This window comes from Gopherus evgoodei, chromosome 10 (assembly GCF_007399415.2).
Source record: "Gopherus evgoodei ecotype Sinaloan lineage chromosome 10, rGopEvg1_v1.p, whole genome shotgun sequence".
NCBI lineage: Eukaryota > Metazoa > Chordata > Testudines > Testudinidae > Gopherus > Gopherus evgoodei.
The window spans coordinates 27792301-28342255 of record NC_044331.1 but is presented as its reverse complement, the minus strand read 5'-3'; the positions used below and the strand labels follow the sequence as shown (position 1 = coordinate 28342255).

At 42.1% G+C, this 549955-nt stretch overlaps 7 protein-coding genes, 1 long non-coding RNA gene and 1 pseudogene across 18 annotated transcripts; 2 read left to right on the top strand and 7 right to left on the bottom strand.

The window, feature by feature from the left end:
* Window positions 1–29058: 29058 nt before the first annotated feature.
* LOC115658871 lies at window positions 29059–47997 on the bottom strand. 2 transcript variants are annotated; one of them, XM_030578355.1, is made up of 8 exons: window positions 47879–47997; window positions 41406–41759; window positions 37465–37881; window positions 34554–34658; window positions 34443–34467; window positions 34298–34332; window positions 33411–33597; window positions 29059–31371 (listed from the first exon to the last, which is right to left on the bottom strand). In XM_030578355.1, the coding sequence occupies exons 1-7, from the start codon at window positions 47919–47921 to the stop codon at window positions 33419–33421; spliced, it is 1158 nt and encodes a 385-aa protein (XP_030434215.1). In that variant the 5' UTR covers window positions 47922–47997; the 3' UTR covers window positions 29059–31371; window positions 33411–33418. The 2 variants fall into 2 exon arrangements, with proteins under 2 accessions (XP_030434215.1, XP_030434216.1); XM_030578356.1 differs by lacking the exon at window positions 34554–34658.
* Window positions 47998–71478: 23481 nt separating this feature from the next.
* FAM81A (family with sequence similarity 81 member A) lies at window positions 71479–103881 on the bottom strand. 3 transcript variants are annotated; one of them, XM_030577664.1, is made up of 11 exons: window positions 103810–103881; window positions 103015–103327; window positions 101279–101389; window positions 93157–93224; window positions 91449–91722; window positions 90574–90692; window positions 78373–78502; window positions 76237–76343; window positions 74817–74952; window positions 74181–74376; window positions 71479–73601 (listed from the first exon to the last, which is right to left on the bottom strand). In XM_030577664.1, exons 4-11 carry the CDS (start codon window positions 93201–93203, stop codon window positions 73480–73482), a joined length of 1131 nt encoding a protein of 376 aa, XP_030433524.1. In that variant the 5' UTR covers window positions 93204–93224; window positions 101279–101389; window positions 103015–103327; window positions 103810–103881; the 3' UTR covers window positions 71479–73479. The 3 variants fall into 3 exon arrangements, with proteins under 3 accessions (XP_030433524.1, XP_030433523.1, XP_030433525.1); XM_030577663.1 differs by lacking the exon at window positions 103810–103881 and having other exon boundaries at window positions 103015–103408; XM_030577665.1 differs by lacking the exons at window positions 101279–101389; window positions 103810–103881 and having other exon boundaries at window positions 103015–103408.
* Window positions 103882–120453: 16572 nt separating this feature from the next.
* Window positions 120454–273862, top strand: MYO1E (myosin IE). Its single transcript, XM_030577662.1, is given in 30 exon segments — window positions 120454–120859; window positions 181943–182086; window positions 186709–186798; window positions 187970–188064; window positions 198308–198395; window positions 201251–201340; window positions 202767–202898; window positions 203397–203531; window positions 205237–205369; window positions 205981–206177; window positions 207509–207589; window positions 207954–208040; window positions 209687–209773; window positions 211010–211177; window positions 213704–213789; window positions 214506–214587; window positions 216890–216996; window positions 220720–220818; window positions 225046–225190; window positions 231419–231533; window positions 233309–233478; window positions 234030–234175; window positions 239004–239150; window positions 247049–247095; window positions 247098–247205; window positions 248547–248584; window positions 248586–248640; window positions 258947–259151; window positions 271529–271698; window positions 272443–273862. Coding segments are annotated over 30 exon segments (3327 nt in total). The 5' UTR covers window positions 120454–120856; the 3' UTR covers window positions 272520–273862.
* A 2610-nt stretch (window positions 273863–276472) lies between these two features.
* Window positions 276473–282956, bottom strand: CCNB2 (cyclin B2). The gene is given in 12 exon segments (XM_030578746.1): window positions 276473–276765; window positions 277022–277132; window positions 278291–278362; window positions 278364–278432; window positions 279308–279544; window positions 279891–280049; window positions 280124–280294; window positions 280738–280766; window positions 280769–280792; window positions 280795–280861; window positions 280938–281066; window positions 282744–282956. Coding segments are annotated over 12 exon segments (1197 nt in total). The 5' UTR covers window positions 282768–282956; the 3' UTR covers window positions 276473–276660.
* A 3489-nt stretch (window positions 282957–286445) lies between these two features.
* RNF111 (ring finger protein 111) lies at window positions 286446–384406 on the bottom strand. 5 transcript variants are annotated; one of them, XM_030578740.1, is made up of 14 exons: window positions 384076–384406; window positions 365543–366432; window positions 361419–361545; window positions 336030–336193; window positions 333075–333272; window positions 331981–332300; window positions 330692–330947; window positions 327979–328333; window positions 321989–322114; window positions 320810–320936; window positions 295230–295322; window positions 294162–294257; window positions 290833–290960; window positions 286446–289420 (listed from the first exon to the last, which is right to left on the bottom strand). In XM_030578740.1, the coding sequence occupies exons 2-14, from the start codon at window positions 366411–366413 to the stop codon at window positions 289303–289305; spliced, it is 2979 nt and encodes a 992-aa protein (XP_030434600.1). In that variant the 5' UTR covers window positions 366414–366432; window positions 384076–384406; the 3' UTR covers window positions 286446–289302. The 5 variants fall into 5 exon arrangements, with proteins under 5 accessions (XP_030434600.1, XP_030434602.1, XP_030434601.1 ...); XM_030578742.1 differs by having other exon boundaries at window positions 290833–290936; XM_030578741.1 differs by having other exon boundaries at window positions 330692–330944.
* Window positions 362349–362500, bottom strand: LOC115659283 (annotated as a pseudogene).
* An 8478-nt stretch (window positions 384407–392884) lies between the features above and the next one.
* On the top strand, window positions 392885–419897 carry SLTM (SAFB like transcription modulator). The gene is made up of 21 exons (XM_030578734.1): window positions 392885–393251; window positions 394336–394423; window positions 400739–400803; window positions 401189–401380; window positions 401654–401701; window positions 402719–402746; window positions 404106–404574; window positions 405122–405171; window positions 407799–407917; window positions 409790–409939; window positions 410024–410133; window positions 410244–410404; window positions 410804–410895; window positions 411152–411315; window positions 412428–412608; window positions 413195–413319; window positions 414960–415130; window positions 415727–416041; window positions 417114–417255; window positions 418495–418652; window positions 419151–419897. Exons 1-21 carry the CDS (start codon window positions 393078–393080, stop codon window positions 419257–419259), a joined length of 3111 nt encoding a protein of 1036 aa, XP_030434594.1. The 5' UTR covers window positions 392885–393077; the 3' UTR covers window positions 419260–419897.
* Window positions 419898–423127: 3230 nt separating this feature from the next.
* LOC115659029 lies at window positions 423128–445103 on the bottom strand. The gene is made up of 3 exons (XR_004002425.1): window positions 445093–445103; window positions 438847–438849; window positions 423128–423291 (listed from the first exon to the last, which is right to left on the bottom strand). It is a non-coding gene; the product is annotated as an uncharacterized LOC115659029 (long non-coding RNA).
* Window positions 445104–451695: 6592 nt separating this feature from the next.
* MINDY2 (MINDY lysine 48 deubiquitinase 2) lies at window positions 451696–548048 on the bottom strand. 4 transcript variants are annotated; one of them, XM_030579025.1, is made up of 9 exons: window positions 547289–548042; window positions 532270–532327; window positions 523159–523223; window positions 503884–504042; window positions 501370–501472; window positions 486008–486150; window positions 461965–462138; window positions 455295–455477; window positions 451696–451904 (listed from the first exon to the last, which is right to left on the bottom strand). In XM_030579025.1, exons 1-9 carry the CDS (start codon window positions 547988–547990, stop codon window positions 451773–451775), a joined length of 1719 nt encoding a protein of 572 aa, XP_030434885.1. In that variant the 5' UTR covers window positions 547991–548042; the 3' UTR covers window positions 451696–451772. The 4 variants fall into 4 exon arrangements, with proteins under 4 accessions (XP_030434885.1, XP_030434888.1, XP_030434887.1 ...); XM_030579028.1 differs by having other exon boundaries at window positions 451696–451889; window positions 547289–548041; XM_030579027.1 differs by having other exon boundaries at window positions 451696–451892; window positions 547289–548037.
* Between the last annotated feature and the right edge of the window lie 1907 nt (window positions 548049–549955).

The following is a 549955-nucleotide window of genomic DNA, read 5'->3' as shown; positions in this document are numbered from 1 at the left end:
GCCCTCGCCGCTTTACGAGTTGTGCAGGCCTGGTCTAAATTATCCAAGACAGATGGCTATCCAGCCTTCCTTTGAAAACCTTCAGTGAAGGAGCTTCCACAACCTCCCTAGGCAGTCTGTTCCATTGTCCTATTGTTCTACAGTTAGAAAGTTTTCCTGAGATTTAATCTAAATCTGCTATACTGTAGTTTGAACCTATTGTCCCTTGTTCTGCCCTCTGTGGCAAGAGAGAACAACTTTTCTCCATCTTTTTTATGGCAGTCTTTCAAGATTTGAAGACCAATATCATGTCCCCTCTTAATCTCCTCTTTTCCAAACAAAACATACCCAGTTCCTTCAGTCTTTGTTCATATGGCTTGCATTCCACCACATTGATCATCTTTGTCACTCACTTCTGGATCTTTTCCAGCTTCTCTACATCCTTTCTATACATTAGTGACCAGAATTGGACACACTATTATGTTAATGCAACCTATAATTGCATTTGCTTTTTTTGCTACAGCATCACATTGTTGACTCATGTTGAGGTTGTGATGCACCACAACTCCCACATCCTTTTCAGCAGTGCTGCTGCCAAGCCAGTTATCCCCCATTCTGTATTTGTGCATTTGTTCCCCCCCCCCTTAGTGTAGCACCTAACATTTGTCTTTGTTGAATTTCATTTTGTTGGCTATAGCTCAGTTCTACAATTTATCAAGAGCTAAAATTCAGAAGGCTTTATCTTCCAAAGTATTGGCAATGTCTCCTGCCCCCATCCCCAGCTTTGAGTCATATGCAGATTTGTTCAGTATGCTCTCTATTCCTAAATCCAGGTCGTTAATAAAGAGGTCTCTTCCAACCCTGATATTCCATGATTCTATGTTAAACACCGGACCCAGAACTAATTCCCAGAAAGCAACTCTGCCCCCTAAAATTGACTCTAGCTAGAGAGATTAAGGCAAAGAGTAAATTCTTTTGCTGTTTGCTACAACTTTCTTAAAAAAACATAATCAAACAGCAATGTCGTATTTCTTAAGACTTAATAGTGCTCACATGCTAAGAATAAAAACTTGTAAAACATGGGTAACAATGCCATCTGGTCAATCCCAACTTAACTATATCTTTTAAAGTTCCATCCTTTTGGCATTTATATATATTGTCTCCACCGAACAATTATGCCGGAGATAAACTTTTGTATCTCTTATAATGGTAAGTCCAATTAAATAAAAGTGGGTCTCCCTGCTTCTGACAGCTGGAGCCTAGTCACTGGGTGTCACACAAGTAAGTTACAGAGATTTCCCAACAAATACCCCACAGGTGCTTTCCCGCGTTGAAAGCTGTCCTGAATTTTTCTGTCATATCACATCTGGAACATTTCCATTTTGACTTCTAGAGAAGTAATTACTTGGTGCTGTCATTTCAGCCTGTGTCATGTCCTGGTGAGGCATTTTGTGGTTGCAGGACACTGCCATCACTTCTCACACTGCAATCACAACATCACACTGTCACTTTACCATTTCTCTGTATCAATCTAGAAACTTGACAAAACTCTTTTCTTTACCCAAGTTAATTTTAAGTTACTGAACATAAATTTTGGTGCCTTAAAAGATAATTAAGTTTGACACAAAATCTATGTATTAGGCCTGTAGCTCTAACAGATCCTGATCTATAAGAATCTGAAGATCAACATTTTTTTCCCGCTGCAGCAAAACCCTAGAAGGTCTCCTCTTTTACCATCTGCTACGTTTTAAATAGCTAAATGAATTCCTGCCCAAAATGACAATTTTGTGCACAGAGGCTAATGTTAATAAGGCCTCTGAAAATGAAGCTTAACTCTAATCCTTTCAAAGAAAAACCAAATTTCAAACAATCCTTTCACTGGCAGCCATTCATAAAGGTGGGTTAAAACTGGAACTATTTATCCAAATTCACTCAAACGTTGGCAATCCAAACAAAGTAGGACCCAGATTTGAAATGTCCCAGTTTTGCAAAGCCAAGCATTGAGTGACGAGGTTTAGCAAACACAAAAGCACCCTGGTTTTGATCTTCTCCACATCTTAAGAAGCACCATATTTTTGGTCCATGTGGCATTTTTATGATTAAATTTAATTTCCTCAATTAAATACATCTGCCATAAGGATTATATGAAAACGAAAGGTTTAAATGTTAAAGGTGTCTATTTGGTCTTGAAATGCAGGCGTTTGAAAACTTACAGGGATATTTTCCATCTTGGATGTAAGCAACACATTGTTACACTGCATGGCCTCCCCTCCCAATCTCTCACTCCCATGTTCTCTGTTTCATTTCCAGCTTCCATCAATCATGCAAGGACAGAAAGTCAGGCAAGTCTGGGTGTGATATTTTTAATTAATCCAGAAGTGATGGATATTTCAAGCATTTGGAACTAACTCAAATACTGTGCATCATCTGCTGCTTCTAAAATGATGTATGTATAATTATCTCCCTCCTACCACCATCCTGAATCGCTCTCACTACAAGAAAGAGCAAATGTTGTGGCATTACTATGAAGATAGAATAAGGAATTCATCCCTGTCAGTATTTTAGAATAGATGCCAGTCATGTCTCAATGAAACAACTGTTTTCTTGCTGATTGTCTCCAAGCATGTTGGTGATAACTTCTTCAAGGGATGTCTCAACAACTGTGAGCATTGCTTTAGAGAAATGAAGAACAAACCTGAGTCATTTTTGTCACGGGAATACATCCTCTGCAAAGGCCATGAGTCCTTCAGAAAGGGGAAAACTTTGAAAAAGGAGATTCCCCAATAGCATGTCACATTAAAGGAACACTCAAAGCAGCTATGAGATTGTCTCTTTGATAAACACTTACAGACTTGCAGCTATAAAAGTGGCTAGTGAAACATCTCGGCATGTTCTGTTTATCAAAGCGGCCACTGAAATCTAAGCCATTACAGCCTTTTAAGTATCAAAAGTGGTTACAGTAAGTTTTGACTAGCAGACTATCTCTTGGAGCATTTGAAATACAAAAGTAGTTTTAACTATTTAACATTTTAGCTAGCTGTCAGAATGTTTCAGCTGTCAAAATAGCTATAAGAGGATTCTAGCTCGCAAGCTGTTTTTTCCGTCACCTTAAGTTTTCAGACAGAAAATTCTTTCTTAAAAATAATAAGTTTGTGATAGAAGTGTTTTCCATGGTATGTTCAAACTAGAGTCACTGACAATGAAATAAAACTCTCCTAATTAACTTAATATGCAAAATGTGCACATTTTAAAGCAACTTTTCTCCAAAGTTACAGGTATAGATGATATTCAGTAAAAAGTGCAGATTTAAAACATGATAAGCCTGATCCAGTTTCCATTGACTAATATAGCAACATTTCCCTTGACTTCAGTGGAAACAGGATCAGGCCCCACAGCTCATAGCATTCCAGTATGATAGTATCTGCAATTCAGCGTGGTAGTGATGGGCCATAATGAAACTACTGAATTGAAACAGACATTTAGTTTGATATTAAAACAGGAATTAGTGGTTAATCACATCTGGTTTTGGCCTTGGAAAACCAAACCCAGAGCTACTGCAGCAATAAAATGTCATACATACATATATACAAGAAATATAGGTTTGGCAGTCATTAAAATACAATATAACAAAAAGCAGTAGAAAAAATTAACCTGTGGTCAGTCTGTTGTTGGTAATGAATGCAAGTACTTTATAGTTTTAAATCATAACAACACTGTCAGGTGACCTGTGACTCATGTATCAAAGCGGTCTAGGCCCACTGGTATTTTGTAATGAATTCTGTATTTGGAATTTTTAATTTTCAAAAGTATATTCAAAGGTCCTTTTATGTTAGAGGTAAACTATTGGTGTTTAAGCAGTTTGTTTTAGTCAAAAAACCAAAAACGAGGATATCAACACCTGCAGTCGTGTCTCAGCTGGTGGATGGAATCCTTTCTTGTGCTGTCCAGTTAGTTGGTTCAGCTTGTCTCTCTCATTCTTGCTCCCCACTCATTCATTTCTCTGCACCTTTTTGACCACATGTAGTTAATTAGTTTGATAGTAAAATAAAAAGCAGCTATCGTACATATTGAGGCAAATTTTGCTGTTGGTTGTAGGAGTGATGAGAGCAAGATTTGGCCCACTCTTTTTACTCTTGCAAGGAAGGATAGATTTCTCTACATGGATTAGATTAGTGAGATTTTACTTTGACACTCGAAAAACAATGTCAAATGTAGCCAATAGAAAGCATCACTGTCTCCAAGCACCTTCCAGAAATGTCCAACCGCATTAGGAGGAGGTGATCCTCTCCCAACTCGACTTCTGATATTGCTACATGTGTTGAAGTGACGGGGATTTGACTTTACCCTGGTTCTTCTTAGCAAAAATAGGCAGGCTGTGCCTGACCTTGACTGAGAAAGCCAACATGTGAGGTTGCCTGTGGCAGTTGTCAATTGCATGAATCACAAAGCAGAAAAGTGCACACTAGCTTTGCTAACTATGATAAAGCAAAAAAATATAAGGCAATATGTGTCCACTCCCAATAAAACTATTCATTTTTTAGTTTTTCATTTCCTTTCCTAGGGAGAAGAGCCATATGTGGTTCCCTTTACAGGAAGTGTTGCTGAGGTTCTAACTCACAGGCAGTAAATATTGTTTGTTAACATTCTGGAGGAAAACCAAATCAGGATAGGCTCTGAGGTATTGATTCCTGAGAAATAACTACATGTAGTAGTGTATGCACAGTGATTAAATATAAGTACCAAGAGTTAATACCTTCTGAGCTAACGAGAGACTTGTATAGGGTAGTGTACTTTGTAGTCACTAGTTCTTGGATGAGCTGGTTCAGTAAACTTCAGGTCTATCTGAAACTGAAACTCTTTTGCTCCTCTCATATCCCCTACCTCTATCTTAGGATCCAGGAAAGAAAGAGGAAAGTTCTACTGCACAGTTAAACAATATTTCCCTTTTCCCTTTTCTACTATATTCTCTCTTTCCCATATGCAAAAGGCTAATTTACATATAGGCCTAATCCTATTCCTCTTACTTAAAATGAGTAATACTTCAGGTTCCAATTCAGCAAAGCATCCCTTTTCCTGAAAACATTTATTTATGTACTTGAGTCATTTTGACTTTTATGAGATGCAGGCAGACGCTTAAAATTATGTATGTGCCTAAATGCTTTGCTGAATTGGGATTTCATTGCAGAAGTAGTCCCATTGAAGTCAATGGAACCACTAGTGTAGTAAGGTGGAACTCAGCAGGAGTAAGGATATTACAATCTGACCTTAAATTAATATAGTGAAATTGTAAGTTTTTCCTCAGCAGTTGGGGTGACTTGGGTGTGTTTATTATGACAAAGTTCCTCCTCTGTCTTGGTGGGTCCTGCGCTTTTTGGTGGAATTGCTTACCTCAGAGATTCACAGCAGCCCTCAGTTCGGCTGCTTCTGATAAAGGCTCAAACCTGCCATTCACTCAGCTAACCTCATCTCTGGTCAGCATGGGGGAAACAGAGAACAATCCCCGCAGTCTCTGTGTCCCACCTAGTGGGTCAGGGACAGGCCAGATCCCTTTCCAAATTAGACCTCCTCTTCTGGTGTTTCTCACGGACCTGGTCAACTCTTCCTGTGTCCAATCAGGAGTTGGCAAAAAGTGATCAACTTTGGCTGGTGTTGGTTACAAATCACCTTAGTACTGCAGGGGTAGTGAAATATGGTTACCAATGTTGTAATTGTTGTAGGAATACAGGAAAGCAGGACTATGCTTAATCTGTCCCAAGTATCTCAGCGTAACCTGTCACCCTCAGATGAAAGAGCCTCCTAAGGGACTCAAATGTCAGAGCCCTGTGAAAGTAAGAGGGGTGGGAACAGATATCCCCAGCTAGGAAGCTGTATGCTCTCAAGGGTCCTCCCTAGACTGGTTTAACCTGTTCCTCTCCACTGTTCAAAGAATAGTGCTAAATAGGCGCCTCTTTGTTATGTTAAATGCCCAATCAGAGCTGAAATCAGTTGTGGTAGGACTGTGTTTCTGCCCTGCCTGCTAAGAGCTAAAAATCACTGAGCACTGAAATCACTTGAGATGGGGCAGTGTAAGAGACTGATGTACAGAGGTTACAGCAGAGAGGCAGGTGGCAGAAGAAGGTGACTGACAGCTGGTGAACCAGTGGCTGGTCCAGTGGAGAGGCGCAATGAGTGGCCAACAGGGCAGCTGGTGGAGAAGCACGGTGAGCAGGCAGCCATCAAGGTGGCAACGGAGAGGCGTAATGAACAGGTGGCTAGTGGTGAGGCACCGTGAGCAGGCAGATAGCAGGGCGGCAGTGGAGAGGCGTGATAGGCGGACAGCAGGGTGGTGGAAGAGAGGAGTGATGAACGGGTGGCTGGTGGAGTGACATGGTGAGCAGACAGATAGCAGGGTGGTGGTGGAGAGGCATGATGAGCGGGCAACAGAGTGGCTGGCAAAGAGGCGTGATGAGCGGGCAGCAGGGCAGCTGGTGGAGAGGCACGGCGAGCAGGCAGCAGGGTGGCTGGTGGAGAGGCACGGCGAGTGGGCAGCAGGTGGAGAGGCATGGTGAGTGGACAGCGAGCAGGGCAGCGGCAGAGAGGCGTGATGAGCGGGCGGCTGGTGGAGAGGCACGATGAGTGGGCAGACAGCAGGGTGGCAGCGGAGAGGCGTGATAAGCAGCTAGCAGGGCAGCTAGTGGAAAAGCACAGGGAGCAGGCAGACAGCAGGGCGGCAGCAGAGAGACATGATGAGCGGCTAGCAGGGCGGCTGGTGGAGAGGCATGACGAGAATGTTGAGCAGGTGGCCAGCGGAAGCAGTGAGCAGGCAGCCAGCATGAGTGGCGGTGAGTTAGTGCCCGAGCAGCGGAGTGAGTAAGGTACTTCTTTACCCCACCCAGGGTGGGAGGTGAACTCTGCAGATGCACCTCTGAACTCTGGGTCTGCACTGACCAAGAACAACAACTGTGAGTGGGGTGCAGAGAAGGGTCGGGAACATGAAGGACTTTGGGTTGCTGGTCTTAAGAACCTGAAGGGAAAACAACATTGCTCAACCAACTTGTGAATGGGTCTTTTACTCATGGGTTATGTTTATGAAACCTGTTTGCGGTGTTTTCCCAAATTAACGCTGAGTTACTTCCCTCCTTTAATTAAAAGCTTCTTTTCTACACTCAGATTCTGTGCTTTTAAGTGGGGAAGTATTGCTTCTCAGAGGCACCTGGGGTAGTGTGTAAATTTCCCAGGTTATTGGGTGGGGGCTCGAGACAGTTCTGTGTTGTATTAATGGAAAGGATCCCCTAGATCAAGGATAGGCAACCGAGGGCTGAAGGATGTGCTGTCCGCCACTTCCCACCTATTGGCCTGGAGCAGTGAACGGCGGCCACTGGGAGCCGCGATCGGCTGAACCTGTGGATGCGGCAGGTAAACAATCCGGCCCAGCCAGCCAGGGTGCTTACCCTCGCGAGCCGCGTGCCAAAGGTTGCCAATCCCTGCCCTAGATATTGAACTCGGCTCTGGTTGCTGCTGGCTCTACCTGGCAGAAGGGTTACAGGAGTATTAAATGGTCTGTGGCCCACTGACATCAGAGTTGGAGAACCCATCCGTGTAAATGACCTTGTTCTTTTCCATACCTGTGTAAGAAGTAGGAAGCCATTGAAGCCTTTCTTATTCATCCATGTAGCTAAAACTCATCCAGGCACTCATCAACTTGCATCTCGAATTCTGCAACATCCTTGTCTCTGGTCTTGATGTATGCGATCTGGCCCTACTCATATGCATTCAAAGTGCGGCTGCTGCAAAGATCATTTTCATAGCCCACCATTCTGACTATGTCCCCCCCCCTTTCTGAATCCCTTAACTGGCTTCCCCTTCCCTGTTGTCTCTTGTCTTATACTTAGAGTGTAAGCTCCCTGAGGAAGGGACTGGCAATTTGTTCTGTGTTTATACAACATCTATCATAATGGTGCCTGATCCATGAGTGGGGCTCCTAGAAGCTGCAATAATACAAATAAATAATAAATATAACAATAATGATACTCCCAGCAGAAGGATGTGAGCAAGTACGTCTATGGGCCACCTGGTGAGAGGCAATGAAATTACACAGACATACCTAAAGGAAAGGCTGAAATCTTTAAAGATGGTGGACCAGAGCTAATTCAGCAGCTTTATCTGCTTATCCTTAAAATGTGGACAAAGAAGGAGATACCTAGTGAAATGAGGGCTGCCCTGATTGTCACCCTCTTCAAGAAAGGGGATAAAACAGATTGTGGAAATTATTGTGCTATCACCCTCCTAGCCATTGCAGGCAAAGTTCTGGTGCAGATCCTTGCAACTTGCCTTCTGCCCCATCAGAAGAAATTTTACCAGAGTCACAGAGTGGTTTCCGACCATGTCGTGGAACTGCGGATATGATCTTCACAGCACAGCAGCTGCAAGAAAAGTGTCGGGAGCAAAACCAACCACTGTACATGTCTTTTATTGATTTAACTAAAGTCTTTGATTCAGTGAATCGCCATGTCCTCTGGACTGTACTCTCTGAGATTGGATGTCCTGATAAATACATCAATATCCTAATATTGCTTCATGATAACATGAAAGCGACTGTTCTGAGCAGCACTGGCTCCCAAAGCGAAGCTTTCAAAAGTACAAACAGGAGTAAACAGGGCTGTATCATTGCTCCAACCATGTTTGCAGTTTTTATCACAGTCATTCTTTACCTAGTTGCTGGGAAGTTTACAGCTGGCATGGAAATCATTTACAAAATGGACAGAAAGCTGTTCAGGCTTAGCAGGCTGAAAGTCAAGAGTAAGATCTCCACATCTATTGTGGAACTTCAGTATGCTGATGACAACGTAATCTTTGCCCACTCTGAGAAAGATCTTCAAACTATCTTGAATGTGTTTGCTGATGCTTACACATGTCTTGGTCTCACTCTTAATATCAAGAAGACTAAGGTGCTCTATCAGCCCTCTCCAAATGAGGTATTACGTGCCCCATCTATCAAAATCAATGGAGTGGCACTGGAGAAGGTCGATCATTTCCTCTACGTTGGAAGTCATCTTTCATCCAAGGCAGATATTGATGCAGAAATTCAACATCGCCTGAGCTGTACCAGTGTAACTTGTTCTCATTTACGGCACAGGGTTTGTGAAGATCACGACATTCGAACAGACACCAAGCTTCTTGTTTATCTAGCCGTTATTCTCCCAAAACTGTTGTATGGGTCCGAAACTTAGACAACCTATAGACAATACTTGAAAGTCCTTGAGAGGCACCATCAATGATGCCTCATAAGATTCTGAATATCAAATGGGAAGACAGGCGCACCAATATTAGTGTCCTGGAAGACGCAAAGACCACCAGTATTGAGGAAATGATCATCCATCAGCAATTCTGCTGGACTGGTCACAAAACAGATCCTGTTCTCTCAGGTGAAAGAAGGGTACTGTAACAAGGGTGGACAATAGAAGCGTTATAAGGACTTACTGAAGAACAACCTAAAAAAGTGTAATATTGACATTGACACTTGGGAGACACTTGCCCAGGATCACTTAAAATGGAGTGAAGCCCTACATAATGGTCCCCTGCATTTTGAACTTGCTTGCTGACAAGCTGAAGAGGACAAGAGGCGCAGAAGGAAGGAGAGACTGGCTTCCAGTCATGGTCAACAGCCTCCTGCTGAGCCTGAAAACATCTGCCCTCATTGCAATAGAACTTGTGGTTCAAGGATTGGCCTTGTTAGCCACCTGAGGACCCATGATTTCCATGGAAGATGATCATACTCGGTAGCGAGTGATCACCCATCATCACAAAGGGGCCTGATCCATGAGTGGGGCTCCTAGAAGCTACAATAATACAAATAAATAAAAAATATAACAGTAATGATAATCTCAACATAAGGGTGTGAGCAAGTACGTTTATGGGCCACCTGGTAAGGGGCAATGAAATTACATAGGCATACCCAAAGAAAAGGTTGCTCAACTATACATGGGGCTTTTCTTTTAAAAATGGTGGCTACCCTAGCACAAGTGGTCTTGGTTTTTTTAATTCCTACGGAAAGATTTTCTTACTCATGACTGAATCCCATTGCCCTCAAGGAGTGTTTCTTCAAACAGTTGATTCAAAAAAGCCAAGGTAACTTTGTATAGTTACTATGGACAGATTAATGCAAGAACTTCCCTTTTTCTGTGGGAGACAAGTTAGGTGAAACTGGGAAAGGAAGGGGGAATTAGGGAAAGAGGCAGGGATCCTGGAGGGCATATTTTTACTCAGTTTTAAATGTAACTCAGTGTAGATTTTCAGGCTTTAAGAGGCTTATGGGTTGTTTGTTTTAGAGTTTCTTCTGCAGGAGGAATTTCAGAGCTCTTGCCATTTTAATTACTAGACATGAGATCAAGGGTAGATGATCTGGTTAAATAAAATAGAAACTGATATAAACATTTGCCTCAAACTCAGATAAATGTAACCTGCAACCTTTTGTGAGATTCAGAGATAAGCTTGGTTCACGCAGTTTGTTTGAACTTGTATGTGCTCTGCATATCTTGACAGCAGACAAACAAGCCGGATTTATCCATTTTGTAATTCAATATCAATAGAGTTTCATTAGAAATATTGAAAAAACATGAGAAATATCATGGTATTCCCATACTAGCTGAAAGTAAGAGGTATGGGAGATCTCGGAAACCTTACGAGAACAGGCTTTCTAGTGAGGTTGATTTTTCAACTATAAAAGTTTGATTACACAGGCTTATCTGAATGAAACTGAATTTATAGAGATTTGTTTATCACTTATATGCAACCGGAAAATACACAGAATCTGTCACCTTATTAAAATAATGTTCCTACATTTACTGATTCACGTAAATAATATCTTAATTCATAATTGAAGCTGTTGTTCCTAACGAATTTTTTGGGAATGCCTAAATAAAAAATGCCATTGACTTCTTTAATGGTTTTAATGCTAAGCTATCTTTTTATGATGGTTAGAACTCCTATTCTGAATTCCCATTTAATTAAGATGATAATATGGCAGATCAATGGCAACAGTAACCTCTCTAATACCAGACTATAATCATAGCGTGTGAGTAGCTCAGATGGCTTTGAACGTTTAAGTCAATTAATTTCCTTATTCATTCCCTTTGGTACTGACACAGATAGGATTTTATTTTATTTTTTAACCTGTTGAACAGTAGATTAAATATATTTACTAAAGGTAAATATTTCAGATGTGACTAAGGGCTTGTCTATGGTACAAGGACTATACCCTATTAGCTATGCCAGCATAATCCTACATCACAGACACAACCTACAGTGATGGAAGGGGTTTTTCTGTCACTGCAAGAGCAATACTTCCCCAAGCAAGGTATCTAGGCTGATGGAAGAATGCTGCTTCCATCAAACAAGTTCTACCCACACTGAGGGTTAGGTTGACATAGATGCATTGCTCAGGGGTGTGAAAAACATAGCTGTTGACCTAAAGTTTATGGCTGAGACTAGAACAAAATAACATAGAAGTCAAAAGTGACTTAGGCATTTTGGAATCTAAGTCTCATTGAATGTCAATGGGTTTTAGGTGCCTAAAGGGAAGATTTTTTCAAAGGCACAACTGACTTTCAATGGGAGTTAGGGTAAAATTTTCAAAAGCACCCAAATGACTTAAGAGCCTAACTCTCATTTTCAAAAGTAATTTGACACTTTAGTGCCTTTGAAATCTCCCCCTTCATGTTTAAATTAGTTTTTAAAATGGACTTAGGCTCTTAAATCATTTGGGTGCTTTTGAAAATTTTACCCTAAAGCTTTATTATTTGTATGTATTTATCTTAATTTTTAGTGTTTAAAGTGATTTAGTATTCATGAAATGTACGTGACTTAGAGAGCCCTGGAATCTGGAGACCTCAGACCAAAGAGGCAGGCAGTATCTATCCTGCAATCAAAAGGTATGCCTGCATTAGCTTTAATCTAGCAACCACAGCTAAAAATAGAAATGAAGCCACAGTGCACGAGTTTCAGTGCCGGTTGTATGAGCCCACCCAGTCCCCTGGGTATGTACTCACATTCCTAGACCCTGCTGAAGCCTATGCCACCATGACTTCACTGCTATTTTTAGCCACACTAGCTGGATTAAAGCTAGCACAGATAAGTCTACCCCAGATGCAATCATGCCTTCGATTGCAGTGTAGACATACCCACAGCATGTCATAAAGCAATGATAGCACAAGTTTCCTGATAAGCAGGTCCATTGTATGTATGGCTTCTATTAAGCCACAAGAATGGCCATACTGGGTCAGACCAATGGGCCATCTAGTCCAGTATCCTGTCTTCCAACAATGGCCAATGACAGCTGCTTTAGAGGAATGAACAAAACAGAATAATTATAGAGTGATCCATCCCGTCGTCCACTCCCAGCTTCTGGCAGTTAGAAGCTTATGACAACCCCAGAGCATGGGGTTGCATTCCTGGTCATCTTGGCTAATAGCCATTGATGGACCTATCCTTCATGAATTTATCTAATTTTTTTTTAACCCAGTAATAGTTTTCACCTTCAAAATATTCCCTGGCAACAAATTCCGCAGATTGCCTCTGCGCTGAATGATGTAGAACTTCCTTTTGTTGTTTTAAACCTGATGCCTATTAATTTCATTGGGTGACACCTGGTTCTTGTGTTATTTACTCCTTTCACATACCACTTTCCTATTCACTTTTGCCACACCATTCATGGTTTTAGAGACCTCTTTTATATCCCCCCTTATGCATCTCTTTTTCAAAATTAAAAGTCCCAATCTTTTTAATCCTCTCCTCATATGGGAGCTGTTCCATATCCTTAATCATTTTTGTCACCTTTCTCTTTACTTTTCCCAGTTCTAATATATCTTCTTATGAGACGGGGTGACCAGAAACAAATGCAGTATTCAAGGCAGGGGCATACCATGGATGTATACAGTGGCATTATTTTGTCTATCCCTTTCTTAATGGTTCCTAACAGTGCTACTGGCCACTGAAAACGTCTGCTCAGAGAACTATCCACAAGATATCCACAAGCTATTTGAACCCCATCATTTTGCATGTCTAGTAGGGATTATGTTTTCTAATGTGCATTACTTTGCATTTATCAACACTGAATTTCATCTGCCATTTTGGTGCCCCAGTCACCCAGTTTTGTGAAATCCCTTTGTAAGTCTTCACAATCTCCTTTGGATTTAAAATAGCCAAGAAGGGTGTTAAATTAGTTCCAATTCCATTAGGGTTGGGGGTGGGGGTTAAATGTGGAACTGACACATAATTTGGCAGCTTTAGTTAAGTTCAAATAGGTCACTGGACTGCAGTGGTGCAGTAGCACATTTTGATCACTGGCAAACTCGTTTGGAATTGAACCATTCTGTTGTATCATCTGTATCTCTAGCATCCTCTGAATTGTTGTAGGTTTTTTTCTTACTCCTTTTCTTGTTTGTAGCAGTTTGGTTATGATTCGTGTATCACACTGCCAAGATCTGAATCCCAGCCACACCAGAGTTCAGAGCCCGATCCCAAATGTATACATAGCTATTCCTAGCACACTAGCACAAGCCCAAATCTTATACCCAAGCTCTGAGACATGCTGCTGCAGGTTTCTGCTTGGCATGTAGACACAGCTAGGAGCCTAGACTGAGGATACGAGCAATGACAAAAGTGACAAGAATTTCAATTTCAAAAATTTCAGTCAGCAGCGGCAGGTTCCAGGAGCATATTGCATTTCAGAAACAGCATATGCTGATGTTTCCAAAATATTTTTGGGGGATATGCAAAGAATTCTGGGGGGGAAAAGATGGTTTGTTCCAATTCCAAATGAAAAACTAAAATGTCTAAATTTCTCATGAACCAGAAATCCCAAATATCAGCCAGCTTGCTAATAATCCTTGCAGCAAAAGGATATTGTGAAGGTAAGTACACTACAAAGATTGTGAGGCACTCAAATGCTACAGCAATGGGGGCCAGATAAATACCCAAGATAGATAGATAGAGTCCCAATCAGGCTGGGGGAAAAGAACCAACCAGATTTTTAATTTTTTCTCTTCTTTGAGCATCTTTTTTAGGCCAGACACTCCTGGAGAGTTTGCCCTTGGGCAAAGCCAGCTGAATTCAAATGAAGGAGGCTTAAAAGAAAATATGATAAAATATTCCACAGAACACTGCTTCTGAAGATCCTGTCTCTTAAGCTGCAAAGTAAGCTCCACCCCATCTTTCCAGTGTAATCTTGTACTGTGTAAACTTACAAGAAAGTCCTGGTAAGTGAATGGGCGTAGGAGATAGGAGGTTTGTAGTCATTTATCTTCTTTAAATGCTTAAGATAGCAAGAGGCTGTTTTATACATTCTGAATGTCTCATGGAGCAAAACTATCTCTACGGTCCGTGAGAGTTTGGCTCAGTTAGGCCCTGATCCTGCAAACACTTCTGTATGAGTTTCTCTCTAAGCAGGGTAGATAAAAATCAGTGCTTTAAAAAAAACTGATTTTTTGATAAAATGCTTTTTGAGGAAAAATCCTATCTAAAGATAGTTTTAATTAAGGTACATTATAGTTCAAAGATCTCTCATCATGGAATAGGGATTATAAATTCTAATTCTGTAGTATGAGACAATATATTCATGTAATGTTTAAGACAAGTTTTGTAAATGAGTTCCAATAATTCATGGATTAGGGACCCAATTTTATGCCATTCCAGGGGCTTCTGTATAGATTATTTAGGTTAATCCTTCTATCTACCCAATGAGATTCAGTGCTTAGTCTAGAAGATACCATCAGAGATGCTTAGTTTTGCAGTTCTAAAACTGTGGATTTGTGTCTCCACAGATAACATGCTTGTTAACAGCAAAAATGTTTTTAAATAAATAAAGGTGAGAAATAACAGATCTCAACCCTATTGTCCCTCTGCAAATTTGTGTACAGAGTCAATTCCTTACCCCTATCTAAAAGTGCAACATTTCAAAAAGTTCAATAAATAGAAGATTATTGGGGGTGGGATAGACCTGGACAAGGAGAAGAAGTTTGGAGATAATTGTGAGAAGGGAGGAACAGGCAGTAAAAACAAAAGTGAAACTGTTCGATCAGTATATTCCAGAAATCTTGGTCTTTCTGAGTGCAGCCTTCATTGATTTGAGATCTACCATACCATTCTCTAGTTAGAAGGGGAAAACCTGTAATGGCAGCAGCCTGTAAAAGAGACCCAGTTTGGGAATATTTTAATGAAGTTCCTTTACCTGTGGGTAAGACAGGCATGCATGAAAAATGCAAACAGTGCAACAAAGAAATGCAAGGCCTGGTTGCCCGAATGAAACAACATCATGAAAAGTGTTCCTTCGCAGGAGGAAGCTGCATTGAAGATGATGAAAGAAAGATATCTGAACATGCAGAATCTTCAGGTTCATAAACTTTAGTTCATACTTCTTTCTTAAGGGCTGCCTGTCTTCTGTCTGGACTATTCTTGAATCCTCATGTTTGAGCAAAAAATATACTTGTTACTCTATGGTACTATCATTTTAGATGCAGTTGTGATAAAAAATAAAAAGCTGAAATAGGCAGATCTTCCTCTTACAATTTCACCTTAAAGTAGTAAAGTGTCAGTGAATGCAATGAGTAATACTAAATGAGCAGTACGGTAATAATAATTAAATAACTGCATTGACTTAATTTTGTTTAGGAGAATCGATCCTCAACATACAAGATTCTGAAGATTATCCACTTTCAAGATCACCATCATTTTCTATAGTTTCAGAGTTCAATAATAGTGTTTCTGTCACATCATGTATGTCACATAGCCACAGTATATCACCTTTAGCAAAAAGAAAAAAAAACTCCATCATCCAGAAACAACCATAAATAAGTTTGTGATCAGAACCAGCAGATTACAAAAAGAAGTAATTGATGAAAAAATTGCCCGTTTTGTTTATGCAACAAACTCTCCTTTCCATATGATTGAGAACCCACACTTCCTTAACGTGGTTCAGTCATTAAGACCAGGATACAGTCCACCCAACAGAGCAGATGTCGCAGGCAAATTGCTGGATAAAGTGCATGAAAGAGAAATTGAGCAGTGTGCAAAAGGTCTAGAGCAGTGTTTCCCAAACTTGGGACGTCGCTTGTGTAGGGAAAGCCCCTGGCGGGCTGGGCTGTTTGTTTACCTGCCGCATCCACAGGTCCAGCCGATCACAGCTCCCACTGGCTGCAGTTCCCCGCTCCAGGCCAATGGTTGCTGCTAGACGCGGCGGCCAGTACGTCCCTCAGCCCACGCCACTTCCAGCAGCTCCCATTGGCCTGGAGCAGTGAGCCGCGGCAGGTAAACAAACCAGCCTGGACCACCAGGGGCTTTCCCTACACAAGTGGCATCCCAAGTTTGGGAAACACTGGTCTAGAGGATGAAATTGTTAACCTGAGTCTTGCTGGGTGGAGCAATGTCCACAATGATCATGTTGTATGTGCTTGTGTGACAATAGCAGAAGGAATGTCTTCCTTACAGAAACAATTGATAGACCAGGAAATGCTCACACAGCAGAATACTTACAAGAAGTAGCAGTAAAAGCAATAAACTGTAAAAAAAATTCAAATGTCTAGGATGCAGCTTGGTCACAGACAATGGTGCAAACGTATCCAAGATGAGAAGTTATTTAGAAGAGAGTCCCACGCGAACAACATATTGTTGCAGTGCTCATTTGATGCACCTCCTAGCCAGAAATAAAGGCTAATGTTGTTGAAATTGCAAAATACTTCCATAACAACCACTTTGAAGCAGCTGCTCTGAAAAAAGTGGGAGGAATCAAGCTAACTTTCCCACAAGACGTGCGATGGAACTTCATAGTGGACTATTTTGAGCACTACATCAAGAACTGGCCTAATCTGATGACAGTTTGTGAACAAAATCATGAAAAAATAGATGGCACTGTCACAGCCAAAGTTCTCAGCACTGGGCTTAAGAGAAATATTGAGCACATACTGAGTACCCTGAAGCCTATTTCTGTAGCCTTGAACAAAATGCAGGAAAATAGCTGTTTTACTGCTGACACTGTTGAAGTTTGGGAGGAACTGAGTGAGGTCTTAAAAAGAGAAATATGCAAAAAAACAAATGGGACAAGCACCATCTCCAGCTCATTTTCTTGCAAATATTCTCAATACTCTGTACCAGGGTCAAACCTTAACTGCTGAAGAAGAGGAATTGGCAATAACATGGACATCCATTAATCATCTCTCCGTAATGCCAACTATAATAAACTTCAGAGCGAAGGGTGAACTATTCAAGAAATATATGTTTGCTGGTGATGTTTTAAAGAAAGTCACACCAGTGAACTGGTGGAAGTCACTTAAGCACTTGGTTTCAGAGACAGTTGAAGTGATAATCTTGATAAAGTGATAAACTCAGTTCTTGGTTTTTAAATTGGCTGTGCACAGGGTCATTTCACTGGCATTTAACAGCAGTAGCTTCTTCTGCCCATGTAGAAAGAATTTCTTCCTTTGGACTAATTCATTCCAAATTGAGAAATCATTTGGGGCCTGAAAAGCAGGAAAGCTTGTTTTTCTTTTCCAGATTATGAACAAACAGGAAAATGAAGGTGAAGATGACTGAGTTAGCTGCAGAAGCCAATATTTTAAGTTTCTCATGTTGATCTGGCTGAAATAGTCTATTTAATTTTTGTGTTTTTTTAATATTTCATGTAACTATTTTAGTTCAAAACAATTTTAACAAAAACAAACCTGATTTTAAAAAAACTGAATGTTTAACTAAATTCAAAAATGCATATGCTTGTTTTGTTAAAATATTATATGTTTGCTGTTGAAGAAAAAATATCCAGAATACATAACATTGTTGTTTTAGCTAATAAAAAACAATTTAAATGTCTGTCTGGTGATGTTCTCCTCCTAATACAGCATGGCAAGAAAATCCTCCAAATATTAATGATTAACCTGTTGAATTGGAGATAGTTCACCTCCCAATGACTTCATAAATATCTGCTTCATTTACCTTTGGTAAATGAAATAATCAAACAATCATTCATTTTCTGATACAGCTGTAAAACTAATCTGAAAAGTTTTCAAAATAAATCACTTAAAAAATGTATAGTGTGTATCTTCTAAAAATGAAACCTACATCTATCTCTGAGTTGTGAAAAATATGTATTAAGGTTATAACAACCAACAAGAATGCACTTTTATATAGAAATCCATGATTAAATAGAGTTTTCCTGACTAGTGATTTAAATCAAATCCACCCTGACTAAGCACATAGGTAGTCCCATTGAAAGTCACTGGGACTACTCACATGCTTGAAGTTACACACATGCTTAAGGATTCTGCAGGATTGAGGGCCTTAAAGAACCACAGAATAAAGCCATACAAGTTCATCTGTAGCTGACATTTTGTGGATACAGTTTCAAGCACCTCATCTGTCTATAAGAGAAGCCCTTTTCTTTCTCCATGTATGGTAACTAGAAATGAACTTTTAAAACATCCCTGAACAACGTTGTGGGGGATTCAGAATTCAAACTAGGCCCTGGATCTGAATATCATGCCCTTAGGCCAGCTCTTCATCTGTGAGTATAACCTAGCTGAGGATCTGGCCCAATAACTCTGCAGTAATCACCCCACAAAACTCATATCCACACAGCTTTGAATTTTAGGGAGAATCCATATACACAAACAGATCTAGAACCAAACTGTGAAGCTTGGACCTATCTCTAGTAATCAATGGAGAGCCAAAAACTCAGTTCTTGGTTTTTAAATTGGCTGTGCACAGGGTCATTTCACTGGCATTTATAAAGACTTTTGTAAGGTTTAGGAAACTGGGCCATTTCCCTTCCTGAATGCTCTGTTGCTGTTTATAAAAGAGACCAAAGGTCCACTGATTCCTGTAGGTAGAGAATATTATTGTCTTCATGGACACCGCTTTCCTTTAGGAGCTAGAAGATTTCCTTAACAGTTTTTTGCTAAGAAAATGCATGATTTATATAGAAATCCTTGAAGTGAATAACTGGAAATACTTTACGAAGTATCTGCAATGAGACCTGGCAATATTCTGAGGGAGTGGTTATTTAAATATTAACTACTGAAATACTTTTTCATAAAAAAACACTTTAGTAGGAGAATTCTCTATAAATAGGATATTCTCCTGACATGGTAGAGTTTAACACTCGTTGTCAAGTTGTCCTACAGTGGCTCAAGAGCAACCTCAGGACTGACTGTTAGGAAGCAGGGCACAAACCCCAAATTGGCTGAGTTCAGAACTTAAATTTCATTCACCAACCAATTATCAAGTATAAACTGCTTAGGCACTAACAGCCTTAACATGGAGTCACAGACAGCCCCTTGGGTATTCCAGTCAGTCTTACAACCCAGGTAAGCTGACCTTTCTTACAGCAAAGATCACAGTAACATTTAGGTTACTTCCAGTCCCAGTGAACCAGTCAATTGCACCTTAGATCTCAAACCAAAGACAATGCTTTTGACCAATCCTATAATAAAATATCTAGATATTTGTTATATAAGAAAAGGAAATTAGAGTTATTTACAAGGTTAAAGCAGACAGACATATTACATACACACACACGAGTTCCAATTTTAAGTTTCAAAAAGTAATAAACGCTTCTGTAGTAAGAAAGGTCTGTGTGTCCATTAAGACTAACCCAGACTAAACAATGAGGATGTTTTCTTTATTCCTAGTAATCCTCGCCCCTCCTTATCTAAGCAGCATATTAGATAGTTTTTCCCTGTTAGGGCTTCCTATTTCTCTCCCCCCAACCCCACCCCTTCTGCTTCAAGGTACAAACTTAGCCACTAAGAGGAATTTGCGGAGATGAAAGAGAAGGACACACATCAGGGCCCTAGTTGGGCCCCAGGTGATCGCTACTTCCTACCACCCAACACAGATGTAATGAGGTTGAGTAGTGCCTGTATAAAAAAAATTAAAACTACTGATTATTCCTCAAGAAAGGTTTTTAATGATTTACGGCTATAAATGCAACACAGACAAAATAGGAAAAGAAAAATTAAAGACCAGCATTGAATAAGGATTAATATAAATGGCAAGTTATACTGAAGACAAGCACAAGTATAGGTAATATTATGCATTAGTTACTTACTACTATAAGAACATGTAATATTATGCATAAGTATTGAATATAAATTTATACTGACAGGCACAAGCACATGCAAAGCTATTACTTATTAAGTACTAACTTTACATGTATTGTCCCTGCTCTCAGTAAGCACAAGTGCAAGTAAAGATATTATATATTGATTAACAATTTACTACTATTCCTAAACAATTTAATACTATTATTAAGCTTCTACTACTCATTTTAATACTGCAGTATTGCTACAACCTGAGACCAAATTATCCCAACACTACCATTTTTAATACTGTAGTGTCAAAACAACTTGAGATCAAATCAGCTCTAGCAACCAGACTTCTTTACTCTATAACCCTACCCTGCATTCGTCCGAAAATACGTTACCCTTCAGTTGGCCATTTTCCGCACTTTCCAGGTTCAGACAGTCGAGAAGTGCACATCCCTTCAGTTCAGAGGTTCTGGGTTGGGTTTACCAAAGCACACACACAGAGGTCTGTGCCTTCATACTTTTTATCTCATCTGCTGGCCATGTCTCAGCTGTGAGTAATGTGGTTTTATAAGGTATGCCTGAAGACCTAACTTATTTCACCACATAGGAGTCGGCATAAAGTGTTATCTGGTTGCAGCATCTCTTGACCACAAGTTCCAGCCTAATTCTGCAAAGCTTGCTTTTTGAAGCTTCCAGAAGTTTGAGGCCTAACATTGACAATACTTTTGTTCAAATTATTCACAGAATTCAGTTGCAAATCTTTTCATGGTGGGTAGAGGAGAGCAATCACCAAAGTCTTGTTTTTTTATGTTCCATCATAGTTTGCCTGGCATTGATGGGCCTTGTCAGGCGGGACATAAAACCTGTTGGAGACTAGTATTTCACACCAGTAAATTCTGCTTTCCTGTCTGGTGATTTACAGTTACAAAGGCTTACCGTGCAAATGTTCAAACACTACCTTACTGTATATGCTAAAGAATTATACATAAGATTAATGCCGGCAGCAACTTACAAGCATTCAAAAAAAATTAAATACTAAGCACATTTTTATAACTAATATTTATGTTCCAATACTAAACACACACAGGTGAACCAAATTGATTCCAGCTATGCGTTTGTCAGTATGGGTGAAGCATGGGTAACGTGGCATAAGCTGATGCCTGATTTGCCAGCACCACACTGGTTACTTAAGGAAGCTTAGAGAAAGGAATTAAAGGGCCAGCCAAGGAATAAGGAGATCTACACAATTCTCTTCCTGGCCCTTGAGTCAAACTCTGTTTTCCTCATTTTCCTATATCTTAAATAGATATAATGCCTACCTAGCAAAGGTGTTGTGCAATTTGTTATTATTTTGTTCTATAACCAACAGATATCTAAGTACCCAGTCTGTGCTGTTACTTACAGGTAGCAAGAATAACTGTTTGTGTAACTTTTGAGTGGGCCAGACTTTGCTTCATTGCTCTCCTCTTAGTATCTAAAAATCTCCCACAAAAAGGCACATGAAGACCCAGAATTCAGTCACTGAAGATATTCAACAAGGATTGCACCGAGTCAACCTCCCTACAATCAAGTCCAAAAAACAATGAACTTAATTCTTAACTACTAACTTTATCATTCTAAGATTTTATCAATATAACTTAATTTCTACAACGTGACACGAGTTCTTTGTAATCTATATGCGTTATCTTCAGTTATATATAAACATAAAGAAGAAAACAAATTGAATGTAAACAGGGTCAGTCCCCACAGTAATACAATGAAAAGTATCTCAAAGTTCCCAAACACTCAGGTTAAGCTCTCCTCAGTCTCTGATCACCAAGATCCATACTGCGAAGTCAAAAGCACAGCAACATCTTTCCTCTCCTTATAGAAATCTTCATCTAGAATACATGCAGTCTATTCCCACTCCTCTACTGCAATCAGTTAGCTAACTAATTAACCAACCATTCAGTTTAAATATATAGATTAAAAAAACCTTGTTACAAGAAAAAATACAAAACTGAGACTAGCAAAATATAAATGGATTCTTTCCTCATCATCACATTTAAATAAGAGAAGCTGGTGAATCATACTGGTTGAGGCAATTTAACTAAAAGCAAACATTCAAAGTAAACAATTAAAATAAAAAAAATAGTGTTCCCTCCCAATTTCCCTTTTCTGTAATTAACACTGCCAATGTCACTAACCTGCTGCAAAATGCTTCAGAAGTTGGGGCGGGGGGGGGGAATAGCCTCCCTTTTGTTCCTGTAGCTCAGCTTTGCCCAACCCACTCAGATACCCTTTTGCAAAACAGCCGTCCTGACCTCTTTCCCTTAATGGAGTCTGAGTCCAGCAAAAGGGAACCTACTGAGCATGCCCAAAACTACCATACCCAATTCCAGAAACTTCGTGTGTGGAGTGCTAAATCTGTATCTGCCTAGAAACAATGATCCAGACAACTCATTCCTACCCCCTATCCCCTCTCTATGGATATCTTAAAGATAAATCTCCCTATTACACATCTGGGCTACGTTTGCAGACGATATTCAGGGACTTACAACATGAACTGAGAATGAATCCCTGAACAGGCCTTCGACACTTTTCAGGTACTAAATATTTGTTCGGTGGCTTATATACTCTCATGCAATCAAACCCATCACACATACAAAAAGGAGCATCGCACACAGGTTTAAGCATCAAACCCAAACACAAGAAGAATATAGGGAAGTTTGAAGGCTTACCATTGCCACCACCGGGAATCAGGCCACGAAGACTCCTGCAAACCAAGACTTTTACATTGAATCCTTGGAATGTTTTCAGTAGCTGCTCTGAGGGTCACTACAGCAATGAAAATTGGCATGAGTGTTTGTGGTTCTCCCTGGTGATATTATTCATCAGCCTGTCAATGAACACTATCATGCCTTTTTATATCGTGCTTCTTATAACACAACTAAAACACCTTTTTTGAGGTCAATTCTGCAATTTTATCTTTGGCATCTTAATACTCCATCGTTCTCGGCAGATCTGTATAAAGACATTTTATCTTAATATAACATAGATTAATTTACATATTCTCTGTTTATATTCTGCCTTTAATTCCTCAGTGAATTTTTATCAGCTTGCTGAGAACTTTTTCTATGCCATGTGTCCAGTAGTTAAGTCTTGCAGCATGTGCTGAGAGGCTCTCCAGTATGTGACATTTATCTTGCTTTTTCAGTCTTAGTTATTTCTTTTATTTCTCATTTGCAAAACCACAGCTCAGCATTAGCTCAGTTCTGTGTTCACCAATGGGCAGAGGCAAAAGAATTTTAGACCTGTAGAAAGTATGTATGTTCTGGCTTCTGTGCCACTGTATATATATTTTCATATGTGTCCAGTCACTCCAAATGGATCAGTGTCTGACTTTAGTTCTCACAGCCTAGTCAGATCCCCAATCTTCAGCATTTTTGACAGAACCAAAAATTTGTCCCTTACTTCTGTAATCAAACATGAATCCTAATTCATATCTTTTTCTTTGTTACCTCTGCTTCCTAGATATTCATAAAAGAAATGTAAATAGCTTTGCAACTAATACAAAAGATTCAGGGCCAGCTTCTCACCTAGTGTAAATCAGCATAGTTCTATTGAAGTTAATAGAGCTTCACTGATTCACATCAGCTGAGGATTACACTTGTTCCTACCATCTACATTCCAGTGTTTTATGCCATTCCACTATGATGCTGCACCTGATCAAGGCCCTATATGGCCTGAGAGCCGCCTTTCCTTTTAAAACTAGAGATACAGTTGACAGAGTAGGGGGTAAACATTATGAATTTTGCTGGGACTTTTAAACCACAGCCTGTATTGGGATTTGATGGATGGGAGGGAAAGGTCTGTACATCAGCAGCAGCTCCTAGAGGCATTTAAAGACATTAGCAGCCAGCTGTATGTTATTGCTTTAAACCTTTGCTTTGTTTTAGAACTTGTCATTTAGGAGGCTGCTTTGTTAACTTTACTATTTCTACAGTTTTAACCTTGTTTTGTTATATTTTATAGTGTCCCTGTCTCCACTGGTGATGAGGACAAAAGAAGGTTTGGTGCCAATTCAGTGTATCAGGCATGCATGTAATTCCCATGTACTTCAATGACAGTTCCATGCACAGAGGCAGGGGCGGCGCTTCCATTTAGGCGGCCTAGGCAATCGCCTAGGGCGCCAGGTTTATTGGGGGGCGGCATTTTGCAAGGGAGGGGGGCGGCTTCGGTGGACCTGCCGCAGTCGTGCCTGCGGAGGGTCCCCTGGTCCCGCGGCTCCAGTGGAGCTGCCACAGGCATTCCTGCGGATGGTCCGCTGCTTCCGCGGCTCCGGTGGACCTCCCGCAGGCATGGCTGTGGCAGCTCCACCAGAGCCGCGGACCAGCGGACCCTCTCCGCAGGTACGACTGCGGCAGGTCTACCGGAGCCAAGGGGGCCAGCGCGCGGGGCGGCGAAATGGCCGGGCGCCTAGGGCGCTAAAAACACTAGCGCTGGTCCTGCACAGAGGTCATGCAGGAGTAGGCCAAACCCAGCAGGCCTTATGCAGGGAACAACAAGAGTTTTCCTTAAGTGAGAATCTCCAAGTTTGACCCTTGATGATTTAACAACTGGTGTCTCTGGAACATCATCATTTGACTTTGTAAGATAACTTCCATGATTTGCCTGAGCATGTGTTACCAGCCTAAACAATTTCCAGAGTTGTATCAACTCTGTCTTAGCAAAGATCTCATAGATGTAATTTAACTTTCTTTCCTTTGTCTAGGGCAACATTGACATCTGGTGGTCACTTTCATTCAGCAGAAATAGTACAGTATTTCCATACCTCTTTTCAAACTCTAGTCATTTGAATTTAATACACTTTTCAATCATAGGTCTGTCATAAAGTAGATTCCATTCCTCACTGAACATTCTGCCCTTTCCACCCTGGAGAGAGAAGGAGATGCTTCCCCAACAACAGAGAAGTGAATAATGGAAGATCTGTAATATGGTGCCTGCATATCTGAACTCTGTAAAGGGAATGGCCTTCCTTATGCCAGTTGTCCTGAACATCCCCCCTATTCCCATCCATGGAGGGGGAAAGGGGTCTGCACAGTGAAGATATTAATAGTATATTATTGCATAGCAAAGTCTATCACTGCACATCTGTGGAAGTGATATGGCTGTCATCAGGGTTACATAGAGAGATATCTATCTCATAGAGCTGGAAGGGACCTTGAAAAGTCGTTGAGTCCAGTCCCCTGCCTTCACTAGCAGGACCAAGTCCTGTCCCTGACAGTTTTTTTTTTTGTTTGTTTTTTGCCCCAGACCCCTAAATGGTCCCCTGAAGGATTGAGCTTACAACCCTGGGTTTAGCAGGCCAATGCTCAAACTACTGAGCTATCCCTCCCCCTTGAGTAGACCATGGATTGTGATGGAGCCAGAATGGAGTCATCTGGGGAGGGAATGGAATACTGAGGGGCCCCCACCTACAGAGAAAATGACCGAATTCTGAATTCATTTCCAACCATGGGTCTTAAAAAGTAACTTTTAAGGAAGAGCAAAGGAAGGTTTGGGCCCAATTCAGTAAGCCACTCATACACATAATTCCTGTTGGACCAGCCAGATAGGGTGCAATTCAATGCAAATGACTCTTCAAATTCTGTTGAAAAGAAGCTTCATCCTATTCTCATCTCAGTGGAGTGAGTCAGATCCCAGAAGAGTAATTGAAAAATGAGAACCGTTTCAAAGCCAGCAGGAAGCAGCCAGTTACTAACACTTAAGTATGTTCTAGAACCTCAACCCATCACTGGAGCTCAAAACAATTTAATAGCTTCCTGTTCAAATAGAAAAACCAAGACATAGAGGGAATCAATTTATAAAACCAAACTATGCATTAGCAGCAAAGCCACAAAGAGAACCCAGTTCTGACTCCCAGGCCTCTGCACAACCACATTGCTTTTGATTCTTCCATTTCTCTGAATCCATTCATCTTTGAGGTGACCTGGGATTTCAGAGGGGTCCAGCTGAGCAGCCCATCCGGACATTCCCATCACAAGAGAAGTTGCAATGGGGCTGTCACATCACCAACTCATGGCCAGTTGTTGCTAGCAGAACCCATAATCTATTGGTCCCAGAAAACAGCAAAGCAAGATGATGCTGGGGAAGCCAGTGTTCATTCAAGAACCAGACAGACCATGGAGTATCATGCAGTGAGGACTGTCCAAGGGGGATCAAACAGGGAGAAAGACATGAGCATAGGAATCATGCACCGACAAGAACTTGTGAATAGTCAATTTCACTGTTTCTCTGGTATAGCCTATATCATCCTGTTTGTGTGGGTCTGTCCACCATCCAAAGGAAATAAACGTAAAAGTAAGAGAGTAATTGTGACACCAGGAGATGGACAGAGGAAGTTAATTTCACTTTTTAAGATGAAGAGTGACAGTGCCTCACAATGGTTTGTTACAATGCTTCTTAAGAGCCTATGAACTCGTTTGTTTGCTAGCATCATATGGCAGAAAATTGTCACTGCACCTAATGACATGAGAAGTTTGCTCATATACTTCAAGAGAACTTCACGTCACTCAGTAGTTTGCGGGATTAGAATCAGAATTATGGGCAACACATTTCTTGTTTAATTGTCATTTAATATAGGTATAATTTTTCATTTTCACAGGACTATGCCCATATTTCTTGTAAAATGCCAAGATTTACTTTAGAGAGACAAGGTGAGTAAGCAAGGTAATATCCAACTTCTGGTCCAATGAAAGACATTACCTCACCCATCCTATCTCTCCAATATCCTAGCACCAACACAACTACAACATCACTGCATACAACATTTACTTTATAGGCCAAATTAAACATCATTTGATTTTTCTTTTGTGTTTTTATGTTTTTTCCTTTTATAAATATAGGACATTTTCAATGTCATTAAATCAAATTTGTTTTTCTTTTCTGAACAGATAATATTCTTTACAATTACTATATGATTTTTAAATTCAGTACACCCTGTATAATATATTTTGTATAACATATTTATTGCTTCCCCTGCCATAACCTCTAGCCACCAATACACATGATACATATTTTCTGGTGATGAGGTAAATCTACTTCAGGCTTTCAAAGAAATATGAGTTGTTAAAAATATTTAACAAAAAAATTCTTAATCTCTTCCAGGTGGCACATCAATATTAAGATCTTGGAGTAAAGAGAAAGAAATAAGGCCAGATGCTCTTATATCTGGCCTATTATAGCCATATAGATATTTTTACTGTATACTCTGGAAATCCTCCTATCTTTCTTCAATTCTACTATGTACATAGATGATATCAGTTTTGTTTCTTGAATACGTGGTTTTTGGCAATATTAGCGAGGTTATAAAATGGATCTTATGCCGTTAGTTATTAAAATAACTATGTACCCTGGCCTAAGTACAAAAATTGTTACATTACCATGATGATGTAACCAAAAAGAGCATTTGACTGGAATATGTCAATTTGTCTTTCACTTATTACACCAAAGTATTCTAAGGTCTGAAACACCAGTGGGTGATTTTACAAAAGCTGTAGGTGAAATCCTAGCTCCACTGATGGCAAAACTTCCTTGGCAAAACAAGTAAATTCAGTTGACCCAAGAATTCACTCTCTGGCAGCTGCACAATATGTGAGCACAGAGAAGTTCAAGGATGATGCTTCAGTCTTAACTTTGAATTTTCATTCATATCAAAATCATAATTCTAAAAAATATTTAAGAGAAAAGAATTGGCTCCTTTGGTCTATTGAGAAATTCCATCTCAGAACACTGTAGCAGCAGGAAGAGCTGAAGGAATGAAGCAGGACTGTGCTTTCTAAGACTCCAAACAAACTTTAACACAACTAGAGCCCTCACATTGCACCTACTGCCTGCCTGGAGCTGACAAAAGGCAGCAGCCCACCCCCCAAAAAAAATGAAACACTTTGTTTAAATAACCAATCTCCCTGCCTTTCTCAAACCACACCCACCTACAACCCAACCAATAGGAGAGGGGAAGTCCACTACAATATATGATTGAAATTAGCACATTTTGAAATTTTCTCCCACCCCTCTATAGACATGGACAGCCCAGGATGCAGCGTAACTGGTGGGGCTATGCTGCTTGTGAGGAGCTCCTGTAGGGCCTTACATTTCCTTTTATTTCCATCATAATAATCTTGCACCTACATAAGCCCCGTTCCTGTGACCACTTAAGAATATGCTGAACTTCACACCTTGTATTCCTTCAATGAAGCTAACATGCTTAAACTTAAGCATGTGCTTAGGTGTAAGCAGGATTGCGGCTATAGACTTTACATATCCAAAGCCCAGTAAAAAGATGAACTGATTAACTCTCACAAGCCCTCTGTGAAGTGAATGAATATTAATATTGTCCACAGTAACAAACATGTCCCTGGATTCAGTTAACATTTACCTGTCAGCAACTTGAAACACTTTAACATCAATACTTTTAAGATAGGTTTATTTGCTTTATCTGTATTACTACATACTACCACCATTCCATGGCTTTTATAAGCCCTCTTGCAATTCACTGGTATCACATATACAAAGGCTAAAATAAACAAAACAAAAAAAATGGTACAATATGGAAATTAAAATCAGAGGCATAAAAATGCATATCATGTTCTATTCTACTTAATGTATTGTATTATTCCTAACCTATATAGCAAAAATCCCAATGGCAGCTAGCAAAACGAATGCCTATCTTGTAGCTATGATATCATCAGAAAGCTTTATTGCAAGGCTGTGACATTGAAGCAATATAATCTGTCTTCATTTAGGGTCTGATCCAGTTCCCATTACAGTTAAAGGGAGTCCTTTACCGACTTCAGTGACAGTTGGATATGATCCTTTTAGCACAAGAAAAATAGCAGTCACCTTCTATAGCAGTGAGGGGCAACCTATGGCACATCAGGGTAATCCGCGGGCGGGCCACAAAACAGTGGTTACATTGACCATCTGCAGGCATGACCGCCCATGCCACTTCCCACAGCTCCCATTGGCCAGGAACAGCAAACTGCAGCCACTGGGAGCTGCAGGGCGGCCAGGCCTGCAGATGTTCAATGTAAACACTGTCTTGCGGCCCGCCAGCAGATTATCCTGACAGGCTGTGTGCAGCCCGCAGGCCACAGGTTGCTGACCACTGTTTTATAGTATTAACCATTTGGATTTGGGCTAAATTCACCCTATGATATTTGACCAATTTACCCTGTCACCAAATACAAACTATTAACAGTTGTTTAAAAAGCAACCTGGAAGTTAGAAAAACATGTAAAGATTTCCTCCTGTTTTCTTTCTTTCCGATTATTTTTTTATAAAATTGTAGAAGGGAAGACATATTTTATATATGATTTTTTTAGAAAGCCATGATATTCCTGTTCATATCCTTCAACTAGGTAAAAAACACAAGACAGGAAGTTGGTGAATAAAGCTAAAAATTACACATACACATCACAGCAAGAGCTACTCAACCTTCCCTCATGTGGTTAGCACAATATCATTAAAACCTCTTGGTGTGTATGGCCTTTATAGCTCAGTAGCCTGTGTAGTACCCTTTATATAAAGGAAAACAAAGGTAGGATACAAGGACATACTAGTTTTCAGAAACACGGTGTAGAATAATCCAGCTCACATTGGTAGTGATGAAATCATTACAAATCCAAAGCCTGTTTAATAGGCTAACATGAGAATTGTAGATCACAGCCTATTTTATTCCAGAATGCACCACCAAAGCCATCTGGGTGAGCTTGTAGCTATGCAATGCACCACAGTGTCCAAGTTCAGGCCCGAAATTCCCCATACCTAGGGTAACTAGACAGCTTGATATTAGGGGATTTTTCTTATACAGGCAACTATAGGCCACTCCTCCAAAAAATAAAGTGTCCCAATTTTTCACACTTGTTATCTGGTCACCCTACCCAGATCAACAAGGGATGGGAACACTACAAAGACATATAGGTGCTGGAACTAGAGGTGCCTGGGGTGCAGCCACACCCCCGGCTTGAAGGAGTAGTAGTTTCCATTATATACAGGGTTTACAGTTTGGTTCAATGGCTTTCAGCACCCCCACTATACAAATTGTTCCAGCACCCCTGCAAAGACATCCCATCTGAGCATCCAGAATGGAGCCAACGGACCCTTGAAAGAGGATCACTTCACTCAGTGCCAAGCTTTTGAGGTGGGCAGGGGAAAGTAAATGGAGAATATGGACATTCCAGTGGATTTAAGATTTAAATATGCACAGAGATACACCTATCCTCTCATCCTAGCAGAGGTTCCTCTCACCTTTGTGATGACTAAAAAGCTTATATGAGGACAGTGGCACTGCCGTGGTGTCAGTGGCCAGGACATGGGCAGTCATGCCTAGTGGAAGTGGGGCAGGGCTAGAACAAACCCACACAGGAGCTAGCTCAGCCATGAGTACATGATTTGAAGAGACACTGAACTGCTGCTGGGCTTAAGTGCTGGGCTGCAGACTCTTCAAACCAATCAGGCGGTGTAGTCAATCAGGCAGCCAACTACAGGCCAACTGTTTTTGTTAGGTTCCTAGGAGAGTGGCCCTGCTGCCGGCCCTGATTCCTGGAACATGGTTTGTGCTGCACCTTTTCTGGAGATACATAAAGGACCCCAGTCTCCCTCCACAACATTATATCCAATGTGCCTGTTTTAAAGAAGAAAAACTTACAGTAGGGACTAATAGTGTCCTTAACTGATTCTTCCTACTCTAGTAATCATACCTGAGTGTCTAAGTATCTGATCCTTTTCTCACTTACACCAATGTAAAGCAGGAGTATCACCAATGGATCCAACAGAATTACACCAGTGTAAAACTGGAGGAAAATAAAGATCTTTGTTCCTAAAGCAATCGTTCATTTATAAAGGTTTTCATATACTAAGGATAAAGTTACGTTAGATAGGATAAGATGTATGAGGGCTATAAAACCCTCTTCCTTCAGGGTATAGCCAATCTGTAGCTGATAGGTGTTGAGAAGAAACTTCCCCTGTGAACAAGTTGTGCCATAATTGTCCATTATGGGGACTCTTGCATCTGCTTCTGACATACCTGGTGAAGGCCACTGCTGGAGACAGGATTCTGAACTAAATGAACCAATGGTCTGAGTGTTACAATTCCTATGTTCCTCTGGTGCAAACTGTCATAGCTTCATAATGGACCTATGAGAATTTATTCCAGTAGAGGACCTGCTCCATAATATTTTGTAATATAGCTCATTGAATAGTCAAAAATGGGTAGTCAAGGCTACTACGTTGGTTTTTCCCCCCTAAAATCAGCCAAAAGTTGATAGTCATTTTCAAACCGACATCCATTCTCCAGCTCCTTTGTAAAGAAAAACAATTTCATGGTCAGTAGAGAACTTTTAGAAATAGTTTTATAGAAAGTCATATATTTCAGCATTCATTATATCTTCTGAATAACAATCTCACACAAATTTTCCTCCCAGGTGTCAGTTACACTGATATCAAAGCAATTGCATATGACAGGAAACTATGGCCCATTACTCTCAAAATGATTTTTTTTTTACTGTGAAAAGGAGTAGTAGTTGGGATTTCATGGCTGTTTTACAAAGGCAAATTAGTGCTCAAGACAAATAGAGGCGAGAACAATGGTACCAACACTCAAGGATACAACTTCGAGAATTCTGAGCTTAAATAAACCATAAAAGGCCTTTCTATGTGTATTCAGAGCCATATGTGACAGGAAAGCAATTTACCCATGGCCTCCTGGAACTCCCCTGCATTGCTGGGCAAGAACAGATGCTGTGCTTCCCCATAGGAAAGTGTAGGGTAGAGCGGGTCGGGCCATGGCCATACCATCTCTCTGTATCTTCTATTCCACTTTTTGGGCAGCTTGTGTCCCAAGAAGCAGTTCTTGCACTCAGGAGAGCACAGAGATTGCAGTTATGACAAACCAATGCACTGCTCCTTGTGCCTTCTCCCTCATGCATGTTTTGCACTAGCTGAAAGCTCACAGCTATCCAATGTGTGTGATCAATTTAAGTTTGCTTGGGCTGAACAATTCCAATTAGCCTGTTCATTTTGCCACAGATTTAAAATTCCAGATCCACAGCTTAAAAAGGGGAAGATACAGGGGATAACTAAAATTCCATATTACTGTAGTGAGAAACAGACCCCTAAGCAGATTCATACAACTGGAAGAGTATTTCCCATTATTAGGGCATACAGTAACTCCGCATTTAATGTCATCCCATGTTAACTTTGTTTCATTGTTATGTTGCTGATCAATAAGAGAACATGTTCATTTAAAGTTGTGCAATGCTCCCTTATAACGTTTTTTGGCATCCACCAGCTTTGTCCACTGCTTGCAGAAAGAGCAGCCCATTGGAGCTAGCTGGTGGGGGCTTGGAATCAGGGTGGACCAGCAGCTCCCCTATCAGCTCCCCTAAGTTCCCTGAGCAGCAGCCACCCAGCAGGCTATCAATTGCTGGGCAGTTCTGGTATCCCTCCCCTACACTGCAGTGTGCTGCTACTGCCTTCTGCCTTGGAGCTGCTCCTGGGAGTCTCCTCCTTGCTGTGCAGGGTGTAGAGGGAGATGAAGAGGGGTGCTAATGTCAGGGTGCCCCCCTCCCTCCACTCCTGTACCTCATCTCCACAGAGCAGAGGGGACACATGACAGGGCTCAAGATAGAGGGAGCTTGCAGGCAGCAGCTACTGTCTCAACTTGCTGATCTACTTAAAATAGCAATGTACTTAGAGTGGTGTCAGCGTACTTAAAGGGGCAATGTGTGCGTCTTTCTCTCTCTCTCTCTCTCACACACACACACACACACACACACACACACACACACACACACACACACACACACGGTGTGTGTCTCTGTTTCTCTCTGCCATGCTGTCTCCCCTCCTTCCATCCATGCTCCCTTGTAGAGTGTGAGGCTACATTAACAACGTGTTAACCCTTGAGGGCCCAGCCAAGCACTAGTTCATCATTTAGCAGTAAGACATTCCCTGGGAAATATCCCTCCCTCTTCCACCCTCTGACTGCACCACCTCAACAAAGCTTCACAATGATCATTGCTGTGTACAGTCTTAAACTGATTAAAACTTATACTGTGTGTGTACATATACAGAGAGAGAGGGAGAGTCTTTTGTCTGGTGAAAAAAAAATCCCTGGAACCTATCCCCCTCCTGTTTACATTAATTCTTCTGGGGAAATTGGATTTGCTTAACATCATTTCAGTTAAAATAGCATTTTTCAGGAACATAACTACAATTTAAGCAAAGAGTTACTGTACTCATATAGCCCCTATTAGTTATACTAGTGTGACTAACCTGGGTGGTTCTATTTGCAATGTCATTTGTCAAAAATAACACTTCCTCTTACAAGTCACTTACAGGAACAGCTATTGTGGCACCACTGCATAGACTGTATGAATTTCATCTCCTGTCCCCTTGCCAGATGTTGCAGTGTTACCCACTGTACAATAGGCTGCATTTGGGTCCTCATATGGGCTCGTTGCAAGTGAATACAATACTTCATTTCTTTGAAAGTCTTTGCTGCTGCTCACTGCGTACGGGGAACCTGTAGAACATTGACTCTGCATCAAAGAGTTTATGAATCTCACAGAATTAAAATAAAATATCAACTAAAATAAATCAACTAAATAAAATAGTATTATATCCCTCTGAAAAGGACATAAAGTAAAATCTCCTCTCCTACCTCCAAATAATGGAATTTGACTCCATTCTATTCAGCCCAGAATTAAGACCTGTGTTGGTTACTGTCTATAGTACCCCACCTCTAGTTGCTAGGAAAATGATTCAGAATCACTTATCTGCTAGGTTCTTCTATGGCCCCAGCACTGTTCTGTCAGAACACACAAACACTGAGAACACATGACTCCATCTTAGCACCCCAGAGAGAGCAAGAAGCAATGTTCTATTTGTTTTACTGAGGAGAAACTCAGACAGAGACAGTCTGTAACTTGCCCAAGGTCATAAGAACAGGATCTATGTGAGAGAGACAAGAATTTAACTCAGATCACCCATATCCTGTTCCAGTGCCTTAATTGCAAGACCATCCTCCCTAAAGAACACCTTCTCCTGAACCAAAACTAATTTGATTAACAAAAAGTTACTGGCCAAAAAAGCATTGGCAATATCTGAAGTTTAAAAACTTAATACCGTGCACAGACAGTCTAAGAAATCCATAGTACACAATTCTCAAAATGTGCTAAGTAGACAATCATTTCAAAAAGGTTTATCAAAAATTTAATGCTCACATTCATCTCCAGAAATTTCAAGAGCAGCCTGAGCTCTAAAATAAAAAGATAAGGGAAGAATCTATTTAGTCATTTCTATCAATTGGAAAAAACACTTTAAAAATGATACTAATATTTCATTGGTTATGTCCATTCAAGGCCATACCTGGGAAGTTGTGCAGGTGGCTTGCCTATAAAAGATAAATGAAACACACTGTAAAATTTAAACAGTTAAAATATTCCTGCAGATCTTACTTACTAATTTCACTTTTCCTACCTTTTGATTTGATTTTCTTTTTATAGATCAACCACGCTATCCCACTGATGATAATAATCCCTACGATCAATCCTGTGGCGGCATACAATGTCACAGAAGCAGAGGCTAAAGAGAGGACCAGGGTTAGTTAATCTTGAAAATGGAACCCGATGCTGGGAAAAACACTTTACTATCACATCTGTTATATGGATGGTGCTTTTCAAGTGATCAAATAATGTTTAACAACTACGTGAATAATACACATTCAGCAAGCCATTAACGTGGATTATTCCAGGATACAGTATGCTAGTATTGGTAATAAAAGCAGCAGATAACTTGATTTCTGTAACCTAATTTTTCTTATGAGAAAATATTCCAATATTCTACTGTAAAGATGCAACACAATATATGTTACAGTAGCAGTATTGCAGTGTCTTGTGAGATAACTGGAGAATACTGTAGTATTATAATGGGTTAATGCAGCACAACTGTAAAGCATAAATATTGAGGTTCACATTTTTAAAGGGGCTTTAAACTGTCCTCCATTTTCGTGTCCACAGTCATTTGCAGGTACAAATGTTGGACTCAGCTGTGTTTTGCCAAGAGCCCTGAAAAAGCCAGTCTGCCTCCAGGTCTTCCCCTAGCCCTGCACTAAGTCTACACCTGTTGCAGGGTATTTCTTGCAGTTCACTGTCTAGTATAGCTTGCCAATGTGTTGGGGAGGCAGAGTCAAGAATCTGTGCACTCTCTGCCCATTTTTATTCACCTGCTTATGGAGAGGAGACCAGGGAGCGGGGGAGGAGAGTGTAGAATCTCTACAGAGCCTTCTGTCATCCCCACACTGCAATCCATGGTTTGCCTTACATCCCTTTACTGCTCTGCAAACCTGACCTTGATTTTACCCTATAGCAATTAGGGGTGACATCCTGTCTCCATTGAAGTCAATGGGATATTTGCCATTAACTTAATGGGGCTAGAATTTCATGGTCTCTGGCTATGTGTTATGCTGGCACAAGCCGGTGACAAGACCTTGAAACAGTGTCATTTGTTCCTACAGTTAATCAGATTAATCCCTCGAACCAAGTCATTTAAAAAAAATGAATTCTAGACTGTAAACTCCTTTGGACAAATGGGGAACTGAGGTCAGAGATATTACGGACTAAAAATCCACTAATTTTCCATCCCCCATTTGAGACGCCTAGGACCTGCTATTGCATAGAACTTAGCATTCTATAGCACTTCATATGTTCACTCCCACTGACTGAAGTTGCAGCTGCTAGTGCTCAGCACTTCTGCAAATCAGACCCCAGGATCTCAAGTCAGCAACCTTAGTACTGGCATCTCCCAACTTTGGAGTGCTTGACTCTGCAACCTTAATGCTCTTTTAATGTGTGGGGGCGGGAGAGGGCGGAGCGTGTAATTTACTGTTTTCTTGAGAAAGCAAACTGAAAAAACAGAAATTCTATTATGTGACATCATATTGATACCCACTGGGTCATTGGCAGGGCTGGGACATTTAGATCCACCACAAAGACCTATGCTACGTAAGCTAACATTGGCACTGATAGCAGTAGTAGTAGGTTGTCATGTGGATCAGCACTAGAGGGGGACAGGACACCTTCCCTGTGAGTTTCACCGATATTTGCTGACAGCAGAGGAATGGTGAAACTCAGGAATCGTTACTTCCATGCCAGGCTCTGGAGGGGGTGGCTCTAGCAGGCATAGACTCTTCTGCCCAATCCACTCCCAGAACGACCCCTTTTGCCCCATCCTCTCAAACCCGTCCTTGTCCCAGTCCTGTCGCTTCTCCATCCCAGTCCTACTCTCCTGGCCTACCCTAACTGCAGTCACCAGTCCTCTTCCCAGTGCTTGCCTCCAGTCTCCCCCTCCCACACTCATCTTCTCCAGCCTCACTGCTTCCCAGTCCCATTTTCCTCCCTCGGCTCCTTGTCTAATCGCAGCATTTTCCCCACCCCATCCCAGCTACTTAGCCCACTATTTTTTGTCCAGCCATTCCCACTTCTTTCCTCCCACCCTACACATCCTGGCTCATCAGATCTCCGACCCTCCCTTTCCTCCTTCCCCCCATCCCACTGCTTTTCAGTGCCAGGCAACTTGCCCTGCCAATTCCAATCTCTTTCCAATTCCTCCTCTGATCTCAGTGTCCTCCGCCACCTTCTGGCTTCTAGTGTCCTCCCCTTCCCCCCCACACACACACTTTTGTCTCCAGCTCTCAGTCCCAGTCTCCCCCACCCCAGCTCCCAGTCCCAGTTTCCCTCTTCTGCTGCCCCTATCCACTAACCTCCTGCATTCAGTCTCCCACACCAAACTTCTTGTCACTCTCTGCTCACCACCCTCCCACCACTGGCTGGCTGGCTTCTATCATCTCTTCATTCCTTCTCTGCCACAAAGCCTGGGCCCAGCAGGGATGCCACTGACAGCACAGTAGTTCAGTCTCAGTTCAGTTGCTTGGAACTGGATGCAACATGGCTCACAGCAGCCCAGACCTGCAATTGCAGGGAAAGTCCCACTCAGCACTGGGCTGGAGCACTGGGGAATTTAGTGGATAAAATCTAGGAAGTCTTTACTGAGCATCTGTGCACTGTGATTTTTAAAGGCTTATAACTTGGCCAAATTTGGGCAGACTTTCATGGGAATGGGAAAAGGGTCACCGCTAACATGAAGGCTACTCTCCTGCCAAATGGCAAGTCCCTATTCCAAAGCATGGGGCACTAGATCTGTTCAAAGAAATGTCACCAGAATTTTTAACATGGGCAATACAGCATATTTTTCCATGGATTGTTCGCAAAAATGGCTGAACCATTTTTGCTGAAGTTTTCCCAGCATGGAAAATTTTATCCCAAATAGCAAAAGTCTGGCAAAATTATAAGCAACTCTGGTACCAACCCCAACTACAAAACTTCTAACTTACATGGAATGGCTTGATTCCTCACTTCTATAGAAAGGTTATTTGCAATCTTCCACACATGTTTATTTCTTGCCCAGGAATTTACAACACATAAATAAGTTCCACTGTCAGAGTCAGTAACATTCAAGATGGTCATATTATGGACTACATGTTTCTCTTCTGAATCTAAGCTTGTATAGTTCACTAGTCGTCCTTCGATCATCTCATCAATACAGCAATGTGTATTATACGACAAAGTATACTGCTCTCTCGCAGCAGAAAACAGGCATTTGCTTGTTTCTGTATATTTGATCCAATATATAACAAATGTTTGTTTTGGTTGCTTCATTTGAAATTCACAAGAGAGAGTGATGTTACTTTCTTCTTCTACTAAATGATTATCGTGTGATTTTGACGGAATGGTCTCAAATGTCTCCTTATCTGCAATCCAGAATGAAACAAACACAAAAGATATGACAAACGTGCACTGTAACATGTTATTACATGCTTTGCCTTTGAAAGGATTCTTAGAAGTTTGAAAATTTTCCAACAAAAACATCCTCTCGGACACAGAATTCAGTGCAAAAACATTGTTTCATTTCTATTGGGGGGGGAGGAGGTGTTTTATTTTAATGAACTATTTACAAGGCATTTTTACATTAACAGGTGCAAATATCTACTGTACTATGGCTACAAGTCAGCTATTTTAAATAGCGATTTGGGGCCCAATCCTGTGAAATCTGAGTACCTTCTGCGAAGTTGCCAGCACCTGCACATTCCACTGAACTTGAAGGTGCTCAGCTCTGCACAGAAGGTTCTCAGCACTGCATGTTCAGTCATTTGGTGGTCATCAAAATAATAATTCTGGGCTGAACCAGCTGCCTACTGGAACCATAGAAGTGGGGCATGCTCTTAGAGGCATTAACTATGCTACTCCTCCTACAGATATATGCCCAGTTTCACTGAGTAAACCTCTGGGACTTAGGAACACATGAAGGAATTCTTCCACTCTGCTCTGCACTGATAAGGCCTCAGCTGAAGTACAGTAACTCCTCACTTAAAGTAGTCCCAGTTAACGTTGTTTCGTTGTTATATTGCTGATCAATTAGGGAACATGCTCATTTAAAGTTGTGTAAGCCTCCCTTCTAACATCGTTTGGCAGCCACCTGCTTTGTCTACTGCTTGCAGGAAGAGCAGCCCTTTGCAGCTAGCTGGTGGGGGCTTGGAACCAGGGTGGACCGGCAGCCCCCTATCAGCTCCCCACTCACCTAAGTTCCCTGTGAAGCAGCTGCCTGCAGCTCAGCTGTGTCCCTCCCCCCACTGCCCTGTGCTACCCCTGCCCTCTGCCTTGGAGCTGCTCCCCTTGGAGCACTCCTGCTTGCTGTGGGGGTGGGGGAGGGGAAGAGGGAAGGAAGAGGGAGGCTAATGTCAGGGTGTCCTCTCCCCCCTGTTCCTGCAGCCCCATCTTACCCCATCTTCCATTCAGCAGGGGGAACAGACCAGGACTCAGGATGGAGGGAGCTTGCAGCAGCTGTGTCTCAGCAAGCTGATCTAATTAACAAGGCAGTGTACTTAAGGGAAATGCGCATATCTCCCTCCATTCCTGCTGCCCTGTGTAGAGAGAGAGAGAGTTAGCCCTTGAGGGCTCAGCCAATTGCTAGTTCATCCTTTAGCAGTAAGGGAAATATCCCACCCTCTGACTCCTCCACCTCAACCAAACTTCACAATCATCATCACTGTGTACCAGTATTAAATGGTTTGTTTAAAACTTATAGTGTGTGTGTGTGTAAATAATTTCCCTGGAAACTAATCCCTTCATTTACATGAATTCTTATGGGGAAATTGGAGTCACTTAACATTGTTTCATTTAAAGTCACATTTTTCAGGAACATAACTACAACGTTAAGTGAGGAGTTACTGTATTGCATCCAGTTCTGGGTGCCACATTTCAGGAAAGATGTGGACAAATTGGAGAACGTTCAGAGAAGAGCAACAAAATGATTAAAGGTCTAGAAAACATGAGCTATGAGGGAAGATTGAAAAAATTGGGTTTATTTAGTCTGAAGAAGAGAAGACTAAGAGGGGGCATGAGAATAGTTTTCAAGTACATAAAAGGTTGTTATAAAGAGGAGGCTGAAAAGTTGTTCTCTTTAACCTCTGAGGATAAGACAAGAAGCAGTGGGCTTAAATTACAGCAAGGGTGGTTTAGATTGGACATTAGGAAAAACTTCCTAGCTGTCCAGGTAGTTAAGCACTGGAACAAATTGCCAAGGGAGGCTATGGTATCTACGTCATTGGAAGATTCTAAGAACAGGTTAGACAAACACCTGTCAGGAATGGTCCAGTTATTACTTAGTCCTGCCTTGAGTACAGGGGACTGAACTAGATGATTTATTGAGGGCCCTTCAGTCCTACACATCTATAATTCTATAACATCTGGGAAACCACATTCTCACACTGCACTAAACAGATGTTGTCATTTCTGTTGCCTAGTTCAGGGTCTGCCTTGGCCTAAGTGCTGATAGTATCAGCTATGAGATACATTATTAGACAAATGGCTGAAAAAATGTGAAATTGTGAAACAGCTATTAAAGATTAAATATTTTCTGGATAAAGTAGTTGAAGTGCAGTGTATACTAAACAGGACATTCAGAGGGTAGTCATTTTTAATATGTGCATGAACACATTTAAAAACAACAATGGCCCCTAGAGTGAGATTCTGCAGCATTTCTAGGGTCAAATTTTCAACTAATCTCAAACCAGGCTCCATATTGCAGACACAACATTTAGCATATACCTGTTATGGGTGCTCGACAAATATTTGCACACACAAATTTGGTACTTAGGTGCCTTGTCTGCACAAATAGTTGTTTGTGTGTGCAAAATAGGCACAAAACCAATGTTATGAGTACAATCGATTGAAAGCTTAAAACACTAGAGGTAAGATTCTGTGCTGTGCCTCTAGATGCACAGAACAAAACTCACAACCCAGGTGGAGAGGGGCTAAGGTAGCTTTAAGCAGCCCTCAGTACAATTTAGGCAGCCCTGAGGATCAACTGCCCTAATTTAAGTGGTGCTGCATTCTGCAGCCTGGACCCAAGCCATACCTGCTATGTCAGGAGTTGCAAGAGTGTTGTTGAAAGGACAGTCTACTGCTGTGTTCCTTAGTTCCTATGCCAAAGGGAAATTCTACCCAGACCAGATGCTGATTTTAGAAACCCTTTAGCCCATTTACCCAGCCAGAGCACGATTGAGAATCTCACTCTATGGGAAGAAATTCAAAGAGCAAGGCACAATACTGGGCATTAGTGTTTTACAATGTGTGAGCTAGATCCTCAGCTTGCATGAATCAGTGTAGTTTTAGGGCCCACCATGTAGAAGGGTCCCTTCGCCTACCAACTTTAAAGTAGAAAGGTGGCAGATAAACTGTACCAACATCACTACAAACGAGTGTTTCTAGGGGGAAGTGAAGAGCAACTTATTCAGCTAAAATCAGTGGGGACGTACCCAAAAAAGAGCTGAGCAAAAACTGAATAAAGACATCATGAGTAGGCCTTTGAGTTGGAATGCATCTTAATAACAGTAAACTTAGTATGGTAAAAAGTGCAGATTTTCAATGACCCCCCCTCACCTGATATTTCTTTTAATTTCTTTTCTTTTTTTAAGAACTTCCACTTTTGTTGACCACTTTACTCAGCCTAGTTCAGATGCCTAATTCATTCAAAGCCAAATTCAGTCACCCTCACTCATATAACACCTCCTCCATACGTGTTCCTTTTTTAAGTCAAGGGAACACTGGTGGAGAATAATATTATTCACTGTAAGTAAAAGGGGCAGAATCTGGTCCTTAGTTCTGAATTTTCTAAATAAGCTCCTCTTCAACTCACTAACTCCCTTTCTGGCCTCTCAGCTCTAGACTTTATTAATTAAAATAAACCCTCTTCCCCCACAAGAAAAGCACTCACCTGCGGTCATGTTTATTATCACCACAATAAAAAAGTTATAATGTCTGCAGTGAGTCACATTGGTAAAAAGTGGGCAAGTCTGTGACGTTCCAGTATTTATAAATTGCTCGCATGCAAATACCCCACCACCTTTGGAATCAGAAGTTGATAATTGGTTTGTACACTTTGTTTTATCAGAGCATTTGTTTGGTCCATTGATTACTTTGGGCTGTTGATTACTGCAGTAGTTGATTACTTGGAATTCTTGCAGAGATTCTTCAGCTTCATACCAAATTGTTTCCTTCTCATTAGCCACTGTTCCATTGCACTTAAGTGTGAAATTTCCATTTTCATAATGACGAAAGAAAGTCTCACCTGTTAAAAATACATAAATGGTTACTGATGCAAAATGATTCAGAAATCATCTTACAAATAATACTGTAAAGAAAGTGCTGCAGGTTATAAGCATCATTAAGGGCCCAATCCTGCGAGCTTGTGTGCTTCTGGGATGCTGCTCTCTTCCTCCTGGGTCATGTTGAACATCCTCCCCTTGCCATCAGCAGAAGCTCGGGGCTCTGAGCACTTCCTATGACAGCCACAGCATGTTGTAGGATCTGGCACTAAGAGTACAGATCTGGAATTTTATACTTGGACCTTGTGGAATGAGCAGAATATTGCACAGATAGTGAACACTGATCAGATTACATAGCTTAAGCCTTGACATTGGCCTTGTTTTAAAGGGTGGTTTTATGGCCCTTTCTGACCATGAGAATGACACCAAAGAGAGTTCAAAGAAAAGAAGGTACAAATATGTATTTTTGTACTAACAATTGCCATATTTATTAATTCCCTTGGCCAATAACCAATCACAAGCAGCCATAGCACAAAACTGCAGTTTTAACTTAGAAAATCTGGCCCTTGCTAATTAACTTTTAGCAAACTACATAAAGATTAAGTCCCTGATCCTGAGAACGTCTGTGCATATGAACAGTTCCAAAATTCAATGGGACTATTCACATGCATAAAGTTACTCACATTACATTACTGATTACAGAATTGAGGCCTCCATGTGAATTACAAAGGCTTTATGAGGCATGTGTCTAAGAGACACTGTCATCACAATTATGCCTCCAATCCTCTTTCCTACATTTTTTTAGAGTTCTTATAAAATATAACCATTTTGGTGAAATGCAACAAAAAACTGTATCTGAGCTACTCCAGCTGGTCTGCTGCAAAAAATTAGGCATACTTACAGCTATGTTACTATTAGCATAGATTATGTTAAGTAAATAGACAAAACATTTTAGCTTTTGTATTTTCACAGCTTTTTTAATACAATACTGAATAAATTGGCGTTCAGAACCAGAGCCAGTTGAAAGCAGGCAGCTCTATGTTTTTTGCTGCCCCAAGCACGGCAGTCAGGTGGCCTTAGGCGGCATGCCTGCAGGCAGTCTGCTGGTCATGCGGATTCGGCAGAATATCTGTGGGTGATCTGCCAGTCCCACGCCTTTGGCGTACCCACTGCCAAATTGCTGCCGAAGCCACGGGACTGGGGGACCTCCTGGAGGCATGCCACCAAAGACTGCCTGTCTGCTGCCCCCACAGCGACTGGCATGATGCCCCCCCATGGCTTGCCACCATGGGCACGCACTTCCTGTGCTGGTGCCTGGAGCAGCCCCTGGCTGAAAGATAGGGAAATATATTCCACTTTTTTTCAATTAAAATTTCATGTTTTGATTATAACATTGTGAAAATATTCATAACATTTTATTTCCATTTTTTTATCCATGGAAATTCAAAATTTTGATGTAAAATTTTATCAGACTTTGAATTTTGTCGAATTTTGACCAGCGAAGTTGAGAAGGCACTTGCCTCGGGCACAGTATGCTGAGGGCCACAGAAAAAGCCTTCTCTGTCGGAAGGAAAGCTGCGGTTCTCCCAGCTGCTGCTGCCTCTATGGCAACAAGAGACACTGGCTGGCAGAGGGTTGAGGGCGAGCAGCCAGCTGCAGCACATCAGGAGGGGGAGGGGGAGGGGGAAGAGGGAGGCACACAAGAGCTTCGCAGCCCTCCCCTCCCCTGGCACTCACCTGGAGGCAGGGGTGAAAGTAACTTACAGAACTTACCGGTACTGCCAGAGTCCTGAGGGGGCGTGGCCTCATCTGGAAGATTTAAGATTAAATCTCAAGATTTAAAGGCCCCGGGGAACCAGCTGTGGTTGGGAGACCCAGAGCCTTTAAATCAACCAGGGACTCCCAGCTGCAGAGGTGGCTGGGAGCCCTCAGGAGCAAATTAAAGGGCCCGGGGCTCTGGCCGCCAGGGGGAACCCCGAGCTTTGCAGGGCTGGGGCAGGGATTTAAAGGGCCCAGAGCTCCTGCCACTGAGGGAAGCCCAGAGCCTTTTATATCCTGGCCCCAGCCCGGCCGCCAGAGCCGCGGCCAGGATTGAAAGGACTATGGGCTGCCCACAGCGGCAGGGAGCTCTGAGCCCTATAAATCCCGGCCCCAGCCCACCCGCTGGAGCCGTGGCCGAGATTTAAAGGGCTCTGGGCTGCCTGCAGCTGTGGGGAGCTCTGAGCCCTTTCAATCCCCATTGTGGAAGTCAATGCAGTCCAGCATAGCGTACTGGCTCTTACCAGTACGCCGGACCGGACCAGCTTACTTTCACCTCTGACTGTATGTATGTGTATGAATATGTCACAAACAATGCAGCTGCAGCCTGCCACTGACCAGCAGCGACCCCAGCAACCGGCCTCTGTGGGCTGCTGCCTGCAGAGAGCCAGCAGGTGCCGCTGGGCTGGGTCTGCCAAGGAGTAAGGAACCAAAGCAAAAACCACAGCCAGCCAGCCAGGGAGGGAGCTGGGGGTTGGGAGGGGAAGTCAGGGGTGAATGAAGGACAAGTGGAATAGCCTTCATGAAATATACAAGATATTTAGAAGCAGCAAAGAATCCTGTGGCACCTTATAGACTAACAGACGTTTTGGAGCATAACGTCCAAAAGGTCTGTTAGTCTATAAGGTGCCACAGGATTCTTTGCTGCTTTTACAGATCCAGACTAACAGGGCTACCCTCTGATACTTGACAAGATATTTAGAGAAAGTTTTGTCAATTTCAACCTCTGCACTCTGCAGGCAGGACAAAACAAAAAGAGATCTGAGATTGCACTCGATGTCCTAAGGACATTTCAGGTGTTTAAATCAATTTATAAAGAGGGTGGATTGGAATGAAAACTACTATTACTTTCAAAGGAGGCACAATAATTTCCCTGAATATTCAGTTTTCCCCTCCAATCCCTTTGTGGTTTTATCTATGGAGGCTATTTGCTTTCCCTGTGAATCTTTAGTTTCTTTAGCAAAATTGCTTTGCCCAAAATAAACCCTAATCATCATGACATCTTTCCACCATGTTCTCCATGTTTTTTGTGTTGTTTTTTTAAAACAGTAACATTTCAAAGAGGATCTGCAAGCAGTTTGGACATCACAACCACGATCCTCTGCTGGGGAGGGAATGAGATAGATTTGAACCTGGAAACGGTTCCTGATTTTGATTGTGTTTAGGAGATCTCCTCATCCTGCGGGCAGAAAAGAACTGCCCCTGCCATAGTCATACACACCCAACAACAACTGGGAGTGAAATTAACAAGGATGCCAGAAACGGCTCCTAACTCTGGGCACTGAACTGCACAGGGAACAGCTGAGTTTAAACTGTTCTTTTGCAGGCAGCAGCAGCAGGCATCTCAGCCAGTCTCCCTACTGCAAGCTAGAGCCTAGAGGAGAACCCCTGTGAGGGGACGGGGGAGGGATGCAAACCCTTGTCTGCAACCTGGCTGGAGGAGGGGGAGGGAGGAGATAAGAAACCAATGTGACAGTGAGTTTTCCCCTTCTACCTGCTTTTATTAGCTCTGGATTTAAGCTGTGCAGCCAAATGCTTGTATTTGCTGTATATATTAGTATTGGAGAGAGCCCCTCATCCCCGGGGGCAGAAAAGGACTGCCCCTGCCATAGTTAAATACACCCTCCCCTTGACCCCCTCCCCACAGCTACTGTGAGTGAAATTAACAAGGATGCCAGAAACCTAGCCTTGGGGCTGAACCATCAGGGAACAGATGAGTTTAAACTATTCTTGTGCAGGGAGCAGGCTTCTCTCTCCCTCCCTCAGTCAGTCTCCTTTTCTTACCAGTCCTCCATACCGGCCCGTACCCGCTTACTTTCACCTCTGCCTGGAGGAGATGCCGAGGGGGCTTCCAGTGAGAGACAGGATCATTGGCAGTGGGCCTCACTCACCTGAGCAGCTGCTGGGGCTTCTGGTGAGTGTTTGACCCCTTCCCCCCAGTCACCGTTCCTGCAAACTGGGCAAGGGGCAGCCCCATCCCCTAACCCCAGTAAGTTTATGGCAAGGGGCAGCAGGAGAGGAAGGAAGCCACATGCGATGGCAGTCCCCTCCCCCACAGCATCCACCACCCCCTCTCTGGCCCCCAAACTCTGTCCCAGAACCTGCACCCAGTCCTCCACACTCCCTCCCAGAGCCTGCACCCCTCCACCCATCCTGTACCCCACCCTGTGCCCACGGGGCCAGTGCAAGGGTATTGCACCCTAGGCAAAACTTCCACCTTGCACCCCCCTACCCCATCCCACTCTACCCCTCCCCCTGGAGCATCGCTTATTATAAACTTTCAAAAGTGAGTACTGCATAATGTGGCATTGTTCATTAGAATTAATTCATGTTTGGCTTGAAAATTTATTAAATTCATTTAGTCTACATATTTAATGAAAATAAATAAATAACCTGACAGGGTGTGGGGCTGGCTGGCTTCAGGCAGGGGGTTGTGGCAAGTGCTGGCTGGAGACAGGGGGTGTGGGGCTGGCTGCGGGCAGGGCAGGGGATGCAGCAGGGTCTGGCTGGAGACAGGGGGTGTGGGCTTAGCTGGCTTCAGGCATGGGGGTGCAGCAGGAGCTGGCTGGAAACGGGGTGTGGGGTTAGCTGGTTTTAGGCAGGGGTATGTGGCAAGGGTTGGCTCGAGACAGGGGGTGTGATGCTGGCTGGAGGCAGGGCAGGGGGTGCGGCAGGGGTTGGCTGGAGGTAGGGGGTGTGGGGCTGGCATGGGGGTTTATGGTAGGGGAGGGAGAAAGTGAAAGGAGGCAAGTGGTGGATGGGGGACTGACTAGGAGGGATGCAACAAGCCAGCGGGGAACTAGGGGGTGAAGAGGGGTGTGATGGTGGGGCCGAGCGGGGATGGAGTGGGTCCTATTTTACTGCTGTGATCTAGTCACCCTATGCATGCTGTTTCTTCCCCCCCTCCCTCCCAACTTTCCTTTTCGGCCCACAGCTCTCTAGGGTGGGCCGGCACTGGTGAACGAGGGTTTGTTTCCATGGGGCGGGCGGCGCTGGGGGGGGATTGTTTCCAGGGGGCCAAATGCACTTTTGAAACAAACATTTTTCTAACCCTCCTCCTCTGTGTTTCACACAAATGCACTTTCCTGACATCTCTAATGACCCTCCCGACTCCCTAGTCCATTTATTGGTTGAGAAAACAACCTTTTCCAACATAGTTAAAGTCAGTAAATATAGCTTGCAATCAGGAATACTTCTTGTTGAATTATTAATAATATTAGAAATAATTAATATTAATACAAGAGACCACCAGACACTAATTTAACCATAAATTCCTTTATTAAGTCCAAAGGCCAAATAGTATTTTAACATGCCTCTAAATATGCCTTGTCAGATTTAAAATAAGCAGAAACTATGCCCAACACAGTAACAAAGTATTCATAAGCATGCGATCACTTACAAATAGGCCAGACTTAGGGAAAACCATCTAGCCCTGGTGTACATAAGCATGATCAGGTGGTAGGGTGTGACAAAGAACCCTCGAATTCCTAACTCTTTTTATACACTTCAAAAAACAAATGATGCCAGAGCCAGTTATCACATTAGCTAATGGCTAATTTGAGACAGTTCACCCTAATTTTCAGTTTTAATCCAGATAAGATTTACAACCTGCTTTCTCACAAGATCTTTGCTCCTTATCTCTTCTCCTCCTCCCTACTGTCCAACGGCTGTTTCATTGCACTTGGGTTCACACAGGCTTTACTTTTAAGATCAAACTGGTATGTGGAGTGGAAAGGTCCAGGCTGACTCCTTTGCCTTATTCAAAACCATCTGTAGTCAACTCTGTCAGTTAGAGGCATTCTTTTTAGAAATTTCCTTATCTCATTAATTTTTTGAACCAGCCATCCTCCCTATTCCATGTCTTCTGGCCTATTTATTTTCAAGACTTTCCTTCTATTTGCTAGTCAGGGCCTTTCTTTATAACACAATCTATTCTTAATCAAACTTAAACCAACTCTAATTCTTTAATTTCATATTTATGCTACACTTCAGTATGTGTTAAGATTAAACATCCCAGAAAATGAACTTTACACAAAATACTCTTAAGCATTAAGAAAGTGAGATAGGCATAGAAATGAGCAGTTTTTCTTAATAGGAAACATACCCGTAATTCGTCCTAGAAAAGCCAGGATCACCAAAAAATACATTCTTCCGGGAGAAAGGGTTGCAAAGGTTTCCTCTTCTCGGCGTTGTCTCTAATTCTAAGAAAATTCTTGTGAAGAGAAAGGAAAGCGGAAGTTTAGTGAGCTCAACAAAAAGTAACAGGAAACAGATAATGAGAATTGCAACACTGCCCAGCTGCAAGATATGCTGTTTATTTTAGAGTCGGAGACACTTCCAGCACAAACAAGCCTATTGTCATTCAGTGATGACAGAGGTAATTTATATCTTGGGAAATAAATTCCAAAGACTAGAGGCTCTTAGGCAGTAGAAGAAAGTCTTCCCTAGAAAAGAAAGTCTGAGGTGCCCACAGTAATTTGCTGGCTATCCTCTGCCCATATCAGTTGTGTGATTCCTGAGGTGTACCAGGATAGTGTAGGCCTCACTCAGTGGACAAATGTCAGGTGAAATGGTAGCTATTTTAGCCTTCCACTTACCAGGGATTCCTTTGGGCCTGAGCCATCATCTGAAAAGCAGCCCCATAAGGTATCTCAGTCAAAGGTGCAGCAGTCACTGAGTCACTAGCTGGTCCTTTTTCCACGCCTCAAGGAAGATATCCAGACAGAAAACACCATTTGGGGAACAGAGACCATGTGAGGGCAGAAAGACTCCTTCATAAGCCTCCACTACCTCCACAAGGGTAGTGAGTGTAAAAATCAGAAAAGAAGGTGAGTAGGGCCTGTGAACAGGCAGTGTATGCCAATCCAGCTCATTTTGCACAGACTGCTGCATTGGTCCTTTCACATTTAAGGGGCAAGGTGATACCACCAGTTTGTGGGAAGTAACATGACTTTACTCCCTTCCAATAAATGGAATTAATTCTTCTAATCAAAAATCTGTTTGTCTTGTCTTCAGAAATGCGAGCTCTTCAGGGGGAGCTAGAAAAACCACAATGTCTGACCAAGTTCTGCTGAGCGTAGGAGGACATCGCAGGTAGTTCCCTAATCCATGGTCGGTGAGTATGGCAGCTTGTCTGGGCAGTACGGGTGGCTGGGAAGTCTTGTCAAGATCCCATGGAGTTCTGTTGGGGGTTGTCTTAAACATGGGGTTTTTGGAGCTTGAAACCTCAAGAAGCAGCCATAAAGCAGTAGGCTGACACTGAAAAAGGGAAGCTGCTTGAAAAGAAGATTGGAACTTCCTGGAAAGCAGCTACCTGAAAAAGCGGCAGCAGCAGCAGAATTCCAAGGTCGCCTTGGCAAGAAGGAGCTACCTTGCCAGCAGCAACAGAAGAGCAGTGACCTCCATTGCATTCGCAGCAGAAGAGCAACAGCGCAGCTGTGGCAGCCACACTCTGGGGATCAGACAGGACAGAAGGACCAATAGAGGAATCGGAGGAAAATTTAAATGAGGGTAAGTCTGATTTTCTTTTCTATCTATTATTTAAGAGTGTATGGCTTTGTCTGTGAATAAAGCTGCCTGCTTCTTGAATGAGATCTCCACTATCCCTCCTGTGACTGGCTGATCACAGGATGTTAAATGTCAGGTGTTAAGTATTAATGTTGATGTTAAGTACATGTTTTAATCTGTGCATGCAGTAATGGTTTCTCATATGTGTATATAGGGGCTGCATATAGCTCATTGTATGAGGTTAAATTATTCCATTAAGACTAAAAGCCTTTATGGATACAGGACCTCTATATGCTTGCTACATTGAAACCAGGGCATTAGGGCTGTGCTCCAGCTCCGCTCCAGCTCCAGGCAAAAATCTGCAGCTCCACTGCTCTGGAGCTGCTTTGCGCTCCAGTTCCATGCTCCACTCCAAAGCCCTGATTGAAACCGCTGTATTTCTCGTATGTGTTAAGATATCCTATGTAATCTGTGTCTTTTATTTTATTGCACTGCTCTAATTTTTTAATGTAATTCCATCGCATTTTACTATGCTCTGTGTATCCTTTCTTGCTTCATTTACTACATTGTAACCACTTATTTCCTTTAAATAAATAATTCTTTTGTTTTCAAAGAGTTATTGCTTGCATGTCCATCCTTGAGCAGAAGGCTGTATCCCTGTCCTTCCAGAGTCAGCAAGACTAGCTTGCTCTGAGGAGCCCTCTGCAGGTCAGAGACAAGGCCCCTGGTAACACTCTAGAAATTCCTTTAGGGAGAGCCACAATCTTGTTTACCTCTTTTCTTAAAATTGGACAAACTTGTAGGTAACTTAATTAGTGTCTAAAGTTTTGTGTAACAAAGCCTCCCCATGCTGCCGGAAGTCCTGTAGTGCTATGAAAACCTCCCTGTACTGCCAGAAGACATTGTAGCGGAAGCTTCCCCTGACCTCCACGTGCCATCATAGTGGTAGGAAAACCCAGGGTGGGTGAAAGGATGTTTCACGCCGTAGGCGAAACTTCCACCTTGCACGCCCCCAGCCCTGTGGCAGTCCTCTGCCCTAAGGCACCTCCCCAGGGCAGCTCCCCACCCCCCATCTGCCCTGAGGCATCCCCTCCATGGAAGCTCCCAACCCACCCACCCCCGGAAGCACCCCCCCCACAGTAGCTCCCCCCCTCCGCCCTGAGGCACCCCACCCCGCGGCAGCTCCCCCCACCCTAGCTCACCTCTGCTCCGCCTCTTCCCCAAGCACACCGTCACCACTCCACTTCTCCCGCCACCCAGGCTTGCAGCGCCAATCAGCTGTTTGGCGCCACAAGCCTGGGAGGGAGAGAAGTGGAGCATGGCAGCGTGCTCAGGGGAGGAGGCAGAGCAGAGGTGAGCTGGAGCGGGGAGTGGTTCCCCTGCATGCTGCCCCTCCCTTACTTGCTGCAGGCGGCCCTCACCGTGTCCCCACTGCCCCAGGTCCCTCTGCCTAAATGCTGCCAATGACCCGGGCGGCCGAAGATCCGGCTGCCGCGGTCACCACCGAAGGACCCGAAATGCCGTCCCTCAAATGCTAGCGCCCTAGGCGATTGCCTAGGTCACCTAATGGGTTGCACCCACCCCAGGAAAATCTCCCTGTACTGCCAGAAGCCATCACAGCACTGTAAAAGCCTCCCAGGGCTGTCCTTAAGCATACACATACAATTGGGGGCACTATTCCCCTCACTGGAATCTTCTCTTCTCCAGCCCCTCCCCCACACTGGGCCGGTGGGCTTCTCCCTGCCTCCAACCCGGCCCCCTCCTTCCTCAGCTGGCCAGCTGAGGGCTCCAGCCTCTGGCTCTGCCATCCCAGCCTCAGGGAGCCCAGAGCGGTGTGGCCGGTTACTGCTGGCTCAGCAGCTCAGCCCATTGCCGCCTGGAGCCAAGCCCCTCCCTGGATCCTGCCTGCCTGTGCCATTCGGTGGCTGGCTGGGGCCAGGACAGGAGAAGCGAAACTTCCATGTGAGTTGGGGGTGGGGCGAAGCCAGGCCGAATGGGGGGAGGGGAGGAAGGGACTTAAAGTACCAGTGCACTCTTTGTCTCTCTCTCTCTCTCATACACACACACACACACACACACACACACACAGACTGGCTCTCACACTAGGGCGACCAGATGTCCCGATTTTACCCCCAAAGCCCTGTCCCGATTTTTCACACTTGTTCTCTGGTCACCCTATCTCACACTGTCACACAATCTCACAGTCCCAGTCCCCCAACACAGATTGTCATACAGACACACAGTCTCACACTCCCCAACACAGTCCCCCAACACACAATCACAACACTGGCTCTGTCTCTCTCACATTCACTGGCTCTCTCTCACACACAAATACACACAGAGACACACTCTGTCACACACACACACACTCGTAGTATTGTCATTGTTATTACTGCTTAGTACTTCCTGTCAAAATGCTCGTAGTGAGCCAGGAGTGGCTAGGGGTTGCAGGATGACCATGGGCTCTGGCAAGATTCAGGCCCCATGTGACAGTGCGAAGCCCCCCACCTTGAGCCATTGCCGGTGTGTGTGTCAGTAATGCGGGGGGAGTTCTGGAGGTCCACAGGTGGTGGGGTGTTTGTGTCCGCTTGACACACTGGGGTGACCGACACTGGCTGGGGACCGCCTTCAATGGAGCATAGAGGAACCAGTTTAATAATACTGTGTAAGGCCCCATAAATCCTAAAGATGGCCCTGAAACCTGCCATACTTCCAGAAGCCATCATAGCACTCTGATAGCCTTCCCCTACTTCCACAAGTCATCGTAGCACTATGATAGCCTCCTTGTACTGCCACAAGCCATTGTAATACTATGAAAGCCTCCTGATTCCAGCACAAGCCATCAAAGCACTCTGAAAGCCTCCCCATACTTCCAGAAGTCCTCATAGTTCTATGAAAACCTCCCTGCACCACCAAAAAACATCATAGAACTATGAAAGCCTTCCCCTACTGCCATAAGCCATTACAGAGCTATAAAGGTTTCCATGGACCACCCCAAGCCATCGTAGTGCTATGAAAGTCTCCCCATACCACCAGAAGCCACAGTATCACTATGAGAACTTCCCTGTACAGCGAAAAGCCCTCACAGTGCTGCAAAAGCCTCCCTGTACTGCCATAAGCCAGCATAGCAGCATGAAACACAAACTCAAACATAACGAAATGGGCCACTCCTAAGGGAGAACGTTTGTGGTCACAGCCATCATTGGCATTTCTGTTTCTGTAAATTCAGCAGGAAGGAGGGGTGAACCAGTTTGGAAAAAGTTACAAAAAACTCCCACCTCCCAACTTTTGCCCATCCCTAAGCTTATCCTGGATCAAGGTTTCCAAAGTTAGAAAATATCTGGTTCCTCCAGGCCATGAGATGGTAAGTATACTTCCACCTAATCTCTCCCCGCAGTTCGCCTGCTGTGGATGCTCTTCTAAGGCCTGTGAGCTTCCTTCAACTGACATAACGATGGGCCTAATCATACCTCAAACCCCTACATTGGTATCTGAAGTCAACCACAACAGGATTTAGTTAGTTCTTGCTGAGGCCTGCTGCTCTCTCTCTTTATGAGTAAAATGTATTTTGGCTTTTGCAACTCACATAGTCCTGAGAAATGCCAGTTTCCTCTTTTCCAACCTCTCCCCATTCAGACAAGATTAGTGGCCAGAAAAAAAAATCTTCTTAATAATCCCATGGGCCTTTCAATTCACTAACTGTGTCACTCACCCCAGGGCAGAAGGTCTCATGTATGCCCTCTGTACCCATTAATCCTCACATTAAGACCAAATCCTGAAGTCCTAACTGAGTTTAACTACACTGATTTCTGTAGGACCAGGATCAAGCTGTATGGGGCAAACCCAGTTTCGAGCCAACACTCGGGCTGGTTGCTGGAGAGATCCATGGCAGTGGGAAAGCTGGGGAGGAATGTTCCTTGGAAGGTCATAGAGTTGATCGACTGTGGAAACTACTCTCTGTAAACCCTGCAGTTCAACCCTAACCCATCCCACTGCCTGACAGGCAGAGGTGAAAGTAAGTCTGTCCAGTCCGATCCGCTCCGGCGTACCAGCAAGAGCCAGTACACCGTGCCGGGCCAGACCAGCTTCCCCAGGCTGGTGTTTCAAAGGGCCCGGGGCTCCCTGCATTGGCCAGAGCCCTGGGCCCTTTAAATGGCCTCCCGAGCCCCACTGACAGAGCTCCGGTGTAGCAGCAGTAGGGGTCTGGTGGTGATTTAAAGGGCCAGGGGCTCCAGCCACTGTGGGGAGCCTCAGGCCCTTTAAATCACCATCTGAGCCCTGCTGCCACAGTCCCGGGGTTAGGGTGACCAGACAGCAAGTGTAAAAAATTAGGACAGGGGTGAGGGGTAATAGGAACCCATATAAAAAAAAGCCCCAAATATCGTGACTGTCCCTATAAAATTGGGACATCTAGTCACTCTACCGGGGGTAGCAGCGGAGGGCTCCGGCAGTGATTTAAAGGAGCCCGGGGCCATTTAAATTGCCTCCTGAGCCCTGCTGCCGGAGCCCTGAGGTAGCAGCAGCAGGACTCTGACAGTGATTTAAAGGGTCTGGGGCTCCACTGCGGTAGCGCCCGGCTGGAGCCCCAGGCCCTTTAAATTGCCTCTGAACTCCAGAGTTCCTAGCCACCTCTGCAGCTGGGAGTTCCGGAGGTGATTTAAAGGCCCCAGGGCTCCCAGCTGCAGTTGGAGCCCCTGGGACTTTAAATCTTGATTTAAATGGCCTGGGTATTTAAAGGCCCCAGCTCTTCCAGTCAAGGCCACACACCCTGCTCAGGACTCCAGCATACCAGTAAGTCCTTTAAGTTACTTTCACCCCTGCTGACAAGGTTCTGTGCCAAACAGAAGGAATAGTCCCCTGCCTCCTAAAACCTGCACTCAACAGAGGAACCACACTATTTCAACTGTCAGAACCACTCTGCCACTACAGAAAGGGATAACCCCCCATTGAGCAAAATGAAGGGACCACATGATGGCAGCATAGCACTAAAAACCAGAAGGGGCTGCTCCATTGTATAATGACTGAAGACTTCCTCTTGGTTTTACAGACACTTTGTAAAGTCAATTTAGAAGCAAATTTTAGTTTTGCAAAAGCAAGCTTTTAGAATACCTAGCATCAGTAGAAATATCCCTGTGTCTATGTGTTTATTTCAATGGAGACAGGTTGCCAATGATTTCTTCTCCAGTGCACATGGCTAAATATTTACTAGATAGGTATACAGACATCAAGAAAATGAATTTTAAAAGCAACTTTTAAGAAATACCTGTATTTAACCATCTCCTTCCAGTGAACAGGAATCTGATCTCTAGCTGCCATTTTAATTATATTTCACTGCAGGTGGCCAACTGGGTGTTACAAAGTGGAATAACAGAGTCTGTTTTGCCTTAGAGAGCATTGGAAATCAAAGTTGTAAAAGTTTTAAGATAAGTTCTATAATATGTTAAAAACACTTTGGGCTATATTGGCTGCAAGGGATTAAGGGCTACTTTAGCCCTTAATCCATCGAAGACTTTGCATTTGCTTCATGTTACACACTGTACATTGTCCTACTGAAATCAGTGGGTTTTAAGACTTTGCAGGATTGAGGCCTTAACTGTTGTACTATTTGTTCCACACCTTTGGTCCATAGAAGTCATTGGGAGTTTGCCACTGACAGTTCAATGGCACCATATGGCAATATAGGCCTGGGAAAAAGCCCACTGAAGCCATTGCAGACTCCTATTGACTTCAATGGATTTTGGATCAGGCCTTTTATTCTGAGTGATGGCTTGATCCTGCACCACTTGATGATAATGGGAGCAGGATTAGGCCCTGAATGAATATATAGAATATTTATTTTCCCATCTAGATTACTACACAATGTTGGTGCTAATTTTCACGGTGTAATCTGTTATGGAAATTGAAGTAAACATCAGAGTAATAAAAGTACATTAAGAGATGAAAATATTCTTTGGAAATTTTGTAAATGCAATACTAATTCAAATCTATTCATCCATGCTCAATTATTAAAACCTGCTTAAATAAATTAAATTTGAAGAGTCAGTTGTCTTACATCAATAATCTAGTAGCTCATAAAACATTTTAAGATACATCAAAATGCATCTTACTTTTACAACATGCTCTCCAGAATTATTTGAATTATCACTTTCTCCACTGATAGCAAAACCCTCAAAGTTTACACTGACATAATGAAACAATGCACAAGAACACAACTGATATTAAAACGTATAATAAAATACTGTATAAGCTATCCTTCGCCCCATCTCAGCTCTACCTGGATATTAATTAGAAAAGTTACAATACCTAACATCTTCCAACGACATGTTAAGTTGCTTGTGTTGTTCAAATGGGTTATTCTTAGCATATAACTACAAAATATAATACTATATAGTTAACACACACGCGCATACGTGTGCACCCACACAATATTTTTTCAAATAAAGCAAAGGTGTCATTCCCTAGATATGCAACAAGTGTCAATGCTTACTTATTTTCTATACAAGATTTAAATGTTTAAGCAATTATAAAATATGGTTAATAAAAATTCTCAAATTGGCTTGGTCACTGTAAGCTGCTGCTTCTTCTTCTTCGTTTTATTTTTAAGATAGAATATTTGTAAATTTTTATCATTATTGGGTGGGTTTCAAAAGCTCCCAATAAATTGGGAATTTTATCATTGCATCAACAGGAGAGGACTTATGCCCATATTGAGCACTTCTGAAAATCCCACCAAATGCCAGATCAGCAACATTTGCTTGTATACATCTCTAGAAATATTTTCAGAACATTTTATTCTTTTATTACAGAAACCTACAGTCTTTTCCTTAAGGGCCAAGGAAATCTGATCAATTTTCTGTAAAAGCTCTTTTTCAATCCGTTTATGTTCCTGTTCCAACCAGCTGCGGGCAGACAATATCTGGCTGCTGAGTTCCTCTACCGCACCTTTTAATCTAAGAGAATAAAATAAATGAGCATATTTGCAAATATACAAGAGCATCTCCGGTTCTTTGATCACTGGGCTTTGGAGTTTTTATGACAATCAACATAAAAATCCCCTTTTTCCTCCATAGCATGTTTGACAGCATATTCATGCAATGTTTTGAAATTTCACACTGCTAGAGTTGGTTTATGTGAATTGTTTCAGATAATCAAGGATGAGAGAATGTAATAGAACATCAACTAGTTGCACAATATATGGTTGCAGTATTTCGAGGCATATACGATGCAGAGTCTTCAAGAAATAGTATGCCATAGCCTAGAAACAAGTGTGACATCCCATTCACTTTACAGTCTTTGAAGCCCATGAGAATTTGGACTGGAAAGGACTGAGTAAAGATTTTAGGATTTCGATCTACATGTATACATTTAAATGTGCTGTAATATTTGAAGTTCTGTGCATTTGCCTTTCTCATTTTGGCATGGTGATGAGACAGTTGCTGTAACTGTATGTGTACATACATATTTGCAACCAGTTTGAAACTGTTAGACCTACTGAATTCTGTGTCTGGCTGTCTGAATATGTATATATAGTATACATTCTTTTCCAGGTCTTAATACTCACATCTGGCACACACGTTTTACAAATTTTGTTCAAAGTGGTTTGTGACCAGATTTACAGAAGTATTTAGGTGTCTAAAAATACAAAAGGTGCATAGTGGGGTTTCCAAAAGCATCTACGCAGGTTAGGAGCTGAACTCCCACTGCAAGTCAATAAGAGTGAGATGCTGAACTAACCTGGCTGCTTCTGTAAAATCCACTAGGTGCCTCTCTGCATCTTTACATGCCTAATTATATTTGCAAATCTGGCTCTTACTGAGTACTATTAACAGCAGTGAGCAAATGTACAAATTAATGTACCTTCACTTAGGCCCCAGTCCTTCAACACCTCACTCGTGCAAAGATACTCTCATAAGGATTACTCCGAGTTTGCAAGACTAGCCCCTTGATTTATAAGTAGCATGATTTTCCAATAAGGTGAGTACTCACTTAACATCCAGAAGGTGGAGCTATTGGTTGCTCTCTTTGTAGGCAATCTTCAGTTTTGCTTTTGTTGCATTATTGACTGCTCTACTCTGCTCAGAAGGTAAGAAATCTGAAACAAAATTCTGAGTTTACTATTTTTCTCCTCAAACTCATCACGCATTGTATTTGGAACACAAATACTTAGATTATGAGTGAAGATTTTAATGGGATGCTGCTCTAATTGATGGGCCCAAACTTTAACCCACTTGCAAAATTTTCCTTTTACTTTTTTAAGCCATCCTCATCATGCAAAATCTACTAACCCACACAACTGGAGTGGCAGCATTACTAAGATCACAATTTTTCAGCCATCAACAACCGGAGTCAAGGGCTGGAACTGTGTTTCCTTGCAGGAAGAGCATCTGCCTGGACCTTTTTTTGTGAGTAGGTGAGGAATATCACCTAGCTGCACCCCCACCTTCAAAACCTCCCTGTGTGAGGTAGCTCTCATGAGTACTCTCCATGGTACACATTTCTTGGGCAGGCCCGCATTCTTTCTTCCATTACCTACTGAGCTCTCCAAACCCATTGAAAGAGTATGGACTTTGTAACCAACCTGCAGAACACCCTCAAAGACTCTCTAGCTCTTGCTCAAAAAAACCTACAGGATGCTCAACTAGAGCAAAAGGCATAGTATGATAAACATGCCAGAGAGTGTTCATTCAAAGTAGGTGACCAACCCAGGGTCCTGAAAGCGCTCCAGGCCAATACAATGGAAGCATTGTGGGAGGAGCCATTTATGGTCCAAAAGCACCTGGGAGCTGTTAATGACCTCGTAGAGTTCCCAGACCCTACCCTAAAACCTAAAGTATATCATGTTCATTCTCTAAAGCCCGGGTATTACCAACGATTCGTACCACACTACAGCCAAATTGTCCCCCCCCCCCCCCCCGACTGAGAGACCTAACCAGGAAAAAACACTCAAATGCAGTTCAGTGGACTGAGAAGTGTCAGAAAGCCTTTAACCAGCTTAAGGCAGCCCTTACGTCTGACCCTGTAATTAAGGGCCCCAGACTTCGACCAATTGTTTGTTGTAACCACAGATGCATCTGAATGTGATGTAGGACCAGTTTTAATGCAGGAAGGACCAGATCAACAATTCCATCCTATTGTGTTTCTGAGCAACAAGCTTTCTGAGGCCTGGTCTACACTACACGTTTAAACCAATTTTAGCAGCGTTAAACCGATTTAACGCTGCACCCATCCACATAATGAGGCCCTTTATATCGATATAAAGGGCTCTTTAAACTGGTTTCTGTACTCCTCCCTGACGAGAGGAGTAGCGCTGAAATCGGTACTACCATATCGGATTAGGGTTAGTGTGGCCGCAAATCGACGGTATTGGCCTCCGGGCGGTATTCCACAGTGCACCATTGTAACTGTTCTCGACAGCAATCCGAACTCGGATGCACTGGCCAGGTAAACAGGAAAAGCTCCTCAAACTTATGAATTTCATTTCCTGTTTCCCCAGCGTGGAGCTCTGATCAGCACGGGTGGCAATGCAGTCCCAAATCCAAAAAGAGCTCCAGCATGGGCCGTAAAGGAGATACTGGATCTGATCGTTGTATGAGGAGACAAATCTGTTTTATCACAGCTCCGTTGCAGAAGACGAAATGAGAAAGCATTTGAAAAAATCTCCAGGCTATGATAGACAGAGGCCACAGCACAGTGCTGTGTGACAAGCGTAATGGAAAGCCAAAGAATCAAATGGACGCTCATGGAGGTAGGGAGGGGGTACTGAGGACTCCAGCTATCCCACAGTCCCCGCAGTCTCCGAAAAGCATTTGCATTCTTGGCTGAGCTCCCAATGCCTGTAGGGTCAAACACATTGTCCGGGGTGTTTCAGGGTATATGTCGTCAATTTACGCCTCCTCCCCCACGTGAAAGAAAAGGGAAAAAAATTGTTTCTTGACTTTTTTATATGTCACCCTATGTCTACTGCATGCTGCTGGTAGACGCGGTGCTGTGGCAGTGAATAGCAGCATCCTCTCCCCTCCCTTCCCCGGTGGCAGACGGTACAATATGACTGCTATCCATCGTCATCATCAGCCCGTGAGTGCTCCTGGCTGGCCTCAGGTGAGGTCGGCCGGGGGTGCCTGGGTAAAAATAGGAATGACTCCCGGTCATTCCCAGTAGATGGTACAGAACGGCTGGTAACCGTCCTCATCATAGCAACTGGGGGCTGAGTTCCATCAGCCCCCCCCCTTTCATGTCTAAAGAAAAGATTCTGTACTGCCTGGACTATCATAGCAGTGGGATGCTGGGCTCCTCTCCCCCCTACCGTTTAATGTCCTGCCTGGACTATCATAGCAGCTGGAGGCTGCCTCCCCCTCATTTTATCTCACTAAAAAGTCAGTGTTTCTTATTCCTACATTCTTTATTACTTCATCACACAAATGGGGGGCACTGCCACAGTAGCCCAGAAAGGTTGGGGGAGAAGGGAATCAACGGGTGGGGTTGTTGCAGGGGCAACCCCTAGAATGGCATGCAGCTCATCATTTCTGCAGGATCCGATACGGAGCGGCTGTGCTCTCTGGTTCTCTGATACACTGGTTCTCTAGTACACTTGCCCCATATTCTAGGCAGGACTGACTCTATTTTTAGATAAACCATAAAGGAGGGATTGACTCGGGGAGTCATTCCCATTTTTGTCTTTGCGCCCCCGGCCGACCTCAGCTAAGGCCAGCCAGGAGCACCCATGACAGCAGCAGACGGTACAGAACGACTGATAACCGTCATCTCATCGCCAATTTACAGTGGCATGGCAGTCGGTACAGAACGACTGGTAACCATCTCTGCTACCTTGCAATGGCAAATGAATGCTGCTGTGTAGCACAGCAGTACCGCCTCTGTCAGCGGCATCCAATACATATACGGTGACAGTGACAAAAGACAAAACAGGCTCCATGGCTGCCAGGGAAAAAGGGCGCAAAATTATTGTCTGCCGTTGCTTTCACGGAGGAAGGAATGAGTGACAACATTTACCTAGAATCACCCGCGACACTGTTTTTGCCCCATTAGGCATTGGGATCTCAACCCAGAATTCCAATGGGCGGGGGAGACTGCGGAAACTATGGGATAGCTACCCACAGTACAACGCTCCAGAAATTGACACTAGCCTCGGTACATGGATGCACACCGCCGAATTAATGTGCTAAGTGTGACCGCATGCACTCGACTTTATACAATCTGTTTTACAAAACCGGTTTATGTAAAATCGGAATAATCCCGTAGTGTAGACATACCCTCAAAAAAGAAATGTTTCACCATTGGGTATGCTCTGAAGAAGCTATGCCCATACATTTGGTGTTTCTACCTGCAGACTAACCGTGCTTCACTGAGTGGCTTCACTCAGTCAAAGAAACTAACAAAAAACTTCTTTGGTGGAGTTTAGCTCTTCAAGACTTAGAGTTTTGAAATACAACACATTTCAGTAGCCTCTAACAAAGTGGCTGATGCACTCTCCCGGGACGGTTTCCCAGAATCAGCTGGGTAACAATGTCCCTGCATTCTAAGTCATTGTAGTCCTTGAAATGTAAAAAGTACTGTTTAGTTCTTCGTGTAATTATTAGTGAAATTAGAGGTGCATATATCTTATTAACTTTGTTTCCTAAACCTGCAGGAAAAATTCCAGCGTATGTTCCCACCTGAACCAGGCTGGCCAGCACCATTTGTGATTTGGGGGGCATGTGATAAATGAAGGGAGGGGGTAGCTCCCTTTTATGGACACCCAGCCAGCCAGTTAGCTATGAAGTCCCTCTTGATGGCTGTTCTCTGCTTGCTTTACCTGTAAAGGGTTAACAAAGTCCCCTCAGGTAAAGGAAAGGGAGAGGACACTTGACCAAAAGAGCCAATGGGAAGTCTAGAACTTTTTTAAATGGGGAAAAAATCTTCCCCTTTCTCTCTGTTGTTCTCCAGGAAACAGGGGAATGGGGAACAGTTATGCTATGAGAAGCTTTAAGCCAGGTAGGATCATAAATCATCAGATCATACCTAGAACTACTTGTTTGAAACTACCAAATGTGTAAGTAGATCACAAATGTTTAGAAAGATGCGGTTAGGTTTATTTCTGTTTATTTCTTGGCCAGCGAACTCCTCTGTGCTAACCCCAAATACTTTTTGTTTTGCTTGTAACCATTAAGCTGGACTTCAAGAAGGTTATTCTTGATGTTTAAATTTTGTAAATGGGTTTTTTAAATCTAGCAAAAGCCTAAATTTCAGATTATTTTCTCTCTTTTCATTTTTAATAAAATTTGCCTTTTTTAAGAACAGGAATGGATTTTTGATATCCTAAGAGATTTGTAAATATGTTGTTTAATTATCTGGTGACAACAGCTGATTTCCTTTGTTTTTCTTTCTCAGCTCTTCCCTGGAGTGGGGAGTGAAAGGGTACCCCACAGGAAGAAATTCCCAAGTGCGTCTTCCTGGGTTTCAAAAGGAATTGTGCATTTGGGTGATGGCAGCGTTTACAAACCCAACATCAGAGAAAAGCTGTAACCGTGGGAGTTTAATACCAAGCCTGGAGTGGCAAGTATTAATTTTTTTAAATCCTTGTGGGCCCCTACCTTCTGCACTCAAAGTGCCAGAATGGAGAATCATCCCTGACAGTGCTTCACAATGGTTTGTCATAATGATTCTTAAGAGCCTATGAAGTAGTTTGTCTGCTAGCACCATATGGCAGAGCATTGTGGCTGCACCTAATGACACAAAAGTTTGCTCATATACTTCAAGAGAACTTCAGGGCATTCAGTACTATGCAGGATTAGAATCAGAATTATGGGCAACACATTTCTTCTTGTTTGTATGTCATTTAATACAGGTATAATTTTTTGTTTTCACAGGGCTATGCTCATATTTCTTGTAAAATGCCACGATTTACTTTAGAGAGACAAGGTGAGTAAGGTAATATCTATCACTGGACCAACTTCTGGTCCAGTGAAAGACATTACCTCACCCATCTTTGTCTCTCTAATATCCTAGGACCAACACAACTACAACACCACTGCATACAAGATTTACTTTATAGGCCAAATTAAACATCATTTGATTTTTCTTTTGTGTTTTTATGCTCTTTCCTTTTATAAATATAGGACATTTTCACTGCCATTAAATCAAATTTGTTTTTATTTTCTGAACAGATAATATTCCTAACAATTACAGTATGATTTTTAAATTCAGTACACCATGTATAACATACTTTGTATAACATATTTATTGCTTCTCTTGCCATAACCTCTAGCCACCTGTAAACATAATACATATTTTCTGGTGATGAGATAAATCTACTTCAGGCTTTCAAAGAAATATGAATTGTTAAAAATATTTAACAAAAACATTCTTAATCTCTTCCAGGTGGCACATCATTATTAGGAGCATGGAGTAAAGAGAAAGAAATAGGCCCAGATATCCAGCTCTTATATCCGGCCCATTATAGCCACATCAATTTGCCTACAGCTAATAATTATTTGACTGTTCCAATAGTTAGATATTTTTACTGTGTACTCTGGAAATCCTCCTATCTTTGTTCAATTCTACTTCATACATAGATGTTTGTTTGCTGAACATGTTCATAATGTAGTCCAGGCATTTGAGATTACTTGATGTTGCTTTGGCTTTAGGACTTTGTCAGAAGATCACCACAAATGTCTTGAAAATGCAAAATGAAATTCTGTCACCCAGAAGTGTACGGGGAGATTTTGGAAAACCGATAAAGTGCCTGAAGCTACTATGGCTTATTGTTAAAAGTGGCCATGTAGCAAACTCAACTTGACCAAGGCAGGAGGGGAGGGAGTTTTGGCTGCCACAGAAAGGGCAGCTTGACCCCACGTCCTACCTGGTAAGAATTGTGTTGAAGTTGCTGATACATGCATTTTAAAAGAGCAAGATATGCCCCAGGAATGTCTATTGGGGTCTGAAGGCTGCAAATCCTGCAAAAACCCACACCTGGTTAATCAATAATCCAAAGGAACCTCTTGCTTGACTTTTGAAACTACTTACTTAAGTTTTCTTTAAGGGACATGTCAGTCTATTACTAATGTATAAATAGGGGAAAAAGTTTGACATAGTGGGACTCTTTTTGGACTTGCCCTCTGGACAGGGCCGCCCAGAGTATTCTAGGGGCCTGGGGTCCTCAGCAGCAGGGGTCCCCTGCTTCGGCAGTAATTCAGCGGCGAAGGGTTCTTCTGCTCCGGGACCCGCTGCCGAATTACAGCCAAAGACCTAGCTTTTTGGCAGTGGGTCCTGGGGCAGAAGGACCCCCCCACCGCGGGTCTTCAGGGCACTTCGGTGGCGGGTTCTTGAGCGGAAGGACCCCTGCCGCCGAATTACCATCAAAGACCCGGAGCGGAAGAAGCTCTGGGGCCCGGGCCCCGCGAGAGTTTTCTGGGGCCCCGGAACAAGTGAAGGACCCCACTCCAGGGGCCCCGAAAAACTCTTGTGGGGGCCCCTGGGGGGCCCGGGGCCTGAGGCAAATTGCCCCATTTGCCCCCCTCCTGTGGGCAGCCCTGCTTCTGGATACATCTTGCGGTCCCCACTGACAGACGGAAAATTTGGCCACCGGAAGCCTGCCACTGTGTCACTCAAGAGCCACACTCAGCTTTCAAGATTGGGGGTGTTTTACTAGCTTGTTGCAGATGTGTGTAAGTGCTTGAGACTAAGTAAAGTTTAGATTTAAGTGAAAGCACTCGTGTTGTCCTGTTTGTGCCAGCCATCTATCGGTCGGACGGCCATGTCGCCCCTGATTTATTTCCTGACACCACCTCGCCCAGAATAAAAGTTACCAAGAACTTTGGGTTGAAAGAACCCCAGGTAACAGAAGGGTTATCCAGATTATTGGACTTGAACACTTCAATCGATGTAGAACATTGTCCTCTGCTGTAAGCACAGTGTGGTTTTGGCAACATTAGTGAGGTTATAAAATGGATCTTGTGCCATTAGTTATTAAAATAACTATGTACTCTGGCCTAAGTACAAAAATTGTTACCTTACCTTAATGTTGTAACCAAAAAGAGCAAGGACATTTGACTGGAATACTTATTATTTCAAAATATTCAAAGGTCTGAAGTACCCGTGGGTGATTTTACAAAAGCTGTAGGTGAAATCCTAGCTCCACTGATGGCAAAACTACCTTGGCAAAACAAATAAATTCAGTTGACCCAAGAATTCACTCTCTGGCAGCTGCACAATATGTGAGCACAGAGAAGTTCAAGGATGATGCTTCAGTCTTAACTTTGAATTTTCATTCATATCAAAATCATAATTCTAAAAAATATTTGAGAGAGAAGAATTGGCTCCTTTGATCTATTGAGAAATTCCATCTCAGAACACTGTAGCAGCAGGAAGAGCTGAAGGAATGAAGCAGGACCGTGCTTTCTAAAACTCCAAACAAACTTTAACACAACTAGAGCCCTCACATTGCACCTACTGCCAGCCTGGAGCTGACAAGAGGCAGCCCCTCCCCTCCCCCCCCCTCCCCCAAAATAAACTCTTTGTTTAAATAACCAATCTCCCTGCCTTTCTCAAACCACACCCACCTGCAACCCAGCCAACAGGAGAGGGGACTGAAATTACAATATATGACTGAAATTAGCACATTTTGAAATTCTCTCCCACCCCTCCATGGACATGGACAGCCCAGGATGCAGCATAACTGGTGGGGCTATGCTGCTTGTGAGGAGCTCTTGTAAGGCCCTGCGTTCCCTTTTATTTTACATATAATCTTGCACCTACATAATCCCCGATCCTACAAACATTTAAGAATATGCTGAACTTCACACCTTGTAAATAGTCCCTTTCCCTTCAATGAAGCTAACATGTTTAAAGTTAAGCATGTGCTTAAGTATAAGCAGGACTGGAGCTATAGACTTCACATATCCAAAGCCCAGTAAAAAAATGAATTGATTAACTCTCACAAGTCCTTTGTGAAGTGAATGAATATTAATATTGTCCACAATAACAAACATGTCCCTGGATTCAGTTAACATTTATGTGAGAGCAACCTGAAAAACTTTAACATCAATACTTTTAAACTAGTTTATTTGCAATTTTTTCAAAGTTTTATCTGCATTACTACATACTAACACTGTTCCGTGGCTTTTATAAGCCCTCTTGCGGTTCACTGGTATCACATATATGAAGGCTAAAATAAACATAACAAAAAAAACATGGTACAATATGGAAATTAAAATCAGAGGCATAAAAATGCATATCATGTTCTATTCTACTTAATGTATTAAGTCTATTGTATTATTCTTAATGGCTATGATATCACCAGAAAGCTTTATTGCAAGGCTGTGACGTCGAAGCAATACAGTCTTTCTTCATTTAGGGTCTGATCCAGTTCCCATTACACTCAAAGGGAGTCTTAAGTTCCCCATACCTAGGGTGACCAGACATCCCAATATTAGGGGATTTTTCTTATACATTTTTTTCTCCCCTCACCCCAAAAATAAAGTGTCCCAATTTTTCACACTTGCTATCTGGTCACCCTACCTGGACCAACAAGGAATGGGAACACTACAGAGACACATTAGTACTAGAACTAGGGGTGCAGGAACTGCTTCCACCCCCCCGGTTTGAAGTAGTTTCTGTTATATACAGGGTTTACAGTTTGGTTCAATGGCTCTAAGCACCCTCCCAAAACAAATTGTTCCAGCACCCCTGCAAAGATTCCTTGGAATTATCCCATCTGAGCATCCAGAATGGAGCCAACAGACCCTTGAAAGAGGATCACTTCACTCAGTGTCAAGCTTCTGAGGCGGGCAGGGGAAAGTAAATGGAGAATATGGAAATTCCAGTGGACTAAAGATTTAAATATGCACAGAGATACAACTATCCTCTCATCCTAGCTGAGGTTCCTATCATCTTTATGATGGCTAAAAAGGCTTATGTGAGGACACTGGCACTGCCATGAGGTCAGTGGCCAGGACATGGGCAGTCACACCTAGTGGTTGGCACAGGCACCGGAGCCCAGGGTCAGAGCCACAGTCAGAGGCTAGATGCCAGAACTGAAATTAGGAATCAGATCCAAGAGTCAGAAACAGGTTCCCTGAAGTGGGGCAGGGCTAGAACAAGCACACACAGGAGCTAGCTCAGCCATGAGTACATGATTTGAAGAGACACTGAACTGCTGCTGGGCTTAAGTGCTGGGCTGCTGACTCTTCAATCAGGGGGTGTAGTCAATCAGGCAGCCAACTACAGGCCAGCTGTTTTTGTTAGGTTCCTAGGAGAGTGGCCCTGCTGCCGGCCCTGATTCCTGGAACATGGTTTGTGCTGCACCTTTTCTGGGGATACATAGTGGACCCCAGTCTCCCTTCACATCATTATACCCAATGTGCCTTTTTTAAAGAAGAAAAACTTATGTGTCCTTAATTGATTCTGCCTGCTCTAGTAATCATACCTGAGTGTCTAAGTATCTGATCCTTTTCTCACTTACACCAATGTAAAGCAGGCGTATCTCCAATGCAGCCAACAGAATCACACCAGTGTAAAACTGGAGGAAAATAAAGATCTTTGTTCCTAAAGCAATCGTTCATTCATACAGATTTTCATACGCTAAGGATACAGTTACATTAGATAGGATAAGATGTATGAGGGCTATAAAACCCCCTTGCTTCAGAGTATAGCCAACCTGTAGCTGATAGGTGTTGAGAAGATACTTCCCCTGTGAGCAAGTTGTGCCATAATTGTCCATTATGGGGACTCTTGCATCTACTTCTGACATACCTGGTGAAGGCCACTGCTGGAAACAGGATTCTGAATGAAATAAACCAATGGTCTGAGTGTGACAATTCCTATGTTCCTCTGGTGCAAACTGTCATAGCTTCATAATGGAGCTATGAGAATTTGTATCATTAGAGGATCTGCCCCATAATATTTTGTAAGATAGATCATTGAATACTCAAAATTGGGTAGTCAAGGCTACTCTACTGGGTTTTTTCCTCTAAAATCAGCCTAAAGTTCACAGTCATTTTCAAACTGACTTCCATTCTCCAGCTCCTCTGCAAAGAAAAACAATTTCACGATCAGTAGAGAACTTTTAAATATGGTTTTAGAGAAAGTCATATGTCAGCATTCGTTGTACCTTCTGAATAACAATCTTACACTAATTTTCCTCCCGGGTGTCAGTTACACTGATATCAAAGCAATTGCATATGACAGGAAACTATGGCCCATTACTCTCAGAGTGATTTTTTTTTTTTTTTACTGTAAAGAGGAGTAGTAGTGGGGATTTCGTGGCTGTTTTACAAAGGCATATTAGTGCTCAAGACAAATGCAGACCAGAACAATGCCAGAAGACATTGTAGCGCTATGGAAGCTTCCCCAGACCTCCACACGCCATCATAGTGATAGGAAAACCTCCCTGTAGCACCAGAAGCCATTTCCCTCACTGGAATCCCCTCCCCTGCACTAGGCTGGCGGGCTTCTCCCCGCCCCCAGCCCGGCCCCCTCCCTCCTCAGATGGCCAGCTAAGGGCTCCGGCCAGCTGAGGGCTCCAGCCTCCAGCTCTGCCCTCCCAGCACTGGGGAACCCAGAGCGTGTGATAGGTTACTGGCAACGCAGCTGGCCGGCCCACCACCATCCAGAGCGGAGTCTCTTCCTGGACCCTGCCTGCCTGCACCACTTGGTCTCTGGCGGGGGCCAGGCCAGGGAAGGGGAAGCGAAACTTCCATGTGGGTCAGCAGGGAGAGAGGTGAATCAGGTCAAACGGGGGGAGGAGAGGAAGGGACTTAAAGTGCCAGTGCGCTCACTGTCTCTCAGACTTCCCTCTGTCACACACACACACACACACACACTAGGGTGACCAGATGTCCCAGTTTTACCCCCCAACCCCATCCTGATTTTTCACACTTGCTATCTGGTCACCCTATCTCACACTCACATACAGTCTGCCTCTCACAAGTCACAGTCCCCCAACACAGATTGTCACTCTCTCCAACACACACTGTCACACAGTCCCCCAATGCACAGTCACACACGCTTGCTCTCTCTCTCTGTCTCTCTCACACGCACTGGCTCTCTCTCACACACAAATACACACAGAGACACACTCTGTCACGCACACACACACACACACACACACACACACACACACACACTTGTAGTATTGTCATTGTTATTACTGCTTGGTACTTCCTGTCTAAATGCTCTTGGTGAGCCAGGGGTGGCTAGGGGCTGGAGGATGGCTGTGGCCTTTGGCAAGATTTAGGCCCCATGTAACAGTGCGAAGCCTGCCTTGAGCCACTGCTGGTGCGTGTTAGCAATGGCGGGGGGAAGTCCTGGAGGTCCACGGGTGGGGGTAGTGGCTGTGCCCCCTTGACACACTGGGGTGAGTGACACCACCTGGGAACCGCCTTCAGTGGAGCATGGGGCACCAGTTTAATAATACTGCATATGGCCCCATAAATCCTAAGGACAGTCCTGAAGTCTCCCATACTTCCGGAAGCCATCATAGCACTCTAATAGCCTTCCCCTACTGCCACAAGCCATCGTAACACTATGATAGCCTCCTTGTACTGCCACAAGCCATTGTATTACTATGAAAGCCTCCCAATTCCACCACAAGTCATCGTAGCACTCTGAAAGCCTCCCCATACTTCCAGAAGCCCTCACAGTGCTATGAAAACCTCCCTGTACCACCAAAAAACATCACAGAACTATGAAAGCCTTCCCCTAGTGCCACAAGCCATTACAGAGCTATAATGGTTTCCCTGGACCACCACAAGCCATCGTAGTGCTATGAAAGCCTCTCCGTACCACCAGAAGCTATTGTAGCACTATGAGAACTTCCCTGTATAGCCAAACGCCCTCATAGTGCTATGAAAGCCTCCCTGTAATGCCATAAACTACCACAGCAGCATGAAACACAAACTCAAACATATTGAAATGGGCCACTCCTAAAGGAGAACGTTTGTGGTCACGGCCATCATTGGCATTTCTGTTTCTGTAAATTCAGCAAGAAGGAGGGGTGAACCAGTTTGGAAAAAGTTACAAAAAAATCTCCCACCTCCCAACCTTTGCCCATCCCTGAGCTTATCCTGGACCAAACTATTTCCAAAGTGAGAAAACATCTGGTTCCAACAGGCCATGAGATGGTAAGTATACTTCAGCATAATCTCTCCCCCCAGTTCGCCTGCTGTGGATGCTCTTCTAAGGCCTGTGAGCTTCCTTCAACTGACATAATGATGGGCCTAATCATACCTCAAACCCCTACATTGGTATCTGAAGTCAACCACATCAGGATTTAGTAAGTTCTCACTGAGCCCTGCTGCTCTCTTTATGGGTAAAACATATTTTGGCTTTTGCAACTCTCACATAGTCCTGAGAAATGCCAAATTCCTCTTTTCCAACCTCTCCCCATTCATGCAAGATTAGTGGCCAGAAAAAAATTCTTCTTAATAATCCCCTGAGCCTTTCAATTCACTAACTGTGTCACTCACCCCAGGGCAGAAGGCCTCATGTATGCCCTCTGTACCCTTTAATCCTCACATTAAGATCAAATCCTGAAGTCCTAATTTAGGCTAACTCAGTCAAAACTGTACTGATTTCCATAGGACCAGGATCAAGCTGTATGGGGCAAACTCAGTTTCCAGCCTAAGATACTCAGGCTAGTTGCTGGAGAGATCCATGGTAGAGGGAAAGCTGGGGAGGAATGTTCCTTGGAAAGTTATAGAGTTGAGCCACTGTGGAAATTATTCTCTGAAAACCCTTCAGTTCAACCCTAACCCATCCCACTACCTGTTCCATTCCTAACTCCAACTCCTGACAGGGTTCTGTGCCATACAGAAGGAATAGTCCCTGCCTCCTAAAACCTGCATTCACCAGAGGAACCACACTGTTTCAACTGTCAGAACCATTCTGCTACTACAGAAAGGGGTGCCCCACCCCTACCCCTTCAATGAGCAAAATAAAGGCACCACATGATGGCAGAATGACACTAAAAACCAGAATGGGCTGCTCCATTGTATAATGACTGATCTTCCTCTTGGTTTTACAGAGACTTTATAAAGTCAATTTAGAAGCAAATTTTAGTTTTGCAAAAGCAAGCTTTTAGAATACCTAGCATCAATAGAAATATCCCTGTGTCTATGTGTTTATTTCAAAGGAGACAGATTGCTGAGGTTTCCAGAGAAGTGGATTTCACCAGACATCCTCAGTTGATATGAACAGAAGATGTGTCCCCCAAATACATTGCTTTGAAAATCTCGAACATTTTGAAAGGATTAATATTCCCCTGCGGAGTTTCCAAATAAGCCGTTCAGCACCTGCTTGTGCAGGAAACCAGAAAGGGAAGCTGACTGGAGAAAAAGCAAAAACAGCTCCTCCATTTCTCTTGTTCAAGCAGCATGAAATGCAGAGAACAAACAAGGAGTATATGATGATGACAAATAAATTAGGTGTGTATGTTTTTCTGTGTTAGTAATCCAACACCATAGCTCCAAGCTTTATTTTGTTGAAACTCCTGTTGTGATTCATCAGCAGATCCCCTTCCATGAGTCCTCCCACCACGCCATTGTATGTCCTTACTTCTGTCCACTGTCTCCTTCTCTGCTATCCTTTCAGCCAGTTCTTTTCCCCTACTCCTAGTCTTGTTTCCCCCCTCCTTTGGCTTTCTCTTTTTGCTGCACGTCCCTGCAGGCTCTTCCTCTCCACTCCCACACTAAACACAGACCACATCCTGCTTTGGGCTTGAAAAGGATATCCGTGGGGGTCTTGTGAGACTGAACTGCACATGTTATGGCTGAGTTGAGGGTACCACAGCAGCAGGCAGGAGAACCATGGATCAGTGGACTACTGACTGAACCTGTAACCCTGTACACATCCACTGCTCCCACAACTGGTTGCAGTAAAGGGCCACCACAGAAGAAAGGAGGAAAGGTGAGAGGGAGAACTTTACCTGCATGGTTGCAGAAAGCAGTGTAGATTCAGGTCAGGTAGCTTTCTCTCTCTGCCCACAGGGCTCTTGTTCTCTCACTCATACCTGCCTGGCACCCACCCCTGAAGTTTGGAGACACTGGTCTAATGCTGTTATTTAGTAACATGGATATGGATATTATTTTAGAAAGATATAATTTTTGACCTGACAATGTCCCCTTAATTACCTTTAGGGAAAAAACTGTTTTCAAAAGCAAAAGTTAAGTAATTAGCTGTTTTATATATGGGCTGGATCACACAAGGTTTTACAAGAGAAACATTTTTATTAAAATTGTATATAAACTGTTTCTCTGACTTACTGTATGCTTGTTCTTTTCCTGTAAGATTCACTTTGTTACAGATTTGCTATTACAGGAGAAAAATCTCTTTTGTGGGGAGGCAGGGGGAAAGAGGGTTACAAAACGCCAATTATTTCTTCTTCATCACATATGGCTAAATATTTACTAGATAGGTATACAGACATCAAGAAAAGGAATTTTAAAAACAACTGTTAAGAAATACCTGCAAATGTTTTAACCATCTCCTTCCAGTGAACAGGAATCTTATCTCTAGCTGCCATTTTAATTATATTTCACTGCAGGTGGCCAAGTGGGTGACACAAGGTGGGACTAAAAGTGTCATTTTTGCCATTAGAGAGCATTGGAAATCAAAGCTGCAAAGTTTTAAGGTAAGTTCTATAATATGTTAAAAACACTTTTGGCTATATTGGCAGCAAATACTAATTTAGCCTTTGATCCAGCAAAGACTCATGCATTGGCTTAATGTTACGCACTGTGCATTGTCCTACGGAAATCAATGGGTTTTAAGACCCTGCAGGATTGAGGCCTTAACTGTTGTACTATTTGTTCCACACCTTTGGCCCATAGAAGTCATTGGGAGTTTGCCACTGACAGTTCAATGGCACCAGCATTTGGCAATATGGACCTGGCCAAAAGTCCACTGAAGCCATTGCAGACTCTTATTGACTTCAATGGATTTTGGATCAGGCCTTATATTCTGAGTGATGGCTTGATCCTGCACCACTTGACAATAATGGGAGCAGGATTAGGCCCTGAATGAATATATAAAATATTTGTGTTCCCATCTAGATTACTACACACAGTGCTGGTGCTAATTTTCATTGTGTAATCTATTATGGAAATTGAAATAAGCACCAGTGTAATATAAAGTACATTAAGAAATGAAAATATCTTTGGAAATTTTGTAAAATGCAATACCAATTCAAATCTACTTATCCGTGCTAAATTATTAAAACCTACTTAAATAAATTAAATTTGAAGAGTCAATTGTCTTACATCAGCAATAAAAATTCCTAGCAGATCATAAAACATTTTAAGATACATCAAAATGCATCTTATTTTTACATCATATTCTCCAGAATTATTTGAATAATCACTTTCTCCACTGACAGCAAAACCCCCAAAGTTTACACTGACATAATGAAACAATGCACAAGAATACAACTGATATTAAAACTTACAACAAAATACTGTATACATTATCCTTCACCCCCATCTCAGCTCTACCTAGATTATTAATTAGAAAGATCACAATATCTAAGGACTTCAAATGACATGTTAAATTGCTTGTGTTGCTCAAATGGATTATTCTTAGCCTACAACTACAAAATATAATACTATATAGTTAACACACACGCGCACACGCGTGCACACACACAATATTTTTTCAAATGAAGCAAAGGTGTCATTTATGATGGTATTTGGATTTTAAAAACTGGTTTGTTAGAAGCCAGTTCTGCTCCCAATGAAGTTAATGGGAACATTTCCAGTGACTTCAATGGGAGAAAGATCTGGCAACATGGTGAATTGCAAAGTGATATTGACCTGTTAAGGCTTGACTTTTAAACAGAGCAATTAACTATGGGTACAAGTGCTAATATTTCAAAACCCACAAAAGTGGAGGCAGCACTGAGGTGCCTTTAACAAATTTGGCATCGCATTCACCAATGTGTTACTCCACTTTTAAACAGCTGTAACTCCAGTGAAATCAACTGAAGTAAGACAACGGTGAGCTAGGGCTTTGCTCACTAAAAATTATTTATCAGCTTAGCTATTCAAAGCTTGCATTTACCGCTTACAGTAAACATACACACCTGTGGAACAGAAGCGTGTTATTTGGTGTATGCACTTAATTACAGATTGGAATGAGGCTGTAGCCTATTTAGACACATAAATGCTCTTCTCTCTGAATAAAATCTTGTGGTCAGTCATATCTCGCTTCTCCCTATGTTGGAACTTCCTGTTTCATTTGGTGAATCTGCTTCTGTAGCTCATCCCTGTCAAGTTTCATTTTGGCTTCTAGAATTTCCCGTAGGGACCCAATGCTCTCATAGATAGCCGCAAACCCTAATTACAGACAGAAATTGAATTAGTTTTATTATTAAAACTAAAGAACATTAGAAAGCAAAATTCAAGATTACAACATATAACAGTGCATTTTTCATTATCAGTAGAGCAAATGTCCCTAATAAAGACAGACACTGAGCCAAATTCTCTGCTGGTGTAGATGTGTGAAACTCCATTGAAGTCAATGGAGCTATGCCCATATACACATTATGGTAGCCGGGAGCTGTTGGAAAGCACAAGTCAAAACCCTCTTGCCTGGCTACTCCCTCAACAGACTATTGAATTCTTCTGTTTTCTAAAGACAAAGAAAATGACAACAAGAAATCTAAAGCTAATTGGGTTTCACTCTGTGCTTTGTAGGAATCTCACCCACAGTGCAGATACCTGTGGATGCAACAGGTGCATGCACAGTTTTGTAAGTACATCTTTTAAGTACCTAGTTGAAAAATTGGTCCCAAAGTTGGTAAACAGCTTTGAGATCCTCAGATGAAACATACATTAATGTAAATTAGTATTATCATCATAGCTAAATTATGGTAGCAGAATTCAGAGTACAGAGCTCAACAGTAGTGGTCCTACCAGCATTAACTTCAGCTTTCATTTCTTTTATATCTTCATTAATCTCCATCTGAAGCTTGCTGATTCGAATATTTATCTTCTCTTCAGCTTGTTTTGTTCCATGTTCTTCCACGGTTATATTTTGTATTTCTTCTATTTTATCAAGTTTCTCTGACATCTGGCTGAATCTCATCTCTATGGCCCTTTCACTCATTGCCTGAGATCAGTGAAAATAATTATGTTTGGTTATTCTTTGGGTAATAAATTACCAAATTCTTTGGGTAATAAACTCATTCGCTAGATATGCAACAAGTGTCAATGCTTACTTACTTTCTATAACAATATTTAAACATTTATGCAGTTATAAAATATAGTTAATAAAAATTCTCAAATTGGCTTGGTCACTGTAAGCTGCTGCTTCATTTTATTTTTAAGATAGAATATTTGTAAATATAAAAGTAATGTTCAGATTGATCTATCATTATAGGGTGGGTTTCAAAAGCTCCCAATAAACTGGGAATTTTATCATTGCATCAACAGGAGTGGATTTATGCCCATTTCTGAAAATCCCACCAAATGTCAACTCAGCAACATTTTCTTATATATGTCTCTAGAAGTATTTTCAGAACATTTTATTCTTTTATTACAGAAACTTACTGTCTTTTCCTTAAGGGCCAAGGAAATCTGATCAATTTTCTGTAAAAGCTCTTTTTCAATCCGTTCATGTTCCTGTTCCAACCAGCTGCGGGCAGACAATATCTGGCTGCTGAGTTCCTCTACCGCACCTTTTAATCTAAGAGAATAAAATAAATGAGCATGTTTGCAAATATACAAGAGCATCTCCGGTTCTTTGATCACTGGGCTGTGGAGTTTTTATGACAATCAACATAAAAATCCCCTTTTTCCTCCATAGCATGTTTGACAGCATATTCATGCAATGTTTTGAAATTTCACACTGCTAGGGTTGGTTTATGTGAATTGTTTCAGATAATCAAGGATGAGAGAATGTAACAGAACAGCAACTAGTTGCACAAAATATGGTTGCAGTATTTCGAGGCATATACGATGCAGACCCTCCAAGAATTAGTATGCCATAGCCTGGAAACAACTGTGACATCCCATTCACTTTACAGTCTTTGAAGGCCATGAGAGTTTGGATAGGAAAGGGCTGAGTTAAGAGTTTAGGATTTCGATCTATATGTATACATTTAAATGTGCTGTAGTATTTGAAGTCCTATGTATTTGCCTCTCTCGTTTTGGCATGGTGCTGAGATAGTTGCAGTAACTGTATATGCACATATATATTTGCAGCCAGTTTCAAACTGTTACACTTATTGAATTCTGTGTCTGGCTGTCTACACATTCTTTTCCAGGTCTTACTACTCACATCTGGCACACAATGTTTTACAAATTTAGTTCAAAGTGGTTTGTGACCAGATTAACAGAAGTATTTAGATGTCTAAAAATACAGAAAGGTGCATAGTGGGGTTTCCAAAAGCATCTACACAGGAGCTGAACTCCCACTGCAAGTCAATAAGAGTGAGATGCTGAACTAACTTAGCTGCTTCTGTAAAATCCACTAGGTGCTTCTCTTCATTTCTAGGTGCCTAATTATCTTTGCAAATCTGGCTCTTACTGACAGGGGCGACTATGTTTTTTGCTGCCCCAAGCACGGCAGGCAGGTGGCTTTCGGTGGCGCGCTTGCAGGAAGTCTGCTGGTCACACGGATTCGGCGGTACACCTGCAGGAGGTCCACCATTGCCACGCTATCGGTGTCCCCACTGCTGAATTGCCACTGAAGCTGCAGGACCAGTGGACCTCCCACAGGAGTGCCGCTGAAGCCACCTACCTGCCACCCACACAGCAACCAGCTTGCTGCGCTGGTGCCTGGAGCCGCCCCTGCTTACTGAGTACTATTACAGCAGTGAGCAAATGTACAAATTAATGTACCTTCACTTGGGTCCCAGTCCTTCAACACCTCACTCATGCAAAGATCCTCATAAGGATTACTCTGGGTTTGCAAGACTAGCCCCTTGATTTATAAGTAGCATGATTTTCCAATAAGGTGAGTACTCACTTAACATCCAGAAGGTGGAGCTGTTGGTTGCTCTCTTTGTAGGTAATCTTCAGTTTTGCTTCTTGTTGCATTATTGACTGCTCTACTCTGCTCAGAAGGTAAGAAATCTGAAACAGAATTCTGAGTTTACTATTTTTCTCCTCAAACTTGTCACACATTGTGCTTGGAACATAAATACTTAAAAGATTTTAAAGAGACGCTGCTCTAATTGATAGGCCCAAACTTAAACCTACTTGCAAATATTCCTTTTAGTTTTTTAAACTATCCTCATCATGCAAAATCTACTAACCCACATAACTGGAGTGGCAGCATTACTAAGATCACAATTTCTCAGCCAACAATAAGTGGGAGGAGCTGTGTCCTTGCAGATAGAGCATCTGCCTGGACCTTTTTTTGTGAGCATGTGAGGAATATTACCTAGCCGCACCCCACCTCTAAAACCTCCCTGTGTGAGGTCGCTCTCAGGAGTATTATCCATGTTACATATCTCTTATTCTTCCTTCCATTATCTACTGGGCTTTCCAAATCCATTGAGAGAGCATGTGGGAGAGGGAGAACAGAATTTATCCCAAATGCACACTTTAATTCCTATTATTGTCCATGTGCACACATTAGGTTATGTTACAACCTCTTTCCAATGCTGAATTCTCATTGACAATAATGGTAGTTACACACAGATTGAGGGTAACATGTGGCCCATCCAGAGAACAGGCCCTGTACCCACAGTCAGTGTGCTGGCAATTTCAATGAAATTGTAATTTTAAAAGTTACTTCTTAAGAGCTGTACACCTCACTGCCTGCATTACTCAACACATGGGAAATCTGAGTTTATAAATTAAGGGAATATTTTAATTATATGTGTAGAAAATGCATCTTAAACCAATCCATTTCTATAAATCAGCTTCTATATTTGAGGCATTCATTAAAACGGAACAGATTGTTTTAAAAGCTAGTAGGAAAAAACCTGAATTATCAGACTGGTCTTGTGTGCCAAGCGTTAGATCAGTGTGAAATTTGTATGGCATACAATGGAAATGCTCATATTCAACAACAGTAACATGAAGAGTGAGACTGTAGTTAGTGGGTTACGGAATACAGATTTTTTTCCATGTTTTAAATTTGTAAGTCTAACCTACTTGAATCATGGAAAATGTCTTTGTTGAGCTCTTTCCTTATCAGCGTTTAAATACAGAAATTGGAAGTGTCATGGAATTGATTTTCCTCTGTGACTAATATACTTACAGTACCACTGGCTAACTCAGTGGGATTACTTGATGTGTTTGACAGAATTATTACTGCACAGATATAGGTCTAGATTGTGAGTGGCCCCTGTGGGGCCCCACAAGTGCACAGGAACAAGCAAGAAGCTTGTCTCTCACCTGCATGTCTGCTGTAAAATAGATAGAGATAGGAAAAGCCCTGGCATCACCCCCTCCATGCTCGCCCACAGAGTCAGGCTGGTGTGTCATGCTATTCTGTATAACTATTTTCTTATATGCAGCATTTTGTATAACCCAAATGGCTCATGAAAAATGCATAAGGAGCAGCACCCGTGGAAACTGTGCCTGCAGGGTGCAAAATGTTCCTGGTGCTCTTCCAGGCGCTCTGCATCACTCCTGGTTTGTGGCTGAATGCCACAAACTAACCCAGAGGAACCCCTCCTGAAATGCAGCCATTACTGGGGTTGCTCACAGAAGGCATTAGAACAATACTAGCAACCACTAAACAACATTTTTGGAACAGAAAATTATGAATACTTTATCCAGTTAGAGCAATAGAAGAATGTAAGTAGGTGAAATGGACGTACCAATTCAGATTTGGTCCAGATTCCAGAGCAGACACATTTGCATCTACATTTGCACAGTGTCATGGGATCTTTAATGAGTAAAAATTGTCATGACCTTGATTATGTTTCTTCTGAAAGCCACTACATGCATCTGACGAAGTGGGTATTCACCCATGAAAGCTCATGCTCCAAAACGTCTGTTAGTCTATAAGGTGCCACAGGATTCTTTGCTGCTCTGAAAGCCAGCAACTCCAGTGGCTTTAGCTTTAGCTTAACAATATGGTGTTTTTGTTCAAGAAGTTATAAAACAAGTGATCTTATGAAGTGATCACTTGTTTTATACAACATACCTGTATTTCTGCCTCTTTGACTTTAGATTCCAAGATCATTTTAGAAGCTTGTTGGTCTTTGCTTAGGCTTTGAAGTCTTTCATACGTAATTTTGTGCTCTGCAGACAATCTGGCTAAACCGGCATCGCACCTGTTCAGATAGATAGATAAATACCAAAGCAATGGATGACTGTAGCTGAACACAATGTATAGGCCAAACTTTTAAAAATATATCTATTTTAGAATGGACATTTCTACGAAGGTATCCGTCTTTCCTACAAAATGTTTCTTTTCTATGAGAGTCAAAGAAATATTGATGTCTTACAACATCCACCCAATTTTCCCATAACTGGTATAAGTCTCCATACTGTAGTAAGTGCAATCCTGCGGTAGATCTCAGCTCTGAGATCATATGAACAAAAGGTGTGCTTATGGAAATCGCATTACAAATTCAAGGTTATACAATTTCAATACCTATGCTATTCCTTATGATCCATCAGACATTCTCTTAAGGTGTGTGTGATTGGCCATTAGTCTGATACATAGGCAGCCACTTACACAGTTTACTTATTAGGTGCAATTAGAAAGTAATTATAAAGAGTATATTTAAATTATTGCACCTAAGCTACTTTGGGTTTTTTATGCTTATTTATACGTCTATTCACAAAATAATAGAATGCAACCATATTAACTACTCCAAGGCCAAATTCTGCAGTCATTAGCTTTTTGAGGGTTTTTTTCCTCCAGGTTAAGTTCCCATTAAAGGCAATGAGAGTTCTGCCTTATGAATTGGCAGAACTGGGCCATAAGATTGACCATTTCCCTTCTGCACATTGGAATACTTCTGTAATTCCGCCATATTTTCAGGACAAATGGTGTGTTAAAGTACATGCCTGTGTTTTTTCCTCCCACTTTTCAGAAATATTTTTGACTGATAGATTTCACCTACAATAATACAATAAGTGCATTAACTGAGTTGTAAAAATATAGGTACTATAGGTTCAGGAGAAAGACTTCTCAAAAGTATGAGTAATGTGTATTTTTTAAGGGAAATATGTAACTGTCATAGTTACATAATCTAATATATGGAACTGATTAAGATCAGATAGCAGTTAAGGTTTTGGAAGGAGCAGGCAGTGGAACATGACAAGCAACAGCAAGCTAACCTATTATCCAAATTAATTTCACATTTTAACCATTTTTGGTATCATTTCAGTTGGAAAGCATTCACTTAGGGATGCACTTTCATCATCTGAATTATAGCAAGTACCATTGTTACCTTTCAAGCACAAAAGGAAAGTAACAACTCAAATGGCAAACAGAAGAGAAGGCACTTAGCAATATGGCAGAACTATAATATGAAAATAATAAGAGAAGCAAAGTAACAGAGAAGTGAGAACACATTAGAAAGTCATCATTTAGCAATTCAGTGTATGGAGCAAACGTGATATGGGCAGCAAGAACAACTTAAGTTGGATGTTTTTCAAGAAGATATGCTCTAAGAATTATTTTGGGGAAGCGCTGTGTTATACAGGAGGTCAGACTAGACAATCATAGTGGTCCCTTCTGGCCTTGGAATCTATGAAAAAAGTCAACATAGGACTAAAGATGTACCACCAGACCAGGGTATCTGTGGACTGTTTGGAGAAAGAACAGAGGCTAAAGCCCTCTATGTTGTTACCACTAGTGGAAACTAGAGACATGAAATTATTCTGTGTCTATTCACCAACAGCACACGGACTCCGAGAAGTGGTTAGTCTTGTGTCTGAGTTCTCATAGAAAAGTATAAAAACCAATTGGTTTGAAACTACTGTAGCTAATGTATGCAACAGGCTTCTATAATTTTTATGGCACATTGTTATTTTTGGATCATATGATCATAGTGGATCTTTGTTGTTTGTGTAATTGAGTACATTTGAGAGGGGGCAGCTGGTTGTATGGTACAGAACATAAGGGATTTCCAAAGTATCCCAGATTCTGATCTCAGTTACACGGATATAAATCTGGAATAAACTGAACATATTAGTTTATATTTTTCCAGGTATATTTTGGTTGGTACCATATGGAAAACTGTGGAGGCATCAATTCAGTGTTAAGACATCAGCATGCTCTTAATGTTCATTTTACTAGGATTTTTTTAAATTTTATTTAGTACTCTAGTATGGCCAAAAGAAAGAATACCTCTGTGCTGTACATTCAAGCATGTGGTTGGTATCTGCCCAGAAGAAAATACAGATATGCTGCAGCTATGATGCCAGATTCTGACCTCCATTACACTAGTGTATATCTGTAGTTAAAAGTTTGTAATGATAAAAGAATGTTTAATGAATGTCTCCACTGGTTTTCAAATGGTACCAACCAAAATGCAGAAAAATAAGATAGCATGATTTACAGTTTGAGTAATACCTGTTTCTTAAAATAACTCTGGTTCAGGTTTATGCTAGGCCTCAGGTTTGAAAAGAAACTAACAATCTCAAGAGACTTCAACTCTGTTGGGCCAAAATCTCATTACAGTGACTAGTCTCATGAGATTTTGGCCACATCCAAATTAGAATAAAAATAGAACCTCTTTATGGTTTTGAATTTTACTCTGTAACAAAACCCTGAGGATGGCATACAAATCCAACACTACTCCAGTCATACTCCTCTGAAATCTGAACAAGTTCTGGTTTCAGGTTCTTTTTTGGCCAATCTCTAATGTGATTATAAAGTTTTTAAATAAAAATGTATCAAAGTCCCACTTGAAGTATTAATTAATTCTTTGTGCTGTTATTGGTAACAAAATCATGTTGCCAAGCCCACATACCTAGCCAAAAGCATGCTAATAGAACATAAAAAGGAAAGAGAAAAAGTAACGTTTTTGTACCCTAACAAATATTCAAAGGCCCAATAAAAAATATTTGGCACATATTTACCTGAAGTAAGATCATTTCAAAAATATGAAGATACAAATGAGGGGGATTAAAAGTCTCTGAAGAAATTTTGTTACTTGAAATCGGAGTGCTGAGCTTACAAGGCATAAAGGACCTGATTTTGAAAAGATGGATGCAAAAATACACATCCAGTCACCTATCTAATTTATTTGTGTAGTTACTAGGGTTATACATGCAATTAGAATTTTGTGCAAACAAATATATAAATACATAGTGTACATTTGCATGCTTAATATGCCCATTTTGGCCATACAAATAATCACTTAGTTTCACAGGCATTTTTCCATGTGCAATTGCAAGCACACATTTTTGGAGATTAGACCAAAGATATATTTTGTTGTTTGTTTTGTTTTTTCAGAATGTTTACTGCAAGATCTCTTTACAAATTTCTGTACGTATGTGCACTCAGTAAGTAAAAAAAATAACATGGAAGGAGCTGGCTTTGTAAACCAAGTATTCTGGGTTTCAATATATAGTATAATTGCAGAAACAGTGGTGTTTAATATAAACTGCACAATTATGGAGCAGCTGCCTTCCAAATCTCAGTAAGCAAAAGGAGTATTTAATTTTATGAATCATTGAAAAGTGTTTTTGTTGCTAAGATATCATTGGACAATATGAGGAGAGTTTGCTGTTCTATTACTTCTGAGGTTATGCGTACAGTTGGGAGTGATTCCAGCTCACATAGACATACTCACACTTGCTCTCATTGAACTAGCATGCTAAAAACAGTAGTGAAGCCGAGGTAATAGTGAGCAGCAACATAGAGTAGCTGAGTGGCATATGTACCCACGGGTTTCAGTCAGGTTTGTACTTTGCTAGCTTGTGCACTTGCTGCTGCCTGGGCACCCCAGCTACACTTCTATTTTTAGTGCGCTGCTCAATGAGGGCTAGTGCAAGTAGGTCTGTGCAAGCTGGGAATCACACTAAGAGCTCCAAGTGTAGACATGCCCTGGCTGTAGCTAGTGGCTATATGCATATGGGCACCAAACCAAGTACTATACAGCCCGAGGTACATAGAAGTACAAAAATGGTTTACTTAAGACTAAATCCTATACAACACTCATGTGACTTGTAGTAGCATGACATATATTCAAATGCACAAGATAGCTACTCAGGGTAGCAGTGGTTACACATTATGCATTGTTCTGCCATCCAAGCAAAGGATGTATTAGTGATGGGACAGTTGTGTGTCAGGAGCAGTCAGCATGTATCAGTCCCTGCCCTGCCCCATCTGCCTGCTCAGGGGAAAAGGGAGTAAGCAAGCACACAATGCTTGTTTACTCCTATGTGCCTGGAACCAAAGAATTTAACAGTATATCACTTGGCTGAAGAATCTACAAGGACAGTAACATTTCAATGAGTTTTCTTACTGCAAATGCCATAGGCATCAGCATGCTTTTATTTATTTATTTTGGTGCCTTTATGGGAACTGAGCTCTCTTTTAGAAATCTGGCCCCAATTCTGAGTTCTGAGCCCTTCTAAAAATTCTGGCCATAATGACATAGAAAGTTAAAAGAGACTGGTCAAGCCAGAAGCAAGAGGGAAGCTCAAACTGCATTTCCAAGTACCAGATCAAAAGACCACCAAGATTTTTTTAAACTTTAAAATACTTTTAAAGAATAATCTTCCACCTGCTAGATGCAAGATAAAACCCTCACAATGTAAAGCATGCTGCAGTTCTGGGCTTTTGCATTCCTTTGTGTCTTATGATACAAATCTCAAGATGTTGTTGGAATTATACCTGCAATTCACCAAGGAACAAATGTTGTAGGGACAAAAGAACAATATTCAAGGACAGCTAGCTGTAATAAGCATAAAAAAAGCATTCCAGTCCACCCAGGATGACTTATCAGTTTTTTTGAAGTATTTCTTGATTTTTATGCTTTTGTGAAAAAACATAATGAACATAATTCACCGTGCACATAAGTTTTAACAGCTGTTCCATTCATATAGCAAGGAAATGCACTCCAGTGCACAGGGGCCAATGCAAGGCAAAACTTAAATATTTATGCATTTATGCATAATTTACAACCATTGAAACCCATAACAGTGGGCTTCACTGGTGTGTGGGACCTTGGACGTCTGAACATGTGTGTTACAGTATATCAGTTTACTGCTAAAACACTTTGAAAAGATCATCCAGTGTTGTGATAACAAAGATTTAAAAAAAAAAATTTTTTTGGAAGAAATATAATCTTGTATTCTTCAGGGCATAAATCAACCTCTCATTACTGCGGATAAAGAAGAAACTTTCCCTGTGGGCATGTCATTCCCTATACCTGCCTTCTGCAGGGCTTCTATTAACTTCCTTTGACAGTAGCCAGGACCAGCTACTTCAGAGACAAAATGCTGGATTAGATGGATTCATAGATTCATAGACTCTAGGACTGGAAGGAACCTCGAAAGGTCATCGAATCCAGTCCCCTGCCCTCATGGCAGGACCAAATACTGTCTAGGCCATCCCTGATAGACATTTATCTAACCTACTCTTAAATATCTCCAGAGGTGGAGATTCCACAACCTCCCTAGGCAATTTATTCCAGTGTTAACTACCCTGACAGTTAGGAACTTTTTCCTAATGTCCAACCTAAATCTCCCTTGCTGCAGTTTAAGCCCATTGCTTCTTGTTCTATCATTAGAGGCTAAGGTGAACAAGTTTTCTCCCTCCTCCTGATGACACCCTTTTAGATACCTGAAAACTGCTATCATGTCCCCTCTCAGTCTTCTCTTTTCCAAACTAAATAAACCCAATTCTTTCAGCCTTCCTTCATAGGTCATGTTCTCAAGACCTTTAATCATTCTTGTTGCTCTTCTCTGGACCCTCTCCAATTTCTCCACATCTTTCTTCAAATGCGGTGCCCAGAACTGGACACAATACTCCAGCTGAGGCCTAACCAACACAGAGTAGAGCAGAAGAATGACTTCTTGTGTCTTGTTTACAACACACCTGTTAATGCATCCTAGAATCACGTTTGCTTTTTTTGCAACAGTATCACACTGTTGACTCATATTTAGCTTGTGGTCCACTATGACCCCTAGATCTCTTTCTGCCATACTCCTTCCTAGACAGTCTCTTCCCATTCTGTATGTGTGAAACTGATTGTTCCGTCCTAAGTGGAGCACTTTGCATTTGTCTTTATTGAACTTCATCCGGTTTACCTCAGACCATTTCTCCAATTTGTCCAGATCATTTTGAATTTTGACCCTGTCCTCCAAAGCAGTTGCAATCCCTCCCAGTTTGGTATCGTCTGCGAACTTAATAAGCGTACTTTCTATGCCAATATCTAAGTCGTTGATGAAGATATTGAACAGAGCCAGTCCCAAAACAGACTCCTGCGGAACCCCACTTGTTATACCTTTCCAGCAGGATTGGGAGCCATTAATAACTACTCTCTGAGTACGGTTATCCAGCCAGTTATGCACTCACCTTATAGTAGCCCCATCTAAATTGTATTTGCCTAGTTTATAGATAAGCATATCATGCGAGACCGTATCAAATGCCTTACTAAAGTCTAGGTATACCACATCCACCGCTTCTCCCTTATCCACAAGGCTCGTTATCCTATCAAAGAAAGCTATCAGATTGGTTTGACATGATTTGTTCTTTACAAATCCATGCTGGCTATTCCCTATCACCTTACCACCTTCCAAGTGTTTGCAGATGATTTCTTTAATTACTTGCTCCATTATCTTCCCTGGCACAGAAGTTAAACTAACTGGTCTGTAGTTTCCTGGGTTGTTTTTATTTCCCTTTTTATAGATGGGCACTATATTTGCCCTTTTCCAGTCTTCTGGAATCTCTCCCGTGTCCCATGACTTTCCAAAGATAATAGCTAGAGGCTCAGATACCTCCTCTATTAACTCCTTGAGTATTCTAGGATGCATTTCATCAGGCCCTGGTGACTTGCAAGCATCTAACTTTTCCAAGTGATTTTTAACTTGCTCTTTTTTTATTTTATCTTCTAAACCTACCCCCTTCCCATAAGCATTCACTATGTTAGACATTCCTTCAGACTTCTCAGTGAAGACCGAAACAAAGAAGTCATTAAGCATCTCTGCCATTTCCAAGTTTCCTGTTACTGTTTCTCCCTTCTCACTGAGCAGTGGGCCTACTCTGTCCTTGGTCTTCCCCTTGCTTCTAATGTATTGATAAAAAGTCTTATTGTTTCCCTTTATTTCCATAGCTAGTTTGAGCTCATTTTGTGCCTTTGCCTTTCTAATCTTGCCCCTGCATTCCTGTGTTATTTGCCTATATTCATCCTTTGTAATCTGACCTAGTTTCCATTTTTTATATGACTCCTTTTTATTTTGTAGGTCACGCAAGATCTTGTGGTTAAGCCAAGGTGGTCTTTGCCACATTTTCTATCTTTCCTACTCATCGGAATAGCTTGCTTTTGGGCCCTTAATAGTGTCCCTTTGAAAAACTGCCAACTCTCCTCAGTTGTTTTTCCCCTCAGTCTTGATTCCCATGGGACCTTACCTATCAGCTCTCTGAGCTTACCAAAATCTGCCTTCCTGAAATCCATTGTCTCTGTTTTGCTGTACTCCCTTCTACCCTTCCTTAGAATTGCAAACTCTATGATTTCATGATCACTTTCACCCAAGCTTCCTTCTACTTTCAAATTCTCAATGAGTTCCTCCCTATTTGTTAAAATCAAGTCTAGAACAGCTTCCCCCTTAGTAGCTTTTTCAACCTTCTGAAATAAAAAGTTGTCTGCAATGCAGTCCAGGAACTTATTGGATAGTCTGTGCCCCGCGGTGTTATTTTCCCAACATATATCTGGATAGTTGAAGTCCCCCATCACCACCAAATCTTGGACTTTGGAGAACTAGTCTGATCTAGTATAGCAATTCTGATGTTCCTAAATCTTTCATAAAATTTCATTTAGCTTAATGATGCTGATTATTTATTATTGATACTAATAATTTATGGTGAACTTGTACAGCATCTTTCATGCTGAACAATTTCAAAGCATTTTACAAAATGATCAGCAAATTATACGTAAGTAGATATGGGCATGAGGCACAAGCTGGAATCTGAATTTAAACTTTCTCAGAGTTTGGAGGGTAGTCAGCGGTAGGGATTTAGGCTCATCACTTTATAGAGATGAGAACAGCTGTGAAGTTCAGATTCAGGTCTGAAACGTCTCCAGAAGTTGGGGGTGTTTGGATTTGGGTTATGCTTCAAGAGCATCTGTCTATAAGGATAATACTACACTCACCGAGAAATGCAGCTAGCTGGAAGAACAAACAGAATAGCTGTTCAACACTGTACAGATGAGATGAACTACAGAATGGGTTATGATAGTCAAGAAATAATACCATATCCATTTGAAATTGCAAGGGGAATTTAGATAGGCAGAATGTAATCACCCAAGTTGATACTTGGCCAGAATCCTGGATTAACACTCAAATTCTTACAAAAACTGATCAAAAGTTAACTCAGAGATCTAGCCTGATAACCAGCAGGCTAGACTCACCCTTTTGATTCTCCTGGTGGAACAGTTTGGGTGAAATTATACAGGTGAGTTCATTTCAAATTATTGATGAAATAACTGCAAGCAATTTAGGACAGTCTCCCACTACATATTTGTATAGCACCAAGTACAATGGTGTTGCAGTCTCAGTTGGGATCTTTAGGCACTACTGTAATACAAATAATAATAATAATTATAATCAGGAGTTGTGGGAATTTTTACAGCAAAATGTGATTGTAACTGAAGGCAGTTAATTCATTCTCAGAACAATGTCCTCATTGAATTCAGCAGTTTACAAGTAAAACAAGTTTTCTTCCTTCTCAGGGGAAGAGTTTAACAAAATGCCTGATGGGGAAGCACGAAACTGCAAATAACAAGAGAAAATAAACTGGTTCTGTCTCAGTAATGAAGATGAATTTCCAACCCCCGAGGCACTCTGATGACTGACCTTGAGCATTGCACTTTGTGTAATCTCTGTCATGTAGTTATAATTATCGGGGGAAAGCGAGACCTACCCTGAGTAAACATATCAAGAAGAAATAATGGTCTAAGTGTAAGTGGGGGAATGGTCCCGCTCAGGGCCAGCTCCAGGCCCCAGCGCGCCAAGCGCGTGCTTGGGGCGGCATGCCGCGGGGGGCACTCTGCCGGTTGCCGGGAGGGTGGCAGGTGGCTCCGGTGGACCTCCCGCAGGTGTCCCTGCAGAGGGTCCGCCGGTCCCACGGCTCCGGTGGAGCATCTGCAGGCACGCCTGTGGGAGGTCCACCAGAGCCACGGGACCGGCAGACCCTCCACAGGGACACCTGCAGGAGATCCACCGGAGCCACGGGACCGGCAAGCGGCAGAGCACCCCCTGCGGCATGCCGCCGTGCTTGGGGCAGTGAAATGGCTAGAGCCGGCCCTGGTCCTGCTATTGTGGGGAACTTTCCTGGCTTCTGCACTACCCCGGTGAAGTGGGCTAGCGAAAGCATTTGAGTCCTCGCTCCCACTTCCTTTACCCAGAGGCCTCCCTGCCCTTGAAGACTCCCCTTCCACTCTCCTGTCTGGCAGAGTCCTCGTAACCCCAACAAGGCTGGGCCCAGGATTCCTGGGAGGCTCAACCCCCAACCCTGCTGTGGTCACCCAGGACAGGGGCTAGGGTGTCCACATTCCGGTGTACTCTCTTTGCACTGCGCGCCTCCCTGACCCACTGATCACATCATACAATTTAAAGCAAATACAAGTTATTTAATTAACAATTAATTTAAAAAAAGAATAAGGAAAAATGGAAAAGGTTAAAGGAAAACACATCACCCTGCTCTGTGGCAGAGAACATTACAAACAGTGTCTCTGGACATCAGGGCAGTTCACAGTCTGTTCCTTGTAGGTCCCAGGCCTCCTTCTCACGCCCTGGCTGTGCTGCAGGGACGCTGCGGGTTGGACACTTGCTCTGGCGGTGGCCACACACTCTCAGGCTCTGGGTGGCAGGGACCCTTCTCCCCAGTGTCACCCCTGCTCTGTCAGGGTTATGATCCCCCTCCAAGTCTGGCCTGCAGGGCCTCTTGGCTGAGGCGTCTCCCTGTGCTGGGCCCACTGCCCAGGGTCCCCCTCACTCTCCCAAGCTGCTGATCGCACCCAGCTCCGGACTGCTCCAGCCCCAGCTCCACACTGCCTCAGCACGGCTGCTGCTGCTGCTGCTCTGCCTTCAGCTCCCTGGGTGCTTCTCTGGCCTCTCTGGCTCCAGTTGCTACAGCTCTGCTCCCAAGGCAGGTCTGCTCTGCAGGCTGCTTCTGTGTCTCTCTCTCAGCTCTCACCTGCTTCCTGGGCTGCTTGTCTGGCCCCTCTGGCTCTGGTTGCTGCAGCTCCCCTCCCAGGGCAGGTCTGCTCTCTCTGGGCTGTGCTCTGCCTTTTTGGGCTGCAGCTCTGCTCCTAGCAGCTTGGCTTGGGCCCCTGCTCTCTCCTTAGCTCCGCCCCACTCTGTCTGACCCAGGCAATCTCAGCTCACACAGAGGACGGGACCCACCCTGGCCTTCTGTCTCTTTGATTAGCCTGCCCGCCCTGTCAATCAGGCTGACCTGGAGCATTGGCCTCTCGCCATTGTTCCTGGGGACTGTCAGTCTCAGGGTCCTGATTTGCCATCGATCCCTCCCCTTTTAGTGCTGGGAGCTAGCAACCAAATACCTGCACTGAATGTTAGTAAGGGGATAACAGTCCCCTTATATAAGTGCTGATAGCCAACCACCATCCTCCGTTTTAAGCGCCTTGCCATTTAGGGCCACATTTTGGCAAGTTCTCATTCATGTGAGTACTCTCCTTAAATTCAGTGGCACTACTTGCATGAATGAGCACTCACCAATGTGAATAAAGGCTGCACAAGCTGGCACTAATTGTGTTGCTCTAAACATGGCATCTTGTAGAATCTCAATGTGAATCCTTTATATGAAAGAGCTACACAGGAAGACTCATGCAGATGAATTTGGCAGTGACCCTTCAGTGATAAATAAATATTGTTCAATAGTTTGTCTGACTTGAAGACAACAAAGCAAGAGCTAGTTTTGTTCTTTCCCGTTGTACATAAAAGAACTGGCTGAATGTCTGAAAAATCAGTCCTCTGTAGTCCGTGCTTTAAACCATGTTTAAACCACTCCTTGGAAACTGGGCTAACAAGTCAATGTGGAAACTATTTGCTGCCCAATATAGACACCAGGAAATCTTACAGAAACTTTTAACCTTTCACCTCCTTCTGAGTTTTTCTAACCTGTTGAAGGTATCAGTAAATCATTGCAGATGAACCGCAGGCAACTAACAAAACTGGTCCAGCAAAAAAGAATGGAATGTCTTCAAAATTCCAGATAATGGGACAAATTCATTCTTGGTGTAATTCGGCAGAAGCCATCTATCATAAAGATTCTGTACGCGAAATTATCTCCTCATCTACAGCTGTGCAACCCCACTACCGTCCGATTGTGTCTTCATTGTCATGGGTGCCAGCTGTAAGTAGGTTTGTCCAGGTGTCATTGAGAGTATAATCAAAAAACAAAGTGTAAGGGCTCGTCTACACTTAAAATGCTGCAGCAGGTAAACTGCACCGATGCTGCTGCACCAATGCAGCATTTCAGTAGGAGAATACCTGCACTGACAGCACAGTTAATCCACCTCCTCAAGAGGCGGTAGCTATGTCACTAAGAGAAGCCCTCCCATCAACATAGCCCTGTCTACACCAGGAGTTAGGTCCACACCCCTGAGCGACATAGTTCTACCAACATAAGTTGCTAGTGTAGACCAGGCTTATGTGAGGGCTTAATTTGGCCTGCAGAATCTCTGTCACTCTATGCTTTCCTCCACTCCCTTTACTTTAAACCCTGGGAATAACATGTAGTTTATCTAATGTTTAATAAGATTAACCAGGTTGTTTCTATTTCTTAAAATACATTCAAAAGCAATATATAATTTTATATTGCTCCCTGGGAACGCAAATTGTTCCATGATACCTTTACTACAGGTGAGCTAAAGAGTTAGTTAAAAAAAAAAAAAAAAAAAAAACCAGCCTGAACCTCAGTCCTTTCTAAAACTGAACCAAACTGAAGCATTTTTAGAATTCAAGCCTATTTACTGAAATCTAATTTCAAGAATTAGCAGTCATGTAACTAGTTTTAATATTTGATACTGGAATGCAGATTATTGTGCATTGCCATGAAAACATTGAGCCAAATTCATTCTGGGAATTAGGCCAAGGTTAAATTTGTGCCACTGTCATTAAATGTAAAAGGAATACTTCAAGATTAATAGAAAATCAGCTGACTGCAAAAAATACCCCCAGAACCGACACTTACCTTGCAACTCTCCCCCGAAGATCTCCCAAACCAGACAACTGCCGCATTTCCAGGCTCTTTAAAGTAGAATTAGTTCCATAACTGAGGTTATCCCTGACACGTATCTGTTCCTGCAGCATCTATAAGGCATTAATATGCAAACAGGAGTTCAATAAGTCACTTATTATACCTTCAATAGGCCACTTATATTTTGCTAAATCCAAATAAAATATAAAATCTATTTTTTAATTTAACAACTGTTTTTATAGACATGCAGAAAGTGGTGCATTATACTCATTTATGGCTTCTCCTGATTTTCAGGGCCCAAGCTACACACATAACTCTCACTGAAGTCACACTGGAAGCAGAATTGGGCCCTGAAATACTAACCTATATTTGTCCATCTACCACTACCCTGCTAATTTCTGCAGAGGTTAGGTTTAAGATTGCATATTTGACTATGAGTGGATCACCTGGATGTGTGCATTGAGAGTGGTGCATGTGGAAAGTGAAAGGGAGTTTTTCTTGCAGGGATGAGGAGTCTGTGAGTATGTTTAGGTGGTAGGGCCTTTAAACTTAGGTTGAAATGCATGTTAGCGCTGCATTAACTGATGATTTCCTAGGTTTTCTAGTTTTGTGCTGAAAGGAAATAGATTAGCACCTCAAAACTGTTTGTGTAGAATTTATATTTAAAGTCCTGCCACCCCGTACTGTTTTTTTCATAGCCACAAAAAGAACTACATATTCTGCATGTACTTTGTAAGGATGTACACACAGTTTATAAACTCTTCAGATCTTATACTTACATCACATATTAAATCTTACTACATTTTCTTATTAAACTTGGAGTCAATAGCAGAGATAGTGTCAGCCCCCGGGAAAGAATCAGAACATACCTCAATGTCCCGGTTAAGCTGCCTCACTATTGCCGTTATGTTTCGGATGTGTTCTTCTAAGAGTTGCCTAGCCAACCGATCTCCTCCCCCTTTGTTCTGCATTCTATGCAAAGTGGAAACAATGTCCTCCTTAATGCGAAAAGCGTGTTCCACAAGGGCAGCAGTTGTTTTCTCATGGCTTAGAATTCTGTCTTCTAGCTGATCCACGAGACTTGCAGATGCTAATGGGACCGCAGTCAAAGCTTGGCTGTGTAGTGGTATATTTCGAATCCGTCTAACAAAAGAAATATATTCAAACAAATGTATTATTAATGCATTGCCAGATACTGAGGGCCTTACTCAAAACTCTGTTGTAGCCATGTATGTGAGATTGATACTAGCTTAGTAGAAGCACTGGGGAGTAGAGTGCCTCCAGAAAGAATACTACCACCCAGAAATCCTGAACACTTCCAGGGAGAGGCCCACTGCTGTACATAAGCAGGTGCAGCATTTGCTGCCATGAGTGGTAGGTGTAAAGGGAAGTCAGGGCCTCCTCGCCATCTCACGTAGGGTGACTAACCCAGGCATGTACATTTAACAAAAGGATATTAGTGTGTTTTGGGATGAATTAAGACAGACAAAGTAGTGTGGCTGGGAACATGAACTCAGAATGTTTTTGATTAAATTTTGCAAGTATTACTACACGTGCAAACTTTGCAGCTGCTTTTTTTCCATCCTTGTTCAAAGCAATAACTGCAATAAAGTTAAATAAAAATAGACTAAGAAGGAATATCTTGAGTCTGCATCCATTCTTTTCTCTTCCAATAAGGCTACTCCTGGAGTATGCATCCAAAAACTTCTCCTCTTGGGAGCTGAATAAATACATGTTAAAGCTTTGGAAATCCAGGAGGGACAAAATCCAAGCTACTCACAGTCTCTAAGGCAACTTTTCAAAAAGAGGTCACCTCCCATTTAGGCACCTAAATAATTGTGCAGATTTTTCAAAAGAGCTCCATGCTGAGCAGCTTCTACTGAAAGCAATAGTTGCTGCTGAGGTGCTGAGACTTTTGAAAATCTGGCCATTGATAAACGCAGTCTTTCACAGAGTTAAGTTTTGTAATCCTGTGGAGGAAAGATTTTCAAAGGCACAAAGAGAAAATTGGTATTCAACTCCCATTGAAAGTCAACAAGCATTGAGGGCCTAATTCCCCTTTGTGCCTTTAAACAGCTTTTAGTTATTTTCTTTATACACCTTAGTTATTTCTTTTTTTCTTGTATTCTGTATATGTTATCTGATATTCATAGGGGCCAAATCATGAAGTGAAGGCTAAATTCTGTTCTCACTTACATTGTGCTGTAATTTCACTGAAGTTAATGGAGATGCAACCAGAATGTAAATGAAGGTGGAATTTGGCCCTAAATTTTTACATTCATTCCTTACTCATGAAAAACTTTCACTGGGACAAGTTCTGATGTCCTCGGTTTTCACTGTCACAGTTGAAGCCAGTAGAAGTTTTCCTTGAGACAGGACTGAATAAAAGCTAAGGGCTTCAGGATTTGGCCCATGATTTGGATAAGCAGAGTATATGTCTACAATATTTAATTTAGTTTAGTTGTTGCAGTAAGTACAAAAGCTACAATGTTAAGCATGATTGTAAACAGAGAATTAAAGAAGCACAGATACTCCTGCACTCTGTAGATTCTAGATTTCTAACATGACAGACTGTACCTTTCAGTAGGGGCAAGTGTCGGAAAGATTGGGCTTCGCTGTGCCATTTTCTTTTCAATAATTTATGTCTGTTGAGAAAATACACATTAAATTATTTAACAGTTGTTTATGTCTGGCACAGAAATGACTTTGTGTATCTGTTTAAAGTAAATCTTAAGATTATGCTAGCAACTCTAACATTGGAAGACATTTTATATATTGCCCATGATTTTGCTTTCAGCCTACTTGCATCCAAAATTTGATATAACACAAAAAAACAGGGAGGAGAATTAGATGACTAAAAACAACTAAAAAGCTTTTTCAAGCGAATGCAGCACGCATGAAAGCTGCTAGATTGACAAGCCTGGAGGTTGTTGTCCTCTGTTTATCCACAGAACTAATAATAGTAAAGCCTCTCTCTCATATAGCACTTTTCATCAGTCAACCTCAAAGCGCTTTACAGTCTGCAATGTGTTTAGCCTCATAACCCTGTTCTGAAATAGGGAAGCATTATTACCCCAATTTTTTACAGTTGGGAAACTGAGGCACAGTGAGGCTAAATGCTGTGTCAAGAGTCACACAGTAGGTCAGTTCTTGGTGTAGTGAGGAATTGAATCTGGCTCCCCATGTCGTAAGCCAGTACCCTCACCACTGGACCATCCTTCCTCCCAGAACAAGGTGGGCACAGGCAGTGGCAAAGTGAACTGCTTAACAGCAGTCCGTGAACAGGACCACCACTAGGGATGAGAGGATATTACTGTGTCAGGGCTTAGGTTAGGTGAAATTTGCCCTGTGAAAGGTCTGTAGAGAACTCAGGTGGTTCAGAAGCCTGGTGTTTGTCTTCTGCACAGGGATGAATTTGACATTCAGTTCTTGCCCTCTCTCATGAGAGAGAAGAGTGCCAGCTAGTGCCTCTGGTAGCTTTGTGATGTGGACATAAAAGCTTGCTGGAAATTTTCTAATGGAACATTTTTCTGTCAGAAAATGCTGATTCATTGAAAACTACATATTTCGTGGAAATATGTTGATTTTGATGGATTTCTCTTTCAGAAGAAGAATGGAACAGAGTATTCCGTTAAGGCTGAAGTATTCCAATTTGATCTTTTCAGAATGGAATGTTTTGTTTCCAAACAACTTTTCAGGGTTTTTTAAAAAAATTATGTAATATAATACAATTTTTTAAGAAGTTGAAATCAGAATGAAACATTTGTATTTTATTTAATTTTTTTATTATTTCATGTCATGGGAAATTTCAAATTTTTTGGTTTTGTTTTGTCTCAGAACAGAAAAAAATTCTAAATTATGGAATATCCCATGAAACAGAAAATCTGGTTCCCACGCAGCTCTAGCGGATACCTCTCTACTGTGAACTGGACTGAGACTCACCAAAGTATTTCATACAGGTCACCACAAAGCCACAAGATGATAACTTTCAGCCATTATTGACCTAGTGAGCACAGTGGCAATTATCTATACTACTTCTATTTCCCATTATAAGTATTGGTAAATTTGGTGTTAGCTCAAATATTACTATATGGTACCCATGGGTAAATATAAATTGTGTAACAGTGACTACACAGTGATGTGAAATTGAATGGCTTTGCAACTCATTACCAATCCTCCTGGCACTGAGGCTGCATGTCTGATATTTTTCAAGTATTTACCAGTATGAGAGAAGAATTTGCAACACAAGGATTGTTTGGTAGTTTGCCTCAAAAATGTTCAGATCATAATTAATATTAATTGTGCTATTTTAAAATTGTTTTAAATTAGTTTAGTGGGAAATATTCACAAATACATTTCAATCAGAGTGACTTCAGAACATGTAGTCACAACTGGGGTAGCTTTGATCTAGCTAGATCAAATAACAATATCACTGAAGTCAAGGAAGTAGCATATGGACTAGACACTCAAGTACATAACCCAGGGTTTGTGCTGCTGCCCCAGCTGCTGCAGCTTCACAGCTAGCTCAAGTAGCCATTTGTCTAATTTTAGAAATTAACTAAATTGCTCAGGTGATGTACACACCACATTTTGTCAGGATGGTCAGCAGGATCTGCTTACACCGGATTCCATGCAGACCACTCCCATTTGAGGAAAACTACAGTATACTCAAACTATGCCCTTGCTTTTCATTTCAGATAAAAAGGGGCTACATTAACTGGTTTAGATTTTTTACAAATATATTATTGGGACTATGGGGAGATTTTCAGAAAACACAAAGGGCGGTTAGGCATCCAAATCCCACTGACAATGAATGGCACCTAATTCCCATTTATGCCTTTGAAAATTTTCCCCTTTAGTATTGCTCTCTATTATGAATAGTCCCATTAACTTCAACAGTACATGTTTGCAGGACTGGGCCTGTGGCCTAGCTCGAAGCTATGACAATTTACACCAGCGGAAGATCTGCCCCCATGATTCTAAGGTCTTGTCTATATGAATATTTAGTTCACAGCAAGCCAGGGTGTAAATCTACCTCGATCTAGCCTGCCACGAAATAAGTATCCGTGAGGACCCTGCTGTCATGCATTAAAATTCCATAATGTGCTTTGATCTACTCCAGGGATCGGCAATCTTTGGCACGCAGCTCACCAGGGTAAGCACCCTGGTGGGCCAGGCCAGTTTGTTTACCTGCCACGTCCGCACGTTCGGCCGATCACGGCTCCCACTGGCCGCAGTTTGCCACTCCAGGCCAATGGGGGTGGCGGGAAGCAGCGGCCAGCATAACCCTCGGCCTGCGCTGCTTCCCACAGCCCCCATTGGCCTAGGACGGCAAACTGCAGCTAGAGGGAGCCACAACTGGCCGAAGCTGCAGACACTGCAGGCAAACCGTTCGGGCCCACCATGGTGCTTACCCTGGCGAGTCATGTGCCAAAGGTTGCTGATCCCTGATCTACTCCCATTTTGAAGCAACATAATTTAAGTTCACTTCAGAACTTCCAGTGCACAGCAGCAGGGTTCACACAGACACTTTGGTGCACAGCAGGCTAGTGTGGGGTAGATTTACATTCCAGCTTGTCAGGTGTTAAGTGTTCATATGGACAGTCCCTATAAATTGACATCTGTGGTCATCTAAACAAACCCAGTACTCACAGGCAACTGCAACTTTCTAAAATCGATATACCTTTCTGATCCAACTCTAACTTGATATACAAAAATTACATAGAAATAATTCTAAACTGTGATTAAAAAAGCAGTAAAAGCAAGAAATTCAGTGAAAGCTGACACTCCCCTCTCAATTATGGCAAACTTTTGCATGAATCACTTAATAGCGAGTGTCTGGTTATTAGCATCTACAGTTGTACCCCAGAATTACCAATCCCCAGAAAATTTTAAAATATCCCAAGTTAAGAGACATAGTCCCAGCTGAAATATTCATAAAATCAGTAATTTAAAACCAAAAATCCTTACAAAAAACATTTATAGTTAGCCAATGAACCCCACCCACTTCATAGCTAAGCTGTGATACTCTTGCTCCTATATCAGAGGGGTAGCTGTGTTTGCTGCTTTTACAGATCCAGACTAAGAGTCCTGTGGCACCTTACAGACTAACAGACGTATTGGAGCATGAGTTTTCGTGGGTGAATACCCACTTCGTCGGATGCATGTGGGTATTCATCCACAAAAGCTCATGCTCCAATACGTCTGTTAGTCTGTAAGATGCCACAGGACTCTTTGCTGCTTTTGCTCCTATAGAGTAGTACCTCTTTATAGAGTAGACGTATTCATGGTGTAATGTACTATTCAACATAGGTAAGTGTATCACAGTGTGGCCATTAGTATTACATTTAAGTAACCCAGCCATTTGAAAGCTTGTTTTGAGAGACAAATAGATTCTGCAACACTGTACTCTGTGGAGCAGACCTAACTGTGCTTCCAATATAATAGGCTTTCCAATTTAATAATGGAAATGCAGCAAAGAGTCCTGTGGCACCTAATAGACTAACATGCATCCGATTAAGTGGGTATTCACCCACTAAAGCTCATGCTCCAATACGTCTGTTAGTATATGAGGTGCCACACGACTCTCTGCTGCTTTTACAGATCCAGACTAACACGGCTACCCCTCTGATACTTGAATAATGGAAATGTTAACCCTAGCGTACTGGGTCAGGAGCCAGCCATGTTTTAACCAGGACCCCTAACTCAGTCGTAGTTGGGTAGAGAGCCTTAAGAAAGAGAGGAAACCCCACACAAAAATAAACAAATTCTGTTGGCTAAAGCATCTCCAGCATCAGGAACTGGGAAATCACCAAGGTCAACACTGCTAATCTATGGCACTGAAGGGAAACAATAGAATATTTCTAGTAATAGGAAATGTTTTAGCATCCATGGTTAATACAAAAATAAGACACAGTCAGGATGATACATAATGTTAAGGATGTGTTTGCTGAAGAATGGAACAAAACTGTTTGAGACAGTACATTATATGGAATAATATGTTATGCAGGTTCAAATATTGGCAGTAAGACATCTAACTAACTTATGCCTGTAGAAACAGAGGGTCACTGAAAATCTGGTTAAGATTTAGTCTTTTAACCATTTGTTTAATATTTCAAATAGCTATAATATATATGGTAATAACCACAGATTCTGATATCACTTGCACCCATGTAACTCTATTAACTTCAGTGCAACAACTCTGGATTTATACCAGTGTAAATGAGATCAGAATTTGGCTCAGTAGGATATTTGCCAAAAGGAGTGTTAGCCGTAACCAAATCCATCTACTCTATGCCATCTAAAAACAAATGTTTTTGACATTGTAGTGGGGTATACAAACCTCACACGGGGCTGAAAGAGGTTAAAGGGCAGTACGGGGCCCAGCTAGCCCCACCTCTCCAACCCTGCGGAGCATGCTCCATCTGGAGACAGGGGTGAAAAGGGAGCAACCAAGCTCTGAAGGGGGAGGTTGGGGAGGCGTGCAGACCAATCCTGAAGGTGGGCTGAAGAAGCCTCCCTGGAGAAACAGGACTGTATGCAGAGCCCATCTGGACTGGCAATTGGGTTTCATTTTCATTTTTCTTTTCTCCTTATCTGGGACCAGAAGCTGAGGGAGTGAAGCAGTGGTAGGAAGTGACCCAGGGAAAGTAGCTCAGAGAGCCCCTCCCTGTAGGCAAATTCTGCTGACCCTCCTTGGGCCCTGGGTCAGAGCCCAGTGGAGTGGGTGGGTCCAGGCTACCTTACCACTGCCCCATGAATGAGTGGACACTAACCACTAGCCCCTTCAGTCCGCTGAGGAGCCTATTACAGACGTAGCAATGATTGGTCCTTTTTCACATTGGGCCTGATCCTGAATTCCATGTGAACTCAGAATTGCTACAGAAAACTAAGAGATCTGATCTATAAAAACAGTTCTGCAATTGCTGATTAAACTTGGTGCAATATGGTGAACAGATGGAAGGAGAAAACAGGTTATTTTAATACAAGTGTCAACTTTTGAAGTTCAAAAAACCTGTGAGGGATATCCTGAAAAAGTATCAAAATACACCTCATGTTCATGCATTAGAACATGTTTCAAGGCACTACTTAGAAAACAGAGCATTTTTGTAGCAGTATGTGTGTTCCACTTACAGCATAGCATTCCATTAATAAGATTTTTTTTTTTTTAAAGACAGCCCCATTTTAATGAGAAACATTGTAGTAAGTGGCCAGGACGCTGACTGGGACTGAGGAGACCTGACTTCAATTCCCTGCTCTGCTTCTGCTTTGCTGGGTGCCCCTGGGCAAGTCTCCTCTGTGCCTCAGTTTCACCATCTGTAAAATGGGGGTAATGATTCTGCTCTTCTTTCTAAAGTGCTTGGAGATCTATGATTAAAAGCATTATATTAGAGATAGGTATTATTATTATTTACACATTCTGACACTGTACAGATACCAAGGGCCGAATCCTACAAACTGTTCCTCACAAAAGTCATCTCCATTAAGACTATGTTTATACTACTGCAGTAAATCGATCTATGCTACACAACTCCAGCTACGTGAATAACGGAGTTGACGTACCTTAGGTTGAGTTACTGCGGGGTCTACACCGCGGGGGGGTCGACGGGAGAAAATCTCCCATTTACTTACCTTACTATTCTCAGTGGGGGTAGAGTATAGGGGTCGAGTGGAGAGCTATCTGCTGTCAATTTGGTGGGTCTTTATTAGACCCTCTAAATCGACCGCCGGTGGATCAATCACAGTGTCGATCCCTGCGGTAGTGTAGACCTGCACTAAGTGTCATTAAGACAAGGATTATTCATCTGAGGGCTATCCTCACAACAGTCTGTGAGGTAGGTTTGGTTAGCACTATTATCACAATTTTACAACTGGGGAAATTTAGCCGGTGACATTAAATGACTTGCCCAAAGAGGTCATACAGTGAATCAGTGGCAGAGCCTGGATCTGTGCTCCTTCCTCTAGTCAAACTGTATGTTAATGGCCCTGACACAGCAAACCATTTAAGCACAGCTTACTTGTAAATATGTGAATAGTCTCATTAACGTCAATGGCCCTATCCCTGATTTATATCACTAAGGACCTGGATATTGTTCCAAAAACTCAAGACAAAATACTAAACTATTTTAAAACATATAATTGATAGTATCTCTTAAATGTGGTTTGTTTTTTTACCTCAGCTCACAATGGCTTCATCCTAGCAAAGTTGTGCATCTGTAACTCCTGCTGAAGTCAATGTCTAAGTGCAGAAAGACTGCAGGATTAGTCACAGATGTACATTCAAATACAAATGGCCCTAAAAGCCACCAAAGGCACTGATTCGTCTGAAACAATATTTCCAAATATGAAATATCCAGTTATTTGTCATTTCTAATTTAAACACATCACTCTGTAGACCAGTGGTGGTGCTAGGCCATTGCTGGCCCTAAGCAGAAATACTTGCAACTCCACCCCCCCCATACCCCCCCCCACACACACACTAATAATTAATAGGGGGCCACCTTGAACTGCTCAGGGTCCTAACCAATTGCATATTCTGCTTATACCTAGCGCTGGCTCTGCAGTACATACTCAGATCTCTCTCAAAACAGTGAGCAGAGCAGTCATGGCAGGCATTTTGGGATACTGGTGGAAGCCAGTTATGTTGACAAAACAAACAGCAGTGTCTATCGTGGTTTGAGCATTGGCCTGCTAAACCCAGGGTTGAGTGTTCAATCCTTGAGGGGGCCATTTAGGGATTTGGGGATTGGTCCTGCTTTGAGCAGGGGGTTGGACTAGATGATCTCCTGAGGTCCCTTCCAACCCTAATAATCTATGATTCTATAATGCTGAGACCTCACACACCTCCAATGACATTCTGAGGCAGTTATCTCATCCTGAATGATACGGGGGGCACGTCTACGTTGGCCCAAAGTTCGGACTAAGTGTCTGAATGGCAGTGCGCACCAAAATGCTGCGCTGTAACTCCCCTGTGTCGATGCTGCAGGTGTGAACTTAAAAGGTCCCCAGAGAGAATATACCTATTAGATCTGGTATGTAACTGTTCTTGTTTACAGAGAACTCATGACCTGTACGTTCTTACTTGCAGCACCCACAAGGGGGAGTTACAGCACAGCACTTTGGTGCCCACAGCTATGCATGCCTCCTTAGTCTGAACTGTGGGGCAATGTAGACATGCCCTTAGAGTTCTCACCAGCTTCTTCGCTGCCAGGCTTGCAATGGTTTAAATCTGTTGTCAGCTTTAAGCTCCATGATATGATTTGTTTACTAGCTCTGTACTGTGGGCCAAGTTCTACAAGCCTTCCCCAGGCCAGAGCCCATAACTGGGGAGTATATCTACACTGCAGTTAAACCACAGCCCACAGGGACATGGGGCTCGGGCTACAGGGCTGTGAAATTGCTGTGTGGATATTCACAGGAGTCCACAAGAGGGGGAGGGTCACAGAGCCCAGGTTCCAGCCTGAGCCTGAACGTCTAGACCACAATTTTAGAATCCCGCTATCTGAGCCCGAGCCAGCTGACACAGGCCAGCCATGGGTGTTTAATTCCAGCGTAGACAAACCTTGGGATTTTGGTCTACTATATACTGAAAATGCACTGGGTAAGGACCTCAGGATTGGACTCTGTGTGTCTAACAGGCAAGCCTCAGTAAAGGCATGATCCAAAGCCCATTTAAGTCAATGGAAATATTCCCACTAACTTGATCAAGCCGTAAATTCAGCACTTTTTCAGGGACCAAGTCTCCAGCATCTTGTCCACCAGCATTTAAATTCCACACAGCTCTCTGCGGTTCTGGAAGTGTATGTATGTCCTGTAAATAATAATAGCTACATGTCAGAACTAATAGTTATATTCCCTCTCTATGTATGTATGTAATATCCATTAATGTTAATGGATGTGCATCAAAAGAAAAATATAACTCTCAGGATCAGATCCTGAGCTGGTGTAAATTGACATAGTTCCACTGAACCTAGTAGAGGTCCAGGCCGCAAATATTTATCCTTTTAAGTCAGTAGTTATTTTAAATTAAGTTTACTGCTGTTTGATATGATACAGTAACTTAAAGCACAAGACAGTAAGTCAATATTATCAGATTTACCAGAGTATTATTTCATGAGTTCTTTTCTGAATATTCTACATTTGTCTTATTGCAGCTACATGGATATCTCACAGCTGTAAGTTCCATACCTGATTGCAAAGATACTCACTCACTTGAGGCCTACCACAATTTCTGTCTCATGTGAACCTGGAATACCTCACTATTATTCCTGTAAATCATTGACGTCAGGAATGCAAAACTTGAAACTAAAGATAAAGCTGCATGCAAGAGTAAGGAATCAGACATACATAAATTCAGGTCTGATCCCATTTTGTTGTTGCATACCTCTCCTTCTGCCACACACTGAAAGCAGCCATTGCCATGCACATTTTATTTCTGGGGGGATGAGAAGAAGGATGTTCCAATGATTTAGGCACTAGCTTAGGACTTCGGAGGCTGGGCTCAATTCCCTGCTCTGTAATAGTTTTCTTGTGTGACCTTGAACAAGTCACTTAGTTCTCTGTGCTTCAGATACCCATCTGTCAAATGGGGACAATAGCACTGCTCTACCTCACCGGGGTGTTATGAGGATAAACAGATTACAGATTTTGAGGTGTTCAGATTCTATGACAGTGAGGGCCGTACAAGTACCATGCACAGTTTTCCACTTGCCCCTTCTTTTAAGTCACAATGGTAGCAGTTCTGTTCTGTAACTTTCATAAAATTGAAATCTACCTAAGGTACATACAATGGGATCTGAGCACCTCACAGTCTACAATGGATTTATCTTCACAACACCTCTGTGATGTAGGGAAGTGTCAGGGAACTCAGGCACAGAGAAGCTAAGTGATTTGTCTTAAATCTACACAAGAAGTTGATGGCAAAGCAAGGACTCTAAGGGCTTCCCAAGTCCTAGGCTAATGCCCAGACCACTGGACCATCCTTCCTGTCTCAAAACAGTCCAGGAATACCTTTGGAGATGACACAATGTTGTGACAAGGGGTCCTTTGAGAGTGCATGGCAGGGACAAACTCAGGAATCACAATGCTGCACTGGAGCATTGCAACATACCAGGATGGTGTTTTGGAGTGAATAGAAATGTTATTGTCATGACTTAGTGTGAGGATGGGTCAAAAAACAAGAAGCCCATCACTTTGCTACATCAAACAAGCCCTCACACTACGTAACCACATCATGAAGTTTTACAGGTTCCCTAAAATGACTGCAGCACACCTCCATGAGGGATCGTCTGAGAATATGGGGATGATTGTGGAAATGCTATGATGGGGGGAAAATTGACATAACAACACAACACAAACATCACCATATTGTCATGCGACAGAGAGGGGCAAAGTTCAGACAGACTCAGTCATATTAAAGCTGCTGTATTCACTCACCAGTGTTGGATTAGGGCAGGACATGGCTGCCCATCCTTCCCTTGCATCCTAGCAACCTCTCTGCTGGATGTCTCTGCTCGGCTTTTTAATATGTTTTTACTTCTGGGATAGTTGTATGCAAAGATTCATAGAGCGCAGCTAGACAGCCTGGATGTCCATCCGTCCCTTCCTGCTGCTAGTGGAAGCCAGGTCCTCTCTCTCTCCGTGGGGCCTGCTGCCACTAGGCCTTCTAGATGGGAAGAAGACGGCTGCTGAGAGTTGTTGCCAGGACGCTGTCTCCATAGAAACCTGCAGCTCAGAGGGAGCCAGGGTTCTCCCAATAAACAGAGGGAGAGACTTATTTATAGGAGGCAAATATTCACACGCTGTCCAGCAACCAGAACAAATCCCTTCTTATCACCGTTTCCTCACAATCTATTTCATAGCAGTGTCAACACATTGCAGAACAGGGAGGGGAAAGACCCAGCAAATAAAAACCTTATTCCATATGTTACAGCATGAATGACTAACAGTGACAGATTCTAGACACACTATTGGGCCAAGTATAAATGCAGTGGCTGTGGATAGCCTGCATTCTATTCAATACAGATTGCTGAAGCTCTGCTCTAATCAATCTCTTGCTTGAGAAAGGTGATCAATTTAACTGGAGTTACTCCGAATTCCTAATGGTGTAAACAAGATGAGAATGTGGACAATAGGGGATTTTTCCCCACAGCGTATGGAAAATCCTGGTAGAATATTGGGCTGTCAAACTGTGCCAATTTGAATCAGTGAGAAGTTAAAAAAATTACTTACATTTTCTGTTGGTCTCAAAGCCAGCATATTATTTTGTGCCTGTAAAAGTAAGTGTGTGTGTGTGTGTGTGTGTGTGTGTGTGTGTGTGTGTGTGTGTGTGTGTGTGTGTGTGTGTGTGTGTGTGTGTTAGAGCCCATAAAGTGTACATTGACCTACATTTGCATACACAAATCAGATATATAAGCTATGGGAAAGAGTAGCCAGCAAAAATGGTGAACATTGGGTCTTCTGCTCTCAAGCTGGTGTGATTCTGTTGACATCATTAGAGTTACAGTGGCGCAAACCAAAAGTAAGTAAAATCAGATCTGTTGCAGCAATCCGAAAAATAGAGTCTAAACTGCGTTTGCTTTTGGCTGAAATAGATATCAAATCCCACTACTGCTGCCAACAGAAATCATCACAATGCTAACCATCTGGTACGTCTGAAGGTTAAATAGCATCCTGACATGCACATACTTTTAAATAAAAGTGACTAAGGTCTGAACCTATAGGGCATTGATGACAGATTTGTCCTCGCCATACTCGATGGGCATGCCTAGTAGGTATAACATGAGACACTTTCAAGAAGTCAGCCATTCCTAGGGAGGCCACGTTGACTGAACAACGGCTTCCATCCATTATCTTCTAGCCAATCTCCAATTAAACTTGCCATTACCAGATGAAGACCACATAATGACAGATTTGTCCTCGCCATACCCAGCAGTCCAGGTTGATTGTATCTGTCTGTATGGTGAGAAGGGGTTAGTCCTCAGTGATCCCTGGCACTTTGCACAGATTTAGGTGGAGTATAGCGTTCTTTATCACATCCATGACATGATGAATCATTGCCAGAGACTTGGAGTCATCTGGAAAGACAGGAAGAAGCACATTGATGACTGGAGCGAAGCCTGGCACTAGCTGCTTCATGGCATGGTAAGTTGCTTAGGAAATGTCTTCATCTCCATTGAAGGTATCCAGACTTGCTGCTTGCCTAACTTGTTCAAGCCACCTGCATTCTTCTTGCAGGGCTTCGGTAATCAGTAGGCAGTCAGTTTTGATTCAACATTTGCAGCAGGGATTCATTTTCTTAATATCACTGGAGAGAAAATTGTGTAAGACTCAGAAAGTGATGTTAAAATCTTCTTCACCGATACTACAGTCTCATAGTCAGGGGTCAGAATTCCATGGACATCTCCCACCACTTAAGTACTGGGAGGCTGAAAAAGTGGTATCCTACTTCTGTGGAAGGAGTCTGTTGCTGTGGTGGGGCTGGGATTGTGGTCTGTGATGTCTATGGCCACAGTAAAGAACAATACATCACAAAGCTTTAGAGAACAGACTATATTCTCATCCTCTAAGTGTTGGTATGCAGTTTGCTGGTAGAGATGGCCAACGCTCTGTCATAGGAGATGGCCAATCCAAGCTTAAAAAAGGTATCTGGTAGCTCACTTTTTCATGTCTGTGCATGAAGTGTCAAACCAACATAGATAGGCAAATGCATTTCCCATGCTTTGTTGTGGTACAAACTTTCTGTTCCTTCATGGAGACAGATATTGCTGTTGTACTGCAACAGTTGTGCCAAAGTAAATGTAGCTGGATGAATGGAAACTTGCTCTGAGTGAGTTTTAATGTTTGGACCATCCAATATCATGGACATCAGTGCCAATAGTGACTTGGTAACAGATTTTTTTTGGCATCCTGGGTCAAATGGGCCATGAAATTCTGTTTTCATTTGAAATATGTCCCTTTGAATAATTGTTGCTGTTTGAGATAGGTCAAGGGTTCTCAAACTGGGGGTCAGGACCCCTCAGGGAGTCGTGAGATTATTATGTGGGGAGTCACGAGGTGTCAGCTTCTACCCCAAACGCCACTTTGCCTCCAGCATTTATAATGGTGTTAAATATATAACAAGTGTTTTTAATTCATAAGGGGGGTCACACTCAGAGGCTTGCTATGTGAAAGCGGTCACCAGTACAAAAGTCTGAGAATCACTGGGTGAAGAGCTTCTTCCTCACAGTCTTTCTCACATGGAGTTCATGTACAATATCCTGGTTAAAGGCAAGGAGCACATCATGGGTGCTTGGAGATCTGGAGTATGTGAAATTATATGGGATTTTAGTTCAGTGCTGTGAATGCGCCCTGCCAGTGTCATCCCCAGCTGTTCTAGTCTAGCTGTATAAAGCCTTTTGAGGTCTGCTAGTTTAAAGAATGGAGCCATTGTCTCTTCAATGTATGCTATCAGTTTAGCAAAGGCAATCCCACATGACATCTTCTCTGTTGCTTTGCTCAGTTTTCTTCTCCCTGGTTTTGCTGTAGAGAGACACCAAACATCTTGCATGATACTTTGCCTCTTGGGCCTCTAAATCCCCTCCACTTAGTTTTGCAACCAAGTGCTCATTTTGCAGATGAAGTGCACTCTTGTGGACTCGACTATCAATGCTGAGGGTAGAAACTTCATGGAAGTCTTCCAATGGTGAGCTCATTTCACAAATAAAGCACACTTCTTTTTCTGGAGGCCCTTTGTGTTCATCACTTAAACGTGTGTATTTCCTCTGCAGTTCATCAAGGTGATCCACGGCTTACTCAGTTCTTTTTTTTTAAATCCTCAGTCCTTTTAAGTTTGGTCCTGTTGTAACTTGATGTAGCAAGATTTGTGCTGTCCATTGTTCTTGATCAAACTCTTTTCAATACCATCACCATCATTTAATATGAATATTTTTATGAATATGGGAAGTGCTTTCACTTTATGGAAATGTCTGATATTTTCTGCTAGAGTTTGATAGGCAGATCCAATATGCTTTCTTTTCAATTCTGCTGGATTAACTAACTCTGCACCTGTGTCTTCCTGACAAAGACACATTTCAGTCAGTAGAGGAGTGGGATGTCTGTGTTGATGGACCTGGCTCTTGAACCAGTTTGTGTCTTTTTGAGAGGAGTGAACCACTAGTAGTAGCCATGGTAATCTAATATTTTTTTACTACAGTGCATAGCTATTACTCAGTCACCAAGCAGCTTTCACACAACCAAAGTAGCATCTGAAAGAAAAAGAGAAACGTGATTAAATTCTGCCAAGAACACACTGGCAATTAAAATTAGTACAAAATGTCTCCTTACAGCAATTTTAAGATCACACTGAAGCAAAACCAAGAATACATCCCTTGTGTGCAGAGGCAGCTCTAGGCATTTTGCTGCCCCAAGCACGGCAGGCAGGCTGGCTGCATTCGGCCCTCGCAGCGACCGGCAGAGCGCCCCCAGTGGCTTGCTGCCCCAAGCACGCGCTTGGCATGCTGGTGCCTGGAGCCGCCCCTGCTTGTGTGTCCAACTGTAAAACCGTAATTTGACAATAAGGACAATGATGTTAAAATGGCTGCCACAGCCAACATGGCATGAGCTGGTGATGTCTCCATATCTAAAAATCTTTATTAGGTCATGCCCTAAGACAAATTTCATGTTTTTACATAAAATGCACAATTCCGTCTTTTTTTTTCTCCCTCGCAGATCTGATCGGTTAAATATATAGGTGCAAAATTCAACCTTTGGAGGACCCCGCATGCCCCAGAAGCCCCGTAGTAGCCTTCCTCATGGGTCACAGAAGTAGCCATCCTCCCCAAGATCCACTAGTTTGCTTTATTACTCAGGTGCAGGGAGAAGCATATTTAAAACTAAATGTATATTCAAGGCATTTTTAGTTTAAAAGAAAATTCTTTTTAATTTTTGTACTCTTAGAATCATGGCTTACCATTAAAATTTATTTCCACATTGGTTTTCTTGTACTCTTTCTGACACACAATGCTCCCCTGATTCTTTGTAACAGAATTTAAACTTAACATGGTTATTAAATTCACTTCTTTAGTGCACAACCAACATGACATGACAACATGACAAAGCACTTGGTGTTTGTCAATTAACTGCTGCTGCAGAGGGAGCACCAGAGGAGTAACTGTTTTTGTGGAAGACCAATTAAAATGTTGCATATTTTATTGTGTATTTAGTTATTTACTTATACTACTTCCTACTGATAAGTTTCATGGTCCTGCAGTCCTGACTTAGGTGAACATCTAATTCAGTTCAGTCAAGAGTTTTCCCTAAGTATCAGACCCAAAGAAGTAGTTTGTGGGAGTTAGTTTGTTTATTTAAGAGGGAAAATGAAGAGGATGTTCTCCACCATCTTAGAATAATCTTAACATAGGTAAGAGTCGGAGCATACACAATGATATTCCTTTTCAAAGTGTCTCAATAAATTCAAAGCAATTAACCACATTTAAAGATCATTTTCAAGTACAGGTTGAATCTCTCTAGTCTGGCACCATTGGGACCTGACCGGTGCCGAACCAGAAAATTTGCCAAACCACGGGAGGTCAATATTGTAGCGAGCGGTTCTCTTTTTATTTTTATCTCACTGAGGCGAATAAACAGAACAACATTTGCAACGCCACTTAGCCAAGGCTTACCATCTCTCTTCATAACAAAGTGTTAGTGTTGTTACACAATTTTACTGTATTGGCACAAGGAAATAAGTAGATAAAAGTTTTTAAAAAAATATAAAATAAAATCATGTCCGACTATGGATGTTGCTGGACCAGAGATGCCGGACTAGGAAGGTTCAACATGTAATTGTTTAGGGTTTTTATTTTTATTTTTTTTTGGTGGTCATGTCATATTAGAAATTAGAAAGACAATTGTTTTCCTTTGACATTGTGAAAATATTGATTCATTTTTTTGTCTGAGTGAAAATTAGCTCCACCTTATACAGAATGCTACATTGCCAAACACCATTGTCGTTGTACCTGTAACCATATTTGTTTGATATTGTCAACAGACAGCATAACAATATTTGTGTGCTCCCACAATATATTTATTTTCTGATAATGAAGAGATAGATTGCATTCTTAAAAGATACATTTAGCAACTTTCCCTGTTGAGATCAATAGCAATAACCACCATTAATGAAACGGTACTGACCAAAGATTTCAGTCAGAAGTGAAGACTCAGTGGCAATATAGGTACAATTTTTAGCTTAAAAACTTTGAATTGATATTCATGAATGTTTCTACTGAGGACAAAAGGGCAAATTTTATTATTATTTACTCTGGAGTAATTCAGGTTCACACCATGGAAATCAATGGAGTTGCTTGATTTTTATACCAGTGTAAGTGAAAGCAAAATTTTGTATAAATGGAATTTTGCAACAAATTTCAATGGGAGCAGGAAAGAAGTCTCTGGGCCTAGGGTGACCAGATGTCCTGATTTTATGGGGACAGTCCCAATATTTGAGGCTTTTTTGAATACGGGCTCCTATTACTCACAACCCCGTCCCTATTTTTCACACTTGCTATCTGGTCATCCTATCCGGGCCTAAATTTGAGATATCCCTTAATCAAGTCCAAAGTCTCTCTAAGTGGAGATTATACTCTCAATTAGACAGTGTATAGCCAGAGGAACTCAATTGACTTTGTTATTATCATCATTTATTGTTCCAGTAACACCCAAAGACCCTACTTTGCTAGGCAATTTATAAATGCATAGGTAAGCATGTGTTTAAGCATGTGTGCTTTCCTTTAAGGCCAATAGTAGGAATAGGGGACGAAGGTGTCAGATTCACAGGATGACAGTAATAAGATCACATGGTTACACTGACTTACAATGTGGAAAACCTGATTGTTCCCATTATTTACATGTTTTTTACATGTACTACATTTATGTCTACACTACATTTATTCCTATGTAACTGAAAGTAGAATTTAGCCCTCTGTTTTTCAGCAAAAATGTTTAAGGGTATGAAAGTATATAATGCTTTGAAAAGCAAAATCAAGCCAAAAATACCCTCTAAAGTTTGCTTAACTTATACCATTTGTTTTTTCTATGATATAATATATACATCTAAGACATACCAAAATGTGTGGTTTGCAAACTGAAAATCTTACATGTTTGTTAATGATTATAAGCACTATTTTAGCAGTTTTCAAGCATTTGAATATTAACAAAATTAGTCTAATTAATAAAACAGAAACCTGTGGTTTGCATAGTGGAAAATTTGTTCTAAATATATTTCAGGAACTTCTAACAAAAAAGCAGCAGTGCATTTTTTTTTTATTATTTTTTTTACTGTCAGCTTTAACCAATTAAAAAGCAGACAGAACAGTGCCTATTTCATGAAAACTTCAAATCTTTTCCAGATTTACAGAGTTCCTATAGGAATGTTATCCTTTGAAACTTCAGTACATTTTGAGATTGAAGGTAAAGTGAAAGTTGTATTCTGCAAGGTTTTCAAATGTTTAGAAATATGTTCTTGGCAAAAACAGTTAAAGCCCTAGATATTTCAGGGCTCGATCCTGCTAGGTGTTAATCATCTTCGCCCTTTTCCAGCAAAGCAGTTAAACATACTTAACATTAAGTCAGTGAGACTACTCATACACTTGAAGTTAAGCTCATGCTTAAGTGTTTTGTTGGATCAGGGCAACAGCACACAGCACGTGGCATGTACCAACCCCACAGTGTTTAAGTCAAGAAAATGTCTCTTATATAGTCAGATCACATTATTTCCTGGGGGGTATATGAAATACAGATTTGTATGACAATGTATAGAGATGTAAATTCCCTTTTGAATCCTACTTCACGTTCATTTGGATAGAAAACACTCCTTTCTGCCATGGTGTTATGGTTGGTTCCATAAAGACATTATCAACTAGGTTTTGTTTTTTTCATTGATCAACATTTAAAAAAAAAGTGTGATAGAGCACCTTTAAAGTAGTATGTCCTATATTATTTGTTTTAAATTTCTTTATAAACCTCTATAAAGGGTTTTCTGCTGCCCTGGTTATAGTTCTGAAGGTTTTATAGACACCAGTTGACCCATGCTCTGAAACATGCTGCTGCAGGTTTTTTTTGTTTTTTTGCAATGCAAGCCCAGGGTTAGTATCAAATCAGTGGATCCTGGGTTTGTAAGCCCATAGTTTGAGCATCCACACTCATTGGTTACTCTAGGTTTAGAATTTCTGGACCTGAGCACCAAACCTGAGCTTCTGCGTTCACACTGCAGTATGCAGACCCCAGTGAAATGGCCATATCCCAGGCTTCCTAGCACCCCCCTCTCTTTTCACTGCTCTGGCTCACTGTGCAGCTTAAGAAAATGTGACTATCACCCCGCACGTTACAGAGAGTTGTCGCAATCTCCCAATACTGCCAGCAATGTGGAGAAGCGACTGTGACATTCTATACCTTGGGGTAGCATGCACCCTGTAATGGTGTGATGACTCACCCTGCAGTGCCGCCAGAGTCTGGAGCCTGGCATCACTGGCCTGGTGTCCCTCCTTTGGGTTCCAGAACTCTTAGTAAAGCTGTTGATATGCTCTATGTAGTCTGGTGCTTCTGGAGCATGGCCAGAACAGACTGGTGGATCATATTGTTTTGAGGACCTGGTATGACCAGCAGTGGGTCCAGACTTTTCACATGAAGAAAGCTACACTTCTGAAGCTTGAGAGCAACTTTCAATCAGGAAGTATCCCTATCACAGCTGGGGCAGAATGCACCCAGGGAACACAAATCAGGGTGCTCTGTGCTCCTACATTATGGACTTGCTTGGGCCAATCGAAGAGGGATAATAGTATGTTTATAAATATGTTTGTATAATGCTTACAGTAAATGAGCTACTATCACATCATACAGAAATGGGGGTATTTATCACCATGTATTGTACTTATGGGTGATATGACTGATTATGAACTGCAGGAGGATTGATTGCTATGCATTATACTTATGGGTGCAGTGACTGATTATAAACTGGGGAGAAGAGTGTCTGGCACAAACTGTGGATTTACAATATGGACAGATGTAGAAAAAATATTGAGTAATTATGTTAATACAACTTCCCAGCTGTCCCTTATCATGTGTTTATCTTTATTATTTGAACTACACATTATACGATGTGATGCAGTAATGGTAACCAATCAACATTCTTAATAAAATAAAAGCCTTTTTTGTGAATATGGATGTTCACATTATTAAACCATTGCCAGGCAGGGCAGTTACCTAATAGCACACCACCACTAAACCGACACCAAATTAATCAATTTTCAAATAAAACAAAGTGCATAAACCAAACATTGAACAGCACAAACAGAGGGCCAACAAATAAATTCCCTAAGTTTGTGTGTCCACTGCCCCCCTATTCTCCTTTCCCTTTCTTCCACATTTAGCATGCATTTGATGCCACTGCATGGGGGTGGAGGCCTTCACAGGGGTTGGACCCCTGCAGGGGGAGGGGTGATCACGGGAGTGAAAGCTTGCAGGGGAAGGGCATCATCTCAGGGGCGGGCATATGCAGCAGGGAAGGGACCTGCATGGGGGTGGAGAACTGCATGGGTAGATTTGCCCTGTCCAGCTGCTGTTAAGTCCTGGTTGTATGGGCAACCCAAACACTGTTCCTGGTCTGCAGAACATGGTACTGTGGAGGGGACTCAGGATGTGCTGGGGATGCAGCAGTAACCTGTACTCTGGTGGCCATAAGCGTAACCAGCCTCTCAAACAGATCTTTCTGCTGTACTCTTATCTTCCTTAGCCAACATTCCTGTTGCAGAAACTGCACTGCAAAACTCTCCTTGCGCACTGCAATTCTGTCCTCTTGCTCTGCCTCCCTCCAGCATTTGCATGGCCATACAGCTGACTGGTGAAAGCCTGGGAGGGAGGCAGAATGGCGTGCTTGGGGAAGAGGCGGGGATTTGGGGAGGGATCCAATGGGCCAGTGAGGGGGTGGGGCTGGGGGCAGGGCCAGCGTGGGGATTTGGGGAGGGATTCAATGGGGGAAGGAGGCGACGGAGTTAGGGCAGGCAGGGGCGTGAGCTCCTCCGGGCTCCACCAGTGTGCGGGAGTGGAGGGCAAAATTGCTTGTTTGTTTGTCCTGTGTCCCAACTGAACATTGGTCAGGACGCGGGACAAAGCAGCAAATATTGGGACAGTCCTGATAAAATCAGACCATCTGGTCACCCTAGTCTGGGCTCAAGCCTGAGTCTGATCCCAAGCTTACACTGCAGCGTAGGCATACCCATAGTTTTAAAATTTACAGTATTTTTAAATGAACTCAGATTCCATTTTATTGTGCTGGAGCTTCACAGACATCTTGCTCATACATTATTAGACTGAGAATCTCAAGTGTTCATAATTTTCACACACAGTGCAGTGAACTGACATTTGAAAGGAAATGCCTTCCTTCAGATCCCTGCACAGCCGCTGAATAAGTATCATTCAGTTAATGTGATCGGCTGGGGAATTAGATGTTTATCCTTAATGTAAGCTACATTAAACCACTGTGTTTAAAGGCATGAAAGGGGCTAGACTATGCCTTGTACACACACCCCACAGCAAACGGCAGTGCAGAGCCACACTGCTCTGATGGAAAACTGGGAGGCATTTAGCCCAGAGGAGGCAAAACTCCTCCCAGAGTGATAGGGTGCAAGACACTGAGTGGCTGCTATTGGACCCCTTTGTGAGATGCAACTTGTTGCTCTTTGTCTCACTGTCCATTGACTGGCATGTCATTCCACTGGCCACTGTACTGGTGGGGCCAAAGGCATAGCCCTACACCCTTCCAGGCTATGTCTGCACTTCTCAGAACGTGCAATTCTGCCTGGCCCTTACATGAGCTAAGTAATGAGGTATGGGGAGAGTCCTTGTATCTTTTCTCACCACTGCAGGCTGTGCAAAGGTAAGGCAGAATCTGGCCCTGTGTGACTTAGGCACGGTGTACAGAGGGAAGCTTTATCAGTTATACCCTACTTGAATTGTGGGAAAATTGTGAAAAAAGTGTGGCTGAGTTGCAGACAAGCAATGGAAAATGGCAGAAAATAATAATGGACCTTATTATATGCAGTAATAGAATCCATTATTATCTATCCACAATTTTCTTCTGTCGGCCACCTGGGGCTCAGATCAGGGGCTCCTCTCACTGTCAAAACTGCAGTCAAAGCCTAATATTGTGGAATCCACAATTTCTGCAATATTGCAAGCTAAGCCAGTTATTAATTACACTACTATAGTTATACTATGGTTATCAAATTATTTAAAAAAATTGCAATTAATCACAAGATTAAAAAATTAGTTGTGATTTATCACAGTTTAGTTTACATTTATGGGAGATAATGCTGCCTGTTTCTTATTTACAATATCACCTGAAGGTGAGAACAGGTGTTCACAGGGCACTCTTGTAGCTGGCATAGCAAGGTATTGTGACAAAGTTCCTCCTCTACCTTGGCGGGTCCTACGCTTATTGGCAGATTTGCTCGCCTCACAGATTCACCCTGTGGGTCGGAAAACAACCCAGAGACCTTCCCCTCTGTTAGAAGCCACAGTTCAGGTCAATTCCTCCTGTGTTTCATCAGGAGTTGGGAGGTTTGGGGGGAACCCAGGCCCACCCTCTAATCCAGCCCTGTGGACTGCAGCTGTCTGGAGTGCCTTCTGGTACAGTTGCACAACAGCTACAACTCCCTGGGCTACTTCCCAATGGCCTCCTCCCAACGCCTTCTTTGTCCTCCTCACCACCGGACCTTCCTCCTGATGTCTGATAACCCTTGTACTTCTCACTCCTCCAGCAGTATGCCTACACACACACACACACACACACACACACACCTTGTACTTCTCACTCCTCCTCACTCCTCCAGCAGTATGCCTACACACACACACACACACACACACACACCCCTCTCCCCTTCACTTGACTCTTAGCAGGGTAATTGGAGTCAGGTGTTCTCATTAGCCTGGAGCAGCCCCTGCTCTGGTCACTCAGGGAACAGAAAACTGCTTATCCAGTGGCTAGTATATCTCCCTTTGACTACTCTGCTGGTCACAACTGGCCTGGGTCTATCACAGTATTTATATGCAAGATATGCTAAACATTCACATGCCCCTTCATGCTTCGACTTGCAAACTCTAAAGTTTCACACTGTTTTGTTTTTGAATGCAGTTATGTAAAAAAAAAAAATCTACATTTGTAAGGCACACTTTCACTATAAAGATATTGCACTACTGTACAATGTGAGGTGAATTGAAAAATACTATTTATTTTGTTTCTTTTTTACAATGCAAATATTTGTAATAAAAATAATATAAAGTGAGCACTATCCACTTAGTATTTGGTGTTATAATTGAAATCAATCTATTTGAAAATGTAGAAAAAATTCAAAAATATTTATAATTAATTTAAAATGGTATTCTATTATTGTTTAAGAATGCAATTAAAATTGTGATTAATAGTGACTTTTTAAATCTAATTAATTTGTTTTGCGTTAAATTGCATGCCCTAAGTTATACCAAAATACCCTGCAACATTTCTTGTGTAGACTAGGCCTTAGCTAATGCAGTTATCAGCTTCATTCCAGGATACATTCATTGGCTCTGATTCTCATTAACATTAAGGCCCCTTTTCACCACTCTGGCAGTGCACAGGGGCCTTAAAGGGGACACAATGTAAAGGCCTCTTTACACTGGTAGGATAGCGTAAAGCAATCTTAGGCCTTGCCTACGTGGGAAAGATTTTGTGGTATAAACTAAGGAGTGAATTTAAACTAATATAGTTATACAGCTATAACCTACTAGAGTGGACACTGAGTACCATATAACAGTGCCTTTTTCAATTTAGTTTATGTCACATGGGAAAGGTTTTCAGCTGAACCAAAAAAAGAACATTCTTGTACCAGAATAAGAATATCCAGATGGGGATTTATGCCTGCATAGTTATAACTGTATAACTATATTAATATAGTAAGTATACTGGTATAACTGGTAAAACTTTGCCATGTAGAAAAATCCATACTGTAAACAAGAATCAGGCTCATTGTATATAAATAAAATATGCCTAGGCATATTTCAGACAGTGATTTTAAGATATCCCTTCTATTCCCACTGCTCACAAAGAACTGAATCTCATAAGATTCACATTTCTCTTGTGTCTCCATTATTTTTTCATTAAGGAGTAAGAAGAGAAAAAAAAAAATTCTGTACTGTAAAACACTCCCACCCCACCCCAAAAGCTGGCAGGTTGTAATTCTCAGAGAAAATACGTTCACAAATTCTAGAAACGATTTACATTTATTTTCTTTTTTCTCAGACACTCTGTAATTTTGCTCTGCTGATCTCCTCTTTTTCTGACTTGAATTTCTGCAGTAAACCTTGCTATGGGGTTCACTGTTCAATCTATTACATAGCTACTTTAGATATAAGACCATCTCACATTTCCTCTGTAATCGTTAGAAATATCTTTGTGATAGTGTAACAATCATCTCATGTAGCACTATAATAAAGCCTTACTTCCTAGAAGTTTTATATACAATAGTTTGCTCTCCGAATACCTAAGGCTATGTCAACATTTGAATCTTAAAACAGACCTTCACCAGGGTTTAGAAATCTGCTGTAAAAACTCCTTCTGTGCTGAAACTCAGCCAGATTTGTTTTCCCTATACTGCTCAAGGTGAAGAGAAAAAATATAGAAGTCTTGTGGATTCAAAAGATGTTTTAAACTCAGACTAAAATAGCAAATTTTATGATGCATATCATCTATCCACTTGAAGGTACTACAAAAAATAACAGAAATATTTCACTTTTTAAAGCAGTTATTAAACTATGATTTTTGTATCCAGGATACAGTTTATTCTTAATATTATTACTTGTATGGCACTAGCACCTAGAAGCCTGACTCAGGGATTGAGGCTCTATTGTGCTAGGCACCGTATGAACATAAAGACCCTGCACAAAAGAGCTCACAATCTAAGGTCCCAATCCTGCAAAAATTTGTTCATAGATATATAGGCTAATAGCTCATAGAACATCAGGGTTGGAAGGGACCTCAGGAGGTCATCTAGTTCAAACCCCTGCTCAAAGCAGAGCCAACCCTCAGGCAGATTTTTGCTCCAGATCCCTAAATGGCCCCCTCAAGGATTCAGCTCACTACCCTGGGTTTAGTGGGTCAATGCTCAAACAACTGAGCTGTCCTTCACACACTGAGTGCCACAATGCATACATCTAATCAACTGTGTAGGTCTTTGCAGCATCAGGGCCTCAATGCCTGATGAGAGACAAGAATGGGTACAACAGCCAGACAGGTGGAGCACAAAGTCACAGGAAGATGATTCTAATTAGTGTAATAAGCAATGGTCACAGTTTCTGATTGCTGTCAAATCTGTCTTATCATAAATGAAAAATGTGTTAGTTCACAGCGGAGAGGAATGATGTTTACCATGCGTCTGGAATTAAACTAGCACCAGAAATCCCACACCTCTCAATTTCCCTTGGTCTCTGAGTTTAACTTTTAGAATATTGTAAGTAATTTGGAATTGGGATTGTCTCTGGGTGTATTATTAAATTCAAGAAGCCTGTAGGCTCTTAATTAATAATTAGAACAGGTGTGTGGCAGCCACATTAGAATCAGGGCAATAATATTCTATTAGGTCAACAATATACATTTTAATATTGTATATGCCCTAACTACCCAGAAAAATGATCAGTTGGGTCAAGACCAGTGGTGTACATAGCCTGATACCTTGTTTCCAGCAACAGCCAGTACTAAATGATTCAGAAGGTAAAAACAAAAAAACCCCACACAAAACCCCATCACATAAGAGGCAAATATTTAATTACCTACTCATAGGGGAAGTTTCTTCCTAATCTATATCAATTTGTGATTGGTTTAGGCCTGGAAGCATGAGGGCGTATAAAGCTGTGGATGTTCTTAAAAATAATGTAAAAGTCTCATCACTTGGAATCCTATTAAGCTCATAGCTTCCTTGATATCTTATGGCAGGTTAATTATGTGCTGCATAAAACAAAATGTTTTATTTTATCAGTTTTATATTTGTTGTTTAATTGAATGACCCAATGTTTTGTATTCTGAGAAATGGTAAATAGGATCATATGACTTACCTTCTCTGTACTCAGTAATTTTTTAGAAACTAATTATGTCTTTCTTATATCTCTAAACTAAATAGCTCTAATCTTTTCACTCATCCCTATATGGAAGTTTCTCCATGCCTTTGATCATCATAAACAACAGCTCCAGACTGTCAGTCAATTCAGTTTTGTAATGGTGTTGAAGACAGTTGGGTCCCATCTACACTGATGGTGGTTTGGGCTATCTAGAGTAAGGGAGGTGTACAGGGAAGGAGGTGTACAGGGAAGGATTGTACCTGAGCTCCTTGGTGCACAGGCAGTCCCCGTAGCGCAGGCATGGAGGGAGAAGTCCCTGTGTTTCCTCAAGTTCAGGGGAACTTGTGCCTTTCTCCCCTGTACATTAAACAAAGGACAGAGAATCTGGCTTTTAGCAATTGAACTAATTTCAACATCTTCTCAGGTGAGCCTATTCCTGACAACTATTGTCAGTAATGGGTCAGTGTTCTAGTGTAAATGGAGCCTAGAAGTACTGATAAAACAGAACTGAGCACAACAGGTCCCTCAAATTAAGTGTCCAACAGGAATAGAGTTTTCCTTATTCTTCCCCAACCCAGTCTCTCTCTCTTCTTTACTTATGTAATTTATATTAAGATTATTTTAAGGAAATAAGTTTTAATATTAATACAAATGCCAAGTACAAAGTAGATACAGAAACATGTACATATAAAACCTAGATAAATTACTGATATACTGTATTGCTTACATTCATGAGTATAATATATCCATTACAGGTTTCCTCTCTGGATTGATTTCTATTTTTGCTTTTCTTTAACTTGTTCTCTCTCTCTGTCTTACAAAGTTTACATAACTTTTTCCAAGTTCAAGTGAAACACTGAGCAAACTATTTTTCCCAGTTCCAATAAAACTGCTGCTACTCACCTTCCGCTGGAGAATAAAGCATGAAGCTCAGCTCTTACCAACCAGCACACTTTTAGCACTATCAGATAAGTTTGTGTTAATAATAGTCTGTGGATATATTCACTATCCAATTTCTTTTTCAGTTAAACTGTTTTTCCATAAAATCACTATCGAATAGTCAGGGCCAGCTCCAGCAACTGGCGGCAGCTCTACCACCGCTGCTTCATTCTTGGGCGACAATTCGGTGGCAGGTCCTTCCCTCCGAAAGGGACTAAGGGATGTGCTGCCCCTTTCCACTGGCTGCCCTAGGTACCCTCTTGCTGCGCGGGTGCCCAGGCCTCCAATGCAAATCATAACTTTTACTTGGTCAGTAATGTAAGCAGAGTTGAGCTGAGGAAGCAATGTTTTGATTTTTCAAAACCAAAACCAAGCATGGCTCAGATCCAAAGGAGCTGTTCTATTTTATGCAAACCACTAAAGTTTGTGGGACTAAAGGGGAGTCCAGATAAATCATGTTAGTTCCTTTTCTATAATGAACAAACCAGGGTGGTCTGGATATTGCAATACCACATCAATCAGGTTTTATGTTTGCAAATCAAATCAGGTCTGGATCTTCAGCTCCAGTTTGAGAACCAAAACAGGAGTGGCTCAGATCCACCTTGCATACCAGCACCCCAGTTCTGCCCTCAGATCCATGAAGGCAGACCCATTTATCTCTAGAGAGCTCCACTGACTTTCTTCTACCTACTCAAGTCCAATTGCAAGACCAGGACACATCCCAGGAGTGGTTCAGACCTCTGTTGTATTTTATCCAGGCCACTAAAGTTTCAGGAAGGCTTGTTGGATAAAAAGATTCCACTTATGGCTAATCTCTAAATTATTGTAGAGCTGAGTCTTTGTCTGCTTGAAGCTTTTGTTTGTTTGTTTTTAAATTAACCGCTGCCTGTTTCCACTCTTTCTATTAATCATTGTCCTTAACAGTCAGTCATTAACTGGAAAAAAAATAATTTGCAGTGGTTAAATAAATAATAGCTATGGGCAGTGGTTTAAAAAATTGTTTGGAAGGAAAACATTATGTCTCTAATTGTAAGATTATTATTTATTTTTGTTTTCTATATTGTGTTCTGATGGTGCTTATATGCCCCAGTTGGGATCCATTGAAGCCAATGTTATTACTCCTAAGCTTAAAGCACATTCAGAAGTATTTTCAGTATCAGAGCCCTAGATCTTAAACTTTTGGGGACAGAGATTGTATCTTCTTAGGACTTCAATACCTAGAAAAGTTGTAGTTTGAATTATTCTTAACCAGGACAACCTAACTGGTATGGATACCTAACCTGGATACTGGTATAAAGATGCTTTGTCCTTTTCCTTAGCAGAATGAAAGTGCTTTATATTGATATAGCTATTCTCATTCAGGGAGGGGAATATGCTTTTGTGCAGGCATGCCTACACTATAAAGGTTTACCAGAACAACTACATCAGCCAGGGGTGTGAAAAAAATCACACACACCCCTAGCTGACAGAGCTATGCCAGGAAAACCCCAGTGCAGAGGGCAAAAGAGTGCTTTGGAGAGGTAGAGTAGCTATGCCAGCGGAAAAACTCCTATCAGCATATCATGCTGCATCTACCCTAGGGAGCTCTGCTGGCACAGCTATGGTGACAAAGCCTCTGTAGTGTAGACGAGGCCTCAGTAACAGCATTGAAGCTGTTGAGCAAGTGCTCTGGCTGGCTATGGCTTGTTCTGGACGGGAGCACTGGGACACTGCCAAGGGCACGCCCAGGAACAAAAAACAAACTCAAGAAGTTGCAGGGGGCAGACAAAAGACTACAAAATCCAGAGGCCCTTGTGGCTGCTCCAGCAGCAGCAGCAGCTCCACGCGGCCAGCTGCTAGGATCTCCCTCAGGAATGACGCTATAAAAACAAACCGTGATTGGCTAGGTCCGAGCTGAATTCTCCATTTATGGACAGAGTGGCTGGTGCTGGGCATCGGCTGCACAGGCGGAGCGGGGCTCTCGCTCTCACTCCCGGGCCGGGCACACACTCCGCTGAGGAGCCGAGCTCCGTCAGAGCATGAGAGGAGCCTCCAGCCTGACACCCGCCCGCCGCATGGGGTCCGCGCTGGCCCCCCCTCTGCGCCGCTGAACGTGGGTCTCAGCCCCCACTTGGCGGACTTGGAGGCTAACCGAGGGGGAGGAAACCAGCCCCGTCCCCGCCTCCCGGGCAGCCTGTGCGGAGCCGCAGCGGCAGACGGGGCAGCGCAGCGCAGCGCGATGGTGAGTGACGGAGCCGGGCTGGCAGGCGGAGACCGGGCCAGGCGTGTGGCTCAGCCCGCGGGAGGCCGGGACGGGTGCGGGGCGCAGGCAGATCCCCCGTGCCCTGCCTGTGGGGGGCACCGCGGGAAGGGTGCAGGGGTGACTGTGCCAGGCTGGTTACCGCGGGCCGGGGGACCTGCATGGTACCCCTCCCTTCCCTTCCCTCCCCGCGGCGTTACTGCGGTTACCGTGCCCGCCCTGTCCGTGTGCGCCGAGCGGGCTTTCGGGGCACACACCCCGCTCCAGCCGCGGAGCCCTCGTGCAGCGTGTGCCTGGCGCCCCCTCGCTCGCCCGGCCGCAGCCCCCTGCTCTGGGGTGCAGACAGTTCCTGGCGGCGGCCCGGGCACGTTCCTGGTCCCAGGAACAGCAGGTATCGTCCCCCGGGGGCCGTCCTGCGGGTGGCACTTCGCGGTGAGGATGGAGTAGCTCTTGCCAAGCAGCCGGGTGCTGGCTGCCCCGAAAGCGGGACTGGTTCGCCAGGTGCCAGCCCTAAGCCGGGCAAGGACAGGCAGCGCCTTACGTGGGCAGATCACCTGGGGAGAGCCGTGTGGAAAGCATCCGGGAGCAGCAGCCTCCCGAGCCGGTATGGGGTAGGGAGAGCTGGCGGGCCCGGGGAACCGACAGGGACATCGCTTTAGGTTCCCTCGCTCGAATAACTGCTCCCGATTAGCACTGGCTGCCCACTTTGTATCAGGCGGAACGGAGAGTGGCAGAAACATGGCAAAGGGAATTAAAACGTTTTTCCTCCCGTCGTTCTTCCTCGTGTGAGAGAGAGAAGAGCATACAACATATACTTCTCTACACCGGACTGCCCCATGAGGTTTAAACACTCGTTAGTCATTAGACACATTCTAGACTAGAACCACAGGGTTTGGAAAGTAGTAAGAGATGGGCCACACCAAAAAAAGCCTCACTCATTTGCTGTAAACTAGGGCTAGTTGAAAATGTTCCTCCCCCCCCACCAAAGATCTGTTTGAAAATAGGTGTTTCCCAATTTCAGCAAAATGAAGTTTTTCAGGGGAAGTATGTGGTTGATTTTTTCCCCCCAAAAAACCCTGAAAACTCTCAAATTGAATTTGTTTTGTTTTTTTCTCCCAACCATTTTCCTGATGTTCTTGGGCTTTTTTCCCCCCCCCCCCACTTTTAATAAGTTTAAACTTTCTGTTGAAAAGGTCACTTTCCAACAACCCCTCCTGTAAACATTAATCTGGGCACTGTATGTGCATACTCTGGCATAGTGATATAGTATTACCCTAGGATGATCCTATGTCCCGGTTTTATAGGGACAGTCCCAATATTTGGGGTTTTGTCTTATATAGATGACAATCACCTCCCACTTCCTGAGCCAATTTTTCACATGTGCTGGTCACGCTATATTACACTGTCTTTTGCTTTAAATTTAAAAATACATAAAGGACCAGTCAAAGTTAGAAACACAATGGGCTAAATTCATCCTTGTTATTCCTTTGAACCCAGAGGTGAATATAGCCCAGTACATTTCTGGTAAATAAAGAAAGTTGTGAATTCCACTGTGGTTTCAGAGAAAGAACATTAGATTTAATTGTTTGTTGTTCACAATAATTATGTAATGTGTTCCCACACTTTTAACAAAGTAGAACAACTCCAGAACGGGCATAGATATTTTGAGGATGCCTGACCATAGACTGTTTGTTAAGAAACTTACATTTAGCAATTAGCACTTTCAGTGTTGCTCTTGTGAGGATCCCAAGTCACATGGAATTGCTGCCACAGAGCTGGGCCTTCTAAACAACCTTCTCAAGCAGAATGGAACAATTAGTCACATCTCCCCAAACTACCACTGCTATTTTTATAGCTCTGTCATTGTGCACACAGCTCTACAGAAGATGGCACTGTTCCTGCCCCAAGAATTTTATAGTCTTAATTAGTCATACTGAGGAAAGATTGGATTCCATCTGATCTCAGATTCTATCCTGCAAAGGTGCTGATGCAATATAGAACTTAAGGACATGTATAACTTTAAACATGTTGTTCGTCCCTCAAAGTATATCTGAACAGTCCTTTCCTGTTATATATTTTCCCACTCTACTTTGTCCCCATGAGTTTCACATGCCTGTTGCACTATAGTCAGAATTGCTTAACATTGTGCCTCTGTTCTCCTTTTTGGATTTATTTTATTTACTGTATCTCAGTGTGATGAAAGGCAAAGAAGCTTTTGGAATGTAGTTACATGACAATGTCATCACAGATTAGATTGGGTGGGCAAACTTTTTGGCCTGAGGGCCACATTGGGGTTGTGCAACTATATGGAGAGCTGGGTAGGGAAGGCTGTGCCTCCCCAAACAGCCTGGCCCCTGCCCACTATCTGCCCCCTCCCACTTCCTGCCCCCCTCAGAACCTCTACCCCATCCAACCTTCCTGCTCCTTGTCCTCTGACTGCCCCTCCCAGGACCCCACCCACTATCCAAGCCCCTGCTCCCAGTCCCCTGACTGCCCCAATCGCTATCCACACCCCCACACAGCCCCCCCAGGACTCCCACCCCCTATCCAACTGTCCTCTGCTCCCAGGACCCCCCCTCACTCCTAATTGCCCCCTGGGATCCCACCCTCTTATCCGACCCCCCTGCTCCTCACTGCCCTCCTGACCCGTATCCACATCCCCGCAACCTTGGACTCCCACTCACAACCCTCCCTGTTCCCCATCCCCTGACACCCCCCCCAACCTCCTCCCCACCCCCTTACCAGCAGCAGGAGCTCACAGCTGTGACACCCAGCCAGAGCCAGCTGTGTTCCCCACACTGCCCAGCAGGAACAGCAGGCCAGAGCATGGCTCATGCAGTGGGAGGGGGACATCAGGGAAGGGACTGGAGACTAAGCTCCCCATCTGGGAGCTTGGGCCGGGCAGTCCCATGGGCCGGATGTGGCCCATGGGCCGTAGTTTGCCCATGTCTGGATTAGATGGTACTTGCAGTGTTCTTCCGGCTACATCTCTAAACTCATCATTGTCTAGCACTCATGTCTTAGGGCAAGTGTCTGGGCCAATTTGTGAGCAAATGGACATAATGACAGGCAGCCAAAAGACTGTGTATGCAGCAGATGTGATTGTTAAGGCCAAGATTCTTAGCTAGGAACTTTGAAACAGCTGGCTCTGCTGAATGTCCACTATGAATAGGGAGATGTACCATCACTAAACCAGCTGAGTTGGATTAGCTGTGGGGAAAAAAAACTACTGGTTCTGCAGCTAAATTTGTGTTAAATGGTAGGTATTAATTACAAAGAAGTCTCCTGTTGAATAGCAATAGTTTGTATTTGATGCCAAAGTATTCCAGCTAATTATTTCAGCTACCTGTGGAGTGGAATGTTGTAACATTACTCATTAGTTTAGGATAGGAAGTGAAAAAGAATTATATCCTGGGAGAATGGGCCACATCCTGTAACCCCTGACTCCGAAACGTTTAACTGATTTGACAAAAAAAAAACAAACAAACTACTACTTATTTCTGAAATGCAGTGGGCAAAACCCCTTGACTTATGAATTCTAAAGTGTTATTTTCCAAGGATTCACTCTGAAATTTGTTCTGATTTTAAGATTTAGTTTGTGCAAGGCATGGGATCGTAATAATCAATTTCTGAAGATTTAAGTGGAAAATCTGAGTGTGCAAGGAACATAAGATCGGGCTGTTAGTTTGCAACACATTTTAAAGGACATCCACTTTGATTTAGTTTAAGCCCGTTTTATACAAGATGCATGAGAGGTCTTTAAAGATATTAGGCTAGCAATCAGCAGAGATAACTAATGCAAGGTTTTACTATAGCACTGAACTGAGTCATTTAGATTCCAATAGCCACCTGCAGTTCACATAGTATTAACATGAGTAAATATGTTTTTTAAAAAAAGATCAAGATGAAGCTTGTTCTGTTAATTTAATAATGATTGGAGACATTTTCATAAAAAATGTTGAAAGGACTTTTCATCGGAATACCTGTTTTGACTAACTGAATATTCTGCTACTTTCATGAAGAAAGTTATTGTACTTCTCATTTCAGTTATTAATTCCTTTCTGAATATTGTTTTAGTTGCGTTATTAATTTTGATGACAGCACTTTGACACTTATATAACAAAGGGTGTTATTATAAAGGTTAAATGTCTTAGAAATTGAAAAATTAGATTTCAGCAGCTAACATTCAGTATTTCAACATTCCTACAGATTAGAGTTCTAATGAATGCTTATTTCAGTTAGAGGATCTGTCATTTTGAAAGACTGTTACATGACCCATGTAGGTCTCAAAACAAATTTAACATTTATTTCTTTTCATATATTACATTCTGGGTAAAATGGTCATGATAAAAGGATGAACTTACTGTTGGTAGTAAATCTAAAACAAGATAATTTTTGAATGCTCTCCAGTGGAAAACTGAAAAACTTTACTGAAGAACCGTGTAGCCACTAAAAACTGATCAATCCTGTATTTCTAACAGTGTCATTTCTACGCTTTGTTACAAACACCATTGGTTACCTGCAAAGAATGGATGCCATATCATTGCTGTATATTGTTGCTTTAACATTCTATTGATTTACATACAGCCAGCCAGCGCCGTAACTAGGGATTCTTTCGCCTGAGGCGAGGGACAGGGGTGGCACATTTGGCTCTTCGGTGGCAGGTCCTTCCCTCTGAGAGGAACCCGCTGCCGAATTGCTGCCATTCTTCGGCAGCAGGTCCTTCCCTCTGAGAGGGACTGAGGGACCCGCCGCCGAATTTCTGCTGAAGAGCCGGACGTGCCGCCCCTCTCCCTTGCTAATGACCAGTGGCAGTTCAGTGGCGGGTCCCTCAGTCCCTCTTGGAGGGAAGGATTTGCTGCCAAAGGAGAGACTTTCTGCGCCCCTCACCTTCTGCACTTGAGGCAAGTGCCTCACTCACCTTGCCCTCGTTATGGCACTGCAGCCAGTGTCTGAAAAGACTCATTTCCTGTGTAACGGCCACTATGCCAATAATTTAGACTATGCAGCCAACATGTAGTTTATATATTAAATATGCCTAGCTCCTTTTCAGATCTTAAATGGATCCCTCCCCCTTCTGTCTTGAATTTTAGTCTTTAGGGGGGGAAAAAGCATTTGTTATGTAGAGTTAATTTAGTAGTAATAAATGGCATTTTCATAAAGTACCTTGATTTAGACCACGGCAATACATTTTTCCTCATCCATTTAATACCTGCTTTTATTCCTGCAGTTTATATGTATATATAAAAACACTGGGCATATCCCATTCTTGTCATATGTATTCATCATACTTTTAAGTTATCTTAAAAATTAGAGAACAAGATCTCAGTCCTGTGCATGTCCTTAAAGAGATCACCGTATCTCCGTATGTAGATGGAGGAGATTGTCTGCATCTCTTCTTTTCATCCTCAAAATGTGAAAGGTCTTGATTTTAAGATGGATGACCATTATTTTTACTTTTGCTCTAATTTTTTGAGGCCTGTTCCCCCCCCCATTAATTTCAGTGGACTTTGGTTAAATCTCTTGGTGAGGCTACAATATTTGCCATACATCAGTGGATGTTATTTTCAACTGCATTTTTGTACCTTGTAAAATTTGTTGTAGAACTTTTTTTGATTTAGAACCAGAAATGATAGTGCTAGGAGTGTCAGTGGAAATTGGTGGCCCTGAATTTCTTCTCATACTTTGCTGTTGAACCATTGGAAAGATGTGTGTTAAGTGTGAAGTGTAAAGAACCAATATGGCCTCTCATTACTTTTTCTCCTACCCAAAAAATCTAACAAGTTTTCCCCCATAAAAATGTTTGAAATTGTTGTAGTCTAAATAGCCTGTGATTTGTTAAGTTAGTAATTTTTAAAAATTATTAGATCAGTGGAGCATGACTTTTAAAAACTTATTTCCAAATAGCACCTGTCTGTTTTGTCAGGTATTTTTTTTTTTTAACTTGGGTAAAATCAGTGTGAGTTCCCAACTACGAGGAGTGGTAGTTTTAAGATTGTCTACATTCAGATCAAAGCCACTTTAAAAGTTTTAGCACTGTTTTCCTGAAGCCCTGAAAGGGGATTTTCCCTGTCCCCTCCCCCTCACAATTACTTTGCAAGCCAATTTGTCCGTAGACAATCCACACACGAATTTTACTTCTTAGAAAACTTGTAGGCTAGTCTACATTTATAACAGCTACTTAAGTGTTAATTAAAAAAATTAACAATGTGCTGAAACTTAAATCACATTCCCCAGGCGCTATATTAAATTCCTATAAGTTTTCATAACTGTTTATTTTGCTATTGTGATATTTATAGACAAAGGTGAATGAGGTTTTTTTTTTATTTGTAGTCTTGCTAATTGTATGTCCTTCTTTGTAATGAAATGCCCCTAGAATGCACAGGGCCTGGCCCTATAAGGTGCTGAGATTTCAATTACAGCTGAGATACCTCAGTATCTCTCATGAAGCACTCAGCACCTTTTAAGGATCTTGAAGTTGTTTTACTTAGTGTTAAAAAGCAGTCCTGCTGCTCTTTCCCCATGTAATGTTATGAAACATTCCAAGAAACTGATGATGAATGAGATGTTACAAGTCTGAATTCAAGACGAGTGTATTGGGATGTTTATTGCAGATATTTCTTGCCGAGATCTGTTTTATCAAGTTAGGGTATACTGTATTTTAAACACCTCAAACAGCAATAAGAGTTCATTGACTTTCTTTGCTATCATTTCTTTTTGTGACAAAAAGGCTACAGAAATTGTTAGTAGTTCATTCACTGGGGGAGAGACCCAGTCTTGCAAAACCTTATTCATCTGAATAGTGCTCACAGGCAGATCCATTGACCCTACTCTGATTCAATTCTCTTGATTTGTTTTGCCAACTTTGTTTTAAATTTTTCATTCAAAATGAAGTAAAACCTCAGGAAATTCATCTGCAACTGTGAAGTTTGCATGGCTTCATCACAAAAGCTTGAAGTGGGCCAGCAAAGTTCTTAACAAAACCAGGCTGAGGTACGTTTGCAATAAAACGTCTAGACCTGGTCTGCGAAGTGCAACAAAACTGGCCCGCTTAATCACAATGCAGAGACTTCCATACCCTGGCCAGGTTTGGGGGTCAGACTCGTGCTGGAAAAAAAAAAGTCTTTTTGAATTAATAATATGCAATGTTTCACCCCTCACTTGCAGTAGTGCCATAGTCTTAAACAGCTTTAAAAATGGAAGATTGTTCCCATGAGTTTGGTAAATTGGATTTGGCTCTATATAATCTGAGTGTAACATTTGACATTCACAGGCAGATATAGTGCAATTTTAACTAAAATTAAATTTCTATATTTAAGAAATACAAACCCAAAGACCTCAACAAAGACTTCCTCCCCAGGCAGTTTCTACTGTAGATTTCTGCTGAAGTTAGTGTATCGCTTGTTTGTTACCTGGTGTCTGTGTGTGAGGTTTTCCCAAAGAAAACTGACAAGATAAATAATATGTTGCTTTTTATCTAGAATCATTTACAAATCCTGGAACCAGAGGAAATCAAGTTCGCTCATGTCAAATTAAAGTGTGTTCATATACTGCCATTCTGAAACCAACATTGCAGTGCTAATCATTTTGTCCTACTGTAGGTGTCAGAATTTGCCTCTCCTTTTGGCATTGCTGTCATTCTCCTTTACTCTATTCTTCCCCCCCTTCTTAACACAGATGTGGGTGGAGTGGTTTGGATTTTAAAAAAGTAAGGAAACACTTTCTGTACAGAGATTGAATTATACTTAGTGGCAATAGAAGTAAATACATGGGGCCTAATCCTGAAAGGTGCCGAGAATGTCCTGAATGGTGTTGAGTGCTTTCATCCCCCATGGAAGTCAGTGGGTGGGAAAAATCTCAATGAGCCTTTGAAGGTGCTTGGTACTTTGCAGGAATGGGCCCTAAAATAGCTAATGTATGAAGCAAATTGTGACCTTGTTCCATACATTTCTCCCTTTCCTATAATATATTTTGCCTGTAAATTTCTGCTTTTGTACTTGAAGGGTGCTTTTTTGACAGACAGTAGCATTAGCCATAACCTTGTCCTCTGCCAAATGTGGAATAGTAGAGCAGAATAACAGCATGTGCTTTGCATTATGTGAACTCTGTGTCTAGAGGTGCATGCATGGAAAAATTTCCTAGCTACATGGTGTTCATGTCTGGCTGATATACAAGACTAAAGTACAGTAGTGTATTCAACAGCAAAACTAATGATTTGTAAGGCATGTGTGGGTTTTGTTTGTGTGTGTTCTCTCATACAGGTTGTACTTAATTCCCCCCTTCTGTAATTTTTCTTTACCTCTTCAACTTTTTTTAAATGATTTTTAGATACATTGTGTGTTATGCATCAGTTTCTTTTAAAAGTGGAGGTTCACTTTCAAACAATGCACACAATGTTATGGTTGTATTTGCATTCATAATTGCCACAACTGTACATACAAGTCAGGAATTGCACATGCAGTTTGGACATGTCATGTGTGAAGTGTGTGCACACTTTGTACAGAGGTCTCTGCCCTTTGTTTTTTTTTCACATGTCTAGTCTGCTAAATATTACATTTTTTACTGATGCAGAAGGAAGTAGAGCAAAAATGTCAATGAATTGTTTGCGGTTATTCATTCCACAGATTTATCTTGATTAATTGAGAGGATAATTTGCAGCAGTGTTATACCATTGGATATGCAGAAAATCTGCTTTAAATAAGCTCCCCTGAAGCAAAAAGATTGTATAGTAAAATGTCAAGGCAAGATAATCATCTGCTCCCATATAAATAGTAATATCCCCACAGGAAAACAATTTGTTGCCCAGCTCTTAACAGAAGTTTTAGTAAAATAAATTGCACTGAATGCATTTTCTTGCAGAAATATAATTTCAACTATTTTCCCTAGAAATAAAAATTAAAAAAAGTGGACTGTAAAAATGATAAAGGCCAGTGTTGTGCTCTGGTATTTATCCCCAAGCAAAAAATCAGGAGTACTTTAAAATAAATGCATATATATAGGCTTGGCAGAATTTGATTTTTTTTATGTATATGATAAATGATTATTTAAGCTTTTTAAAATGATTTAAATTTTCACTGTTTTGGAAAATTATGGGGGAGGTTTCAGATTTAATGAGTGGACACTGATTCAAAAAGTTAAAGCTTTACAGCTATTAAAATGCAAATAGTTGACCTAACATGTCAAACTATACAAAGTAAATGTCCTTAAATCAAACTCTAGTAAGTTCTGAAGCAGCATTTCTCACTTTCCTATCTGTAAATTTTGATTATCAATGGAAATAGTTTTCCTTTGTGAGTATATGGTGAAATTGACATTTATCATTTACCAGTAAAAATCCAATCCTTTCAAGTCAACTTTTGTACAAGAATTGTGACCAGATTTCCTTAAATCTTCAATATTGTAGCAAATTGTCATGTAGTAAAATATGGATGTGACACTGCTGTATGTTTATGTAAGGAATATGTATGTATATTTAAATTTACAAGGTTAATCCAGTGCAGCAACAATTTTTTTTGCATCAGCTAACCATAATTACAATCCTAATCATTGCATTTGGCAGAAAAACCTATGGGGGCAGGGAAGTCTGCTGGAAACAGCGTTATGTTAACTTCATAGAGTTTTCTTCTCTCATCAGGGAGAAAGGGTTTCTGGCTTTCACATCTTGCTTTGCATATGTGCATGGATAATTAGGGATGACCTTACTGAACTTAAATGGAAATATCCTTACTTGGATGGATTTTCAGCTGGTGTCAATCAGTATAGCTTTGTTGAACTCAGTAGTGGTGACTTAAATGGAACTATACTAATTTATATCAGCCTATGATCTGGTCCACTGTGTCAGCCTATTAACTGTAAGCTATGGCTTCATTGTTTTTACCTCTCACCTTGCATTCTGGTTGCTACCACACTGGTACTTAAGTGAAACATGTGGCTTTAAAATCAGTCTGAAGCCATAGAGAAGGAAAACCAAAGTAGTAATTCTCAGAACTGAGGAGAGAGTATTTACTTTACAGAAATAAGTATTTGGAAAATACTCCAGATCCTCTACAAACACAGACAAATCAACAGGCTATGGCTTTGGCAGATAGAATGTTGTCTTACCTTATAGCTAACTTTCCAAATGGAACCATTTCAGCCCATTGGAATAGCCAATTAAAGTCTCATTTTGAAATGCATAATACAGAACGTGGTTATTGGAGCTTAGGCTTTATGAATAGAAGTAAATCTTTTAGAAAAAATCATATTAAGGTACTCTTTAAATGATGTAACCTAAATAGAGCCTAAATAACCTTTTCTTGGTATTTTAAAGCTTTTAGGGGGAAGATTTTCAAAGGCAAAAATGAGAACATCTAAATCCCATTGAAATCCTTTGGGCTTTGGGTGTGCAACTGTCCTTTGTGCCTCTGAAAGTCTCCCCTTGTCTACAATGATGTTCTCATACTGTAGGCTTGTAATGTCAGTTACACATCTGTGGCTCTAGATTCCTAGAGCAATTCTGTATTACAGGGGGGAAAATGCCATCTAAGTATTGTACAGAACAATTACACATGAAAGCTATGTTAAAAGAACATTGAGGTTGCAAAGTTAAGCATTCAGAAATAAGAAAATGACAGAATTAAGTTTGCACAGACAACCTTAATTCAGCTCTCATGTGCATATGCATTATGATAGTCTTTGATTATGTAATCACTTAGTCTTTCTACAAGACCAGAATGGATGGAATCACTTCCTATTAAGTGATTCAACATTGTTTTATTGTTCAGTGTGGCCCCATGCCTTATATACTGCACATGAGTCAATCCCTGCTCTAAGACGACAGAATTATTATTTTCCTTACAGGATTTTCTGACATTTATCACCCTAGTAGCTGAGTGCTTCACAAATATTAATGAAGTCATGTTTATAACACCTTGTGAGATGAGAGGCTGGTATTACCCCCATTTTATAGATGGAGAACCAAGGCACAGAGGGAACAGCACTTCTGAAAATCAGATCCCAGGATCTCAAGTCAACCACCCAAAAAAATGAGGAAAACAATTAGTGATCAGCGTTAAGTTTGGTTTAAGTGACTTGCCTCATATCAAATAGGAACTCTGTGATAGAAATCATCTAGTTCTGCAGTGCAGCGTTCCACTGCCTTAATCATAAGACCATCCTTTCTCTAAATGCAGTTCCCTGTCTCATTTACTACACACTTTACACTATATGGACTAAATGAGTCAGGGATTCCATAGACAGTGTCACTATACAATTCTAATCCCCTAACCCCAGGTCCATCCAGTACACTGAATGAGGCAGGGGTCATGTGAATAAAGGATATGTGATTAAGATACAGTCTTTAATTACTTAATGCATATATTCCAAAGGGAGCTGTATTAAGATTGCACAGACAATCTTAATTCTGGCATTTTCTAATTTTTGACTGTTTGATGGATTTTCACAGGGATGGCAAAAGGCACATTTGACACAAAGGCTGCCCCCCTACCACATTTCAACTCCCTGCTCCAAAGCCTGGGAATACTAGAATTTCTAATAGACAAAGGTGTCAGGCAACCTTATTAATAAATGGTGCTACCAGTCCTACCTGTAATATAGTGAAGCCTCCAACTATTATGTGCAAATGAAAAATCCAGTAAGCAAAAATTGTTTAATTCTTTAAAAAAAATTGTTGAAATGTGAAAAAGTGTCTCAGTTCTCAGCAAAGTCCAGATAAATCATTGTGCTCAGAGTTAGTCTGAATTTACACTTGAATAATTGTAATAACTTAGTTCTTATCTGAAGATCTCTAAATGGTTTACAAAGGTGGGTATGTATCATTACCCCCTTTTCACAGATTAGGGAATGTGAGGCACAGAGAGGTTAAGTGATTTGCCTGAGGTCACAAAGCAAGTGGCAGAGCTGAGAATGGAACTAAGGTTAGCGAGAGGAATATAGGCTAACAAGGGCAACCATCCAGATGAGAGCACAATTGCTAAAAGTAATGATACTACTTGTTGGAAAGTGCATAAAACCAAAAAATTGCTTGGTAAGTTTATAAATGGCTCTTCCTTGAAGTGTACTAATTGAATGTAAATCTTCTGGAGTGGTGCAGAGGGGCCCATATATTAACTAAGAGCTTGTCTGCATGGTGCAGTGTGCATTAGAGTATGAATTCTAAAGTGCACCAGTGTATAACACTGTCTCCTATTGATGCTATTAGAAGCAGGTTCAAGTTAGAGCAGCACCACCACAACTGGTATAATTTGCACCAGGATCAGGAGTGGCACCTTACAGCTCACAGGATCGAGAGCGTGCAAAGATTGCCATTTTCCCCACTCCATTAAGGCTCCATGCTGAGTGGAGGTCAGCCAGACCCAAGGATTGGGGCCTTAGTGATCATAAAATTGGCATGTTATGCAACGCTCATTGTAGGCACATGTAAAAGTGGTTATTTTAACCTAGTTTCTCACTGGCAAAATTGGAAAGGGATGATTTAAGCAAAACTGTGCGTCTCCAGAAGTTATTTTGATGTTTGGTTCAGCAGACTGAAGTCTAAATGAGACATTTTGGCATCCTGTATGTAGGATTTACAGCCTTAATGATTAGCTGCACACATTCCTACACAGGAAGTGTGAGGGCAGCTTTTGTAGCCAGCTCAGAGTCATTCGCTGAATCACCTTAGTCAGCTGAGCTCAAATCTATAAATTGTTTGCTACCGTCACACTTAAATTAACCACAAGGATCTAAACCCTGTTCATGTCAGAACTGTACAGCCTCATTTATGATAGTAACAAAGCATGGTCTCTCCATTTTGGCACATGTTCTTCACACAGAGTTAAATCTTACAAGTGTCTTATTATGAAGAAATAGTATACGTTGCCAGATCTTTGAGCCAGCACCTTTACAGGTTAACTATTTGAATGTTGAGATTCCACTTCATTCATGAGACTTGAGATTCTATGCAGTTTGGCAATGCTATTGTTGTTTGTTATTTTTTGCAATTAATGTCAACCTGCATGCCTTTCCTGAGTTGCATCTTACTATAAGCAGAAATATAGGAAAAAGGAGATTAGGATTGTTTTGTTATCAATAATTTGGTTTTTTTACAATGCCAAGCAACAGATTTATTTATTTTTACTTGGATAACAATTTATAGAAAGTATCAGTAGTTCTGATATTTGCATTGACAGTACCTCACAATAATATTTTTACCTTAACACTAATATAAGAAGTCTAATCCCTCCCTGTACTAATAACTGAATAACTATGCTATCATGTAGATAAATATTGCTGACAAATTTTAAATCACATAAAAGTAGTTTGCTGGGTTACAAAGTCTGTTAGTTTTATACTTGCATACTCAAGAAATTAACAGATGTTTTGGTACGAAATTACCACCACCATTTTTCCATAATATTCCATAGCAAAAATTGACCTATAATAATTTTCATGCTCTATTCTTTCTGAATGTTTCACAGCATTAGATCCCAAAACTAATGGAATATTTTGAGCTATAATGGTTCTTTTAGTATCTTATGGACACATTTACCTACAATAATCCCTCTTTCTGCCCATCAAATGGTAGATTTAAGATGAGGTGGAAAATATTTTGACATTTCATCCATAAACTAGAAGCCATGTGATCCTTTCACTATGAACCCAATGAAAAATAAGGTACATTTCTAGAAACCTAATCTCAAAAGCTATTTTGTGGTACTTAAGGTGACATTAGTATGTGAATATCTTTGAATCATTCTTCTCCCTGAAAAACTAAAACTAAGTTTAGATTTCATGTGTGTAATAAAAACCTGCACTCTGAAATAAGTCTTTTTATTGCACATCTGCTGAAGGGGAAAAATTGTGCAATAAAAGTATACAAGAATGATTTATAGAAACATTTAGAAAGGTCTTTCACTAGAAAGATCCCCCTCCAACAGGAGCTTTGTTTTTGTTAATTACAGCACAGTCAACTTGATTTTGTTGTTCATGGAAAAATGCAGAGTAAGAATTTCAAAACTACTTATCCTCCCTTGCTTTTTAAACCCTTGATTTTCCACATACTGGCTACTACACACTCGAGACCTGAATTATAAAACAGTTCCGCACAATTTGTAAGTTTCCTGTGGGTTTATTTCCCAGAAGATTGCTTTAGGCATTGTTTCTTCAGATAAATGTCTTGGTTTTGCTATTTGCTAGCTTCCTTTCTATTTGGAAATGAATCAGAATTTTTAAATTAATCAGAGAGCTTTGAAAAAACTAGAGATGGGGATAAAGTTGCAAGACAACATGTGCAAATTACTCAAGAATATAATCCACCAATGAATGAGACCCTGTATTAGTATGGGCTCCATAGTCTTAGTGTGTTGATCTTTTTCTTAATGATACAATTTAGGTACTGTAAAAGCTGCAAAGAGTCCTGTGGCACCTTATAGACTAACAGATGTCTTGGAGCATGAGCTTTCATGGGTGAATACCCACTTCGTCAGACTCTTTGCAGCTTTTACAGATCCAGACTAACATGGCTACCCCTCCTGATAATTTAGATACTGTCTTCACTACAATAATTTGGTATGGACTAATCCTCACCTAGGGAAAACTTCCTTTGAAGTATAGTTTTGCTACAATCAGAATTAAGGTTTTGCATATTGCAATATATTTAAACAATTTCACTATCTGTACATAACATTTCTGCAGAATATAAGCAACACTGGTGTAAAAAATGGTACTCCATGAATTTTTATTGCTTTGAGTATCTTGTCCCTAAAACAGGCCTACTTACTCGACTAACCATTAAAATATAGTAGTCCCTCTGGGCTCAGTCCAGAAAACACCACCAGGCATAAACCAATGAAACCACTCAATGTCTTCCCATTGACTTCAGCAGACATAGGATTGTGCCTTATGCCTTGTTGTGTTTCCAGGATTGGGCTATATTGTGGTGACTCCAGAGCAGTTTTTAAAAAATTGAAATGTGGAGACAGTGAGCACATCATGCAGTATGTACTTGTTACTGCTATTAAAATCTTACTCAAATATTATTTGTAGTATTTGAAGACTAAAACAAAAACATAACATTAATCAATCCAGCAAAGGAAACCTAGTTTCATGAATGCTAATTGTGAAAGTTTAAAAAAGTGAAAGTTTAAACAGTAGGCTTGGGGGGCAAGGAGGGAACACTGCAGCACTAAATGTAATTTAGAATTGTGGCTGGTAAATTGGTACTTGCTGATCAAGTTAATGTGACACATTGTAGGCTGATGAATGACAGCTAGGAAAAATCTAGGCCAAAACTGGACAAAAATGTAAGGCTAGAATAGCATAGTGGAATGCAAGTAATGGTTTCTTCAAAACATCAGTATATGCTAGTTTTTTTGGCATTAATGTCACAACCAAACTGACTTTGTTTCAATCATTTTCAGTTACATTGCTATTTGTATTGCAGTAGCACCTGTAAGCCACAACTAAGAGGGTGGCCTGTAGCACAGCACAGACTCACCTCTGCAGCACTTCATGCTGGTCATCCTCAGGAATTAGCTCTTCAACCCAGGAGTGCCCTCTGCAGGCCAGCGATCTGCTTGCCATTGGCCCCCATGTCCCTCCTAGGACCCCAGTGTCCTTATTTCAGGGTTCTCCCTCCCACAGTACCCCACAGTCTTACTGCATTTCTGCATCTCAGGTGAACCCCCACCCCCACATAGTCTCAGTCATGGCTACTGCCAGTCTCTGTTTAGCCCCCATGCCCTGGGGCAGACTGCAGTCTATCAGCCAATCATCACAGGCAACAAGGGGTTTGGACCGGCTGCCTTTTCCCACCCTCCAGCTGCCCCTCCACAAGCCCAATATCTTGGAGGCCTAGAACTAGGCCCTGCAGCCTGGGGAGTTGCCAGCCTAGGGCTTCCCAGCTCCTATGGCCTTTCCCCAGCCCTGCCTCCCTCTAGGTCCCCTGGGTGAGTTCCCCAGCATCCAAGCCTATCTCCCTCTCAAGTCAGAGAGAGAACTCCCTTTGGCATCCCTGGCCGCCTTATAAGGCCCAGTTGCTTAGTTTGGGGCGTGGCCCCATCTGCAGCCACTTCCCCCTCATCAGCCGGAGTTTTACTCCCTTGCCCAGCCCTAGCCCTCTGCAGGACTTTTCCAACTCCTTCTGGGCTGGAGCAGGTGTTCACCGTGCTACATGGCCCCATTGTCCTACACACTGTGCAGACGCATAGTGAAAGACAGTATCTACCCCAGAGAGTTTACAGTTAATAGACAAGACAAAGGTGGGGAAATTGTAACTACCCACATTTTAAAGATGGGCTCCAGAGGGGCAGATTTTTAAAGATATTTAGCCTCCTAAAGATACAGATAGATGCTTAGTGGGATTTTAAAAAGTATCTAGGAAATTAAATATGTAGATTCTTTAGAAAACCTCAATAGCTCCTGTTCGATTTAAAAAAATAGTTTTTCCCATAGAGATTAAGATTAGGATTTTCAAATGAGCCAAATTCAATTGGAGTTGGTCACCTAACTCCCTTAAGTTCTTTTGAAAATCTCAGCCCTGGTGACTTGTGTGTGGTCACAAAGGAAGTCTATGGCAGAGCCAGGAATTGAACCCACATCCAGTGCCTTCAACAAAAGATTATCCTTTACTCTTTTTATTACAATCATACACTATTAATAACAACATGAATTTATGCTTTCATTGAAATTTGTTATGGGAAAAATAACATTTTGCAGCATGCACAGATGTCGATCTACATGACTAGAGAGGTCTCTTTTAGTTACCATCTGTTACTTTTTAAAATCATATTCTGAACTTTTGGCACTATCTGTGCATGCAGAATACTGAGGTGAGCTGTAGAATCTCCACATTTACCCTCAGACTGTTTGGCATTGTTTTATAAAAGAAGCCGCGACAGCTCTGCTTCTTGGAGGAATTCACATTGTACATAGAATTTAGATGTTACTTCTGATTCCAAAGTCAGACAGAGGGTAATGCCTACTCTCTCCTTTGGATGAAGAAATTACAACTGGAGAGTGTCTTTTATAAGTGCTTTTTGTTGCTCTGTAAAATATGCATTGGGAGCTACTCTGTTAGCCAACGACTGTTGGATTCAGCAAACAGAAGATTTCTACAAAAATCTACTGATCTTTAGTGCAGAGTCATTGTGATATTTTTTCATTTCTTACATGTATTATTTATTTCTGCCTATATTATACTGAATTAGAAATAGCTTTAACTTACATTTGATCGTTTAGAATAAGTTTGTGGTTTTTTGTAACATATTGGTGGGATGATGGGAACATGCGTGGTCATAGTAACAGCTTAAATTACAGCTGTGCTTTAGGAGAGGAAGGCAGGAATACAGGGAGAGGTGCTTATAGTGAAAAAGAATCAATACCCCATTTGTAGAGCCAAATTCTGGCCTAAGCAACACTCACAATGTGTAACTCTCATCAGGTTCGTGCCACTGTTGGATTCTACAGCCAGGAATACTTAAGCAGAACAGGAGGCTCTTTTCCCATCTGTTCTTGAGGCAATCGGGTAGATCTTTATACAAATGCCCAATCCCTTCCCAGAGTGACTTTGCCTAACTTCTGTATATGCCACTTGGTTCCTAAGGGATGATGTCAGGAGATACGTTTCCTTTCATCCCATGAGGAGGTATATGTTCTTCCTCAGCTAAGTGACAGCCAGAGAGACTGAATGGGCCCATTAGGGTGAATATATACACCCCTTTCTAGGCAATCGAGGGCAGAGCCTTCTCAGTGACAATGTAAGGACTCAGTTTCCAGCTTTGCTCAGTTCAGATTCTTATTCCATACCCATCAGTGTGGCATATCGGACCTTTCTTTGCTGATGGAGTTGTTCAATAGTCAGAGCTGCCATAACTCCTGCAGGCCCAGCTGGATGATGGTGGAGTTGGTAGGTGGGATTGGGCTCTATATAGAATTACTGATGGACTAAGAGGAATGGGAAGTCATAAGTGTCCCCAAAGTTTTGCATACATTACTGACATGTAAAACTGGGTCAGGAGTTGGCCCTTAGTGAATTACAATTTGAGTTCCAACTATAGTAGAGTAGTGTGGGAAAAAATGACTTCAGTATAGCATAGTGCCTCTGTAGTTTTTGTTGGCCAAGTTACACTTGTTTTCTCTCTTTATATAGCCCTTCTCTTTTGGGTTGCAACACAGAGGTCAAGACACATGGTGATTTTCAGATAGGAGGATATGGATGTATCATCATTGACGCAAATGAGCCAATTTACATTATCTTACTGAAGCGATAGAAAAATTGGTAGTTCAATATCTGACATAGGGAATCCTAGGGCTACATCCTGGATTCCCAAAGTGTCAATACTGAACTACACTTGTCTAGTTATTAAGATATATTTAGCCTGGTTCTCTGCTGTCTTGCACTTTATGTGGTTGTTTACACTTTTGGCTGTTCTAATTTGCACAGGTGTAAATAAATACAGAATGTGTATGGCAGTGGAGACTTAGGCCCATAAAATCGGAGGAATGAGGACTTTTCTTAGTTTGATACTGTACTTTGAATAATTAAGTCTGCATGTGTGCAAAGTCTGCAATTAATTCTGCAACCTGATATGTGATTCTGCTTACTACTTCCGTGTGTGTGTGTGTGTGTGTGTGTGTGTGTGTGTGTGTGTGTGTGTGTGTGTTTGTTTATTTTTAAAAAGTGCACTGTTTTCATTAGTGATAATGGAGATAAATTTATTTTCTGAGTTTAAGCTATCTCTAGACATATGGAATATGTATTTCTTCTGAGGAGTTTGCTGTGGTTTTCATTGATCCTGACCTCAGCGTCAGGAATATATATTAATTTATCAAAGTGCAGGAACCTATACTCAGGCTATAGAGTGGTTAAAAATAGCATACAGTAGTAGAGGATGGATTCATGTGACCTTATGTATGTAGTACTGCCATATTAAAAGACAGATTTAGTATTAAAGAAATATTTAGCTTTCCAATTTTAAGTGTCAGTTACCCATCTGACTTTTCCAGAAATCTTAAAGCCGTTCCCATGAATACTAACCTTTAAAGTTTTCCTAGTGGTTAAATAGGAATTCTAGTTTTAGGGCTTTTAATGTCTGAAATACCAGCACACCCAGTCCAGAGAGACTTGATCTCAATGTGCTGAATTGGTTCATTTCCAACAGCAGTTTCTTGGAAGTGGGAATGGTAGTGGCTTGCTTTGTGTTTCTGTATCCCTAGTTGATTATAGGAATGCTGGAGGGAGAACTGAAGAGCAGTGGATAGCTAATTCCTGTATTTCATAACTGCTATTGTTTAATAGATTTCCAGATGAAACATATAGTACCATCCATGAAAAGTAGGAGTGACTTAGATGTCTAGCCATTGGTTTTGCAAAACCTAAACTTCCTAGAACCACAAGCTCAAATCCTGGTAGGGTTGTATTACTCTTAGGTTTTATTATTTACATAGCACCATTTAAAAATAAAGGATTGCTTTAGAATAGAATATGGCTATCTGAGGGTTTTACCAGAGAGCTAAATCCTGGCCTCCTAAGTCTTCCTCACCCACAAGACCTCTCCAAGATCATCAAAGGGAGGAGAACCCTGCCTTCCCCACTCTAAATTCTGGGGAACCTGCACAGTCACTCCACGATTGGTAATGCAGCTTAGGCACTATTAACTGTGAAGCGTGGCTGCTGCGCTCTGCTCTGTGGGAGATGTTGGTGAAGCCACCTTTTGCCCCTACCCGTGTTTATTAGAAATATGGTGGTCCCAGTTATTTGGGTCCTGGTGATATGCAAGAGAGGGGAGAGGGTTGGACTTGTCCTTTAGTAAAAGCCAAAAGATAACACTGCTCTACAGCCAAAATGCTTCTGAAATAAATGTAGTCCAACTTTACTAATTCTGGTTCACTGAGAACGAAAATGATGCTTAAAATTGTTGATTGGCTCTAGTTTTCAATACATGCTATTCGGTCAGTATATACGACCCTTGACTTGGGAATGGCGGAGGATAAGTGAGTTTTATAAAGGGAAGGGATCTCAATTTAAACCAGAAATGACTAAAATACATCTTTGACTGGATCTATGAACAAATCTATGACTGGGTTTGGACAGTACTTGCTTTTGAGGCAAAACAATGAATGATGCAATCTGAAGCTGGTATTGCATCATACATGATATGAATTGCATCATGTTATTCCTAGAAGTCATGGATGATGCAATCATAACGAAGCTTACATCACTCTGCTGAACAAATTGCCCTTTATCAGCTCTAGAAATCATACAGTGTCGTGCTCTCTTATTTGTCAGTGTTTGATTTTGCAAAGGGACACGTTTCTATTTAGCCAAAGTGAGCAGAGATGCCTTGTACTTGTGTGAACAGTGCAGATAACTTCTGCTTTGTTTGTGGTGAAGTGACTTTTGCATCACAAAAGCGCAGTATAACCACTATGGTTAAGAAAGCCTATCACCTTTATTTTGGCTGCAAAATTGGAGATCAGGACAAGAGGTGGGCTCCACACGCACATATGCTGCAACACTTGTGCAACAAATCTTCGCCAGTGGTTGAACAGGAAAAGGAAATCTATGCCTTTTGCAGTGCCAATGATTTGGAGAGAGCCAACAGATCATACCAGCAATTGTTACTTCTGCATGGTGCCTCCAGTTGGGAAAGGTGTGTCCAAGAAGAAAAAGTGGACTGTGCATTATCCAAACATTCCATCAGCTATACGCCCAGAACCCCACGGAGAAGGACTGCCGGTTCCTGATGCACCAGAATCATTCTCACTTGAGTCAGACGAGGAAGAGGAAGAGGATGAAACTTCTGATCCTGAACCATCAGTGTCACAGGACCCACATTTTCTTCCATCCTCCTCCTCTGAACCACACCTCCTAACACAAGGTGAACTGAATGACCTTGTCAGGGATTTGGAACTACCCAAGAGTAAGGCAGAGCTGTTGGGCTTCGGACTACAGCAGTGGAATCTCCTGGCAGGCTATCAGGGCAAATGGAGCCCATCAATGCTTGCAGACTATTGCTGGACAGTGACAAGAGATGCTCCATTTAATGAATACAAGAGACAAGCCAAGAAGCGCCGAGTAGACACTGAATAGGACTAAACTATGTACATAATAGGTTTTTGCCTTTTGTTTCATAATAAATTTTATTTATATAACCCTTTTGCTGATTTGTAAAGTGTTACATAAACAGGACAGGTGAAATATTATCATGTAAAGCAACTATAAACACATGAAAAGACCTAGGTTGACAATTTATGATTAAAACTCTACTATCTACACAATATACATAGACATAAAATGTAAAAACTTAAATATCTTAGAAACAGTAGCCAATCAGTTGTTTTAATTGTCATATTTGAATTCAGCACATCAAAATACATAATAAATATCACATTTTATCTCTGAAGCAAACGATTTCTCAAAAATTGTAGACCAGTGTAATTTATGACACTTTTTATAGAATTATAGGACTGGAAGGGACCTTGAGAGGTTATCTAATCCAGTCCCCTGCACTCATGGCAGGACTAAGTATTAGCTAGACCAGGGTGGCCAACCTGTGGCTCTGGACCCGCATGTGACTCTTCAGAAGTTAATATGCAGCTCCTTGTATAGCCGCCGACTCCGGGGCTGGAGCTACAGGTGCCAACTTTCCAATGTGCCGGAGGGTGCTCACTGCTCAACCGCTGGCTCTGCCACAGGCCTGCCTCCACTCTACCCCTTCCCGCCCCCTCCTCGAGCCTGCTATGCCCTCTGAGCTTCCTGCACAACACAAAACAGCTGATTGGGAGGTGCGGGGAGGGCGGTGGGGCTGCCTGTGGGCAGGAGGTGCTGGGAATGGGCGGGGGGGGAGCTGATGTGGGGGGCTGCTGACATATTACTGTGTCTCTTTGGCAATGTACATTGGTAAATTCTGGCTCCTTCTCAGGCTCAGGTTAGCCACCACGATCTAGACCATCCCTTACAGGTGTTTGTCTAACCTGCTCTTAAAAATCTCCAGTGATGGATTCCACAACTTCCTTAGGGCTTGTCTACATCAGAAAGTTGCAGCGCTGGTGAGGGGGTTACAGCGCTGCAACGTAGGAGGTGTACACATCTGCAGGGCACCACCAGCGCTGCAACTCCCTGTTTGCAGCGCTGGCCGTACTCCCGTTTTGTCTCGGGTGTAGAGGATCCAGCGCTGGTGATCCAGCGCTGGTAATCAAGTATAGACACTTACCAGCGCTTTTCTTGACCTCCGTGGAATAAGCAGGTATCCCAGCATACCTGAGGAAGCCTCTGGTAATCAAGCAGGTCTCCTTCCCTGAGGTTTGCTGGGTGGTTCCGGGAACGCGAGAGCAAACCGCGGCGAAGCTGGTCTCCTTCCCCGGTTTGCTCTCTCGTTCCCCGAACCCCTGAGCAAGCAGGTCTCCTTCCCTGCGGTTTGCAGGGTGGTTCGGGGAACGCGAGAGCAAACCGCGGCGAAGCTGGTCTCCTTTCCCGGTTTGCTCTCGCGTTCCCCGAACCCCCGAGCAAGCAGGTCTCCTTCCCTGCGGTTTGCAGGGTGGTTCGCGGAACGCGAGAGCAAACTGCGGCGAAGCTGGTCTCCTTTCCCGGTTTGCTCTCTAGTTCCCTGAACCCCCGAGCAAGCAGGTCTCCTTCCCTGCGGTTTGCAGGGGGGTTCGGGGAACGCGAGAGCAAACCGCGGCGAAGCTGGTCTCCTTCCCCGGTTTGCTCTCTCGTTCCCCGAACCCCTGAGCAAGCAGGTCTCCTTCCCTGCGGTTTGCAGGGTGGTTCGGGGAACGCGAGAGCAAACCGCGGCGAAGCTGGTCTCCTTTCCCGGTTTGCTCTCGCGTTCCCCGAACCCCCGTGCAAGCAGGTCTCCTTCCCTGCGGTTTGCAGGGTGGTTCAGGGAACGCGAGAGCAAACCGCGGCGAAGCTGGTCTCCTTTCCCGGTTTGCTCTCTAGTTCCCCGAACCCCCGAGCAAGCAGGTCTCCTTCCCTGCGGTTTGCAGGGGGGTTCGGGGAACGCGAGAGCAAACCGCGGCGAAGCTGGTCTCCTTTCCCGGTTTGCTCTCGCGTTCCCCGAACCCCCGAGCAAGCTGGTCTCCTTCCCTGCGGTTTGCAGGGGGGTTCGGGGAACGCGAGAGCAAACCGCGACGAAGCTGGTCTCCTTTCCCGGTTTGCTCTCTAGTTCCCCGAACCCCCGAGCAAGCAGGTCTCCTTCCCTGCGGTTTGCAGGGGGGTTCGGGGAACACGAGAGCAAACCGCGGCGAAGCTGGTCTCCTTTCCCGGTTTGCTCTCGCGTTCCCCGAACCCCCGAGCAAGCAGGTCTCCTTCCCTGCGGTTTGCAGGGGGGTTCGGGGAACGCGAGAGCAAACCGCGGCGAAGCTGGTCTCCTTTCCCGGTTTGCTCTCGCGTTCCCCGAACCCCCGAGCAAGCAGGTCTCCTTCCCTGCGGTTTGCAGGGTGGTTCGGGGAACGCGAGAGCAAACCGCGGCGAAGCTGGTCTCCTTTCCCGGTTTGTTCTCGCGTTCCCCGAACCCCCCTTGAAGCCGCCCAACAGCGCTGCAGTGTGGCCACATCTAACACCACTTGCAGCGCTGGTTGCTGTAAGTGTGGCCACTCTGCAGCGCTGGCCCTATACAGCTGTACTAATACAGCTGTAACAACCAGCGCTGCAAAATTTTAGATGTAGACATGGCCTTAGTCAATTTATTCCAGTGCTTAACCACCCTGACAGTTAAGAAGTTTTTCCTAATGTCCAACCTAAACCTCCCTTTTTATATGATTCTGTCTCTATACCAAGGAACAGGAAGGTCAACTTAGATCTCCATGTGATTATATCATCACCACTGAACAAACACGATATATTCAGAAGAGCCAGAATTTACCAATGTACATTGCCAAAGAGACACAGTAATATGTCAGCAGCCCCCCACATCAGCTCCCCCCCCGCCCGTTCCCAGCGCCTCCTGCCCACTGGCAGCCCCACGGCCCTCCCCGCACCTCCCAATCAGCTGTTTTGTGTTGTGCATTTTTAAGAAATGCACCTTCTGCCTTATATTGCACCAATAAATAAGTAAAAGATATAATTGAATTAGGTATTTAAAAATAGAGTTCAAGAAGAAAATTGGAATAAATAGATTTGTAATTACTTGGATAGCTTAATATGCTCGCTATATGGAATTGCTGAAGCAACTGTTAAGCTTGGTGGCTTTTGTTTGTTTTTTAGTCATCAGCTAAAAGAACCACATTCTGAAAGAAATGAATATAAGGTGCTTCCTTAACACCAGAAGAAACACACAGTGACTTCATTGGCAGTTTTGCCTGCTCCCCTTTAACTCAATGACAAAAGTCCCCTGGACTTCAGTGGGAGCAGATGTGTCCTTACTTTTGGATCTCCTGGGGATGATCTTTTCTTTTCCTTGTTCTAAAACACTCCAGTCCCAATTAAATAAAAAATTAGTCTGATAAAGACTAAGGAGACTAAATTGTAAGAGTCTAATTCAGCTACAGTATGAGGCAAGATGTCTTATAACTGAGATTTCCATCGTATATTAAGACTATCTAAAATTTTATCCACAATGGGCAATGGCTTGAATTTGAGACAATTCATTACTTTATTTAGATAATAATTTTGATATAAATGCACCAAAGGAACCTCTCTTAAAGGCACAAAACACAGCAGGAACTTTTTTCTAAGAAGTCCTATTGCAGTAATGCGGGATAGCCTTAGTATTTTCTAAGCCCTGGTCTACACTAGGGGGTGGGGATCAATCTAGGATACACAACTTCAGCTACATGAATGACGTAGCTGAAGTCAACCTACTTAGACCATTCATCGCGGTGTCATCACTGCGGTGAATCAACTGCTGCCGCTCCCCCATCGACTCTGTCTGCGCCTCTCGCGATGCTGAAGTACAGGAGTCAACAGGAGAGCATTCGGGGGTCAATTTATCGCGTCTAGACTAGACACAATAAATCGACCCCTGCTGGATCGATCGCTGCCTGCCGATCCAACCAACAGCTTATGTTGGCCTAATTTATGTTGCTCAGGGGCCTGAATAAATCACCCTCCTGAGTGACATAAGTTATACCAACATATGCACCAGTGTGGACAGTGCTATGTTGGCAGGAGAGTTTCTCCCACTGACATAGCTTCTGCTGCTCACAGGGACTGGAGTAATCAACTAAGGGTATGGTTACATTTGAAATTTCAAAGCGCTGCCGCGGCAGCACTTTGAAGTGTGACCCTTATGGGTGTAGCTTGCAGCGCTGGGAGCCGCGCTCCCAGCGCTGCAGCACTGATTACACTGAGGCTTTACAGCGCTGTATCTTGCAGCGCTCAGGGGGGTGTTTTTTCACACCCCTGAGCGCGAAAGTTGCAGCGCTGTAAAGTGCCAGTGTAGCCATGGCCTAGGAGTGTCTTCCATTGGCATCAGTGCAGCTGTGCCGCTGTAAACTCTCTAGTGTACTTATGCCCTTAGTTTTCCTCCATAAAACCTCCTTTCCTTAGTTAGAGAGAGGAATCTAATCAAAGGCACTGACTTTCTAATGTGTTGGAGGATTCTCGACCCCACCCCAGCTCTGTCCCAGGCCCCACCCCCACTCCATCCCTTCTCCCAAGCCCTCGCCCTGCCTCTTCCCACCCCTGCTGTGCCTCATCCCACCTCTTCCCACTCCATTCTACCCCCTCCCCTGAGCACTCCCGGCCCTCACTCTTCTTCTCCCCCCAGTCCCTCTTGCATAGCACAGAACAGCAGATCTGCAGTGGGCAGGAGATGATGGAGTTTCGCGGGGCCATTGGTGGGTGGGAGGTGCTGAGGGGTGGGAAGCTGTCTGCCAGTGGGTGCTCAGCACCCACCTTTTTTTTTTTTTTTTTTTTTTCCTGTGGCTACTCCAGCCCTGGAACACCCACAGAGTCAGTGCCTATGAATCTAATGTCACAGTTGACCACTATTCTGGGAACAGTCTCACTTCATGTGGAAAAAGACAAGCGCTGAAGTAGTTTGCACAGTACATTTAGATTGTCAATATACTCTTTAGATACATATACATACATTCATAAACCTACTGCAGTCATTAATGACGTTTCAATGAGCCTGTTCTGAATGCAGTAGCTTAAATGTAATACAGAGAAGCATGTTGTTTTCAGAACTAATGACCTCAGTAATCACAGAAAAGCTATTTACTCTGACACACCTTTAGGGCGTTCACCTGTGGCTGAAATCAGTTTGTGTTTCCTTTATCTTGTGAATTTGTTAACGAAAAAAACACACAGTGCTTTTCATATCAGTCCATCACTTGTCATATTCACTCTTCTGTTACATTTATCTGTAATCAGCCTGGGGTATGTTTAAAAAGCTGTGAGCAAGAGGCTGGCCCACAAATGCCATTAATGCATGATGACATTTTTATTTTGTTTTTTAGCTGGGGCATCAAGGCTCAGACACTAAAGCCTTTTCTACACTGCCACTTTACACCGCTTCAACTTTCTCGCTCAAGGTATGAAAAAACACACTCCTGAGCGCTGCAGGTTTCAGCACTATAAAGTGGCAGTGTAGACAGTGCACCAGCATTGGTAGCTGCCCTCCCAGTGCTGGTGGCTACTCCTCTTGTGGAGGTGTTTTTTTTTTTTTTACAATGCTGGGTGAGCTCTCTCCCAGCGCTAGTGCCACGACTACCCATAAAGCACTGTCACAGCAGTGCTTTAACATTGCTAGTGAAGACATGCCCTAAAGCAAACAGAATACAATCAGCTAGCCTCCCTCATGTTAAAACATTAGCAATTTGGATAATAATTTTAGTATAAATTGGCTGACGGTGTTATTTACACCTAGCTGATACTAGGTAACTAACTGTGGAGGAGAGTTGGTCTTTTTCATGATTCGCCTTGTGTGTTCATTTTCAATAAGTCTGAGGACCTCGTGCTCTGTACAAAGGTGATATGTACCAAAGTTGTATGTCAATATTTAATTTCTATCAATAAATAATGTTCCAGGCACTATACATGAAACAAGATATCAGATTAAAATATCAGAGACATAATATTAAATCAGAGTACTATGCATGAAGATCTTCTGAAATAAGAGCTTTGCAGACCATTTTAAAAAGTCCTTGCTCTGAAGTTCTTCTCAGAACAGGGGGGCTTGCACTGAAAAATCAAGGCCAAAAAGACAAGTATAAAGTATCCTTTCCAGTACTGCATCCAGAAGCTCAGCAAGTTACCTGGGATCCAGTCGATTAAATGCTGAAACTAGAGATGAGCCTGAACCAAAACTGTGGATCCAAACCCCAAATGTGGGTCAAGGCCTGAGTCTGCAACTCAGATTTACTTCTCTAGTGGTCTGAATCTGAGCAGAGACTCCAACCAACCTGGGGAGTCTTCTGTCCCTTCAGTTTTTTTCTAGAGCTTTTGGCACCCATAGTTCCCAATTTACCAGTTTCATTATATCCAACTTTCCTGCATACTCCAGTCTGAGCTCTCGTTCCCTGGGAGGGTCTTGGGCTACCTTTTGCCCTCCTAGCGTATGCCACACAAACAAATATAAAAGGTGCCCTGCTTTCAGAGGCCCACATGGGAAAAATACAAAGCATAGAAAGCACCCCAGAGAACGTGAAATTCCTCGAGCCCCAGCATATATCAAACAAAAGCCTTGCTTACTAATATTTGTAGAGCAGGTTTTTAGCTGGCTAGAGTCCTGTCTGAATGACTGCAAGGGACAAAGCAAGTTAGAATGTTCCAGTCAGCCTGGGTGTAACCCAGTTATTATAGTTTCTACTGGATCTCTAATATGCAGGAACAATTAAGTCACTCACAATTTAGTGTGGTACAGAAAGTGTTCAGCCAAAAATAGCGATGCTGACTTCCTACTTTTAGAATTCTCTGCAAACGTCAGAAGATCTTTTTTTTCCCAGTCTCCTTATGTTTCTTTTTTAAACATAGCTGGAGATAGATTGAATGAGTAGTAATCAAGATATTTAAAAGTGATGCTGTCAAGTCCATAAGGTCCCAATATTTATTTTACCTTTGAAATGGCCATCATCTGGTACTAAAATATCCTCCAGATTTGATTTCTATATGAGAAATACAGATGAGGATGAAAAATCCACAGCTCTGTCACTGAAAAAATAATGTATTTTTTTAAAAAAAAACCACAATGCCCTCTTCTTGTATCATCCTCTTATTATTGGATTTATAGTAGCCCGTAAACTAATAAACACTATTTCTGGAGTTATCTGTCATCATTGAGAATGCGGGTGCACAAATAAGGAAGAAAATGAAAGGGAAGTTAGTATCAGCTTAGTGCGTTTGCCAGGCAAAAAGGCACAATCAGTAGCTAACGAAATGTTACATTCATGCTGTTAACAAGATATTGCAAACAATGAAAATGTTACGTATTTAGATGAATGTGTCTTTAAGGGTCTCTTTGTGGCTTATTATTAAGCCAATTGAAATGCTTTGAGAAGAAGGAAGTTCTCTCTCATTATAATGGAGCCATGAGCTTTTATGGGCTTAGACCTTTGGCATGGGATTTTTGTAACAATTAAAGTAATTTCTCACCCCTACCACTTCCACACCTTTCTCAAACATTAAAAGTGAGAGAGTGGTTTCATTTCGTTCAGTAAGGGCAAGTCAGGATCATAACTACACTAGTAGGGGGGAGTATTTTCTTTTTCTTCTAATCCATTTACTATAGCTGTAGCTACAATAGCTCAAAAATCTCACTTTTGCCCAAATCCTGCCCCCTTTTTCCTGTCCAAGTAATTTGGCTGAGCACTGAAAAACTGCTGTGGCAAGAGTCAAGGAAAAACCTCACACCCAGGTTTGTGGAGTGGTAGCAAGAGCCACTTTGGGTATGTCTGCACAGCAATTTCAGCCCAGGCTCAAGCCAAACCCTCTTTGTGTCTGCACTGCAAATGTGCTAACCTAGAGGAGACCCAGGGTCCCAGGTCTATGCACTGCAGTGTGGATGTAAGAGCCCTAGGTTTGAGCACGGGTCAGAAAATTCTTAACCTAGTGTTAAAATGCAGTGTAGATGCTCAAGCTCAGAGTTCCCTTTCACAGGTCAGCTGACTTTGAGTCCCACTAACCCTAGGCTTACTTGCTGTGTAGACATAGCCTCTGTGGCCACTACTTCATCACAGCTCTTGCACAGTCCAGTGCTCTCCTACAGGAGGAAGGATTGGGCAATATGCATAGGCCATGGCTACACTAGAGAGTTGCAGCGCTGGTGAGGGGGTTACAGCGCTGCAACTTAGGATGTGGCCACACTTGCAAAGCACGGCCAGCGCTGCAACTCCCTGGTTGCAGCGCTGGCCGTACACCCGGTCGAGCCTCAGGTGTAGGGATTCCAGCGCTGGTGATCCAGCGCTGGTCAGCAAGTGTGGACGCCCACCAGTGCTTTTATTGACCTCCGGGGTATAAGGAGGTATCCCAGAATTCCTGTCCACAACAAACCGGAAGAAAGGGAGAGCTCGGAGTTCAGCCAAACTGCTTATTTAAAAAACAAACACAGCTCCTGTTTGCTGAGCGAGCGGAGGCAGGCAGGGGAATTACTTTGGAATGGTCACAGCTGTTTGCTTGGAGAAGCAGCACTCTCACACGGCAGAGGGGGAGGGGGAAGTCCGTGTTGAGCAGTTGCTGATCTGGTCTGATGGGTATTTAGAAGTACATAATTTGCATTTAGTGAATGAGAGAGGAGTGGGGGAAGGGAGTTAGAACTTTTAAAATGATTGAAGGTAGGCACAGTCCTTAGAACTTGCAAGGCAGGGAGCTGAGAACAGTGTCAACTCCAAAAATCCATTCTGTCTGTCTCCTCCACTCTCCCTGTCACATTCCACCCCACCCCCCTCTTTTGAAAAGCACGTTGCAGCCACTTGAATGCTGGGATAGTTGCCCACAATGCACCACTCCCAACAGCGCTGCAAGTGCTGCAAATGTGGCCACACTGCAGCGCTGGTAGCTGTCAGTGTGGCCACACTGCAGCGCTGGCCCTATACAGCTGTATGAACACAGCTGTAACTACCAGCGCTGCAAAACTGTAAGTGTAGACATGGCCATAGCAACAGATCCTCTGGACCTGCCACAGCCCGTCCCCAGATATGGAGCTGTACTAAGAGCCTTTCTAAGCTGGGCTCTACAGTGTGAAGAGGGGTGGGATCTTCTGTCCATTCTGGCAACTTTCCACACACCCTCGCCCCTCTGGCATATCTGAACTGTGGCACTTCTGCTTCGTCAGGGCCCTCTGCACCTGCACGTATGTCCAAATCCTTACTATAGTCAGTGTTACTTGGGCTAAATGACACTGTATGTGTGTGTCTGTGTCAGACAGAAAGGGGAACAACGATTAAGTAAATGTTTTCATAAGAAACAAAGATCAAATAGCCTAGACTGGATTTTAGGATCAGAGTGGAAGGCTGGTCTAGTGGTTAGGGTGCTAGCCTGAGACCTGGATTCAATTCCTTGTTCTTCACACACTTTCTGGGTGACCTTGGGCCAAGACTCTTAGGCCTTGTTTCACTAGAAAGAAGGTGTTTGTTACCACGTGTTCACTACGTGTTACTATTGTAATCCTACATGTTAAAACCCTAGTGTAGGTGGGGTATGTGGTATCAACCCTATGCAGAAATCTAGGCTTTACCTTGCCCAGTAATGTGTTAAAACTACACCTGAGTGTAATGTCTAAGTGCTGAATAATTTACAGTAATTTCCTTGACTCAACACATACATAAAACTGCTGTGAGGTGAGAGGATCACATTCAGTCCCCATTACTTTACCCAACAAGGAGTTATGTGGGTCATATTACTCTTTGGGATGACTATGTGCTCAAGCAGGAGACACCTGTAATATTACTCTGTTCAGCAGCCTTCCAACAGAGTTTAAGAGATTTTACTTTTGCAATACTTAGTTGCCATTGGCTAATGGAGCAAGAATTTCAAGTATTGCAGTTAAGTGTAATGTGCTGCTAGAGCAGTGCATTACCACATAATCAGCAAAATGCACCATTAATTACTCTTAGAAATTAGATGCACTATAAGTTGCAGATTGGAGTATTGCAATAACAAAACTTGAATAGTCATAAAATGGGTCAGATAGTAGCTGGTCATATGTGAATGTACCAAAAGAAAGGCCACAGTAAACCCTTTCCTCTCCACCATGCCTGCACAGGAGGCAGTCTCAGTATGGCATCAGATAAAGAATATCTTTTGAAACTACACAGAATATTTTAGCTCAGAAGAACATAATTACTCTAGCATTTGATGCTGGGGTTAAAACCCATACTCCTGCAAAACATTTGGTGGTATCTTGAGTGATCACAAGTGGTCAGGACTTTTGTGTTACATTTCATTTGAAAGACTGTACCCTTCAGTGATGCATTGCTGGGGCATTAGCTCAGTACTGACTCAAAGGAAAGAGCACCAATTATTAACTTATCAACAACACTTCCTGCAGAATCCTAGGTTTTTTAGCTGCTCTCCTATGCAGACTCCGACCAGACACAGCCCTGCTCACTTCTATGAGATCAGACAAGAACAGAGCCTGAAGAGGAATGGCTTCACATAATGGTTATCAAGTTGTTTCTTATCCCTTCTTGGTGTGAATGAAGTGAAGCTAAGTGGTTGTGGCACTCAGAGATTGCACAGGGGGAAAGTCAAACACACCTGCACCCTTCTCTAATTTGTTAAAATACATATTTTCAGGGTCTCCTTTTAACCAGATGAGGCACACACAGCAACATAACACAGATTTTCACATACGGGGCTCTATGCATTTACATGCTTTACAGGAAAAGTAATGAGATATGACCAGATGGGTAGAATGTTTATAAGTAGAGTGTTCAGGGAATGATATTTTCCCCGCCATGCCTCATTAGATGCAATAATGAGATTATAACATGGAACACTGCATGTTAGAGAAACTCTTTAGTAAAGGTTTATTATTTTGTTTAATGAATTTTAATAGTAAAATAAGGTGTAGAATGGCATCAGAAAAGGGTAGAAAAGAATGAGTAGAGATGGGGGCTGATGCAAGGGCCATTGAAATGAACAGAAAAGATTCCTGTTGACTTAAGCGGGCTTTACATCAGGCATGTGAGTACAAAAGGCACTAAAATGGCATTTGAGCATACTGTGACTCTGGCCTCATCCTTACCTTACTTTTCTTCTCTTTCCTAATGTGACTCAACCAAATTCATTAGAGCTGTCCTGTGGTGGTGAAATGTTGAAGGAAGGTTCTGTCTGGACAGTCTAGTCAACATTCCCTTCCCTTCCCTCCTTTCAACTCTCTCCTCCTTCTCCCTGTCACAGACACAGAAGTTTCTGCTCTCGTCCTCTAACCCCTCCACTTACCCTAGTGAGGCCATCTCATTTCCTGATCTCCTTCACACCCACTCTTATCATCTCCTGCATTTTTTTTGCATAACCTCTCACTCTCCTATGGCTCTTATCACTCACATTACCTTGGGGTAATTAACAAGCATGAGTTATCCTGGGGCTCACAATGATGATCAGGCATTTTACTTTTCTTGCTCAGTAAACTCATTAAAAATGAAAAATTAGATTCTGCAGAAGTTGATGGATAATTCCCTCAAACTCACTAGGAAAAGCCTCCTACTAACTTCTGGTGATTTTTATTCCAAGCCCTGGCCTAGACAATGTCATTCTCTCAGACCTAAATGCATCCTATTTCACTGGCACTGAGCACATCAATTATTTCGCCGAAACTTGTATAAACAGGAGCTTCCACTAGCGTATCAAGCATAACAGGAACCATTACCCCAGTACAACCTGCAGAGGACAAGGCTATGAATGCTCAAAAAAGCAAAACAGGTAATATATAATCACCTATCACATAAAACACATCTGAAAATCTGGCCTTGTTGAATGAAAACATCAGAAATTTGTTGCAACTGTAATGTCACTACCATAATTAGTTGAGAACTCACAGCATAGCTGTGAACATTCTTTGCTCCAAATGGCTAATCAAAAGACTGGATGATCTTCAGCCCATTTTTAAAAATTGGAATAAATAGTTCATTATATAAAGCTATATAAAAAGTTTAAAAAAAATAAAAACACACAAATATTAACATTAAAAAACTAATGATGTTTGCAGACATGGGAAAATTTGTTTACCTCTATCATCACTGCCACCTTTGTTGTGAATAAACTTATTCTATGTTCAAATTAAACACAGCTCGTTTTGTACTGTTTGTACTTGGCAATAATGTTCACACCAAACTGAAACCAAAGAAAGGCACCTTAGTAAAAACTAAGAGCCAGATCCGAAGCAAACTTTAGAAAAAAAATCAGTTTGGAACATTTATTTTTCATGGAATGTAGAAGGGAATAATACCAGAAAAGAGAGAGAGAGAGAGAGAGAGGTTCAGGGGACCCTTGAAACATAATATTAACACTGGGCATAGTGCCAGTCCACAAGTAAATGTAGGAAGGATTTTGCCCAGAAGGCATTTGTGGCTAATCCTAGTTATTAATGAACAGTATAAGATGTCAATAAAGGCATATGGTCTATGTCTCCTTTTTATCATTCATTTAAAGTTTTTTACTGGCATAAGCAATAAATAAAGAAACCTGAATGTGAATAATGCAACAGCTAGAACATTTGGACTTTGATTTTTAACTATTCTTTTAATTATGAAGAAATAATTAGAAAGGAACATCAACACCATGTGTTGTCCAGACATTTGAAACAACACATCAACATTTTTTGCCACTTTTATGTATGCCTAATTAGGTTTCACTGAAAACCAAGTCTTTCCCCTTCACTCTTTACAAAAAAATGTGATTGATTATGGGTGTGACTGGAAAATAATTTTCAGCCTCTCTATTTTAAAGGATTAAGCGTTTTGCCCAGAAAATATCTTCAGAACGCACAAATCATGCATTTATCTCTTTGTACATGTGTCCTAGAAAGACTAATGAAAATTTAAATTGAGGATTCTATTTTAGTCTGATATGTAATGAAAGATGTTAATTACATTAACACTGACATCAAATCTTCACGTTGCGTCATTGGCACCACTAGGGAGGGATCAACGGACATGAGGGAAAGACACTGACATCCGTGGGGCCATGATTTCAAAAGTGTAGAGATCAGTTTACTGTACAGATAAAGATTCATTTATAAGACAGCAGTTCACCATAAAGAGAGGCTTTATTAACTGAACAAATAGGCAATCTTTGTTATAATTACTGTTCAGTATTCTCTGAAAATTCCCAAAACATTTTTTGGCACAGCAAGTTACCACAGCAGGAGTAATGTCCAAATGCCATCTGGGAACCATGGATCTTCAGACAAGATTATCCATGCCCTCATGTGGGACTCTCCAGAGGCAAGAGCATAGCTATATTAATGAAAAAAATAAGTTACCATAGAATTGTCCATGTAGAAAAATATCTCCACTGCCTGTGAGTTGGGATAATAATTATAAACACATACACTAGAACAGGGGCGGGCAAACTTTTTGGCCTGAGGGCCTCATAGGGTTTCGGAAATTGTGTGGAGGGCTGATTAGGAGAGGGGGGCATGGCCAGCCCGCCCGCCTGTCCCCCGCGTCCCCCACTTCTTGCAGCCGATGGCTCCCCCGGGACTCCTGTCCCATCCAACCCACCCTGTTTCCTGACCGCCCCCGGAACCTCTGCCCCTGACTGCCCCCTGCCATCCCCATCCAACCCCTCCTCTCATTCCTGATGGCCCCCCTGGGACCCTTGCCCCATCCAACCACTTCTTTTCCCTGACCCCTGACTGACCTCGGAACCTGTGCCTCTGACTGCCCCCCACCACCGCATCTAACCCCCCTCTCTTTCCTGACTTCCCCCTCTGGGACCTGGGCCTCCATTCAGCCCTCCTCTGACCACACCCTGGGCCCTGGGTACACTCTTAATATGCCACGCCTGTTAGAAATTGGTGGTATGAAGATGACTAGGCCACTTGGGGATTCCCTTACATCAGCAGAATCTTTTGCTATCCCTTTAGGACAGCTTTATGGTTCCTTTGTGCAATTGGATTTGGGAGTGAGCAGGGGCTACATCGTCCCTAAAGTTCCATAGCAAGAGTCACAGAAGAAAACACACAGGCAGAAATTAAACTAAACACAAAAGTGACTGAATCCATGTATAATCTAAGAAGCAATGCTTATCCAGCAAAACATGGAATATCTGTACTGTTTGGAAACTACTGCATGCCACCAACTTTACAAGACCTATGCAGTGTCTACAGGGACACTGTGTCAACCTAACTACACCGACATAAGCCCTTTGCCTCTTGTCGAGGTGAAGTTATGTCAGTGTAGTAGGGCACTGACATTGGTGGGAGCAAGGCTGTAGTGTGTACTCTGACATAATGAGGTTGACATAAGGTGCCTTATGTCGACCTAATACTGTAGTGAAGTCCAGGCCTTAGTTTAGCTTCAAAAATAGAAGCAACTAGCAAAATATCTGTCTAGTTAAGAATGTGATTTTAAGCTACTGTTTAAGGACCCTCTAAGGATTATTCTGTGAACTAGTATTCTGCTGAAACAATACTACAGTTTTATTACTCTGCCATTTGTCTTGCATAACAAAGAATCTATAAAGATCATATGATTTTGCAGACAGAAGTGATGCAGGTCAGCTTTCCTATATATTTTAAGTATGAAAACAAGCTAAAATAGATCACTGGCAAAACAGATGAGCTAGCAGCTCTAAAGCTCTTTAATGTGACTTGCAGTTGAACGTGTTTACAAAATTTTAATAACCTAAAATACTGAACACTTTTTAATACCTTCTTTAGTTCCGTGTTCTAACAGCTGTCCACTCCAAAAGCAGGGTTCCTCCAATCATGCATCCGTGCCTTCATCTCAGGTACTACATGAATTCACTTGGCGATTTTCATGATGTCAAAGAGCCAGAAACTGAAGTGGACTATTCTGGAAACAATATGCTGCCTGCTGTTGCACTGGTGGGCAGGGAGGAGGGGAAAGAGGCAACATATTTACCCCCCGTAAGCAGTCAGGCAGAATACTTCCATACAGCACAGGCGTGCATTGGGAGCTACAGCTGACTAACATGGTACTGGATATGTTTATGCTCTCTCCTAACTGGGTTGTGCGTATCTTGCCACCAGCTGTAAGTGGTGTGGTAGCTGATGGGAGGGCGTGTGGCTCCTACTCAGAGGATCAGTGAGGTGCACTGCACAGTGTGTTGCCCTGAACTGTCTGACTGGATTCCTATAGCATAGGAATCAAGCAGCGACCATAACATTGGTTGCTGACTCCAGTAATAAACAAAATAAAAAGTTAATAGCTCATGTTAGTGACACGTAAAACCTTCAGGAAACAGATCAAAATTCATAGTGTCTGTTTTATTCTATTTAAAATATATATATTTTGATTCTAGAACTACAAGAATGTCTTGTAGTTCTAGAATCAAAAAAACTCCCTTGAAAGACAAGGGTTTCAATGCTGCTTGATGTGAAAGATAATAATGCCTTTAATGTTCTGTAGCACCTCATCAGAAATGTGCTTTTTCTGCAGATGTGATCTTAACTCAATTAACTCAACCTGAAATCCACAAAAAACGCTGAGAATTTATCTTTCACTGACTTTGCTGGATCTCTTTAATAATGGGGGTGGAAGGGAACTTGTTCAATATATTGGAAGGAGGGTAATTCTGAAAGCATTTTGCCAAAACCCTAACGGCAAATAGAAGGACTGTTATACATTCATTACTTTGAAAATGAATCCTTTTGAAGGCTAGCTGTTGAAGAAGTGAGACTGCAGAAATTTGGCAGGAGAGAATATTTTTATTGTTAATAAACATTTTTGGGGAGACTCTGCCGTTGATACCTGTAACAGGATGGCAGACTCTGTGAAGCTAAATAAGGAAGCAGAGCTTTTCTGTTGTGTCATTGAGATGACAGGTATAATCAGTGCTGAGTCATATTATTGGGTGGATTTTGTTAGCTCCAAGCAGGATATGAAGGGTTGGAGAACACTAGGTTCTGGGATAGAAATCCTGTGGGGGGAAAAACACTAGGAACATTCTGGCTCAGGGACAGTAGTTTAGGCTAAGGTTTTATTGATTGGTTATTGTCTGAGTTAACAATGAAGTCAAAACCTAAAGAGAAAAAGTTTTAACTATACAGAGAACGTATATATTACATTCAGTGTAGGGTGGGAACTCTCCTGATGAAAACATCTAATCAAAGATCTAACTTCTATCATTCTTAAGCCTACATCAACCTTAAACAACTTTTGTGCTATGCTTTATACCAAGTGGAAGCTCTGCAGATATATTGATTTCCACAGCTACAGCTACAGAGGAGGTAAAAACACAGTGGCTCCTGGGGCTGGGAGCAAGAGCCCCAGGTGTCTGGGGCTGGCAGCGGAAGCCCCTCTTTGCAGGGCTCCCGCGAGGAGAGGTTCCTCCTGTCAGCCTGCCCTGGGCAGCTGGGGCTCCTGCTATCAGCCTGCCCCGGGCAGCCAGACAGGGCCGGCTTTAGGAAGTGTGGGGCCCAATTCGAATAGTTTCGACGAGGCCCCAGCTGGGATGACTAGGGGGAAAAAAAAAACCACATGTAAAAAAACTCGTGGAGCTTGTACTCGCTGGGCCGTGCTCCGAGTCTTCGGCAGCACTTGGACCCGGAGCGAGCAAAGGACCCGCCACCGAAGTGCTGCTGAAGACCCGAAGCGCTGCCAGGTGAGTAAAAATTAAAAAGGTGCCTCTAGCCAGGGAAGGGATTCTCACTGAATGCGAGGCCCTCTTAGGCATGGGGCCCGATTCAGGGGAATTGGTGGAATAGGCCTAAAGCCGGCCCTGCAGCCAGAGCTCCCACTGTCAGCCAGATGTGCGACCTGAGAGCACCTAAAAGGTTCAGAAACCGGAAGGGAAATAAAGAGAACTCACATTTCATTTAAAAAAGAATCCTCATGATTTTTAAGCCAATCTCATGATTTTGGGGGGGGTCTGACTAATGATTTTCTAATGGTGAGAGATGGCAACACTGAGTTACTTTGCAGAGAGGTAGTAGAGGAGTGCAATTAGTAGGACTCTAATCTAGCTCACAGATGATAGTCAGAACTCTCTGGGCAGGAGCAAAATTGTCAAGAACCATGCCAGTTCTCCACTCTTGCTGCAGCTGAGAGCAGCACCAGAGAAAAATGCTAGAGTTAATAGGGGAAAGGACTAAAAATGGGAGTATGTGGGAGGCTCTGGAGAGGGAAAAGAGACATAAAGCTCTCTGTCCCTTCTAGCATCGAGAGAAGAAGCAGGTGGGGTGAGAAGTTTATAAGATACTAACTTGTCAGAGTCTGAAACAAAAGATGAAACCCCAAGGAAGCTGCAGGGGCAGCATTATGGTAGAATGCCATCGCCCTCCCTCTTCACAACAATTTGGAGTTGCAAGGAGCAGGGCTGGCTCCAGCTTTTTTGCCGCTCCAAGCAGACAAGAAAAATAAATAAATAATTAAATAGAGCCGCAATCGGCATTTTGGCAGCAGCTCTACCACACTGCTTCATTCTTCAGCAGCAGTTCGGCGACCGGTCCTTCCCTCTGAGAGGGACTGAGGGACACGCCGCCAAATTGCCACTGAAGACCTGGATGTGCCGCCCCTTTCCATCGGCCACCCCAAGCACCTGCTTCTTACGCTGGTGTCTGGAGCCAGCCCTGGCAGGGAGTGTTGAGCATCTCACTATGCAGTTGCTTATGAGCCTGGATGCTGAGGCACCCTTCCCCAACTGTCTTCTTTCATCTCTGCCTCTGGCTAGTTAGATGTTGGGTAAATCTAAGCTCAGTTATGAAGGAAGGCAGTGGGATTAATGTAGGAGAAGACTAACAAAAGTACTTTGAATGGCATTTTCATAGTTAATGACAGCCCGGTAAATAAAGGGTAAATAAAGAGAACACTTCATTGAAGTATTTATAGTTCTAAAGTGTATACACTGAAGATGAAGCATCTACTCTGCCCTAGAGACCTGCATGAGACTATATTTTTAATTCTGCTTCTGTCCCTCCCAACAATACCCACTCCCACCGGCTCCTGCATTCTTTCTTGCATTTTTATCCCGCTCCCATCCACAAAAACCTGATCCCGGAAATCCTGCAAGAGAGACAGATTCCCTCATGCTACTAAAAAAAAAGAAAAGAAAAGTTGGTTAATATATTATATATAGAAATGGAATTTAGACAATTTTTACCACTAAAATAATAAAACAAATCATGCTTAAACCATGTAAAAAATACTTTAACTCCTGTTATAATAGACATCAAATCTTTCTATCCCTCGCTTAAATTTAATTATTAAAACCTTTATTTAAAAAAAAGAAGAAAAAGAAAAACTTGCTTTACATTGCTGAAATCCTATTTATGACAAACTGATGAGAGATTCAGTGTTTTTCTGCAAATTCCTGAAGCCTTTTTCTTTGCCTACCCAGTCCCTCCCACAACAAAGTACATTTTACCTGCTTCCACTATCATGGCAATGGGTCCTCTGGGACCCATGGGAATTTAGTTTGGCTGTAGGGCTCTACTCTACCCTTCCCACCCTGGCACCTCGTTTACTCCCAGATGTATGAAATTTTAAGCATGTTTGAAAAGTGGGTTCAGGAGAGTTACAACTCCCAGCTCTTCATCATTTGGGGTAGCTGTTTGGTCACTCACACAGCTCATCTTTTTAGCTGGTGGGTATCGGGGCAGCTTCCATTGCTGCCTTTGGGACAAATTCTCAAGGAGGTTGTACACATTTTAAATGTACTGGTTGTTGTTTCCAACAAGTGGAGTCAATGGCAACATTTATGGCACACTTGGAGCACTTGAGCCAACTCTCTGATTATAATGGGGATATAAGGGATATGCTCTATAATAGGCTGACGTGAGTTTACAGGGGAGTGGACTCAGTGCAGATTGTTTGTAGAGCCAAGACTTGTTTTTTAAGAGGACCATAAACCTTGTCTTAGCAATAGAACCCACAACAAAAATCTGAACAGTTTGAGTGCTTTAGCACAGGGCAGTGTAATCTAGCAGCTAAAAATAAAAAACATGCCAATAAAACCAAGCACCTGCCTTGTTTCTGGTGTGTCTGCTGGCGGAAGCAAGGAAAGCAGAATTACTCTCCCAACAGCAGCTCTTTCTTTTTTTCTAAATGCAGAATGCAAATCATACATGAAAAGTGGGTAACGTTACCTGAGAGTTTTGCAGTAAAGTTTATGTGAAATTCATCTGGTTTTGGTTTGCAGACCCCTAACTTTCACTCTTGAGTTTTGGGCTTGAGTGAACGCAAAAGCTGAAAACAATATTCAGCCAAGCCAGATAAGTTTTACATGGTTTCACGTTAAAACCCTACAAAACACAGGCTTCAGCCACAATTTACATCTGGTACTATAAACTGAACGGATATGACCAAATATCCGTGAACCTAGCCTGTAATTTGAGTTTATAATAAAACTCCAAATCATTTGAGTTTTACCTGTTCTGAGCTTTCATTCTGAAAGTTTTGCACTCATTTAGCAAGGTAAAAGATGATTGGTGTGATTTCTGTTAGGTAACACACCTTACGACATTTACAACAAAGGAAAATGAAGACGCTAATGGTTATTCACTGCATAAAGTCAGACAACACAGAGAGAAAAAGTTTCTGGCTACTTAGGAGATGATCAAGTTCTTCATGAGGCATACAGACACAACCATGGATGAGAGCTAGCATAAAGTGTGGAAACGGGTGCAGGCCCCAGAACTATTTGCATAAGAAATACAACTTTTTTTTTAGGTTGTTTAGGTTTGGTTTTGCTGTTTTTAGATTCTACTTTTAAATTTTAGTACCAGACCCAAGTATTTAATAAGGATTAACTTTTACACAAAAGAGCTGTCTTCAACAAAATGTTAATAGTCCTGGAGGCTGTGTTGGCAAGAAGCCAGTATCTCTCACAGTGCTGGAAAACCATAGGGAAGACAAAAGCGCATCATGTTGCTACAGTAAATTTCAAGACATAACAGGCATTCAGATTTGGTATTCTGCCATACTTCTAAGATATTAACAATAAAATTATTTGCTGTGTGAAGTAACACATTGCATATAGCCTTTTAAATCTCTTTGGGTACAGATATCTTACTTAGCTGGCATGTCTACCAGAGACATAGTTGCATAATACAACATTTGCGAAATTGCTACTTATATATATTCTGATAGTATCCGTTTCTTATAGCAATAGTGTGAAGAAATGAAATCTGTTGTTGGCACATCTGGTAAAAAAGCTTTCAGCTATAAAGATAGCTAATTCAGACATCTGGTTTTCAGTTAGTTTTCTTCCTCCAATAACACTCAATTTGCACACTGCAATATGTACATTAAACATTCTAAAAATAATTTAGAGGAAAATATTGATGTTGCTATTGTGCTTAAAGTTTGCTTTTCCAGACTAATGTAAACTATATCACTTTAAAACATTAGCTGAAATTCTGCCCACAATCAGTTATGTGAGCCTGCTGCAGTTACTGGGCTGATAGATCTGTAACTTAGGCCCAGAGCCCATATAAATATAATCACAACCATAAAAACCTGTCTCCATGTAGTTTGTAGTGTTGTTGTAGCCATGTTGGTCCCTGGATATTAGAGGGACAAGGTGCATGAGGTAATATCTTTTATTGGAACTTCTGTTTGTGAGAGAGACAAGCTTTGGAGCTACATGGATATCTTGTTTCTATCACCAACAGAAGTTGTTCCAATAAAAGATATTATCTCATCCAACTTGTTTCCTTATAGGTCAGTTGTATCCCAGTATTGTAACCTTTGGGGGACAAATTAATCCCTAGGGAAGAATTTAGCCCCTTTATGTACTCAGTACCATCTTTTCGTATTTTTTATTGTGGACCACAATGTCAATAGCAAGATGTAGTGAATTCTGTTTACCAGCTGCCGTGCCAATGGAGATTAGGTATATTTATTTTTTGTTTTACATTTTGAATTGCATGATTAATGTGGGAAATTTGAAACTCTTTGGAATACAGATATGACCTAATCAATATAAGTTAGAGTAAATCCTTTTGAGGTAGAAAATCTGACAGAAAGAAGATACCACAACAGCTTTGCAAAATTTCAGGCAGGCAGAGCTATATTGTAAAGTGTTAACGGAATAGCATACCATTTTAAATATGAGGTACTGTAATACTAACCAGTGAAGTAAAACATGCTCTCATTCCATTCTGTCAAAAAAATCATATAAATCATGCCAGCAAATACTTCTGTGAAAATAAAATCCTCTTGTATTCTGCAATTGTTTGCTTCTAACACTGTCCTTGCTACAGAGTTGTACTCCAAAACCTACAGTGTAAGATAACGTTTCAAAGATTAACTGAGTGTAAAATGATGCAGAATTGATTTTCTGGGTATGCAGATAGCTTGAAAAATAGCTCTGAGGGAGGTAAATATCCTCATTCGTCTGCGGGTGTTAACTCTTAAATCTAACCATGTAAGTTTAAATGTTAATATTTGTAACTATTTCAATACCAATCAGTTTAACAAAAAAAGTCCAGCTGATATGCTTGTCCCACAATTCAATAACACCTGTGTTGGTGTCACTAAGCATAACCCTACGTAACTCGAGAGGGTGGAAGGCCACAAGAGTATGGCGCCTTCCTGGTTTTAGGCCTCAGCAGACAAGAGTCCCTCCATGTTTGAACTTTAATCGACCTAAAAGGCCAGGTGTAACAGCCGTTATCAGTTGCAACAGTTCTAACTGGTCTAAAGCAGAAATAATGAGGCCTGTGCACCTTTAGCAGAAGGACAAGATAACTTGCAGAAGGAAAACTTACTAATGAGCTGCCAGGGCCAAGATTACTTAATGCACCTGCGCTTACGTAATTGCTACAGGGGGAGGAAGGAGGAGGAGGGAGGGGAAACGGGGGATTGCTAGTCAGTGAGAAAAGTTCTCATGGATATAAAGGAACAGACTGCTTGTTTTAGGTGTGCTTGATCTGAGTCAATCTCCCTGCACCGCTTTGAGATCTCAAATAAACTTGGTTTGCTTCTCCACCCTGGTGTGTTTATTGGCGCGGCACACCAGGCGACGGACCCTCCCGCTGTTGCTTGGCCTCAGGCAGTTATCTGCCGGCAACACCTGGAGTTGCTGCAGAATTTCCTATATACCACCACGGACTGATGCAAAAACCTGAGGACCTTGACATAGAATTTTTAGATCCAGTTTTGCACAGAATATACTCTAACTAGTCTCTCCATATTAGTCATTAATATTTAGGACTGAGTCCTCTAAATGCTGGTCACAGCTCAAGTAAAAGGGTTTAAAAACAAAAGAATATATAAATTGTAGGGGTAAAGGAAGGAATTCTGACCACTAGCTTGTAGTATCAGTACACACATAGAGCAGAGCTTTGGAAGGAGTAGAGATTGTGGCTTCCTGCTTCCTCCTTAGCACTCTGTGTCATGATATATACCAAAAAGTGCATGTAACATATCATTAGAAAACTAACAATTCACTGATCATTAATATTTCTGCGTGGTGTATGTGTAATGTCAAAGGACCCCGAGCGTCAGTAGGCAGGATTGAAACTGGGATCTCTGAAGTTTAGTGTATGAGTCTCTACTGCATGAGCTAAAAGCCACATGTATCTTAGCTAAAGCTGTAGCAAACTCATCAATCTTTAAGTGGTTTGGGCGCCACTAGAGTTTGGACAGAGTACCACACCCAGCGGGCATGGGGTACATAAGGATGATCATCCTACAAAGGATTATAATATGTGCTAGAAATATGTCTAAAATGTGTTTAACCAGGCACATCAGGGGGAGTTGATAGTTTTTTCCAGACAAGGCAGTTCTGCCTGCTTGAATGTGTCTCCAATGTAAATTGAGCAAATTGTGACCAGAGAGAAAGAAAAGCATATTTGCATGCCAGGCAAACAAAGCAGTCAGGTGAGCAAATGGGGAAAAAATGATCACTTAACAATCTGTGCAGAGGATGGAGACTGCATTCCCAAGAAGCCTTCCTGCCTCTTGTAAGTCCATGAACTTTGAGAGAGAGATTTTTTTCTGAGGTTTACTGGACTGTGTGGAGAGGACAGAGAAGCCTTAAGTTATCCTCCACCTGAGGAGACAGGGAAAACCAACTCCTTGGACTATGTGTGGACCTGACTAAGAGCTAATCAGTCATTGCTGGAAAAGGAAGATTGGTCAGGAAACTAAAACTGTAGCTTGTTGAGTTAGGTTTTAGCCATTAGAAAGCATATTTTCACTTTTATTGGTGACTGTTTCTGTCTTTATCCCTTATATTTGAACTCACTAAACCAATCCAACAAGCTGTTGTTTCTGTCTCTTTAAATAAGAAGCAAACTTAAAAGCAAACTTAAACAAGAAGAGGCTGTGCTTTGCAGAGAGACATCGCTAAGGAACTTGGGAGATGAGAATTTACTGATTGTTACCTGCAAAGCATGGCTAAGACTGGCTGAGGCCATGTCTACATCTAAAATTTTGCAGCGCTGGTTGTTACAGCTGTATTAGTACAGCTGTATAGGGCCAGCGCTGCAGAGTGGCCACACTTACAGCAACCAGCGCTGCAAGTGGTGTTAGATGTGGCCACACTGCAGCGCTGTTGGGCGGCTTCAAGGGGGGTTCCGGGAACGCGAGAGCAAACCGGGAAAGGCGACCAGCTTCGCCGCGGTTTGCTCTCGCGTTCCCGGAGCCACTCAGCAAACCGCAGGGAAGGAGACCTGCTTGCTCGGGGTTCCGGGAACGAGAGAGCAAACCGGGGAAGGAGACCAGCTTCGCCGCGGTTTGCTCTCGCGTTCCCGGAGCCACCCAGCAAATCGCAGGGAAGGAGACCTGCTTGCTCGGGGTTCCGGGAACGAGAGAGCAAACCGGGGAAGGAGACCAGCTTCGCCGCGGTTTGCTCTCGCGTTCCCGGAGCCACCCAGCAAACCGCAGGGAAGGAGACCTGCTTGCTCGGGGTTCCGGGAACGAGAGAGCAAACCGGGGAAGGAGACCAGCTTCGCCGCGGTTTGCTCTCGCGTTCCCGGAGCCACCCAGCAAACCGCAGGGAAGGAGACCTGCTTGCTCGGGGTTCCGGGAACGAGAGAGCAAACCGGGGAAGGAGACCAGCTTCGCCGCGGTTTGCTCTCGCGTTCCCGGAGCCACCCAGCAAACCGCAGAGAAGGAGACCTGCTTGCTCGGGGTTCCGGGAACGAGAGAGCAAACCGGGAAAGGAGACCAGCTTGATTACCAGAGGCTTCCTCCTTCCACGGAGGTCAAGAAAAGCACTGGTAAGTGTCTACATTGGATTACCAGCGCTGGATCACCAGCGCTGGATCCTCTACACCCGAGACAAAACGGGAGTACGGCCAGCGCTGCAAACAGGGAGTTGCAGCGCTGGTGATGCCCTGCAGATGTGTACACCTTCAAAGTTGCAGCGCTGTAACTCCCTCACCAGCGCTGCAACTTTCTGATGTAGACAAGCCCTCAGTCTTGAGGAGTTTGCTGGTGAGGAAGACAGACTGGTGTGTCAGAGAGCTGACAGTCTAATACCCAGCAAAGCTCACCTCTGTACCTTAGCAAGAGTAACACAGTTGCTCACAATTCTGGATGTCTAGAACAGCATGTCACACACTCCACGTGGGCTTTCATCCTTATGGTTTTGCATGTGTGCAGTTCCTCTGGTCGCACACACCTGCCCAGTTACTTTATGCAGAGGGATTGTTGAACAGGTTCAGTCTGCAAAAGGTGTGGACTTCTCTTTCACCAACTCTCCATTGTCTGGCCCGCTACTAAAGGAGAAACACTACATATCAGCTTCATTTTGGGGATTTACATGACTAGAGCCATGTGCGGATACAAAATTTGTATCGGCATCCGATCCACCATCTGCAAACACGGTCCGCAGATATAAATCGGTATCCGCAGATTTACAAGGCTGTATACATAACAATTTAGGATTTGGCCCTTAAGAAATATGTATGTATACAGTAAATATTCAATTTTTGAAGTGGAAGGTATTTGCAAAGGGGTACAGTTGTACTTGTATAATATTATATGCTGCTGAAACAAGGCAGCATGTGCATTTGTGTATATCTTAAAATATATATATTTGTTATTTTAAAGAGAGAGTTCTGCTGCAAAATGCACAGTAGTCCATCATAATCCCTAGATTCAGCTCTGATTCTTTGGTCTGGGGGACAAAATTCCATAATGCTAATGAGAGAGAAAAATATGAACTCATTTACTAGGGCCCAGATCCTCAAAGGATTTAGATGCCTGATTCCGAAAGCCTGATCCTGGATCTCACATCATTGCAAACTGGTGCAGTAGCCTTATTAACTTCAGGGGAATCACTCCTGATTTGCAGCAGAGATGAGATCAGAATCAGTCCCCAGAATCTTTAAGCTAGCATGCTGATTTAGTACTGGAGAGGTAAACAGGAAGCATCTGTAGTCCTGAAGAATTTATAGTGCATTTGTTCAGCATTTTGTGAAATTAAACAAACAAAAAACTGTACATTAAAACTTCCCCCACTAAGTTAGAACTCCCCTCCCTGAATGAGTAATGGAGAAACATCAATCACCCTATTAGTCATGAGAGGAGTCTCTCTGTAGATACGGAATGCTGACTTCTAAGAAATCTCCTGTCCAACACTTAAAGAAAAAAAACTACAGTTTGCATTTCTGCTCACAGTTGCAGCCTAGTAATGCCTTACTTACTCCAGTGCTGCTGTACTGAATTTATGAGAGACCTGACTACTTTAATCAGAGAGAAATCTTCATTAGCCATATTTTTAAAGTGACTATCCAAGGCCCAGATGAGAAAAGTAATCTTGGCCACAGCTGCTGCCCAGTGTTAACAGATCTCATGAATCTTGTGATGAGTTGGTGGGATTTTTTAAAAGCTCCAGTTCCTGGAGGCATGTGAGTACATGCAAATTTAATTTTTTATTTTTAAAGTAAGTTTCCACCCTTATGGTTATGGAGAAAAATATGAAAGTGTGACTGTAGTGTACCCCGAAGATTCAAAAACCAGAAGGCAAAAATAAAAGAACTCCTAAATGTATTTTTTAATCAGTCATGATTTTTTGCAACCTGACTCATGTTTTTTGAGCTTTTGGTGTTGGCAGTATTGATGATGTGCATGTAAGCGGCTGGGGCATGGGCAGTCTACCATATTGGACCCCACATAAGTGCAGGAACTCACATACTTTTAAAAAAGATTATTTTTTTTAACTTTTTTATTTTACTTATTTTGTGAATAAATATAAAACAAACAAACAAAAACCCACAGCCTGTGACAGACACCTGGCATAGAAAATTTCAGCCCAAATGGTGAAAATTAGGCAAAATTGTAAGCAAATGAAAATCGGATCTTGTAATGGAAATTATCTGGCAACATTAAGTGTAGGTTACAGAGGCGTTTAGATGCTTCCTAACAGTGTGTGCATATGTATGGGGGCCCACTGGTGCCTAAACTGTGGCCCCATCTTCCCCTCAAGACCCTGCCCCTTTTCCCTATCGGTCGTCCTTACGGACATTAAAAAGTGGTTGTGCCATGGTCCTCTCCCCCTGTTCCGGCGCCCCGATATTGGTGAAGTTGGCAGCACAACCTAATCGTGTAGCGTATCTTACTGTCAGTCTGGATGGGTAACATTCATCCCAGTGCAGAGGCTCACACTGGACGTAAGGGTGAAATTTCACCCATTATGCAGAGTTCCATTAAAACAGTCAATGTATATGCCCTGTATTATGTATATGCCATTATGTAGAAAAATAATGCAACCTTACTGCAAAATCAAAGCAAAGCTGCTACTGATAGAACGCATACTTACTCCAAAGACCATTCCATGCATTGGTTTTATTATGTAAATCTCTTTGAAAGCTGTGGTGAATTTGAGATGAAATTTGTTTTAATTAAAATACCTGGTGAAAAGTAAATATTTAATGCTAAAAGGATAATTCCATCTTAACAGTTTAATATTAAATGCACAGATGTTGATTATCAAAATGTAAATGGTTAGGCAACTTAAAAAACAAAACTTACTTTCCCCCCGCTAATGACCATTGGCAGGGACACCATTGCACACTTTGAAGACTAACTCCTTCTATATTTTGATTTTTCAAACTTAAGCCACCTTCAATTGCGAAGTTCAGTAGGATAGTTTATGAAGCTGCAAGAACTCTCTTTGGGACCTCGTGCCTTTCTGTTAAAAAATAAGAAAGCTGAACTGATTAAAATAATTATGTAAAAAAAATCAATTTGGAATGAAACAGCACTAACTTTGAACCTAATGCAGTCTGAAGCAGCAGAGACATAAAACCTGAAGTACCAGATCTATAATGTAAACGTAGACAGACTGATGTTCTTCAGCTATAACAAAGCTATCAGGCATTTCTATAATGGAAACATTTTTGTTCCCTGGGAATAGTAAAATGAAAAGCAAAATGTTAATGATTTAACACGGATGAAGATGCCTTGGGTTTATCGTCTGATTCTTAGGTCTTGTTTTGCTGATCTAACAATTTAAATCTCATTTGTAATCAATTCCTGTAGAAATCTTGCCTTCTTCTGCTCGCATAGTGTATTCTTTGTTAGTAAAAGGAAGCAGAACCTGCAGCTGAAATTTGGCTTTAACTAGAAAGCCAGTGGGTGCATATTCTACCTTTTGAGCATGCTGCTACACATAATTCCCATTAACTTTTATTACACACCTGCAGCAAAGGAAGAAAGTGGTAAAAAGAAACTAAAAAAATTGTTTGCACTGGGTCCAGCCAGAGGTCATGCCCTTAACAGCGTACATAGGCTGCTGTCCACGCAACAGTGGCCACCCACTGGCCAAAGGAATAACTACTGGTCCTGTCTGCAGGCAACAGCAGAATGACTGGCTAATATAAATCAAGTTGTAACCATTGACCATGACTGGAGTCAGAAAAGCAGGCCTAAAGAGTTGTGTACACCCCTATCTTGTGTACCAGGGATTCAGAGGAGTCATCCGTGACACTTGGCAGACACCCATTGACCATGCCACTAAACACAAACAGCTAGCCAGAGGGTTGCAGTTGGTTCAGGAGGATGCTCTAGGCATCCGTAACCCCCCCTCCAAGAGGAGGTCTGCAGCCAGATGCACTGCTGCAAAATAAGGTAGTACTTCACTGTAAAGATGCCCTTATCCAGGAGTGGGTCTGCTGCTATGAAGAACCACCAGCTAAACCCTCATTGTAGAAGGGGGATCAGCACCAGAGCTTCTGGAACTGCAGTAATTGCCTGGAGGCAGCCTACAGAGAGGAATTCTGTCCCGGTGAAAGTCTGCAGCACATAGTTGTCTACTTGGGGTGGGTACTAGAAAAAGAATTTGTCCTCAGTTCTTTGTGATACTACATCTCAACAGCTGTGAGCATCAATCTTGTGAGAAAACAAATACCTTGGTTTCATCAAAGAAAAGATTGTTGGCTGGCAAAAAGAACAACTTGCAGTTGCGGTTTATTTCTAGCAGTGCAAACAGGGCAATGTCTGAGGCCATGTCTACATCTAAAATTTTGCAGCGCTGGTTGTTACAGCTGTATTAGTACAGCTGTATAGGGCCAGCGCTGCAGAGTGGCCACACTTACAGCAACCAGCGCTGCAAGTGGTGTTAGATGTGGCCACACTGCAGCGCTGTTGGGCGGCTTCAAGGGGGGTTCCGGGACGAGAGAGCAAACCGGGAAAGGAAACCAGCTTCGCCGCGGTTTGCTCTCTCGGTCCCGGAGCCACCCAGCAAACCGCAGGGAAGGAGACCTGCTTGCTCGGGGTTCCGGGACCGAGAGAGCAAACCGGGAACGCCGCGGTTTGCTCTCTCGATCCTGGAGCCAGCCAGCAAACCTCAGGGAAGGAGACCTGCTTGCTCGGGGTTCCGGGACCGAGAGAGCAAACCGGGAACGCCGCGGTTTGCTCTCTCGGTCCCGGAGCCAGCCAGCAAACCGCAGGGAAGGAGACCTGCTTGCTCGGGGTTCCGGGACCGAGAGAGCAAACCGGGAACGCCGCGGTTTGCTCTCTCGGTCCCGGAGCCAGCCAGCAAACCGCAGGGAAGGAGACCTGCTTGCTCGGGGTTCCGGGACCGAGAGAGCAAACTGCGGCGAAGCTGGTTTCCTTTCCCGGTTTGCTCTCTCGGTCCCGGAACCCCGAGCAAGCAGGTCTCCTTCCCTGCGGTTTGCTGGGTGGCTCCGGGAACGCGAGAGCAAACCGCGGCGAAGCTGGTCTCCTTTCCCGGTTTGCTCTCTCGGTCCCGGAACCCGAGCAAGCAGGTCTCCTTCCCTGCGGTTTGCTGGGTGGCTCCGGGACCGAGAGAGCAAACCGGGAAAGGAAACCAGCTTGATTACCAGAGGCTTCCTCCTTCCACGGAGGTCAAGAAAAGCGCTGGTAAGTGTCTACATTGGATTACCAGCGCTGGATCACCAGCGCTGGATCCTCTACACCCGAGACAAAACGGGAGTACGGCCAGCGCTGCAAACAGGGAGTTGCAGCGCTGGTGATGCCCTGCAGATGTGTACACCTTCAAAGTTGCAGCGCTGTAACTCCCTCACCAGCGCTGCAACTTTCTGATGTAGACAAGCCCTGAATAGAAAGGAATTTACTAGGGTAAATTTTGGCCTGTGAAAATGATTTGGTGCTAAAAATTCCTGAGATTCCAAAGCCCTGAAAGATAGGGGCCGGGGAGGGAGGGGGAAAGTCAATTCAAATAGGAAATAGCTGTACTCTTAATTACTGTAATGTTTCACTGGCTTTGTTTTCAGGTGGCACCAATACACAATATGTGCTGCACAGCATCAAAATGCTGTCTTCTGACAGTGCATGTGAGAGACACTGGTTCACTGTACCTCATATGAGCCATATGGCAGGTTCAGAGGTCAGTTTTGTTCCTTATTTGGTCTTAGAACGACCAGGTGAAAAAAATTTCAGACAACATGACTAATGCTGAGGCAGTCAGTGGCAACTTATACTAATTTACTAATCAAATTTTCAAATGGAATGGAATCCATTTAAACTGAAGCCATATTATAATCTTTTTGTGACCATGACATATAGTAGCTGAAGCAGAATAAATTCATCCTCTATAATCACATTAATGACTGCAGGAAGTGGGTAGGAGAAATAGTAATTCTTCTGGATATTTTAGGAGAATTTATCTTTTGCAGCACACACATATTGGAGGTGTGTAAATAGAAGAAATTAAGTCATGACATTCTCAACCAGTGCAGATTCCCCAGAACTAACAGTGGAAGCTGTAGTGTAGACAAGGCTTAGGCAGTTTTACCATCCTGACATCTAACCTTGTTCAAAACTTACTCAACAGTGCAACATAAACTCTACTATCTGTTAGAACAGGGCTTCTCAAAGCTGGTCTGCTGCTTGTTGAGGAAGAGCCCCTGGCAGTCTGGGCCGGTTTGTTTCCCTGCCCCATCTGCAGGTTCGGCTGATCGTGGCTCACACTGGCCGTGGTTTGTTGCTCCAGGCCAATGGGGGCTGTGGGAAGGGCGGCCAGCACATTCCTCGGCCTGCGCCACTTCCCGCAGCCCCTATTGGTCTGGAGCGGTAAACTGCGGCCAGTGGGAGCTGCGATCGGCCGAACCTGTGGATGGGGCAGGTAAACAGACTGTCCCAGACTGCCAGGGGCTTTTCCTGAACAAGCGGTGGAGCAGCTTTGAGAAGCACTGTGTTAGAAGAAATGCTGGAAAAAATGCCACCAATATGACTACTTCCACCAGTTATGGTAGGCATTGCCAAGTGATGCTGTTTTACAGTCTTCAAAGTTGTTCTTCTCAGTGAACAAATGTTCAGTTGTGAGAAGACTTGCTGTGTTTTTAGTTCTGCAAGACCAGCAAGGGGGTAATTTGCTGTCTGTCTTGATCTCTGATTAGAGTAAATTCTTGAGGCAGAGTTTCTCTCTGGCAACCAGTTGTTGGTGTTGGGCTGAGGTTTTGGAAAGAAGGAATTGCCTGGAGGCTGTTTTATAGAATATTAGGGTTGGAAGGGACCTCAGTAGGTCATCTAGTCCAACCCCCTGCTCAAAGCAGGACCAATCCCCAGACAGATTTTTACCCTAGATGGCCCCCTCAAGGATTGAGCTCACAACCCTGGGTTTAACAGGCCAATGTGCAAACCACTGAGCTATCCCTCCCTGCCACTGGTATGCCACCACAGCTGTATAGGTGTAAATAAAGTTACACTGAGGCCTTTTCTTCACTGCTAAAAGAGGTGTGTTCTTTACTTCAGGGTAACTAATGCACAAAAATGCTCATGAGCTATCAGAGGTAAAAACATAGTGAAGACCATTCCCGAGTTGTTTGTAATAGAATACTGAATAGAAGATACAGGAAAAGAAGAAAATTGCAAGCATGAATGGGCAGAGAAAGCCCTCAGATTTACCAGCTGAGCCAGTATGACAGGGAAATCCTGCTTTGAAAAATGAGTATGCACTAAGCCTGCCATAGAAGAGGAGGAAGGAAAGTACACAGACTTTGACAATTTAAGCACAGGGACTGCCTCTAAGCATATGCTTCTTAGACAGCTGGGTTTACTAATGGCAGCATTTTAAGTGGCCTAGACCTGGCTTTGAAGGTAACACCTCACTGGATGCAGGGAAATACTTCTGTGGCTGGACAAATGTAATGTTGTGTCAGCCAATAATAGTTCATGGATTTATTAGGCCTGGTTGAAAATAAATTATATTTTGATGATCAGATTTAGGGATTTTAAAAAATGGATCCCTTAAAATGAATAGTCTGATTCACCCACACCCTAGCTGGGGCTCCCCTTCCTTTACAACTTGCAGGCTGCTTTTGCCTGCAGAACTGCAGTAGCTCGTCCCTGACCCACAGCACATACAACCTTTCGCAATGCAGCATTGTGGTTGAATTTTTAATTACGCCAGTCAAGAAGTGTGTGTGTGTGTGAGTGTGTGTGTTTTACAGTAGAGTCCTTTTACTACGTGATCATCCAACACTGGACAAAATGGCACACTGTTCAGCAAATAATGCACTATTTAATGGAAAAATATCTGCACTTTCTTGGTAAACATACTCACCTATACTGCATATATGCTAAATTAATTTTAATACTGTGCCCCCGATTACACTGTAGATATATGGAATTATGCGCTGGTGAGTTGTGTTTAAAATATATCTTTTTACTACTACATACATATTTTGTATTGTTGAATAGATATATTTGTACAGTCGTAAAAATATTTTGTAAGGCTTATATACAAGAGGTCAGAGAAAGGTCACAGTGTGTAGATAAGGTATTTCTACAGCAATACAGCAAAAGAGGATGAGGAGCTTTGTGTTGTTTTTTCCTATATGTTCATAACTTGTATGATGTGTAGCTACACGTATACTGTACAGAGACAGCCAAATTGATCCTTGGTGTAAATGGTGCCACTTAACTGAAAACAGTGGAGTTGTATCTGCATATACCAGGATTGAATTTTGCCTAAGCCTGTCCCACTGAAGTCAGTGGGAGTTTTGCCATCAATAGATTTCATTGGGAGCAGGATCCAGCCCATAATGTATTATGGAGGCACCAGAGTAGCCCTGTTGTCAAGTTGAAATTAAAACTTCAGGTGTATTAAATTCTCACAATATTGCACTCCTTTGAGAAGAGTATTCTTTGGAAACTTTCTACATAGTCTCTGCTAAAAAAAAAAAAAGAAAAAAAAAGATAAATATTCCAAATAATACAATATGTAATCCCCAGTCACCAGGCAGAAACAGTAATGTAGCCATTTAGTTTGGCTTTTATGTACATTTTTTCACATTGGTAACATTTTATTTATTTCACCTTATAAGAATTCCTTTTTTGGTATTGTTCCCTGACTCACTAAAGTGTGGTGTAAGATATGCAGTCTATGGATGCCTCACACTCATAACCAAGATTGGGGAAACAACCTTCACAAAGTAGAAGTGCTTTTCAAAATAGCAGTTGCTTCAATGCAACAAGATAACGTTACCCATCACAGAAATTTCCTTTTTTCTATTTTCTAGCCCTAATTGTGATTTTTAGGGTGTGAGTTTTCTGGCTTCCTTTTTCTTATTTTGTTCTTCAGTGCATTTATGATGTTTTTATTTTCCTTCTTGGTTCAAGCTGCCTGTCCTACAACTAAAAATTGAATACCTTTTCTTTGTCATTTCCTCAGATCTTCAGCACTGCTTTTTGTCTTCCTTTCTTAATGTTTCCCTCATGTTTAATTTAAAGCATTTGCCTTTTATCTTGGTCAGTCTCTTTAGCTGCTTTTGCTCTCTTTCCTTTCATTTCCTCTTTCGAATATTCTCTTACTGTTGCAGCAATATTCCTATTTTTCTTCTTAACGTACGTATATAGCAGTTGTTTTAAGCACATTTCTCTCTTGTTGTTGTTCCCTTTTGATTTTTGATCACCACCACCTGGGATTGAAAATCACATTAAAGTTTCCAGAGTATTTTTCTACTGATAATATATCTTTTCATGCTGGCAAAGTATGTGAAAGACTACTATAAATGGATTGTAAATTATAAGTATTTTGATAGCTGATGTCACTGCTGAGTAGCTGTGTGCTTATTTTGGTCCCAAGATAATTCTTTAGATTAAAAAAAGAGGGAAAAAAGGGGACTGGAGCACACAAATAAGGTTTAGATCTTTTTTAGAAAGTTTAGAAAAATGAGTTCAACCCATGTTTATAAATAAATGGATTCATTGCTTAGCATACGGAGATGCTTTAAAATGAGCATTTCACAGAGTGGTTCTAAATAAAGATTGGGTTGAAGAGAGAGACCTGATAACCAAAACTTCTTTTTGGTTTAGGTTTTGAGGCTAATTACCTTAATTGTAAGCCTAACTTTGGGAAAGTAGATAAAAGTTGAGGCATCTTTTGGGATCGCTGTGTTTTCTATCCCTCTTTCCCTCTCGGAAGCACACGCTAAAAGATCTTATATATGCCAAGGGAAAAAATGAGATGCACGATTCCCTACTGGTACAGCTCCGATGGGTTAGTGGTGGAAACTGTAGTGTAGCTGGGATGCAGGCAGTTTTACCTCCATGACATCTTGTGTTACCATGGCAGCTGTAAGCTCATATTTCTGATCTGGTTGGGAGGAGAACACAGATGCTGTGCCTGCAAGTATTTGTTGTGACTAGAAAAAAAAAGTTGTCACACCTTTAACTGCGGAAAGTAAATATTTTGTGCCCTCTTGAGAGCTGTGAATCACCTTTTGCTGGAGAGAAGGTTGCCATGATCTGGAGTTGCACTGATGGTGAATTACAGGTCCATTTCTTTCATTGTAGATGCGGCCAAAGGCTCTGGTGACCATCCCTCTGGCAAAAGATCTTACAAATTCTGCTCATTCAGATGGCTAGAGAGGGTTGCTGCAGAGAGACGTTATGCATGCCTAGCCCTTCCTCGGGGACTGAATGTGAAGTCTCTTCAGATTTCTTGTTTTAAGTTTTGTATTTTTAGACAAAGCACTTTAAAATGGTCAGAACTACAAAATATTTGCTTTCCTCAGTTAAAGAAAACCCTGTTGTGTGTCCCAGCATGACCTAACCTTTTTATAGCTACATCAAATAGTTGTAGAGTAGGATGTTGTCATTTCTTGTTCTTTTTCATAAAAAGGACAGAAATAAAAACACAGACAATTGCCATTGTAACACAAGGTGGAGTCTGACATCCAAACTTCTGTAAATAAAAATCCAGCTGCAGCATTTGATCCATCTGCTTACATTCTGAAGAAAACAAACAATAATGATGTGCTTGTAACCCATAATTTGTGGAATTATGTAAGCAGGGAATTTATCTTATGTATTCAGCCTTTCATTTATGCAGTACAAGTGAGAACAGTTATAAAATTTGGGGCTTCAGTGCATTACTCTCTTTGCCACCCTTCTGTCTTCTTCAAGATTCAAATAGCCTTATCTGTTTGTTTTAATTAACAATTGACTTGTACTATTAGAAGATAGTTACAAAAAGGGAGATTCACCACTGGGTACATGGACTAGTCCAAAGTGTCTGTAGAATGATCTTCTTGTCTGTTGTTGCTGAGACTTGAGAGATCAGAAAAATGGAAAGTGCATCTTAATCTTAATTTCTAGCTTGTTTACGGTTTTGATTGTGTCAGAGCATTTATAACAGGAATAACAGAATAAAACTGAGCAGAAGACTATAATCATGTGATCAATATCCGCTGGTGTTATTGGTTGTCAGATTTCAGTCTTACAATTGAGTTCAATGTGCTAGCTATTGCATTGGCATTCCTAAAGTGTGGTAGCTCTAACAGCAGAACATTAGTGCACAGGAAGTCATTATATGACCTCCAAATATTCTTGTCGGAATGCAAAGTGGGTCTGATCATAAGCATGGAAGAGCAACAAAATGAAAAACAAAAGCTGACAACAATGCGCTACACACCTTTATTCCTGTTTCCTTGTCCTGCCTCAGTTCCTAAGGCTGTGTCTACACTACACAGCCTTTAGCGACATGGCTATCTCTCTCCTGCTGACAAAAAACTTCTACCCCCCATGAGCGGCATTTGCGGTGTCAACAGCACTCCTGATGACAACGTGCTGTTCACACTGGCACTTGTCCCAGCAAAACTTTTGTCTTTCAGGGTTTTTTTGTTTTTTTTTAACACCTCTGAAAGACAAAAGTTTTGTCGTTCAATTGCCAGTGCAGACATAGCCTAAGTCTACTCCAAACATTGGTTTTAGAGTAGTGGTTCTCAAACTAGGGCCACCGCTTTTTCAGGGAAAGCCCCTGGCGGGCCGGGCCGGTTTGTTTACCTGCCATGTCCGCAGGTTCGGCCGATTACGGCTCCCACTGGCTGCAGTTTGCCTCTGCAGGCCAATGGGGGCTGCAGGAAGGGCGGCCAGCACATCCCTCAGCCCGTGTCGCTTTCTACAGCCCCCACGGATCTGGAGCGGTGAACGCGGCCAGTGGGAGCTGCGATTGGCTGAACCTGCGGACACAGCAGGTAAACAAACCGGCCCAGCCCATCAGGAGCTTTTCCTGAACAAGTGGCAGCCCTAGTTTAAGAACCACTGTTTTAGAGAACATCAACCTAGTTGCTGAGGGACCCCTTGCATCCTGACCCCCTGGACCTCTCTTCCAGCCTGTGTTTTTGAGAACTCAGCGCAAGTTGAGGTTTGTTTAAATCTGCCAAGCTCCTCTTTTTACAGCTACTCAGGCTTTGTCTTCACTGACAATGTTATCTTGCTATAGAATCCTAAGGGGAGACAAAGCATTTGTAGTGTTTACTGCAAGATAGCTAGGTGAAGTCATACCCCTACCCACATCATGGTTTTTGACCTTGTCAAGTTTACCTCTCTAAAACTGATGTGCTTTGTCTTTGCTAACTTAGCTATCTCAGGTTTCAGAGTATTAGCCAAGTTAGTCTGTATCCGCAAAAAGAATAGGAGTACTTGTGGCACCTTAGAGACTAACAAATTTATTGTAGCACAAGCTTTCATGGGCTACAGTTCACTTCATCGGATACATGCATCTGATGGAGTGAGCTGTAGCCCACGAAAGCTTATGCTACAATAAATTCGTTAGTCTCTAAGGTGCCACAAGTATTCCTATTCTTTTAGCTAACTCAGTGGCTCACAAACTTGTATTGGTTCCCGTACCACCCAGTGGCAGACTTAGAGTTAGTGGGGCACTGTGCACAGCTTCATTCCCCCCACCCACCCCCGCCGGGAACCCAGCCAAGAAGAAGAACATTCTCGCTTATCTCCCCTGCTGTTTTTCATTCCTTTTTTCTTCATCTTCCTCCTATATTATAAGTAACAGGAAGTAAATGAAAATAAAATGAGGCACCTTGATTGTTTTTGTAGTCTTTTTTTTTCCCTCACAGACCACTTAATTGCTGAGGGTCTCGGCAGACCACTTAATGATCTTTCCAAGAATAAACGGACACAAATCTGACATCAGGAATCATAACATTCAAAAACCAATAGGAGAACACTTCAACCTCTCTAACCACTCAGTGACAGACGTTAAGGTGGCAATTTTTGTAAAAATGTGTAGCTCCCTCACAGGATTTGGCTGCAGTGTTCCAAAACTGCCGTCTCTAGATATTCAGAAGTGTGGGATTTTAGTGGGGCAAAACAAAGAAATCGCTCTACAACTTCACCATTGCCAGTCACATATCTTAAAATTAATGTTAATTGGTCTACATGACTCACATCTGGTGTTGAATCGATTATTATGTAATAGTTCCTGGCATCCTTTACTTCATCAGTGAATTGGTTTCTGAGCCGCTCTGCCGTTATAGTGCTGAATTCATTGTAGGTTTGGTGTGTTAAAAAGTTGGTCTTCCCTGAGCCACAATACTGATGATTTTTCAAATGTTCCTTGAGCAAATCGTCAAATTTCAAATATCCTGACCCTGTGCTGATCTTTTAGTCATATAGCTTGAAATATCTTCCAAAAATGAATTCGTTCCTTCATTTAAAAAAATGCTTCCAAATCACTATTTTCATTGTGTTAAGGCAAAGTCCACCAGTCTCAGGCAGAAGCTTTTTCACATTATATGAAAACTTTTACATGGTTGGCCTATGTCTTGCAGGTGCCTCTTTCTTGACAAATCTAAGTTAAATCAAATACCACTTGTTATTGTGACTGGGTAAAATAAAAAAACATTTGAAGATGCCAAAATTTTCTGTGATAAAATGCTAAACTGGCAGAATTTCATTTATAATTTGTAGCAAGAAATACACATTTAAGAATGAATTTTCTTCTGACATGGCATATACTTTTCCTATATGAAATAACACATTGATAGTATATGACATACAAAAGGCAGAAACTTTGGTAACTTGTCCATTCTGCAGCTCCATTGGGCTGTGGATTCCCTGAATGCCATCTACATGGCTACAGAAGGGTGGGCTTGGGGTCACTCAGGGACAGTGGACTCACAATTAGGCAGGTCCACCAGAGTGTAGATTCATTAGTGGGAAATACTCTTACCACTCTAAAGGGCTGATATAGTGCCTATTAAAAGTCAGTGGGAGTCTTTCCAGTGGTGAGTTGGAGCCGGTTCGCACAAGTTCGCAGGAACCGGTTGTTAAATTTAGAAACCCTTTTAGAACCGGTTGTTCCAGGACAACCTGTTCTAAAAAAGCTTTTAAATTTAACAAAAGCTCGAGCAGCTGTCCACCCAGCCCCCAGCCCCAACTTACATCCCCCTCCTCCCCTGAATGCTCCGCCCTCCTCCTCCTCCCCCTCCCCTGCTTCCCACGAATTCGTGGGAAGCGTGAAACCAGCAACAGGCAGGTAAGCTGGTGCTGGGAGGTGCGAAGAGGGCTCCAGGGAGGCACGGCATGGCACGGCACGGCCCTGTCCGACTCCCCTTGGCCCTGGCCTGGCCCCGGCCAAACGCCCCAGCCCAGTCCCGGCTGAGGACCCTCGGCTCTGGCCCCAGTAGCTCCGGCCCAGCTCGGGCCCCACAGCACCGGTCCCAGCCGAGCGGCTCCGGCCTGGCCCGGAGAGTCTCGGGCCCTGCGGCACCGGTCCCGGCCCAGCCCGGGGAGTCTCTGGCCCCGCTGCGCTGGTCCCGGGACCTGCCTGGCTCGAGGATTCTCGGGCCTCGTGGCGCCGGTCCCAGTCCCGGCCCAGCGGCCCCAGCCCCAGCCCCAGGCAGTGCGGTAAGGAGGCAGGCAGCAGGGAGGGGGTGTTGGAAGAGGGCAGTGGAGTTCAGTGGATTGTAGGGGGGTGAATGGGGTCGGGGCAGTCAGAGGGCAGGGAACGGGGATTGAATGGGGGCAAGGGTCCCCAGGGGGCAGTCAGGAAGGAACAGGGGTTGGATGAGGCAGTTGGGGGCAGTCAGGAACAGAGAGGAGGAGTGGTTGGATGGGGCAGAAGTCCCAGGGGGCCATCTGGAATGAGAAGAGGGGTTGGATGGGATGGCAGGGGGCAGTCAAGGGACAGGGAAGTGGGGTGGATGGGTCAGGGGTCCTGGGAAACATGGGGGGTTGGATGAGGCATGACCCCCCGGGGGGGGACAGGACCCCCTCGTGGGGTGAGGAGGAGGGAACCTGTTAATATTTTGGCAGCTCATCACTGAGTCTTTCCATTACTTTCTCTGGGTTTTGAGACTAGACTCTTAGGCCTTGTGTATATTACAGGTTTCACTGATTTTCCTTAAGATGTGCTTTTAAAATTGTTTTAGTTAAATTGGTGCAAACCCTTGTGTGAACACTTTTAATAGATTTAAAATTGGCTTACATCAATGTAGCTTAATTGATTGATTCTTTAACAATTTAAGCTACATATAAGCCATATGTTTAAGAGTGTCCACATATGGGTTTGCACTGGTTTAAGTAAACAGATTTGAAGACTGGCTTTAGTTTAAAGTCATGTGCTTTGTAATATTTTAAGACTTCAGTAGTAACCATAGAGTACAGTAGTTCCTCACGCACTCTGTAGCCTGCTGAGAGAATTCCTATGTAAATATCAGCTAAATACAAGAATTCATAGATTTTAAAATGAGAAGGGAACATTTAAGATCAAACCGTCTGACCTCCTGCATTACACAATCCATAGAATATCACCCAATAATTTCTGCATCTAATTCATAACTTCTGTTTGAGTTATAGTATATTCATTCAGAAAAATATCCAGTCTTGACTTAAAGACTGCAAGTAGTAGAGAATCCACCATATCCCTAGTTAGTCGTTTCAGTGCTTAATTATAGTGATTGTTAAATGTTTGCACCTTATTTATAGTCTGGAGGGTTGTTTTTTTTTGAGCTTCAGTTTCCAGTCATTTGATCTCATTATACCTTTCTTTGCTAGATTAAAGAGCTGTATATTATTGGAAATCTCTCTCCATGTAGGTTCTTGTAGACCATGATCAAATCAGCTCCTAATCTTCTCTTTGATAAACTAAATAGATTGATGAGTGACTGATACTTCAATTGTTAACTGAAAATTTTGAAGTTCACATTATTTGTGTATACAGAGATGCCTTTTTATTTGTCTCTGAGTCTAAGCAAGAGATGGTGGATGCTGTTTAATGTGAGAAAATAATTTGGGGATCAGCATATATGAATGAACTGACTCTTCAATTTTTAAAGCTAATGAGAAATCTGTATCTCTTCAATATATATTACATTTTTTTTACAGGGCAGCAAGGGGCACTACCGATATCACTGGCAGAGTCACAATGTCAAACAAAGTGGAGTGGATGATATGGTCCTTCTCTCCAAAATCACAGAGGATTCCATAGTGGAGAATCTAAAGAAACGGTACATGGATGATTACATCTTTGTATCCTTTATGGACATGTTTTTACTGGGGCAATGTGGGCTTGCTGCTATAGAGCATAAGACTAATTAATATATATTTATATATCTCCGTCCATCTATCCATCCATCCATGAAAGCAGATAACTGAAAGATGCTGAGCATTTTATATGAAAGTTCATGTGGGATTTAGCAAAACGCTTTATACACTGAGCAAAAAGTTGCGGCCAGGAGATAGTACTCTTCCATTTAGTAGCACAAAATACCTTTGTTCCTTTGGAGCTTTCTCTCTCTTGGGTTACACTTGTGAAGTTTTTAGTACTGTGTTTTGCACTGATGAAAGCATGTCTGATACTTCATTTTCTCCCTATAAAAATGTGGCATTTGTATTAAAATTATCAGTCTAACAAAGTGGTGTTATTAAGTGTTTTTCAGAAGAATTCATGGTTAAATCAGACAGGTTAGATGTTAGATTTTTCTGGTAAATACTGTTATTACTTTTTTATCCCTCTCCAGTTTGTGCAGGCTTTTATTTATTTATTTATTTTTAATCTAGAGATCAGCTCCTGAATTTTCAGTTGTTAGTATGTCCATCCATGAATGAACATTAGTCTGTGCCACTTGGGGCAGAGTTTACTGAACCTTTCCACTAAATGCTGACATAGTTTTTCATCAGAAAACAATCATTTCATAGGTTTATACTGACATAATGAGTGCGTGGTTTACAATATTGGTGCCCTGGATGTTGTCATTCATCTTTGAATTAAATCCAAAAATGTATGAGGGGAGCATTGCAAATTCACAATACAGAAATTATGTGCAGTGGCTTTTATTTCCTTGCTGGCTAACATGACCTCATTTTGCAGCTATTATTCCATAACAATAGATTCTTATGTAGGGCACTAAATACTAATTCTGTATTACACATGCACAGAGGAATTACTTCATCCATCAATTAAATTCTCTGCAGTAAAACACTGCAGCTATGTAAGAGCACACAGCATAACTATATAACAGTTAAGGAAAGGAAGTGAAGTACAGTAGATTCCATTTAATAGCATTCCTGATATTAGCAGCTTCCAGTTAATGGCAATATATTGCCAGGAACTAATCCCATCCCATTAAACATAATTGTTACTAGGGATTTGGAAATTAAGAATAGCATGTGGTTTATTACCATCTCTTTTTGGAAGAAAGGCGCCACCTTCAGGCAGTTTGCAAGGCTGCTGCCCCAGAAGGAAGCGCTGGGATGTGCTGAGCATCTCCTACAGGCAGGTTTTTGGGGGCTGCAACTGGAGATGGAAGTGCTGAGACTTTGCTTTTCTGGCTGCAGCCGAATAAACCAGCCTGCACTCAGCACTTCTCAGCACCCAGTGCTTCCTTCTGGGGCCACAGCCCTGCAAGAGACCACACAGGTGTGGGGCTGTGAGGGGAGGCCGTGGGCTACACAGTAGCAGGGAGAGGAGCTGCAGCCCAGATGCTGGAGCTGCCCAGTACCTTTCCGTGCACTCTCTGGGCTGCACCCGGCTGTGGGACTGTGCACGGGGAAGGAATCGTTGGGACGTGCTGAGCCCCAACTCCTGGAGAGTGCAGGGAGAGGTAGTATGTGAGCTCCCACCAGGGAAAGCCCTAGCATCTGGGCTGCAGCCCCGCCCCCTCTGCTGCTACCCTGCTCTCAGGCAGGTTTGTAAGGCTGCAGGCAGCGAAGGCACATTCCAATGCTTCCTTTCCTGCTGTTGCCTCACAAACCTGCCTTCCACTTATTAGCAATTGCAGATAATAGCAACTTTTTGCTGGCAACTGAGAGGTTGCTAATTAGCTGAATCTACCCAATTCCATATCCATAGTGTGACAGGTTCGATCACAGAAACTCCCTGGGAGCTGCCACCTGTTGTATCAAGACTACTTCTGCTCCTGCTTTCCCTGCCAGCTCAGGACTCCAGCACCCTATCTTGCTGAGCCAGATACTCCCGTCTGCTCCAACACAGACCCAGGGTCTGAATTACTTGCCCCAAAGCTGCAGGTTTACCTGAAAGCAGCTAACAGAAGTGTTCTTGTCTTTAACACTCAGATGCCCAACTCCCAAATAAATCCATTTTACCCTGTATAAAGCTTATACAAGGTAAACTCATAAATTGTTTGCCCTCTATAACACTGATAGAGAGATATGCACAGTTGTTTGCTCCTCCAGGTATTAATACATACTCTGAGTTAATAAGTAAAAAGTGATTTTTATTAAATACAGAAAGCAGGATTTAAGTGGTTCCAAGTAGTAACAGACAGAACAAAGTAAGTCACCAAGAAAAATAAAATAAAATGCGCAAATCTATGTCTAATCAAACTGAATACAGGTAATCTCACCCTCAAAGATGCTTCAGTAAGTTTTTTCCTCAGACTGGACACCTTCCAGGCCTGGGCACAATTATTTCCCCGGGTTCAGCTCTTTTTCCAGCTCAGTTGGTAGCTAGGGGATTCTTCATGATGGCTCCTTCCCACTCTTTGTTCTGTTCCATCCCTTTATATACCTTTTGCATAAGGCGGGAATCCTTTGTCCCTCTCTGGGTTCCCACCCCCTCCTTCTCAATGGAAAGACACCAGGGTTAAAGATGGATTCCAGTCCAAGTGACATGATCACATGTCACTGCAAGACTTCATTGCCCACTTGCCAGCACACACATAGAGGAAGACTTACAGGTAAAACACCCCCATCTGCAGACAATTGTCCTGGTTAATGGGAGTCATCAAGATTCCAAACCACCATTAATGGCCCACACTTTGCATAATTACAATAGGCCCTCAGAGTTATATTTCATATTTCTAGTTTCAGATACAAGAGTGGCACATTTATACAAATAGGAAGATCACACTCAGCAGATTATAAGCTTTGTAATGATACCTTACAAGAGACCTTTTACATGAAGCATATTTCAGTTACATTATATTCACTCATTAGCATATTTTTATAAAATTATATAGGCTGCAATGTCACACATGGAATCTGCAAGAGCATTTCAGGTATCAGAATGTAATTACCCATAGCAGAATTTAACTAGGGCAGTAGTGAAGTCAATACAAACTAGATTTTCGTACAATGACTTGTTTATACTGCTGTATATGCTATACACTATATACAGCTGTATATACTATACACTACATACCAATTGATTTATTTTATAATTATATGGTAAAAATGAGAAAGTAAGCAATTTTTCAACAATAGTGTACCGTGACACTTTTGTATTTTTGTCTGATTTTGTAAGCAAGTAGTTTTTAAGTGAAGTGAAATTTGGGGGTACGCAAGACAAATCAGACTCCTGAAAGGGGTACAGTAGTCTGGCAAGATTGAGCTCCACTGCCCTACAACACCATTCTGGGGTGCTGCTTTCATAGTAACTTGTCTAGAACAGTGCCACCTACTTAATCACTAACACCACTTCCTGCAGCACACTTAGGCCTGGTTCACACTACAGCGTTAAATCGATTTAAACAGCGTTAAATCGATTTAACGCTGTACCCGTCCACACTACAAGGCACTTAAAATCGATTTTAAGGGGTCTTAAAATCGATTTCCGTACTCCTGCTCAACGAGAGGAGTAACCCTAAAATCGATATTACTATATTGATTTAGGGTTAGTGTGGACGGAAATCGAAGTTATTGGTCCCATTCTTTTACTGAGCTACCCAGAGTGCACTGCTCCGGAAATCGATGGTAGCCTGGGACCATGGACGCACACCACCGAAGTAATGTGCCCTAGTGTGGAAGCGTAAAATCGATTTTATAAAACCTGTTTTATAAAATCGATTTTATTAATTTCGATTTTACTCTGTAGTGTGGACGTGGCCTAGTAGTCTATTATCAGAGAACTGGACCCAACCTGAGGGCTGGTCCACACTACATGAATAACGTAGCTGAAGTTGAATATCTAAGATCGGATTACCCGTCCACACCGCCGGGATCGATGTTCGCGGCATCTCCCTGGTCGTTCCAGAACTCCGTTGGGGTTGATGGAGTTCCGGAATCGATATAAGCGCACTCGGGATCGATATATCCGTGTCTAGATTTTAACGCGATATATCGATCCCCGAGCAATCGATTTTAAACCCGCCGATATGGCGGTAGTCTGGACGTGGCCTGAGAGTATGCTGCTTAACATCTGTACATCAGGGTACTCCACTGAAGTTTACACCACTGAGAGTTCAGATGGGTCCCTTTAAAATGCTGCTTTTGTCACATTCACAGCAGCTAGTCCTTCTCAAGCTGTCAATAAGACACTCCAAAAGAGGCTAAACTGTTCAAATATATCATTTCCTTTTTTGTATTTTTACTGAAAGTGTCTATTTTTTTTTTTTGTCCTCAGATACAGGCTCCTGAGCTCCACGCTTAACTTAAAAAAATTAAAATAGAATATTTTCTGAATCAATAGTAATGTATTGTATTTGTAAGCCTCAGTAATATCATTCGTACTATTAAGGATAGTTCTTCAACAGCACTGATGGGAAACCCAATTGTCTTTGTACGGGTTTGTTTTATTGATAGATATTTATAGCTCAAAATATTGTATAATACATCACCAGTAATAAGGTACTACTTTACGAAACTATAGCCACTGAGGAAGTCTCATGAACCTTAACTGCTCTTGAATACAGACATATATTGGATCTGTGTTAATCTCTGTGAATCCTTTCAAACAGATGCCATACTTTGGAGAAAAGGAAATTGAAATGTATCAGGGAGCTGTAAGTAAAGTTTCCTATAAGATATTGCAGATATTCAATTGTATGTTAAGGTTCTTCTCTCTTTGTTTGGACTAATGTGAGTATATGTTGACTGGTTTTGGTGGTGGTGGAACTTACTGACCTAGAAGAACTTAATTTGAATGCATCTAATTTTAGTGAAGTCCTGCTTCTTTTTTTCCTTCTATTTACATGTTGGAGTCACTGAAACAGAGTTAAGCTTGCAAAACAGATTCATTTATTGATTTAAGTTTGACCAAAATCAGGTTTCCCACATCAGACAGTTCCCTTATACCAGAATTTTTCACCAGCTACCTACACCTTAAATCTCTAAAGCTGGACACCAAAACACAGAAGCCAGTTTTGAAAATTGGGCTGTAAGTATGGGGCAGAAGGAGGGCACTAAGACATAGGTAACTCAATCTGCTGCACTGGAATCAGGCTTGTCCATAGACTGAAAACTACTGAATATACTATTCAGTCTGAATGGGCTGGGGGTCTGATGTGGCCAATCAGCTTGAGGCTCTGTGCAGTGGTATAGTTTGTTTATTTGTTATCTTAAGGCCACTTCTGAAAGGGCATAAATTATGTGTGTTTCTCTTGGACAAGTATGTATTTAAGTATTCTACATTTTTTAAATACAGTGTTTACATATCTTAGCCAGGACAAAAATTATGGTTGGGAGATCAATAACAAATCTCAACAGTGACAATGATTATTGGTTGCTATCATGAAAAAGGCTCCTTAGAAAGAACTTATGCTGACTTTAATATGTAACTGCTGACGTCTGAGGCTCAGGGCTGGTCTACACTACAGGGGAAAATTGATACTTAGATATCTAAGATCGAATTACTCACCGTCCTCACGGCGCTGGATTGATGTCCGCGGCTCCCCCGTCGATTCTGCAACTCTGTTCAGGTTGGTGGAGTTACGGAATCGATATAAGCGTGTTCGGGGATCGATATATCACGTCTAGATGAGACGCGATATATCAATCCCCGAGCAATTGATTGCTACCTGCCGATATGGCGAGTTGTGAAGACGTACCCTCAATTTAAGATGCAGAATGTTCTGTCCTAGCAAGAAACTCTTCCATGCTAAATACTTATTTTTTTCTGTGGTATTTAATGTTCTGTCTGAAATGTATATTATATTCCCCAACCCCCTCCCATAGGCTCAGTATGAAAATCCACCACATATCTATGCTCTAGCGGACAACATGTACAGAAACATGATTATTGACAGAGAAAACCAGTGTGTCATTATCAGGTAAGAAAACAGCTGTTCACCTATTAGAGCTGCTAGTTTAAAGCTTTCTCAGAAGGAAGCAGGATCTCATTTTATTGCTAGATTCCCTTAATTATATAGAATTATCCATTTGTGTTTGTGTTGTGGGGGATCTCAGATAATATTGATGGTGTATTATTTATTTTGGAGCTTTAGAACCCTGGGAGCATTATGGAGCTTTCTAATTGACCACAAGTGATGTCGTAGCTATGTTTAATAATGCTCAGTAAATGTACAGGCTGAATGCTTTCCTTTATTTTTATATATAAAAATTCAATTTCAGATAAGCAGCAAGATACTCAAGCAGGGAATTTTTGCATTTCTCATATGGTTAAAGTCACTTAGTCTTTGACCTTGTGCCCTTTAACACCCCGAAGGCATAATATAATCACCCACAAATAGGCCCCCTTTCATTTCTTACTCGCCGTCAATCGCATTCAGCACAAATGCAACCTTCTAGCACGTCGTCTGGTAAAAGAAGAGTCTTGTAAATTCTTTGAGGGCATTACCATTCTTCTTTTTCTCTTTCATCAATTTTATATTAGTATTAATATAAATGAAAATTGACTATTTCAGGATTTTTTGGTTCCTCATTTTTGTTTTATAATGTTACCTTCGTTTGTAGCTTAACAAAAAGAACCCTTCCCCTCCTCAATGCCTGACTCGTGTCAAAGGTCCCCTTTCCAAAACTACAGTGGCTCTGGAGAACGTATATGAAAGGGACATGATTACAAATAAAACCATGCTAGACGGTTTAAAAACTGGATTTTCATAATTTCCCAATCAGCTCTATTCAGGACTTCCTTTCTACTTCATTCCCACAGGGATTTTGCTATATATGAGGTAATTGTTAGTGGGTTCTACTGTATGTGAAGTTCTTATGGACTATGTTTAACAGGTGTCACTTGTTAAAGCTGCCCTGAACCTTACTTAGTTTTTTATAAAGTCATCACTAAATCAAAACAATGCGTCTATAACTTCCAGTCTGAACCAAAAAGTATTTGGAATGACCCCTCAGCTATGCCCAGGAAGTCTTCCACTGTCCCTGTCCCCACCTTAGTTTAGATCAGCAGAAAGATATTTAAATTTGTAACAGCCCCCAAAGATCTATCTGGCTTATGGGGATAACCAGTGAGTTCAGTCTACTCTAGCCACCCCTCTTATGCCAGGAGCTTTCAAAGGTGGCAAAGAGCTAGCTGTGTCAGCCAACGTTTCCTCATACCAAGGAAACTTACAGGCACCTGGGGAACTTTTTGGCCTCATTATGTCACTGGAGTGCTGCAAAGGAGCCAGAGCAGGGGCCAGGATCTGAGTCTTTGTATCTGAAGGAGTTCCTCATACAAGGTTTTCTGCTATCATATTGAATGCCATAGTGTGAAAGCAGAGATCATCTTAACATGTGTCACAGATGAGCTGCACCTGAAAGCCTGCAAGGAGGAGTCTTGTGAAAATTCTTCATACTTGTTGAATTTCTTTTTGAGCTGTGACTCATAGTCATGGCCAAGCTCCCAAGGGTGACATCCCATAGTAGAAAAGTGTATGGGTGCTCCTAGTACTGGAAAACAAGAGCATGTAGCTCCTTGGAAATAATTGATTATACATATGCTCAGCCTTCCCCCCACCCCGCCTTCTTTTTAGCAATACTAGAGTTATTTGGTCCCATTTCTAATGTTCATAGATGTTAGAAACAAGTACATTTTGTTTTGCTTTGAGCTTTGGTCCTTCACATCCAGAGCTTGGGGTAGTTCATATGCAGGTCCAATTTATCTAAATCCCCAAAATTTGAGGGTTCAGAGAAACAATTCTGGATTTGACCTCCATAAGGGCCAGGCTTTCAAACATGCCTAGCACCCAGAATGTCAACGTCTTTGGAAAATCTGGACAGTTATTTAGGTGCCTGAATTGTGACAGCTGAGTTCGTTTATAAAAGCCAGACCCTGATTGTGGATAATGAGCTCTTTTGAAAGTCTGACCCATACTGTAAATAAAGGACGATTTGTGGTCCCTGAGACGTGTGCACAGCCTCATCACACTCTTCCTGTGTTGTGCTTGATACATTTGAAGAGTATAACAAGAAGGAAAGAAAAAAATCATTTTCATTGACATTATATACAAAATGTTCCTCTTCTTTCTTGCATGTTTATTTTTCCTAAGATTATTTTTGAGAGAGAAACACAGGAAAAGCAGGAAACTATGTTTCCAGATGCTTTTTATGTTGGTGTTTGGTTTTGGGGACAACTCTGAATGGTTCACTGCTGGGTTGTTAGATTTGTCAAATCAAAGAATTCAGCTGGTCGTACGGTTCGTTTTAGTTCATTTTATATTTTTGTCCCCTTGATCAAATTCCATCTACATTGCTTTGGATTACTCAAAGATTCTTCTGATTATAACATCTCAGCTCCTAATAGTTACATAGTTACAAGATGCAAAGCTGATCCACATCTCATTCACTAGTCTGAATTTGGAGTGACTCTACTGAAGTCGATGAAGTTATAATGATGTAAAAGCACACTAGTCTCTTGCTCTGGCATTGCCAAAGAAATGCTTCTGTGGGTAGCCTATTAGGGAGCATTCTTAAAAGATATCCAAAATAGGTCCATCTCTTCTTCCGTACCACTTGTTATAGGCAGCTGTGCCCATTCTAGGACTTCTTTATTACTGATTATATCAGGCCATTTTACATTGAACATTCTCTGCAGACACCTGTAATGAAAGCTGTTCAATTTGCATTGGATGGACTTACTGTTTTCCAGGACTCTGCTCCATAGAAGAGGACACTTAGGACAGTGTTTCTAAATATCTAAAGTTTGGTGGTTTTGTTAATCACATTGGACTTCCCTACTGTATAGAGTTTTTGAAATACAGCAGTTGCTTTTCCTATTCTGGACTTTACATCAAACGTGGAATCACCAGAATTGTGAATGATACTACCCACCTAAGTACATTTAGTGATGTTTTTCAAGGCTTTACCTTCCAAGTAGATAGAATCATTGGTAGGTAAATTAATTTTCATAACTTCATCTTTGATTTATTAATAATATCTAATGGCTTGGCAGAATTTGCAAGACCATTTGTCTTTTGCTGCATATCTTTAACTGCTTATTCATAAGACAGACAAAGTCTGCAAAGTCTAAGACTCCAAGCTCCCAGTCTATTCATGCAATGTCCGTTTCCATACTGACAGTCTGTCACATAACAAAGTCAATAGCAACGACAAACAAGATGGAGGACAAGATGCAACTTCGCCTGACACTACTGTTAACATTAAACCAGTCCATTAGTTTCTGGTTTATCTTTACTGCACATTGAATGTTCTGATACAAATTTTTAATAATTTGAATGAATTTGAATGATTTTGTTGTTTAATGTTATCTGTCACCGTGATTATCTACATTATCAAATGCCTTTTGGAAACTCAGGACTACGGGGGGCGGCCATTCATTGCTTTGCTCTACAATAGGATGAAGAGTTGGTCTACACAAGATCAATTTGTCAAAAACCAACTTGTTTGTCTCTAAATCTGCTTAGGGTGATTGCATAGAAGACTTTCCCCTGGGACTGAAAGCAGCATAATCCCGTGCCACTTGTTACAAAACTCAAATATCCTCTTTGGGGGAGTTTGATTGTAATCCCTCGGTGTATTCTTTCTGCCAGACCAAATTGAAGAGGCATAGCAGGATTTTCATACTGCCCCTTCCACTTGCTTTAAGCAGTTCTGCAATTTGGTCTTTACCTGGCAATTTATTGTTCTTTAGACTTTCAGTAGCTGCTTTAAATTCATCCAGAGTAATTTCCTCACAGCAAACATCGAGCTCTTCTGTCTTCTCTACATTACTGAAGTTAAATGTTATTTTTGGTGAAAGTATACTAAGAATGCCATGGAAATGTTCTGCTCTGGTTTTCTTTTATTCATATAAGGTAGTTAGGGTTTTCCTTTGTTTATCTTTTATTGGTCCTTCCCTTCTGCAGCTAAAATCTGAAACTATTCATTTACTGTTTTGAAAAAAAGGGTTCTCCTTTCCTTTCACTGATGCCATTTCTGCGTCCAGTGCCTGTTTATCGATATATGCTCTTTTATCCTTCCTGGCTGATAGAAGGGTGAAACAGCCAGTTTCATCTAGTTAGAATATACTGAGTCTTGTCATATATCTTTCAAGGGAGAGACAAGCCTGTTTTATTTGTGGAATAATTACCATGTGTGTTAAGAAAACTGTACATGTTTCTAATTATAGCTGAAGAACACTGAGCTATTATGAATGATTGTGAACAATGTAAACAATGAGGCTATTCAAGGGTTGGATTCTTCCTGGCCTGGATGCAGGTGCACAGCGTGTGTCCAGGTGGAAGGGGGAAGGGTGCAAGGAGCCTTTCTTAGCACCATTTGTGTGGCCCTTGTAGGTGCTAGGCAGAATCTCAGAGTCCCTGAGATCAGGAGAAACAGGGATTGCTCTATCCCTCTTTTCCCAGGGCCATGCAGTGCTCTTTGGAGGAAAGAGGGCAGGAGGGGCAGAATGTCACAAAAACGTGGTTTGCATCTCCATGAAAGGCAAGAATGACATTGAACCAGCTGTTCACAAAGATATGTTTGCATGGAATATTCATTTATAAACATGAGACAGTTTTCTATTATCTGAGCCATGCAGATGATGGGCAAATCCTTTACTCCGCTTATCCATGGCAATTGAGTGGTTAAAGAGTTTGGATATTTGACAATTTTAGTTACTAGTGCATGCATCTGAAACTCACAAGAGGCAACAGATCTGTCTGTGCACTTGTTCCCATATATGGAGGAGAGTGTGGTTTGAAGTGATTTGTCGTGTAGCCATAATGGCCAATATGTTATTCACAATAAGCGGTTTAGGCTTCAGCAGCAGTTTGACATTTCATTTCATTTCACTGAGTTTTGCTAAGGCATACAACATGGTGATTTATTTAAGTGTATATTATTTGATCTAGCTTCTGTATTCCACTCTAATAGCCTGCTGAGCTGTTCCTCCCCCCTGTCCCAAAGAAAAAAATGGCTGTCCTTCAATGTATACCTAAGAACTGCCAAAAAAACAAAAAACAATTCACTCAGCTGAGATTTGAACTATGAAGGGTTGTCTGGAGACTTGTTTTGATGTGGTTTTTAATTCCTTCTAGAGCATCATTGTCTTGTGATCATGGCAATGGATGTTATGATTAGTAATTCCTGTTTTGTTTGAGGTAATAGATATGTTCTTCAGATTATCCTTAAAGGGGTATGTTTCTGCAAAGGTGGAAGCTTTATTTCCCTTTTTTATCAGTTCGGGCGACTTATTCCATAAAGTGTTTTAATGTGCTGTGAAGAAATTTCTCAATTCAAGTCTCTCATCCTGTTCTTAATATCAGCTTAATTTTCATCTGCATCTGGTAATGTTTTCTTACAAGAAGGCTACCTGTCATCACCTTAGGATGGTACAACAACTTTACTCATATTAATTTACTTTAATAGAGACTTCTTTCCACTTTACCCCTTCAGTAAAACAATCTGACTAACTCTTTATCTTAAATTGGTTAAAGTCAGTTTAAAAAATCTGGGCCTGCTGCTGCATTGCAAAGCCCATGCAAACCTCAAACAATTGATTTTCTGAAAACTTGTGCAGGGGAGGATGCCTCTGGAGACGTGATTGAATCTTACTGATGGCAGACACTCAGGAAAAGGCATTCACACACAAATCTTCAACATGTTAAGGAACACTGGCAAAAGCCATCAGCAGTATGGGGAGAAATATTTGTATGTAGCAAAGCTGATGGGGATGCTTTGAACAAAACTAAAGAAATGAAACTTTACATGTAGACTCCTTCAAACACAGCAGAATAATATTTTACATCTGCAGTGTCCTTGGTCGGTAGATCTAAGAGCGCTTTGTGTACATTAACTAAAAAGTTCCTCAATGTCCCAATCATGTAGATAAGTATTATCCCTCCCATTCTGCAGATGGGGAAATTTGTGCACAGATTTTAAGTGACTTCCCTCAAGTCACACAACAAATTAGTATCAGAGGGGGGGCATAGGAGTCAGAAGTCTTGATTCCTAATCTCCTACTTTAATCACTAAATTACCCTTCCTCTCAATGATGAAGAAGTGGAAATAAGTTTAGTTTTCTTCTGAGTTCAGTGAAGTTTTAAGAGACTGCTTTATGCAAATTTTTACTCTTCCAGAGTAGCAACTACTACTGGAAAAAATTGGGTAGACCTATAAAACATTTTTTAATTATTAGGAACATATCAAGAAAGTGAATTTGATTTCCAGTAAGGAAAGACTACAGGTTGAAAATTAGTTATGTCAGTGCCACTAACAATTTATTTTCCATAATCCAGTTTCTTCCTATTTTCTTTTAGAATATATACCATATTTTCCAATTTTTATAACAGCTATATATGGAAACATTTCCTACTATAACATGAGATTATTTCAAATAAAATGTCATTTTTATGTTTGTCTAATGAACTTGAGCCATTATAGCCTGCTCAATTTAAGAAACACGCACTTCTAGGATATATAAGATAGTAAGAGACTAAGATAGAAAATAGAGCTTGTATTATTTTATAATCATTGGAGAAGTAAGAAAGCAGATAGATGTCTGTGGAAAAACTGCTCTAGGTGAATAATTTACTGGAATTATCACAATTCTCAAGGCATTTGACTAATTTTGTGCTTGATTCAGGAGAAGGCAAGATACTATCAAAGTGCATCAGATGCAGTTGTTGCAGTGTATAAATAATGTATCATCATCATCATATTGCAGTTCTAGATTTAATATTGCCAATTTACTGGTCTCTGATCAATAAAACTGTAAAAACCAGGAAAAGTATGTGCATGTATAAATCTAAAGTAAACTGTGAAAAGGCAGGCTTGTAACCAAAGTCACATTATTTAAAGTATCACTTAAATCCAGAGACTACAAATAAAATGGAACTAAATTCCTCCATGTTAATGTTCATGGCTACCACTATTATTTAAATGAATAATACAAACCACGCATAATTTGAAGAAAGGGGAGGGGGATAAATTATATAGTGAGGAAATCTTTTGTTTAAAGTGATTTATGACACTGTTTTAAATGAGTTCAAATTTATTAAAGGCTGTGTTATTTGTCTTAGCATTTCTTTCCCCTCATTCTCTGTAATTTGCCCTGAAGGTTACTACAGCATGGTCTTGCAGGGTATGCCCCAAATGGGATACTATAGCTTAGATATAATGGTGACTTTAGGGATCCATTTATGGGCTTCCCCATGTAAAGGTACTTGTAAACAGCATGCTAATGTTGTCTGGGAGGTATGCACCTGTATCCGACTGACTTTTGATTGGAGTTGTGTACCTAGCCTCCTGCGGTTCCTTTTGAAGGTTCTAGCTGTTAGGCTGAGCTGCGATGGTTAGATACAGATAGGAATCGAACCCTTCCAAGCCTATCGATAAATGTCAATAAATGTTGATTTCACTGCACACGCATAAATCAGTGGAAAATATTTCCATCAATAATCTTCAGCATTTACAGATAAACAAAGTAAGAAAAATGCTGGTTGAGAACTTACTAGCATCAAAATGCAGTGGTTTAGACTTTTGAGTTAGGCTTGTTACAAATGGACTAGTGAATGAATAGTAAAAACAGGTCTGATTGGGTGATTTAAGGATATTTAGTTTATGTATTTTGGCATGGGATATTGAGAGTTTGTGTTTTAACAGTTTCTAAAGCTTTAACTTTTTGAATTTCACTGTCTACTGTCAGTAAATAATTCTGACTCCCCATAATTTCATGCAACTGAAAATTTAAATAGCTGCAAATCTTAAAAAAAACTTAAAAACGAACAGTGATATTACCTATCAATTATAAAAAAAATAAAAATTGAATTCTGCCAAGCCTAGATCACTCAGGAAATGTCCTTGAAAATTATTGGTTGCTAATGGGGAAAACTGTATTTGGAATGAGAGTATTCCAGGGAGCGTAGCAGGAAGTAAATAGCATCTCTAGTAGGTCACAGTACTAAAGGCATAATTCTGTCTAAAGGAGGACATCTTTTAAAAGTGAAAGTGTAATTGGTGGTTCATTTTGGAATGCCACTTCAGAAAGGCTTTTTGTTTTCTCTCCTGTTTCATTTGACTCTCTTTAAAAAAGAGTGAGATACAATATGAGCTTAGATACAGCTTGGTTCTTAGTGAGAATAAAACATGGAACAATCAGTTGCACACATACAAAGTGGGAAATGACTGCCTAGGAAGGAGTACTGTGGAAAAGGATCTGGGGGTCATGGTGGATCACAACCTAAATATGAGTCAACAGTGTAACTCTGTTGCAAAAAAAGCAAAACATCATTCTGGGATGTATTAGCAGGAGTATTGTAAGCAAGGCATGATAAGTAATTCCTCCACTCTACTCTGCACTGATTTGGCCTCAGTGGAGTATTGTATCCAGTTCTGGGTGCCACATTTCAGGAAAGATGTGGACAAACTGGAGAAAGTCCAGAGAAAAGCAACAAAAATGATTAAAAATCTAGAAAACATGACCTATGAGGGAAGATTGAAAAAACTGGGTTTGTTTAGTCTGAAGAAGAGAAGACTAAGAGGGGACCTGATAACAGTTTTCAAGTACATAAAAGGTTGTTACAAGGAGGAGGGAGAAAAATTGTTCTTAACCTTTGAGGATAGGACAAGAAGCAATGGGCTTAAATTACAGCAAGGGTGGTTTAGGTTGTACATTACGAAAAACTTCCTAACTGGCACAGTGGTTAAGCACTGGAATAAATTGCCTAGGGAGGTTGTAGAATCTCTATCATTGGGGATTTCTAAGAGCAGGTTGGACAACCATCTGTCAGGGATGGTCTAGATAATACTTAGTCCTGCCTTGAGTGCAGGGGACTGGACTAGAGGACCTCTCGAGGTCTCTTCCAGTCCTGTGATTCTGTGATCCTGTAGGGAACTGTTTTAATTCTTCTCATGTCTCCATACTTTTAAAAAATTGCTGATCCAGACATACTGCTTTCTTTCTTCCTGCATACTCAGCCAGTGTCCCTCATTTTAGTCCCGAAATTACCCATGCTCCACACAAATTGGGAGCCTCCTCATTCTTGTTCAATATGAGGACTGATGTGTCTTGCACCAGTACAAGTGTAAATTAGGACTAATTCCATTAAAATCACAATTTTTAAGTGTGAGATCAGAATCATTCCCCATATGTAGTATCGTCTTAACCCATTTCAGTTCAACACAGAACCTTTTATTTCCCCTTGAGAGGTCCTGTGATCTTTGTCCAAATGCTAGCAGTAGATGAAAGGGACTCCTAATCTGTTGCAAGATGTATCCTAATGTCACCACTGAAATGAAATATTTTAAAGGAAGGAAGGAAGGAATTGTGAAAAGTTAGAGTGGAATATTAAGCCTTCTCGTAGCCTGTGTCAAGAGGCATAAGACCAGGAAGATAGTTCTCAGTGAGTCATTATTAATCACATCCTGAATGACGATTTCATTCAGGAACGCCTAAAAACAAAAAGACTCCTGTGGAATCTAGGCAGATGGCTTCCCTTAAAACATAAGGCTGGGATTTTTAATGGAACCTAAGGGACTTAGGCACACTAATCCCACTAAAATCCTATGGTAATTGGGTTCTTAGCCCCTTGAAAAATTTCAACTTAAGTATATTAATTTCTCTGTTTTAATACTTTCCCTTTTTATATGTCTGGTGAAGATTTCGTGTGTGTGTATGTAACATTATTTATTCTATGTCATTCAGTGACAAACATACCCCAGAAGTATCATGTTAGAATGTTATATGTCATATTCTATATGCTGTTAATCAGCTGATTTAAATTTGGGGCATATTTATTATTGTGGTAGCTGTTCTTGGTTAAACAAGGCAAATCTCAAGCAACTCCAGTAGAAACCTGAGTTTCTCTGTATTTATACTTGTCTTCACTAGAGTTATTCCTGTTTTAGTGTATCAGAGTGTAGAATTTGGGCCTGTGTTGGAAAACCTTTTGGTAGGAGTGACAATTTATCTTTCTTCTTTCAGTTACGTTTTCCAAAGTGTTTCCTTAGAAAACTAAATCATGAAGGTCTAACTATCGTAGACTTTTATTTTGGGTAACTCTCTATCTACACAGTTTTAGTGCTGCTGAGTATGGTGGTATCCCACATTTTATCAAGTTCCATGTTGTTTTCAGGTTTGAACCACTTAACAGATGTGTATTTGTGTTCCTCTCCTCCTAGTGGTGAAAGCGGTGCTGGAAAGACTGTAGCTGCTAAATATATCATGAGTTACATCTCTAAAATATCAGGAGGTGGTCCCAAGGTACAGGTGAGTTGATACAGTGTAATGTTGCTGTAAAGAAACCATGTCAAATCTTACTGTGTAGCCACAGTGCCAGGAATGACACTTATGAGGTAAATGGCTGAGCACACATGTACAGCCAACATAGATCCCCTAGCATAGAAACTGGTGTGTACTGCACAAACGGGTCTTCCAGAGTTCAGGTATCCCTGAATTGTACTGTGTAGGGGATGGATGAATTGGGGCCAGGGATTCACCCCTGCACAGATCTGCTGATCCTCCACCTGTGGAGTTCATAAGATGAAAACCCACTAGTCTGAACAGATCCCTGTGGAACAGCTTCAGTGTTGATGCTGAATTATTTAAAGGTTAAAGATTTGGGGGGGGAAATGTTAATGGAATTTGTGACCTCAAGATGTAGAGAGAGAAGTTTAATTTATAGCAGCCAAACATTATTTAACAAAATCTCAGAAAATCTGCTTTTTCTACAATGCCAAATATGAATTTTTACTAGACCTTTCAGATCCAGAGAGAATTGAACTGTCTCTCAGTGGTTCATATCTCCCATTAAATCATGGATTTGTGTTCACACATTAGAGAGAAAAGAGAAGGACTTTTATTAAACATTATTTTAAACTATCTAGTAGGAAATGTAATTTCTGGGAGCGAGCTAGAACGGTGAATAGTTGCTTGTTAATAATTCTGAAATGTGTCTGCACTATCTACACAAATATTTTAACTAAAGCTAATAGTAAATTAGCCATAAAATTCCACTAATGGAGTTCTAGGGGATCATGAGCTGATTGACAGACAACTATTCTTGGTAAGTAGTGGCTGCTCTTTACCAGTATGCTTCCCTGCCCCCCACACCCTCTGCTTACCATAATACATTGGCCTTAGTACAAGCTCTGATGATGATGATGTTCTTCCTGTTTTTTGGGGGGGAGACAATGATACAGGGAACATTGCACAGTCATTCAATAGCAAAGGGAAAATGTGCATTGTGTTATTTTTGGAGTGGCCTTAATCACATTATAAATAATTGTTTCCGTTATTTTAAGTAAATCCCAGCTGTTCCAACAAGATGCAAAATAAACTCAGCAGTTACAAGTCATAGCTGATTAAACTGATACATTTCCTTGAGTAGTGTATTGTTTTTGTGTGAAATTCAACCCTCCCTACACTAACGTGAATATACAAGTTTTGAGCAAGAAACTAACACCCTGATCCTACTCCCATTAAAGCAAATGGCCTTTCCACAGCTAATGCTTCAAACTATGGGCTGATGCCTCTCTGCACCTGCTAGGCTGAGTTTTATGATAATTGAATCTGTATAAGTGAGAATCCAGTGGCCTCCTTGTGGTCTGCTCCTAGCACTTCTCTCCTTGCTGTCTGATTCGAAGCTCTCACAGAGCTAACCACTAACCCATTTGCAGTCTTGAGCTAGCGTTCCTTATGCCGGCAAAACTCCCATTAACTTGATGAGTTTTGCTTGTTTTAAGGAATTGCAAGATTGGGCTGCAAGGTTATAGGTTGAATTAGTAAGCAGTTATTTCATAAACAGGACATAAATACTTTGAAACTGAGTGGATGACGTGTATAGTGTTAAAATAATTATTGTTCCCCATCCTGATCACCAGATGCTTTGCACCATTCAAACATAGCCTATGTATTTTGTCTAAATTTTAAATTATTCAGCAGCGTTCTGAATCTGCTTTTCAAGTCCTACATTTTCCAAATTCTCTACCTTCCTCCATTTTATCTATTTGCCATTGTCCTCAATATTCCAGTTTCCTTCTCTACTTGTTTCATTACTTCTTTTTTGGATAGTAGGCCTTATTTAGTAGGGAAGTTAAAGGCAAAAAGGATAAAATGTGGCCAGAAATGTTGCAATCTTGGGCCAAATTGTGCCCCCAGATACACTTGGTAAAAACCTGGAATAACTGTTGATTTAATGTAGATTTATATGCAGTAGCTCAGGTTAGAATATTATCCTCAAGGTTTTTTGTCCAACTCAATCTAGCCATAATCCAGAAAAATAAAGTTTCTCAGATAAATGTACTTAGTGGAACAGGAACATAGGATTCACTATACAGGATCCAGACTATTAATCCATCAAGTCTGGTAGCCTCCTCCCAGTGCTCCAGCACAAAACTAACCCCTTTGTCTCTGGTCCTCCTTCCACTCCAGTAAATCACTCAGCCAATTGTGAACTGTTCTACATGGATATTTGTTATCTTTTAATGTTCCCTAGAAACGGGTTTTAAAAATTGCAAGCTACCTACTAACAAGGGGAGAAACTACCATTTCAGGGGTAGGAGGACTCTACCAGCAAGGCCAGTGATAGTGGCTTACTGGTACTAAGGGGTGGGAATCTACACCACTTTGCTTTTCTACCTCCGATATTCTTGTCCATCCCCCCATCTTCCTGGCTGCTGTGAGAGGGTGAGAGAAAAAGTTTCTGTTACTTTATCTCTGACCAGAGTCTGCCTCTGCTTCAAACCCTGTGAGCAGCAATGAAACTGTCAAGAAACAGGTCAGTTTTATTGTGCTGCTTCTTGGCATAGCTATGAGCAAAGCACTGGCTATCTGCAAGTTCAGGAAGATGACTGCAGCAGTTTATGTTCTGCTTAAGTCTGGATGATTTTCTTTACAATCATAAGAACTAGAAACTGAAAAAAAACAAAAACTTGCATTCTGCAGACATGATGGTGTAGATTTCCCCTCACCTGACCAAGAGGATATTCCAATGCCTGCTTGTAGAGACAGGCATCCTTGCACCTAATATATATGTCAAGTTTACAAATCAAGTGTGAGTGCTCCAAGACCTTGATAAAGATCCCAAAGCAGATTTTTTTTGTTGTTGTTTTAAAAAATTTCAGCATGTGAAGGACATTATTCTGCAGTCAAACCCTTTACTGGAAGCCTTTGGGAATGCGAAGACTGTGCGGAACAATAACTCCAGCAGATTTGTAAGTTCCTCTTGCAAAAGATTGCTTTTGCTCCTAACATCTGTGGGTTTGATTTGGACATCTTTGTGAAGGAAAATGCTGGTTTTCATGTAAACGGAGAGGCACACATTTTCAGGGCTCCTAGGTGTTATTGCAAATGTTTGTTTCTATTACTGTTTGGGCAAAGCTATTTGTAAGTAGTCTTATGTGTAAACAAGACAATTAGCAACTTAATTGGGGCCTAATCTGCACTGAACTGGAAGGTATGAGCGTATCTATTTTCCAGCCCATGTAATAATTGGCTTTGATTTTTTTTTTTTAAATGGGATGGAACAATTGCTAGCTTCACTGCTGGGCACGAAGGTTATTCATCTTTCCAAAAAGCAATAAGGAATTATTTTCAGGACTTAATTATAAATGTTATGCATACTAATGGGAACTAACAACGACATACAGAAAATGTAGCCCTTACAACATTTAATTGGGAAGAACCACCATGTATTTATAAAATATAGTGAAGAGAGAATGGGAGCAAAATTACTGTACATATGTGGGACCAACTGCCCTGCTTGTGTAAATGGGCACAGCTCCATTTAATTAAAATGGAGTTTTACCCTTTTACACCAGCATAGAATTTGAACTGTGCTTTTCCAGTGTTAGGCCTGTGTTGAAAATATATATAGATATATATCTGGATATAATAGAATATAAATGTCTTGACAGACATTCAAATATAAAGTGAAATAAAATATACAACAAGGTTAGCTGACACCTCCTTCAATGGGGGAATAAAATTCAAAACTGTCGATATCCTTATTGTTTTCCAATGTATTTCCCCTGCTGTGACTACCTATATTAGCAGTGAGCCTTGCTTGACAAACTTCTTCTCCTTTTGCTCCCCTTAAGCATCATACCCTTCACAAAACAAAAGTAAAGGTGTATTTTGCAGTTGAGATGGGTTACTAATGCAATTCCTCAGTCCACCAAGATAAAAGGATCATTGATATACATCACCTGGAAACAGAAGGCTGTATTAGCCACTGGTTTATGGAGTTGTAAATCTACTACACTGGAGTAGTTCACACATATATCAGTAGTAAATTTAGCCATCAGTGTTTCATTTCTGCAATTTGCATAATTCACACCAACCAAGTAAGGCAGAGGAAAGAAATCCCCCACTTAGTCCTTACATATGGGTTAGTGTACATCTTTGTTCTAATGCACTGCAGAATTATTGTGCTGGGTTTAGAATTAGGTAACTGGACATGGAAAAGTGAGGAAGAAAGTAATTGTTTCTTAAGAGTCCAGGCCTAAATTAACCTTGAAAGATTGAAGTAATACAGAATAAATATTCTAGTCAGTTTCCTTGAGTTATACCGCAACAGGCGTCTGCTTTAAGCTTAGTTTTTATTAATCGTTCAAAAACCTCTATAATTATTTGTTACAGGGGAAATACTTTGAAATCCAGTTTAGCCCAGGTGGGGAGCCTGATGGTGGAAAGATCTCCAACTTTCTCCTGGAAAAGTCTCGGGTGGTAATGAGGAATCCTGGAGAGAGGAGTTTTCACATTTTTTACCAGGTCCGAAATGTGCAGTTCCTTTCACGGTTATTTAAAAAATACTTCTTCCATTTCCAGTTTTTCCTTTATATTGGTCCATCTCTCAGTGAAGTCATGCTATTGATTGTATGTTTAAAAGGGCAGTCTGAATATTACTAGGTACCTTCAGTGCACACTAAGGCATTGTCTAACATAGACCCATTCAGTGGCTTGAGTCTCTTTCCAAATCCAGAAAACCGTAGACTCTCAGTGAAGTAACAACATGAGGTATTTCTAAGGGCCAGCTTGAAAATTCACTGTTGCCTCCCACATGGAAGAGTTTAATAGAATATAGTAGATAATTTCCCTGCTGATTTTTTAAAACTGTCCTCTGGAGTGTAATAGAGAATGATCACTTCTGTCTTCTCTGACATTACAACCTCAGTCACCTGTTCAAGAACTGTCCCTCCCCAACTGGAGAGAGTTAATAGCTAACTAATAACTAATAGATATCTGATTTCTGGTGTTTTTCTTTTGCAGCTTATTGAAGGTGCCTCCTCAGAGCAGAAACACAGCCTGGGCATTACCAGTATGGATTACTATTACTATCTGAGCCTCTCTGGATCCTACAAAGTAGATGACATAAATGACAAATCTGATTTTCAGGAAACTCTGGTGTGTTTTTAAAATCAGTGCTCCATGTGTGTGTATTCATTCAGATATACCTTTTAAGGCAAATAGGTTAATGTTTCATATTTACAGACAAAGGAAACGTGGGAAGGAAAACCACATGCTGCAAATTCCTGTAGATAAAAACTCACTCATATAATTTTAATTACCTCTTTATTATGAATGGATGTTTTTTCTGGGTAGCACTCTGATAGGCGCTGACTCCGTAGGTACTCTGGTGCTGGAGCACCCACGGGGAAAAATCAGCAGGAGCTCCTCACCCACTGGCAGCCAGCTCCCCCAGCCCCACCCGAGCCATGTTCCCATTCCTCTCCCTCTCTCCCAGCGCTTCCTCCACCACCTAACAGCTGTTTGGCAATGCTTAGGACTTTCTGGGAGGGAGGGGGAGGAGCGGGGATGCGGTGCACTAGGGGGAGGAGGCAGAGAAGAGACGGGATGGGGTGGGGACTTGGGGGAAGGGAATAGAATGAGGAGGCGGGGCTGGGTGGGAAAAGGTGAGGCAGGGACTTTGGGGAAGGGGGTGGAATTGAGGTGGGGCGAGGGCAGTGCAGGGGCAGGGCTGTGGGGGGGTGGGCATCGAGCTCCCACGGGGCAGAGGGGAAGTCAGTGCCTATGCTCTGATAATTCTGCTAAGATAGCCACACTGTAGACAGTACTTTTTGTCAGGAATTTGTTGGAAATTTATTTTAGAGGTACAGATTCAATAGACAAGGAGATCAGCCAATGAGCAGCAGATGAGAAAGTGCATTGTGAAAAATATTAAAATACAGCACGATGATTGGCTTCCACTGAGAAGTGAAAATTGAAAAAAAGAAAGCTCTCTGCTGCAAATAGTAGCATGCGCTGAAGGTTGGAGGAAGGGACTGAGGGCGTGTCTACATGTACAGCGCAGTGTAGTGCTTCAGTGGAGATGCTGCTCCTCTCCTGTCTGCATAGTTAGTCCACCTCTGTGAGAGGTGGTAGCTGTTTTGATGGGAGAAGCTCTCCCGTCGCCATACCGCTGTCTACACCAGGGGTTAGGTCAGTATAACTGTGTTGCTCAGGGATGTGGATTTTTCACACTGCTAGACAACCTAGTTATACCAAAGTATGTTTGCAGTGTAGGCCTGGCCTGAGAATCCGGAGACCAGGGCTCTGCATCCAGCTCTGATATTGGCTTGCTGTGTGCCTGTGGCTAGCTATGTGGATGCCTCTGCCACTTCTAATGCAAAACATTATCTAAGTGCCAAGAAAAATTACAGATTAGGAATCAGATTTGTAAAAGAACCATTTACTATACTTCATAAAAAACTATTCTGCAGATCAGTTATTTTATGACTGGCTGAAGTGCACAGCCTAAGCCAACCAAAATGTAACTATTCTAGAATCATGCAGTATGCAGTTTTCTCTTCTGTTAGGTCTAAATCATCTATTTTTTAACAGGAATAATGTTTTTGTAATACAGCGTTGTCCTAGAATCTGTCTCTCCTTTCGTGCTACAGCTTCATTTTAGCATATATGATGAGCTCAGCTAGATCTCCCATCCTGTTGATGAAATTCTGTGGAAACTTTAGTGGGTTTTGGATGCCTGATTGCTTTAAATTCTTTTGAAAATCCCAGACTTAATTTTTTGTTCCAATTAATTATTCATGGTTTGTGAACAATATGGGTAGTGAATAATGTTAGTTACTTGATGTCTTTCTTTTCCCAGCATGCAATGAACGTGATTGGCATCTTTGCAGAGGAACAGACACTGGTACTACAGATCGTGGCAGGAGTGCTGCACTTGGGAAACATCAGCTTTAAAGAAGTTGGCAACTATGCGGCAGTGGAGAGTGAGGAGTGTAGGTAGTTCTGGAAACAGTTACAAGATTAATGATGATGCAACAGGCTGAGGCCCAGATGTTGCAAGGTGAACTGAGTAGTGAGCTGCTTATCCAAATACAGTACATCATTGCTCATGCTCTGGGATTGCTAATTCAGTTTCTCTTTCAAAAACAATATGGGGCCATAGCCCCTAGTTACACCCATGCAATCTTATCAACTTAATTAATGAGAGGTGAAGCAGCAACTCCCTCCATAGCTGGCTTGGGTAGCCAGAGCATAGATGCTTGGGGCATTGTCCATATTCCTACCCTATCCAGGCATTAGATAAAGACACCTGCTGTCTTTTAAAAACTCTCTTATACTTTCTAAGGTTTGAGGTAAACAGCTGAAGAACTTTTTTGGGATGGGGTGCAGTTTATTTAAGATGCATCTGAGTGTAAAGACTTGAATAGTTTCTTGGAAGATTTAGAGAAGGTTTTGAGCCAGAAGTCCTGTTTTTACCACATCCCGCCAGGTTTATTTCTGCTGACTGCTACTTGAGATACTTGTGGGTTTTCTTGTTTTTTAAATCTTTAAATCACCATCCGTTGGTTTAGTTCAAAAACAACAACCCTAGTTGTTCTTGCAGTTTTGGCTTTCCCTGCTTTCCTCCTCGGAATTAACCAAAGCCGCCTGAAAGAGAAACTGACCAGCAGGCAGATGGACAGTAAGTGGGGAGGCAAATCAGAGTCCATTAATGTGACGCTTAATGTGGAACAGGCCTGCTACACCAGAGATGCTCTAGCCAAAGCCCTTCATGCCCGCATCTTTGACTACCTGGTGGATGTAAGTTGAATTTTTTCTGATTATGTCACTAGAGTTAAATGTTGAAAGGAATAAATATCCCATGTGGGATTTCCCCACAATTCTCTGCTTTTGGCCATTGTATCCTTCCCCCACTGCACTACATTTTCCTCAAGCCTTAAACAGCTGTTAATTGCTAACCACTGTTGTACAGCCCTCTCCATGCCCTCCCCCCTCCACACACACGAGCCCCCTGGTGCCTGCCCTAGAGCAGGAATGCTGAGGGCAAGGGAAAGGGGCAAGGGAGAGGCTCTTCCATGCAGTACTCCTGCACTGTACACATCCTTAACTTGCTTGTGTTTCTAGAGCATTTAGCTGGGGACATTATAATCATAGTGGCAGCACTGGATGGCACAACAAGGGCATGGCCATGGAACTCAAGACAGTGGCTGGAAGGCCCATGCTACATCTTTTCAAAAGGTTTAACCGGCTGGTGAGTGCATTATGCCTCTCAGCCTCCAGTCACTGCTGCCCAAGTGGTGTACCACGTTCTCCTCGGCCGCCCACCCTCCCCCCATCCCCAAAATACAGCTCACGCTTTTAGAACTTTATTGTGACTTATAGTGTGGGGCACTCTCAGGAAGGAAGAACAATCAGGTAATGAAACTCCCAGGGGGAGTGGTCACAGCCTCCCTTCATTGTCCCATTCTCGCTGCTTTCCACATACCGTTCTACTCCTTCTCCCTTCCTCACGTGCAAGGTAGTCTCTTTTCAGGATGAGACTCTAGGCTGAAATAGGAAGGGAGAAACATCAGATATTGGACAAGATACTGGGCTAGCTGAAGCAAAGGTTTGTTCCAGGGAGGCATTCCTATTTTCTTATAACTACCTCACCATGGCAGTTCCCACTGCCTATAGCAGATATCACTGGTGCCAGCAGCTTAAAAGAGCAAAACAAGGAAAAGCAGACATTTAAAAAGTTTAATGGGAAGAATCAGGTTTGCATATCAGCAAAACTCTAACTATTGCGCTTTTATAAAAGTTCTTTTTATTTCTTGTTTTCTTGTTTTATTTCTCTTTTTAAATGGTCCAGTAACTCTTTCTAATGAGAAACAGATTTACAGGTAGTAGTTCTGAAGGCTCACTTGCTTGGATAACAGGATAATGTAATACTCATTTGCTAGCTGACAACAGAGTTTACCTTTTTAAATAAAGTGAAATACACTTGCAAGGAGAAAAGAGGAGTTTCATACATCATTGCATATAATGAGGTTGTTTTTGTACAACCCAAATTTTTCAGTTCCAGGTTGCTTAAGGGTTTAAACTGTAGTTTGTTTTGTATAAACATGTTTTTTCTCTCTGTTTTTTATTAGTCCATTAATAAGGCTATGGAGAAGGACTATGAAGAGTATAACATTGGTGTCTTAGACATTTATGGCTTTGAAATATTTCAGGTAAGAGTGCAAAATTCAGGATCTGATTTGACCTGACGTTGAGAGGATTTTTTTTTAACTGTGTTCAAAACAAAGAAAGGAAAATGTCAGCTTCCTGGGCATTCATACTAACTACAGTGCCCAGTGGTAATAACTCACATAATAAAAATGAAGTACTGAAAACAGCTTCAGAGAATCTAGGTCACTAACCTTTACACTGAAGTGCTGACAATACACGGAATAACTGTAAAATCAGCTGCCAGCTCATCATTGAAAATGTTCATTAAAATCTCTCCAAAAGTAGCTTATTATAAAAAAAAATAAAAAGCTGTTGAATGTGGAGCATGAGACTAACAATGTAATTTTTTTCTTTGTTTTATTATAGAAAAATGGTTTTGAACAGTTCTGCATCAACTTTGTTAATGAAAAACTGCAGCAGATTTTTATTGAACTGACACTGAAGGCAGAACAGGTAACTACACATTGATAATCTCTGAGTTAAAAATTCAGTTAGCTGTCACCCTTTCATTTGGTGCTGGACTGAGGTTTTAGACAGTGACAACAAAATTTGCCTTATTGTAAAGCGAGACAAAAAAAATTCATTGCAGTTGGCTAACCTTGAAAATGTAAATAGCATCAGTTGCAGACACATTTATCTTCCAATACAATGATACAAAGGTGAGTCTCTTGCACAGTGTATTTATGCAGTCATATGACTTTCTGACCACATGTGCTGTGTGCTCTGACTCACTGACAGAACTGGAAAACTGAAGCCTCGTTCCATCCCTCCATTTTTGTGGGAAATGGCACTAAAAGTTAAATGCAAAAACAGTTTGTCTCACCCATTTTTCTCTATTCTTTAATGAAATAGAGAATTCAGTTAATTTGACTGTACATTTATTTTTACTTTACCCATTCCTCACTTCTCTGCTCTTTTAAAAGCATGTGCCTTTCTCTGCCCTGGAATGTCCTTGCCAAGTTTCTCCTTACATGAGCATCAAATTCTACATGAGAAAACAATAATAGCGTGCAATATGCCCAGAGAGGTGTGGTCTAATAGTGCAAGTATAAACCTGGCGCCCAAGGACTCCAGAGTCAGCAGCTAAGTGTTCTTGGGCCAGTTACTTGGGGTCAGTATTTCCAAAAGTGTACATACACAATTGCACTTCCACAAAAGGGCACACAAATGACTAGTTAAGCATCTAGCTGAACATTTATGTATGTAATTGTTACAATTACAAATTGTTACAATTACAAATTGTGACATTTTTCTATAAAAAATGTTTTAATTAAAATGTTTTTGACCAGCTGTAGCGTTGGTTGCACTCACATCGCAGGAATTGCGCACAGAAAGAGGGAGCATAGCTGGTCCTGCATTTTTGCATGTACAGCTCTGAACATGCTGTTGTAGAGATCTGTTCCTTAGCGTCTCTCTCTCAGTTTCTCCATCTATAAATTAGCCTTGAGAATATTGACAATCACCTGTGTCTCAGGTATTGTGAAGCTTGTTTTGTTAGCGTTTGTAAGGTGGGTTGAAGATAAATATGTTAACTGAAAATCCTGCTCTGATTAGTAACTGCTTGAGTCATGGGTGAGGAGAATGGAAGGACTCTAAGGCATCTGAACAGTACAAGGTGCACTGGATGAAGAGGGAGGATTTTATCCTCTGCAATGTCAGTGTTATGTAATACAGAGTTGAATTGTACCCCAATATTATTTTTCTCAAAGTAACTGTAAATCTGATATTGGGAGACATATGAGATCAGAACAGGGGAAAGGTATGTTGTACTTGGTGTTTTGGTCACAGGTATTACCACTGTGTTATTGAACTTATATTCAAAGGGCCAGATTCATCCCTGTGGTAACTCTGGACTCAAAGAGATGAATTTAGGACACAGTTCTATGAATCCTCCATGTGATCCCATAGAAATTATCCAGCAGGAATTATTGTCATTGCTTTTGGCAGGATCATCGAAAAGAAGCTCCCAATCACCTGTATAGACAGGTCTTTTAAAACCATTTGAATGGTATAGAATTTATCTGTGTGTGAACTATCCTAAATCCACTACTAAACCTATAGAATGAGTAAATATTTGAGTCTTTCTTTCTATCTCACAGGAAGAATATGTGCAAGAAGGAATTATGTGGACACCTATAGATTATTTCAACAACAAAATAGTATGTGACCTCATTGAGAATAAAGTGGTAAGTTTTTGTCACAAATACTGGTGCATGAAACTGAGACAACATTTTTCTCCAAACTAATTGTTAGGACTGTCTTGGTGTCAAAAATCAGAGGGGTAGCTGTGTTAGTCTGGCTCTGTAAAAGCAGCAAAAGCATCTGACGAAGTGAGTATTCACCCAGGAAAGCTCATGCTCCAGTACGTCTGTTAGTCTATAATGTGCCACAGGACTCTTTGGTGCTTTTGCTGTCAAGAGTAGCCCAGGGTTGTGCAGCAAGTGGGACACTCTAGTTCCATATGGGTAACATATATTAGAGATGGACTGAAATTAGTGCTGGTCAGAAGAAAAAAAAGCCACCACATTTTCCTGCTGGAAAATGGAGTTTCTTCAAAATCTAAATTTTCCATGAACTCCACATTGCACTGCGGTGGCTCAGTCAGAGGGAGAGACCATGATGAATTATGGGAAACGTAGTCCAGTTGGGGAACTGGGCCCATGAAGAGAATGGGACACGAGGGAGCAAAAACTACAACTGCCATGATGCACTGTCACAGCTCAGGCAAAAGCAGAGATTAATGTTGACCCAATACAAGGTGTTTTTTCATTTCCAGATAGAATTTTTTCAGAACTTTTTTCCATGAAAACTTTTATATTTAGACTTTTCATCCTGACTTGGGATGAAAATAAACGTCAAAATATCAGAATTTCCCATGGAACAGAAATTCTGGTTTGTTTGAGCAGCTCTACTGTTCACCCCCACACAAAGGCCCAAACTTTGCTGTTGGTTCAGAGGAAATGGTGAACTGTATGCTTAGCATTTCCAATGTTCCCTCTCTTATCTGTATGTAAAGAGACGTATGGGTAGGATAATGTTGTGTGTCACACTACAATTTTAGAGATTTGACTTTGAGTTTGTCAAGTTGCAGGAATAGAGATTAATAGTATTTATTTGAAATGTGGGTTAGTTTTTGGTGGTGGGGGAAGAAAAATAACTATTTGTGACAGCTTTAAGCTAAAAAAAAATAGATTTTCTCCTTGTCATTAGAGCTGTCTAGTCAATCCTAGGACTTCCAATTCTTCCTTGACTTTTTTTTCATGTTAATGGACAAATTAATCCCCAGTATAACTCTATTGGCTGTGGGGAAATTATACCTGAGATGAATTTGCTCTAGTGTTTTACTCTGTCAACCTTGAAACCATATCATATGTTTCTTTACTTTTCTTCCTCCTCTTCCCCATTTACCTTTGCCCTGTCAGAATCCCCCAGGAATTATGAGCATTCTGGATGATGTGTGCGCCACAATGCATGCAGTGGGAGAGGGAGCTGACCAGACGCTGCTCCAGAAACTCCAGATGCAGATTGGGACTCATGAACATTTCAACAGCTGGAATCAGGGATTTATCATCCACCATTATGCAGGAAAGGTGCTACAGAAAAACAGTTTTTTAAAAGGAAAAAAGCCCTATTCTTTTAAATGCTAATTTCTTTTAAATAAAAACACAGTAACCAAATGGAGGGGAAATAGTTTTAATCCTTGATTAAAACTAAATTATCAGTTGCACAGCTATAAAATTTAGAGAGTCTGACTCTCCTCTGACTGCCATCAGTTTTCCACTGGTATAACTCCATTGTCTGGTAGGGTTGTGGACTTTTTAATCACATTTTTATATAGGCAAAAGCGCTAGTGCAGCTGCAGTTGTAGTAGCCAAACTGTGCTTTTGCCAGTACTGTTTATTTCATTTGGGAAAAATCAAATTATGATGGCAAAAATACTCTTTTTCCAGTATAAAGTCCATCTACACTAGGAAGGTTTACTTTTATAGCTATACTGGCAAGCCTTTTCTAGTATAGACTGGGTTAAATCTCAGGCTCTGCTGTGTTTCTTCTCTACAGAATTTGAGTTTTTTTAAATTTTTTGTTTCCTCTCACACTAGGGACAATGGTCCTAGAGTCAGATTAGCAATTTACATCTGTGATAAAATAGTTACAACAAAACCACTAGTTAGAAATGTTATTGATTTGTATATTTACAGATTTGCAGTATCATTCAAGGTCAAAAATTTTGCTGCATATCAGAGAGATTAGGTTAAAAAAATAAAATGAGATTAAGGACATACTTTAATTGATAAGACAAGGAAGAAGCCTGCCAGATTGTCATTTCTTCCTTAGGCTACCCTTGCTCACACTGAGTAGACCCTTTACACTGTAATAAGTTCTGTTGAAATCTGTGGGACTGCTTGTGGAGTAACATACTGCTTAACAAGAGTAGGAGATTCTAGCCCAGAACTTGTAATGTGGCAGCATACTGCAGGGATTTCAGAAAGTGTGTTATCTTATATGTCAAATGTGCACAATAGGAGTAAGTTATAAACACATTTGCAGCCATAACTCTGAATTTCCTTGATTTGTTGATTACATTTAGGTCCTTTGCATTAGTTTCATTTGATCAGTTATTAAAAATACAAAATAAAAATAAGAAACCCATATAAGTATCAGTCAATAGCATTCATGTGGACATTTTAAAAAAAGGACCATAGAAAGTATGTTTCAAAGAGAATGTCATTGGAAACCTTAAAATTAGAATCATAGCTAAGTATGAAACATGGATATACAGGAAAAGATGTTATGAATAATTGCAAAAGCAATCATTATGTCTAAGGACTAGCTGTTTGCAAAACTAGAAGGTGTGAAGAAAAAGCAAAAAATATTAAAATATTTCTTGGAAGAGAAGAAAAAGTTTGACATGTGACTGACAGCTTGTTGCCAGAATTTAGACCAATATGAATAAAAACAGCTGAATTATAAGCCTCTGAAAAGTGATGTTTCCAATGGAAACCACAATGACCCTTAACAGCTAAATTTAAGTCATTTTCAAATAAAATATAGTCCAGCTATTTATCATGACATACTATGGGTGATTGGCTAGAAGATCAGCAACCAACCATCAGCTGTAAGGCAATTGAAAAGAACACAACATAACCTTGAGTGAAGCCATGGACTTCAATGAGATCAAGATTGCACGTAGTATTTTCTTATTGTAGTAGCACGTGGACAACACTGAGGTGCAGAATATTTCGTGTATTCTGGTTGACATAGGTTATTACTACAGGGGTTTTGGTATCAGTCTGCCTTACCTATCTCTTGACATGGCACTAAGACTATGCAGAACTTTGACATGCAGAAACACTCATTTCCTATTTCTTTCTCCTACAGACAGTAACAACTGTTTCCATTATGAACTGCAGTGCTAAGATACCATGAAGAGAGTCTTTTTTCCTTTTTTTTCTTTTTTTTTAAGAGTGAAATAAAGGAATTCAGTCAACTTGAAATCCAGTCAGTTTAAAAAAATCAAGTTAAAATCACTTTTGGGTATCGCATCTGTTCCCAAGTGTGTCTGCCAATTTTTGTGGTTTTTACAGATGACATTATCTGTGGCAGTGTGAGAGACCCACTGAAAGCAGAGAGGAAGTGAATTACACAGGAGAAACAGTGAAACTAACTGCATACAAAGTGCTGTCAAATGATGGTGTCCCCCTTAAATCTGGAATAAATGTGCAGGTGTTCTGTTTATTATTTTGTACTAAGTCCTGCTGCATTTCTCCTATTCATGATTTTTTTAACACTGCAGTACTTATTGATTTTATTTAATTACAGAAAACCCTGATTATGCAGAACCTTTGTTGTTGTTGTTTTTCTTTATATGAGATTAAATTTATTGTCAGGCTGTTGCATCTCATTACCCAGCTGCATGATGTTCTTTTTCATTATATTCTAAATACATATCTGACATCAGCTAAGTCTTACATGACAAACTCATGAGGCAAATTATATTCAGAGATTTATTGGTTACCACAAATCAGATCAACAGAAAAATCGTGGGGGTTTTAAAATATTGCTTAATTATCAGGTTCTCTACTAAACATCAACATTTGATTTCCACCTTGGCCCAGGTATCCTATGAGATGGATGGATTCTGTGAGAGGAATCGGGATGTTCTTTTCATGGACTTGATTGAACTCATGCAGAGCAGTGAGCTGTACGTAGACAAAACTTGTTTAACACTTACACTTTGGGTGACTAGAATGTTGGTTCAAGAGGCCGGTGGCCTGATTCTCCACTGCCTTGCACCATGTGTAGCCATTTACACCTGTGCAAAGTGGTTATAAAACACGACCAGATCAAAATGGTAGCATTTTATAGCCAGTTTGCACAGATGTGAATGACTATACACGGTGCACGGTGCAGTGGGGGGTCAGGCCAAAGGTAGATTAGATATGATCAGTGGGCAGGCTAGATACTGGTCAGAATCTAGCCCTGAATAAGGGCTTCAGGATCTAGTCCAGTGATTTGTAAAGTGCTTTGAAATCAACAGAAGAAAGGTTCTTGGTTAAAGGTACAGAATAGCATTTTTAAATATTGTCTATTTTAATTAATAATGTTGATATGTTAACCTTTTAAAAAAAATTAAGGCCATCCACATAATATTCCTTTGAATCTGGGATTTTGTGACCCTTCAGAAATTCACGTGTCTGTGAAAGGGATCGCTGAAAAAGCACTGTCTGCAGATAAAGCTGTTTGAAAATGTGATCTTAGACTGATATGGTATGGCTGCATTCACAAATTACTGTAAATAATCATGCATAGTCACTAAACCACCAATTTCTACCATGTATCCCTTGATATACTGCAGTGTGCACAGTGCATGGTTGTCCTGTTCTCATATACCAATATGTCTTGCTAATTCTTTTCCAGACCTTTTATAAAGGCTCTATTTCCTGAAAATCTCCAAGCAGACAAGAAAGGCCGCCCAACCACTGCTGGCAGTAAAATTAAGGTATGTTCAGTTTATGCCTCTTGGATATAACTGGTGGAAAGGGTGGGGCAATTTTTCTTGGAGTTAGTATTTTTATCTTTGAAAACTTTCCTTTTACAATAATGGGATCGGCTCAAAGGGGTCTGATGCCCTAGCCTAGATAGAGGGACCAAAAAAAAAAAAATAAGCGCATTTCCCATCTCAGAGACACCTATACAAACAGTCACTAAACATTTTTCTACCCTGTGTGAAGTCTGTTTAACTGAATTGATGAGCTAGACCTTGTGACCTCGTCATTAATACTTGCACAGTGCTGGAAAATAAATTAGTTGTATGAGTGGTAAATACTTTTATTATGATTATTTAATAAATTTTTCTATTGAGAACAAGCCCAACTACACTGTATCCAAAATAAGAAATGTGCCTGTACTTCAAAGATAACAGGCCAAATTTCTTACTGGTAAATTGGGAAAGCTCTATTGACATCAGTGGAGGTACACCATTTTACGCCAGCCAAGCATCGGTCCCAGAGTGTTTTGTTTAAAGGTGAATGTTGCATTTGAGAAGTATATACAGGTTTTTGCATTGTAACCATTTCAGAATAAAAGTGAAAATTCAGTCAACTTCAGTATTTCAATAAATGTCAAAAAACAAAACAAAAATACCCCAACAGATTCTGCACAACTAACACGCAAAGGAGTAACTTCAAATTAGCAACATTCTTGGGTTTTATGAATGCATAGGGAAGGAGTGCTGGAACTTCGCATACACACTGTACACAAAATTACTTTACAACCAGGCCAACTTTATAATTTTCCTCATAACCAAAATAGGAGTTTTGGACAGTGAAAAAGAGTGAAAACCACTTTTTTCATTAAATACTGTATATACATACCCACACATGCTTATACATTGCATTTGGAAATTATATTTTCCCCCAATTACATATATATAATTTTTTCCCCAAATACAGTATATAACATGTGGGTGGGTGTGTGTATTTAATGAAAAAAGTGGTTTTCACTCATTTTCCTTGTCCAAAACTCCTAATTTGATTAAGAAGAAAATTACAAATCTGGCTCGGTTGTGAAGTAATTTTGTTTCAGCCATCACAACATTATATTTTGCCAGTTTCACTTTATGTGAATCTTTTTGCCCAGCTTTTCTTTGAATTTCTAAAGTGGCAATTGGTGGCAGTGATAGCAGCACTGGCATGTGCATAATAAATGAGCCCCTTCACACAGCTGCTTGGTGTCTTACAATTAACTACAGATAGCTTGTCCCTTTACATCCCGGAAAGACACCAGGACCTGATCCAGTGCTCACTGTAATCAATAAAAAGTGTCCTGTTGACTTCAGTGGACATTGAGTCAGGCTTCAGTGTTCAGATTTCTAGCATATTATTTGAAGATTGGCTTGAACTTAAGTCCCCCAGATCCCAAAGTCCCAAAAATTTGGAAGAGTTTAGATCCTAATCTGAAGTTAGCAATCTCTTGTTAGTATTATTACAGGAAATCTGTTAATAATTTGAATTCTCACTTTTTTTCAAATACATCTTAGTACTTTTGTCTAGAAAGCAATATCAGTCTAACGACACTGCCCCTTTTGTCATATTTCACCTTGACTGTCAAGATCAGCTGAAGCATTCACGTTAACAGCCCCAAGATTTAAATGTGAGGGGCTGGAGACAGGATGATTTCAAAGCCATCAACTCTCAACTCACTCTCCACCCTCAGGGCATTCTACCATGGCAGTATATCTGCTAAAGCCTTTTCTTAGGAGGTGGCTTGGCAATGGGATTGAGTTTCACTGTAGTGGGAGTTAGTGGACTTTGTCAGTGGATGTAAAGTCAGTCTGGTTGTATTAATAATGCATTCAATGTGTACATGTGCCTAGAGATTACAATGGGTATATTTTACAAATCAAATCAATAAGATGGAAGAGTTATCTTTGCCCTATCAAAAAAGGAGAGTTATACAACATAAGAGTGAGAAATAGAAAGATAAAAGTCTGGTAATGTAAAAATAACTCATAGCTTCCATGCTACTGACAGCTGGCCTTCAATTTTTGAGATTTTTAATGGAAACTCCTTGTGAATTTTAACTTTTTTTCCATGTATGTGACTATTTCCATGTAACCCTTTTACAAGGTCAAATTGAGTCTCTCTCTTCTAGACAACCTCACATGTGGCTGACACCTGCTGTACACTGTCCAAAGATACTGTGGTGGTCAGTGGATCAGTAGACAACTGACACTTTGAAGAAATATCCTATATAATTTACCTGAATCAGCTCATGTCTAAGTTTTGTTCCTCATTTCACAGAAACAAGCAAATGATCTTGTTGGTACCCTGATGAAATGTACACCTCACTATATCCGCTGCATCAAGCCCAATGAAACAAAGAAGCCTCGGGATTGGGAGGAGAGCAGGTATGAGTTAGCCAAGTATGGGATGGGCAGAGCCAAAGTAATAGTCAAAACAAGGCTTCCTTTGAGCGGCAGAAAAAGAGCATTTGTAATCACTCTGCATGCCAGCAAACAGAACTGGGTACTCGAGACACAGTACTCAAGAGAATCTTTCAGACTTGGCATATAACCACTTACTCTATGGCCTCTCCTAAACTCTGAGGAAAAACAGTGGTTTCGTTTGATTTAGCATTAGTAATTAATGTGGCTAATCTTAGTCTTTCCCTAGCCAATTATGGATAATCACAATTTACAGAATGTATTTAAGTCACTCCCTTAGTAATTAAGGGCTAAATTTTCAGAACATTACAATAGGATTTACACACCCAAATCCTGTTACACACAAATGGGATGTATCTTGTAACTTTTGTTTGCTGCTTTGAAAAACAGCTTCTACTAGTTAGTTAAAAACCTAGCAGTCTGAGCAGAAGTCACTCTGGGTATGTCTACACTGCGATAAAAAGCCTATGGCACGGCCACAGCTGGCCCGGGTCAGTGGGCTCAGGTCACAGGGCTATAAAATTGCAGGGTAGACATTTGGGCTCTGGCTGGAGCTCACACTCTGAGACCCCGTTTTCCAAAGATGTGTGTTGTTTTGCCATTGCTGAGGTAATTGGCAATGAAGTACAGGTAAATAGAATACAACACACTATGTGCTACCAGCCCCAGAAGTAAATTGACATCATCTAGCCATATAACTATGAGCACTTTTTCCCAGTTTTTAAAAGGAATGATCTCTCATTCATTAATCTGGATTTTATTGTTATATTCTATCTGTACTGGTAAAACCTCAAACACCCAGAAATTCTTTATAGTTGTTAGGGATGTCCCCAAGGAAGGGCAGATCTGCTCATATGCATATCCCTAAGTAAAACTGTAGTCTACAGTTCGTTTCTGTAGTGAAGATTCATGGGACTGACCAAAGGGATTTTTTAGTTTTGCTGTTTTCCTTACATAGTCTTGTGATCTTACTGCTGTGGAAAAGTTCAGTGACACTGGAAATGTAGCATCCAAATGGGTTGAAAGAGCCACAGTGATATTTTGCTGAACAATATTGGTTTGACCTTTGAAAGGAATATCTTTCTGGGGTCATTTAGTCTCTTGCACCACACCACTGCACACATATTTGAAAAATTGTTGTGGCTGCATATCTGATCTGCTTACAATTAACATGTTAATGGACTTCAAAAATATTGTCGTCTTGCTAAAGAAGAAAACTCTGCCCAGGGAAGTCTGTGTTGTTCTGTGCTACACAAACCCATGTCGCTCCAGGTTTGTACTTCAGTTGAATAGTTTCAGAAACTGTAGCACTCTGCTTAAGATAGACCTTGTATTAAATCTAAGCTTTAGCAGGGTTAATTGCTTATTCCAAAATTTGGGGTGTTTCTTGAAAATGTGTTTTTGTTTCAATTCTGGTACAGCTGCTTGGCCTGAAATTTTTTTGTATTAGCAGAATTCCTAGACCTTGACCCTGCCTGAGGTTGATGCCTGAAGGTAGATTTTTAAGAGTGTCTTTTTCTCAGGAAAAAAGGACGAAAAAGAAATGTTTAAGAAATGTTGTGTTGCTGGACACTGGTACTGGCAGAGTAGTAAGAAAAAGGGAGTTGTATTGATGTTCCACTGCATTATTCCACATGTGAACAGGAGGGAAAGCTATAAACAGGAAAATATATTTTTGAACATCATTTCTCTACTGTTACTGCACCAGGAGCCTTGGAATGGGTACAAAACCTACTTTGGTTCCTTGAACACTAACATTAAAATATGCAGCACTTTTTACTGTGCGTTTGAAGTCCAAAAAGCAACTTACATTGCTTAAGGAAACCATTTTTATAAATGTTTATTAAAAATAAAAAATAACTAGAGGGCTTTGTCATTGACAAGATGGGATTTTAAAAAGATAAATTATCCCCCTTTATAGTGTGAGTCATAGAAAAGGAATGTCTTGATTTAATAAAATCAATGGGCAAAACATCCTGTACTTTAGAGGCTTGGAATGAAGCTAAACTTAGAAAATAACTCCAATGAAGCAACAATTGAGAGCAGTGCTTAATTTGTGCAGGGCATCTCTAGGCTTGGCAGTTCATAGCCCAGCACCTTTGAGCTTGTTTCATCAGTTATGAATGTAAAAAAGTTGCTTGAGCTCCAGCACCTCTTTCACTACAAATTAAGCACTGATTGAGAGGTACCAGAATTTGAAATACGTCTTTGTAAAGAATGGAAAGATGGTAAGCAAAAGATTTAAAAAAATTATATATATATCATTTGAAGAAGCATTTTTTAATGCGGTGATTTGTTAAATTCACTTTAAAACTTTAGCAGTCCTGTTGTTTCTTATTGCAAGCTATTGAGATTTGGACCTTAAAAAAATAATCAGTCGTTTAATACACACCTCCTTCAACTCTCCGATGTGAATTATAAACATTCAGGAAATTAAGGAAATGCAGAGCAGTAAAGCGGGACTCATACAACAGCAACAAAAGTTCACTGAAAGATAGTCGCTTATTCTGAATTAATGTCTAAGCTTTAAAAAGTGCTCTAGCAGTATATACTTTCATTTTTAAATTTAGAAAAATGTAAAATATGCTCCCAAGCTCCAGAAAGGGAGAATGAAGTCCCAAAGAAAAGCCCTTTCTTTTACATTCTTTTTTCCACTTTGAGATTTAAGGTGAAATCCTCAGCTCCTGGGGAGAACTGAAGTAAAAGGGCTTTTCCTAGAGGAACTGTAGAGCTGTCAGAGGAATGGAGTCTTCTCCTTCATCCCATAAACAAGATACAGAGCACCTCCACAGCCTGCCTACAGCTGTTAAGTTCAGCCTCTGGGACTGGTGCCAGCCTACAGGGCTTGTGGCCATTAGAAATATGCAGTGTTCGGATTGCTGAGCATGCTCCAGCCACTCTTCCAGCCCGCCACAAATCTTCTCTCTGTAATATGGCAGAGATAGGAGCCATGATACCCAGGACACACTGCTCAGCCTCTGCTTTCCAGCCCCTAGTACTCCAGAAGTGTGCTATTTTAGATCTTTGACCATCAGACTTGGCCCTTCTTGCATAGTATTGAGTCTGAATAGCCAAATATAAGAGATTATGTTTAATTTTAAGCTATGTAAAGTGCAGGTGAAAGTTAAAAATTTACAATAAAAGAAAACAGGTTAGTCTCCCATTTTGCCTTCCAATGTCATTTCAGTATTTGGGGTATTTATGTAGATCAGCATTTACTTGGCTTTTTTTATGGCCAAGTATTAGAGCTAAGAACCGTGGACTAATCAAGTCCTGAATTATTCATTAGAACTTTAAGCAGAAGGGAAAAAAGAATATTGAAGTAAAATTGGAAAGTTAAAGTTCCGGTTAAGGGACCTCTAAACAAATGAGAACAGGCTTAATCAAGTGCTCATCTTTCCTGAAACTAGGAAAAACTATAATGAGATAAACTTACAAGGCAAAAGAACAGAACAGCTACAATAACTCCATCCCAGTCTTGCTGGGATCCACATTTTCATCCCACCATGTAGTGACGTACAGTTTGACTATTATTCCCTCTATACTTTGTGTGAGTGAGCACACACACACATGCATGTGGTTTAGAACTAGAGACTTTAAACAGAATATAGAATTGTAAGGATACATACATTCATCAACAGGCTGAAAAGAAAGGGATTATAAATCTCATTGTGTTTTTCCCCACAGGGTAAAGCATCAAGTGGAATACCTAGGGCTGAAAGAAAATATTCGAGTAAGGAGAGCAGGCTATGCGTACAGACGGGTATTCAAAAAGTTTTTGCAGAGGTACAGTATTATAGGAATTGCAGTATTGCTGTACAGTGGTTTGCTACATGGGTGGGGAAAAGAGGAGGAAAGAAAAGCCACAAGTCCTGAAAAAGTTTCTAGTTTCTCCCAGTAGCTTTAACTGTGCAATATACAGTTTATATAGAGATTTAAAGGAACAAAGGCTTTTAAAGCCAACTTTTTGCCACTGAGAATTATCATGTTCTTCTCTCAACTTACCTCAAGTATCAATTCCTACTGCACTGCTATGAATCCCTCAGAGGTCAGAGTAAAAGTCTATGGGAATAGAGAACTAGCAAAGTGTTCAGCAGAATATGCTCCAGTCTATGAAACCCACACTCCTTTGAATGCCTTATTGTGGGGCTAGCACTGTATCTGTACATTAACATCTATCTCTTTGCTGACTGAGACTCTCTTAAATTAAAGTAATTTCAACCAAATAATAATATATATTCCAGCCTTTGGTGGAATAATTAACACACAACTACCCAGGATCAAATTGAGATATCCTATGATAGATCAGCAAGCTGTACTTTTTTTTTTAAACTTCCATCTTGTATTTGAGAATCTAAGCTTTAATTCTAAAATAATAGTTATTGTTGCAAAGGCTGAGATAAGCAGATCACCCAACATTTCCCTCAGTGTCCTCACAGAGAAAGGAACAGAATCACTCCAGGTAGTGGATAGATCTAAAATAATGAGCATGGGCATCTTGTTTTCATCCATCATCATGAGAGCCTCAGCCCAGAAGAACCGTTCAGTCTCAGTACCATACTCTGGTGCAAAACCAGATGTGCTGGGATCAGGAAAATCCAAGGAATGATGCACCAAGATACAAAATGTTGCTTTCTTTTTGGAAGCAACGTTCTTAGTGACAGTGCCCCTGGCATGAAGCAGAGTCCTGCCCAGAAACTTCATGATTTTTAGCAGATGTGTCCTCTTTTTTGAAAACAGTGGGCAAAAATTAATTGGGGATGTAGCTCCAGAGAAAACATTAGAATATTTCTAGGGATTAATTTAGCCCCTTTTCTGGGATAATTCATTGTGGAACAATCCTTCACATGATTTAATCTGCTCCCAGTCTTCCAGTAAAATATAAATGTACTTCATATTGTGTTAGCCCACTTCAGAATGTTATGCTAGATAAATACAACTTGGAGAATGAAGCACTTTCTGCTGGCTAGATAGAATAAGCAACCAATAATGCATGTTAAATCTAGTGTCAGCTAGATAATAGCTGAACATTGACCACATATTGGGCCTGTGCAGATTCAAAAATCTATCTGAATGAGAGATCTGCGCAGTGAAAGCCACACGGCACTTAGGGAAGAAGGTGAACAGATTTCTACTCTTACAGGCAGAGATCCACAGGCAGTCTTAGTCTATGAAACTCCTCTGCAGTAGGATTTAGCTCTTTGCTTCAGTGCAGTTTAACTTCTTGTTATAAGTAAAAATCTTCCTGCACCCTTTCCATTCACAGTTACCTAACATCCAGAACAAGCTCTGTTCTGACATCATGAGTCAGTGTGAGTAAAAGTGGGCTGAGGCATGGGATGGACAGGAAATGCATGTTTGTGCAGTTGTTTTCATTGGGAGCTCCTTGGCAGCTCTGTGTAAGTGGAGATTTGTGGGCTGAATGGACTTTTATGTCTGAAATTTTCATTTGCATGCAAAAAGCCAATGTCACTGAAAAGGCCTGTGTGTTTTAAAGCATAACCAATCCAAGAGCTAAACCCCATATTCCCATATTTAGACATATGACCTAACTGCTTATTGTGCATTTATAATAGATTTTTTTGGCAATCATGATTTGGCATTTTTTCAAAGGCATTTTAAACACAGGCTCAGCACTTGTGCCTGAATCACTCTTCCACCTTATATTGCATAGCTCGAAAAGCCCAGACAGAGGGACGTTAATATTACTAATTGAAATGGACAGCATTGTAAAATACACAGAGATGTGTTTGAGCAGAGGGCTATGCCACATGGCGATGCACAATGTAATACCACCATATATCATTACATATTATAGAATAATGTGGCTGTCTCGAAATTTTGACACTTCACAACATTCAGTATGTGAAGTGATCATGGTGGATATAACTGAGAGCAAAAAAAAGAGTTTCAAAGTTTTTTTTTTTAATATAGCTTTGAAGATTACTATTTATATTACAAGTATTTTATTCTCTGATTTCCAGCCCTACCACTCCCCCCAAAAGTGGCTAGAATTTGTTATATGAAACATGTGTAAGACAAATTCAGAGGGAATATGCAAGATAGTATAACTTAGTTTTTCTTACACTGACTTAGACTCTCCTATATTAAGATTCCTTACGCCTACTTAAGCCCACAATACTGATGAAATTACATGCTGAACAGCCAGAAGAAACTGGAAATTAAGCAGGGTAGGAACCTCTTTAACTTTAACTTACAGCTTTTCTTGCTGCTCCATATAAGTTACACTAATGTTAGACTCCCTGCTGCATCAGGATGGGTGTACCTAGGTCTAGGAGTTTTAGAGGGACCTAGTATTGTCCAAGTTTCACCATCTTGCATATTACTTCAGCATTTGACCCTTAAACATTTATAAATAGAGCTGGTCAAGTTAGTCATTACAGATGTAGTTCCTTTTGTTGTTCACAAATTCTCCCAGTTTTCTTCTAGTATGTTTGCTGTTCATGAGTTTTTTCTGAAGTTCGGACAAGTACTTTGCATACTTTGAGTTGTTCACAGTCTATTGCCTGTCACTGTTATTTGTGTTGTGTGGTTTGTCATCTACGTCGCATGGCATCTGATCCCTGTCTGGGAAACGTTTTATACAGAAGAACAATGAAAAATGAGCTTTTCTAATAAATAACCATTTGTGCAGTTTCAGGGTCTGGAAACATTGTCACTAACACCCAGAAGCTGCCTCAAGGAACTCAGGAGTCATAGTGAACCAAACTCAACACTTTATCACTGATTTTTCCCCCTCGCTATTCAAATAGTTCCACTAATAAACACGGATTTACACTGTACCCCAGCATGTCTGGCAGGCCTCAGCAAAACAAAGCTGTAATAAGGTGTCCAAAATAGAGATGAATATAAGATTGATTTTGGGGGGAAATTTTCTGCAGCTCTTGCTTCCAGTCTAGTTCACAAAGCAGCCCAAAAGTGCTTCAAAAGTTACTTATCCACAGGCATGCTAAAAAGCCTAGCCCATCGGTGGGCAGTAAAACAGGAAAGCATTGTGTCTCTGCCCTCGTCGGTTCCAAACCCCATATTTCTATCTAGTTAACCCTTAGAAAACTGGGCAGTTCCCACGTTGTTGTAACCTGGGAATTAGCTAATTTCCAAGGTTTAAGGAGGATGCTATGGGTCTTCATGCCATGGGGAAAAGAGGCCAGCAATGAATCCCACCCTGCCCTGCCTCTTTCCTTCCCTGAATCACCACTTCTCCTGTGGCTGGTTCTCTCAGGCAGGAGCTGCCTGTCCCTGTTACTGGGATCCGTGTTCTCCCTCATGCTACAAAACAGCGGGGTGGTACTGAGATACTCATCCAAGGAACATCATTCCCCACCTACTATATGCCTAGTCTGTTCTCTATTACAGCACTTCCCTCCCACCTCATATTCTTGTTATGGTCAGTTACAACGCACCCCAGTCTTGAGCAGGTGGCCATCATCACAGTCTCTCCCCACCCTCCTGAAGGGCTCTCTGCTCGAGAGCAGGCCAGCTGCTGACAGTAGCTGGGCTGGGAGAGTGAGGCTGGCTACTAGCTTAGAAATTAGAGATTCTTCACAAATAGCCATAACAAGGATTAGAAGAGGGGGACAGAGAAGGGTTGGAATGGGAAACAGGCCCTGTGTTTGGGGAGGAATCAGTGAGGTGCCAAGGATGAGTTACTGATTACCTCAGTATAAATACTGCTGATGAACCTATTTTTCCTGAGATTGTCAAGGGTTAAGGAAGCAAAGCTTCATGTATGTGTTTTAGTCACCTACTATTGGTTTAGGGAGACTGGAAGAGTTGGTACCAAGGACATTCATACTGGAAAGTACCACCTTTGTTAAAGTGAAAACCTATAAATTTGTGTGTCCTTCCACAATCCCTTTCATAAGCACTGTGACAACACAGAACAGAGGGGCCAACCTTAGGGGCAGTACTGGCTGAGAGCCAGTGGCATTCTCCTGCTGTGTGTGTGATACCAAGTCTTAATATTTTTCTTCTCTCTTACTGCTGTCTCAGATATGCCATTCTGACCAAAGCAACCTGGCCTTCCTGGAAAGGAGATGAGAAAAAGGGGGTTCTCCACCTGCTCCAATCAGTCAATATGGACCCTGATCAATACCAGCTTGGGAAAACTAAGATCTTTATCAAAGCTCCAGAGTCTGTGAGTATGACTGATCCGGAGTCTTTGCGCATGGCACAATTTGGTTGGTGTAGGCACCGTTCTGTCTTCTCCAGCTGTGCAAGAGGCCTGTGCAGGCAGGACCTGAGAGGGCTGGAATAATATCATTCTAGCCAGGCTCGACAGGTCACACAGGTCTGCTCTGAGGATGGAGGCAAGATTTACAGGTGCATTTATACTGGGTGCAATATGTAATAAGGCTGCTGAATGACTACTCATAACACAGTGAACATGAGAAAGTCTTCCTAAGGAAGGCAAGGTAGGATGCAAGGATACTTTGGAAAGGGGTCTCCATTGCATAGCACATAACGGTTACATGGGACATGGCTTGCACTTAATTATTTGTATGAGAAATTGTAATATGCAGGAGAGTGATGCTATGAAAGCATATGTGTAACCATTAAAACAAGAAATAAGGCAAGTATTATTTGATCAAGCACAAACTTAACTAATGAAGGGTAGAGTCAGCGTTGAGAAAATGCCTAAAATATTGTGGAGGAGAAATTGTTTTGTATTTACTAGACCAGCATCAAGTGTTCTGGCATGACTGAGATTTGAGAGATGACACCATGTGAGCATTAGAGAGCTGGATTATTTATCCCAATACTTGATGAACTCTTGTTGAAAAAAAATCAAGTTCAACCACTTCTGTTGAAAATATTTTTCTTCTTTTTACATTTGTTATTCAAAAAAGATCCTTAGTGGGAAAACGTATCCCGTTCGGCGTCATGTAGTCCTTTTCAGTCTTGAGACAGTTAGACTTTTGGAACAGAGTCACATTGATTAGCGATGGAAAAAGACCTATTGGCTCACTGATCCAACACCTATTGAAGTCAAGTGAAGCTTTAGATGACTCATTTAGGCTTATATTTTGTTTCTCTCAAAATAAAAGGAGGCATGTGATTGTTATGGGGGGAACATTTGATTTGCTATGAGGGAGTGTGAAAGGAACTGACCATGTAATGAATACATTCATTTTTATTAAAGAATTTCTCTTGTATTTTTGTTTCACAACTTCATCTTACAGTGCGCAGCACTTTTTTTATCTTAATGTTTTTATTACATGAGGGAGAGTGTGACTTTGGGCTTAAATTACAGCTGTTGGGCTGCTTTGCTTTGCTATAGTGCAATTAGTATGACTGTTAGCAAAAAAACAAAACAAAAAAATGGTATGTGCTGACAGGATGCAACATCAGTAATGTTGCTATAACCTAAAGTGCACTGATTAAGGGTGTGACCATGCCCTCACTGAAGTTGATTGAAGTTTTGCTGTTGACATAGGCAGAAGTCCTAGAGCCTGTGTGCTGAAATCCTATCTAGTACTTGCATTATTGTGAAGGGACTTTTATAAGCTTTCTGTAGATGGGGAGTTGCCAGCTAACTGTGAAGTAAGGTTTTATGAATGGCAGACAGGAGGCCATTTCCATTACACACCTGAATAAATAACTGTCTTCACGTATAAGGGAAAGTGAGACCCAGAGAAAATGGTTTGTTTTAGATTGTGGTTTTCTTTGTTTAATATCAATATGTACGACACCTCACTTTATAGCATTTCTAAATCTTTGCAAGATTTCAGGAGCCAAACTGAACAAAAGGTTTCTTAACATCTGAGTCTGCTGCTCGATCTCATCGTTTTTACTGTTTTTCAGGGATCTATTATTGGCTGCTTGAAACAAACTGCTCATGGCAGTTTAACAAACAGCAGCAAGAGACAGTCAGCACCAATATGGACAATATTTTTGTGATTTAATTATGCTATAGTTAGCTGGGTGGTCATGCTGATGATAAAACCAGCACTAACAAAGGAGAATTTTTCTCCTATAAAAAGGCAGCCTTCTAACAACAAAATTTACAGTGCCATAAATTGATGCAGTGAAATATGTTATATTCCATGACAATTACGAAAATTACTCTACTGAATAATTCTAGTAAATCAGGTCTGTAAATCTGTCTGGATTAAAACAAATATTCTTTCAGTCTCCTATGACCATTATCCAGAATCTGATTAAAAAAAAATAATTTCTGAGCCTATGGTAGGTGTTTCCTCTGAGCCCCACTGAGAAAAAGGAACCATCCCAAGGATTTTGGATTATGTCCATTTCACTCATATGCTTTCATTTATTCTTCTGGGTCCTGGATTAGCCTATCTAGAATATGTCATAAGAATCCAATTTTGTGGGTGACTGGTGTATGGTTATTTCTGGGTTTTGTACTTGCATACAGGATAGGATAACCAGATATTAAGTGTGAAAAATCGGGATGGAGTGGGGCAGGAGGTAAAAGGGTCCTATAAAAGACAAAGTCCCTAATATCAGGATAATCCCGATAATATTGGGACATCTGATCATCCTAAGAAGGAGACATACATTTCTGACAGGATAGCACCTAAGGTACCAACTACTACATCTTCTGTAATTATTTTTTGTGATGTAACCTCTTGTGTTTTTACGTTATACCATGAATGGTTCATGACATCGCACTGACATTTAAGGCTGTAATTTAGGAGGCTACGTTAGGTTACCCACACATCATACATGGAGAGAGAAAAAAAAAGGAGAGAAACTATAATTCCTCACAGTATGTATCAAAATGTAAAAGTCACTGTCAGCTTTTATATCCTATTCTATTTACAGCTATATACGTAGAGTTGAGGAGGGTATTTTTTATGTTTATGGGCATGATCCAATACAGAATAATCAATTGCGGGGGCTGTCTGTTCTTTATTAAAACTATCAGGTTAATGCATTTTAGTGTGAGTTCAGTGTTTGGGTGGGGGGGTTTTAATTTCACACACAGCTTTGAGGCACTAAATAGTTAAGACGCACAGAAGTAAAACTCATTTCTAAAAGGAGTGTGGCAGCATTTCTTTATTTTTTTTGTACTGAAGCACCACATTAAGATACCTCATTTCTACATATAAATTGAAAATTTTTCTTTTCTGCCCACATCATTTCAGTACCCACAAAACAAACCTTGACTGCACTCTCTAAAATGGATTTAGTGTTTGTATTTTTAAAGCACAGCTCTCCCTGTGTTACATGTCAGAAGTTTGGGGGAAGAGATGGTGTTCTAATATTTTAAATATGCTTCTTTTGCATTTCACTAACATAAACCACTGAGGTTGTCACCACCACAGGAACCTCTTGACATTATCCTGGTATGTCCATAATGGTCCCAAATGCAAAATCTCTATCAGGCTTGAGTCTAATCCACAATACATGATCACACAATTGCATTATATCTTGGCAAGTGGGCCATTGTCCGAATCTCTGCTTGGATTTAAACCCAAGACTTGCTCTGTGTCAGCAGCAATGGTAGTATGTCAAGTATTGATTCTGACAATGAAAATATTAAACATGCATTGCTAATATCAGTCCCTTCAGTTTTTTTAATCAGATATGAAACCTGTTAGACAGGCCAGACCCAATTTTAACCATATGATGAGCTGCAAAGCTTATGTTAAAATTAATGTGAAGAGTAGAAGTAGCCATTATGATCATCTAAATGTGACCTGCTGCATAAGACAGGCTGTAGAATTTCATCCAGTAATTCCTGCATCAAGCGATGTTTGGACTAGAGCATATCTTTGAGGAAGAGCTAGGATTGTGTGTTTTCTTTGCAACACAGCTGATATCACAAGGACCTATCCTGTTTTTTCAGATATTATGCTTTAGAGGAAAAACAAACTGAAAACCATGCTTCAGTGTGAAACTTTTGAGCTACTGTTTTTACACACAGCCCTTCAAGTGATTACATTTATGCATTTGGCAACATTTTGTGTAGTCGGTTTTACTGTTTTCTTAATGCTCAGTTCCACTTCCAGACCATGGCAACATCACTCCCATGCACTATTCAACACCCAGAACATCCCTGCAGTTCTGAGGAGTTTAGAGACTGGGAGGACATATCTCAGTGCTGCTGCTGAAGAAGAAGCTGGCAGACAGGCAGCCATGTGTACAGAGAAGTGGCAGTGATGCTTTTAGACCTGCCTATTGTCTCTTGCAGAAAAGCCCCTTATAACAGAGGCAAGTGATCTGAAAACCCCTCCTAAATTATAATTAATCTTCCCAATTATTTGACTGGTATCATTTTAAAACTTGCTCCTTTCTCAGTGGATTTTTCTTTAAGACCATCTTCCCATCCTAGGTTTTGTGTAAAAGCTTTATGTTTACCATATGATTTCACTTTGGTAGCTCTAGCTACTTTGCTGAACATGCAGAAAAGATCTGTTTGCTTTAAAACCCACATTGGATTACATTGGATAAGCATGACATTATTTTTCTTTTGGTAACGTCCACGGTTTCAAACCCCATGACTTCGAAAGACATACATGCAAGCCAGCTAATTTTTTAAAATAATATCTTTTATGGAATTAAAACAGCCAACAGTACACTGGGAATTGGCAGCTTTTTGCCCCCCTTAGGTTATATTTTAAGCATTTTTTATGAAATTTCCTAATTCGTGCTGGGAAGCAAACAGGAAATTTAGAGTCTTTGGTTTTCTCTCTCAGAAAACAAGAGTGTCATGAGAAATTCCAGCAGACTTTTCTAAGAAACACCCTGCAAAGAGTGCAGACACTATGCTCATGCCATATATTCCTTCTCCACTCACATCTCCCCACTCAACTTTATCTTTGCCTCTTTATGATTTATATATATACACACAGAGTTAAGAATTCCTAGGATATTATAAAATCCTATTTCCTTATCAAGGGTCTAACTTCCAATGTGCTATAACTAACATATAGCACACTGTTACTTATTTTTTAAAAAAGTGCATTTGTTAGTGAACATGAGAGTAGGGGCGGCGCTACCATTTAGGCAGCCTAGGCAATCGCCTAGGGCACCAGAATAAATGGTGGGCGCCGTTTTGCCAGAAGGGGCGGCACGCAGCTCCAGTAGAGCTGCAGCAGTGGTGCCTGCGGAGGGTCCGCTGGTCCGCGGCTCCAGTGGAGCTGCTGCAGTCGTGCCTGCAGACGGTCGGCTGCTCGCGCGGCTCCGGTGGACCTCCCGCAGGCATCTCTGCGGCAGCTCCACTGGAGCCACGGAGCACCGGACCCTCCGCAGGCACCACTGCGGCAGCTCCAGCAGAGCCGTGGGACCAGCGCACGGGGCGGCGAAATTGCTGTCCACCTAGGGCGCTCAAACCCCTAGCGCTGGTCCTGCATGAGAGGCATACCTACCACATACCTAGGTCAGCACACGCTTATCTGAACTTAAGACACCATTCCATAAATCCAAGGTTTTGCTTTCTATTCCTGCAAACAACTTAACTCCTCAAGCACATCCTATGAACTGAAAGCTTACGGAGCTCTGACGTGGTAAATGGGAAATCTAACTAAAATGGTAAATCTTTAGTTTATAATTATATAAGTGGCATGTAATTTCTTTTGTATGGATTGCCAAGAAAATAGTGTTTCAGAACACAACAACGAGGTGACTTCAAGAACTTCTGGACATAGCATACAAGGAAATTTCCCAGAGACCCCCTAAAACCTTGCCAAGGAACAGTATGTTATGCACAGATTCTTTGATCTGGATCCAAGCCATGTCTGGCAGGGAACCTAGAGCCCCGAGTAACTTGGACCCACAGAACCATCCAAGGGGCTTCCAACACTGAAGAAGAGTGTAACCAAGAAGTACAAGGAGTTTGAAATTCAGACTTGGACAGGACAGGAGCTAGTATTTATTCACCCTCTGATGCCTCCTGTATGTGAAACGAGAGGGCAGTATCAAGTTATGCACCCATTATGACGTGTTATCTAAGACAAGACCAGCCCCCTCCTATACTCTGGCAATGCCATGCCCAGATTCAGCCAAGAAGCAGCAAATGGTAGGAGGGCAGGTCATGTAGTATGACTGAGCAGGGCCCACTAGAGAATCACAGCCTAAAGTTGCGATAGGAGTGCTGCAAGGAGAAAAGACTATCCCTATTCACCATCCTCCAGACTTTGGCAGCAGGAGTAGGGGGTAGACTGTGCATGAGCCATTGTTGCCCACATCACCATCAGAGGACACTTCCTCCTTTCCCTGCAAGATCTTTCATTCCCAGTCTGATGTTGGGCCCACTGACAGTGCTAGTAAGGCACTCTTGGGTCTGGAGTGTAACAAATAGGTGGCATCCATGGAGGTTGAAAGTGAAATGTGGATTTTTTCAAGCTCACTTATTCCTCATCTAATGTGTTTGATCCATTTTCCTCTTTATCTGTAGCTGTTTTTGCTTGAAGAGATGAGAGAACGGAAGTATGATGGATATGCTCGGGCAATCCAGAAGGCATGGAGGAAATACATGGCCAGGAAGAAGTATGTACAAATGAGAGAAGAAGGTATGTCTTTAATTCTAATGCTGTAGGAGCTACATGAACTATCCCAGAGCCAGAAACAGAGCATGATTCAAATGAGCAAAGTAATATCTCCCATCCTGGAGTGCAAACTCTTGCATTGCTTTGTTTGAAGTTGAGTGCATTTTGCTAACAATTTGAAGTGGTAGGGATAGAGGTTATCTAGTAGTTAGGGAGAGAGCTTCCCACAGCTAAACAGAAGCTGGGACCTGGGACTAATACAAATTCAGTCCTAGAGTTTGTCATGTTTTATTGCCTTCTACAAGCTCTTAGCTTTAAACCAAAGGTGAAGCATGCATGTTTTGAAAAATGTCTGATTCTTATTAGAAAACAAGTCTGTTATGATGGTGGAGAACTTTGAGTAATAATTCAGGTTTTGGGGATTGGTACTAGATATAGATACTGTTTCACTTCCAGGGACAAATCTTGCTAAACATATAGTTCTCAGTAACTCCTCACTTAAAGTTGCCCAAATTAACATTGTTACGTTGCCGATCAATTAGACTATTAGAGAACATGCTCGTTTAAAGTTGTGCAGTGCTCCCTTATAACGTTGTTTGGCAGCTGCCTGATTTGTCCACTGCTTGCAAGAAGAGCAGCCCTTGGAGCTAGCTTCCGGGGGCTTGGAACCAGGGTGAACTGGCAGTCCCCCTATCAGCTCCCGGTTTCCCTAAGTTCCCTGTGCTGCAGCCGCCCAGCAGGCTATCAGTTGCTGGCAGTTCAGCTGTCCCTCCCCCCACTGCCATGTGCTGCCTCTGCCCTCTCCCTTGGAGCTGCTCCCTGGAGCCTCCTACTTGCTGGGGGGGTGGGGCGGAGGAGGGGGAGAGGAGGGCTAATGTCAGGATGTCCCCCTCCTCCCTGCTCCTTCATCCCACTTACGCCATCTCCATAGAGCAGGAGGCGGGACAGGACAGGGTCAGGATGGAGGGAGCTTGCAGCGGCTGTCTCAACTTGCTGATCTACTTAAAAAGCAGTGTACTTAGAGTGGGGTCAGTGTACTTAGAGGCAATGTGCATTTCTTTCTCACACGGTGTGTGTCTCTGTCTGCCATGCTGTCTTCCTTCCCTCCATTTTTGCTGTCTTATAGAGTATGAGGCTACATTAACAACAGTGGGTTAACCCTTGAGGCCTCAGCCGATTGCTAGTTCATCATTTAGCAGTAAGACATTCCCTAGGAATTATCCTATCCTCTTCCACCCTTGGACTCCACCAAGCTGCACAATCATCGTCGGTGTGTGCCAGTATTAAATTGTTTGTTTAAAACTTATAGTGTGTCTGTGTGTGTGTATAGTCTTTTGTCCGGTGAAAAATTTTCCCTGAAACCTAGCCCCCCTATTTACGTTAATTCTTATGAGGAAATTGGATTTGCTTAACATTGTTTCACTTAAAGTCGTATTTTTCAGGAACATAACTACAACCTTAAGTGAGGAGTTACTGTACATTTTTTTTTTTTTGGCTATTGCTCTTAGAGATAGTTTCACAGAGATCAGGTTTGCATCAGAACTTCCCCAAATTCTGAAGGTGGTTCTCCATTCTGGACAAAGTGTTTAAATAGGTACAGCTTTCAAAGCAAAACATGTGCCTGTCAAAAAGATTACCAGCTTAAACAGTGCCTTTTTTCACCTGCTAGACGAATATATTTGCCTAAATTTTCTTCTAATGTTAAGCTCCTCTTGAAGCCTCGTGAGCTCTTTCTATTCATGAATTTAGAAAGTTCTTTGGTTAGCAGTATTTATTAATGTACTCTTTTGGTGTTCAAGCCTCAGATCTGTTGCTGAACAAGAAAGAGAGAAGGCGAAACAGCATCAACAGGAACTTTATTGGGGACTACATAGGCATGGAGGAGCATCCAGAATTACGTCAGTTTGTAGGGAAACGGGAGAAGATTGATTTTGCAGACACAATTACTAAATATGACAGACGGTTTAAGGTATGGTTTCAAGAAAACCTCCTGATCCTCAGTCTAGTCATGGTGTCTAAGTTATGGAGCAGTGTTTTTTAAGAACTACCCTATAAAGGAAACTCCACCATTCTTGGAAAAACCTCAGTTTCTGACTGTAAATACGGTATAGAGCAGTTCCATGCAACCTAGGATTTCAGATCTGAAGGAAAACTATCACTCTTGGGACTAATGGATAGAGGATGCCATCACATTCTTTAGCCATCGTCCATGTTACATCATTTTCATACTTTCTATCTCAAGGACAGAGTGGGCTGTGGCAGATGCTGGGTAGAAAGTGGTGTTGGAATTAAGAAATAGAGAATAGGGAGCAAAGCTATATCTTTATCTAAATACAATCCAAGCTGAATAACATTCACTCACTTCTCTACATCCTCCTTCCCCTGCTCCCCCAAGCAAAATAAAGCTGGTACATTATGTATCTGTGGCACATTCATGTGCTTCTTATTTGGCTAATTTCAGGTGCCTATGTATTTGATGATGCTGTACATATATATTTTTCAAATCATTTCACATTTCAGGGTGTGAAGCGAGACCTTGTCCTCACCCCAAAGTGCATATATCTGATTGGGCGTGACAAGGTGAAGCAGGGGCCAGAAAAAGGCCTGGTGAAGGAGGTGTTAAAGCGGAGGATTGAGGTGGAAAGACTTCTTTCTGTTTCCCTAAGGTCAGTGCCTGGCCAGGTTCTTTCTGCTGGCAGAGACAAAAATTAATGGAGGCAAGGGGACTGGCAGTTCTGAAACCATTCTTACTAATATGCCAGCTACAGGAGCACACACACTTACATTTACACACAAACACATGCGGATTTTCTGAGTACCTGTTAAAGTGGTGCAATCAGTAGTTCTTTACAGGAGGTTCTTAGTTTGGCCCATGGCTTCCCAGAAAAATGTTCTTCACCTGCATTATCAATCATAATTAACATTAAGAGGTGGTAATGACTTTTGACCCAGACTTCTCTCTTAGAAGTAATTCCTAATGCTTTTTTAGTATATTTTGGGAGAGTCCTACTTCCTAGAGGGCTGCAAGAAAAGCTTGCTGGAGTGATGTTCTCTCTGGCCATTCTACTGTGCTGGTTAGGCTGCTAAGTACTTCTGCTGACTGAGGGCCACACACATTCCCAATTACAGGAAATAGCTTCTGTGGTCACATAATTCTTAGTAACCACTTCCAGGTGACTCAGTACAAAACAGCAAGAAACTGCACATCAGACAAATGGATTCCCATGTAAAACACCTCCACCCTCACAGAAGGAGAGAACAAAGTCTCCTGCCATCTTTGTATTTGTTATCACATTGTGCCAATGCTGGCATTTGATTGACATTCAGTACTCAATGATATAGAACCATCTGTTTAGGGCAATAAGTGGAGTTAAATATTAAACTAAACTAATTATTTTGAAAATATTCCCATACTTAAGTATTATAGGTTGATAACTAAAAGTAAACTTTTGAAATACATGTTTATAAATACCTGTCTCATACTAGCTCTGTGTAAAATGTGCCAGCTCACTCTATGGCATTTCTAAGCAGATAAGTTAACACCTGCTGGTCCTGTTCTTTTCCACTGCATTTTGAAAGCCAGCCTGTATTGTTTTATTTGTCACACATTTATAACAGAATTGCAACCATGAACGGCTACAGTAATAGGTGTTGGCTGGACGTTAGAGCAAAGTCTCTTATTCTGGTGCCTGAAAACTCAACTGAGTGAGGTCCTGAAAATTACTACATCCAGACACTCAGACTAGCACCCTAGTACTCTGTGTTTGCAGCTGTACTGAGTAAGCTAAAAAGAAGCCTGCCTCCAGACTGTCAACTCAGTAAGAGCGGTTACACCCATTACTTCAGATGAAAGCAGAGCTTTCTGTAGATAAACCAATCTGATCAATTCAGAACTCTATATTTTATATTGAAGTTATATTTAATGAGGCTTTGGCCATGAGTTGTCACTGTGCTGTTATCGTAAACCAATGCTTGTGGCTTCCAAAAAAATCAGAAATTACGTGGCATAAGACTGTCACCAGATTTAAAAAAATAAATATAGTGAGGGTTTGTTTTTTTAATGTTTTCATTTTAGTGTAGGCCGAACTCAGAGTGAATATTACTTACACAGGTTCTTGTTCTATATTGAGTCAGGGTAGCCATGCTAAATCAAGTAGGAAGAGGGGCATAGAGGTTACTATCTGTAATAGGACCAGACTTTATGGGGAATCTCAGATACTACTGCCCTGACAATGGCAAGAATTAAAGTTTTCATGCAATTCTTAATAGATTTTTTTACTAAATTGTTGGAATAATATAGAATCCTTCCTGTTGTACACATAATGCCTATTCATGTCCATGTACATTACCAAAAGCAGAGAGAGTATTCTTGTGGAAAAACAATCTGCCTTTGTGGGTTTTTTTTTCCAAACATGCAGAGTTCAGAAATCTCATAGTTTTATTTGTATTAAAATTCTCTGTCTTTTATTCTCTCAAAAACAAATCAATCCCCAAATTTTCAACACAATCTTTCTCAGCCTGGAAAATTCTTCATGTTTTTGAATATATTTAAAATAATTGAATTTCTGAGCCAACCTGGAAATGATCTGAATATACCCCAGAAGGAAAATATGCCAAATTAAATTTCTTGAGGTCATATAGAAAGGATTACAATTATACTTCTGTAAAGGGCATTTCAAAGGGTTCAGTTCTCTTCTAAACTGTTTTGATTTAACAGGAGCACTCAGAATAGAATAAAGCATTTTTTTTTTAAATGGGGATGAGGGAGGGAGTAAGGGTGATTAATTGTCAGAGAAGTAAGAAAGTTCAACATTTCCTCTCATTAATGTTCTGTTTGAGGGCTTACCTGGGATGGAATTGCTCTGGTTTGGTTATAGTGGAGTAGAGTGAGTCTTGACACTTGTATTTTAAGCTACATCGGGGCACCCAGAACGGGCTGATAGGTATTCTCGCTCTTTTGTATATACATATAAATAGCTAGTTACACTCTGTAAGGGAGAGACATATAGCCCACAGCAATCTGAGGGAAAGTGAGTATGAAAAAGGCTGCTACTGGTTGCCTCTCCCACATTTAAAGGACTAGCTATCAGCCAGGCATGCTGGGGAAGGATCATTGTAAAAGTCTGTGCCCAAAAGGGGAAGTTAATTAATAGCCAGATAATCAGAAAGTAGGTAATTGTAAGAGTGAGAAGACTGAATTAGGTGAAAGAGCCTTGTGTGACCTAATTAGTCCCCTTTTATTTTATTATGATGTGTTGAAGTAATAGATATCCAGATTTCTTTAGACATCAGTGACTCTTCTGCTTGGTTTACCCCAATATGTATTTTTTGAGAAATGAAGTCATCTCCTGCTGACAGCCATGTAATTTTGGCTTCCCTTCCACCTGGCTATAGAGCAGCATGGTTTGCCACAGCTTTCAGGTTGCAGTCACTAGGAATACCTGGATATTGACCCTCCTAGTATCACTGTAGTAGCTTCTTCTAATAAACTGCAGTTTAAAAGAGTCTTTCTAAATAATGTTAACTGTAAATCTAATAGGGTGTAAAATGCTGAAATGCAAATTAATTTCTTTTCAGAGAGAAATGCAGACTACAGCTTCCTGTTTTGCTTAGTATGTGACATCTAACATGCTGAGACAGTAATATAAGTATATCTAATGTTGTTAGCGGTCAGAACAGAAGATGAAAGGGGAGCCAGTATGCAACAAAGCCTCACACTAGTATGGGTGCCTTAAAAACTATGTGCAGCTTCTAACATATGTAAGAAATTGCAGCCCAAACACATGAGTAAGATAGTAGAGGGATCCAAAGATAAGTCTGAATCTGAGTAGGAAAACAAATAAACTTTTTTTGTTTCATGGCTTTATGCCTGTGACCAGGATCATGCGAACAGCGAATGGAAGGAGCCTTTTGATAAAATATAAGTCTCTTCTAGTGATTTTGCACTCACATGCTTCTAAAGTGGAGCCTTTTCATTGCAACTGCTTGGGGTGTTTGTGAAGAACATTGTTATAAATTACTCGACATCTTCTTCCTCCATCATAGCCTGGGTCAGACATGTAACCACGACATCTGTGTCCTTGCTTTGTAACTTACTCTGACCTCTTGTTGGTGAAAAAGTATGCGCAAGTGAGAGAGACACAGACTTCATCTCTTCAAAAAGTGTTGTGGAATCCTCCCACAGCCTTCCTTTAAAATGCTTCAGTTCCTAGCCGTAGGACTGGGATATTAGCCCATCAGTACTAAAACCACCACCCACTAGAGAAGCCATGAGAGAACATTCTGACAAGACGACGTAAGACTGGGGAATATCAGAGAAGCTGTGGCTTCAGTCGCTCTGGCAGAAAGCACCCCTGCAAAATGCAGCCAACCTCTTAGGGTACAGCTTTTTAAAATGAATCATTATTGCAATATCTGATAAGCCCATTCTTCACAAAAAGGGGAGAAAGAGATGGGGCCAGTTTATAAGCTGGTATAAATTAGCCATGTCATTGAAGTCCTTATATTATAATTATGCTTAACACTTTACATCGTCAAAGTGCTGTACCATAGTACTCGGGCTTCAGTCCTCAGAGGTATCTAGGCACCTACCTGCCATTGAACTGTGAGGTAAGCATTTATGCCCCCTTTTACAGGAAAGGAAACTGAGGCACAGAGGAGCAGTCACAGTGACGAAATGACATGGCTCAAGGAATCTGGGCTCATTGCACCATGCTTACTGTCCTGGACCACATAGCCTCTATGAGATAAAGATAATTATATATTAAACCAGAACTATTAAAACATGTTGGAAGGAAAGGTAACCTGGGCTTGGTGACTTGGCATCACAAGAGAGATATTCTATCATGGGGTTACCAAAGTGTGCAGAATCAACCAGGCCCCAAGTTTCTAGCAGAGGCTCCCATGAGGCCCTTGGGACTCTGCCTGCATGAGTTTGTAGGATCTCAATTGGTGTAAATAGAATCACCCATTAAAGTCATGTGAGTGATGCTGGACGTTACACCATCTAAGGGATCTTATCCAGGGTCTATGTTTGCTATCACTGTCTAAGTTCAGGAGTGCAAGTTAAAGATGTGATGCAGCCACTGGAAGCTTGTTTTTGCTTTTATCAGTTTGAGTTTCAGTCTCATTTTAAGCAGTATTTCTTTTTCAGCTTCTCTAATTAACTTTACACAACATTTTACAAATCCAGTCTTAATGACTAGCTTTGCTGTTGTTAAGGATATGAGCTTTTAATTGTAGCACATGTTCCCATTTTATAATAACAATAATTAACTTAAAATGACTAATTTGTATTCAGCTATCACATAAGAAGATTGTTTTGGGGATTCCATTACCAGCAGCTGAAACAAAGAACCATTATCTAAAAGCAAAACTCAGTTTCATTAGATTTTTTAAAAATCACCATGATTGCTTTCAAATGCTATTAAAATGCAGGACTATTTTGCACTTTGGATTCAAGGCTGAATGATGCCTGGTCTGATTTCTTTACAGCACAATGCAGGATGACATTTTCATTCTACATGAACAGGAATATGATAGTTTGCTTGAATCGGTCTTCAAAACGGAATTTTTAAGCCTTTTATCTAAGCGATATGAGGAGAAAACACAAAGAAAACTACCTCTGAAATTTAGCAATACGTGAGTAATGATTTTCTAAAAAAATATTTAACAGCTGTTTCTTCTTGCTGCCAGGGTAAAGATGAAAAAACCATGTTACTGTAAGTATTGGATTCTCATATTTATATTCCATCCTCTGTTGCAGAACCAGGGAGATGTGTGCAGTATGAATACCTGCATACGCATGTGCTTAGAAAGCTAGAAGACTTTCTTGCATAGCCTGTGTAATACCTTAGGGTCACAAACCTAGCCACTCCCCACTTCTCATTCTCTGTGCGCAGCGGGACCTTAATGCAGTAAAACCTCCCTTGCTGTGCTGAATAGGGCATCAGGTTATAGAGAGGCCACACAAGGGAAATTCTTCACCATCAGCGTTGCCTACACAACAGTTCTCTGTGTCAGTTCTCCAGCTGCAGCGAGGGCCAGGCCAGTCAGTGAACAGCCACATGGATTCACAGTCCAAACCCTTCCTCTCTTAGAGGAGGACAAGGCAGTAGCAGCTGCAGAGTGAGTGTGCTGGTGTGTCATGCCCTAAGAAGGGAGAATTCTCTTCAGTCCTATTATGTTCTCCTTGGCCTTACCCTAGAGATGCTGAAGTACTACACTGATGCATGTGATATACCTGCTTAGATACCTAATGGGAAAGAAAAGGCGAGAGTGATGGGTGGTTGGTTGAAAAGGGGTCTCTCATTTAGGGTAGGAGTTTATATTTTTGGGGACAGAAGCCTGCAGGGATCAGTGGGGGTAGCTTGGATAAGTGTCTGAACTTCTAGATGCTATCCAAAGAAAACTCCCGATGTTAGAGAACTTGGATTTGTAGGATTTTGTTTGCATGTTGGGCTGGTTTTTGCTTTAAGGGCATTCTGGAAACCATATCAATAAAATTGCATCTTGCTAATACTCCAATGAAGTAAACAAATTAATGACATTGAGCCTGGAGTTTGCATATCTGTTTTATTCCAGTCAAAGCAGGGTAAGAATTATTTTAGGGGAGGAATATCATTTTAGCTTGATAATAACATGGGTGAGTAGGAAAAAATGTAAAGGTTGCATACAGTCATATAGACTGGGAATCAAAAGCCAGTAACAGAGGTGGTTTGGGTTTTGCCATTGTAAAAAGCAATGCATAACAACTGAGGTTTTGGACATCATGGCTGCCTGAGCCCATCTCTAGCTATAGTACATTGAAGGTATATGCATTTGCAGATACAAGCTGTGAACAAAACTGTTTCAGTTTTGATAGAGGCCTGTATCTCAAAGAAGGACATAAGTACACTTGCAAAAATGTACATGTTCCCATTGATCCCACAACAAAATGTATTTGCATGCATATCAGGTAATACCCAAATACCCATAAGTGTACGACACCCGTAACATGCACTGATGCAGGATTCTGCAGGTACACTGGGTGATGTGTTAGATAATATATACATCTGTTGTTCAAACCTTTGAACATTTGTCCTCAAAACTCCATTGATAGCATCTTATACCTTGTATAACCTTTTTGTAGTTTCCCAAGAACAGTTAATGATGTCACGTAGTACACAAAAAGGCATGAAACCATGTTTTGTTCAGTTTAAAATACTGACAAAGACGGTTACTCACCTTTGTAACTGTTGTTCTTCGAGATGTGTTGCTCACATCCATTCCAGTTAGGTGTGCGCGCCGCGCGTGCACGTTAGTCGGAAACTTTTTTACCCTAGCAACTCCAGTGGGCCGGCAGGTCGCCCCCTAGAGTGGCGCCGCCATGGCGCTCTATATATACCCCTGCCGGCCCGCCCGCTCCTCAGTTCCTTCTTGCCGGCTACTCCGACAGTGGGGAAGGAGGGCGGGTGTGGAATGGATGTGAGCAACACATCTCGAAGAACAACAGTTACAAAGGTGAGTAACCGTCTTTTCTCTTCGAGTGATTTGCTCACATCCATTCCAGTTAGGTGACTCCCAAGCCATACCTAGGCGGTGGGGTCGGAGTGAGAAGTCGCGGCCCGGAGCACCGCAGTTCCGAAGGCCGCATCCTCCCTCGACTGCTGGACCAGGGCGTAGTGGGAAGCAAAAGTGTGGACCGATGACCAGGTCGCTGCCCGACAGATTCACTGGATGGGCACATGGGCTAGGAAAGCCAGCGGATGCCGCCTGCGCCCTGGTAGAATGCGCAGTCACACGGCCCGCAGGGACATGGGCCAAAGTCATAACAAGTCCTGATACAGGACGTAACCAAGAGGATATCCTAGGGAGGAGATAGGAAGACCTTTTCATACGATCTGCTACCGCCACGAAAAGCTGGGGGGATTTTTCGGAAGGGCTTAGTCCTGTCTATGTAGAACGCGAGAGCCCTACGGACATCCAGCGAGTGGAGCTGCTGCTCCCTGCCTGAGGAGTGACGGTTTTGGGAAAAAAACCGGAAGGAAAATCTCTTGGGTTGACATGGAAGGCTGAGACCACCCTGGGCAGAAAAAGCAGGGTGTGGTCTCAGCTGCACCTTGTCCTTGTGGAAGACCGTAATATGGGGGGTTACCACAAGAAGCTCGGAGCTACGACACCGTCTAGCTGAGGTGACAGCACTAGAAAGGCAGTTTTTCCAAGAGAGGTAGAGCAGGGAGCAAGTAGCTAACGGCTCAAAGGGGGGCCCCATGAGCCGGGACAACACCAGGTTAAGATCCCAGGTGGGAGCAGGGGGACGGACGTTAGGGACTAAACGTTCCAGCCCTTTAAGGAATCTCGACACCGTCGGGTGGGAAAAAACGGAGCGACCCGTCCGCACCGGGTGAAAGGTGGAGATAGCAGCTAGGTGGACTCGCAACGACGATAAGGCCAGACCTTGCCCCTTGAGGGACAAAACGTAGTCTAATATTTCGGAAACCGAAACTTCCATAGGGCGGAGATTTCTCTCTACGCACCAACAGGAGAAGCGCTTCCATTTCGCTGAATACGTGGCTCTTGTGGCCGGTTTCCTGCTGCTCAAGAGCACCTCTCTCACAGGCGTGGAGCATCGCAGCTCTGGGCCCAGTCAGCCACGCAGGAGCAACGACGCTAGGTGCAGCGACTGCAGGTCTGGGTGACAAAGGGTCCCGTGGTCCTGGGGTAATCAGGTCCGGATGAAGGGGCAGGGGAACTGGGTCGGCTATGGCCAAGTCCAGCAGCATGGTGTACCAGTGCTGCCTGGGCACGCCGGGGCTACCAGATCACGAGCGCCTTGTCCCCTGCGCACCTTCAGGAGGACCTTGTGGACAGAGGGAAGGGGGGGGAAAATGCCTAGTACAGGTGGGTCGACACCGGATGAGGAAGGCGTCCCCCTATCGACCCCGGTTCCCTGCCCTGAAAGAGCAGAATGCTGGGCACTTCCTGTTCCCCCTGGACGCAAAGAGGTCCACCCGGGGATAACCCCACCTCCGGAAAATGGAGAGAGCGACATCCGGGCGAAGGGACCACTCGTGCGACAGGAAGGATCTGCTCAGTCGATCTGCCAGAGTGTTCGTACTCCAGGAGGAAGGAAGCCCTGAGGTGAACGGCGAGCGGGCTACGCAAAAGGTCCCAGAGACGTATCGCCTCGTGGCACAGGGAGGAGCCTGGTGCCGCCCTGCTTGTTTGATATAGTACAATCGTAGTCGTGTTGTCCGAACCGGCGACACAACAACCCGAAGTTGATGACAAAACGCTTGACAATCAAGGCGGACCGCTCTCAACTCCGTTGTTCTGTTAGCCCCACCTCCTCTGACCACAGCCCTGTGTCCGCCAGGTCCCCATTGGCCCCCCATCCCCAGATCTGAGGCATCCGTTTGTCGGGATACCGATGGCTGAGAGGGGTGAAAGGGAAGACCCGCACATAACACGGACTGGTCCACCCCAGCCGAGGAGTCAAGACCTCTGTGGGATTGTGACTAAATGTCCTAAAGGTTGCCTTTGCGCCTGTAACGGCTGATAGCCACCGCTGAGAGGCCTCATGTGAGCCGAGCGTAGCCGGTCACAAAAGTGCACGCTGCCATGTGGCCTACAGGGTTAGACATGTCTTACTGACGTCAACGGTGCTGACCGCACACGCTGACCATCGCCGCCATGGTCCTGGAAACCGTTGCAAGGCAGCGAGGCCCTGGCCATCGTGGGCGTCCCAAGACCGCCCCGTAAATTCCACTTTTTGCGTGGGCCTCAGAGTGGATTTTGTCTGTGTTTATCAGAAGACCCAGACTTGCAAATACGGCGGTGATCAGGCGACATGGCTGCTGACCTGCTGCCTCCGACTGCCCGCCGAATCAACCAGTCGTCCAATAGGAACACGTGTACACGGTTGCGTCGAAGATTGCGCCACGACAACGGCCATGCTTTTGTAAACACCCTTGGGCCGTGACGGCCAAAGGGAGACTGCAAACTGATAAGAAGAGCCCCCCAACGAAGCGGAGAAAGCGTCTGTGGCGCGCCAATGGCAATATGAAACGCGTCCTGCTGTCGAGGCGGCGTACCAGTCTCCCCGGATCCAGGATGGAATAATGGGCCCCAGGATACATGCGGAACTTCACTTCACGAGGTATTTGTTGAGTTCTCGCAGGTCGAGGATAGGCCTTGAGGCCCCCCCCTTGGCCTTGGGGATCAGGAAAGTAGCGGGAATAAACCCCTTGCCTTTCTCGTTTTCCGGAACCGCCTCTATGGCTCCTTTGCTGAGGAGCGTCTGCACCTCCTGTCGAAGGAATTGCTCGTGAGAGGGGTCCCTGAAGAGGGACGAGGAAGGAGGGCGGGAAGGAGGAAACGAACAAACTGCAGGCGGGTATCCCGTCTGCACCAGGTTAAGGACCCAGCGGTCCGATGTTATTTGGGACCACGCCGGGAGTAAAACGAAAGGCGGTTTGAAACGGGGGGAAAAGGATCCATAGGGGAAACTGCTACAGCGCCCTCGGGCGCACCTTCAAAATGAAGGCTTAGGACCAGGCGGGGGTTTCGAGGAGCCTTGGTTCTGCCCCCCTTGGTTCCCAGACTGCCTGCGCCTGCCGTTCCTGCCGCGGCGGCCTGTAAGGGTCCTGCCGCTGGCGGAACTGGGAAACGGCCTACGGTACGGCTGTTGCTGTGGCCTAAAGGTGTCTACGCTGCGTCACGGGGGTTGCATCCCGAGGGACCGCGCAATGACCCGGTTGTCCTTCAGACTCTTGAGTCTGGGGTCTGTCTTTTCCGAAAACAGGCCTGGCCTTCGAAAGGAAGGTCCTGTATCGTGTGCTGGAGCTCTGGCGGAAGGCCGGAAACCTGCAGCCAGGAGATGCGACGCATCGTAACTCCCGACGCGAGGGTACGGCAGCCGAGTCCGCAGCGTCCCAGGATGCTTGTAAGGCCCGTGCGCGGCGACCTTTTTGCCCTCGTCCAGGATGGCCGTAAACTCCTGGCGACATCCTGTGGCAGCAGCTCTTTAAATTTGTCCACTGCCACCCAGGAGTTAAAAGCGTACCTGCTCAGCAGGGCCTGCTGATTAGAGACCCTGAGCTGCAGGGCCCCAGCCGAATATACCTTACGGCCAAGGAGGTCCATCCGCCTGGCCTCTCTGGATTTGGGGGCCGGAGCCTCCTGGCCGTGACGCTCCCTATCGTTCACGCGACTGCACCACCAGTGAACCGGGAGTCGGGTGAACGTGCAAGTATTCATACCCCTTGGAAGGGGCCATGTACTTTCTCTCGACTCCTTTCGCTGTCGGAGGGATGGAGGCCGGGGACTGCCAGATAGTATCGGCATTGGCCTGAATGGTCCGTACAAAGGGCAGGGCGACCCTGGTGGGAGCATCCGAAGAAGGATGGTAACAATCGGTCCTCTATCTCCGAGACCTCCTCTGCCTGCAGACTCAGGTTTTGGGCCAACCGCCTGAGGAGGTCCTGGTGCGCCCTGAGATCCAGCGGGGGGGGCTGTTGGAGGAGTACCCGCCACCGCCTCATCCGGGAGGAGATGAGAGACCCCAGGCACGATAGTGTCCAACTGAGGGTCTTCCTCAGCCCTCGCCTCTACCTCCGGAGCCACAGCGAGTCCTGCTGTTTGGACCCTTCCTCCTCCTCCGGGGAGGGAGGGGGCGAGACAAGGAGGCTTCAGGGGCCCTACGCTCCGCATTCGCGCGGTGTGGGAGGGAGCTGCTGGGGGCCCTGGGCCTGATGGTATGCCCAGGGTGTCCAGAATCCCCACTGTGGTGGCCTTGGTCTTCCAGCGGCGGATCCCCGAAGAGCGCCGCCTGCCGGTCGGTGCCGAGCGCATACGCACTGTCCGCCTGCGAAGATACGGACGGCTGTCTCGAGGGCCACGCGGGGCCGACCCCGGATGGTACGGGCCGGCGCGGGCCGGCACGGAGGATCGTCTCGGTGCCGGGGACCGGTGCCGGGAGCGTATCGGTGCCGGGATCGGGACCGGACCTGGATCTGTCCACGGTGCCGGGATCCTGATCGGTACCGGGTGTCGCTTCGGTAGCGGGACCTGCCACCGGCTCGGTGCCGGGAGGTCGACCGGACCTACCACCGCTCGGCGCCGGGAGGTCGACCGAGACCGGGACCTGCCACCATCTCGGTGCCGGGAGGTCGACCGGGACCTACCACCGGCTCGCGCCGGGAGGTCGACCGAGACCGGGACCTGCCACCAGCTCGGTGCCGGGAGGTCTCACCGTGCGGCGAGTAGCGATGGGACCTGCTCCTGGAGTTGCGGTGCCGGTGACGCCGACTGGAGCTTGACCGCGACCGTCCGGAGGTCGACCGTTGCCGCGTGCGACCGGTGCCGCTGAGGGGAGCGGTGCCGACTGCTCGAGCGGCGTCGGGATCTGGAGCGCCCAAGACGTCGGACCTAGATGGCGAAGGACTGTCCTCTGGGCGGCGCCGACATCATGGGCTTGCCCCTGGACACGACCCGCACCGGAGGTACCGGGGGTGGCAGCCGAGTGGGCTCCGTCAGGGCAATAAGGTCCCGAGCCGAGGCGAAGGTCTCCGTGTTGACGGGACCACTATCTCAACCCCAGATCTCATGGGGGAGCTCGGCGGCACCGGACTCAACGACCCGCCAGCCCGGGTCAACGGTGCTGACGGGCCGGCGGTGCCGCGGCCGATGTCGAGGCCGGCGCTCAAGCCGGGTCTGCCTGGCCGAGTAGCAGACTTCGACGGCCTAGGCTGTGATTCCGGTGCCGGAGAAGGTCGGTGCCGAGAGTCTTCTCGGTGCCGGAGCGATCCGGTGCCGGTGCCGAGACCACGGTCCGAAGTCGACGGGTCAAGTGCCGCCTCCATGAGGAGAGTTCGAGCCTCTGATCTCTCTCCTTTTTTGTCCTCGGCTTGAAAGCCTTACAGATGCGGCACTTGTCAACCTGTGCGATTCCCCGAGGCACTTCAGGCACGCTTCGTGGGGATCGCTGGTGGGCATGGGCTTCTTGCAGGCCGCACACTGCTTGAAGCCCGGCGAAACAGGCATGAGCCTGGCGCCGGGTGCCGGGAAGGGCTAAGCCCCCGGCCAAGAACTATTTAACAACTATTGACTAAACTATTTACTTAACAACACTAATTAACACTATATAGAACTAGAGATAAGCGATTGAAAACTAGGAGAGCTAGGACGTGGAGGACAGCTAAGCCGCGCTCCACAGTTCCAACGACCGACACGGCGGTAAGAAGGAACTGAGGAGCGGGCGGGCCGGCAGGGGTATATATAGAGCGCCATGGCGGCGCCACTCTAGGGGGCGACCTGCCGGCCCACTGGAGTTGCTAGGGTAAAAAAGTTTCCGACGAACGTGCGCGCCGCGCGTGCACGTCTAACTGGAATGGATGTGAGCAATCACTCGAAGAAGAAGATACAATTTCTTAGCTATAGCTATCAGTGAGATTCTGTTTATTTTTTCCCATTTTAAAGCTATCTGTTGGTTAGTGATGTTCCTGGGTCTTTATATGTGAATGCTTCTCTTTTTGTCTCTGTGTATGTGCTTGCATTAGACTTGAAGTGAAGCTGAAGAAGGAGAATTGGGGACCATGGAGTGCAGGCGTTCTCGCCAAGTGCAATTTATGCAAGGCCAAGGAGATTTAGTTATTCTCAAGCCAAGTAACAAGATGCTGCAGGTCAGCATTGGACCAGGACTACCAAAGAATTCCCGTAAGTATGAATTTCCCTTTGACTGTCCTTCTGAATGGATCAGAGTCTTGATTTTGTCTGTTCATTTTACTTTTATTTCTCGGTCTCTTCCCTATCCTATGTTCTTCGTTGTTTCTCTGTAGCATTCACAGGAAGAGTAGATTGCAGACTGTAACACTGCAACATACTTGCCTGTCCTTGTACAGCCTTTGTTGGATTCACTATTAATTTAGCAGTGCACACTGACTGCTGGTGGAAGCCTCTGAAACTCATGGCCCTGGGACATAAGACATCTGGTCTTGTAGCATGGGACAGAACACAAGTGGCAGATCAGACATTCATCCCATCCACAAAGGGCATCCTCTTCCACAAAATCCACAGAGAACCCTTTTCTGGTTTGCGAATCCATGTCTGAGGAGGGAGACAGGCTGGGCTAGGAGAAAAAGGTGCCAATACCAAATTATGGAGTGATACAACAGCAAGGAATCAGCTCCAATGTAGTACCTGAGGATGCATTAACTTTGCCTCAGAGCACCTCTGTGCTGTGAAGCCTGCCTACCTCCTGTAAGGGGGTTCTGAAGACAGCAGGAGGAAGCCTCATTTGCATTGCTCCTTGCTTCCTTGGAGTCTTACCATTGGAGTAAGAAAGAGCCACAGATATAAAACCTTGTAATAACCTGTTGTCAAATGTTTGAGCCTCTCAAACAGGAGCTTAAGTTTTGTGCACATCATGAGTTATTTTCAAACCATATTTAGCCTGCTTTGTTCCTTTGTTTTTATAGCTATGGAATACAGCCCTCTACCTCTCATGCTTCCTTAACACACACACACAATTTTCTCTACAGCCCTTTAATTCAAAAACAGAAGGTGAGTTCTCAGCCACAATTTGACCAGCTTGTGCCACTCCAGTGGTGCAAAGGAGTCATAAAGGCAGCTGGTGAAGGATTCTGACATGGGGAAATCTTCTGGTGGCACAGAGCTGCAGTAACTCTTGGCATAGTGGACTTATAAAGAAATTACTAGACAAAAAGGTGTGTTTGAAGCACCATTATGCCAACTGTCCTTGGCTTTTGGAACATTCCTTGGGGCTAATGGCAGTTGGGTGCCACTTAGACCAGCTTTATGATTAAAGCTCACCTGGACCACAGCTGGCCCCAGGACTGGGTGAGTTTGTTAAAATGGCATTAAGTTACCTTTGATTCCCCAGCCCTTCAAGTGCTATGCTAAGCACAGGTTGGCCAAAACTTGAATTTCAAATGGCTCCCTCTGATCAAGAATGAGGAGCTGACATTCAGCATAAAGTGTTTACTGAATGCTACACAGAGGATGGCAATCTGACAGAGCTTAACGTGTTTATTTTAGGCCCCACGAGACGGAACATTACCCAAAGCCAAGGGTATTTCTCATAGGACTCAAAGTCAGAATTACCCCATGAGGGCTGCTCCACCTCCCCCAGGTAAGTTATCTTATGCTTTGGCTAAGGTGGCATTCCAGACTCAATTTCTTTCTTTCAGGCCATAGCTGGGCATCATTCTCCAGAACGCTTTGCAGGGGGTTTCTCCTTCAGTTCCAAAAATATTTTTGAAATCACCATAACTGAAATGTGCATGTTTAATTAGGCTCCTCAGTGTGATAGGCATTACATCAAACCAGTCCTTCAAATCCACTGGGACTTACTCTGAGACTAGTATTCAGCTGGAGGTGTCTCATGTCAATTGTCATGGATTCCAGCATATATAGCCTCTTGCAACAAAACACTGAATGTGCAGTTGCTTCTATGCATCTTCCACTTTAAGACACAGTATATACACAGCACAGGGCTAGACAGTACTCAGCCTTGTCACTGCACTCTCATTAGCACACATAATGGAACTGGACTTGTGCCTCATTCCCTTGCTTTTATATAAAAGCTGTTGCATATGAGCTGTGCCAGTACATCGGTGCAGAAGAGACAGTCTCTCTACAAGATGTTCTCCCCTTGGGGTTGAATAAACTAGTTCCCTGCATAGTATCTGTGCTAGTAAGTAGTGTGCAGAGTTGAACCCTAGATTGAGATCACTAAGCTGTGTCTGTTATTTTCATTTTTGCCCTTAAATAAGAATTTAGAGTGTGAGTTTACAGGAAAGAACACTATTTTATTTACTTAACACATCCCAAGATGTCCTTTTTCAATAAGGAGCAGCCACTTACTTAGAAAAGTACAATGTTAGGAGAAAGCTTTAGACATGAAGTTGACACTCTGCCAGATTGAATAATAAAGTCTAAATCATGCAATACTGACTCAGGCAAGACAAAGTTCAGTGAGAGTCTCAGACAAAGGATTGCATGGAATGGTTTCCAAGATGCCAAGCCTGTTTACAGCAATAGGGTGCTTGCACTGCGGTAGTTAAGGTTGGGAGCACATTTCTTTTGCAAAACACTAATTCTGAATGTTTGTAATTAGGCAGTACATAATTTGTTCAGGGTTACATGAAATGTCAACCCAGCAGCAGCTTGTTTGTTTTTAAAAATATTTGCAAACTCTCTTGTCAGTGTTTAAGAATCAGGAATGCAAAGGACAGCCACATTGAGTTCAGATCTTATAGTGGCCCTTATGCTCTGAAGCATCCATAGTTCAATAGCAGTTGTGGGTGTAATGGGAGAACTCACCCAGGAGCCAGCACTGGCAGTCCACACCGTTGCATCTCTGCCTGTTCCCTGAAGGAGGTTTTAATAAGTCCACAGAATTTGTATCTTGAACATCACCCCTTTAGAATTATGTTTAATTTAGTGATCTGTCTCAGCTTTAGACATGAAGGCTACTATTAACATTATCCTTTTTTTCTGAAATACTAAGTGGCTACTCTCATTTAAAGAGAGCATTTTGCAAAGAAATCTTGCGAAGCATTAGGTGAACAAAATATTGTTCTGTCCTGCAAGTTTATAACAAATAAGATTAATTTAGAGTAAGGGTTCAGGTGAAAATAAGAGGACCCTACTGACGTCCATCTAGGTTCAACTCTGAACACTACTGACTAGCACAGTGACATGCTGAGATCTAGTTTTATTCAACCCCAAAGATGGGCTGAGTCAACCTTAATCCATCAACCCAGTTACATCCAAGCTCCTTACCAGCAGCAAGGCCTTTATGACCCAGAACCTTCTTCTGGAGTCAGGGTTCTTCTTGGCAATAGCTAGGGAATAGTCCCTCCTCTCAGGTCAAGGTCCTCCCATGGAGGCTGAACCAGAAGGACCCTTTTTCAGGACAGCTTATGATTTCCTGCTGAAACTCTCCTACCTAGGAGCATTCTCCCTGGGTTTCCATTGCTAGTGTGGCCCCAGATGCCTTCTGTAGGAGGACTGCTCTTCCTATACTCTAGGAACCTCTGTTCTCCTAGTTTTCTACCCTCCACCTCACCAATACCTTCCCTTTTATCATGCCCAGGTGCTTCCCTACCTAATTAACTGCTTCCTAGTTACTCGGTGAGTTAATTAGTCCCAGGTGACCCTGAGTTGCCTCATTCCCCTTGTGAAGTCTCTCAGAGGCAGGCTGAGCCCCTGACTCCTACAGAGAGCTAGCTGCCCTCTGACATCCGTCCAGATCTGTACTGGGTCACTTCAACATTTTTTGTTTAAAAAAGATTTTTTTAATAGCCATTTAACATACGAAAGCTATGTGCTGCTCATGCAGTGTGTTCTTTATCAATCCACCTGTGCAAGAAAAGAGACGGTTACTCACCTTTGTAACTGTTGTTCTTCGAGATGTGTTGCTCACATCCATTCCAGTTAGGTGTGCGCGCCGCGTGTGCACGTTCGTCGGAAACTTTTTACCCTAGCAACTCCAGTGGGCCGGCAGGTCGCCCCCTGGAGTGGCGCCGCCATGGCGCCCAATATATATCCCTGCCGGCCCGCCCGCTCCTCAGTTCCTTCTTGCCGGCTACTCCGACAGTGGGGAAGGAGGGGCGGGTGTGGAATGGATGTGAGCAACACATCTCGAAGAACAACAGTTACAAAGGTGAGTAACCGTCTTTTCTTCTTCGAGTGATTGCTCACATCCATTCCAGTTAGGTGACTCCCAAGCCATACCTAGGCGGTGGGGTCGGAGTGAGAAGTCGCGGCATGGAGCACTGCAGTTCCGAAGGCCGCATCCTCTCTCGACTGCTGTACCAGGGCGTAGTGGGAAGCAAAGGTGTGGACCGATGACCAGGTCGCTGCCCGACAGATTTCCTGGATGGGCACACGGGCAAGGAAGCCAGCGACGACGCCTGCGCCCTGGTAGAATGCGCAGTCACACGGCCCGTAGGGACATGGGCCAAGTCATAACAGGTCCTGATACAGGACGTAACCCACGAGGATAACCTCTGGGAGGAGATAGGAAGCCCTTTCATACGGTCCGCTACCGCCACGAAAAGCTGGGGGGATTTGCGGAAGGGTTTGGTCCTCTCTATGTAGAATGCGAGAGCTCTACGGACATCCAGCGAGTGGAGCTGCTGCTCCCTGCCTGAGGAGTGAGGTTTTGGGAAAAAAACCGGGGAGAAAAATCTCTTGGTTGACGTGGAAGGCTGAGACCACCTTGGGTAGAAAGGCAGGGTGTGGCCTAAGCTGCACCTTGTCTTTATGGAAGACCGTATATGGGGGGTCTACCACAAGGGCTCGGAGTTCCGACACCCGTCTAGCTGAGGTGATAGCTACTAGAAAGGCAGCCTTCCAAGAGAGGTAAAGCAGGGAGCAAGTAGCTAACGGCTCAAAGGGGGGCCCCATGAGCCGTTACAAACACCAGGTTAAGATCCCAGGTTGGAGCAGGGGGACGGACGTTAGGGAATAACCGTTCCAGCCCTTTAAGGAATCTCGACACCGTCGGGTGAGAAAAAACGGAGCGACCGTCTGCACCCGGGTGAAAGGTGGAGATAGCTGCTAGATGGACTCGCAACGACGATAAGGCCAGACCTTGCTCCTTGAGGGACCAAACATAGTCTAAGATTTCGGTTACCGAAACCTCCATAGGGCGGAGATTTCTCTCTACGCACCAACAGGAGAAGCGTTTCCATTTCGCCGAATATGTGGCTCTTGTGGACGGTTTCCTGCTGCTCAGAGCACCTCTCTCACAGGCGTGGAGCAGCGCAGCTCGGAACCAGTTAGCCACGCAGGAGCCACGCCGCTAGGTGCAGCGACTGCAGGTCTGGGTGACAGAGAGACCCGTGGTCCTGGGTAATCAGGTCCGGATGAAGGGGCAGGGGAACTGGGTCGGCTACGGCCAAGTCCAGCAGCATGGTGTACCAGTGCTGTCTGGGCCATGCCGGGGCCACCATGATCACACGAGCCCTGTCTCTGTGCACCTTCAGGAGACCTTGTGAACCAGAGGGAACGGAGGAAACGCATAGTACAGGTGGGTCGACCACTGGATGAGGAAGGCATCCGCTATCGACCCCGGCTCCCTGCCCTGAAAGGAGCAGAACGCTTGGCACTTCCTGTTCCCCTTGGACGCAAAGAGGTCCACCCGGGGATAACCCACCTCCGGAAAATGGAGAGAGCGACGTCCGGGCGAAGGGACCACTCATGTGACAGGAAGGATCTGCTCAATCGATCCGCCAGCGTGTTCCGTTCTCCGGGAAGGAAGGAAGCCCTGAGGTGAATGGAGTGGGCTACGCAAAAGCCCAGAGTCGTATCGCCTCGAGGCACAGGGAGGAGGACCTGGTGCCGCCCTGCTTGTTGATATAATACATGGTCGTCGTGTTGTCCGTGAACACGGCTACACAACGACCCTGAAGCTGATGACAAAACGTTTGGCAAGCAAGGCGGACCGCTCTCAACTCCCTCATGTTGATGTGTAGCCCCACCTCCTCCTGGGACCACAGGCCCTGCGTCCGCAGGGTCCCTAGGTGGGCCCCCCAGCCTAGATCTGAGGCATCCGTTGTCAGGGATACCGAGGGCTGAGACGGGTGAAAGGGAAGACCCGCACACAATACGGACTGGTCCAACCACCAGCCGAGGGAATCTAAGACCTTCTGGGGGATTGTGATTAACATGTCTAACGGTTGCCTTGCCGGCCTGTAATGACTGATAAGCCACAGCTGGAGAGGCCTCATGCGGAGCCGAGCGTAGTCGGTCACAAAGGTGCACGCCGCCATGTGGCCTAACAGGGTTAGACATGTCCTCACTGACGTCAACGGGGCTGACCGCAAGCGTTGAACGATCGCCGCCATGGTCTGGAACCGCTGCAGAGGCAGCGAGGCCCTGCCCACAGTGGCGTCCAGGACGGCCCCGATAAATTCCACCTTCTGAGTGGGCCTCAGGGTGGACTTGTCTGTGTTTATCAGAGGCCCAGACTCGCAAACATGCCGGTGATCACGCGGACATGGCTGTTCACCTGCTGTTCCGACGTGCCCCGAATCAACCAATCGTCCAGATAAGGGAACACGTGGACACGGTTGCGCCGAAGATGCGCCACGACAACTGCCATGCATTTGTAAACACCCTCGGGGCCGTGGACAGGCCCGAACGGGAGGACTGCAAATTGATAATGAAGAGCCCCCACAACGAAGCGGAAGGAAAGCGTCTGTGGCGCGGCCAAATGGCAATGTGGAAATACGCGTCCTGCATGTCGAGGGCGGCGTACCAGTCTCCCGGATCCAGGGATGGAATAATGGTCCCCAGGGATACCATGCGGAACTTCAACTTCACGAGGTATTTGTTGAGCTCTCGCAGGTCGAGGATAGGCCTGAGGCCCCCCTTGGCCTTGGGGATCAGAAAGTAGCGGGAATAAAACTCCTTGCCTTTCTCGTTTTCCGGAACCGCCTCTATAGCTCCTTTGCTGAGGAGCGTCTGCACCTCCTGCCGAAGGAATTGCTCGTGAGAGGGGTCCCTGAAGAGGGACGAGGAAGGAGGGCGGGAAGGAGGAAACGAAACAAACTGCAGGCGGTATCCCGTCTGCACCACGCTTAAAACCCAGCGGTCCGATGTTATTTGGGACCACGCCGGGAGGAAAAACGAAAGGCGGTTGGAAAACGGGGGGGAAGGATCCATAGGGGAAACTGTTACTGCGCCCTCGAGCGCACCTTCAAAATGAAGGCTTAGGACCAGGCGGGGGTTTTGAGGAGCCTTGGTTCTGCCCCCCTTGGTTCCCCGACTGCCTGCGCCTCCCGTTCCTGCCGCGGCGCCTGTAAAGGTCCTGCCGCTGGCGGAACTGGGAAAACGGCCTGCGTTGTTGTTGTGGCCGGAAGGGTCTACGCTGCGTCACGGGAGTGTGCCTCCCGAGGGACCGCATAACGACTCGGTTATCTTTCAGACTCTTGAGTCTGGGGTCTGTTTTGTCAGAAAACAGGCCCTGGCCTTCGAAAGGAAGGTCCTGTATAGTATGCTGGAGCTCCGGCGGAAGGCCGGAAACCTGCAGCCAGGAGATGCGACGCATCGTAACTCCTGATGCAAGGGTACGGGCAGCCGAGTCCGCAGCGTCCAAGGAGGCTTGCAAGGCCGTGCGTGCGACCTTCTTGCCTTCGTCCAAGATGGCCGTAAACTCTTGGCGAGCATCCTGTGGCAGCAGCTCCTTAAATTTGTCCACTTCCACCCAGGAATCAAAGGCATATCTGCTCAGCAGGGCCTGCTGGTTGGAGACCCTGAGCTGCAGCGCCCCAGCCGAATACACCTTACGGCCAAGGAGGTCCATCCGCCTGGCCTCTCTTGATTTGGGGGCTGGAGCCTCCTGGCCATGACGCTCCCTATCGTTCACTGATTGAACCACCAGTGAACACGGAGTCGGGTGTACATGGAGATATTCGTATCCCCTAGAAGGGGCCATGTACTTCCTCTCGACGCCTTTTGCTGTCGGAGGGATGGAGGCCGGAGACTGCCAGATGGTGTTGGCGTTGGCCTGGATGGTTCGTATAAAGGGCAGGGCGACCCTGGTGGGAGCATCAGAAGAGAGGATGGTTACAATTGGATCCTCTATCTCCGAGACCTCCTCCGCCTGCAGACTCAGATTTTGAGCCAATCGCCTGAGGAGGTCTTGGTGCGCCCTGAGATCCAGCGGGGGGGGACTGTTGGAGGAGGTACCCGCCACCGCCTCATCCGTGGAGGAGGATGATGAGACCCCCTGCACGAGAGTGTCTAACTGAGGGTCTTCCTCAGCCCTCGCCTCTGCCTCCGGAGCCACAGCGGAGTCCTGCTGCTTGGACCCTTCCTCCCCTTCCGGGGAGGGAGGGGGGCGAGACAACGAGGCTTCCGGGGCCCTACGCTCCGCAGTCGCCGGCCTAGCAGGGAGCTGCTGGGGGCCCTGGGCCTGATGGTACGCCCAGGGTGTCCAGAATCCCCACTGTTGTGGGCCTTGGTCCTGCAGCGGCGGATCACCAAACAGCGCCGCCTGCCGGTCGGTGCCCAGCGCATAGCCGCTGTCCGTCTGGGAGGATACGGACGGCTGTCTCGAGGGCCACGGTGGGGCCGACCCTGGATGGTACGGGTCTGCGCGGGCCGGCACGGAGGATCGTCTCGGTGCCGGGGACCGGTGCCGGGAGTCATATCGGTGCCGGGATCGGGATCGGGACCGGGTTCTGTCACGGTGCCGGGATCCTGATCGGTACCGGGCGCCGCTTCGGTGCCGGGACCTGCCACCAGCTCGGTGCCGGGAGGTCGACCGGGACCTGCCACCAGCTCGGTGCCGGGAGGTCGACCGGGACCTGCCACCAGCTCGGTGCCGGGAGGTCGAGCGAGACCGGGACCGGGACCTGCCACCAGCTCGGTGCCGGGAGGTCGACCGGTGCGGCGAGTAGCGTCGGGACCTGCTCCTGGAGTCGCGGTGCCGGTGTCGCCGACTGGAGCCTGACCGCGACCGCCTCGATGCCGACCGTTGCCGCGAGTGCGACTGGTACCGCTGAGGGGAGCGGTGCCGGGACTGCGAGCGGCGTCGGGATCTGGAGCGCCCAAGACGTCGGGACCTGGATCGGGAACGACTGTCTCTGGGCAGCGCCGACATCATGGGCTTGCCTCTGGACACGACCCGCACCGGAGGTACCGGGGGTGGCAGCCGAGTGGGCTCAGTCAGGGCAATAAGGTCCCGAGCCGAGGCGAAGGTCTCCGGCGTGGATGGGACCACTATCTCAACCCCAGATCTCATGGGGGAGCTCGGCGGCACCGGACTCAACGGACCCGCCGGGCCCGGAGTCAACGGTGCTGACGGTGCCGGCGGCGCCACGGCCGATGTCGAGGCCGGGCGCTCTAGCCGGGTCTGCCTGGCCGGAGTATTAGACTTCGACGGCCTTGGCTCTGGCTCCAGTGCCGGAGAGGGTCGGTGCCGAGGAGTCTTCTCGGTGCCGGAGCGATCCGGTGCCGGTGCCGATACCACGGCCTGCGAAGCCGTCGGGTCAAGTGCCGCCTCCATTAGGAGAGTTCGGAGCCTTTGATCCCTCTCCTTCTTTGTCCTCGGCTTAAAGGCCTTACAGATGCGGCACTTGTCGGATCTGTGCGATTCCCCGAGGCACTTCAGGCACGCTTCGTGGGGATCGCTGGTAGGCATGGGCTTCTTGCAGGCCGCACACTGCTTGAAGCCCGGCGAACCAGGCATGAGCCCGGTGCCGGGTGCCGGGAAGGGCTAAGCCCCCGGCGAAAAAGTACTTTACAACTAATTAACTTAACTATCAACTTAACAAACTAATTAACAACTATAATGGAACTAGAGATAACGATAGATAACGATAGATAACTAGGAGAGCTAGGGACGTGGAGGACAGCTATGCCGCGCTCCACAGTTCCAACGACCGACACGGCGGTAAGAAGGAACTGAGGAGCGGGCGGGCCGGCAGGGATATATATTGGGCGCCATGGCGGCACCACTCCAGGGGGCGACCTGCCGGCCCACTGGAGTTGCTAGGGTAAAAAGTTTCCGACGAACGTGCACGCGCGGCGCGCACACCTAACTGGAATGGATGTGAGCAATCACTCGAAGAAGAAACCACCCTTATTAGGCAACCTACTATCTTAAGAGAACATCCCAGAGTATTCCAAACTGGGATTGTCAAAGGAAATTAGGCAACATGTGATTTGGGGACCTAAATCCTTAGGCTCTGATGAAAATCCCAGCCACAAAGTACAATTCTACTTCCCCCTTGCCCCACAGTGGGGGAAAGCAGACTGTGTTTGTCAGCCTCTTGAGTGGCCACATAAGAGAGATTCCAATGTATTCATGACCATTTTTAAATCATAATGGGACTACAGATGCACACAATTCTGTGTATGCATTTACTTTAAAATAAACCTTACTAGAGATGTCTATAAAATAAAACTAGATTTTGTCTAATAATCTAGATTGACACATGTTGGTGCTAGCATTTATTTTTTATAATATAGGATCCTGAATAAAGGGTGGGACTTAAACTGCTGCCATAGTGTCAGAGGAACTATCAGGAACTGCAGGTCATGCAGAGTCAGTGGAAGGCCAGTGTGTCCTAGATCTGCTGTAAGCTCTTCCAGGACCCAGTGTCATGAGGAAATACTAATGAATGAACTCCTGTTTCCCCACTGTGATTCTTCAGTGTGCTAGTAGTCCAGCTGGCCACTGCTTTTAACCGCAGGCAGGGCGTGGAGTGGGTCACTGGATGGTGGTGCATATATTGTGCCCAATTGGGGCATGGAAGGAATACAGGATTGAGCTCATAAGCCCTGATTCTTCAAGTAATGGTCCGTATACGGATTGCAAACATAAGTGCACATGCACGCCATATGCACCCATATTTGGAATCCAAATAGGGACCACGCATCTCGAAGAACCTCCAGTTACAGGCAAATAACTTCTGCAGTGATTTGAGAGGTTGGTAGGTGCTTTTTTTTAAAGTGTGTTTTAGAGGCCAGGTTTCTGGAAGGGCGTGTGAAGTGCTGCACCCTGGTTCAAGGACAGTTAAAGGCAGCACACCTGTTGCAGTGCACTGTGCAGGTGAACATAGTCTCTAATATGTATAAGACAAAGCACTGCCTTTAACTTTATGCCTCATGCTGTACAGTGCAACATCAGTGAAATGTGAGTGACTGGTTAAATACTGAGAGAGGTTACACACATATGCAGTAACCAGTTTCCAAAAGTCTCTTGTAATCATGAGTAAACTCTGTCAAATTAAGTTTATCATTAGCCATATTATCACATGCAAAATTCAAATAGGAGCCACTATTTGATCTATGAGAGAGCCAGAAAGCATCTGAATACACCTTTTCTATTCATTTAGTGCTTCTGTTAAACAGGCAAACACTTATATCAACATTATTTTAAATAAAAACCCTTGTAAGGTGTAATAAGGTCAGTGTTCAGAGAGCTCTGTGGGGTTTTCCTCATCTGACTCCCTTTAACTTTAGGAAGTTCAAGGACCTGACCCAAAGTCCACTGAAGTCATTGGAAGTCCATTGCCTTTAATGGCAAGCCACAGGTGGCTAACCCCCCATGTGGTTGTTTTAAAACACAAGGGCTAAGCAGCCAAGATCAAAAATGTATGGTTTTGCTAAACCAAGAGCTGTGCAAATCCCAGTGATCATTTAGAGTTTTATCACATAGCTGAAACTTAAACAAGGGTCATGAACTCATGAATCTGGGATGAGTTTTCAGTAACCCTGGCTTATGTACAGAGCAAAGTTGGAATCTTAGCTGAATTTTGCCTTGAATTTTCAAATTCCTTGAAAGTTGAGTCCAAGTGACAATTGACAGTTGAACTGCAGACAAAGCTGAACACTGCAGAAAGGAGGCCACCTTTTTGAAAGCCTGTTATCCCCACAATTGTACTGCATGCATTCATGCTTTTTCATACTTCTAGGTCACCATCAAAATGGAGTGATAAAAAGCCCTCAATTTGTGCCACATCCCCACACCCCAGCAAACCAGCGAGCTGGTCAGAAGAACCTGCAAACTACTATGGTGCGCCCACCTTTACCACAGCAGCTCTCGGCAGGATCAGATAAGGTTTCACACCAACCAGAAAGTCTGGACTTCCTCAAGGTGCCTGACCAAGGTGCTGCTGGGTAAGTTTTTATGTGGAGACTCTTTCAAAAGAAGAAGGGCTGATCTTTATAAAGAGATTCCTGGGCTTAAATTATGCATCACTGGTGAAAATATATTGTTTGCACACATGGCTAAATCATGGCATTAAGCTGCGCTTACGAGTCCCATTGACTTCCATAGCATTTCCGCATGCAGAAGAATCGTGTGCTCAGGTCCATAATCCCCTCACCGTGGAGTCAATATGAACCAGTTCCAGTATTCCCAATGCTAAGATCATATACTTGCACATTACCTACTAAAGACTCTCAAAGCATTTTACAGACTTTAATTAAGCCTCCTCTCGCCTCTGTGAGAGGGATTTTCATACCCATTTTATGTATGGGTAAACAGTGAGCATAGGTCACTCTGCCTCAGTCTCCCAACAACTGTCAAAATCCAGGAATTCTTACTCCTAGTCCCTGTCCAACCACGAGACAGTATTAAGGAGAGAATACTATCTTATTTTCATTGGAGGCACGATTACTCCATATGGGATTGATTTTTTTTTTATTTTTGGTGGGGGAAGAATGACAAGATAATTCAATGGCAGGAGGTTGATTTTATTGGTGAAATTAGGGGCATATAAATTCCATCTCAATTTGTCTCCCTTGCACTCAGGAGGTGTAACGTAAAGAGCCTGAATACTGGCCATATCTAGACAGCTAAGAATTCCCCCAGCAGGGAGTGCTCTCACCCAGCCATTCCTAGTCCTTTCACAGGGGGCATAGCAGGAAGGGCAGGGAGTATGGTTGAGGACCACTGCTGTCCAGCAATGCTCAGCTGGCGCACAATCCCTTAGTGACCTTTGGTAGCTGGTGTACATTAGAATAGCCTCAATTCCAGCACTGGCACTAGAACTGTATAGGGCAGAGAACTGGGGAGGCTATATCCAACTCCGTGACGTCCTGCCCCATCTCCTACATGAAGCAGTTCTCAGTGCTGGATTGAAACTGACTGTATCAGACAATCATCTAGGAAGGGACCCAGCTAGATATAGTAGATAATGATCATACTCAAGTAAAATATGCAATTAGGATTTTACAGTTACTCTGGGAAAGTAACATGTTACTGACTCAGAAGTGTAAACTGGTGATGTACACATTTGCCGATTATTCTTCAAGGATTTACTAGATTACTGATGACCTGTACATTGTATGGATGAGATGGTACCAAATACCTTTGCTCACACTTGAGATGGAAATGACTTGATTACCAAAGAGCAGTAACAGGAAGTGATGTCTAGGTTACATGTTTTGGTGTCAACAATAAGAGAAATATCTCAGAATCACTTACTTGCTTAAAAAAAGTAATATCTTCCTATAATCTGTTACTATGACATCTACATACACTAGGAAAAAATTTCTCTGCTTGACAGTGGGGCTGAGGTTTATCAGCTGAAATCAGTAATAGAGATTTCTTTTGTTTTCAGTTATGAATAAGCTATTTTAAATAATTGTAAATGATTATACCACAATGAACTTGTTGGCCCAGACTCATTGCCAGATGGCCTGTGGTGTCAATGCATTTCCCAATGGACAGGTGTTCCCACCACCAGTACCACCACAGTTGGCAGAGAAGAAGTGCAGAGTGACCGCAGAGTGACCAAAGGCTAAATCGGCAATGGAGACTGAACTACTCACTCAACCCTAGCTTTCCCCTCATTGCTGTAGTATGGGGAAAGCTTGCACAACTACTGTCCATATTGTCACTGTTATATGGATAAACAGAAGTATTCAGTCTCCAGGATAACAGTTTAGTACCTTTCCCAAGCACTGAAATCACAATTTAATAAATATTTAAACACAATATACTTAGTCATTCATTACAGTGACTAATCAATTTCTCCTCTTAACTGAGATCTTTCTACTCTGCTTTTTTGCACATTAGTGGAGCTTTGCTTTAGTGGGAATTTTAGTGCCAGCTGATTTTCAGATTCAAAGGCTCGTGTCTGTTCAATTATTGTAAAACAGATCTGATCATGAATAATCACTTTGCATATTTCCATGCACACAGCTCCCTAATTCCTAATAGTGAGATAGCTGTGACTGAGAGCCAGATGTCCCAGAGTACATTCAGATACCAAAGCAGTTACGACTTGTGCAAATAAAAAACAAGTCTGCTGTCTGGAAGTGTTAATAATTGTGCTCGGTGACAGTTGATACAGGTTCCCCTCTGTCGGCTGCAGCCTATTAAAATAAATTTTTGAGTATTCCTCAACAGCCCACTAGTGTCTGGAGGGTTCCTCCTGACCTGTTAGGTTGTGTTGTTACTTCACTGCTTAAAATGGCATTGTCCAGGGTGCGTTTTGACATACTGTTATTCTAAGGTCTCCATGCTGATTTTGATCCCATGTGAGACATGGAGTTCCCTTAGAACGGGTGAGGAAGAGCAGGGATGCAAATTTTGCTCAGTGTAGGGCTATGCCGACAACTTTCCAGGAGCACAAATTGTACAAAATGGAGTATTTTGTAGGCATCCTGTTATTTTTAATAAATAGAAGTGTGGCTCGGAAATGACAATATTAGAGATTATCGCAGATCAAGCTGGAGCATCACATTATGAGACTTTGTTTCATTGTGTCTAATCTCCATATGAAAAATGAGAGGCAGTCCCAGGATGCATCTCTCTGCAGGCTGCATTTCCTACACTGGTGATTTTTTTTTCCAATTACTTAGTATGCTTTAGCCCAGAGGTGAGCAAACTACAGCCCATGGGCCACATCCAGCCCGCAGGACCATCCTGCCCAGCCCTTGAGCCCTCGGCTTAGGAGGCTAGCGCCCGGCCCCCACCCCCGCTGTTCCCTCTCCCCCGCAGCCTCAGCCCACCATGCCACCAGCGCTCTGGGCGGCAAGGCTGTGAGAGCCACTGGCCTGCCCCAGTGCTCTAGACTGCATGGCTGGCTCCTGCTGGGTGGCGCAGCTGCCAGTCCTGGTGCTCTGAGCAGCATGGTAAGGGGGCAGGGAGTAGGGGGGTTAGATGGGTCGGGGGTTCTGAGGGGGGCAGTCAGGGGGCAGAAAGTGGGAGGGAGTGGATAGGGGGAAGGGGCCAGGCTGTTTGGTGAGGCACAGCCTTCCCTACCTGTCCCTCCATACAGTTTTGGAACCCCAGTGTGGCCCTGAGGCCAAAAAGTTTTCCCACACCTCGTTTAGTCTGTCTCGACAGTACCTGTAACAAGCACTCTTGCATAGGTCTTCTGTGAATTACAGCACTTGCAAGAAATCTACAATGCTCCATGCTGCATTCTAGCCAAATGCTTGCTCAGGTTTCCACTGGAGGCTATTATAAAGGAGCACAGCATGTTTAGGATGATAGGAGCCGGAATCATCTAGGCCACCATTTTCCAGAAATCCCAACGTGATCGCTTCCTACCTGGCAAACAGGAGAGGTTGGGTACCTTGGATCTTGTAGAGGACAAATAGGGCGCAGGACAGCTGCTGTTCTGGAATGGAGCTGTCTGTTGCGTAAATGACTATCACTTTGGTAAGGGAACAATGAGTCAAGTCTGTTAGCCTGAGCTCAAATTGTATTAAAAGATACTTTCTCATTGAAAGCAGCTTTTCAAACATTTTATGTAGCTGTAGGTCACTAACTGACTCTTGAGGTACCTTGGATGATGGGTGCTGTGTTAGTTTAAATTTGTATTAGTACAGGAAGAGTAGATGGGGTGAATTACACTTAAATAGGGACATTGTCATCAAAGTTCATTCCCTTTCATCCCACCAACATCCCACCCCTTCTTCCCAGACTCTCCTCCCCCAACAGAGTCTCTTTCCCCCAACCCCTTACAATAGATTCTTGTCTTCCTCTTAAGTGAGGTGGGTCATTTAGCCCAGCCCACCACAGCAGGTGGCCAGCTGGCAGCAATTAGCCAGGTGCTGCACAGTTGTTCTGACTGACTCATTGCAGAGTCTGAGCCCTCAATGACCCCAGCAGCTGGGTCGCAAGCATCCCCTGAAGATAGAATAAGAGGTTAAAGTAAAAACAAAGATGCTTCCACACCAGGTATTTTGCTTAAAGGGGGTATGAATTTATCAAACTAAGAAAACTGGAAGGGTCTGCTTTAGTAGCAATCTTCCTACCCCAGCCCATTGCAGCTGTCCTGGTGTAATCACACTGCTATATTTAAAGTCACTTCAGCCTTTCCATTGCTACTCTCTATTTATAGACATTTAAAACTCAATCATAACAATTATGTTCTGGGCTGTAATTTATTATCCAAGGTCTCAGCCCGACAAGGAATCATTTTGCTAAAAATATAGTTTGTACTAGGGATGGCTTGGGAAAAACAGGCATTGGTTTGAACTCTTGCCCAGCCTCTATCCTGACCCCTCCTATTCTCCAGGACCTCTCATCAGGGGATGGGTGGGCAACTCACTTCCTCCCACTACTGCAAGGTGGCCTTCAGAGGGCAGGCAAGGTGGGAGGGTCCCAGAGCTCAGGATGCAGTCTGAGACCAGAAGTCTAGACAGCAACCCTGCAGCCAGAGCCCCACGAGCCTGAGTTGGGTGCCATGGGCCAGCCGCAAGAGTCTAGTTGCTGTGTAGACATATCCTTACAGTCACCCCTCATTTGCCCCGTGTCGTAGTGGAGCAGCTCAGTCACCCATCTGGGACACTTCAGCCTTATAGATAAGCAGCCATGGCACCCAGGACAGGGAAGTTTGCAGAGGATGTCCAGGTGACCTGCTTTAGTCCCTCCAGTTTAAGATGGTCTTTAGGTGATGGCTAGCCACCCCTCTTTGTCGGTTCAATGCAATTCTATTTGCCCTATGTAATACTTAGCACAGTACTTTGTATAGCTCTTTTCTTTGTCCAGGCAGTTTACAAAATAATTAATCCTCACCATATATGAGAGAGGTAATTTTATTACATGATGCATCAAAAACTGTAAACGTACATAGAGCCAATGGACTTTCTATGCCCAGAGAAGTTCAGTTGAATTCCACTGCACTGGAGATTGTTGTTTTGCAGTGCCAAGCAGGGGATTTCTGGACCTACAGGCGAATGGAATATGTAGTTATATGTCCCTGTAGATTAGATGAGATCATCTATTCTAGCTTCCTGCTCTTAACATTCCTGCTGCTAATGTTCAACACATTTTTCCTTCTGTGCACCTTTTCTGCATAATAGGTTCTTACCCACCCTGTCTGCCCCCAAAAAACCTTTAATATTGAGTTCTCTCCTACAGCATTAGAGCTTTCTTTTGATTTGCATGATGTTTTATGACCAACACCTAAGAAACAAATGATAGACACTACTCCTTAATTTGACATCATGTCAACTCAAGTAAACTCCAGAATGTATAGTAATAACATCAGCATTCTTTGTTCACTAACAAACACCTTACGTTTTCCTGTGTTAATTTGTGTAAGGATCCTCACCACTGCATGTCAATTTATTCTTGGTTAAATCTGTTCCTCTGTAGTATTCGTCCTGGACAGGCTGCGTCAAATGGGATAATGTGAGTTAAATAATAAACACTTATCTTTGAAATTTGGTTAATAGTTAAGATGTATGAAATGCATGTGCGATATAGCATAGTGTCCATCCATCTTTGTGATGTGTCTGTCTATTGCCCAGCACAACAGAGCCCTGATCATCTATGACTGCGGTCTCTAGTTGCTACCATATTATATCAATATTAAAGGTATCCTTGTAATAGAAAAACTAGAGTGAGCCTCATAGTAATACTCCTCGGGTAACTGTGTAAATGACATTTTCATTTTAGTGAAGCTGACTTGTAAACAGATACAAGGTAGCCCTCAGACTATAACCATTTTATGGTGCTTTACATGCATTGAAAAGTAGTATTGTAGGTTTAGTCTTGAGGTAGCTGAAAGAATTCAGTCTCGCCACACCAGGGAGTGAATTTCTAAGGCCGGAGCATGGAATGGTATAGACCATTTGCTTTATATGTATTGCCCAAGAGTCCATGGATGTTTTAGATTTGATGTCTTTATTTTTATTATTTGACTTTTCTAACACAGAAATATCCCCTTGCCTTCCCAACTGGGAAGGGGGGGCAGACTTTTAAAAAAAACCCCATCATCTCCAACTTATGAAATGTTTTTCTAGTTTGCTCTGAAAACTGCATGGACTCATGGGTAGGAAAACCACAAGCAGATACGGCGATAATTGCATCCAGAGTATGTAGGGAGCAGCCATATATCTCTTATTGTTGGTATCTTGTGAAAGGCACGCTGATATGGAATTTCACATGAAGGGGGAGGGGAGAGTGCTTGGAAGAAGCAGCGTACTGTTGGTGAGGGTAAAGTGTGCTCAGACCTTAAGAAGTCCAGTAATTATTGCAGAGGCTTCACCAGAGTGAGCTCTGGAGGTTTGTGTAAACAGTTTTCCGGAAGTAGGAAGCGAGTGCAGGTCTTCGCAAGAGCATGGCATGAGTGCATGATTTGATTCTTTGGGAGTGGGATAGTAATGATTTTGGCAAGCTGAAACAGAGCAGAATGAGCATAAACAGCACTGCAATAATCATCTGGTAGTTATAAAGGGAGGACGGGTGCACATCCACAGGCACAAAGGTCTGGTAATGTTGTTTTAAGGTATGGAAATAAACCAAAAGTCCAAATGACGGACTGTGTGATTTCTAGACATTTTGGGTGGACCCAACAGAACAGTGTTGCTCCAACACAAACAAGCATGTAAAATGGGATAGTAAGATTGCTGGATAAAACTAGCTTGTGCTAGTATTTCTGTAATATTTAGAATAGTTTGGAGTCCAGTATTTTCCCCAATTGGTGGGGAGCGATCTCGTGTCACCCGAGGAAACTGCAGAAGATGAAGATAGCTTCAGTTGAGTAACCAGTAATTTGATTTTTATATCTTTTTAACCTGAAGAAGGGTTCGGATGGCCTTAAAACCAGAGGAAATATGCAGTGGTCTATAGAAAGCAGAGGCCCCAGGGAGAGAAGGGATTCCCAGTGCAGTGAGGCAACCTGAGAAAACTTGGTTAGTTTCAGTCTTTATAAAAAGTACTATATTCTGAGCAAGCAATCAGCAGGAGAGCAAATTTTACGACACCTACCCCCAGTACAACATAACTACCTCACAATGACTTACTGAGCAGTATACCTTTCCAGATCACATTTTATAACCTAATCTCATAGGAGAGAATACTGCTCTGCACCTTTCCCCTGTACACATCCTGCAATGCTGTTCATGAACGATCTAATGGTATGCAGGGGGTGGGCGGTAGTTTCTGCAGTACTGGCACAGGCAAAGGACTGCTGCATATAATCCTTGGGCTGTAACTCCTGGAGCTGCAACACACAATTAGGCCCTGCTCAAACAATGGAGTTGAATTCTTGCCATTGTCTGCCATTGTCCTGACTGATCAGGACCAGTCAATGTGCAATCTAGTTACAATCTATGTTGCAAGTCACTAGAAAAGTCCATCCAGTGTGTTCCCCATGCTAGAGAAGAATAAGTCTTATTATGATGACAAGCAGCCCCATCTGCTGGTTTTCAGGCCAGCCTTTCACACACTGTGGCATCCTTAGGATGACATGGTTAGCTCTATGTTGCTGGTTAATATTTTTACAGCTTGTTTTTAATGTAAAAATTGTTTTAATGAAAACTAGAGTATTGGCTCAATCAATCATACAATATGCTTTTTTCATTGGCTTGGTTTATTGTTGTTGTTGTAAAAATGAAAAGAGCTCAGATTTGTTTCTCTTGCATTGAAGCAAAATATTCCAGTCCCTACAACTCATGTCTCAGAACTACTCATTAAGTCAAACACACTGTCCAAATGTCTAATCAGAATTGCATCCAAAGTGTCTGGTGTCCTACCTGTATTTGGAAACGTGAATTGGACTGCTTGCTTCCTCCCACAGGAAAACCTATGAGAGGGAAGTAAAGAAGAGGGAATCCCAGAGGCTTTCCTTGAAGTGTTGTCTTCCCAATCATTCCTTCCAGTGGGGTGGTCTCCTTGTAGAAGTGGGACCTGCCTCAGACCCCTTCCATTGCTTGGAAATTGCATGAGCTCCCTGGGAAATGCATACACAAAGGCGTATTTAGGCATCCCCAGGGCTGAATAGGGAGATTTGCCTGAGTTTGGAGCCAAAGCTTTCAAACCTAGCAATGCAAAACACAGCTGGCTTAGAAAATGTGCTGCCTGAACAGAAACAGTCACTCTATGGAAAGGCTTCCAAAGCACTATGACCTTTATATCATCCAGTGTTTCCTGCTTATTTTCCTGGAGCATGTGTTGAGACTTGTTCTCGTTGTGTGATTCCAGGGAATTGGGTACGAATGGTCATGTTGAAGTTTAATTCTTCAGTTGAAGTAGGCTGCTTGGATCTCCTGCTATGCACCGAATAATCTTCTGGCTATTATAAGGTTAATTTTCTGGAAGGCTTAAAGCAGATAGTACTTTACTTGGCATTTACAGCTATGGAAGGAAAACCTCTCGCAGACATTTGGATCCAGGTGGTTTCTCTCTTTCCATCAAGTCTCTGAATTCCTATTCTCTCTTCTGCCAATCAGAAGTGTCCACCTCCTCACTCTCTCTCATTAGCACAGTCCTATCCCTGTGATTGCCTGAACAGCTAGAGGTAACACCCGAATACCAGCCACCAGGTGCCTACATAGCTATTGCTGTCCCTCAAGTGGGGTTGCCATCTGTCCCGGGGCATTTAGGATTTTTTGAGGGCTGGTGTAGTGCTTGCAGAATCTGAAGGCCTCACAAATCCATTCAGGGTTGATGCAATGTCTGCACAGCTTAGTAGCAATATGGAAAAAGCTCTTTGTTACCTGCCATTGTAATGGACTCTTGGCTTTGCCACAAAGGAGAGTTCTTCTGAAACTTCTGCAGCTGTCTCTCACAACGGGTACAGCTAACAGTCCCCTGCTGGTGCTTTCATCAGTTCTCCTGCCCATTGGAATCCAGACTCATTGCTTCCCTCTGTTTTGATTATTGGGCCACATACCGTATATTCCATCCACAGAGGAACACATTTATATACATTAGACATATACACTGGCTAACTACAGAACTACCATTCATTTCCAATTTAATGTGCCTGGTTTCCTGCCTGGTCTCAGAAGTAAAAGCAAAAGTTCAGGGGGAAAATGAAAGTCCTTCTGGTGCAATTTTATTTAAGTGTTAGCTCCCAGGAGACCTTTCTTCTGTACAGGTGTCAATGCAATATGAAAAAACGCCACAGAAATAAAAGCACCTAAGTATTTTTTCATTTTTATTCTTGACTAACAAATTCAATCCTCAGTACACTTACTGTGTCTCCTCACTAATGTTAATAGCAACTGCAAGTGTTCATCCATGGGAGAGCAGCTTGTGAATCCTCTCCTTTTACTGGCTGACCAGAGAGATAGTAAATATAAAATCCAAGGAAAAAAAACTCGCAGACTGAAGTAGCCCCGTGTAAGTTTGAAAGCTTGTTTCTTTCACAAATAGAAGTTGGTCCAATAAAAGATACTATTACCTTTCCCACCGTTTCTCTAACATCTTGGGACCAACACACCTACACCACCACTGCATATAAGGAAAAAGCTGACCAATAAGTGGTATTTTAGCTCTTTATCTCACAGTAATAAGTACAAGGGAAAGGCCCACAGAGAGAGGAGTCAGGCTACAGGGATCTCTTCCTGAACACTGTCATATTCAGTAACTTTTTTTGAAATCCGACTGCTCCTTTACAGCAAGTTAAGTTAGTCACTGGCATAGGTCCTTGGAGGGTTGTTCTTCATCACAAATAATATATTCCTGAGGAAGAGATGCAGTTTCTGTTCCTAGCAGGCAAGGGACAAGCCAGTGTGGTATGGATTCAGTTTTTCAAAGCCTTACCCAACATATGGCGTTTTGTGGGTAGTGGTAGGTTGCTTGCTTTTTTCTTTTTTTTTTCTCTTTGTGGGGGGTTTCAAAATCCGGTTTCATTTTATCTGAACCACCAAAGGCAGGTGGTGGGGGGAGTTCCAGTTTAAGATATACAGCCATTTATTCTACAGAACTGGCCTACTGGCCTTCTAACTCCCTGCCTGCAACCAAAATCTCGTAGCTCAGATATGCCTCCTCTGAACTCGCAGCTGTGAACCCAAGAGTGTGAATGATTGTTAGTAATTTGCTCCAAATGCTTCCTACAGCATCATCCAGGCCCGCCGATGGGGGAGCAAAAGGGCAATTGCCCAGGGGCCTGGGTGATTTAAAAGGGCCCAGCCGCTGCTGCACTAGTGGCAGCAGCAGCCGGGAGCCCCAGGCCCTTTTAAATCACCCAGGTGGGCCGCAGGGCTCCTAGGCACGAGTTGGGTGCTACCGGTGGCGGTGAAGGCAGCTGGGTGGCCATGTGGAAGCCCTGGCTGTGCCAGAGGAGCGTGCCCAGCAGCACAGCCGGCATCAGCTCGCCGGGCATCAGCTGGCACAGGCGTCCTGCAGCACACGCCCACACACACACACACTTCAGTGAATGCCATTGTCATTTCACATATTTGTATCTTTAAAAAAAATCTAGCAATATTCAGGAAGGCATCTTTGGCTATGATGTTTTTAGGCAGTTCAGTATATCACTAAGATTGATCTTTGTCCAAAGATACAAAACCCCACATTCAGCACATGCATACAAGTGACTTTTCCTCTCAAGATCAGATAAAGTCCAATATTTTAACTAGCAATGAAAATTTGTGTTGCATGTTTTATTTCAACTTCCTCTTCCATAGCATATATATTAGATGCGATCCTTTATAACCTATAAGGAATTGATTTCATACAGGTAGTTGAAGGCTGCTAGCAAATCCCCCCTCATTCTTCTCTTCAGCAGAATAAATAAGTCCAGTTCCATCAGCCTCTCCTCATAAGTCATGGGCCCTAGCCCTCTAATCATATTCATTGCCCTCCACTGGATTCTCTCCAATTTCATTCCATAATGTATGTATTTAATTTAAATATATAAATTCTACATCTTATATTTAAGATCACAATTTATTTAATACTGGTGCTGTAACTGGAAAAAAAAAGTTAACTACATCAAGCAACTCCACAACTTACGTATATTGGGTTCTAATGTGTTATCAATAGGATAAAAAGTAGTGTCGTAAACCTCAGCCATCCCTTTTTGGGGAGCCTAGTGACTGTTCTGCCCTGAGGCCCAGGGCCTGTCATCATCTGTCCAGAGCAAACAGTGATCTGAGCAAATACAAACATTCCAGACCAATAGCAGATCCCCTTAGCAGATAAACATATTAGGAAAAAGTCTTTCTGGCCATTGTTAAAGCTTCAGAATTTTAACGTGCCCACATACATACCTTTTGTCCCATACAGCACATTACAAAGTTAAAAGCACGACCACTTACTAGCATATTTTAAGGCCACACTCGTACTGATAGATCTCCTAAGAAATGCAGCGCTTCTCAAGCAAACAAGAGCTGCACAATATAAACCTGGCATGACACTGCCCTGGCACAATTCAGCCACCTCACCTATCAGTGCACTCTTTGCATTAGTGCACTGCAGGGGCTTTTTGTGGTTTTCACACTCCACACAATATATATGCTTTCATCCACAATTTCCTGCCTGCGCCTTTCCTTTCCTCTCACTTCTTCTCTTCCCCTTGCACTTCACCTTGGATACCTGGTGGGCTTGTAGTCACTCCAGTAAGGTCATACCACATCACCCACTGTTTCACATTTGAACACAGATTAGAGACATTTCCCCCCGCCAGGAGCTGATGCAAGTGCAGGCGCAGTATGACTGTCCTACCTAATCATAGCATTGGCACACCTGCCAGTGTGTGAGCAAGGAAGGGGTTTCATATCAGAGAGCATCTTTGGCAAAGGGAACCCTGCAGCTTAATGTATTTTGTGTGTTTGGGGGCAGGGAAAGGCAAATGGTGAGCCCTCTGTGACGTGTTCTTTTATTACAAGTGCTACATAAGAGGCTCTAGAAGAGCTGATTTGGGCAATCACAGACTCAAGGCAAAGTTTACTAATGTAGGTAAAGCAGCACAGAATCACATGATCAGGTTACTCTGCAGATAGGTGTTTAGAGAACTGGAATCTCCTACCTCTTTGCCTAGAGTTTGTCACAGAAGATGGTAATGTAATGTCTACTACAGCCCCTCTGAGAACTCGTGGGGGCAGAAAGGACTGTAGCCTGCTCCATGCACATGGATGGGCCACTGACCTAACAAGTCTTTCATCTATAAAACTACAATGATATTTACAGAGGAATCTAAGTGGGTGGGCGTGGCCTTCAAATCCAGCAAGTGCTTTTCATTGGCTGAGCTGATGATGTAATGGAGCAGTGGGGTTGGTTGAGTTTACATTGATAGTTATGGTCTTGAAGTATTTGCCCTGTCAATTACTCTTCTCTCTCTTCCCCTTCCCCCCAGTGTTCGCAGGCAGACAACAAACCGGCCCCCACCAGCTGGAGGGAGACCTAAACCACAGCCAAAACCCAAGCCTCAGGTACCGCAGTGCCGGGCACTGTATGCATATGATGCTCAGGACACAGATGAACTTAGTTTTAATGCCAATGACATAATTGATATAATCAAAGAAGGTAAGTAAAGAGGTTGGTGGGTTTGTTTGTTTTAAATGTCATTTGTTCACAATATCAGAGGGTAGCCGTGTTAGTCTGGATCTGTAAAAGCAGCAAAGAATCCTGTGGCACCTTATAGACTCCTCATGCTCCAAAACGTCTGTTAGTCTATAAGGTGCCACAGGATTCTTTGCTGCTTTTATTTGTTCACAAATTGCTCCACAATCCCCAGGATACACAGTCATTGTTAATGGGGGGGTTTTACAGCTAACTGCCTGGACATTTTCCTGGAGAATGACTCCTGCATTTTTTGAAGCAATAGAAGGCCTGCTTTTGGGACAGGCAGGATAAAGAGGAGCCTTCACACCTGTATTGTGCCCACCCTAGATTGCTCAGTTGAAGATAATGAATATTTATTCCCCACTGTGGAGTTCAAAATCAAGTGCCCCACCTTTGCCTCTGGTTGTGTGTATAAGACCATGACAATGGCTAAAGCACATCAGCTGAAAAGCAATTAATGATGCAGTTCCAACACCAATCCCCTCCCTCCCCCCAAGTGAATGGCTAAGGCCTTGCAGTGTGTCCAGGTTAGCCAATCCAGGCTCTCAGAGCCCTTTGTATTTGGTCGCTAAGGTGTAGCTGTGGAAGGGTTTGCCAGTCTGCACCAAATGGACATCAATTAAAAGAAGGCTAAAAAGGAGGGGGGCTGAACATGAAATAAGGATTTCTAGCACCTCACTGCTCATTCTGCTCTTCTTGTCACAGATCCCTCAGGCTGGTGGACAGGCAGATTACGAGGGAAGCAAGGACTGTTCCCCAACAACTATGTGACCAAGATATAACAAAATACTAAGGCGGTTTTGTTAAATGAAGGATAGCGTGACATTACCAATAATTGAAAAATAAGATGCTTTCCCCTCCCTCTCTCACATGAGGACAAATGGCAGTTCTCCGAGGCTATAATTCTTAGCAGCATCTTCACCAGTGAAGTTGTACACAAGCAAGAAAAAAGTCACTCAGTTTACTGGCCAAAAAGCAAATGTGCAAATCTATGCCTCAGATACACGTATGGAAGTAGTGAAAAATGAATTATTTATTATATTTAAACCTGTTTCTAGTGCGGAGTGAATGAAGGTGTAGTCCTTAGTTTTCCTAAAACTGCACAGTGCTTTGCAATCTGGGGCTAGGGACTTTGGAAGGGTTGTGTTTAACAAGTGCCTTTAGTTTTTATACATATATATGTATGTATGTGTATATATATAATGAAGAGGGCCTTATGCACATTTCCTCTGATATGGCTCACTCTGGGGACCATGGTAAGAATGCTGCTACATGTCACACTGATTTAGGATAAGGGATGGTATATTTAAATAGTTCTGTACAGATGTGTAATGGAGCTGGTTTATTGCTTGCCAGTAAAGTTTAGGGATTCCAAAAGGCACTGCCAAAACAACCCAACCCTGTCTGCTCTACAATGCTGCCTTCTCCATGATTTATAGAAGAATATGGCTGGCCCATGTTGGATTTATGTTTAATGCTCTACCTGTTACAGGAAGCAGCTCTTTCCCCTGAGCTGTACATGTATAGGAACAGATCATATACTGTATATAAAAACTCTAATATAGTAGAAATATGTATGAATGTACAATGTAGTATTCACTGTACTTATGCATAAGGTAGTTTTATTAGGTTTGTGCCAGGTACTTTCAAATACGCACTATTATTTTAATGATAAAACCAATGTTAATGCTTTTAAGCCCAGTTGCCTCCCTCACCATTTAAAATGGCTGTTGTTTACCCTGCGGATATTGTCAGCATCTATCTTTTTCTCCTGACACTCCCTCAATAAAATACAGGAACCAATGATTTGAGTTGGTTTGTTAAATTTGTAATGTGTCTGTTTTGCTTGCATGAGTACCTGAAACTCTCTTTTCAGAATGGATAACTAAGCTGCCAGCGCACAGAGTTCCAGAGAAGGAAGCAATAGGGTCTACAACTATATAAAAAGGCTCTTTCTTCTGAAGACAGATATACTGAATGTTCCTCTTAGCCCATGTATGAGTGGTTAAAGCAGTGGTAGGAAACCTGTGGCCCACATACAGCCCATCAGGTAATCTGATTGTGAGCCACAAGACAGGTTACTGACATTGACCATCTGCAGGCACTTCCCCTCCCCCCCCCCACAGTTCCCAGTGACCATGGTTCACCGTTCCTGGCCAATGGGAGCTGCAGGAAGTGGCAGGCTGCAGGGCTGCACTAGCCCCTGCTTCCTGCAGCTCACATGGGCTGGGAACAGCAAACCATGGCCACTGGGAAACTGTGGGGGGTAGTGCCTGTGGACAGCCAATGTCAGCAAAACATCTCACGGCCTGTGCAATCAGATTACCCTGATTAGCCACAGGTTCCCACCACTGGGTTAGAGGGAAGTACTGCAATGTCCCTCCACAATTGCACTGGTTGTAGATTAAGTGCCTAAAAGGATGTGCTGAAACTGTACAGAAACAGCCAAACCAAGCACAGGCTTAGCCCCAGCAGTTTACAATCCAAAGTCAAAAGTGAGAGGCCAGTTAGGAACAGCCAACAAGGGAGAGACAGGGACAGCTGACCAAAGGTTCATTTATAAAAGAAGGCACTATTCTAAAAAGGGGGCACAGACTGGTTTCAGAAGTATTATTTTTATCACCTGGGAAAAGTAAGCTAACTTCTACTCCAAGAGGCATTTGGAGGAGAGGATAGTGTTTTGGTGAACAAGTTTTAGAAGTGTGTTCCTTGTAACTGGCTCAGCCTAGACTAGGTCCAGGGGAGCAGGGAGTAGAAATGCCTCAGCATAGGAACTTCACCATAGAGAAGCAGCATCTGGCAATAGGCACCAGATGAAATACAAGAAGAGATTACAAATAGAGTTGTGATAACAGATTTGAAGGGTCAACATATGGCTCCTTCCCCCTTAAAGTACTCAAACTTGTTCTGTTGTATAGCACTGATTAGAGGGAATTTGGTCTGCATAGGTCTCCTCATCACTACAGTGATGTAAATAGAAACTGGTTCAGGCAGCCACACTGACCAGGTAGCATGCAGTAAAATTGTCACCACCAAAACATTTACCTTTAGTGTCACCATCAGTGCACTAGGGGAGGCAAAACTATTTTCCACAGACCCTGCCCAATGTAACAGAAGTAAATGGTTTGGGCTGGCCAGGGCAGCGTCACTCAGTGCACTGTACAATATATTAGTTAATTAAGACAGGTATACTTAAGGCCCTGCCTCAATTTGATCACCTGCCATTTTATTGTGCACCTACCTGCCCATGTTAATGGAGGAGTGACAATGCAAGATATACAATTATGATTACGGTGATAGAGTCCACTGTGCCTATGCTATAGACTTCCATGAATTCAAGAAGTGGCCTAACAATTAAATCCACTATAAACAGAGAAGGACGTTCTGATTTTTGTTGAGATAGTTTTGCTAATTTACTTCTTCATTGTGTATGTGACATGTTTACAATACTAGCAAACACTGTTAACCCCCTGACTTGTCCCCAGGAAGGTGTTTCTGATTAAGATAGGGAATCTATTTAAAGTCTAAATTAAATGACTAGTTCCCTGTTCAGAGACACTGCAAAAGAGCTCCTGACTGATTCCAGCTGTAGACAAGCCTCTACTCAAGGCAAACCATTAAAGGGAGGGGGTACTGTGTATGCTGTGATCTCAGATGCTATCCCACAGCCATATGGCCACTGCAGCAGATTCCTAGTAGCCCTATTGTGGAGCATAAGAGATGCAAGTATAGAGATAAGGAAGGTTGTTCAGAGTAGCAGCTTTTAACCCTCTCTCCCAAAAGAAGTTGTGAGTAGCCTGGAACTGCTTGAATTGCCATGAAATTTACTGAAAGTTTAGGCCTTAACCTATTTCAGGACTTTGGAAGAGGTTTGAACTTGTGTTTCCTACACTGCAGGAAAGCACTCTAGCCCATAGAGGAGGAGATTTCTGGGGCAGGGTTTTGTCTTCTGTTGAAGCTGCTCCAAATTCAAGTCCCTACCCTGGTACCTAATCAAGTGGGTCTCCTACCTCCTTGGTGAGCACCCAAATCACATCCTTTCTCTAGCCCCATGGCCATCCATTGTAATTTGTTGTAAGAGTTCATTATGAACTGACTAGTAGTTGAACTAGCTTAACTCTAGCAGCTTTTAGAGGAGGAACCCTTTTCTTTACTCTAATTGCCAGTTTCCTACTATCTTCCTCCTTCTGCTAGCAGTAGGAAGCTTTAGTTATGACTGGCATTAAGCTAGTGTCACCTAGAGGGGTGGATGATTTTTTCCATTTTCCAGGCAGCTCAGCCCTGCAAGAGTAACTGTCTTGGCATAAGGTACAGCTTACAGATGCTCCATTTCTGCTGGCCTCCACGCATCATGCACCAGGCATGGTTAACTCTACTCATAAATGTAGACATTCAAGGAGCTGGTCATGGGATTACAACTACATACATGCAGAGATGCATCTGCAAGACTTGGGCTTCTTACTATATCTTAATACTACCGTGCGCAATTTGGGACAACTGTAGATTTAAATCTTTCTCCCCAACAAAAGCCAGGCTGCTCCAGTTTGAGTGGAGATTACATCTAGACACGCTCCTGTTTGCCAGATTCATGTCATATCAACTACACGCTATGAGAGTCATCTCAAGTCTACCCAAAGTTTACTGATTAAGGAAGTTTCACATTTCTTAGGAAAGTCATGTTCTCACAAGCACCATCTACACTTACTATAAGTAATGCCCAGGGAGAGAAGAGTTGTTTTTTTTTAAAAAAGGAGCTTTATTTCTAGATATACGAGAGTATTAGAGGGCAAGTTTAAAAGTTTGCTTTCAGAGGGAATCTGAGGTGTCTGTACTAAGATTGATGGCTATGTACAAAAGCAGCAGTTGTGCCTCAGTTAGGCTCATATTGACAAAGTGCATGGAGTAGGAATGGTCTACCTAGGATTATCCCAAGAGAGATGAAGCAAGATCTTTTACTGTTTTGGAGTTCAGTTGAGGAATTGTGCTGATCCTCATGAGTTTGCTGCTTGCATACTTGTTCCTTATGGCCTGTAGGAATGAGAGAGACTGTTAAGTTTACATTGTTTTGTGCCATGCTTGAGATACTACTAATCTGATCTAAGTGGTTAAGCCACCTACCCATGTCCACTGAAGCACTTTGAAAAGGGGTCAAGAAGTTGCTACCTCTTGACTATTAAGCAAGAGCATACTCTTATAGAGCAATAATGAAGCAGACATCTGTCAAAGTAATTAGTGTTACTTAACATTTCAAACAATTAGATATTTGCCCTTAGCATATACTTACAGTGTATTTTGTTAAGTTCTCATTTACTCTTACTACATTCTTGGCCATATGTTGCATAATTAGCATAAGATTGTCTTCTGTATACCCAGTGTAGTAGTGCTGCTTTACACCCTGCAATACAAGACTAGTCAGAACCCTAGAGTAGCATCTTAAAACAGAGTATGACTGCTGAGGCACTACAGTTAACTCATTACAGTTAACTGAAGTAAAGTTTAGACTGGACATTAGAGCTTTACCATGCATGGCTTAGATCAGAATCATCCTTGCTATTAGGATAGAGTAGTGGTATCCAACTTACAGATATGAAACCCTTACAACCATATTTCAGGAGCATTAAGGAGGCCACAGATTTTCTTGAATCTTGTGTGCTGAGCAGGTTCAGCTGGCAGGAAAATCCTCAGTTGCTAAGCAGCTACTCAGCACACTTCCAGCCCCTGTGCTGCACAAAGCAGTTAGGAGAAGAGGTCACCTGTAACAGCAGGGCTGATTCAAACACTAAAATTGCAGGGCACAACTCAAACATGTTTTGTTCATAATCCAGGGGCAAAGTTTTCTACTTAAAATAGCCCAAGGGCTACAAACAGACACTTAACTTTTGACTGCCTTTCCTAGTAACATGTACCACGTTGTCTACTGCAATATCCTGACATTATTTCCTAGACGTGACGTTTCCCTACCTTGTCCAAGAACTGGTTCTATGCAAAAGCTGTAAAACCAAGCTAACAAGTTAGTGCAGATTGTTTAGAAGTTCAGCTGCTGTGGTTGGAATTCATCATGTAATCACCATTCTTTGTAATATCAGAAAGCATTGCTTTCTGAGGTGGAATTCAGATACTGACCAAAGCCATTTCACTGACTGAAAGTTACTACCAGGCTTCGCCATTAGTGCTCAAGGGACATTTTGAATCAGAGGAGACCTTTTAATGCAAGGGAAGATACTCAAGGCATGTGACCTAGTGGTCAAGCTGGCATTTCCTGCCCATTTTTCCTGAGGATAAATTTAGTTACTTAGCTAGTATGGGCCTGTGCACTAAGTAGCACTGTGACAAAGAAGCGGTCTAGCCTTCCAACTGATAGGCCTGAACATGCCAATGCTTAAGGGCAACAAGCTACAACTGTTCCATTTATTAATTACATTTCTTGGATTACTTATGCTACCACATATACTTTGAAGTTACCTCACTATTCTGTTGGAGTGCAGCCTACATGCTTCAGAAGTTTGACAGCAGTCTATTCTGTAGTCTTGAACAAATCAAGAAAGCAACTCACCCATTCGCCTTGCCCCAGAACCTTTTGAGACAAGCATAGGGCAGCAGCTGCTATCTCTGAAGGATGATGGTGGTATCATATCATAGTCTATAAGTGTCAGCTCCATCAGGTACTTTGCTAGTGTATGTTGCTCAGCATCAGCCTGCCAGATCAACAGCTTGTTAGTTCATGAAATTTGTCACTTCATTAATAGGACCATCAAGGTGGTCCAGGTTAATTCTACTTTATGTTCTTCCTCCTGTTTGGAAAAGAGTTATTGAGCCTGTTCTCTTCGGTCATACAAGTCTTTGCAACTGTGGTGGAAGATGCCAAATTCCCACTTAACCTGGGAAAACAGGTAAGGTTCTCTTGTCTTCCTTCTCCGGAAGTTAGCAGGGCTCAAGTTCAGTCTAACAGGCATGTGTCACTGTAGTGTTTGCAACAAGCACTGCAGCATATTAGCATAACAGACTTGAAAATGAGCAGAGTCCCACCTCTGCCTAAAGAGAGGCTAGAGTAAGACAATGGATTAGTTACTATCAAAAGCAAGCTTGGTATTGCTCATTTTCACCTGATAAGGCAGAGGCTGAGCTGGCCAGTGAAACTATTACTATTAAATTTAATTCCTTGTCTCCCTTCAGTTTACAACAAGCAGCTCACAATACATTACAGCCACAGTTTTAGTATCTTTTTTTAAAAAAAGACAGAACAGAAGCCTCAATATGATTGTAAAAGTTGAGACATTCATGTTATGAATTGCAGCAAAGGTTGATAAGTTACTTTGTGGTCATGGAGTCAAGCAACTCAATACTGCTCTGTCCTTTTCCTATAAGCAGCATTCAGCTATATACATGGCCCACCTACCAGAAGGTCTCCTTCCTGCACCCATGAGCCTCTTTTAGCTCATCATGCTTTAAGTCATGAGGTAAGATTACACTGCCTAAACAGTGTTATTAATGGGAGTCCTGACATTCCATGCCTTCAATACTAGCATCTCATATGCAGGAGGATTTTAAGATAGCTAGCGGAAGTACCTACCTCACCAGCTTTTGACGCTCTCCTTAAGAAGTGAAGTGGTAGAGGGCGTCCCAAGTCAAAATTCAACTCCTTAAGAATCATCATTTCCATCTCTCTGATCTGAGAGCTAGAGTACGCATTGTCAGTGATGTAAACAAAATCCGCAATATCAGGGGAGAATATCTCCTCGTACTTTGAGGCAAGAAGCAATGCTGTAACACCAGCCAGCTGAAGCTTCTTACGGGATACTGGGTGAATCTGTATAAGGTAACAGGAGTTTAGAGAACTGTTTAATCTTTGTGATGTATTACCTTTCAGCAAGCACAAGGTATGTGTTTCCATTTAGTGAGTCAGTACATTTATCTAGATTTAGCCTTAGGATACACTTGTGTCCCTAGAATAACTTGTGTTATGTCAGAACTCCCCCTTCCACCTCCATTTTAGCTCATGTAGAAAAAGTTATAGGTTAAGAGATTTTAAGTTTGCCTGGAAGATCTGTAACCCAGAATCCATAAACAGACAAGAGTTATTTTAGATTGTACTAAAATAAATGAGTCTCTTGATCCAAGCACATATTGTACAGACTTATGTTTCAGATACTTACTTGTAAGAAGCGGTCCATAATTGCAACACACATATACAGTGTTTCCTGCAAGAGCTGAAACCTTGAGTGGACCTGAACCAGCCAATCAACTAGAATTGCACGCATACGCCCATTGATCTCCTTCCCATTGAGGTAGTGTGGACGTACTGATTGCTGCAGCTGTTAAAGAGATCAATATGAAACAGACTGAAAGCTTAATTTCACTCGAATGTGTAGTACTTAGGCATCCATACCTCAAGCTGCCTCAGATACAGATAAATATCCTTTACATAGTCACTACAGAGTTGAGGATTTTCCCAATCATCAGCATCAATATCCTCTATGTTGTTAAGCAGCACATCAGAGAAAGCTTGGCATAGGTCCTCTTCTTTCATGGATACATCCATAGGGGTTGGAGACCGAATCTAGTAGACAGATTATATAGTCACTGAGGTTCATGCATTAAGTCTCTGATTTTAAGCCTCTTCCCCCATACCCCTCACATGAGTTGAGTTTGCCTGTAATACAAACTAGGCCAGCAGCCACCAAAATGGCATGTTGTCTTAGGTTTAAGATACCTACAATATTTGAGCCTATAAGGCCTTTATCCAATTAGATATATTTCATGATCTGACAAGTTCTTTTGCAAGTCTTAACTGGGTAGTGTAATGTCACAGCTCACAGTAGCAACTGTCTTGGGATAATAGACTAAAGCCAAGAAAAATATAAAATTAGTCTGATCTTTTTCTGAAAAGGGGGATAGAGCACATCTATAGACTAAGTGTTAAAACTCTGGCCTAGAAAGGGCTAGAGTGGAGGACCAAAGGTTAGGAACTGGAGAGTGGCATAGGAATTTGCTATTTCCTACCTTTGGAACAGTCTCTTCTTTGAGAGTTAATTCAGTGCAGCTGAAGGTTTAGGTGTGCAGTTACATTTGCTGGTTTAGTAGCTCCTTTTGTAGTTTTTACAGGTACTTTGAAGCTCTCTGTTTTCTACCAGAGGAAAGAACAGTTAACACAAAACTAATAAGTTACTTTTCTGACAGCTAGAGTTGAACTACAGCTTTACCTTGGCTGCATGTGTTCCTCTGGTTGTAACTCTGTTCCCAATCTCTTCCAAAGCAGCCCTTTTGTTAGTTACTTGACTTTTGGCTTTGTTGTTAAGTCCTGTCATAGCATTCTCCACCCCTCTAGTAATCTGCAAGGGAAAATTGTAAGCAAGGTTAAAAAAAGCTAAAGACAACTGTAAGCAGAATTAGTTACTTTCAGATTACTAATCTCATAAAGTCACCCCACCACCATGATATCTGGGCACCCTCAGTAACACTATGTGCCGCTGCACCATGTTTTGTTTCACAGCACACATCTGCTCAGCAGGATGGGAAGGTAAATAAAGGAGAATTAGATTAGATTTGTTACAGAGAGTGCAATTAAAAACTGATTACATTTAAAGAGATTAAAGATGATGTTACCCAAATCTTCTTCCTCACTGGAAACCATGCTTTTTTTTTTAGCATCAATTTTAGAATGCTCACCTGTAGCTTAGCTATTTTAGTGTGTCCACCCAATTGTAACTAAAGCTGAATTTCCATGGAGATGATCCAGTGACCAAACTGGGTTCTCTTATGTCATCACCTAAAGAGGGAATTACTGCCTTATGCATTTTTACAGTGCATAGTAAGACACTGTTGTCTGTCACAGTTATTCCTGTACATGCTGTACTTCAAAGCATCAAAGTACTCCCCTGTTTGAGTTTTAGATAGGGCATCCAAGCCCTGAAAAGCCTTACTGAAACCCAGCCTTCTTTTTTGTTAATGTGATATTAGGAATCTTTCATAAGAACTATAGCTTTCAACAAGGTAAAAAAGCATCACCCTAGAAAGGGTAACATCTACATATGCACAAGTCTTATGAGAAAACTTACTTCGCTGAAAGAACATTTTAGTGGTCACAAGGTAGAAGTTAAATTGTTATCCCTTTTGTCTGAGCAGTTTGCCCATATTTGGGATTTTGCAACACTGTTTCCATGAGGAAACAGGAGGCCAAAGTCAAGTGTATTCTATTCTGAGTGATGCAAAAGATGCATCCGACAAAGTGGGTATTCACCCACGAAAGCTCATGCTCCATTACGTCTGTTAGTCTATAAGGTGCCACAGGACTCTTTGTTGCTTCAAACGATGCAAACAGTCCCATATTCCTGAGAACAGGAAAAAAGATAGGCATTTTACTTGCTGGGAAATCCTTATGCTGTCTCCAGACCAAGTTCGATACCCAAGCAGCTGTGTCTCTGCTCCCACAGGAAAACATGCTCATAACGGCCGCTCTTGCCATCTGCTGAGTTTCCTGCCTGACAGACACAACTGAGAGCAATACCCCAACCCTGCAGGTCTAATTTGTCCCAGGGAAACCACGCAGGCCTTGCCTACACCTAACACTAACTACATCACTCACCGGCGTGAAAAATGCCCCACCCCAGGGAGATGCAGTTAAGCCAACCTAACCCCCGCTATAGGCACCACTCTTGCACTGGCCTAGCTACAGCTCCCAAGGGGGTGTATTCACTATAGCAACGGGAAAAGCCCCTCTGGAGGGGCAGCAAGTGTCGACACGAAGATGGCCGTGCAGCAGGCGGGCTGCAAGTATCGCAGCTGAGGTAGCGTAAGAGACAGTCTTAGCGCTGCTCGGGCTCCACGTGCAGCCGGGGGCCGCAGCCCCCGAGCGGCGCCAGCCGGGCTACGCAGAGGGACGCTGAAGTGCCCCGTCACCTTAGCCTGACGGCAGCGGCCTCCGCACGGGCGCTCTCCAGCCCGCTCCCGGCAGACCCGGCCCGCTCCAGCGCGTCCCCCGCAGCTCGGGGCCGGCGGCCCGCACTCACCGCAGCGCGCCGGACCAGCGCCATGAGGACGGCAGCTCTTGACTGGAGACGGTCGGGCTGTAAGAGCGAGGAGTGAGAACTACCCCTACAACCCTTCCGCCTCCTGATGCAGCTACTACACTATTACGCTAGCGCTCCGCCCTCAGCTTCAAATAGAGCCCCGCCAGTGCTCCCATTGGACAGCTTCGTATAATGCTCTCATATGATTGGTCCAGCTTTCAGGCTCCGCCCCATGCGTTGCCGTGACGATGACCCTTAGCTGGGAAGGGAAAACCGACTTCGAAGCGCTTCCGCGGGAATTGACGTTTTAACAAAACAGAAGATTCACAGGAAGCCGGTTCGGATCTCGGCTATCACTGAGAGTTCTCGCGAGCTCGGCCTTGCGCAAAGGGGCTTGGGACACGTAGTCACCTCGGGTGGAGGCGGCGCTCAGACAGGCCGGGCGGCGGGAAGGGGACCAGCCTTGTTCCGCAAGCTGAGCGCGCGGCGCTGAAAGGCGGGTCTTTAGAGAGCGGCCCGGTGAGTGCAGGGCGCCGCGGAGACCACGCGCGCGTAGGAGTGACTCACCTGGCCGCTCCTGGGCAGCGCCCCCTGTCTGCAGTTAGGTAACAAATCCTGCATGTGGAAGTGGCACTTTCCAGGTAAAGAGGTGGCCCTACAGTACTTGTACCTGTATGAGGTGAACTGAAAAATACAATGTCTTTTGTCATTGTTACAGTGCGAATACAGTATTTGTAATCAAAGTGAGCACTGTACACTGTGCATTGTAACTGAAATTGCTATATTTAAAAATATACAAAATCATTCCCTAATACTTAAAACATTTAAATTGGTATTCTATTAACAGTGCATTTGCAACTGATTTTTTAATTATTAATTTTGAGTTAATCATGAATTAACTATTAATTGACATCCCTTATATTTTTTTATATATATATATATATATATATATACACACACACAGACAGGCTACACCCCAGTACACAGTTTCGTGAGCTGAATCAAGAGATGAGTGCTTTTTCTCTTATTCATCCAGTTATTTTTCATATTATATATAGGTATGTTAAAGTTCCTAATGGCCTTCAAGGTCCTTTATACCTTGTGAACCAAATCCAACAAAATATCAAGGTCTCTCTGGCACTGAGGGCCCACTAAACCTATCAGAAGCTCATATTGCAGCACAAACTTATAGACGATATATTTGGTGGTTAAAATCTGTGCAATTAGCACATGAAGTTGTGTCTTCAGTGTATCTACAAATTTGATCTTTAAAATGGAAAAGTGGGAAAATTAGGTATTGAAACAGTAACTCCTTGCTTAATGTTGAAGTTATGTTCCTGAAAAATGTGACTTTAAATGAAACAATATTAAGGAAATCCAATTTCACCGTAAGAATTAATGCGGGGGAGGGAGTTAGGTTCCAGGGAATTTTTTTTCACCAGACAAGACTATATTTTTGAGAGAGAGATATATATACACACACATACACACACTATAAGTTTTAAACAATTTAATACTGTACACAGCGATGATTGTGAAGCTTGGTTGAGGTGGTGAAGTCAGAGGGTGAGATATTTCCCAGGGAGCAGCTTACTGCTAAATGATGAACTAGCACTCAGCTGAGCCCCCAATGACTAACACACTGTTGTTAATGTAGCCTCACACTCTACAAGACAGCACAAATGGAGGGAGAGGAGATAGCATGGCAGAAAGAGACCAACACACACCCCGTGTGTGAGATGTGTTTTGCCCCTTTAAGTAAGGTGACGCCACTAACTGCATTGCCTTTTTAAGTAGATCAGCAAGTTGAGACAGGAGCTGCTGTCAGCAAGCTCCATCTGTCCTGACCTCTGTTGTGTCCTGTCTCTTTCTCCCCCACCCCTCATGGAGATAGGGGAAGGGGGTCACCCTGTTTCCAAGCCCCCACCAGTTAGCTCCAACAGGCTGCTCTTTCTGCAAGCAGTGGACAAAGCAGACAGCTGCCAAACAATTATGTAAGAGAGCATTGTGCAACTTTAAATGAGCATGTTCTCTCATCAGCAACATAACCGTTAATGACTTTAAGTGAGGAGTTACTGTAATGTCTTAGAACAGTTGAGCAAAGTATATCCAACTACCCTTTTTTCTTTAATGTATCATGTAGTTGCATAGGAGGCATGGCTAATATTCAAGCAGAGGGGTAGTCCTAAATACAGTTCTACTGCCTATAATATATAAGAGCATATTTTCTTACAGTGGAGAACCCGAAAAGACCCTTGTAAACAACTATGCCTCATAACACCTGGATTTACTACAGGTTAAATTCTATTTGATATGGGTGTGGCTCAAAGAAAGGTTATGTAGCATGGCTATAACACCTGCCAGTGGCAAATATTAAAGAGCAGAGCATGAATTGGGGTTCCTCTAATTCTCCATACTCACTATAGGCTCATCAAACATTTACTCCTTTTTGACAGCAGAGCTGAAAAAATCAGCACAGCTTTTTTCAACAAGGTGAAATCTAACAGACATGCTACTCCAATAAAGACTGTTACTAGTTCCAGTTAGCTTTCATTGTGTTCACCTGTACAAGCACTCCATACTTATGTTTCTTTCAGTGTTTCTTATTTTTGAATTAATTTTTTGTGCCTCAGCCTTTGAGTGTAATCGTTTGATTTTAAGTCTTCCAAGCTATCCATTTGTCATAATTTGATCTTACATATCTTACAACTGTCTTAAGAAAGGTCATTCTTTGCCATACCATACCAATTTGTTTTCGTTGCTTTAAGGCTCAGTTTCTTCCTGCTTTATCAGCACAGTCCCATTTTATGGTATGCTCTAATATTTTTCCCTCTGTTATCCCATGCAATGTCATTATGTGTTCAGATGTAGCCAGTAATGCATGTTTAGGACTCAGCTTTGCCTAAATGTTCCCTAATGTTTCACAGTAAATCCTTTAGTTCTTCAGTCAGTCCCAGTCAGACTAGGACAGTGGTATAATGGGAGGTCTGCCCTTCAGGCTGCTCCAAGTATGGACTTTTTACTTTCCTTAATGTGGAGTTCCATAGCAAGGCTTTGTTATAGTACATTCATTATTATGCAGGCAACAACTCAAGATGTTTGCATGGAAGTAAAAACCATACAAAAATGGTGAGAAAGGAACTTCTCATATACTGAAGGTTTTCCCAGATTCAGTGGTACAATGGATTTGTGCTGTAAAGATTTAACCTCAAGGTACCTCAGGGTAATAATAGTGGAAGGCAAAGTAAAACATCAAAGATAAACATCCAATACATGGTCCCAGCACCACTGCTTTTGACTGTTTCATGGTGTTTTGGTAGTTCAGTTTTCATCAGCATGAAACACACATACTCCTGCTTCAGAAGCTAGTTTTCAATTCACTCACATTTTTTGTTGTAGAACAATCAACATGAAGGTGTTTGAAAATTTCCTTTCATATTCCAAACCCATTTTTTGTGGTTCAGTCACTTAGGCTGCTATCATCATGGGAGAAAATTCTAATACCATGCAAGTATTATGTTCCCTAAGCTGGATTTACACTTTGAGTGCAAAATAAATCAGTGTTTTCTTATGTACACAAGTAAACAATTCTAGTTGTAATTTGCATGAATTCTCTTAGTTGTAGAGAAAATGACAAATGCTGTGGGTATAGCATTTCAAACAATCCACTATTTTAATTAAGACACTGAATTCAGTATATAGTTGGAGGTTTATAAAAAATTTAATCCTTTCATACTGAGGTTGTGATGTTCCCAAACACATCCATTGTTAGGATGCAAGTAAACAACTTATGCCAAAGAATTACTGTGAAAATGAAGAGCTTATAAACTAGGAGGCAAAAGGGAAAACAACTTTTATGAAAAACAGACTTCAGATGATCAGTCTAACATTTTATTTATTGCATACAAAAGGATTTGTTCTGACAATGGAATTTTATATGAAAAGTAATTTGATGCATACTGTTGCGACTTATCTTGAAAGTCAAAGATGCTGCAGAAAACTTAAGGCAATGCATCTAAGCAAGTAAAGCATAGTAAGTGGTGGAAATTTTCAAAAACCCATTCATTTTCCTTTCCCTAAATTATATCAGGTCACAACTTTCTGGAATAGGAGTAGGCTGCAGGTTTATTAGCCCCTGCACCAGCACATAGCAGGAACTGAGATTCCTTGCACATAACTGTTAAAACATCACTTTACAATATGTTATGTATACATTTAAAAGCAAGACAGTATCAGTAGCAGTTATAAAATAGGTCAACTCATGGGCCACTAAAATACCTCTAAGTACCAGACACCGAAATCTGGTGCATTTAAAAAAAAAAAAGTCTGTGCTTCTTTGTCCCTGGAAGGTATGCCAAAGTGGACTCATTGTGCACCCTTGGTCTCAGTTATTTCCATGTCTCTACGTACCTATGATTTAACACTAAAAAAGTGAGTGTCCTCACACTTTCAAGCATCAGTTGGGGTGCACCCATGGAAACCTACCTCCCTCCTTTTTTCTTCATATGCATTGAAGAATGGAAAAGGGCTCCTGTTTGGTCTTTCTAGTTAATTTTATCCACTACAGCTTCAATCACAGGTCCTTATAGCTACATACTCTACGAAGCTTCAGTTTAAAACCATGACAGTTTGGAGAAGCCAAATCACACATTACCTTTCTCCCTAATCCCCCTCACCCCACCAAATTAAACACAAAATGATTCAAGTAATCAAATTAAGTTTACTTTTAACAATGCAAGTAAGCTTTAAAATGTCCATTAATCACAACTGTTACGACAAAACTTCTCCCTGCTTAATGCCTTAGTGCCAGAGGTATTAAGTCTATTGCCAGCAATGGACATTGCATTGGAAAATGCTACTCCTGACATGAAAGGATTGGGGGAGGGCGGAAAAAAAAAGGGGGGGAGGCACGGAAGCTGCTTTTAACCAGACAAACAGGTATCAAATTAGACAAGGTCACACTTATAAATGGATCACAATTTGTTAGGTGTAAACAAAACATTTTGATTTGTGTTTTACTGTAAACTGTTTTACACTGAACTGATTATGAAAGACACAGGGGAAACTGAAGGTATTTATTATTCAATCCACTTACAAAGCAGGTGGCTTAATGCAAGCTTATTGACATGTTCATATATGATCCCATAGGAACATCTCTTCCAGGTTGTGACAGTAATACTGTCTTGATGTTCTTAAGCCTCTCTTCAACACATTTTAAATAAACTATACTATACTGTGTGTCAAAGTATTTTGATAAGGAACTTGTCCCAAAGTGGATTAAACTTCCTCCAAAGGAGAAACGTTAGTACATTAATTTAATTCTATATACTATATTATGCAGCAAATCTTTTAACTATAGAAAATATTTTCAATCAGTGATGGACTGTTGGTAATTTATAAAGAGGGAATCTATGATCAAAGCAAAACAAGGTAATCACATCTGTATCAGTTTCTACAGATATTTACAGATTTTTAAGTTACTAGTGACAAAACAAGTGACAGGTGAATTTAGCTGACTATTAATTTTAAAACCAATAAAAATCCCATGAGAGATCTGGGATCTTTAAAAGTTCTAAGAATGCATGGATCCTGCCTTAAGAACTGCAATTCTAGGTTCTGATTGAACGGCTTTACAAAACCAATGTGCGCAGGTAATGTGACATACTTAGCAGAAGACTTAACAAAATTCTACATATATTTTGTTTCCCTAAAATGCATTCAATCTGCAAGTATCTACAATCCAGCTAATTGAAATCAATATTTAGTGTTCATTAGAGCTGTTTCATAGCAACAAATATTAAGTTAGGGATTCAAATTTCTAGACATTGTAAGAAAATGATAAATACAATCTGATCAGCAGTCTAAATGTTTAATATTGACATTCAAATATATCTGTATTGTGCTGAAAGTTTAAAAACATAAAAATTTGATCAGACAAAACTCTGGTGAGGAGTATACCAGCTGTATCAGTCAGATTGAATATAGTTTGTAGTCTGTTCCCAGTATTAAGGATGGTATTTGACTCAGAACTGATATTGTAAATATACAGCAGCCGTTTTTTCCTAATTAAGGAATGTCTTAATATACAATATTATCCTTCTCTAGATGATCTTTATACATTAAACTAAAATACATGATTGATTAAATTAAGAAATCCAAAGTTAGTAATGAGTGAAATCATATTCTCAAAGCTTGATACTATGGGAGAAAGAGGAACAACACACAATTCTACTTACTAAAGCAGCTAATCTTGCCTGCAAGTTTGGGGTCACAAAGCCCATAATATGTGCAAACAAATGCAATACAAGGAACCATGCAAAATACAGTAAAATGAATTAAAAGAAAAAAATGTAAAACCTAAAAAAGCTTTATAAATACACTGAAACAACTGTCTACATAAACTGTAGGTCTAGCATTAGTTGTACCATATAGCAGAGATAGCACTCTAGGATCAATGCTTCCAAATCTGCGCAGGTAAGTCATGCCATCTTTGGTAGACTGCAGTACCAGGAAGGATGGAAGGGAGTGAAAAGGAGGACAAGAGTTCTGGAAAATGGTGTCAACTTTCACTTGGCAGCTGAGCTTCAATGTCCACTCTGCAAATGGGGCACTTCTTGTTAGTAATCAACCACTGATCTACACACACTTGATGGAAAAGGTGCATACATGGAAGGCGCCTGTTAGCAGAAAAGAAAGGAGTTAATTTTTAATATAGTATTTACAATGTTATTAGTATTTCTTGCTGCTGAAATCTTTTTATATATAAAAATTGGCACCAGCCAAAAATAAAAGAACAAAGGGATATAGCTCATTACATTAAATGTCAGTAAGATTAAAAGGATAGAACATTTTTATGCAGCATTCTATGGGACAGACTATGCTCTGTTACAGTGCCGTAAATCTGCTGCATCTTCAGTAGAGTTACTCCAGACTTCCATTAGCAAAGAGGAATTGGGCTGTATAGAATTAACACAAGGAATCCATTGTTCAAGATAGTGAGGGAAACAGCATAGAAAGATTTTTAAAAGGAAACTAATAGCATCTGCAATTATCATATCTATCTTTTATTAGTGTTATCAGTCATGGCTCAAGACATGAGCTTGACTGACAACTGACCTGCCATTTGCCTCCTCACCAGTTGTGTGGTCCTGGACAATCAGCTCAGTGCATTAAGAGGACTTTCACCATCCGCTGGACCAACAACACTGGCTATTGTTGGAGGTAGGATATACGATCTGATTTGCCAATGCCCCCTAAAAGCTTTTCATACGATTATAATTTATTTGATATTACAGAAGTCAATATAGAAATTGAGAATTATTGCTGATAACTGACAGTAAGACAGATCTCCCTTGTTTAAATGCATTTCTAAATATATCAAGGGAGTGCTTTTATTACTCCTGGGGGGATTCTGCGTGACTGCACAACAGCAGAAAATGTGCCTCCTCCCACCAGAATTCCTGTGCTTCCCTGCAGAAATGGCAGAGAAGCCACGTGGGAGGACAACCATAGATAGTTTTTTTGAGGGGGATTGCCTCTCTCCAAACAGAGGTGAGGCATGGGGAGGGGGCACATGGAGTTACGTGCTACTGCCCTTCCTGCCCCGTCATTTCTGATTTCTGCAACAAGCACGGAACAGCCCAGCTGGTTCCTCTGACTGAACGCAGCCTCCTGGGTCCTAATGCCAGTTGTGCTCCCCTTCTGTGTGCTGGGAGACTTTCTGTTTTCTGTGCAACAGTGAGTGCTGAAAATGAGGAAAGGAGGGAAGAATAGGGCAGGGGGAGGGGAATGTGGGAATGAGGATGGAGAAGAAAAGGGGATAGGGGAACTGTGGTGATCTCCCACCTCAATGCAGCCAGTGGAATTGTGCTCCCCACTGCCATGCTGGAACCACATTTATTGACAAATAAAATGTGCAGAAGTTTAAAATAGTGTATGCATAATTTTTAATTATTTGGTGCAGAATTCCCTCCGGAGTATTTTATGCTGCAAAATTTAAAAGTAAACTTTTTTTTTCCTGGGTGCTAATCTAAAGGTGTTCTGGCACTGGATTTTGATTTTTTATTAGGTACTAGTAGTGTTTATTTACCTGACATCTTCACCTTCCTCTAATATAGACAAACAGATGGTACACTTTTCCTCTGTGTCTTCCTCTGTTCCTTCCTCCCCATCTTGTTTGCAGTGCAGTTTCCTCTGTGAGAACCAATCAGTTGTTACCTTATTAGTAGAGATGACATTATTGACAAACTGAGTAGAATCTGTTTTTATGCATATTCAACATTTCATTTCTAGGAAAACATCTGATTGACAAATTACATCTTACATTTTAAAAAGTAAATCTTCAACTTTCTTGCTTCTAACTACTAGATATCAAAGATTAAAAGTTAAAATGAGTATAGATATAAGAGCATAAAGAGTTAATAAAGACTGGAATCATAGAATATCAGGGTTGGAAGGGACCTCAGGAGGTCATTTAGTCCAACCCCCCGCTCAAAGCAGGGCCAATCCCCAGACAAATTTTTACCCCAGTTCCCTATGGCCCAACCCATCTGTCACAACTCCCTATCCCTAGACCCAGAAATGGGAAATTCTGGGTGTAGCAAATGTGGCAGGACAGCCCCCCCCCCCCCCCAAAAAAAAAAAAAAAAGTCTAGGTGTCTGTTAGTTTAGAAGATATTTGGGACTGTGAAGTTAAAGATTTTTTTGTCTCTAAGCATATGAATATCTTGATTTCATGCATGAACAAACATTTCAAGCAAAACTGATGGTTGAATTATTCTCCTGTAAAGTCTGGTACCTTAAACCTTTACCTATTAAATACCACCATCCATATTACTGACAGGGTCTTGTATATAATGTAGTCTCCAATGGCCTAAATTGCCTCATACTTGTGAATTACTTTTAAATTGCCACATAACTACTCCAGAATCAAAGCTCTGCTTTTAAGAAGTCGTCTATTCCTTAGACTAATGGAAGCCTTCAAAGTGTGAACAGAGTAACGGAAAAAAGCCTTTACTCACCTTGCGTAACTGTTGTTCTTCGAGATGTGCCGCTCATGTCCATTCCATTCCAGGGTGTACGTGTGCCATGTGCATGGTTACTGGAGATTTTCCCTTTGTTGTACCCGTAGAGCCAGCTCTGATGATCCCAGGAGACCCATGCTCATGCACCAATATATAGGGCACTGCCAGCCCTGCACCCTCTCAGTTCTTCTTGCCGTCAACTCTGACGGCGGGGATGGAGGGCAGGTCATGGAATGGATATGAGCAACACATCTCAAAGAACAACAGTTACAGAAGATGAGTAACCTTTTTTTCTTCTCTGAGTGCTCGCTCATGTCGATTCCATTCTGGGTGACTCAAGCATAAAAACCTGAAGGTGGGCAAGGAGTTCAAAGTCGGGGGAGGATCCCAGACATGGCAAAATGCTGTTGCTATCTGTCTTTGTGGGGAGGGAGAGTGGCCCGACATGGGTCGCAACTCACTTGTGCCTCCCGTGGGCACTGGGGAGCGCCCTCTCTTTTCCCAGTGCCGGCAGGGCATTGTGCATCAAAAGTACTCGGTGCAGAGTCCGATCTGCTTGGCTCAGAGGCTAACCTGAGTGCCGCTTCCATAAGTAGGGCTTTAAGCCTGATGCCCTCGTCCTTCTGTGTCCTCAGTCTAAACCCACAACAAATCTTGCATCATTCTTTAACATGCACTTACTGCATGGGTTTGCCACAGTCCATTCACGCTTTAAACCCTGAGGACCAGGGCATGCCCTGACCACAGAGCAACATCCCTAAAGAGGACTATCCAACTACTAAAAAAAAAAAAAAAAGCATAACTAACTAACTACTGAATATAACTATTTACAAGAATACAGTTCAATTAAACACTAGGCAAGTGTTTTCACAAAGGAAAGAAAGGCTGCTCTGACAACCATCACAGGTGGTAAGAAGGGTGCAGGGCCAGTGGTGCCCTATATACCAGTGCATGAGCACAGGCCTCCAGAGCTAGCCTTATGGGTACCACTAAAGGAAAATTTCTGGCAACCATGTACACAGCACACGCACACCCCAGAATGGAACTGACATGAGCAAGCACTCGAAGAAGAACAATGATGTTTGCCCAAGTCTGTCAACAGTTTGTTACAGCTCGTCAGATGAAATATATCTATTATTCTCCACAGTGTGAGCACTGAAGACCAATGACAATTTAAAATGTCACCATTGATTATTTCATTGCTTGATATTATTGCTGAAATAATGAGCTATGTGATTACTCACTGTTGTTCAAGATAGTAATAGATACTCTGAAACGGTGCATTGAGGCAGTTAGATGCTATCCAGGGTCAGTGGGATGTGACCAAAATTGCCACCTTTCTGTCTTTGCCCAAGAGGAGGCATTAAAGAGAAGATGCATCCCCTCGACAGTAACAAAAGATCTCAACTGACTTGTGACTACCTGTCCTACCTACCTTCCTGTCCCCCTTTGCCTCAAACACCTTCCTGGATGCAAAAAGTCTAAAATGTCCTCTACCCAGCTGCCTAAACTTTGAGCTTTTCTCCCCTACAACCGAGTTACTTTGTCAGTACAGAACTCTGCAGTACACTTTAAAATTTAGAAACAGAATAAAATTAATGGAAGATAAAAATAAAAGGAATGCTGTACTGATGGAACTGGACAGGAGATACAGAGGGAGGAGAGAACTGAGAAGGAGGCAGTGTTGCATAGGTCAAGGGCTCCTGCCGAATACTTCAGGTCTAATGTCACACAGGACTGATTGATCTAAATAGACTACTGAAAGATTTAAAGAGTATGAATTTGACTACAAATCCATCTAGTTTTCCTTCAGAATTTTAGCTTATATAGCCAAGGGCTGCAATTGGACTAAAAGGCATACTCTAAAAGATATGGGCTTTTTTCCTTTACATTTGTGTTACGGTGTTCCACATAACATAGCAGGGCGATGTTTCCTAATTTCCTACATATCTACAATGATGTATGGGTCATTCCTTGCTCTAAATGCAAAGAAATGATAACTTTTGCTCAGATATATGGATATGTTTATAAGTCGCCTTTTCATTAAGTTGTCTAACCTTTTTCTTTAAAAAAAAAAAAACACACTAAATCAAGCTCCGCCCATATCTTTAATTCCAAATTCCTCAGAATACAAAAAGAACTAATTTAATTTAATTTAATTTTTCTTACTTGTTTTAAGATTATACTTGCTCCTCATTCAGATGTTAACCAAAAACTGGGATGGAGAAAAGTCCATAACAAAGGTAAAAAGTCTGGGTGTCATTTTCAAAATAGCAGTAACTTTCTGAGATAAATTTTTCTTACAAAACTTTATATTAGGACTATATATAGAAGACAGGTGGTAATATCTAGTATATCTGCAAAAGTAAATATACAAATATAGAGAAATCCTCACCTTTTTGTATTTGTGTGGATAAGTGCACCTTTCAATAGTTCCCTGGGAGGCTCCACGATTAACATTGCCTAATCGCTCTTCCAAGTGAATCAATTCCTGAAGTCAAAGGATAACCAAGGTAAGAACTATGCTAAATAGTTGTTAGTTTTATTCTATCCACAGAATGATAAACCAGACACCACCATTAGTTCTCCCACTTATTCACTCTCAGATAATTTACCTGAGAGTAGCAGGATTACAATTAAATCTATGATGTGCAAGAAAAGTTGGGGCTTTCTGAAAAAAGATACACAGCAGTTTTTGTCGCTTTAACAGATAGGAAAATATTGTTTTATGCCTAAAAACTGGCAACTGTTTTTATAATCTAGAAATGACTGGTTGGTATGTTCATAAATACTCGTGTGTCTAGTGAGGAAATTCACTAGACACATTTCACTAGATACATTTCATTAAAATGGTATTCAAATATATTTGCTTTCTAAAGGCTTGAAAGAGAAAAGATAGCTTATGAGGAATATACAGTGACTGATTTCTTATTCTCCAGCAATACAAAATTTATTATTAGAACCATGAGCTCTCACTGAAGGTTGTTTTTTTTCAGTGGACTAGTTCATTAACTCTCTGCATCTGATACCATATTTACAGCTTCAGTTCCTGTACTACATGATTAATTGAGGACAGCACTGTCAAAATTGCCAAGTTTCACTGCCATGAGGTGGATCTCAGTTGTTTAGAGGCACCAGTACCTTTCACCACTGTCTTGGAATGTATGACATCCTGTTTATAGTAACAGCTAGATGTAGTATCAGTTAATAGCCACCTAATGCTACCCTGTCCAGGAAAAAAAGGCATCTTTTATTGACTAACTTTTTTCAGATACAATTCACTCACTTTTAGTATCCATTCTGCTCCTAGTCTGTGATAACAGCCAAAAGTCATTCTAAAAGAAGGGCATTTTCTATACATTTATTTCTTTTATATCCATATGCAGGGCTAATCCTGCAGCGTACCCTCCCCTCATTCCCTCAACATATTTTGGCATACATCTGTGTTTATTCTATTACAAACCTCAAAATTGCCCCTGAAAGGGCCTCTGAATGATGTTCCATCCAATCCCGATGAAATGTAACGGATGTGAGGGTAGCCCGCCATGTCTGGAACCTATTCAAATAGCAGACGTAAGTTAAACCTATTCAGAACAGTTTCGGTATTTTACTGTTCATGTTGCAAAACATAAGATCCTTTTGCTTTTATTAAAGTCACTCAGTCTCAACTTGAACTATCACATACAATTCCAACTAATAGTACTGAAACACCACACTGAGCTTCCTTATTGTAGTGCTCTCTAATATAACCAGAACCAAGAACCCTTATGGGAGACTAGATGCTCTTCTATTATGGTTCTCTCCATCTTCTGCATAATGTATCAAATACTTTAAACCTTGCCAATTCTCTCACTATCTCAACCTGATCTGTATAGACACTCAAATATTTTCGGATTTTGGTAAACCCAACACCTCAAACTGATGTGTTAAATCACTATCAAACCTGTTGTAGAGTCTCAAACATTAAACTTTTGATATTACATAAGAATCAAGATAAACACTTACTCCATAACAATAGTCAATATTCTTATCTTACCCAAGCAACCTAATACATTTTTGAATACTTAAAATTTACAAAGGCAAATCCAAGCTAAAACACCCAAAGTTTAGGTAAGCCTTTAAAATGCGATCCTAATAACCTAAACTGTAAAATCCTTGGAGCAGGGATTATATGAATGTTTAGACAGTGCCTAGCACACTGGGGGCCAATCCCAACTAGTCTCCTTAAGTACTACAATACTGTACTATGTATGAATAACAGTCCTGACCTTATTTTGAAAGCACATCTGTAACATTTTTTTTTATAAAAACTGTTCTTTGTCATGGCTTGTTATTAAGAGGATAACAATCGTTCATCTCACCTTAAAAAGTGAGCAGCCAAGCTAAAATGAAAACTGAGTCAAGCCCCCAAAATGTGCAATATCCACCCAAAGACCTTGAGGAGTAGTAAGCACAGAAATTATGTTTAACTTGATGAAGGGGAAAGCAGTATTTCCAAAAGTCAGCTACCACCTTCCTGACTGCTGTAAGTAATGGCTCAGAATAATGCATCCTGAGATGTCTTCAGCAAATCAGAAGTGCAAGATGATACCATGGAGAAAAGACGGTTACTCACCTTTGTAACTGTTGTTCTTCGAGATGTGTTGCTCATATCCATTCCAGTTAGGTGTACGCGCCGCGCGTGCACATTCGTCGGAAAACTTTTACCCTAGCAACTCAGTGGGCCGGCAGGTCGCCCCCTAGAGTGGCGCCACCATGGCGCTCCATATATACTCCTGCCGGCCCACCCGCTCCTCAGTTCCTTCTTGCCGGCTACTCCGACAGTGGGGAAGGAGGGCGGGTGTGGAATGGATATGAGCAACACATCTCGAAGAACAACAGTTACAAAGGTGAGTAACCGTCTTTTCTTCTTCGAGTGATTGCTCATATCCATTCCAGTTAGGTGAATCCCAAGCCTTACAAAGGCGGTGGGGTCGGAGTGAAATGTGGCAGAATAAAACTGCTGAGCCAGAGGCTACAGCCTCTCTTGACTGCTGAACAAGGTATACTGCGAAGCAAAGGTAAGGACCGAGGACCAATGTAGCTTCGCGACAGGTCTCGTGGGTAGAAACACGAGCCAGCAAGGCGGCAGATGAAGCCTGAGCCCTGGTAGAATGCACGGTGATGTGGCTTGGGGAAATATGAGCCAAATCATAACAAGTGGGGATGTCCGCCATCACCCAAGATGAGATCCTCTGAGAGGAAAACAAGCAAGCCCTCCCTTTGGCCCGCTACCGGGGCAGAGCTGGGGCACCTTAGGAAATGATTCTGTCAGCACAATATAATGCGAGCACTCCACAGATGTCCAAGGAGTGCAACGGTTATGCCCATTGCGTTGAGCTGTGGGTAACATGAAAGGCCAAAACACCTTAGGGAGGAAAGCCGGGTGCGGTCATAACTGCACCTTGTCTTTGTGGAACCTTCGTAAGAGCTCTGATCTCAGAGACCCGTCTGGCCAAGACTAGGTTGAGGTCCCAGGGCGGGGCTGGGCGGCGCACCCGAGGGTGCAAGCGCTCCAAGCCCTTGAGGGACCTCGAACCCATAGAGCGTGGGACACTGAACGTCCATCTTAGCCTGCTGGAAGGTAGGGATGGCCACTGAGAGTGTCCTCAGCGATGATACCGCCAGATCCTGCCGCTGAAGGCCAGAGGCAGGCCAAATAGAGGGGATCGAGACCTCAGCAGGAGCAAGATCGAGCGTACTGCAGCTGTAAAGGAAACGCTTCCACCTGGCTCGGTACGTTGACCAGGTGGAAGGCTGCCTGTCACCCCGACTCAGGTACGCAGGAGCCACCGTGAGGCGAAGAGGCTGCAGGTCCGAGTGACGAAGCCTGTCATTGCCCTGAGTGATGAGGTCTGGGCTGACAGGCCGAGCAACGTGGTATGTCAGTGCTGCCTGGACCACTCTGGAGTGATCATGATGATGCACGCTCTGCCCCCGCGGAGTTTGAGCAGGACGTAACGAACCAGCGGGAACAGTGGGGAGGCATAATGCAGTTGGCCGTTCCACGGCATCAGGAATGCGTCCAAGATCGATTCCGAGGAGAGACCTTGGAAGGAGCAGAACACCTGGCATTTCCTGCTCTCGCGGTGAGCGAACAGGTCTGTGTGAGGAAACATCTCCACTTCCGGAAAGCGGGACGCCTCACATGGGGCAGAGTGATCACTCGTAAGACAGGAAAAACCTGCTGAGTCAAAGAGTTAAGACGTTCCGAACGCCTGGGAGAAAGGACGTCGCCAGCTCCATCGAGTGGGCCATGCAAAAGACCCGGAAATGGATGGCCTCCTGACAAAAAAGGGGGGAGGACTATGTCCCCCCTGAATACTTATGAAGCACCTGGCCCTTGTGTTGGCTGTAAACACCGAGATACAACGGCCTCGCAGCTGCCGCTGGAACCCCTGGCATGCCAGGCGGACTACTCTCATTTTTGGGGCATTAACGAGGAATGCCAGCTTCTTAGAAGACCAAAGGCCTTAAGCTCGGAGGCGACCATGAGCACTCGAGCAGAGAGATGATGCGTCCGCCGTCAGGGGCAGTGAGGGCTGGGGCGGATGAAACCGCATCCCTGTCCACACCAAGGAGGGAGTTAGCCACCACTCTAGGGAGCCTAAGACGTTCGAGGGAACGGTGACTACCATGACCATTGGCTCCCTGACCAAGCGGTACGCCGAGGTGGGCCGGACTTGGAGAGGACGGAGGCGGAGCTTGGCGTGTTTGGTTACAAACTTGCGGGCAACCATGGACCCAGGAGCCTGAGACAAGAGCGAGCTGAGGTCGTTGGGAAAGCCTTCAGACCTCAGATGATTGTTGCCCTCGCCTAAAACCGCAGTTGTGATAAGCAGGCTCCGGCTAGGTAGGAGACCAGGATAGCCCCTAGGAAGCCCAACCTCTGCGTGGGAACCAGAGTGGATTGCTCTATAGTAATCATCAGGCCTTGATCTGTGAATAAGACCGTGACGATGCCCATGGCTGAGCGGTTTGTGTCTCAGAGTCTCCTCGGATAAGCGAATCGTCCAGATACGGAAAAACGCATATCCGACATCAGCGACGGAAGGCGGCGACTATGGCCGTAAACCGGGAGTATTCACCGCTGGCTATAAAGCGGAGGCATCTCCCGTGTGGAGGGAAGATGGCACTGCGAAAGTACGCGTCCTTCATATCCAGGGCGGCATAGTAGCCCCCAGGAGGCAAGGATGGAATAATGGTTCCCAGGGATACCATGTAGAACTTCAACCTTATCCTAAACCGGTTGAGTCCATGCAGGACCAGGGAGGTCTGAGACCTGTGTTCGAGTGGGGGACTAGGGCATAACGGGAGTAAAACCCCTTGCCCCTTTCGTCCGCTGAAGGGGGACAGGGCTGGAGCAAATTAAAGGTGGTACCTATGCTCCATCGTGCGCAGGACCCAGCGATCTGAAAGTAACTGGGGCCATGCCAGGAGAAAACGGGATCGGGATCCCGTCCTGCGACTGGTACACCGCCCTCCGGCGAACCTTGGAAGGTCCGTCTTTGGTCCCAGTGGTAATTGCGAGGGACCTTGACTTTGGCTTTTTAGGGGGCCTGACGTTTGTCTGCAACCACCTTGGCCTTGCCGTTTTCCAGAGTTCTGCCTCTGGCTAGGCACAGAGTATGGCGGCTGGGGCCATAAAGGCCTGCGTTTGGTCGCTGGCGTATACATGCTGAGACGCATTAGGACCCTATTGTCCAGCAGGCTTCGCAGTCTGGGGCTGTCTCTGCCGCGAAGATGCCTTTACCAACGAAGGGTAAATTCTTTCCCCCGTCCTCCAAGACGGCAGCGAACTCCAGGTGGGAGGTTCGAGGGAGAAACTCCTCCACCCAGGTGCTATAATTATCGCAGCTAAGCAAGGCTTGTTGCTTTGCTACCCAGAGGTGCAGGGCCCCTGCAGAGTACACCTTGCATTCGCCAAGGCTCTTTCTGCTTCGGGGCTGGCGCCCGCTGGCCATCATATCAGGATCGTGGTCCTGAGCATAAAATCTGCGCATATGGGCTGACACGGATGCGTGTCCGGACGGCCATGGAGGTACTAAAAGAAGGCATGGGCCGAGTCTCTGACTCACTCGGACCTTGCCCAACTCGGCACCGGGGACCGGCATCGGGAGGCGTATCGGTACCTGGAACGAGATCCAGACCCGCAACCAGAACGGTGTTGGGAGGTCGACCGAGATCTCGAGGCTCGGAGAAGAGCTACAGGAGTCAAGGTACCTGCCCCGGTGCCAGATGTCGGAACGGTGCCGATAGCGGGTCGGCGAACGGGATACCGACCGGTGCAGCGAGTGTGACCAGTACCGAGGAAAACAGCACCGGGACTGCCAGTGGTGTCCGGCGTGCCGACAGGACTTGGAGTGTCTGCGGGACCGTGATCATGAACGGTGCCGCTCTGCTGTACTGACAGGGGACAGTCCCTTGAAGAGACTGTATTACCCGTACCGGCGGTGCCCGGGTCAGGCAGCACTGACTCTGTCATGGCACTGAGAGCCCTCGCCGTTGGTAACATCTCCGGCGTGCAGGGAACAGCAGGCTCAACCACAGTGCGTACTGGGGAGCTGTCAGGCACCGGATTCGACGGCCCTCGTGGGGCCGGGATCCACGGTACCGAGGTCATCAGAGCTTCGGTAGGAGCCGGTGCCGGGCGAACCGATTTAGATAAGCTGTCTGGCTGCGGTGCCGTCAGCACTGAAGCAGCGGGAGTAATACGCTCAACCACGGCGCGTGCCGGGGAGCCGTCGGGCACCGGATTCGATAGCCCTTGTGGGACTGGAATCGACGGTGCCGATGTTGTCGGTGCCTCAGAGGCTTCGGTTGGCATGGAAGCAGCCGGAGCAGGAGCTCAACCACGGCGCGTGCCGGGGAGCCATCAGGCACCGGATTCTATGGCCCTTGCGGGACCGGGATCGACGGTGCCGACGTCATCGGTGCCGCAGCAGGTGTCGGTGCCGGGCGATCCGACTTAGACTAGCCCTCTGGCCGCGGTGCCGTTGGCACGGAAGCAGCCGGAGCATTAGCTCGACCACGGCGCGTGCCGGGGAGCCGTCAGGCACCGGATACTACGGCCCTTGCGGGACCGGGATCGACGGTGCCGACGTCATCGGTGCCGCAGCAGGTGTCGGTGCCGGGCGATCCGACGTAGACGAGCTCTCTGGCTGCGGTGCCGTTGGCACGGAAGCAGCAGGAGCAATACGCTCAACCACGGCGCGTGCCGGGGAGCCGTCAGGCACCGGATTCTACGGCCCTTGTGGGACCGGGATCGACGGTGCCGACGTCATCGGTGCCGCAGCAGGTGTCGGTGCCGGGCGATCCGACGTAGACGAGCCTCTGGCTGCGGTTGCCACTGGCACGGAAGCAGCAGGAGCAATACGCTCAACCACGGCGCGTGCCGGGGAGCCGTCAGGCACCGGATTCTACGGCCCTTGTGGGACCGGGATCGACGGTGCCGACGTCATCGGTGCCGCAGCAGGTGTCGGTGCCGGGCGATCCGACGTAGACGAGCCCTCTGGCTGCGGTGCCACTGGCACGGAAGCAGCAGGAGCAATACGCTCAACCACGGCGCGTGCCGGGGAGCCGTCAGGCACCGGATTCTACGGCCCTTGTGGGACCGGGATCGACGGTGACGACGTCATTGGTGCCGTAGCAGGTGTCGGCGCCGGGCGATCCGACTTAGACGAGCTCTCTGGCTGCGGTGCCGCTGGCACGGAAGCAGCAGGAGCAATACGCTCAACCACGGCGCGTGCCGGGGAGCCGTCAGGCACCGGATTCTACGGCCCTCGTGGGACCGGGATCGACGGTGCCGACGTCGGCGGTGCCGGGCGAGCCATCTTAGACGAGCTGTCTAGCTGTGGTGCAGCTAGCACAGAAGCAGCAGGAGCAGTAAGCTCTACCACGGCGCGAGCCGGGGAGCTGCCAGGCACCGGATTCCATGGTCCTGGGGGACTGGAATCGACGGAGCCGAAGTCATCGGTGCCTCTGCAGGTGACGGTGCCGGATAACGCAACTTAGGCGAGCTCTCTGGCTGCGATGCAGGTGGCACGGAAGTAGCGGGAGCAAGGGGCTCAACCACGGCGCGTGCCGGGGAGCTGCCAGGCACCAGCAGGAATCGTAGACTCTCTCGACCTCGGAAGAAGGGAGCGGTGCCGAGTCGACATCGGTGCCGGCGACGGTCGGTGCCGAAAGGCCTTGGTGGTACCGGCGGGGTCCGGTGCCGAGGAGGCGCTTCTGCCCGCCGCTTGAACATCGCTCGGCGCCCAAGGTGGAGGGATAAGTGAAAGTCCCGCACCTTTTTGTTCTCGGCTTAAAAGCCTTGCACATGGGGCACTTATCTGTTAAGTGTGATTCCCTGAGGCACTTCAAACAGGAGTCATGTAGATCTCTCTTCGGCCGCGGCTTCTGGCAAGCCGGGCCCCTTTTAAAACCGGGTGAGCCATGCATGGCTCCGGCACTGGGCTCATGGAAGGGGCTACTTCCTGAACCCCGCTAACTAAACTAACCATGTTAGCAAAGAAACACGTATAACCATACAAATATATATATAAAAGGGTTATAACGCATAATTATATACGAGAAAACGAGTAGCTAGGGAAGTGGAGGTCAGCTAAGCCGCGCTCCACTGTTCCAACGACCGACACGGGCGGTAAGAAGGAACTGAGGAGCGGGTGGGCCGGCAGGAGTATATATGGAGCGCCATGGTGGCGCCACTCTAGGGGGCGACCTGCCGGCCCACTGAGTTGCTAGGGTAAAAGTTTTCCGACGAATGTGCACGCGCGGCGCGTACACCTAACTGGAATGGATATGAGCAATCACTCGAAGAAGAATTTAAACTTTCACTTTGTGCTGAATACTTCCATGTCCTTTTTGTTTTTATTACTGAGAGGTACATTTAAGCAAGGTTTAACAAAGATTTCATTCCATCATTTCTGTTCAAACTTATAAAATATGTAATGTGACTAAGTAGAACTAATCAAATTCACCTTTAAGATAGTTTTGGCATGGACAATATGCCATGACAAATCGGTAAGCTGTCTCTTTCTATCCACAAAGATTAAAAAATATTTTGTTGTACGGACTGCATAAAGAAAAGCTTTATGGATAGGTGGGGCCCTACCAAATTCATAGCCATGAAAAACACGTTACGGACCATGAAATCTGGTCTCCCCCTGTGAAATCTGTTTTTTGGTGTGCTTTTACTCTGTACTATACCGATTTCAGAGGGGAGACTAGATTTTCTCAGATTGCAGGTCCTGACCCAAAAGGGAGTTGCAGGGGAGTTGGAAGGTTATTTTAGAGGGAATTATGGTATTCGTACCTTTACTTCTGAGCTGCTTTCAGAGCTGGATGGCTGGAGAGCAGCGGCTGTTGCTGGGCACCCAGTTTTCAAGACAGCGTCCCGCCAGGAGCAGCACAGAAGTAAGGGTGGCAGTTCCATACCATGCCACCCTTACTTCTGTGCTGCTGCTGGCAGCAGCTCTGCCTTCAGAACTGGGCTCCCAGCCAGCAGCCACCACCCTCCAGCTGCCCAGCTCTGAAGGCAGTGCAGAAATAAGAGTAGCAGTACCGCAACCCCCCTTACAGTAACACCACACACACTCATACAACTACCCCACAACTCCTTTTTGGATCAGGACCCCTACAATTATACCGTGATCAGACTTAAATAGCTGAAATCATGAAATTTACTATTTTAAAAATCCCATGACTGTGAAATTGACCAAAATGGACCATGAATTTGGCAGGGCTCCATGGATAGGACTGCCAAGGTAGATATCTTCCCACTATTTAATTTAATATTACTTTCGTTTAACTAATAGTAACTTTAAATGCTTTGGCAGCAGCAACAATGATTTTATTTGTACCAGTTCACTGTGAAAATATATTTTTTGTTCAAATATTTTACAGTGTTCTTATGAAGTAATGAGATAAGAGTTGTTGCCAATGCAAAACACACACACACACACACTCACACTCGTACATGGTATATTGGAGTATTTACTATAAATTGACAGGAATCCCAGTGCCAGGCTTAGCACAGAAGGAGAATTCTCTGTAAGTATGCAACTGAACAGGAATCTCAGACTAGCAAATATTTGAATACTAATATAAAGGTAACAAGTGCATGTCCCCATCCTCAATTCTTATTAACAAAGTGACTCAAAAGGCTAGGAGGCAAGACTCAAGTGGATCAGTCTAAATGTACACAGCTAAATTGTTACGCAACATTCATGATGGATCGTTTACAAAGGGTTACTCACCAGTAAACGTAACTCAGTATAATTGCCAGTATAAAGCTAGATTTGTTCAATCTGCATACATCTACCTGCAGAACTGATCCCTCCCTCCCTCTCTCTCTCAAAAAAGCAGCATCTTTTGGAGACCCACATATATTTCCCTCACAGATCTGATAGTTTGAACATGACAATATAAAGAGTTTGGCTGTGACTTAAGAGGGCAAGTTTGGTGGGAGGGATGTCTATGAACAATTATTTGGAAAGACAGTAGTTACTGGTAATCTGGGTTATTCCTCTTCCTTTTACAAGTATGGGGGCTTCTTGGTGTTTTGTTTTTTTAAAAAAACCTCTCTAGCTTCCACTTGATGACATTACATTATGAGCTATTCTGAGAACCAACTGCTTCTCTAACTCTCCAGTGTCTTGTCTCCACTAAAAGAAAGAGGGAGGAGGGTAGGCCATAGCGGAACCTCCTATCTTCCAGGCAGGAGCTCTTTCCATTGTCAATTTTTCCTCCTACTTCTCCCTCACTTTGGTGTCCACCCGCCTGCTCCCATTTGAAAAGAGGAATCTACAGCAACACAATATTTGATGAGAAAACATAGCAGTGGAGCTGGCCCGGTGAAAAGCAGAGGGTGTATGTGTGTGTAGGGGGGTACAGCAACATGACAGGCAAGCCTAAAGCTGCTAGGGGTGGGAATTCAGCAGCAGAAACTGGCATTTTGGAGGCAGTAAGCCAGAGGTCTCCTGAGTGTTTTGTTCTGCCTGAAGTAAAATATGGTGTCCAGGATTGTCACCAAGAGGCTGATAAATTAGGGGAGCAGAAAAACCGAGAGGGCAGGAAGCCTCATCAATTGCAGACTGACACAGTAACTAGGTATTTCTGCCTACTTGTTCCAGGAATGGCCATAGCTGGTTCTTCCTGTGATTTGTATCTTGAACCCCTGACTCCTTGATGGTTCTATCAGCTGCCCTCTAAGGGCAACTCTGACTCTTCAGGCTTTGAATCTGAAACCCATTTAAAAAATCCCAACACAATAACCCACTCAATGGCTCAGTTACCCTTTATTTGTTATCAGCTGCCATTATCTGAAGGCACCCTGAGGGTTCTGTGCACTGACTGTTCTCCTTGCGGCTCCCTCAGATGTGGGTTTCTCTACCATGGCCTTTTTCCATCTGCCATTTTCCACCACACTGTTCATGGGCTTTGCCTTAATGAGTCATCAGAGCAGTCTGGTTCATACTACCAGCCTGCTGGTGAACCCTCTGTTACCTTGGCACCCTCAAGTGTGTGCGCGCGCCAGCATAGGCTAGTCCAGGCCACTATTTTAGCACTGTTTTTTCCAGAATGCAGCACAGAATGATCTAGCCAAGATTGCTCACCTCTCAATGCAAACAGACCTTCCATTTACTGTCTGGCTTCCCTTAGGTTGATGTGGTCTAACTCTGCCTGATTTTTCAACCATACCCACCTGCATGTGCCAAGAGACCACCAAAACAGCTGGAATCTGCAGAAGAGGGGCAAGTATGCTTTTCTGTTTCCAGTTCTTCATTAAACATGCCAAATTGGCCTAGCCTACCATTTTATTGAACCTGACAGCAGCTTTCATCCAGTGGACGTTGCTGAGTGTCTAGATGCTCACCCCTTCAGTCTACCAGCATCAATGGACAATTTGAATAGCTACGATTCTGCCAACTGTTAGCATTAAGGGAGGACAGTGCCCATATTGTACAACTGGGTAACCACTTCATCAAGGATTTAAATCTCAGAATTTTTACATAAGCAAGGAGCTTCAAGCTTAAGTGCTTTGACCCAGCTCTGTTTTTACTATCCTCTCCATGTCCTGTATTTATTTACTTATATGTATGATTAATATTACCATTCCACTCTCTCTTCAAGGGGCAGCAGCAGCCGCAAAACTGTAGCCAAGCAATCAGTTTTTCAGGCACAGTAGCCCAGTAAATTGGGGGTTGTTCTATCATTGCTGAGGTGGTTAGTAGAGCTGGCTGGAAATGTCCTGATGAGAGTTTCACTGGAAAATGGCAGTTCACTGAACTCAAGCTGTCTCATGGAAGTGAGTTTGGTTTGATGAAGTTTTATCTGGTGAGCTGCTAGGGATGCCAGACTTCCATGGTCTGTATAGCTTTGGAGCCGCTGCATCATGCAGCATGGAAGCCCTAAAACCAGTTCAAGCTGGGGCTCAAGTGTTTCCAGGATTCCTGCTCCAGAGCCAAGAGGTCCTGGGACAGGTTTCCTGAACATCTATGTGTTAGGAGCTTTATAACATATTCTGTCTACATCTAGCCCTTGTTACAGCCCCTTTTCAATTCCTTAAGTCCAGAGACACTCTCGGGAGACAAACAGAATGATATATTGTTTCAGCTGATCTCTTATTTTAAAGATATGGAGGAGTTCCCCATACCTTCTGTTAAAGTGTTTTTTCCTGTTAGCAATTAGACTGGCCAGGAGAGTTAGTAAATTTAGAGGGCCTTATCCATCTGTAATCCTGTGTACATTTTTTTTCCAGTTTAGGTGATTCTCAGGCCTTCAGTACAGTTTTATGCCCCCAAAGTTAAATTGGTTCAAGTGAAAACTATATCTGTGTTCTAAGCCCTTGCACAATTAGGACAATCAGTTGCACACTTTAAATGGGGAGGGATAGCTCAGTGGTTTGAGCATTGGCCTGCTAAACCCAGCATTGTAAGTTCAGTCCTTCAGGGGGCCACTTAGGGATCTGGGGCAAAATCAGTACTTCGTCCTGCTAGTGAAGGCAGGGGGCTGGACTTGATGACCTTTCGGGGTCCCTTCCAGCTCTATGAGATAGGTATGTCTCAAATTATTAAAATATGATTCAAACATTCAAATTGTTTATGACAAATTACTCCTTGAAGAAAATTAAATTTAGGATTAGACTGCTGACTAAAGGGGCATGAAGAGCATCCATATTCACTGTTTCCAGCTAGATATAGTCAGGAGTTTGCCAGGCTTACAAACTGTTCATAAAAGATCCCTCCCTCTTTGAAGGCTCACTCAGTCAGGCAAGTGGTCATTAGATGGGAAAACAGCACAGTTCTTCATTAAGGTAGTTTCACCATATTGCTACCTGGACTTCAGTGCATTCTTATTGTATCACTAAATTAAAATAGATGTTTGTCTGAAGAAACTCTAAGAAATAAGATTCTGCATTTCCCCTCTCAATCCGCCTTAATTAAAACCCCTTCATATGGCAGAGGGAGGAAGGAAGAACTAAAAAAACAAAACAACCCCCCCCCACCCCCCGATGCTCAAATAAGAGCTGTTTTTCCTTTTGGTTCAGTTTTCTTGATTTCTAAGTTCCCCTTCCATTTGTGGACATTTGTTTTACTGCTGCCTACTTCCCAGTTGTAATGGATCATATATTGTCATGTGTCCATGAGGGCCAAAAGTATAATTTACTTACCTATCAGTAATCCCCCCCCCCCCCTTTCTGAAGTAGGCCTGGTGCTCTTTGAAACCCCTACCCAGGGAGACACCTAGTTTGCATGTATTCTAGTTGGAAGGGAAATCTCAGTCCTTCTGTCACAGCTACATGGTGAGCTGAGTTTTAGTCCCCCTTTTTGTCCTTCTTGAGAGCATCCCTCAGGCAATGCATAAAGTGGTCTGAAAAACAGTGAAGGGAGCAGCAGTTTTGGTATGATAGTTCTTAAAGTGTGCCCCTCAGCAACCAGCTTGATTTTAAAAGAATAAATCTGCTGGGTCTGTAACCCTCCTTCCCCAGCCTCACACCACTTTAATCACTGCTTTCAGGTGACAGGCCTGGCTTCCTTCACCTCTCTTAAGGATGGAACCATGTGGTTCAACCACTCTGGGATTAGCTCTCAGAGTCAATACAGAAGCTGCCAATCTACTGAAGCTACATTAGCCTAGAAGATGAACCCAATGTCCAGCTGGAGACTTGGTAGCAGAGATAACCCTCAAAAGACTGAGACAATGGCCAAAAAAACTAATGGCTTGAAGAGTTCCTACAAAGACAGTGGTTCTGAATACCCCATAGCACAGAGAAAACTTCTAGAACAGAGGTTCTCTAACTATGGTCTGCAGACCACAATGGTCTGTGAACTCCATTGAGGTGGTCTGTGGATAGTTCCCTCTAAGGTGTGCGCCTGGGCAGCTGCACACAAGAGAATGTAGGGCCACCCACCTAATTAGTGGAGCTGCGCAGGTGTGGCTCCACTAATTAGGTGCCTGGACCCTGGAGAAGACACATATGTAAGGAGAGGTGGTGGCCTTTGGGGGATAGGGGATAGGTGGGAGGGGGCAGTGAGGTGAGAAGAGTGGGTGGGAGGAATCTGGGATGTGCAGGGCTGTAGTGGCCAGAGAAAGAAAGAGGCGACTTTCCCCGGCTCCAGGGCTGTGGCTGCCGGGGAGAAACCCCCCTCCTTCCCAGCCCCAGCTCGGGAGTTGCTGCAGTGGGGGAAGAGAGGAAGAAACCCCCCTCCTTCCCAGCCTCAGCTTGGGGGCTGCCACAGTGGGAGTAGAGAAGACACATCCATCACATCAGAAAGGTAAGACAACTACTATTAAAATGAGATGTGTACTTTTATTTGTAGAATGAAAAAACATTATTATTAAGTATTTTTTATATAGCGCTTTTATCCAAAGCACTTTACAATAGTTAGCTAGCAGTACAAATAACATTTGGAAAGATCATTAAGTGGTCCGCCAAGACCCTCAGCAATTTTCAGCTGGTTTGCAGGGGAAAAAAAAGTTTGAGAACCACTGTTCTAGAATTTGAGCCTGAGGCTACATTGCCTACCCCTCTACCAGCAGATATGTTCTTCCATCTCTTCTGAGGAGAGACATGCCTCTGCAAAGCCTTATACATGAAAGAGCCCTGGAAAGGGCATCTTATCACCATTCCAGATGGTGCAGAGTCCAAACCCTGAATCCAGGTCTCAGAGAGCTTAGAAGCAGATGAACCCCAAGAGAAAGTGCAAGTTCCACTGAGATTCAACAAAGAGGAAGAATCAGAAAAGTAGGTGTAATAGGGGAGAGTAGAATCTGCCAAGAACTGCTGCTGCTGGCTGGGGGAAAAGAGTTACTAAACAGAGCGTCAGTAGTCACTAAGGCTGTGTCTACACTGGCAACTGAACAACAAAACTTTTGTCTTTCAGAGGTGTTAAAAAACCAAAACCCTGGAAGACAAAAGTTTTGCCACGACAAGTGCCAGTGTGAACAGGTCATTGTTGGCAGAAGCACTTTCAAGCTGACAATGCACACTCCACTCGTGGGGGTGGAAGTTTTTTGGCAGCTGGAGAGCTGACAAACAGCAGCTACACTGCGCGACTTTTAGCAGCCTGGCTGTGGTGACACAGCCCTGTCGCTAAAAGCTGAGTAGTGTAGACATAGCCTCAAATGACCCTGTATCCCTCCCTAGCAGTAAATGACCAGATAGATCCATGATGTCTCCTATTACTCAAATCTGGAGAGTGCGTAGCCAGGGGCATGGGGTGGAGAGGAATGCAGATGACTCAAGGCTTTTGAAGCCAGCCTTCAGTCATATTGGCATCTCAAAGCTGCTCTGCACTTCTGCCTTAGGAACTTCAAAACAGAGTTTGTGTCAAGTGGGTGCTTGGACTGGGGACATGAGAAACTGAATATGTAAGGCCAATTCCAATAGAAAAGCCTTCAACTGGTTCTCACCCTTTCCTTGATTAGCACGTAAGTGCATACAAATAGAGCAGGCCCAGGGAGGGTAGGGAAGGTCCCTCTCAAAGGCACTTGACCAAGATGGAAGACAGCTTGTCTCTGTATAAGAGGCACGTTATTTGAATCCTGACTCCTTCAATGCCATCAGAGCCTAACAGTTGGTGTGGAACTAACCAGGACTGCAGATACTACTCAGAATGAGTTGTACCACTGGAGGCAGTTTCTTTTAATTCTGTGGGGGTATGCACCCCCAGAGAATTAACTTTGACAAATATCATCCTGATTATTTTGGGAAAGTTGGTATGAGACACTACCACTTGAAGAAGGACCAGAACTTCTGTAACTGTTGATACCACTAAACAAAATATGTAAAAAGCTCCTCAAGGTAAATACAGAAGACCCAAACTTTGAAGTTCTTTATCACAGTAGATTAACGGAAACTGGGTGGGCTCAAGGCCACAGTGCATATATTCTCAAATCTGAATGTCCAGATCCACTAGCAAGCGTGCATGTGGTCCCAACAAAGACTGCTTTTAGAGAGAGTTTCTGCTTTCCATATAGAATATCCTGCTGTTGATTGATTTATCTCATTAGACTGACTTCACACATGGTAAACCAACCCCATTCTTTCAAGTATTTATACCTGATCCTGTATTTTTCACTTCATGCATCTGATGAAATGGGTTCTAGCCCACGAAATCTTATGCCCAAATAAATTTGTTAGACTCAAAGGTGCGACAAGGACTCTGTTGTTTTTGCTTTTAGAGAGTTTCTGCTTTCCATATAGAACATACCTACCTACGTGCCACATGTGGGGATCTGTATTCGCAATTCTTTAAGGAGCAACAAAAAGTTCATTTCAGGCCAAAAATAAATAATGTACTTTGAGGCAATTCTTTTTGTGAAAATCAACCAGTTCTATTGCACATTCATAACAGGCTGTCATCTAATGTAGCATAGCATACCATTAAGTGATTATGTTGGCAACTACAGACTATTGAGGGAAAACAGCAATATCTTTCAAGAGCAGTATAATTCCAAAAGCAACTTGATAATTTCTATCAAGGCTGGAGTCTGATGGAAGGATCAGTGGCCTTCGAGCCCATTGCCATGCAGTGACGTTTAGTGCATGCAGAAGTACAATCTTAAAGCATATTATGACCAAAATACATAAACAAGGAGCTAAAATACAGTTTGAAAAATCTACTCCCACAGCTTCTCTCTCTCATCCTCTTTTCTTCATGATAGTCTCTCCCATATCCATACATTCCTGAGCCTGCTTTTATTTATATATTATAAATTATGTACTTTATTTGAGCAGGGCCATTGCAAATTTGAGCAAAGAACAGTTTGATTCCATAATCATAATTTCTGCTGTTTCCTGTGGAATCTAAGTGTTATTTTAAAAATTCCTAGTTAACCTTTTCCAATGCAAAAAATTACTTTTGTCTCTGCCCCACCACATATCATTGAGATGAATGGGAACTTCAAAGCCAATCTGAATAAATTTAATGTTTATTTGCAGCCAATATAATTTTCCCTTATACTCATTCTTCACCCTCCTCCCTGACTCCCATTTTGCCAAGATTGCCTTGTTGAACTAAGATTTGCTACTCTTATAAAGAGATTAAGGATTCTGCTACCCTTCATTTTTGACATGTTTTGCTTGCCTTTCCCAATCTTCCATTCCTTATTGCTCTTATAATATGGCAACCATAGAATTTATTCACTGAAATCTCTACAAAGTGCTTATAAAATTCTTTAAGTGTTTGCACAAATATGAAACAACAACATCTGAATAATTAATCAGTTGATTTGCTGAAGTCCTTACCCCAGTGTCAGAGGGGTAGCCGTGTTAGTCTGGATCTGTAAAAGCAGCAAAGAATCCTGTGGCACCTTATAGACTAACAGACGTTTTGGAGCATGAGCTTTCGTGGGTGAATACCCACTTCTTCAGATGAATCAATCAGATGAAGAAGTGGGTATTCACCCACGAAAGCTCATGCTCCAAAACGTCTGTTAGTCTATAAGGTGCCACAGGATTCTTTGCTGCTTTTACCCCAGTGAAGTCTCAAACCTTTCCCAGAGTGGATGTTCAAGAAAAGGTCAGGCCCAATGGTCAGGCCCCATTGCACAAACTGAAGATCAAATGCTACGTAGCTCTGTCTCTACATGTGGGGGAGTCAGTTCCAGAGTTAAAAACTCTCCACTGAACAACATTACTGCCAAACGCCCCTCAAAAATGTAGACCACATCTATACTAGAAAAAAATAGGTGTCCTGTCCTGATGCAGAGAGAGGGTGTTTTTCATTTGTGTTAGCTCAAGAGAGTTTGCTTTTCAATTGTATTAAAACTCCATCAATCCAAAAATGCCTCAACATCTTCCTAACAAAAGGTGGGAAAACCCCTTTTCTTTTGCTAGAAGTCTGCACCCAGACACCTACCACCACCATCTTTTTGTCTGGATTGGAATTTCAGCCCCCATCCAAAACCGAATGTAGATTAGACACAACAAAGAGTATATCACCTGGACCCAATTAAAATTTTAGAGTTGACCGTTATCAGAATTCTCCTGGCACTGCAGCCCAAACCACTCCACTATTTCTCCCTCAACGGCCTCAGATTAAACAGAAGGGTTGTAGAAACAAAACTTGTAGAACCCCACAAGAAGATCTATAGGCAGAATAGCAACAATCCAATGCTACCCTCTGAGGTAGTGGCAACTAGGAGGACTCACCACTTGAACAACATAATCCCTGCCAGAGCAGACAGCAGTGTCCAAACCCCCCCTCCCCTCCAACTTCATGGTCAATGATACCATGCATCATTATGGTTCATTATATGCACTGAATTCAAAGCATGGTTACCTGACCTGGGCACTAGCCTTCTCCCTTCACATTCATCTGTCACAGGTCATCCTAACACTTCTGAGATTTAAAAACTCCATCCATGATGTTAACTTTACCAAGTCGTCTCCTATCTGCAGCACGGTTCAAAGGACCCAAAACACCTCAGACCACCATGTTTTTTGTTTTTGTTTTTTTATAGCAGTGCTGCTTAACCCTGAACCACCAAAAGGTGACAGAAGGAGCACAGCTGATAAACTAGTACACAAGTGTGCACTTTAAGGCAGGCTGCAAGCACTTTGTACATCACATTAGGACCCTCAAAAAATACAAGCAATTAACATCTTATATCACTTACTAAACCCTTCAACCCCATAAACTGTTCTACTAGAATTAGATCACAAAAAACCCACACACTTTTCTGTAATTAACCCCTGGCACCTTTTCCTTTAACTGCCTCTACAAGCTGATGGATGAAAGGTCATTTATGTGGAGAAAGGTCTTTCACCTTTTCTTTGTAGGTTCAGCAGGTATCTTTTACAAGCCTCAGGAGTGGAAACTACAATGTAAGATTTATATAGTGCTGCTAAAGGTGGTGGAAATACTAGGTCATCTGACATTTTAGCTGGAGCCATAGACCTATGGGGTTTCACCTGTATATGTAAATACATAATGAATATACAATAAGTTTATAAAATCTGTTAAAATGATACATTCTATGTAGCATGTGATGAAAAGCTGAGGAGCTCTGGAATTCTAAAAGGTTAAGATGAGAGTTAAAGTTTACCAGACCTCTCCCACCGCTCCCCAAAATTTGTTAGTCTTGTAGTTATAAGCTGGAACAAAGATGCATAAAGAATATGAATCTTATTCCCTTTGAGGCCTGAATAGGTTACTGGACTATTACAATAGAGGTACACATTAGGAATCTATGCGCTGAAAGTAACTGAAGTTATTCATGTTACCTATGATCTGGTATAAAAAAAGAGGAGGAAAATATAATTGTTTTGTCCTATGGAAGATCATTAACTTAATTTAAAAATTACATGATAAAGATTTAGGATTTGTATACATCAGGAGTGGCCAAACGTGGCTTGTGAGCTGCAGGCATCTCTTTTACAGTTAAAATAGGGTTCACAGAGCCCCACCTCCAATTCTCTGACTATCAGACTGGGTGGGAGCGCAGGAGGCAGCTCAGGGCTTCTGCCCTGCAGCATACTGGTGGGGTTAAGTGCCTCTGCTCTGCAAGGAGTAGGGTCTTGGGGCTTCAGCCCTGTGAGGCGTGCTTGCCAGGGCTTTGTGCTTCAGCAGGAGCGGGACTGAAGCCCCTATCCCCACCACTCCACTGCAAGGCTGAAGCCCCAAGCCCTGTCAGGAGCGCTCTGGCTCTCAAACTTCTGAAGATTGTCTCATGCAGCTCGCAGGATCACTAAATTTGGCCATCCCAGTATAAATGACCCATGCAACACAGATTAAAAACAAATAATTAATTACAGACACACACACACACACACACACACACACTCTCTCTCTCTCTCACTTGAATAGACTGTGCAGTAACCAGTACATTGCTGACCATATTAAAATATGAAATTATACATACTGCTCAAAAAATTAGGTTGCATTATTGACAGAGCCATCTTTTACTTTCATACATTCCAACAAGTAACTGGTTCACCTCTCAGTACACCAACTGTGCATCAGTGCAATAGGAATCTTGATATGTCATCAAAGTACTGGAAGATTTTACCATGTTAGTTAACCAGCAAAGCCTTAAGCAGTGTAAGAACAAGTTATAAATGGGAAGAACTATTATTCCAAAAATTTGCAAGTTCTCTACACACCCCTAGACTTTATTTTTTGATATACAGCAAGGGTGCCTAGGATACCCACTTTTAGATGATAAAAAAAATCGAATCAATAAGTAAACAGATGTTTTAATTTAGCAAAACAAGGGAAATTTATGCTCCAACTTCAATATTTTTACCTCCCCATGCCACTGTTCTTATGCAACAGAAATGTGCTGTATCTCCATTTTAATGATGTCTCTTAATAAGAAATGGTTCACTTGACACCCAAAGTTATCTTGAAATATTGTATAGTCAAATGAAGTTACTCACCCTGTGCAGTAACAATAGTTCTTTGAGATGTGTCCCCCTATGGGTGCTCCCCTGTAGGTGTGTCTTTGTCCCGGCACTGCTGATGGGAGAACTTTGGTAGCAATCTGTCCCGCCTGTGCATGCGCTGCCCCCTGCCTGCCACAAGGCTAACCAGCATGCACAGGCACTCCCTCCTCAGTTCCTTCTCTACCGCAGAGTCAACTATTAGAACTTAGAAGTACAGAGGAAGAAGGTGGGTCGTTAGGCACCCATAGGAACACATATCTCGAAGAACCATCGCTACTGAACAAGGTGAGTAACAACTTCGAGTAGTGTCCTTATGGGTGCTCCACTGTAGGTGATTCCCAGGCAGTGCTCACCACTGGAGGTTGGGACTTCAAAGTAGAGTCTGATATGGATGATAGTACTGTGGCACTGAATTTGGCATCTACAACAGAATCCCCCCAGGATGGCATAGTGTTCTGCAAAGGTGTGTGCAGATGTCCAGGTTGCTGCTCTGTAGATTTCCAATATAGGGATACCCTTGGAGAAGGCAATGGACGAGGAAACTGACCTCATAGAATGCGTGCGTACTGAAGATGGGGGTGTTGCATTACACAACTGAGTTTAATACAGTCCAAGACCCACTTAGAGAGCCTGTGAGCTAAAATCGCTGTACCTTTTGATCTATCGACAATGGAGAGGAAGAGTCTCAGAGACTTTCTGAAGGCTCTTGTTCTCTCCAAATAGAAGGCCAAGGCTTTCCTCATGTTGAACGTATGGAAGATGGCTTCTCTGTTATCCTGCTGAGGTTTGGGATAAAAGGCTGGAAGATGAATACATGGATTTATGTGAAATGCAGAAGTCACCCTGGGAGTGAACTTTGGATTTGGTCTAAGTGTGACTTCATCATGGAAGAACACAGTGAAAGGGGGATGTGCCATCAGAGTCGCTATTTCCCCAATCCTTCTAGCACAGGTGCTGGCAATGAGGAACGCCTTCTTCACAGAAAGGTGAATTAAGGAACAAGTGGCCATGGGTTCAAATGGTAGCCTAGTCAGACCTTTTAATACTAGGTTGAAATCCTATTGAGACATGGGACGTCTGGGTTGTGGGAAGAGGTTTGCTATGCCTTTGCGAAACCTCTTTGTAGTCAGGTGGGAGAAGATTGAGTATCCTTCTACCTGCTAATGGAAGGTTGAAAGTGCTGCTAGATGAACCTTCAGTGAACTGATAGAGAGTCCTGAATTCTTAAGAGTCAACAGGATCACAGGTAGGATGGATGTATTAGGAGTGACACCTTTGGGCTGGCACTAGATCTGGATTCTCTTCTATTTTTGTAGATAGATACGGCGAGTAGCTCCTTTCCTACTGCGCAATAACACAGTATTGTTACCTGTACTGTACCCCCTCACAGCAAGATGTCTGTATGTGCTGGAACCATGAAGGAGCCAGGCTTTGAGCCACAGAATCCGCAGACTGGGATGGAGAGTGCCTCTCTCATTCTGCGACAGACAGTAAGGAGTGATTGGAAGAGTCATTGGTGGACAGTGGCAGCTGTGACAGGTAAGGGTACCACGTCTCTCTGAGCCAGATAGGAGCAATCAGTATGATGTCTGCTCTCTCTCTTTTCACTTTCAACAGGACTTTCAATATTAGAAGGAATGGGGGAAAGGTGTAAAGAAGGCCCTGTCCCATTGAAGGAGGAGGGAGTCTTCCATGGAGCAGTACTGTGGACATTTCTTTTTCTGGTAATGAGCAGGTCTACTATAGATGTCCCATAGTGTCATAATATGTCATGGAGTACCATCGAATCTATCTCCCATTACTGATAGTGTGGAAATTTGCAGCTGAGACTGTCTGCCGTCATGTTGTGTATTCCTGATAAGTAGGCCACTGATATTAAGATATTGTGGGAGATGAACCAGTTCCACAGTTTTAATGCTTCTGTGCACAGGGAATAAGACTGGGGCCTCCCTGATTGTTTATGTAATACATGGAGGCCATATTGTCCATCATGACTTTTACGTGCATGTCTTTGATCAGTGGGGGGAAGTGAGCGCACCTGTTTCTGATCACTCTGAGTTTGAGCAGGCTGATGTGAAGGCATGTCTTGGCTGGAAATATTTGCCCTGTATTGTGCAACCATTGAGATGCATACCCCAGCTCTGAGGGATGCATCAGTGGTCAGGAGTAGAGATGGAGAACTGAACAAACAAGATTCTCATACAGATGTTTACTGGGTCCTTCCACCAGTCCAAGAATTGCTTGCCCCTGGTGGGCATCGATAGTCATTTATGTAAGTCTCTGTTCAGCCTGTAAAACAAACCAAACCATGCCTGGAGGTGTCTCATGTATCGTCTGCATATGCAATAACTGATGTGCCCAAATCTGTGCGCCCCAGGAGCTGGAGGCAATGTTTAGCCAAAATTTGGGGGCTGGATTGTACTGTCTCTATCAATGAGGAGAGACTGAGAAATGTGTGATGTGGGAGAAGCGCTCCTGCCTGAATGGAGTCAAGGTCAGCTCCTATGAATTCTAGCCTCTGTACTGGTGTTAATGTTGATTTTTGTTTGTTGCTCAATAGACCCAGATTCTGAAAAAGGTCCAGTGTGGTCTGATTGACTCGCTGGGCCTCTGCAAAGGACCATGTCCTGAGAAGGCAGTCATCCAAGTAAGGATAAATCATGATGCCTTGAGTGTGTAAGTGGGCTGCCACTACCAAGAGGACCTTGGAGAATACTCTGGGGGCTGAAGAGAGGCCGAAAGGGAGTACTCCATATTGGTAGTGGTCTCGGCCTAGCGTGAACCTGAGGTAACGTCTGTGGCTCGGTACAATCAAGATGTGAAAAATAAGCTTCACGGAGGTCAATGGCTGAGAACCAGTCTCCTTTTTCTAATGCTGGAATGATCGTAGATAACGTAACCATCTTGAAAGTCTCAGCCTTGATAAATGTATTGAGCGTTCTGAGGTCCAGTACGGGTCTCCAAACCCCGCCCCATTTTTTTCCCCAGGAAGTATCAGGAGTAGAAGTCTCTGCTCCTTAGATGTGTGGGCACTGGCTCTATGGCTCTTGTGCTGAAGAGATGGTTTATCTCCTGTTTTAGCAGGCGCTTGTGAAAAGGATCCCTGAAGAGGGACAGGGAAAGGGGTATGGGAAGAGGGAGGGAGGATAAATGGATGCAGTGTTCATCTCGGATGATCTCCAACTCTCATTTGTCAGAGGTTATCCATTCCCAGGTGCTATGGAACAGGGTGAAACAATTTCCGAAGGGATAGTTGGGGTTTTCTAGCATGAAATGAGAAGAGTGTTCTACAGACACCTCAACCAACCCATCAAAACTGTCTCTTCAAGGTGGAGGACTGAGAGGAAGTTTGCTCAAATCCTGACATCTTTTGTCTGGACAACCTGGGCTTCTTCCTCAGATTCATATAATCTCTGTGTATATTGTGATGGACACTGGGATGAGTACTGAGATGAATATTGTGAGCCAGACTTGAATGGTGGCTGAGTGCTGTACTTTCTTTGATACCCAGGTGTATAGATACTGAGCGATCAAAGAGTGGCCCTTGAATCTTTTACCATGTGGAGAGAGGCATCAGTCTGTTCAACAAATAATTTTGTCCACCTCAAAGGGGAGGTCCTCCACTGTTGTTTGGACCTCCTTGGGGAAGCCGGAGAGATGAAACTACGAGGCCCATCTCATCACAATGGCAGTCTAAGTAAAATGTGCCACCATGTCAGCTGAATCAAGTGCAGATTGGTGAGACTTTTTGCCACCAGCTGGTCCTCATTAATCAAGGTTTTAAACTGGTCGTTGTGAGAATAGGGGAGTTGTTCAATAAAAGAACTAAACTTCACATAGTTCTGATGCTCATATTTGGCCTACAAGGCTTGACCGTTCACCATGCTGAATTAAAGGGTAGCTGAGGAGTAGGCTTTCCTGCCAAACAAGTCCAGGTGCTTCCAGTCCTGGTCATAAGTGGCAGACTTAAAGTGGTGCTGATGGCATTTAGAATTAACTGGGCTCACAATGATCAAATTGGGAGTCAGGTGTGAGAATAGCAATTCTGTGTCCTTTGCTGGCACATAATATTTCTTGTCTGCCCTCTTACAAGTTGGTGCAATGGACATGGGGGTCTGCCATATCATGTCGACAGGGTCCAGTAGATCCTCATTAACAAGGAGGGCTGCTCTGGAGGAGGTGGAGGAATGTAGAATGTCCAACAGCTTGTGATATGACTCAGATACCTCTTGTAAAGGTATTTGGAGTCCCTCTGCCAGCCTCTGTGCCAAGCCCTGGAACAGTTTAAAGTCGTCCTCCATTGATGCCAGAGGGGGCATCACTGTCTCATCTGGTGATAATGAGAAGGGGGCTGGAGAAGTGACTTCCTCCTCAACTTTGGCCTCTGGTTCCTCCCTTCCCTGGTTGGGGAGCTGAGGCCCTCGAGGCAGCGGCTGAAGAAGAATACTTCCTTGGCTGCTGATAGGCCATACTAGTAGTGATGGAGACTTTTAGAATCATAGAATATCAAGGTTGGAAGGAACCTCAGAAAGTCTTCTAGTCCAAGCCCCTGCCCCTTGGAGCCTGCCAGTACAGCCATTGTGATGGTAAGGGGACCGGTGGTTGGTACCAGGGAGGCTGCGCGTCAGAAGGTTGGTATGCCTGATGTCCACAGTGAAACTGGGATCCATATGGTGGGCAAGAAGAGCATTAGTAAGCTAGGTCCTCTTGGTCAATTTCCGATGACGAAAAGGGCAGTGCGTGGCAGGAGGCTGTTGGTGAGACAAGGGGTCTGGGTGAACTTGTTACTGGGGCCCCAGTACTGAGCAGAGAAGAAACTGGTGTGTCAGACCCCGAAAAATTCATTGTGCACCGGAAATCTGTTGAGGCAGAGGGCATCACTACTGGTGGAGCCTGTAGGTGCAGAAAGGCTTGTTCAGAAACGCGGACCTGATAGCAAAGTCTGTTGGTGCCTGGCATATCATTGGCGGTACCAATGTTGATGACTGTACCAGCAGTCTTCCCTGGGGCAGATTTTCTATGTTTCTCACATCCCTGCGGTACCGATGCTTCTTTGCCTGTACCCATCGGGTCTTTAGGCATTCCAACTTGCCCTCTTAGTTCGAAATCATGTGTGTCTTGGGTACCAGATTTAGATGGCTTTAGTGCCAACGGTACCAATGATACCGACTAAGTCAGGCATCGTTTTCAGCTCAATCAGGGATCGCTATGGGGACTCCTAGACCTTTTCTTAGAAGTCTTACACGAGTGGCTCGCAGGCATGTCTCTGAGCTCACCTTCTTTGAGGTAGCCAGATGCAGTGAGGGCTCCCATCAGGGCTCCAGAGGCTGAAGGGCTGACTCCATAAGAAGGAGTTTGAGCCTCAGTTCTCTGTCCTTCCTAGATCTTGGCTTCAGTTGCTGGCACAAGTCCATCAGTGACTGGAATAGATTATTTGCAACTGAGGCACTTTTTTAAGTCCTGAGAGCTGGGCATACCCTTATCCAGGAGTGTCCCTACTTCAGAGGGTCCACAGAAGACAATTTTTTTTTTTTAACGCAACAGCCAAAATAAAATGTAAATGAAGCAGGCAGGGAGCAGTGCATGCGTAGGCGGGACGGATTGCTACCAAAGTTCTCCGATTAGCAGAGTGCCCATAGGGACACTACTCGAAGAAGAACTAAGATTTAACTCCTACTGTGATACAAAGTAAGCTATAAAATAAGCATCAATACTAATTCTCACATGCTACTGAGAAAGTTAAGCACTGTGACACCAGTTACAGTAAGATCTGAACTTTAAAATCAGATGCAGAGGGTCAATGCATTATTATGCAAGAGAAAATTTCATTCAGATGTCTTCCATTTACAAGGCTGAAGTTAGAAATGTTTCTGTCCTAAATGTATTTTATTCAATTAATGCAAGTCTGTTCTAGCTTCCCATTTAGTATCAATACATAAATCAATGGAATAGATTTTTCTTCGTTTCAGTTGAACCACTATTATTTGTAAAATTCTATAAAAATCCTATTTAAATGTTACAAACCTTGTACAAAAGAGGAGAAATTCTTTAAGAAGTCATGGGTAATGATTAGCTATCATATGAGTTTCCACAAATTATCTCCTTACCATTAAAGGAAGAGCCCCTATTTGTAAGTGATGAAGTCGAGGAGGTGCATGGTAGTGTGCCAAATGAGGGTGCAGTGGGCCCGGCGGATATGTAGCTGCAGCCACTCCAGCTTCAATTCCCAGTTCCCTGCCACATAAGCAAAATTAAACATTTTAATCTAATTACTTTTTTACCTCTAGCTATATCTCTACTGTTTTGGAAATTTATATCATGGCTTCTAAAACACACGCACAAAGGACATTTTAAATTGAAGATAAAATAAATATTTTCCATTAAATCAGTTCTGCAATCCCATCATTGGTTCAAATAATGTGTTTGTGACTAAGCAACTGGTTTAAAAATTACATTAAAAAAAAACACCCCCCCCCCTTCCAAAAACAACAACAAATACCAGTACAGACTTAACTCAGAAATCAAGTGTTATGCACAACTTCTCCATTACTGATTTGGAATCCTGTGTTTTCATACAATAAGTCCTCTGCAGGTCACCATTCTATTAATCACTGTGGTTACAGGAAGTTGCCCAATGGATTTGATCTATTATCTTAGATCAAGGTAGTAAAGTTCTAGAATTTCCAGAGCTATCTAGCCACTGTAAACCACAGTTTACTAGGAATGGAAATCCATTTTAAGAACACGACAGAAAAACCAATTACAAAGTTACAGGTTTAATAGTTTGAGTAGACCAAGCTCAGAATTTAAATTTCAGTTAAAGTCTACTGTTTTACTACATATCAGATGCAAAAGTATTTAAATAAAAATTCAGTCAGAGGAAAGGTAAATTAGCTTATAGCGCAAATGGTCTGAACTTTTAACTTCAACAGAATGTTTTGTATAAATTCCTTTTTGCCAATACACAAGAGTTGAACTCCTTTTATTTGCAATAACTGGTACCAAAACAGTTCAACTGTATAAGCACTTTTAAAAAATGGTAGATATTTGCTAGCATTTGTAAAAGCAAACTGGAAATGTTTAAATTGGCTAGTAGCAAAAAAATGGCACTTCACAGAGATAGCCATTTTAACACATTTTATCCTGTACATGCACTTGGCAGTTGTTAAATTAAATCACAAACAACATTATCAATGTATTCTCAGGATCAAAGGTCATATAGCAAATGCCAATAAATGGGCACCTACCAAGGCATAGGACACTAACGAGGAATTAAGAGTACTGACCAGGCAGACCTCTCTGGAGCTTGTCGAGGATGTGAGGACATTGTCTGAGGCACGTGAATATGGTGCCCATGACCATAGTTGGGATGCATTCTGTGAGGATGTGGAGGAGGCCGTTCATGTGCACGTCTAAGAGTTAGAATACAAGACAGCACCAGTTCAAGCTACAATAATTCAACCTTTCTGTGGCAGACATGACTACAGAAAAATAGCTAAGTCTTCAACATGAGGTTAAACACTTGCCAATCTAAAATCCAGTTTTATCATTATATGTCAAGATCCAGAAACATTCACAACTGAAAAGTCATCCATATTCTTAATCTGCAGCTTCCTGGTAGATTACAGTACTTAAGTATTCACATGAAGCAATACTTCTGTTTTCTAGGTTAAAAGGCAGCAATTTCTCTTAATGATAATACTGAGTTATTTTTCCTTAGTCCACGTGATAGGAGTACAGTTTATCCATACAACAAGTGAACAAGGAGCATCTGAAGTTTTTGTATAATATATTCTAAGGAACAGTTGCTTGTAATCCATCTGCTGATACTTCCAAAGTAGTCATGGGAAGTTTTTAAATCTTTAAAAGTTTGGAAGCCTATCTCTCTATAGGGAAAGTAGCAGCTATAAATTTACTTTTCACTTAATTTTTGTCAGTTTAGACATTTGTGTTTTCCAAAAGCAGAACATGGAGAGGATGGCTTCATGTCCAAACAACCACTTGTAGCATTCTCTTGCCAGATGGTGCTTTTTGCAGGTGGTTTAGCTACTGGTAACTGCTTTACTGCATAAATCTCTACCAAAGATGACTTCCCCCATGAAGGCTACCACCAACCTGCAATTTATCCTGGCAGGAACTGAAAGTTTTCTGTGCTACTATAGAAGAATGACATAAGAAAACTGCCTGGTCAATAGCCAAATCAGTAAGTAACAGTGTACTTAACTAAAAGTTCTATTCAACCTTCTCACATCAGAGTGCCACAATCAGACTTTACCACAGTTATTTGGTTCTTGCAAAAGGAATTGTGACAATAGGCAGAGAAATTGCTCCTTAAAAAACAAAAGTTAACATGGCTTTATAATGACTCCCAGAACGTCTCCTTATGCTAGTAATCAAAAGTCATCTGTGAGAGGGATACAGCCTATGAGAATACAGACTTTACACTGTATAAACTTGAAAAAAATCTTGTATTTTAAATAGGGCTGTCGATTAATCGCAGTTAACTCACACGATTAACTCAAAAAAATTAATCACGATTAATCAGTTTTAATCTTACTGCTAAACAATAGAATTTATCAATTGAAATTTATTAAATATTTTAGGATTTTTTCTGTATTTTCAAATATATTGATTTCAATTGCAACACAGAATACGAAGTGTACAGTGATCACTTTATATTATTTTTTATTACAAATATTTGCACTGTAAAAGTGATAAACAAAAGAAATAGCACTTTTCAATTTACCTCATACAAGTACTACAGTGCAATCTCTTTATCGTGAAAGTGCAACTTCCAAATGTAGATTTTTTGTTACATAACTGCACCCAAACAAAACAATGTAAAACTTTAGAGCCTACAAGTCCACTCAATCCTACTTCTTGTTCACTCAATAGCTAAGACAAACAAGTTTGTTAACATTTACGGAAAATAATACTGCCCGCTTCTTATTTACGTCACCTCCAAGTGATAACAGACATTCATATAGCACTTTTGTACCAGGCATTGCAAGATATTTACGTACGAGATATGTTAAATATTGGTATGCCCCTTCATGCTTCAATCATCATTCTAGGGGACAGGCTTCCACGCTGATGATGCTCGTTAAAAAAAATCATGCATTAATGAAATTTGTGAATTAATTCCTTGGGGGCGGAACTATATGTCTCCTGCTCTGTTTTACCTGCATTCTGCCATATATTTCATGTTATAGCAGTCTCGGATGATGACCCAGCACATTGTTCATTTCAAGAACTCTTTCACTGCAAATCTGACAAAACGCAAAGAAGGTACCCATGTGAGATTTCTAAAGAAAGCTACAGCACTCAACCCAAAGTTTAAGATTCTGAAGTGCCTTCCAAAATCTGAGAGGGAAGAGGTGTGAAGCATGTTTTCAGAAGTCTTAAAAGAGCAACACACTCATGCAGAAACTACAGAACCTGAACCACCAAAAAAAAAAACCCACAACCAAGCCACCTTCTGCTGGTGGCATCTCACTCAGAGGATGAAATTAAACATGCATTGGTCCGCACTGCTCTGGATTGTTGTTGAGCAGAACTCGTGATCAGCATGAATACATGTCCTCTGGAATGTTGGATGAAGCATAAAGGAGCATCTGAATCTTTAGCATATCTGGCACGTAAATAGCTTGTGACATCAGCTACAACAGTGTTATGTGAACGCCTATTCTCACTTTCAGGTGATGTTGTGAACAAGAGCAGGCAACATTATCGCCCGTAAATGTAAACAAACTTGTTTGTCTGAGCAATCAGTTGAAGAAGAAGTAGGACTTGTAGGCTCTAAAGTTTTACATTGTTTTATTTTTGAATGCAGTTTTTTTTGTACATAATTCTACATTTTTAAGTTCAACTTTCATATCAAAGAGATTTCACTACAGTACTTGTATTAGGTGAACTGAAAAATACTATTTCTTTTTTTTTTTACAGTGCAAATATTTATAATAAAAAATAAATATAAAGTGAGCATTGTACACTTATTTGAAAATGTAGACAACATCCAAAATATTTAAATAAATAGTAATCTATTAACATGATTAATTATTTAAATCACTTAACAGCCCTCATTTTAAATAAAAGTTTCACCTTGAGAGATTTTAAAGTAACTTCAGTCTATCAAGATTACTTTTTACAACATAAACTGTTTGACCTATCAGTCTAGTTTCAAAAATCAATCTTGAATTAAAGATACAGTTTCCTCGCTGGAAGCATAATGAAACATTGGAACAGCTTAGTGAGGACGTGATGGACTCAGCATCACTCAGAGTTTAAAATAAGATTAGATATCTTTTTTAAAGATATGGTTTAATCCAGCTTCAGTGAGAAATTCTACGACCTGTGTGAGTGGGAGGCCAGGCTGGATGGTCATGATGGTCCCTTCTGGCCTTGGAATCTGTGAATCTATGAGACCAATGCTCATTCCTTTTCTTTATGGGGCACAGGGAGAATGAGGTTGTCTACAGTACCCTCAAAAACGCTTATAACTCAATGACATAACATATCACGCATCAGGGCTTTAGCCAGCCATCTGCAGGGGTTATGAGCATTTTTGAGGGTACAAAATTTAATAGTCTCTTCTGCCCTTAAATTATGAAAAGATGAAACTATGAAATTAGTGTAAATTGTCTAGCTGCAAGAAGTTATGACACTGGTCATAAATTGTTTAATTTTTTTGTTCAGTGAGCAATTGATTATTGCTAAGGGTTTAGTCAGCTATTTGTACAGGACTTTTTATACTGATCTTTCTGTAAATTGGTGACAAAGTGGAATTTTTTTTTGGTTTGGGAGGCTGCGGGTCACAGACTTTCAGTCTCTGTAGTATGTAAAACCTTCAACAGTTTTTAAATTACTGGTTTGAACAGGATTTTTCCAGAACTAATGCCAGCTACAGATTACCTACGTTGAAACTGACTGGGCCAGGTTGCATGGCTCCAAGATAGGCTTTGGACCTGATTTGTCTGACCTTGGAGACACTGGAAGACACTTGGAGACCTTGGAGACACTGGAAGACTCAATAAGCAAGTTTGCAAACTATAAGCATCAACTGTAAGAGGCTGCTGATGCATGGAGTGGAAAATACAGAGGCAGGTATAAACACACAGCACATGAAAAGATGGGAATTGCCTTACCAAGTGGGGGTCAGTGCTAATGAGCCAATTCAATTGAATTGATTAGAATTATCTGCAGAATTTATAAGAAGGTGGCTGTATGTGTAATTTATAAGAAGGTGGCCGCAATTGAATTGGCTCTTTAGCAATGACCCCCCACATTTGGTAAGGCAACTCATCTTTTCATGTGCCTCTGTATTTTCCACTCCATGCATCTCATGAAGTGGGTTTTAGCCCACAAAAGCTTATGCCTAAATAAATTTGTTAGTCTCTAAAGTGTCACAAGGACTCCTCGTTGTTTTTGTTGATACAGACTAACACGGCTACCACTCTGAAACAGTAAGACAGTGATGCTTTGCCTTTTGGACCAACAAGCCACCTGAGGGAAAACTGATATTCCAGAACCCTGAGAGTGATAACATCAGGGAGAGTAATTCACAACAACAAATAAGTATGCCAGCGTTTGACCAGTCTCTCCCTGCACCTAAGTCTGCCAGCAATAAGAAGCACTGTGCCAGAAACATAACTATCTGGCTCCTTGGCCACAGTTCCAGCTCCTATTCCATAAGAGTCCAGAGGACTGACAGTTGTAGAGTTAGAAAGAGGGAAATAACAGGATTTGCTATTTTCTCTTTTCTTTTTGTTAGCTGACCGTGGCCCAGCTTTTTAATATTCTTTATTTTTAGGGTGTGAAAATGTGACTGTGTGCACACAGGTGTGTAAGCACTCAAAGCCCACAAGGGATAGGTGTTAGAAAATAATTTTACCGAATTTAAACAGCCCTAAAAACTGTCTGAAAGATACTTGTTAAAGTGTGTTCTGTGTCCTGTAATTAAAAGACCTGGGATGCAAGAAACTGGTCATCTGTAATTTTTGGTAAGTAGGAGTTGTCAAACTTCTGCTTATCAAAGATATAAGTCCGTATTGTAATATCTGTTTTGGAGAAAAGTGGGAAGGAAAGGGTTAGCCACCACATAAGAACAGAATTGTAAGAAAGAAGCTTAATTGCCTGAGGTTGTAGTTCAGATTTAGAACTGATTAAGATGTTAATAATGAAACCAAACGTATCCAGGTCATGGATTTGATTAGAACTGGTAACATTTTATAGTTGGGGTTTATAGCCAAACATACAGCCACCTTCTTATAGAACTCTCCAGAGAATTCTAAAGACTGGTCATCTCGAACTAGTTTGATGATTTAACATATTTTATGATTTAACTCCAATCCAGCATTCAGACTGATTGATTGAACTGACTTTGATTTGGTAGTTGCATTTCTTTATTTTTAGTTTAGTTTAATAATAAATTAGTTTGGTGATCTATTTTTCTTTGTTTAAAAGACTTAGTAACGTTTATAAAAAAATATATTGTTACATTTCTTTCAACAAGCACCATGGGTCCAGAATTCTTGACCTTAAAACCCTGAGCAGCTCCCCCTAATTAGTCTTTAGTTGTCACACCATGCAATAGCACTTTTATGGGAAAAAAGTCAAAATTTCTATTACTGATGTTTGCTTTAATGTAGATGAAAATTAAAGTGATTTTATCCACAGTAACTTACAAAATCAAGATTTTTTTGTAAGCCGTCTCACTCTCCTTCAGTTCATTTGTTTTAAAATGTCAATTTATATTAAAGAAAAGTCTTGCTGACGTCAACAGGGCAAAAAAACATTTAAGGATTTGCTTGGAAGCTGGGCAGTTAATTTAACCTATTAGAAAGCAACATTAATTTCTTCTAATAATTTATTATTAGCATTTAATGTTTGCTTTAAAATGACCTTTTAGTGGTAATAAAAAAGTGCAAATTGCTTGCACTTGAAACTGAACTCTGCTTATTCACAGGACAGGTAAAGCATGGGCAATAGAAGTACCAGCTTCCTCACTAAGGTATCTCTGATCTTTCCTGGAGGGGCCACCTTGACAAGTGAGAGGGTAGTTCAGCCTCAGTGCTCACTTAATCTTTGGCTTTTCTATTGCAAGTGCCAATACAAGCTAATTGTGGTGGCAGACAGTAAGATTCACATCTCACCACAGTTTAATTGTAATTGTCCGCTAACTATGGTATTACAATTAAGAGTCACATGCAGCATTTAAAAAAACACAGGATAAGGAATTAAATGTACTCAGAACAATAACTAAACATTTATGACATACGTTGGATGCTGCATCATTCTTCTTCTCTGGACCTCCATCCTCTGGATCACTTCATGAGGATGCAGCCTCTGTGCTGAAGGTGCAGTTGCAGGAATATGATGGGTAATAGGCTGGTGTGTAGGCGGAAGATGCTGTGGAATTGGAGCAGCTGCACTGGCTAAAGGGTGAGTTGGTGGTGGAGGTGGAGGTGGAACTGGATGAGAAGAGGCATGAGAGGAGATGGAAGGATGAAAGGGATGCACTGGATGAGGGATAACATAATCCACTTGAGGTGGAGGCTGTGGCTGAGGAGGAGGAGCATTTCCATGAGAGTGGGGGCATGCAGAAGACTGATGAAGAGGTCTCGTCAAAGCATCTGGAATGAAAATGCATTTTTAATGTATTAAGTAAAGTTTCTCAATCAAATGCATAAGAAACTACAATAACTTCATGCCGGTCCCCTACTGCACTCTATTCCTATCCAAATAATATCTTTATGATAACACGAGCATTTATCTTTTCACAATAATTAACAGGCACTGACAAATCAACAACATGTGAAATTCACAAAATAAGTGAAATAAAAACCAAAGCTTCCCATCAATGTACATGAGCAAGACAAAATGAAAAACTGAAACTAGAAAGCCAGTTTTCATACGATGTTTCTTGATAACTGGAGATGGAAGGATACACAACCAATTGGCTGCCATAAGAGGACTGATGGGCATGAGGAAAAAAATAAGCATCTTTTTTAAATAAAAAAATCCGACTTGCTAATATTGACAAAATTGCAATATTGACAAAAAAAGAAAAAAAAGTCTGGGAAAAATCCATGTGACACACCTAATTAAAAACTACCAGAACACTGTGAGCCTCTTCCTTTTTAAAACTCATTGTATTAAGAGAAACAAGGGGAAAGGAATTTTGTTCTGTTTGTACAGCAGCTAGCACAATGAGTCCTGACCTATGACTAGGGTTGCTAGGTGTTACACGGGTAATAATACTCATCATCATAAAAGAGCCAATGCCTCCTATCAAGTCCATGTCCATGACTGTTCTCAAAACATAAGCATCTTTGAGTACTTGGCATTGTTCGAAGAAACCCCAACTGACATTTAGTGTATGTTAACACAGCAATGTAACCCCAGGGTTAGCAGAACTCGAATTAGTAAGCACTAGGTTTGTTAACCTAGGTCTTGAGCATCTATGTTCATTTGTAACCCCAAGTTAGGAATAGCTGAACTCTGGGTCCCAACCTGGAGCTCCAGCATCTACACTGCATTATGCGGACCCTAATCCAACGACCCATATCCCAGATTTCTTAGTCCCTTCCCAAAAAAGTGGCTACTATAGCCCTTTGTCATGATGCAGTGTGGGAAAACTTAACTGTCCACCAAAGTTAACTGTCCAGAGGACAAAGAAGGTCAGCCCACAAGATTATGATAGACTTACGGTAGACTCCCAGAGTAAGAGTCCAGTCAGGATGTGTCTACACTGCAAAGCAATAGGGCTCGAACCCTGGGTTCTGGCTTGACTCGGTCTTGGATCCTCAACCCCTGTGGGATCCTGGGTCCAAAGCCTGGGTTAGCATGACTTGTGTGTAGACAAAAGTGGGGATCAAGCTTGAGCCTGAGTTCAAACTCTGGGTTTACATTGCCGTGTAGACACACTCTTAAGCACTAAATAGATTTCCCTTTGCGTGCAACAGCCCTCAAAGAGGGATTAATTTTGTATACTATCCTCATGAATATTTCAAAGACGTTATTTAAGAATGGATTGTGAGAGGCAAAGAAATGGATAAGAAAGGCACAAAGGCCCCAACCCTGCAATTAGCTCTGCATGGGTAGATCCTTATGCTTGTGAGAAGCCACACTGACTTAATGAGTCTGCCCAAGCAGAGCTCTTTGGAAGATGGGGGCCTAAGTAAGGAAATAGAGAAGTGGCATTTTGTTTAAAAGGAAGTAGAGACTACATTATTATTTCCTAAGGAAATGATTGAACAGTAAAGGATCTAGACTGCCAGTCTCAGATAAGCTGAGGGAGAGAAAAAAAATTAAAGTCTAATATTTACTGAATCAGAAAATGAATAGTTAAGATAAAACAACAAGGCAGAGGGGAAAAAAGGAGTCTCAAAAATCTGACAAGTATAAATTTGAAAAACTTAACGTGTATCTGAACTCAGATAAACAAGAAGTGAGCCTAAAGAGAAATAACTCCCATGAGTTACTTTAAATAATCAAATTTCAGGTCTTAGAAATCTTCTCAAATAAACTGTATACAGTGCTATGTGGGAAACAATTTAGCTAAAAATGCTCTTTTAAAAAAAAGGAAGGTTGCCTTTTAATTATACCACAAAAATGATTTACCCTAAAAGTCATTTTTCACTATTTCAACCTCAAGGATTTTGTTTTTATATAAAGTTGGTACTTTTAGGGTACAGAATATTAATTCGCAGTAATAAACATTAAAAAACTCCTCATCTTTTCTATGTCTTATGCACAGTCAAAGCAGTACGTAGTGGATTATCTGTTTATTTTAAATTCCTCCATGCTGCAAGAATTATCAGAAGGACTCTGATGGTTTACCAACAGTAAAAATATTTCTTATTGTAGGTTTAGGAATGCTGGTTCTAAGGCCTAATCAAGAGGATGGTATAACCAAAGTTGTCAGGGAAGTTGTTTTCCTGTTTTGTATTTCACACAAGTATATTTATAGGTAGAGTAAGTGTACTTACAAGGAGAGTGCATATAATGTCGACATGATGAGAGCGAGGCCTGAGCAGGAGGTTGGGGCTGGGGCTGTGCAACCATGCTTGTTCCATATCCATCTATTGCTATTGGTTGGCTTGGGCCAGCACCAGCCTGATGCCCATAAATTGCAGTTCGGGATGAAGAACCAGGACAGCAAGGGTCAAATGCTGATGCTCCATGGAAAGCACCATTTCCATGACTTCTTATACCATTGTTGCTTAAGTCTACTGGCAGTGCCTGCTGTATAAACAAACTGACTTGTTTTCAAGCATTTCTTCAAATATTTAAAGCTAGGTAACCTTTAAGTGTGCTACAACAAAATATATTTACTGCAATGTTTTGCAAGTGAAATATTTAATGCAATAAAATGCTTAAGGCCTCAATGTAGAGCATTCTTTAGATATGATTATTGTGTAAAGTTCACAAGCTTAGCGAACGCTATGAAGGAGGATTGAGTTGAACAAGAATGTTCACACTCAGAAGAGTTCTTCAGTTTAGTTTCATTATTTTCTATTTTATAATTATTTGTCCAAAAACAAGTCTTAATTAAATGCCCATGAGGGAGCTTCATTGTACATTTCCATAGATGCAAACAGTAACCTTAGCATTCTTCTTAGTTGGGCCTAACTGATAAAAGTTTCATAGTTATAAAAATGATCAAAAGCTTTATTACAAAGAGCATGGTTACAAAAAAAATCATAGGTTCTAGGAATAAGTTATACAGTTCAGCTCTCAGAGGCCTGAAACTGCAGTTTTAAACAACTTACAAATAAGAGGCATTTCTAAAAATAATTTGAAATTAAAGTGCAAATATCCTAAAAAGGATTCTGAAAAACATACTTGACAAATTAGTTTTTCTGCAGTGGCTGAATTAGTCACAGAACTATAGTAACCTCAAGAGCCTACCTTTAGAGTCAGAAGACTGCTATATACTTAAGAACTACTCAGGAGTCCAAAGTATGTGGAGTATATTCTAAGCCATTGGCGTTCTGTTTTATAAATAAAACAGGAACATTTAAAGATTTTAAGAGGTGTACAAGTGACAGTGTCAACATCCAATGAGTAAGTTTGGAGTTGTTTCTGTTTTTTGTTTTGTTTTTTAATTTAATTTAATTTCACTGCTTAGAACTCATGCTTCAAATTTTCCTATTTCAAGCCTCTTTTATACCTGCCACAGATAATAAGTGAATTCCCAATTCAGTAGTTTTATTCTATTATACCGCTAACATCACTTTAAAAATGTAAAGTGAAAAACCATAAAAGTTAAACATGCCTGGTCATGGTAGCTGGTGCCAGTACTGCTGCTTGCTCCACAAGGAGCTGACACAGGAGGAGGCCTTTCAACAGGGCAACTGGAGTCACTGAACGAAGGAGACAGTGGGACAGTTGAGTGGGGATTATGGTGGTGGTGATGGTGGTGTTGAAAGTGGTGGCCATGCTGCTGAAAACAACTTGAGTGAGGGTGTCCTAATACATGGTGATTCTGTGAAGATCCTCCACACGGAGAATGCTGGGGGCAGCATGATGGTAACCTTGGCATGGCAGGAGGACCAGTTTCCAGTGTAGTATTAGAGGCAGTTCTCCTTACATCATCTTAAAATGGAGAGAAATAACACAAATTTAGCGTTGCTGAAACTTGAAAAAGGAAGTGGAAGACGCATGATGAAATGGTGTCTGAAATAGAAGTATCTGGATTTAATCAATCATTAACCCATTAAATAGTGAGTAATTGGATAGGAAAGACATCCACATCAAACAAAATTACAGAAGACTTCACTAAATGACACTTGAAACTCAAACATTTTAAAAGGATATGAAAAGTGGCTTCAATTACTCCTATGAGAAATCCTGAAATTAGTGTTAGATCTGTTCATATGAATTGTCAGAGGAAGAATCTTGCATTATTACATTCAAAGTGCATTCAAACCCAGATTTCATTGGAGCTGCTGGCTAGGGCAAAGACAAGGTCCCATGCACACATATTGTGGCCAGAGAAGTCCCTTCCTGTGTCTACTAGTATTGCAGATAGTACTAGTTGACCTCATGCTCCCCTGAAGTCCAACGATGACTGACCCCTGCATGTGTGTGTTGAGGGAGTTTCCTTAAGATCTCTCTTCTCTAGCACACTTACACACGGACAGGCAGAGTCTGGCCTTAAACTCATGGGATCTTTAATTTATATTCTGTTAAATATTAATAAACTGTGTTACTTTGAAAAATATCTAAATTTGCCATTCTGTTAAACAGTATCTGCACAGACACAATAATTCATTTACACAAAGTAAAGCCAGGCCTAAGCATATAATAACAGGTAGCAAAGCAATTTAAACATAAAACAGATCTTGAGAAAGTTCTATTATTCTGTACCTCCCACTGAAGTCCCAGCAGTGCTGCTATTGGGAAGAGTAGTCAATGTGTCTGGTGCTGTAGAGATCTGGCTACTGGAGACACTTATAGCAGCATCAGAGGCCTGCTCTGAGGTAGATGTATTGGTATTGTTACCGGAAGTAGAACTCACAACTTGGGTTTCAACTCTAGCTGAGGTTGTTGGCACAACTGTGGGCTCTATGGAAGTGTGGACATTACAGAGAGAGAATCAGTATAATGATTACAGCAGAAGTACATGCTATTTAAGCTTTTAAAGATCCCAAGAAATTCAGTTTTCCTTACAACCGGTTATTTTACAGGAAGTTTTGGATTTTATTTCTACCAGATGCTGATAAATTCAGAACAAGTGGCTTGACAGGATATAAAATGTGAAAGTTAGTTCTATTTCCCCAACAAGTGTGAAAAATCCAAAGTATGAAGAGTTTTAAAGTGAGTATTCTTGTGCCTTTTTTTTAGTAAAGTCAAACTTCGTAAAAAGTCAGTATAAAATCATTACACAAGCCAAACCAGAGAATTTGATTTATTTGGCAATTATACATAACTAGAAAGGAAACTAAGTCACTGTAATATATGATACAAGTACTGGTTTACTCATTTACGACTGACTTTAACATATCCCTAAGCAAGCAGTTATATGATTGCTTGTAGCTCATAATCATCATCTGTGTTTAATGCATATAAGTGAACTGTACAAGTTTACACAACCAGGTCCAGTGGCTTTTCAAAAAACCTGCATATTTCTTAATTAATGGTTCTACTTTACACAAGTTTAATAATTCCAAGTGTGTCATACTAGCTCTGATTTTCAAAAACTCTTTCTGTTATTGGGCACAATTAAATATGTAAAAATTACAAGACAAGTTGGCACCCCTTTTGAAATCAACCATTTTCAAACAATATTTGCTTAATAAACTAAAGCACATAGTTGTAATAATAAAGAGCTGCTATAACCATCTCCTTTTCAAAACACTGGAATAGAATATTTCCAAAAAGTATGTTAGAGAAAAATGTTTTTTAAAATGCCTATTTACTTTCAATTTTTTTCCTCCTTATTTTCAACCAGTAAAATGCAAACAGATTTTAAGTACCTGCTGGAATCTTTAGCAGCAACTTCCAGAAGTTAGGGGAAATGTTAAATCCTCATTAAAATAGTTCCGTAGTACTCTTTTCCAACATACCATTTACTAGTGATAGAGTGTAAATAGAAGCTCTCCCCGGTTTTACAATTATCCTGTTCATCCTGTGATTCAGTGTAATGTCATTATGCAATGTTTGTAATACCACAGTCTCTTTGCTGAAGATGGTGTAAGATCCATCAATACTAGACTGTTGAATCACTAAGCTAGGCAAAAAAGTCAATTACAATGGGAGAAAGTCTCTTGAGAACCACTGTGGAGATATCTTAGCAGCTCCATAGTTAAGGATGAGTTGATTTTCACTTAACAGCAGAATTACTAATCTTCTTTCACATTTAAGTGGTGTAATTTTATCTGCTTCACACAGTAATTCTTCCTACAACCATTTTCCATATTTTTTTGTTTAAGATTAGTTGACTTTGCCAGAGACGTTTTTAAATGAGTCCTTTTGAAAAATTTTCCCAAACGTCAAACTTAACTGTGACAAAAGTTTCTAAATTTACACTGGAATATAAAAAGTTACTACCCTACAAAGAGCAGTAAGGTTAAGGTAAACTAAAGACATACTGATGGCATTACTAAAGCTCTGCCTGCTTCTTCTATTCTCTAATGCTTCTAAGCCTGCCTCCTTGAGCCCACAGAACTCCTCCTCATATATACACCTCTGAATTTACAATTGTGAGGTGTGCTAGAATGTTATAGTGGTTCTTTAAGTCAACTATATGAGTCTCTCTAACCCACTAACTTTTAAAATGGGAACACTAGTTCCAAGTGAAATCAGAATTTTGCCTCACTACTATCTTCTAATGTAACTGCTCTCCCTTTATAGAAAGAGCATTCAAACAGCAAGAGAAAGACAAGCAGCATGAGTAAGCTTTTGGTAGTAAGAGTAAAGTAGTAAAGTCAGGGCAATAATCTGGCAACAGGACTGCAAATTTAACAGCTCCAGGGGCTCACCATGTCAACATTAGATTGCAAGTGACAAAGCCATTACTCAAAGTACTAATATAATTTTCCTGATCAGTGTTCTCAGAATTTCTACTCTAACAAAAACTACGTAATATCAGACAAACTCAGAATTCCAACAAGACGAGTGTAGATACCAAATTATATACATTTTTAAAAAGCAATGAGTCAAGAAATCTTGTATTTAAAACAAAAAAACACCACACACACGCCCCCCCACTTCCTTGTTGAATAGCTGATATAACCACTAGATGTAGAGGAATTTTAAAAACTTCCCAAATTTTCCCTTTTATTACCTCTTATTATAAAAGATCTCAAAATTCTTGATTTTCTAACAACTATACCTGTTTAAAAATAAGCCAAATTGCTTCTGATAGTCTCCTCTTTGTTTTAATACTCATTTGTAGAGCTTCATGATAAATACAGACAGTAATTAGGAAGAGAAATGGCAAACTGACTGACAAGTCACCCTTTGATCTTAAGTTAAGTTTGAATCTTGATACTATGCATATCTTTCAATGCATTACAATTTCATAGTGAAGAGCAAAATTCTCATCAATCCAGTAAAAGGTATCATCTACTTTTTTATTTAATGTCCACTACACTAATAATGTGTATTTTTAGTATAAGTAAATTCAGCAACAACATTCAAGATTTAGTTTGTATGGAGCAGCTGAGGAGCAGATTTATTTTGGCTTATCCTTTGACTGCAACAACTATATTCATTTGTTAGTGTTAACTCAGTTTTCTGTTATGCTGACAAGATCCCCGTCTCTCCGCTCTTTCATCCTGCATCCTCATTATATTGATCTAAGTCACAATTATAACTTACCATCTTCATCCACTGTGAGGTCCACCACTTCCGCTGCATTCTGTCTCAGCGGCTGTATGACTGTGGAAATCCTACTACGGTTCCGCTGTTCTTGTGATCGAGCAGCATGAGAGCTAGAGTTTTGGTTCCAGTGGGATCTTGAGTGTCCAATCGTTGAACGAGACCTGAAAGGGGGGAAAAAATGCAGTTGCCTGAAGTAACACATACGTTTGGCCTTGACTTGATACATTTTCTCTTAGTGAGCCTGGTTGTCAGAGATAGAAACTATGTTTTCTGCTCACTATGAGTTGGTTCCAACTGTATTTGTCTGGAAAAGTTCGACTGTCTAAATGTTCTGCCACATTCAAATAAACCACTACACCTACACACATGTAGCTTATTCACTAGTACTACTGCAGCTTTGGGAGTATTCCCATTCTGGCAAACATTCAAACAGGCAGGACTCACACCCACGTTAGAGCTCATTAATCTAATACTGCCATACAGTCTGCCTGGAAAGAGTACCATAATAGGACTAGCAAATATGGATAAGATTAAGCAAGAACCTCAGAATGAAACCATAGAGCCACAGTTCCCACCATTTAGCACTTATTCCTGCCCTTGCTTTATGCAAAGTTAAAAAACAAAGAAGTGGCTTTCTCAACCTTCAGTTCTCCACACCACTCTTTGTATCAAATTTGTGAAATACTGGACATACCAAGGATGATAGGAATATCCATAGTATGAAAAGATCTAGAACACTATAGGTATTGTTTTGTAGGTTATTTTATTCACTTGTATCTAAGATTTTGTTTTGAAGATTTTTACCTACTGTTATATAATTAATTCTGTATTTTTAAAATTAAAAAAACTCAGAACACAACCTTTGAATTTATAATCCATTCAAATATATGCTATTATTTTCTTCTCTAGAGATAATTCAGAACCCTGACTCACATACCTTTGGGAGAGATAGCAAAAATAATCGTGAACCATGCCCAAGGAAACTACTGATTGTAATTTTTCCAGGCTGAAACTTTACACTCAGTAAATTCAATCCATTCATCCACAAGCCAAACACCCAGACCAAAGAATCTGTTAAACTGGAGTTAAGGTTGAAAGAATGTATCAGTTACTTCCCTTACATGAATGCTGTATTTCCCAAAACACAAGCATTAAGAACCCAGGAAAGTCAGATGTCTGACTTTATATTAAAAATACAGAAATCCACAGACAAGGTAATCTAAAAGATCTTAATTCTACCTGCTTAGCAATGCCAGCCTCATCTTCACTAATTTCTTTCAACCTACTTTTTAAAAACAGACTATTTGGGGATGAAGGCTATTACAGCACTAGATATCCTAAGTCTAGAAAAGCCATCATATCGGTCAAGTGCAACTCACCTCTACCATCCTCCCATCATCATCGTTCGTAAGTGCTTAATAAAATCCCTAAGCTACAGTCCCAGACACACTAATTTTTTTCGTCAAAAAGTGTCTAAGGTTTACAAATGAGAAAGACACAGCAGTGGTTTCAGAATTGGTTTCATACATATATATTTATGACACAATCTGATACTTTTGTTTATTTCTGCCTCAGTTTCATGGTGTTTTTGTAAGTCTATATCAGGGGTCGGCAACCTTTCAGAAGTGGTGTGCCAAGTCTAATTTAAGGTTTCGCGTGCCAGTAATACATTTTAACATTTTTAGACGGTCTCTTTTTATAAGTCTATAATATATAACTCAGCTATTGTTGTATGTAAAGTAAATAAGGTTTTTAAAATGTTTAAGAAGCTTCATTTAAAATTAAATTAAAATGCAGAGTCCCCCGGACCGGTGGCCAGGACCTGGGCAGTGAGCGTGCCCCTGAAAATCAGCTCAAGTGCCGCCTTCAGCACGCATGCCATAGGTTCCCTACCTCTGGTCTCTATGTTAGCTCTGCATTCAATAACACTATAATTGATGGCACATGGAATAAAAGAATTTGGAACGACTGGCTTAAGACTACTTATCTAATTGGAAATTTAGCAAATATGCCTTTCTATGTACATTATATGCCCATAAATGAAGATGGAATCGGAACAACCATGGTACCATTATGAGTAAGGCATTCTAGTTTCTGCACTCAGTGACAGGGTATCAATATTAATGAATATGTCTCCAAGCAATTTCTCTTATGAGGTCTTAACAGTGGAGCAGTTAAGATAGTTTGGGAGACACCTTTCATATGCTGTGGTTTCTTTTTGCTGTAACCCCTGCTGCCCACAAAGTACCTGACTAACCACTGACTCCATCCGTGGAAGGGAGAAATAAGGCTATAGACTTCCTGAACTCTGCAGTTGTGGGACTCCCTTCATGTAGACCTTTTGAGTGCTACAGGAGAGCATGTATGGGAGATTGTAGACCTAGAAGAGATAGCCAGTTACAGAACAGGTAACTGTCCTTTCTTCGAGATGTTTTGCTCAGGTGTATTCCACTATAGGTGTGCACGCTCGCCATGTGCACCAGTGCACATGGCGAGCACACACACCTATAGTGGAATACACATGAGCAATCACTCAAAAAAGTAGTCATTTGCTAATCACCTTGAGAGACCTTTGTCATAGCACACTAACCACTCCCCTCTGCTGTTAATTTTAAAAAGTGAATTAAATTCCACATTTAACATTTTATTTTTATCCTTAGAGATGTTAAACACCTGGGGCTCCTAGAGTTCAGTGGCAGTTGTGGGCACTTACCTCCTCAGTAATATTTAAGCATAAGAAAGCCTGATTTTCCAAATTGGAAAATACTGCATTTAGAAGCTTAGGAAGTCCACCAGGAATAGAGACATAGTGGAATGCTGGCATGGTGCACCACAAACATGATCACTTTCATTTATCTCCTGCCCCAAACCACCACTTCTGTAGATCTTATGAGCTCTAATGTTAAATTTTTTTTCTCTGCAGCATGCAAGCTTTTTGTATTATAGACCAATCTTCTCTGTTACTAAAGAAATTGACAGATTTAGTTTGCATTTCTATTGTATTTTCAAAAACTCATGATATTTTCATTTATTTACCAAATCAATATTCTTACATGAGAGCCATAAAGTGAATACCGTATGAAAAAGTTCCTTTGTATTTCCACTTTCCCAGAAGGCAAACTTTGGTGACATGGTGGCACAATAATACTGTACCTTACATAGTTATGATGCAAGGCCTTGTTTTGCTCAACAGTTGTGACTGTGCAGCAGAGCTAATACATGAAAAAATATCACGATTTTTCTAACATTTGATTTGAGTTTAAGAATCAGATCTGTGATTTGAAACAAGGAAAGCAGAATCTATAAAGCTAGACACATTTTGGGAGGCTTAGATTGGGCAAGGAGAAATGCCACTCAGTGAGCTAAGTAGTATTGTACCTGTCTCCACAAAAAATACACTCCCCTAAAATCAATGTTCTTATAAATTTTGTATCAGCTTAGCCTATATGCTGCATACTATATACATCTAGTTTTAACCTCGAGTACACACAAACGTCAAGAAGTTCAGTAATTAGCAAGCAATGACAACATTTTTATTGAACTGAAATGTAGGAACCATTCATCAGTCTGCTGATCCATAACACCAACGGGCTCATCGGTGCCTGATACGAGCTTTCCTTGACAAGGTTACAGACCTAGTGGACTGATGGGAGGGCACCGTCAACGTGATATATTTTGTTTTTAAGTAAGGTTTTTGGCACAGACCCACAAGACATTCTCATAAGCAAACTAGGGAAATGTGGGCTAGGTGAAATTACTATCAGGTGGGTGCAAAAGACCACACTCAAAGAGTAGCTTTTAAACAGTACGCTATCAAAATGGGGGCGGGGGAGAATGTATTTAGTGGGCTCCCAGACGGGTCTGTTCCGAGTTTGGTATTATTCAATATTTTCATTAGTGACTTGGATAATGGAATCTGTGTATAAAACCTTCAGGTGACACCATACTAGAAGGGGTTGCTAGCACTCTGGAGGAAGGATTAGAATTCAAAATGACTGACATATGGGACAACTTGTCTGAAGTCAGCACCTACTAGACAGCACTACACTTAGGAAGGAGCAAATCAAATATACAGCTACAAAATGGTGAATAACTGGCTAGGCAGTAGTATTGGTGAAGAAGATTGGTGATTATAGTGGCTCACAACTTGAATATATGCCAACAACAGGATGAAGTTGTGAAAAAAGTAAATATTCCGGGTTGTAATAATAGGAATGATGCATGTAAGACAAATCAGGTAACTGTATTGCTGTCCTTGGCCCAGCTGGAGTATTGTGTCCAGTTCTGGGTGCCACACTTCAAGAAAGATGTGTATAAATTGGAAAGAGTCCAGATGAGAGCAACAAAAACGCTAAGAGGTTTAGAAAACTTACTTTCGAGTTGCCATTTTTTAACATTATGTTCAGTCTTCTATACTGAAGACGAAAGGGGGATCTGATAGTCTTCAAATATGTTAAATACTGTCATAAAGAGGACACTGATCAATTGTTCTCCATGCCCACTGACAGTCAGACAAGTACTAATCTGTAGCAAGGAAGATTCGGGTCACACATGAGGAAAAACTTTCTAACTTAGGATAGTTAGCACTGGAAAAGGCTACCAAGAGAGCTGTGGAATTCCTGTCATTGGCAATTTTTAAGAACAAGTTAAACAAATAGCGGTCAGTGATGGTCAGGATATTCTTAATCTTACTTTAACACAGGGGCCTGGACTAGCTGATACCTTGAATTCGCTTCCAACCCTAGGTTTCTAGGAGTCTATCTCCATTCTACTATATGTATCAATAGGTGTAATTATGGCTATTCCCTGGGTATATAATTAGATTATTTTCCACATTATTAACCTCTGCTTTCAATGTATAGTGCTTATTTTAGCAAGTGCATCATGTCTACTTGAAAGTAAGAGATGACTGAGTTCTGTACAATACAAGAGCACACACACACAAAGAAAGAATACCTAACAATTACAGTAGACAGCAAGTGTCTTTGTATTTTCATGTTGCATCACTTAGAGGTCCATATAAAACCAATCAAGCAAGAGAATAAATAGGCTCCATAAATCATCTAGTGTAGAGACTCATCAGTTTTTTTGGGGAATAAGTGCAACTTTAACTGTAAATCCTCTATGATATTCTGGACCTCCCATAGGAACCCTAAAGTGAAGTCAAGATTCACCGCTCATAGCTAGCCCTCTAAATGCCATACCCATTGCATTCTCTGCAGCTGGTAGGGATGTTTTCCCCCCCAATTAGTCTGCCTTCTCAATGAAGGTTTGAAACTGGGCTCTGTCCTCTAAGAGAAGCTTGTCCTTAAAGTCTGGCATGTCTGAAGTAGTAATTAAGGTCATATTTTGCTAACAGAGCCTAATAGGTAGTGATACAAAGCTGCAGGCTTGTAGAGGAGTATACCTTTCTTCCCAAAAGGTCCAGTCTCTTTGAGCCTTTGTCAGCCAGGTGACCGTACAGTGTTGTAACCTTGTTCTTTCTGTGTCTGCCTGCACCACTAGCAAGTAGGGCACTGGGTATATGCAAAGCACATCCACTCCTTTGGCTGGGACAAAATAATGCCAATTTAGGTGTGGAAGTGCAGGGGGCCAGGGTATGCCAGACAGCCCTGGCTGGTTGCATGATGGTCTTATATACTGAGAGAGCTACTTTGCAGGGACATATCAGCTATAGGATGTCAAGGTGCTGACGCTAGGCATCTTGGACCTCCTCCAGAGGAATCTGGAGGTTATTTGCTATCTTCTGTAGGAGCTCCTGATAATGCCTACAGTTGTCCAGCAGAGACAGTGAAGAGGATGAGATCCCTGTCAGTACTGGATCAATTTCCTCCTCCTCATACTTCAGTGGATTTGGTAGATTCCATGTGGGAAAGGTGTGGTAGGGCTCACGATAGATCTGGGGCATCTGACATATGGGTCCCACGGGCCCCACTAGGATAAATATGAGAGGTCAACTGATTGAGAAGGACCACACGGCATTGGGTACCAGCAGTCCCTCTCTCTGCCAGGGAATGATGGATGGGCCAGAGCATCCAGCTCTTCCAAGGTCTCATTCACCAGTGGGGCCATCAGTATTGGAGGGTAAATATTTCTGACTGAGGGTGAGAGTGTAGAGGGTTCCCGTATTGTCAAAGTAGTTTCCTCCTCCGGTGTGGCAATGTCTCTCTGAACGACCACGCCCAAAAGGAGAGTGGACTGAGGATAATGGAAGATATCCTCTGCCAAGATATAGGTGTCTGCGCATCCCAGTGTTTGGGGCACTCCAGTGATCAGAACTGATGTTTCCAAACCTCCCAAGACATCTGGGGCGGATGGTCCTTAGAACGGGTGACTGCTACAACCGAAGAGTCAGGTCTAGTACTCTTTGATGGAACCAGTGGATTTTAGTCTTTACGTTTAGGAGACAGAACAGGTGGATTCTTTTTCTTACATGCTTTACCCTCCTTCCTGGGGGGGTCTTAAGCAGTCCTGAGCCCTTAAGATCTGCACACAAAGACAAACCTGCACAGAGTTGGGGATGAGTCTCTTCTCTTAGAAGCAAATTTGGACGCAGCTCTGTCCTTGAATCTATGAGCGTGTCCCTTACTCTTGTGTGAAGCCCTGAATGACAATTCCTTGGGCTTAGGAGCTCTAGGCTCCGCTCCCAAGCTCATGCTTGAGGTGGGTGTAATTGAGGCCAATATAGAGGGTAGTCCCTCTGGCTGGATCAGAGTGAGGTCTCATGAGCTTCTCTCTAAGGTGTTCTCTCAACCAAAGCTCACAAGCCTCACATGTTCGAGAGGGAAAAGCAGCAGCAAATGCTGTACTTTGCTGAGATATTCATTTCACCCAGATAGATGAGCACCAGTGTTGTGTCTCACACAGAGAAGGGGTTAGGGAAAGGGACTAAATTCTTGAATCCCAGGACTCTGAGCATAGTCCTAGTCTGTGGGAATGGACTCTCCAAGAGGGCGAAAAGCTAAGCCTAACTATATTACAATTTTAATATTGCTAAATAATAAAACTATTTACAATATATATTTACAGACTGATAAAGAAGCTGGAGAAATCTGTGGACATAGAGGATTCTGACTCTGGCCATGTGGTACATAAGAAGGATCTGGAAAGGTATTTGCCTGCACTGCCTCTTCTGCCTTCAGTCTAGAGCATGAGGAGAGCAACTGAAGATGTGCAGGTCAAGTGACACTACTTACAAAGAATATCTGGATTCGGGCGCAGGGCACACATGCATACCCACGTGTGGAATACATGTCAGGACCAGCACTCGAAGAACCACCACTGCCTCAGCTAGGGATGAGGACAAAATAGCAGCTGATATTGCCTGAACTGCCAGGTTCATGAACTGCAGTTTCCAGACACAGGGTAGGAGACGTTTGTGACGGGTTGCCCTCCACTCTGGGGTGTTACCTGATGTACTGGAGTCCCAGTGAGACAGCCCATTCCACCAGCCTGGGCTCCCTCACCCTGTCCTGCTGTGCCAAGCCTTCATGCCTCCTGTAGCACACACTTAGGTAGGGTCATGCCCAGCTGTAGAAAGACACAGACACTGAAATCAGCTCTGTGTGGGAAAAGTCAGCTAGGGATTACCCAACACTCAAGTGCACACCCCCTTTGGGGTGAAAACCCAAAATTATATCGTCTTGCACTGCATAGAAAACTGTACAGCATAAGCTCGTGAAATCCGCTCCCTCTCTCAATGTGCAGGAAGATATGCACAGCTTTTTGCCCCATCAGTTATGAATTACACAACCTGGGTTTTAGAATAAACAAAACAAGTTTATTAGCTTCAAAAGGTAATTATAAGGGATAGCAAACAGATCAAAGCAGATTACCTTAGTAAATAAACAAAAATCACAAACTGAGCTTAACACACTAGATAGGTAGGATATACATTGGCAAATTCTCACTCAGTGATAAACAGGCTGACAGATTCTTAAGGCACAAGTTGCCTTGGCTTTCCCAGGTTTTCATACACAGGCTAAAGATCTTTCTAGCCTGGGATCGTCACTCCCACAGTTCAGTCCTTGCCCCTCAGGTCTTTCCAGGTGTGATATCGCAGGGAGAGTGAGGTACCCTCATGATGTCATTGTCCACCTCTCATATCTTCTTCCCACTTGCTGGAAAGCTCTTTTGCTGTGACCTGGGTCAAACAGTTCCCATTGTGTAGTGCTATCTCTGAGATGTTTCTATTGTATACAGTTCCTGGGGTAATCTTTGTGCTTGTGTGCATTTCCTCAATAAGCCATTAACATTGTCTGGCCTTTTTAACTGTTGTACCTGAAAGGTTGCTTGTGGGAGTTTTCAACCTCACAACACGTTTCAGAAACATGTTTCAGTAACATATACATAGCCAAACTTTATAACTTTCCATACGATGATACGACAACAACATATACAACACAAGATACTAATATTAATGTTCAGCAGATCAAGGCTTTTAGAATGATACTTCACAAGACATACTTTGTACAAAGTTTTGTACATGCTCCAAAATGTCTGTTAGTCTATAAGGTGCCACAGGATTCTTGGCTGTTTGTACAAAACATATCCTAATTACATGACAGTGGTGAATATTGGAGTGTCAGGGTGTCACAAGGTTCTCACTCTAGGAGAAGATAAAAAGGCATGATATCTAGAACCAAGACCCCCCAGTTTCCAATAGAGCCATGTTATGGCATTATATCACAAAGAGGCACCAGGGCAAGTGTCTACTCATAAACCTGCTGGGTCCTAAGTGAAGCCCTCTACTCCCCTTTAGATTTGTTAATAAGTAAGGGAGCCTTCCCTGCTGTGTTGTGAGTCCGAAGCAGACAATGAACATCCTAAATCTATGGGGGGGAGGGGGAAGGAGGGGAAGCATCTGAAGCCTGAGTACTAGTATTCTACAGGACATAAGCCCCAGATCAGTACTCTGTGCCAATGATGTAAAAGGCATCAGTACCACAAGAGGGATTTTTAGTCCAGTGGATAGCAAGAGAGACTGACTCTTCTAAGAGCTGAAGGTCCATTGTTACTGCATGCTTTTTTGTATTGAAAGGGGCAGTGCCACAAACCTTAGGGTTGGCTATGCCAATGCACTTGGTACAGACATTCTGTGCAGAAACAAGTAGTGTTTAGGAGAGTAGTACTGATGATGTCCGAACCATAGTTACTGACTCCAAAGCACTCCGTGCTCAGGTAATCCCTGATGCTGTGACAGCAGCTGATTGTGAATCCCCAAGTAGACCCGAAGCCCCAGTACCATGCTCCCTCGGAGTGGTTACCCACATCAATCCATAAAGTCCCCTTAGAACCAAAGAGGTGAGATGACAGACTTCTCGCTGGGAAACTACCACTGAGATTTGTCCCTGCTTTTCCCAGATTAGCAACGCTCCTCAGGGAGTTTTGCAAGGGAGTTCTCCAGGTGAAGGAGGAGCAAATACAGCACCCCTTGGGGTAAGTGAGTGTGTGTGTGTTTGTGTTTAGGGGTTACTCGCTGTGTGCTGAGCTTGTGTTTGTCCATCTGTTTGGTTGGTTGGTTGATGGATCGTGTGCTGTGGCTGGCAGTTGGAAGCTGTGAGCTTCAAAGGAAGGTTTGAAAGCTAGAAGCCTCTGTTAATAGGCTGAGCCTTAGTCAGTGGGCAGGGCTATCAAACAGGCCAGGGCTTTATAAAGCAGTGCACAAGTGACCAGGGAGCTTTGCGACCAGGGGCTGCTAATGGAGTTTCGCAAGGGGGCTTGGAAGGGGAGTGGGAAGGGGGCAAGGGCCCCTTGCTGCTTTTCTTAAAACTATAACCTAAACTACATTCATAACTTCTTGATTTAAACAAAACCCTTTCATTAACTAAAAGCAGCAAAGAATCCTGTGGCACCTTATAGACTAACAGACGTTTTGGAGCATGAGCTTTCGTGGGTGACATACATCTGACAAAGTGGGTATTCACCCACGAAAGCTCATGCTCCAAAACGTCTGTTAGTCTATAAGGTGCCACAGGATTCTTTGCTGCTTTTACAGATCCAGACTAACACGGCCACCCCTCTGATACTTTCATTAACTAGAAGAACATGCAGGCAGAAGCCCAGCAGCAGAGTGGGGGCTATCTAGTTTATTGCGATGAGTGCAGCATGTATGATTACCTGCCCTGTGGGCAGGTGGCATGTGTGTACATTTGGTGCAAGGAGCTCCTGGCCCTCAGAAACCACGTATGGGCTTTGGAGGCCAGGGTGGCAGAACTGAAGGAACTAAGGGAGGCAGAGGGGTATGCTGCTGAGGCTTTCCGGGACACTGTAGAATTATCCCACCTCCGGTTGGACAGCCCCTGCGCTGTTGAGGAGGAGGAAAGGCCCAGAGAAGCAGAGCAGTCAATGGGAGCAGAGGGAAACCTTCCCATAGTTGGGACCTTCCAGATGGTGTTAGGGTATCCTCTCGCACTGAGGTTACTTCTCTGGGGGAAGGAACTCCAGTTGCTACGAAAAGGCAGGTGTTGGTAATGGGAGATTTGATTATCAGAAACATAGATAGCTGGGTTTGTGATGACCGAGAGAACCATATGGTGACTCATCTGCCTGGTGCGAAGGTTGCGGATCTCTCGAGGCATCTGGATAGACTCATGTGTAGTGCTGGGGAGAAGCTGCTGGTTGTGGTACACGTAGGTACCAATGACATACAGAAGGGTAGGAGAGATATCCTGGAGGCCAAATTTAGGCTGCCAGGGAAGAGACTGAAATCCAGAATCTCTATGGCGGCATTCTCAGAAATGCTCCCAGGTCCCTGTGCAGGGCCAGGTAGGCAAGCAGAGCTTCAGAGTCTCAATGCGTGGATGAGATGATGGTGTAGAGAGGAGTGGTTTATATTCATTAGGAATTAGGGAAACTTTTGGAATGGGGGAGCCTATAAAGGAAGGATGGGCTCCACCTAAACCAAAGTGGAACCAGACTGCTGGCACTTAATATTAAAAAGGTTGCAGAGCAGTTTTTAAATTAGGAGATGGGGGAAAGCCGACTGCTGCAGAGGAGCATGTAGATCGGACAGAGACTTCTCTTAGAGGAGAGTCTATTGATAGAAATTCTCTGAGTTATAGTCAGGAGCAGAGGATGGAAGAGGATAATGTAAGGGCCAGATCAGATGAGAAACATTCACATAAAGAATTGGACACATCAGAAGAGGGCAGACAAACAAAGACAAGTTTTTGAAGTGCTTGTACACAAATGCTAGAAGTCTAAATAATAAGATGGGTGAACTAGAGTGCCTTGTGATAAAAAGCCAGTGGGGCCCCTCGATGATCGAGATACAAAAGGAGCGCTTAAAGACAATAAAGTCATTGCGAAGAAGCTAAATGGATTCTTTGCTTCAATCTTCATGGCTGGGGATGTTAGGGAGATTCCCAAACCTGAGCCGGCTTTTGTAGGTGACAAATCTGAGGAACTGTCACAGATTGAAGTGTCACTAGAGGTGGTTTAGGATTTAATTGATAAACTTAACATTAACAAGTCACCGGGACCGGATGGTATTCACCCAAGAGTTCTGAAAGAACTCAAATGTGAAGTTGCAGAACTATTAACTCGGGTTTGTCCTTTAAATCGGTCTCTGTACCCAATGACTGGAAGATAGTTAATGTAACACCAATATTTAAAAAGGGTTCCAGAGGTGATCCCAGCAATTACAGACTGGTAAGTCTAACATTGGTACCTGGCAAATCAATCTATACAATAGTAAAGAATAAAATTGTCAGACATCTAGAAGAATATAAATTGTTGGGCAAAAGTCAATACGGTTTCTGCAAAGGGAAATAATGTCTCACTAATCTATTAGAATTCTTTGAAAGGGTTAAACATGTGGACAAGGGGGATACAGTGGACATAGTGTACTTAGATTTCCAGAAAGCCTTTGACAAGGTCCCTCACCAAAGGCTCTTACGTAAATTTAGTTGTCATGAGATAAGAGGGAAGGTCCTTTCATGGATCGAGAACTGGTTAAAAGACAGGGAACAAAGGGTAGGAATTAATGGCAAATTCTCAGAATGGAGAGAAGTAACTAGTGGTGTTCCTCCAAGGGTCAGTCCTAGGACGAATCCTATTCAACTTATTCATAAAATGATCTGGAGAAAGGGGTAAACAGTGAGATGGCAAAGTTTGCAGATGATACTAAACTGCTCAAGATAGTTAAGACCAAAGCAGACTGTGAAGAACTTCAAAAAGATCTCACAAAACTAAGTGATTGGGCAACAAAATGGCAAATGAAATTTAATGTGGATAAATGTAAAGTAATGCACATTGGAAAAAAAATAACCCTAACTATACATACAATATGATGGAGGCTAATTTAGCTACAATGAATCAAGAAAAAGATCTTGGAGTCATCATGGATAGTTCTCTGAAGATGTCCACGCAGTGTGCAGAGGCAGTCAAGAAAGCAAACAGGATGTTAGGAATCATTAAAAAGGGAATAGAGAATAAGACAGAATATATTATTGCCCTTTTATAAATTGATGGTACGCCCACATCTTGAATACTGCATATAGATGTGGTCTCCTCATCTCAAAAAAGATATACTGGTACTAGAAAAGGTTCAGAGAAGGGCAACTAAAATGATTAGGGGTTTGGAACAGGTCCCATATGAGAAAAGATTAAAGAGGCTAGGACTTTTCCGCCTAGAAAAGAGGAGACTAAGGGGGGATATGCAGGAATGGCGCCAGAGTTTCTGGCATCCTAGGCAGAATTTGGGGGGCAGTATTTTGTGCGCTCCTCACAGGGCGCACGGGAGCTTCCGGTCCCACTCCCATCGCGACGCCGAAGAAGAACCCTCCGCCGAACTGCCGCAGGCGACAGCAGCAGTCATTGAGCTGCTCAAATGCCTGCCGCTGTTTTCCACGGCACGTCGGCAGAAGGTTCTTCTTCGGCGGTGCAACAGGAGCGGAACTGGAAGCTCCCATGCACCCCGTGGGGAGTGCACAAAATGCCGCCCCTAGAATCCTGGCACCCTAGGCGACCGCCGTGGCTCGCCTAATGGAAATGCCGGCCCTGGGGATATGATAGAGGTATATAAAATCATGAGTGATGTGGAGAAAGTAGATAAAGAAAAGTTATTTACTTATTCCCACAATACAAGAACTAGGGGTGACCAAATGAAATTAATGGGCAGCAGGTTTAAAACAAATAAAAGGAACGTCTTCACACAGCGCACAGTCAACTTGTGGAACTCCTTGCCTGAGGAGGCTGTAAAGGCTAGGACTGTAACAGCGTTTAAAAGAGAACTGGATAAATTCATGGAGGTTAAGTCCATTAATGGCTATTAGCCAGGATGAGAAGGAATGGTGTCCCTAGACTGTCTGTCTGTCTGAGGGTGGAGATGGATGGCAGGAAAAAGATCACTTGATGATTACCTGTTAGGTTCACTCCCTCTGGGACACCTGGCATTGGCCACTGTCGGTAGGCAGGACACTGGCTAGATGGACCTTTGGTCTGACCCGGTATGGCCATTCTTATGTTCTTATCTGAGGACTCAGGTTTTATCAGTCGTACCTCTGTGTGAAGCCATCATGGGTCTTTCCAGATGGAGCTCAGTTAGTGTATCTGAAGCTGATGGGGACACTCCTGCACCGAGGTGAAACTTTTCCAAGGGGGTCTGCCCTCCCCAGATGAGGGACTAGCTGCATAGATAGATCTAATAAAATCATCTTTAAATGTGCCTCTCTAGCTTTCAAGGATCTTCTAGAAAAGGAATTGCACACCACACGTTTATCAGAGATGTGCTTCTCCTAAACAAAATGGCATGTTGTGTGCCATCATTTACTGAACTGCCAACCTGCAAAAGGGGCAGTACTTAAACCCAGAAGACTTAATAACATCCTGCCCTATGACCCAATACCAGGAAACTCCAGTCAGAGAAGAAAAAGAAGGGAGTACACACACTTACAGCTAACAGCAAAAAGGGATGCATAAAGATGCAGACACTGAGGAGCTCAGTCTTGCAGCAGTGGGTAGTGAGAAGGAACTGAGTGGTGGAATACATATGGACAAGCGCTCAAGTACATTCAGCGAAGCCCAGGAGCATGCAGCAGAGTGCGCAAAGATGCTAGGTATGGACATGCTTCCTTTTTCCTACATGGAGGGTGAGATTATGCCGCCTTGTACTAACAAGGAGGTATCAGATCAGTGTGCTGCTTTAAGAATTGCAGAACAGTATGGTCTGGGTAACTGAATGTAGAAGGGTACACCTGACTACTCACATCTGGCTCAATGGTTGGACAGCTGCCTACACGTTACAGCCTACTAGGTCGGGAGCAGCAGAGAGACTGGCAGCAGTTCTGGCAACATGTTCATCCTCAGTTGACAGCATGCTACAGTCACTGTTTCAAGCATAATCTTGGGAAAGCTGCATGATGTCACAGAGGAGTGGCTAAGGTCCCTCTCTGCTGGTTTTGCAGCAACAAGGGAGTAATCAAAGACAGAGCAGAGCACAATGGTCTCTTCCACATCCCTAGCTTCACTCACTGCCTCAATCTGGTTGTGAGCCAGTTTTTGGATAGCATTGTCAACAGCTCTCTCCCTCAATGCATTCATGGTGGATGCAGTCTGTGGGACTAGCAATCTGTAGACCCACCTAAGGAGGGGGGTACCAAGAGATGCTATGAGGAGCCAGAAAAATCCCACCCCGCCCCCTTCTCAGTAGTGGCAGACACGTTTGACAGCCCCTATCATCACAGAAAAGTGCTCCCAAACACTGGAGTAGAGGGATAGTTGTGTGGCAAGGGGCTCCACTCCTCCTTCACCTCTCCACCAACACCACTACTCACCCTAGCCCATTTGATTGTTTTAAAAAAACTCAGTGTCCTACTCCTCAGCTACCCCCTTCCCTGCCCTGACTAAATGGCACACTGAAAATTGCACACAACAATTTCTGTTCCAGGTCAAAATATTTTGTTATGACATTTGGGACTAAACATTCTGCTATTTCAGAAACTAATTTTTGCCAGGTTTTGCTACAAAAATCAAAACGTTTTGATTTGGTTCAAAGTAACAAACAAGTTGCTCTGACAACCCTCCTAAAATGGAATTACTGTTCCCTACACACAGTTCTAGCAGGCACATTTTCCATCAATATCCTCCTCCCCCACCACTAGTAACATTACCATCATCTAAAAGAAGGACTCACCATGAGCCAAAATAATTTAAATGCTTTGCTTAATATTACATTTTCTTCTTTCTGACCTTAACTAGTAATGATTTGACTATGAGTGGCCAGTAGGGACTAATTTCAACATACTGCCAGTCAGCTGAGTTCCAGGAAGATTTCCTCATCTCATTACTACCAAAAAAAAGTTGATGTGCACTGTTGTTTTTTTAAAAAAGAAAAGTACTATAAAGCATCATAATTTTTGCTCCAGTTTTACTTCCTTAGTTTGTGAATTACACATATAACAGACTCATAATTTAGGAACTTTGTTAAGTGTTCTTCTATACACTATCCCCTCATAAACAGTGTTTGAAGAAGTAATCTCTTTCTTTGTTTTATTTATACAAGAGAGAAGGGATCAATTAACTGTTCTGATTTTTTTTTTTATTATTATTTTTTTAAGTCTCTCACAAACAGGTTCCTTACACAAAGTCACAGCTTGGATCTCTCTTACTTATTTCATCTCCCACTTTGAGGTTAACAAATTTAATGTTTTTTAAAATACTGAACTTTTCAATTTTCAGCCCATTAGCACTTGAGAATTTTAAATATGATTATTACTTTAGTTTTGGCGAAGAGAAAGAATATCACTTAAGATCAAATATCTGAAGATTAACTCCACGTCTCAAACCTAATATAATTCTCCCCAGAAGAGCATAAAATTTGAAACTACCATTACTTAAGTCTAGCAACAAACTTGAATAAAAGTTAAATCATCAAAAATACAGTTGGCTGCTCACAAGCACGTTTTAAACAATAGGTCTAAAGCTAATGTCGAATACTACTGAATAATTACTCAGTGAGTCATCACTTAATAGGGGATCAATAGCTCAACACAGGAATTACTATAATCCATTTTTTAACTATAACAGATTTGATGGCAACAATGGAAATAGTTTACATAATATTCCCAAATCTGTGGTAAACCCCATGTGCCAAAGAATTCATTCATTAAGTAGAATTGCAGGTAACAAAATGACAAATCATTCTTCTTATAGTCAAGTATTAATAGAGCTAGAACACGACATCCATTTCTACAGTGAGAAGTTCTCGGGAGTCAAAAAATCTTACCATGTTATAGGTGAAACTGCATTATATTGAACTTGCTTTGATCCAGCGTAGCATGCAGCCCAGCCCCCCCAGAGCTTTACCACGTTATCTCGGGTCGCATTATATTGGCGTAGAGGTGTACCTACTTTAGCATGCAAAATATTGTCAACAACTAGCTGAGGCAGCACAAACCATCATCTACTAAAGAAGTTATTGTTCTTCTCTCTCCCCTCCACAAATGTCTCTTAATATAATCTCTCAGAACTTTTTTCCAATACAGGTTATTCAGAAGAATGTCATGAAGCAAATTCAGCAGTACCTGGGAGTCCTCAGGTCAGTTTTCTAACAGGAAATTTAAAACCCAAGGGTGGAGTAAGTAGGAGACATCTCTAATATCCCTTGACTTCTTTGAAAAATTTCAAAAGGGAGTATTTAAAAAAAAATTAAAGCTAAGATTTCTTGTAACACTGAACATCCTCTCTCACTGAATTAAAATGCTGTGTTATAAGAGTCCTGTTCCACAAACACACATGTATTTACCTTTACTATCATTGAAACAAATGGGACTACTAACAGGAGTACAGTTCACATGTGCAACTCTTTGCAGGATCAGAACCTAAAGTCTTTAAAAATTAAATAAAGGCTGTGAATCAAAGAAGTTGTTGTCAAATTTCTCTTTTTAAATATATAGCCACCCAAATTACTGAAACCAAGAAGACAAGTTCATATACCATTATGACCTATCGGGGCGAGGGGTGGGGAGGGTGGATTAACACTACCCATTCCTTACACAACACTTATTCAATACATTTAAAATAGGTATTGTAAGAAAACCAGTCTTCTAAATTTGACAGAAAAACTATACTATAAATTAGAGTGCTGTATAGTGTATTTTCAAATTTTATTCTCATTGACCTAGATTTTTACTTCCCTCCATAACACATCCTTGACTTTTTAAAAATGTAACCTGCTTCATCTATATGAGTTATGTGAAGCTGAACATAAGACAGACACTTATTTTGCTTTGAACAGTGTTCTAAATAGCAGTGAACAACTACCTTCAGAACGTTCCATTTATTCACAACATTTCAAACAAAATTCCAGCTTAATTCAGAGTTTTAAGACTGCAGATGGCAGCTTATGTTCAGCAGAACAGCAACAGAATTTGTAATTCTGGAAATGCTGTGATCTGCCTGACCAGGCCACATGACATTTGGTCTGAATAGGAAGTACTCAGATAACTTCACCACAATAAAGAATAACTAACTGGCAGGGAGGGCATTTTCTGGCATTTAATGATTGCCTAGAAGAACCTAGGGCTTAAGGCTGAGTTGAGGACATCTTTCAGTCATTAGATGACTGAATCCTGGAACTGAAGATCAGCATTGCTATTATAAAAAACACAAATATAAAACTGTAGAGAAAGGCAAAGTAATTACATGCATGTGTTCAGCTGAAAGCTGCCAAGGATATAGTGCTCTGTTTTAGAAGGAGGTCTTTTCCAAGTAGCTGAAGACCAGTAGTAAACAAACAGAATTTTACACTTGTCACTCCATTAGTGAAATTCAAGGTTTAAATTTATCAGTAATCTGCATATTGAAGGAGCTGGAAAATTCAATACAATCTGAAACTTATTGACAGATGTCATCAAAATGCATTGGAACAAGCCTTTGATCTGATCTTGCTACCACTGGCAAGACTACCATTGCCATCAATGGGAGCAGGATTCACGTATCTGGGGGAGGAGGAGAAGAGAAACACTAGCCTTTATCTGATACTCTCCTTTTAGTCCTTTTGGCTACTACACAAACCTTTTCTTAATAATGCTGAACAGAGAAAAATCTGAATATATAAAAGAATCCCATCTATCTTTAATCAAGCCTTGAATTAATGTTCTATAAATGCAATCAGCTTAATCTAGGCTCATTTTTGACACTTTAAAGGTTATCTACAATACACAAAAAGCTTAAAGTGATAGCTTGGAGGTATCTGACAAATCTTTCCAAGTATACCTGAAAAATATTGCTGCAGCTCCTAATGTTCATTAAGGTGAACTGATCAGGCATCTCTGAAGATGATGGGAAAGGGTTAAAAATGCACAAGACTGAGAAAATAGGCAAGGGCTAAAACCACAGAGTCAACAAGAAACAGTACTCCAAAGGAAAAAATCAGAATTTAAAAAAGAAAATAAATGAAGATAAAGAGCTACAGGCCAGGCTAAGTGCGAAAAATAAAGCTGATTTATCCTGTCACTCCTCCCTTTCCTTCCCACTGTGTGTTATCTTGTTCTATGTTGCCTATTAGGGGTGTAATCTTGTTGGTGCACAGACTAATTGACGCAAATGTCATGTCTGAGACCTATAAATTAAATTTATGGAAGTGGGGGTTATATTAACAAATGTTTCTGTGAAACACACACACACCCCAAATAAGTGACCCACTACTGCTTTAAGGAGCACGTTCAAAGAAGTAGATGCTTACGTTTAGAATGCAGTTGATTTATTCAAACCAAATGACTCTGCGGGAATATCATTTGGTCATTCTTGTTAAATATTATTATTCAAAGACCTGGGTGTATTGGCTGATCACAGAAGGACTATGAGCTGCCAATGTGATGCAGCCATGAAAAATGCTAATACAGTCCTAAGATGCAGCCGGTGAGGTATTTCCAGTAGAGACAGGGAAGCGTTAGTACTGTTATACAAGGCACTGGTGAGACTTCATCTGGAATACTGGGTGCAGTTCTGGTCTTCCATGTCTAAGAAAGATTAATTCAAACTGGATCAGGTGCATAGAAGGGCTGTTAGCATGACGTGAGGAGAGGAAAACCTACCTTAGAGAGGGGACTCAAAGAGCTTGGCTTGTTTAGCCTGTGAAAGTAGAATGAATTATATTGTAAAAATAGAAAGGATTAAAGAAATGCTGCATGTACCTTTAAGCAGAAATAAGGAATGTTAAAATACAGGTGTCAGGAAAAGAAAAATTAAGGCATAAACAATGAGTCCACTTAAGCTAATGGTGAAACATTAATTGGAGATTGGTAAAAGTTAGTAAGGAAATTAACTATGTATCTCTAGCCTCAGGTAAACTTGTCAGTTCTGCTCCCTTTGTTATCTTGTCAAGTTCGCGCCTTTTTATCTGAATAAGGTAGTGTGGGTCTTGCATGGTGCTCAGTTAACTGGGTGTTATTAGCAAAGCACTGAGCTAATAAACAGAGTGGTCTAACAAACTGTGAGTCCTGAGTCTGGCTTTGACAAGCTTAACCAAAAGAAGGCTGACAGGAGATATGACTGCTCCCTATAAATACATCAGAGGGATAAATACCACAGAGGGAGAGGAGATATTTAAATTAAGTGCCAGCATGGACACAAGAACAAATGGATATAAAACCGTTTAGACTTGAAATTAGACGAAGGTTTCTAACTATCAGAGGAATAAAGTTCTGGAACAGCCTTCCAAGGGGGGCAAAAAACCTAACTGGCTTCAAGATTGATCTTGATACATATATGGAGGGGATGCTACGATGAGACCGCCTATAATGACATGTAGTTGATCTGTGACGGCTAGCAGCAAGTATATCCAATGGCCAGAGATGGGACACTAAATGGGGAGGGCTCTGAGGGCTTGGCTACACTGACACTTTACAGCGCTGCAACTTTCGCACTCAGGGGTGTGAAAAAACACCCCTCTGAGCGCTGCAAGCTACAGCACTGTAAAGCCTCAGTGTAATCAGTGCCGCAGCGCTGGGAGCGCGGCTCCCAGCGCTGCAAGCTACACCTGTAAGGGATGTGGTTTACGTGCAGCGCTGGGAGAGCGCTCCTCCAGCACTGGCGCTCCGACTACACTCACACTTCGCAGCGCTCCCGCAGCACTTCCACAGCAGCACTTTGAAATTTCAAGTATAGCCATACCCTGAGTTACTGCAGAGAATTCTCTCTTAGGTATCTGGGTGGTGAGTCTTGTCCACATACTTAGCCCTGCTCCACACTATCGGGTTAGGTCGAATTTAGCCGTATTAGGTCGATCTAAAAATGACTGTGTCCACACAACCAACCCCATTCCGTCGACCTAAAGGGCTCTTAAAATTGACTTCTGTACTCCTCCCCGATGAGGGGAGTAGTGCTAAAATCGACCTTGCTGGGTTGAATTTGGGGTAGTGCAGACATAAATTGACGGTATTGGCATCCAGGAGCTATCCCAGAGTGCTCCATTGTGACTGCTCTGGACAGCACTTTGAACTCCCATGCACTAACCAGGTACACAGGAAAAGCCCCGGGAACTTTTGAATTTCATTTCCTGTTTGGTCAGCGTGGTGAACTCAGCAGCACAGGTGAATAGGCAGCTGCCCCAGAATCATAGAGCGTATAATGTTTCTACGCTCCCCCATCATCTTCGTCCCTGAGGTTATTGCAGATTAGAAGGCAAAAAAACCAAAACAAAACAAAACAAAAAAACCACTCGCAATGACGTTTTCCGAGCTCACGCAGTCCTCCCACACTGATAAGGCACAGCTTAACGCACGGAGGCATTCATTGGCAGAGGCCAAGAAAGAATTAAGTGAGCGTGAAGAGCGGAGGCAAAACGCAATGCTGAGGCTAATGTGGGAGCAAACGGACTTGATGAATCGTCTGTTGGAGCTGCAGAAAAGCCAACAAGAGCACAGACTCTGCTGCATCCACAGTATAACCATCTACCCTCCTCCCCATGTTCCATAGCCTCCTTGCCCAGATAACCAAGAGTGTGGGGGGGAAGTGGGGAGAGTGTCCCGGGCACCCAGCCACTCCACTGCAGAGGATGGCCCAAGCAAGAGAAGGCTGTCATTCAAACAGTTTGATTTTCACTGTGGCTACAATAAGCAATGTGGCCTTGTCCTTTATATAGTTACTTTATTTCAAAGGGGGGAGGGTGGTTGGCTTACAGCAGTGGTCCCCCACCTTTTCATCTGGCAGCATTTCTGTGGATGCTCTGCCACTGGCCAGGGGACACGGGCGCAATTAGATGCCTCCGCGGGCACCACGTTGGGGACCACCGGCTTACAGGGAAGTAAATTCAACAAAAGGAGCAGGTTTACATCAAGGAGAAACACACACAACTGACACACCGAAGCCTGAAAACCAGTTTCATGACTGGCCAAAGCCTCTCTGATGCGCAGCGCGCCTTGCTGTGTTCTTCTAATCGCCCTGGTGTCTGGCTGCTCAAAATTGGACACCAGGCAATTTGCCTCAACCTTCCACATTGCCATAAACGTTTCCTCCTTACTCTCAGATATTATGGAGCACACAGCAAGCAGCAATAACAATGGGAATGTTGGTTGTGCTGAAGTATAACCTAGTCAGCAAACAGTGCCAGTGAGCTTTTAAACATCCAAAGGCACATTCTACCACCATTCTGCACTTGCTCAGCCTATAGGTCAACTGCTCCTTACTACTGTCCAGGCTTCATGAGCCATGGGAGCAAGGGGTAGGCTGGGGTAGGTGCAACCACGTGGTGCTGCCGGCTGGGAGAGCAAGCTGAGGCAGAAGCCTGCAGCTCGCATGATATTCCAGGCAGGACTGAATCTCCATGAGATGAAACTTAAAAAGAGAATGACCTGGAGTCTCTGGCTCCCATTTGGTGCTCTAAGAGGAGGATGGCCATGTTTGTCCAGGCACCCCAATCGACCTCACTGAGGAGGATTCCAAGGAGTCCTCCCAGAGCAGCAGTACCATGTCTGCCAGTAGCATCCAGGAGGACCAGAACAGATCCCCCGAGCTCATTGTTGGGCAGCTGGAGAGCAGAGTAGCAGGAGAAGTGGTGGAATACCAGGATGGGAAAGATTTTGGAATTGAGGAGCTCATGTGGGGGGGAAGATCAAGGGCTTCTCCTGGTGGCTTACAACCATCTCCTACAGAGTCACATCCAAACGTCCATGAATCTATGATTCCATGAATCATGAAACCATAGAATATCAGGGTTGGAAGGGACCTCAGGAGGTCATCTAATCCAACCCCCTGCTCAAAGCAGGACCAATCCCCAGACAGATTTTTGCCCCAGATCCCTAAATGACCCCCTCAGGGATTGAACTCAGAACCTTGGGTTTAGCAGGCCAATACTCAAACCACTGAGCTAACCCTCCCACCTGCAGTGGGTGCAATGGTTTGGGGATGGGAAGTTCTGAGGTTTTAGCAGACAAGCTGGTGGGTCTGAAAGCAGCATACCTTTTAGGCAGCATTTCAACCACTCCACGTTTAATAAGCTGGTCTCCTATTGACAAGCTGTACACCATGCCCTCAAGGTTGCTAGGAGACAAGCAGGAAAACATTCCCAGACACCCCTGGTCAAGGGGCTAACTTCTGCAACAACAGCAAGGAGCGGGTGGAGGAGGACCAGAGCAGAGAGCAAATGGTTTCTGAAGTCACAAACAACAACAGGACCCCTGAAGACAGTTTATCATGTGGTGGAAAAAACCCAGCCCTATTCCATCCGCTCTTTGAGAGGGGCCTTTGCCACAGTTAAAGGGATTGATTCCTGGAGCTCTTCTGTATGTATGATGAGGATGGGTACCAGTCCTACTGCACCGTCTGCTGCGAAGGCAAGGAGCTGCTCCTGTGTAGCAATCCCAGCTGCTGCAGGTGCTTCTGTGTCAAATGCTTGGAGGTCCTGGTATGGCAAGGTACCTTGGCCAAGGCAAAAGAACAAGAGCCCTGGAGCTGTTACATGTGTCAACCACAGAAGTGCTTTTGGGGTGTTACAGTGCTGACTGGAATGTACAGCTGCAAGAGTTCTTCGCGAGTGACAAAGGACAGGAATATGATGCACCTAAAATCTAAAAAGGCCTTCACATTTCCCAGAGTCACTACCCTTGATAACAGAACATCAATTATTGCATTGGCTACTTGGATCACAGCAGCCCCCACAGTAGACGTGCCCACAACAGTAGCAGTGACTGTGAGCTGAGCGGGCTCCATGCTTGCCGTGGTATGGCGTCTGCACAGGTAACCCAGGAAAAAAGGCGTGAAACGCTTGTCTGCCATTGCTTTCATGCAGGGAAGGGCAACTGATGACATGTACCCAAAACCACCCGCGCTAATGTTTTTGCCCCATCAGGCATTGGGAATTTAACCCAGAATTCCAATGGGCAGCGGAGACTGCAGGATAGCTCCGTAAGTTGATGCTAGCCACAGTAGTGAGGACGCACTCCGCCGACTTAATGCGCTTAGAGGGGACATACACAATCGACTGTATAAAATGGATTTCTAAAAATCGACTTCTATAAAATTGACCTAATTTTGTAGTGTAGACATACCTTTAGGGTCTAACTGATCACCGTATTTGGGGTCAGGAAGGAATTTTCCCCAGGTCAGATTGGCACAGACCCTAAGGGTTGTTCACCTTCCTCTACAGCATGAGACAGGGTTCGCTTCCAGGTTTAAACTAGTATAAATGGTGGATTCTCTATAACCTGAAGTCTTTAAATCAAGATTTGAGGACTTGAGTAACTCAGTCGGAGGTTATGAGTCTATGACAGGAGTGGATGGGTGAGGTTCTGTGGCCTGCAATGTGCAGGAGGTCAGACTAGACCAGTGGTCCCCAACGCGGTGCCCGTGGGTGCCATGGTGCCCACCAGGGCATTTATGTGCACCCGCCTAGTGCCCAGCAGTGGAGAGAAGCCGTGGCCCAGCACCTGCCAGGGACAGAGAACTCCAGGGCTGCAGGCGCTGGTGTTCTCTGTCCCTCGCAGGCGCAGAGCCATGGCTTCTCTCCGGCTTCTCCGGGGCTGCAGGCGCCAGTGTTCTCGGTCCCCAGCAGGCGCGAGGCCACGGCCTAAGCCAGAGAGAAGCCGGGGCCCGGCACCTGCTGGGGACCGAGAACACCGGTGCCTGCAGCCCCGGAGAAGCTGGAGAGAAGCCATAGCCCTGCGCCTGCCAGGGACAGAGAACGCCATCGTCCCCAGCAGGCATGGGGCCGCAGCTTCTCTCCCTTGCTGGGCACTAGGCAGGCCTGTGCCTGCCAGGGATAGAGGACACCACTGCCTGCAGCCTGCAGCCCCGGAGTTCTCTGTCAATGGCAGGCGTGGGGCCGCAGCTTCTCTCCAGGGCTGCAGGCACCGGTGTTCTCTGTCCCCAGCAGGCGCCGGGCTACGGCTTCAAAGTCAGAGAGAAGCCACGGCCCCGCCCCTGCCGAGGACAGAGAACTCCAGGGCTGCAGGCTTCATTCTATGTTAAAGAAAGAATAATAAACGTTGAACTGCTGGTCCAAATATATTTTACTTTTTTAAAATAAGATGAAAAAACTGTTTATGATATTTATTTTGTAAAAAAACTTCTTAGTTTTTCTTACAGGTAGATAAAAAAGAGCAAATTCACACGGTAAGATGAAAAAGTAATTGCCGAATAATTTAATTAATACCTTTTACATGTAAAATTATCCTTTTTATCTTATGGATTCATATATTATGTAATATTAAATATGATGTTTTTCATATTATTTAATGTACAAATACAAAATAAGTCTTGAAAAATTGTTGGTGCCCGCTACACTCTTCTGAAAACATGGATGTGCTACTGGCCACAAAACGGTTGGGGACCACTGGACTAGAGGACAATGACAGTCCTTTCTGGCCTTAAAGTCTGAGTCTATGTAACTCCCTTTTATCAGAAATCAGCTTTGATAAAAAGTAACAACCTTCTAAAAATGATTTCTACAATTCAAGTTTTAGGAGTGTGTGCAACTTCCTCAACAACAAATAGATATGTATATATATGTTAAAGGGGCACCTGAGTGGCTCCACATCAGTGCCAAGTTTTCCGCTTCAAGCAAAGTTGCCTGACAAAAGCATCTAACTCTAGTAGGAAGGCAGATTCTCAACCTGGAGAACTTGTGGCTCACCAGACACTCTGCAACATCCTTGTGAATTTTGTCCAGCGTCCTAAAACAAAGGATCACTAGTGGAAATAAGAAAAATTCTGCTATGGATATCCTCCATATATACAAACCATTTTGAACAACATTACTTCTTGCTTGTTTTCAGGCAGTTGGTGAAGGCTATACAAAAACACACACACACAAAGTATAACACACTTTTTAAACTGTTATCCACATTTTTAGGAGGTTAGCATTTTTTTTCAAATTACTTACACAGTAGATAAACTACCCCACCCAAGCCATCCACCATAAAAAGAGATAGAAGCTAATCTCACCGATAGCTTTCTCCAACTGTTACAATTTCCACTTCACTGTCTGTTGAGGTAACATTGATTTCTTCATTGGCAGCGACCTGGGGAGTGGAGGATGCTTCAATCACCACAACATCTTCATCAATACTTCCTGGAGCAGGAAATGGGAGAGAAAAATCAACAGTTTGGATTATAGACATTTGACATTGCCTCTGTCATGCAAGATTCATAGAATCATGGGACTGGAAGGGACCTCGAGAGGTCATCTAGTCCAGTCCCCTGCACTCATGGAATTCATTTTTTGTTTAAAAGTTATTACCTTCATATATTTTAAAAAACTGCCTTTAATAAAGTGTATGTGCATTTTATAGTATATACACAAGGAATACGTGCAACAAACCTGTAATGCAAGTCAGTCAAAAGCATCTACCAAATCTAATTCAAAATAATTAATTATTCAGAGAAGCAGGACTGCTTGAACACTACCGCCTCTGAACCCTCAACAACGACATTTTTAGGTTTGTGAGGCAGACAACACACACAACTCAACTTACTGAGATTTTTCAGTTTTAGATTACCGAGCCAACAGAACATCTCTACAGTTTGTGGAAATAAGATGAAGTTAAAAGGCTAGAGACAGACAGCAAGTAGATATGCAAGTTTACTACAAAAGACCTAAAACATTTTAGTCTCATTATCTGTACCACTTTAGTTCATTTAATGCCCACCTAAAAGGCAATCTAGAAAAGTAGTTTAGAAAGGGCTGAAGAGTGCCAAACTGTGATCTAAGTCTTAAAGGAGCCTGAAGAAACACATTGGAGCTTACAAACATTTTTACACAGCTTATCCCTTTACTAAGACTTTTGGGCAAGAGACTGTGAGGGCTATATATTTTTGAGGAAACAGATTAGATTATAGAAATTGTGTCTTCAGTTTTGATGACTGGATGCATTCTGTAACTTGCATGAAGTCCCACCAAAAAAATGTAAGACCAAAACGACTTGGAGAGAAGTTCCTCTCCACGGAAATCTTTAGTAAAAGGCGAAAGATTTAAACTGCATTCAAGTTGCATTATGTTTTCTACAACTTGTAAGTAAACAGTTACAGAATTAAATCTGTATTTGCCACCTCCTTTTGTCATTGCTATTCATATTCAAAAGTAGAAAGTAAGCATGTTCTGAAGTTAAAAGAAGAGTTCCTGAGTGATGGGAACACTGCTGAGGGCATACAAGTGAAATTTCAATTGAGTGGGGGGAAAAAATGTCAATATTTTTCCCTAACTTTTTGGCAAACCAATCTTTTTCATTAGGCTAAAAAATAAAGTTATTTCCTACTGCTTTTTTAGTTTCTAAATACTGAATATTTCTGTATTATTTTTAACCAGCCAGCTGGAGACAAATACTCAGTATATTAAGCCAGTTTTGCAAAGCTGTGCTCACCCACTCACTTTGCAAGAGCAGTATTCTGATAGGCAAGTAATATTGTCCCACTGTCATCAGTTTGCAGAAGAGATTTTGTCTTTAATGGTAATATTTCATTACTCCTGAGGAATTCTGCGCCACTGCGCATGCGCAGAATTCATGTTCCCCGCAGATTTCTTTGCTTCCCCACAGAAAAATGACTTTCTGATGGGGAAGCAAAGGAAAGCCACAAGAGCCGTCACCTGACTCTCCCCAGCAGTATGTTTTGGGTGCCCAGGGTAGCCAGCAGAGAGGTAACTCACCATGGGGCAGGCAGTGGGACTGGGGAATACCTGGCTGGTGTCTCCTACTCTGCATTGGGCTCAGCTACTAGTCCTGGCTGGACTGGGGAGGAGAGGACTTCCTCTTCCCCTGCACAGTATCTGGGGCTGGGTCACATTCACCCTCAGATTTCTCCGCAGGCTGCAAGAAGCTCTGCAAACTCTTCTCATCTCCTCCCCCCTACACACACACACTTTCTGCACCCATTGTTCTTCAGCTGCAGGGGGAAGGATCACTGTATAGGGAGATGCTCCCTCATCCGCCCAAACCCTAAGCATCCGGACTCCCTCCAGCCTCACCCTCCACACACTCACAACCCCTGCTGCCGAGCCCCATTCCCCTGCATTTGGACCACCGCAAGCCACATGCACCCAGATCCCCACTCACCAAGCCTCAACCAGCTGCACCTGGATCCCCACCCCTCAGCATCTGGACCTCTCCACTGAACCCCCCACATCCAGCCCCCCCTACCAAGCTCTATCCCTCACCCACATCCAGCCCCCCCATTCCCAAACTGAGCCCCAACCACCTTCACTTGGACCTCCATGTAGAGTCCCATTACTGTTGCACCCATAACCCCCCAACAAACCCCTTTGCATTCAGATCCTCCCTGCACCCAGATCCCCCACTGAGCCGCCTGCACCCAGGTTGTCCCACACAGATTTCTCTCAACCCACACCAAGCTCATCCACTCTTGGATCCTGCCTTGCTGAGCCCGCCTGCCTACACCTAGTGCACCTTGCACAGAGCGGCAGGGCCCTGGGGCGTTTCTGGGGCAGGCCCAGTCGTTCTGCTGCGTCAGGGTTGGGAGCAGCCTCACCGCTGAGTCCATGTCCTGGGGTGGAGCTACAGAGTGATCTCCCACCTCTGTACAGCCAGTGGCTTGTGCTCTCCAATGCCATACTGGAGCCTCCACATTTATGTGACAAAAAAAACGCAGAATTTTTCAAATATTGGGCACAGAATTCGTAATATTTTGCTGCAGAATGCCCTCAGGAGTATTTCATGACAAATTTTGTCAGGAGTCTATTATATACACCCATCTTCCATGAGTGAACCACCTTATTGGAAAAAAGAAACTGAATTTACATACAGACAATGGTAAGACACTTATTTAGTTACACACTGATGGGGTTCAGATAAGGGGTTAACAGGTGTTAAAAATAAGAGCCAATTAGTACACCTGTTCCTGACTCCCTGTCCTGTGGGATAAGAGTTCCATAAGATCATTAGGCACCTGGGCTTTATAAAGAAGCTGAGGGAACTCAGTAGAGGGGAGCTAGGATTCTCCTGCAGAGAGAGATTCCTACACCTGCCTACCTACACCAACTAAAGACATGCTGCAGCAGTGCCACTGTAGCCTTTCAAGTGTAGACAAGCCTTAAGTATCTGAATGTAGGGTAGGTAGCTCCTTTCCAATGCAATGACAAAAAACAATTAGAGCATGAGTACATCTGTTACGGGTGTTTTAGGACTGTGGACAGCAGAGCTAAGATTGTATGGTGTATACCCTGTGTATTTCCTGGTTTTCTGAAGTTTAAATTTTGGTGAACTCGATATTCTGGAAGGTTACAAGAGGTCACTGGGAAAACCTGAACTCTGTATTAATGTTTCTAGTCACCTAGTTAAACACTGAAGAACATGAAGAGTTCATCCTCTCATACCTAGTTTTACTCAGAGACTGGAAAAGGAAAAAAGAGAAGGTTTCTCAAGTCTGAACTAATCATTGAACAGAATTAGTTGAATTAAAATTCTCTCTGCACATACAGAAGAGGTTACTGTTAACAAAAGCTGCTTGAGCACTTCAACAAACTCTGGTTCCAAGAGTTTAGCCAGTGACTTTCACCTGTTCAGTGGTCTGACTATTTAAAACGGCAGCAAAAATGTACACATTGCTCAGTACTATTTTTTGTATTTAATTTAAATAATTTTAATAACTGAAATAAAAGTTTAGGCCTTAACATAGTTTGTTAGTTTCCTATTTAATTTAAATAAGTTTTTATATAAACCTGCATTTAATTTCAAAAGTGGTTTGTTTGCTTTTTAAATTACTGATTCTTATCCATCCTGCCAGTGAACCACAGTCCGGGAACAATTATTTTATTCTAGTGCAGGATTTAGGGCTAAGGTGGTTACAGGAACTTAAACTCTCAATTTAATTTTATTACAACTTAAAAGTGCAGCATTACTAAGATAAAATATTTTATACTGAACTCTCTTAATATGAGAGCTTTAGTACACTCTCCCACAGAGCCTATTTCCTTTTTTAAAGGAAGAGCACCATTTGAAAGGTCTATAAACAAAAAGATTAAGGAAAAAACCATGCAAATACTATTCACCATAAAATGAACAGATTAATAACCAACTAGATTACTCACTCAAAAAAACCCAAGAGTTTTGTTTTACCTGAGGGAACAGTTGTACTGTTTTGGAGGTTGTCACCGGGAGATACAAATAAGTCTTCCTCTCCTTCAGTGGAAGAACTTGAGGAAGATTCACTACTGAGGTCATTCTCACTGGAACTGCTAGAGCTGGGTAGCAAAGCATACTTTCTTCGAGCCAATACCTCCCGTTTTTTCCTCTGAATTAAAATTCGTTCTTTTTGGTTTTGTGTTCGCTGCGAGGAACTGGTTTTCACAAATCTCTTTCTATATGGAGGTCTTCTCGGTGAATTGCTATGAAAACAGGGTCTTTTAATTAATAGTCCAGGTACAGCTTCTGTCTCAGTACGAGGCCACTTTTGTGACCTTGCACTATGAGTTCTATTTTTACTCAACACTGCCTGAGGATGTCTTACAGGAGTCTCCTTTTCCTCATCAGATGTGATTGTATCAGAGTCTCCAAAATGTAGGCTAGATGAAGGTGAAGACACACAGTCACTAAAAGAAGAATCATTGTCTTCACTTTGTGTTTCTAGGCGTTGTCTTAGTCCTAAAATTCCCTGGTTTTCTTTAACACCACAGTTTTGAGCATATGAAGGGCCAGCCTGCTGACTCTTGCGTTTTTTCCGCACCACAATACCTTTGTCTTGTTCTGGATGATTGCCATTCATGTCCTGCTTTTGTGAGTCACCACACAAGTGAGAGAATTCATTCCCTACTTTATTGGCAATCATCTCAACTTCTGCAGGGAAACTTTTGGCTGCCCCAATGGGCTCAGGATTCAAGAGGATGCCCTTCAGACTCTCCTGTCTCTTTGGTGCATCAGAGGGAACTTCACTCTTCATATCCGCTTTTATAGTATAGACTATATTACATTCAGGAGTCCATTGAGACATGGAAAACTGCAGGGAAGTCCTGGAAAGAAAATCAGACATGCAACAAGAAAAAAATTAACCTACTACAAACGTTGCACTAGAACAGCTATAGATTAGCAACCAAAAAACCCCACATCTTTTAGGGGCAATGGGAGTATGCTAGCTATTTTGCTTCTCCCACTAAGCTAACACTAATATGCCAGAAAAAAAAGTTGGCTTTATGGAGTATTTTTCCTGCTAGAAACGTGTTTTGTTTTTATTCCAGATAGTAGTTCCTAGAAATTTAATCAGCCAAAATGTCTATTCTACCTTTGGCCCAGGGGACTTTACACACAACTCCCATCAGCATTAAAGGGCCTTACAGGTGTATAAATAGGTGAAAGAATAGTGACTCCAAAGTATGAAGACAGGACAATGATCACATAGTGGGTGTACTATGACTCAACCTGCTGGTGATCCCAAACAACCCTTTACACTAGAAGCCAACAACTTCTAGCAAGGCATCCAACATGGCATATTCAGAGATCCTGATCACCAGGATACAAGACAGAAACCTGGTAAGGAACTCAAAAGCACATGAGCTTTAAGGATATAACCATACAGTACAAGTAATGCAGTGTTCCCTACCAAGCAAGAATTTCTGAGTTGTCAAAACATTTTAATAAATGTCTTCATATACATACAATGTAACTAATATAGAACCCTTCTTTTCTGGCCATTACCCTATTTTACTTAAGCACTGAATGAACTACAGAATTAAGGGATTTACCATTGGGTACTCTCAATGTTATCTACACAGTGCTCAGAGGTTGTCAATTTCAATGCAGTTTTTAAGACATTCTAAAACTGTAACAAATACGTTTTTTTAATAATCTTAATATTAAATAGGTGTCTCAGAACTAGTTTGTCTTTCACATTGCTGTAAATAATTATATGAAAAGATATGAATATTCAAGATCATTTTAGAAAGTCTTGTTGAGTTCTGGCAGAAGGAAATATTCCAGCAAGCCAGTCAGAAATTTGCCAATACATTCTGGGCAGTCACCACTTTATTGCCCCATCAAGAGGTTTGCACCAGCTGTTTGGAGTAAAACAATTCTAGAAATTGCAAGTAACTTTGGCTTTTTTCCCCCCTCAAGAGTCCAGCAATATCTAGTACACATATTTTGTTAGGTCAGGTCAGCTATTTTGACTAGTACTGCAATACATGAAAATGTCTTGCTTCTGCCCCCAGCAAAATGAGGGAATGTTATTTAAACTGTCAGAACATTAACCAAAGAATATTTAATTTCACACATACTGTAAAGTTTAAACTGAAAAAGGATTAGCTTTGGGAGAATTTACAAATATCTTGTAACACTTCACATGTAACTCAACATGCTGTCAAGAGATTAGTGACTGAGGCAAATTGCTTATTGGTTTCTAAAATAGGGTCGTCATACTAGACTATCTTTAAGGATAATACATGTATTTAAAGTAACTCTGATACATTCACATATTTATATTTTCTAAATAGCTTTGATTTGTGACCATCAGCAACTCCTACAGCAGAGGAGATATCTCCGCCCAAATGGCCCACGACATGGGCTTCTTACTATGGCAATCTCCAATCAACCACAGCCAGCTGCTGGAAAGGCAAGGGTGCTGCACTACCTACCACAGGGCTGTCCTTAACCATACTTAGGTTCTCTTAAGAAATCAGCATCTAGATGGAGAATATTTAAGTACGAATCTCTGCTGGCCCCCTCTGGCTGGTGGATGGACAAACCAAGATCCTTCATTTCATTCAGAGTTTTTGGTTTTTTTTTAATTTAAGGGAAGGCTTCCACTATTGTACTCTTGACTTCCTTGAGTGGGGTGCAGGATTCCTAATCTATACTTTCCTGGTCCCATGAATAGCTAGTGCATACCTGATATTCCTGCTCATAGCTTTCCTAGTAAGCAACAAAGTGATATTAACCTGATTTTTCAGTTTAACTGATTTTCCTCAGAGCCCTGTGGAAAATGAGACTGCAGAGCCTTTTTGGTTTCAATCAGCTGCTGCTCAAGCAAACTATGAATAGCATCATAAATATTGAAACAAAACATTGGCAGAATGAGGAAGATAGTATTAAATCAGTTCACATTTTATACAGTTGAAAGAAAACCTGAAGGGCTAGTTATTTCTCCAAAATGTAATGGCTTTGTCCCAGTTTCTCACTCAGGAAAGCTCTCTTTCTTTCTAAGTAGATTCTTCAAGCCCTGATTTTAAAAGGCTAGTGTATTCAAGGTGCACTGGTTAAGATGAACTGGTGCAATATCACTCCTTTAGTAAAACTTGTGTTTTTATGGTACCAAGCACAGTGATGGAACACAGCTATTTCCTTAACCTCACCAAAACATTTTGAAACCACGAAGCTGGAAGTTTCCTCAAAGTGGCTTTTGTCTATCAGCCTCTGCATATTTGCCCCCAGAGAAAATCATGCATTAGGTTCTGTCTCTCTGAATAATCTCATGAAGATGGCATGGGAAAAGGCACTACACAAAACATGAGACAGCTGATGAATGACAAAAGGCTGGCACACATGTGGAATGGGGTACAATTATAATTCATATGTAGGAATACCAAATGTGGAGGTAGCTGTAACTGCAAGCTTGAGAGTTTCCATCTCCTCTTACATATTGAGAGAGGACTAGCCTAGCTGATCAAGAAGCTGAATACTTTCACCACCGCCAACCTCAGAATGTGGTCCTTATGCACCAACAGGCCCCAATAGTACTTAATTTCTCAGTAACTCTGGTCCTAGGCTTGTCCACACTTAAAAATTAGATTTACCTAATTATGTTGCTCATGGCTGTGAAAAATTTTGCACTGAGTGCTATAGGTAGGTTAACCTAGACAGAGCTAGGTCAATGGAAGAATTCTTCTGTCAACCTGTCTACTGCCTCTTGGAGAGGTGGATTAACTACATCAATGGAAAACCCCTTCCATCGATACAGGAAGAATCTACATTATGGTGCAAAAGCTGCAGCTGTACTGTAGATATACTCTTATTCACCAGCATCCCAGCACTCAACCTGTTCTTCCAGTTCACACCATAAATATCCATTCCCTACTATCTGTCATGCAGACAGTTCACAAGACTCACTGAGAGCAACACGTAGACATTTTACAGCTTACTATTAGAATTTGTGTCAAATCTACTCAATGTATGTACATAATCTACCCCAGGGGCCGGCAACCTTTCAGAAGTGGTGTGCTTAGTCTTCATTTATTCACTCTAATTTAAGGGTTAGCGTGCCAGTAATACATTGTAACGGTTTTTAGAAGGTCTCTGTCTGTATTATAACACTAAACTATTGTTATATGTAAAGTAAACAAGGTTTTCAAAATGTTTAAGAAGCTTCATTTAAAATTAAACTAAAATGCTGATCTTATGCCGCCGGCCCGCTCAGTCCGCTGCCGGCCTGCGGATCCATTCACCTAGGCTGGCAGCAGCCTGAATGGGACAGCTGCCAGCCTGGGGTCCCGGCCCTGCCCACGTAGAGTGGGTACCTACCTTCTCCCTGGTTCAGGCCCATTCTCTTCTCTCTCTGCACTGAGCTGAGGGTGGGAGTGCACTAAGCACAGGACTAGGGGTGAAGGAGCAGCCTGAGGGTTGGGGTGTCGGGTCTGGCCAGGAGCTAGAATGAAGGAGGGGGCTCAGGGTTGGGGAAGAAGGTTTGGGTGTGAAGTGCTTACCTGGGCAGCTCCCATTTGGTGTAAGAGGTGCAGGTGGGACTGGGGGGAAGGCGTGCAGGAGCTCCCATTTGGTGCTCAGGGTAGAGGTGTGGGGAGTGCAAGAGTCAAGGCACGGGGTGTGTGGGGGCTGGGTAGGTGTGGGGGTGCAGGAGTCAGTACAGAGGGCTGGGGGCATCTGAAGTGGTGCAGGAGTCAAGGCATGGGGGGGCTGGAGTCAGGGTTGGGGTCATGGGAGGGTGCAGGGATCAGGGCAGAGGACTGAGGGGTGTGAGGGGTGCAGGGGTCCGGGTGGAGGGCTGAGTGTATGTGAGGGCAGTGCAGGGATCAGGCCAGGGGCTTGGGTTTGTGTGGGGGGGTAGTGCAGGGAGCGGGAAGTTGGGGCTCCTGGGCTCCGGGAGGGGGCTGGCGTCTGACGCTCAGGGAAGGAGTGCTGGGAGCGAGGACTCTGGATTCCTAGGTTTCCAGCTAGGCTCTAGTTGTTCGAGGGGGTAGCGGGGCAGACGGAGACTAGGGCTCTAGATTCCTGGGTTCTGCCCTCAATGCCAGAGGGGAGTGGGGTCCAGTGACCTGGGGTGGGGAAAGAGGCACAACCCAGCTGTTCCCAGGGTCCACCAGGCGGCGAGCCGCAGCCCCTAGGATCAGGTTCGGGCTGCGGGATGTGGCCTGCCCACTACAGAGCCGAGCTCATCCCAGCACCAGGGCTGCCTGACTGAGTCCAGGGAGTAGGGCCGGCTGTGCTTGAGGCAGGTGGGCGCACAGCACAGCTGTGACCCAGGACCCTTCCCCACTTACAGGCCTTGTGGGCGCTGCAACTCCTGTGGGGCCAGGTCCCTCTTCCTGCCTCCGTTGGCGGGGCCGCTTCCGGGTCTGTTCAGACTCCATGGACACCAGGTAATGGTATGGACATGCTAACCCAGAGCACAGCCTCCCGCTGGAAGTGACGGAGGTCAGGACTGCATGTGCAAATGCCGGCGGCAGGGGTGGAGAAGAGCGGGCCGGGCCGGGCAAGATTGGCCCCGCTCAGCCCACTGCTGACCTGAGTTCGGCAGTGGGCTCAGTGGGGCCGCCGGCCAGGACCGCGGCAGGCAGCAGCGTGCCATTAAAAATCGGCTTGCGTGCCGTCTTTGGCACGCGTGCCATAGGTTGCCGACCCCTGATCTACCCTTTCATAAGAAAGGAGCTATAGTACACTGAAATGGGAGAGCTGTGTACAGACAAGGCTATTTTCACTCTATGAACACTTTACCCTATGCTACATGTGGTGGCAAATTGGCAGAGAGTGTCCAATATCGTATTAGCTCCCCTCATACTTGCTGCCAGGGAAGACTCCCCTCACTGCTAGAACATTAGGCTGCTGGTATGCAAAAACATTAGTCTCCACAGACTAGACTGGGGAAAACAAAACAACAAACATTTTTGCTCTGACAATTGTTGTGAAATAAAAGCAGCAATACCCTTGGCAAGGTATTTAATGTCAGTATGCTTCAACTGGTATATACACTTCCCATTTAGACTCCCAAAAGGACAATCCAAAAGCATTTGACTCCAACTGTGATAACATTAGAAGCATCTCCTATTCCTCTCAAAGTAATCAAGCTAGAACAAACAATAAGCAGGACACCAAGTAGCACCATGGGAATACGAGTGCCATTATGTTCTCTAACCTAAGGTGGGAAAACCACCAATGAAGTACACAACTGAGTTTAAAATTCATGTGGACTTTGCCAAACCAATCAGAATTATCTTCTATTAAGAGATCAGTGATCCACTACTGCCTGCATCTTCAAATTACTGGTGGCATTTTGGGGTGGACAAATGTATTTTGGATGTCACTAATACCTAAGCCCTTGTCTATTTCGCAAAAGGCTGAAGAATTTAGCTTCAGAAAGACTACTGAATTTTATGGTACTATGGTGTAGCATAGTGGAAATTCTGGTTCATCAGCTAGCTGCTTCTACTAAGATCAGCAGCTATGAGATGATGTAAATGTTATTAACTATCATCTTCTTTAAGTTTCAGAGTTAATTCTAAGATTGTTTCAGGTTGCTTACAAGCTCAAAGACAACACTACATCAGTTTATGGTTACTTTGCATTCTCTTCATGGTAATACACGATAGAGCTGGTTGAAACAGAACTCTGCAGCAAGGGGCGGTTACTGCAACAGACCCACCATTAGTAACTATGAAATCCACAGGGCTCTGGATATCCTCAGCTTAGTTTGGAACACTCTAGTCACAATAAAAAGTTTTCTATTAGTAAAATTTGTGATTAAACAGCCTAAGTAATATTTGTAGGACTTTATCCTAGATCATAAAGCAAACGAAACAGTGGTATTACACAATCAGTGGTGTCTCTCTAAGAAACAATGCTTATTCCCTTGTCCACTGGGATTGCAGATTACATCATCAATGTTGGAAGAATCTCATTGCAGAGAATCTGAAAAGTAGACTTGGTCATTTAGAAATTGGTCGACTAATTATTGTCACCTTACACCACCCTCAAGACTTTTTCCCACCAGTGTGTAGAGTGCACTCGGTTTCCGACTCATCTTCACAAGGTAGAGTTTGTTAAAGTAGACATTTGCTATTTAGGGTCGTTACGTGGGCACAAATTAGACCTGGTCTACAACAAAAACTTTGGTTGACCTAGCTACATCGCTCAATGATATGAAAAATTCACACCCCCAAGAGACATAGTTAAGCCAACCTAAGCCCTGGTATAAACACCAGTAGGTCAACAGAAGAATTTTTCCATGGACCTAGCTGCTACCTCAAGGGGGTGAAACAATTACAGTGATGAAAAAAAACCTTCCATCACTGTCTACACCAGGGCACCCCAGAGGCACAGCTCTAATGCCACTGGGGCATAGACATATCCTCTGTAGTAGCATTCTGTACCTTCCACTTAAATTTACTACAACACAGAAGGTCGTAATCTGCTTCTTCGGGAATCTTTGAGCAAAAATTTTCCAAAGCTGGAGAACACCACACGAGCAAGGTAGACACAAAAATATCACTGCTAATGATCAAAAGCCATTGGTACCTGGATGTACCACGTCTTTTGCTAGAACTGTGTCAAAGTAAGACCAGCCTCACTTTTACTTCATTTCACTCCACCATTACTATTCTTTCATTCTTTTGTGATGGGAAGTCACAAGTATTTCATGCAAAAAATAAAGCCAATGATTAAGAGAATAAGAAAAGACATCATGTAAAAGAAAAAAAATGTTATGGAAAGTAAAGAATGTAGAAGCATAGCAACACTTTCAAAGTTGCACCTGTGTGGTTTTCCAACAGATATATAAGAGACACCACTCACATTAAGAAATAGCCAACTGAAGATGTACAGTTATGTTTTCAGTAGCTGGAACCTATAACAAAGCACTTGATTTAGAATCCCAATTTAATTTTTACCACGAACTTGGAAACAGAAAGATGTCTAGTGGTATTATCCCTGTATGTAAAGTTTCCTCCAAAACATGTTGAAAGAGCACTAATTTGTTTTGGCCTGAGGATGGAAGGGGGTTTAACTGAATTCAAGTGGGGCCACAGGCACAAGATCAATATTGCATCCACGTCTTTCTTTAAAGCAAGGGTGCAAAGAAAAAGATTGGTTTGTGCCATTTATACTTTATTATGTATAAAGGTGATCCAAGGGTTTTTCATATAGAGTTTTTCCAATTTTTTATCCATATCAGAAATGTGTGCTTTGTCCAAGCCGGAAGATTATGCTGAAGAACAGTGCTGATACCCACAAGAGTCAAGAAAGGAAAAGGAGGCTTAGTCAAATTGTTTAAAATGTTGACTTTATTCACCTCTATTGATTAAATTTGCATTTTGAACAAAAAAAGACAGAAGGCTCAACATTCTGGCCTTCCTTTCTCCCTCTCCTCCTTCTTCAGCACCAAGTATGAGGATGAAGTACAGACAAAATCCCACTCCCCACACACACACTAGTTTTCCCAGGCCTTCTATTTCTGATGTTGCTAATGTAAGCAGGAAAATACTTCCAGCCTGCTATACATACTCACAAATCAGAAAACAAAAAGGCCACAAAAATTTTTTTCAGTATCTTCGTGAGGTCACCTTTACAGTGGTACTGTTTGGCATAATACTCATAGTGCACTCGTGGCTTTTTTTTTTTTTTAAAGAGATGCATCACTCCTCCACCAGAGCTTCCACCGAGGCCTGGTCTACACTTAAAATCTAGGTTGACATAGCTATGTGTCAGTTAAGAGGGTGAAAATTCTCACCCAAAACTACTGTAGGTATGCCAATCTAACCCCCAGCGTAGACAGCTAAAATGGAAGTATTCAAACATCAGTTACCATAATTTGGTAAAGTGGTGTTCCTACAGAAATAGAAAGAAACCTTCCTTCGCTATTGGCTGCATCTACACTACAGGGTTATCCCAGCATATCTACAGCACCATAGCGATACTGGTGTGCTTCCAATAGCATAGACTTACCCTCAGACTTATGTCGCCTCCACTTCCACTCACCCACTTACTTTGCTATACCAATACTAGATATGTGGAAACATTTTCTTAACAGATATTTGAGGAAGAATTTCTAGACATTTGAGTGGCCATATCTAAAAGAAATAGCAAATAGTGGTGCTCTTTCATCTGCAGTGATCACCACTTACAGCTCTTTTTTTTTTTTAATTATATGTACCGAACATTTCTTTCTGGTACAGTCTTCATCCTGCCAACAAGATGACAAGGAATTTGAGAATTTGACCACAGCCTGAAATGCTGAATATCAAACATAACTTACTTGCTTTAGGAAAGTACACTGAGGACTACTAAATGTCTCTACAAAAACTTACCTACCCTGCAATTAACTATAATAAGCTAAATTATTTAAATTCTATTTAAGAAAATATTAGAAGTGTAGTAGTTACTATATTACATTATTGTATCTGTGTTCTGTCCAGGAATAGACAGTGAACTGCAAAACAAACAAGTTTGCTTTCCTCTTGTGATGTATCAAGGTAGCCAGAGCATTTTTTAAAAACTATCGTTCTACATTATAAAGATCTTGTGATGCCAGCTTTCAGATTCTCCAGAGACAGCCAGAGGTTTCCAGGAAAGAGCCTATCCCCCCCCGGAAACAGCAGGGGTTGGAGGCAAGCAGTGAGGTAGGGGTAACGAGGCGACAGAGTCCTGGTGGGGAAGTGAGGTGAGTGGCAAGCCAGCAGCGAATAGGGGTCCTTGCTGTGGGCAGGGGGGTGCCTGGCAGGGGAAGGAAGGGGGGGGTGAGACAGAAGGCAAGCTGTGAGCCAGCAGTAGGGTGAGGAGGCAGGCGGGAGGTGGGGGGACGCGCCTGTCTGGCTGCAGTCAGGGGAGTGAGGTGGTGAGTGGCAGGTTAGGGGGTGAGGAGGGATGCAGGGGGGCCACCCCCCAAAAAACCCTTACATAAATAAATTACAATTATTTAGATGTACATATGTGAATATTACTTTATTAACTTTAAGAAAAATAAATAATTTTAGGAAAAAGTGTCAGTGTGGCCACCAGCAAGAATGCGTCCACTCTCTAAGGCCACCAAATAATTTGTTGTGAGAACCCCAGCCTTAGGTGAAATGGATGAACAATTTACCCTATCAAAGCCTTCCTGCATTCCCCTCCCCACAGAAGTAGTCCACAGCCTCATGATTACGTTCCTTGCCCATGGAAGGCTGAACAGAGCTCTTCAGAGCCTATAAATTCTGCCCTGCTTAGTAAGTCTGACAACATTGCAGTGCCCTGATAGGCTGAAACGAGTGTTGAAAGACCCAACCAGGAAATTAAGTCATGTCTTACATTGGCAATGTAATGCATTAAAGAAAGAAACTCAGCCAACTGATATACTTTAAAGTAGTTAAGGAGAATTATGCATACAGTATTAGCTATAAGGTTTTGATTCCTGTAATGCTATCTGCATTATTTTGTTGGGTTTCTATTTTGTCTGCTACTGGCAGCAGTTTAACATCCTTTATTAGTATCTCAAACAAAAAAAAACCCACACACAAACACCACACAACACAAACAAAGGCATGTCAATCTCCCAAAACTCCCTGAAATCTATTGCCACTGCAGATAACTGGTACTGCAACACAAGTCAATGCATGATATTAAACAACAAAGAATCCACAGTGGAAGTACTTATGAAAGCAAACCCTCACATTCAAGGTCAAGGGAAATGCATGCGCCTGTCATGCTGAATTTCCTTACTTTTCTGAAGTACTGCCACTGTAGTGTGACAATACTTTTCATCTAGTTTCAGTTCCATGTGTTTTGACATATTTCTTTCCAAAGCTAGCATGCTTTTGAAGCAGTCTTGTACCAGCACTATTTTTATATGAAAATCTAAGAATATACAAGCCTATTTACATTAATAGACGTATGACAATTTACACTAATGAATATCGTTAGGGCCTTCAACCAGCATCTCTAGGTTAAGACGGATGCCTAAGTGGGCCTTTCCAGATTCTGTTTCCTCACCCATTAAAATCTAAGGCCATTATCCTACAGCTGGGTCCTTGCACAGAGCCTAGTGACAAGGATCTCCCAGGATTTTCCATTAAACTTCTAGCAGCAGAGAGTTTAACATTTCAGACACTTCAAACTTTATTAATGTGAAAGTTTGCATTCTGTCAGACCACAGCCAGATATATTATTTATGTTTTTTAAAACTGGGACCAGGGATTGCAAGGCAGTTAAAGGTGTCTGTCGATTTTTAAGAGCCCTGCAAAGTGAATACAGGGCAGGTAACAGGCTCACTGACCATACCTGCTATTTTTTTAAAACTCAAAAACTTCAACTACTGTTTTTCCTCTCCCTATAAGAGTACCAAACACAAGTCTGGTGCTCTCTTATTTGATGGGCTAGACAAAGGTCTCAGTCATGACTTATGTGCTCTCTTAGCCATCTGTGGAAGGAAACTGAATCTTTAACAGTAACACAAAGGTATTCAGGCTTTGGAATTAAATAGGTATTTTTAAAAAAGTTTTAAATAGTCTGAATAATTTTCAGGTTTCAATGGCATGTGTAATATTGCAATCTTACCAGTTTTAAAGGAGAAAAAGGGTAGATAAGACCTACATTTCCAACAAAAAAAAATAAAAGTAGAATTTGTTTGGGGAGTATTTCAGGCTTTTATACATCATGTAACAACAGCAGGACAAATCCCAGTTTGTGCAGATAGTCACTTCTAAGGCTACAGGAGTGCTTGCACCTTCAGCCAGCAAAGTTCATCAATATGTACCTCCCCTCATACTACGAGTTCAACATGATATACTTTCTAGATTGTCAATAACTTATCCATGTTAGAACAAATTTCCCCACCTTTAAAAATTGTGATAGTGAAAAATGAAAACAATCTTACTCAAAAGTAATGCTTTGAGGGGCAACAGTAAGGGTTGAGGGGCAAAAGAGGTATGTTTTTCCAATCATGTTAGTTCTATCAAGAGTTGATCTACACAAAAATGTTATGGCATAATTATGTTGGTTGGAGGTGTGATTTTTATTTTTATTTTGCTAGAAGTTATACTAGTAACAATTCTAGTGTAGACAGTTATACTGGAACAAAGGTGCCTTACACTGGTATAGCATGTTCTGGGTCCTGAAACAGAAATTATACTAGTATGAATTATTTTATAATAACTGCATCCACACATATTAACCTACATCTTAACTTTTTAATCATGCTAAGGTATCTCAACCAAGCGAAAACAATAAAAAAAGCCACCCTTTTGCCCATCAAGACAGGGCATAAAGGACTAATTAACTAGGTCTTGTCTACACCTGAAACACTACAGTGGCACATTGCTGTAGTCTTTCAGTGTAAATACTACCTACGCCAAGGGGAGGGGTGTTCCCATCAGCATAGGTAATCCACCTCTATGAGAGGCAGTAGGTTGACAGAAAAAATCTTCTGTCTAGCACCGTCTACATAGGGAGTTAGGTCAGCTTATATACATCATTCAGAGGTGCGGATTTTCCACATCCCTGTGTGACACTGCTGGGTCGACTAAACTTTTTAGTAAAAGTAGCAAAGAATCCTGTGGCACCTTATAGACTAACAGACATTTTGGAGCATGCTCCAAAACGTCTGTTAGTCTATAAGGTGCCATAGGATTCTTTGCTACTTTTGCAGATCCAGACTAACACGGCTACCCCTCTGATACTAAACTTTTTAGTGTAGACCAGACCTTATATGATGCTATTGGGTTCTGATTCAACATAAAGAGTTTACTTTTGAAAAAAATTAATGGAAATATTTTAAAATACATCAAGATGTGCAGTTAGAGTACCCCACACATTTGCTATTACTACTTTAAATTTGATATTAGAAACTTACTTCCACAGTTTCATTTGCAATATTAGATCAGAGGAGAAGTTCTAGCAAGAAATACAACAGGAAAGTTAGAACTAAGCTAGGAGACAGTCTGAAGATCCTGACCTAAAGAACAGGAGCAAGAAGAATGTAAAGGCTCACCCTAGAGTGCCAGCATTCAGGAGCACACACATGCCTCTCAGAGTAATGGGAGATCTCGATAACCATTTATGAACACCAATATGGATTCACAATCAGGCAAGTTAAGAATAGGAGCATATTAGGTTGAGTTCACTTCATTGTGGATTTCATTTAAAACAGCATTACTTTATAAACTCAAAAACTGCTATAGTAATGACAAACATTTGAGGTGTTCTATTTGTAATTGAAAGATAATACTAACATATTTCCAAAGTTTGGCCTTTTTTTTTTTTTTTTTTTTTTTAAAGTTTACCATCTTTAATTGGATTCCTTCCTATAATCATGGTAAGTATTCAATGCTTACACATAAGATATACCATATTTTATTAAATTTAGCTCTAAACCAATTATACAAGCTTAAAACCAAATTTCAGAAATGGCTAAAGAAAATTCAAGATATGCAAATAATTGATTCAAGTCTGCATAATTATATTAGTATTGTATTTACAAATCTAGCAGATCCCAGATGATCTGCTACTTTCTACAATGCAATCCAGAAACACACTGTCGCCTAGTAATCTTTCAGAGGAAGGGGTTAAAGACAGAAGGTTATTACTATTTATTCACTTTAGTAAGAGCAAGTTTTAGGAAGCTGTTAAGAACTTGAACAATATGAAACAGCCCTTTAAGGAATTTTAAAAATTCATGACTGTTTGTCCATTAAGCTCACAGATGCCCAGTTGTTACAGAAGAGCAAAAAGAATTATAGCTACACAAAGCACATAGCGGGTAACGATGATGGTAGAAAATGAGTGACAGAAGATTTCGGGAAGTTGCCTTATTGATGACAGTGACTGTTACTAAGCAGAAGTAGTTACAAGAGAAAAGATATTTTCCTATTAAGTACTACAGGTTACTTGTACATAGAGGACAGGATAAGCAGAGAATGTTTGGAAGCTGGGAAAGGCACACATTTCCACTGTTAGACAAGTTCTCATAGCTTTAGATTTACTCAAAAAAACCCACTGAACGCAAGTCTGTGACCGCATATTTTAATTAGTTGACTTGGCAAGATATTTCTTTACACAAACACACACAATCATATTTCTATTCTAAGAGTCAACTTCATTATTAGCAACAGAAAAAAAACGTAACAGGCATTGAACTGAGTTGTACTACAGCAATTCCACTGGTTTGGCAAGAAAACCGTCCAATTTTTAATCTAAACTTGTTAGTATACTGTTACAAAAATTCCAATTTTATTTTCATCCTTACATTTAGTATTCTTAGCTTCAGCTTTAATTTAAACGTGGACAGTTAGGTTAACAACACTATGTAAGTCATGGTTTTAAAATGTAAGCATTACCATTTGAAAACCCAGGAATGTTTTAGCTTCAGTGATCTCCACGGCAAATACAATATCAATGAATTCAGGAGTCAGAGTTACTTTTTTACAACAGAATGAAGAAAAAAAAAAGTTTATTGAAGCCTTTGGTCAAGCCCTAATTTAAGGCTTCAACAAACTAGATGTTCTATTTCCAGGGAAGTGGGAAGATAGCTCTGGCAAATGATGGAAACATTAACTTTCACAAAATCAAGCTTTCATTTAAAATCAAAGTTTCTAGCCCATGTGTCTGCTACGAAAACCTTCTAAACACAAAGTATAATGATGCAGTGCCATCCTGAATCTGCAGACAACTCATTCCTGCCACTCATAGCTTTGCTAAGCAGCAGAATGAAACAAGAATGATTGACACTGTTAGTGAGAACCTTGCATGTGGGAGTGAAACTATCAACAGTTAAGACAATTTCTGATGCTGCTTTGGACAGCTATGGGCAGAAGCAGACACTGGAGTTATCTACCAGGGAGGAACAGCAACTAATGGAGGTTGGGGAACGAGAGTAGCAGAGACCTCTCCCATTTCTTCTCCCGCAATGCAGCCAGGAGATGCTGGGGCAATAGTGGACATTCTTCTGTTGGCAACAACCAGGAAAGACAGAACTACACTTTAGCAACTGGAAGAGATGCAGTCTCATTAGCCCTTCATTTTTCATCTCTTGCTAGTGGGCTTAGTCCACTATCTAGTTACTGTCAGGCAGATGTTTCAAGCCCCAATTTAGGGCTTGTCTACATGGGGAAATTTAAGAGTATACAGTTATACTGCTGTAACTATAGTAAATTTCCCCATGTAGACAAGCCTTAAATAGCTCAGAACAGCAGTGCGGAGCAGAAGAAACTGGAGTTCAAATACTTGCTCAATCAAAGTGAAAATAAAATTCAACTCAGTCCCAAATTATACACATCACAAAGTCACTATACAATCTAGCTCAATATACACATTTGTAACAAGAACAAGAATTAGCACGTGCACTGCAGATCAGGATTAAGACACATCGGTAGAGCTGTTTTGGAAAGCATTTGTGCAGCATCTGCCTACATTATGTCTGGTTTGCCCTGTGCTGTTAGTCTTGTTTACATATGAGTTACCGTGTATACTCGTTCACAAGCCAAATTTTTTTTAGTAAAAAAGGGAAGCACCAGAGAAGGGGGTCGGCTTATGAACGGGAAGAGAGAGTGAGAGGTAGGACACAGCCCCTCCCCCCAACAGAGGGAACAAGGAGAGGCAGCAGAGCCAGAAGGGAAGAGGCAGGGTCAGAGTCTCTCAGCTTCTGGCCACGCTGCTCTCCACCCCCTCCGCTTCCGAAGCAGCTGCAGCTCCAGGACTGGCAGGCTGTAGCCGCGCCACTCAGCCCTGCCCTCCGCCCCCCCAGAGCAGGTTGCAGCCACGCCGCCTGGCCCGCTAGAACATGCTGCGGCCACGTCACCCGGTCTGGCCCGCCGGAACATGCTGCGGCCACGCTGCCCAGCCTGCCGGAGCAGCTCCAGCCAGGCCAGAGACATCCTCCCCTGGCCCTCCCCAGATAAAGTGGGAAGGGATGGGAAGGGGAGAGTGTGGGGGTCCCAGGCTAGGGGTGGAGTCATGTGGGGGGTGGTCACAAGGGTTACTCCCCTGACCCGCAGCTTCTGCCCCCCCCCCAAACAATTCCCCACCAGCTGCTATCCCGGCCCATCAGGATAAGCTGCTAGTGCGCCGAGACACTTTATTTACTTAGGTTTACCTCTGTGCCTGCGGATGCTTGAGGTAAACAAACCATCTCGGCCCACCAGCGGCTTATCCTGATGGCTTGGGAGAAAAAGTTGCCCTGAACTATAGGGCTAGCTTATGAATGGGTCATAAAAATTTTCCATTTTTAACTTATCCATCTTGGGGGAGGGGAGTGGGGGTCATCGTCTTATAAATGAACCGGCTTTTGATCAAGTACATACAGGAAGTTTCACCCTCTTAAAATTCCTGCCATTATCTCAATTATCCAACAATTCAGCCTTCAGGTTCATCATTTTGTGAAAAGATCATCATTAACTGAGCTTTCTAAATATAAAGTTACTACCAAAGCAGAAGATGTGTAAACCGAAGTGTAAAGAATACTCCCTTTTGAAAATACAGTACAGGTTTTCACTCAAGCACATAAAACCAGGAATACATATATACAGGGAATAAGTTTAGCAACATATGTTGTTCTTGTTGATCAGAAGACCTTCCCTGCTCTTCCTTAAAACTCATCCATACTAAGGAAAAAAAGGTTGTTTATTTAACATGATAGTTGGACACATTTTAAGATCTTAATGTAGAGAGGTAAATTGCAGTTTCTGTTAACTGGCTGAGGAACTCTAGGCTCCCCACAAGAAGCCTCAGCAGGTATTGCAGCATACCATTGTACCTGTCATGTCATCAGACCACTTCCTACAGTTTTGAGTCTGGACATTCTGTCCTCTCTCTTGATTGACTGACTGTTTGCCCCAACCCATCCCCATACCTCAGCCACCCACCACCTTCCATGCACATTTCCCTTTTTCCTTCCCCCTCTCTCCTTCTATTTCATTTACCACACACGCATACACCTCTACCTCAATATAATGCTGTTCTTGGGAGCCAAAAAAAAATCTTATCACGTTATAGGTGAAACCATGTTATATTGAACTTATTTTGATCCACTGGAGTGTGCAGCCCCTCCCGCTCCCAGAGCACAGCTTTACCGTGTTAGATCCAAATTCATGTTATATCTGGTGGCGTTATATCGAGGTAGCGGTGTATATTGTCTTTTTGTTCAGCTAATTCCTTAGCATTTTTAATAGATCATAGTATTAACATGACAATTGCAAGACATCAGTCTGCTAGTATGTTATAGCCTATTCGCCTACCCTTTACCTGTCTTCTCTATTCAGACTGTACACTGGTCAGGAAAGGGACTGTCTACTACATTGCATACTACATAGCACAATGGGGCCCTGTTCTCAGCTGGCTCCCAGGCACTACCATAAACAATAAGAGAGTCTGCTAGAAAGTTTACCAACATTATTAGATCAGCAAGGCAAATAATTTCTTTCTTTGAACCAGCAAATTATAACAGTCTATTACACTAAACAGCTTGCGATATGTGCTATGTAATTTTAACTTACTAACAGACAAAAAAATAATTGCAAGCATTACTTTCCCTCTCAGATTCCTAAGACAAGCCAGACAAACACTTTGTGAGGGGGGGAAATAAGTTCAGTGGTTTGAGCATTGGCCTGCTAAACCCAGAGTTGTGAGTTCAATCCTTGAGAGAGCCATTGAGGGGGATCTGGGGCAAAAATTTGTCAGGGATGGTACTTGGTCCTGCTAATGAAGGCAGGGGGCTAGACTTCATGACCTTTCAAGGTCCCTTCCAGTCCTATGAGATAGGTATATCTCCATATATTATTTTTCTGTAGCATCCAAAGTAACAAAAAGAAATGAGTAGAGCAGGAAAAACAAACATTTGAAGTCCCCTATAAACAGAAGAGCAGGTCACATTCTCCTACAATACGCCACTAAAATAGGATCAAGCCAACACACACAAAGTGACAATTATGAGAAACAGATGCCAAATATACCCAGTGCTTACTCTTTCAGAGATTAAAAAAATTAGCCCTCATTTTTGTCATTAAAGCCTGTGACTTCAATGCAAACGTCTCTTATAGACACACAGCAAACATAAACCTCATTCACTCAGGAGGTTATTTTGGGGCTAATTTAAAAAGACCAAAACTTTAACCTCCCTGATGAGAGGTGGCTTTGGCATACATGTCAAAGAGGCATTTAAAAATAACAGTATGTCTCCATCAGCTGAACTGCCCCCACAGGTTGAGGCAATTCCATCAGCAGAGCCTACGTCGATTCCCTCTACCCCACCGTCACATTAACATCCACACAGGAAAGGCCTGACAACCACACACAACAAACGGGGCCGTTCACCCGAGACCCCTTTATCTGCCACCCATCGCACCAAGGGGGGCCATCAGCAGCCTCGGACTCACCCACACCTGAAGGTGGACAATACGCACCTCCCTCCTCTCCCCCACAGCCACGCTCCGGCCCCGCCCCCACGTCCCCCTCCCAGCGGGGGGACCCCAACCTACCTGGGACGTTAACGCCGAGGGAGGGGGCGCTAGGTGGTAACAGCCCCCAGCTAAGGGGAAGGGAGAAAAAGGAAGAGGCGCCGCCAGCCACCGGAAGGACCCAGCGCGGCACAGCTCGTTTTGGCCCGGCCCAGCAGGCCCCGGCTCCCTTCTCCGCTACGCCCTCACCCGCGGCCCTGCCGCCCCTCAGGCACAGCCCGCAACACGGCCTCCGCCCCGCTGGCCGAGTCCCCAGCCAAGCCGCTCGGAGCCCGGCGAACGCGCAGCCTGGGCGGTTGGGTTCTGTCTGCTGCGCAGCCCCCTCCGCGGACCGCCGCTGCTGCCGAGCCCTCCCTCCGCGCGCTGCCGAGCCCTCCCTCCCCAGGCGCGGCACGACACTTGGTGCTGCTTTACAGCAGCCTGCAGAGCGCAGCCGCGGCGCAGAGCGCCCCTCCTTCTGGGCGGCGCGTAGGGTGGCGCGGGGCCTGTGCTGAGGAGCGCCATCTGTGGGGCGGAGGCGGGCATGGCAGGGGCGGCAATCGCACAGCTAGGACCGCTGTGCTCAGCCCACGGCTGGCTCGTGATGGAGAAGGCAGAGACGGGGCAAAGAGGTAAGCTATGCAGTTATGAGCCAGGCCCAAGCACATGATGCGATTGGTGCACAAATCACCAGATCTTGTTAAATAATAAATGCTGGGATCTTCGGATTTGCTTTATGGTTTCTGAGCCTCTCAGGTGCACTCCCTTCATCTTTTCATATTTTTCTCTTTAACCTGGAGGGTTACAAACTTGCTTCAAAATAGCTGAAGATCAGATCAGTGATGAATGCACCTGCAATAAGGAGTCTGCAAGAGACTATGCTGCCCTTCTCTTCCTCCTCATTATGAAGGCTCTATGAAGGCTCAATCACTGGAAAGTTGGTTTTGGCTCTGGATTCAGACCTATGCTAAAGCATTGTTCATTAACAGTTACAAAACTGTTCTCCCATCACACAATAAAATACAAATAAATAAAGATGTATTATAAAAAAGACAGAGAATGTTGCCAACGTAGTTTTTCTGGTGTCCTGATTTTCACACAGTTAAAAAGTCAAGAGGTTTGCCTCTATATGCTTGGTAGAGCTCCATTCAACTACCTATGAGATGGATCCTTGTCCCTCATGGATGACTGATGCTAGTGAACAATACCTGGGCTCTTTATTATAATAGAGCAATGGCTCCACTATGGTTAAGGTTAAGACCAGATTTCTGGTTAAAGCTTGATTGTTCTAAATGCTCTAAAATCTGTAGAGTCTCAGATTGCCTTGGAATTTGGGTGCGTCCTGGGAGCCCAGTGGTTGACAAGTGATCCATATCTGTGGCTATTTGAACAAGGGGGTTCTAAGATACACCCACCCTCCAAACAAAATCAGTTTTTCTTACAGTGCATACATTCTGCTGTCAACACATTTTTGCTCACAGATAGAAATCAATTCAGGATTGAGATTATCACACCAGGGTCCTCAAAATCTTACAAATTACTCCTAATAGAGAGCATCCAACCAACTAACCCAGTATGAGAAGTCAAATTACAAATGTTATTAGCCAAAGACTTTAGTCCTCCTGCTAAAAGTAGCACTTTTTGAAGTGCTTGGCAATGTCTCAAATGGATTATACTGAGCATGTGCACAGGGAGAGGGGCTAACTATCCAGAGTACTACTTCAACATCACAGGACTATATGGTTTTTATGGAATTTAATAGTAATTGAGTCTAAGCATCATCTCAGATGCTGTGACTGAATCTAATGCAGGACTCTGAAATAAGCAGAAGGGGCATGTTGCTCAAAGATGCCTCTGTAAAGGGAGATTTTTATCTGAGGGAAATGTAATCTGATTACAACAGAATATTCAGAAGGTGCTGAAGCTATTTTTTTAAATAATAAATTATACATGCAAATACTAATTGGGAAGAAAGAGTTGGTTGGGAACAGGGAGAGAGGTGCAGCAAGTGGAGGGACAATTATACAGGGGATAAATGGAGATGGGTGGCTAGGAGAGGGTTGGGGGTAAGGTGATGGAAGGGATGAGGTGGGGGCTAGGGAGAGTGAGAGGGGAGGGGCAGTGGGATATATGGGTGAATGACAAGAGGAATGGGGTAGAGTAGAGGTAGGGACATCTGGCAGCCCTACATTTTCTTCCTGCATGTGTGCTATGATCTGTGGGCTCCCAGACCATCTACAGGGGCTATGATGCCCCAACTGCTCCTACTCAGGTGATCTGGAAGTCTTGCCTTTCTCCCTACCCCCTAGAAATCCCTCCTCCTCCCCTCTCCCTGTGGTGCCATCTGAGCCCTATTCCCTTCTCCCATGTGAGTGTCAGGATCTAAGGGTCCCTGCCATCTATGGCAGTCTAACTCCTGGCATCAGCATCTCACTTTCACTTTGGACTGTTATGTGGGGCTGGTGACATTTCCCCCCCTGCCCTTCTTCTCCTTATCTTCTTGGGGTGGTTAGATGACTTGCCCCCATTTGGAGGCATCTGCAACAGCAAATCTCAGAGCCAGCAGGCCAGAGCGGGGAACCAGGCCCAGCCCCACAGGACAGAAGCTGCCACTGTGGGGTGAGTGCAGGGTAGGCTCCCTCTCACACCCCAAAGACTTCCCCTTCATACAGGGCAGGGATAGAGACAACGACCCACATACATATAGTAGAGACCAGTTTCACTCAGCCCCCAACAGAATATTTTCATCAGATGCCTATGCTGAGGGGTGAGTGCCCTGGGCACAATGGGCCTCTGCTTTAATCCACCACTGAGTAGAGCACAGCATGCAGGGCAGGGGTGAGGAGAGGTAGGAGGTAAGTAAGTGGGGGAAGAAAGAGAGGATGGATAGAGAGGAAGGGTAGGGGGAAAGTATGAGGTGGGAAGTGGAAAGGGAGGGTGTGTGGGGAAGAGAAAGTGCATGGGGAAAGTGTAAGGTGAGGAGGGGAAAGGAGAGGGCAGGTGTGGGGAATGGCATGGTTCTCACACTATATACAATTTAGCATTTCAGTACTGGTGGGGAGCTTAGAATAGGCATGCTCAGAGCATGGTCCAAGAACACACTGCTGAGATGACTGAGGAGCTGATAATGTGTATGCTTAATACCTATCAGAAATTCTCCAGCTCTTAAGGAGTGGGTTGGAAACACGCACTGACATAAATAGTTCACATATTTCATAGCTATTGTGTCAGGCTGTTTATTTTTCTCTAGTGTATTCTCTTTCAGTTGAGAACATTTCAGTTAGATGAATGGGGCATTTAACATCTCTCTGGGCCTCCTGTGATGATGATGATGTGTTCTAGGTGTCAACTAACAGCTAAATGAGCTGGGGAGGATGAGCTGGAAATATTGGGGGGGGAGGCAGTTAGGATCCATGTTGCTGGGAATGGTAGTGCAGGAGGTGGAGAATGACCAACCCATAGCAGTCTTCTCTCACACACTTCAAAAGATAGTGTAACCACCATGTTATAGAACTGTCTAGATTTGGGACATACGCTATCTATGGTTTCTCTTTCACTGGCCCTGTTAGCAACTACACATTGCAACCATTTCAATATATGACCATTATTTCTACTCCACTATACGAAACTGTATAGGAGTGGGGAGAAGCGCTTAGGAATTACATAGCAACCAAATGGCCTAGCGGAAAGACTAAAAATTGGGTCTATTCCTAGCTCTGCCACTGGCCAGCTAAGTGACTTTGGGCAAGTCACTTAATTGCTCTGTGCCTCAGTTTCCCATCTGTAAAATAGGGTAATGATGTAAAGTTCTCCAAGATCTACTGATATAAAGTGCTGTATAAAAGTGTTTTTGATTATTACCTAGGCACAGCAGTATAGCAACTACAAACCTAGGTGAAAACTACAACTGCCTAAATGGCCACTAACTATCAGCAAACATTTCTCTGTTTCTACAGTTAAGAAATTAAATGCCAAAAATTTCATTAATGTAAAGTTAAGGTTGCCCAGTGATAGCTTGTCCCTTTCAGAATGTCAAGTTCAGCAAAACTCAAAACTTCTGAAAACTAGGAAATACAGAGTTAAGGTAAATGCCTACACAACCTTAACTCCACCCTGTATGGGTGATGTCCCAAAACACCCATAAACATCCCAAAACACACTTAGACTCTGCTTTTTAACTGTAATGGACAGGCACTATCTGCACTTGCCCTATTCTCAAATACTGAGGCTATGTCTCTACTACGGACTTTACAGCAGCATAGCTGTTGTGGTAAAGTTGTGCCGCTGTAAGATCTCTAGTGTAGCTGTTCTTTACCAGCGGGAGAGAGCTCCGCTGCCGGCATAACTAAACCACCCCCAACAAGTAATGTTACCTATGTTGGCAGGAGAGCCTATCCCGCAGACATAGCGCTGTCCGCACCAGCACTTTTGTCAATGAAATTTCTGTCAGTCAGGGATGTGTTTTTTCACACCCGAATGACAAAAGTTTTACTGACAAAAGTGCTAGTATAGACCAAGCCTGAGTCTATTCCCCATACAGAGCACATTTGCAAAATTTAACAACCACTTCAAACCCTTTTACAACCCATTTATACTTGCACACGGTATACCAGTTAAACCTATATTTTCCTCTCTCATTGTTAAATGCACAGTCTGCTCTCATATTCTACCTCACTGCTAACAATACCAGACACCAGTGCCCTGCTGCTGACACAACTTACACAGTTCTGTATTGAAATGTGCGGACTGAAAACTCAACCTACACATGTGTCGCTTTCCTTTGATAACACACGGGGAGAGGGGAGACTTGTTTGCAGAACTCCTCACATCACAATCATAGCTTTGATGCTCCTCAAACTAAAACTGATCCCCAGATCTCCTTTTATCACAAACACTCCTTTACCAATCTACTCCACCTACTGCCTCCACCATCCAGGACTCACTACACCTAAAGCATGGACAGTAACTTGAGTACATGCAAATAATTCCCAGTGGCTCTTACCATCTCCAGGAAGATTGGGTTAAGATTGTGTGGGCATTTACCTTACGTCTGTACTTCCCGGTATCAGAAGTTTGAGTTTTGCTCAATCTGACATTCTGGAAGGGCAAAAGTTATCATTGGGCAAGCTTAACTCTACATTAAAGTTTGCCATTTAATTGGCTGTGATTGTTAATGCCTCCCTCTGAGAGGGCTTTCTACTGGCACTGCTCAGATGTGCCAGCTCTCACTCAAAAATAACACTTGATAGAAATTACTTTGTCCATTATTGAACCACTCCATTTTTTTTTCCCCAGGGAAATTGAAGGTCTGAGGGGGCATTGTTAAAAAGTTTGTAGAAAAAAAATTAAATTGTTCACAATGTTTTAAATATTTTTAGAATTTAAAAACATTTTTCATTAACTTTGTTTTTCCTTCCACATACTACTCAATCTATTTATAGCCTTTGACAGTATTAAAGAATGATGCTATTCCGACTGAGAGACCTAGCAGGGGTGCCCATGTTTTCTAGTCACATAATTAAGAAGATGTAGTGAGAGTGATAGTTACTTTTATGCTTTATTATATGATCACATAGAAGAAACCAACATGATAGAGAGAGAAGTATTTGTAAGCAAACTAAGTTCATATTTTAATTTAAAAAACTCAAAACCAAACATTCCACTAAGCACATTGCTCATAGAAAAATATAGCTGTATACTTTTTCAATTCTGGTAAAATAACTGGAAGAAAATGTGGTAGTATTTTTATTTTTAGGGTGTTTTTTGTTTTTGTATTTTTCCATGATGAATCAGAGATAAATAAAACAGTTAGATTTCAAACAAACAAACTACCTGTTTCTATTCCATGATCTAATTTCAGATCAGGAGAGTACATGCTATTTCCTAGCAAATATGAATAGTTTTAATAATCAAATGGAGAACATTAATTTCCAATTTATAAATAATTTATCGTTCTTTTCCTTGCTATCTTATAGGTGAATTAGTTTCTGCTTTAGCGCCAATTTCTACAAAGTTCTTCTTACTTTTATATTATACACTACTTCAACAATGTATATCAACAGGAAAACTCCACAGTGGAGTGGAAGATGGTGTTTCCCTTTTATAGCAACCAAATGCATTATTAGTGATCCTTAATTTTAAAATTTAAATTTATCTGTATCTATATTATGCTTCATGCTTTGCTTTCAGAAGAGAGGGAGAGAGAGAAACAAACTTTGCATATAATTAGGAATAAGGGCTGTCAAGCAATTAAAAAAATAATTGCGATTAATTGCACAATTAAAAAATAATCTCATGATTAATTGCACTGTTAAACAATAATAGAATACCATTTAACTATTTCGGATGTTTTCTACATTTTCAAATATATTGATTTCAATTACAACACAGAATACAAAGTGTACAGTTCTCATTCTATATTTTTGATTACAAGTATTTGCCCTGTAAAAAACGAAAAACAGTATTTTTCAATTCACCTAATACAAGTACTGTAGTGAAATCTCTTTATCATGAAAGGTGAACCTACAAATGTAGAATTGTGTAAATAAAAAAACCCAAACCAAACCAGCCATACTGATGCATATTCATTTTCATTATCTGAGTCAGATGCCACCAGCAGAAAGTTGATTTTTCTTTTTGCTCCACACCTTGTCCCTCTCAGATTTTGGAAGGCACTTCAGATTCTTAAACTTTGGGTTGAGTGCTGTAGCTATCTTTAGAAATCTCACACTGGTACCTTCTTTGCATTTTGTCAAATCTGCAGTGAAAGTGTTCTTAAAATGAAGAATATGTGCTCATCATCTGAGACTGCCAGAACATGAAACATATGGCAGAATGTGGGTAAAACAGAGCACAGGACATACAATTCTTCCCCAAGGATTTCAGTCACAAATTTAATTAATGTATTTTTTTTTAAAACAAGCTTCATCAACATGGAAGCATGTCCTCTGAAATGGTGGCTGAAGCATGAAGGGGCATACAAATATTTAGCATATCTGGCACGTAAATACCTTGCAATGCCAGCTACGAAAGTGCCATGCAAATACCTGTTCTCACTTTCTGGTGACATTGTAAATAAGAGGGCAGCATTCCCTCCTGTAAATGTAAACAAACCCCTTTGTCTTAGTGATTGGCCGAACAAGAAGTAGGACTGAGTGGACTTTTAGGCTCTGAAGTTTTACATTGTTTTGTTTTTGAGTGCAGGTATGTAACAAAAAAAAAATCTCCATTTGGAAGTTGCATTTTCACAACAAAGAGATTGCACTACAGTACTTGTATGAGGTTAATCGAAAAATATTATTTATTTTGTTTATCATTTTTAAAATGGAATTGTAATAAAAAATATACACTGATTTCAGTTACAACACAGAATACAACATATGTAGAAAACCCATCCAAAATAGTAAATACATTTCAATTGGTATTCTATCATTTAACAGTGTGATTAAAGCTGTAATTAACATTTTTAATTGCAATTAATTTGTTTCAGTTAATTGCATGAGTTAACTATGATTAATTGACAGCGCTGTTAGAAACAAAGGAGTGGAAGAGACTTTCAGGTCATCCAGTCCAGTTCCCTGCTATCATAGGTAACTTCATCATATAAGACAGTTAGTAAATTTAGGAAGCTCCATCTGAAAACTAGTTAAGTAGTTTGCCCACACTACTCCTATTGGAAGGCTGTTTCAGAACCTCACTCCTCTGATGGTTAGAAACCTTTTTCTATTTTCAACCTAAATGTATTCATGGCCAATTTATACACATTTGTTCTTGGACCAACTTTGTCCTTTAGCTTAAATAGTTCTTCTCCCTCCCTGATGTTTACCCCCTGATGTATTTGTATAGACCAGAGGTCGGCAACCTTTCAGGAATGGTGTGCCAAGTCTTAATTTATTTACTCTTAATTTAAGGTTTTGCATGCCAGTAATACATTTGAACATTTTTAGACAGTCTCTTTCTATATAACTAAACTATTGTTGTATGTAATGTAAATAAGGTTTTTAAAATGTTTAAGAAGCTTCATTTAAAATTAAATTAAAATGCAGAGCCCCCTGGACCAGTGATCAGGACCTGGACAGTGTGAGTGCCACTGAAAATCAGCTTGTGTGCCACCTTCAGCACGCGTGCCATAGGTTGCCTACCCCTGGTATAGACCAATTATATCCCCTCTTCATCCTTCAGCTGAAGAAGTCAAGCATTTCCTCCCACAAAACAGGTTGACTTGAAATAGGAACTAAGGCAATTGGAAAAACCGCACCTCATTTTTGTCTGTCGATATAAGGCTCCCAGTAACAGAGAAAGACTTGAAAACATCAACCCTAACGGCTCAAAAAACAGAAGGCAAATACAAAGAATCCCCCCACTCATTATTTTAAATTCTCATGATTTCTAAGCCACTCATTCTGGGGGGGGGGTTGGCTCATGGTTTTTGAGAGCTTGGGGCTGGCGATGCTGGAGTACCTTTCAGGATACTAACGATTTCCTTAAGCTAATACAGTTTCTTTAGGAGAATGCGACTCTACCATTGTGGCCTAGCAGCTCCCAAACCTCAGAGGCCCCGGAGATGCCCAGGGAGCCCAGGGCTGGCTGATCAGAGGCTCTGCACAGTGGTTCCTGGGCCTCAGTGGCTGCCCATGACAGCAGCCTGGGCGCCAAGCAGGGAGCCTTGCAGAGAACGTACCACAGCCCCCCGCGGTCTCCTCAGACAGGCTCTCGCGGCTGCAGCCGGAGACAATGGGAGTCTCCTCGGTCCTGCCCATGGCCAGCGCCACCTTCACCTCCTCCCCACAGAGCACCCCCTTCCCCCAGCCCCCGGGCGGAGACCAGAACCCCCCGGACACGCCCCCCGGCGCAAGGCGGGCAGGCTGTGCTGCGACGGAGCGAGGCTCCAGGTAAGCCTCGGAGAACAGGAGACAGCCGAGCAACGCGCATGCCCGCTTCAGCCGGGTCCTGTGCTGCCGCCATCCGGGGACTGACGGAGGGAGGGAGCAAGCGGCTGAGGGGGTTTCATTGTGCGTGCAGCTGCCGCGCTCACTCGCCCTAAAATGGCCGCCGCTGCCGCCGTCTCCTCTCCCGCCGCTACCCCGTCTGTGGGGCCAGCCCAGATGGAGAGCAAGAAGATCACCGACTTGCGGGTCATCGATCTCAAGTCGGAGCTGAAGCGGCGCAACCTGGACATCACCGGGGTGAAGACTGTGCTCATCTCCCGGCTCAAGCAGGTGAGAGGCCGGTGTAGGCCGCGCGGCCAGGCCGGGCCAGGCCAGGCCGTACTTTACTCTCTGGATTTCGGGAGCCTGCTGGGCGGCCCGGCTCTGAGCTCCGGCGGCGGGCGAACCGCTGCTGGGCGGCCCGGCTCTGAGCTCCGGCGGCGGGCGAACCGTTGCTGTTCACGGCGCTGCCCGCGGAGGGGCCTCTCCGCCCACGAGGGCCGCCGGCGCCGCGCACTCCCTGAGGGGCTCATCTGGCCGCGCGGCCTGGGAGTCCGCCGCACGAGTGTTTTTAATGCTTGCGGTTGGGGGTGGAGGCTGGGCGTGGTGTCCGGGCCGCAGGTGCCCTGGGCTGGTGCCATCGGCCTGGCCTGAGCAGAAATCTGTATTTGGACATCGCCACAGCTTTTTTCATCTGCCAGCTCCCTTCCGACGTAGGGGTGGCGGCTCCTGGAGCCCCGTACTGCGGGAGTGAGCCCAGCACACAGGCAGGCGCCTCTCTGGCGCTGGGCTCCCCCTGTAAAACAGCCTGGCCCTAACCCCGGTTTTGCCATTGCTCAGAGTTGGCATAGATGGGTGACGCTATTTGCGTTGCTTTGTAAGCTCGGTGGTTCTGTTGCCCTGGCACCCTTCTCTGTTGGGTCTGTACGGGGCCTGTTTACAGCAGAAGGCCGTTTGCTTTCTTCTTCCTTCTGACATCCACTGAGCATCTCAAGGTATGGCTGCCACGAAATGACGTGTGGCGAGTTGCCGGGCCTGTGTAAATGCAGGAATGCTCTTGTAAGAGTATTTTCCTAGGGCTTTGACCTGGCCTAGGTGTTGTTGTCTTTACATTTAAATTGCCCTGTACCATTACCTTTTGTGTGAGTAGTATGTTGACGTGTTACATTTTGTAAAAATGTTACACTTATCACTTAGGCTGCTGCCCTTACCTAGATTATTTTCCTCTTCTTCTCAAGTCTTAAACATACTATCTAATCTGAATCCCGTAAGCAATACTTTGTATTTAGGAAGAACAGGTAATTAGGTTTTTTGTATGTAAATTATCAACTTCTAGTTAAAATTCATAAAACAATATTTATTATGTCTTATTTAGGCTATTGAAGAAGAAGGAGGAGATCCAGATAACATTGAAATAACTGTTTCAGCTGATACACCTATCAAGAAGCCAACAAAAGGCAAAGGTTAAAAACCATTAATGCAAATTATACTGTGAAAAATCTATTTACTTAAGGTTTTTAAAAGTATAATTGTCAAATTAAAAATAAGTCTTCACCTGTTGTGAATACTGAGAAATAGTGCTTGTGGATATCTGCCCAATTATGAGGCGGCGTCCTTGATACAATTTTGCCCACTTGTCTATAAATTTAGTCAAATAGGGTCTCTCTCCCCCCTCCTCACAACCCCCCCCCCAAAAAAAACAAACAAACAAACTTGAGGACTGTGTGTGGTACTGACTACTCTCACATATTTACAGTTATCAGCTACTTACTGTGTTTTTTCTGGAAATGCTCAGCCTTTATTTAAGATTGTCTTCCAACTCGAGAAAAGAAATAGTGTCATGTGATGGTGGTGATTGTACACCAAAAATAATAGTGGCCAGTCTAAAACTGAATTGCATGTCAATCTTAAACTGAAATATTCTTGCATAAAGAATTTTTGAATAAGTCTTATCTGTACTGCTTGGGATAAATGCAAAAAGAAACAACATAGACTAGTGACTTGGTTTTGCTTCTAATAGTTTCACTTTCTCATGTGAAATTACTGCATTGTTAAGGAGGAAACAAAATTGTATAGAAGCTTGAAAATTTAGAAACCTTTCTGCTGATCTTGTTACCCAGGTTGTATATTTAGCAAAAAGTAAACAGACCTGAGTTGTTACTCCTGCAGTTACCATTGGTATTTACCTCCTTTCTTCCTCAGCCCTCTAAATCATGAATGATATACACATCACTATATTGAATTGACCTCTGACAAGGTCCCTCTTGGATAGTCTAGATCTCCACCCTGTTGCCTTGCCTTCTGAGACTATTACTGTGTGGGGCAAGTCTTTGAAAGCTGCTAATTAAGATGTGGCTTCCAGCTTTTCTATAGAGTTAAATTTTGGGTTTACTGACAGAATATGAACCCTTTTTGAAAAAGATGCCATCTGTCTTAAGACAAATTCTCCCTTTCTCCTCTCACCCACTTTAAAAAAAAAAAAAAAACTTACGGAAATTGATTATAATGGGATACTTACTTGATTCACATACGTTTCTGTTAACAAGGGTCCTTTGATAGAACCTGAATATAAGTCACACTTCATATTTAAATTTTATAACATTACAAACACACTGCTAGGCTGACTGCGTGGAAGAATTGTACTCTTAACCATATTCGGATATGTTCATCTTCTAAAGTGAATATCCTGGAGAAATGTATTCATTTGTCAATATGATTTGTCATATTTTCCCAGTCTTGGTTTTTCAGAAATGGTAAGACCGTTTCTTCCACATTGAGAACAAAGTGTTTAGCAACCAGATATTACTTTGTTAGGATTATATGCATTCATTTAACCTCATGATGTTGGTCTCCCCTCCTGCTTGTTTCTCTCTTCCACTGTAGAGATTTAACATTTCTGCTAAAATGCTATTACTTTAATCTCTTATAAACCTAACAGTTTCCTCCAGTTAGAAAGACTAGCACTTGAAAAATACATTGGTCAGCTTGTCCCAGGAAGTTTTCCCTGGTAAGCAGGGGAATTTAAGCCATTGATTTCCTCCAGAAACTGAGCTTTCTTTTAAGACTTAACCTATGTCTACACTACAGGTTATGTCGGCATAACTTATGTCATTCAGGCATCTGAATAAACCACCCCCAAAGCAACATAAATTACAGCGACATGGGAGCCGGTGTGGACAGCGCTATGGATGGCATTCTCCCATCAGCATAGAGCGTCTTCACCAGACGTGTGGCTGCGCCACTGTATGTGTAGGCAAGCCCTAAGACTCTAGCCATTCTGGTTTCAAAAACAGTCCTCCAATGTGAATAGATACAGTTTTCCCTCCCTGATGGACTTTGCTAACAAACTGCTATAGTGATCTTTCTGCTGCCTATAGCTTTCTCCAAGCAGCTGTAGGGTGAAACTATTCAGTATCTATCAGGCTTTACTGATGCTATTCACAACGTTATGGTAAGGACAATTTTACTGCTCCCTGATCTTGATACAGCTACTACTGGGGTGGGGGAAAGCTATGAACAGCAGGGGCTGCCACTGAAGTTGTAAGGGAAGTAGTAGATCCATTAGAAAGAGACTGGGGGAAGGATAAGATAGAAGAGAGCCTTCTTTGGAACATCTGTGAAAGGGGAGACCAAAGCTTTTTCCATTCAAGTAGCAACTTCAAACCTTTCAGACAGCAAATCAGTAGATGCTTTCAAAATTAAAAAAATCTAATAGGTGTCTACGGTTTCAGGCCAAGATAAAACTGAGTGCTAAATAGAACTTGCTTGAATAACTTATGTTGTGCTTCTTCACTCCTGAATTTAATAGCTAATTCCTCTTGTGTGCAGGCACATGTGTTTTTGTTTTTGAAAAAGATCTTGCTTCCTTAATCTCCTGTTCAGTGCTGAATGCTGTCACCAAAATGTTGTTCTGGCCACATGTGAAGATCCTAGTAACTTAGATGTCTAGGTCAGATGTAGTAGCTCACCTACAAGGAATTATGTAATATTTTCTGTGAAACGTTATTAGGTGTGAACATTCTCCTGGAGCATTTGCAACCCAAATGCTGTAGCTTTGTGCTAATGCTGGGGAACTTGAGATTGAAACATTTTGTCTATAGCATAAAATAAAACATGATGAATGAGAAGTAAACATTAAAACAAGTTTTAATACCAAGATGCTAATGCAAACAAGGATGCTAGTTTGTTAAACTATGTTTAAGCAAGACCCATTGGTCTCGCACGACAAACTTCCTTTGTCTAATTTCAGGCCATAATTCCAATTTAAAGGCAGTATGTTGGTGGAAGTAACATGCATCTGCCTGTAGCTATCTGACCCTGTTACTACCTGAAAGTAAAGGAACCAAATTCAATCCAACCCCATTGTATCACTAAAAGATGTATATGTACTAGCACATGTTATAGTACTGTTGTCATCTTATTCCTCCACACTACTTAGCCTTCATGGCCCTAAATTTTATAGTGTCCCCCGAATGTCAGTTTTTAAAAAATAATAAAATACTTAAAAGATGAGGCAGATCTCCACCGTTCCCCAAAAAACCCATAGTTTTCTTGACAATTAATGACATCCAACAACACAGAATTGTGTAATCAAAATTTTATTCCATAATCTCAAACATGCTACTTGTCATCAGTACAAAAACTGTACACAATACTGCTGTGCAATAAAACCATAATATCTTATCCAAGAGAGATAGTGACATTTGAAGTGACTTACACAGTCATACCACTTGTTCCATCACATTTCTTGGTATAAACTCTGCAGTCTGTATTCACATTTTCCTGCCACTACTCCCTGGTTACCTATATCTTTATCTGATAGTTTTCAATAGGCATCTGGCTCTCCATAGGAAAAACTGATTACTCATCTGTTTTATACTAGATAATCTTCCACCACCATTTAACTCAGTTTCCTTTGGAACACTCCTAAATGCCTCAGTCTATTCGTGTGATCTTAGCTCTGTCCCCCATTTTTATTATTGGGCACTGTCCTGCAGTATTCACTCACCATGGATGGTGCTTCTTTCAGGGCTGAGGCTTCCCTTTGCGGTCTCTCAACCCATTGTCGTCGTCCTCACTGTGTGGGCCCACTCTTGTTCCAGAGCTGCATCTTCCTCTTCATGATTTGGCCCTCCAGTCATGTCACTGTATGATTTCTTCTTCTGGGGTATAGAAGAAGAAATCGGCAACACTGGTGTTTCAACAGGTGTTTGTTGGATGACTTGGAAGTAGGAACTTTTCTATATGTTGCCACCTTGCTTTGCTTCATAGGCACTACTAGGTATTCTCTAACGACCGTAACATATGTGCCTTTTAGCCCCAGGTATTGGTCCCTTAGATGATGCTGATCTTGCATAACAATTGTTCTCTCACTAAAAATGCTTTCTGGGGGTCTGACCTTAGCGGTGTGGGCATACTATACAACGCTGTCCTTGCTCACCTGTGGATGGACCAGTAGTAATCTAGTTCATTTACATTAGCACCACTGATTACTACGGAACACTTCACTCTCTGAAGGCCTTTTTTTGTCAAAACATATTGTCAATATTAGAGGCATGTTGCATTAACAGAGAACTATCTGCATCAGCACCTTTAAGTAGTATTGATACTTTTTTGAGAGAATAAGGGCATCATAGTTTCGCTTGAAGATGAAGACTGTCTTTTCTCATGCTTCGAACACTCGTGTAACATCAAGGAATAAATGTGGGCTTGCTTTTATTGCAGTGTATTAAGGTGGATTGCAAGTATTTGATCATCATGGAGAGACTTCGAATAACAGCAAGTGTCCTCCCATCTGGTCTAGGCAATACCAAAAAAAGAAAAAAATCATTCTGATGCTCCCATTTATTTGGCTTCTGATGAGGACACTTTCAGAAATCTGGCTTTCAAGAAGGATGCCTTTGAGTGCCATAATGTCTGAGGACTTTCATGTGGGGGGGGGTACCTCTTCTCCCCCCTACCTCCCAATGCTTCTAGTTAATTTTTCCTCCACAAGGCAAGCAGATGAATTTTAGAAACACCCTAAATTAAATAGGCCTTTGCTGGACACCTGTAGCATCAAGAACACTTGCCTCATGAGCATAGTGTGCATGTTTATCTGGATACAGGTGCAGGAGAAGTTCAAGGATCGAAGGTAGAACATGGAGAAGTCCCGTGAAGGCCAACAAGGCATTCAATTAGATGACTGATTTTTTGTTTTTGTTTTTGTTTTTGTTTTAAAGAAGCAAATTGTGATGCCGAAAGGACAAGTACAGAAGACACTGTTCAATAATACTGCTTTTAGTTACATTTCATTCTTCATTTATCATTTGTTTATGTGAACTATAAGATTGTTGGAACATACATGAATATAGCTGCTACTGGAGTGATACAAATTGCCCAAGTTTAAAAAAAAAAAAAGTACGATTCTAAACCAGTCTAGATTAGACTCATGTTTCCAAGAGCTGAGGATTCCATGGAGTCGAATGGATCTTTCTGTTGTGAAGTCACTCCCCACCTAAAGAAGACTAGCTTCTTAAAATATGCCTTTTGATTATAATTTTTTCTTTGCCACTTGTACCTTGCTAATTTCATGGTATTTCACTCTAAATATAAAGCAGCAATGCTAAACATGGCAAAAGGATGCCTTTTTAATTCAAATCTGAATTGATCTAAAAATGCATTTATAAAAACTAGTTTGGGCATTTATCTGTATCTTACTCATATAACTAATGAGAGAGAACAGTCAATGTCTGCCCTGTTTGGTCAGGAAGTTTGCAAGTTTTGAAGTACTGTTTAGAACTTGCCTCTTAGATTAAAAAAAAAAGAAAAGAAAAGTTGTTGATCTTTCTTCAAGAGACAAACATGACTTGCTTATTACATCAGAAGTGGATGTGGGGCTGTTTGTGCTAAGGAGTGATGTACTTTAATTGTCTAGATATATGGTCCATTCACTGGAAGAAAGGGTATGGTGAAAAATTGAAGAGCAAATCATTAATGTGTCAAATATACTAAGTAGCAAAAAACCTTCCTTGGGGAAGTTCAGTGATCCTAATTGCCCACATCATCCCAGTTGCATCTGGTCTTGGATTCCAGCAGCAACCCAGTTGTACCAATTCTGATCAGAATGTGCACTTTTATCTTTTCTAAAAGGTTACTCACAGGCTGATTCTTGGGATTAAGTTTTTCAGTGTCTTTTATTCTTGGAATTATTTGAAGTGCACAATATCTGGCTTACTCATCTAGAAAGGATAAGTGGGCTCCAATGGAGTTCTCAGTCACTTTATCCCCCCCCAAAATAAAAAAAACCCAAGCAAAACAAAACATACACAATGCTAGATTTGTGACAGTTGTGTCTGAGAGGGAGATATTCATTGCCAGGTCTTAAGTCTAAAGTTTAGCACCTAGAGTTGGTTGCTCACTACAGTTAATGCTACTTCACTGTTATCAGAATTACTACATAACATTTTTTTTTTAAATTTAAGAATTGAGTCTGAAGAACGAGTAAATTCTAAAGGGGAGGGATCAGAATTGAAAAAGTATCATCTTGTTAGGTGGGTCTTGATGACTGTGCGCTATTAAATGATTACATACCAACTTGATTTCATTACCCTTGAGTTTCATCTCAAAACATAATGTTCTTTGGGAATTATACCATGGTGAGTGATTCAGTTGAGCTGTAGTATTATGCAGAACAGTTAATTGAACCCTACTTCTCCCACATCATAAAGCACATGAAGTCAAGTCTTACAATAGGAGTTGCTCTGAACTGAAGTTATTAGTGTATCCTGTCTTTTTAGGTAAAAAACAGGAAACTGATGAACTAAGTGGTGATGCTTCAGTGGAAGATGATTCCTTTGTCAAGGTAATAACTAAATTTATTTGAGAACTTATATACTGAACTGTTCCAGTCAGGTAAATGAAGCAAAGTTTTTGCTGAAAAGCTCCATTTGACACAAGTTAACTTAGATGGAGATCTAAATCCTTGTTCATGCTGTGTTTACACTACTACAAGATATTTGATCATCTCTTATTACACACACATTAAATTATATGGCTTGATTTATCTTGATGCATAACTTTCTGCATGTGAGCATACTCTGTGCTTCAAAATAAATGGGAACTCTAGGAATGACAACAGTAAACAATGTTGAAAATGTAGCTATTTGATATTCTTTTGAAGAAACAATGGCTTTGTTCTACTGGAAGGAAATGCCTCGAGTTATACCATATGTTCTTCTGATTGAAAGGAAAGTGAGTTGGAGGTTCAAGATGCAAGCGATCAAGATGGAAATGATGAACTGAAGGACTTTGAAGAAGCTGGTGAAAATGAAGAAGAGAACTCACATTCTAAAGAACTGCGTCCTTCAGAAAAGAAGAAATATTCTGATTCAAAACAGAGAAAGACAGCAGAAGATGCAGAGAAGGATTTTGAAAGCCAGGTACCTTGCCACGCTTATTAAAATCTGTATGAACTTTCATTGGAAAAACACATTTCTGTTTAGTCTGTCAAACTCTTCGGGAAGCTAACGGTTGTCTCTTTCAGTCTGTGTTAATTCAGCTCACTAAAAGAGGTAGTACTTACTTCAAACTCCCTTGCTCCTCTTAATCTGTTTTAGGAGTACAGAGCTGAATCTCTTGACTCTCTAGATGCTTTTTAAATATCATTATTACTAGCTTGTTTAGCAAGCCCCTTATCTATGTTTTCAACTTAGGAAAATGATCTTCAGGACACAGAAGATGATACATTTCCAACTGTCCATGTAAGTTCCAAACAGTCTTGTTAAACTTATGATTAGGAAATTGAAGCAAAGCCTGGCTTAAAGTGACCTTTCTCAGTTAAGTTATTAGGCTTGAACCTTTGAGCTTCTGATGGTATAATACAGATGTTTGCAAATGACTGCAATGCAAGATTTGCTCACTGTATTATGGATGGGCGTGGACTTTGAGAGATCTTCTCAAAGTGACTATACTTGGTTCTTGTGGGGGCATTATACAAACATTTAGCTAATCGACCTGAAAATACTTTGAGGTACCTCTTTAGTGAAACTTGAGAACTAATAGGTAGCATCTCTAACACAAGGTATACAAAACCCTCCTCTCTTTCATTTCAGAACTTCATTTCCGAAGTTAAAATTTTAAACATGTTCTGGAGATGAAGGTTCAGATACCTTTTTTTTTTTTTTAAGGTAAAATTCTTCGTTTTGAAATTCATACAGAGTTCCAGACACTTCTGATGAAGACATCCAGAATGTGTGAAATATCTAGTGGAAACAGATTATCTTCCCCCTCTCAGTTAATCTTTGTAACACAAAAAAGTAAACATTTGTTAAACAGAATATGTATCAGACGTTTGTATATTATTCAAACTAGGGGCTCTCTCACTTCCAAGGCTAACACTAATTAATTGCCTTTGATGAAACAGTGCAACGATAACTCTAGAACACATATCAAGTAACACTTTGTTGACTACAGTAGAAGTTGGTAACGGTGCCACCAGTTGTAAATTCCCTTTAACGGAAAAGGGAACTTTTATAGAAAGGGAACTGTTCTTAAGTGGAAAACAAAGATGTTACTGAATGCTGTGGTATGAATTCTAACTGGCTGCAAAAGATGGTATAAACAATTTGTACCATCAACTTCTAATTAAACTCTTTAGTTTTTGGAAACAGTTCCTTAATTCAAAAATTTGGATTACTGTGGATTTGGAATTCATAACTGTTGTGCTTAAACTCTTGTAGCAAACAGATACTTAAACTTTATTTCCCCCTGTCTTGCAGAATGGTGAAGAGGAAGAAAATGAAAAAGGTACGTTTTGAAGTTTAGTAGAGTTGAGAGGTTCAAAAAACACCTTAAACTGGTAGATTAAAAGTGAAACTTGCTTAATATTTAGTCTAACATTAGGGTTGTCTCCAGTATTAAATATTGACTGTCTCTGCATTAAGCTCACTAAGATCCATGTACTCAGTGGATTTATTTTTCTCTAAAAGTGGATGATAGTACATATCAGTTACTGTGGTGGATGTATGCTTATTATTAATTAAACAAAAACAAACCAAATATGCAAGCACTTCTGTTTCTATGGTGCAGTAAATCTTGATGCACAAATTGAAGACTTTCACTGCAGTAACTGGTAGATGCGTAACTGAATGAGACAGTACATTACTATACTGAACTTAGAAAACTCTACCAATTATGGACCATCATCTACTTGACTTTTCACATACTGTCATCCACGTGCTGCCAGGTTGTGCTTAGGATGGTAAAGGAAGCTTTCAGAAACATGGAGTCTCAACAGCGGCTTTTTTAAAAAGCCATTCTACTTAACTAACACTACAGAAGCAATGTGACACATCTGACCAACCAGAGACTTTCTGGAGAGAAGACAAAGGATTCTACATATTGTGGACTAGAAAGGACATGGAGCACTTTCACTTTAAACAAGATGGACAGTATTGAAGTTACTGAATAAACCTACAGTCTCACTGTTTACGAGGGACCCTATCGCTGAAGCATTTGTTTTCTGTGAATGCAAGAATATTGTTGGAGATACTACTTATGGGACTGAGAATGAATACTGAAAATCTGCGAAGTGGATGAAGACTGAAAACCAGTTTTCTACGAACTTTGAAGTTCACACTTCGGTTTCTGCAGCAGACTTGTTCAGCTATCTTGACTGCCAAACAACCATTCAGAAAGAAGGATCAAGACAGAACCGTGAAACTGTATTGAAGACTGACTTAGACTCTCCCGACTGTAACTCTTAAGGATTTTAGAAGGTTAAAAGTCTTACAACAGGGAAGTTTTTCAAACATTGATTAAATCAAACTGCAAGCATCTGAAGAAAGCCTTTCTTTATGGCATATTGACACCTAAAGTGGAAAATGGATACTGGCTATGAAAAACTGGTATCTGCAGGATGGAACCATTTTCTAACTCCTGCTGTTTGTTGGTATTTGTTTTTTAGAAAATGTATTTTGTCATGGCGAATAAGTGATCCTGGGTGAAGGATTTATTTACATGTTAATACACCTTGTTTTTTCCCCCCTAACCTTCCATCAGTGCTAATAACTGGCTTTGTATTTTCTAGGTCCTATTCTAGCTTATGCATATGAAATTGTTTAAACTTCTTGTTTTGCCATATTTATTCCTGTTAAATCCTCTTAGATAAAGCAGGTTCTGGTGATGGTATACAAGAAGTATCTAAACCTCTGCCTTCAGAAGAAAGCCTAGCTGAGGCTGATCATTCGGCTCATGAAGAGATGGAAGCTAACACATCTATGAAAGAAGCTGAGGATGATAACATATCGGTTACAATCCAGGCTGAAGATGCCATCACTCTGGATTTTGATGGTGATGACCTCCTAGAAACAGGTAAAAATGTGAAAATTACAGATTCTGAAGCAAGTAAGGCAAAAGATGGGCAGGATACCATTGCACAGAGCCTGGAGAAGGAAAGAAAGGATTATGAGATGACTGAGAACCATAAAGATGGTAAGAAGGAAGACTGCGTGAAGGGTGATCCTGTCAAGAAGGAAGCCAGAGAAGGTTCAAAGAAAGCAGAATCTGGAGACAAAGAAAAGGACACTTTGAAGAAAGGTCCCTCGTCTACTGGGGCCTCTGGTCAAGCAAAGAGGTTTGTCTTTCTATGTCCGTTCTTTACGATACTGAGTACCAGCATTCAGTAAGATCACTCTACATTAAGGGGGTAGCAGCAAGCATCTTATAATTAATATCTTATGCTCCTGCCTATAGATTTTTTTTTGACCGCCATAAGTTACTTTTTAAAAATTCAAGATCTTCGTATAGACATTATGTCCTACTGATTGCATTGTCGAATTGTCAGCAAATTTTTTTTTTTTCAAATTGACAAGTTTAAGTATCCTTGTGGTGATGGTAATGAACAGCTATCAGTTCTAAGAACACAAAATGAAGTCAAGTCCCCGTCCTGAAATCTGGAGAAGATTGCCATATATCCACTGAATAGAATTGTCAGAAAAATCTAGATCTTCAGGCATCTTGGGGAAATCAGTGCAAGAATCCATAAGGGAATCATTTTGTACAAATATAACCCAGTCCACGGCCCTTTTTGAAATGTTAACTTGGCTGTTAGTAGTAGTGTATAAAATGTGATGTCTAAAATTCTGTATTTTCAATTTTCTTCTGATGATTTGCTTCTCCAGCTCTGCTAAGGAATCCAAAGAAAGCAAAACAACATCAAAGGATGATAAAGGTAACCTACCTCCTACTATAACACTTAGTTTTATATTGCTATATCTTGTGATTTCACCACAGAATACTGCAAAATTGTATCCATAGTAATTGGATAGCCACATTTTACTTTACGTGATACTTGGGAATCAATCTAGGAAGTGACTAAAAGCTAAATTACTGCAGAACATCTCTTAACCTGTTATATCTTTCTTACCATGAACTAAAATAGCTTAGAGAATTGGTTCAATTTTTGACTGAAGTCAATAGTGGTAGGAGTACACTAGGCCTTAGTTTTCCTGTGGTTTTTTTAATACTTCAAGCTCCTTTCAAGTTAGTTAGCCCTAATCAAATAAGTGAAAACACATCAGTGTACTTCAGATCAATCATGAGCAGAAGGACAGCTCCATTTCTGGTTCTTGTGACTTTATTTTGAAGAATAAGTATTTTAGATACAGAACCTAAAGTTAGTCACAGCTGTGTCCGTTGATGTATAATATTCTAATATTTTCTTCTAAAATTCATGTACCATAGAACCTCAGTGTTATAACCTCAGGAATACAGGTTGGTTGTAACTGAAATGTTCATAATGCTGAACAAAATGTTATGGTTATTTTGAAAGTTCACAACTGAACATTGATTTAATACAGCATTGAAACTTGATTGTGCAGAAGAAAACTGTTGCTTTTAACCATCTTAATTTAAATGAAACAAGCATAAAAACTGTTTCCTTATCAAATATTTTTAAACTTTCACTGTGTGTATATATTGACATTTAACACAGTACTGTAGTACATTTGTTTTTTTGTTTAGTCTGTCTGGTTGCGAACTTTTGATTCCAAGTGAAGTGTGTGGTCGACCACTTAGTTTGTAACTCTGAGGTTCTACTGTATATAGAAATTGTCTTGGCATTGCGTTGCTACCCTTTTTAAAAAAATGAAAGCTGTTAGCTGAGTAGCTTACCAGCAGCAATGCCAGTTACAGGCATTTGTTTACTATATAGTTAGCAGTCTTAACTCCTTTTAGCTGTTGGTCTGTCAGGAAATTCCATTTGCTTTTACTGTATCTGATATTACAACAAGAATTACATAAATAGTAGTTGGTGAGCATAGTAAGGTAACTGCTCTCCAAGTCTAAAAGGCCATAAACACTGGGAAGAACCACAGTGTGGGTCCATAGCAAAGTCCTTAAATTGTCATGCATAGAATTCTTGTCCTCATCACAAAACATTTTATTTGGAACTAAACAGAATGCTATCCAGCAAATGGAATTTACCTTCTGAAAAACACTTTACATGTTGAATGTGAAATTTAACTCCCCCTCATAGTATTGTAGATACATGTTCATTATGTTCTTTTTGTATGTTTAACTTCATGCATAACTTCAAATAACATTTTAATAACTAGGATACAGCAACTCCATTTTGTTACAACTAAAGCATCAGATGACAACTAAAAGATTTTCAGAGAGGTATCTTAAAACATGTGGACACTTACAGTTTGCTGGATTTGCAGTACACTGTAAAAAAAGGTCTATGCATTAGGTATTCATAAAATTCCCCATCTAAGATTTTTAAATACGTATACTTAAGCATTACAGTCAATTACTTAGTTCAAATTTTTCCCTTTTGTTGTTACTTAGGCTCAGTACAGAATAAGTAGTCTTTTTTCCAGATGACATAGGAAAAGATTAAGGACCTTCAGATAGGATGGCGACAAGTCAGTTTTTAGAATAAATAGTTTGCAGGGTTCCAATTTTGGTACTGTTGGCATTGCCTATATGTATGCCTAGGATCCTGTTTCAATAATAAATGCATTTGAATACAAACAATTGCAAGGTAATATATCTAGGTATGACCTGCAGTCTTTGTTCCTTGAAAAACAGTGATTCTGAAAAAGATTTAGCTGTCATAGTGGATAAACAACTGTACACAAGCTCCCAGTGTGATGCTCTGGCAAAAATGGCTAATGTGATCATTAGATGTATAAATGGGAGTAGTGAGGAGGTAGGGGATCTTGCCTCTCACTAAGGCATTGGTGACTACTGGAATACTGCATCCAGTTTTACTGTCAACATTTTAAAAGATGTTGAAAAATTGGAGAGGGGTCCAAAAAAGAGCCACAAAAATTATATGAAGTTTGTGAGAAAATGTTTTACAGTGAAAGACATAGAGCTCAGTCTTCTTTTTTTAAGAAGCTAAAGGATTGAGGTGACTTTGCAGTGCTGTATAAGTATCTTCATGAAAAAACAATACCAGGCACTAAAGGAGTCATTAATCTAGCAGAGAAATGCATAACAAGAACCTAGTGGCTGGAAATTAAACCCAGACAAAGTCAAATTTTTAACAGGGTGATTAGCCACTAGACCAAACTACCAAGGGAAGTGATGGGTTCTTGATCTGTCTTCAGAAAAAGACTGGATGCCTTTCTGGAAGATATCTTTTAGTCACACTAGTTATTAGGCTAAATAGAGGGGTAACTGGATGGATGAAATTCTATGGTATGTATTATACAGGAGGTCAGACTATATATGAATTAATGGTACCTTTTCTCAAAGTATGAATTGAGGTAATAATGACTTATTTAATGATCTGGTAACATTAGACCACATCTTAGTAACTTCAAGTTTTCTTTGTGAAACTTGTTCCAGGAAGTGCAAGCAGTGTTAGTGGTAGCAGTGGAAGTTCAACTAGAAACTTATGGGTTAGTGGACTCTCTTCCAACACGAAAGCTGCTGACTTGAAAAATCTCTTTGGCAAATATGGAAAGGTATTTCTTTGTGTTCAGTATTTTGATTGAAAGAACTAAACTGACAAATGTTATGTTTTAACATGAGCTGATCAAAGACCATATCTCACTGACCAATAGAAAACCTAAATTGCATAACGGTAACATCAGGAGCTGCCATCAAAATAAGTGTGTGTCTATGCAGGAGTATTTTGGCAGTGAAGGATAAGGTTTTTGTTGGAGTAGCTTCTGTGACAGATGAGGGGAGGTAGGGATATTGAGTTACTACCTACATACCAACTGAGTTCTCATTTCTCCTTCTCAAAACCTGCAAGGGTCAGTCTCTGTCCAATGCATATGCCATAGTCTGGAGTGGTCAAATGGAAAGGTTTTGTAGCACAGCCTAAAATGACATCTTCGTGTTGGGATTAAGGAGGAGTTGGACTGCAGAAGTCGTCACTTTCTCATAGCCAGAGTCTAATTCTTTTTGATGCAAAAGTCTTTGTTTACTCTGAATAGTAATTAGAATAGCACAAAAGGTTGTGGCCTTTTTTGGTCTGAGTGGCTTATTTGTCTGTTTTAAAACTTGTTCCCAGTTGACTTTGAAGCTAAATGAAGAAGCCTCTCAGATTGAAATAAGGATCCACGCAATCTTTTGCATCTTAAAATAACACCTTAATATAAATATACAGCTCTGTTAGACAGTTGCTAACCTCATTTTACAGTTTTGGGTTGGGGAGACCTGCAAAAGTCATGACAGTGGTCTAGGTATAAACTGTTAATTTGACTTAGCTTTCCGTGTTGTAACAAAACTTTTTAAATTCCATAAAACTGTTTATACAGGTTTGTTTCCTAGGCATGGTGTGTAGACTTGACACCAGGACTTCATGGATTCTGCCGACATGCAGTTTGCCACAGAATCTAAATCTTCATTTAAATATTTTTATGGTCTTATAGTTGCATCTGTGTAATCTTCAGAAGCTCAGGAGTATACAGTGCATCTCAGTGAGTTATTAGAACCAGAAGCCTGTATTTATAAATTACATATGAACATTTATTCCACTGCTGGTTATTCTAACGAACACCTAACTGATATGTATATCCCACAGTCCTGAAATGCTTCCCACACCACCTCAGATGTTGACATCCTTAACTGTTCCTATTCAAGTGATGAAACCTCCAGCTCTGCCCTTTTCTCCTTCTACAGTGCAGACTTGCATTACTGTAAAATAATCTATGATCTATCAAAAACTGAATTTAAGAACAGTGTAAACAGACGTATATCAAAAGGGGCTACAGTACTGCATGTTTAAACGTTCATTTATTGAAGCTGTGGTACAAATTCCAGTCTGCTGCCTGAATGCTGCAGAAACTAGAAATGACACCCCAGCATTTATGTACTTTGTTGCAAGTTTGACCTAACTGGGAGCCAGAGGTGACACCTTGCTCAGTGCTTTCCTCTCAGCAAGAGGCATCCTGGCACACACTACTGAAATTACTTGACAGTCTGATATTGACTCTTGAAAGAGGTTCCCTCCTCCATATGTATATGTGGAGTGGATTGCTGCATGGAAGTTTAAGTGCCAGTATAATTTGTTGGTTTCTCATTTGTCTAGCCAACAAAGTTAAACAGTGTGATAAAGTTTCAACAAAATGTTACTTTAGTGGATGAGTACTAATTTTATTCTTGTATTTCATATACACTAAGACTTTTTAGACTTTTGTGTTAGATCCACTTTTGAGCAGATACACAACTTGTCATTACTAAGCTGAGAGTTGGGTAACACATTCAAGACTTCTGAAAATTTTACCCTTAGTGAGAATTTTCACTAAGAGTAGAGATTCTTTTCCTGTCTCTACCAGCTACATTCAAAATGTTAAGCTTTATTCTTCAAATATATTACATTTTTTTAGGTCCTTAGTGCAAAGGTGGTCACAAATGCACGAAGCCCTGGAGCAAAGTGTTACGGCATTGTAACCATGTCTTCCAGTACAGAGGTGGCTAGATGTATTGCACATCTCCATCGCACAGAGCTGCATGGACAACAAATTTCTGTTGAGAAAGTAAGTTTAGTGCATACTCCTTACATAAGGATTCTTTGTGTATGTGGTCGCATTCTATTAAATTTACCTTTCTAAAAATTGTAGGTAAAAGGTGATCCTTCCAAGAAAGAGCTGAAGAAAGAAATTGATGAGAAATCTGGTTCTGGTAGAAACATGGGGGATAAGAAGACTGCATCAATCGATAAAACTAGCAAGTAAGAGCTTGCTTTACATCTTTTGGTTTGATGAACTGTCTAAACAAAATGATGTGTACGGAAACTATATAGTCAAACCTTTCTTACTATCTTTGTCCTTTTTAAACAAGAACTCAGTCAGCCAAAAAAGAAGAAAAGAAATCTGACAAATCGGAGAAAAAAGAAAGTAAAGAAGCTAAGAAAACTGAAGGTAAAGATGAGAAGAATGATAATGGATCAAGTGGCCCTAATCAAGAATCCACTAAAAAAACTGAAGAAAAGAAGCGAATAAGTATGCAATATAGCTTTTTTTCCTATTGCCTCTGTTTTCATCTTTTCATTTGCTTTTATGGCAGCAGATAATACCCAAGATGCCACTGCATATAAACCCTAAAACCTTGTTTCCTTAAAACCTTCAGCAAGAGTGCTCTCATCACTAAGTTAGAAAGTCATTCCAGTTCTGTCTTACAGACTACTAGATTTTTGTATGACTGTTTATTACACATATGTATTGACATACCTGTCCTATCATAGTCATCTTAATTTTTAATATTCATATCTTGCATTTCAGCAAGTAAACTTTCCAGAGCAGGCAGTTGACCATCTTAGAATGTTAAGTTATTTTCATTTGTAACTGTACTGTTAAATCAACCACTTTAATTCATACTTGTTTTAAACCCATTTTTCTTAGGTGGAAAAAGTCCAGGTCAGATGGTAGTTCTAGACCAAACGAAAGGAGATCAGGGTCACACTAGGACAGTGAGAAGGGGAAGGTTTGATAAAGTAAGTATCTGTAAGTATCTCTCTAACCTTGACACACAGTCTTGTCTGTCTCACGTTACTTTCTAACCACCTATCTCCAATTAATAAGCCAAGTAACTATCTGCAGATAGTTGTTAGCTTCAGAATAGTCTAAGGTGTCAATAGTGTTGTCCATGCTAACTAGTTCTTGAGGTTGTCATATTGTAAACTAGCATAGTATCCAGAAATCCCCCTAGTCCCATGTGACTTTTGAAATAACTGGAATTTCTGTCTGCAGCCACTGGTGCTAAGGAACAAAGAGCGTTTCATTCAAGATAAAATGAAGTTCAGGGAGTACAGAGGTAGAAAGGATATCTTGCCTTTTGAGAAAATGAAGGAACAAAGAATGCGGGAGCACATGGTTCGATTGGAACGAATACGTCGAGCAGTTGAGCTCCGAAGGTAGTGATCAAAAAATTTTTGTTTCAGTTCAGACTATTTTAAGACTTAATTGGGTAAAATTGCTATTGGAAATCCAATTATAGGGCATTTCATCAAGCATTTTTCATGCTCAGATGTCAAATTGGTATGAAAATACTTCCGTCATATCTGAAGCCCAAATTTGGTGCAAAAAGTCAGAAATTAGTGTCCGTAGAGTAGAATAACTGGGATATGTATTTCATAACTCTGTGTTACGTCAGTTCTTACGTGTGATCAGTCTATTTCTGTAAACTCTTGACATCTTTAGTCCAATTGACTGTAATAGGTGTGACTAGAAATAGCTAATTCAGTAAATACACCTTAATGACAAGGAGGCATGATATGGGATTGGTATTTTTGCAGCCAGTAGGTCAGTCTGTCTCTTTGAAGCTGGATAGATACTCTGCTTTGTTCTGCTCCCTCTATGTGGGTCAAGCTCGGCAAAGGGAGCAAAAGCAACCCATGAGTTACCTGTTGGCATTCCTATAGTGTGGGGATTTCCAGCAGGTGTAGCGCTGATATAGCAGGCTGCTACATCTCCCTCTCTGCAGCCTAGTGCGGCGGGGGAGGGGGAGAAGGAGAAGGGAAGGAGTGGGGCCATGCTGCACACTTGTGGCCTAGCTATAGCCAGCTGTTGTGAGAATTGGGAGAGCGGTAATTAGCTCCCTGATGATGATTCTCTAGTTCTGCTGGAACTGCCACAAGCTGTGTACAGCAAAGAATCTAACTCCCACCTTTTATATTTTTGCTGTGCTGTCAGCCTGGCAGAGTCAAAATGCAGACAGTAGCAGCAGAGAGGTGCCAATTAAAAAAAAAAAACAACTAACACCTACTCCCCATTCTATCAACATTGAATCTACGTGCACCTCAGATGACCTCTTAAATAAATGGACTTTGTAGCATGCTGTTCAGATTACCCACTTCGAGCTGTTTGGGACAAAGGAGGAAGTGAATTCCAAAAAAAAAAAAGGGCCCTGCCAGCAGCCATGTCTTTCAGTTTGAACGCTTGCTGACTACAGCTGTGGCAGTATTGCACAGGAGAAACCAGTCTCAAACAACCACAATAAGCCATAATTTTTAAATTAATGTTGTAGACGAAGAGAACTTGCTGAGAGAGAGCGTCGTGAGAGAGAACGCATTCGTATCATACGTGAACGTGAGGAACGTGAGCGCTTGCAGAGGGAAAGAGAACGATTGGAGATTGAACGACAAAAACTGGAGAGGGAAAGAATGGAACGAGAGCGCTTGGAAAGAGAACGGATTCGTATTGAACAGGTACGGGCCAGTATGCACAAAGTGCAATATTACGTCAAGTTACAATACTGTACTTAATCCTTTCCATTTTATTTGCTGTGATTCTCTTAAGTAGAAAATACAACTTGTAAACAGTGAGCTTTCCCTCTGGCTGTTCAGTAGCTTATACAGAGAGTTGTCTAGATCTCAGTGGAAGTCCACAACCAAGAGACTAAAGGATTCTGTTGGCCACATAAATCTAACTTAAATCTGCAAATATTTCTTCTTTAACTATGAATTTACTGCAAACAGAAAATGAGAGTGCCTTTCAGGGCATATTGATACTAGAAATGTTAAAACTTTCTAGTGACAAACTCTTGGCTAATGAGATGGCATACCAAAGGTCCTATCACTCTTTTTCATATAGTGAGTTATGTCTCATAGATCCCAATAGTCTAAAACTACTTCTTCTGTATTGCAAGTTTCTCCAATATTAGTACAGAAATTGAATTTGATCTGATTATGAGTGGGGAATTAATTCTGTATTTGTAGCAACTGTTGCATATTTGCCTCTAGTACAAAGCGAATAGGTTCATTATATAGTAATCCTCCCTTATTTTTTTGGTAGGAGCGTCGCAAAGAAGCAGAGCGTATTGCTCGTGAAAGGGAGGAGCTTCGTCGACAGCAGCAGCAGCTTCGTTATGAACAGGAGAAAAGGAACTCTTTGAAACGTCCACGTGATGTAGATCACAGGTAGTGTATTTTCCAAGTTGCTAATCTGTTGCTCCTGCCACCAAGTGATCTCTATTTATCATTAAGTGGGCCCACGCAGAGAACACTTATTTGGCCAGGATCCAACACTTGCCACTGTAACCGAGTATCCAGTGCTGCTGACCTACTTGCTAAGGACTGATAGAGCGCTTCTCAAACTGGGCCTTGACCCTGTTTTAATGAGTTTGCCAGGGCTGGAGTTACACTTGCTGGGGCCCAAGGCTAAAGCTTGAGCCCCGCAGCCCAGGGCTGAAGCTCAAGCCTCAGTCACGGGGCTCAGGTTACAGATCTCCTACTTGGAGCTGAAGCCCTTGGGCTTTTTTCTCCCCCGCTACCCCTCCTGGAGCAGTGGGGCTTGGCTTTGGCTCTCCCACCTGGGGTGGCGGGGCTTGGGCTGTCTCAGGCATCAGTCCCCACTCCTGGGGTTGTGTAGTAATTTTTGTTGTCAGAAGGGGGTGACAGTGTAGTGAAGTTTGAGAATCCCTGGACTAATATGCCTAAATCAATGTAACGTAACTGTGTGGAGAGAGACAATTCTGTACTAGGAAGGAAATATCTTCTGATAGAGCCCTCATGGTCCGACAGGAGCATAACAGAGACTTGTGTGCATGCTATTTTACTGTCCAGCTACCACTTCTTGGTGTTAAAACTTCAGATCCTGTGAGCTGGATGGCTCAGTGAATCAGTAATGCAATACAGAGCCCTTGGCTTCTAGAGATCTGTATCAGTTTGTTTCTTCCCAGTTGAGTGGTCAGTGACAAAAATTGCCAGCTGGCAGGTGTTTGACCCATGTGACTTGAACAGGTGGCATTCCACTAGACTACTTGTCAGATAAGAATGGAACCAGCACCATTGTTAGTATTTTCAACTGTGTATAAGGAATCACCTAAAATCACTTTCATTGAGGTGGTCATGATTTTCCCATGGGTCAAAATATAGCTGCTGCTATCAATGGTGCACGTACTTCATGGGAAATAGGACTTCAGTTTTCAAGGCCATTAATTGCACGTTAATGAACACATGGCCTTTCTTTAGGGAGCCTGCAAATAGACTAAATCTGATCTGTTCTGTTCATAGTTCTGTGATTTTAATGTCTCCAATGACCAGGCTGACTGGGACATTCTGCATACTGTTCTTCTCCACATGTCAATGTATTTTAGCTCTTGTAATTTTGTCTGAAAGACAGAATTTACCTTTAGTTCTTCTGATGATCACTGGTCAGAGATTCTGCCCTGTGCAGAAATCAGACAGTGGGCCCTTACTGGTAGTCTTGGATGTTTGTACAGATAGTATTTTAGAACGAAGAATATTTGTCCACTTCAGGCAGTCTGAGGTAAAATGGAAACTATCACGTGTTCTAGTTTTGTTTTCTTTTTTCCTAACATGACCATTAGAAAGCAGTGAACTAAGTCATACATTTATCAAATTCCTGATGAAAAATTGGAACAAATTATCAGTTCTAAGCATGGTTACACGTGTTGGAGACTTCTTGAAGACTAAATAACGGACGGACTTACTTCGAAGAAAACTTTTTTCTCTCTTCTGCACTATAGTAAAAAGACCAGAATTCAAATATTGTAGCTTGCTGTAAGATATTCATTAAAAATGTCTGTTTTTTAAAGGCGAGATGATCCCTACTGGAATGAGAATAAAAAGATGGCCTTGGATACAGATGCACGCTTTAGTCATGGTTCTGATTACAGTCGCCAGCAGAATAGGTTTAATGACTTTGACCACAGAGAGAGGGGGCGATACCCAGAGGGTTCGTCAGTGCCATCATCCTCTTTTGAAAGGTATGATTGCGAACAATAGTTACTAAGTTTTTTACTTTTAAGAGGTACTGGAGACCTGCTTGAGACTCAGAGAAGTATTTGAGATTTCTACCCTTGGGTCCCTAAGACAGATACTGGGGGAAATAGCCTTTAATAAGGCTTGATGTTTGGGTTCAGCATTTCAAAACAAAACACTGAAAAGTGTCTCTAGTATTCATAGGAGGCTAATAGAGCTACATTTTCATGGCAGTCTAGATAGCATATTGATGTAATATGTGGCTAAATGGCAACATTTGCCCAAACAGACTTTTTCAAACTTTTTGGTAAAATTCATGGATTAATTTTATACTTTTTCAGTTGGATATCTGGTTTATCCAGCCCATTTCATAATCCTGGAAAGGAGTTCTGTAACAATGTTCTGATTGTAAGAATTAAGTGTTCTGAAACCTGCTGTGAGTTGAACCTTGTAATAGTTACAATAAGTGTAGGTGTTCACTTTTTAGTAATTTCATGTACATAGCTACTAAATTGACTGAACTTGGTAAGGAAGCAACTGGTGTTCTAGCTGAAGTTAGTGGACTGGGCAAATAATGTATCCTGCCCTCCAATTTGTACAGGCGAGAACGCTTTGTAAATCAAAGTGAAGGAAAAAAGACGCGCCCAACAGCGCGAAGAGAGGAGCCTGGGTTTGAGAGGTACCCTAAGAATTTCAGTGAGTCCAGAAGAAATGAACCCCCACAACCAAGAAACGAACTTCGAGATACTGACAGACGAGAAGTGCGAGGAGACAGAGATGAGAGAAGAACAGTGATAATTCATGATAGGCCAGAAATATCACATGGTCGTCATCCAAGAGAGACTGGTTCAAATCCACCTAGACAAACTAACTGGAAGAACGAGGGAGGCATAAGCACAGACAAACGGGATGCCAGGTAATAGTCTGCTGGATATTAGACAAAGCTAGTTATTTGCTAGTGATTCCAGCACAACCAATTTATAGCATCAGTGATAACTGTAGAATTTGCCTAAACAAACAAATGAGATAATCAGAATGGCAGTTTAAAACTTGCATTCTATTCATGTTTGCCGTAACTTGACCGTACAGGGAATCCTTGAACTTACGATGCCCGACTTATGTTGAATGCCACTTATGGTGCTTTTCCGTTCACTGCTTGTTTCGCCCTTAGGATGCTCAGTTTGCACAAAGTTCATTTGAAATCACTTCCTGGTTGCAATATACTGATGTGGAGCTAAAAAGGGTCGCTTCTAATTGGCTTTGAGGCAGCAGCATAGTTTGTTGCTGGGTAGGGTTGCTGCTTGTGTGTGTTTGGCTGCTGGCTCTGGGCTCTGCCAGTCAGAAAGCTTGAACAGTGATTGGCTAAGGCTCAGCATGTGTGCTGTTCTCCCTGGCTTTCTGAGCTTGTGTTGCCAGCATTCTGAGTAGCATGTGTGAGTTTTTGTTTGAGTGCTGTTTAAAAAAAATAGTGTAAAGTAAATACATTCATGTTGTAACATTAGTCATCTGTAATTCATTTAGTACAAAACTCTGGGTTATTGTGGTGAAAATAGTGTATCAAGCCTTGGTTCAAGAACCAATCCCCCTTTTATATCATTGATTCCTATGGGAAAAGCGGTTTCAACTTAGTGTTTCAACTTACAATGCAATTCTGAGGAACGAATTGTGTCCTAAGTCCAAAGACTCCCTGTATTGCTTATTGTTCCTGCTTTCTGCTGTGCTCTTCTAGGGCATGCATAGTAGCAGGGTGGTAAGTAGCTCTTCGAGAGAATGATGGGGGCATCCTATTTTTATTAGCAATTTTTGAGATGAGTTAACTATTCGGACACAGTTCAGATATATAAATTGCTTCTTAGGAAGTTACTTGTAAGTCACTAAACCTAAAATATATAGAAAATTGGACTCTGTCTAGCCTAAACATAAAGTTGTTACTAGCTACTGCCTTCTGTTAGTAGAAGAAAAATTTGATTTAGGTAATTCTCTTACAGAGGAGAGAGACCAGAGAGATCAGGAAGAGAGGTGTCTGGACATGTGAGAAGTGCTGCTCCCGGTAGCCGTAGTAGCACTTCTGGTTATGGAAGCAGGGAGGGAGAACGGGGAGTCATAGGAGAAAGAGGAAGCGGAGGACAGGTAAGTTTCTTTACTGCTCTATAACTGTTTAATGTTTTCTGAAACTGTTGGAGAATGAGCTAACCCTGTGCCCATAGTATTTATAGTGCTGTGCTGTGCTAAAGGGTAATGTTTTTGGTTTGTGTTTTTTTTCATTAAATATCCAAAAAGTGAGTCACCATTACTTCTCTTGGTGATCTAATGTGGTTCAGGTGAATCAGAAGGATGGATGTAGCTGCTGTTTGAACCACTGATATCACATCCATTGGTGGGAGAGTAGTTCACTGGAATACAATGCAGCCTTCTCCCTAAGAGCTGGGCATTCTGTCTCAGGCCTTGGCTACACTCACACTTTACAGCGCTGCAACTGGGGTGTGAAAAAACACCCCCCCTGAGCGCTGCAAGATACAGCGCTGTAAAGCGTCAGTGTAATCAGGGCAGCAGCGCTGGGAGCACGGCTCCCAGCGCTGCACGCTACACCCATAAGGGATGTGGTTTACAGGGAGCGCTGGGAGAGCTCTCTCCCAGCGCTGCCGCTCTGACTACACTCACACTTCAAAGTGCTACCGCGCTGCCGGGGCAGCGCTTTGAAATTCCAAATGTAGCCATCCCCTCAGATAATTATGTACCCGACTTTCTAAAGTGTTCGGTAACAACAAAAATCCCAAGAACAACTAGAGTTCTAATCTTGCCCTTGCTGGCACTGTAGTGTGTAGTGACAACTGTGCTAGTGTGACTTTGGCTAACCAAGAAACTCTAAGACTCAATTTATTCTCTGATACCTATAGATAACATTAACTACCCTTCAAAAAAGGGAAGTATAGCTATTGATGCTCTCCAGATGAGGAAACTGATGCAGGGTGTGAAGTTACTGGTCCACTGTCACAAAACAAATCAGTGTCAGAGCTGGGTATAGCATCCAGGTTTCTTGATTCCCAGACCATGGAACCAGGCCACTTTCCGGAAATTAAAGCTGCACAGAAACACTCACAGAGGAGCTCCCATATTAGCATTGTAAAAAAATGTTACTTTGAAGCAAGAGGATCAGACTCAGAAATGCCAGTTCTAATTGTTGAATTTGTAAAATGATTTTTACCTTTAAACACTGAGTTATGATAGAATTTACCTATTTCTCAAGAACTTTGGATTCTCTCCAATATAATTGCATAAAATGTGTATTTCCTTCAAGTAACTCAATACATTGCAATTTAAGCCATGTGACCTTTCAGACTTGAAGTAAATAACTGTATATTTTGCTAGCATTATAATGAAGATAGACATGTTGTTGAACGCCATAGTCGTGAAACTGGACCAAGAAAAGAATGGCATGGACCTAGTTCTCAAGGAAGTGGGTATCATGATGCAAGGAGAATGGGAGATGGCCGTGGAGGAGGTGGCATGATGTCTCCACATACAAGGTACAAAAAACGCTCCTTTCCCCTGGTTCCCCATTGTTGAGCTCTCAAAGCTCTTCACTGCGACCATAATCCTTCTGGATGAGAACCAATCAACGCCACTTAATCGGGTGAAGGGGTCGCTGCTGCACAACATGAAACTCATCTTTCCCATGAGCTGAGCTGAGCTGAGCTGAGCTGAGCTGACTTAGTCATGAATCTGGATCATTTACATAACAGTGCAGAGTATTCCTGCACTGCTACTCGCAGTTATTCAATAGCAGCACTGTTCAGCTGCATCAGTGTATTCTGCTGTAAAGTGTGTAACTTCCTCTTCCTCTTTGTCAGGAAAGCTTTCATTATGTTGTAGAACCTCAGGAGGAGAGGCTTGGTACAATTCTGTTCCACAGTTGAGTTACATAAGTATTTAGTATTGTTCACACACACATTTGACAGACTCATAAAACTTCCACTCAGAATATCCTGTAACACTTTTTTTTTTTTTTTAATCTTTGTTTCCAGTAACTCTTCACCAATTAATAGAGTTGTACAGATCACAGGCAGTTCCATGCAGAGGGGAAGTGGCTCAGGATTTAAGCCGTTTAAGAGTGGACCTCCACGAAGATTCTAGGATCCACAGCTGCTTGGTTTCAAGATAACTTATTGAAATCTCTTCTAAACTTTACCTGATTAGATACAAACAGGACGTTGTGTCTGGAAATCCTGTTTGGTTTTTTTTAATTTTAACATGATTACTTTTTTCCTCTCAATTTTGGAGGCATTTTTAATAGTTGCGTTGTAATTTTGGATAGTTTTTGTGTATCTTTGATAAGCATTTTCCCTGCGGCACTAGAGCTCTGCAAAACAAATTGGAACCAAAATATTTGTTACACTGTATAAATATATAAAGGAATAGTTTGCAGCTGTGTGCTAGTAGTTTAATTTACCAGCATTAGCACTGTAGTGTCACGCTTTAAAGTTAGCTACTTAGAACAGAACATACACAACAGTATCCTACGTTTTGAAGGTTGTTCAGGCTATAAAACCTGCTTTCTAATTTGTAGAGAATAAGGTTGTTTTCTTGCATTTCTGGGTATTATGTAACCTATTTTTGCAGAAGGTACTGTTACATTGAGTGCATCTATGTGTATTCTTGCAAATGTATTCTTTTGAAATAAACCTTCATATTCTGTATAGTTCCTAGTAAGTTTCTGGAACTTTCAGTCTGTTGGGGCAAAAAAGAATAAAACTGACACATTTTGAACACAAGCTCTGTATTCCTGTATGGCATACAGCAGACACCATTGGGGGACAGCATGGATTTGATTGCTGAAACTCTACAAACCACCATCTTGTAAGCAAAAAGGACAGCTTGTTCAAGTCACTGACCACAGTTTCTGTAGTGCTACCAGTAGAACTCCATTCACATCTGAAGGAAAATTCTGATTTTAAGTTGAGATGTAAATCAATTAAAATGTGTTCAGATCTGATGCAAACAGTTTAAAGAGTTTCCTGAGTGTAATTTCATGAATGTGAAGGATCACGTTTTTCCTTAATGGGATGTATGATGAATCTCAACCCTAGAGTCCCTGTTTTATTTTTATTCGCAGCCTCTGACTCCACACTTCAGCATGGGGCAAAAGTGAAAGGTACTTTTGAAGGCCTGCAAAGGAACAAAGGCCTACACTTAGCATCAGCAATCCATTTAATCCTTGCATGCCTTTCTAATTTAGAAGTAGGAGTGATCAGACTTGGGAGAAACAAAGTGGACTGTCTGGGGTAGAGCTGAAGACTTGCCTTCCATTCACAAGTAGGACAGGATATGGTTTGGGGATACTACTTTTTTGTGATCAAAAATGCAACTGGTTAGCAGGGTCTGAAGAAGCAAATTCCTCTTCAATATATAGAATGATGTTTACAATTTCTCATTACTTGCATGCTTCCCACCACAGCACCCTCTGAATTTGTCAATTTATTGTAAACTTCCCAGTGAGAGTAGAGGGAGCATTCATCTCACTTTACAAATGGAATACTGAGGCACAAGTGATTTACCACAGTATGGGAGCCAGGAATGGAAAGCATTTCACTAGAGTGGCGCTGTGCCTTCACCACATGACCATCTTTCTCATCTCACCCAGCGAGTATCTGATTAACTAAAGCTGTATTCACTTTGTGGGAGTCAAAGAATAGTTTTCAACTACAACTGATTGTGGTGGTGGTGTGTGGTACTTTGCAGGTGATTAAGTTCTTCATAATGGTGCTGGATGCTTTTGAGACTGATGGATAGACTGAGATGAATTACAAACTACTCCATTTCAACTCAGTCCTGTGCTGGTCATGAACATCCTATCTGTACAATGCCATGAGTCAGGAGTTTTCGGATTGAGTGGCAGTTAGCTTTAGTGTTTAAGCAGTTATGGATTGACCTACTATCCCCTACATTTTAATGGAGTGGCACATCTATTCAGGCAAGGACCTTGTTAATGGTATACCCCAAAAGCAAAAGAAAGAGTACTTCCAGAAGGCCTTGAGGGAAGTTTTTCTGAGATCAGGCCACTTTTAAGTATGTCAGCATTTTCAGACCTACCCTTCAAGATGCTGCCTTCTCTGCCTTTGTACTCAGTTACTCCTTGGCATCCAGATGAAATACAGGAAGATGTGGGGTAAATCTGGCTGCAAAAGAAATTTTGAACTTCAAAATTATGCTGTGCAGGAGAGAAGAGGCTGTTGTTCTTTTGCCACAGATGCTACAAGTATGTATTGGGGCTGAGGGGCCAGTGGCTTTCAGTTGGTGACTGACTTAAGTCCTTTCCCATTATCAAGAAACTTCTAATTATTTTGTGAGTAAAATTCTATAGCTCAACCCAGTGCTGTCTGCTTCTGTAGAGGCAAGGGAAGGCTGAAGTTGTATAGAAAGACTGAATACCAGATTTTCCTCACTGAGTGTAGGCCATGCAGAAAGGGACTAGAGGTTGCCTTTGATATTCTGCCTAGCTAAGTCTCATGGCCTGGATCCTGAAGACCAGTAGAGAAGTGGGTCTATTGCTGGTGGACAGCATCAGCCTCTCTGAGGGTATGTCCACACTATGAAATAGGTCGATTTAATAGAAGTTGCTTTTTTAGAAATGGATTTATACAATCGTTTGTGTCCCAACTAAGCGCATTAAGTCGGTGGTATGCGTCCACAGTACTGAGGCTGGCGTCCGCTTTCCGAGCGTTGCACTATGGAAGCTATCGCACAGTCTCCACTCACTGGAATTCTGGGTTGAGCTCCCAATGCCCAGTGGGCAAAAACGTTGTGGGTAGTTCTGGGTACATGTTGTCAGGCCTCCTTCTGTGAAAACAGCAAAAAATCATCTCGCCTTTTTTCATGGGTTACCTGTGCAGACATACCATGGCAAGCATGGAGCCCGCTCAACTCACTGTCACTGTATGTCTCCTGGGTGCTGCTGGCAAACGTGATACTGCAGTGCGACACAGCAGCATCCCCTTGCCTTGCCTTGCAGATGGCAGACGGTGTGGTATGACTGCCAACCATCATTGTCCCGTGGGTGTTTCTGGCCAACCTTGGTCAGATTAGTTTGGGGTGCTTGGGCAGACATAGGTGCTCCTGGCCGGCCTTGGTGAGGTCGGTTGGGGGCACCTGGACAAAAATGGGAATGACTTCAGGTCATTCTGAGTTTTGTCCAATGGAGATTCAGTTCTGCCTGGAATATCATGCCAGCTGGAGGCTTCTGCCTCAAGCTGCTCTCCCTGTCGGCAGCACTGTGCGGTTGCACCTACCCCAGCCTACCCCTTGCTCCCATGGCTCATGAAGCCTGGACAGTAGTAAGGAGCAGTTCAACTATAGGCTGAGCAAGTGCATAATGGTGGTAGAATGTGCCTTTGGATGTTTAAACTGCACCAGCGAGCTTTTACTGACTCATTAGACCTCAGCGAAACTAGTATTCCCATAGTTATTGCTCCGTGCTGTGTGCTCCACAATATCTGTAAGAGTAAGGGAGAGACATTTGTGGAAGGATGAGACAAATGGCCTGGCCACTGATTACATGCAGCCAGACACCAGGGCAGTTAGAAGAGCACAGCAGGACACACTATGCATCAGAGAAGCTTTGAAAACCAGTTTCATGACTGGCCAGGCTAGGGTGTGAAAGTTCTGTTTGTTTCTCAATGAAAACCCACCCCCTTGGTTCACTCTACTTCCCTGTAAGCCAACCGCCTTCCCCTCCCCTCCCTGATCTCTGCTTGCAGGGGCAATAAAGTCATTGTTTCAAATTCATGCATTCTTTTATTTTGTCATACAAATGGGGCAATAACTGCCAAGTTAGCCCAGGAGGGGGGCAGTAGTTCTAGAAGCACCCCGTAGAATGGCATGCTGCTGATCATAGAAATGGCATGTCTGGGGCTCTGACCTAGAGGGGCTGTTTGCCTTGCTGATAGGCTTGCCTGATATCCTAAAGTTTCATGCAGCACTGCTGTGGGTCCCTGTTATAGCCTCTGTCCTTCATGCCCTTGGAGATTTTTCTTCGAATATTCCAGCATTTTGTCTTTTGGAATGGAGTTCGGCTAGCACAGATTCGTCGTCTCATACAGCGGTCAGATGCAGTACCTCCCATTCGGTCCATTCTGGAGCTCTTGCAATTCTGGGATTCCATGGTCACCACTGTGGCCCAACAGGAAATGAAATTAAAAAGTTTGTGGGGCTCTTCCTGTCTACCTATCCAGAGCGGTAACAATGGAGCACTCTGGGATAGCTCCCAGAGGCCAATACCGTCAAATTGCATCCATACTACCCCAAATTTGACCCAGCAGGGTCTCTCTCTGCACTAATCCCGTCAGGGAGTACAGAAATTGATTTTAAGTCAACAAAAATGGCTTCGTCGGGTGGATGGGTGCAGGGTTAAATTAATCTAACACTGCTAAAGTCAACCTAAACTCGTAGTGTAGACCAGGGCTAAGGATTGCAGAGTTGCATTCCTCTTAAAAGAAACTGCTTCTGCATAAGAAACTACAGCAATACTGGATGACGACAATTTGGCCATGAGGTAGTAGTGACCCTCCCTCCCCACAACCCCAGTGATTATATTGCAAAGGCAGGTGATACAAATCAGTTCTTTGAAGTCTCACATCCTTGACCCATGCCAGTCTACGTAAAGGACAGAAACTACATGTGTGCCCGTGCTTCTGTTAAATCTACATTCAGTTCTATGGCTCATGTGTTGATATGCCTGCAGACTACCCCAGGAGTGGATTTGTGTTCAGACTTACTGAGTTTTTCCAGAGGTGGAATGGAGCAACTGCTCTCTAAGGGCTGGCTCAAGTTTTGCAGGGTTCCATCCATCACATGCTACTGCCCCCTAGCAGTGTTTGGATATGGCAGTAGAGCTACTAAATGTCTGGCTTTTTTGGGGTGGGGTGAGAAACTAACCAAAGCTCAATTAGGATAAAACTGCAGTGATGCTGCTTAAAGGGGGATAGCTTCTTTTCTGAGGATATTTGGACGAGTGACTAGTCAAATCATATTCTACAGCTGGCCAGTTTTGGTTTCATCCCATGACAATCTTTAAATCAATATTAATCTTGAACAGTTGGAGACTCTGCAACTCTACATTCTAGTGAAGGGGGAACAGATGTTCCAAGACCACCTCAGAGATGCTTTCCCCTTCTGCAGCAGACCAGGAGGCTTCAGCTTTTTTCTTTCAGCTACCGACTTTACACCTGTGTCCCATGCTTTTGTCACCAGTATTGGATTACTATAATGTGCCCAATCTCAGGCAATACCTAAAACAACGTGGAAACTGAAGCTGCTGTAGAATGCAGCATGCTGCTAGAGTAGAAAATATTAATGTGAACATACATGTTTAGGATATGCACTAGCTGCCTATTTGTGCCTGGGTCACAATTGAGGGGTTGGTATTGACTTTTAAAGCCCTAAATTGTTCAAAATATTTCTACTTTAGATTCACTTTAATGCCTCCAGGGTTCTCACAAGGATTAGGTAGGGAGAGGGGCTGAGTCCTGTTATAAACAAGAGGGCTGCAGGCTTGCTGCTTTTGAGGATTTGCAAGGGGGGAGGAAAGAGATGGTGCCATGGCTCTAGCACTTCTACCTCATCCAAACCAGCCTAATTCTGATCACTGCCCAGCTATGTTGAAAAGCTCATCTTTCCTGAACAGGTGGGGATGGTGACTGAGGAAAGGAATAAGAGGTGGATAACTGGTGGGAGTTCATGTCTCTAATGATGTGAAATAGTGATTAGGGGGCACGGGTGGGCTATGCACCTGATGACATGAAGTGGTGGCCAGAGAGAGAAGGTAAGTGTTTCAAGTGGCTTTCAGCAAAGAAATCCATTTCCCCACAGTATTAGTCAGTACCTAACCATGCATATCTCTTCCTGCCCATAATTTGGACAGTTTGAGGTCCAGGACCCTCAAAGATTTGATACCAATGCCAGCCTGAAGTTCAGAAGTGGAAGAGGCACATCTTTATTGTACACCAAAGTTAAAAGCACACTGCTACTCTTTGCCAAGATGCAACTGCTCACCAAAAGCCGTCTTCCACTCCAAGCATACAGTCTGGCTGTTGAGAGGACTAGACCAAGGGCCAGGTCAGTGCTAGGAGTGCTTCAATGGTGTAGGTATAACAGTATGCTTCCCTGGCAAAGTGATTTTAGTGCAGACATTGTCCTTGGGCAAAATTGCCTTTTTGGTAGCCTATACAGTAAATTCCAGCCACCCTCCTACCCCAAAAGCAATTTTGCCAGTATGTAAAAACATTTAGGGATGTCTCATGCCACAGCTACATCTGTCACATCACGTCCCTGACCAGCATAGCTTTGCCAGCAGAAGTTTGTTCTAGCCTTACCCTCAGGGAAAAGGGATACTTGTTGATTAAATACCATAACTCTTACAAAGTCTTCACCGTTACTAACTGCCATCAGTTAACACACAATGCAACACTTTACAAAGTGATGTAGCCATTAAAAAGGTGTCCATCCACAGACATATGTGCTGTATTAAAAAAACAAAGCACATGCCTCAACACCCAGAGGAAAAGAAAACAAAATTCCAGTCATAGATTCCCACTTAAATGCAGATTTCAGAGTAGCAGCTGTGTTAGTCTGTTCTTTTTGCACTTAAATGCATTAATTCTGCTCCTTGCCAAAAACGTGGGAAAGGGACTGGCCCTGCAGCATGTCCTGAGGTTTGACAGATTCAGGCTATTAGAGACCAATATAGGTGAGTAAATTCCAAAGTCTAGGGGCCCTGTCTACTCTGCTAAAGCCTCTTGCGCACTTCCAAGAAGTGAAGCTGTAGCAGTATCACACAGGGAGAGGCCTCTCAAATAGTAAAGATTTATGCCATTCAGCCCTTTACAGGTCAATTACCAACATGCTGAATTCAACCCTGTAACAACAGTCAAGCTCTAGCAAATTACTAAGCATTTGTCTTGTGGTCAGTGAGCTAACCAATTTAACAAAAAAGCCAATGCCTTCACGTTTGAGTTCAATTAAAGTGTAGGCCCATTTGATAACACTAGTCTCACCCAGAAGCATCATCATCGCCATGGACCATAATGACAGTGGCTATTTGCTACTTAAAGTGAGAAGTGCTCCTCTAGGCACCATGTGTAATAACGCTCACTATCAAAGAAAGGGGACTCCAAGCAGGGGTTCTGCAGGCCTTTTCCTTTGGAATATGCTCTCCCCCTTTAGTTTGAAATAGGCCAAAGCTGTTGTCCTTTAGGGGATACTACAATGCATATCTTTTTAAGAGGGCTGCTGATGAAAAATATTGGGGTGGATGCCTGGGGCAAGTGGAGGATCTGGTTATTTTTTGTTGTCTGGTTCAGTATTAGGTTTTTCTAACTACTGTGTATGTCAGAAACCTAAATAGGTACAGAGTGGCAGAGGTAAATCAGGTAGCAATTTGTGCACTAGAGATGAGTCTCTCTTAGGGGTCTCTAAAGGATCCCTCAAATAATTCCAGTAGTATCAGACAATAGATTATCAGAAGATTTTTTCTAGGGCCTGTTTCATCAAGAGCTTGGAGGAATTTAAGTTATATCACACAAAGAACTCCACTTTTTCTATCAGGGCAAAGTGAGGCTGAAAATGACCAGTATGTGAACTTCTCAAATTCTCAACAGTAAAGAAACGCAATTGCACACAAGAACATGCTAGTGGTACTTGTGACATCCTTAGAAAGACTTCTCTTAGAAAATAGTATCCATATTCTTATGTACTAATTGGAATTCTCATACCAGTCCAGACTATCATCTGTGCTTCGTAACGTGATCATTGTGCTGCTTTGGACGAGGCAGAGGGGTGTGTGTGTGTGTGCGCGCGTGTGTAAAAAGCATCATTTTATACATGTGATCCAATTATATCGACTCCATCTGCTGGCAACAGAAACGAAAACCCCCCTCAAAGTTATCAGGTACAAAGTGTTATAAACCTTAAGTCTCGACACATTGATTGTTTTCTGTTACTGTCCTATAATGTTCTAACAAACTCTGGATACTACTGCAGAACCTCAGAGTTACAAACACTTTGGGAATGGAGGTTATTCATAACTTTGAAATGGTCATAACTCTGAACAAAACATGGTTATTCTTTCAAAAGTTTACAACTGAACATTGATTTAATACAGTTTTGAAATTTTGCTATGCATAAGAAAAATGGTGCTTTTAACCATCTTAATTTAAAGGAAACAAGCACAAAGTTTCTTTACCTTGTCAAATCTTTTTTTAAAACTTCCCCCACTTTTTTTTTTTTTTTAGCAGTTTATGTTCAACACAGTACTGTACCATATTTGTGGGTTTTTTTGTTGTTGTTTTTTTAAATCTCTGCTGCTGCCTGATTGTGTACTTCCGGTTCCAGATGAGCTGTGTGGTTGACTGGCAAGTTCGTTACTCTGGTGTTCATAACTCAGAGGTTCTCTGTAAGTACAGTTTTAGTTAGAAATAAGTTAGGTCAGAGTGAGACTGTAACAAGGTACAGATTTATTACATAAGCATATCTCCTGATACATTTAAAAAGGTATGGCACAATAATCAATCTACCTAATCCTTCAGCTGTGAAAAAACAAAGGAGAAAAATCAAATGCAGCGAAAACTTTAATTTTTAACTATATGAGACCGTTGTTTATCTTGTCTATAAACAGATACTCTGTATAAACATGTCTTCAAAGGCTAATACCTATTTGGTCTTAAATAAAGTTATATTAGGAAAATAATATAATGTGCATAATGAAATTATCTCAAACAGTATAATAGAAATATCAAGATAGGCTAAAATTACAATGGGTTTTATCAGCACTCATTATATTTCACCCTTAATTTAGTGAGACATTTTGTATTACAAATTATACAAAATAGCAGGCATTTTCCATGAGGTGAATATAATATGCACAGTGCTTAATGGATCAAGCAGCAATATAATACAGAGGTCTACTTTCCCATTAGTTAGAATAGATGCAGACAATAGTGTAATGTTCCCACAACCATTTCTGTTTTCAGGTAGAAACCTTTCTAATCACAGATGCCAAATATAGTATGTCATAGTTTTGTGAGCCACTTAACTACATGGATTCTATATTAGACATCTTACAAGAAACAGCATGCATTAATCTTAATGAATCTTGTTACAGGAAAGTTTAAACCCAGTAAAACTCAACTCTATACACCTTATTAAACACATCAGGAAAAAAAAAAAATCTTCTCTCTGAACCCACCCAGAGATATCCATACTAAGAACAAAACAGGTTAGTAACATTCTCCCTAAGAATCTAGTGTATTAAAGGACTGGAAATAAAAGTATAGTACCAAACACAATAATTATTTAAGGTTTTTCTATTATTATTTTTAACAAATGTACAGTGGTCACCCTTAACTTTTTAGCTGTACAGATGTAGGGAAGTAGAGAATATGGCAAATGAGGTAACATTGTTTAAGAAAGGGATTCTAAAATCCTATACTGTGGACCACATCTTAATATATTGTAGACCATCTCCCTTCCATTTATGATTAAATAACAGTCCCCACGGAAACACTACAATTGCTTACTTGGAAATGTAAATATTAGGAAAGTATTTTTAGGGGTTTTAAAAAATGGTATTTAGTAGCTGCAAATGAGGACCTAGTGTCATTCAACTAAGAAGTTCCCCACGGGCCATCAGCAAGTCTTTGGACGCCTGGTGGTACAGAATTTTAGAACTACCGATGTAACGTTTAATTAAAAATTTTAAAAAGTCAGCATTGCTTTAGCAGTGACCACTGAAAGGACATTTATGGTTCTCTCCCCTCCTAATGAAAACTGTCTTAAGTTTTATATTTGAGGGTCTATCAGCATTTTATTTATAAAGTTTATTATTTATAATTGGGTTGTAACTCCATTTCTCAGGCTGACACTGCATACAACATTTCAATCAGAGCAATGTTTGGCTTTTTGATTTGAAAACTCTCTGAAATTAAAGAAAGGCACAAAAGCTAAGCCTGAGACAGTCAACTTGTTGCGATTTTGACCAAGTACAATATTGCACAAATAGCCAATGAGCAGAGGTGCCATAATATCTAGGCACAGTGGGGTGAATTTAAAGACCAAAGCTATTTTAACTATGATTCTGTCGTGGGTTGAAATTACACCTTTAAAGATAAAATCAGAGTTTTAAGTACACCAACCTTCTGTTGTACTTATCTGTTGTACTTATCTAGTCATACGGATGAAAGATGGCCTTTGAAAGTCTAATGTCACAATGAAACTCAAATGAACCCCAATCCACCAAGCTCATTTATAAATCAGACCTTTGGGTTCAGTACAGAGAACTAGCTCACGTAGGCACCAATGCTGCAGAGTTTTACATATGAGCATAAATCTGTGAAGGATCAGGTGTGAGACCTCATGTAATACAGAATACTAAAAGGATCTGTCTGTAGTCATCCTGAAACATCTGCGGCTGATTAAACACATATTAAGCAATTTATCAAGTTATTCTATAGAATTTAATATTGTACAGATTAAACTGGCTTTAAAAAAAACACACTTTTATACCTCAAACAAAAAGTAAATAAAGATGGAAGTTGCAGACCTGCCACCAAATAATTTTCAATTGTTGCAACATTTGTATGTACCAAAGTTGTATGATGAAACAGGTTATCAAGAGCTAAAATCCCCAATCATTCAAAAGTATTTAATCTTATTTTATATATAAAATTCTAACAGCTGTACAGGAATAATTAATCATCTGTTTATGAAGTTATAAGCACAACTCAGTTATGACAATGAGTTTAGTTTGAACAAAGGCATTTGGAGGACTGGAATAAAAATCTTGTTATCAGTATATTGCTAATATGCTATATTGCAAGGGCAACAGTCACAAATGCATGTCTTAACATTGTGAACTGTGGTAACACTTATGAAAAGCTTTCATTGTGTCTTCACTATTAATACAACTATGCTGGAAAAAGTGTGGAACCTAGGGAAGAAGGGGCTTTCCACTATTCTACTGACTAACGTCAAGTCGAATCAGCACTTGTGTGTGTGGTTATTGTAATTTTGCTGTATTTCTTCCAGCTGTAGCAATGGCTAAAAACATTTTACATATCTGTAGACTAAAACTTAGTGTCACTCACCGTTTCCATATCTGAAAGATAGTGTTCACTATAGATTCAATATGGCAAGGCTAAATATAGCAATTACTGAACAGTTAGTTATTCAAACTTCACTCTCCACAAACTGTTCTGTATTCTCCTGCAAATGGTTTAGAAAAACTGAAATATATGAAAAACCTACTGTGAATTAGAGAAGATGACACTGGGACTAATTCTGCTCTTCTTACACACAGTTTCATTGATTTAACTGAAATCACTCTCACGATTAAGCTGACCAAGATTTGGCCAATAACTAGTAAATGGTCCTTCACGCACAGTAATTAGGAAGTAATTTAATTATCAAAATGAAACTTATATTAAACAGTTTGCTAGTTAGGCCTCAGTTCAATTTATGCACATTAAGTTCTAGAGGACTGTTCACATACATAAGTTGTATGCAACATTGTAGCCATGTCGGTCCCAGGATATTACAAAGACAAGGTGGGTTAAGAAATATCTTTTATGGGACCAGCTTCTGTTGCTTGTCTCTCTCACCAACAGAAGTTGGTCCAATAAAAGATAAGACCTCACCCATCTTGTGTCTCATACATAAGTTGTGGCAGGCTAAGTACTTTAAAGTGTAAAGAGAGCTCTACTTATCAGTGATTCTTCAAAATGTTAACATGTTAATACCTTTTTCTTTTAGTAGTACAGAAATTTTTTAAAAAGCTAATTTTCATCTAACTAGTTCATACAAAATTAGCTTTCTCTGAAAATTTAAGATCTCAGATTCTAAACCTTACCAGGGAATTTGTTGGTTCCTTAAATTATTCTCTTTTAAAAGATTAAGTAAAACAGATTTAATTAATGGTTTAGAAAACAATATAAATTAATCACTAAGACTCTTAAAATGCAAAACACATCCAGTTTGCAAAAACTGAGATGTAATGCAATATTGGATACCCAAGTAACTGACTGAAACCCTTCTCTTTCATATTAATCTTTGTAAAACAGGATTTTAGTGTCTCTGACTCTTGACATGACTGAATTTTAATTAAATTATGCTGCTTTTGAGTATAGTTTTCAATTTTACAGTTTTTTTTCCAGAGGTAAGATCTGCAATAAGTAATATGAAATTGTAAAAACATGTTCATATTGTGATTTGTTAATATTATGTGTATCAAGACAAATAGCTTAGCTGGCAGCTAAAGCTTCATAAAGCAATGAAGCCCTTGAAGCAATGTAGCTCAGCAGTTACAAGATTTTTTTTTCCATTTTACTAAGGGAAGACATCTTAAATCCATTACAAATAATCAGTTTTAAACAAGAATGTTTCTTTGAACTGACCTTTTTCATAAGAAGGGATCTTATGAATGGTTTTCTCCATGTTACTTTATTATTTTTGCAAAACACAATGCCCAGTATCAAAACCATGTAATTAATAAATAGAAGAACAAATACTTCAAAGTACCATATTACCTTTAGCAGCTGCTGCACTGACAGCAACTTTTGTAGTATGAAATTCCCCAGTAGTATAGAGCATGCCTTTTTGTTAACATGAGCCCATACACATATATAAAACAAGTTACCAAAAGGCAATTGTAAAACAACAACAAATTGATATGTATTTCTGCAAGTAATACTTAAGACAACGTTGAAAACTTAAACTTAAACTTAAACAAGAAAATCATTATGAAAATCCGGCTGTATCCTGTCTGTCAGTCAGAGGGATGCTGTGATTGAAAGGTAGGAAGTCAGCCGTACAACATGATTTATATCAAACTACTACAAAGGAGTAGGGGTAGTGTTCTGCACTCACTTGTGGGACAGCTAAAGGCAATGCAGTCATCCCTGGTAGAAAAAACAATGTATTTTTAAAAAGCTGACCCTTTTGCTTAAGAATTAGCACTCAACTGCTAACAAGAAATTTTGAAAAAGGAAGAGGGTGCAATAATGTTCAGTTATTTTGCCATTAATACCACACATTGGTATGGTGCCTGAAGTCTGTTGGACTATAATGCAAAGGGGAAGGAGAGAGAATTGATTTCTTTTGTTAATCTTACCAAATTTTGACAAGTTAAAATTTAGTGATTAAGAACATATCCAGGCATTACAACAAAGGCAAAGGGCAATATCAGTAGTTTGTGATAAAATAGCAACATGTTACAACAACATTGAAAAAAGTGTTATTTACTTTTTAAGAAGTACAAATTGTATCAAAAGGTGAGTCCAGCTCATTTCACTGATGTGCAGTCTTGTAATAAGTAGAACAGTCAAACATTCCAAGAATTATCAGTAATATTACAATATTTTAATGTATCTCAACATACACGAAGACGCTTTTGCTATAACAAAAATCAAATTGCTTCCGATATAACTAGTTTTCAGACACACAGCCACTCATTTATTTCTGATAGGGTCTCAATGGTCAACTCTTAAGTATGCCAGAAAGGAAAAATCTGGTGCTGTAAATTAAGTACGTCAAATACAATATCCACCTGATAACTTTGCAGCTATTAGTGTGCAGAGTGTCCACAAAGTGCTGAATCTGATGTAGTTTAAAATAAATAGGATAGTAATTTTACTGGTTCATTATATCTACTTCATTGGTCACTAAGAGGTCATAGCTTTTTAAGCAGAAGGTGCTAGCTAGCATTTGCAAATACAAAACCAGGTTTTCCTATAGCACTCTTTTCCTATAGTAAATAAAACTCCTAATTATTTTGTAATTTTTGTCCCTTTTTAAACCTATCAAGATTTAAGTTAATTAAAAAAAATCATACTGTTGAAGTGTTTACACCAAAAATGTGACCTACCCTTAAACATTTGAACCTAAAGGACCTTGCAGACTATATTATATAAATATCTATTTAATTTGCAAACTAAAAACATGTTCGGTGTAAAACATCTAAACATGATTTTGAGTCCCTTCTAATTGCTCTGTACTAGTTGTAAAATATTATTCCTTGAATAAGGAGAACAATTGATGCTCGGGCACCAGAGTAGTAAGAATAGAAAATCAAGTTCAACACAAGGGAAAGGTAATGGTTGCCAAAATGTAAGGAAATTTGGTAGGACAAGAACTTTATTTTCAAACTTCTCTGGCAGTATTATAAACAAATTTTGTATTATAAAATCATCATTTTGATTTAAAATCAAATCTTTTTTAATAAAATGCATAATATAAAATCAAACCAATTACAGTTTAATAATGGAAGCAGGTTCGAATTTATTTTTTAAAACTTGGAAGGAAGGAAGGAAATCTTAACATTTGTTCACATTTTTAAACCTCTCCCTTTCTCAACATGATAAGAGTGGGCTAGAGTCTATGACTATGGCCTGGCTTGTCAAAGAATATTAATGGTATTTTAGTGCCACACTCCCTTGGGTTCATTTGAAAATCCAGCCTAAGGCTGTAGTTAAATCTAAATTGTATATACCGAGTCTCGCTTTTCTTCTTCCAATCTTCATGACTGCACAATTCTCGATTACTACTGGGGACCATATAAATACATAATACTGATATACATGTTAACAATTAGCTTGGCAACCTTTGACTGAATTGCAAGACCGACTCCAATGTACAATAAACTGCCAGACTCCTTGCTCATTTCCAGTCTAACATCACACAACATTTTAAAGATGGCATTAAGAATTGGAGTTCTATATTTAGTGGATTGTGGTATTGTCCAGGAACCAGTGCATGCTTACCCCTGCACCAGCCTTTGCTGGTCACAAAATGAGAATGATCGCAAAGGGCACGCAAGAGTGTATTTCTGAGGACTTGTCTACACTACCACTTAAGTTGATGTAAGTTACACCGCTCAGGAGTATGAAAATGCCACCTACCGAGCGATGTAAGTTGCATCAACTTAAGGCGCTGTCTACACCACGCTATATCGACAGGAGCTTCCATCTCTTGTTGAGGTGGAGTAATTACATTGACAGGAGAGCGCTCAACTGTTGACAGACAGCTGGAGCACGGTAGTGAAGACAAGCCCTGAGGCTTCAAGTTTGTATAGTATATACATTTTATTCCTCCGTGTATTCATTAAATGTTTCCAGTGGATTTACAACAATCTCCGTTGAGTTTGGAGCATTTCTGTGGATTGTTATTGATACAACAATTTGTTACAGTTCTGAAAGCTAATATCAACTAAAGTAATTGAGCAGAATACTTGTCTGCAAAGTATTAGTCAAAAACAAGATGTAAATGTTCATACTGCTATATTCTGCACAAATGTATTATAATAGAAGAAAACAATCAAATGTCAGTATTTGTCAAACCTTTCATGTTTTTCTCTACTTTTCATTCAAATGTGAATTTTTTTCTCAATGTCAGTGGCCCTTTTCTATGCGTTCTTTTGAGTTTCACAAGAACAGTGCTGCAGATAGTACTTTATATAGTACATTTCATCCAAGTGTCTAAATGTTCTTTGTACATAATTATGCCTCACAACACAGCTGAGCTTATAAACATTTCAGATGAATAATGAGTTGGTAAATGATTATACATTAATTTATACACTATTCTTTTTCCTCCTTTAACTATTTCAATTCTAAACAGTATTACCCCCTTGTGATGGATTAGTATATGTCTGCATATATCTGTATCAAGCTGCAACTTTCATTCTGTTTTATGAAGACCACTTTGATTGTAAAACTGTTTTGGCTATGTAGCCTACATGTTGAGCTAAAACACACACACTTCAAGAGAAATTCTTGCCCCTAGTAGAGGATTAGCAATGGGAGGGAGTCATTAAACCCTGATGACCTTCCATTTAAGTGGAAGCTCCCTTAGACAAAGAGCTGGCTACCACCCAAGGAACCCAGCTCTCCCAAGCAGGCTGACAACCAAGCAATGGATCACCTCATGGGGGTCTGAGGCTGACCAAGGAGCTCACCTGGCAGTGGGGAATGCAAGATACAGAAAAAGAGAAGGTCTGCTCAGAGTAGCTCTCTCACCAACCAGAAAAGGAAGAGAAGACTGTACTGGAAGAATGAAGTTCAGGAGAGGGGAGCTGCAAATCTGAAAAGACACTGACTCCCAAAGAACACTCAAGAGTGGTGAGGAAATGAGGCAGGGAATTGTGTACATGTGGTTTATTTTACATGGATTTGTCTCTTGTGCTATCTAAAGTAATGAGTGATTGGTTTAGAAATCCCTCTGCAAAGTCTCTGTATTTTCTTCAGTTATCACATGTCCCAGAAGGGGTTAACCATAAACTAGAGCGGAGCACTAGGGTAGGTGTGCCAAAGCTATTGGGGTTCAGCACTGGCTACAACACAGGGTCCGATTTCTGAGAACAGATGCCAGACACCATTTATGGGCTGGGAAGCAAACCTAGAGGCCAAAGAGAGACTGTGCTATTGAGTCTACCCAGGCCCACAGGAGCTGAAAAGCATTCATAGCCACTGTGTGGATCCAAACAGCAGTTTACTGAACGTCCAGCTGGGGGAGTTTGACCAGGACTGTGACACTCCCAGTCTTCCAAAACAGAGATTTATAAATAAAGGTATAAAATATAACCCTGGGCATAATCAATAGCACCATCTGAAACGAATGCAGTTTTGATAATTAAGTTATTGCAAGAACCATACAAAAATACCACAGTATCGCAGCTTATTAAATACATGGAAATATAAGTAAACAATATAGATTTAATGATAAATATTTAATGATAAATACTCATAATTATTTGGGTAGAGCTGAACAGAGGTACAATAGCTATGTTTAGGAAAAAAACTTGGCATTGAGAAACAGCGAGACACAAGTGGTGTTTGTCCATAGAGAAGGAAAATGTATGTGTATGTTTAAAGCCAGCTTTTGGGCTTCAGAGGGTGGTTGAAATATAAGAGATCTTGAGATGTAATCTGCAACTGTGGAGGTGGAAGGTGGGAGAACAATTTCCATATCAGAGACCAAAAAAAGGAGCTGGAAATCTTAACTTATTTATTAACAACACACTTCATCTGGAAATGTACATTCAACCAATGTAGATTTCTGAGAAAGGAGCTGTTCTATTACTGCATATGGGTAGAAGGATGAACCACTGTATCAAGTACAAATAAACTGAGGTGCCAAAGTAATGCCCTCCTTCACGGTTTCCTTATTTCCACCTTCATTATAGTGGTTTAAAAATCGAGAGGGAATAAAATTGGCGAATAATAGTTTAGTTGACCATATAAAGAGTTGTAAATCTTTGATTGTAAACTCTTCAGGGAGGGGACTGTGTCTTCCTTTGTGTTTGCACAGTAGAACAGTTGGAGTTGTTATAAATCAAATAATAAATCTGGTATAGGTAAGAGGAAAGATTTGTAATGAAGTCAAACACCTGAATTCATGACAGAGTGATTGCTCATATCCATTCCAGTTAGGTGATTGCCAAGCCTTACCTAGGCGGAGGGGTCGGAGTGAGATGTGGCAGAGTGCAAAACCGCTGAGCCAAAGGCTGCATTATCTCTAGACTGTTGGACCAGAGCATAGTGCGAAGCAAAGGTGTGGACCGAGGACCAGGTAGCTGCGCGATATATCTCCTGGATTGGAACATGGGCCAGGAAGGCAGCTGATGAAGCCTGAGCTCTGGTAGAATGTGCAGTGAGATGGCCCGAGGGAACATGAGCCAGGTCATAGCACGTGTGTATGCATGCCATCACCCAAAAGGAGATCCTCTGGGAGAAGACAGGTAGGCCTTTCATCTGGTCAGCCACTGCAACGAAGAGTTGGGGGGATTTTCGAAAAGGCTTCGTCCAATCGATACAAAAAGCGAGAGCCCTACGGACATCTAAGGAGTGTAACTGCTGTTCCCGTCGAGATGGGTGAGGCTTCGTGAAGAAGACCAGAAGGAAGATGTACTGATTGGTATGGAAGGCCGACACCACTTTAGGGAGGAACGCCGGATGTGGTCGCAACTGTACCTTGTCCTTGTGAAAGACAGTATACGGTGGGTCCACTGTAAGCGCTCGAAGTTCGGAGACCCGTCTGGTCGATGTAATGGCTACTAGAAAAACTGTCTTCCAAGACAGGTATAGCAGTGAGCAAGTTGCCAACGGCTCGAATGGCGGAAGCATAAGCCTGTTTAGGACTAGGTTGAGCTCCCAGATAGGGGCAGGGTGGTGTACTTGGGGGTAGAGGCGCTCCAGGCCCTTGAGAAATCTAGTAACTAAAGGGTGGGAAAACACCTGGATGGAATGTGGAGATGGCCGCCAAGTGCACCTTCAAAGAAGATATCGCCAGGCCCTGCTGCTTAAGGGACCAGAGGTAGTCCAAGATCGTGGGGATTGAGACCTCAGAGGGAGTAGCATTCTGCGTTTCACACCAGCAGTAGAAACGTTTCCACTTGGCCAGATATGTTGACCGAGTGGAAGGCTTTCTGCTACTCAGGAGTATATGTTGTACCGGAGTGGAGCAGCATAACTCCGACCTGTTTAGCCATCCAGGAGCCACGCCGTGAGGTGAAGGACCTGCAGGTTCGGGTGACGAAGATTGCCGCGGTCCTGCGTTATGAGGTCCGGGTGGAGTGGCAGGGTAATTGGGCTGGCTATGGACAGGTTGAGCAGTATGGTGTACCAGTGCTGTCTGGGCCACGCTGGCGCGATCATGATTATGTGCGCTCTGTCCCTGTGGAGTTTTATCAGGACCTTGTGAACCAGCAGGAACGGTGGGAAGGCATAGAGCAGGCGGTGCTTCCACGACATGAGGAACGCGTCTGAGATCGATCCCGGTGAAAGACCCTGGAAGGAGCAGAATGCTTGACATTTCCTGTTTGTGCGAGAGGCGAACAGGTCTATGTGGGGAAAGCCCCACTTCTGGAAGATCGAATGAACAACATCTGGTCTTATCGACCATTCGTGACAGAGGAAGGATCTGCTCAGCTGATCCACCAGTGTTCCGAACCCCTGGGAGAATGGATGCTACCAGGTCTATCGAGTGGGCTATGCAGAAGTCCCAGAGTCGGATGGTCTCCTGACATGGGGGGGAAAGATCGAGTCCCTCCCTGTTTGTTGATATAATACACGGCTGTTGTATTGTCTGTAAACACTGAGACACAACGGCCGTGTAGATGCTGCTGGAACGTCTGGTACGCCAGGCGGACCGCTCTCAGCTCTCGGACATTTATGTGAAGCGCCAGCTCCTGTGATGACCAAAGGCCCTGGGTACGAAGGTGTCTGAGGTGAGCCCCCCATCCGAGAGATGACGCGTCCATCGTCAGGGACACTGAGGGTTGTGGCGGATGGAAAGGTAACCCTGCACATACCAGGGAGGGGGTTAGCCACCAGTCGAGGGAATGGTAACTATTGCGTTTATTAGGTCCCTGCCCAGACGGTAGACTGAACTGAGCCACGCTTGGAGGGGTCGGAGGCGGATCCTGGCATATTTGGACACATAAGTACAGGCAGCCATGTGTCCTAAGAGATCGAGACAGTGCGAGCCGAGGTCGTTGAAGTTCTGCAGACCTCGAATGATCATCACCATTGCCTGGAATCGTGGCTGGGATAAGTAGGCCTGGGCTAGACTGGAGTCCAGGGTAGCTTCTATGAAGTCTAGCCTTTGTGTGGGGACCAGTGTGGATTTTTCCATATTGAGCATCAGGCCTAAGCGTGTGAATAGGTCGCTGATAATGCCTACGTGCTGCCTGACCTGTGTCTTGGAGGTCCCTCTGATGAGCCAGTCGTCCAGACACGGGAATACGTGTATCCGACGTCGGCGGAGGTGTGTGGCGACTACGGCCATACACTTTGTAAACACCCTTGGGGCTGTGGAGAAGCCAAAAGAGAGGACCGTGAATTGGAAGTGCTGGTGGTTGGCTACAAAGCGAAGATACCTCCTGTGTGGAGGAAATATGGCGATGTGAAAGTACGCGTCCTTCATATCGAGGGCTGCATACCAGTCTCCAGGATCCAAGAATGGGATAATGGTCCCCAGGGAGACCATGCGGAACTTCAACTTTATCATGAACTTGTTGAGGCCTCGCAGGTCTAGGACAGGCCTGAGGCCTCCTTTTGACTTGGGGATCAGAAAGTAACGGGAGTAAAACCCTTTGCCCTTCTCGTCTTGTGGTACCTCCTCTATTACTCCTATGGCGAGGAGCGTCTGCACCTTTTGTAGGAGGAATTGCTTGTGAGAGGGGTCCCTGAAGAGGGACTGGGTTGGAGGGTGGGAAGGCGGGGTTGAAATAAATTGGAGGTGGTATCCTTGTTTCACCGTGCGTAGGACCCAGAGGTCTGAGGTCAATTGGGACCACGCCGGGAGGAAGTAGGAGAGGCGGTTGGAGAAGGGAGGATACAGATCCTGTCCTGAAACTGGTACGTCGTCCTCGAGCATACCTTCAAAACGAAGACTTAGGTCCCGCTGGTGGTTTTGAGGGGCCGTGGTTTTGGCCCCCGTGGGGTCCGGACTGGCGTCTACGGCCACCCCGCCCACGCCGTCTGCTAAAGTCTTGCCTGTGTCTGGGCACAAAGTACGGGCAGTGAGTCTGGGGATGGAAAGGTCTGCGTTGGGTCACAGGTGTATGCATGCCCAAAGAACGCACGATGACCCTGTTGTCTTTCAAGCTTTGTAGCCTGGGGTCAGTCTTCTCCAAGAACAGACCCTTACCATCAAAGGGTAAGTCCTGTATGGTATATTGTAACTCAGGCGGGAGGTTGGAAACCTGTAGCCATGAGATGCGTCTCATGGTGATACCGGAGGCCAGAGTTCTGGCTGCCGAGTCGCCCGCATCTAGAGAAGCCTGGAGGGAGGTTCTGGCTACCTTTTTCCTTTCCTCTAGGAATGCAGCGAATTCATGGCGGGAGTCCGGGGGGAGTAGTTCTGTAAATCTACCCACCTCCGCCCAGGTGTTGTAGCTATAACGGCTCAGTAGAGCCTGCTGATTTGCCACCCGGAGCTGTAGGGCGCCTGCCGAATACACCTTGCGGCTGAGAGGTCCATCCGCCTAGCCTCCTTTGACTTTGGGGCTGGCGCCTGTTGGCCATGGCGCTCCCTCTCATTGACCGATTGGACAACTAGCGAGGAGGGTGGACATATAGATACTTGTACCTCCGAGAGGTACTCCCTTTGCCATAGGGGGAATGGAGGCTGGAGACTGCCATAAGGTGTCGGCATTGGCTTGGATGATCCTGATGAAAGGCAAAGCCACTCTAGTGGGGGTATCTGCCAACAGGATGCTCACTACAGGGTCCTCAACCTCCGGGACTCCACCTGGAGGTTCATATTGAGTGCTATCCTCCTGAGGAGGTCGTGATGGGCTCTTCGGTCTTTTGGAGGCGGCCCCGAAGAGGAAGTCCCTGCCACTGCCTCATCTGGAGAGGAAGAAGATGAAATTCCGGGGACGAGCGGGTCCTGTAAGGCCTCTTGCTCATGCGCTGGTTCCTGCTCCAGTGGCACCGGGGAACCCGGTGGGGGGACTATCGGCTCCTCTGTCCCGGGTGGAGGATGACGGCTAACTGTGGCCTCTGGTGCTCAGTGCTCTGATGAAGCAGAGCGGGTCGGAACTAGCGGAGCACCTTGGTTCTGGTGGTACGCCCAAGGTGTCCAAAAGGACCACTGGTGAGGTCTTGGGTCAGGGCTTCTTGAAAAACTCCGGTAGGCATCCGCATCGTGGTCTTGGTCATAGTAGCTGTCTGCGTGAGATGACACTGACGTATGTCTGGATGGCCATGGAGGAGCGGAGAAGCCTTGTGCAGATGTTCCAACGGACCTCGCTCCCCTATGTATCGGGGACCGGTGTCGGGACCCATATCGGTACCGGGATCGAGATCGGGACCTGCGACCAGATCGGTGCTGGGAGGTCGACCGAGATCTCGAATCCCGACGTCGTGAATGGCTTTGGGAGGCACGGTGCCTGGAGCGGTGCCGAGAACTGGAGCAGTGCCACGGGTAGTGAGCCGGTGAACGGGAATCCAACCAGTGCCGCAAGTCTGACTGGTGCCGTGTAGTAGAACGGTGCCGGGACTGCGAGTGGCGTCGAGAGTGGGAGCGGCGTCTGGACCTGGAGCATCTGCAGGACCGCGATCGTGAGCGGTGCCGGTCCGCTGAGCCGACACAGGGTGGTCTAATCAAGGTCGGCTTGCCTATGGATTGGATTACCCTCACCGGCAGTGCCGGGGGTAGAGGCAGTGCTGAGTCTGTCAGGGCGATCAGGTCCCTTGCTGCTGAGAACGCCTCTGACATGGACGGCATAGTGAGCTCTACCGCAGCACGCGCCGGGGAGCTAACAGGTGCCGGACTTGATGGCCCTTGTGGGACCGGAATCGACGGTGCCGATTTAGTTGGTGCTGCAGCGGGTATCGGCGCCGGGCGATCCGACCTAGGCATACTCTCTGGCTGCGGTGCGGGTGGTGCCGAAGCAGTAGGAGTCTTGGCCTTTCTCAACCTTGGGGAGAGGGAGCGTCGTGGAGCTGACTTCGGTGCCAGTGACGTCCAGTGCCGAGAGTCTTTGGGTGTATCGGTGCGGTCCGGTGCCGCGGAAGTGCTTCTGCTCATCGACTGACCAGCGCTTGGTGCCAAAGGTGGAGGGGTGAGAGCCGCCTCCATGAGGAGCTGTTTAAGCCTGATGTCCTGCTCCTTTTTTGTTCGCTGCTTGAAAGCCTTGCAAATGGGGCACTTAGCTGTCAAGTGCGATTCCCCGAGGCACTTCAAACAGGAGTCGTGCGGATCTCCTGTCGGCATTGGCCTGTGGCAGGCCGAGCACGGTTTGAAACCCGGTGAGCTGGGCATGGGCTCCGGCACCGGGTGCGGGGAAGGGGCTACTCCCCGAACCCCACTAACTATTACTAAACTAACTATACTATCAAGGAAGAAACATGTAACTATATATATAAAAAAGAATTATAGCTACATACACGATAACGAACAAGAAACTACTAGTAGCTGGGGGAGTGGAGGTCAGCTAAGCCACACTCTACTGTTCCAATGTCCGACACGGGTGGTAAGAAGGAACTGAAGGGTGGCTGGGTCGGCTGGGGTATATATCCGGTGCCATAGCGGCGCCACTCCAGGGGGCGCCCAGCCGACCCACCGAGTGTTGCTAGGGTAAAAAGTCTTCCGATGAACGTGAACGCAGCGCGCACACACCTAACTGGAATGGATATGAGCAATCACTCGAAGAAGAAGTCAGATTTATATTCTGTTTACCTCTAAGATGCTGGACACCTTTTTTCTCTGTGTACCTTACAAGAAAGGTGAATAAAAATATATACCCTGATCTGCTACATTCATGAATATCTCTGTTGACTAGAGTCTATTTGTTAATGTCTTAAGAATGTCAGTCCTGATAGAGACTGGAAAGCATTAATATCAATTGTTTCCAAAGCCAGATCCAGAGAATGAAATAAAATACTTAAACCTACTGTAATAATGAATAGATATTAGTTTGTTTTGAACACGAGGAAAGGAAAAGGAGATATAATTGTAAAAAGCATTTATCTGCTGTTGCCCATGCTGTTCTTGTTCTGTAACCCAAAAAGATTTCAGCTATGAGTACTGTCAGTCTGACACCTTCCAATATTACTAAATTTAAAAAATGAAATGTTCTGCATTCTGAAATACTCTATGAAACAAAATGGTCAAGGGTGTCCTTTAGAGAAAACTCTAACTTCTATCTTAGGTACATTATCCATATAGAGTGGGATTTTTCAAGAGCATCTAAAGGAGCCAGGCACCCAAAGCTTACTGACTTTTAATGGGAGTTGGTGCTTAATCCTTAGATGCTCTTGAAAAATCCCACCCATTTTCTATGTTAAGGGACAAAGGATAAGATCATTATTTTTTCCTATAGCTATTTTTACATATTCCCCTTTTCCCTTGGATTTGGAAAGGAAAAATATTAAAGTGGTGCATGCTAGTGGTACCATAATAATGTTTGTTGTAACATTTTTACACCTTTCAGTTTTTCCATAACATTATAGTTTAGTGTTTTAAAGTATCACAGCTGATAAGCCTAGTATCCTTGGTCTCTGCTCAGTAATATTTCTAAAATTGTGTTTAATGTTTTTAACGAATATTATGCTTATGAGTAAAGGTTAATGCATACCAGATATTTTATCTGCCCTATAATTAAATGTGTCTCTAAGTCCCTAATGTCTATTTAGCCATTTTTATTTTTAAAGAAAATGAATATGCTAAAGTTACTCATATCTGAAAAGTGGCCAGTGTAGAATAAAACTAGGTTATATGCATCAGCCGTTCAGCTTTGTCACCTCCACAGGACCACACAAGGAAGTCTAGAAGCAACTGTTGAAAGAAAAAATTAAATTAACTCATGACCAGCCACACACTTAATCTAATGGGATACAAATTAAAACTCAGTTTCAATATCTCCTATAGCAGAGTTCTCAGAAAGCACAAAGAGAGCTCAATGATTGAGGCACAGTGCTGGGATTCATATTTACTGAAATAAAAGAAAACTTATAGCTGTAATTCACAATTTTCAGTCACTTTTAGATACTGTCCAGCATTTCTTTTATTGACAGTTCCAGCCATGTCCTTGCTATACGTACCAAGATAGAAGACTTGAACAGAACATTTAATACTAATCAGTTCTTTCACACAAAAAAATCTTTGAAAGTTAGTCACCTTTAAAAAAATATAAAAAAGCAAAACAAACTGTGTGCTGAGCACATTTGAAAATCTCATCCCAATGTCCTAACTCTGTGAAGTCAATCAGAGTTTTATCACAGGCTTCAGTGGGAACAGTTAGGCCAATACGATTTTGAAAATCCCACTGTTGGATTTTATGCTAAAAGAAATCTGTTTGAAACAACCACAAGATTACTTTATACAGTTTAACAAATTCTTTACAGTACCACAGCAGGATGGTTAAGTCTCCCATAGTTATGAATTTCATGATACCTGTGCTTAATCAGGCTGGAAGCTAGAACGGTCAACGTTGTAGCTGAGCTACAATTCAGTTATGTCACTATTAGGGAAATGATAGAAGGTACAGGCCCATGAAAGATCAAATTTCAAAGAGAAGAAAATTGTAGCAAGTTTTACCAGCTTGGAGACCTTTTTCTTGCTACTACAAAGACTTAAGCATAGCATTTAGGGGTGGAGAAATCGTTAGTCAATCAAGCAGATTTTACACATTTCACTTTCTTTTGGCCCAGGGAAAGACTACATTAGCCATAACTACAGAGTAACACTGTTTCCTATACAGACATAGGAACCATGGAATTGGGCAAAATTCTGATAATGGTTACTCACTCCTGTTAGGAAGACGTAAACTACATCAACAAAACATTCTGGATGAAAATAAGGGCATAAAATCAATCCATACAGCAAAAAGTCACCAGAAAGTATTGTAAGCTGCCAATTAAAAAACATATGAGGGTCCTATTCAGAGTTTCGAAAATGCCGCTAGAATGTTCCCTCATGGGATTCCAGACGTAACAACTGACACTTCCCACAAAACAACTCTTTTGCATGCCCTCAAAATATTGCTGCTTGTACAAATCAGCATAGGGCCTCTGATACTTCAAATGACAACCATGCAATTATAGTTCTCAGTTAGAAATACAGAGGCATCCAAGACAGATTAATTCTAAAATACGAAGACTTTCCATATGCACAAGTAAGCCTACAAAATAGGAAAGTGATAGCTGCAAAACAGCAGTGAACTTCCAAACTGCAGCAAGCTCTGCAGAGGCAATTTTTCAGATAAAGTCAGAGCTAAAATTTATGAGATTAATCAATCATTGAGATTGACATTTCGACCGAGCTGCTGAGAGGCCCTACAGAATGGGCCCCATTCTTGGCCCAGGTGCACTACAAGAGGGGAAAAAAGCTGCCCTAAATGAGATTTGGTGTAATGCCAATAATCAGTTCCCTTCCTGCAAGTGGGCATGTCAGGCATTGCTTGGGGGAGGAGAGAACCTGGTCAGCTCACACTGTGCTCCAGATATTTTAGAGAGAGAGAGAATTGTTCCTGGGGAACCATTCCAGCTGCATAAGTAAGAGCAGCCTTCTAGATAGGGGCCTGAACAACCAACCAGGAACCGCACATACCATCATGACCTTGAAACAGTTGACAATTGACCCTAAGGAGTCTGTATTTCTTCTGTCCAGCTATGCAACAAGAAGGGCTTAAGACGCTGCAGAAAGTGGCAGGTAGACTACTACACAGCCAGATTTAGGATAAATGGAGGAGGACGTCATTCAATGTGACAAGGCTCTCTTAAAAGGTGGTCTTCAAAAAAAAAAAAAAAAAAAAAAGAGGAGGAAGAACTATGTTTTTGTATGTTCCAAATACACAGGCTAAGAGGGAAATTCCGCAAATTTCTACTTTAAAACATAACTATTTTCTCTTATTGGTGTGTCAGAGTCTATCAAGAGTCTTATATTAGTGCCCATCACCACTGAGCACCTTGTACCATAAATCATAACTGGCTATTTAGTCTAGACTGATGCCACAAGTCTTTCTTGTTGCAAACAACTTATTCTCATAGCTGGCCTGGAGTAATACACTTTCTCAGAACAATCAAACTAATGCTTGATTTGATGCTTTTACCTCAATAAACAATCTCTGGAAGACATCACACTGCTCAGATCTCCCAGGAACATGCAGGCTGCCTGCTGTTTGAGGTTACATTTTCTTAAGTTTTTAAAAGTTGAATACTGTAAAACAAATAAAACCATTAGAAAACTACACAAAATTGGATACATCATAGACCATATCTTTTACAAACTCCAGTGACTGGTTTGACATCACCAGCAGGAAACTGAACTGAGCAAATGGCTGACTGCACTTTTCATATACACAGCAACAGAAGAAAAAAGGTAGGGTTTAAATTAGAGGAGTATTGAATACACTTTTTACTTTTGTGTTTATACTGAATAACATCACATGATTTTGAATTGCCTTGTATTAAGTAAGGGAGTCATTTTTCAATAACTTTGTAAATACAAATCTGAATACCCAAAAGCAATCCCGTACAATGTTGCAACCATCACAGTACAAGCTCAAGAAGCCAAAATGGTTTGACAAATATCAAACAAGTTGTGGAAGGCCTGATCTACACTACGAGTTTATCTCAAATTTAGCAGCATTAAACTGATTTAACCCTGCACCCGTCCACACAACGAAGCCCTTTATTTCGATATAAAGGGCTCTTAATATCAATATCTGTACTCCTCTACGATAAGGGGAGTAGTGCTGAAATCGGTATTTCCATTTCAAATTAGGGTTAGTGTGGCAGCAATTCGACGGTATTGGCCTCCGGGAGCTATCCCACATGCACCATTGTGACCGCTCTGGACAGCAATCTGAACTCGGATGCACTGGCCAGGTAGAGAGGAAAAGTCCCGCAAACTTTTGAATTTCATTTCCTGTTTGCCCAGCGTGGACAGCCGATCAGCACAGGTGACCATGCAGTCCCAGAATCAAAAAAGAGCTCCAGCATGGACCGTACAGGAGATACTGAATCTGATCTCTGTATGGGGAGATGAATCTCGTCTATCAGAACTCCGGCCCAATAGATGAAATGCCAAAATGTTTGAAAAAATCTCCAAGACCATGATGGACAGAGGCCAGAACAGAGACTCAACACAGTGCTGCGTGAAACTTAAGGAGCTGAGACAGGCATACAGAAAGCCAAAGAATCAAATGGACGCTCACGGAGGGAGGGGCAACTGATGACTGTAACTATCCCACAGTTCCCACACTCTCCGAAAACTATTTGAATTCTTGGCTGAGCTCCCAAAGCCCGAAGGGTCAAAAACATTGTCACAGGTGGTTCAGGGTATATGTCATCAGCCCCCGCCGTGAAAGCAAAGGGAAAAAATCATTTCTCGCCTTTTTTTCAATCTCACCATATGTCTACTGGATGCGGTGACAGATGGCAGATGCGGTGCTGCAGCGCTACACAGCAGCATCCGCTTCCCTCCCCTTGCCTTGCGGACGGCAGATGGTACAGTATGACTGATATTCGTCATCGTTGTTCCATGAGTGCTCCTGACTCGCCTCAGTGAGGTCGGCTGGAGGCACCTGGGCAAAAATGGGAATGACTCCAGGTGATTCTCTTCTTTAAGTTTTGTATAATGGAGAGTCAGTCCTGCCTGGAATAACATGGCAGCTGGAGGCTTCTGCCTCAGGCTGTCTCCCCAGTTAGCAGCACCGTGTGGTCGTGCCTACCCCTTGCTACAAGGGCTCACAATCAGATACTTAGACATCTACATTTTGCTGCAAATAAAAAAATTAAGCTGCCGTTTAGAACTGTCCCCCAACATACATATCCTGGGACATTTTGCATTTTACCAGTGTCAACTAAAGGCCCACACACAAATGGAGATTCAGTCCTGCCTGAGCTTCTATCCTAGTGCTTGTCACAGATTCCCATTTTCAGCTATAGGCTGAGTAAGTGTAGAATGGTGGTTCACTCTACTTTGCTGTAAGCCAACTGCCCTCCCCTCCCCCCTTTGATCTCTGCTTGCAGAGGCAATAAAGTCAGTGTTGTTTCTTATTCATGCATTCTTTATTATTTCATCACACAAATGGGAGGATAACTGCCACGGTAGTCCAGGAGGGATGGGGGAGGAGGGAAGCAACAGGTGGGGTTGTTGCAGGGGCACCCCCTAGAATGGCATGCAGCTCATCATTTCTGTGGGATCTCTGGGTCTGACCCAGAGCGGCCGTTTGCCTCTCTGGTTCTTTAGTAGGCTTGCCTGATATTCTAGGCAGGACTGACTCTCCATTAGACAAAACTTGAAGAAGAGAATGACCTGGGGAGTCATTCCCATTTTTGTCCATGTGCCCCTGGCTGACCTCACCGAGGCCGGCCAGGAGCACCCATGACAGCAGCAGATGGTACAGTATGACTGGTAACCGTCTTTGCTAACTTGCAAAGGCAAGGGGATGCTGCTGTGTAGCACTGCTGTACCGTGTCTGTTAGCAACATCCAGCAGACATACGGTGACAGTGAAAAAAGGCTGAACGGGCTCCATGGTTGCCGTGCTATTGCATCTGCCCGGGCAACCCAGGGAAAAGGGCGCAAAATGGTTGTGTGCCGTTGCTTTCATGGAGGGAGGATTATCTGACGACATTTACCCATAACCACCCGCGACAAATTTTGGCCCCATCAGACATTGGGATCTCAACCCAGAATTCCAATGGGCAGGGGAGACTGCGGGAACTATAGGATAGCTATGAGATAGCTACCCACAGTGCAACGCTCTGGAAGTCGATGCTAGCCTTGATACATGGACGCACGCCACCAAATTAATGTGTTAGTGTGGCCACATGCCCTCGACTTTATACACTCTGTTTCCAAAAATCGGTTTCTGTAAAATCAGAATAATCCCATAGTGTAAACATACTCGAAGCATGGATTGCTGATCCCAGGGTATGCCTATACTAGAAAGGTAAATAGGCCTACATTAGGATTAATGAGGATTATATTTAGCAGTGAAATGGGTTCCATGTAACTCCCAATATATTTTCCCTTGACAGCTCTCTATCCATCTTGGTGTATCAGGAGGAGATACCTAGAGAGTACGTCTTGGTACAAAAACCCCTCACACAAGTATTTTAACAGGTAGAATAGAGTAAAAATAACCAAACATTCAAAGCATTTAAAAAATAAGCCTAGTTCTGTAGAAAGTTGCAAGAGTAATAGCACTGGAGAACAGAACACAGTACCGGAATTAGGGGTATAAATCTTCCTATTGTGCCCCACAAATATTCCCCAATATTGATTTAAAGGGATCACCATTACAGTTGAGAATAATTCAGTCTCAATGACCATTCAATCTCTGGATTCTTTAGATGCTCAACAGATGCCAACTGTTATGGGAGTTTTGCTGATGTAGACATCAGTCCCATCGGAAATTAATTAAGACCACCACACTTATTTTATATTGGGTACCAGTTTATATATTTATGATTTTGGTCACTACCAAGTTGAGCTTGATGCACACCAACGTCCTAGAAGTAAAAGAGTAAAAGCCTCAATACTACTAAAACCTTTAGCCATCCAGATCCTTAAAGAAAGAGCAAATTTACAAGAATCATTGTGTGAATAATATGAATATCAAGCCACAATATTTCTGAAATTGATAACTCCTTTATTGAAGGAGAAACTGAATTCTTGGAAAGTCTGAGCTTTTTACAACAAACATTGACATTTAATTTGTTTTCTTCCACTGTAATTGAATATACCAATATTACCATCAGTATATCAAATTATGTTTCAGGGGTGTCAGTAAGACATGAAATAGGAATATTATACAGACTTTTCTGATACTAGGAAGTTCACTGAATTATTTTTAGTGATTTACTTTATTTTATGAAAAGATGTACTCGATAATAGCCACAACATTCTAAGTTAATTTGTTTTAAAAGTGAATGTACAATGGCAGTATTGTCATTGGAAATAATAAGGTAACAAAACTTTAACTTGACATTTATTTTTCAAAAGTGTTAAATGTAAATATGAGTTTGGAAATATTTCATCAGTAACAGACTGCTTTTTAAAAAAAATATATGGTTAAAAGTTTTTGTACCTCCAATACAATACATCAATATTTTCTGTTCTGCATAAAGCAAACCATCACATTTGTGTTCCTCGTTTATATTTGTGTAAATTTGTCTGAAGCAATGGATTGCTTCAGTGAAAGGAATAAGGTAAATTGTTTGACTTGACAAAGAATATTATTATTTTAACTGGCATACATTTGAATAAGTATTAATGACCTTTCTATATAATTATCAAGAAATAATAAAAAAAACTGTATCTAAAATCTGTGTCTGAAAGAGAGATCCCCTTCAATCATCCATCACTTCAGTATTATAAAAAGGAAGTTGTAACAAAATGGATAGAAGGAAAAAAGCTGAGGAAGAAACAAATAGAGTGATCTAGACTGGCTCTTCAGTTATTACCAAAACTATGCCTATTTTATCAGCCTAATTGTTTATTTAAATATGTAACAGATTTGTGCAATGACTGGTTCCAATTATGGAGGCAATTCCATTTGAAACAATTTTATAGCATTTCTTTAATGCTGGACTCATATTCAGAAATCAAGAGGGTTTTTTAAATTTTGAGTTTTATGGACATTCCCCCAAGCCACTTCAAAATATATGAATGTCATACTCCAGGTGGCTGCTTTAAACTAATCTATACGCATGTATATTAATACACTTACTAAGCCTTAGAACGTGAATCAGAACTACTTTTTTCCAGCAGAAGCAGCTTTTTTCAAAAGTGTCTACAAATTGCTAAATAAAAACTTTATCAAAAGGATCAGCAACAAAGTAGTAGTTACTGGCTTTTCCTGTTGAAATGAAAGAGGATTTGTAGTATCCTCATAATAAAATTCAACAAGTATTTTATTCCTGTAACCTATAAATACTACAAGATGTAACATGTTTATTTGGTTCCCATAAATTAGAAAATCTGGTTATTTCTATAGAAGTTTCCCGTAACTCTAAACTAATGATTTAAAAACCAAAGTGATACTACATCTGAGTGCCTTTCCTAACAATTTGAGAGACTAGCTTAACCTTTCTCTCACCCCGCAAAAGTGTGCTTTTTACTGATACATGATTTTTAAAAGTATTTGTACACAGTACACTAGCTTAAATATACCAGTGGACATGTCAAAGTCATGATACGGTTCAAGGTACTTTTGGACGAAGGCAAATATTAAGTTAGTTATTTTAATTCTGCATTCCTACGCAGGACAAGCATTATTAGAGACTTCAGCTTCCTACCACCATTCACGTGTTGCATGGAGAGATCAATAAATAACTTCTGTGGTCCAGTTTAACTATAACAGAAGATACTAAACAAAGAAAAAAAAACTATTAAATTATTTGTGTCTGACCCTGATAAGATCTGAGGTGTGATACCTAGTTTTTAACTGCAAGAAAAGCAATAATAAATCTTTATCTTGCTTATCAATAGACACCCCATTTTTCCATGACACCCAATTTTCAATATGATGTTTAACAAATAACTTATGCATGGGGCAAAGGTCATGGTGGTAGAACTAACCCAGCACAAATATGGGTTAAAGAATGGACTACCAGCTCTTGAACAAAAGGAATCTGGGTGCGTTATGGAGGCAGTGTGCCCAGACACTCATTGGGCTCTAAAGTCACGAATACCCAGTCTAAGTTATATTGTCAGACCATGAAAAGCAATACAGGATTCTGTTGTGCTGATGTAAAGAAATCTGACAAAACCGATTACCTCCTTTCTTTGTTTAGAGCAGAAGATGAAATAGCTTACTAACTGATATTATAAGTAACATATGTCACTATGACACAAAACTTGCCGTGATTTGTGTGTTTAGCTACAAGGTGCAGTATTTCTCATGACTGACTCAAAGCACAGCCGCATCCAATTGTAATGGAATTCCATCTCACACAGAGCGCACTGTAGGACTTTGAAGAAAGTCTGTATGATTGTAACAAAGTAGTCACCCATTCTCTCCTTAAACATGAATAAATCCATGGGGTAATCAGGCACAGGCGGCATGTAACGGGTTTGTCTTCATTTTATTCCTTGTTTTTGTTTGAGGACATGCACTTGACTCCAGGCAAAATCCATCCCCGGTTACAAAATAACACAACTATTCTTTTCTTTCTCCTTCTCTTTCTCTCGAGGTTCTTTTCGTTTGCGTTCACTACTTCCAGATTGTCTTCCACTTGCTGGAGAAGCAGCTCCTTGCACCTGCTGGAAGAATGACTTTAAAAATCAAAAACAGTAAAGAGAAATATTATTCTAAATGCTACAGGTAGTTTCTGAATCAACGTTGCTGTCTAAAATTCATATGGCTTGGAGCAGTAACTAACGGAAACTGAAACTTGCTCACTAGCTTTAATAATAATTAATTATGCAAACCACAGCCATCAGGCACAGAGTGTTTCAGTTTGCGGTTGGTTAAAACTAACATGCAAAATTAATTATTTTTGGCAAGAAAGATAGATTCCCACCAGCCCAACTGAAATACAATCAAAGTCCCATGCATCTTATACAGCACAGCAGACCTAAATATATGCAGTACTGAGCCCCAAGCACTCTCCCTCTTATGCAATCCTGTTCCCAATCAGTTCAGTCAGTGCCTTATCATTTGTATCCTTTATTTTGATATTAAATTTAACTTAGTTTATAATATCCCCATTTTCACTGTGCTGTAGGTTTTTCAGTTTTCTTTTTTAAAAAATCAAAGACAAGTACATTTTCGAAGTTGTAGAGGGAAAATGCTAGGTTTTGACTACTAATTATGGAAAAGTTGGGAATTTTGGCAACAAGGAAGCCATAGGAGATAGTTTTAGTTTTTGATAATCAAGAGGCAGTGAATGCTTTTGGTACTAGAAGCCCTACGGGGCCAACTATGGGAAGGGGCAAAGGTGATTTTACATTTGGGAGAGCAGGCACATGAATTTTTTTCCCCATCCCAGCAATTCTATTGCAGCTGACTAATCCCTTTACATCTTGACGAAATAACTGCAGCTGTATCCAACAGTGATGGATAAACACAGTAGTTTGATGTTTCTGCTAAAACAATGAGCAGCGTAACCGTGTCATTTATATTGTCATAATTGTGCTTCTCTGTTAGCATCCTGTTTAGATTAATGGGTGCACTTCACTCTTCTGAGTTATTGTTCCTGTCTGTCTGCAGGCTCAGTCAGACATCACAGATAGTTTACTTTCAATTTCTGAATATTTTTGTAACAAAAAATGTGCTTTTTAAAAAATGATCTTAGAATCAGGAAAGGCAATTTTAAAAATCTAGTTAGATGACAATTTACATAGATGAATATAAATCACATTAAACAAGGTGCCTTGAATATAATTATTTACCTTGACAAAACCACCTCAGAGGACCTGGACTGAAAATTCTATTGTCATCTACCGCTAATTTGATATTTTGACATAAAATTAAAAGGACAGAATAAAAGCAATTACCAACTCTATTACAAACTAAAGTATTACATAATATAATGCAAGAGTACAAACTCCTATAATGTGGTTTGTGGGAAAGCACCATAGCTGGATATTATTTAACAGATAACTCCTCTGATAATTCAGAAATTACAGTGGACTAAATCTGTGGTTTTCAAACTTTTTTTCTGGCAACCCAGTTGAAGAAAATTGTTGATGCCCATGACCCAATGGAGCTGGGGATGAGGGGCCTGAAGTAGGGGAGGAGCTCAGGGCTGGGGCAGAGGGTTAGGATGCGTGGGTGAGGGCTGCGGGGTGGGGCTGGAAATGAGGGGTTCAGGGTGTGGGAGGGGGTCAGGGCTCTGGAATGGGGGCAGGGATGAGGAATTTGGTGTGCAGGAAGGTGCTCCGATTTGGGATGGCTCAGGGCTGGAGCTGGAGATTGGGGTGCGCACTTACCTCAGGTGGCTCCCTGTCAGCAGCACAGCGGAAGTGCTAAGGAAGGTTTCCTGCATGTCCTGGCACCACGGACCTCACTGAGCCCTGGAGGCAGCCAGCAGCAGGTCTGGCTCCTAGGCATAAGCACGCAAGTGGCTCTGCGCAACTCTCGCCTGCAGGTACTGCCACCCCCAGCTCCCATTGGCTGGAAACTGGCCAATGGGAGTGCAGAGCCGGTGCTTGGGGTGGGGGCAGTGCATGGAGCCCCACTGCCCACCCCCCACCTAGGAGCTGGACCTGCTGCTGGCCATTTCTGGGGTGCAGCGTGGTGTCAGAACCGGTAAGGACTAGCCTGCCTTAGCTGGGCAGCACCGCCGACGGGACTTTTAATGGCCCAGTCGATGGTGCTGATCAGAGCCGCTACGACCCAGTACCTTACATTCCATGACTAAGAACTGGGTCACGACCCGCAGTTTGAAAACAACTGGACTAGATAAAGGCAGAGGTGGGTTTTTTTTTCCTTTCTTTTTTTTTAATACACCAAATGCCAAGACATCTATTGTACAGGCTATGATCACTGGGTTAACAAGCAGCACCCTCAAAATGTTGGAAGATGCTCTCCCCCTGCATGTGCTACCCCTTTTTCCTCCATCCCCCGAATGAGAGGGCTTCAGTCAATTTTGAGTTTTCTGTCCTCTTTGTCGGTTCTGCAGTCTAATAAATAAATTTGAGACAGACATTTTTCAGCTTTTATGATTCACTCATACACAGGGATAAGTTTTGCATTTGCTGCCTCATATTTGGATGACTGGGAAGGTAACAAGGAAAATAATGTCTCAATGAGGAATAAACAGATATGAATAAGAACTTACTGATTAAATGCAAGTTGGATAAATGGGGTTTTAGTTGGTTTAGTTTCAGAAGTCAGATACAATTAGATGTGTAAAAACAGTTATACAAAACTGAAAATGGGATTATTTAGGGACAGTGAGACAAGCAGAACTGCATTCAGTGACATTTCTAGTCATGATGTAGGAGAGGAATAAGATGTTAAAAATTGGTTTTGCTGTAGCTACTATTAGTTAAATAATGAAAACCCAACTCTACATACTAATTAGTATAAAACAATTCAAAATACAAAGATACATGTTTCAGCTTTTCATAGGATTGTCTTATTAAAAAAATTAAAAAATAAACAAACTTTCTCTTCCTCATCCAAAGATGGCTGAAATGCTGCATAGCACTACTTCTGTTTCAATGCAATTTCTGTAACAACAATTATAACTCTTATCAGGATCCCTATTGAACAGTCTTAGCAAAATCTTGATGTAGGAGCCTAGGCCATTAGCAACATGGTTTAATTTACTATGACTGACTGAAATTGATATGGAACGAGCATGCATACTCTAGCAGTAATAAGATTTTTCCTAAAGTTTGTTGTGCAATCATCATAATTCACTCACTGTACAGAGTGTTAGTGGTATTAGTGTTACACATCTAGAGCAAGTTCTATGAATATTGTTATGGTAATGCTGTCTATGTAACTATTACTGAAGCAAAAAGATGAAATAAAATCTGAGGTAAAGTAAGATGCTATGGAAGAAAATCAAATAGACAGTATCCTTTTCATACCGAATGAAATTTACCATTGATGTAAAACACTCACAGTAGTAAGAAATTGTGTTTTAATGAAGTTACCACAAAACTAAATAAAGCTAGTAACTGTACTCTAACCATGGAATATGCTCTGACCTGGACCTGAGCAGCAGCTGCAACTGCTTGTTCTTGTTCCTGATAGTACTGAGAAGCCCGCCTATCCTCCTCTTCCTGCAGCTTCTTTGCCAGCTCTAGATCACTGATTCCTTCTGGGATCTGCTCCCAATCGATATCTTGGCTCTGCTGCTCTTGTTGTAAAGACAATGCCATCAGATAGTCCTAAGAAGTAAACTCATTATTAGTAAACACTTTTCTGCTTCCCTAACGATTAGCCAAAGTTGTAACGGGAATTCCATGAACCTCTAAAAATGAGAACTCCAGGATTCAATATTTATGCTTCCTGGATGCTTTATTATGTTGAATGGCCACTTAAAATTGTTGGCTAAGGCTTCCAGAAGGAGTCAGATCAAGGAAGGAATTGTGACAGGAGCCCTGTATACCTCCTCTGTCTTTGTTGACTGTCATATATCTACAGTATAACCTTTTTTAAAATATTTATCCATATGTAAACAAACATATATAAAAACTGTGTTTACGTATGGGCTTACTTTTTAAATTCCTTAGATTATCACCTCTCTTTTTAATAAGTGTTCCATTAAACCACTATGAGCAAGCTATTCTCCACCAAAAATCTTCATCCTGTCTTTGGGGGGAGGGGATCACTCTGAAAATCTAGCAGAGGGATTATGATTTATAGACCATCATTACACAGTGATGTTAATACTCACTCAAATTTTGAAAGCATGTAAGAGAATGAAGTTCCACACTGACAAAGTGCTAAAGTTATGTGAATTTTACCCTTTCAGAAATATTCACGTTGCAATATATTATCATTCAAGAGTACTTTAATTAGCACATTACGTTACAAAATCACTTTAGACCAAGAGCAAAACTGCAGAAATCCCTCAGAAAAACTGTGGGGACAGAAAGGACAAGTGCAGTAACATCTCTTTCCCCTAACTCAACTACCATATATCCACATCTTTCTCCTCAGAGAACCACAAGGAAATTCAGTTTAATGTGAAGTCAGAGAGGTGCAGAAGCAGGAATCAGCTGCTTTATGTGGCACATTTCCCCTTCTGCTGCACACAGTAACATTAGTAAATGTTGCTTCAAGGAGCAATAGCTTATACTATTGGATTGGTGACACAAGAAAAACAGAACCCAGGCGCTACCAGCACTTGGGGACAGGATGATAGGCCTCGGGGACTGCAGAGGGACAGATTATTTCCAGTGCAAAATCTGTGCTTTGACTCAGGGTTACTACCGGATGCACAGACCATCTGTCTGTCTATTGTGAATACTGCTTCCCCGTCCCTTCCACACCTCCATAAACTCCTTAAGAAAGAAAGATCATGACCCTCCCAAAAAGTACACACATTTTTGGACAAGTGTCCGTCACTTCATTTTATATTAGAGGAGATCAAAGATTTTGAATTTAAGTAAGAGAAAGTTTTTTCACTATTTAAATTAGCTACTTCTGATTGTAGGGTTAGTGTACAATACTGTAACTTTTGCAAAGGAATTCTTAAAAAGCTGCACTTTAATAGTTATACTGGATTAAACAAAGATATTCCATTACTATGAAGATATGTCATCCAGAATTGAACTGTATTGCACCACCTAAGAATAATAGAACATTTTGTAGCTGTCAGTTATTTCAGATATTATTTGTATTGAATTTAGTTTTCATTTTATCTGCCATGAGGGAGCTGTCATGGGAAAACATCTTTCAGCCAAATAAAATAATAGTAGTAATAGCTAAATAAAATGGAATTTCTTCCTGATCAATAGAAGAAAAAGAGACATTACAGTCTTCCAGTTCAGAGCTTTAAAACAAGAGTACATTAAGCACACCAGGGAACTTTTAGTTTGTAGAAGCAGGTTCCACACAAACAGTGCACAGCAGGATTGAGAGAGTTAGACTTTCACTCTAGCTTGTCAAGAACTTATTGTACATATAGATATATAGCTAATTTTTGTACAGCTGTCCACAGCATCAAGGGGCCATGGCAGCCACGGATTTCCAGCAAGCCCCAGCCATCTCTCTTTCACTCAGAAATGCCCCCTGGACTGGGAACTAGCCATAAAAGGCTGCTATACAAGCTCTACACTACTTGGGGATTCCCCTTACTCAAGCTGAATCCTGAAGTGCCCAGCACTGCTGGCTTTAAGGCTGCTTTGAGCCATAAAATCACAGTGGAGAATCCAACTCATTGAGTTTTTGGGGTTGCACTGAAGGGTTCAATTCCAACAAATGCCAGTACAGAATTATTATTCCAAATTTGTTCTCAAGCTTATTTTTCCCACAATGTAGCACTTCACCCTAGCAGAAAAATTGATGTGCCAGCTTTTTAACATTTAATTTTGATATACCAATGTTTTTGTTTTTCATTATTTCTACAACTTCAAACAAATTAAATCTGATAACATTAATTTCAGATAATCAACTCAGTTACAGACATCTGTTTGGGCTAGTCTGTGCTCATACCTGACTGCGCAGTACCACAAGTGACCCCTAAATTTTTCTCATGTTTCTAAATTTTCTAAATTTCACTCATATATTTGCAGGGAATAAGATTAAGTCTTGATTTATATTATCAGAAACTGTTATCAAAACCTACACATGTACATTGGAACATGTTAATATGGGGGAGATAAAACATCTTAAATCTCAGATTTTAACTGAAGTGCTCAAATTTATTAAAAACATCTGCCTACGCATATTTTAAGCTTTTTAAAATATGTAATAATGCTTCTCAAATACACTTTAAGAACTCATTAATTGGTTTTGTCTACGCAGAATGTAAGTTCCTTGAGGCAGAAACTGTCTCTTGCTGTATGTTTCTACCCTGCCTATTACAATGGGTCCTCTTAGATGAGACTCTAGAAGCTAATATAAAAAAACCAAACTAGAAACTATGAACACTACTGTTTTTGTATTCCATTCTGCAGAACTGACATCAAAAGGCAAAGTGATGACAGTGAGATCTGAAATAATGTACATCACACCACAATTATGTACTGTACTACTCTTCTCAAATTTAGGAACCATTACAGACAGGCTAACCCATGCTTTTCAGGTAAATTACCAACATCATGAGGAATTTAAGTCCTTACAGAACAAATCTGAAGTTGGCAAGATACTGTAGCTTTCATAAACGAGCATAAGCTATTAAGTTTTTACTAATAGGATGACAGTAATTTATTAGTCATAGTACGTTACTACGTATAGTAACTGGAGATCTTCAGATGTGTTGACATTCTATTCATAGTGTGCATGAACCTAGAGAGTTTGAGATTGGAGACTTTTTGGCTCACACTATCCACATGGCATTCATGCACTCTCCCAGTCCTTGTGCTCTGCAGTAAGGGCATTTAAAGGCAATGTGTGTCGGCACTTCTCATTGCAGAATCCCCAAAGACTACTCCAAGGCAGACAGAATGGAAGAATGGGATGTGGAATGTGCATATGGTCAACACATCTCAAATAACTCCATTTACTGTACATGGTAAGTACCTTGCCATTCTCCTTCGAGTGTTTGTCCATATACATCTTCCACTGATGTTGACTCCCAAGCAGCAATGGGAGATTAGAATGGTTAGTTAAACAATGAGTGAAGGATTGCTTTACCAAATACAGCATCAGAGTTAGAAAACTCAGTGATGGTGTAGTGCTTTATGATGATGTGTACTGATGCCCAAATAGATGCTTTACAGATCACATATATTGGAAAATTTTCACAGTGATCCCACAGATGTTGCATAACCACCACCATCACCATGAATCTGGCAGCTATTTCCACCATATACAGCGAACCTCACCGACATGTATGGCCATTTGCTGGCCTTTGTTGACTAACGACAAATTCTTTGCAAGTCTCATTTGGCAGTTTATCTGCAAAGGCATGATACCAGAAGTCATAATTGGCTAATATGGCCTAGTAACTGGCTACACAGAACTGTAGGCTTGCTAAAGAGGAGGTTTTTCTGGGCAGATTTATCTAATCTCTGGTTAGTCCTCCTTTTGGTGTGGACTTGAGTTGTTTTGCTCTTTCCTTCATTATTGTGACTACAGACGAAGATGTCTGTAAAATAATTCTGCACTCTTGGGAGGCACTTGATATTTTCTGTCTGCCTTAAGAGAGCAATGGGGTGCATTTACCACACAGTTTTGGCAGTGTCCATGATAGCTTTGTTGACAGGGAGGGCTATTTTTCCTGCCAAAGAAGCATGAGGAATGTCCACTAACTTATGAGTCTGCTTCTGGACCTCCTCTATAGGGATTTGAAGGGCCTCAGATATCCTTTTTAATAAATATTGGAAGTCCTTGAAATTGTCCAATTATGAGGCCATTGGTAGCACTACAACCTCCTCAGGGGACAAAGAAGAGGGCCACTGGAGCTGGCAGGTGCCCTCTTGTTCCTGTTCTTCTATGATTTCCTGTTCTACCTGCAGTTGAGGCGGAACCAGGAAATCTCAATGGGTGGCCTTTGAGACTGATACTGTGGGTGAAACAAATCTCCTGGCAGTGGTGTTGGTCCGTCTGGCTAAAATTGGACTGAGCAGACAAGAGTCTCCAACAGGAAGGTCCCAGTATTTTTCCCGTGAAGAGTGTTTGGACTCTATCAAATGTCGAGGATTGAGGCAAGTAAAGATGCTACTGGTATGGATCTTCCTAACCACTTTGACTCTGAAGATAACAAGAAGAATGGATAACGCTGATTAGGGGGTGGTGATGCTGTGGCTCCCAGTGCATTAGGAACTGATGGTGCAGGACCAGTTAGTAGAGTCAGTGCTGACTGTAATGCTGAAGCCAACAATAAGGGAGATGAGGTAATATCTTTTATTGGACCAATTTCTGTTTGCAGAAGAAACAGGCTTTCAGGGTGCACAGAGATGAAGAAGAGCTCTGAAGCTCAAAAGCTTGTTTCTTCCACCAACAGAAGTTGGTCCAATAAAAGATATTACCTCACCCACCATGTGTGTCTCATATCCTGGGACCAACAAGGCTACAACAACACTGCAAACAGTAAGGGAGAGTGTAGATCCTGTTGTATCTGGAGATCAATTGGTGCTTAGTACTTGTTTGGTGCCTTCAGCAAAAGTGTTGTGGATTGGTGGTCTGGAACCAGGTTCTCTCAGGGCAGTATCACAATCTCAATTATGGAACAGGAGAGGCCCTTGGTGTGTGGCCTAGGTCAGGGTTAGCCCTGCTGCCAGGAGCATCAGTGCTGGGGCCAATTCACAATGCACCTATAGAGTACTAGGTAGATGATACTAGGATTAAACAAGGTCTTTTGTTAATGCAGTTTTCTGTGCTGGGTGCTTTGGTGCTATCCAGTCGGAATTGGCATGAGACTGGCAGAAATTGTTCTGGGCCAAGAGGTGTCAACAGATGTTAGGTGCTGTGGGCAGGTTTTCCTCTTAGACAAAGCCTTGGTAGATGTTCTGCCTCTCGGACTCCTGGAGCCTTGTGGGCTGTCTGAGGATGACACAGACCTCATGGCCTGGGGGTTGGGCAGTCACTGGGCTCTTGCAGGCTGTACTTTGGGGCTCTGAAGGCATGAGGAAGACCTGTAAACCAGTCTCTCTGTCTTCCCTGGCCTTAAAACAAAAAGACTTACAAATTGCCCATTTGCTGGGAATGTATGATTCTTTCAGACAATCAAAGCACTTTTGAATGTCAATCTGAGACTGTGATAATTCCCTCAGAAGGAACGGCGTTTCTATTGAAGAGAACCGGATGGTGTCATGCTGCTGTTGATTAATTCCTAAAGAACTAACAATAGCTACAGATAACCAGGTAATTATATTTATTAATGGACTAAGCTATGACTATGTAAACTGTGAAATCAGAGCTAGAACTATCCTAGTAGAGAACTGCTGGCAGTCTCTCAGGACTGGTCTACACTAGGGGTAGGAGGGGATCTATCTAAGACACGCAACTTCAGCTACACTATTCGCGTAGCTGAAGTCGAAGTATCTTAGTTCGACTTACCTGGCTGTCCTCACGGCGGCAAGTTGACCGCCGCAGCTCCCCCCTCGACTCCGCTTACTCCTCCTGTCAAGGTGGAGTACGGGCATCGATTCGGGGATAGATTTATCGTGTCTAGATGAGATGCGATAAATCGATCCCCAATAGATCGATTACTACCCACCGATCCGGCACGTAGTGTAGACGTGGCCTCAGACAATCAGGGCTCCATTTCTAAGCTGAAAGGATGTGAGAAGAACTGAGTAGTGGCTGATTAGCTTCTCCTTTATATGCCCTCACTGCAGAGCATGAGGATTGGCAGAGTGCACATGCACACATGGATACTACAGGCCAAAAAGTCTCCAATCTTGAGCTCTTGAGGCATATGCACACCATGAGTGGAATGTGCACACGGACAAGCACCCAAAGAAGTGAAAATACCATAGTATGATTTGTTTTTATGTTTTTAATAATGTATATTAATTCCTTAACATGTCAAATCTGACTTCTGGTACATGAACAGAACATGCTAAGAAATACTCATGTGAAGAGGTAACAGGAGAATCTTTGGAAAATGGGTTCATTTTTCCTAGAGAGCAATTTTCAAAAACAATCCGTGTCATCCTTACTCTGATCTCATTGAAGTCAGGGGTAGAACTTCCATTGACTTCATGGAACCACTTTGGAAAATCCTATCCTACAAAAGCTGAAGAAATGCAATAGATTTACCTGATCGATTTGATCTTGCTGCCCTCTATATACAGTTTCTGGGTCTGATGGAGGTCGAAGGTGGAATTCAGAGTCACAGAAATTTCCATCACCATCTACATTATGTAAACTTTCCCAGACAACTTTCTCTTCTGTAAGAAAACCCTGGTCTGTCACCAGCAGATAAAGCTGACCCTAAATGGAAAGATAATAAGGATAGAATCTATAAAAGGAATAAAAGTAGATCTTTACAATCTGTAACATTTACTCATTACTCCTGCTAAACTCCATGATTCGGTAAACCGAAAGACGATAATTGATATTTATGCCTATGTTTCAGATTTAAAACTATTTGTATACTTCTGTTACCACTACAGAATATTGAGATTTATATTAGTGCCCACTGCCATGGCACATTAGCAACTTACAGCAGTACAAAGAATCCATCACGGGAGGATAAAATCCCTGCATATTAACTAAGTTCCCATTCTCTATTACAATAAGCATAAAACATGGTCTTATAGTACTGTGCTCCAACACCAACTTGGGGTCTGAAATTACTTGATGAACAGGTTCCAGAGGTGTGGGCCCTTTGCTGAGAATACCTTGCTACCGGCAATGTAAATCCCAGGACACCAAAAAAAAAACCAACAGATTTTAACTCCCATGGCAAGACTTGGAGACGAGAGGATCTTCAAATAAGTGGGTCTCAGACCATTATTAGATTTATAGATGCTAATGCTTAAACTGCACCCAAATGCAAACAGATAGCCAATGCAGGTCATAGAGCACTTTTTTTTTAAATGAGCTCCGTCCAACTTAACGGGAGCTGCTAACTTCAGCAGCAGCTGAAGCTTTCAAGTCCCCTTTAGTGGTGCCCCAAGTAGAGCTTACAGCAGCTTTCCAGCCTTCACGTTATAAAGCCATGGCTCACTGTGACACTGTCCACATCAGATTATATATTATTTCTTTTATGGCAGTGTTAGAGGCCCCACCAAAATCAGAGTTAGTGTGCTAAGAGCTGTACAAATGCATACGAAATGATAATCCCTGCCCCAATAAATTTACAGCCTAACCAGACTAAACTATGAGTGGGATGCAAGTAATATGCCCATTCCACACAAAGAATTTACATACAGAACGATTAATTGACTTCCCCAAGTCATAAAAGAAGACTATAACAGATCCTGGAATCGAATCCAGATGTCCTGAATTCCAGTCATGTACCTTAACTTTACAATCACCCTCTCTCTCAAAGGAGAACAGTTTCAGCCAACAAGTCAAAAATATACAATAGCTGTCAGCTGAAAATTCAGGGCCAGCAATGGATTCAATACGGCCAGTGATAGCAAACTGTGCTTTTGAAAGGGTCAGATAAACAATTCTGCTAAAAGATACAGTGCTTCCCTTATCTATCATATCGGCTTAATCTTAAGTAGCCAGTCTGATCGCATCTAGTCTGCATTTTTGTTAGAAATTGACACCTAGTAGCTGAAAAAGAGCTGAGCAGCAGCATGAAGTAAAAATAAGGTTACATAGTGGGAAATTTATGACAGCATACAGAAATTTACAACTATAAACCAGCTCTTAGACACCTCCAGTAATTAAATTTAAACAGAAAAAAGTTTTACTTATCCATTGTTATGATTAACCAAAAAAGTTCTCATTAATCTTTTTCTTGGCAACTGATTTAATTAAGCAGAAGTAACAACGCACATGGTTCTCCCACTCTCAGCATAAATACATGACTGAATGTTAGGGACCAGATTTTATAACTGTGCATGCAAATGGTCAGTTAATTGTTTAAAGGGTCATTTGCATACTTGTCACCACTGTGCATGCAATCACAGTAATTCTACAGAAATATGGGTACTCACTTCTGTGACTGCAGATTTACCCGCACAATTATGGAATTGGAAGCAAGGGAAGATTTAAATACTAATATCCATTTTGTAACAAATTGTAATACTTTTTTTTTTTATTAGCCCTCCTCTACTTTTATTTCATTGACCACTTTTGTAATAATTGGGCCTAAAAATTTATCCTAATTGTAAGCTTAACTGTGGGAAAGTGGATAAAAAGTTTACAAAATGTTCCAATCACGTGTATCAATAAATGTTGATGGTAAAAGATGCAAAAGGGAGACAGACTGAATCTGTTCAAACAAGAAGGCCTATTGATATAACTCAAGTGTCAGGACCATGTCTGGTAAACAAGAGAAGAATGGAACTGGAACTCAAAAGAACATAAGAATGGCCATTCTTGGTCAGACAATTGGTCCATTTAGCCCAGTATTCTGTTATCTGCAAGTGGCCAGTGCCAGATGCTTCAGAAAAAACTAACAAAACTGGGCAATTTATCAAGAGATCAATCCCCTCTCATCCAGTTCCAGCTTCCAGCAATCAGAGCTTTAGGCACCCAGAGCAGGAGGTTGAGTCCCTGAGCATTTTTGCTGGTAGTCATTGACGGGCTTATCATTCATGAACTTATTGAATTATTTTTTGAATACAGTTATAGTTTTGGTCCTCACAAGATGCCCTGGCTATAAGTTCCACAAATTGACTGTGATTTGTGTGAAAAAGCACTTCCTTATATCTGTTTTAAATCTGCTGCCTATTAATTTCAGTGGGCGACCTCTGGTTCATGTGTTATGTGAGAGGGTAAATAATACTTCCTTTTTCACTTCCTCTACCCCATTCATTATTATAGACCTCTATTATATCCCCCCCTCAGTTGTTTCTATTCCGAGATGAACAGTTCCAGTCTTTTTAATCTCTCCCCAGATAGAAGCTGTTCCATACCCCTAATAAGTTTTGTTGCCCTTCTCTATACGTTTTCCAATTCTGTCTTTTCTTATTTATTTATTTTTTTTAAAAAGATGAGGCAACCAGAACTACACACAGTAGTCAAGATGTGGGCATATCATGAATTTATATAGTGGCATGATGATATTTTCTATCTTACTATCTATTCATTTCCTAATGGTTCCTAACATTGTTAGCTATTTTGATGGCTGCTGCACATTATGTTGAGTGGTAATAGCTAATTTAGACCTCACCATTTTGTATGTGTAGTTGGGATGATGTTTTCCTATATGTATTACTTGGCATTAATCAACACTGAATTTCATCTGCCATTTTCTTGCTCAGTGACAGTTTTGAGACACCCTTTGTAACTCTTCTCAGTTAGATTTGGCCTTAACTATCTTGAGTAATTTTGTACAGTCTGAAAACTGTGCCATCTCACTGTTCACCCCTTTTTCCAGATCATTTATGAATACGTTGAACAGCACTGCTGTCAGTACAGATCCCTGGGGGATTATGCTATTTACCTCTCTCCCCTGTGAAAACCGAACATTTATAGCATTTGTCTCCTATCTTTTAACCAGTTACTGATCCATGAGAAGATCCTTCCCTCTTATCCCAGGACTACTTACTTTACTTAAGAGCCTTAGGTGAGGGACCTTGTCAAAGGCTTTCTGAAAGTCCAAGTTGCTATATCCACTGGTTTACCTTTGTCCATGTTTGTTGACCCCCCCTCAAAGAATTCTAATAGATTAGTGAAGCATAATTTCCTTTTACAAAAGCTGTATCAACTCTTCCCCGACATATCCTGTTCATCTACTTGTCTGACAATTCTGTTCTTTATTACAGTTTCAATTTACCTGATAGTGAAGTTAAGCTTACCAACCTGTAATCGCCAGAATTGCATCTGGAGCCATTTTAAAAAAATCAGCATCACATTAGGTATCTGCCACTCATCTGGTACAGAGGCTGATTTAAGTGATAGGTTACATACCATAGTTAGGCGTTTTGCAATTTCATATCTGAATTGCTTCAGAACTCGAGTGAATACCATCTTGTCCTGGTGACTTATTACTGTTTAACTTCTCTTTTCTCCAGAAAGGACAGTTTTTACCATTTTAAATACCATCTAAGGCCTGGTCTACATGTAAAATTTAGGTTAAAAAATCCACATCCCCCAACTGCCATAGCAATGCCAACCTAGCCCCTACGATAGATGAAGCTAGGTTGACAGACGAATGCTTCCATTAACCTAGCTACCATTGCTTGGGGAGGTAGCGTTCCTGTAGCAAAGCAAAAACACCTTCCATCACTGTAGCCTGTATCTACACTATGATGTTATACCAAACACAGCTATGGCACTACATAGCATAGCAATGGCCTAAATGATAGTGAAACAAGGGTGGTGGCAGGGGTAGGTTCCTTTTTAAAAACTCTCTCCAGCTATAGGGATCAAGCTACTTTAAAATGAAAGCCTTATTTAATACTTAATATTTCAAATGTTTTAAGTTTCTTTTCTGTATCTTTAATAAAAGGTTAAAAGGATGTTTAATGATGTGTTTGCCATGGTACCAAGAAGGCTGAGGGGGCTGTATCTCAAACCTTGTTTAAAATTGTTTAATGCTGGACAATTACAGGGGCACGTTAACACTTTTGACTCTCAGGCCCATTTATTCTAACAAAATTAATGTACCAACATGATTATGTTCATGAACTTTTTCAAACTGGATAAAACCAAACCAAAAAAGTTTTATATTTCCATCCGCTGTTTTAAATAATGCAGTATAATCTGTCATAATATATATTACTGTAATTAGAAAAACAAATTGAAAGAGGAATGCACATCTTAAAATAATATAGACAAGTCTGTTAAATGCAAATGCATTGTAGAAATTTGAATTATATTTATTCAGCAGGTTAAACTCCCACACTGCTGAAGTTTTATATGGCTACTATTGATCAATTCACTGCAATTCACTTTTCTGCATTCTAATGTTATAACCAAGGAGTGCCACCTTAGAAAACAGTTTGGAGCAATATTTCAAGAGTCTAGAGTAATGCCTGAGATGGTGAGAAATAACTTGTCCTACAACAATGGTTGAGTGAAGGGAAGGTGTCTAGGAAAACTATGGAACTGAGAAAAAAAATCTCTCCCAAAGTCACCAAAAATACTGAAATTCAGAAAAAGTTAGACAAAATTTCAGTTTCTGTCCAAGTTTTGCATCAGATATACATTACACAATTGTTTTATGTACAAGTGATAAAATATATATATTCTAGGGCTGCAGATTAATCGCAGTTAACTCATGAGATCAACTCAAAAAAATGAATCACAATTAATCGCAGTTTTAATCACACTGTTAAACAATAAAATACCAATTGAAATTAAATATTTTTGGATGTTTTTCTACATTTTCAAATATATTGATTTCAATTACAACCCAGAATACAAAGTATAAACTGCTCACTTTATATTATTATTTTTATTACCAATATTTGCACTATAAAAAGGACAAAAGAAACAGTATTTTTCAATTCACTTCATACTGCAGTGCAATCTCTTTATTGTGAAAGAGCAACGTACAAATGTAGATTTTTTTTGTTACGTAACTGCATTTAAAAACAAAACAATGCAAAACTTCAGTGCCTACAAGTCCACTCAGTCCTACTTTTTGTTCAACCAATTGCTAAGACAAACAAGTTTGTTTACATTTACGGGAGATAATACTGCCATTTCTTATTTACAGTGTCACTAGAAAATGAGAACAGGCAAGATATGCTAAATATCCATATGCCCCTTCATGCTTCGGCCACCATTCCAGAGGACATGCTTCCATGCTGATAATGCTTATTTAAAAAACAATGCATTAATTAAATTTGTGACAATGCCTTGGGGGAGAGTTGTATGTCTCCAGCTCTACTGTACCTGCATTTCTGCCATATATTTCATGTTATAGTAGTCTCGGATGATGACTCAGCACATGTTGTTCATTTTAAGAACACTTTCGCTGCAGATTTGACAAAATGCAAAGAAGGTACCAATGTCAAATTTCTAAAGATAGTTACAGCACTCAACACAAGGTTTAAAAATCTGAAGTGCCTTCCAAAACATGAAAGGGATGAGGTATAGAGCATGCTTTCAGAAGTCTTAAGAGAAACACTCCGATGCGGAAACTACAGAACCCAAAACAGGAAAAAAAAACAAAAAACAAAAAACAAAACACCTTCTGCTAGTGGCATCTGACTCAGCTGATGAAAATGAACATCCGTCAGTCCTCACTGCTTTGGATCATTATTCAGCAGAACCCATCTCAGCATGGAAGCATGTCCTCTGGAATGGTTGTTGAAGCATGAAGGGACATAAGAATCTTTAGTGCATTTGGTATGTAAGTATCTTGCAATGCTGGCTAAAACAGTGCCATGGTCTCACTTTCAGGTGACATTGTGAACAAGAAGTGGGCAGCATTATCTCCTGCAAATGTAAACAAACTCGTTCATCTGACCGATTGGCTGAACAAGAATCGGGACTGAGTGGACTTTTAGGCTCTAAAGTTTTACATTGTTTTATTTTTGAATGTAGTTATTGTTTGTACATAAATCTACACTTGTAAGTTCAACTTTCATGATAAAGAGATTGAACCATAGTACTTGTATTGAATGAACTGAAAAATACTATTTCTTTTGTTTTCTGTGGTGCAAATATTTGTAATAAAAATAAAGTGAGCACTGTACACTTTATATTCTGTGTTAAAACTGAAATCAGTATACTTGAAAATGTTGAAAACATCCAAAAATATTTAAATAAATGGCATTCTATTATTAACACTGTGATTAATCACACGATTAATCATGATTAATTTTTTTAATCGCTTGATAGCCCTAACATATTCCATCTTTGAACCCTTGTACAAATGTATTTGATCCTTTATTTATTACAACCATCCGGTTTTAATTGATATAGTACACTAGTTCATTTTTTAATGAAGTATTGGCTCACATTAAATGAAGTTGCAGATTTTATTCAGAAAGGCAAATAAAGGTGTAAATAAATCTTCTAAAATGACACAATATGAAGTACAACTTGAGAAAAATACTTGACTATTTACATGCTTTAGAGATGTTCTTCAAACAGGAAGGATGATTTCTGTTTTTTTAAGGGGACATTTTAGGGGTCTTTGAACAGTAAAAGATTTTTGTGACAAGTTCAGTTATCCAATTATCAATATTAAAAAATATTTCATAACCTCTATGGATATGTCTACACAGTAATAGAAAACCCAAAGGTGGCCCAGGTCAGCTGACTCAGACTTACAGGGCTTGGGCTCCAGGGCTGAAAAAATTCGGTGTAGACATTTGGGCTTGGGTTGGAGCCTGAGCCCTGCGACGGTTGTGAGTCCCAGAGCTTGGGATCCAGCCCGAGTCCAAACATCTACACAGTAATTTTTAGCCCCACAGCTGACCTAGGCCAGCTAGAGCCATGGCATGGATCTTTTATTCCTGTGTAGCTGTTCCCTATTAGACTAAAACTAAACATTTGTTAAACTATTTATTTGATGCTGGAGAACTGTTTCAAGCTTGAAGAAAATATTCGCTACTCTTTTTTTTCTTTTGCTTTAAAAACTGCAATTTAATAGGTGTATATAAATCATGATTATCTTCAAATTGCAGATATTTTACCTTATAATAAGACAAACATTTTAATACACTATTTCCTGCTCTAAGGTGAGAAACTACTTTGGATTTTACTGATCCATCTAAGCAGGATCACTGCAATTGGCTAGTTCAAAAATAAACTGGTTCACATGAGCAAAGCTAAGCAAAGCACAAAATGGGATAAATAACTACTAGTTGCAGGAAGATGGGGAAAGTCTTCTTCTAGCCACCTGTCAGTTATAGGTCCAACTTAAATAGATCTCATGATTTTAATTATTCTGCAGTTACCCAAAAACAACTCCCTAGAGGCCTTTATGTATATTGCCATTGTTCAGGTCGTCTTTGGTGTCAAGAGGGAAATGAGTGCCAATCTTGCATATGGCACTGAGAGGCAATGAGCAAACCACAAAAGCAAGGTCAGGCTTGACCATCATGTACTGTCAGTTGTGCTGCTCCTGTGTTATAGCCATAATTTGGCTACTGAACTAAATGGAGCATCAGTCTTTACATAGCAACACAGGAACTGCAATACTGGAAATATTGTTTTTAACTTGAGACAGTGACAATCTGAAATTTGTGGTGTATAACCAGTAATACAAATGTACAGTTGATTTATGAGGTAGTCTTAGCATGTTTCTGGCAACAATATAGTGGAGAAGATTGTCATATAATAGATGAAACTGAAATTAATTCCTATCCTCTGTATTGTAATTTTCTTCCTATCTTCTTTTATAAGAACTGTGATCATGTCTTCCCCCTTTCCAAGCTAAAAGAAAAAATTTAAATTGCAAATATTGCCCAATAGTTTAATCTGACAGGTGAATACTAGCATATTTTAATCTAATCTCCTTGAGAATGAGGATGCATTCACCAAGGATCTGAATCTGGAAGCAAAACTCTTTCTTGAACTCAATTCTTGTATATTAGTTGAATGTACTGCCATTCTGTTGGGTGTCGTTTCTCATATATTTCTATTACAACCTCTCATAACAACTCAAATTGATGTCATAAAGGGGAGAGGTTTCAAGAATCCTGCAATTTTTTAAGAGCCATGTACACAGGCAATTCAATTTTTATTGACTGGTGAATTGTATTTTGAAGCTATTGATCTTGAAAACAGAAATAATGATGAGATTGGGTTGTAACAGCATAGTCAATGGCATAAGGATATATGTCTGGAACACAAGAAGTTTCTAGTTCATGTGATCAATCTATTTAAGTAATTGTGGCCTGCTTTTTGGGCCATGCTTGCTGAGAGTCTACAATGCATTATACATAATTAGTATGGATGTTTTTATCTGAATTGTGATCGAATGTTAAGAATTCACTGTTTATAAAAATATGAAATTAAAAAAATACAAAGATGAAGACAGTCTGATACAGTAATGTTTTAGAAATATACATTTCAAGGGCTATAAAGCTAGCAGTGAACATTACTATATATTGCAGTAATAGCTGTTATCAGAAAGGGTATAGAAGAGAAGGGTTTAAAAAATTAGTCACAGGCACACAAATGATATTTATTTTTAGCAGATACTAAGCCTATTGAATAATTATGAAATATTAAATATTTATCCTGGAACTCTAAGCCTTCATATATTCATAAGAATAAGAACATAAAAATGGCCCTACTGCAGTGGTCCCCAACCTTTTTGTGGCCAGTAGCACATTCAGGTTTTCTGAACAGCATGGCAGGCATCAACAATTTTTCAAGGCTTATTTTGTATTTGTTCATTAAATAATACAAAAAAATCATATTTATTATTACATAATATATGATTCCAGAGAGAAGAGAGAAGCCGCGAGGACAGAGAACACCGGTGCCTGCAGCCCCCGAGTTCTCTGTCCCCGGCAGGCGCAGGGCCGCGGCTTCTCTCCCCTGCTGGGCACTAGGTGGGCACACATAAATGTCCCAGCAGGCGCCATGGCGCCCGCGGGCACTGAATTGGGGACCATTGCCCTACTGGGTCAGACCAAAGGTTCATTTAGTCCATTATCCTATCTTCCAACAGTGGCCAATGCCAGGTGCCCCAGAGGGAATGAACAGAACAGGTAATCATCAAGTGATCCATCCCCTGTTGCTCATTCCCAGCTTCTTGCAAACAAACAGAGGCTAGGGACACCATTCCTTCCCATCCTGGCTAATAGCCACTGATGGACCAATCCTCCATGAATTTATCTAATTCTTTTTTGAACTCTGTGATCTTGGCCATATGCACACAATTTAGCTCATACATAAAAGGCTCAAGTGCAAGTTTTAATAATGTTTGTCTGAGGAACCATCCAATACTTTTCTGTTTGTAGATAAATAATCTGATAAATGCAAGGACAATGAGCATAGGCTGTGGTATGTCAAACAACAAGTACTCTGTTAACATGAATATACTACTTTTACATTTCTTCTTGCAGTTACCTTTATGTATTGATTGGCAATGCACCTATTGGTTCTATTGGTTTGCATGACACTTCTAACAATTAATTCCATACACTGATTACTTGTTATAAAAGTGATTTATAAAAATTTTTACACAGTAATTTCTGTTTTGTTTATATATTATAAGGCCAATAAGCAAATTTCAGTCAGCCTGGAAAACTGAAAAGTAAAACTACACTCTGTCCTGAAGGGCCTGATCCAGAGCTCAGTGAAGTCAATGGAAATATTCCCATTGACTTCAATGATATCTGGATCAGGATCCATGGAGTATTACAAAATTTCTATATATTGAGCTGAACAAACAATTATTTTGGAAATAATATAGTTGAGTATCTAGTTAAAGTAACTATCAGACAATTGAGAAAAAGACAGAGAGAGAAGTATACTTGTTTTTTGAAAGTACTATAAACGTTTGATTTGATGGTCCTGATCTTTAAGAATAAAAATAGTACTTAAAAGAAGTACTATTACCAGACAAGCAAAAGTATTTGAACAATTTAAATGATATTCAGTGCCAAATGGCATTAATGTTGTGTCTAATCTCTCAGACACAAATAGCTCACTACTTTTACAGAGATAAATCTATTGATGCTTAAAAAGGAAAAATTGTAAGTGTCTCTATGATGTATATGTAGAATTTGGATAAATACTGTGCAGATTTCTTAACACAGAAAGAAAATATCTTTTTAACCTACATAAAATCACCACAAAACAAACTTGACAGTCCATGCAGGAAATTAGTTTCCTGTTACTTTTCTGTAAAGCAAACAGAGTGCGTAAGCAGTCATATCAAAGGGAAACAGTCCAACTGAACTAAGATATCTTACCAGAGCCCCTCATTACAGTCCTGTTTTTCCTTGATTTGGGGGATTATCATTTGCTGTACTTATTATCTGTGTAATGGAAAGCAGAAGCAAATCTCAAAAAAAAAAATCACATCTTTAACAGTTTTAAAATACTATTGCACAATCAAAGGCCACAAAACAAAAAGTTGTTAGAAAGTTAAGGCTAGGGGACAGAAGAGATGAATGTTCAAGTGTAAATGTACCAAAAAAACTCCCCAAAAACTGGTGCAAATTATCCTCAAAGTGATTAGGAAACTGTCTTTAGTTTTATAGAATTGCCAATATATTCTCCCTATTATTTTATGCAATAAATTGGAATTTTCCCACCAATTGACACACACACACACACACACACACACACACACACACACACACACACACACACACAGTATAACATCTCTATGAACACAAGCAGAAACATGCACAAAGAAAACATCACAATATTCATTTAAGCTTTTAACTTAATAAGCAATGTCAGGTAACAGAGTATGAAGAATCATATACACTAGATTTTAATAATACAGTTTTCCATAGCAGGAACATTAAAATTTGGCTAAAAGACTTAAGTTATACAAGCCTATATTCCTTATATGTTCCAAACTCTATTCATCAAATTAGGCTTGCACTGGTAGTTTTTGTGTGTAAATTTGAACAAATTATAAAAGGTCTGCGTGTGACATCCAGAGTATTAGAACTTTTATAAACAGATAAAACAAAATCCAGTTCTTTGGAGAGGGAAACAATTTCTTTACTCTCTCATGTTAAACCTCTGACAAAGGCAATATTAGCTCCCTTCTTACAATTGCTGTTGCTGTATTTATTAATGTCTTCCTTTTAATGCGAAGGATGTGACTGAAAACTAAAAATATATTATTGACTGAAGAATGCTTGTTAATATACTTTTGCAGTCACGGGTCATTTAACACATTGACTAATTAAAGTGACACTGTAGTTATCAACATGAAATTAAAATAAAATATCAAGAGATGTCTATATATTGCATAAAAGCACAAAGTGCGAGGATATCAATAAGACTGATATTTTAATATTGTTTAACTCTCCAAACAGTAATATACAACATGGTTCCCTGTCATCATATAGGGCAAACAGTGCAAAGCTTATGTTTTCCTCTACATTTTGTTTCTTTTTGTGTTCATATGTCAAGGACTCTGTTAAACAGGTGCAAAAGACAGTCCAGATGACATCTTCATTCTGTAGCCAGTGTAGGATTCTATTCTTAAAAAAAAAAAAAAAAAAAAAAAAAAAAAAAAAAAACCTGCTAGCATGTGTGTGTTGTGTCTAAACTACCTAAGTATATCAGTGCAACTTGCACTATGGATGAACACCCAATGCAGAATGCAACATTGCAGAGAATCCATAGTATCCATCCTATTTTGGGAAATCACAGTTCACTATGTCTACAAACAACATTCGCTGAAAACTGTTGCACTCACACTGAACCGCAGGCAACTATCCCACAGCTCCAAGCCAATTTCTATTTACTGCTTCATCCAGTTTTCTATTTGTAAAATGTAAAGTGTCTAAATGTGTATACACATACAAACTGAGTAAAGTTTTCAGAAGACCATAAGTGACCTAGGAGCCTAAGTACCCAAGTGACTTCTGAAAAATGGAAATTGGATACGTTTGTAAGTTGTCTTTATGCAACAATAGATATAAGCATGATTTTACAAGTTAAATGAGCAGGCTTGAGGAAACTTGGGATTTGGTGGAACAGTTATATTGAACTGGTGCAGCTTCAACGCCAACAAAGTCAGACTGTTTTAGCACTGCAGTGGAGCACACTGATCTGACACAGAGTACAATGGTGGTGAGTTTTGCTCTGAGCATGAGCAACTGCCACAGTGCTAGTCAGGGATGCTGGAATAACTTGAGTAGTGGAACTGCCGAGACCCAAACTGTGAACCCTGTAGATAATGGAAACAACTTCAAGTCAGGGGTTGCGGCAGCATCCCCAGTTCCAGCTAGTACTCTTTGTGAGCTGCTGCAAGCACTTTATGTGGAGATGAGGTTGCTAGTGTATGCAACTGTGCATGCAAAGCTAAAATTTCTCTAACGTAAACAAGGCCACGAAATGCAACAAGTCACCTCTGCAATGCACGTTAGCTGAAATAACCTAAGAAATTTAAATCCCACCACTTCTCCTGCATTTTGGTCTCATATGACAATACACTATACTTGGTTGGAAAAAATAAGTTTTTAAAAAAATATTTATATTCCACTATGGAAGCACTAGTTACAACTAGGGTGACCAGACGTCCCGATTTTATCAGGACTGTCCTGATATTTGCTTGTTTGTCCCACGTCCTGACTGATGTTCGGTCGGGACACTGGACAAACAAGCAATTTTGCCCTCTGCTCTCGCCCTCCCCACTCCGCCTCCTCGTTCCCCCACTGGATCCCTCCTCAAATCCCCGCCTTGGTCCCGCCTCTTCCCCAAGCACATGGCATTCCTCCTCCCTCCCAGGTTTGCACACAGGCCATGGCCAGGGCCAGGACCGCAGCGTGGAGGCTACTCCAGCCCTGAAGCCTGCGGGACAGCGTGGTGGGGCCAGGGGCAGCACAGAGCGGGCAGGGCCCGGGTGGGCAGGGAGTGGAGACAACCATGGGGTGGACATGCTCCTGCCGGAAGGGGCTGGGCCCAGGCCTGGCTGCCTGGTTCACCCCCTGCCTGGATGGGTCCCAGAGCTCCCCATGGCCGGGTCGGGGCTGCCCAGGGCGAGTGTCCCAGGCGGGGCGGAGCAGCCCCTGCTGTGAGGCCGGACTGAGCGATGGAGCCCAGGAGCGGCTGGGCCGGGAGCTGCAGGAGGGGCCCAGAGCACAGCTCAGCTGCAGAGCTCGGAGCCCAAGCTGGGACCGGGAGTAAGGGGATGGGGGAGCTGGGGGTGTATCCGGGGTCAGAGCCAAGAGTTGGGTTCAGACGAGGCTGTGCCACTGCGGCTGGGGGGCGGAGGAGGGGCTCTCCGGCTTTTTTTTTTTTTTTGGCTCCGCCACCGGCTTTTATTTTTGCTCCGCCCCCCTGCGTCCTGATATTTCATCTTTGTCATCTGGTCACCCTAGTTACAACTCAACTCCATAGTTAAAGCTGAGTTCCATTTTGCACTTAAAGAGATTCTACCTTAATTTTTTATGAAAAACACCATATCCTCTCCTTACAGAATTTACTTTTTGAGTGTTGGATTAATTTTCTGAGCATTTAAAGTAAATCCATTAGAGTTAACAATTAAAAACTGGATCCTATAAAAAATTAGTACCTCTGTCTTTTCTTTATTCTGAATGATTTTAGCAGAATACAGACACTTCAAAATTCGTATATAATTAAAATTCTTATATTTGAAATTATGTTAAATTATTAACAATTGTATTTATTTATTAGGGTTATGTAGGCTACAGCCAGGCTCGAATCAGCCACTCAGGTAACTTAAGTGCATTGTGTCATCAAGGGTAATTGGAGATGAGCATATATTTCAGGCTTCTTTGAAATACAGTAAATCAATTGCATCTCAACCTCAAAATTCAAGAATGATGTTGAGTTTTGGGAACAACCCAAACACTCAAAAGCTTTATAGCAAGGTTGACATGTTTAAGTTACCAAAGCTATCAAGAATTGTTCTTTCAAAAAGATTACCACTGCAAACTCCTGTACTAACTTACAAAAAGGTTAGCATTCCAATATTCAGGTAGCTTCAGGTTTTGGGAGATTACCCATTTGCTATAATTGTGATTTAAAGATGGCTAATCTGTACTGGCTATTAGTAGCCAGGTCTCAAAATATAAGGCTTTGAGAACATGGGACCAAAAAAAAAAAAAAAAAAAAAAGGCAGCCCAGGCCACAACCTGGGGGCTAGATATTAGGAAACCCAGAAGATAGAGCCCCTTTCACACAGTACAGCAGTATGACTACCACCATCACTTCCCTCTCCTCCTGTCAGCTATTACAGTACTGCTGCAGTAAAGATAATTAAAACTTGCAGAGATTACACTAAATCCAACTGGAGGATACAACAGGACAGATGCGAGACCTTAAGGCAAAACTTCATAGTTGTGACTTTGTGTATTTGGCACATACAGAAAATAGTCTCGAAGGCCCTCAGATGCCACAGAGTTGCTCGGATTTTTAGCTAGGATTAGAGTCCAACTCCATTTTGAACCTCCTTGGATTGAAAAAGTAATGATGTAGTGATTTAACCACTGCTTGTCCAGAATGGACAGATTTCTGACTTTTTAGGGATATGATAATAAATGGAATAAGAATTTCTCCACTGAGGAAATCGGGGCAGTTTCTTGAATATCCTGCAAATGCTTCAACATGGCTAAGAGTCTTTCCTAAATACAGAAGCATGATTTAAAATGTAGAGTGGTGAGGAGGTCCAGAAACTAAGAGCCTTGGAACATTACAAAGTGGGCCCAGTAGCTGGAAGCGAGGAGACTTCAGTGATTTTGAAATACAAGAATCCTGGCCTGTATCTCTGAAACACCTTAATGGTCAGATTTCCCAGAAAGGACAGAATTTAATTTCCCAACTTCATCTTTGTTTATACGGGACAACAGGATCTGATTTCAGTAATTGTTCCTGCTTGGTTTACCACCAAAGAGCAAGATTACTAAAAATAATGTTTGGGCCTATTGCAAGGCCTGAACTTTCTGTTTAGCTGATGAGACATTTTCAGCAAGGTCATTCGTGGCTTTATAAAGTCTCCCTGAAAACATGTCCCTCCCTATACAGAAAGAGCACAAGCTTGAATTAAGCAGTGATTTAGTATCTTGTCCAAAAGCAAAGCCATGGGGACTCTTCTCAACAATGCAAGGAAATCCATAATAAGGGGTGGTTAAAAAAAAACAAAAAACATTCTGAGCTCATATCATAGAGGTAAGAGGAGGATAAACTATAATGAATTGACAATTTGTGGAGAGAAGAAGCAGCAGCTGTTTCAGGAGAAGCCAAGAGCTCTCCTTTCTACCATTTTATTAGGTATGTAGGCTATGTAGAAAGAATGAACTGAGATGGTTAGATGGGTTGATGTAGACCCATAAGATTTTATAAGGACTTAATCAACTCTTTCAAGTAGATCGTGGGGCGGGCTTTTACTTCAATGGGATCCAAGCAGCCACCACAAACTATTTTGAGGACTGAGAACCAGCATTTCACATTAATACTGGGGAGCTTAAGCTTGGTAGCATTAGCAGGAAAGGCAAATTCAATGTCACGAGCATGTTACAAAGATATTTTCTGATAGACACAGATGAATTGCATTCTTAGCTTTTTCTTCCTCTACTATAAGCTAGAGTTCTCTTGTAACAATGTATAAGTAGCAGGTTTAATTCTACGCATTTTAGTAATAATTTCAGCATAAACAGGAAATTCATCCAGAAGTTATTAAGTCCTTCAGTACATCTTAAGACATGGAAGACTCAACAACCTTATTATCATCATCATCCTCTACCAGGTTCTCAGAGGATAAGAGAAAGGAAGGCACTTTTATCATCGGATGATTAACTCTTCATAGTTGTCCCCAGTGAGATTTTCCTTATCAGAGTTTGGCTGAGATGAAATTGAGGTAATGCTCTTGGGAGGTAGGTACAAAAAAAGAAAAAAAAATAGTGCTAGCCTTTGTAGAAGAAGCTGGTGTTTCTCTGTCTTAATGGTAGGCTGAGTAAGAGGTCTTGTCTGTACCTCATTTCCACAACTGAATTATCTATAATGAAAACTAAATTGAGTAGAAAGAACAGAGGTGCATTGTGTCCTTTCTGGAAATTAGAAATAGACTGAGCAGAATTTCCTACCTCTTCTGTAGGTTTCTTTGCTGCCAAGACAGGACTGTCAGAACTCCTAGCTGATCTTGAAGTCAAAGGTCGTGGAACAGCAGGGAGCTCCAAGTCAGTGTCACCTGATGGTTTGAAGTCCTCAGAGCAACAGAGGCAAATAGACCCAGCAGCTGTGGGTTGAAGAGGCACTCTGCAAGTTAGACATTTCTTGTCCCCTTTTCTCATTGTATTTGTTGACTCAGAGTAACTTTTTTATTTTTCAGCCATGACAGAGAAAGGGTACTTTTATGATGTACTCTGAACAAAAACTGGAGAATTTAGGAGACAGTATGTGAACAAGAATCCTGGAGGCCAAATTTTTTGGAGCAATTTGATTGATCCGTGTCACTTGCATGACAAGAATGACTGACAAGCATTCTGCACTGGTGTAGCAGAGACTGCAGAATGGAATAAATATTTTAATATTTAATTTTCAAGACCTCTAGTGTATTTTATTACTCGTTTGTAGCATATTGGCAAGTTTAGCTTCACACTCAGTAAGTGGGAAGGAACATAAAACTGAACATGGGAACAATATGAGAAAGATAGTGGATTTTTGAACCTCAAAACTCATCTCCCCCAAAACTGTTTGTAACATACTCTGTGCACTGGAAGCTAGCAATAATATCTACGTGTTAGGAAGTACGACAAAAGTTACATCCTCATTTTCAGTTATACCAATTCAATCATGCATCCTTCAAGTTACAACAGCCTTAAAATTCTGCTGCTGACTATACTGCACTTCAGCCAAAGAAATCCTGTTGGCTTAAATTATATTTAAATGTTTTGTTCATCTCATAATTGTAGAGTAAACATTTCTATCACTTCTCAATTAGAACAGAAATCTGATGCGTGAAAGCAGCGCTGGCTTACTGCTGCCAAGATTTGGAGGTCAAGCATAAACATTAAGAGCAGATTGTGTTACTGAGTAGCAGATCAGTTTTTATTTATTTGTATGACCATATTTTTTAGCATCTTGTATTTTGTTTCAATAGATAACTGAAACTCATATAGTAGAAATAAATGTGGCCACAATGACAACAACAACAAAGACTATGTGATTAGTTTTCATCAGTATGCGGCCTTTACAATAGTGTCTACCCTCCTGCTTAGATCACCTCATATATAGAAGAATGCTTTTCTCATTGTCTCCCAAAAGTCTCATGTAAAAATAACTAGTTTGTTGATAATTTGGAAGTTAAGATGCTTTCTTGTCAAATTTTATATCATAAGAAATATATGCCCTACACTAACTTCCTTTGAAGGGATTATAAAATGTTCCAGCTGACTTGTAAAGCTATACATTATATTGGCCCTTCTTGTTTTAAAAACAACTGAATTTGCATTGTACTCTTCTAATCAAACAAGGTTTCTTATGTTCTGTAGTGCCAGTTTAAATTTCTGGAAAAGTGAGTCATTCAGTAAAGGGCTTACCAGCCTTTAGAGATCATCAATGTGGGGGAAAAAAAAGTAGTGTTAAAGACTGTGGCCAAAGTTTTCAACATTATGTGCCTGAAGTTAAACATCTAAATCTATATAATGGCACAAAAGTAACTGATGGGATATTCAGCATTCCACAGCATTTGTCACTCCTGTTGAAACAACTGACACCCTAGCTTGAAATGTTTTGCATACAAGACATTCCAAGTCATGCTACTGTACTATTTACATTTATTTATACTAAGCACTAAAGAATTTTACATTAAGGGAACTAAAACTGAAGCTGGACTTTACTTACTAGAGGCTCACTAACAATAACCCACTGATATCTCACTGTTAATTTCTGATTTTCTGAATTAGCAAGTGTAAACAAGTATAATGCATCAACATGCACCTTGTTCATTTATTTTATAGCTGTATTTTAGCTTAAATTATTCGCTGCAGTAGTTTTCTAGAAAATAATAAGCCTCAAATCTTTAAGACACTCCCTTGAAAGTAACATCTGCTTTCCACCAAGATAAACAGAGATGAACATATATAACATAGTAAATGTATCGATTAGCATGCCAGCTTTTGTCTAACATAAAACAAATTTGAGTCACATTTTTGAAGTAAGTTAGGCATGCACAATCTATCTGCACATATCTAATTTACGTGCAGGGCCTATAGGTCACACATGCCGTTACCCAACTAATTATCTGTATGCATACATAAATACCTGATTTGGACATGTATACTAGGTATGTCTATGAATATTTTAATTATGCACAAACTGAACGTAACAGCATATTATACTTTGAAAGAATTGTTCAGTACACAATTATTGCCAGCATGTACAGTATTATAAGCAATTGATAAGGAATCTGCTCCCAATTAAGAAATCCTTAGAAATCAAACACGTTTTATTCATGAAGCTTTCTAGCACATTTCCAAAGTGCCTACTGGGATCCTTCGTGGATGAATTATCGGTTCTACTGGGACAGCTCTTTTATTAGCTCACTCCGTTTTAAAATGTGAAAACAAATAGTTGATTTGTAAATGTGCACATTAGACTTTAATAACCCATGCTGGGAAATTATTCAATCACACTTCACTCAGAAAAAGTAATTTACTATTTATATTATGAAAAGGCAAAAATTAAAAATGATATGAAATGTACACAATATATAGTGGAATCTCGCAAATTCATGGAAATGACTGGGGTGAGGGTCCTCTGTGAATTTGTAAAAAGTAAGTAATTAAAAACAAGGATAATGAAACACAAAATGTACTTTGATAATTAAATAGGTATACTTTAATCTTAATAATTTATAAGAGTATTTACTTGTGTACAGTACTAGCGAATGTTCAAATATTGAATAATATTTAATGTACGGAATAACACAAATATTTTGTATTGTTAAATTTCTTTATTTTTACAAGTCTGTTATTCAGGTGTTAAATCTCCATAGTAAAGTGGGGACAGACTGCTGAACAGTGTGTAATTTAGTGAAGTCTAAATCCATGAGATTCTATTGTATTGCTATATGTTAAACACAATTTTCAAAGCCTACAATACCTTTCATTTGCTGGATACCTATAAGTAGGATGAAAGTAAAATATACTGACAACATAAGATAGTTCCAGATATTTTAAATTGAATTTAAGATAAGATTTGTTTTCAGTCTTAGAAATGTATTTTTAGTAATAGGCATTCTTCATTTCCTGTCCTAAACCATACTATATTATTGCTGGTCATTTAAAAAGGTGTTGTGTTTAATCCCAGAGGCACAGCATTTTCATGTATTAAAGTGCTCTCACCATATAATCTGTATTTAAGTGTGCTAAACTGGTAAAGCACCCAGGATGAAAATGAAAAGCCAAGTTTTGAACTCTGATCCAAATACTGGTCTCTGGCTAAAAACAACACTATTCCCATGTGCGGATATGAGGACAGAATGTCTCATATTATACTTCACTAGTTAAAAAAAAGTGACACTTCAATCCATTCTGAACAGCAGAAACATACTTAACATCTTCAAAATGTAAATTACAATATCATAAGTGAATTTAATGCATTTTTACTTTTTTAAATATTACTTTCTGTGTTGTGATTGGCTGATTCTAATTGGAATATTGCTCTAAATCTCATTCATTTGTTGTTCAAAACAGTTAGTGCTTGTATGACAGTTCCTTTTTAAATAAAAAGGCCTTATTAAATATCCCCCTACACACACAAACACACACAAGAAATCACCCCCACCCTCCCTGCAATGTTTTGGTTCACATTACAAACATCATTACAATGATCTGCAAGGCTGTATTTTTTTTAAAAAAAAAAAAATAAATAAAAGTAGCATCTAAAGTCTTAAAATTGCACAGCTTATTCAGGTCACTAATTATTCAGTGCTCCATAGGGAATGATTTATACAGAGTTTTTCACATTTTGAAAGTAACAGACCAGTAACAATGATGGAAACATTTGTCATTTCTTCAGAGTTTTCATTGGGCATGAAGCCACAAACATAACTGGAAACTATAAGATCTCCTAGAATATTATGTTATATTATGAGACACTATCTTTGTAATCATAGGGATGTCTCACCTCATGGAAGATATTACTATTTTTGTGGCTTTAATTCTAGCTGCAAAAATTTTAAATATCTGCTGTCATCAGCAGTGATGACTAAACCTGTTCACAGATGATATTTGTATTCTGTGCATAGTTGGGATGTGAATGAAGTCTCAAATTGACTAAATTTGATTATGATAAAATTTTGAGGCACAAATTCCACTTTTCCTTCCCACAACAGAGGAGAGAGGGGAGTCTTATAGGAAGAGATTAAAATTCAGCAGCAGATCTTGCTTCCCAACTCTAGCTCCATCTAGACTTCTACCCAGTATTCAGTCTTCCCCCCAATCCCTTATCAAGCTCACTGGTGGCCTACTTTAGCTTCCTCCCTTGTTGGCTTAGAGTGCAGAACATAACTTCTGTAACAATTGGTTGTTGCTGTATTCCACATTAACTTAATTCAAAGCATGTCTTTTTTTCTAAAAAGTTAGTAAAAGTGACTTGAGACAAACAAGCTTACAAGTAAAAAGTTATTCAAAGTGTCAGACCTACAAATTCAATCTAAAAGTCAAGCTGGCTTTTTCAACTGCTTCACCAGTATGACCAAATTTGAAAAGAAATGTACCTTATCACTAATGTTAAAAAGTGACAAGTTCATTTTTGTAATTAATGATGCATTTTTGGGACAGTATGGTAACGATTTGTAAAATTGTTTGGGTTCTAAATAAACAAACTAACATTGATAAAAAGGAGATTTTGTCTGTCAAATTCTGTGCTCAATCATATAGTCCAGCATCACTGTACATTTAATCTGTACTCCAGTTTATGGTTTCCAGTCTACAAGAGACACAATAACTGATACGTCCTTAAATACAATGCAATAAAAAAAGTTAGCAATTATTAGCACTATTTACAAGGCACAATAAATATACATGAATTAAAAAAGAAGGCTCCTTTACTAAAATCTGACTAATACACAACTTCAAAGCTTTAATATAGAAAGGTAAAACTTACTAAAATTCAAACTTGTGTTGAGAGAACTTAGCTAGAGTTCCATGTCAGAATTTTCAGCCTCATCAACCATCCAGGGGCTGACTTCTGTCATTCTGAACTTTTGTCTCCAAAGACCTGGTCACTCCTCTCTCCCCAAAGGGCTGACTGAGTTCAAAGTTGACAGTGCCCCTTTCTGGGTAACCACATATGGTTAATTCAATCACAGCAACCTTTGGGAATTTGTAAAATTGTCTTAAAGCAATTGTGCTCCACAAGTGACTTTGAATCTGAATGAGACAGATCCTTTCATCCATGGAGCAGGTGACCCCTACAGTCATTGAGTCTTAGTCTACCTCTGGTTTCCTATGGTAGCCTTGTTTGCCTGGTTACAAATTTAACGTCAACTTCTTTCCTCATATCAGAAAAAGGCCAATAAAAGTGGCCTACCTTCCACTCTATGTAATTGCTTTGTAGGACAAAGAGTTTACCCTTTCCTACACACAAAGAAATTTCAAATCCCTATAATTCTTATTTCAAGAGAAGATGTCAGACAAGAGTCCTCTCATCTCTGAAGTTCATTGGCTTTTCCACAATTTTAGATGCTGCTAACTAATTAGAGGCGGCTATATCCCAGTCACTGTTTGCATAATTTTCTGCAAATATAAACAGCTAGGCTGTTGTCATACCTAGCACTGAACTCATTTACCCCATCATTAGCTACATGCTAGTCAAGTTGTCTACGCATATAGAGCTTGTCTAGACTAGGATAAAATGTACACCTCTACCCCGATATAACGTGACCCAATATAACACGAATTTGGATATAATGCGGTAAAGCAGCGCTCCGGGAGGGCGGGGCTGTGCACTCCGGCGGATCAAAAAAAGTTGATATAACGTGATTTCACCTATAACGCAGTAAGATTTTTTGGCTCCCGAGGACAGCGTTATATCAGGGTAGAGGTGTATTTTTAAAAAGTTAGCTCCAACATTTTAACTAATCTTTTAAAAACTCTAGTACAGACAGGTCAAGTTTACTCCTGGGGAATTCTGCACCACTGTGCGTGTGCAGAATTAATGTTCCTCACAGAATTTTTTTTCCTCCACAGAAAATACACTCTGCTGGAGAGGCACTGCAGTTATGGCTTTTGCCCACCAGGGGCTGCTGTGGCATCAGAAGAGAGAGCAGTCGGCTCACCAGCCATAGCAGCAAGCAGCTGATGGGGTGGAGGAAGGGAGTCTGTATTCCTCAAAGTGCCCTGCCCATGGGGCCAGGTGAGGAGGCACAGGAGAGCAGGGCATATAAGGCTGCTGGGGAGGGTCACACATTGGGGTTCAAAAGGGCTAGTGAGGGGGACAGATTGATGCAAGGGTTGAATGGAAGTAGGGGTGCAGGGACACATGAGGTTTGTTGGGGGTGCATGGACACATGAGAAGGGGGGGAGGTAGTGCAGGGACACATGAGGACAGGGGCAGATGTGCCTGACTGAATGGGAGAGGCTAGGGGTCAGTCAGGGTCTGCATGGGGGAGGGTCCCCAATTCCCTAACAATCCCTCCACCCCCAAAGTTCCCTATTCCATACTTCTCCCACCCACACCCAACAACCCTCCAGGTTCACTCTCAGGCTCCTTCCCAGTAATTACTTCCCCCTCCCTCAGCTCCTCCATTACCCCTGACTCCTCCAAGCCTTTGCACTGCTTCTGAAGGGTGTGAGAAATACATTTCTGTATTGTAGTTTATATGAATTATTACTCAAAGCTATGTATTAATATGCCTAGTAAGGAATCTATTTGTCATAAATATTTCCTGATTGTTTTTTGTCTGTACTGTTACAGACATACTTGACAGGTATTTTGAAATAAACTACCAAAATAATAGAAACTGGCATGATTATATTGTGTTATTTTGACAAATAAAATATGTAGAATTTTGCAATATTGTGGTGCAGAATTTTTAATTTCCTGGTGTAGAATTCCCCCAGGAATACAAGTGGTATTTTAAACATGTTAAGCGGTAGAGGTCACCCAGACTTCAGCCACTGTCCAATGATTTGCTTCATGAGAGTATCTGCCTAATTGTTAGCATATCCAAAGAAGAGAAATTCAGCAATATAACAATATTAAAGTAAAAGAGTATAAACCCTGTATAATCCATATTCCAATAATAAAATACCTTGTCTCAAAGATCTTAAATTACATTAATGCTGCATAACAATTTTATTTTGGGGGGGGGGGGAAGATTAATGGTTTTTCTATACAATAATAAGAAGCTAAAATATTTATTTTAATTAAAAAAGCAGTGCTAAGTTATCAGAAACAATAATTTAATCTAAATATGACACATACCTTAAAACACAGGTGCTTTTTATAGTATTAATTTGGGAATGCATCATATTTCTGCACCATTTAAATTCAGTAAGGAAGTGCAGCCTTTTCATCTATTGCTACAAATCTGTGCAAATTCCCTTTTTCCAGCTGACACACAGACAATAAAAATCAATGAAAAGGTTAATAATCATACCTTATATTTGGTCATCGTGCTAAAATGGTTGTTCCTGAAGAACACACAAAGTTCTCCTTCCTGAACTGCTGAAGTCAGCTCACATAATCCATGGTATGTCAACTGAGTGGCTGTGTTGTTCAGAAATTGTTCAGCTACAAATCCTATAAAAGTAATGCAGATGATTAAATGTGTGTCCATCATACACATCTAAATACATACATACCTACCTACATAAAAAAAATTAGATACATCAAAAATTCACACAGTCAGCTAGTGAAATGAACTCTCACTAGAAGAAAATAAGTTAACTTTCCTTCTCAATTTACAGCTGTGACACTATGACATTACCCAGGGTACAATCTGGACTGATGGACAGCTGCATCCCCTCAATTCTCCAGCACGGGGTACCTTTTACACTGCTTTGCTGTTGGAGCAATCACTCCTGATCTCCTCTCTCACAGCTTTCAGCATGTAAATTACTCCCAGTTATACTACATGAGTGCCAGCCACTCCTGAATTACACTACAGAGCAATACCAGCTAATTTCCAGGCCCAGACTTTTTTTGTATTGCCCAGCCCTCTCCTGGATAACATATGCTCATAAAAATAAAATATATTTTATTAAAAAGAAAATGTTATGTACAAAACTGTTACCCTAAAGTTTCCCAAACACTTCAATCCAAGCACACTGATTTAGATAAAACAATAAAACAAATTTATTAACTACAGAAAAAGATTTTGCGTGATTACAAGTAATGAGGCATAAATGTCAGGATTGGTTACAAAGAAATAAAAGGCAACAATACAATTAATACCTCACTTAATAAGCTACGTGAATTTAAAGCAAAAAAAGTCTCTCTCACCACATGTTCTAGCAATCTTACTAGCTAATTTCCCCCCTGCAGTCCAAAGCTGTTTCTTTGTTCCTCAGGTGTTGTAGTTGCCGTTGATCAAGAGAAAGGAAGGAATATTTTGGGGCACCTGTTCCACTTTCTTATAGTTCTTTTTCTTTGAAAATGAGCTCCAGCTGCGGTTCAGGAGACAGAAAATCTGTGGGGATGTGAACCTTCAGCTGTTTCTTTGCCAAAATGTAGATTTCTCACTCATACCCTCTTTCCTGCCAAAGAGCAACTTAACCAGGTGATAGTTCATCTGATTTTTTTAACACCTGGCTGAAGCATCAATTTGACTCTTGTCACTGAGAAACTGGTTTGTGCCTGCTTTTCTAAACTTGTAACATCTCAGTAGTATTATACAGTAGAATCTTGTAACTATCTATAATGTTGACACACATTTTACCAAGACAATAATGATCAGCCACTTATGCATTTTCAAATGATACCTCACAAGGCATGTGTAGTGGGGCAGCTGCCCCACTCCCTGAGAGTGTGGGCTGCAGCAGGCCAGTGCACCTGCACAGATGGGCAGCCAGTTAAAGAAGGGCTTATTAGGAGCCAATCAGGGCCAGGCTCAGCCCTATAAAAAGGCTGCTCAGGGAGGGAGCAGGCAGTCCATCCCAGGACTTCGAGAGGGTAAGGTCTGTATCCAGAGCTGGGAGACTAGCACCTGGGACAGTACAGTGCTGGGAAGGCCCGGGGGAGCAGAAGGGAATTCCAACCACACAGTGTCTGCCAGGCTGCAGACCCTGAGGGGAAGGGCCTAGCCGGTGTGAGGGGCTGAAGGGGAAGTAGTCCAGGGATGTGGACAGATGGAGGGAGAGGAGGAGGGCAGGATAGCTGCCAGTAGAGGGTCCCTGGGTTGGAACACAGAGTAGTGGGCGGGCCTGGATCCCACCCTTCCCTTTTACCTGGCTGATGGGAGTGGCCAATTAGGGCTGCACCAACCCCCTGCCAAGAGGGGTGTGACTTTGGGGGTGCAGTTGCCCACATTGGGGTGCAGAAAGACAGCTGATTGACACCCCCCCTCCGAAGGGGGTGAGGATGGATTAAGGGGCAGTGGCTTGAAGAGGATGCCACAGGTTGGGAGCAACGTGGGTCCACTTGCCAACCGAGGGACAGACAACAGACGGGACACCACCAGAAGGGGGCACTCTACTGGACTGAGCTAGTTGCCGGAGTCACCAGCAGGAGGCGCTGTGGTGGTGAGTCCTAACATCATTACAGCATGCTTTGTACAAAATTTATAGTCTTTTAAAAAGGGTGAACATAGAGATATAGACTGTCACAAAAGCATTAATTTTTTTACTGCAATCTTATTGCAGTCTTTGTTCTATGTTTGTGCAGTGCCTAGCACAATGGGGTTCTGGTCCATAACTAGGGCTCCTACATAATACATATCAATAATAATAATTTAACAGAGGTGGGATTTTTAAAAGTCTCTCTTGTACAAAAACAGTTCATTTTACCAATCATGTTATTTGACTTAGCACCACGTGATCCTGATTTAAAAAGAACAGCACTATAATAAATCAAGGTAGCACATTAATTGGATAAAAAATTGGCTAACTGGAAAATCTCAGGTGGTAACTGTAAATGGAGAATCATAATCCAATGAGGGTTTTTCTAGTGGGGGGTGTGACAGGGATCTCTTCTTTGTCCAAGACTCTTCAATACATTTATCGTCAATGATCCAGAAGAAAACAAAATCATTGCTGGCAATGCTTGTAGATGACACAAATTGGTGGAGTGGTAAACAGTGATAAGGACAGGTCAGTTCTACAGAGTGATCTGGATTATTTAATAACCTGGGCATCTTTAAGCAACAAGCATTTTAATATAGGCAAAACACAAGGTCACACATCTAGGAAACATATACATTAACCAGGTTGTTTAAGATGTGTTGTGTATATTTATTTATTCCACTCTTAGTGTAAATGCACCCCATTTGCTCAGGGTCAGAGTTGTTTGACTGACAGGGTCTTTTGTGACCACACCTGGCCCGGCGTAGCCTCTTGCTTCACATTGGGGGCGTAGAGGGCGAAGCAGCTCAACTACCACTCACTTCCTTCAGTACAGAAGCCAAATGAAACAAGATCCTGTAGTAGAGTGGAAGGAGTGCAGGTAGTAGAATGAGAGAGAGAGAGAGAATATCTTGAAGAAAATAGTTACTAATATAAAAGTAATATAACTAGTGTTACATTATTATGTAACTATAGTTCAAGATGTCATCAGTGGGGACGCCACTGTGAGCGCACGTGCACCTGTGTGAGATCAGAATCTTCTGAATAGCAGTGTGTTGTGGGGTCTTGCTTGCACCCTGTGACTCTTCATGCTCCCATGCAAGAACATAAAGGGAAACGTGGCCATGACCCTCCCTCAGCTTCCATGCAACGAAGCACTTTTTGGCTAATGACGCCAAAAGCAGAGATGGAGAACAGGCTGGGGGATCCACACTGACTAAAACGTCTCCAAGAATTATAGTTACCATAGGGTAAGTAACCATATTTTCTTCTTCCAGTATGAGTCAGTGTGGATCCCACTGTGATTGGCAAGCAGTATCCCCTTCAGGCTGATGGGAATGAGTATCACCACATGCATTTGTCAAATGGATATTGGAGTACTGCTCTCTCAAATCTAGCAACAGTTCTTGCAGACAAATCCAGCACATAATGCTTTACAAACATGAGCAGATTACTCCACATAGAAGGCATTGCAGATTTCAGGTAATGGGAGCATTTGAGAAACAAGCCAAAGATGTAGCTTGAGCTCATGTGGAGTGAGCTTTGAAAGATGGGGGCGAAAAGTACAGTTGTCAACTGCTAGATGAATGAGATACTCTGAGTTATCCGTTTTGACGGCTTCTATGACTACCTAGCTTGACCTTTAGAGCAGCCACTCGTAATTATGAGCACATGTTGGGACAACATGAAGGATTTAGTCTTGTCAACGCAGTACTATAGAGCGTGACCGCTAGATAAGCACATATGAAGTCCTTGAGGAATTTTGATGCACTAAGAGGAGAGAAGATGAAGAGCAACAGTATTGGAGGGTAGTATGCTAAAATTATCACAAGATATACCTTGCTCAAGCTGGAAGTCAAAACCAGAGCACTTCAACTGCAATATGTCGTCCAGGATCTTCGGTATCAAGACCACTCGTATGGAAAACTCTTCCACTCAGAGTAGGTTTTTTCTCATGGATGGGTTCCTGCTTAGAACCAAGATACCCTGGACAAGTGACAAGCAGCCCTTTTCCATGGTACTTATCCAAGCAGTATTTAAGCAGTCAGTTGCAGTGACATTAGGTCTGGGTGAAGTAATTGTCCCTGTGATAACAGACCTGGGTGGAGTGGGATCTTGATTTGGGGGGTTGCGCCAACAGATGTAGCAAGTCCATAAGCTAGACCTGTCTCAGCCATTACAAAGTTATGGGGATGAGCCTGAGATGGTCTCACCTGGCTTCAGTGGTCACTCTGGGGATCAGTGGGAAGGTGTAACAAAGCCTTTAATTCCACTATAAAAGAAAGGTGATTGGAGGGACTCTGGATTCATGGCCTCTGGAGCAAAGCCGGAGCACTTTGCATTATTTCTGGTGGCAAACAGGTCTATTACCCATGTCCTCCACACCAGGAAATGTACTCGTCGTGAATTTCTGCAGCAACCACTTGTGGTCAGTGACTAAGTGGCTGCTCAGGAAACCCACTATTTCATTGCTGGTTCCTGGCAGGTGCTGCACTATCAGGGGGGGTGTTGCATAGACAGTATCAATTCCACAACTTGATCACTACAATGGGGGAGAGAGCATACCCCCTCGCATATGTAATATATTGCCAATGTGTTTTGTTGGTATTTGTGCTACAAAGTGCCATAGGACAAGGAGGATACCACTCACACTGACCTGATGACCCTAAACTCCAGCACTTCCATGGGTAGTCTCACCTCCTCCAGGGACCATCTTTCTCAGATTTGGTGATGGTCCAGGTGGGCACCCCCATCCTGTCCTAGATGTGTCCATGATCAGTGTTCAGGATGGTTATGGGGTTTCAAATGGTACTCCTTTCTGGACACTGTTGGTTGCAGGCACCAGGTCAGTGCTCTCATGACATGGAATAGTACCACTGATTTGCTCAGCAGATGCTTCCTGGTGTGGAGGAAAAATGCTTCAGAGGAGAGATGTGTTAGGACAGCAGTGGACTGTAATTAATGCTATATTAGGGACCATTAAATTTATACTGTCCTTTTCGAATTTTCAAATTATCTTTATATATCCAAATTGCTCTAAAGGAGCTGCCATTCGGCTAGTACAGCAAAAGAGCTGGGTTTCTCCCAAAAAGAAAAGACATCTATGGGCTGGTGCCAATAGCGCAACTGCAATTTGGAATATTTACAAAAGCCAACAGCATGAGGAAAAATTAGGTCAATTGGAAAAGGCCACTGGTCTTATTACTGGAGCACAGTTAACTCAGATTCAGGCTGGAGTTAGTAAATTATGTTATTTCTGCCCTTAGTTCAGTAACCCAGAAATTGCTAGCAGAGATGGTATTGAATATCACCGATGCTGGGAAGGCACTGCAGTGGGACTTAGCATGTTCAGAATTTCCTGAATGACCAGCGAATAGCCATTCAGAGTGATCTCGAGCACGAGGCCTGGCCCACTGCCCTTACAGACACTTCGGGAGTACCATCTAATCTGTGGCCATGGAAAACTACTTGGAGGTTTTCTGGGTGGAGGTGTGGACAGTCACAGTGCTCCTTCCAAGCTTACAGACCAGAAGGATGTGGGCTCCCTCATACTGAATCCTGCCAGGTCCATGGGGAGGATGCATGTGGGATTAGGTAACTCACCAAGACATTTAGGAAATCAAGCCACCTGGTATAGCCAGCCGATTCATAGTTAGTGCTCCTGAAATAACACCCAATATTTGGATTGGGATAGGAAACCAATAGACATTCTGGCCATTAAAATCCTCACAGCTTCAATGCATATGTAAATTCAAGCCAGGGGAAACTGTCACTGTCCATGACAATGTTTGTTGGGAGGGTAAGGGACTAGGAACCCTCCTGATAGGAAATGTAATCTTCCAGGCCAATAACAGTTGTATATTTGTTCAGGTCCATATCGTACATGACACCCATTTTAACCTCACAATGACTGCAGGCAGCTATATTATCTATTGGCCTGCAGACAAAACTTTGCAATCCACTCTCAGGTATAAAATGCCCTTTAACTGGACAATCCTGGTACCCAACCATTTCCAAAATCTGCTTTCATTGTTACCAGAGGTCCACAAAAATTTCTGACTTACAGGGACAAATTCATATCCCTGAAAATGTATATCAGGTAGAAAAAGGCGTCTTTCAGACTGCCTATAGACTGTCTTCTCTGTGTACCAGTCAGGATGTGCTGTGTGCAGTAATCAAAATTATGCACGAACCCCATCGTATTGTTACAATGGGTGGGCTAACGGTTGTGGTGGTGTTGGTTGATTTGGGATTGTGCCTTTGTTATTGCTGTTGCAAAAAAACCCAAAACATTGCTGTGCATGTAATTTTTTTGCTAGGCCCACTGCAAAGGAACAAGTGGCATTAATGATTAATGAAATTTTTGATAAGTTGGGATGAAAAAAGGGAAAGAAGGAAATCAATGGGCTCATGAATGTGGAAGTTTAGGCCAAAGGTGGCACTAAAGAGGCACTAAAGGGGGGGGGGAGGGAATTGTGGAGGAAAAATGGTCCAAGGCCTAAAACTTTGGTCAAGTGAACTGTATGTAGGGTCTGGTGAACTGTATGTATGACCTGGAAGGAAGAGGTGAGGTAAAGAGAGAAGGGTAGACAGAAACTAAAGAACTACTAACCATTTGTAACAGTTTATGATTAATAGCTGCCTGGTGGCAGAGCAAGAAACTGCAAAGGGCAAAACTATTGAAAAACAGGAAAAGGTTGCTTTGTTTTATCCCTTATACTTCCTTAACATTTTACATCCATATATGTAATTTTGTGGTTTTATACTACATAAGCTCTTGTATTTTATCCATTCGGGAAGTCCACTGCCTTAGCTGACTCCCTCATGCATGCATGCTTAATTGATCAATAAAGGAGCCTGAGGCTGATCTGATCCAAAATCAATCATGTGGTAGATTTTTCCACAACACTGTGGACTGACCTGAGCCATAGGTGAAGTCTGGCAAGCAGCATCACATATGTATATGTGGACACATGACCCAACAGTGTCAGCTAAGTCTGCACGATCCTGGTTAGGTTAGTGATCATCCCATTTACTAGGGATTGGATTGCAAGGAACCTATCCTGAGATACATATGCCTGAGCTGTTACCAAATCTAGTCTGGCTCCTATAAATTCTAATGTTAGCATTGGAATCGGGGTGGTTTCTCTTGGTTGATCAAGAAGCCTAGCTGAACAAACAGGACTATTACATAGTCTCAGCATAGCTTTTGGAAATGGCAGAGATAGCCTTGCATGACTGGTCACAAAGGTGCAAGCTGCCATCTGTCCCAGGAGCTTATTGTGTTTTGAGGTCTCCCCTGAATTGCCTGTACCAGACCTGACAAAGTATCTAAGGGAACATAGGCTCTGGTTTCAATGAGTCCAAACATGCTCCTATAAACTGTATCACGTGGACTCTTTTTACATTCAGCTACAGACCCAACTCCTGGAACAGACCATGGGCCATCTGGGTGGAAGACAGCAGTGCTTCATAGGAACAGCCCTTGAGTAGCTAGTCATCGAGGTACAAGACGACCAGTATTGCTTCTTGTTGGAGTTAAGCAGCTACTACTGTCAGGACTTTTGAGAACACCCTTCGGGCTAAGGAAAGGCTGAAAGGAAGCACACATTATTAGAAATTATCCTGGCCTATAGTGAAGCACAGGTATTTCAGCTGGGATGGGCGTACTGTTACATGGAAATAGGCGATTGATTTTCAGCTCTTGACATACAAGATGCCTTTCTCTAGTGAGGCAATTATAGCTGCCAGAGTCAACATCCTGAATTTCTGAGACTTTACTACCTTGTTTAGAAGTTTTAGATGTAAGATCAGTCTCCATCCTCCGTCGTCCCTTGGCAGAAGAAAATACTTTAAGTAAAATCTCTTGCCCTTTGTGAGGAGGAGGAACTGGCTCTATTGCTCCTAATCAAAGGAGAGAATTCACTTCTTGTCTCAATAAAAGCTAATTAGAGAGTCCCTGAAGGAGGACAGGGAAGGGGGATGAAAGTGGGAACAACATAAAATGGATGGTTTAACCTGATATGACCTCTATGACCCACTTGTCTGTAGTGATCTGCCTCCAACCATGGTGGAAGTAGGCAAGCTGGTCTCCAAAGGAGGGAGGTAGGCACGCTAATAGGCACAGCTGTAAATCCAGGAGGCACAGGTGGATTTGAACCCTTAACCAACCCAAAACTGTTGCTTCAAAGGCAGCTGGGTGGTCATGGAGAACCGTTGTGCAACCCTCTTTCTCTTAAATGTCTTTGTGGGCGGTTCAGTGGATCTGTGGGATCTGGAAAACAGAGTAGGATGTGATCTCTGGGCAGTCTGTGACCTACTAAACCCTTTTCTTATAGGCAGGTGTATATATGCCCTGAGATCACAAAAGAGCCCTGGAGTGCTCTAAGACTCATCCATGGCCTCCAAGAACAGTTTATTACTGAAGGGGAGGTCTTCCATGCAGTTCTGTACTTCTCTCAAAACCCCTGAAAGACAGAACCATAATGCCCTCTCATAATCACTGCCATGGAGAAGGATCTGGAAGCAGTGTCCACAGCACTTCTGGCCACCAACTGGCTCTCTGCAATAGACTGGAAGTGCACCCTATGGTCTTTTGGCAGACACTCGACAAAAGCCATGAATTTGTTATTTGTAAAACTATATGTGGCTATCACTGCCTGATAATTCGTGATCCTGAACTGAAGGGTTGCTGATTAATAGACCTTTCACCCAAAAGGATCCAGCCTTTTCTGGTTAACTCAGATGGGGGTGGGGATGGGGGGAAGAGAAGTGCTGCCTCCCCACCCTTGTTTACTGCATCCACTACCAGGAGTTGGGTGGGGAGGGGAGAACAAAAATCCCTAGGGGGAACATAAACACTTCTTATCCACCCTTTTCCACATGGGTAGAATAGTGGCAAGTGTCTGCCAAATAATCTTAGTGAGATCTAGGAGCATCTCATTGTTTGGTAACACCTTTGAGGAGTGTTGCTGACTACAAGATTTTCAACACTTTATGCTGTGAATCCTTGACCTCCTTGAGAAGAATACAAAGAGTGTCAGCTACCCTCTTTATGAAGTCTTTAAATTGCTGAAAATCACTGGCCCTGGGTGGTAGTGGAGGCATAAACGCCTCATCCAGATTCAAGAATGGCCTCCTTATGCGCCCTAGCTTCCTGCTCCTCAAATATCCCCTCCTGGGGAGGAGAGTGCTATACAACTTTGCCCTCTCAGATTTTTGCGAGACCACCGATACTTTGTTAAGCAGCTCAGGGCCCCAGAATGGCCACTGGGGGACCCATACAGACATGGGAGTAGCATGCACCGTTTCACCACCCTTGATAAAGGAGCCTCATCTTCCCTATGACTTTCAGAAAATGGGATCCTGAATGGATGTGTGGAGAATCATGAAATAGAGGATATTGACTGGAAGTCTCCTCCATTCTCCTCTCTCTGATCCAAAGGGGAGCACCTACAGGAAACAGTGGAAAATCCTGCACTACTGGAGGACAGTAGTCCAAAAATCAGATTTCAGTACCAAGAGAGACTCCGTACTCAGGCGTGGAGACTCTGGTTCATCCATCATTGAGAGGTCCTTAGTATAACTGAATTCCTATGGGACTGAGTGGGGGAGCAGTACCGCTGCAGTAGCCGAGACCATGGTTGCCAAAGCCAACGGTGGACATACCAAGGTAGACACTGATGGTGTCTGATGCTGTTGCTTGAGGGTGCTACATGCATGGGTACCGACAGTTGGGCTGAACTCAGTGCCAGTCCCAATGCTCTAAGCGTGCTGGTAGAGGTTACCAAGGCCCTAACAGAATCATGTCTTTCCTTTGTGCTCTGGGATTTTATGGCCCTACTGGTACTGGAGGAGGAATCCTTCAACTCAGAAGGTAACAAGCAGAGACGTCAAGGCTTTGGAGACACATCTCACCAAGGAATTAGACCTTTTCAGAGCTGGCTCCTTAAGATAAGAGTCCATGCTCCTCTTTTTGGAAACTTTCTCTGAAGGTTTCAAAAGGACTTTTTCAAGGGAAGCCTGTGGGGTGCTGGATCTGTCTGGAGACAGATGTATAGGTTGATTTACTGACCTGACGTAGAAGCTGACTGAAGGGAACATTCTATCATTAGCAGTCTCAGTTTAATCTCCCTATTTTTCCTTGCCCTGGACTTGAGGGCTAGACATAAGTTGTACTTGAGAGACATGGGACTCCCCCAAGCAACAGACACAGATTGGCTGTCTCCCACCACACTTTAGTAGTAATTCAGGTCTACTCATTTTTCCTGGAGGAGTCTATGGAATATAGACTACTGGAGAACTAGTAATATTATGACATTGCAGATACCAAGAAAAATAAATGAGAAGGGGAAATAGCTTTTCTTTTGTTAGGGAGGCATTTGATCTCAATAGATGGTAATAAAACGGACAATTTTAAATAGCGTGAATAGAAACCTAACCAACCTTCCCAGGATCCCAGTTCACATCTCCAGGTCCTGCAAGGAAGGCCTCAAACTAAAATAGGAAAATAGGACTTGGCATTTCTGATATTAGTAAGATATGAACTAAATAAAAAACCACACACAGCCTGAAAAGTTTGTTTCTTTATGCATTATGAATATACATAAAGTATGCAACCATTTCTTGTGCCTCTCACTCTTCAGATCAGCTTCAAAAATGTACTTTGCATGTACTTAAAGCAATTTTTGAAGTCTTAAATCACAAATATCCTCCATAGCAGGAACCATCTGCTGAGCAAATCAAAAATTTTTACCAACACTGTCAGAGGCATTTCACTACCAGAGCCAGTTATTCACCTATTTTCAACATTTTTTTTCCCCCTCAACAGTCTGGACTATAAAGCTGTTCAATAATTGTAAAAAAGGGATAAGCGATGTGTTCCCTTATGAGCATACTGAAAATTCAATCATATTAGAGCCTTCATAAAGGATTATTCCATTTAACATTCTTGCACTTACTCTAGTTCAGGCTTCTTATAAGCAAATAAATACCTCAGGTTTTCAAAACAGTTAACTTTAACAGTTTTACATGGTCACAGGATTTTTCAAAAAAGTAGTCACATTTTTAGATGTTTTTCCATACCTGGTCCCTATCCAAAAATGAACTTTTCTGAAAATGGCAACCAAAATCTTCAGTTGTTTTTTGGTTAGGTAAGAATGAAAAAAATGTTCATTTTTCAAACATCTAGCTCCAAAACAGCTGAGCTTTGAAGACTTGCCAATTTTGTACAGCTAACAATGCCTTTGTTAGATTGACCAAGATATATCAAGACTATATATCAGCACTGTAAATCTTATTGGTATTCCACTATTACCTTTACTCTTGTAAATTCTGTAAACAATTCTGTAATTCTCATATGGTACAGGCCTATTATAAAAGCTCCACAATCTGTTATTTGGCAGCCACTTCTAAATATGCATAAAATGAGTTAATTTCATAACTCTGTAGAAAACAGTTGTATTTAATAATATGGAAAATTACCACTCTCAACAATTTCCTATACACTCAAACCAGATCATATTTATTCTAAATTTTGAGTGAAGCATTAATGTTGTCGTTCCGGATGGTGTCTGCCTATGCAGGGAAGATGGTAAATAGCAGAAAGCATTCCAGGTAGAGGTGGATAGCACAGGGGTATTTCTTCCCATAATGTAATGGGAGCTAAAAGGTAGCCCCTTTATTATATAAGAATTTTATACGTGTTAAAACAAACTGGCTTTCAGTCATTAATTTAGAGCAAATGCACATATCAGTTTGCAACTTTAAAGTTTTTAAGTGGATCAAGGCCATTATTTGGGCCCTTAATTAGGCATTGCTGAGTGCTCTGCCTAAATCACTTAATATGAAATTTAGGCTCCTAAATCAATTAGGTGTTACAACACTGAGGGCAGCAATGCCTAAATACTTTTTTAAAAATCTGAGGTTAAAGTGTTTACCTAGTTGACCTATAGGATATTTTTTCCCCCATGTACTATTATTTAGGAGTAATACCAGGAATAAAACCTAAGTTTGTCACAATAGGGCACTGGAATAGGATTTGAGAGAGTCCCTGGGTGGAACCTGGACTGTGGGACTGCTGATATCTCCAAACCTACCAGCCTGGGTTGCCTCTCACATTGTGAGGCCGATGTCAAGCTACAAGCCTCTAACACAGAGGTTCTTAAAACTGTAGTCCACGGATCACCACTGGTCCACGAGCTCCATTCAGGTGCTCCGCAGATAGTTCCCTCGAAGGTGCACACCTGGGTGGCTGCACATGAGAGAATGAAGTACCACCTACCTAATTAGTGGAGCCATGCAGATGTGACTCCACTAATTAGGTGCCTGGATCCTGGAGAAGATGCACATATAAGGTGAGGTGGTGGCCTTGAAGGGAATGGGGGGTAGGTGGGAGGCGGCAGCGGGGTGAGAAGAGGGGGTGGGGGAATTTGGGACGTGAAGGGCTGCGGCGGCCAGACAGAGGCAACTTTCCCCAGCTCCAGGGCTGCAGCTGCTGGGGAGAAATCGCCCTCCTTCCCAGGCTCTGCTCTATGGCTGCTGTGGCAGGGGAGAGACCCCCCACCCCCTGCCACCTTCCCAGCCCCAGTTTGGGGGCTGCTGCAGCAGAGGAGAGAGGGAGAGACCCCCCTCCTTCCCAGCACCAGCTCGGGGGCTGTTGCTGCAGGGGAGATAGGGCACATCTATCACATTAGAAAGATAAGACTACTACTATTAAAATATGAGTTGTGTGCTTTTATTTGTAGAACAAAAACTGTTTGTTACTTCTAATGTAGTGCTTTTATCTTAAACACTTTACAACAGTTAGCTAACAATACAACATTCTTAAAGATCATTAAGTAGTCAGCCTAGACCCTCAGCAATTTTCAAAATGGTCCGTGGGGAAAAAGGGGTTTGAGAACCATTGCTTTAACAGGTACTGCACTTACACAGCCAGGGACACACTCAAGTGAGTTACATGAATGATCTCCCAGTCACTCATGAACCATCAGTAGAGAGAGACTTCAGCCAATTCCCCTCAGCTCCCCAGCCTTATACACCAGAACTGTACCATCTGCACTGGTCAGATGCCTGAACAGTATAAGTTCCTGTTTAGTTCACCATTTCTTCAGAGGATATGCACCAGCTTTTGTAATCGAAGCTGAGATTTCCCAAGCACTTCCACCAAAACACACTTTTAGGAAAAATAAAAAAAGAAAGATTCATTGACTACAGAAAGATAGATTTTAAGTGATTATAAGCGGCAGGCACAGAGATCAAAGTTGGTTAGTTAAGAAATAAAATAGTTAGAATTTAAACTGCACTTCTAACAGACTAAACAAGATTTGAATCAAGGAATGTTTCACTCTAACAGCGGTTACAATTCCTCAATACTCACAGACTGGACTACCTTCCAGCCTGAGACCAAACTTCCCCAGTTCAAAATCTGTGTCTTCCAGATGTGCTTCCAGGTGTTGAGATGGAGGTGGGGGAGAGAGGCCAAGTGATGTCACTCTCTCTTTTTATAATTTCCTCTAGCTGCTAGAAAGATCCTTGCTGTGATGCGGGGATCAGTCAGTCCCCATTAGGCAAGCAATCTCCATTGCTCTAAGGAGCCTCTGGGATAGTGGATTGTTTTCTTGGCCAATTAATGCTGTCTTGGGCCTCCTTCGTTGTAACTGAAAGGCTGGTTGTGGGCATTCCCAACCTCACAACATATTTCAGTAACACATATAGCAATGCTTAATAACTTCAAACAATGATAGTACATACAGTCCAACAGGATATTAAATGTTCAACAGAACAAGATTTGTTAAATGATACCTCACAAGGCATACTTTGTACAAAACCCACCACAATCATATGATAATGATAAATATTGGAGGTCCCTGTGTGCTACTTTAAGGTACAGAGTGTCACACCTGTCCCCTGTAACACACTGCCTCAAGTATAAAACCTTATGGAATTGAAGAGGCTAGAGTGTTTGCAGAAGTCACAAAGCCTTGTGGAACTAAACACTGGTCAGGCTTGTGCTACACCCTTTCTGATATTGACAAACATTTTCATAATGGCTTCAATGGCATATTTAGAAATAGTATTGTAAAGACTACTAAATTAAAAATGAGTATTCCCATGAAATTTTGATTGAAATTTAAATAGAAGTGGATCCAAAGTATTAAAGTAAGGCTATCTGTAGAGGAATAAGAATAAAGTTTGGTACCAGTCCTGAAATTTCAAGAATAATCTTTAGCTCTTCAAACTCCTTATATATACTTGCAGTTGAATAGAAAACTGAGTATGTGATGATACATACTTATTTTCAGAGTACCTTGCTGTAACTGAAATGTTGAATGCAAAATTCTAAGCTCTTGTGTTTTCTGTAGATCTATCACTGATGACCTCCCAGTACTGATAAGGCTCTCTGCCTCTCACAGTGCAACTAACATAATGAGCCACTAATCAGGCTTCAAAAACTTCATCCCTGCCTGATTCAACTGTAGTCTATGGATCAAACTTTAGAACAAAAATGGATTTCGATACATTCTATATTTTTGTGAAATACATGTTCACTCACATGTGCAGTTCACACATATGCATTTTTACTGGCACTATTTTTCATATCCCTTCACCAGTAAAGGAAGGCTCCCTTATTACAAAGTCCAAAGGCACAAACCACAGAAAGAACAGCTGATACATTGCAAATCTCAATAATGTATAATAGCTTTTCTTTATGTTTCCAATCTGAAATCTTGAGACCTACCATGTGTAGAAGTACTATATCTTTCTAATAGTGATTTTCCCTTTTCCAGATGATAAAGTTCCCATGTCTAGACATGATATGTCTAGACATGATATGTTGAGACGTAGCAGATCTGAAATCTGTCACTGACCCATGACTGAATGTTGCCCATGAGACCTCAAACTACTGAAATTCTGTACGAGATTTCTCCAGCTTTTTAAAATTTAAAAATAGCAGAGCTCAGAGGTTTGCAAAGCTTTGTAAATTCCACCCACAGAGGGCAATCCCAGTGCAGAAGGTTTAATGGGCAAAGATGCAGTTGAGGAGATTTAATGTGCATGATTAATGCAGTTTATCACATGGATGTCACCACTACATGACAGACTACATATACAGTAGGCCAATATGCAAAATGTATAATTTAAAAAGTTAAATAATTTTTAAAAAGGTAAACTGATACTGCACTTCATTAGTTCCAGTAATGAAAGAAGAAAAATAATTACAATGACAGAGTTCACCCACCTTCACTAACCAGCTCACTGTTGTCCGACTGTTTACAACAGATTATCTTCTCCACCAATTGATTGTAACTACAATTACCAACTGCCTTCACAATGTCAGCAATCTGGAAAAACAAATAATTCATTTATCTTTATGAAGAACAGAAAATCCATTGTTTGTTCCTGTGTGCCTACTGGAATTGTTCATAAGAAAAAATACATCAAAAATAAATTGTCCACAAGAGGTTTGTCTTTTGACTATACCACACTAAGATCAATACATAGCCCTAGTTCAAGAAGCCTTAACCCAAGGATGTTGCACACGTTTTGCAGAGAGTGCAGAATTCCATTTTAATTATGGAGCTAGGGTTTAAGTTTCATACTACACACTGCCCTCAATATACAGTAGAATATTCAATTATATCAGTGGGAGATCTGCATAAAGATCAGGGGTAGAATCAGTCTTTTAAGCAATACCTGAACTTTCAGTTATTTTTTCAATTATGTGTTATTGGCACAGCTAGCTTCACTTAGTGCAAAATATGCTGCTTTTTAAAAAAAAAAAACACAAAGAAATCACCCCCCCCTTCCTTCCTTATTCCTTTTTTCTGTATCATGCCTTCATATTTTTCAGAGCCATTGTTGCAGGCACCCTACAGACTCAGGCAGATGACACTGCCTTAATAGTACTTGGTATACATCTGGAAGATGCTCTGCAACTATGAGGGTTACAAGCTTTATCTTTTAAATGTGAAAACTTTTATTCTGCGGAATCTGTGTGTCATGTGGATCACATAAAAATCGATCAATACATGCCTACTTAAGCCACATATCTTTGCTGCTTTTTAGAATACATTATAATGTGCTGCAAATCACTTACATGTATGTTCCAGAGGATCCCAAAGAAAAGTTAAAATTAGATGGCTTCATCTAGTATTGTTCTCTTTTTTAATGCTCAAACATTTAGCATACAAAAAATGATGCATTCCTATTTTTAGAAAGGCTATTACAAAGTTTTCACAATTTAAAAAAAAAAACAAAAGACACACCATGTCTGCCACAGTTGTCTCTGGGAGCTCATAAAAATCTTGATCTACACAAAATCTGTTAACTAATGCCAAGTAAACTGAAAATGTAGATGTTAACCTGTACATAAATAATTTTCCATCCTCATTCCCTTAGAGAAATACCTGAGGGAACAGTTAGCTTTTTACATTAAAGAAATAATGTAAAAAGCTAAGGAAATTCTGGCTCTGTTAGATCAGCACGGGAAATGATTTCCAGAATTAAGGTTCCTCCATTAAGAGATCTTCCCCACCAAATCTCAAAATACTCAGCTCTATAAACTATAACATGAGCATATCAGCTGATTTAAACCATATTGGAAGATCAGAGTCAGATGCCCAAGTAGCTGGGAAAAAAACTTGGTGAATACCAACTTAAAATCTAAGTTCTTCAGACCATGGATTACTTCATGTGTTTCTAAATCAGTGGTGCTTCAGTCATAGCTGGTGCCACAAGGGACTAACCTAATAATAAATAACTATTGATATCAGTATAAAAGGCTTGATTTGCACCTGGAAGCAAACAGGAAACCAGAAAAAAGTTTTGGAACACCAATATGTGCTTCTCCCTTGGCCAAAACTACAACAACTATTGTTTCTCCTGTTCTCCAGTGTTATCACCCATAGAGTTCCCAAAGGTCTGGACTACAGATGTAGGGTGCATGTCAGAGAGAGACAGATTGCTGTCTATAGTGCTAAAATGAGATGAAAAGATTTTCTGGCCATGAAAATTGCCAGGTGAAATAAAAAAAACACACCTAGAAAAAAAGCCTAGATGATTACAAGACAGAGCCACAGATCATTAGGGACACATCAATCATATAGACAGGCTACTCTAGCCATATAACTCCCCAGCCAAACAGTATCACCGTCCTTTCTTAATTGCATGGCATCTCAGCCAGCCCATCTTAAACAAAATTATATCACTTATTCTTACTTGGTTTTAACACTGTGGGTTCTTGAAACAGAAGCTGCTAAAAGCAGGTAGGAATTTCAGGAAGGAGGGAAGTCACATGTTCACTAACTTCTTAGTGTCCAAATTCTTATAGGAGCAATCAAGGTAAGAAATTAATACCACTCCTGGAAAGGGCAAAATAAAACTCAATACCCTAGACCAGCAGTGCTATTTTGCACTATTTTGGACGTAAAATAGACTTGTCTAAAGTCTGGAACTTTCTAACATTCAGTCATTGCAAAGTTATAGTGCCTTAAAATGACCAGCATGATTCACAACACGCTTCAAAGTGAAATTTTAATCTTTCTGGGTGCAGACTCAAAAGAAAACATGATCAGCTCACTGAGACTCCTGTTTACACAACAAAAGAGACTATACGCCTTAGGTTAAAATTAAACAAGAATCTGAAAATTCTGATGTGCCATAAATAAATCTGAAGCTCTTCAAACATTCCCCCAGTAAAACATAAAATAGTTCAGGCAGGAAATAGATAAATCATATAAGCTATTTTGCTTACCTGAGGATCCACTAACCATCCATGGTACAAAGGGATATCAAGAAGGTCAAACACTATGCATTCAGGTGTGTATTCAAAAACTCGTACACCAGTGAACTTCACGTTCACGTCCAGACCTGTCTGTAGCTTATGTAGGATAGCCATTGCATCACTCATATTCTGACAATAGAAAGAAAAATATAGATTAACCAAATGGACAGCACTAGAGAATTTTCTACGCTTGGTAGCTATTCTTGTAAATTAATCATTTCATCCAATTCAGTGTTTTATATAAAACTTGCAAAAGGGCACATTAGGTAAACAATGGATTCAATACATTTTCTCATTAGTTACACAAGTATCACAACTTAAGATGTATCCTCAAATACAAGAAAATATAAATTCACTTACAATTTTGTGTAACAAATAATCTACATGTACTAAACAGCACAATTTAAGTTCATTAAACCTATTTATATAAATTGAGGTGGTATGTCAGAGGTCCCAGTCCCATATGAAAGGCATTGTACAAGCAATATAACAAAGGGCTCCTAGCCTGAAGACTTAAACAGTTTATATATTTTAAAATAAGATCAGTTTTCCTCCTTTCCATCCCTGACTTCAATTTATTGATTTGAAGGAAGGCAAAGTAGCAATGCACAGAAGAGTCTGGAATAGCATTTGAGGCATAAGTTTGTTATAATGCCCACATCAGCAATGGCTGAAGACTCTGGTTCCATGTTACACAAAGGACCTGTATTATGGAACTTGAATGGATGAGCGGCACATACAGAGAGATGCTGCTGACAGGATGATAAGTTATTAAACAGTGTTAGTAGCCGCAAATATTACAGTAACTTTCCCCATTCTTCCAGAGCAGCTCTGCAGACTGCCATTTGCAGTTCCCTCACTGAGTTCTGTCTCACTTCATGCTGCTTGTCACTCTTGCCTCCAAAGTTAAAAAAAGGGTGCTTTGAGTAATTCCTCTTTTTTCTCTCCATGCCCCCAACAGCCTCAAGCCAGACACTTGGAGAAAAGGTGGTTACAGGAATGTCATCTTTTCCCATGGACAAAGTCCCATATTTCTGGGGATGTTCTTGTGAGTTCTAACCCAGATGTGAGGGCAACACCCCTGCTTTCAAACAACGAATGGAGAAAAGGGCCAGAAAGACAAAATGAACCAGAACTATAAGGAATGACTTGGAATCATAGAATATCAGGGTTGGAAGGGACCTCAGGAGGTCATCTAGTCCAATCTCCTGCTCAGAGCAGGACCAATCCCCAACTAAATCATCCCAGCCAGGGCTTTGTCAAGCCTGACCTTAAAACCTCTGAGGAAGGAGAATTCACCACCTCCCTAGGTAACCCATTCCAGTGCTTCACCACCCTCCTAGTGAAAAAGTTTTTCCTAATATCCAACCTAAACCTCCCCCACTGCAACTGGAGACCATTACTCCTTGTTCTGTCATCTGCTACTACTGAGAACAGCCTAGATCCATCCTCTTTGGAACCCTCTTTCAAGTAACTGAAAGCAGCTATCAAATCCCCCCTCATTCTTCTCTTCTGCAGACTAACAATCCCAGTTCCCTCTGCCTTTCCTTATAAATCACGTGCTCCAGCGCCCTAATCATTTTCGTTGCACTACAGTACTTCTTTTTGTTGTTGTTGCCCTCTGCTGGACTCTTTCCAATTTTTCCACATCCTTCTTGTGGAGTGGGGCCCAAAACTAGACACAGTACTCCAAATGAGACCTCACCTATGCCAAATAGAGGGGAATGATCATGTCCCTCGATCTGCTGGCAATGCTCCTACTTATATACAGCCCAAAATTAGCCTTCTTGGCAACAAGGGCACACTGTTGACTCATATCCAGCTTCTCATCCACTGTAACCCCTAGGTCCTTTTCTGCAGAACTGCTGCCTAGCCACTCAGTCCCTAGTCTGTAGCAGTACATGGGATTCTTCCGTCCTAAGTGCAGGATTCTGCACTTGTCCTTGTTGAACCTCATCAGATTTCTTTTGGCCCAATCCTCTAATTTTTGTCTAGGTCCCTCTGTATCCTATCTACACTCCTCTCAGTTTAGTGTCATCTGCAAACTTGCTGAGGGTGCAGATTATTAATGAAGATACTGAACAAAACCAGTCCCAGGACTGACCCTTGGGACATTCCGCTTGATATCAGCTGCCAACTAGACATGGGCCATTGATCACTACCTGTTGAGCCCAATGATCTAGCCAGCTTTCTATCCACCTTATAGTCCATTCATCCAGCCCATACTTCTTTAACTTGCCGGCAAGAATACTGTGGGAGACTATATCAAAAGCTTTGCTAAAGTCAAGGAATAACACGTCCACTGCTTTCCCCTCATCCACAGAGCCAGTTATCTCATCATAGAAGGCAATCAGGTCAGGCATAACTTGCCCTTGGTGAATCCATGTTGACTGTTCCTCATCACTTTCCTCTCCTCGAAGTGCATCAGAATTGATTCCTTGAGAACCTGCTCCATGATTTTTCCAGGGACTGAAGTCTTTTAAAATCTCAAATAGTTTTGATAAACTGTAATTATTAAAGTAATGTTGGGAAGTGAAAACTGACCACTAATCTAAATGGCAAAAGCAGCAGTTCAAAGTGCTTGATATCAACAATAGACATGATTAGAGAATTAAACATTAAGTCAGCGTTACAGAATTCTATTTGCTCACTAACTCGGAATGAGGTTTTAGTTTGTTGTCCCCCAAATTTAGCTGAATAAAAAAAAAAAACTTGGAATGAGGCTTTAATTGTTAAAATAGGTGAATAAAAATTAAGATCACCACCACTTCTGTAGAAGGTTCACCTTAGGCACTAAACAAATTAAAAAAAAACAAAACAACCACTTCATATTAACATAGTAAATTCCTGCAACATTCAAAACATACCTTTCAAATGCTAGTTGTTTCAGCTGTAAGAAACATGGCATGGAAGTAACTCTTAAGGTGACATGTCCTACCTAGTTCTAGAGGAATCTGGCTTTGAACTGAGCTGTGAGCCTTTCACACCAGGGGAAAAAAAACAAACAAAAAAATACCCTACATACAAAGCATACAGAGATTTTTCACTAAGCTTTAATGAGTGCTCATAAAGAAGGATAACAGCTGAAGCTATCTTAGCGTATGTCTACGCTACGGGATTATTTCGATTTTACATAAACCGGTTTTGTAAAACAGATTGTATAAAGTCGAGTGCACGCGGCCACACTAAGCACATTAATTCGGCAGTGTGCGTCCATGTACCCAGGCTAGCATCGATTTCTGGAGCGTTGCACTGTGGGTAGCTATTCCGTAGCTATCCCATAGTTCCCACAGTCTCCTCCGCCCCTTGGAATTCTGGGTTGAGATCCCAGTGCCTGAAGGGGCAAAACACATTGTCGCGGGTCGTTCTGGGTATAGCCTCACCCCTCCCTCCGTGAAAGCAGCAGACAACCATTTTGCGCCTTTTTTCCTGGGTGAACTGTGCAAATGCCACAGCACAGCAAGCATGGACCCTGCTCAGATCAAGACCGCAATCGTGGATGTTGTAAACACCTCGCGCATTCTCGTGCAGTCTATGCTGAAACAAAACCCGCAAAGCCAGCAAGGCGGCGGCAGCTACGGCAGAGCGGCGACGAGAGTGATGAGGACATGGACACAGAATTCTCTCAAACCGCGGGCCCCTGCGCTTTGGAGATCCTGCTGGTAATGGGACATGTTCCAGCCATTGAATGCCGATTTTGGGCCCGGAAAACAAGCACAGACTGGTGGGACCGCATAGTTTTGCGGGTCTGGGATGATTCACAGTGGCTGCGAATCTTTCGCATGCGTAAGGGCACTTTCATGGAACTTTGTGACTTGCTTTCCCCTGCCCTGAAACGCCATAATACCAAGATGAGAGCAGCCCTCACAGTTGAGAAGCGAGTGGCAATAGCCCTCTGGAAGCTTGCAATGCCAGACAGCTACCGGTCAGTCGGGAATCAATTTGGAGTGGAAAAATGTACTGTGGGGGCTGCTGTGATGCAAGTAGCCAAAGCAATCATTAAGCTGCTGCTATGAAAGGTTGTGACTCTGGGAAACGTACAGGTCATAGTGGATGGCTTTGCTGCAATGGGATTCCCTAACTGTGAAGGGGCGATAGATGGAACCCATATCCCTATCTTGGCACCAGAGCACCAGGGCACCCAGTACGTAAACCGCAAGGGGTACTTTTCAATGGTGCTGCAAGCACTGGTGGATCACAAGGGACGTTTCACCAACATCCACGTGAGATGGCCAGGAAGGGTTCATGACACTCATCTTCAGGAACACTACCCTGTTTAAGTGGCTGCAGCAAGAGAATTACTTCCCAGACCAGAAAACAACAGTTGGTGATGTTGAAATGCCTGTTATCCTGGGTGACCCAGCCTACCCCTTGATGCCATGGCTCATGAAGCCATACACAGGCAGCCTGGACAGTAGTCAGGAGCTGTTCAACTACAGGCTGAGCAAGTTCAGAATGGTGGTAGAATGTGCATTTGGCCATTTAAAGGCACGCTGGCGCACATTACTGACTCGCTCAGACCTCAGCCAAACCAATGTCCCCATTGTTATTGCTGCTCGCTGTGTGCTCCACAATCTCAGAGAGTAAGGGGGAGACCTTTATGGCAGGGTGGGAGGCTGAGGCAAATCACCTGGCCGCTGATTATGTGCAGCCAGACACCAGGGCGATTAGAAGAGCACACCAGGAAGCGGTGAGCATCAAAGAAGCTTTGAAAACGAGTTTCATCACGGGCCAGGGTACGGTGTGACTGTTGTGTTTGTTTCCCCTTGATGACCCCCCCCCCCCGATTGACTCATTCCCTGTAAGCAACCCACCCTCCCCCTATAGTGATCAGATCCAGTACCTCCCGTGCGGTTCATGCTGGAGCTCTTTTTCGATTTCAGGAGACTGCATTGTTACCTGTGCTGGTGAGCTCTCCATGCTGGCCAAACAGAAAATGAAATTCAAAAGTTCACGGGGCTTTTCCTGTCTACCTGGCCAGTGCATCCGAGTTCAGATTGCTGTCCAGAGCGGTCACAGTGGTGCACTGTGGGATACCGCTCGGAGGCCAATACCGTCGATTTGCAGCCACACTAACCCTAAACCTATATGGTAATACAGATTTCAGCGCTACTCTCGTTGGGGAGGAGTACAGAAACTAGTTTAAAGAGCCCTTTATATCGATATAAAGGGCCTTGTTGTGTGGAGGGGTGCAGCGTTAAACCGGTTTAACTCTGCTAAAATTGGTATAAACGCGTAGTGTAGACCAGGCCTAAGTCAATATCTCCTAGGGAAAAGGATATAAAGTGGGGCTGTCAAGCGATTAAAAAAATTACTCGCAATTAATCATGCGATTAAAAAAATTAAATCGTGATTAATCACACTGTTAAACAGAATACCATTCATTTTAAATGTTTGGATGTTTACTACATTTTCAAATATATTAATTTAAATTACAACACAAAACAAAGTGTACCATGCTCACTTTATATTTATTACAAATATCTGCACTGTAAAAAACTAAAAAATTGTATTTTTCAATTCCCCTCATACAAGTACTGTAGCGCAATCTCATTCATGAAAGTTGAACCTACAAATATAGAATTATGTACAAAAAACTATATTAAAAAATAAAACAATGTAAAACTTTAGAGTCTACCAGTCCACTCAATCTTACTTCTTGGTCAGGCAATCACTCAGACAAGCAAGGTTGGCTACAATTTGCAGGAGATAATACTGTCTGCTTCTTGTTTACAATGTCACCTGAAAGTGAGAACAGGCGTTCGCATGGCACTGTTGTAGCTGGCATTGCAAGATATTTGTCGCTTCACGCTTCAACCACCATTCCAGAGGACATGCTTCCATGCTGGTGATGGGTTCTGCTGAATAGCGATCCAAGGTAGTGAGGACTGACGCATGTTCATTTTCATCAGCTGAGTCAGACGCCACTAGCAGAATGTTGATGTTTTTAATTTTTTTTTTCGGTTTGGGTTCTGTAATTTCCACATCAGAGTTTTGCTCTTAAGACTTCTGAATGCATGCTCCATACCTCATCTCGCTCAGATTTTAGATGGTACTTCAGAGTCTTAAACCTTGGGTCAAGTGCTCTAGCTGTTTTTAGAAATCTCACATTGGTATTTTGCATTTTGTCAAATCTGCTGTGAAAGTGTTCTTAAAACGAATATAATATGTGCTGGGTCACCATCCAAGACGGCTATAACATGAAATATATGTAGAATGCAGGTAAAACAGAGCAGGAAACATACATTCTCCCCCCCTAAGAAGTACAGTCACAAATTTAATTGATGCATTTTTTTTAAACAAGCATCCGCAGCATGGAAGTATATCCTCTGGAATGGTGGCCGAAGCATGAAAGGGCATATAAATACCTTGCAACGCCGACTAGAAAAGTGCCACACGAACGCCTGTCCTCACTTTCAGGTGACATTTTAAATAAGTAGGCAGCAGTATCTCCTGTCAGTGTAAACAAACTTATTTGTCTTAACAACTGGCACAATAAGTAGGACTGAGTGGACTTGTAGGCTCTGAAGTTTTACATTGTTTTGTTTTAGAGCGCAGTTATGCAACAACAACAAAAATTCATATTTGTAAGTTAAACTTTCACGATAAAGAGATTGCACTTCAGTACTTGTATGAAGTGAATTGAAATATATTATTTCTTATCATTTTTACAAAGCATATATTTGTATTAAAAATAATATAAAGTGAGCACTGGGCACTTTGTTGTAATTGAAATCAATATTGAAAAGGTATAGAAACATCCAAAAATATGTAATGAATTTAAATTGGTATTCTATTGTTATAAGTGAGATCAATTTTTTTAATCACAATTAATTTGAGTTAATTGCGTGAGTTAACTGTGATTAATTGACAGCCCTAATATAAAGTAATAAGAGGAGGCACCCAAGATCAATGCCTTGTGAGATCTCCACACAGTTTTGCAGGATCATCCACCAAAACAGATGAAGGTATGATCTGAGAAGCAAGAGGAGAAAAAGGAGAGGGCAGTATCTTGCAGCAAGACAGACCAGGATTTTGAGGAGAGTATTATTGCAGTGTCAATAGTTGCAAAGGGCTCAAAGAGGCTATGAGAAATGGCTATCAAGACACCACTAAAAACTAAAAGCAATTTCAGAGGACTGGAATTAGTGGAAAATTGATTAAAAAACGGGGAGTCAGGATGGAAATGGAGGAGAGAAGGAATCAGAAGACCAGTCCCACTTCTGTTAAGGTGGCTGGAGGTAGAAAAGATGGGAATGGAGAAAAAGGGTTAGATGCACTGGAGATTAGGGAGAGTAAGCAGAAGAGGAAATGGAGTCAAAAGTAAGAGAACATGGAGTTAATGAAAACAGTTGGAGAGGAATGAAGGGAAAGAAAGATAGTGAGAAGAGGAAAGAATGGAGAAAATGACGAATGGGCTACATGGTGAGTATCAAGGAAAAATAAGTGGCAGACTATGATTAGTGAGCCAATTTGGTAAATAAGAGTGTTAAATGGGTACGCCACAAAATGACCTGAACAAATGAAAAGCAATCTACTAAATGGCAGTGAATTCCCAGACAACTGGAATGATTAAACAAGAGAGTAGATTTCTAAAGTTAGTAGTTAATTTTTAAGCAGGTTAATGAATCAATAAAAAGATAAGACAGGACTTGCATCTGTGTTAAGATATAGTAAAAAAAGGAATTAAAAAAATCAGTGTACATGCACACAGTCTAACTTCTCTCCTCGTAACTCAGTCAATTCAAAAAGTATTTTCATTCAACTTCCTAATGATATATGTGCGCCAATTTTTGAGTTTCTACCCCAACCTTTAAGATACTAGGGAACTATCATTCAAAAAGGCTTTTTTTTTTTTAAATTTAATTTTTTGGCAAGAGTGTCATTTCCTCCCTACCCACTACACATTCTCTCTTCCTACTTAAAATCAACTGAACTATTTTTACTCAAATCTCTAGAGGAGATCAAACCCTGGAAAGTTTCATCCCAAAATGTAAAAGTTTGCAAAGTTATAACAGTTGAAAGGGGCTTTTTAAAATGACAATGCTCTATCTACTTTAACCATAGGCATATGCTCCACTTGTATCATTTTATTCTACAACCTGTGATGTAATATCTAGTAGCACTATCTGCATGATGAGTCCATAAAATATTTTTTATGAAACCATAATTACAAAATGGGAATTTCAGATTAAAATATGCACTGGAGTAATGCAAGTTTGCTGGCATATACAGGCCAAAAAAGTTTGCCACAAAGTTAGCTTCATCATTAAATCCTTTATCACTGAATTGAATTTAAGTATGGCAGTATTGGTCGAAAAGAAGAGTTATTAGAACACACATCAGCATAATGTTATACAAAAATTCTAACTCAAGAATATGGAATCATGGATAACAAAATTAGTTTGTGTGTAAAAAAACTATTAGTTGATATGCGTGGGTAAGATTGTACAAAGTGATGTAAAGTATTCTATCAAATTTAAGAAATAGTATGGTAATACATACACACACACAAGAAAACAAAGTTTCATCTCAATCTTTAACTCTGGCATTTAGTGACTTGAGAGCTTAAGCAAATAATAGCCCATTACATTTTCCCATATAATTACTGCTTTGAGGGTAGAAAAGTATTTTATACCTAAACTGATGAATTTCAATGACAATTTTGAGAATCTGATTTCAGTATAATAATGATATCATGAATTTTTCATTTCTGCTAATTTCTGTTAAACTGGGTGCCTGCCCTCTGTTAAAACAACAACAACATTATGTAAAATGTACTATTTGAAACCAAATCATTTCTTCATTATCTAAATGGATTAAGTTTTCACTTATATAAACTTAAACTAACAATGTCTAGTTTATTTCAAAAAAGCACATTAAAAACTCTACTCATCTAGAACTCTTCGCTTTGGAATCTGGCATCTGTGGAGACTGACCCACCATTCATGACTTAAATTGTATGAAAAGTAACTTCATGAAGCTAGGAACTGAGCCTAAGGCTCCATATCGCTTTTACTGATGGTCAAGCCAGAGCTTTATGCAGGCTATCAATTAAACATATTACTCCTGGGGGAATTTTGCACCAAAAAATTAAATGTTCTGCAAAATTCTGCATATTTTGTCAAAACAACAATATAAATCACACCAGTTTCAAATTATTTTGCTAATTTATTTCAAAATACCTGTCAACAGGTATGTCTGTAACAATACAGACAAACAAACAAGATTCAGGAAACGTTATTTGAGAAAACGATTCCTTATTAGGCATATTAATATGTAACTTGACTAATAATTCATTTAAACCTACAATACAGAAATGTATTTCCCACACCTCTCAGAACCAGTGCAAAGGCTTGAGGGAGTCGGGGTAATAGAGGAGCTGAGGGAGAGGGAAGTAATTGCTGGGAAAGAGCCTGGGAGTGAAACTGGACAGTTGCTGGGTGTGGGTGCAAGAGGTATGGAACAGGGGTTTTGGGGGCTAGGGCAAATTGTTTAGGGGCTAGAGAAATTATTAGTGCAAATTGTCTGGTGGGGTTTTTTGCCTTTCTTGAAGTATCCTGAAGGTCCAGTTTTAGGTTAATAAGGAGAAAAGACAACCTTAAAACTTTTAAATTCTTAAGTGGTGTAATTTCATCACAAGCTGTGTTCAGTATTGGCATGAAGTTCAAACTAGCCAGCTCCCAGAGGTAAACATGAGTAAAATCCATCCATGTCTGCTTCTTTCTCTTGCATGCACACACTGTAGTAGAATGAAAGTAGTACCCAAATTAAGGTTGTCTATATCTTAACTTTAAAGTGCTTGATTCTACACTCTTAAACAAAATGTTTCCATCAACATATGATTTCTCTCTCTCTCTCTCACACACACACACAGTCCAATTTATTTATTTATTTATTTATTTTAAAAGGCAAGACCAAGTTCTGCTGTGAACAACTGTAGTTGTGAAGTGTTAGGCAACCTTAATATTGGGATGTTACCTCTATGTGCTGTACCAGGACGAACTTGGACTTGATGTTGTTTACCAACAGGCCCAGAGTGGCACATGTGGACAGGATGAGGGCCACATGATCCCACACCTGCAATTTGGAGCTGCCTTTGATCAGTCAGTCGTTGAGATAGAGGAAGATCTGAACCCCACGACGTCTGAGGTAGGCTGCTACCACAGACATGCACTTTGTGAAAGCCCTGGGAACGTGGACAGGCCAAACAGGAGGACCGTAAATTGGTAGTGTTCCTGCCCAACTGTGAAATAGAGGAAACATCTGTGCCCCTCAAATATATGGAATGTGGAAGTATGTGTCCTGCCGATCAAGGGAGACATACCAGTCCCCGGGATCCAGAGAGGGGATGATGGAGGCCAGAGAGACCATGCGAAACTTGAGTTTTACCATGCACTGGTTCAGGCCTCACAAGTCCAGGATGCGCCTGAGCCCTCCTTTGGCCTTTGGGATAATGAAGTAGCAGGAGTAGAAACCTTTGTGTCTGGACTCTGCTGGTACCACTTCCACCATTCCTAGGCCAAAGAGCCACCACACCTCCTGCTTGAGCAGGGCCTCATGAGAGGGGTTCCAGGAGGGACGGAGGCCAGGCGGGGTAGAGATAAAACTGTAGGGTGTAGCCCCCGGAGACGGTGCTAAGGACCCATCGGTCTGAGGTCAACCACGACCATTGCGGGAGAAAGAGCAAACAGTTAGAGAAGGGAAGCTTTACTGCAGGTGGATCCCTGGTATGAACTGGTAAGTTGCTCCCAGGAGTCCCGTCAAAACTGGCGCTTTCCTGCCTGTCTACCGTCGGAGGGCCGAGGTGGGGGGCGAACTGGGACTGCCTCTGCCAGCGTTTCTTATAGTCCCTTGATTTTTTTTTTTTATAAGGGGGCTCATATTTAGAGTGGGTGGCCTGGGTGGGAGCTGCTGCAGCTTAAACTTGGTCCTGGCCAGGGCTGGAACAGAGAGGCCAAGGGTCATTAATGTTGTTCAAGAATCCTTCAGGCCGTGCAATTTCACGTCTGTCTGTTCCGCAAAACAGGGCCCTGCCATTGAACCGAAGGTTCTGTAAGGAGTTCTGCGCCTCGCTGGACAGCCCAGACAGCAGGAGCCATGATGCCCTCCTCGTGGACACTGCAGAGGCCTTCGACCTTGCAGTCCCATCCGCAGCATCCAACATTGCCTGACGGGTCACCCTGGTAGCCGCTGTACCTTCCTCCACCAGAGCCTTGAACTCCTTGTCACGCTCTTGGAGGGAGTTCTCGAATTTGGGCAGAGTGCTCCACAAATTGAACTTGTGCCTCCCCAGGAGGGCTTGATGGTCCGCCACTCTTAACTGGAAACTTGACGATAAATAAACCTCTTTCCTGAATAGGTCCTGTCTCCTTGAGTCTTTATTTTTCAGAGTAGGGGCTGGTTGGCCCTGCCTCTCCCTGTGGTTGACCGATTCAGCCACTAGGGAGTTGGGGGGCAGGGTGGGTGTATTCACGCACCTTGGCAAACACAAAGTACTTCCGTTCCATCCTCTTAGAGACTGGGGGCAAGAAAGCCAGGGTTTGCCACAAGGCATTCAAAATCTTTTCCACCCCTTCATGGAGTGGGAGGGCCACTCTGCCTGGTGCTGAGCTGAGAGGACGTTGAAGAGGGAGTCCGAAGATTCCTCCACCTCCTTGGCTTGAAGCTACCCTTTTCAACAGTTCCTGATGGGCCTTGGAGTCCTCCTGTGGAACAGGTGGAGGAGGGGCCATAATTGCCTCATCAGGGAGGATGAGGGTGCAGTACTCTGCATACCCACCGGTGCTCGAGGTCCCACCACTTGGTTGTCCTCTGGGCACAGAACCGGTGATGAACGCCCCTCTGACTCCTTCCTGGGAGACTGAGATAGGGAGGCTGACAGTCTCTCTGAGGCTCTGGCCACCAAAACAAGTCACCACCAGGGGCTGCGCTGGGGTCATGGGACCCCATTGGTACCATGGTGCTGGCCAAGGAGCCTGATGCCACTGCACCTGCTGTGGCACTGGTGGAGCAGGCTGTTCAGCCTGACCAGCCTGTCCCATTGATTGATGACTATGAAGGGAGGCCAGGCATATGACCTGCTGCTGCGCTCAGACCAGGAGCGGCAGCGGTGTTGGGAGCGGTGCCAACCATGAGATGTGATCCCAGGGTGGAGGAGCGGAAGTACTACCAGTAGCAGCCGTTCCAACGGGCAGATCTGCGACAGTGAGTTGCCGGCAATTGATGCCTGGGACTGAGGGAGCAGAGCTGTGGCAGGGCCCTCAAGCGAGATGAACAACAGGAACGGTGTTGATGCCTGTACAACGATGGGCTATGGTAGCCTCTCAGAGGCTAGGACCTCCAGTACTGTCTGTCCCAGTCTTGACAGGGCATGCTTTCCTCATGAGGTCTATGGTCCCTTGAGGAGGAGCAGTGCCTGGAACCCCTGCCAGTCAGTACCCAGCCAGACAACCTGGTGGGGGTTGACTGGGACTGGCATGGACTGCACACGAGGCAGTCGCTGAGCAGCGAACGGCGTTGGGAACATTCCCTAGACTGTGAACGGTACTGACCAGGTGGCGACTGCGGAGATCCAAGTGGTGGCTTGCCTCTGGGCTGGGGAACCAATGGTTGCAGGTCCCCTGGTACCGGCACAGACATAACATCCTGGGCCGCTTGCAGGGCCTCCAGCATGGACCCAGACTAGACTCAGACCCAGAACCCAGACCCAAACCCAGAACTGCACAACATGGGTCTAGTCTCTCCCCCGTCTTGCTCCGGTGTCTCAAAGGAGAAGACCTCTTCTTAGCTCTTTTGGAGTGTTACGTTGACAGGGAGCAGTGCTGGCTGGTGGAAGGCACTGAAGGGTCGCCATGCACCAACGCCACGGTGCTTGGTGCCGATTCAGAGTGGCATACTTGAGTTGGGGTCAAACAGACTCCATCAGAGTGGCTCGGAGTCAAATGTCCCTTTCCTTTTTGGTCCGAGGCTTGAAGGATCTGCAAATCTTGCGGCAATCGCTGAGATGAGTTTCCCCCAGACAGTGTAAACAGTCCGCATGCGGATCACTCTCTGGCACTGTCCGCCTGCAAGTGCCACACAACTTAAAGCCTGGAGCATGCCCCAACCCGGGCGCACTAAACCAACACTAAAATACAGGTGCTACTAACTACGAATGAACAAGAGTTCAAGAGGGAAGTTGCAGCCAAGCTGGAGCAGAGCAGTTCTGACGCACCTTCACTGCTGGCAAAAAGGAACTGAGGGTGGGGGGGAGCGCGCCACACCCCTTATACCGCACTACAGAGGCGCCACTCCAGGGATCGCTAGGGGCACTCCCCAACAGGCACTGCTCGGGCACCAGTGCATGTGGAGAGCACACACACCTATTGTGGAATGCACATGAGCAATCACTCGAAGAAACCCCATTCTTTTTTTAAGTATGTGTCAGCGTGGATCCCATAACAGATGACTGGCAAGCAGTACCTTCTTCAGGATGGTGGGAATGAGAAGTTTCAATTGCACCTGTTGAATAGTGACTGGAGTACCACTCTTGCAATTTTGGCCTCTTATTAGTCCAATGCATAATGTTGGACAAACATGGATGGCTGCTCCACTTAGCAGCCTTGCAGATTTCAGATATCAGCACATTTCAGAAACAGGCCAAGGATGCCACTTGGGTTCTGAGGGCACGACCCTTAATAGTCAAATGGAGAAGTACCTAAGCCATTGGGTAGCACAGTGAGATATGGGTTACCCATTTGAAAGTCTGATGAAATGCCTTGACCATTGGAGCAGCCAACTACAGACATGGGGACAGTCTAAAAGATTTTGTCCTGTTGATGCAACATTGAAGAGCTCTGGATACATCTAGGATATGGATCATCTTCTCCCCTTGTGTGGAATGTGGCTTTCGAAGACACAGGCAAATTGAAATCAGAAAATGTCTTGGGAATTAAATTTTTGCATGAGGTCTCAGTGCGACTGGCTTTATGAAACAAGATGAAAGAAGTTTCCACTCCGAGTGCCTGAAACTTGCTCACTCTTCTGGCTAGGGTAATGGTCACTAGAAAGACTGCTTCGAGTGGCAGATGGAGTCCTAAAAGTTTAAGAGGACAATGCTGGAGCAGGTTCTCTAATCAGCAGATAAAGGCATCAGACAATGATAAGGACAGGTTTAAACCCAGTGAGATTCTAGTATGCCATTACAAACAGTTGGTGTGAAGCATTTCAACCCACTGTACAAGGAGGTGTGCAGGAGAATCTTCCCCTTCTTGACCTTTTCCTTTTTGGGGAGAGGAGAATGCCCATTTAAATGAATTTTTAATAAAAGTATTGAAATAAAGAAAGTGAAGAGAGATTTCTTGACAAATTAAGCATTCCAAAGCCTAGAAAAAAGAAACAGGTCAAATACAGTCCAAGCTCCACCTCACTGCCATGGGAGGTGAGAAGGAACTTGAGCGTTGCAGCCACTTCACATAAAAGCACAAGGAGGAAGAGGAAGCATGCTACTATTCAAGTGATTAAGAGCTCTCATGAGGCATATGTAAACTTACAGTGGAGTCCAGAGATGAGAGAGACATACTTCTAAAACTATAAATTCTTCAGTAAAATGTGGTTTCTCATCCTTTATTTGATTTTTTTTAGAAGAACCACACACTGAGAACAAGAGAAATGCAAAGTATAGTACCTGCTCTCATTAGGTTGACAAGCAGCAGATAGTTTCAATTAGTTAATTAAATCATCCCAATATAGTCCGAAACAACATCTATGTAGTCTCAGTCTTAACTCTATTTTAACATATCAGTTATGTAAGAATAAAAACACACTACAAAGATGCTGTAACCACCCCAAAAACAGATATTACACACCAAAAAAAATGCAGATAAGGTTACATTAAAAATCCAAATGAGTTAAGGTACGGAAATGTACAGTAAAGACACCCAAACAATCTTCTCTACACTGTAGTGACACCGTACAGTAACCACACAATTATGATTAGTGCATAATTGTGTTTCCAGTTTATATTAAACTGATTTTTAAACAATAATACATATTTTCTCTCAAGGCGGAATGCATTCTTAGAAATACACTACCTCACCAGAGCACTATGAAATATTTGCTGAGAAAGTGGAACAAACAACTAGGTCGCCATAAGAATGGCTGGGTTTGCTACTCCACAAAGTGAGCACTAATAAGATTATTAGAAAATACTGGATAAATATGACTATTTATATATTTACAAAGCAATTTGGCACAGAAGTTAAAATATACCTACACTAATCTCTTTAACGATGTAAAGAAAAACATACCAAAAACAATTGTATGACAATTACATGGTATCAAGTATCAGAGGGATACCAGTTAGTTATCAGAGTTAGCCTGGATCTTTAAAAGCAGCAAAGAGTCCTGTGGCACCTTATAGACTAACAGACGCATAGGAGCATGAGCTTTCGTGGGCGTATTCACTCACAAAAGCTCATGCTCCTATGCGTCAGTTAGTCTATAAAGTGCCACAGGACTCTTTGCTGCTTTTACATGGTAAACTCATCCAGTTTGGTAAAGGGAGGCCAGAGAGGCTGCACTTTAAATGGATAGCTAATTTTCTTCAACCTTATTCCAGTACACTGCACCTACCTCTAGACAATATTTTTCCAATAACTTGGAAATCACAAGATTTCGATCTTGTAACCATTGATCACTTAGCACTCACTTGGACACATGAAGCATTATATGTCAGTTACTCCAATCAAAGTTTATAACTCAGAATTATCCAAAATGATTTATTTTTATAATTCTGAAAGACTATGCTCCAGGTCAATTTCAGTTTCCACAATACCACTCAACTTGCTGTTTCCAGCACAACAAATACAAGAAGTATGTGTAAATTCTCCCAAACAAAATAAGGAGATCCAGTAATAAAAAGTAAATAGTTCCATTTCAAACTCTAATCATTTACTTCCAATGAAATCCCTCTCTCTCCTTTAAAAATGTTATGCACAGGGAATAAGCTATGAACACATGTAGATGGAGCTGAAAAAATTCACTCACTGGAGGCAAGTAGGAAGCTTTTCCTGCTACTTGGGGGCATATGTTAGCAGTTTCTACAAAAATTAAGCTTTTTCTACAAAAAATTAAAAAAACCACAAAACTATTTTTCTGTTCTTTATGATTCCAGAATAAATATTTCAAACTGCAAACCAACTCAGCATTGTCTTCCCTAATCTGCAGTCAGTTCCAGTGCCTTTGCACAGCATTACCAAGCACCAGCAGAATATTTAGACTCTAGTCTGTTTCACTGTTTCTATTCAGAACCTGTGGGAGGCAATGAAACTCCAGAATCATATCAAATTTACACAAATGTTATAGAGAAAGCAATAAAGCATAGAAACAGGCACTTCACAGAGGAGACAGACTCAAAAAGTGGTCTAGAGGTAGATAAAGGAGGATGCTTCTTCACACCATCCTTCCCAGCAGCCAGGAGGCTTTAGGTGAGAAGTCGAACAGTGGAGACCTGATCCATTCTATGCCCACACTCCGTAGGAGCCAGCAAGCTGAGGAGAGGGGTATAGTAACAAAAGCTTCTCTCCTTCACAGCAGCCAGGAGGCTCTGGGATGGGTAGGAAAGACTAAGCATTGCCTTACCAGATCATTGGTCAATCTAATCTTGTATCCTACCTCCAACGGTGGCCAATACTTGCTGCTTTAGAGGAACATGCAAGAAATAGTCATGGAATAGCCTACTCATAGGGAGTAGTTTATTCAACTGTAATTCTAGATGTTTTCATTATCAATATATCATGAATGTCAACCTTTTTCTGAACTCTGCAAGGCTCTTGGTCTCATTGGTATCTTGTGGCGTTCAGTTCCACAGGCTAATTGTGTGTTTTATGAAAAATTGTTTCCTTATTAGTTTGAAATGTGTTGCTAAATTGGTTCATTAAAAGGTCTACTTTTCTTATATTAGTAGAAAAATGAAACAGAAGTACCCAACCTATCTTCTCTATATACTGTTCACTATTTTGTGTATCATGTTCTTTTTACTGGAACATAACAGCACAGATCCCCTTCATTTTTTATACCTCATGCTGACTAGTAGGTGCATCTTGTAAATTTATCAAGGTCTGTAATAGGAAATATTTCTGCATGATCTCAATGTTTTGTCCTGATTGCTTAAGGCAGGGGTTCGGGTCCTCTCAGGGGGTCACGAGGTTTTACATGGGGGGGTCGCGAGCTGTCAGCCTCCACCCCAAATCCCGCTTTGTCTCCAGCATTTATAATGGTATTAAATATATAAACATTTATAAGGGGGGGGCGGGTGTCACACTTAAGGTTTGCTATGTGAAAGGAGTCACCAGTACAATACACCACTACCCCGAAATAACGCGGCCTTGTGGAGCCAAAAATCCCTACCGTGTTATAAGTGAAATGCTGTTATATCAGGGTACCGGTGGCAGGGCTGCAGTGGTGATTTAAAGAGCCTGGTGCTCTGGCTGCAGGGAACCCCACGCCCTTTAAATTGCTGGCAGAGCCCCACTGTAGCAGCCCTGGGGTAGCAGCAGCAGGGCTCCAGCGGGATTTAAAGGGCCTGGGGCTACCCGCAGCAGCCGGAGCCCCGAACCCTTTAAAGCGCTGCCTGAGCCCCCCTGCCGCAGCTCCAGGGTAGCAGCAGCAGAGCTCCAGCGGTGATTTAAAGAGCTCCGGGCTCTCCGCGGCAGCCGGAGCCCTAGACCCTTTAAAGTGACTCAAGACACCTTTTAAAGAAAAACTGCTTACATCAGTCACTGTTGGCACTTACATAAGCTCGTATACAAGCTTTCATGATGTCACTTTGTCTTTTTTAGTATTTAAAATGGAGTGAGAAAACACGTAGATACAAAATGTAGGAATACATTTATAACAAATAACTCATAAGATTACCATAAACAAAACATTAAAGAAAAATATTTCTTTCAACTCCTCTCCCATTTCATTTACTTTGTGGTCAGATTCACCGTTTTATTGCTGGTACACATCTTTCTTCAGATCCTACAAGAGGATGTTTACCAGTATCACAAGCATCAAATCTCAAAGCGAAAACAAAGAGGTGTGTCAGACAGAAGCGTGCTCTGAAACAAAAGTGAGGAATGAGCTGAGCATCCTGGGTGGTGTTGCAATCAGGTCACTTCTTAAACATCAACAGGAAGCAGAAAAAGTTGCACATTTTAAAAAGGACTTTAAAAAATTCAGAATGCATTATTGGTGCTATATCAAATAATATATTTTAAAAACTTTGTGCAGGTCACGGCCTTTTAATTTGGGTATGTATAGTGATTTTTGGTTTTAGTAAGAAAATTACTATTTGCATGCACCCCAATTGCCTCTACAGGGCGGTTTTTTAAAAAAAAGTTCATGTTTATAGTGACTCATCCCAAAAGGCTCCCAAAGCTCTTTTCAAACATATATGTAAGATCACCCACATCTGAGATTAAATGTGGCAGTCACTCTATACCAGCAACACCCACAACTGGTCTGTTATTAAAAATACATACATGGGAGAAACACCTTTACCGCAGTTGTATTTAAAAATGGAATAAGTATATTACTGTTATTAGATCAACTACTATATCCTCAATTCAAGTTAGAAGAAATAGCTATAAAACATTTCACAGAATTCTTAAGACTTTCTGTACTACTTCTGTGATCTGGTTACAGCAGCATCTACAGATTAATAAAAAGATTACATTTTCTGTTCCCATCTGAATAGGGTAGGCTAATCTGAAAAGCATGGTTTTCAGTTATCACAGATTTCAGAATAAGTACCTACTACCATTACTCCAGGGACATCTGAACTGAAAATATGAACTATTTTAAAATAAAGTACAATGGAGTCTGTCATTATTCTTGCTGCAGATAAAGGAATTCATTTTGCCATGGCTGATATAACAGAATGCAAAGACATTTTATTTTCTTTGCTAGCAGAGAGGGAAAGACTTAGAAGTCAGATTGAACACTAAGCCCAAGGCCAATCTGTTACTATAAACAAGAAAAAACTGTTGTCTCTTCAAGAAAGTGATTCGCACAGCAATAACTACTCTTCTCTACTTTAGGAGAGATACTGTAAAACTAAAGTCGATACTGAATAAATAAAGAACAAAGGCTCTATCTTCCATACATTGGTGGATTTTACAAAGTCTCAACAAAAGTAATTTAGTGAATTTTTTTTTAAAAATGCTTTAGTTCATTACTGAATAAACAAACAATTGCTTTTTAGAAACTGTTTCTTACCTGCTCATAATTTAGACGTTGAATATCAGAAATCTCTTTTGGTTTTGCATCAAGAATATAGTCTCCTTAAAAAAAAAAATTCAAGTTATAATTTATTCCACAACTCAAAGCTTTAGATGTACTCTTTAAAAGTTGTCTATCTGCCTGAAGCTCTTTGACAAAATGATGGCACCTTTAAGTAACTCTTTAAGAAACTTACCACTGGAACAACTTCCCAAGGGTCATAGTGGATTCTCCACCACTTACATTTTTAAGTCAAGATTGGGAGTTTTTGTTAAAGATATGATCTAGGAATTATTTGGGGGAAGCTCTATGACCCGTGTTATATAGGATGTCAGTGATCCCTTCTGAATATCTATGAATTTAAGTTTACTAATAAACTGATGAGATCCCACTTCCTCAGAACTTTAAATCATAATTGTTAGAGGAAAAGTTAATACACAATCTTATCAGAAGGCAAGTGAAACCCAAATGATAGTTAAACATTTCAGTTGGGCATGTAGCTACTCTATTTGCTGACTTTTTTTTTTGGCAAATAGTCATTTATTCCTAGAGTCTCTGACAAAATATTGTTTGCAATGTTCTTTCAGTGTTTTATGAATTGATTTTTATTGGGTCCAAGATTTGCTGTTTTCTGTACCATTTTCAATGTGTCATGATGAGAGTTAAATATTAATTAATTTAGCTTATGCCTTTATCCAGGGCAACAGGATTATTAAAATACAGCAGTGGCTCTCAAACTTTATTACTAGTGACCCCTTTAACATAGCAAGTCTCTGGGTGCAACCCCCCTTATAAATTAAAAACAGTTTTTAAATATAATTTAACACCATTATAAATACTGGAAGCAAAGTGGCGTTTGAGGTGGAGGTTGACAGCTCACGACCCCCGCATGTAATAACCTTGTGACCCCGAGGGGTCCCGACCTCCAGTTTGAGAACCCTTGATATACACCATGTTATACAGACACAAAACTTTCAATTCTTATATTACACAAAAATATCCACTTCTTATTTGTATCATATTTACATACATGCTTGTGAAAATCTGGTTATACTGTTAGAATGTCTTTTAATTGTCTATTAATTTCCCATTTTTACATTTAACTTGGATAAAAACAAAGAATTGAATACTTTATACATTACACTTTGTTTCTGTTCAAAATGTGTTTTTCCTCTGAGACACATGCAAAAGTGAAAGTTACAATTCTGCTTGCACAGAAAAATAGTCCTCTTGCAAGCGCAGACCACCTGAGCCCCCTGTTTAAAAAGAGATCTTTCCTGACAGCCAGATTGCTCATTCAGACCAAAACCTTGGACTAGATGGGACACCACCCTCTATTATCCAGGTGAAGCTGGCAAATCCCAAGTCATATTTCAAGTTTAAGCAACCAAAAGAAATAGTAACAGCAGCAAAGGGGCCACATGGTAATATAACAAAGTACATGAATAAAAGCAGACACCAAATTAGAAACTAATATAGATATTAAAAGAAATGTGAAATCTGAATCCTTTATGTTTTGTTAGCTTCAGATTGGGTTGTGTTTTATTTTCATTTCGTTTTAATTTATTTAGGTTTGCTGTAAATGTAATATGATCAATTACATCGAAATCAAACACTGAAAAGTAGGGGTGTCAATCACAGTTAACTCACATAATTAACTAAAAAAATTAATCACTATTAAAAATTAATCACAATTAATCGCATTTAACACTAGAATACCAATTTACATTTATTACATATTTTTGGATGCTTTTCTACATTTTCAATATTGATTTCAATTATAACAGAATACAAAATGCACAATGCTCACTTTATATGTTTTATTACAAATACATGCAAGTACTGAAGTGCCAACTCTATCATGAAAGTGTAATTTACAAATGCAGATATATTTGGTTACATAACTGGACTCTAAAACAAAACAGTTTAAAACATTAGAGCCTACAAGACCACCTCAGTCCTATTTATTCTGTCAATCGCCAAGACAAACAAGTTTGTTTGCACTGACGGGAGACCCCGCTGCCAACTTCTTATTTACGACACCTGAAAGTGAGAACAAGGGTTTACGTGGTACGGTTGTAGCCAGCATTGCAAGGTATTCATGAGCCAGATGCGCTAAAAGGTTCCTATGTCCCTTCCATGCTTCAGCCACCATTCCAGAGGAAATGCTTCCATGCTGCTGATGCTAGTTAAAAAAATAATGCATCAATTAAATTTGTGACTGTACTCCTTGGGGGGAGAACTGTATGTCTCCTGCTCTGTTTTACCTTCATTCTGCATATATTCCATGTTATAGCAGTCTCGGATGATGACCCAGCACATGTTCGTTTTAAAAACACTTTAACAGCAGATTTGACAAAACGCAAAGAAGGTACCAATGTGAGATTTCTAAAAAATAGCTACAGCACTCAACCCCAGATTTCAGAATCTGAAGTGCTGTCCAAAATCCGAGAGGGATGAGGTGTGGAGTATGCGTTCAGAAGTCTTAAAAGAGCAACACTGATGGGGAAAACTACAGAACTCAAACCACCAAAGAAAGAAAGAAAAAAATAATCAATCTTCTGCTGGTGATTCAGATGACGAAAATGAACACGCATCAGACCACACTACTTTGGATTGTTATCAAAGAGAACCCACCATCAGCATGGAAGCATGTCCTCTGGAATGGCGGTTGAAGCATGAAAGGACATATGAACCTTTAGCACATCTGGCACGTACGTTGGCTACAACAGTGCAATGCAAACACCTATCATCACTTTCAGGTGACATTGTGAACAAGAAACAGGCAGCAGTATCTCCTGTCAATGTAAACAAACTTGTTTGTCTTAATGATTGACAGAATAAGAAGTAGGACGGAGGACTTGTAGGCTCTAAAGTTTTGTTTTAGAGTGCAGTTATGTAACAATTTTTTTTAAAAAAAATCGCATTTGAAAATTACACTTTCACGAGAAAGAGATGCCACTTCAGTACTTGTATGAAGTAAAAAGAAAAATAAATACGATTTTTTATCATTTTTACAGTGCATATATTTATTTGTAATAAAAAATACAGTGCACAGAGGTCACTTTACAAGGTGCCACAGGACTTTGTCACTTTTTACAGATTCAGACTAACACAGCTACCCCTCTGATACTTTATTGAAAAGTGTTTTTCAAATGGATGATCACTGTGATATGGAAAATAAACATATAGTTGTATTGATAAAACAGTTCTCTTTTTTGTTAGGTTTTTCTATAAACAGTTTATTTTTGAATATTTCTCCTATACTGTACACTGACTGTGTGCCTAAGCCAGGGGTTGTTAACTCAGATCCTCAGGGATCTCCAACCATCCAGGTTTTTGTTTCAGACAGCAAATAATTGTTTTTATTAAAATCCATTAGTTTGTGTTGCATACAGAATGCTCAAGTGCCCTGGATGTTTTTATGAATTAGGACATTTAAGTGTTTTATATGCAATATTAAGCAGTATATATTTAAAACAAACTATTAAGTGCCAGTTGGATTAAAACCCTGGTCTATTGGCTGTCACCAAGGACCAAAGATGACCTAACATGCCAGCTGGAAAATCTCACTCTTTGGCCTTGAATCTCACTCTTTGGAGCGGTAAACCTCACTCTTAAGGGCAGCCAACCCTCAGCATCTCTGTTAGCTATTAGTTTATCAAAGAGAACAGAAACTCCTAAAGCATTTGCTTAGACTTTGATTTTTAAGATGTGATGAAATAATATACAGCAATGCCCTCACAGCACAGATGATCATAACCACAGACAAATACATTCTTACACAAGCTAATGAGAGATCTTGAATCAATACCCAAATTGTTGTTTCGCATGAGTTACAGACCCTTTGAACCAATAAATCTGTAGACGCTTTGATAGAACATAGCGGTATCTGCTTTATAGGTTAGATTAAAACATGGTCAGACAAAATATGGATTGCTTTGAAAATTAGTATTGATTTGGTTTCAAATAGTTATAGAATTTGACTAATGCATCCAGATCTAATAATATACTAAGCAAAGATATAAAAATTGAGGATATCGGCAGCAGCCAACTGGCTAGGAGTACTGCAAAGAGCCAACTCCTTTCCCCATGAGCAGCATAATCTTCCATCTCTTGGGAGTAGGAGATGTGTGGGGACCAACCACACCAAAGGATCTTGTCCCATCCCATTACTCTTTTATATACACATACACACAAATATACACACATACACACTAGATACCAGCCTTTCAGAATCCTCGCAATGTTGCTTCATTTTGCCTTGCAGCATCTTTCTCCCCCAATCTCTATGAGTTAATTCTTCCCTTATTAGACATTAACTCACCATCTCCTAACAGGCCCTTTAAGAATAATGAAACAGTGGGAATTTCCTCACAACAGGCAGCTTCTTACCATAACCTGAGAAAACCTGGCAGATATTTAGCAAGAGATCCAAAAATTATTGTGTCCTCATGAAACACTTAAGGGGGACCATCTGTCATGAGAGCCTGAATCACTATACTTTGAGCTGAAGTAAGGCTACTAAGAAAAGCTGTCTTTTCAGGTGGGTGGTAAAGGGAACAGCTTGCTCCACACTCAGAGGGGAGGAATCCATCAGCTTTGCTAATACTTAGGCTTGGCAGAATTGAATTTTTTGTTGTTGTTTTGACAGATAGTGTTTATTTTTAAGCACTGTTTCCAATTTTTACATTTTCACAGTTGAAGGAAATTATGGAGGGAGGGGTCAGAATTACAGAAAATGATAAGATTCAACAAGTTCAAGCTTTATAACAGTTACCATCACCAATTGTCAGCATTAAATGTCAAAGTATACAAAGTAAATATCCTTAAATCAAACTAAGTTCTCAGGCAGCATTTCTCTTAGTTTGCCTATTTGCACATTTTGATTAAAGAAATACTTTCTGGTTTCTGTGTGTACAGTGAAATTGACATTTATGACAATTATCAAGGAAAATTTCATTCGCCCAAGTCTACCAATACTATATTGAGGTCCCAAGGATGAGGGGGGCTTCCAAATCAGTGGAAAAATGTCAATGAGGCCTTTAAGGAATCTTCCTGCTGTGGGATTGGGGGGGAAAAAAAAAAAAAAAGCATGGCCCCCTGGATAAGAGTGTGTTATGCAGATATTACTGCTAGAAGGAACCTTATGGAGCTGATTGAAAAATTGAGATTTCAGAGTTAGTAAGTAGTCCAGTATTGCTGAAACTGGTAACATCAGGGAGAAAGATGGTGCTGAAATCCCCAAAATAAAAAATCTCTTCCATTCAGTTTTATAATTAAATCTGGTGAGCGCTTCCTGCTTTAGAGCAGAATGTTCTGAACCTTAGAAGAAAGCTTCTTTCTGTGGACATCATCCAGCCAACATCCTGGCTGTCAGATGTAACAGAGTTGGGTCCAGGTGTATAATCTAACTGCTGTTCTCAAAAACTAAGCAGCCAGGGTTGGTAAGGTGATGGTGGCTGTGCTGAAAGGTTCATCAGTTCAAAATACCACAACTGCTCGGCCCATACTGGAGTTTCCCCAGTACCCCTGACATCATGAGACATTGGTGGAAAGGTATGCATTAGTCTTCGTAGCCAGGCAATTTAAAAACAAAAAACAAAAAAAACAAAAACCAACATCTGTCAGGGAGGATGGACTCCAACACGCTCTTGGACAGCTTGTCAGGCTTCTGTTGTTCTGGTCTGTGGCAAACAGGTCTATTTCTGGAAATCTCCACTTGTGAAAGATGTTACGTAGGACTGAGTCTCTGATAGATCACGCATGCTACTCTGAGAACAGCCCATCAGCTGTTCTATGAAAATAATGAAACCAGGACAGTGCAAGGCAACCAGTGTGGTTTGGTTCAGAATGCACCAATTCCATAGCCACCTGGCTACCTAATAGAACAGGGAATGATCTTGCTCCCCCATGGCCTGTTGGCATAATGCCTAGTTGTGGTGAATGATCTTGCTCCCCCATGGCCTGTTGACATAATGCCTAGTTGTGGTGTAGTCTGTCAGAACATGTACTGTGGATCCAGAAATGCTTTTTCATGCCAGGTGGACAGTTCTGAGCTCTAGATATTTAAGTAGAGAAAAGCTTTTTGAGATGTCTGTCAGAGTGTCTTGGGAGGCAGCAGGTACTGTGTTGTACACCTGATGAGGAGGACTTCTTGAGGGACTGTGACCATCATGTCCATGCAGTGACTTCTGGATAGATACACTGATTTCAACTTCAACCACCCTTCAATGGAACGTAGGTCAAGTCTGACATAATCTCGGACCTAAGCATGTCTCAGGCTACTAGAACCCATGGCCTCATGCATTCTTACTGATGTTCTTAATTGATCTTGAAGTGGGTTGATCTTGAAGTGGGTTGATCTTGAAGTGGGAATCTCTTGTGTAAGGTAAGATGACATGGACTTAGACTCTCTAGTGTTCCTAAGAAATCTATGCAGAGTCAGTACAGTTTTTTGTCTTTTGACGTGAGTCTAGTGAGGCAAACCACATTAGAATTATTTGTACTAAGTTAATCACCTGTGATCTTCCTCGAATCCTCTAGTAGTCAAGTTATGGATGAACCTTGATTCTTTATCTCCTTAGATAATCTGCCATGACTAGTGAATACATTCAGTGATGTGGAAAGACCAAGGGTAGGATTGGTAGCAAGATGTTCCCACCAGGAATCTGAGGTATTTCCTGTAGGCTGGCTGGAGTGATATATAGAATAGTAGGCATCTTGCAAGTCAAGAGCTGCAAATCAGTCCTGAAGATCTAATAAGGGAATTCCAGAGGTCATAATCACCATCCTGAACTTGAAATAGCAGATTTAAATCCCGTCAGTGCTAATCCCCTTGGGAGGGGAAAGGAGAGTGTCTAACCTAACAAGTTTATCTAAGGGGAAGAGATACGTGTTTTTGTAAACAGATGATTAACTGTGATTCTGACTAATACCCGCTAGCACAGTGTCCAGAGCAAGGAAGACAACTGCTATGACTGCAAAACAGAACCTTTGGCCATAAGAACGAACTCAGGGAAAGCTTGACCTGTTCCAGCCTTTACACCATCAGGCGAGGTGGTAAAAGGACACCTAGGATGGAGGCATAGCTCCACACTGTACTGCCCAAAAGAAACCATCTCACATGCATGAAGCACATACACACCAAGAGCAAAATCCATTTAGACCATCACTCACAGAAGAATCAATAAGTCCAGGATTGTAATTCATCCTTATGAAAATGTTATAGAATATTCTCCATAGCCAGTTTACTAGTAGGGCTGCTTAAGAGTTTCTTTGTAACATTAGCAATGGTAGAAGTGTTTTAAAATCTCCATTATTATTCACTGTTTGCTATATGTAATAGGTGCTGGTTACTAAATTTCATAAATAACTTCAACTCTATATGCTTAGAATAGCCTTCAAACAGTAGATTAAAACAAAGGCTACAGGGAAAAACAAACAAGAATTTTTTGAATTACTGCAACTAAGAAAATTGTAATCTTTAGTGCCTCTGACTGACAAGCAACCCCAAATTACAGATATGTATATGGCCATAAAAACCACGTGATGTTTCCCATTCTCTCTTGCCATCTCCTAAGGCTCTTGATGAGACAGAGATGACAGTAACCCTCAGTTAGTATGACCTCTTACAAAGCAGCCATTACCTCCCTTCATTCCCAGCAAGAGTGAAGCAAAGCTGCTCTCAATGAAGATGGTGTCACCTATGCTGTGAGGGTCCACGACCTCCTCAGCATGGCTTAATTTCTTTCCTGTTGGGAACAACAAGAGGTGGTGGCCCTTTCCTAAGAACAGTTCTCTGTGGAATTCCCTGAACACCAAAATTATATTTATCAGCCTTAGTTATGAAGAGTAAAAGCAGAACACTACTACTAATCATAAAATTAATGCCTTCAAATGGAGCCAATACATGAGATGTCAGTGAGTTTGAAATGTCTGCTATTCCATTATCAGAATAATTCATAATAAAGTGTTCAGACACTGGATGCTAAATTTCTTCAAGAAATTTTAAAATGAAACAACAGCAACAACAACAAAAACTTTACAACTGATGTTATTTCAAACTAATTAACCAAATCTGGTGCAGAATGAATTTACAAATAAAAGATCAAGTGCAATAACTGTGGGAAGGATAAGCTGTATTCCTTACACATAAAGTGGTTGAATTCCTGCTTTAAGAAAAAAACACCACCACAACCCTCAAAATTCCATAATACATGCTCATAAAAAGTAAATCTAAACAATCCATCTACACAAGTGCTTCCTACAGTAGCAGAGATAAATTCATTGTATAGCACCTAATCCTTATGTGTTTTTCCTCGTTATTTTAACCCACAATAAAACTATTCCATAGGGAGGGAATGTTATAGAGAAAAATTGTTCTTTTCACTTTTTCAGGTTAACTTTATACAAAACACTGAAACATCACTCCAAAGTTATTAGGCTGGGAGGGAAAGACCTGTAGCATCTAGAACTTAAGATGTGTCTAGACCTTAAGATGTGTAGTGATTGAACCTTGAATATCTGAATGTTCTGGACTATCAGAGTTAGACTTGTCCTCTGGAAACAGTTGTAGATGGGTTCAAGATTGAACCTGAGAATGAAGTGGTGCCTGCAAATAAGAGACCCCATCTATCATGCCAATTACATTAATTTTTTGCTGTTCTTGTAATTAGGTAAGAACAAGAAGGAGAAAAATAAAGTCACTGTAGAAAATTAAAAGAAACAATTGTCTTAGTACTTTTCAGGAGATACAATATGAACAAAGCAAGGAACATGAATAAAAAATGTCTATTGGCATTCTGGAGCATGAGGCCAGGCCACCTGCATGATCCGGGCCATAAGCTGGCAGCCACAGCAACGTTTTACATATAACCATGAAGGTAGAGCACAGAACTTCCATTAGCAACACCAATGAAAAGCATGAATGATAACCAAGGTAGTCTTGTATACCAGATTATATTTTGTGTAACTTATATTCTTTTTTGTGTAATCAAAACCTGCTGGAGAAAAAAGTTATATGGAAAAATATACTCATGTAATACTACCAAGTGATAAACTACTTTCTTAAATAGAATTATAAATCTATTCTGGATCACTACTAACCTAAATATTCCATCAGCTGTTCAGCAGTTATGATTTCCATCATTGGTGGCAGCTTGACCTGTGGGAAAAAAAAAGGATTTTGCTTCAAAAATTGAGAAGTATATTTGAGGAAGTTTGTGTTACATTAAAATCACTTACTGATTTTACAAGCTCTTTTGGGCAGAGACTATACCTATCTCTATGTTTCTACAGCACCTCGCATAAGGGGGCCCAGATTCTATAGGATACCTCTAAGGGATACCATATTATAATATTTCAAACTATAGAAAATACTTTCTAGTACATGAACTAAACACACACAAGGGTGAAAGATCTCTCCGCCACAACATGGGAGTACGGTCACACAACTTAAAGGAATGACAGCTGTATACTGCATTTAATGTAACATGGTTAATTTTTTTTTTTGTATGTAGTGGAAAATTAACTTGGTGCATCTCTTGCTTTTCTACCATCTTTTCCTTCCTTGCTTCACTCACCCTTTCTTCTTTCCTTTCTCTTCCCTTCCAACTCCTGATCTTTCCCTAGAATATTTTTTCCTCTACTTCCTCTCCTACATTTTCCTTCCTTCTCACAAGGTCCATCCCTCTCTTTTTCTGTTGTATTTCACTATTCTATATTATCCCATCAAGCTTTTCCTCTCTCCCCTCCATCATGCAAATTCAGATATAGGATTTTTTTGTTTGTTTTTTAAAAGAGAATACCTAATAGCAAAAGGAATAAACTTACTACACAAACAGATACTAAAAACACTGGGCCAAATTCCTATGGAAGTACCTAAGTGAAACCCCTCTCCATATGCCCACAAAGAAACAATTGGTATTGAAATCCCCGAATCTTGCTTGGAGTACCATCTTTTGTATTAGCCTCCAACTAGTAGGTGTCTGATAAATGTGAAGCTCTCACACCAGTCTCCCAAGCCTCTGGGGGCTGATAGAGAAGAAAGTCATATCGGTTTACTTCTTTACCCACTCTGAACATGGAACCCAAACCTCAATTCAGTCATACTCTTCAGAAAATAGTTCCAGTGCCTACTTCTGCAACTGATGAAAATGAATTTCAATTATCAGTTTCACTGCTTCTAGTGGGATTCAAAAAAAGCAGAAATGGAAGCTAACAAGGCAAGTTTTCACTCCGCTGCATCTTGGCAAAACTATAAACAGCATGAGCAGCACTAGAGCTCTCTGAAAACTCTGGCAGACAGAACAGCATCAGGTGACACTTATAATTTTGAAACCTTAATACTTGATTCTCCAGAAGCTAATGGAAATGTTTGCCTAGACAAGCGAATTTTTGAAATCTTTTAAAACTGAGTTACTTAGAATGGATTAGACTTATACAACATCTCAACTTAATTGCAAATCAAATTCATTTTTATAGGGCTTCTCTAACACACTACAAACTAATGACTTTCAAAACCTTTGGCAAGTGTGCATACAAGATTTTTGCCAAAATGGCGTGCAGCCCTTGAGTTCTGTTGCAAGAATTTGTCTACACAGAGAGAAAGTCCAGAATAGATACTGTAGAATAGCTATTGCTGAATAGGTATTCCACACTAGCTCCCCATATAGATACTCTTATTTTGCACTAAGTGCCTTTGTGAGTTTTAGGTTGATTCATTTTAGAAATGGATTACCCCAAATTGCTAAAAGGCATTCAGTGCGGAATAAGAGCGTCCACACAAAATGTCAAAGTGGAATAGCTATTGAGACTTAAAGTTGCACCCTACTTATTTTACAGTAACTCCCCTGTATAGATAAACCCTTAAATCCCCAAGCAGCAATATTGGTCCATACTGTCTTTCACAATCCACAGCAGGCCACGAAACTATAGCTATTTTTCTGTTATGTAGACCTTCCAAGAGCTAGATGCTTGTGCTGCCTTCAAACTTGACTACAAAGATGTGCTTAATCCTTCCCACAGAATTCAAGCAGAAGCTACAGCTAATGCTTAAATGGATCTTATTTTACAATGGGAGCATATGGGATTACATCTGTGCTTAAGTCTCTGAACTGGCTTCTTGTTCACATCCAAACAATTCACACTAATAGTGATTATCTTTAAGGCCCTGCACAGTCTAGAACTAGCCCTTGCCTCTGATGATTTGTGGGAATCTATACATATAACTTACAAATTTTGGTTATTATGAAGTTACTGTTATGAAAATTACTGTATCATGAATGCCCTCTGTTGATGTGTACCCACCACGGTTCTAGCAGGATTGTTCACAGACCAGGGACAACGCTGAGTCATTAGAACTCAACCACCATGTATTCAGGCTAAAGTATGTTGGAACGATGGGTTTGCTTGAGCTGGAAGGGGGTACCTCCTCATCCTGTCTGAAAGGACAGGAGGAAATGGAGAGCAGAAAAATTCCCCAAGCAGGACAAAAGACACCAACATACTGATGTTGGCCATAGAGGTTGGGTGGGTCAGGGGAAAATTCACAGTAAGACACAGGAAGTATAGGAAGGAGAGGAGAAGGGGATGGTTTGGCCACAGTCAGAGGAAGCAAGCTGACGTAGGAAGAGAGGCTCCATGTTTTGACAGAGAAGTCATACAGCTGCAAGGAAAGAATCCTGGATCCCATAGAGGACCCTGTCCACAGTCCAAAGAATGCTCTGGAGTGGTGAGGAAACTCAGGCAGGGAAATGCATGTAGGGATGATTACTTTTATATAGATCTGTGTATTTCTCATGCAATTAAGTAAGAAGCAATAATGCATTAGAATGCTGTGCAAAGCGTCTGTGTGTTACTTGCTATACCTACCATGTAGCCCCTTGAAGAGGTAAAACACAAGGCTTACATCTTCAGGTGGAGTTTGGGAGAGGGCTACTTAAGCCACAGGTGAGTCAGCACTGCTCCATTTCTGTGAAGAGGTAACACACAGTTGGTGCCCATGATGTGCGCCAGATAGGTCAAGGGAGGAAACAGTGCTGCAGCCTACTGATGTGCAGGCAAGTAAGTGTCTGGATCTTCTCACAGTAATCTGGTGGGCCACCAACCACATCTAAGACGCTGCCTCTCATCGTGGCAGTTAAGTATTTTGGCTAGAGCCTAAATAAAACAGTTACTCACCTTCTTGTAACTGTTGTTCTTTGAGATGTGTTGTTCATGTCCATTCCAATCAGATGTGCGCATGCTGCATGCACAACAGCCAGAAGATTCATCTTCTACCAGTATCTGCAGGGTTGGCCTGGGTGCCCTCTGAAGTAGCGTTTTCATGGTGCCCAATACAGGGCCCAGCTGAGCTGACCCCCCCTGTCAGTTCCTTCTTGCCAGCTACTCCAACAGAGGGGTAGGAAGGAGGGTATTGGAATGGACATGAACACTACATCTCGAAGAACAACAGCACAAAGATAGCATACCAGCTCAGGAACTGGATCCACCCCATCTTGCCTTCTCATCATGACTACTCCCTTTCTGCCCTACCTGGGCCCATATTACATTGGACCATTGGTACTACACACAGTAGAAAGGGGATATTCGCTCCAATTCTCTGCCTGCCCTTCCACTCACCTTCCCCATCTCTCTTCAGGTACCCTTCCAACGAGCAATTCCTTATACGACTCCCTACTCCTCTCTCTGGGAATGGTGGAAAATGTTCCTCCGGAGCTCAAGGGGCAAGGGCTTCTAATCCCAGTAATTCCCAATTCCTTCAAAAAACGCCTGTTTCTGGCCTGAGAAAGGCTTGGTCTGGCCAAAGCCCTGGTCTGAAGATAGGTGCGGCCTCTTTCTGCCACTCTACTCCCCGTCCAGGAACCATCCTGTCGGTTTTGCTGCTAAAACTGAGGAGGAAGTTGCGACCTGAAATGCCTGCGCTTCATGGCAGGGGGTGTGTATGCCCAGTGACGTGAGGGTGGCCTTCAAGTCTTAAACTATGCAGTCTCCTGTCCGTCTTTTCAGAGACTAGGTCCTGACCTTCAAAAGGGTAGGTCTTAAATGGTCTGTTGGACTTCATGAGGTAGTCCAGAGACCTGGAGCCAAGAGGACCTTCTCATGACCACTCCCGTAGCCATGGTTTGGGTGGCTGCGGCATCAAGAGCAGCCTGCAAGGAGGCCCTAGAAATAAGTTTGCCTTCCTCCAGACCACGGCATTAAATTCAGAGCAGGAGTTTGGTAGTAGTAGGAGCAGCAGCTCGGCAAACTTGGCCATTACTCTGCAGGTGTTAAAGGAGTACCTAGTAATGGTGGCCTGTTGGTTTGGAATGCAGAGCTGCCAACCACCAGTGGAGTAGACTTTCCTCTCAAACAAGTCCACCTTTTTCCACTTCCTGATTTTTAGAGGAGGGTCCCTGAAGCCCCTGGTGCTTCCTTTGGTTTGCAGCATCCACCACCAACTAGTCGGGTGAGGATGAGTATAGAGATGCTCTCATCCTTTTTAGGAGACGAAACAGCATCTCTCATTTATTTTCGTTGTAGGGGGCAAAGAGGCCAGAGTCTCCCACAAAATTTTTGTGGTCTCATTTATAGTTTTGATGAGTGGCAGCACAATATGTGGGGGCCCAGAGGGGGCAAGGATGTCCACCATGAGATCAGCATCCTCTACCAGCTCCTCTGCCTGGATCCCCAAGTTGTGCAGGGTGTCCCAAAACAACTGTTGCAGGAGCCTTCTATCCTCTAAGGCCAGGGCCACTGAAGTGCCCGCAACAGCCTCATCTGATGAGGACGAGAGCACCAGCATATGGCCTTGGTAACCGCCCTCGGCACTAAGAGGGTAGTTCACAGGGCTGGTGATGGTGCAGAGATGGTTGCCGGTGCCGAAGTCAGAGCAGCATGTGGAGGCACTGTCGTCGTCACTGGAGATAGTCTCAGTGCCAGGTGCTGTGAGGGGATCAAGGATGCTGACATGACTGACGCACACCTGGAACTTGAAGCCTGGGTCTGACCCTGAGCCTCTTGATAAGCCCAGGGAGTCCAGAAAGCCACTGAGGTGGCCATGGTGCCAGAAGAAGCTAGTGGTGATGCCTAGATCTAGACCTCCCGCTGCTGGACCTATCAGAACGATAGGATTCTGAAATCTCCAAAAAAAGACGACGACCATGGAGAAGCAGTACTAGGTGGTGCTGACACATGATGCCAAGCCTCTGAGGACTGCTGCAGTTCCCCCCACATGGGTAGCCAGCACTAGGGAGTGGTGTGACATCATCGCTGGCTTGCCCCTAGATGGAATAGTGGCCAGGTTATCACCAGTGCCTCATCTCTCCTTGGAGGAGGTGGTGCTGTCTGACAAATAAGGTCCTGTGCCGCCTCAAAAGTCTCTGTAGTGGAGGGGAGTTGAATGTCCCAGCCACGACAGTCCAGAGAATGGTAATGGGCCAGACTCAACTGGACCCCTTGTGGGGCAGGAGTTGACAAGCCCCTGGGAGCTGCAGGGCCCAAAAGTAGGCTGGGTGGGCTCAGGTCTCCCTGCCGCTGGCTCCTTAGGCTTAGGACAGGGAGAGCACCCTCTCTCCTGCCTTTTTCTTCTGGGGGCACTGGGGACAAAGATCGGCACCTGTCTTTTGTACAGCATCATGTCGGTGCTGGGAGTCCTTAGCCTCCTTTCTTGGCGCTGGCTCACACGCCAGTGCACTGTGAAGCAAGGAGGCAGCGCTCAGCACAGGCTCTACTGATCCAGATTTGGACGGCTGCCTCCATGAGAATAATTCTGAGGCTCTGCTCATGATCTTTAAGGGCCCTCGTCCGAAACATTTACAAATGCGGCACTTGTTCTTTTGGAAACTCTCGCCAAGACATTTCAAACAAGAAGCCTGTGTGTCACTTTTTGGCATCAGTTTACCGTATATTTCACAAGATTTGAAACCTGGCGACTGAGGCATGCCCCGCTGTCTAGGAAGAAAAGGGAGGGGGGAGGAAGGGGCGACCTCATAACTGAAACTTAGTTGTTTCTCTAACTATAGTTAGTTGGGAGCTAGTGAACAGAGGGCCACAAACAGGGATGCTGTTCCAGGAAGAAAGACTTCTAAGCAGAGATGGAGTCCACCTTATCAAAGCAAGGGAAAAGCATATTTGGATACAGACTGGCTAACCTAGTGAGTAGGGCATTCAACTAGGTTTGAAGGAGGCAGGTTATCAAAGCCCATAGACAAGCCAAGAACATGGAAACCTGGGCAAAGGTTTGGAATTTGGAGGGAGCATGGGCTGGTATAGCAGGGATAAAGGGAAGACAAGACAGAACTGGAGTGGGGAGGGAAATCAAATCTTACATGTCTGTATACTAATGCAAAAAAGTATGGGGAATAAGCAGGAAAACTCAAAATGGTAGTAAAAATTATGACATAGTTGGCATCACAGAGACCTGGTGGGATAATACGCATGACTGGAATGTTGGTATTGAAGGGTCCAGCTTGCTCAGGAAGGACTGGCCGGGAAAAAAGGGAGGAGGTGTAGCCTTATATATTAAAAATGTATACACTTGGACTGAGATTGAGAGGGAAATAGGAGATAAACTTGTTGAGTCTCTGGGTAAAGATAAAAGGAGTAAAAAAAAAAAAAAAAAGAAAAAAACCAAAAAAACCCCAAGGGTGATGCCATGGTAGAGGTCTACTACAGACCACCTAATTGGGAAGAAAAGGCTTTTTTTTAAACAGCTAACAAAACTATCCAAAGCATAGGACTTGGCGGTGATGGAATTCAACTACCCAGACATATGTTAGTAAAACAACACAGCAGGGCACAGATTATCCAACAAGTTCTTGGAATGCATTGGAGACAATATTTTATTTCAGAAGGCGGAGACAGTAACCAGGGAGAGGCTGTTCTATTCTAGATTTGATTTTGATAAACTGGTTGAGAATTTGAAAGTGGAAGACAACTTGGGTAAAAGTGATCATGAAATGATGAGTTCAAGATTCTAAGGAATGGTAGGAGGGAGAACAGCAAAATAAAGGACAATGGATTTCAAGGTGGCAGACTTCAGCAAACTCAGGGAGTTGGAAGGTAAGATCCTACAGGAATCAAGTCTAAGGAGAAAAATAATAGAAGATAGTTGGCAGTTTTACAAAAAGAGACCTTATTAAGGACACAAGAGCAAACTATCCCACTGCTTAAAGACAGGAAGTAGGGCAAGAGACCACACTGGTTTAACCAGGAGATCTTCAATGATCTAAAAATAATAATAATAAAAAAAAAGTCCTACAGAAAGTGGAAACTAGGTCAAATTACAAAGAATGAATATAAACAAACAACAGGTATGTAGGGACAAAATTAGAAAGGCCAAGTCACAAAATGAGATCAAACTAGCTAGAAATATAAAGGGTAACAAGAAAACATTCTACAAATACATTAGAAGCAAGAGGAAGATCAAGGACAGAGTAGGTCAGTTACTGTTTTTCCCTCCTATTGAGTAACAGAAAATGTGGAAACGGCAGAAGTGCTTAATGATGTCTATATCTTGGTTTTCACCAAGAAGGTTGGTGGTGACTGGAGGTCTAACATAGTGAATACCAGTGAAAATGAGGTAGGATCAGAAGAGGCTAAAAGAGGAAAAGAACATGTTAAAAATTATTTGGACAAATTAGATTTCTTCAAGTCACCAGGGCTTGATGAAATGCATCCTTGAATACTCAAGGAGCTGTCTGAGGAGATATCTGAGCCATTAGAGATTATCTTTGAGAAGTCATGGAAGATGGGAGAGATTCCAGAACACTGAAAAAGGGCAAATACAGTTCCCATCTATAAAAAGGGAAATAAGGAAAACCCAGGGAATTACAGACCAGTAAGCTTAATTTCTATACTCGGAGAGATAATGGAGCAAATAATTAAGCAATCAATTTGCAAATATCTAGAGGATAACAAGGTGATAAGTAACAGTCAGCATGGATTTGTCAAAAACAAAATTGTGTCAAACCAACCTGATAGCTTTCTTTGACAGAACAACAAGCCTTGTGGATGGGAGGGAAGCGGTAGACGTCGTATATCTTGAATAAAGCTTTTGATACTGTCCAGCGTGACCTTATCATAAACAAACTTAGGGAAATGCAACCTAGATGAAGCTACTATAAGGTGGATGCACAAAGGACTGAAAAACCATTCCCAGAGAGTAATTATCAATGGTTCACAGTCATGCTGGAAGGGCATAATGAGTGGGGTCCTGCAGAGAACAGTTCTGGGTCTGGTTCTGTTCAATATCTTCATCAGTGATTTAGATAATGGCATTCAGAGTACATTTATAAAGTTTGCAGATGATACCAAGCTGGGAGAGGTTGCAAGTGCTTTGGAGGATAGGATTATAATTCAAAATGATCAGGACAAACTGAAGAAATGGTCTGAAGTAAACAGGATGAAATTCAATAAGGACAAATGCAAAGTACTCCACTTAGGAACAATCAGTTGCACACATACAAAATGGGAAATGACTGCCCAGGCAGAAGTACTGCAGAAAGGGATCTGAGGGTCACAGTGAACTACAAGCTAAATATGAGTCAACAGTGTAAGGTGTTGCAAAAAAAGAACATCATTCTGGGATGTATTGGCAGGAGTGTTGTAAAGACACAATAAGTAATTCTTCCACTCCACACTGCGCTGATTACGCCTCCAACTGGAGTACTGTGTCCAGTTCTGGATGCCACATTTCAGGAAGGATTTGAACAAATTGGAGAGAGTCCAGAGAAGAGCAACAAAAATTATTAAAGGTCTAGAAACCATGATCTATGAGGGAAGATTGAAAGAACTGGGTTTTTGTAGTCTGGAAAAGAGAAGAGTGAGGGGGGATTTAACGGTTTTCAAGTATGTAAAAGGCTGTTACAAAGACGACAGAAAAATTGTTCCTAATCTCCGAGGATATGACAAGAAGCAATGGTCTTAAATTGCAGCAATGGAGGTTTAGGTTGGACATTAGGAAAAACTTCTTTACTGTCAGGGTGATTAAGCATTGGAGTAAGTTGTCTAGGGAGACTCTGGAATCTCCATCATTGGGGATTTTTAAGAGCAGGTTAGACAAACACCTTTCAGAGATGGTCTAGATAATACTTGGTCCTGTCACGAGTGCAGGGAACTAGACTAGATGACCTCTTGAGGTCCTTTCCAGTCTTATGATTCTACGAATCCTGTACATTAATCTGGTTATTTAGATGTTTTCTGTATCACTGTATTGATTTAACACAACAAGAGAGTCTGGAAAAAAAAACAGGCAAGAAGGGAAGGAATAGCTTAAGAAAAACCACATCTCTGCAAATGCCACGATTAACTTCGAAGATTTTGCCCCCTTTGCAGCTAATCCACAAAAATCCTGTAAGCACAGGACATGAAAGACTTCTGGCAGGTTAAAAGAGAATCAGGTAATTATCAAGGAGAGGGGCTAGAGAGACAGGATGAGGTGCCTGAAGAAGTTAGGCATGCCCAGACTACCATCAGAGGATGGCAAGGCTTTAGGTAAATTAGACATGGGTGTTCACTGTTTTAAAATCCTCTTTTCTAAACACTTTGCTCTTATTGCTAAAATAAATACATTGGTTTTAAGAAGTCTGATCACCATATGCTTCTGTTCAGACTCCCGAAAGGAAGAACCACAAGTGTATGAAGTCAGTCAGACCTGCTAAGTAAGAACAGTTGATACACAGGAAATTGTAGCCCTGGGTCTACTTTAAGAGTGGGAGAGTTGTGGAATTCCACCCCAGGATAGGTAAAATCACAAGTCACCTGAGAGGATGCACTGAAGAAAGGCACAGAGATGCTGTTAGCCCTGTAACCATGACATACCCCTTACTCTGAGTTGCTGTAAATGTTGTTTACAATAGTTTGAGACCATAACATGTTTGATTAGGGTGACCAGATTTTCAAGGTAAACACTAAAACCTATGGAGGTAAAGGGTTTGGTAGGTGAGGAAAGGAGGATAGAGACCACTATTCTATTCTCTATATTTTAACCTTTCTTCCCCCTTCCCCACTTCCCTCACTTTTCTTCTCCCTACATCCTTGCTGCACTCTGCTCTGCATTTCCACTCTAGATATCTCATCTCTCTCCCTAACACACACAGTACACTTGATCTCTTTATCCTAACTCTCAGTCTTCATTCTCTTGTTCCCATCCCCACAATTCCCTGCCACAATCAAGTTTTCACCCATGGTGTAGGGCAAGTGGGCAGAATGTGGATGCCTATCCTCAGCCTGGATCAGTAGCCAGCTACATACAGATGTGGTGCAGATCAGCTGCCAATAAGCTTGCCACTCTCACCAGTGTTAACATATATCTGATTATAGTTTGAGAGGTGGGTGCTGGGGAAGTAAAGCAAGGGGGGGCATTAATCAGGAGATTTAATTAAATGTAGGGGGCAATATTACTGTACAACAAATTAAGTGGAGATCTCTGAAGTGCATGCATGTGATCAGTTTCACCAATTTAGCTGGCTAGCAGCTACTTCAGATAGCCAGTCTGCTGGGATTTACACAAATCAGGACAGAACTCTCTTCTGTAACACTAACAAGAATATTAGGACAGGCCCTGAAATTAGAGAGACTTCAGATTTTTCAGGGAAACACTGTTACCTTATTTATAAAAATCAGAGATTACACTGTTCGCTCATATAAATACATAGTGGCACATGATCATGGTGCACAAAAATCAAGTAAAGTTTTGGGTGGCGTGTAAGAGTACATATTATACATAATAACTGGGGCATCACAGGTTCTACTCGAACTGTGAGTTTAAACTGCTGGAAAGTAGGTAAAGGTTCATACAATGTCCCAATTACCTGTTATATAAAATTATTTATGAATAAATACAAAAGAGTCTACTAAGGCCAATCAAGGACTGTGTTAAGATAACTTCTGATAAACAAGAGGAGTATGGAACCAGAAATCAACAGACTCAATTTGGTACTGCAAAATTTAAGCCTAATCGGTGGACAAAATAATGAGAGGATGGGGCTATTTCACTCAACATTCCATTTTTGAGGTCCTTAAGAAAATACTTTGGGGGGTGAGATACTTATGGAAAATTTTTGTTGTGAAACCCAGATCTTGGCACACCAATGGAAACCTCCAGTGCTCCCCGTTTTTATCCCTCCACTTTCTTCCTCTTGTCCTCCTTCTCTGCCTGTTTTAACTTTTCTACTCAATCCTAAGACTAACTGCACCTGCATGACAAGACTAGGCTGCCCACCTTGGTCTGTCCGGCCTTAGGAGCAGTGAAGGAGAGGAACCTGACGAGGCCAGGCAAATTATGTCCTTGACCAGGAAGGTAAGCCAGGATCCAGAGCAAAAGCTGTTGTGGCCAACCTGCCAGCCCAAACCATCCATCCATAACTGACTAGCCATCTTGTATCCTAAAACATAGCAAAAAAAAAAAAAGCCATATTTCCCCCACCTTTTACTATCCTAACTCTTCATTTCCTGTGTGTCCCTCCGTTTTGTCAAAAGCAGGAAAGTACAGCTGGCCGCGAGACCGCCCAGTGCGGCCAGACAGTGAGGTCAGCTGCTTGGGCGGCCCTGGGGTCAACCACACTGGCTGCTGCAGAAGTCACGGAATCCATGACTTCCGCATTCTCAGTGACAGACACGGAGCCCTAGTCAAAGTGACTGCACCCTTCTTTCTAATGAGAAATGATATATATGACTAGACTATATTTAGGAGGTATCTTTCCTCATGACTTTTACCAAAAAACAAACCAAAAAAACCACCAATAATTGTTGGATTAACACCACTTATCTTTGTCCAATTAAAACAAAATCCCTCTATTTAGTAGGAGAATACAGTTTCTTAATCAAAAACATCTTAATCTGAGGTTTCATCCCATATAAATACAGCAGGAAAACACTTCACTCTAGAGAAGGAGACAATCTGAGTTATATTTAGAAGTACGTTTTTGCTTTGTAAGATCATCGCCACCTGGAGCTGAAGGATGTTTGTGCTTTGTGTTTTTCAGTGAAAATACTGACGATCTGAGGGTTTTTTTGACATCTCCCCTGAGTCAAATACAAGTGTTGTCTGCTCTCTGTGGACATTAAAGATCCCACAGAAATTACTGTAAGGTCAAGTGTATTTGTCCCTGGACTCCGGATCCACTGAATTTCACTTCTCACTCTGAAGGTATAATATAGTATAATCCTGATTGCCACCCTACATGTAAAAAATATCTGCATTTCAGAAGCGAAGCTGTATGAATATTTGGCTCACTGCTGCTCATATTTAAGTCAATGGTAAAACTTCCACTGACATTTATACATCCTGAAGATTCCCAGCACCTACCTCTTAACCACTTTTGGCTCTTTACTTTTTTCATGTCACTTGCTACATTTGAAACAGCCTCCCACTCCAAGTGTGCCAATTATCTTTCCTTTGCTCATTCAGATTCCACAAAAAAAACCCTACCCTATATACTCGATCATAAGCCGGTTTGTTTATAAGGCAACCCCTCCCCCCTAAGATGAATAAGTAAAAATGGAAAATGTTTATAACACGTTCATAAGCCAACCCTGTAATTCAGGGGTCAGCAAACTTTGGCTCCCGGGCCATAAGGATAAGCCGCTGGTAGGCCGAGATAGTTTGTTTACCTCGAGGGTCCACAGGCACGGAGGTAAACCTAAGTAAACAAAACGTCCTTGTACACCAGTTGCTTATCCTGATGGGCCCGGACAGCAACTGGTGGGGAAATTTTTTGGGGGAGGAGAAGCTGGGAGTCAGGGGAGTAATCTCTGTGATCACCCCCCACACGACCTCACCCCTAGCCCAGGACTCCCACAATCTCCCCAACCCATCCCTTCCCACCTTATCTGAGGCGGATGTCTTTGACCTGGCTGGAGCGGCTCCCGCAGACTAGGCAGCACAGCCGCAGCCTGCTCCAGCAGGCCAGACTGGGTGGCACGGCTGCAACATGTTCCAGCGGTCTGGGCCGGGCAGTACGGTGACAGCACGCTCCGGCGCCTGGGCGGCACAACCACAGTGTGCTCTGGCGAGGCAGGGCCAAGTGGCATGGCTGCAGCCTGCCAGCCCCGGAACTGCAGCTGCTTCGAAGGCTGGGAGGAGAGCAGCGTGGCCAGAAGTGGAGAGACTCTGGCCCCGTTTCTTCCCTTCTGTCTCTGCTGCCTCTCCTTGCTCCCTTTGTTTGGGGCAGGGGCTGTGTCCCACCTCTCCCTCTCTATACCTGTTCATAAGCCAACCCCCATCTCTGGTGCTAACCTTTTTTACTATAAAAGTTCAGCTTATGAATGAGTATATACGGTACCTTTTGCACTAAGCCTTCCTGTGCTGATTGCCTGAGTGATACTTGTGACAGACTGGTAATATCCTGAACAAACCTTATGGAATTAAGATAAACTTTACGGAATTAAGTTAAACCTTATTGAATGATGGTTAACACGTTTGGGGTACAGTGTACTAAGAATGCAATTGTATATTATTCTGTCTTTGTATGTACTTTCACTAGTAAGGATGGGGAATGCTAATGCACCCTTTGAAGCCACGCATCTGGAGAGGTATGCACTAGCTCAAAATGGATTCTTCAGGGAACAACAATCAAAGAATAAACAGTCTTGTTTTATACTGGCTCAGGGCCTTCTTCTTGATCCAGCAAACAGATAGGTGCACTGGTCCACAGAGGGCCTCATTCCTTAGGGCAGAGATGGAAGGACTGGGCCTGCTGAGTGAGGCCTCATAAGGCTGGGTGTTTGTTCTGAGCTGAAGCTATAATGAACATATAACCTATAACACATAACTTACAACTATAGCAATTACACCTGTTAACCATCTCTGAAGAGAAAGCAAGTTGTTATCCTCAGGCAACCTGTCTGTGCTGTGAACAACATAATGAAGGCAGAGAACTGTGCATCTTGGAAGAACCATGGTCGGGGTGGGGAGGAGAGAGTCTCCACCCACAAAGTAAATGGCTGAGAAGCTGGAAGCCTCAGAGTAGGTGCCCTTCACTGGACCAATGAGGGGAAATACAGATGCAACTGCCCTGAGCTGTCACAATATTTTACAGTATGTGGGATAACAGTCAGGTGCATCTGTTTGGGTTAAATTATTGGCTCTTCTTGAGAGGAGAAACCCACTCTGGTGGGTTTTAAAACAGAATGCAAATTACTACTCAGCATTAATGGCTACTTCCTTTTCAAATCTCCTAATAAATATTAATCCTAACACCATGCTGTGAATTGTAGATAAGGATTATCCCCATTTTATAGATGGGGAAAATTGAGACAGAAGTTAAAATAACTTATCCAAGGTTGCAGTGGAAATCATTATTCAAGACCGGATTAGAACATGGGAGTTTCTGGTTCCCAGTCTTTTGCACAATCTTGGCATATATAAAATACTAAATAATATTGGATCTTTACTGTATGCTTCATACACTTACAGCTGTGTAACTATTAGGGATGTGCTTTGTAAAGCACTACACCCGATATCAACATGCTAAACAGCAATAATAGGTTTGCATGTTATAAAGAACGGTATACAGGCCCAGCACTCCTGAAAACAGGTTATTTTTTGCAAATTGTTGTTTATACTCCTATTACCATGAATTTGTAAAACAGATTTCTATTTAGTAGACTGCCACACTTATTTCTAGTAATATATTATTGTTATGCTTTTGTTTCGTGAAGCACCATCTACATTACTATTGCTATTTAAAAAATAGCAGCACTTTACAAAACACAGTCTTACCTATATTGACAGTGCTACACGAATAGAACTGTTTTGCAAGATCCTATGCACTTTTCCAGCACTTGGCTGAGAAGTGCTATAAAAAGCATATAAACAATAATAGACTTGGGTTTAAGCGTTGTAGTTTCTAATGCTGTAGTAATAGGTCTGACATAAATAGCTGTGTATACGTTTCCACACTACTGTACATAGATTTGTAATTACAGAAGTGCTGAGCATGTTTCTAAGGCTACAGGCATAGTTATTAGGTTTGTGAAGCATCTTGCACGTTTCCAGAGCAATACAAATCACAACACAATGTGAGATATATGTAGTGCGGGTCTGTGCGTATCTCCACTATCACAGAGCCTGTAACTGGCTCTGCGTTTCTGCTGGTATAGACATTGTCAATTACTCCCGGCCCGGGGGATACGATACCTTCCAAGCCAGCAGCAGCACGTTCATGATAGCCAGCAGCGGGCAGGGCCCGTTCTCGTTCTGGGTGATGATCGGCGTGTTCTCCTCCTTCCAGCGGACCCACTTGATGTGATAGACCGACTGGCCAGGAAAGCGCTCCTTAGAGGCAGACAAGAGCTGAGCCGTAGCCGTGGGCCCATCTCCTCCGGGGCTCCGGGCCTTGCCCTCTGCTACCGCCGCCGCCGCCGCCACCTCCTCGGCATCGCTATTGAGCTCGGAGCTGCTCGGGCAGCAGGAGTGCAGGTTGGAGAAGGACTCCAGGGAGTCTAAGCTCTGCGACTCCTCCTCTGGGGGGCTGGGGTCGCCGCTGCTGCCGGCCTCCCCGGGGCCGCTCTCCAAGGCAGGAGCTGCCTCAGGGCTCTCAGTCACTGCTGGCTCCACGCAGCCCGCAGCGGACCGGCGGCTCTCAGTGGCAGGCACAGGAGACCCCAGCGCGGGAGCAGAGTCCCTCCCAGAGCCCGCTGCAGGCGAGGGAAGAAGCAGAGGGGAAGGACCCCACTGCCCGCCGCCCTCCTCAGCGGTCACGGGTCCGCCCCGACCACTACCCCCGTTAGCCGCCGCCTCTTCCTCCACTGACCCCTCCAGGATGATTCGGCCCGCAGCGCCCCCGCCGCCCCTCTTCAGCGCGCCCGGGGGCGGCGGGGGCTGCGCCAAGCTCTCCATGGCCGGCCCGCCGCCTGCCCGCCTGCCCAGCTCTCTACTGGCTCCGCAGAGGCTGTTCCTTCGCCAGCAGCGCCCAGGACGCCATGACAGCGGCAACGGCTCCGCCCCGCGGCGCCGCCCCTAGGACGTGTAGGTAGGAGGGGAGCAGCTTCAGATCGCCGCTGGGTGGGATAGGCGCGGCCCAGAGGCTCGATTTGAGCCGGGGAGGGGGCGGGGCGAGGAGTTGGTTGTTCGCTGGAAGTGGCGGGACAAAAGCCAGGCGAGCCCGAGGAAGCGAAGGTCGCGAGAAGCAGAATACGCAGCGCCAACAGGTTTGGGTCCGAGAAGGGGCGGCGCGAGCCAGAGGGAAAGGGGCGGGGGCGGCGGGGTGCTAAGAGCAGGGGGCGCGCGCGCCGGGCCCAGCTGCAGGAGGAACGCGCTAGCCAGCCCGGCTTGACAAGTTCGAATGTGGTAATTGCAGTATCCCGTTGGACATCCACCGTGTAATTGTGTGCATGGCTAGTGCCTTCAGGATGCGTAGGGTAGGCACCTCTTTCCTAAGCCAAAAAACAACTGCAAAGCCAACTCCCTATTCCCAAACAATGTCCGATTTGCTGACTTAATCTCGGGTTCTCCATTTTATCATACAGGTTGAAGTGTTTGTGTGTCTTTCAAGATCCACATTTTCCTTTCAAAGCCAGTAGCCGCTGTCCTCTCCCCGGACACAAGAGTTTGCTTTTCAGTCTCAAGTTACTCTGTTACTTTGCTAATGATGTCTGTGAACAAATATAAGGCACAATACAGCTGTGTGAATGAAATGTGCCTTAGATAGTTTTTAAGACGTTTTAATTCATTGCAAGCCCTGCACGAGTTCTGGAATAGCGAGTTAGGAGCAGGCAGCGCATACTGCTGCAGCGAAAAGGAATCTGAGCTCACAACAAGTAAGTTTTCAATAATCTCTCACTATTTTGCAGGAAGTTGAAACTCCGGGCATAGGACCTGCGCAGAGGGGTCCGGTCACAGCCTTTTTAAAGAAACAGTGCAGCTGCTTTCCTGAGCGGTAACAAAAAACATAAGAACGGGTTTACTGGGTCAGGCCAAAGGTCCATCTTGTCCAGTGGTTCTCCAACTTTTGTACTAGTGACCCCTTTCACAGCAAGCCTCTGTTTGCGACCCCGCTTATATATATTAAAACAGTATGTTTAATTTCTAACACTATTGTAAATGCTGGAATGAAGCAGAGTTTGGGGTGGAAGCTGACAGCTTGCACCCCCCCCCCATGTAATAACCTTGTGACCCCCTGACGGGTCACAACCCCTAATTTGAGAACCCTGATCTAGCCCATTATCCTGTCTTCTGACAGTGGCCAATGCCAGGTGCCTCAGAGGGAATGAACAAAACAGTAATAATCAAGTGATCCTGTCGCCCATTCCTAGCTTCTGGCAAGCAGAGACTAGGGACACCATCTCTGCCCATCCTGGCTAATAGCCATTGACTAGGACCAAAGGACTATTATGTTCTTCCAAAAGGAATTGTAACATAACCAAGATGAAAACCTCACAAAGTTCTCGCTTCCTATCAATATCAGGGATCTGGGGAAGCTGGTAGAAATGTCATCCGTAAAATAGTAAAGACAATGTTTCAGTGGTATGCATTATCATTTACTAATCGTCTATGCTTTAAAATGTTATAAATGTATGGTTAATGTAAACCATCATTAAAAAAAACTAATGTCACTTTATGATTGACATTGAATACTAAGCAAAATCTCCAACTGAGATAAAAATGTTAGTTTGTAGAGTGAAGGGTTGATATAGACTTGTGAGGCAGGGGCCGGTACGAATTTACTTTCTCCATACTCTTATCTGTCTTTGTTTCTCACTCTCAAAATCCCTCCGTCTCTCTTGGTGTTATTTAAAGTCTTTGGAAACAATTACTTCAGCATGAGTAGCTTTCTGTGAAGCAATGGAAGTCCTTGTATATATG

Coding starts and splice junctions, on each gene's coding strand:
- LOC115658871 (XM_030578355.1), bottom strand. CDS start 47,921: ATGTATTTTTTGGTGATCCTGGCTTTTCTAGGACGAATTACGG. Junction 34,468..34,553: donor AAAGAAAATCAAATCAAAAG/GTAGGAAAAGTG, acceptor TATCTTTTATAG/GCAAGCCACCTGCACAACTT. Junction 34,333..34,442: donor CCACCTGCACAACTTCCCAG/GTATGGCCTTGA, acceptor TTTTTATTTTAG/AGCTCAGGCTGCTCTTGAAA.
- MINDY2 (XM_030579025.1), bottom strand. CDS start 547,990: ATGGAGAGCTTGGCGCAGCCCCCGCCGCCCCCGGGCGCGCTGAAGAGG. Junction 486,151..501,369: donor CAGTGAGCTGGTTAGTGAAG/GTGGGTGAACTC, acceptor TTACTTTTATAG/GATTTGTAGCTGAACAATTT. Junction 455,478..461,964: donor AGCAAGATCAAATCGATCAG/GTAAATCTATTG, acceptor TTTACTTCTTAG/GACTATCTGATGGCATTGTC.
- SLTM (XM_030578734.1), top strand. CDS start 393,078: ATGGCCGCCGCTGCCGCCGTCTCCTCTCCCGCCGCTACCCCGTCTGTG. Junction 410,134..410,243: donor TCAATCGATAAAACTAGCAA/GTAAGAGCTTGC, acceptor TTTTTAAACAAG/AACTCAGTCAGCCAAAAAAG. Junction 418,653..419,150: donor ATGATGTCTCCACATACAAG/GTACAAAAAACG, acceptor CTTTGTTTCCAG/TAACTCTTCACCAATTAATA.
- RNF111 (XM_030578740.1), bottom strand. CDS start 366,413: ATGTCTCAATGGACTCCTGAATGTAATATAGTCTATACTATAAAAGCG. Junction 336,194..361,418: donor ACAGTTGGAGAAAGCTATCG/GTGAGATTAGCT, acceptor CCCCCCTTTCAG/GTCTCGTTCAACGATTGGAC. Junction 333,273..336,029: donor CCTCACAGTGGATGAAGATG/GTAAGTTATAAT, acceptor ACACTTCCATAG/AGCCCACAGTTGTGCCAACA.
- FAM81A (XM_030577664.1), bottom strand. CDS start 93,203: ATGGCACAGCGAAGCCCAATCTTTCCGACACTTGCCCCTACTGAAAG. Junction 90,693..91,448: donor AGCTTAACCGGGACATTGAG/GTATGTTCTGAT, acceptor AATGCCTTATAG/ATGCTGCAGGAACAGATACG. Junction 76,344..78,372: donor TCAAAGAGGCAGAAATACAG/GTATGTTGTATA, acceptor ATTCTGTTTCAG/ATTTCTTACCTTCTGAGCAG.